A 576,716-nucleotide genomic window follows, 5' to 3' on the forward strand; every position below is an offset into this window, starting at 1 on the left:
GAGATAGATATAGACTTCCATATATCAAAATCATCAGTATCGAAATAAAATTCGATTGAGCCATGTCCGTCCGTCCGTTAACACAATACCTTGAGTAAATTTTGAGGTATCTTGATGAAATTTGGTATGTAGGTTCCTGGGCACTCATCACAGATCGCAATTTAAAATGAACGATATCGGACGTGGTTATCGAAAATTTCGAAAAATCGAAAAAGTGCGATAATTCATTACCAAATACGGATAAAGCGATGAAGCTTGGTAGATGAGTTCAACTTATGACGCAGAATAGAAAACTAGTAAAATTTTGGAAAATGGGCGTGGCACCGCCCACTTTTAAAAGAAGGTAAATTAGAAGTTTTGCAAGCCGTAATTTGGCAGTCGTTGAAGATATCATGATTTGGCAGGAACGTTACTCTCATTACTATATGTATGCTTAATAAAAATTAGCAAAATCGGAGAACGACCACGCCCACTGTTTAAAAAAAATTTGTTTATGAGCTCATGAAGGATTGTTTCTGTAGACCTGCTTTTCATGTATGCATGTTGTGCCGAAGAAAACTTGGGTTCATCTAGGACCAATCTAATGTGAATATCTACGAGCCTTTCCAGAACTTTCAGCATGAAAGAGGTAAGGCAATTATTCTGTAGTCTTTAGCGTGGGGAATATTTTTAATAAGGTGCCACGATTTTACAATTTTTGTTGGAGGGGTAGAGGAGGTCCTAAAAAAATTTTTTTGTATTTGTTGAACAAAAGCGCCGCAGGTGAAAGAAAATGCAAGACAAGACAAGACAAGACAAGACAAGACAAAACAAAACAAAACAAAACAAGACAAGACAGGACAAGACAATACAAGAAAAGAGAAGACAAGAGAAGACAAGACAAGACAATACAAGACAAGACAAGACAAGTCAAGACAAGAGAACTAGGTCCTAAAAAAATCTTTTTGTATTTGTTGAACAAAAGCGCCGCAGGTGAAAGAAAATGCAAGACAAGACAAGACAATACAAGACAAGACAAGACAAAACAAAACAAAACAAGACAAGACAAGACAAGACAGGACAAGACAATACAAGAAAAGAGAAGACAAGAGAAGACAAGACAAGACAAGACAAGTCAAGACAAGAGAACTAGGGAATATAAAGATAGGCTTCATCCACTTATTGCAGATACTTAAACTTTAGTTAGCAGGTATTAGACAGTTATGGTTATAGAAGCAATTTTACTACTCGTCGAATTTGGGCACTTTTCGCTCGGCTTTGATATTAAAAGTTGATTAAAAAGATTTTAATTAATAGGAGCGGACCAGGACATATCCGTCTCTTTTTAAATTTTCGTACTTTGTGCAACAATATCTACATTGGTAACGAAGATACGCGTCATAAATATATTACAAATTTTGTGATGGGTTAAACTTTAAGCAACTTTAAAAATATAAATTGGTTTCGTCGCTAACGAACTTTCCTCAGATCTAAATATAGTAACAAGAACCACAATTCAACAAAATTTAAGTGATAATAACGGCTTCAAGCCCTAACGACGGATCCGCGCACATTTCCAAAATTTGATATTTGCAAAACTTTCAAATTTCCTTCTCCTAAATGTGTGCTGTGCTACGCCCATTTTCCAAAATTTCTATTTCTCGTCACAAAGTTAACTCTTATATTAAATTTCATCACTACAATGGTCTTTGGTAATGATTTGCACGTGTTTGTCAATTTTCGATGTTTTGATATCGATTTTTATTAAACTGAGCATGGGGCCAACAGATTCCGTTTACTTTCACACAGTGAATAACATAATGGTTGGATGTAAAGGAATCGGTATAGATATAGACTTCCATGTATCAAAATTATCGGTATCGAAAACAAAATTTGATTAACCAATGTCCGTACATCCGTTAACATGATAAGATGTTGAATTTTGATGTGTCTACTGATATTGAGACTATAAAAATTTGAAAACATTTTTGAAAATGGGGCACCGCCCACTTGTGATAAAATCTATTTTACAAATATTATAAATCATAAATCAAAAACCGTTAAACCTATCATAACAAAATTGCCTTTACTGTAAGGAATGCATCGAAGAAAAACTAACGAAATCGTTTTAGGACCACGCCCACTTTGATATAAAAGATTTTTAAAGGAGTCATGGAGGAATAAAATAAGCTTTAATGGTAAGGATCGCTTGTTGCATTTTTCAGTTTTCCATTTTTTGAGTGCGCTGGAGCATGTTTGGGCAGGCGTTTTTTAGTTCATACCAGTTTTATCATACGCGCGGTCAAAGAAATTGTTAAAAGCGTCTTTGATGGCTTTATTCGTCTCTAATTTTACGCGATTTTGCTTTTCAACGAACAAACCACAGATATAACAAAACTTGTTACGATTATTACACATTGTATAAAAAGTAAAACAGCGATAGAAGTTTACACGAGTTAAATTTTGTAATTTTAATTTTTTAATTTTCCAAGACTATCCAGCCAGCACTTTTTGAAAATTTTGATCAAAAAAATATTTAAATATCGTACCCCAAGATGATTAAAAACGTTCAAATTAAAAAGCATTTTCTGTTCGAAAATTAATGTATTGTCGGGAGAAAAATGTACCTTAAATATGATTATTCTTGAATAATCATTTTTGATTCCTGTAATAAGTCGCCTGTTATTTATGCTATGCCAAACAAAAGTACAAATATCCTATGATTTATAATTTATATTTAAACACGTTCCAATTCACATGTATAATCATATGTTACTCTATTGCATCCATCGGCGCATGGAGCAACGATACAAGGTGGCAGCATGGGACAACTGATTATAAACTCTTTTTATTCGATTTGACACATCAACTTCCGGCGCAGTACGATTTTGACATTTGTCCATCGAATTTACAAAAACAAAGTAGATGAAATTTTTATTTATGTTTGTAGGTATGTCACCATGCTGCCACCTTGTATAGTTCCGCCATGCATCGGCGTTTCATAGATCAATTGATCAGACAAACAGGTTACGCTCTTCACACAGACATGTTACGCTCTTTGCTTACGAAATGATTTAGTCGTCGCTGAACAAGTGGCTATCGCATATTTGCGCAGCGAATGTTAAAAATATGCATGAATGTACGTATAATTTGTTTGGTTAGCATACAAAATTTTTCGCTTTGCATATTACTTACTTACTTAATTGGCGCTTAACCGGCTAAACGGTTATGGCCGTCCAACAAGGCGCGCCAGTCGCTCCTTCGCTCTGCTTTGCATATTGCGCATAAAAAATATAGAAGTGGTTGTTAGTTGCTGTCTAACAAGTGACAAGCCAACCTAATATAAACGCACCCAAGTCATTTTCTGTCAAAAATGTCTCATGCACATACAACTTATATGAAAGCAACCCAAATTAAATTTGCTGCGTGAAATCCTAATTCGATTTCCAATTTTTGTTCTGCTTGAGATTAAGATTTGAAGTTTGCACACATGCTTTACATTGTCGCAACGCAGGCTTATTTGGGTTAGGGCAAAAAACGCCAGTTGTTTGCGTGCGCTAAAAAAACGCAGTGCGGTTTTATTAGTTTGGTATATGATTGACACGAAAACCAATTGGTTCGCGCGATCAATGCGCTCTCACTTACCTATACACTTGCATTTACAAATCTGCCTACACTTGCTCTATTGTATGCACACAACCGCACTCGTCAACTCCTGTATATCAACTAATTAACCCTACTCTCGTTCATACATCAACTGCCGCTCACTCACACCCACATATACATAGGTCACTACAATTCCTATTTCGAAACGCTTTTTATTCATATTTGATATCATTGTAAAATTGAGCTTTAACTGTTTTAGAGTAATATTTGACTGCTTTTCACAGTCATTTTCTGATCATATTCGTGAACATATTTAAATCGTTTTGGTTGAAATTTTTGAATCATTTTTGAAGGCGATTATGATGCATTTATTTTTCATACATATCTCATTCAAAATAAGACGCTACATAGTAGGGCGGGTCGATTTAACAATCGCTCATTGCTCTGTGAAAATCGTATTCTAGGGATCAAAATAAGAAATTTTGCCGAAGGAACCATACCTCTAAAACGAATTCTGATGTCCCCCCCTGTGGGTCGAACTTTTTGGTAGGGGCAATTTCAATTCTATCTGCTGTTGTGGTGGCTTAAAAAAAAACAACAGAAGCAATTTTACGATCTGTAATTGTGTCACAGTGATACCTTTATTATACTCAGTTGAGCAGAGCTCACAGAGTATATTAACCTTGATTGGATAACGTTTGGTTTTAAAGGTATAAAGGAATCGAGATAGATATAGACTTCCATATATCAAAATCATCAGTATCAAAAAAAAAATCGATTGAGCCATGTCCGTCCGTCCGTCCGTCCGTCTGTCCGTTAACACGATAACTTTAGTAAATTTTGAGTTATCTTGATGAAATTTGATATGTAGGTTCCTGGGCGCTCATCTCAGATCGCTATTTAAAATGAACGATATCGGACAATAACCACGCCCACTTTTTCGATATCGAAAATTTCGAAAAATCGAAAAACTGCGATAATTCATTACCAAATACAGATTAAGCGATGAAACTTGGTAGGTGAGTTGAACTTATGACGCAGAATAGAAAACTAGTAAAATTTTGGCCAATGGGCGTGGCACCGCCCACTTTTAAAAGAAGGTAATTTAGAAGTTTTGCAAGCTGTAATTTCGCAGTCGTTGAAGATATCATGATGAAATTTGGCAGGCGCGTTACTCTTATTACTATATGTCTGCTTAATAAAAATTAGCAAAATCGGAGAACGACCACGCCCACTTTTTAAAAAAAAAATTTTTAAATTCAAATTTTAAAAGAAAAGTTAATATCTTTACAGTATATAAGTAAATTATGTCAACATTCAACTCCAGTAATGATATGTTGCAACAAAATGCAAAAATAAAAAAAAATTTCAAAATGGGCGCGGCTCCGCCCTTTTTCATTTAATTTGTCTAGGATACTTTTAATGCCATAAGTCGAACAAAAATTTACCAATCCTTGTGAAATTTGGTAGAGGCTTAGATTCTAGGCCGATAACTGTTTTCTGTGCAAAAGGGCAAAATCGGTTAAACCTACGCCCAGTTTTTATACACAGTCGACCGTCTGCCCTTCCGCTCGGCCGTTCACACGATAACTTGAGCAAAAATCGATATATCTTTACTAAACTCAGTTCACGTACTTATCTGAACTCACTTTGTATTGGCGTAAAAAATGGCCGAAATCCGACTATGACCACGCCCACTTTTTCGATATCGAAAATTACGAAAAATTAAAGAAATGCCATAATTATATACCAAATACGAAAAAAGGGATGAAACATGGTAATTGTATAGGTCTATTGACGCAAAATATAACTTTAGAAAAAAACTTGGTAAAATGGGTGTGACACCTACCATATTAAGTAGAAGAAAATGAAAAAGTTTTGCAGGGCGAAATCAAAAGCCCTTGGAATCTTGGAAGGAATACTGTTCGTAGTATTACATATATAAATAAATTAGCGGTACCCGACAGATGATGTTCTGGATCACCCTGGTCCACATTTTGGTCGATATCTCGAAAACGCCTTCACATATACAACTAAGGGCCACTCCCTTTTAAAACCCTCATTAATACCTTTAATTTGATACCCATATCGTAACAAACACATTCTAGAGTCACCCCTGGTCCACGTTTATGGCGATATCTCGAAAAGGCGTCCACATATAGAACTAAGGCCCACTTTTTTTTTCAAATACTCATTAATATCTTTCATTTAAAACCCATATCGTACGAAAAAATTCTAGAGTCACCCCTGGTCCACCTTCATGGCGATATCTTGAAAAGGCATCCACCTATAAAACTAAGGCCCACTCCCTTTTAAAATACTCATTAACACCTTTCATTTGATACCTATATCGTACAAACAAATTCTAGAGTCACCCCTGGTCCACCTTTATGGCGATATCTTGAAAAGGCGTCCAGCTATAGAACTAAGGCCCACGCCCTTTTAAAATACTCATTAACACCTTTCATTTGTTACCCATATTGTACAAACAAATTCTAGAATCACCCCTGGTCCACCTTTATGGCGATATCTCGAAAAGGCGTCCACCTATAGAACTAAGGCCCACGCCCTTTTAAAATACTCATTAACACCTTTCATTTGATACCCATATTGTACAAACGCATTCTAGAGTCACCCCTGGTCCACGTTTATGGCGATATCCCGAAAAGGCGTCCACCCATAGAACTATGGGCCACTCCCGTTTAAAACACTTATTAACACCTTTCGTTTGATACCCATATTGTACAAACGCATTCTAGAGTCAAACCTGGTCCACTTTTATAACGATATACCGAAAAGGCCTCCACCTATAGAACTAAGGCCCACTCCCTTTTAAAATACTCATTAACACCTTTCATTTGATACCCATATAATACAAACAAATTCTAGAGTCACCCCTGGTCCACCTTTATGGCGATATCTCGAAAAGGCGTCCACATATAGAACTAAGGCCAACGCCCTCTTAAAATACTCATTAACACCTTTTAATTGATACTCATATCGTACAAACAAATTCTAGAGTCACCCCTGGTCCATCTTTATGGCGATATCTCGAAAAGGCGTCCATCTATAGAACTTAGGCCCACGCCCTTTTAAAATACTCATTAATACCTTTCATTTGATACCCATATCGTACAAAATAAATTCTAGAGTCACCCCTGGTCCACCTTTATGGCGATATCTCGAAAAGGCGTCCACCTATAAAACTTAGGCCCACTCCCTTTTAAAATTATCATTAACACATTTCATTTGACACCATATCGTACAAACAAATTCTAGAGTCAGGCCTGGTCCACCTTTATGGCGATATCCCTAAATGGCGTCCATCTATAGAACTATGGCCCACTTCCTCTTAAAATACTCTTTAATACCTTCCATTTGATACACATGTCATACAAACACATTCCAGGGTTACCCTAGGTACTTTTTACAACATGGTGATTTTCCCTTACTTTGTCTCCACAGCTCACAACTGAGTATGTAATGTTCGGTTACACCCGAACTTAGTCTTCCTTACTTGTTTTTTAAAACTGTTGAATAAAAAACCCACACAACCATGTTTACGACATGCAAATTCATCACAGTGGTGCCTTGGTTTTAAAAGGGGGTTGTAAAAACGCTAATTTCTAATAATTTTTTTTTATTTCTTTTCTATTACTAAGTTAAATTCATTTTTTCATTTACTTATGTTCTGACTAAACAAATGTCTAAAGAGAAAAATAAACTCCAAAAAGAAAAAACATAGGCATTTCAAAGTGGGATTTTTCAAAATTTGCCCCTACGATCCAAAGGGGGGACATCAGAATTCGTTTTAGAGGTATGGTTCCTTCGGCAAAGTTTCTTAGTTTGATCCCTAGAATATGATTTTCACAGAGCAATGGGCGATTTTTTTGCCTCCCCACAAATCGACCCGGCCTACAACATAGTAATCTTATTTCATCAGGGGAAGAAAGCATGCGGAAGTGAGCTATTTGAACCACAGGTAACACGCAAACAAACTTGACAGATATACACCTGCGACTACAACATCCAACAACAGCTATGATCGTCAATATCTTAAAATACGATACGGTACGGGATGCTGAAGACATATCCAGGTACATATGTCAAGAGAGTTTCACTTACCTGGGGTTCAAATAGCTCACAACCTTTGTATTGTCCAACTATTATGTATTTTCTGGGAAGCCGAAGGTGGAGAAATGGTTGGGGAAATCTTCGGTCGAGCAGCATTTGCATTATATTGTCTTGAAGAATATCTTAATAATAAAAATTTTATATACATATGTACATATTTTGACTGAACTTCATGATTGGAAAAATGTGTGTATGTGAAAAAAATAAGATTTTTAATGAAAAGCAAAATTTTAACAAGTATGAAATTAATTATTCAGTCAACAAGTATAGTCAGACAAGATTCATAAAGCTGAATTAAAAATAATTATAAATTGTTGATCAAATATTATTCCAAAAAGTGATTGAAAAACTATATTCAGTTTTTGATCATCAAAGGTAAGCATATTTGATTATTCCTTTTGTTGGCTTTTATGAAATATTAAAATTTAATCATCAAAGGACTTCAAAAATGATTCCAGAAAGTGATCGAAAAATGCTTTTCAGTTTTTGATCATCAAGAGTATTCATATTTGATTATTTATTTTGTACAATTGTATGATAACTCAATATTTAGTCAGAAAGAGTAATTAAATTCAATTTATATGTAGGGAAATTCATCTAAATCATCTAAAAGCTGAGTGGGTAAGTGAAAATATTTTCAATTTATACATCTGATGCACAGCAACTAACAGAGTACAGACCACTAATAGAATTTTTTAAAATTATTTTTCTTGTTTTTTGATAAACCATGACTTTTATTACTCGTTATAAATAGTTCTTTGAGAATGATAGTAAAAAACTATTTTTTTTATGATATTTTACGTAAAAAAGACGTCGAACTGTGAAAAACGGAGAAGAAATGGGTAGCTGAGGATAGGTTGAACTGGCCGGTCCATGAGGACCTCACATAGACTGAATAAGTCCGTAGTGTTACCAGAAGTTTATTTTGACGGCCAAACTGAAAAACCCTATCAAAAACCAGGACCTATGTTATAAAATAACTCGGTCCTCTTGGCAAATACTAGAAGCTTCCTAGGACTTAAGCCACTTATTGCTTCTAGATCTGACAGCTGTATCACTCCTAATAGCTGGAATATTAGCCTGGCAAGCGTAGGGCACGAGCACAGCGCGTGCTCGATCATTTCCTCCACCATCCCGCACTTCTTTCATCTGCTATCACTAACCAAGCCTAATTTAAAGGCAGTGCCCAGTCAGAATACTCGTCATGATTCTACAGTCCCCTCTTTTTAATGATAGAAGCAACTTTGTTTGTCTAAGGTTGTAAGACGTACACATAATCTTCAACACTTTACAGCCCCGCGCTTGACCCACGCTTTTGCTGCTTGGTCGATCATGTGTACCTCTCGCCTTCGCTTAATCTTGCCCAGTCTAATTGGGACGTCTACGGAGCAAGCTTCAAGGGATGCTCCCTTTTTAGCTAGTTCATCCGCTTTTTCATTCCCACCTATTCCCATATGCCCTGGGACCCAATATAGATGTATGCTTCTCCCTGTCCCTATTCTCTCCAGGGACTGCTAACACTCGAACACGCTTTTAGATGCTGTTCTATGCGAGATTATTGCCTTAATTGCTGCTTGACTGTCAATATAAAAGTTAACACGATTGCAGCTTGGGCCATTTTCTTCCAGGATTTCTACTGCTTTGGTTACGGCTACTATTTCCGCTTGGAAAACGCTGCAGTAAAAAGTGATCCACAGTTGAACTGAACAGACGTGTTTTTCGTTGCTCGTTGGACTTGTATTTGTGTTTTTCAACTTAAATTTTTGCACCTGTCGTTTCTATAATGGGAAAGTGCTCTATATGCAGTGATCGGTGCTCACCGGGCGATTTTCTATTTTGTGGTGTTTGTCATTCCAAAATTCATATAAATTGCACAAATTTATCCAAAAGTGCAATTAATTCTATTAATAACAATATTATGTATAAATGTGATAAGTGCGTTGCTATGTTTTCGCGCTCTAAACTACACAAAGCGCTAAGAAGTGTTGGTGCGCTTCAGAGTTTTTTGACTTGCTTATGCCTGGAGAGAGTCATACGGATAAGGTGGACAATGAGAGAAGTGAAATTCATACGCGCTCAAAGACAAAGGTCAGTGTACCTGAAGTAACACAAAAAGCTATAAAACAAGGCGAAACAATGCAAAATAAAGCACAAAACAAATCACATCAGCCAGTGCATAAGGCAGTGAATTCAGGTGACAATGAGAAGCCGTGTTCTTCATCTTTTTTAAATGCGAGTGACAATAACAATAACAGTGAGACAGCACTTCTGACAACAACCATAGCGGATGCTGTAGGTAATGGTGCTGGCTCTCTGTGGAATGTGCTCTCAGATGCCACACCTTGTCTTAGCAATCGTCACAATGACACAAACATTGACTTGCCGCTTGCTGCTGGCACTCGCTCTTTTGCTGCTGCTGCTGCCGCTGTTAACTATCCTATTGCGCCTAACGAGTCTACTGCTGCGCCTACACTACCAAAAAATGCGGGTAAATCTGCAAGGGAGAAGTCACAGCAGTTGTGAGGGGGAGAAATAATAATGCTGAGTTGGATGTTTTTGTCAAATTCAAATGGATTCGCATATCCTCTGTTAAGCCCTCTGTCACGGAAGAGCATATTAGAACATGCTCTTATCGATGCTGATAAGATTGGTTGCTTTAAGTTAGTTAATAGAGATGTCAACAATTTGGTCAGAGTTGCTTTCAAAGTACGAGTGCTATCTAAAGACTACAGTAAGCTCCTTAATAACGATATATTGCCCTCTAATGTGACGGTTAAGCCGTTTCACTTTATAAAAAAAAAAAAAAGAAATCGTGCCGAAGAGGTAGTTTTAGCGGTTCAACGCACCTAAGTATTTATTTTCATACACCCCTATTACGGTATCCGACGAATGCCATCCGCGGGGAATGCGAATCGAATTGAGAAGATCAGGTATTCTCATAACCGATCGGCAATGCAGCTCGCGAATAAAATTTTGTAGATAAAGCAGTTCGGTGACTCCCTGCATTCCGATAACTGCAATAGAAACGCAATAGCCGTCATTTGCTCTAAGTGCCATTCGCTAAAAAAACTGTTGCGGATTGAAAAGAAAAATTTTACATAACGCGCAATAAAGTTAAAATAGAATGGAATTCAATAAAAGGTGGCCATGCGAATAAGCGCAGTTTCGGCGTCGGATTCGTGGTGGGAGAGAGACTTTGTCGCCAAGTGCTGGCGTTCACGCCTGTGGACGAGCGTCTCGCCGCTATTCGAATAAAAGCAACATTTTTTAATATATCATTGATCTGCGCCCATGCGCCGACAGAGGAGAAAGACGATGAGGTGAAAGACACTTTTTATGAACAATTAGAACGCACATACGAGCGCTGCCCCCGTCATGATATAAAAGTCGTGCTTGGCGACTTTAACGCCAGGGTGGGCAAAGAAGGTGTTTTTGGCCCTACAGTCGGAAAGTTCAGCCTACACAATGAAACTTCTCCTAACGGACTGAGGCTGATTGACTTTGCCGGTGCTCGAAACATGGTCATATCAAGCACGAGGTTCATGCATAAAAAGATACATCAAGCTACATGGCTGTCTCCTGATCGAAATACTCGCAATCAGATCGATCACGTTGTGATAGACGGACGGCATGCCTCCAGTGTTTTAGATGTGCGAACGATCCGAGGACCTAACATCGATTCGGACCATTATCTCGTTGCAGCCAAAATACGCACCCGCCTCAACGCGGCTAAAAACAAGGAACAAAAAACACAAGGAAAGCTAGACGTCGAAAAGCTTCAATCACAACAGACTGCCAATGATTTCGCAACTCGACTCTCACACCTGCTCTCTGAGGGCACAACTCATCCTGAAGGAATACAGGAGCAGTGGGAGCATATCTCCAAAGCACTTCATACTGCCGCCGAGGAAAAAGTCGGTTACCGGCGGCCACGAAAAAACAACTGGTATGATGAAGAATGCCGCGTTGCAACCGAAAGAAAAGACGCTGCCTACAGGGCTACGTTAAAAGCGAGCGCGACAAGAGGAGTGTGTGAACGCTATCGTGAGTTGAAAAGGGAAGCGAGACGCCTTTTCAGGAAGAAAAAAGCAGAAGCAGAAAGGCGTGAGTGCGAGGAGCTTGAGCTGCTAGCCACCAGGAATAACGCCCGAAAATTCTACCAAAAAATACGGCGACAGACGGAAGGTTTTAAGACCGGGGCAAACTCCTGTAGGAATGAAAACGGCGACCTTGTAACTGATGTCCAGAGAGTGCTTAGATTATGGAGGGAACACTTCTCTGCTATCCTAAATGGAGGCAGAAATTCACCGCGCAGAGATGAAGAACCCGATCCCGCAATCGATGATGATGGAATATATGTCCCCCCGCCCGATTATGACGAAGTTAGAATAGCAATAACCAGATTGAAAAACAACAAGGCCGTGGGCGCTGATGGATTGCCTGCGGAGCTATTCAAGTTCGGCGGCGAGGAGTTGGTAAGGCGCATTCAGCAGCTTCTTAGCAAAATATGGGCGGACGAAAGCATGCCCGACGGTTGGAATCTAAGTGTTCTTTGCCCAGTCCACAAGAAGGGGGATACTGCAAAATGCACCAACTATCGTGGAATCAGCCTTCTTAATATCGCATATAAGGACCTTTCAAGTGTATTGTGCGAAAGATTGAAGCCCACCGTGAACCGGCTGATTGGACCTTATCAGTGCGGCTTCAGACCTGGTAAATCTACCATCGACCAGATTTTCACAATGCGCCAAATCTTGGAAAAAACCCGTGAAAAGAGAATCGACACACATCACCTCTTCGTCGACTTTAAAGCCGCCTTCGACAGCACGAAAAGGAGCTGCCTATATGCCGCTATGTCTGAATTTGGTTTCCCCGCAAAACGTATACGGCTGTGCAAAATGACGTTGAGCAACACCATCAGCTCAGTCAGAATTGGGAAGGACCTCTCCGAGCCGTTCGAAACTAAACGAGGTTTCAGACAGGGTGACCCCCTATCGTGCGATTTCTTTAATTTGATGCTGGAGAAAATTATACTAGCTGCAGAACTTAACCGCACTGGAACAATATACTATAAAAGCGTGCAATTACTGGCATATGCTGATGACATTGATATCATCGGCCTAAACACCCGTGCTGTTAGTTCTGCTTACTCCAAGTTGGAAAAAGAAGCGGTAAAGATGGGTTTGATGGTGAATGAGGACAAAACGAAGTACCTGCTGTCATCGAGCAAAGAGTCAGCGCATATGCGCCTTGGCAACCACGCTACTGTTGGCAGCCATAATTTCGAAATAATAAAAGACTTCGTTTATTTGGGAACCAGCATCAACACTAGCAACAACATCAGCACTGAAATCCAGCGAAGAATCAATCTTGCCAATAAATGCTACTTTGGACTAGGTAGGCAATTGAAAAGTAAAGTCCTCTCTCGGCGAACGAAAATCATACTCTACAAGTCACTTATCGTGCCCGTCCTGCTATATGGGGCAGAAGCATGGACCATGACAACAGCAGATGAAACGGCTTTGGGAGTGTTCGAGAGAAAAGTTCTTCGAAAGATTTATGGACCTCTACGCGTTGGCGATGGCGAGTACCGAAGAAGATTTAATGATGAGCTGTACGAGCTATACGCAGACATCAACATAGTCCAGCGAATTAAAACGCAGCGGCTGCGCTGGCTAGGCCATGTTATGCGAATGAAAGATGATGCTCCGGCCAAGAAAGTGTTTCTATCGGAACCCGCCTATGGAAGCAGAGGTAGAGGGCGGCCCCCACTCCGTTGGAAGGACCAGGTGGAAAACGATTTAAACTCCCTTGGTGTGACCAATTGGCGCCGGTTGGCGGAGCGAAGGAGCGACTGGCGCGCCTTGTTGGACGGCCATAACCGTTTAGACGGTTAAGCGCCAGTTAAGTAAGTAAGTATTTTTTATATTTTTTTGTAAAATTTATGTAATAGTGATATTTTCAAACAGAAGTCGCACCACAAATCGCGAACAATTTTCTTTAATGGTTGAACGGATGAAGCTCAACGAGGACATCGCCAAAAACATATCCAAGCAGCCGCCAGACGTACTTTCAGTGTTTTGGACATCCCTAGGCACCGACTTAAATGCGTTGGGACCTCCAACAAAGTCCATTGCTGAGTGGAAAAAGTAAGAAAATTTTTTACATATAAAAAATTTTGTTAAAGTCATGTCAATTTCAGGTATGGTCAGATTTCAAATCTTCCATTAAGAAGAAAATGTCCCACAACCCCACCCAAATGATAGCAACAGGTGGTGGACCAAACACCACAATAAATTTGTACTGCCTTGGAAGAGGAAGTTGCGCAGCTGGTATGTTTTGGTGACGCCGTAGCAGGAGTTTCTGGCAGACACTTTGGCACACAACAGAACCTGCCCCGCCATATTGAAAGCGGTGCTAGCGAAACATTCCTAAGTGTCGCGGTGAACAATGCAGAAACTGGCATTGCTGGCAGCGAAGAAAACGGCAACCAAAACACTCCTGCAGCTTCCTCTTCGCAGCCACAGCCACGTTGTTAAAAACGCAAATTGATTTGCAGAAAAAGTTTCACGATAACGTTTCATCCGCAATGAGGTCACAAAAAAGAAAAATGGAAGATTTGACAAAAAGCATCAAAAACATTGAAAAAAGTATAAGCAGCCTGAACAGGAACACTGAACAAATTTGCTCGGTATTAACGGACTTAGTTGCAGAAACTAAAAGGCATAACTTGGCAACTGAAAAGTTATTGTGGGACAAGACTCTAGTAAAGGGGCAACTCTTGCAACTGGAGCTTGAAAGAGTGAATAGTGCGCTACTAAAACCTTCCCTTCCACATCCTAGCATGCATCCACCGCCCCCTTCCCTCCAATCTCCATCCCCACCTCTCTTGCAAAAAAAAAAAATTAAAAAAATGATAAAAAAAAATTTCGTTATAAAGAAAATGAAATGATTTAAATATTAAGTGCAATAAAATTTATACAAAAATAATATTAAAAAAGAAGTATGTATATAGTTATAGAAATGTTTGGCGTGGCCATGAAGGCAGTATTTTTATTTATAATGAAATGAATTTTTTTAATTAATGAAAATAAACAAAAAACGGGCACAATTTATAAAATTTGCATTGCACTATAGTTTAAGTATAGTAAATATTTTACATGGCCATGAAGGCAGTATTTTTATTTATAATAAAATAAAATTGTTTACAAAAAAGCTTGAAGCATTTGATTTCGTAATTCAACTGCTATAATACCTTTCCGGTTGCTCAATTTCTTGAAAATGAGTTTCTCCGTCCTCCTCATTATTTACGTTATCGAGATATTCATCATGGATATTGTAGTGAATGCGTAAATTGTGAAGTGCTGCAGTTACATTGATTATTTGCACAGCCTTTTCAGGAGTGTAGTGAAGTTACCGTGCAGACAGAAGACATCTACACCAGTTCTTCCAAACACCAATAGTTCTCTCTATAATGATTCGCCCAGAACTATGCCATTTGTTGAAGCGGCTTTGAGGAGTATTAGGTGCAGGGTTGCGAAAAGGAGTTATAAGCCAGGGTTCAAGACCGTATCCTGCGTCACCTATGAATTTGATATAAAGTTATCGTTGAACAGTAAATTATTATAAATTTTCTTCTACCTAATAGACGTAGACTTCTATTTCCGCTTTCGTATTGAGCTTGGAAGGATTGTGATATGTCACTGTTAGACCAAACGAATGAGTCGTGTGTTGACCCAGGGTATTTTGCGTTAATGTACCGTATACACTGTTTATAATCGCATATCAGAAAAATTACACACATTGATTAAAAATATTACCATAAATATTTAGCACATTTACAACCAGTACGTTAAGACTATAAAAACCTTTTCGGTTATAAAATAAAGGGGAGTTCGGTCCTGAAGGTTTTGCTATCCTTACGTGCGTACCATCAATGCATATAACAATTCCAGGAATTTTGGATTTATTGAAGAAGTAACTTCGGGATTCCATTTGCTCCTCGTCATTCATTTTCAAATTAATCCACTTTTTCGCACAATTCCCTTTCCATAATTTCAAGAACCTCTGAAAACATCTTCGGCACTGTTGGTTGAGCCATTCCTAGCATGTAGTGTTTACCAACTGCATTCTGATAGCTTCCTTCGGCTAATATTCGCAGACATAACGAAAAGCCTCTGAAAACACCTTCGACACTGTTGGTTGAGCCATTCCTAGCATGTAGTGTTTACCAACTGCATTCTGATAGCTTCCTTCGGCTAATATTCGCAGACATAACGAAAGCTTTTGTTGGCGACTTATTGCTGTGGATTTAATCACGGGAGGAATATTACTGCAAATTATGCTTAAAAGATGTCTATAAGCGTTTTTATTGACTCGAAATTGTTTAACGAACCTTTAAATAAAAGATGTACACTCGCATGTGTATTAAAATTTTCTTAATTTACCCACTTACGCTATGTCTGCTAGCTCGAAAATGTCCGGTGCCCTATCCCTCACAGATCTTCTAACGCATGCGGTGTTGTTTTCTTCTTCATTTGTGTCAAAATAAAAAGCAATTGAATCCATACTTTTTTATTTTATATTTTATATTTTTCACGCACAATTTAATCGCAACAAACAATTTTAATTTATTCAAAGAAATGTCAAACAGCTTTTGACACAATCCGCTAGGTGAGTGGGTAAAGCAGTCGTCCGACGTTTATGAGAATGGCATCAATTTCAAGAAGTGAGGGGAGTGCGAATCGAATGGCATTCGCGTGAGTGGCATTCGTCGAATACCGTAATAGGCATGATAATGTTTCTGACGTGAGAACAAAATCTAGCATGCTTTTTAACATGTGCTCTCATTCTGATTACGATGTTTTCGTTATCGTCGAAACTTGGCTCAAGTCTGATTTTTATGACGGTGAATTTTTTCGATTGCAACCTATACAATGTGTATCGCGAAGCCCGGGACTACTCTAAAACTGGTCTCTCACGTTGTGGTGTTCTGATCGCTGTGCGCCGTCATCTCCGCTCATAGTTAGTGGATTTCATCGACAAGAATCAACTATGTGTCTCTGTTCAGGGCACCTCTAAAATCTTTATCTGCGCATCCTACATTCCTCCTGCAAGTCCGGATCATCTATATAAATCACATGTTGATAACATTATTGGCATAGTACGCAATCATGTTGATGATCACTTCTGTATTTTAGGCGACTTTAATTTGCCTAATATTGTATGGTCATGTGTCAACAATAGTTCAAATCTAATTCCTTCGAATGTTTCCAGTACCTCCGAGGTGTATCTTATTGATAATTTCTTAAATTTCAATCTATCCCAGATAAATAGCCAATCAGTTATCTAGAATGTCAGATCTTGTCTTCGTTAGTGATAATATTAACTGCATGGTGGCTGAATGTCTGGATCCACTATCTAGCCCTAGTGTACACCACATACCGCTTATGCTTGCCATAGAGTTTTACATTTTCGACAGCATCACTGCCGATAATGAGTCTCCTGGTTTTTCTTTTAGACATGGCAATTTTGATCTAATTTTCCAGCGGGTCTCTTCGATTGATTGGGAAGTCTTTTTCTGGGTTATGATCTTTCTGAGAGTTTTAATGTTTTTAAAAATACCGTAAATCGAATCTATGTTAATAATATTCCGCGGAAGAGAAAGAGTTGTTATAAAATTCCATGGTATAATAAGAAACTAAAGCGACTAAAGAATCTGAAGGAAAAAAATGTTAAAAAGTTCAAATCGACCAAATTGTTGGCTCATAAACGTAAATACCTTTTTACTCCAATAATTCAAAGCGCTAGGCAAGATGCTCCACAGGTCTTTTGCTAGCAACTACGAAGCTGACATCAAAGTAAACCCCAAGGCTTTCTGGCACTATGTTAAGGCTAAAAAACTATGCTCGTCTATTCCTTCATCAGTCTTTTACAATAGGAGCGAGATTCTGTACGTTTTGCGGCGGCTAATTTATTCGCATACTTCTTTCCCGCCAATTTCGTGGCACAGTCTGATCTCCCAACGGTTTTCCCCTCATTAGTAGATAATCCTATTGACTTCGGCGCCCTGACTCTGCCGCTAGACGATATTGTTAATGGGATTCAAAATATAAAATTGTCTACCCAGAGAGATATTGACGGCTTATAGTCTTATCTTTTTAAAAACTGTTTGGCTTTGGCCACCCCGCTCCTGCTAATTTTTAACAAATCTCTCGAGTGCGGCGATTTTTTAGTTGCGTGGAAGATGACCGTCATCACCCCTATTTTCAAACACGGTAACAAAAACAATGTTGCTAACTATAGGCCCATTGCCAAGTTGTCTACCATTTCTAAACTCTTTGAGTATATTGTCAAACAGAAAATGTATTTTGCCGTTAGGCGTCTAATCATAGAGACTCAGCACGGTTTTGTGTCTGGCAGATCTACTGTGAGGAATCTGTCGATTTTCTCTGAATATTGCCTATCAGCTTTTAACAGTCGCCTTCAAGTCGATGCAGTATATACTGATTTTTCCAAAGCTTTTGACAAAATCAGCCATTCAATATTTATCTCAAAACCGGCCGGTGTAGGCTTCCGCTCAATTTTGATTTCTTGGCTAAAATCGTATCTTTTCCAGCGGAACTGTGTAGTTGTGATAGAAAATGCGCTTTCGAACTCTTATGTGGCCACCTCAGGTGTACGTCAAGGTAGCATTCTTGGACCATTACTATTTATAATTTTTATAAATGACATTTTGGTCTGTTTTCAACACTTAAACTTTCTGTTATATGCTGATGATTTAAAGGTTTTCTCTACAATTTCAAACTTGTCAGATTCAGATAAGTTACAATCCGACTTCGACAATGTCGCTGCCTGGTGTAACTCAAACAATCTACCACTAAACGTTAGTAAATATTTTCACGTAGAATTTTCGAAATCGCGTTACCCCATATCCACGTCTTATACAATTTGCGGTTCTCGCCTCTCAACTCTTACAGAACTGAAAGATCTTTGGGGTAGTTTTCGACTCTAAATTTTCGTTCTCGATACATTTAAACTATAAAATGCCTATTCTTTTCTTGCTTTTATCCGGCGTTTTGGCTCAAATTTTACGGATCCTTATACTCCTAAAATACTGTTCACCTCACTTGTTCGCTACAAGTTGCAATATGCCTGTTTTATTTGGCGACCCTATCACGAGTGTCATATCTAGAGGCTCGAAAGTGTGCAAAAAATCTTTGTTCGGTTTGCACTGCGTTCTCTGAATTTTTCCGACCCGATCCCTTCCTACGAAGCCAGATGTAAACTCATCAACCTTCGGTCTCTAGAATCTAGAGGAACCTTGCTGTCAATGACTTTTGTTTTCTACATTATCAACGGATCAATCGATGCGCCAGCTCTCCTCGAGGGTATTCGATTTCATGTACCAAACAGACCGCTTAGAAATTGCAACATGTTTTATACGGGGTTTATTCGGACCCTCTATGCTTCTAATACTCCCATTTCTTGAACATTAACAGAATTTAATCTTCGCTCAAATTCTTTAGAAGTCGACTTTTCATTATCTAAACCTATTTTTAAAGCTGTAATTGCTCATGCATAGTTATGTTATATATTATTTTTTTTTTGTATTTTGTATTACATATGTATATCCCTACGTAGTCTGTAAGTATATTTTTGTAGTAGACTATTTTTGTAATTTGCAACCGATCAAATTACTAAATAAATAAATAAATAAATAAATTATCCGGCAGCCTGTAGGGTCTGTTTATTTTCGGATCAGCACAGTATACCGCAGACCCTACTCCTTCCACTAATTTGGAACCATCTGTGTATACATGTATCGCCTCGTCCGCCATTCGAGCAACCTTGCGCCAACCGTCAACCTCTATGGTGGCCGTAAGATCACCCCCGAAGCGCAGATACGGAATCAGGTAATTTGTTCGTCTTGTGGCTGATGACGCTATACTACTATGGCCGCATGGTCGGCGCTCAAGCTGCCCCCAGGCACCGAGCCTGGTTGCAGTTGTTAACGCTATGTTCTTTGCTACCAGGTCTGCAGGTAGAATGGCATACAGCGCAGCTGTCGGGGTTGTTTCAGTCAATAATTGTTCCTCCCAATAGCTAATGTGTTTTGAACAAAGTTCACATCAAGATACTTTATTCGTGAAAATGCAAGACAAAACAACAAGGGAAACGTATTAGCAGGCCGTTATCTTTTTAGGGGTAAATTTATTAGTATTTTTTACATCGTTTAGAAATTTCATAAACATATTTAGTTTCATTTAGTTATTCAAATTAACAATAGTTCATCCAATTTTCAACATCATTTTTATCTTCTGCATAGTTCATATTCACACAGTAAATTTAATTCTATGCTTCCTTTTTTACATATCTTTCAATTATATGATCAATATCAATCTCAATATCGAAATGGGTATTTAAAAGTGCAAGACCAGTGAGTCTGTTCTCGGACATTGTGGACCGTAACCACGTTTTCAATCGGCGAAGTGTCGAAAAAATCCTTTCAGCACAAGCACTGCTAGCTGGAAGCGTGGCCAGGATTTTGATAAGAGCATTTATTGATGGAAACGCATATTCATTGCAATCATTTAAAACTTTTTCAGCTGATAGTGGAATTGATATTTTGTGTTACCAGCGTTCTGACCACACTTCGTACTCTCCATCTAGATTAATTTTATTTCCTCCAATAAGAGATGCGTATGCTTGTCCAAGATCTTGGAGAAGGTCTTTAGACAAATTCTTTTTTTGCAGTGTATTATCTTTGATGATTCGCGATGGGGGTAGCAAATTAAGATTAAAAACTTGCAATGTAACTTCAGATAATCTACCTTGTAAATCAAGAATGATATGATCAAGAAAAGGTATATAAATTGCTGTTCGATAATACTCTTCAGCGTCTGATGAAATGTAATTCGCTCGATGTATTTGCTTTTTAGCAATTCGTGGGAGGACAATATCAAACTTCAACTCATCTGCTAAAGCGTCTATTTTTTTGTAAAGTCCCGAAAAACGACTTCCTGCTTCAAATCTATGGTTTTTTAATGTTCGCAAAGTGTCACTCAGTGCTTCACAAGCTTGATTCAAATCTATTGACGGTGTACATAGGTAGATTTTAGACATTTAGGTGGCCATAATTGAGTTTCTGAAAGTTGCCACAATTACAAAAAAATCACTCCCACAGCTTAAGAATAGAGAGGGGAACAATAATTTTACCCCTTCCCATCCATCGCATACCTGGCGTTAGCTGTCAAGTAATCGGAATTTAGCTATTTCTGAAACGCGTGTTATAGTTTTTTTTTACCCTATGTGAAATCGCATGTTTTAACGTGAATATTTTAAGTTTTAAGACAATTGAATAGATTAGTTGTGATGGATTCTGATATATTAAGTAAATATTAACAGCATTAATGGTGTTTGTGATTTTTAAATGTTATAAATTGATAAAGAACCTATTTTATTTAGGATGTTAAAAAAATTCAATTATGTGTTTAACAGCAGTATAAAAAGGCTTTTTGACCATTATTTGCTTAGTGCAAAGCTAAATTAAACTCCACTATTTCGGCTCAACGTTTCGCTAAGCACCTTAGCTTCTTCAGGAGCGAAACTGAATTTATTTAGTAATTTTTATCACAAAAAAGTAATTTTATCACAACAACAATGTACATGAAAGAAAGTTGTTAAAAGAAATTTCGGTTAGAATTAAGCAAACAGATTGTTTAGTAAAAAACTTACATATATAAATGTATGTATCCCTACGGCCACCGTGGTGTGATGGTAGCGTGCTCCGCCTATCACACCGTATGCCCTGGGTTCGCACCCCGGGAAAAGCAATATCAAAATTTTAGAAATAAGGTTTTTCAATTAGAAGAAAATTTTTCTAAGCGGGGTCGCCCCTCGGCAGTGTTTGGCAAGCGCTCCGGGTGTATTTCTGCCATGAAAAGCTCTCAGTGAAAACTCATCTGCCTTGCAGATGCCGTTCGGAGTCGGCATAAAACATGTAGGTCCCGTCCGGCCAATTTGTAGGGAAAATCAAGAGGAGCACGACGCAAATTGGAAGAGAAGCTCGGCCTTAGATCTGTTCGAAAGTTATGGCGCCTTACATTTATTTTTTTTTTATCCCTAGATTACATTAGGCGTCACAGTTTGCTTAATTTTAGTATAAACTAACTAAGTTGTACATGAAAAATAAAAGTATAAAAATGGTACTAGTAATATGTAGTAAGTATACAGCTTGCCTAAAATTTATAAGACTGATTTACCTTTTCGTCCTATAGTGTCGTAGACTAACGTTCCATGCTATGAACTGTCGAAATACCTTGGCGGCTTTCTGAAGTCCTTGGTATCAGATGATTACAATATCAAAAATGCTTTTGAATTAAAAGAGAGACTAAAAGACATCAAATTGGGAGACGACGACTTACTGGTATCTTTTGATGTTTTTTCGCTCTTCATACCATACCATATACCGACAACGCTAGCTACAAAAATCACCAAAAAGTAGTATAAAATTGAAAAAATATCCGGTATACCTAGACCAAAATTCAAGCAAATATTGGACTTTTGCCTGAAAGTTAACAATTACTTTATGTTCAATGAAAAACTATATTTACAAACGTTTGGTATGCCTATGGGTAATCCCCTCTCCCCTACCGTAGCCGACATAGTCATGGATGACTTACTGAATGAGACTATGTCTGAACTTAAACAAAAATATAACATTAACATACAATTTATAGTCAAATACGTGGATGATATCCTTGCAATAATTAATAGAAACGATTTGAACATTATATTAGACACTTTAATTAATTCCATAGCAAACTAAAATTCACTTCAGAAATAGAGCAGAACGGCAATATTCCCTTTCTAGACATAAGAATCCACAGAATGGGAAAGGAATTAGTATTAGATTGGTATACGAAACCAACATCATCGGGGCGCCTCATAAATTTTCTGTCAGCCCAACCGGCATCCAACTTAATCGAAAAAGTACTATATATTAGCCATAAACAATTTTGGAATGTCAACATAAATAAAATCCGTGAGATCTTAAAAAACAATAATTACACGCATAACCTAATAAAAAATATTATACAGCAGAAGATAGCGCAAATAGAAAACAAAAGTAGCAGATTCTCAACAACAAACACTGCAAGCCAAACGAAGAAGTTCTTCAGTGTGACTTACATACCAAAATTAACAGAGAACTTCGGCTCTGATATACCATACAACAAAAATAACACATGCTTGGCTTATAAGTCAAATCGAACTCTACAAAGTATTTTCACTAAAACAAAAAGCCCTATTCCCCTTTCACAACACAACAATATAGTATACGAAATACCATGTGAAGGAACAGAAAACGAAAAATGTAATAAAATATATATAGGTACAACAAAGCGTACTTTGGGTATTCGACTCAAAGAACATGAGTCGGACACTCTGTTGATCTACGTAAAGTGAGAATATTGGACAAGGAAAGGCGGGAAAAGGTAAGACACAAAACAGAAAGCTTAAGAATTATGCAAAATAGAGAGAGATTTGTTAATATAAAGGAAGACACAGCTGACATCTCCGCCGCATATCTTTTATGTTTATAAAGTTTTTGTTTACATTTTCACATTATTAGATATTCACTGAACACCTCCTTTCATACATACGTACATATGTAAACAAAACATACCAATTATGTTTGATGATCAAAGTCCAGGTTAATGACAAGTGTACTTACTATATATTACTAGTACCATTTTTATACTTTTAATTTTCATATATAACTTAGGTAGTTTATACTAAAATTGTGCAATTTGTGACGCCTAATGTAATCTAGGGATACATACATTTATATATGTAAATTTTTTACTAAACAATCTGTTTGCTTAATTCTAACCGAAATTTCTTTTAATAACTTTCTTTCATGTACATTGTTGTTGTGATAAAATTACTTCTTTGTGCTAAAAATTACTAAATATATTCAGGTTCACTCCTGAAGAAGCTAGGGTGCTTAGCGAAACGTTGAGCCGAAATAGTGGAGTTTAATTTAGCTTTGCACTAAGCAAATAATGGTCAAAAAGCCTATTTATACTGCTGTAAAATTTTTTTTTGATTTTTGGTTTTCAAAACCAGTTTTGTTATGTTTCCAAGTCCATCCAAGTGAAAATTAGTTTTGAACATGGTACTTGGCACAATTAGCTTGCTAACTGCATTAAATTTAGCTGCAGATACTTGCAGATAGGGGGTTAGATAGAGGGTATATGTTGCTGCACCACAAGAAAAATAGCCTCATTTCGCAGGTATTTTTTAGTGTGACACAGTGTAATATGTATTCTAATATAACCGATTAGTTACACAAATTATTATAAATTTTAATAAAACCAATTAAATATTTACCCTAGTTAAATACAGAACTAAATTGTTACATTTCTTGCTGTACAGCAGTAAAAATAGCCCCACTGCGCAGGTATTTTTTAGTATTAAACAGTGTAATATCTATTTTTTTAATATAACCGATTAATTACACAAATTATTATATTATTATTATAGGCAATAAAATATTTTTGGCCGCCTAAAACTTGAAAATCTACCTATGTGCGGTGTTTGCAAAAGTAAGCTTAGTGGTCGTGTAACAGAAGTACATTGCTCAAACAAATCATTAAAATCACGAACTCTGTCTCGCAAATAGATTTCAACATAGAACGGGCCTCAGAACTTGTTGTTGAATCTTGCCAAGTAGAAATTTCTTGAAACGAAGCAACAATTTTTGTGATGTTTTCTTCAAACTGCATTATACCATGTTTTTCAGACCAGCGCGTTTCACATAGTCCACTTAATGATTCCTGCAGATGTTTTTTGAAAATTATGGTACGTTTCGGAGACTGATTTGGATAACTGATAATTTTTTTTTATCAACGCAATACAATCCTTTGTTCGAAGAACTTTCGATTTATTAAGACAATGGTTGAAACACGGACAATGATAAGCATTGGTACATATTTTAATAAGTTCCTGCACAGCTCCCTTAACTTCCGATGTCATTACAGAACATCCATCCGTTCCAATTCCAACGCAATCTTCGAAGGGTAGTCCTAAATTATTAAATCACTATGTGTGCCAAGGCTACACCTGTACATTTTTTTTTCTCCATTTATAACATCTTCTCGGATCGAATCGTACGCATCAAGGAAAGTTACAAAATCTTCTCTTATATTGCCATCATATAAGATTGTGAATAAACTTTATTCAATAAAGTAAGGTTTGATTCAGTATGTTATCAACAGCGCAAATATTTCTGAGCATTGCACAGTGGGCGATTTGGTATCCCTAGCGGTGTTAAACTGATAAGTCAGTTGTTTCTTATCCGATCAAAATAAAACTTGGCAGGATAGAAGTTTTCATAAAAGGAAAGGTGGCTGCCAAAATTGGAATCGGCTTAACCCTCTAGTCACCACGCTCATTTTAACACAGGCGTTATCGTATAAAAATTTTTAATTTGATATCTTTGTCAAAACTTAGGTTATTACTTTTAAGAACTGCGCCGAAAGCGTAGTTTTCGATAGTAAGAAACTTCTTCCTGGGTATTTTTTCATCCAACCGTACTAAGTAAAAATTGCGTTTTGGTACTGAGGTCATTGTGTCTAAAAAATGATAAATTGATGGGTGGTGGGTAGTAGCGGTTCAACTAAGACATTTTGAACACACAATAAAACACGCTTTCACAAAATTTTAAACTTAACTTGAATACGCTTGAATTTTATTAATTTCTAATCAACGAAATACAGGTGTAGGCTATCAATATCATGTTGTTAATACTATTAAATTCAACTGAGTTTTATAAGTAACACATACATAAACAGATCAACCAAACATATTCTACATACAGTACTTACCTAGCTGTAAGCTATAAAGTAAACTTTTAAGTTAATAGAAAAAAATGTTATTATTTACAGCGAAATGAAAAGAACATTCTACAAGGCAAAAAAAAAATCGTAAAGCATTTACTAAAAAATATATTGTGTTTGATAGGGAACAGCTGCCCGCATTTGCTTGGAAGTGGTAATTAACTATCGATTATTAACTAATTGAAGTATGCGTTATCGATTGGAAATGCAAAATTTCTGCATTATTAAACTTGAAAATTGAATAAAACGCCGCTAGTTCATCCATATCGCCCACTGTGCATTGGACTGATTTGCATTAGCATTCTTACTGTTGAGCGCTAATATTATTTGAAAATTAAAGCATGCATACAAAAACTGCATTATGAAAAGTAACGATCAAATATCCATCATTATATTTATACAAATACTGCATATAAATAGTGGGTTTCTGGGACTTCGTGAAAAAAATTTCTTCCGAATAAATTTTGGAAAAAAATCTAGTCTGGGGGGGGGGGGGGGGGAGGCGGCGACCGCTACTGTGTCTGCTGGCTCTTCTAAACCATCTCCCGATGGGAAATGTGTATCGAGAAGCACCTCAAGGGATTCCTCACTATTACGTGACCATTCCCGGTTCTTTATTAGTTCCTGGACTATGTTTCCCCTTGCTAGGATTTTTCTCAACTGTGCTGTTTCACTGGAGCACTCTATGTCCGCACAGAAACTTTCCATGAGGTTCTCTTCGCCCTGGAAATTTCATGGTTGTAGATCCTCAGTAGATCCCTGTACTCGTCCCGACACGCTTCGCTTTCCGCGGTCTTTGCTAGCTTAAACTTTTCTTTTACCTGTCTTCTTAGAAGACTCAGCTCATTGCTCCACCATGGCGGCTTTGCTATTCCTCTGAATCTTCTTAGGGGGCAAGCTTTATTATACGCAATCATAAGCGTCCTTGTTAGGAAATCATTAGACTCATCCAGTTCCTTCACGATGGCAACCTCTTTGTGTTGTCCCAGTTTTGATTCTACCTGTTTCTGTTATTAATTCCAGTTCGTTGACCTAGGGTTTCCAAAGGTTCCTCCCTTCTCTACCTTCTTTAGAAGGATGCTGAAGCTAATATACGCATGGTCGGAGAAGGATGGTCTATCAGGAACCATCCAATCATACCTTGATATATCACGTTCGGAACTCAGTGTAATATCCAAAACATTGCTGGATGTTGGACCAATGTATGTAGGGACATTTCCCCTGTTGGCTATCTGCAAATTGGTTTGCAGGATGTAACAAAATAGAGATTCACCTCTCTCGTTCGTATCTGCTCCTCTGCACGCATTGTGGTGCGCATTTGCATCCGCGCCTATGACCAACCGCCCTTCGTCCTATACTAGCCTCTTGCACTCCATCGGTGAAACCTCCGCATCATGGGCCATGTAGCAGGATGCCAGGATAAATGTCTGCTTATTCCTTTGCTCAACGGCCACCACTACGTCCTTCCGTTTGCGCATAGTAGACGCCAAATCCGCGCGCTAAGTTCAGAAACCTTTCCTCCCGATGAGAGCCACGGCTCCTGGACCAGCGCCACGTCAAACGAACCCTCCTCAAGGGTTAGGAGGAGTTCGCCACTTTACTCTATTGGAGGTTTATCTGTGGGACTCGCAGCATCATTGGGCTGTTTGTCGTCCTCCATCACCTTCATCGTGACGTCGTCGTCCTCCCCTTGCCCTTTAGTTTAGAGTGTTCGAATCCCCTTCAGCCTCTTGTAATTGTTGTGCCGGGTGTTCCTCTGTACGACTCACGGCACCATTTGGAGGATGGTCCTCTTCTAACACCTTCGTGGTGACGTCGGGGACCTCCTCCTGTCTTTTTTCCCTTAAGCTTTTGAGGTCCTTTTCGAATCCGCCCACCTCTAGCGCGTTAGGATTTTTATCCTCGGGACTTCTATTCCTGAGTCGCATGTAAATTTTGCCTGTTCCAAGCGGTGTGTACAATATATCCCCCATCTGCTTGTTTATTTGGAAGATGTAGAACTGACCTTCCTCCGTAGGCCGAGATACAGTAAGTACCTTCCCATCCTGTGTCGGTATGTTCGGATTCTGATTCTGCAGAACTCGCATTGTATCCTCCAACTTCATCACGCATGGTATCCATACCTTAACTTTTGGTACCGTGGAGATTTGCGCTTTATCCACCACCTCAAACCGCGCGTTTATGCCTTGCCTTTGGAGGTTTGGAACCCATTCCTACAGCTACCGCAAGCTCGCGATGTTGTCGAACGCTATCATCTTCACACCATGCGTATATGTCGTCCTTGGCTTGCGACTCATCCTCTTTATCCTCTTTATTATAATTTGGTAATGAGTTGTTCATCTTGGTCGTACGACCACTTGCCCGACAAGGCGGGCTCAGCGGTTCAGTATTATATACGGGAAAAGAACCGTCAGCCAAGGCAGCGGCCCTTTCTGTGATAAGGCCATCAATACTTCCCGAGGTGGCCCGGTATCGGGAAGGCTCCATTCAAATACAGCCGAATTTATCCCCTGGCTGCAAATCGACCAATAGTCGCGGTCCGCATAACACCCTGGATTAGGGATTTGGCAGTTCTTGGTCACCGACATCCCACCGCCCTCCTATGAGGCGAAACGGCGTAGATGCCAGTCCCAAACAGCTCCGCCTATTAGTCGGGCGCCAACTACAAGGTGCCTACCCTATTGAGGGGAAAAATGGGTAAACCTTAGATAAATTTTGGAGAACGTTCCAATATTTTTGTATAGAATATAACCAAATATATATCAGCTTGAAGCTTGAATCCTCTTCTTTCCCAAACCGTAAAGCAAACAAAAATCGTTTACACATGACGACGTTATGATTGTTAGAGTGCGCGCAGTAGCCGAAAAACGATTTTTGGACAAGAACTTCAAAATTTGGGGGTGTTAGACAATTTTGAAACACATTATAATGATGTACTCGCCAAGGCCTACAACGTAAACTAGGTCACTTGTAAAATGCAAAATCACTGTAGCACTGTGTTATATTTCTTTTCCCAAGCGGAATTATAACCAGAAATGGGAAAAAATTCAAATTTTTTAAAATGATGACTAAGAAATTTTCTATAATTCGGGAGCCATTAACCGGATCGTAATAACCCACATATATATAAAATGGTTTTAAAAGGGCCGTAGATGAATATAAAAGCTATACCTTTGCGAAAAAGAGCTTAATATTAATGGTATTTTATTTTCTTAATGGAATTAAAACAAAAAGTTAGAAAATATTAAAATCTTTTACAATGGCGAGTTACTGTCGCTTTTTTTACTAAGCAGTTTTCTATGTTTCGGGCGCCATGACTCGACGAAAAATTAACATATCATAATAAAATTGGGTACACATGTTTTCCCTATAGCAGAAAATATTTTTAGTAAAAATAGACGGGATCGGTTAAAGACCATGCTTACTTTTATATAAAAGGAATTTAAAAGGGTCGTAATTAACAAGAATAATAAGCTATATCTTAGCGAAAAATAGCATTGTATCAATGACATTTCACTTACCAAGTTTTATTGCAAGAGGAAATTGGGAAATTTTTTTTATTAAATGGGCGGTGCCACGTGTTATGTAGAAAAGTAATCTATCTGAAATGAACTGTATAATTGAAGCTCGCGCTGAGTATATAATGTTCGGTTACACCCGAACTTAGACACCTTTACTTTTTTTATTCGATTTGTTTTGTTGATTTTCTGACAAAGTGGATAATTTATCAAACGAATGATGATCGCGCAATGCCGAAACCGGTTTGTTTCCAAACCAAATTTGACAAAGGATGACGGAAAGTCGATGATATACATATGCACATGAATAGCTTTTCTTTTTTAATATCAATTTGAGTAGTAAGATGTCTTTTTTTTTATAAAATTTTTCATCAATTTGATGGGACATTTTGCTTAGAATTTCTTATCAAGAATACTTGATTGAATATTTCTCCAAATATTTACATACATGTACGAATCAGCTCAGTGAATAAGAGTCCTGTCTGGAGTCCGCTGACCTGATAGTTACACAATTTAATTTTGCATTTTTTTTTTACATTTTTCTCAATTTTTTTATTTCCTATAACCAAGGAAAAATATATTCAATTTTTAATGGAATTACTTGTCCAGATTTAGGACAGGTTTTATATTGCGAAGTCTCTTATACCACGTTTTCTTATTTTAATACTATTTTCCTCGTTTTTAGAAACTTTTGGTTGAGTTTGCATAACTCTAATAGTTATACATATGTATACATATTTCAAATACTTTTACCTTTCCTGGGGCTCACAGCTTAATAACACTAGTTTTCCATCAGAAAATAACTTCATATTCCAATGTATCCTCTTATTGACTTTGCTATCAGCGTTATACCTAGGGAAGTTGCCAATAAACGTTTTTTCCGACTAGTTCCAAAATTATTAGTTGTAATCAAAGGAGTTTTCTGCTTAGTTATTGACTTTAACTACCGGGTACAGGCAACCTAACATACAAATAAGAGTTCACATACACACTTTAACATGGGTTCTCACATGTTCCTATACAAAACCCAAGTTTGTCATTTATATACATCCATACATATGTATGTACATATGTATATTTAGAAAAGGTATTTATGCATTGGGCTACAGGTATGTATATGTATACATATAAATATTTACGATATCTTTACATAATACACACATATGTAAGTATGTTTGTGTATGGCGTTGGCAGGATACTCTAGCAAGATTCTGTCCGTAGGTATTCTACGACGCGAGATTGTACGATATGGTCAGCGGCTTGCCTTTTTCGCCATCTTCTTCTTCCTGAGTGATAACTGACAGTCCCATGCTATCTTTGTCGCTCGCCTCCGTTGCGCGTCGCTCGTCTATTAATCATTATACTTTTGACTGTCATTGGAATTGGTGGTGTGGCTTCCTTTCAATTTTATTTTTGTCCGTTGTGATTAAGAACGCGCGCAACTGACCAAATGCCTAAGACACGAAACGAAAAACCATAGAAGCACGCAAACAACCTCAAACTCACATACATAATTACGCGAGTAGACATTTCCATGCATGAAATATGTATGCATGCGTTTGTATGTTTTCATTGCCGAAACACAGAACACGTGCCCATAGAGGTAGAATTGTCAGTTAGCCGTATGGTGGTCAAGTATAAGCACTAATACCATCACATTTCAATATTATATGGCTGGTTGTGAAACGCTAGCGGTGGCGGCAAATTTTTGGCAAATTTCAAATCCTTTCGCCGCTAGAATTAATCTTCGCCGCTCAAAGTCCAGTTCAGCGACATTCGCGTTTATAGTCTCACTCGCGCTCATAGTTGTTGAGCCGCATTTATATTCGCGACAGTTTGTCGCCCTGCTGTTGTTCGATGCTTTACAAACACAGATGAACGGAAACGCAATCACATCCTTTGAGTACTCGAGAAAGGCAACAACGCTTAGGTAAACGTTTGAGGACAACAAATACGGTCAATGTATGTACATAAATTAGTGTGTATTTCGTGCATGATTTGTACCTATTCTAAAACTCGCTATAATGTGAAAATATGTTAAAAATTTTTTTTTAATACATAAATATGAAATCTTATTAATAGCATAAAAAAAAAACAAGATAAATTAAAAATATAATAGTGACTAAAAAGGTTATAACACGAATTAAAACGGGTGAAGAAAATAAATTGTTATCAAGGCAAAACTGAAATTTGTAATTTGTAACTGGATTATTACAAATAAAAAGAAAAATTTATCCTAGCTTATTATGTGGCTTCTGGCTATCGTGTATTAACAGATTTTAGTGAACGAAAAATTATCTGAGAGGACCATACTTAGTGAGAAGTGAATAAAGGCAACCATTTCTGGAGCTGCCACGAAGAAACGGTGAGTTTAAAATGCTTGCGAAAACGTTCAATGGTTCGGTTGATTCATTTTATATTAAGTAATATAAACATATTTGAAAATATCACAAGTATATGTATATTAGAGCGGGGTCAAATTGTATGGATGGATTTTTCCCATCAGGAGTATAGCAAAAACGTAATCTACAGATGATTCTAAGAAAAATTTCTGAAGACATCATAGATCTAAGTCCGATTTCGAGGTCCCCACTTTTGCAAAATAGATATTTTGCATTTGAATGTAGGATTGGGCAAAGATCTTCATAGCTTCTGATAGAATTTTAGGAAAAAACAAAATTATAGGAAAAATATCACTTTAAAGGTATTTTACGTACATTTCAGGATCTATAGTGTTTTTGAATTTTAGTAGAAATATCAGGCTTAAATTATGAGCAATTAGCCTAAAATGAACTTTTAACTACTATATCATCATTTTTAACAAATTTCTTATGGAATTTTTTTTTCTTTACGGCTAAAATAAGTTCAGAACATTTCCAAAAACTTTCGTTCAGACAGTTTTTCTTTTTTCGAATTCGTTTTAGTAGAAAAATTTGTTGCTTATTACTTGAAAATACAGTTTTTTTTTTTGAAATTTTTTTCTACTAAAACGAATTCGAAAACAAAAAAACTGTCTGAATGAAAGTTGTTGGAAAAGTTCTGAACTTATTTCAGCTGTAAAGAAAAAAAAAATTTCCACAAGAAATTTGTTACAAATGATAATATAGTAGTTAAAAGTTCATTTTAGGCTAATTTCTCATAATTTAAGCATGATATCTCAAATAAAATTAAAAAAAAAAACGACATTAATACAGATTCTGAAATGTACGTAAAATACCTTTAAAGTAAGCCCATTATGTTATTTTTCCTATTATTCTATCAGAAGCTATGAAGATTCTTTGGCCAAACCCTACATTCGAATGCAAAATATATATTTTGCAAAAGTGGGACCTCGAAATCGGACTTAGAGCTATGGTGTTTTCAGAAATTTTTCTTAGAATCATCTGTAGATTACGTTTTTGCTATACTCCTGATGGGCAAAAAATTTGACCCGCTCTAAAGTATATACACACCTTTCTCATGCAGCACGTTCTACATGAACGTAAAAAGACCGAAACAACCCCCGGGCCCAGGGTTTCTCAGGGGGCCCGCTATTTAGAGGTACTAAGACATTTTTTTAATTCATATTATATTATTAATACATTTGTATGGGCTGCCAAAGCCCACCACCGATCATAACGAAATTTTCGCATTTTAACAGAAAGTTCACTTGGTCACTACGTACAGCACCCACTGCCTGAATGACCGCAATCTAAGAGGAGATTTATGTATGTATGTATGTTAAAGGCTTTAAAATATATTTATAAAAATATCGGAAAGAGTGACTTGTCTACTAACTGAGTTTTTTTATACCTACTTTTTTATTAACTCTCCCCAATAAATATTGAGACTTGAGTCACATTGGAGCCCAAGTTGAGAACTAGCATCAGAGATTCAAAGTAATTATTAACCGATGCAATTTTTGAATTTCACAATATAAAAAAAAATCTTTTAGTCGACAAAAAAGCTTACATTGAGTTTTTATATCTTCAAGCAAGGAAAATATTTTAGCATTTACAAGACCCCTTACAGTCTTATAGAGTATTTGCATAAATACGGCCCTTGTGAATACTACAATGATTTCTAGGGCGTCCTTGAAAGTACTATACGCGGTGGTTAGCAATGAGGGATGGGAATGGTTTCACTCCTGATAGATAAACCTTAGAAAAAGGTCAATAAAGTACATCGTGAGCCTTAAGGGTTCGTCACATACGATTTTTTATGCAGCATCGTGACCTGACAGATGATTAGATTGCTTCTATTTGCATGGAGAGCGATAAATAGCGCACTACCAGCGACATTTAATATGCAAAATCAGCAAACTTTCAACTTTTTCTGCAAGCATACCAAAAGAAGAAGAATTTCACATTCTGTTTGGTTATACATATATGGTTAAAATGCAAGCACTCATAACCAAACAAAATGTGAAATTCTTCTTCTTTTGATATGCCAGAAAAAGTTGAAAGTTTGCTGATTTTGCATATTAAATGTCGCTGGTTCTGCGCTATTTGTCGCTCTCCATGCAAAAAATTAAGCAAAAAAAATTTTTAGTTTCGTTGTATTTTCCTCTATAAGTTTATTGAAGAAGGTAACAACCTCTTTGAGATATTAAATTATATTTAATATCTATCATGCTTGCATTTAAATATCTACATCTATATATATATGGGTCCTTCTCCACAACATTTACACTCGCTGTCGCAGGTTACATAGAGAAAATTTTATTTCGGTAACTTATAGAATATTAATCGACACGCATTTTTTTTTTACCAAAATTTTTTTTTCGACTGTGCGATCTCTCAAAATTTGTAATTTGTTGCTTTTATACCACAGTAGTCACAACTTTAAGCAAAAAAGTTTGCATTTTTACTCTCCTTTTTATTGGTACTTTTTTTTAATCACAGAAATTTTTTTACAAAAAAAGACTCATTTTCGAGAGAATTATTTTTCCCCCAAATTGGAGTTGTTGATTGGTGGGTTTGAAATTGGTGAAGCTCGCACTTCCTCCTGCGGGTAGAACTCAGTTGCTTGTAAGCTATTGAGTTTGTTTACGCAAGTATTCTATACGCGACATTACGAAAAAGGGGGCCAAAGCAGCAAAAGCAGAAGAGATCCATAGTTTGCCACAAGTGAAGATTTAACTTCAAAACGAAAATTTTTTAGACCATCTTTACTTTTATTTCATATTCAAAACCCATTCCGAGAAAATTGTATTAGCAGTACTAGTATTACATGCATGGTTTCAACAAACGAATTAGAGAAAAACAAGTAAGGAAGGATAAGTTCGGGTGTAACCTAACATTACATACTCAGCTGCCAAATTACAGCTTGCAAAATTTTTAAATTACCTTCTTTTAAAAGTGGGCGGTGCCATGCCCATTGTCCAAAATTTTACAAATTTTCTATTCTGCGTCATTTTGATATATAGAAGTCTATATCTATCTCGATTAATTTATGCTGTTACGGGGTACCGTTATGCGAACAAAATTAATATACTCTGTGAGCTCAGCTCAGCTGAGTATAAATATGTTAGCAAGTATTTTTCTACTATAATGGGACTACTTATAACAGTGCCTCGTGAAATTTTTTATGTGAATGGGCAAGCCGAAATAAATTTCAACTACTTAGTCTGAAGTTATTTTATATTTACACACGCAACATCTTGCGCGATAGGGACGATGTTCGCTTTTGCATCAAAGCTTATAAACACGAGGAATTTCATTATGACGTGGCTTTTATAATAACGCCTTATTTTAGGTGTAATCTTGCTCGAAGCCAGTCTTATCCCTAAAGTAAATAAAAGAAGTAAGGGCGGGACTGCCTTCGGCTATGCCGGAGCTGAGGCAATAATCTTAACCCATTCGTAATATCCGATATAGTGAACAGATATCCTTTAAAAAAAGTTTGTTTTGCCGGGCAGAATATAATAAACTATGGTGTAAAACTAAGCTGTGCAATATCTCAGCCGAATTGGATAACTCTTAGGACTGCACATTGCATTTGAAAATTTTTAAAACTATATGCACGCAGGGTGCAGCAGTTTATACAAAATATTAATTTGTTATCCATTTATGACGTACAATAAACTCAGAGAATAAGTTTATAAAGGTAAAAATCTGTAAAAGTTTATTGGATCTGAGATATCACGAAGTTATCGACTTTCGAGAAACAAGAAAACATCACTTTCATACTATTCAGAAACCTCCAGATTTTTGTATGGAACTGCGAAAGCAATTTTTACCCCACTTGAGACATTCTTTCGCCCCAACTTTTCACCACATAATTTTTTCCAATCAGACAAATAGCTTTAAGATATCCGTGCGCATATGTAGAAAACAGTACATTATTAAGATTTGTATTGTAGTAAGTTGGAACATATCTTACTTCCTACTTACTATTTTGTGCCGGGGTGTGGTGGCAATATTAAAACTTTATAAAACATTTTTTTCAGTTAGAAGAAAGTTTTTGGAAGCGTGGTCGCCCCTCGGCAGTCATTTGACATATACTCCGAGTGGATTTCTGTCATGAAAAGCTTCTCAGTGAAAACTCATTTGCCGTTCGGAGTCAGCATAAAACATGCGTCCGTCCCGAAAATTTGTAGGAAAAATTAAAAAGGAGCACCTCAGTGGGTTAGATGGCTTAAAAAATACTCCCGGCAGGTATGCCCGTCGTAAGAGGCGACAAAAATACCAAATTAATTCAAGGGGTTGTGTAGAAAAACCTTTTCAAGGGGTTGCCAGTGCTGTTTATAGCTTCTCCAACCCGATTATCAACCTCACATACCCGTGGCGAATCCTGTTTCTTTAACAGCTGACGCTCTGGCTACCCCAAGTTCCTCATGGGTCTAGGAGGTAAGAGGGCGGTGTGGCTTAGAAGGTTTCATGTGAAAAATGAAGCTATATAACTTTACTAAATTCGCTATAACTTTGCTATTTCTGACCCGATTTCAAAATGGTTCACATCAATGTGATGTGAAAACAATTGAGCCTTACTGAGTCAACACCAAACTTTGTTTCCTTTTCATGTATTTGCGTAAATCTAGAAAAAGCCCTTTAACGGTGGGTCTGATTGAAAAACATTAAATGGTAGGATGTTAAAGCGAAAGACGATATTTAATGATGTGACAATCGTTTTCGCCGTTCCATATAAAAAAAACTAGAGAAGTTTTGAGGAGTACGAAAATGTAATTTTATTGTTTTTTGAAAATCGATAATTTCGCGTAATCTCACACCAAAACAATTCGACTGATTCTTACCTTCATAATCTTTTTTGTGATTTATTCACGTAATAAATGATTATAAAAATTATTGACGTTTATCTATTATTTAATATAAACCGCATTTTCGATAAATATAAAATGAACAAGTAAGGGTGTCTAAGTTCGGGTGTAACCGAACATTATATACTCAGCGTGAGTTTCAATTGTAAAGTTCCTTTTAGATAAATTACGTTTTTGATCCTACTGAGGCATATTTTAAACACAAAATATTCCCAAAAAAGTAAGGGAGCCTAAGTTCGTATGTAGCTGAAGTAGTATTTATCCTGCTGTTTATTTTACATACGTATTTATACATCTGCATTTTAAGGAAACATACATAAAACTTTGAGCTTTCGAAACACAAAAAACCTGAACAATCTGTTTGAATGATACCCGATTGTTTTTAGACAACAATATAATTTACGTACGTAATCGTTTGGTGAAACTTGAAATTTATAACTGTTTAAATGGTGTGGAAATTTCCAACTGTTTCTCATTTGAACAATCGGTTTGATGGGATATATGCTATATATACGACCGCTATCGAAGGAAAGTGGGATGACTACAAATCCTTTACAATCGCTTTGCTGCCCTCTTTACTGATGCTCACCAAAGGGAACGTGCTTTACGCAAGGTCAAGTTCCGGCGGAGGCCGCAAATTTAGGAGATAACGTGACCTTATAAGACAGCATGACCCCGGCACCACCAAGTAAGGGATATAAAACAATGCATCAGATTGCTTGTGGATGAACACAAGCGGGCCAAATGTGAGGAGCATTTAAAGATTTGTAACTTCTCTGGCGGTTTGGGTAAGCTTTGGGCCACCTTAAAGTCCTTGCCGAATCCGTCTAAACACAATGACAAAATCTTCATCGCCTTTGGCGATAAAGTATTGTCGGATACATTTAACATTGCGCGACCGCTTTTTGACGACAATATCGCTCGTTCCAAAGTAAAGAGATGTAATTCAAAATTTTCATTTTTTAGGGGGGAAAAAAAAGTTTTGTAATTTTAAACAGTTAGATTTTAACTCTAATTAAGATAGCATTTGGAGATTCACGTCAATTTGGAAGGTATGCCAGGAAACAACAATTATTAAACTAACATATTACTAAAAAATGTCTTCATCTTACATTGAAAGAGATGCTGAATTTAAGCTTTACTTTAAAGTCGGCCAAAGTTGCACATTGTGCAATTTGAGTTCGTATTTTCACACCGAAACTAACGATGTGTGATCACGATCGTTTGCTTTCGCTTGTCACTCACTAAAATCTACAGTGAATGCAAAAGGAAAAATCCATGCTACGCATAATAAAAACAATATGCTGCAATGTTAAAGTGACTTTTATTACGTTTTAGTTAGTATTATTAAGTTCCTTTGAAGATACATATTAATATTGACAATTTAAATATTCATTATTAATAATTAATAATAATTAATTAATTATTAATAAGTATTGGCAATTTAATATAAGTATTTATTAATTACTTAGTTTTATTAATTTTCATAATTTTTTTTTTATTGAATAACTTTATGTTTTGAAAATATATATTTCTATCTTTACATTTACTTTGTTTTATAGTTCTTTCTTAATGAAAACTGAATTTTTTAAAGTAAACTTTGCATTGAAGAAACACCGTACCTTCTTTTATAAAAAAGTTTTATCTGACTAGCTCGACCTCCGCGTTCTTAGTTATACGAATATAAGTAAATATAGTCAGGATTATCTTGAAATCAAATAACCAAAGTCCTTTTTAATTTCAAACTTCACAGTCCACATTTTCTTTTAGCACACTGTTTTGAGTTGTCACTCAATTTTTGCACACACTTATGCAATTATTTTAGTGTTTGTGTGGCCGGCTCTGCTTTACTTTTTTCATTCTGAGTTAATTCACTTTACAATAGAAAAATTTTACAGCCCGAAATAGTTTCATACGGAGTAATTTGGAATACTACAGTTTCAATTAAAAAAAATAAATCGATTTTATGAAATGCTGCGTTTTATTGGAGTACACGCTCAAAATTGTTTTTATTGTAAAAATATATAATCTTATTTTTGTAGTATCATATCACAAAGGCATCAATTTAATTATCCGTAGAGGCAGAAAAAACGAGTTTAACCAAAATTAGTATGTACTTTTTTATCAACGGTCTAATTAAAGGCTAAAAGAAACTCTTTTATTAAAGATTTTCATGGTGTTTATTCATAGCATTCAACACTCCCAACTATTTTAGTATTTTTAATACAAATTTAAATATTTGTAATATGGGATTATCAAAGCTTTCATAGAAGGTAGGTATTAATCTTTTTGCAGAAGATCTCTTAAATCTCTTTTCTTGTTTTCACTCAACTGTGGTTTTTGAAAATATGCCGGCTTAAGTTCTATTGCTGTAATAATTTTTCGTTTGTTTCTTACATTCACTTCCTCGTAAGTTTCTTGCTTGTAAGATGTTTTGTAAAAAAATGTGGTGGGGTGCTCTTTAGTCATTTTTAAAACCTTTATTTCATTCAAATTTAAATCTTTTTCATCCATATTGGTATTAAAATTGTATCCCCATTCAGCTTGCAAAGCTTTTAAGTATAGAATAATTCAAATTTTAGCTCGTGTACTTTTAAAGGTGGGTGGGTTTTTTTTGCATTTTTAATTAAAGCTAAATACTAATCAGGGGTATACAGAGGGCCAGAATTTAAGTTCTTTTTTTACCTCTCTTTCAATAATGCTGTGCACGCTATCGGCCTAATTTTGTGTATGACCTCTGATTAAGAACTTATGTGTAATACTATTAATTTTTAAGTTTTGTACAGCAAAGAAATACAAAGAAGCTATAAATTTGTTTTTATTTTGACCGAAACAATTATCCGAGTAAAATACCACATCAATTTGGTCTTCGCTTTGATCAGTTAAATCTTTCAAGTAATTCCATACACATGAGCCTACCTCAACAGCTCTTCGCTTTGCATCTTTTTCTGACCAAAAATAACAATGTACGTTTTCATATGCTGCTTTGGATTCATTTCTTGCTAGTTCTGTCACAGTCAAGTTGTAACAATTTAATTTTGATTTGTAGTGGAATGAAGAAGTTTGTCCTCTCGGACATTGCAATACTGGCTCTAAATCATACACAGCTACTTTAAAGTTATTGTTGACTTTATTACGATCATTTAGCTTTTCATCCCTGCTTAAATCATTTTCCTCTAAATGAGTGTTATATTTTTCCTCTAGCTCGTCATTTAAATCAAGTTTCCTATTATTTCGAGACACGCAAAGGTCACACTGGTCCTTTTTGGTGCGATGAAGATCAATATTGAATTCGGTTTTAAATATATCATAGTATTTTTGATATGATCCAGGATCTTTTAAATTATCGTATTGCTGGCTTCTAAAATCATTACATAGATCTGGTATAGTTTTACACCATCTATGTACTCTTTAGACGAGGAGGCTCTGACGTAATGCGCTTCAATCCGAGGTATTGAATTTATATGCGCTTTTATATCCTCAGTCAGTTGAGGGTTCTTGGAACTGCAACATTTTCCTCTCAAATCTTGTAGATCCAATACGTGCTCCTTCGAATTTGCTTGAACTGTATAAATCATACGTTTTGAGATATCTAAAGTTGTTTAAGGAATGTTTTGCATACTCTTATGTTCTTATTATCTACTAGGAAATAAAATGCTTTATTGTTTTGTCTTGGCTGCTTGGCATTTGAATACTTATATTTTGGGCTAACGTCGATCATGCACGAAAGCAACTATGTCCCTTGCTTCAATAAGTCACCCAAATCCCAAAATTTCGGTACGAACCTATCTTCGATACTAATTTTTTCAGAACATTTAAATCTACATTTTTGAATACATGTTGTTTTAAGGCAACGTGCCGGGACGATTTTTTGAGCTCTGGATTCAAAAGATTTACCTCTGTTACGATAGCTTTTCATTTTATTCTGTTTCCAATTTAAGGGCTGAGATATACGTTTGGTTTTTATATTCAGTTGAGCAGAGCTCACAGAGCATATTAACTTTGATTGGATAACGGTTGGTTGTACAGGTATAAAGGAATCGAGATAAATATAGACTGCCATATATCAAAATCATCAGTATCGAAAAAAAAATTGATTGAGCCATGTCCGTCCGTCCGTCTGTCCGTTAACACGATAACTTGAATAAATTTCGTGGTATCTTGATGACATTTGGTATGTAGATTCCTGGGCACTCATCTGAGCTATTTAAAATGAACCATATCGGACTACAACTACGCTCACTTTTTCGATATCGAAAATTTCGAAACTTGAAAAAGTGCTATAATTCATTACCAAAGACGGATAAAGCGATGAAAATTGGTAGGTGAGTTGAACTTATAACGTAGAATAGAAAATTAGTAAAATTTTGGACAATGGGCGTCGCACCGCCCACTTTTAAAAGAAGGTATTTAAAAGTTTTGCCAGCTGTAATTTGGCAGTAGTTGAAGGTATCATGATGAAATTTGGCAGGAGCGTTACTCCTATTACTATGTATATGCTTAATAAAAATCAGCAAAATCGGAGAACGACCACGCCCACTTTAAAAAAAAATTTTTTTAAGTCAAATTTTAACAAAAAATTTAATATCTTTACAGTACATCAGTAAATTATGTCAACATTCGACTCCAGTAATGATATGGTGCAATAAAATACAAAAAAAAAAAAAACAAAATTTCAAAATGGGCGTGGCGCCGCCCTTTTTCCTTTAATTTGTTAGAATACTTTTATAGCCATAAGTCGAAATAACATTTACCAATCCTTTTGAAATTTGGTAAGGGCATAGCTTCTATGACGATAACGGTTTTCTGTGAACATGGGCGAAATCGGTTTAAGCCACGCCCGGTTTTTATACACAGTCGACAGTCTGTCCTTCCGCTCGACCGCTAACACGATAACTTGAGCAAAAATCGATATATCTTTACTAAACTCAGTTCACGTACTTATCTGAACTCACTTTGTATTGGTTTAAAAAATGGCAGAAATCCGACTATGACCACGCCCACTTTTTCGATATTGAAAGTTACGAAAAATGAAAAAAAATGCCATAATTCTATACCAAAAACGAAAAAAAAGGGATGAAACATAGTAATTGGATTGGTTTATCGACGCAAAATATAACTTTAAAAAAATATTTGCAAAATGGGTGTGACACCTACCATATTAAGCAGAAGAAAATGAAAAAGTTCTGCAGGGCGAAATCAAAAGCCCTTGGAATCTTGGCAGGAATACTACTCGTGGTATTACATATATAAATAAATTAGCGGTACCCGATAGATGATGTTCTGGGCCACCCTTGTCTACATTTTTCCGTCACATATACAAATACCACCATTCCCTTTTAAAATACTCATTAACACCTTTCATTTGATACCCGTATCGTACAAACAAATTCTAGAGTCACCCCTGGTCCACCTATAGAACTACGGTCGACGCCTTTTAAAATATTCCTTAACGCCTTTCGTTTGATACCCATATTGTACAAACGCATAGAGTCGCCCCTGGTCCATCGTTATGGCGATATCTCGAAAAGGCGTCCACCTATATAACTAAGGCCCACTCCCTTTTAAGATACTCATTAACACTTTTCATTTGATACCCGTATCGTACAAACAAATTCTAGAGTCACCCTTGGTCCACCTTTATGGCGATATCTCGAAAAGGCGTCCACCTATAGAACAAAGTCCCACGCCCTTTTAAAATACTCGTTAACACTTTTCATTTGATACCCATATCGTACAAACAAATTCTAGAGTCACGCTTGGTCCACCTTTATGGCGATATCTCGAAAAGGCGTCCACCTATAGAACAAAGGTCCACACCCTTTTTAAAATACTCATTAACACCTTTCATTTGACACCCATATCGTACAAACAAATTCTAGAGTCACCCCTGGTCCACCTTTATGGCGATATCTCGAAAAGGCGTCCACCTATAGAACTAAGCCCACGCCCTTTTAAAATACTCATTAACACCCTTCATTTGATATCCATATCATACAAACAAATTCTAGAGTCAGCCCTGGCCCACCTTTATGGCGATATCTCTAAATGGCGTCCATCCATAGAACTATGGCCTACTTCCTCTTAAAATACTCTTTAATACCTTCCGTTTGATACACATGTCATGCAAACACATTCCAGGGTTACCCTAGGTTCATTTTCCTACATGGTGATTTTCCCTTACTTTGTCTCCATAGCTCTCAGCTGAGTATGTAATGTTCGGTTACACTCGAACTTAGCCCTCCTTACTTGTTTTTTTTTATTTGGAACAAATTACTCTTCATCTGAACTCACTGAAGAAGAAGATTGATAAAGCAGATAGTTATTTCTACGAAACGCGCATTGGAAAGTTGGATCTGCATCGCTGAGATCGGCATCACTTTCATCTGTGTATACAGCAGACCTTTGGAATTTTAAAATTGACCTTTTTTGACGTGTAGGTCGAGTGTTTGAGTTCTTAAAGTACGCTGTTGTGCAATAGAAACAGCATTATGTAAATCGTATAAAAGTACTTACGTTATCATTTGTATAATTAATTTGCTGCGGAGTAATAACGTCAGAAGATGCGGTACTAGATAAAGAAGGGATATTAAAAACTTCTGTGATTTCTTTAGGATCTTCCTCGTTTTCTGATAAGCTACTATCAACCTCATATTGAGGAACCAAGCTTTTAATATGCTGAGCGTCCATTACTTCAACTTCTATATTTTCAGTTATAAAATTATAATAAATAAAATTAATTAATTGAAATAAAGCACCATAATTATTTAAAAATTATGGATTTTTCTGTATTTACCTCTTTCCAATGTAAAACATTCATTAATTCTTGATGTTTGTTAAGTTCTGAGTTTCTTAGTATTTAGCTATGAATGTTGAAAAATTTTGAATTATAATACAAAGTTTACTTTATTATACCATAAATTATCGAAAACTAAAGATTTATTTCGACTTGATTCAATTTACATTAAAAAATCAAAGCATATTCAAAGAGCATAGCCGGAGTAACGCTGCATTCGATCAGTTTACAATTAACAGGTTAGCTGCGAAAATTTATAATACAAAGATGCAAAGGAATCTATTTCCGCCATTTTTGTCTCAATGACTATTACATAAGATTGAATATAATGGCATCTACCAGGTATCAAAATGTATCAGAATATCTAGAAAAATGAAAATTTCGAGTTACATCTGCTTACTTTGGAACGGGCGATATGTAATGAATTCTACGGTTGAAAAACAAACATATATACAGCGCATCCCCAATTACCATCACCGCCAAGGAGTTTGAGGATGCCATCGTTCATGCTACATAATCTAAAGCGGTGGGCCAAGACGGCATAGCCATGCCGATGCTTAAACCCTAGGCAAAGGGGGATTAAATTATCTAGCACATGCTTCAACTTGTCCCTTTCCATTTTTGTCATCACCGAAAAATGGAAAATGGACAAGGTGGTCCCGCTATTAAAGCCTGGGAAACCAGCTAACATACGAGATTCTTATCGTCCGATATCAGTCCTATCGCCAGTAGCCAAGACACTTGAAGCCATTCTGCTTCTCTACTTTAATGCAAATTTGCACGTAGCCAACTATCAGCATGGCTTCCGAAAATTACACAGTACTACAACCGCGCTAAATGCCATTAGTGTAATACTGTTTTCACACAGACGGCTTATTGAATAATAAAGGCAGTTTTCTACATTAAGACGCTTATTGAGCTGAATCTTCCCTACAAAATTCGAATCTATTATTATTTCATTAGTAGCTAATCGAATGCCTAATGAAGTCAAAAGCACAATGCAACTCTGTTGGCAGCTTTCCGCTTACGTTTCCGCTTCTTAGTTTTCAAAGCAAATGTCATTGTATGCATGGCGGAACGATACAAGGTGGCCGCATCGAACAGCTGATTATAACCTTTTTTATTTGATTTGATACATCAACTACCGGCGCAGTACGATTTTGACATTTGTCCATCGAATTTACAAGTACATGGAATTTTTTTCGTTTGTAGGTATGTCACCATGCTCCCACCTTGTATCGTTCCGCCATGATTGTCTGTCTCATCCTTCATACTAATCGAGCAGCTACTTCTGTGTGAAAGCAAAAAATTTACGATTTCATTAGCAGGTGAAATGAGATCATTAAGTTTCTGTGTGAAAACAGTATAAGATCTTTACTTGTACTTTATTGAATAACTTCCTTTGAGTTTTACAGTTTAGCTTATGCTATAATGCAGAGCCGGCCACACATATACTAAAACAATTGCATAAGTGTGTGTAAAAATTGAGTGACAACTCCCCACAGTGTGCTAAAAGAAAATGTGGACTGTGAGGTTTGAAATTAAAAATGACTTTGGTTATTTGATTTCAAGCTAATCCTGACTATATTTACTTATGTATATTCGTATAACTAAGAACGCGTAGGTCGAGCTAGTCAGATAAAACTTTTTTACAAAAGAAGGTATGGTCAATGCAAAATTTACTTAAAAAAATTCACTTTTTCATTAAGAAAGAACTATAAAACAAAGTAGATGTAAAGATAGAAATATATACATATTTTCAAAACATGAAGTTATTCAATAAAAAAAAATGTATGAAAATTAATAAAACTAAGTAGAACGTATAAAAATATATTTATATTAATTAATTTTATTACTAACAATATATATTATTAGTAATTAATATTTAATTTAATATTTAAATTATCAATATTTAAATTATCAATATTAATATGTATGTTCAAAGGAGCTTAATAATACTAATTAAAACGTATTAAAAGTCACTTTAACATTGTAGCATATTGTTTTTATTATGTGCCCAAAAAGTTGCATTCACTGTTGATTTTAGTGAGTGACAAGCGAAAGCAAACGATCGTGATCACACATCGTTAGTGTCGGTGTGAAAATACGAACTCAAATTGCACAATGTGCAACTTTTGGCCGGCTTTGCTATAATGTTTACATATATAAGTCACTAGAGAACATGCATTAATATACAAAATGGCAGCTAACGTATAAGAGTACTTACGGGTTGCAACCTCAATGTATATTCCTACATCTTTCCCCCAAGATATTACGTACAATTCAGTGTTTTATACATATGTATATACATACCTATATAAAATAAAATAAAATTCTTAAATTCGTGTTATCTATTTCTCCTAAGAAGTGATGTCAACTTTAAGAGTAATAATTCATATGTGTAAATTATATATCTTAATATCAAATTTAAACTTTTAGCTTTAATTTCAATTTTTCAATTTATACACACGCATACCTATATAAAATAAAATAAAATTCTTAAATACGTGTTATCTATTTCTCCTAAGAAGTGATGTCAACTTTAAGAGTAATAATTCATATGTGTAAATTATATTCTTAATATCAAATTCAAACTTTTAGCTTTAATTTCAATTTTTCAATTTATACACACGCATCACTGTAGGTTAAAGAAAATGGAATATGAAATATAAATGAATATATTAACGTACAGTAATATTTTTGCTTTATAAAATGTATGAACTTAGTTTAAAATTTAACCAATGGTCGACTTAAACCGTGATCTTGGCCGTGAACGATAAGGAGAACGTTCTGTTGTCGTCTCTTATTAACACGCTTTTATTAGCTTGGCCTGTATCTATGTATCCATGTATGTATGTAACGGAATTTTTGAGCTGAATTTTCACCGGTTTCTAGAAGTCTGATTAATTTGAAGCTTTGCATACGTATCAAGGACCAATGAAAATGCACTAATGTGATGGTGTGGTGACATAAAGTCATCGGCCATAAGGTCAATTGGCCTTATTACCACTTTGAATGGCCATACGTTTGATTTAAACTTTGCACACGTATCAATGCTCGATAACAATGCAATAATGTGATGGTGGGGTGACATAAGGTTAACGGACATAAGGTCAATTGAACTTATGACCACCCCAAATGGCCACAGATTTGAAACCTTACACATAATGCGAAAACGGCATTCCTTTATTAATGATAGAAGTGAATGCATCGCACATCTACGAAAGAGCATACTGGAGCCCTTTTTAACACGCTTTTATTAGCTTGGCCTGTATCTATCTATGTATCTATGTATCCATGTATGTATGTAACGGAATCTAGAGTGGAGCCGAGAGCCCCGAAATCCGTTGCACCTTTTGAAGCATTTTAAGATAGGTAATTTTAGCTAGTGCAGGCCACCAAACCAAGGCACCATAAAGAAGAATCGAGGGCACAATGGCTGTGTAAACCCAGTAGGTCACCTTAGGGGAGAATCCCCAGGAGGTGTCATTTGCCCTCTTGCAGGTGAACAGCTCTGCTGCTGCCTTCTTAGATCGCTCCACTATATGGTCACTCCATAATAGCTTCCTATCCAGAATAACTCCCAAATACTTGACTTGACTACTACTGCTACTACTACTACTTGATTTGATCGCTAAACGCTCAGAACGTACCCCCAATTCTTGGCGGTGTAAGATTAGATACTTTGTACCTCCTCGTGAAGAGGACAAGCTCGGTTTTATCCGGGTTTACTTCCGAACCTGTGGCTGTGGCCCAGTGCGAAATTTTGGATAGTGCCCCTTCCATTAGGTTGCAAAGAGTTTGCGGAAATTTCCCCCGCATGGTGACGCAGATGTCATCTGCATACGCGATCACTTGGTGACCTGCCTCCATGAGGCTTAGTAGTTGGTTCACGGTAACTACCCAAAGTAGCGGAGAGAGAACGCCGCCCGCGGAGTGTCTCTGCCGACCGGTCTGCGGATCACGTAATCTCCTAGCTCAGTTTTAATCTGCCTAGGCGTAAGCGCTCGCTAACGCCCAGATCGGCCAGCGCCGAGGTGATGGCCTCAGGGAGAAAGTTGCTGAAGGCACCCGCTATATCTAGAAATGCCACCAGTGTGTATTCCTTGAGGTCAAGTGACCTTTCGATAACGGATACCAGTGAGTGCAAGGCCGTGTCAGTTGACCTACCCTTAGTATAAGCATGTTGAGCTTGCGAAAGAAGCGATGGCTCAATCCTCCTCCTGATGTAGTCCTCTAGGAGTCTTTCGAGTGTTTTTAGCAGAAAAGAAAATAAGCTTATAGGCCTATAATCATTTGGTTTAGAGTGGGAGGTTTCCCTGCTTTGGGGATAAAGATCACGTTGACTTCTCTCCACGACGCTGGTACGTAATTGAGCATAAGACAGCCTATAAACATCCCTTTTATCCAGGGCCTCATAATTTCGGCAGTATACTGTAGCTGAGCCGGGTAAATTCCATCCGGCCCTGGCGATTTATAGGGCTTGAAGGTCTGTAAAGCCCAATCAATCCTTTTATCATCTGTGATTTCGCTTATTAACTGATCATTAGGTGACCCTCCGCTAACAATATTTGAAGGCAGGCCCGCGCTTGCTGGGAAGTGTGTATCCATAAGCTAGTGTATGGTTTCAGCGCTGGAGTCCGTCCAGTGCCCATCCGGCTTTTGGACGTAATCCTGGTGCAGCTGCAGGCTGTCAGCTGGGTCCGTTGGCGTCACTGGAACCCAGGTTCTAGCCCTTGGTCGTGAGGGGATATCACGCGCCTCCACTACCTTGAGGCGCGCGCCTGGATATACCATCCCTATCAGCGTGACGGCGGCCCCATAGAGGTTTACCGACCTGGCGTCGTCACAGGCAATTAGCTTGACATTTCCCTGGAAATACCCTGCATCGGTGTAAGATGGCGGTGGACCAAGGTTGTCTTTCTTAACCTTAACGGCCACCGTAGCTAGCACGGCCTCGACCCACGTCCACTGTTGTTTCGGTGTCCTACCATCTTCGCTGCTCTCGTCTATAATGCCAATGATCTGCCGACCCTTGGCAATTTCGGCGAAAGACCGTGTCCAGCCTCCCTGCGTCTTGGCCCTTTTCGGTGCCGTGGGGTTGGATTCATCAATGGACCGCTGACGTTCCGAGGTTTCATCACTCTCGACTAAAACTTTTAAAATTGCTTGAACTAAAAAATTAAAAATAAATAATAGTTCAAAAAAATTAAAAAACACGCTTTTATACCTAACCGAACCGATAGAAAATAATTTTCAATTAAAAAGAATTTGATATTGAATTGAATGTTACAATCATCCATTGGCAACTATCTGAGAGATATGGAAAGTAGTCAAATTCACCCCACGCTTTTTAATCTGAATTGAATTATTCTGATAATAACTTTAATTTTATTTTGAGGTGATTAACTATAAATGATTGTTTAACCTTCTACTACTGTTATATAAACTCTTTTTATTTGAAAATTATTTTCTATTTTTTAGTTCGGTTAGCTATAAAAGCGTGTTTTTTTAGTTTTTTTTAACTATTATTTTTATACTCAGCGTGCTTTGCACACAGAGTATATTAACTTTGATTGGATAACGGTTGGTTGTACAGGTATAAAGGAATCGAGATAGATATAGACTTCCATATATCAAAATCATCAGTATCGAAAAAAATTTTATTGAGCCATGTCCGTCCGTCCGTTAGCACGATAACTTGAGTAAATATTGAGATATTTCCACCAAATTTCATTCTATAACATTCCTGCTTTTTCCATCACTGTGAAAATTTGTCTGCAGCTTGTAAAATTTTTATCTGCTGTACGGATAATGTCCAAAGAAGAAGCAAAAGCCGACGTAATGGAAGATAATAACAGAAACGATATAATAGAGAGACATTGCATAGACGAAAAATAGTGTGAGGCAAGCTTCACAAAATTCTAGTAGGTCACATTCACCACTTACCACAGCAGAATTTGTTAAACTACCACTGTCTGTATTTGTTATTTAATAATTATTTGTACACTTTTTATTCAGCTAATGTGTTCAGAATTTTAACTTTTACTCACTAAAACTCCAATCAGTGTATTTCTGTGCTTAAATTATGTTAAAAATTGTGTTAAAGTTTTTGGTGTGGTGAAAGTGACCTAGTAGAATTTTGTTACGCTCCGCTGCTTTCCACCGAAGTTCGCGCATGCAATATCTTTATATTCCAAAATTTTTGCTAATAATCACAACTCAGTCGTCGTTCTGAGAAGACGTGTTTTTTATTCGCGCCTTAATTATGTCTTAATAAATATTAAGTTTGCAATGTTTTTATGCATGGTGCATAATAAACTGTTTGAGATATTGACTCTTATAATGTGAATAGTTCGTTGTGATCACAGTGTGTATAGAAAACAACAAACAATTAGTAATTATATCTATACAGTTGTGCATGATTTGTCTATTTATTTAATTAAATATTACTTGCCGTTCTGGGACGAAAGTGGAACGTGCTCAGGCCAAAGTGCAGTGCTCTAATTGTAATGAGCTTTTCCACCTACATTGTGTTGGTATCCAACAGTCTGACTTATAGCGTTTTATTTTCTGGCTAAAGTGTTACGCTTTTTGTACGCCGCGCAAGGGTTGTTGTTCTATTCTATAAAACAGGCAACACTTTTGCGGGGCATTTCATTCTTTTGTGAAAATTGTTGCCTGCTCGCAACGCAAAAGAGTTACACTTTTACCCTGTATAAAATGGCGGAGTGGCAGTGCAAATCTGTGAAACTCAATTCGCTCTTAAGTTCCACATATACTCTGTTAATATGAGTACCCAGATTTCGCATTCATGAGTTCAAAATTACTTCGTTCTGCGCATCTACGTCACAGCTGACTGTTTGAGCGAATGAAAGAAAGAGAGAAAAAAAAAACTGACGTAAGAATTGCCCATAAAAAAGAGCTGATCTAGTGTTTACATGCGCAATGCGCAATCTTCTTGTGTGATTTGTGATATAAGTGAATATGGTGAGTTGAAATGTTCTTTTTATGCACTATAAATGTTGACAATTTGGGGTAGGAGTAACTCTATTAAGGCTTTACCATTTACTTAGGCAACAATTTAAATCAGAAAAGAAAACGCTATTAGAGTACCTGTTGGGTTCAAATACCTCATTTCAATGCGATGAGTGTAAGGCAGTGCGCCGTTGTTGTCTTCGACCCCCGCTTAAAAATAATACAACAAGTATTGAGCGCCAATGCAACCAAAACATTGACAATCAATCTCTTGCGTTGTTGATCGATGAGCTCGCTGAAGTTAAATCTCTTAATTCTAATATTCTGTGTGTGGTTGATGCTGTGAGAGGAGATAATTAATGCCTTCGCAATAAAGTTGAAACTCTTCAAACGGAAATCATTGAATTGCGCTCTATGCTTGCTGAAAATAAATCGATTGTGTCGCACTTACTATCTGAATTCAGTGAAGTGCATGGTATTTTTAGTGGCCCTTTGGACAAAGAGAAAGAGAGTGGAAAGGAAATAATTGTGTCTGATGGTAATGGCGTACTCAGTGCAGTCAATACTTCTTATTCTGCAGCTGAGTCAGCTTTTGTTCCAACCACAAATATGCCATACGCTTTCGTTTCTGCTTTGTCAACTAGTGTAGTTACTAATGCTTCCTCTTCTTATACCTCTTCTTCTGCTTCTGCTGGACAAATAACAATGCTGCTCCCGCTACTGATACCCCGACTGCGGCGCCAGTGTTTTCAACACATATGAGTGCAACTAATTTAGATGAACCATCTGCAGCTGCTGATAACCAAACTGATTGGAACACTCTGCGTAAAAAAAGAGGTATAATAAAAGCAAAAATAAGTCCTCTGGTTCTAGTACAGCAAATTCTTTCCAAAGCGACTTTAATTCAAATCTGTTGCAAAACTCAGGTAACAATGTTGATTCCAGGGCAAATATAAACGCTAGCCCACCAAAAAATGCAAACGCTCGGAAATTAATTAAACCTTTAGTTATTGGGTCGAGCTCCAGTAATGAGTTACGCGCTGTTGTCAGAAGAAAATGGCTCCATATATCTCCCTTTTCTACTTCAGCAACAGCAGACCAGGTAAAGAAATATATTGCTAGACATACTGGTATGGAAGAAAACTCCATCTTAGCAAGAAAGGTGTGGATCCGAGCTCTTTGAGACACCTTAATTTCAAGTTAGGCGTTAATGCCAAATCATATTCGATGCTGTTGCGGCCTGAAATATGCCTGCAAATATTGTTGTGCGCCCATTTAAATTCAAGCCAAAAAACGACGAAATCCAACCGAAGTCCGACGGCAGTCGGTTGGGTTAGATGGAGGAAATAATCACCTAAGATTATATATGCATAATATGGCTGGTGTTAGAACAAAATCTCAGCTGGTGCGGCTATTTAGCTCCAATGAAAAATATGATGTTTCGTCTTCATTGAGACGTGGCTAAATGAAAACTTTTTCAGCGAGGAATATTTTGATCCTATTTTATACAATGTTTTTCGCAAAGATAGAAATTCAAACCCTACTGGTTGTGCACGAGGAGGTGGAGATCTCATTGCGGTACATTCCAAACATCATGCTTCTGAAATCATACAGGAAAATAAAGTGCGCTACTTGACCAGCTATGTGTATGCATTCGAGGCTCATCAGACCATGTTTTTGTTTGTGGTTCATATATACCGCTCAATAGTAGCCACGACTTATACACTGCACATGTCGATAATATTACGTCACTGGAATTGAACAAAGTTGGTGGTGATCATCTCTGCGTGCTGGGTGATTTTAATCTGGGTAATGTTAAATGGTCACAGACTCTATCAAACTCGGCTTTAATAACATGTGAGGTCATTGGCTCCAGTGAAATATATTTAATAGATAGTTTTTGAAGTATTGATATTAAACAAATTAATCGTTTTTCAAATAGACTAGGCCGTACTTTGGATTTGATATTTTTATCTAATAATCTAAATTTTTCACTTTTTGAATGTATTTCTCCTATTAAAAAATCCGATTTGCATCATGTTCCATTAGTTCTTGATCTGGAATTTTATAAATTTGCCGAAGCTAGTACTACCAGCTCTAATTTTCTTTTAATTTTAAGAGATGCGATTTTTGAATTTCAACAATCTTTTGTTATAAAAAAATTGGGATAATTTGTTTTACAGTCTTGATACCACTAAAAGGATTGAGATATTTAAGTTTACTGTTCTGAAAATTTGTAGAAATGTCATACCCTTGGCTTCCAAAAAGTAATACAAGGTGCCCTGGCATAACAGAGCCTTGATGAAACTCCGGAATTTTAAAAATATATTTTTCCGTAAATTTAAAAGAACTCAAAATCCAACGTTTTTCGACTTGTATAATGAGTATGAGGTTTTTCAATTAGAAGAAAATTTTTCTAAGCGGGGTCGCCCCTCGGCAGTGTTTGGCAAGCGCTCCGGGTGTATTTCTGCCATGAAATGCTCTCAGTGAAAATTCATCTGCCTTGCAGATGCCGTTCGGTGTCGGCATAAAACATGTAGGCCCCGTCCGGCCAATTTGTAGGGAAAATCAAGAGTAGCACGACGCAAATTGGAAGAGAAGCTCGGCCTTAGATCTCTTCGGGGGTTATCGCACCTTACATTTATTTTTTTATTTATAATGAGCATGATAAGAAATTCGCGTGTCTGGATAAATTCATTTGGAACTTTGTCATCTCGAAGAAATAAGTTTCGAAAATTCCGTCCTCTCTTTTTCTTGCTGAAAAAGCTGTCGATACTCCGGAGGATGTTGCAAATCTTTTTGCTGAATACTTTATGAACAATTTCACTTCTGATTCTGGCAATCATGATAATATTACTTTTAATATTCAGGCTTCTATTGACTTCGGTAATGTAGTACTGTCTAAGGAAGATGTTCTTAATGGGCTCATTCGGCTTAAGACGTCGACGAGTACCGATATCGATGGTTTGTCTGCAATTTTGTTAAAACAATGTGATTCCCTAGTCTATCCAATGTTGTTAATTTTTAATAATTCGTTATCTACATGTACTTTTATTGATGCGTGGAAATTAGCGTTCATTACCCCTATTTTCAAGAGCGGCAATAAAAATGATATTACTAATTATAGGCCTATTTAAAAACTTTCCACCATTGCAAGGCTCTATGAATGTATCATCCAAGATAAATTACTTTTCTGTGTTAAGAATTTTGTGTGTCCAGAGCAGCATGGATTTTTTCCAGGACGCTCAACTGTGTCTAATTTGACTATTTTTTCGGATGACTGCCTCGCAGCTTTTCAGGCAGGATATCAGGTTGACACTGTGTATACTGACTTTTCCAAGGCATTCGATCGGGTCTCCCATGTTATTTTGATTAAAAAGTTAGCCTGTTTGGGCTTTCGCTCAGTATTTTTGAGTTGGATTGAATCCTACTTATTTAATCGTTGTTGCATGGTTGTAGTTGATGGTGTTAGGCCTCATCCATTCGTTGCTTCCTCCGGTATTCCACAAGGTAGTATCCTGGGTCCACTGTTTTTTGTCATGTTTATTAAGGATATTCGCTCTTGCTTATCTAAAGTAAGATTCTTGCTGTATGCAGATGACCTTAAGATATACTTGCCTATTCATAGCCTTCATGATGCGGTATTGTTGCAGGAAGCTTTGGATAAACTTAGTAACTGGTGTAATAATAATAGGTTATCACTTAACCTAAAAAAGTGCTTTCATATGACTTTTTCGAAGCGTGTCAACTTGATTGATACCGTGTATCAAATATCAAATCGCCCCTGTTGCGGGTTAGTGAAATTAAGCAGTTGGGAGTAATATTTGACTCGAAGTTTTCGTTTTCAAGTCATATAAATGTGTGCATTGCTAAGTCGTATGCAGTGCCAGCTTTTGTTAGGCGTCATAGCTTGGATTTCAGTGACCCGTATACGCTAAAGCTTTTATATTCCGCGTTTGTGCGATCCAAACTTGAGTACGCTTGTTTCATCTGGTCCCCGTATTATTCCTGCCATGTTGCAAGAATTTAACGAATCCAAAAAGTATTCGTACACTTTTCATTACGCATTCTGCGCTTCTCGGATCATATCCCGACTTATAAAGCTCGTTCCTTATTGATTAACTTAAAATCATTGCAGGACAGGAGGACAATTTTATCGCTGTCGTTCGTTTTCGATTTTTTATGTGGGGTTGATTGCCCTGCAATATTGTATATTTGATCCTGACATCGACCGCAGGGACAATGTTTTAGAACGTCAAGGCCTATCTGTCCGGTCAGGCGATGCAAACCTAGAAATCATCAACAGCTACATCCCTCCTTCCACCTGTTGCCCCAGTGGATACCGCCCTAATATCAGGGCCTTACTCACTGGCAACAATCGCATTATCTTAGGCGATTTCAATGCCCATCATGATCTATGGCATTCGCACTTGCGGGCGGACAGTAGGGGTGAGATGTTGGCGGATCAAATAGAAGAAACGACGTTCTGCACAATAAACGGAGACGCCCCCACACGTATGGTAGGAAGCTGTCACAGCTCGCCAAATATCTCAATCGTGAGCGCAGAACTCGTAAACTGCGTCAACTGGCAGCCGATGGTAACATTGGCTTCCGACCACCTGCCCATACTTATTTCGCGTAACGCCGACTGCATCGTCACTGAAAAACGCACTTTCATAAACTTCAAAAAAGGAAAGTGGGAAGAATATAAATCCTTTACAGACAGCCGCCTAGCTGCCCTCCCTATCCCGACTGATGCCCGCAAAGGGGAGCGTGCCTTCCGTAAAGTCATTAAATCCGCCTTGGCACATTTCATTCCCGCCGGGAGAATTCCCGAAATCCGGCCCCACTTCCCGGCGGAGGCCGAAAACTTAGCGAGAGAACGTGACCTTATAAGACAGCTTGACCCAGGCGACCCCCAAATAAGGGGTATAAACCAACGCATCAGATTGCTTGTAGATGAACACAAGTGGGCGAAATGGGAGGAGCACCTAAGAGGTTGTAACCTCTCTACCGGTGTGGGTAAACTTTGGTCCACCGTAAAGTCCCTATCGAATCCGACTAAACACAATGACAAAGTTTCCATCGCCTTTGGCGACAAAGTGCTGTCGGACGCGAAAAAGTGCGCGAGCGCTTTCTGCCGAAAATATATAATGCATATTAATGTGTGCATTGCTAAGTCGTATGCCATGCTAGCTTTTGTTAGGCGTCTTAGCTTGGATTTCAGTGACCCGTATACGCTAAAGCTTTTATATTCCGCGTTTGTGCGATCTAAACTTGAGTACGCTTGTTTTATTTGGTCTCCGTATTATTCCTGCCATGTTGCAAGAATTGAACGAATCCAAAAAGTATTCGTACACTTTGCATTACGCAGTCGGCGCTTCTCGGATCCTATCCTGACTTATAAAGCTCGTTGCTTATTGATTAACTTAAAATCATTGCAGAACAGGAGGACGATTTTATCGCTGTCGTTCGTTTTCGATTTGTTACGTGGGATTGTTGGTTGCCCTGTGCTCCTGGAGAGGATTTTCATTAATATACCGGCTAGAGCTCTTCGTGCTTCTGAGTTTTTTCATATTGGTGTTCTTAGGGCTCTTTGTGCGCGGAATGCAGAGACGGACTATGACTGGGATTAGGACAAGGACCGGGACTGGGACTGGAAGGAGATTGAGAAAGAGATAGAATGAGACGAATATGGAGATAGATGAAGCGAAAAATAGGGAAGGAGGAGTGAATAAAAGGATTAGGAAAAAGTGAAGGGGGGGGGGGGGGAGGGCAGAGTCAGACGGAAAAAGCTTATTAAAATGTGTGCAGATAGGCCAAATTTAGGGCAGGACAACGTCTGCCGGGTCTTCTATAAGTAAATAAAATGCTCGCACAAAGAAATGACTAGTATTTCAGATTGATATTATTGACTGGTTGACTTAGCACATTTTTTTTGAACAGTTGACGACTTAGCACATTTACACATCATTTCAAACAGTACGTAAAAATTAAAATTAAAATATTTTTTCTTGTGATAGATGTATTTCGAATTCAGTTTTAAAACTGCATTAAAATACAATTTTTCAAAAAAAGTGACTTAGCACAATTTCACATTAAGCTAACGGTACTTAAAAGCAATAATGGCAATCCCCGCTTAATTCATTAAAATTTTCGGTTGATCAAGAATTGCTTGAATATTTTTTCCAGAATTTTGTTTAATTTCAAAACCTTCGAAATGTTAATAGCAACCTTCGATGTCTGACTAGTATGCGTCTTAAAGCTCAAACATTGTTTCTCAACAGTAACTTCTCTTGAGAGCCATAGCATTCTCAAAAAAATGGGTCACTTATTATGGCATATAGCTGTTCTCAGCTTGTTTAGTAGACTCGAATATAAAAGTGCAATACTGAAGTATTTTTAGGAAAAGAAAGTAAAGTATCTATAAATTATTTTTATTTTCATCAGTTTATATTTCGAGGCTTTTTGGGAACCTTCCATGAACCTGAAATGGTACATTAACTTTGGTCCGACTTATGAAAATTGTAAAACTCTAAGGGTCGGTTTCACCAACTCGACTTAACTTAGTTAAGTCATATTTTTTAATTTTTCTGTTTCACCGCCAATGCTTATCTGAGTCACAAATTAGCCTACCTGGCGCTACTTGACCAGCTATGTGTATGCATTCGAGGCTCATCAGACCATGTTTTTGTTTGTGGTTCATATATACCGCTCAATAGTAGCCACGACTTATACACTGCACATGTCGATAATATTACGTCACTGGAATTGAACAAAGTTGGTGGTGATCATCTCTGCGTGCTGGGTGATTTTAATCTGGGTAATGTTAAATGGTCACAGACTCTATCAAACTCGGCTTTAATAACATGTGAGGTCATTGGCTCCAGTGAAATATATTTAATAGATAGTTTTTGAAGTATTGATATTAAACAAATTAATCGTTTTTCAAATAGACTAGGCCGTACTTTGGATTTGATATTTTTATCTAATAATCTAAATTTTTCACTTTTTGAATGTATTTCTCCTATTAAAAAATCCGATTTGCATCATGTTCCATTAGTTCTTGATCTGGAATTTTATAAATTTGCCGAAGCTAGAACTACCAGCTCTAATTTTCTTTTAATTTTAAGAGATGCGATTTTTGAATTTCAACAATCTTTTGTTATAAAAAAATTGGGATAATTTGTTTTACAGTCTTGATACCACTAAAAGGATTGAGATATTTAAGTTTACTGTTCTGAAAATTTGTAGAAATGTCATACCCTTGGCTTCCAAAAAGTAATACAAGGTGCCCTGGCATAACAGAGCCTTGATGAAACTCCGGAATTTTAAAAATATATTTTTCCGTAAATTTAAAAGAACTCAAAATCCAACGTTTTTCGACTTGTATAATGAGTATGAGGTTTTTCAATTAGAAGAAAATTTTTCTAAGCGGGGTCGCCCCTCGGCAGTGTTTGGCAAGCGCTCCGGGTGTATTTCTGCCATGAAAAGCTCTCAGTGAAAATTCATCTGCCTTGCAGATGCCGTTCGGTGTCGGCATAAAACATGTAGGCCCCGTCCGGCCAATTTGTAGGGAAAATCAAGAGTAGCACGACGCAAATTGGAAGAGAAGCTCGGCCTTAGATCTCTTCGGGGGTTATCGCACCTTACATTTATTTTTTTATTTATAATGAACATGATAAGAAATTCGCGTGTCTGGATAAATTCATTTGGAACTTTGTCATCTTGAAGAAATAAGTTTCGAAAATTCCGTCCTCTCTTTTTCTTGCTGAAAAAGCTGTCGATACTCCGGAGGATGTTGCAAATCTTTTTGCTGAATACTTTATGAACAATTTCACTTCTGATTCTGGCAATCATGATAATATTACTTTTAATATTCAGGCTTCTATTGACTTCGGTAATGTAGTACTGTCTAAGGAAGATGTTCTTAATGGGCTCATTCGGCTTAAGACGTCGACGAGTACCGATATCGATGGTTTGTCTGCAATTTTGTTAAAACAATGTGATTCCCTTGTCTATCCAATGTTGTTAATTTTTAATAATTCGTTATCTACATGTACTTTTATTGATGCGTGGAAATTAGCGTTCATTACCCCTATTTTCAAGAGCGGCAATAAAAATGATATTACTAATTATAGGCCTATTTAAAAACTTTCCACCATTGCAAGGCTCTATGAATGTATCATCCAAGATAAATTACTTTTCTGTGTTAAGAATTTTGTGTGTCCAGAGCAGCATGGATTTTTTCCAGGACGCTCAACTGTGTCTAATTTGACTATTTTTTTCGGATGACTGCCTCGCAGCTTTTCAGGCAGGATATCAGGTTGACACTGTGTATACTGACTTTTCCAAGGCATTCGATCGGGTCTCCCATGTTATTTTGATTAAAAAGTTAGCCTGTTTGGGCTTTCGCTCAGTATTTTTGAGTTGGATTGAATCCTACTTATTTAATCGTTGTTGCATGGTTGTAGTTGATGGTGTTAGGCCTCATCCATTCGTTGCTTCCTCCGGTATTCCACAAGGTAGTATCCTGGGTCCACTGTTTTTTTGTCATGTTTATTAAGGATATTCGCTCTTGCTTATCTAAAGTAAGATTCTTGCTGTATGCAGATGACCTTAAGATATACTTGCCTATTCATAGCCTTCATGATGCGGTATTGTTGCAGGAAGCTTTGGATAAACTTAGTAACTGGTGTAATAATAATAGGTTATCACTTAACCTAAAAAAGTGCTTTCATATGACTTTTCGAAGCGTGTCAACTTGATTGATACCGTGTATCAAATATCAAATCGCCCCTGTTGCGGGTTAGTGAAATTAAGCAGTTGGGAGTAATATTTGACTCGAAGTTTTCGTTTTCAAGTCATATAAATGTGTGCATTGCTAAGTCGTATGCAGTGCCAGCTTTTGTTAGGCGTCATAGCTTGGATTTCAGTGACCCGTATACGCTAAAGCTTTTATATTCCGCGTTTGTGCGATCCAAACTTGAGTACGCTTATTTCATCTGGTCTCCGTATTATTCCTGCCATGTTGCAAGAATTTAACGAATCCAAAAAGTATTCGTACACTTTTCATTACGCATTCTGCGCTTCTCGGATCATATCCCGACTTATAAAGCTCGTTCCTTATTGATTAACTTAAAATCATTGCAGGACAGGAGGACAATTTTATCGCTGTCGTTCGTTTTCGATTTTTTACGTGGGGTTGATTGCCCTGTGCTCTTGGAGAAGATTTTCATTAATATAGAAGTAGATTTTGATGTTCTTCGCAGCCAACTTATTGTCAGCGTTTAAATAAGAATTGGCTGAGGCGCGGCGAAATTTACAAAACGGAGATACCTGAATTTAAAACTTTATCGCATAAACTCTCAGTGGACACGTAGGAAAAGATGTCGGCAGTAGTAAGATACGATGAAAAAGATGATTAGTGTGAGGGAGAACAAGTATCACTAATTAACGATTTTTTGGCATGTTTCTTGTTAGCAGAGCCAGTATTAGCAGTAGCGAGAGGGGCTAAAACTGCAGCTGATAATGACATCGAACTAATCGCATTGACACAATTTGCACTATAACAATTATACGTACCAATAGACCAGACGTCGGTAAAATGAAAATGCAGATGTGTTGGTGTTAGCGCGATGTTCGCGCAAGTCATTTGATGCATCGTCTTGCGTGGTCCATTCGCTTCTTAGCAAGCAACAAGAGAAAATCGTTTTTTTTTTTTCAAATTTGCCAATTCTACTCAGTAAAATGATGGTTTATCCCAAGATACTTTTTTGCAGAATATACACCCCTTAATACATATTTTTGTTTACTAAATATGTGCTCCTAATATACATATGGACAACATTCATGAACAATCGATATTACTGCACCAAATGCTCAGCGACTACTAAACTAAAGAGAATAAGAATACAAGTGAATTGAGTGCGAACAATTGTTTAACTATTTGCCCACGTTTGGCTTAGATAGTGCATTGTTTTTGTCAGTAAGTAGAGCGCGCATGGCACAAAGCTCACTATGTCAGTCGATTTTTTAGCAGGTGTTTTTTGTAGTCATCGTACTCAAAGTCGTAAGAATATGAGCATTCTCTTACCTAAGAACAGCAATTTCTTTAATTATAGTAGCGGAATATATTTTTCAGTTTTTCCACACTCAACAGAATGGCTTGTCGACGCTGTTGTTGGTAGCGGAGAAGAGTGGAGGCGAACGTCCGCACTCCTCGACTGCTCCAAAAGTTTTTTCGATTTTACCATATTTTTTTTATGTACCGATTTTGTTTTTTGTTTTTGCGGGGTCTTGAAAGAAATCTATGTTAGGCTGACATTATAGCTTACCAATTGATTTTATTGATTTATTTTTTCAAGCATATATATCTTGAGTTAGACACTATAAATCACGAGGCCCGTCAGGGATGGTTGCATCGGAGAGGTTGTTCTGGGCTTGATCCCAAAACCCGACGTCCACGTAACTTTTATAAATCTTTTGTGGCTCCTTGCTGTTCACGCCCAAGGGCATCATGTAGTCTACGTCTAAGCGCCCCCACTACCTTCCAGCAGCCCCGCTGCTCAGCAAGCCACAACAAGTACCCGCTGCTGCTCGCGCCCCACGGCGCCAATAACTCAAACAGCTGCTACCACTCATAACAACAATCTTCGTTGTAGAGTCGGAAGCAATGCTGAGCAACAGCCCCTGCCCCCGTCTTCTCCCCCCTCATTTCCGGCAGCAATCGTGTAGGTCAAGGAAACAGACCCTTAGTCCCTACCTCCGTTTGCACCGTTTGCCAGCACAGAATATATATGTTTGCGACGTCCGCCCAATGCAGCTCCTGCCTTGGGTGGTGCCACTTCCCTAGATGTTCTGGTCTCCGCGACGGCAACCCCCCGACGGGTTTCATCGCGCCATGTTGCCAGGTCGCAAACCCAAATCATCCGGGTACCCCAATGCTTGCCCAAGGACGCCCAGTCCTAGGGCCACAACAGCAATTGCGTCCTGGCCTTCCCCAACCCAGGCGTAGTCACCCGTCACTTACCCCCAGAGTGGCGACGTCTCCCCTTAGGCACTTCAGAATTCTGCAGTTAAACTGTAATGAACTAACTGGGAAGATTACGGAGATAGTCGATTTCATGAAGCGGCACAACATCCGCATTGCTGCGATTCAAGAGACTAAACTCACAGCAAGATCTGCATTGCAGACCTGCTCTGGGTATAACGTCCACAGGAAAGACCGCGAGAGCGTAAATGGAGGCGGTCTCGCGTTTATCGCACACCACTCTGTGCAATATTGTATATTTGATCCTGACATCGACCGCAGGGACAATGTTTTAGAACGTCAAGGCCTATCTGTCCGGTCAGGCGATGCAAACCTAGAAATCATCAACAGCTACATCCCTCCTTCCACCTGTTGCCCCAGTGGATACCGCCCTAATATCAGGGCCTTACTCACTGGCAACAATCGCATTATCTTAGGCGATTTCAATGCCCATCATGATCTATGGCATTCGCACTTGCGGGCGGACAGTAGGGGTGAGATGTTGGCGGATCAAATAGAAGAAACGACGTTCTGCACAATAAACGGAGACGCCCCCACACGTATGGTAGGAAGCTGTCACAGCTCGCCAAATATCTCAATCGTGAGCGCAGAACTCGTAAACTGCGTCAACTGGCAGCCGATGGTAACATTGGCTTCCGACCACCTGCCCATACTTATTTCGCGTGAGCGTAACGCCGACTGCATCGTCACTGAAAAACGCACTTTCATAAACTTCAAAAAAGGAAAGTGGGAAGAATATAAATCCTTTACAGACAGCCGCCTAGCTGCCCTCCCTATCCCGACTGATGCCCGCAAAGGGAGCGTGCCTTCCGTAAAGTCATTAAATCCGCCTTGGCACATTTCATTCCCGCCGGGAGAATTCCCGAAATCCGGCCCCACTTCCCGGCGGAGGCCGAAAACTTAGCGAGAGAACGTGACCTTATAAGACAGCTTGACCCAGGCGACCCCCAAATAAGGGGTATAAACCAACGCATCAGATTGCTTGTAGATGAACACAAGTGGGCGAAATGGGAGGAGCACCTAAGAGGTTGTAACCTCTCTACCGGTGTGGGTAAACTTTGGTCCACCGTAAAGTCCCTATCGAATCCGACTAAACACAATGACAAAGTTTCCATCGCCTTTGGCGACAAAGTGCTGTCGGACGCGAAAAAAATGCGCGAGCGCTTTCTGCCGAAAATATATAATGCATATTAATGTGTGCATTGCTAAGTCGTATGCCATGCTAGCTTTTGTTAGGCGTCTTAGCTTGGATTTCAGTGACCCGTATACGCTAAAGCTTTTATATTCCGCGTTTGTGCGATCTAAACTTGAGTACGCTTGTTTTATTTGGTCTCCGTATTATTCCTGCTATGTTGCAAGAATTGAACGAATCCAAAAAGTATTCGTACACTTTGCATTACGCAGTCGGCGCTTCTCGGATCCTATCCTGACTTATAAAGCTCGTTGCTTATTGATTAACTTAAAATCATTGCAGAACAGGAGGACGATTTTATCGCTGTCGTTCGTTTTCGATTTGTTACGTGGGATTGTTGGTTGCCCTGTGCTCCTGGAGAGGATTTTCATTAATATACCGGCTAGAGCTCTTCGTGCTTCTGAGTTTTTTCATATTGGTGTTCTTAGGGCTCTTTGTGCGCGGAATGCAGAGACGGACTGGGACTGGGATTAGGACAAGGACCGGGACTGGGACTGGAATAAATTACATACCACCCTCTGAGACAGGCAATAAGGGATGCAGAAGAATGAGAAGGAATTGAGAGAAGGAGAAGGAGATTGAGAAAGAGATAGAATGAGACGAATATGGAGATAGATGAAGCGAAAAATAGGGAAGGAGGAGTGAATAAAAGGATTAGGAAAAAGTGAAGGGGGGAGGGGGAGGGCAGAGTCAGACGGAAAAAGCTTATTAAAATGTGTGCAGATAGGCCAAATTTAGGGCAGGACAACGTCTGCCGGGTCTTCTATAAGTAAATAAAATGCTCGCACAAAGAAATGACTAGTAATTTCAGATTGATATTATTGACTGGTTGACTTAGCACATTTTTTTTGAACAGTTGACGACTTAGCACATTTACACATCATTTCAAACAGTACGTAAAAATTAAAATTAAAATATTTTTTCTTGTGATAGATGTATTTCGAATTCAGTTTCAAACTGCATTAAAATACAATTTTTCAAAAAAAGTGACTTAGCACAATTTCACATTAAGCTAACGGTACTTAAAAGCAATAATGGCAATCCCCGCTTAATTCATTAAAATTTTCGGTTGATCAAGAATTGCTTGAATATTTTTTCCAGAATTTTGTTTAATTTCAAAACCTTCGAAATGTTAATAGCAACCTTCGATGTCTGACTAGTATGCGTCTTAAAGCTCAAACATTGTTTCTCAACAGTAACTTCTCTTGAGAGCCATAGCATTCTCAAAAAAATGGGTCACTTATTATGGCATATAGCTGTTCTCAGCTTGTTTAGTAGACTCGAATATAAAAGTGCAATACTGAAGTATTTTTAGGAAAAGAAAGTAAAGTATCTATAAATTATTTTTATTTTCATCAGTTTATATTTCGAGGCTTTTTGGGAACCTTCCATGAACCTGAAATGGTACATTAACTTTGGTCCGACTTATGAAAATTGTAAAACTCTAAGGGTCGGTTTCACCAACTCGACTTAACTTAGTTAAGTCATATTTTTTAATTTTTCTGTTTCACCGCAAATGCTTATCTGAGTCACAAATTAGCCTACCTGTCAGCTGGCTTATTCTCGACTTTCAACAGTGTAGCTGTAGTAAAAATTTTGTGTCGAATTAAATGGCAGTATTGGTACTTATTTCATTACGCAAATATAGCAACCCCGCTTTTGAGTGAATTCATTGGGTGGCGTGTAATTAAAATGTAGCCAAAAATACTAATATGTATAAAACAGCTGATAGGGGTTTTGTATGTCAAATGGGTTTAGTAGCTAAGTAGATAAAAACGAAAAAAAACTTTGCCTCAAATCTAGGCTAACTTAAGTTGCAACTAAGTTTTAGCCTAAGTCGAGTTGGTGAAATCGGACCTAAGGCTAACGGCAGAGTGCTCGCTATAAGCTATACTACGCGAGAAGCAACTTTTATGTTCATATATTTTACAAGCTTGAAACGTTTCTGTCACTCTGACATCTTTTACAATTTTCCATAAGAAATAATTTTCGTAGCTTTCTACCTTTATATTATAGCAACACTTCTCGCTTCCACTCTATCGTCAGCCTAAAGGAGAAGAGATAGACTCACCAGTAAGTATCCGAAATGATCGGGTGCAGGAGCTGAGTTGATAAATGAGCAAATCCCAGAAAAGTGATGTCAAATAGACAACAATCAAATTGGATTTTAGGATTTGAATTTTTTTCCATTGGCAAGGAATATACTTTCTGAGCTAAAAAAATTGAATTGTATTTAATTAGCGAGACATGCTCATATTGCTTTATACAATTGTTTTTGTAATTGATATTAGAGAAAAGGCTGGGTGGTTAAAGGCATCTGCCTTTACACTAGTATGAATGTTGGAGATTCGAGTTCAATACTCTGTTCCCGAGAAGCTAGCTGATGAAGAAGTGAAATTCAGACACATGTCCTAGTAACCATCGCCGTTTGTAAACTTTGCAATTTTTCTCTAATATCAATAATAAAAAAATTAATTTTAAATACGAACATTGGATTAAACATTATAATTCATTAAAAGCAGTACCACTTTCAAACTATTATTACGCCTAGATTTCAACCGGAATCGATTTGAGCGACCTCCTGCAACAAGTGAACGAATAGACAAATAAATCAGTGCAACACTCAAATTTATTAACGCTTGGGTTTTCTTTAAGGAGCCTGCCTAAAATCAAAATTTTAGAATGAAACGCAAGTGACCCAAAAACATGGGAAATCAATTTAGTTCCATAAAAAGATTGACCCAAGTTTTGTCAGTTAAGAAAATATTGCAAGTAAGAAGCTGAAACGTAAGTGACACAAGTAAAAAACTTTCATTATGTATTCTTATAAATGTTCAGAAAAAAATATTACGGTATAATTCGTCATGGAGTTTATAAAAAACAAGCATCATAAATTAAGCTTTTTTGTCTTTAAATTCATCTCACTCGCTTAAGTATTTAACAAGTAAAGGTGGGTGTAACCGAACATTATATACTCAGCGTGAGCTTCAATTGTACAGATCATTTCAGATAAATCAACGGGGCCCTAGGCAACCATCAATTTGGGGGCCTTTTATCACGTCCCACAGTGGCGCCTCTGCCGTTAAAGCATGGCAAAAATCAAAAAAATTATGAAAGCATTCGCTAAATCTACTACATGTTTCTAATACATAATTTTCCATGGATCAAGAATATACAACTGTTATTTCACAGAAAATTATAGTTTACTAGGTAGAGCCGCTCAAAATTGTCCAATTTTCAACATTGGGAAAAATTTGAAATTTTTCTTCTTTTTGTTGTATTTAAAATGGTTTTGTGAGTAAATAAGGCGGCTGGTTGGCGTTTTCTTGAATAGCAATTAAAGACAATTTAATTTAGGATTGAAACAAAAAAAAAGTGTTTTTTTTTTGCTAAAAGTTGGCGGATATACCTGTTTTTCGAAATACCTATTTTTAGGCCCTTTTTAAAACTTTGATGAAAAAAAAATGTTTAAATATGTGCTCCGTCAAATTAACAGTAGTTATTTGTGAAATATTCAGTTACCTAAATTCATAAACTCTACCTGCGTCCAGCTGCAACTTCACTTTTTACATCAAATAAAGTTAAACAACCTTGGGCATAAATACGAGCCTGAGCAGGTATTTATAATTCAGTACGGCCGTAAGGTCGTTTTTGTTATTGGAACTTGTTAACAACATTCATTTTTTTAGTTACGAAATGTATACCTGAAATTCATTTTAATAATTTGAGTAGGTATATAAAGCTATCCATCATTCAATGCACATTATCATTCGTCTTTAGGAGATTAAGGAACTAAGTATTCTGTTTACTTAAATAAAGTGAATAGTATTTTTAAATATAGCCAATTCTAATATGTATATAGAAAACTCGAAACTATTTGCGGTGTTTAAATCTGCAAAGTCAATACGGGACTTCGTTAATGAGAGAATTAGCGAGTGAAACAAGCATTAAAGAAAAGGAAGGACTGGAAGAAAAAGATGGTTTACAATACATTATGATAGAAATAAAATGGAAGGACATCTATCGTAACAATTCAAAATTTCTAAGTAAGCATGAAAAGTGGCTAGCTGACAAAACTTTTTTGGACGAAGAAACGCCTAGCACGTCAACCAATCCAACTAGATGAAGACCAACAAAACCCATAGAAGAGTGTTCTACCTACACAAGGAAAAGGAAGCTGTCTGATACCACAAAAGCTATGGCCACGACTCATCTTTCAGAAGCACTGGTTATTAAATATTAAATAGACGAAGAAAACGTGAAGTCTCATATAACAGAAGCAATTGCGGTAGCAAGTCCAGTGCGACTGATGAGGATCAAAAACAGCATTCCCACTCTACCAAATGCGCTACCTAGGAAATGCACTCCCGAAGAAGCTTTGGAGCTGTTTATAGATCTCGGTTTAACGAAGAAAAAATATATTATATTGCGTAAGTCGTTATTGCAACGTAATTCTGATATTTTACCTGGATACAAAAAAATTACTCAAGCCAAGAAAGAAGCAGTTCCTCTAAGTCCCAAAATAACCGAAGTATCAGCTGAAATTGAGCTACAAAACCTAATGGATCATACGTCTACATGACTACTTCAAAGTTTTACTGAAGAAAAGTTGAAATCACTGACAAAGGAGCTAGCATTAATAACTAAGTGGGGCTGTGATGGATCATCAGGACAAAACGCATATAAACAAAGAATAAATTTAGACGATGAAACAATTACATATAGTAATATGTTTATGGCTTCTATTGTTCCATTACTACTAAAAGATGAAGCTTCAGAATACTGGAAAAATCCAAGTCCGTCATCAAATATATTGTGCCGCCCGATATTATTTAAATACGAGAAGAAGTCTTCGGAACTCATAAAAGCCACAGTGAGTGGTATAAAAAATCAAATTGCCAAATTAGAACCAACAATAATTGAAATTGAAGAGGGAAATGTCATTACAATAAAACATGATTTTCTTCTAACAATGGTCGATGGAAAAGTTTTGAACTTAATAACAAATACGACATCTATAATGAAATGTCCAATTTGTAAGAAGAGCCAAAAGGACTTTGAAAATCTTGATGATTCAATAACTGACGAACTAAATTATGAGTATGGAATATCTCCTTTGCATGCTAGGTAAGATGTATGTATAAGCTGGCTTATACACTACCACAACAAGGAGAATTTTTCGACGACAATACAACATGTAAGGAGAAACAAAACAGGAGAAAAAATAATACAGGATGCATTCTATAAAGAGATTGGCCTTAGAGTTGACTGTCCAAAGTATGGATACGGAAATAAAAATTATGGTAACTCCTCAAGAAGATTTTTTTAAAACGATGAAGTCTGCTCGCTTAACAGGAGTTGATAGAGATATTGTGAAAAGATTGGGAGTAATTTTAAATATTTTAAACTGTTGCTTTGTTAGATATATGTTCCAGTGGCGATGACTATGTTAAGATAAAATCAGTCTCTCACTTCTTATCACAACAATGAAAAAGAGACTTACTAATCAATTTTGTTACTTTATTGAAAAATAAGATATGTACAAATTAGTTTTTTATTTCAAATAAAAGAAGTAATTAATTTAGTAATTTTTAAATATATACTTTTCGTTATTGCATTTCTCTAAACTTTATCAAATTTATTTTAAAGCTTAGGCTTTCGCCTTCAAACGAGTATTAAATTTTTATAGAAATCAATACGTCTATCGAGTTTGGTACAAATTGGTAAAGCGGTTACTAAGATCAAACTTTATAGCATAAATGGGCAGTGCCACTCCCCTTTTCCAAAATTCGTTGGCTGTTTACTATTTAGCTCAAATAAAATTTCACTGAACCACTTTCAATAATTTTTAGTTATTAATAAAATATATATTTGGCTTGTAAATTAAAAAAAAACATGTAAAATTTTATGATGAATTTTGAAGCAACTTGTTATTGTGGCACCAAAAACGGACATTTGAGTTTTATAAGAGTATTGCCATTTAAAAGAAACAATACGATCTATCGATTTTGGTAGTTATTGATTACCTGACTACTTAGATACAACTTTTTATCATAAGTGGGCAGTGCAACGCTATCTTAACAAAATCATTAGTTTATCGTATTTAATGCTTAAATAGGTCATTGTAAGACAAATCTCATTTTATTTTTTTTTTATTTTTTATTAAAAACATTTTGTTTTTGCATTTTTCTAAATTTTTTTGAAGCACCTTGTATCTGTGACATTCTGAGCTTAAACTTAAAATAATTAAAACTTAAAATAATTAGCTTTCATTTACATTTTAAATTTTTAAAATATCTTCATTGGTTCAAAAGTTATGATTTTTGCAAAGAAAAAACTCAAAAGGCGCCACTATGCGTCCGTTCCCTTCTTTTTTCGATTAAAAAATGCAAACTTATATCTTTCATAAAAATTGTATTATCACAATGTAGTAATATCAATAAAATTACTATCTACATTTTAAACAAGTCGTTTTCTACATTTGTTTTCGGCAAATTCATCAATTATATCATCAAGATCGATTTTGTTCAATAAATCAGAATCAATGCAAAGTATACCTAACATCTCGAGTCGCTCTTGTCGCGTTCTAGCACTTTCAGCAGCTTTAATTCTTTTTAATTGCGAGATGGATCGTTCGGCAGAACAATTTGTGATCATTAATATCAAGAAAATCAGAAGAGCTATTTCTGTGTTAGAAAATACATCGGCTAATTGATCTTCCATTAGAATCTTATACAATGACTATGAGTTTTTTATGCATCAGTGTATCTGGAGTTCACGTAACTTTGGAATTGTTTCATTTCAAGCCAAGAAAGAAGCAGTTCCTCTTAGTCCCAAAATAACCGAAGTATCAGCTGAAATTGAGCTACAAAACCTAATGGATCATACGTCTACACGACTCCTTCAAAGTTTTACTGAAGAAAAGTTGAAATCACTGCCAAAGGAGCTAGCATTAATAACTAAGTGGGGCTGTGATGGATCATCAGGACAAAGCGCATATAAACAAAGAATAAATTTAGACGATGAAACAATTACATATAGTAATATGTTTATGGCTTCTATTGTTTCATTACTACTAAAAGATGAAGCTTCAGAATATCTCCAGAATGAAAACGAACTAAGTTATTTATAGCTTGATGGAGGGCTCCATCACTTAGAGAAAAGTTGATGAGAAATACAAATCTCTCTGAAACTTCCATATACACTTTCGCAAGTCATTTTATTTCCATGTGAAAATTGTCGATGATTTCGAGGAAACTTTTTGTCCTGAAATCATCGCGAGGCGTTTCCGTCATTAGGTTGTTTTTTTCTACGAAGCAATACGCTTCACGATTTCTGTATAACCTACACCAGGTAACAATTGTTTTGTTTTTTCCTCGAAATCATTGAACTTTTCACGGAATGAAACTAAACTCGCTTCTAACGATCCGTACGAAAAAGCACACGGTTGCCAATCTGCTTTTCACTTTACAATGACTTACTCGCTGAACGCATAGCAGTCAAAATAGAGTTCCATAAAATCAACATGAAACCAAATTCGAATTTGTATTTTATTCGCAACACACGTCGCCTCATAACGAGTATCAGTATTTTGTGATTCATCATCAGCAATGATTTCCAGAGCCTCTAATATGATATCAAATGAATCGTAAACTTAACTCGTCGCATTCGAATGTACTTCCCAGACATTTTAGAAGTATTTTTAATTTATCGGGGGCCCCTAAAATTGGAGGTCCCAGGAAACTCCCTATTCTCCGTACTTTTTAATCCGGGCCTGGGCACCGCCCGTTTAAAAGAAAAATGTCTCCCAATTTCCTCTTACAGTAAAACTTGATAAGTGAAATATCATTGATTCAAAACGGTTTTTTGCTAAGTTATAGCTTATTATTCTAGTCTACGACCCTTTTAAACTTGTTTTATATTGTAACGAATTTACTGCAAATCCTCTTATTTGCCATTTTGCTAAGTTCGTATCGATAACCTGTTGAATAAATAACTCCAATATTGAATAATGGAAAAATGTCCTTTATTAAAGTACTTCACAATAACACTTATACTTTGCAACTAGCTGACTTAATAACCAAACTGACTGATAGCTTAAATGAAACTGATTTATTTCCCGACAGATAGCGTGCTTAACTGAAACTGCCCATAGCGCCTCTACCGCTGATGCTTTTATACTCTGTGATTTCCTCGTGGCATCTTATAGGCGCTTCCAGACTTTTACTTAGTTATAAATTTCTCAGCTACAACTACAGATGTATAATTTTTATAGCTTCTCTCATACCCCATGCGCTTGTATGTGTGAGCGACACTTCCACAATCACATTTGCATACCTTTAGGAGCATTTCAGATAAGATATCTGCATGTGCTTGTGCGATGCTCTCAGCTGCGCGTACCTACATATGTGTAGACATAATGATTGATTCGTTTATGTAGATACATAATGATTGATCTATGGATGTGCATGCACGCCGCTGCTTAGCATCGGCTTAGAGATGGCAGCACCCCTTAGTCTTGCTAATATTCGTAACAATATCTAAGTTGCCGTGGTCCTTAACCCATGCCGTCCACTTTTACTAGAAATATTTTCTGCTATAAGGAAAATATGTGTACACAATTTCATTACGATATGTTAATTTTCCTTCGAGTTATGGCTCCCGAAACATAACAAATTGCTTAGTCAAAAAAGGGGCGGTGCCACGCCCATTTTGTTAAATTTGAAGCTTTTCCTATTTAAAGTTATAAATCCACTTAGGAAATGAAATACCATTGATATAAAGCTCTTTTTTGCAAAGATATTACATTTTTTTTACTCGTCCACGACCCTTTTAAAAATCTTTTATATAAAAGTGGGAGTGGTCCTTAACCGATTTCGTTAATTTTTCTTCAAAGCATTCCTTATAGTAAAGGCAACCTCTCTGCCGAATTTTGTTACGATAAGTTTAACGATTTTTGATTTATGATTAATAATATTTGTAAAATTGATCTTATCAGAAGTGGGCGGTGCCACGCCCATTTAAAATTTTTTTTTTTAATTTTTATCAAGAGTCTGAATATCAGTCCACACGTCAAATTTCAACATGCTAGGTGTATTATTTACTAAATAATCAGGTTTTTTGTGTTTTCCAAAACGTTATATATATAAAGTGGCCATGGTTATCATCCGATTTCGCTCATTTTCATTGCCAATCCATTCTGGGTCCAGATAAGCACGTGTACCAAATTTCGTGAAGATACCTCAATATTTACTCAAGTTAACGTGTTAACGGACAGACGGACGGACGGACATGGATCAATCAAATTTTTTTTTTCGATACTGATAATTTTGCCTATATTTATCTCGATTCGACCTGTACAACCAACCGTTATCCAATCAAAGTTAATATATCTGTGCGCAAAGCACGCAGAGTATAAAAATTACAATAGTAAAAGCTTACAAAACTCCATACAACTAGCATACAGAGTCATCTATTGAAGAATTAGAAAATATGTTAATCCAAAGAATTTGTTTTGTGTACCATAAATCAATAAATTATGAAAAAACTATTTTTTTTATTTCTTTTAGTTTATTATTTATTATTTAATTGTTAACTTTGTATTTTATTCTTTACATTTTGAATATTTTGTTATCGAATTAGTTTTTAAAAAATGAAACTTTTGGTGATATCAAAAGGAAAATTTTTGATTAATAAAATTTTAAACATCAAATAAATAAAACAATATTTTTTTTAAAAATAAATATTTTAAATATTTGATTAACCATCAAATATTTTTGAGATCGTGCAACTGAATCAACTTCTGAAGAAATAACTTAATTGGATGCACATATATTGTAGCATTATGCGTCATGCCCACCTATGCAATACATTTGCGGCATTACGCACCATGAACTTCTATGCCAATAGTTTTAGTAATAGCATAATCATATTACAATATTTTGCGACATAAATTACATTGACCTAACACAGCGATTCGCTAACATCAATGGAATGCCGAATATGAAACCTTTGTCAGTTCACACCTAACAAAGTCTGCTAAGTCACACACTCCGGTCAATACACTGCCGATCGTCAATATTAGTTTGTCACCAAAATATTTACATACAACCAATAATGTGAATTAACCAAATATACACATACAAACATTTTACATGAATATCAATCTGCTGACTTTGCATAAAAATCTACATGTATGCATAGTACTAATACAAATCTACATGCATGCATAATAATACAAATCTACATGTATGCATAGTAGTAATACAAATCTACATGTATGCATAGTAAAATACAAATCTACATGTAATGCATAGTAATACAAATGTACATATTTTTAGTTTGTTAGTATTAGGATATTTATGAATATGTAGGTTAAAAAATTAGCTGTAAAAGAGAAAGAATTTCTTTAATAAAATCAATTATTATCAGACTTACAAAGTCAAACATTATTTTCATTTACTTCGAATACATCATGGCGATCCTGCCAGCTTGATCAGGAATTAGCACAACTGCTAAAGATCTAGCTGGTCAGAAGAGCCTGTCGCGTTAATAACTAGGAGCAGGATACGCCACACTTCATGGCGATCCTGCCAGTCCAAATCAAAATTGGCACAACTGCTAAACAAGATCTGACTGCCCAGGAATCCTGACCATTTTAAACAGTTGAAAAGTTTTTGTTAAAAAGGAGATTAAAGGACAATACAACACAAACGGTACTACTATCTGGTACCAGTAAAGATTGGAATTTTAACAAGTGAAGCCTTTTCGTTCGGATTTTTTTTTCGGCAAATCGCAAAGTGAGGAAGAATCACCAAAGGACAAATTAATTACTACCATAAAAAAGATCATACTATGCAGACGGAGGCAAGGATTAGGTAAAGCAATAAAAGCAGAAAATTAAGTATTGATGACCAACTGGCAGCAGGCGAGCGTAAAAGAAGTGGCATACAATTTAGCAGCAAAACGCGACCAGAAGATACCTTTACAATTGGCGGCGTACCGCTTGAGGCAACAATATAAGTATAATATTTAGAAACAAATTGGGCGGCCTTTATGGACGCTAAACTATGAGCAAAAACGAACGTTTTTGATTAGGATTTTTTTTCTATCTCTCTAAGTAGGATTTGTTTTTTTAAATACAGTAGGATGAACAAACTTCTTTTCACAAAAAGTTTGATGTCAGATTTGAACATGACACAAACTAATCCTAAAAATAGGGAAAAAGATTAAAGCCCAATGTGGAGTAAAAAAAAATTTTATAATAACATAAAATTTAATACTTTGAACAAATTTATTTGCAATTTTAAGGAAAATACGAATGTTACAAATATTAATTTTATAAATATTTTTTTTTTAAGAAAACCAAAAAAAAATTTTTTTTTCGAAACGAATTTTATACAATAATCTTTATAATGCCAAATAAATCAGGCAAAAATGGCATAAAAACTAATTTTTAAAATATTGTGTAAATTGAAAAAAAAATTACATTAAAATGCTAAAATTAAACAGATTTTTCCAACAAAATTTTTCTTAAACTTTTATGTCAACTAAATAAGGAAAAATAATAAAAGTAAAATGGAATGCATAGGATAAAGAATAAAATCAAAAATTTTATTAAAAATTAAATTTAGTTCATTTCTCAGAAAGATTATTATAGAAAGTTTTCAGCATGGCTTGGTGGACAAAGATTGCGCAAGGCAGCCGGATACGAACTAGGGAAAGAAATCAAATATGAGCCATCAACTAAGGTAGATACAGAAAATACTCCGAACATTCCAGATGATTTGCGTAGTCGGGCTTATGATCAATGCAATGGCCACAATACTAAGAAAATATATGAAAATCAAATATAGGCAAATGAATAACGTGCAATAGCGCGTCTAAAAATTTTTTTCTCTTCTACCCAAGTTTCCAAACTCAAAGCTGAGGAAGAGCAATAAACAATTCAAGTAAACCTCACATAGTAAACCTAAAAATGTCACAATCGACAGTAAAGGCAGCCCCGCCTAAAGCAAACAGCAAATCAAAAAAAAAAAAAAAAAAAACACATTTTCCATAAATTCATGTGAATTGCTCCGGACAAACATGGTCAGGAAGCAATAGGAAATTCTAGGACAGTGGAAGTAAACAAAACCTAACGAAAAAAAAATACAAATATTTTACAACCAGCCCATAACAACAAGCATGAAGAAAAAGTCACAACGAAAACCTATATATATGTATATATTAAAGCGCTATATAAATTTGCAATAAAAGACTAGTCGAGCTCGTTTTCATCTTAGGATAGAAAAATAATAGCGTAGAAAATTTCAAGCAACCAGATTGTTGAGGAAGTTTTTGACTTAGGACAATATTCGACCAGGCACAAAAGAAATGCCGGCAATCCAGGACTTGAAATTTATAAGGAAAACACCGTTGTCCTGCGTGGCAAATTGGTGAAAATAATTGAATATTTACTGCAGTAGGCGAATTTATAAAATAATAATTGTTACCCAAGTTCTCAAAGATCAAATAATTGCACTAACCAAAGAGGTTGTGCATGTGAAAATCCCGGTATAGAATTAATTCCTCATTCCTCATAAAATTCATGACGATTTTGTCTTGGTGGCCGCCGCAGAAATCGCATGACACATAAGATCAAAGATATTGCTGGAAAATAGGGAAATTAACAAAAATATAAAAAGAACATTAAAGATACGAAAATTTTTTTTTGCACCCACTGTACCTTCCACTCATCCATTAATAGAACTACTATCAATACATAGCTACCCCGCTCTTCCATCAGCAACCCCTCTATTGTCTATACAATTTATTACAGATTTACCTTATTATGAATGAAAAAAGAAAAATGTCAAGTGAAAAAAAAAAAAAATCTTTTTTCCTTGAATAATATGCGGAATTAGTTTAATAAAATAAAATGAATACAATCATTTATTGCCTAGGTCTCATAAGGTTATATTTTTACATATTAGGAAAATACTTTACTTTAACCCCAATAGACTAGAAAATATTAATAGGAAAATATTTTTACTCTAACCCTCGGTAGATAGATAAACAATAAAAATTATTACGGTAACTTATATACATAGAAAAAATTCGATAGGAAAATAGTTTGCATAATTTACTAAATAATGATAGGAACAATAAAGATAAGGAAATAATAGTCCATAAGAATAGGCTTAAACCCACTTAAAACATCTTTTGACATAATCGTAAAATAAGCATTCCAATTTACTCCGTTAGTTAATAAAAATTTCTAAAGACAAGCGGATTTTAAGTGAGTGCATGCATTTAAAATTCGGCTGCAAAATAAATGGAATAAGTAAAATAGATGAAATAAGTAAAATAATTGTCAAATTCAAAAAAAAAAAAACAATTTTTTTATATGTAAAATCGTTAAATTTAAAATTTTGAAAAAAAAAAGATTTGTACAAAACCTTGTAAAAATATATAAAATGTAAAAATAATAAAAGTATCAAGGTCAGCAAATTAGAAACAAACAAAGTACACAAACTCTTTCTTTTTTAATATCAAGTTACAGTAAAATACCAAAATCATTTAAAATGCGAACAAAAAGTTTTATACAATTGTTCACAAAACAATTATATAATACTCTTTTTCTAAGGCGGATGGTGTAGCATTATGCGTCATGCCCACCTATGCAATACATTCGCGGCATTACGCACCATGAACTTCTATGCCAATACATTTTAGTAATAGCATATTCATATTACAATATTATGCGACATATATTACATTGACCTAACACAGCGGTTCGCTAACATCAATGGAATGCCGAATATGAAACCTTTGTCAGTTCACACCTAACAAATTCTGCTAAGTCACATACTCCGGTCAATACACTGCCGATCGTCGATATTAGTTTGTCACTAAATATTTACATACAACCAATAATGTGAATTAACCAAATATTCACATACAAACATTTTACATGAATATCAATCTGCTAACTTTGCATACAAATCTACATGTATGCATAGTACTAATACAAATGTACATGTATGCATAGTAATACAAATTTACATGTATGTATAGTAGTAATACAAATCTAAATGTATGCATAGTAATACAAATCTACATGTATGCATAGTAATACAAATGTGCATATTTATAGTTTGTTAGTTTTAGGATATTTATGAATGTGTAGGTTAAGAAATTAGCTATAAAAGAGAAAGAATTTCTTTAATAAAATCAATTATTATCAGACTTCCAAAGTCAAACATCATTTTCATTTACTTCGAATATTTCAACATATATATTACGTGTGATGGGTCAAGTAAAAACACCGTCATCACAATACATCAGTGCTATGACAAAAACCCTCTCCACTAACAAAGCTCTAACAAACAAATATGTGATTTGTAAATTAATATACTAAAAAATATAATAAAGCAGATTTATATCTACAAGAATTATTCAATGCAAAACTCAATGAATTTAAATTAAACTGCCGCTTAATTTTAATAAAATAGACCAAGAAATTGTGTACCTAAACGAAAATCGTGTTATTAATAACAAAACTAAGAAGCCTAAAGTAATTTTAAAGAACTGCTGACCCATTGACAAAATATTTTCACGTCCTATCTGATATTTAAATCAACATATACTCTTGGCATATGCGAAAATGTTTGAACTAGACTGACGCACATCGTTTGCTGTCGTATATATTAAACTCAAAATTCATTAAGATAATACCGCTAAATCCCCCCTACAATTCATTCATATATCGAAATAGTTTAATATTCAACGAAACATCGTCATTTTGTATACCATTTTTTGGAATCATTCGTAACCTTTAACGTCCTCTTCACTAATTACAAAGCCATTGCATAACAAAACCATTGCAGAACAAAGCCATTGCATAACAAAACCATTGCATAAACAACAACAACGATGTATTTAATGATTATCACGTCAAAAAAAAAACGCAATTGATTCGCTTAAAATCTTTACAATCATCAATCAACTATTTATTAATTTTAATATTTTTTTTAATAAATTTAAATTTACTTAAGTACAATTTTTATTTTAATATTAAATAAACAATTTTGCAACTATAATATAAATTAAAATTTTATAATTTTAAACCTTTTAAATTTTCAAACTTATTTTAAGATTATTTTTATATTTTAACAATTTTATATGAATTATTTAAATTTACTTAATTTTTATTTTTTTATATAAAAATAAATATTTTATTTAAATTGTTAGCTCCCTTTCCAAAAAAATTCTTAAATATTTTCTAATTTTCAAATTTTTCATTTAAATTTGTTTTTATATCGTTCCGTTTCTGCTTTAACCACGTATCTACACTTTTTTGAGAAATTCGTTTTTTGATATGGCAGCAATGAGAAGCTATCACTGAATGTGGCCTGACAATTGCATGTCAAAATAATATAACGATAGTCTTATTTTGTTATTTCCATTTCCTCGTAACTACATTCATAGTGCGTGAGTTAAAAGAAATACCTCGTATCCACACACCTAGTACATTAAACTAAAATTATCAGTTGGTTTGATTAAAAATTAATTTCTTTATAAATAATTGGATAAAAAAAGTGAAACTATAAACAATTTTTTTTTCTTAAAGTGGTGCAGTTCGTGTATTACTGCTGTATATATATGTATGTACATTTTGTCATAATTAGGAGCACCTACATTTTTCTAGCTAAATTTATTTTATTTTAGTAAACGCGTATATTATACATACAGACTAAAAATGTCAAGTAAACAAAATTTCAAAGAAAGTTTAGATCTTTTATTTGTAATGATAGAACAGCCCGTAAGATAAACCATTTAATTAATTAAATTTTGCCATTAGCTATATTTTAAATTCTAATTAGACACAAAACTCGATGGACGGTGAACAAGTATTAATCCTGGATGAAAGCACGGGAGAGTTTAATCTTATTGAAAGTGATAGAATATCTCTAGACCATGCAGGCTTTATTCTAGATGAGAAAACCAGAAGATTTATTGAAAAATAGTGCCACAACGTTTTGGACAGTGAGAAAAATTCCGACCAGGAGTCTATTTGCAATTCTGAACCAATTACAACTACATAGTTTAGCGACTCAACCGATTGCCATTTGCGAAGATGGTAGGTAGATTAAAGTTCAGGTGTTATCACTAGAAAAAATTGGAAGAAAGTGTAAGGAAAACCAGATAAATGGGAGAAAAGCTTATTCAGAAAAGCCAGAGAGAGGTGAGGTAATGGGAAAACAAAAAAGAAAGAAACGTGCTCTTAAACCCGGCTGTAATTCAAAAAAGTGTGAGAGGAGTAAATACTTTAAATGCAAGGCAATATCAGAGGCGAGCAGGAAAGAATTGTTTACTTCATTTTGGAAAAATATGACATGGGGGCAGCGGAAAGTGTTGATTGCCAACCTAGTAGAAGAGCATCTCGTAGTTCGACGTACAACTAAAGCCAGTAGCTCCTCAAGGCGGAATAGGTAAATCAAATATATGTTAAAAATCGGAAATGAAAAGGTACCAGTTTTCAAAATGATGTTCTTAAATACCTTTATCTTAGGAGAATGTACTGTAAGTAAGTGGATTGGGAAATGTAATGATTTCAGCGTGCCCTGTCAAAAAGCAAAACAACCAAAAAATTTATCCGCATCAATCTTAAAAAAGAAAAGCATATGAAAGATTTAATACAAAGCCTTCCCCAAGATGCACTCTCATTATTGTAATCAAAAAACAGACAAACAATATGTCGACCTCACTTACAGCACTTATAAAGAAATTTGTAAAGCTTACGAACAATATATCAAAGATATATCTAAAAAAAATTTCGCCTCTTTATCTAACTCATTACCAATACCAATTAGGAAATATAAAGACCTACAAAGCATGAAAAAGTCAACTCCTCAGGATTATCACAGCTTCTATGATAATTTAAGCTATGTCTATTTACTCATGACAAAGGTAGAAGAAGAAATCAAACTTTTGGTTTTGAAGTACTTATAAATTAAATTAAGTCTCGATTAAGTTATGTTGAACTAATTTGTTTCTGTGTTTAGTGAATAAAACTATATTTTGAAGTAAAATAAATATACTCTTTATTCGCACAAAAATTGTAAACACATATTTTTCTAAGTATGTTGTAACCTCGTATATGCTGTTTGCATGCACCAAGATATGCAGGAAGTAAACTCGTAACTAACAAAATGAGCTTTTAGGAACCACCAAGATAAAGTGGTTAGCTATCAATTGCAATAAAACGAAAACGAAAAAGCATTTAACTAGTTAAATTTATTTTACTGAAGAAAAACAAACATTTTTTTTTAGTTTCTGAAAAATTGTTCTATTGTAGATACGAGGTTAACGCAGAAACGGGACGATATGGTTCTACGTTCACCAATACGAGCTCGTAATTTTACAAATTCGGGAAATCAAAATAACAACTATACATATAACACAATGACTCACAATACAACTCAAAACTCTAACATTAATACAGCACATAACAATATGTCTAATATAACACAAGATATTTCAACACAAGATAACTTAAGAAATTTATAATTTCAAAATGTTTTAGTTACTCTTCAACGAGATACTATGTCTAAAATTTTAGACGTTATTAACCCTCCTCCTCTTTTCAATAAATATGATACAATCAAAAAAATTTTATGTGAAGATTTTCTTTTAGTGAAGAGAAACGATTACAACAATTATTTTCAAAAACTGAACTTGGTGATCGTTCACCATCTAAATTATTCAGATTTATGAAATCACTTATAGGTACTGACTCCATTGTAAGTCAAGAATTACTTTTCAAATTATGGATTCGTACACACAAGAAATACAAATCCATTTAACTTCTAATAACAATCAAAATAAAGATGAAGTAATTATTTTAGCTGACAAACTTTTTGATATAATCAACAAATCTCATTTTCCAAGTCTCCTATAATTTCGAGTATAATTAATAATATTTTAGAACAACGCGTTAAAAATTTAACTGAATTAACTACGACTATTTACATATATGTAATACTCCTATATTGCTAATAGAAAATGCTCGCAATATGTTTTGAATTCGAAATCAAAACAAGGCAGCCTATAAAATGTTTGTGATTGTAGCAGAATAAGTGTGATAAGAAAAAATTTAAATTTAGTAGGTACATTCGGTTATTGAATACAAAAAAAAAACGTTTAAACAGGAATATATCGGCACTCTGATGTTTGGGAATATAGGAAGTATTACATATATGATTATTTATCAAAATTTAAATAAAATTGCTAATGATATTAATCAATTACAAATTCGTTCCAGATCTAATGAAAAAATAGATCTAAATCTCGAAATTTTTCAAGATCCAGAAATTTTTCTAAAAATCGAAATTTTAATTGACAAAATATTTGTTGGTATCACAAAAAATTTAAAAATAACGCTCTTAAATGTATACTCCCATGCAACTTTAATCAAAATCATAATTCAAATTCCGAACGAAATTTAAACTGAAACAATCCATTATGACGGTGACGGATAATGGAACTATTATTAAACCTACTCGTCGCCTATTCATATTTGATAAATTAAATAAACTTAATTTTTTTATCGATACCGGAGAAGTTGAATCAGTTATTCCTTTTTCTAAATTTAAAATTTATAAAAGAAATTCGGATCTTACTTTGACTGCAGCAAACGGTTCTTCAATTGAAACTTTCGGTAAACAACTACTTAAAATTGATTTAGGTTTAAGAAGAGATTTTGAATTTCCATTCATTATTGCGAACATTGATACACCAATTTTAGGAGCTAACTTTTTAGAAAAATTCGGAATTATTGTCAATATTAAAAATAAAGAATTAATGGATTCTACTACAAAAATTAAAGTTGCTGGATTTTCTGATATCTTTAAAATTTAAGAAGCAACTTACTTGCACTGCGGCTACAGCGCCAAGATTGTATGGACTACCCAAGGTCCATAAAGAACAAAATCCACTTAGACCGATTTCATCTTCTGTAGGTGTACCATGCTACAAACTTTCAAAACACATTGGACAGACCTTAAAAACATGATATGTGGTACCCTCAATGTTAAAAATTCCCTCCAACTAAAACACAACCCCCAAGAAGTTAACATAGCGGAAGATGAAATTCTAATATTGTTTGATGTGGTTTCCCTCTTCACAAATATTCCCATACTATTAGCCACTCGAAAAATAATGAGAAAATGGGAAAAACGAAAAGAACACACTTCTTTAACAAATAAACAGTTTCAAACTTGCTTCGAATTCTGCTTGAGGGGCAACAATTATTTCACATACGATAGCAAATTCTACCAACAAGTATACGGAATGCCTATGGAAACCCCCTATCACCTACAGTAGCAGATATAGTGCTGGACAAAATACTTGACGACAGCATCACCGAGCTCATATCCAGGGATATATATATCAAAAACATAAATAAGTATGTAGACGATATATTTGCAATAATTAAAACAAAGGACGTGGAAGAAATTTTAAAAACTTTTAACGCACAATACCCAAAAATCCAATTCACGGTAGAAAAAGAGAAAGAAAATAAATAGACCTTCCTAGATATAGAAATAATAAAATCGGATAAAAAGTTAAAAACGAATTGGTATGCAAAAGCTGTAGCATCGTCGCGAATGATTAACTATCATTCTAATCAACCATGGATACAAAAAAGAAACACGGCAATCAACTTTATAAAGAAAGTACGCGACTTAAATGATCAGGAGTTCATAACTCATAAATAACCGGAAAATTAAAAATATTTTATACAAAAATGCATACCCTAATAAATTAATAGACACATGGCTGGCAACAACAAAAACAATCAGCACTAACAATGTAACCAACAATGCAAATTTGAATAATGAAAAGAATAAGGGAATATATACAGGCGTAATATACATACCAGGACTAACGGACAACAAATCAATGGAAAATTTTATGCGAAACAACAACATAACATTAGCACATAAACCAAACCAAACACTAAATAAAATATTTACACAAACAAGATTAACAAGGAACAACAACACGATGTTGTCTACGAAATAAAATGCAAAGGAAAAGGAAGGAGAAGTGTGCGAAAAAGTTTATATTGGTACAACGAAGAGATCATTGGGCATCCGAATTAGTGAACATAAAGCAGATGCCAAAAATATGAAAACGACTACTGCTATTGCTGAGCACCTAACCAGCAAATGCCGTAAAGCGGACTTCGATAATGTTAAGATTTTGGATTTAGAGAGGAGAGAGAGGACGCGTCTAACACTCGAAGGTTTACGCCAGGGCTGTTCAAAACTGAAATTGCAGCTGTATTAGTGAGAGCGCAATCGTAGCGATGATCGTGCGGTTGAATTAATTTTTCATTTAGTCGCTTACCAGCAAGCAACGAGCTAACAACAAGCATATGTATCGCGCATAATTTTTCATACATATTTTGATACCGATGAGCCGATACCCACCACCGATGTTGCTACGCCAAGTGCCAAGCGACGACTAACTCAATTAACGACGACAGAGCGAATCATATGCGTGTGAATTGAGAGGGCACAATTGTGCTATGAAATGAATAGCCACGGTTTACGCATGCAACAAAAAATAGAGAAGACGGTAAATTTCAAAGAAGACGTAAATAATATAAACGGCGCATACACAACTGTCATCAAATGCAATGGACGCGGCAATGGACGCAGTCGAAAATTTTAATTGTGCTAGTTTATATATGTTGTTGAATGAACGTTTTTTTAATAAATGTTACATGTAAAAAGCAAACATTTTATGTTAAAGGTAAACGTTTTATGTTAAATATTACATCTAAAGACAAAATTGCAGTTCCAATGTTATTGTATTATGTTAAATTTAAGTGAACTGTTGGAAAATATGTTATTGCTTGAAGTTAGTTATTAATAACTTTTTAATGTTTGTTTTTCGTTTTACGTTTTATTACAATAAACCAGACTCCCTGATGAGGATGTTGTAAAACATCGAAACGCGTAGGAGAATAAGAAAAACAAATGTTTTTGTCTTTTTATTTATCGGCCGAAAGGCTCCTTTTGAAAAAATTAAAAAAAAAATCCGGATTTTATTTTTTTGTGTGGTGTTTTTTTGTTTTTTTTGAAAAAGGATGCCCGGTTCGTCATGAAAATGCTATCACAGGAATCCCATACACTTTCACCAAGGAATAGTTTTTAACTGGACTTTTTCGAGTCAAGAAAAAAAAAAACCAATTAAAATGAGTCACTGATTATAACTAATAGTTATACTATAGTTTTGTCACTACCTTTCGATACGATCCTTATTTTCTTACTTTTATGTCAAAAACTAATTCTGAGTAATAGGAAAATAAAAATAATAATTTTATTGTGGATTTTTTAATAACTATAATAATTATACCTGCGTGCTACTTTTTTTTTAAATTTTCTTATAAAACGGTGATTCTGCTGATTCTCGAACAACGTAGTGAGTTATTTCGAGCCTCAAAGGTGTATCGGAAATAATCTGTCTCGTCGACAAGCATCGGTAAAATTCAGGTACGCAACATCTAAGCCCAGAATAATTAGGCAAGGGGTACCACAGGGTGGTGTCCTATCCTCGCTTCTCTTTAACTTCTATATATCGAAGCCCCTGACTGCACGATAATGGCTACAGGTCCTGGGCCACCCATCGGTGAGATAGGTAATAAAATAAACAACTATATCCTCATCTATCCAGTTTTTTTGCTTCGCGAACCCTGACATTTTCACCGACCAAATCATCGGCGAATTTATTTATAACATGGATGCGCCAAATGTTGACTATATTGAGCATTCACGTCGATGGCGTGTGTTTTATTGAAAAGATTCTTTTTGAAAGCTTTTTGTTCTTTCACAGTTGGAAGGACGTTTCTGTCATAGTACTTTGCCAAAACGCGATTGCCATCATTGTCCATGATGCACATTCCTTTGATGACATTCAATGTCGGCTCCTGGACCTCTATGCCAGAAATTGTCCTGCGAAGCCCGTTATACACTTTAGCTCAACTTTTATCTGGACACCTGGTACATGTCAAAATCTTACTTATCCAAATTGAACCATACGATCATACATATCCATATGTATTCTTGATGATGACTTCAGGTTGAAGTCGAAATATCGAACAAATAAATATATTTGGAATACTACTAAAAAAAAAAGAAGTTTTATTCAATAATCTGGCCTAAAGCTCAATCAAAATTATCAAATTATATTAAACAAGGCTATTAAATGTACCAATAAAATGAACCCCGACATAAAACTTGAAGGAACATTGAAGCAATTTTATATTGAAGTTCGAACACAAAATCTTGAAAAAATTTTAGAAATTTTGTTTATCGGCAAAAACTTTAGCTTTTATATCCCACTCAGCATTTAAGTGATTAAATTTTGAGTACTTTTGATCATGATAAAAATATTACCAGGTAAAACCGGTGAGGCAAAAAAAAAAATTTGTTTGATTCTCACTGTTCTCACATTTTTATTTTAATACTCAGTTGAGCAGAGCTCACAGATTATATTAACTTTGATTGGATAACGGTTGGTTGTACAGGTATAAAGGAATCGATATAGATTTAGACCAAAATCATCAGTATCGAAAAAAAATTTGATTGAGCCATGTCCGTCCGTCCGTCCGTCTGTCCGTTAACACGATAACTTGAGTAAATTTTGAGGTATCTTAATGCAATTTGGTATGTAGGTTCCTGGGCACCCATCTCAGATCGCTATTTAAAATGAACGATATTGGACTATAACCACGCCCACTTTTTCGATATAGAAAATTTCGAAAAACCGAAAAAGTGCGATAATTCATTACCAAAGACGGATAAAGCGATGAAACTTGGTAGATGAGTTGAACTTATGACGCAGAATTGAAAATTCATAAAATTTTGGACAATGGGCGTGGCACCGCCCACTTGTAAAAGAAGGTAATTTAAAAGGAGGGTGGAGCCGTGTGTAGAAGTCCACGAAAGTGGGGAAAGCTTCTGACCGCCATCCACCTGGGAATGGCCAGAGCGATTCTTTTGCATGCGGTTCAAGTAGCTCACTACTGCCGGTCGCTTGCGGCCAAGTATCCTCTGGGCGACAACCTGGCTAGGCCACTCTGACATAATCGGTTTAAGGGCTAGCCAGGGGAGATCTCATCGGCAGAGTCTGTACACCCCTAGATGCGGCTGCAAGCGGGCGTCTGTCTTGGAGCAAGCGGCTCGCTATATAAACGTTCAAGTAATATTTTCACCCCCGCTGAGCGGGTTGTGCGCTGGGCTTGGGACCCACCAGGTCATACCATACTCCAATGAAAAGCAGCAAAAATCCTCGGATAAAAAGAACACTCTCCATTGATGACGACCATGGCAAACGTTTGAAGGACAATGAATTGAGGGCATGCACCTGGAACGTCCGCTCTCTGAATGGGATTGGTGCAGATGTACGGCTGGTTGATATCCTCGTCAAAGCAAAATCTGACATCACCGCCATCCAAGAAATGCGCTGGACCAAGCAAGGAAGAAAGAAGATCAAAAATTGTGGCATCTTTTAGAGTGACCATACGAATAAGCGCAGTTTCGGCGTCGGATTCGTGGTGGGAGAGAGACTTTGTCGCCAAGTGCTGGCGTTCACGCCTGTGGCCCCTATCCGAATAAAAGCAAAATTTTTTAATATATCATTCATCTGCGCTCATGCGCCGACAGAGGAGAAAGACGATGAGGTGAAAGACACTTTTTATGAACAATTAGAACGCACAACGAGTGCTGCCCCCGTAATGATATAAAAGTCGTGTTCGTGAAACTTCTGACTGAGGCTGATTGACTTTGCCGGTGCTCGAAACATGGTCATGCGAAGTTCATGCATAAAAAGACACATCAAGCTACATGGCTGTCTCCTGATCGAGATACTCGCAATCAGATCGATCACGTTGTGATAGACGGATGGCATGCCTCCAGTGTTTTAGATGTGCGCACGATCCGAGGACCTAACATCGACTCGGACCATTATCTTTGCAGCCAAATTACGCACCCGCCTCAACGCGGCTAAAACCAAGGAACAAAAAAAAACAAAGAAAGCTAGACGTCGGAAAGCTTCAATCACAACAGACTGGCAATGATTCCGCAACTCAACTCTCACACCTGCTCTCTGAGAGCGCAACTCATCCTGAAGAAATACAGGAACAGTGGGGGCATATATCAAAAGCACTTCGTACTGCCGCCGAGGAAAAAATTGGTTACCGGCGGCAACGAAAAAACAACTGGCACGATGAAGAATGCCGCGTTGCAACCGAAAGAAAAGACGCTGCCTACAGGGCTATGTTAAAAGCGAGCGCGACAAGAGGAGTTTGTGAACGCTATCGTGAGTTGAAAAGGGAAGCGAGACGCCTTTTCAGGAAGAAAAAAGCAGAAGCAGAAAGGCGTGAGTGCGAGGAGCTTTAGCTGCTAGCCACCAAGAATAACGCCCGAAAATTTTACCAAAAAATACGGCGACAGACGGAAGGTTTTAAGACCGGGGCAAACTCCTGTAGAAAAGAAAACGGCGACCTTGTAACTGATGTCCAGAGAGTGCTTAGATTATGGAGGGAATACTTCTCTGCTCTCCTAAATGGAGGCAGCAGTTCACCGCGCAGAGATGAAGAATCCGATCCCGCAATCGATGATGATGGAATATATGTCCCTCCGCCCGATTATGACGAAGTTAGAATAGCAATAACCAGATTGAAAAACAAGCCCGTGGGCGCTGATGGATTGCCTGCGGAGCTATACAAGTACGGCGGCGAGGAGTTGGTAAGGCGCATGCAGCAGCTTCTTAGCAAAATATGGGCGGAAGAGTGCATGCCCGACGGTTGGAATCTAAGTGTTCTTTGCCCAGTCCACAAGAAGGGGGATACTGCAAAATGCACCAACTATCGTGGAATCAGCCTTCTTAATATCGCATATAAGGCCCTTTCAAGTGTATTGTGGGAAAGATTGAAGCCCACCGTGAACCGGCTGATTGGACCTTATCAGTGCGGCTTCAGACCTGGTAAATCTACCATGCACCAGATTTTCACAATGCGCGAAATCTTGGAAAAAAACCGGTGAAAAGGGAATCGACACATATCACCTCTTCGTCGACTTTAAAGCCGCTTTCGACAGCACGAAAAGGAGCAGCCTATATGCCGCTATGTCTGAATTTGGTTTCCCCGCAAAACTTATACGGCTGTGCAAAATGACGTTAAGCAACACCATCAGCTCAGTCAGAATTGGGAAGGACCTCTCCGAGCCGTTCGAAACTAAACGAGGTTTCAGACAGGGTGACCCCCTATCGTGCGATTTCTTTAATTTGATGCTGGAGAAAATTATACTAGCTGCAGAACTTAACCGCACTGGAACAATATACTATAAAAGCGTGCAATTACTGGCATATGCTAATGAAATTGATATCATCGGCCTAAATACCCGCGCTGTTAGTTCTGCTTACTCCAAACTGGAAAAAGAAGCGGTAAAGATGGGTTTGATGGTGAATGAGGATAAAACGAAGTACCTGCTGTCATCGAGCAAAGAGTCAGCGCATACGCGCCTTGGCAACCGCGCTACTGTTGGTAGCCATAATTTCGAAATAGTAAAAGACTTCGTTTATTTGGGAACCAGCATCAACACTAGCAACAACATCAGCACTGAAAGCCAGCGAAGAATCAATCTTGCCAATAAATGCTACTTTGGACTAGGTAGGCAATTGAAAAGTAAAGTCCTCTCTCGGCGAACGAAAATCATACTCTGCAAGTCACTTATCGTACACGTCCTGCTGTATGGGGCAGAAGCATGGGCCATGACAACAGCAGATGAAGCCGCTTTGGGAGTGTTCGAGAGAAAAGTTCTTTGAAAGATTTATGGACCTCTACGCGTTGGCGATGGCGAGTACCGAAGAGGATTTAATGATGAGCTGTACGAGCTATACGCAGACATCAACATATTCCAGCGAATTAAAACGCAGCGGCTGCCCTGGCTAGGCCATGTTATGCGAATGAATGATGATGCTCCGCCCAAGAAAGTGTTTCTATCGGAACCCGCCTATGGAAGCAGAGGTAGAGGGCGGCCCACACTCCGTTGGAAGGACCAGGTGGAAAACGATTTAAACTCCCTTGGTGTGACCAATTGGCGCCGGTTGGCGGAGCGAAGGAGCGACTGGCGGGCCTTGTTGGACGGCCATAACCGTTTAGACGGTTAAGCGCCAATTAAGTAAGTAAGTAAGTAATTTAAAAGTTTTGCCAGCTGTAATTTGGCAGTCGTTGAAGACATCATGACGAAATTTGGTAGGAACGTTACTCCTATTACTATATTTATGCTTAATAAAAATTAGCAAAATCGGAAAACGACCACGCCCTCTTTAAAAAAAAAAATTTTAAGTTAAATTTTAACAAAAAATTTTATATCTTTACAGCATATAAGTAAATTATGTCAACATTCGACTCCAGTAACGATATGGTGCAAAAAAATACATAAATAAAAGAAAATTTCAAAATAGGCGTGGCTCCGCCCTTTTTCATTTAATTTGTCTAGGATACTTTTACTGTTGTAAGTCGACCAAAAATTTTCCCATCCTTGTAATGTTTGGTAGGGGCTTAGATTCTAGGACGATAACTCTTTTCTGTGAAAAAGGGCGAAATCGGTTGAAGCCCCGCTCAGTTTTTATACACAGTCGACCGTCTGTCCTTCCGCGCGGCCGTTAACACGAAATTTTGAGCAAAAATCGATATATCTTTACTAAACTCAGTTCACGTGTTTACCTGAACTCGCTTTATCTTGGTATAAAAAATGGCAGAAATCCGACTATGTCCACGCCCACTTTTTCGATATCGAAAATTACGAAAAATGAAGAAAATGCCATTCTATACCAAATACGAAAAAAGGGATGAAGCATTGTAATTGGATTGGTTTATTAACGCAAAATATAACTTTAGGAGAAAACTTTGTAAAATGGGTGTGACACCTACCATATTAAGTAGAAGAAAATGAAAAAGTTCTGCAGGGCGAAATCAGAAGCCCTTATATGCATATATAAACCTTTATGGCGATATCATGAAAATTCGTCCACCTATAGAACTAAGGCCCACGCCCTTTTAAAATACTCATTAACACCTTTCATTTGATACCCATATCGTACAAACAAATTCTAGAGTCAGCCCTGGTCCACCTTTATGGCGATATCCCTAAATGGCGTCCACCTATAGAACTATGTCCCAATCCCTCTTAAAATACTCTTTAATACTTTCCATTTGACACACATGCTATACAAACACATTCTAGGGTTACCCTAGGTTCATTTTCCTACATCGTGATTTTCCCTTATTTTGTCTCCATAGCTCTCAGCTGAGTATGTAATGTTCGGTGACACCCGAGCTTAGCCTTCCTTACTTGTTTATTATGGTTTTTTTTTCATAACAAAAATCAATAAACAGATAAATACTTTTTTCAAATGTTATTCATTTGAATGTTTTTGTATCAGTGGAGAGATTTTTTGGTGGCAACGTGTCAAAACGGTCATGAGCAATCCCAACTTTTCAGTTCTGCTGCAATTTAGGTAACGTTGTGGAACGGCAACAAGAGAGAAACATTTTGCTGGAACTTCTAGAACTAACGTAGCTTTTTGTGGCTTTTTAATGTCGTCGCTACTGAAAGGCTTACTTTATTCGAAAAGTGAAGAACCCCAGCATGTCGCTCGCACTTGGTGAAAAGATAAAATCAAAGCTGCTGACGAAATATAAAGCAATTAACCGAGCGATTTTGTGTTAGCCGTCGCCAATATAGACTCCCGATCTACACTACTCTCACTGGAGTAAGTGCAGGGCTCTAAAGAGGGAAATGGGGTCCTGACCAAGCAGTTCCTGCTAAATGGTTTCCAAATGGAGCATCTAAGCGAACTGCTAGATGCAGCTCAATGAACCCAGAATTGTACTTTGGGTCTAGCTGGGAAAATAAGTGTCTTTAGTTTCACTGGCAAAAATTCAGCCTCAACGAATCGGTTATTGCGAGGATGTTGTATTATATTTGGCAATTGTTGTGTTGCTACTGTAATGACTCGGTTTTTACAGCCAGCAACACATTTTCCATCCGTAGAGTATTATTGGCAAAAAAAAATTACAATTACCTGCAAATGGTACACAACACTCGAAAGCACCACCACAAATGTAAAAGAAGTTGGGAAGAGGATATGAACATAGCCATAAAACCGATTTGTCAATGATTCAAAACAGTTTTCCAGTTATTTTATATAAACATTTTATTTGGCATTTCAAAAGGAGGCTAAAGTGGTACACTCAGGCATATGTTTGCTTTCTTTTTTATTTTAAACATGTTCACTAAAAGGAATTTCAATTATTGAAATAATAAACACTTCACTTAACAACAATATTAAAGTTTATTGACATAGATGACTCTATTGATTTACACCGTTTTCTCTTATTTACAATTGTCAGGTGTTTACATGCAATATTGCCAGCTCGTTAAAACGATGTTATTCCGAAAAAATTGCACTGCAAAATTTTCCGAAATAGCAAAAGTAATAAGTTGCTATACTGGCTACGTATTGGGCTTGACAGTCTCTGTGAATACGTAGTGACTACGTAAGAGGACAAACACGAATACGTAAGAAGTTATAAAATACGAATTCGGGGTGAATGTGAGTGAATGCGACGAAAACATTTACGGTGACATGCATAAGACAGGCCTTCAAGTGTAACAGCAATAACTTCCATACAAGCTGATGATGTCTCTCAGACGTATGCGGGTGCTGCTGCGAGTGTTGTTAGTAATGCTCAGTCGCAAAATGTTGTCTCATTGCAGAAAAAACACGAAAATGAGGTGAAAAAATGAGGATTATGGAAAAGCGCCTGTTGTTGTTAGTGGTAACAATTCTAATGCTGTATTGGATGTATTTGTACGGTACAAGTGGCTGCATTTGTCATCATTTAAGCCTTCTTTTACCGAAGACAATGTTGTGCAATACATCTCTATGCACGCTATTATTGATGCTTCAAATATACGCTGCACAAAGTTGATAAAAAAAAAGATACAGACTTCAAATCTCTAGTAAGAGTAACATACGCGTATTAGCAACGGATTATAGCAAGGTCTTTAATGCTGCACTATGGCCGACAAACACCACTATTAGGCCTTTCCGTTTCTTTCAGAAGGCGGGCGAAACTCCGTCGGCTTTGTAGATGCGGACGACACTAGGCCTATTAAACAAATGCGTAATATGTGTTCAATTCAAAACCTTAAAGTTTATTACCAAAACATGTCTGGAATGCGGACAAAAGGAAATTCGTTGTATGCTGCTACATCCAGTGCACTGAAATAACTCCCAAATGCAATAACTTCCATGAAATAACTCCCAATGAAATAATTTCCAATAAAAATGAAATTACTCCCAACTTTAATAAATGAAATAACTCCCAAAGAGGGAAATGAAAAAACTCCCAATATTTGCCAGTTATTTCATAATGAAAGCACAAGTCCCAAAAAAAAAAATGAAATAACTCCCAAGTGAAATAAGTCCCAACAAAATGAAATAAATCCCAAATCAAAATTTGAAATGGTATCTTTATACTATATAACCAGTTACAATGAGATTTGAAAAATACAGCAAAATATTATGTACATATGTAAAAGTTACAACTACAGGAAACCTTGAATAGTGTCCTCGAAGTAAACGTAATTTATTTTAAAAAGTCGCATTTTTTTATGAAATTAACATAATTTATTAAAAGAAAAAATTAAAGGAACAAGTCTGCGTAGAAGACCTTTCTGTATAGGCGGCCTTCGGCCGCGCTTATAAAAAATAACCCTGGGCTACGCCATGTCAAGTCCGGGTGTGGTATAACCGTGGCTACCGCCTTCTATCCAGATGGGTGTACTACGCAGAAGGACATCACCGTGGCGGTAGCCACGGTTATACCACACACCCGGACTTGGCATGCTGTAGCCCAGGGTTATTTTTTATAAGCGCGGCCGAGGGCCACTTATGCAGAAAGGTTTTCTACGCAGAATTACTGTGCATCGCGCGATTTTTTATTCCAAATTTTCTATTTTTTTGTAAAATAAATAAATAGAGTTGAATGAAAAAGGTCCATTTTCCTCGTTGGTATTATTTAAAAATTTTTCATTCGTTGGAACAATTTAAAGCATCTGGTACCACCAAGCAAGCAGTGAATTAGATAAAATAGCTGTGTGCTTGTGTTCGCGGAAAGTAAACAAATAAATCATTAAATTTTAAAATAATAAGCAAATTTAAACAAATGAAAATAGTTTATTGTGGTTTTATAAACATTATAAAGTGTACTTATGTATAAAATTCTTGTGAAAGTGTTCGTATGTAGATAAAAAGTGATAGTTATACCATGGTAACTTTAACTACTAATTGTTACTTACTGATTCTCGTTGGGGAACTCCCTGAGAACCTATGTGCAAAATTTCAAAGTTCAAACCCCTTTGGTTTACGAATAAAACAAATTGGTCCCTTAAGGTATAGCCGACCCATAGAAATTCTTAGAAGAACGTCAAAGTTTGATAAAATTGTATTTTTAAGAAAATGAAATAAATCCCAACAAAAATGAAATAACCCCCTATGCCTGAATTACAAACAATGAAGCAAGTCCCAATAAAAATGAAATAACTCCCAATATCAAAAAATTATGAAATAATTCCCAAAGAAATTTTATTGGGGGATTATTTCATTTGGGAGTTATTTCATTATGAAATAATTACCAGCAAATATTATGAAATAAGTCCCAATGAATTGCGAGCTATTTCATAATGAAATAAGTCCCAAAGTGTATGGAAAATATTTGGGAGTTATTTCATTTTTTTGTTGGTAGTTATTGCATTTGGGAATTATTTCACTGCACCGCTACATCCCATTGTGTTTATGACGTCTTTGTGCTAGTTGAGACTTGGCTTAATCATGACTTCTGCAGTGAAAAATTTTTTGATAGAAATCTTTGTACTGTTTTTCGAAGAAACCGAGATGGTGTGTCGTTGAATACTACGCGTGGAGGTGGTGTCTTAATTGCAGTGAAGTCAGATTTACGTGCAATTGAAGTAGCGCTAACAAAAACTGTTCCCTTAATTGAACATCTTTGTGTTTCAATTTCTAGTGAGGATGACCTACTTTTCATCTGGGTGTCTTATATTCCACCTAATAGTACTGAGTGTTAATATTTGATCATGTAGATAATATCCTAAATTTAAATATGCCTAATGTAAATGCCCAATTGTGTTTACTGGGTGATTTTAACTTCAATAGATTAGTGTGGCCTAATCATATAGATGATAATACGCTCATTCCTAGCAATGTAAACAGTGCGAGTGAAATATATTTTATTTATGGTTTATTTAGTGTAAAACTTATGCAAATAAATCATTTCGTGAATGACCTTAATAGAATTTTGGACTTAATATTTATTAGCCCTGATTTAAAATTTAATATACATAAGTCTCTGGATCCCATATCTTCCACTGATAAGCACCATATTCCACTTATTATGGAACTAGAAGTTTACAAATATCCTTGCCATCGCGGAGATACAACTCCTAAATTTAATTATTCGCGTTGTGATTTCATTCTAATTAATAATCTTATCCTATCTGAGGAATGGTTAACCGTATTCGCGGATAGAAGTCTTACTGAATGTTTTGATATATTTACGAGTAAAATTGCTAAAATATCTATCGAAAATATTCCCCGTGCTCCACGAGGTCTTTACAAAATTCCATGGCATAATAGACAATTAAAAAAGCTGAAGAATCTACGTAATAAATTCCACAAGCTTTATAATAATTCTGGTAATTTGCAACATAAAATAATGTATGATAAACATATGGTGCAGTATAACTGTCTAAACAAATTTCTTTATAAAAATTATTTATTTGGTTTTGAAAGTAATATTAAATCCAATCCCAAGGCATTTTGGAGTTTTATTAACTCTAAATGTTCGTCTTCGATTATTCCGGCTTCAGTATCTTACAATGATAAGAAATATTATTTTTGAAAGTGTTTGTTTGTCGAATTTTTTAGATCTAATTTTGTTGATGACGGTATACTGGATGATGGATGATAGTGTTCAGTTTATTCCATCTTCGCTTGACTTTGGTTCTTTAGTGTTAACGGAAGAGGACATCATCGACGCCATACAAAATTTAAAGTGTTCTAAGCAAGTACATTTGCACCAATTATCTGCATTATTTCTCAGGCAATTCATTTCATCTTTGGTGGAACCAATAATATTCCTATTTAATTTGTCCCTCAGATTAGGAAACTTTTTGGATGACTGTAAAGTTACATCGGTAATTCCAGTTTTTAAATCTGGAAATAAAAATGATGCATCAAACTATACACCAACTTCTAAAATAACTAATACTGCCAAATTGTTCGAAAAGATCATTAGCTCAAAGCTATCATTTGCTATCAAACCATACATATCGCTGTCCCAACGTGGTTTTATACCAGGTCGATCTACAATTACTAATCTAGCTGTTTTTTTCCAATTACTGCATCTCAGCGTTTGCAGATAGTCTGCAAGTCGATTGCATCTATACGGATCTATCTGAAGCATTTCATAGAGTATCTCATACCTTACTAATTCACAAACTAAAGTTATTTGGATTTCACTCATCATTTCTAGCCTGGTTGAAATCGTGCCTAACGAACAGAGTTAACTTTGTGGTTGTTGATGGTATAAAATCATTCTCATATAGAGCAACTTCTGGGGTTCTTCAAGGAAGTATTCTTGGTCCTCTATTTTTTGCCATTTTCATCAATGATTGTTCAAAGTGCTTTTCGGAGGGTGAACATCTGCTCTGTGCAGATACTCTGTGCAGATATTCAAAAAGATAAAAACTCTCTCTGATTTTGAAACATTAGAGATTGAAGTAAAAAATTTTCAAGAATGGTGCCTTCATAATAAACTATCCATTAATATTGATAAATGTAGTTCGGTTACCTTCTGTAAAATTAGGTCACCACTTCAGACTTCGTATTCTATTTCTGATACTGTCCTTAGATCCAGTAATAAAATCAAAGACCTTGGTGTTGTATTTGACTCAAATTATAAGGCGTATTCCTCGTTAAGGTTTATTCGGCGCAATAGCTCTGAATTTAAGGATCCATACACTAAAAAATTACTTTATAATACATTTGTAAGATCCAAATTGGAATACGCTTCCATAATCTGGAATCCGTTTTATGAAGTACATACTAATAGAATTGAAGGGGTTCAAAAAAAGTTTTTGAAATTCGCCTTGTCCGGTATTAGGTTTGATTTACCTATTCCATCTTAAGTTTCTCGTTGCAAATTGATTAATTTGCATACTCTTGCCAGTAGAAGACTGATTTCGGGTTTAGTAGTTCTTCATTAAATAGAGCTATAGACTGTCCATATTTATTACAATGCACAAGACTTAATGTTCCAACATGATGTCTGCGTCATAATGATTTATTTGCAGTTGGCCTTTGCAAAACAAAGTATGCTCAGAATGAACCTATTATCAGAATACACTGGATTACAAATTCCAATTTTTTTCTGCACCAGAGACGCCATTATGAAATTCCTATGTAAAATCACCTTCTGATTTCGAAAATCAAGGTTATTTTTAATTATTTGGTAACGTTTTTGAGATATTTACGAATAACGGTTTTTTCCAAAAAAAAAATTGGTCCTACTTAATCTTCTATATCTCAAGAACGAATTGAGCAATTCCAAAACGCTTTGAAGCTTTTAAACGGTAATAAAAATTGTGCATACAACACTTTTTGCTAAACCCTGCAGATTCAAGGACAACGAACTATCATTACGGATATTTTCCATTTTTTTGTAACAATATAAAAAACTTTGTATTTTGCGAGGAAGGATCTCGAAAGCATTGTATATTTTTGCAGATTTGTTTTTTTTTCTCTCCAAGCTCTGTTTTATTACAAAAAAAGTAAGCTTTTATTCAACAAAATCGATGGACTAATACAAAAGTTATAAGAATTCAAGTAAATATATCCATTTAATACTTAAGTACCCTACTGGTACACATGTGTTAATATTCGCTAACAAACTGATATACGAATACTAACATAACAGAGCTCAGAGATAAAACAAAAAAATCTGCAAAAACTAACTAACTGATAATAAAAACTGTTTATACAACACTTTTTGCTAAACCCTGCAGATTCAAGGACAACGAACTATCATTACGGATTTTTTCTATTTCTTTGTAACAATATAAAAAACTTTGTATTTTGCGAGGAAGGATCTCGAAAGCATTGTATTTTTTTGCAGATTTGTTTTTTTTTCTCTCCAAGCTCTGTTTTATTACAAAAAAAGTAAGCTTTCATTCAACAAAATCGATGGACTCCATTTAATACTTAAGTACCCTACTGGTACATATGTGTTAATATACGCTAACAAACTGATCTACGAATACTAACATAACAGAGCTCAGAGATAAAACAAAAAAATCTGCAAAAACTAACTAACTGATATACGAATACTCACACATATGTACCAGTAGGGTACTCAACTATTAAATGGGAATATTTACATGAATGCCTATAACTTTTGTATTAGTCCATCGATTTTGTTGAATGAAAGCTTATTTTTTTTTTTTTTTGCAATGAAACAGAGCTTAGAGATAAAAAAAAACAAATCCAAAAAAATAAAAAGTTTTCGAGATCCTTCTTCGCAAAATGCAAATTTTTTTAGGTAGGTAGGTTGAACTGGCCGGTCCATGAGGACCTCACATAGACTGATTGAGCCCGTAGTGTTACCAGAAGTTTGTTTTAACTACAAACTGAAAAACCCTATCAAAAACCAGGACCTATGTTATAAAATAACTCCGCCCCTTGCTGCTTCTAGATCTGCCAGCTGTATCACTCCTAATAGCTGGAGTCTTAGCCTGGCAAGTGCAGGGCACGAGCACAGAACGTGCTTGATCCTTTCCTCCTCCAACCCGCACTTCCTACATCTGCTATCACTGGCCAAGCCTAATTTAAAGGCATGTGACGCAAGAAGGCAGTGTCCAGTCAGAATACCCGTCATGAGTCTACAGTCCTCTCTTTTTAATGATAGAAGCAACTGTGTTAGTCTAAGGTTGTAAGACCTACATATAATCTTCGACACTTTACAGCCCCGCGCTTGAACCCACGCCTTTCCCGCTTGGTCGATCATGTGCACCTCTCGCCTTCGCTTAATCTCGCCCAATATAATTGGGACATCTACTGCGCAAGCTTCAAGGGATGCGCCCTTTTTAGCTATTTCGTCCGCTTTTTCATTCCCATCTATTCCCATATGCCCTGGGACCCAATATAGATGTATGCTTCTCCCTGTCCCGATTCTCTCCAGAGACTGCTTACACTCTAACACGCATTTAGTGGCTGTGATATGCGAGATTATTGCCTTAATTGCTGCTTGACTGTCAATATAAAAGTTAACACGGTTGCAGCTTAAGCTATTCTCTTCCAGGGTTTCTACTGCGTTGGTGCGGCTAATATTTCCGCTTGGAAAACGCTACAGTAATCCGGCAGCCTGTAGGATCTGCTTATTTCCGGATCAGCGCAGTATACGGCAGACCCTACCCCTTCCACTACTTTGGAACCATCGGTGTACACATGTATAGCCTCGTCCGCCATTTGCGCACCCTTGCCCCAACCGTCCACCTCTATTGTGGCCTTAAGATCTCCCTCGAAGCGCAGATAGGGAATCATGTAGTCTGTTCGTGTTGTGATTGATGACGCTATACTCTTATGGCCATATGGTCGGCGCTCAAGCTTCCCCGAAGCACCGAGCCTGGTTGCGGCCGTTAACGCTTTGTTCTTTGCTACCAGGTCTACAGGTGGGATGTGCAGAATGGCATACAGTACAGCCTTCGGGGTTGTTCTCAGGGCTCCCGTAATGCTAAGCATCGATAGTCTGCATACCCCCTATAATTTTTTCAGGTATGTTGTTTTTTGAGTGGCTTTCCACCAAACAAGAACTCCATAGTATAGAATAGGGCTTACAATCGCTGTAAAAACCCAATGAGAAAGAGAGGGCGATAGGCCCCACTTACACCCCAGCATTCTTTTACATGCATAGAGTGCCGTTGAGGCCTTCTTGACCCTCTCCTCCACGTTGAGCTTCCATGACAGCTTACTCTCTAGGATGATTCCTAGATATTTTGTGCAAGGTTTCTCCTGTAAGGTCACCCCCCCTAACTTAGGCCTGGTCCAATTTGGGACCCTGTACCTCTTTGTAAACAAGACCATATCCGTATTCTCCGCATTGACTTTCAACCCGACATTAGATGCCCAGGTATGAATATCCCGAAGCGCCCGATCCATCAAAGAACTAATCGTTGGAAGGCACTTTCCACTTATGACAATTGCAACGTCATCTGCGTAAGCCGTAAGTTTTATGGGTCCCTCATCGAATTGCCTGAGCAGTTGGTTGATGACCAGCGTCCACAGCAGAGGTGATAGCACCCCCTGCGGCGTGCCCCTGTCCACTGATTTCGTGGCCTCGTACAATCCGCATTGTGACGTAATCTCTCTGCAATTTAACATGCAGCCGATCCATCTGATTAAGGCAGGATGCACTTTGATATAATTAAGACCATCCATAATCGCCCATTTTGCAACATTATTGAAAGCCCCGGCAATGTCCAAGAAGACTCCTAGAGCATACTCCTTATATTCCAGGGATTTCTCTATGCTTATTATCACCCACATTTTTTTTTTTTTTTTTTATATTTTTACAAAAATAATGGAAAAAACCCGTAATGATTGTTCGTTTATCTTTGAATCTACAGGGCCTAGCAAAAAGTGTTGTATATTATAGAAAATTTTATGTCCTTTTAAAAGCTCAAAACCGTTCTAGAATTTCTCAATTCGTTCTTGAGATATATATGATTAAGTGGATACAATTTTTTTTTTTAAACCTTTATTCGTAAATATCTCAAAAACGTTACCATAGAATTAATTGATTTTCGAAATCAGGAGATGATTTTACATAGGAACTTCATAGTGGCGTCTCTGGTGCATTTTGGCTGTAAACCAGTAATATTAGCTGAGTTTAACTTGCTATGTACAGAAATAAATTTAGATATATTTGCTAATCGTAATGAATTCAAACAAATACTATGCTTGTACTCTTCATAAACTTTTTAATTATTAATTCTTAGTCTGTAAAGTTTGTAAACCATTGACTTAAATAAATAAATAATAAATAGATCCCATGGCTATGCAACATCAGTTCCATGGATGGTTAAAGCTAAAAAAAATCGTCCGAACTTGAAAATTTTATTTTCGAGTTTTAAGGAGCTTTCCAATAACCAAGAGCTGAAACCTTGACCGCAACTTCGGGCTTTACAAGGTTGTAATATTAAGGATAAGAGTTTTCCAGATGTGATAGTCACCGATATATTTGAATATACTAAACATTCCATTTAGAATTCTGGAATTCTTGCACATAGTTCAGGTCGCCTTAATAATGCAATAAAAGGAGAAAATAAAAAGAAGATAACAAATTTTTAAATACTTCCTTTATTCATTAATATACCAAAAGAAACGAAAAATGTCTCTCTTCGCTAACTAGGAACACTAATATAAAGGTGGAGTGCAATAAATAAGCTTTCGATATATGTAATATTTACCAAAGTTCGGCAATGTGCGCTCCACTTTTATATTTTTGTTCCTCATACAAGTTTTTACAATGGTTATGCGAAACATGTTTTGTTTCTTTTGGTCCATTTACATAAGGAAAGTATTCAACATTTTTTTTTTTCGTATGAACTCTTCATTGCCGTATATTGAATGTAAAACAAGGAATAGATAATTGATGAGGATATAATAGACCAGGGGGCCTACTCTGTATTGCGATGCGAAAGAAAAAATACGCGAAATCGCAAAATCGGTACTCTGTATCTTGACATTCGCATGTATATTTTGACTTTCGCATTCACATTTTGCCCATTCGCAATTTTTCTCCCTTTTCGCATTGCCGGCACTCTGTAAAGCGAAAGCGAATGTCAAACAGCATTCATTTTCGCATTTTTCTTGCTACAAGTAATAGGCATTCGCATTGTTCAAATATGTAAGTAATAATTGATGATTTTATAAATTGATATCTTTATATTCATTTAAAAATATATAGGACAACTCAAAAAACAAAACAAACACAAAAGCAACAATTTGTAATCCTAGTGGACTTAAAATACATAAATAAATAACAATTAAATCGAAACCACTTTTTTATAAAGCATTTCTATTTGAAATCATGTTATTTTTTATTTGTTCTCTGATACAACTAGCAATATTTCCCATTCTATGATTTTCCACGTTTTCTGTATTTATCACGTTCACTTCTTCCAGTTCAATGTCTGAACTGGGAGGATTTCTTCATTTAGATCAATCCTTTCTTCATTTAAATCGTTCCATAATGCTACAGAATCTTTTTTAATTTGTTCAACAAAAATTAATCGTTTGCCGAAATTGTAATCGCCTTGTTTCTTTTGTTCTCTTTCTTTGAGTTTGGTCAGTGATGCATACTCAAGCAAAAAATTTGCGAAAAATAAAAAAGCGACATTGTTAGCGATGCGATAGCGCTACAGAGTTCCAATTACCTTTCGCATCGCAATTTATTTTCGCATCGCACTGCCTTTCGCATCGCAATACAGAGTAGGCCCCCAGTCTAACAAAAATCATGCGCAGCCTCATTTCGCAAGAAACATATTAAAAACCTCTACACAACGTCCGAAGGCGGGAAAATTTCAATCACTTACCACGCATTTGCAAATGATACCTCCATTAATTTTTTTCTACCAACGTTAAAATCTCTCCATGCCATTATAGGAAATGGCTCACTAAAAAAATCAGATGCCGTAATACTTTCTACAGATAACTGCATGTCAATAGTGAACAAACTAAAGATTAAGTTGAGGCAGGAAGTTAATGGCGTTTCAGCTATACAACTGTCAAATTCAATATCAGTTACAGAATTAGAAGTTTCTATATATTTCCGGCCTGCACTAAAAATTTCAATCAGATAAAGTTAGTCTGCTGATATTATTCCATCAATATGAAGTACATTTTGACTAATTTTAGGTACAACAATTATATCAAAATATTGGATATTTAAAAAATGCCAGTGTACATAATTTAGATTACTAAGTATTTTAACCCAAGGAATATTTTCATTGGAAGTAAGGCAGAAATTTTTTCTGGAAAGCGATAACTTTACAAATGCCGTTGGAGAGCAGAACTCCAGAAACTTTAATAATAACATTGTTAAATAACCAATTTTTCGTACCTGGAATGTCAAATGAAATTTTGAACATTACTTTAAAGAGGAAGGTAAAACTACAGCAGGATGTGAGTTTGTCCTTAGATTATAGGTTTCCGATCTCATACTATGTAGGTATCCACATCTTATGAAACAAATTTTTAAAACTTTAAAATAATAAAGATCTCTTACTGGAAGAATCGCTAGACTTCGAAAAAGCTCTCTTGTGGGATGCAATCGATTAACATTAGATAATTTTCTAATAACACTTTTTTGCAAAACAAGTATAGGTTGAATTTTGCTCAAGGTAGCGCCTCCCCGGCAGCTGATTCCATACATTAATATAGAATTTAATAAAGCATAATAGACCGTTTTAAGAGTAGAGTTAGAACAGCAACTTCTTAGATGATAGGAACAACGTAAAGAAGATTGGAGATATTATTTAAGACGGGATATGTGACAGCCCTAATTCATATTCTGGTCGACAGTTACTCCTACGTATTGGAAGTTCTCAACAGTGTCAATCATGAAACAATTCCTGCTACAAGTAGCAAGCCGATCAAACGTACCCCACAGGAACTTCTCGCACAAGTGCGCGTGAAGTGCAAAGCGTTCACAAATCGCCGAATGAAAAACAAGATTTACATCTGGAGATTTTCTTGCATTCAAACTAAAAAACATAAGCTTGGTTTTATTGCTGACCACGAGCTTGTGTTTAGCAAACAAGGATCTTAAAAGATGTACATCGTGGTTTATGTTGGCTACCACTTCAAAAGTATTCGAGGAGCCATAGGCTATAGCAAGATCATCTGCAAATACAGTGACCTTTCCCAAGAAAGGCATATCTAAAATTGAATTAACATATATTAGAAATAAAATTGGACCAAGCACAGAACCCTGTTGAACGCCAATTTTTATTGGATTTGAATTGCTTAGAACACCGCTGATTCTAACGCGTTGTTTCCTACCAGTGAGATAAGATACAAACCACTTATGTATGAATCCTCGAAACCCGGCATAATATAATTTATTAAGTAGAATGGAATGATCCACTGTGTCAAGTGCTTTGGTGATGCCCACAAATAGACCCGCGCAATTCTTTTTTTTGTGCAATTCCCGATAGATGAAGGAACAGTATTCTAATAAAGCATCCTCGGTTGAGCGGCCAGTTCTAAACCCAAACTGGGCAGGACTAAAAAAAGACTTGCTTTCCAAAAGCAGCAAAAGACGGCTTTTAACAGCCCTCTCAAAAACCTTAGAATAGGAAGTAGAGAAATCGGCCTGTAATTATTTGTGTCTTTCTTATTACCCTTTTTAAACAAAGGAATAATAATTACGCATTTCGAATCTTCGGGAAGGTTCCTGAATAAACGTTAGCATTAAACAAATGTTTCAAAACGTCCAATATATTAAGGACTACATTTTTAAGGAACTTATTAAAAATACCGTCATGACCACAAGAACCGGAGTTGCTTAGGTTTTTTGTTATAATCAGGATCACAGAGCCTGAGAAAGGTTCAAACAAAAAACTATTGCTCGAGCTAATTGTGCCACCACCAGACAAAACGCATTTGCATGAAGAAGCATTAGGTTGCCCAACGGATACGAAGAAATCATTAAAAAACGAGAAACAGCAGAGGGGTTGTCAATAATATTACCGCATTCACTTAAAGAAATATTCCGCTCACCATCTTTACTATTCCTATTTATAATGCTATTAACAACTTCCCTTTCTCTTTTGCAGTTTCCGCAATAATTTAATAAATTATTTTGGAAATAAGTATGGCGTTGCAGTTTTATGTCCTTATTGAATTCCTCAAAAAACTGTTTGTAACGGAAACGAAGCTCTCTATTGTTTGGTTGTTTCCTACATTTAACACCTTGTCTGTTTTTTAGCTTTATTTTATTGATAAGGTCAGAATTTATCCATGGTTTAAGTTTGATTTTAAACTTACGCGGAACGTAGGTGTAACTGGAAAGCTGTATGTAAGCCTGCAGTATGTTTAAAAATAAGGAGTACGCTTTTGAAACATCTGCCTCCAAGTAAACATCAGTCCGATCCTCTTTGCGCAACTTTTCATTAAGTATTGAATAGTTTATTCTCGTAACATTTGATTGTGTTTTGTATTCGTATGCAGAAGATAACCTAGTTGGACACCAGTCATATTATGGTCTGTAATATTAAGATCCAAGTTTAAACCAGTACAGGAATAAAAACTACTGGGTCGACAGAAAACATGATCCAGGCCAGTCGCAGAAGAATTCCTAGTCGATTCATTCAAAAAAGAAGTGAATCCGTGACTAGCCATTAAAGCTAGATAATTTTCAGATGTAAAATTCAATTGCATTAAATCTAGATTTAAATCACCTAATATATTTACATTACTCGTAGTCTCATTATTCAAGAAGTCTGCAAAGTCATCCAGAAAGAGCTGACTAGATTCTGAGTGCAGCCTATAAACACAGATTAAGAATAGAAACTTGTTTCCATTTTTTAGCAAGACTTATAAAACATCTGCAGTCATAAAGATATATCTAAAAATTTCACAATCAAACTTATTGCGCACAAAAACGCCCACACCTCCTGCAGAATACTCATCATTAGAAAACCGTTTCGTGTGAATAAATCCATATTTCCGACACAAATAGGTCATCTGGGTAAACTGGAAATATTTCTAAATTACACAGTAGTGAATCGAAGTTTGACCTTAGACTGAGTATGTTTTGGTGCATTGTATATAGTAAACTTTTCAGGGGAATAAGCTGATTTATACTGTTAAAAGGGCTGTTAATGACACAGTTATAGATGTTGAGATTATTAATTACCATTAATTAATATTTAAGGTTAAAACAAAAACAAATAATAATAATAATACCAAAAAGCGAATCTGGAATCCCAGACAAATCATCAAATGATCGTACAACAATAATATCGTCATTATCAACTTTTTATACTCAGTTGAGCAGAGCTCACAGAGTATATTAACTTTGATTGGATAACGGTTGGTTGTACAGGTATAAAGGAATCGAGATAGATATAGACTTCCATATATCAAAATCACCAGTATCGAAAAAAAATTTGATTGAGCCATGTCTGTCCGTCCGTCTGTCCGTTAACACGATAACTTGAGTAAATATTGAGGTATCCTGATGAAATTGGGCATGTAGGTTCCTGGGCACTCACCTCAGATCGCTATTTAAAATGAACGATATCGGACTGTAACCACGACCACTTTTTCGATATCGAAAATTTCGAAAAACAGAAAAATTGCGATAATTCATTGCCAAAGACGGATAAAGCGTGGCACCGCCCACTTTAAAAAGAAGATAATTTAAAAGTTTTGCAAGCTGTAATTTGGCAGTTGTTGAAGATATCATGATGAAATTTGGCAGGAACGTTACTACTATTACTATATATGTCCTAAATAAAAATTAGCAAAATCGGATGAAGAACACGCCCACTTTTAAAAAAAAATTTTTTTTAAGTCAAATTTTAACAAAAAATTTAATATCTTTACTGTATATAAGTAAATTATGTCAACATTCAACTCCAGTAATGATATGGTGCAACAAAATACAAAAATAAAAGAAAATTTCAAAATGGGCGCGGCTTCGCCTAAACTTATTAAACTTAGTCCACGTACTTATCTGAACTCACTTTATCTTGGTATAAAATATGGCCGAAATCCGACTATAACCACGCCCACTTTTTCGAGATCGAAAATTACGAAAAATTAAAAAAATGCCATAATTTTATACCAAATACGAAAAAAGGGATGAAACATGGTAATTTGATTGGATTATTAACGCAAAATATAACTTTAGAAAAAACTTTGTAAAATTGGTGTGACACCTACCATATTAAGTAGAAGAAAATGAAAAAGTTCTACAGGGCGAAATCAACAGCTCTTGGAATCTTGGCAGGAATACTGTTCGTGGTATTGCATATATAAATAAATTAGCAGTACCCGACAGATGATTTTCTGGACCACCCTGGTCCACATTTCGGTCGATATGGTGAAAACGCCTTCACATATACATCTAAGGGCCATTCGATTTTAAAACCCTCATTAATACCTTTAATTTGATACCCATATCGTACAAACACATTCTAGAGTCACCCCTGGCCCACCTTAATGGCGATATCTCGAAAAGGCGTCCACCTATAGACATAAGGCCCACTCCCTCTGCAAATGCTCAGTAACACCTTTCATTTGATACCCATATCGTACAAACAAATTCTAGAGTCAGCCCTGGTCCACCTTTATGGCGATATCCCTAAATGGCGTCCATCTATAGAACTATGGCCTACTCTCTCTTAAAATACTCTTTAACACCTTCCATTTGATACACATGTCATACAACCACATTCCAGGGTTACCCTAGGTTCATTTTCCTACATGGTGATTTTCCCTTATTTTGTCTCCATAGCTCTCAACTGAGTATGTAATGTTCGGTTACTTGTTTTAACATTAATTTAGGATTTCTAAACCACACAGAAGTATCGCTTCTCTTATTTGACTTTACTAACAGCAGCATACAGAGCTCTATTGTAGTACGTTAAACTGTTATTAACATATGGGGAAATCCGCCAAACTTTGGTTTTTTTGGAGAAAAAAATTTTTTTTTGAAACATGATATCACGCAAATATCTTTTTGTTAGGAACGTTGAGGGGTAAATTGGAGCTATAGTGCATCGCCGTTACTCGTCTTACATAATGCCTGAAAAAGATATAGTCAAAAGATTGAGCAAAATATATATAAATTGAGGTCGCAATGTTAGATATACCTTTATTTCAACACTTCTGTACAGATTATATCGAAAATTTAAAAAAAATATGAAGATATATGCAGCTGTTAGCTATATAACATTTTTTTTTGATACACGATATCGGTAAAAATATTAAACCGAATAACCGCCAAATATTTTTTACTGCAAAGTTTGCAACACATTTATTTTTAAACCTTTCTACCGATTCTTTTGAAACTTTAAAGCATATAGATATGTGAACGAAGTATGTTTAGGTAAAAAAGTTTTAATACCCTAGATCAGGTTTTGGAGATATTGATAAAAATATAAACCCGGAAAACCTTAATTCTTTTTACTTATTTAAACACTTCTTAACCGATTGTGTTGAAACTTTATCAGGATGTACATATCTGTGTGGGGTATATTTAGATAAAATTTTGTTGATACCCGAAACCCGGTTTTAGAGATATCGGCAAAAATATGAAACCGGGTAACCGTCAAATATTTCATACCCGTTTGTTAATTTTTCTCTACACCACAGTAGTATACCAACAATTGGCTCATCTTGGAATATTCACGCAAGGAAAGTTATTGATGTTTGTACATGGGGTAAATATACGGAATTCTCGCCAAAAATTGGCAATCGTCAAAAAGTGTAGAAAAATTATTATTATTTTTTTTTAATTTTTGTACCAAATTTGTGTTTCTTTTCATATAGTTTTAAATAAAACTTGGTTTAAAAAAAATGAAAACATGGTGTGGCAACCGTGGCTAGGCGCGCAAAGGAGATTTAGACACATCTAGCGGAAATTATTTAAGTGGTTAAATAACACGCTACAAAATGGGTTGCGCTTAACAGCGGAGACACGAACCTCAGTGCTACGGTGCTATCAACATCAAATATCTAAGTGGATTGTACATACTAAAACGGCACCATAATTTGCGTGTTTTTTAGTCTTTTTAAACTATATTTATATAATTGGCTCAGAAGTTTTACATTGAATGTCTTTATTACTGAGAATCTACTCCATTATATTTGCACAAATTGTACAAAGTATACTTTTAGACTTTAAAAGAAAATGGTTTTTGTTGGCGCTAATGTTCAGCGCTGAGATCAGATTCATAAATCTTCTTTATTGAATAAATTCTTTCCTATTTATACAAAAGTTCTTAACCTATACATATATACATTCTTACATTAATAATTACATACTAGAGGTGCATGACTCAATAGTAAGGAATGCTTTGTTAGCGAATTATTATATTGACTTACATATTGTCAATATGATTTCTACTTGAGCAATTTGAGTATGACGCATTAATGAATTAGGTGACTTGGTGAACGCGAATGAACATATGATAGTTACCTGGGTCAATGGACGTATTTTTGTAATGTTAAGCGTGTTTGAAGTGAGGTGACTTCCACGCGATACTACACCATCGGCCTTTTAAGTGAGCGTATAAAATTGTATGCTTAATTATAGACGCTCACTCCAATGTCACTGTGATAAGTGTGCCGTGTTGTTTCATTTTTCGTTGAATGACCCAGTCAACTTACTTGGTGTTACCAAATAATTTTTTGCATAGTGGTAACTTGATACTATAAGTTTATATGTTTCCTTTTTTGCTTTTATTCGCTTGCATTTGCTTTACATATTGTGCCCGTTATGCTGTTGTTGCTGTTGTTGTAGCAGTGCTTCGCCCCACCTAACAGACGCGACCGATCACAAACTGTCATCAATATCCTCTAATGGGAGTCCAAGGAAACTTGCTGTTTCAACAGGGGTGGACCATAGGGAAAGGGGTGTTAGAGGCGTTGGTTCCACATTACAATTAAAGAGATGGTTGGTGTCATGTGGGGACACATTACAAGCGGGGCATACATTTTGTATGTCGGGGTTGATTCTGGATAGGTAAGAGTTTAACCTGTTACAGTATCCAGAACGAAGTTGAGCCAGAGTGACACGCGTTTCCCTGGGGAGTATGCGTTCCTCTTCCGCAAGTTTTGGATACTTTACTTTGAGTACTGGGTTCACCGGGCAATTCCCGGCATAAAGGTCCGACGCCTGTTTGTGGAGTTCACCAAGGACCTGCTTGTGTTTTTTCGCTTCATACGGCTGTGTTCTCAGATGCCGTATTTCCTCAAAATGCTTACGGAGATGACTCCTTAAGCCCCTACGCGGTGCTGGCTCGTCAATCAGATGTCTGTTGGGATGCCCAGGTTTCTGGCAATTCTGAGAGCAGTATTTTGGCAGGCCTGTAGCTTCTTCCAGTGGGTAATTTTTAGGCTTGGCGACCATATGGGTGACGCGTAGCACGTAATCGGCTGGCTAATTGCTTTGTATGTAGTCATGGGCGTTTCTTTATCTTTTCCCCAGGTACTGCCAGCAAGGGATTTGAGGATTTTGTTACGGCTCTGAATTCTCGGAACAATTGCGGCTGCGTGCTCACCAAAATGTAGATCCTGATCAAACGTCACACCCAAGATTTTGGGGTGTAGGACAGTCGGTAGCGTAGAGCCATCGACGTGGATGTTCAAAATGGTCGACATTTGGGACGTCCATGTCGCGGAAGATTTAGTCGGTGATAATGCCAGGTTTCGCGAAGCGAAAAATCTGGAGAGATCAGGGAGGTAGCCGTTTATTTTATTGCATAGCTCATCGATCTGTGGGCCTGGGCCTGTGGCCATTACTGTGCAGTCATCGGCGTGGGAAACGATTGTGACTTCTTCCGGTGGTGAAGGTAGCTTAGATATGTAGAAATTAAACAAAAGTGGGGATAGGACACCACCCTGTGGCACCCCTTGTTTAATTCGCCTTGGCTTTGATGTTTCGTTTCTAAATAGCACCGATGCCTGCCGACCACCCAGATAATTTGCGGTCCACCTTTTAAGACATGGGGGAAGGGTAGACCCTTCCAGGTCTTGCAGTAACCAGCCATGGTTGACCGTATAAAAAGCTTTTGATAGGTCTAGCGCTACGAGTACTGTTCTATGGTGGGGGTTTTGATTTAAACCGCAATTTATCTGGGTTATAATGGCATTTAGCGCGGAGGTAGTGCTATGGAGTTTTCTGAAGCCATGCTGATGGGAGGCTAGTTGCAAATTTGCTTGGAAATAAGGCAGCAAAATGGCTTCGAGCGTCTTTGTTACTGGCGATAGGAGAGATATCGGACGATACGACTCTCCTATGTTAGCTGGTTTACCAGGCTTTAGTAGCGGGACCACCTTGGCCATTCTCCATTTCTCGGGTATGACAAAGGTGGAAAGAGACAGGTTGAAGACCTGCGCTAAATATTTGAAACCCTCTTTCCCTAGGCTTTTAAGCATCGGCATGGCTATGCCGTCTGGGCCCACTGCTTTGGATGGTTTAGCGCGACCAATGGCGTCCTCAACCTCTTTAGCGGTGATGGTGATTGGTGACGCGCTGAATTTGTGTTTATGTGCGTGTCTGTTGGCCCTCCGTCTAACTTTGTCGACCGTAGAATGCATTATATATTGTCGGCAGAAAGCGCTCGCGCATTTTTTCGCATCCGACAGCACTTTGTCGCCAAAGGCGATGGAAACTTTGTCTTTGTGCTTAGTCGGATTCGATAGGGACTTTACGGTGGACCAAAGTTGACCCACACCGGTAGAGAGGTTACAACCTCTTAGGTGCTCCTCCCATTTCGCCCGCTTGTGTTCATCCACAAGCAATCTGATGCGTTGGTTTATATCCCTTATTTGGGGGTCGCCTGGATCAAGCTGCCTTATAAGGTCACGTTCTCTCGCTAAGTTTGCGGCCTCCGCCGGGAAGTGGGGCCGGATTTCGGGAATTCTCCCGGCGGGAATGAAACGTGCCGAGGCGGATTCAATGACCTTGCGGAAGGCACGCTCCCCTTGGTGGGCATCAGTCGGGATAGGGAGGGCAGCAGAGAGGTTGTCTGTAAAGGATTTATATTCTTCCCACTTTCCTTTTTTAAAGTTTATGAAAGTGCGTTTTTCGCGTGCGTTTTTCGAATGCCATAGATCATGATGGGCATTGAAGTCGCCTAAAATAATGCGATTGTTTCCAGTGAGTAAGGCTCTGATATTAGGGCGGTACCCACCGGGGCAACAGGTGGCAGGGGGGATGTAGATGTTGATGATTTCTAGGTTTGCATCGCCTGACCGGACAGATAGGCCTTGACGTTCTAAGACGTTGTCCCTGCGGTCGATGCCAGGATCAAATATGTGATATTGCACAGAGTGGTGTATTATAAACGCGAGGCCGCCTCCATTTCCGCTCTCGCGATCTTTTCTGTGGACATTATACCCAGAGCAGGTCTGCAATGCAGATCGTGCTGTGAGTTTAGTCTCTTGAATCGCAGCAATGCGGATGTTGTGCCGCTTCATGAAATTGACTATCCCCGTAATCTTCCCAGTTAGTCCATTACAGTTTAACTGCAGAATTCTGAAGTGCATGAGGGGAGACGTCGCCACTCTGGGGGTAAGTGACGGGTGACTACGCCTGGGTTGAGGAAGGCCAGGACGCAATTTCTGTTGTGGCCCTGGGACTGGGCGTCCTTGGGCAAGCATTGGGGTACCCGGATGATTTGGCCTTGCGACCTGGCAACATGGCGCGATGAAACCCGTCGAGGGGTTGCCGTCGCGGAGACCAGAACATCTAGGAAAGTGGCACCACCCAAGGCAGGAGCTGCATTGGGCGGATGTCGCAAACATATATATTCTGTGCTGGCAAACGGTGCAAACGGAGGTAGGGACTAAGAGCCTGGTTCCCTGACCTACACGATTGCTGCCGGAAAAGAGGGGGGAGAAGACGGGGGCAGGGTCTGTTGCTCAGCATTGCTTCCGACTCTACTACGAAGATTGTAGTTATGATTGGTAGCAGCTTTTGTGTTGTTTTTGAGTTGTTTGCGCCGTAAGGCGCGAGCAGCAAAGGGGACTTCTTGTGGCTTGCTGGCAGCGGGGCTGGGGTAATGGGGGGGTGCTTAGACGTAGACTACGGGGCGCCCTTGGGCGTGAACAGCAAGGAGCCACAAAAGATTTATAAAAGTTACGTGGACGTCGGGTTTTGGGATCAAGCCCAGAACAACCTGTCCGATGCAACCATCCCTTACACGAGACACACTGAACATAGTATGACCGTCCTAAAAAGATTCTTTTCCGGCAGATGCAGCAAAACCATTTCTCAGGACCGGGGTCAGGAGACGGACCCGGATTGGATTCGATACCTTCCCGGAGCAAGAGAATATGGAGCAGTCCTGCTGCAAGGTGCTGCTGGGAGGATGACAATTTGTGGGAGGGACGAAACAAATTAAATGGGGTTACACTGAAATGACAGTCCTTGGTCGGGAAAAATCCCGAGTCGCTCCGGTACATAGAACCGACTGCCTTGGGAAGCGTGCCCGTTATGCTCATTCTCGCTTTTTCATAATAAGCTGATTTTTTCTCTTTTTTTTTGTGTATTTGCTATGATGGGTAATTTATTATTATTTTTTTTTTGTTTTTTTTTTTTTTTTTTTTTTTGCATAACCGACCCTTAAGAGCGTACTAAAAATAGAGTTCTTTAGATACGAGTTTGAACGGGTTTTTGTTGCCTATATTTGAATTTCATATAACTTTTTAGCGTCATAGCTATTGTGACGATCAATAGCACGAATGCGCAAATTGTAACTGCTAACCAAACATCTGGAAAGTTTGGCGAGTTTTTCGTATCTATTTCCGTTGGTGGTTCATATTTAACTATCCTGTTCTCTGTTTCTGAATTTTCCTTTCCTACTTCGTAGCCAGCTATGGCTACCACAATGCCTTGCGCAATATTTGTCCACCAAGCCATGTTCAAAATTTTCTATACTTTTGTGAGAAATGAACTAAATTTAATTTTTAATAAAATTTTTGATTTTATTCTTTATCCTATGTATTCCATTTTACTTGTTTATTTAGTTTACGCTATTATAGTATAAACAAAAATTTTGTTTTTAATGGTAAAATTTGTTTAATTTAAAAATTTTTAGCATTTTTTTTTCAATTTACAAAAATATTTAAAAAATTCATTTTTATGCCATTTTGCTTTTATTATTTCTCCTTGATTTAAAAATCTAAGAAGGATTTTGTTAATTTTATTTTTCCTTATTTAATTAATATTGTAGGAACTGCTGTTTAAAAATTGTTTCTAAAATTTTTGATTTTCTTAAAGAGAATTTTCTAAAGTTAATAGTTTTAACATTTCGAGTTTTCTTAAAATTGAAAAAAAAAATTTTTCAAAGGATTGTTTAAAAATAAATTTCATGTTATTATTATGTTTTTTTTCCTATGCCACATTGGGCTTCAATCTTTTTCCCTATTTTTTGGATTTGTTTGTGTCATGTTAAAATCTAACAACAAACTTTTTGTAAAAAGAAGTTTGCTCATCCTGCCATAAAAAAAAAATTCCTAATGTTGAATTTTAATTTTTAATAAAAAATGTGTCCAAATCATTGTTTTTTTTTTTAATTTTAGTTGAACAAATTACTTTTTAATATTTTAACATTATAAATTTTAAATATTTTCTTAATTTTTAATTAACATTCCTGATTTAAAATAAAAAATTGCCTAAGCAAAAATAAAATTTTTGCTAATGGGGAAGTGTCCCTAAGGCCGCTCAATTTATTCTAAAAATTTATATACTTAACATACGTAAAACTCATTGCCAATCTTGTTGTTAGTCGTACTGCTCATCTGGTCCTGCTGATTTGCTATTGTTGGTCTCCGGCCGTCAGTCAGATGTTATATTTATTCTACCCTTTTTTATGCGTGGTAATTGCGGTTTGCTGATTGCCATGAAGTATGCCCTTTGTTCTAGTATATTGTCTTCTTTTGCCTTTGTTTATTTTAAAATTCAAATAGGTTGCCTTTTTGGTCTTCCATATCGCTCTGGTGTGTTTTCAAAATTGTTTGGTGACTCAAATTTTGTGGCAGGATCTTTGAGATCTTCTTCGATATATTTTGCTTCAGACTGTCAGGATTTATGTTAATGAAAGCCTTTTGGCATTGCTTGATCAGCAATTTTGCCTTAAATGTTGAACTGGCAGGATCTTCTTCCAGCTAATCCTGCTTTACGACAGGTTGCTCTGACCAGCTAGATCTTTAGCAGTTTTGCCAATTTTGGGTTCACACCCCGGGTCAAGCAACATCAAAATTTTAGAAACAAGCTTTTACAATTAGAAGAAAATTTTTCTAAGCGGGGTCGCCCTGGGCAGTGTTTGCGAGTGTATTTATGCCTTGCAGATGCCCTTCGTGGTCGGCATAAAACCAGTAGGTCCCGTCCCGCCAATTTGTAGGAAAAATTAAAAAGGAGCACAACGCAAATTAAAAGAGAAGCTCGGTCTAAAACCTCTTCGGAGGTTATCGTGCCGTACATTTATTATTTTTATTATTTCTCATTTTATTTAGTTCATTTAGTGACTCATTATTACAAGGACTCTTTCCCGATAATTTCTTACAATTTAAGTCCTAAATACATAATCCTTCCAAATACTTTATTCAACTCGTCGCCACGTATGCTTGTCCCTCCTCGAACTCAAAAGTATTTTGATTTCACTTCTACCGGACTGTATGTAATATTTGTTCCAAATATGATCCAAATCGGACCACAAATACGAGTATTTTTAATATCTCGATCCTTGCTGCACTTAGCGGGATTTTTTTTTCATAAAGCGTTTTCTATTTCTGTATGTAATGTGTGTTCCAAATATGCCACCTATCGGGTTTTTTCTTATTATTGCATTGCCATGGGGTTCTGAACTATATTCCAAGTTTCAAGCTTGTAGCTTATCGGGAAGTTATTTAATTTTAATTACAAAGTTCCGGCCGGCCTATCAAGTCAAGCTAATTAAAACCATTTAAAGACAGTTCGCACATCATCAATCTCGTTTGGATAAAACCTTATTTATACGTGCGACATCGATATATGTAACTGTATTTCTTACAACTAGTTTGTTTGGATACCACCTCCATATGGAATCATTATCGGGGGATGGACGGATTTTCAATTTTTATACATATATGGGACAGTACTATAAAGGTTTATTTATTATAATATCCAAAGTTGAGGATAATCTAGCCATATACATATTTCGCTTAGGCCGGTGGACTTTTTCTCAATTTTCGACGTCTTGGACCTTCTTTATACTTTAACTTTCTTTGTAAAACGTGTATATACATATTGCACTCTCTTGACATATACATCTGCAGTATTTCTTTAATCTACCACGAAACCGTTTTCTTTCGATTTTTTTCAACCCTTTCCTACAGATTCTGCTGAATTATCTTACCGTGCATATGCGTTTTGTCTCATCTCAAATTTCAAATGCAATAAAACCGCCTATCAGCAAATTTGATGCGAGTTTTGTAATAAGGGCCGAAGGATAAAAAATGATAATATGTATACTGATAATGTGTAAGCACAAATACATATATAAAGATCTGAGCTTTGCATGCCACAAAATATATCAATAGATACTAGGGTGTTCGTTTATTAGAAAGTTTCCAAATTCGGGACTCGATTTATTGTAGACCTGCCTTCTTGGACCATTTATTAAAAAATTAACAAAAAGAAAGAGAAAATATACAAATACTGGGCGCGATATACCTCCGGCGAGGTTTAGGCCGAGCTCCACATCTAACTTGCGTTGTGCTACTTTTTTATATTTCCTACAAATTGGAAGGAATGTAACTTCATGTTTTATGCCGACTCCGAACGGCATCTGCGATGCAGATGCATTTTCGCTAAGAAGCTTTTTGTGGCAGAAATACACTCAGAATAGTTGCGAAATCACTGCCAATTGGCGATCCTGCTTAGAAAAATGTGTTCTAATAGAAAACGTTTATTGATTTTCCCGGGATTTAAACCTAGGACTTTCGGTGTGGTAGAAGAGCACGATACCATTACACCACAAGGGCTGCCATTAACATAAAGGCTTACTTTAATGTCCTTTGTACCTGTTCAAATTGTGCATCACATTTGTGGGATATATATATGAAATATGTATGTATATGGTATTTAATTATACTAGGCCTGGGCTGAGCGTGGCAATTCTACAGGAAAAGTACAGCACAAAATATCCATAAATAATACCAGAGAGTAAGTTGTCGTGCAAACTCCATGTGGAATAGAGAGCGAATAAAACTTCCGCGGTACTGTATGTATTCAAGATGATGCTGGGATGCACGTAAGGCCTATTATCCACACTCTCTCATTGACAACTGCAAGGCTGCGGATATCCATACACATGTTATACCGATTGTTCCAAATTAACGGGTCGGTTCTGCTGTTTACTGTGCTGATCCATAACATATCCGCGAAGCAAGCAACAGAAATGCTGGAGGAAGCGTGACTACGCTGCGGTGCCGTCAATACATACATTGACTGGCGGCGATCAAGGCACTAATCTCAAACAGTACTCCACCAAGAAGTGTCCTAGAAAAAGAAGCATTGAAGAATCTGATATGATTTCCGTATCCTGATGATAACCCAATATTGATCTTTTATCCATACAAAATATTCGTATGAAATACATTAGCTGTGAATAAACATGACATTTTTAAACAACAAATTTTTGAAACTTATAGGTGGGTTGAGGCGGGGTACCATCTCTGAAAAGACAGATCTTTGCAAACCCAATACTCTACCACTCGGTTGAAGCAAACAATACAATTCTTGGAAAAATTCCCATTGTGTGAAATTTCAAAAGTTTTATCAAGAGTAATGTCAATTTCACACAGAGTCTTAATGAAATAATTAGTCAAGTTTTCTACAATGTGGGCTCAGTCTTCCACACAAAGGACAAATTCTTAATTATCTAATTATTGCTTTACTGAATGCCTAATGGAATGAAAAGTCTAGTTGGTTTTACTTGGTGTTTCTTAATTTATTGTCAATGTAACAAATGACAATCAAAAATAAATTATTATCAATAATTTACGAGAATAAAAAACTACCAGAAAAATTAAATTTTTTTTGCATACTTGGCAGCAAAAGATAATATGACGTTTTTAAAATTGGGCACATATTTGGTAAGGTGCAACTAGTGATAGAACTTTTAGAAAAAAATATCGATACCGGTACTCGTCTCGTATAAAATACTCGGATCAAAGTATGGATGCTCGTACTCATACTCAATAAAAGGTATCGAGTATACTTGATCCAAGTGAGTACTTTGGAATTTTTACCAAAAGTGAAAAAACTTTATTAAAATGAGATAATATGTTTTGAATTTAAAAGAAAACCAGTAAGAAGTTTAAGTTTGGACGAAACCGAACATTAAATACGCGTATAGGCTCTTCGTATATTTTAAGGATACATTTAAAGAGAAACTTCTCGAATATTAAATAATTTAAAAGATTTTTTATCAACTAATCGCGTTTAAAATTTTTTTTACATTTAGAAAAAAGTTTTTCTATACGGAGTCGTCCCTCGGCATAAACCACTGCCGCTCCGAATGTATTTCTTACATGAAAAGTTTGCCAGTGAAAATTCATCTGCCTCTCAGATGCCGTTCCGAATCGTCATAAAATATGTAGCACGAAGCAAATTTTAAGAGAGGCTGGCCCTAAATCTATATGGAGCTAAATCGCGTCAAGTATTTTTTTATGGCGTTAAACGTTTTGTGGAGAGATAACTAAGAACTTGAGAACTTTAAATAAAACGTATGTACTTTGCACTGCCATATCTCTACTGGTTGTTGTTGTTGTAACAGTGCTTCGCCCCATCCAATACGAGCCACCACCCACAATTTGTCATCAGTATCCTCTAATGGGAGCGCAAAGAAACCTGCAGTTTCCACGGGGGTAGACACGTCGCAAGGAGGATATACATTATGTACCTCTTTAATTTGTTGTCTGTTGGGATGCCCAGGTTTCTGTGTATTTAACAGAAGCTTTTTGTTCAGCATTTCATTTCTCTCCTTAATGAGGAGTACTCTCTCCTCACTATGTGGGTGGTGCTCTGGGGACATAAGAAGACAGCCCGTATCGGTTCTGAGAGCGGTGTTTTGACAGGCCTGTATTTTCTTCCAGTGAGTAACCTTTAGCCACGGTTACCATATCGGAGACCCGTAGCATGTAAGTGTCAGGCGAATTGCTTTGCAAGTGGTAATGCGTCTCGTTGTACTTATTCCAATTGCTGCCGGATAGAGATTTGAGGATTTTGTAACTTCCCTGGATTTCAGGGTCAAATTGCGGAAGCATGCTCTCCAAAATATATATCCTGATCGAACTTCACACCCCGTATTTTTGGTACTAGGTAACTTAATGCCATTGACGTGAATGTCCAATATGGTCGAAATTTTTTTTTTTTTTGTGTATATTATAAATAAGGCCGCATATGATTTGGTCGGTGACAATGTCAGGTTTTGCGAGGCGAAAAAGTGGAGAAATCAGGGACATAAACAACTATATTTTGCTACATAGCTCATCGAAGGGTGGGCCGGGACCTGTAGCCATAATCGCGCAGTCATCAGCGTAGGAAACAATGGTAACTCTTTCTGGTGGCGCAGGCAGCTTCGATATGGAAATTAAACAAAAGCGGGTATAGAAAAGCACCCTGTGGTACCCCTTGTTTCTTTCTTCTGGGCTTAGAATCGATGCCTGCCGACTAGACAGGTTGCAAGCTTTGCAGTAACGTGCCGTGGTTGACACTATCAAAAGAAAGTTTATCTCTACTGGTAGTGTTGTTAGGTAACATCCGAGGTCCTCATCCGCTTTTCATTAGATCTATATAATACCCACGACCATATTTCCGGAATATTGTAAAGTTATATCAATGGCTTTTGATTAACGCTTTGCAAAACTTTCAAGTTTTCTTCTGCTTAATGTGGGTGAACCGCCAATCTTACAAAATTGTAATAAATTTATATTGTACATTCCAATTTTTTATCCACTCATGAAGTTTCGCCACTTTATAAGTATTTGTTAAAGCATTGTTTCTTTTAACATTTTTCAAAGTAGGTGTGGTTATAATCTGATTTCGACCATTTCCAGTGCCAATATATTGTCGACGATGCTGTAAAAGCTGCTAACTCCATCCGCCAAAATTTCAGAGTAGAACGAAAAAGCTCTATTGCGCATGACAAGTTAAAATGTATTGAAATTTATCAAGCAGCTTTTCATGATTTTGTTGGAGGTAGTGATTATGAGCAATAAGCATCTACTTTTCTTTACCATTTCTTTTACGACCATAAGCAGAAATCGTCTCCCGTTCCACTACGAAAAAGTCGGTACCACATCGTTGACGATCTCAATTATAATGTCAAAGAATTTGGTAAAGTATCGGGGGAAAGTATCGATACTTTACTCAGTACTTGGAAAAAAGCATCGAGTACGAAATATTCGAGTATTTTTTGGAAAAGTATCGACATTACTCAATCAGTACTCGTATAGTTCTATCACTAAGTGCAACACCTATGAATAGTTGCGCATACATTTATTTTGATTGTCTTTATGGTTAAGGTGGAAACAGCTGCATTCCATTTTAACTATGTTTTTTAAAAAGGGTATCTATTTTTTTGGGCCGCTGAAAGTTGTTCGTTAATGAAGCAAGTGGCCCCGTGTAAAAAAGAAAAAGTAATTAAACTAAACCAATTTGTGACTCCGTTTAATTACGATGTGAAATTGGTATAATATTGTATATGTAGCCAACGGCGCACAGTGTTTTGTGTAGAACAAGCTAGCTGGACAAAATTATTTTATGAGATTTTCCGTTTCATATGCAGTCATTTATTACAACTACGTCATTTTTTTCAGCAATATGTTCTTTTTTTTATTTTTTTCCAAAATTTTACTTCATATGCATACATTTGCTTATTTCATATACAGTAACTCATGTGAATAAGTGACATAGATCCAAAAAAATTTAAAGGCCTAAAGAATATTACTTTATTGTACTTAAATTGAATGGACTAAAAATCTCAATACTCTAAAACATTCTAGAAATTCGGAAAAAAAATTAAAATTTTTTATGAAAATTCGTCGAATTATTCAAACATTTTTAAAATATAATTTAGTTTTTGTTATAGATCGTGTCAAATTTTCTTATGGGAAATTAGTTAAAATAAATTTGCGAAAGCGAAAATTGTAAGAATTGTCCAAAAAGGGGTGTCTACTTATTTATGTGAGTGACTGTACATATGTACATACATATTTTGTATTTATTTGAGTATTTATCCTGGCACTACAATTTTTACAAAATTATTTTATAGTACCACTCAGGAATGTAAATGTAAATTACAATAATAATAATAAGAATGTAAATAATTAAATTAATTATGTGAAAATTACTTATTACAAAAACTTAAAAGTAAAGTATCATACACAGTAGAAAAGACTATAGATTTAAATTAAATAAAACCTGATCCAAGAAAAAGTTATAGGGTAGGTTATCTTTTATAATTATGTTATTATTCGCTATCAACACTTTCATTCGATGAGTCACTTGCGGAATAGTCATGAGCATCAGCAACACTACTGTGAAAACTTGAAACAACTGGGGTATTTACTGACTCCTCTACATTATCGGGGGGATAGTAAATTTAAGACTTCTGAAGTCAGACTTTTAAATTTTTTCGTAGGTATCTCCCTAAAACTGTTAACTAAAGGATCCGATGTTATAAGCAACATATTCATAAGATCTCTAATCGTGGCTTCACGCGACTGCTTTTGTGTGTTATCATCCCTGAATCGTCTCAAATCTTTGTTACGGGCTTCCTGTGCTTCCTCAGAAAGTTGACCAATAGGTAAAATTGCTCATTTTATAATATCAGTACTATGCACTAAGATTTTATGAACTGTAACAGGCATATTAAACCATGGATAGAGATCTATGTATAGTTTTTTAGTCTCGGCCGCAAATTTTTCAAATCTTTGGATATTTATATTGTACCCAGTTGCTTATACGCGAAGGAGAGTGTCGAATCTTTTGATGAGCGTAACATCCAATCCCGTAATCTCAGCACTAGCCTCAGAATTTTCGAAAAACCTACGAGCAGTATTGTCGTCATTGGTATTGCCGAAACCTGGTTTTGGTTTATCTACTATGAATCCAAGTTGTGCAGTATTTATATTACATTCAGGTATTGGCGTAGATGCTACCAAATGGGGTTGTTTTGTGTAGCGTTCCTGTGTGGTTATACCTGCATTAGAATTGCTTTGTATGTACCTGTTTTTATGCCTTGGTGACTGGTGCGGTAGGTTGTGGCCGGTTGAAGTCAGTAATCTTCGCCTTTTTGCTTTTGGTGTGCTCTTGTTGACCTTTCGCGTTTATTTTTGTGCGTTATATGGCTACGTGTTTGTTCCCTGTACCTAGTAATTGGTTTTGCCGTTTGTAGATCAGCTTTAATGGTTCAAATATCTCGTCGGAGCTGGTACGTACATACATCCTATTTTATTTGTAGAGATAACTAAATCTGCAAAAAAATTAAAAATAGATGTGCAAAGAATTCGCAATGGTTTTTTCTTTCGGCTATTAGAGAATACTTGCGACTATAACATATGTAAAATTTAGCGCGGATGTCTGCGAATGTATGTAACTTTTTTGTCCCTAAATTTAAAAATATAGAGAAAAAAAAGCTTTTCTTCTTAATAACGGAATGTTAAATATATTGAAAATACTCTAATTGCGAAAGAATTACTATTAGAAAATTTTACTTACCTTCGAGCTTAGAATCCATCAAAAAAATTATATAAAAGTGCGCACTTAAAATGAATATGAAGCTTAATATTCAACAAGAATTTTGCAAATTAATCAATGCATTTTACGGCCACTCCTACTTTCTTACTTCAATTACTCAATTTATATGAGCAAAAATATAAAAAAAAAGCAAAAATCCCGTTATTTTGTTTGTTTTCTTTCATTTCTTATTACACTTTTCTTGGATTAAGAACTTTATTTTTGTCCAGCTAGCTTGTTCTACACGAAACACTGTGCGGTACCACAAAATCTGTTATCCAACAATATTTTACAGTAGAACGAAAAATTTCAGTTAAAAAAAAAAGTTGAAATTTTAAAGTCTTAAAAATACTTATGACGCTAACAGCTTTTTATAATTTTTTTGCAGTTAGAAGGTTTTATTTTTTAGTAATGTTTAGCGATTGTGGAAATTACACATTCACTTTTCTTTTACAATCATGTGCATAAATCGTTTTTATTCCATCTGTTAGAGTTAGCAGCTTATACCGTACTTTTAAATATTGATGGAAAAGGGAAAATTTTGCGCATGGGTGTTAAAGTGGCCTTATGTTTACAAGCGCTAAAAATTGCGTAAAATAAAACCTGTTAACTCGAACCGAATTATGAAAAACTAGTAACTCCATATAAGGACAGCATTTTTATAGCTGGCCACCTAAAAGAACTTTTCCTAGGATAACTTAAAAGCTACCTTGTTTAATAGAGAGAAAAATATAATTTGTTTTTCAAAAAATTGCATAATATGAAAAATTGTGAATTTAAAGTGGAATTCTCATTTCTTGTAACTTATGAACGGGTAAGGATATTTTAACAATTTTTATTTTAAATAAAATCTACAACAAAATCTTTTTTACATCGATTTAAAAAAAAAACAATCAGACCAATTCTAATATTCTCGCGGAAAAATTCCTCCAATTCTGTTCTCCTAGGGAGAACAATAATTGGGGAACGGGAATTTCGAATTTTCGAAGTCAGTTTCACATTTCTTATTTTGTTTAAAAAATTGAAAAGTTTAATTATTGTTGCAAATTTGTTGGAAATTAAGAAATAAAATATAAACAATGCACAGTATTTATTGCATTTCATGTGGTATTCACTGAAATGAGTAATGAATTGGTGCCACAGCAACATCAACAGCGGAACATAAGAAGAAGACGGCCGCATACACAAACCTGCCGGAGTTGCATGTTTTCAATCAGCAAAGCAAGTTGAGTTGAATTCGTCGTTCGTCATATGCCAAAATCTATTTAAGCCTTATTAAAAAATCCTTGCGCAATTTCTGAATGGCTGCATCAAATATGTATACCAAGAGCTCTACCGTTGCTTATGATATACTTTTCGACTTAAAAAAAAGAATATTGTGGTTGTAGTTGTTGTTGTATTAACAGTGAGAATATTGTGGTAAAATACATACATATTTTAGCACAAATTTGGACAAATAAGTGTTCTTTCTTAAAAGAACCAATTTCCTTTAACTATTTTGATGCATTTCCTTTAATTTAACTAGTGAAAAAACTCCTATGAAATGGCAAAGAAATCTCCCTCTCCCTCACATTCATAATACCTACTTTTCTCCCATAACCGGGTTCCGCTTTTTCGAACATTGTTCAGAATAGGAGGAAACGGAGAAGTGAAAAAACTCACAAGGAATTTTTATTTAGAATACGAGGAATGGGAGAAGGGAAAAAACTCGCACAGAATTTTCGTTTAGAATTGGGCTGAATAGTAACCTCTTATTGAAATAACATATTTTTTAAAATATTTTTGTTTCTTTAGTTATATGCAGAGAAACCACACCCGCACAATGAATGTACAAAATTGTTTTGAAAATTTTTAAAAAATATACCAAAGCGACCAATTATTTTCATTTTCTTATTATTATTATGATTAGTATTATAATTTTTTTAATGCACATATAATACATAGTCTTTACAGCGTCATATTTGATATGTTTATTTAATACTAGTACACATTTTTTACTTATTTATATACTAGCTGACCCCGCAGGCGTTGCCCTGCGTTAAACTATGTCTTTGAAATCAAACTTTCTATAACTTATAGTTTGTTAATCCGTTATTTATTTTTAATAAAAATATTTTATATAAAAACTCATTCACTTTTTTTATTCATTAACTAAATTCTCAGAACAAATAAAAATTTAATATTTAAATTAACAGTGTCGGCAGTCTTTTCAAATTTCATAAAATCTGTGATCATTTGTGGAAATACTTACTGGATGGGTTGCGATTGTGCCGATTTTTATTGTATTTCCCTTTATTGGAGCACTCGGTGATAAACTATATTTTTCGTTTTGTTGTCAGTTGCGAGAATGATGAAATCGGATGGTTTTCCTACACTGGAACATGCGACATACACTTGCCCGTGTGAAAAACATTCAGTTTCCAGGTTCAGGCGACAAACACTGAATGATTGGCCCTTTTGACTTATTTATCGTCATGACAAATGCGAGACGAATCGGAAACTGGATTCGTTTAAACTGAAATGGCATATCGGCTGGGATCATTAGAATTCTCGGAATGAGAACTTCCTCACCTCTGAATTTCCCATTTAATACCCTTGCGTGAAACACATTGCCCATGAGTTTATTGACTGCTAAACGGGTACTGTTGCATAGTTTTGGTTGATTCAAATTGCGAAGCATGACCAGCCTTTACTTGTAAATTGTTCGGTGGCAATCCAGGCACATCCAAATTTAAAAACTCCATTGGGTAGTTTGTTGCTTCGTCTTCATTGGTTACATAATCGATATATTTGAAAGAATGCAGTGAACCAACGAATTCTTCTTGGATTTTGCAATTTAATTGATCCTCCTCCTTCGTTGAGACGAAATTACAAAAGTTTGCTGGAAAGAAAATCAATCAATTTGATGCGTCTACTGGAACACGACCATTGCCGATAGTTAGCAATTGGTCGGAGAACGCTTCTGCAGATGGATGGCTTAGTAATGCAACTCGCATGTTGGTTGTCAGCTGCAGTTTTTTCACGTAAGGCCACAATGGCGAAGATTTGAGGCAAGTATTGATTTCATCGGCAGCGGTCGATCGTGGTATTACCGGTAGTGTTTGTCGGAAATCGCCGGAGAGCAAAATCAATGCACCCCCAAAATGTCTTGCGTCATCACGCAGATCCTTCATGGTGCGATTCAGGGCTTCTAATGCATGTTTATGTGACATGGTGCATTCCTCCCAAATAGTTATTTTGCTCCTTACCAAAACTTTGGCGATTGCTGACTGTTTCACGATGTTACAGGTTGGTTCTGCAACCGCTTGAAGGTTTAATGGCAATTTTAATGCCGAATGAGCGGTTCGGCAACCTTCCAGCAGAGTAGCGGCTATTCCAAAAGAAGTCACTGCTACCGCAATTTCCGATCTTGCACGAACTGTAGCCAAAATAAGGGATATAAGGAATGTCTTGCCAGTGCCACCAGGCGCATCAATGAAATATATGCCATCATAAAATTGCATAAAAGCGAACACAAACTTAAACCTAGCTTTAGACATAAATCATGATACATTTGACAGGAACTGTCACTGCTACAATAATAAACTAGAGATAAAAAAACAAAAATTAGGATATTAGCAACTAAATGAAGATGCAGAAAGCTCACAAAAAATATATAATGACAAATTCAAGAAACCCAAAAATAAACTAAAATGTATATATCTTAACACAAATAGTATCACAGCTAACAAAAATGAAGTTGAAATAATGATCGAGGAAGAAAATCCAGATATTGTACTTTGTGCAGAAATACATACTACGGAGGATGTATATGACTCGGAACTGGAGATTGCTGGGTTCAATCATATTAGATGCGACTCGCATAGTCGTCACACCGGTGGTGTATTAACCTATATTCATAAGAAAATTGATTTCAAAGTTATATTCAATAGGAGCATAGGTAATAATATATGGTGTATTGTGTTTGAAACAATACGATGTATAACTAAGTGGAGGGTTTGTGCGTTATATCACTCACCAAACACCAGTGATGCCGAATTCATAAGACATATTAATGAGATGATGGAAGATTGCTTTTCTGAAAGCGGCAACAATATCGTTATTGGCGACTTTAATATAAATGTCAATACACACACAACATACTCGAGACAGCTAATTAGGACATTCGAATCACTAGCAATGTATCAATTAATTAATTTTAATACAAGAATAACAGAAACAACGCAAACGAGAATAGATCTACTCTTTAGTAACAAAGCTGAAGTTGAAGTATCGAATTTGGATTCGCATAAAATATCGGATCATGAAACTATTTCATTCAAACTACCAATTCAAAAGAAGTACCAAATGAGAATCTTTGAAAACCGCGTGTGTTGGAATAACTATGCAAAAGACCACTTAGTAAATCTCCTTAGAACTTACAACTTAGCTGAACTAAACAACTGCGAAGTGAGCCTAAAGGTCCAAAGAATAAACAACATCCTTAAATTGATTAATAAATGGTACGACCATGAACTAACAGAGTTGAATAAGCTGAAGTATGAACAATTTAAAATAGCAGAGAGAACCAATATTTGGGATAACTATATTACAATAAAACGATATTACAAAAAAGCAGTTAAAATAAAAAAGAAAACATTTATGGAAAACAAAATCTCAAGAAATACTAATAACCAAAAGTTAATGTGGAAATGTCTAAAAGACGCCATAAATTTGAGTAGTGAGGTAGCACAAATTCAAAAAATTTCTATAAATGGTGCTCTTATTGAAGATGACTATGAAATAGCAACTGAATTAAACCGTTACTTTAATGAGAGCATAATCGGAATCAGAGATAGCATTGAAATCTTCGAAGCAGATGGAAATCAAATGGAGATAAGCAGAAGCGTGTTTAAATTGAAGGAAATAGATGTTGAAGAAATTATGAGAGTTACAACGAAATTAAAAAACAAGTACGGAGGAAAAAAATTAGTAACGGAAGGTGTATTAAAAGACAGCATGGAGTATTTAGGATATACCTACACATGTGTAATTAATGAAAGTTTCCAATTTGGTGTATTTCCAGACTGCTGGAAGACCTCAGTAATTGTACCTGTGGAAAAAGTAAAGGGAACAATTAAACCAGAGGAGATACGACCCATAAATACCTTACCTAGCGATGAGAAAATAATAGAAACTGTAGTTAAGAACCAATTGCTGGATTACTTAAATAAAAACGAAATTATTATAAAGGAGCAGTCGGGGTTTAGATCAAAACACTCGTGTGAAACTGCACTTAACCTGGTAATTGCAGAATGGAAAGAAAGTAGAACGAAGAAACAATTTACAATTTCAGTTTTCCTCGACCTAAAAAGAGCTTTCGAAACAGTAGACAGAGATATTCTTATAAGAAAACTGTATAAAATTGGCATAAGAAACATAGCGCTTAACTGGTTCAAAAGTTACCTTAGTGGAAGAAAACAGAAAACTGTAATAAGAAATAAGATTTCCCCCGAAGTGGACATTGAAATAGGATTGCCACAGGGATCGCTGCTTGCAGCAATTCTTTTTATAATTTACATAAATGATATCAAAAACTGTATCAAATACTCAAAAATACAATCGGACCTACAGTCAATATATAAGTGGTTGTGCCAAAATATGCTTAAAATAAACATAGAAAAGACAAAATGGATGATAATGGGGTCTAGAGTGACTCAAGATGATGTATCGCTAAAAATAGCAAATACCCCTATAGAAAGAGTAACCCGAATAAAATACCTGGGAATAATTATAGATGACAAATTAAAATTTGATGAACATCTTAAATACATCGAAGGGAAAATTTCCAAAAAAATAGGGTTCATGTTTCGTTCATGCAGGCATATTAGTATGCAATACAAAATAATGGTCTATAGATCCATTATCGAGCCGCATTTTATTTACTGTCCTACAATCCTATTCGCATTAGCTGATTCGCAAAAATCCAGGCTACAAATTAAACAAAACAAAGTTATGCGTTTCATATTAAGAAAACGGTATGATACCCCAATTAAGGATTTACTAGACAGCTTAAACTGGCTTAGTGTAAAACAGAACATCACTTACTACACATTGAAGTTTATACACAACATAAAGTTGGGAAACTTGCCGAATTACCTAAGTGAACGTGTCAGACTAAACAGAGAGGTCCATAGCTATCAAACAAGACACAATAACAACTTTTACTTGCCGGTAGTGAGATCTGAATTCGATAAAAAAAGTATATACTACGAAGGAATTAGAGAATATAATGATCTGCCAATTGATATTAAAAACTGTAATAATACCAAAAAATTCAGAAAGTTATTATACAGCTACTGTAAAGCGCTACCTGTAAAGTAGTTAAATTTATTTAGTAAATATTTTATAGATTATTATATAGTTGAAGTCAAAGAAATTCAATGAATTGAAACAAATATGTAAACATTAAAAATACTTTGTACCTTATTAAATTATATAGATCTTCAAGATCGTAAATAAATAAATAAATTAAATTAAATTAAATTAAATTTCTATCATCAATGGTCTTCATTACCGTATCGTACACTTCTTTCTGTTGTGGATTCAACACAGGTACATTCGTTATAACCAACTGGCTTAATGCATTTGTGTCGTATTCACGTTCACGATATAATTCTCGTTCGAAAGCATTGTTTATTCCACGATTTGGTGATGACATTCCTAGCCTGACTAATAGTTTGCCGCACATAAGGTAACACATGTCTTCTACCAAAACCAAAGCCTGGTTGTGCATCTCTTCATTCATCTCAATGTTGGGATTCATTGAATGGACGCGAGCACGATGCAAAATGTCTTCTGACATGTCATCCTTGTATTTGTCCCACAATTCACGTGGATTCGATGGAAAACACGTGGAAATAATAATGGCAAACAATGTGCGTAACTTTACTGGAGATGCGGATATAGTTGCTTCGCCGATAGTCGTGTCTCAATGGGCATCGTTTTCAAGCAAATTGATCTCCTGGAATGCAGCACGAAATGCTGGCAATACTATACCATTGACAGTTTGAAGTGATTCAAATGATGTCGGCCCACGAACATTCACCAACAATAGTCGCAAGTAAAAGCATTCATCATTATTCGGATGCACTGTATAAATGCGGCCAAGAGCTTCAGTAAAGCGCACATCCGGATGACCTGGTATTATATTGCCTTGCTTTCTACGTTGAAATTTCTTCGATGAAGAATTCCAAGTGTAATAACGCTGTATAGTAAAGTAGCGTAGGTGCAAAGGGATCACTTTGGAAAATCGAGAAGAAACTGGTCAATGTTGTCGCTGGTGGGTTTTGAATACGTTGTGCGACATTTGCTGCATTAAAATAAACTCTTTGGCCGTTTTCCAGATGCACTGCTAATGTGTAATAGTCGGATAGTTAGATAGGTACTTACGTACCGACCTACTTGATAGCGCGTGATTTCATCATTACGATCTGGACCTTGCAGATCAAAAGCCGCCATATCACTGCCTTTCGTGACATATTTGCAAACGTATTTGATGGACTTAACGGAGTTGCAATACTCGACGTTACAATGTGCTTTGAATGTTTTTGACAGAAGAGGCGAATACGGAACAACCCAAAAGTTGTCTACCATGAAATCATTGCCTTCCACTTTCATTATGATTGTCCTTCCGCCATCACCAGGTGATCTACGCCGATACAGATAATCGTCATTGACAGCGATGATCTCATCGGTCAAATCTCGGGATAACGCTTTGAACAATTTCCGTCGACCATGCACGATGATTGCGGGTTAACGGCACCACACGGCCCATTAATCATGTTTGTTATTACGACATCATATAGGTCCGGATCGGTTACGGGATCAGGAATCTCGGCACATATGATGTCGTCAATTTGGTCAGGTTGCAATTTTTCGACTAGCCAAATGAGAATGTGCGCATGCGGCAAGCCTCTTTTCTGCAATCAATCGAATACATCCAACATCGAATATGCCCAAAGATACGATGCTTAACAATATAGTCCATCAGCGACCGGATTTTTTGCCTGAATACACGTGCGGTGATATCGTGACGATCACTTGATGTTTGACCAGGAAGCAACAGTTGAACAATTTCTGTAAATGAATGTACTCCTCCGTACGTAGGCTGCTTTGGTTTAAGCGTATAAAAAGGAGGCGCTCCGCTTTTATTTTGGCATACATATCGACACTAAATTGCAGAAACAATCGGCGGAATCTCAACAAATAGTTATCGACATTTTGGCGAATCATTAAACGATACGCGTAAAAATTCATTGCGCTAATATTCTTGGTAGTTTCCTCGCCTAAAATAATATCAGTGATATTAGTTTCGGATTGATATTATAATTATTATGATATCGATACTCACCGGTCAATGGACTTATCATCTTGATATTTATATAATATCCATCATCTCCTTGTCAAAATATTAGTGGGTATTGCAATGTACCCTATGAGCGATGTGTTTCGGCTATTCGTTTTAATTGCCCAGAGTCGCGACGTGTCAGCACAATGTCGCGGGACTCCAAATTTTCACCTACTATCAAAATTGCAACCTCATATATTGTTTGAGCGTTGAATTAACATTCATGTGTTCCAGTTGGTCGTTTATCAGCTCTAATCACAACTTTATAGTCATAAGTTGGCATTCGATCCAACGCAGTTTTGAATAGCCGAAGCAATGCATGATGTTCATGAAGTATCTGCTGCAGTTCTCAAAGAATTCCTCTTCTCATTGCAGGATTGATTATTTGACGATGATCAAGTTGATTTTCTACATTGCCCATGAAATATATTTGTAGGAATTTATGTTGTGCATCTTCAAGCGGGAATAATGCCAAAATTCGATGGTGAATTTGGCCTTGGAACTGTGAAGTCGATGAGGAAGTTATAACAAAATATATCCTTTTATTTATTTAATCTACATTTTTGTAATAATATTTTGAATCTTTTATCACCTTGAACGACGGATTGAATCCAGGTTCATCAATAATATTTGCTCCAAATGAAGTCGTTTTAAAGAATCCGTTATATTTCTGAATGTTTGAAAGAAAATGACGTGATTCCAGTGTTTCTTCACGAATCAGGGAATGGAATGGCTCTGGCGGCAAGGGTAATAGTGGTAATTTAACCTTGCATTGACAGCATAACCCAGGTGTTTCTCCAGCGAACTTCAATGCACTGCAATGGCTACACAAAACCTCCATCGGTCCAATTTAAATGGAAAGAAGGAAGCTGTAGTCAATTGTGCAATCGTAATGAAATGCTACTCTATCCAAATCAACACTTGAAGAACTCTTAATCGCTGATTTCGATTTTCACGTTGTTGCGTTGGTTGATATGTTCGACGATTTCTCATTATTAGCTGAGCCGTCTCACTTACCGCCTGTCTTTCTCTTTGCGTTTATGATGCACGATGTTGGGCTATGTTAACACGGCGCTCTTCTCTTGCGATTTGTTGTTCGTTCGTATTCAATTGTTTGACGATATTGCGAAGTCTATTTGCATTGCGGGTTTGACGCGAAAGATTTGATATTCTGACTCGCGGTGTTTTCGATGGCAACTTACCGTTTGAAAATATAATTCCACAACAAAATTAAATGACAGAGTAGAATGAACAGAGAATTTAATTTAATTCGCAGAAAAATTAATTGCACAGTCCGAAATTAACACTTGGAATCACATAAATGAAACATCTGTAACTATTCACAATTTCCACTTCACCAGACTTAACCAAAATTTGTGAAATAACTTTTCAATGGTAATTTTCACAAAAAGTCGTTTGAAATTTCCACAAATAATCGTTTGAAAATAATGTACTCATTAAAATTGAATAACTGTCGAAAGCTGTCATAAGTTGATACAAACACCGCCATCTACTGGCAATACATGAACCAGCATTTAAGTTACAATTCGTTCGCAATGCAATTAATTTTTACAAACTTTTTTCGTGGTAGATTGGCGTTCGCGATGTATTGATAGAGCGAAATTACATTTAATTTCTTTGTAAACTGATACTTTTTGCGAAACACATTTGGTCCATTTAGCGAGAGTACTTATAAATTGAGAATAGATTCGTTGATGGATAACTCGTCACAACGTACCGCACACATAAACGTCATTGATAATCAAGAACGCTTTATACAAAATGTATAAGAAAATAACCATATCGCCCCTATAGAGAGTCAATGTTCGATATTGTATTATAACCCACAGAGCTATTATTGAGCTTTTCTTACAAAAAATATCATAAAAATTCTCACCATACAAAATGTATAGGAAAATAATTTTTTTTTTAGGAATTTTATTGGATATTCTCCTATTCTGGCCAGAGAACAATCTCAATTGGTGTCAATCATCCAAATCGGTGCAGGCGTTCTTGAGTTATAAGCGTTCGTACTAACGTGACTTTATTTTATATATATATAATATTAGTTACTAACACAGCGTAAATTCAAAAAGTGAGACGAAAAATAAAGTAAGACAAAAAGCATAGACATTTTTCATAAGTTCATTAACAAATGATCTGGTGTACAGCTAACTTAAGGCGTTTGTGATATGGTTCTAAATTTACTTTATTAGGCAAAGCGTTGCACAATTGCACAGCTCTAACGAAAAACGTTCTGGATGTCACCGAGTACTTAAAGTGCAGTATAATAAGGTTGCAAGTACGAGTTGACTGCGCAAACGAAAGCTTCGAAAAGAGATATTCTGCGGAACGCAGTAAGGAAGGCTAAGTTCGGATGTAACAGAGCATTACATACTCAGCTGAGAGCTTTGGAGAAAAAATAAGGGACAATCGCCATGTAGGAAAATGAACCTAGGGTGACTCTAGAATGTGTTTGTACGATATGGGTATCAAATGAATGGTGTTAATGAGTATTTTAAAACAGAGTGGGCCTTAGTTGTATAGGTGGACACCTTTTCGAGATATCGCCATAAAGGTGGACCAAGGGTGACTCTAGAATGTGTTTGTACGATATGGGTATCAAATGAAAGGTGGTAATGAATTTTTTAAAAGGTAGTGGGCCTTAGTTCTATAGGTGGGCGCCTTCTGGAGATATCGCATTAAAGGTGGGCCAGTGGTGACTCTAGAATGTGTTTGTACGATATGGTTATCAAATGAAAGCTGTTAATGAGTATTTTAAAAGGGAGTGGGCCTTAGTTGTATAGGTGGACACCTTTTCCAGATATCGCCATAAAGGTGGATCAGGGGTGACTCTAGAATGTGTTTGTACGATATGGGTATCAAATGAAAGGTGGTAATTAGAGTTTTAATTAGTGATTTAATTAGTGGTTTAATTATGGCATTTTCCAATTTTCGATATCGAAAAAGTGGGCGTGGCCATAGTCGGATTTCGCTCATTTTTAATACCAAGATACAGTGAGTTCAGATAAGAACGTAAGCTCAGTTTAGTATAGATATATCGATTTTTGCTCAAGTTATCCTGTTAAGGGCCGAGCGGGAGGACAGACGGCCGACTGTGTATAAAAACTGGGTGTGACTTCAACCGATTTCGCCCATTTTCACAGAAAACAGTTATGGTCATAAAAGCTATGCCTATACCAAATTGGTTTTGTAAATTTTTGTTCGACTTATGGCATTAAAAGTATTCTAGACAAATTAAGTGAACTTACATACCAAACCTCATTAAGATACCTCAAAATTTACTCAAGTTATCGTGTTTAGTGACAGAAGGACATGCCTAGATGAATGTCTTTTTTCGCCCAGATCATTTTGATATATATAAGTCTATATCTATCTCGATTAGTTTATGCCGATACGGGATACAGTTAAGTATGCAAACAAATTTAATATAATCTCTGAGCTCTGCTGAGCTCTGCTGGCCGTGTCACACGGGTATCAAATGCAAGGTATTAAAGAGTATTTCATAAGTGATGAATCGTGCACTGCATAGTGCCCAATTGCGTCTTAGACATGTAGTATAGTTCAATAATGTTGCGCAATCAATGATAAAGTAGTGCACTTTCGCCGGTAAAATAGTATTCATTAGTTACTTCCCGCAATTAATAGACTTTGACGTTTGCTTTTTTCTCATCGACTTCTTCTTCTCGCTCACCAGCAAAAACTGTGATTTTGATTACCGCCCTCCAATACATTATGTAACTTATATATTTTATTAATTAATGAAGTTTTATAGCCACATAAGCCGCTGTTTTGATACGCATAGAAGAAAATTCAACTTTGAAGCCAACCGCATCAGATAAAACTAACTTTTCTAAAGTTATATTTTGCGTCAGAAAAAAACCAATCCAATCACCATTTTCATCCCTGAGTATAAAAATAAAGTTCCTGGGTTAGGTTAGGTTGAACTGAATAAGTCCATAGTGTTACCAGAAGTTTGTTTTAACGACCAAACTGAAAAACCCTATCAAAAACCAGGACCTATGTTATAAAATAACTCCGTCCTCTTGGCAAATACTAGAAGCATCCTAGGATTTAAGCCAATTGCTGCTTCTAGATGTAACAGCTGTATCACTCCTAATAGCTGTAGTCTTAGCCTGGCAAGCGCAGGGCAAGATCAGAGAACGTGCTCGATCGTTTCCTCCTCCAGCCCGCACTTCCTACATCTGCTATGACTGACAAAGCCTTATTTAAAGGCATGTGACGCCAGAGCAGGCATGCTTAACGAACGAAACGATATCATTTCGTTACGATAATCAACGTTAATAAACGAAACGAAGTCATTTCGTTTCGTTTATTAACGTTAAGAACGACAAATTAACGTTAATTTGACGATCTTAACGTTAATAAACGAAACGAAGTGACTTCGTTTCGTTTATTAGCGTTGATTATCGTAACGAAATGATATCGTTTCGTTCGTTAAGCATGCCTGCGCCAGAGGCAGTGTCCAGTCAGAATACCCGTCATGAGTCTACAGTCCTCTCTTTTTAATGATAGAAGCAACTTTCTTGGTCTAAGGTTGAAGGACCTGCACATAATCTTCGACACTTTACAGCCCCGCGCTTGAACCGACGCCTTTCCTGCTTGGTCAATCATGTGCACCTCTCGCCTTCGCTTAATTTCGCCCAGTCTAATTGGGACGTTTACGGAGCAAGCTTCAAGGATGCGCCCTTTTTAGCTAGTTCATCCGCTTTTTCATCCCGATCTATTCCCATATGCCCTGAGACCCAATATAGATGTATGCTTCTCCCTGTCCCGATTCTCTCCAGGGACTGCTTACACTCTAACACGCATTTAGATGCTGTGCTATGCGAGATTATTGCCTCAATTGCTGCTTGACTGTCAATATAAAAGTTAACACGATTTTAGCCTGGGCTATTATCTTCCAGGGTTTCTACTGCTTTGGTTACGGCTACTATTTCCGCTTGGAAAACGCTACAGTAATCCGGCAGCCTGTAGGATATGTTTATTTCCGGATCAGCACAGTATACCACAGACCCTACTCCTTCCACTACTTTGGTACCATCTGTGTACACATTTATCGCCTCGTCCGCCATTTGAGCACCCTTGCGCTAACCGTCCACCTCTATTGTGGTCTTAAGATCGCCCTCGAAGCTCAGATAGGGAATCAGGTACTCCGTTCGTCTTGTGATTGATAACGCTATACTACTGTGGCCATATGGTCGGCGCTCAAGCTGCCCCGAAGCACCGAGCCTGGTTGCGGTCGCTTGAGCACCCTTGCGCTAACCGTCCACCTCTATTGTGGTCTTAAGATCGCCCTCGAAGCTCAGATAGGGAATCAGGTACTCCGTTCGTCTTGTGATTGATAAGGCTATACTACTGTGGCCATATGGTCGGCGCTCAAGCTGCCCCGAAGCACCGAGCCTGGTTGCGGTCGCTAATGCTTTATTCTTTGCTACCAAGTCTACAGGTGGAATGTGCAGAATGGCATACAGTGTAGCCTGCGGGGTTATTTTCAGGGCTCCCGTAATGCTAAGCATTGATAGTCTGTATACCCCCTCTATTTTTTGAGGTAGGTTGCTTTTTGTGTGGCTTTCCACCAAACAAGAACTCCATAGTATAGGATAGGGCTTACAATCGCTGTAAAAACCCAATGAGAAAGAGAGGACGATAAGCCCCACGTACACCCCAGCATTCTTTTACATACATAATGTGCCGTTGAAGTCTTCTTCACCCTCTCCTCCACGTTGAGCTTCCATGACAGCTTACTGTCTAGGATAATTCCTAGATACTTTGTGCAAGGTTTCTCCTGTAGCGTCACCCCTCCTAACTTAGGCCTGATCCAATTTGGGACCTTGTACTTCTTTGTAAACAAGACCATATCCGTCTTATCTGTGTTGACTTTCAACCCGACATTTGAAGCCCAGGTATGAATATCCCGAAGCGCCCGATCCATCGAAGAGGTAATCGTTGGAAGGCACTTTCCACGTATGACAATTGCAACGTCATCCGCGTAAGCCGTAAGTTTGACGGGTCCCTCATCAAATCGCCTGAGCAGTTGGCTGATGACCAGCGTCAACAGCAGAGGTGATAGCACCCCTCCATGCGGTGTTCCCCTGTCCACTGATTTCGTGGCCTCGTACAATCCCCATTGTGATGTAATCTTCCTGCAATTTAACATGAAGCCGATCCATCTGATTAAGGCTGGATGTACTTTAATATACCATCCATAATCGCCCATTTAGAAGCATTTTTGAAAGCCCCGGCAATGTCTAAGAAGACTCCTAGAGCATATTCCTTATATTCCAGGGCTTTCTCTACGCTTATTGCCACCCTATGCAATGCGGTGTCTACCGACTTGCCTTTGGTGTACGCATGTTGTGCTTTTCATCCACGTTGGACTTTATGTACACATCTATCAGCCTCTCAAAGGTTTTGAGCAGAAATGATGTTAAGCTAATGGGTCTATAATATTTTTGATACACGTGACCGATCTTCCCCGCCTTTGATAGGAAAGCTACACGAGCAGTTCTCCAAGAGTGCGGTACATGATTCAGTCTTATACACCCATCGAATATTATTTTAACCCATTCCACGAGCGCTCTACCTGAAACTTGTAGCATGGCCGGGAATATTCCATCTGAGCTCGGCGATTTAAACTCAGAAAACGTCTTCACTGCCCATTCGATCTTGGTATCGGTCAACAAGCCCGGCACTACCCGCTCCGTGATCGAAGTGTGAGTGCTGTCTGCTGGCTCTTCTAAACCATCTCAAGATGGGAAATGTGCATCGAGAAGCACCTCAAGGGATTCCTCACTATTACGTGACCATTCCCAGTTCTCTCTCCTTATTAGTCCCTGGACTATATTTCCCTTTGCTAGGACTTTTCTCAACCGTGCTGTTTCGCTGGAGCACTCTATGTCCGTACAAAAACTTTTCCACGAGATTATATTCGCCCTGGAAAATTCACGCTTGTAGGTCCTCAGTAGATCGCCGTACTCGTCCCGAAACGCTTCGCTTTCTGCGGTCTTTGTGAGCTTAAACATTTCTTTTACCTGTCTTCTTAGAAGACTCAACTCATTGCTCCACCATGGCGGCTTTGCTTTTCCTCTTAATCTTCTTAGAGGGCAAGCTTTGTTATACGCAGTCATGAACGTCCTGGTTAGGAATTTATTAGACTCCTCCAGTTCTTCCACATTGGCATCCTCTTTGAGTTGTCCCAGTTTCGTTTCTACATGTTTCTGGAATTTAGTCCAGTTTGTTGACCTAGGGTTTCTAAAGGTTCTCCCTTCTCTACCCTTTTTAAGGGGATGCTGAATCTGATATACGCATGGTCGGAGAATGATGGTCTATCAAGAACCATCCAATCATACCTTGATATATCACGTTCGGAGCTCAGTGTAATATCCAAAACATTGCTGGATGTTGGACCAATGTACGTAGGGACATTTCCCCTGTTGGCTATCTGCAAATTGGTTTGCAGGATGTAAGAAAATAGAAATTCGCCTCTCTCGTTCGTATCTGCTCCTCCCCACGCATTGTGGTGCGCATTTACATCTGCGCCTATGACACACCTCCCTTGGCGCCCTTCGTCCTGTACTAGCCTCTTGCACTCCATCTTTGGAACCACCGCAGCATGGGCCAGGTAGCAGGATGCGAGGATAAGTGCCTGCTTATTCCTTTGCTCAACGGCCACCACTACGGGGTCCTCTGTAGTGTAATTAGGCAGCATATGTGAATGCAGCTGTTTCCTTACCATAACTACAGCTCGCACCCGTCCTTCTGTTTGCGCATAGTAAACGCCAAATCCGCGCTCGCTAAGTCCAGAAACCTTTCCTCCCGATGAGAGCCACGGCTCCTGGATCAGCGCCATGTCAAACGAACCCTCCTCAAGGGTTAAGAGGAGTTCGCTCGACGCCACTTTACTGTGTTGGAGGTTTATTTGTAGGAATTGCAGCACCATCGGACTGTTTGTCCCCCTCCAGTACCTTCGTCGTGACGTCGTCGTCCTCCCCTTGCCCTTTTGGTTTAGAGTGTTCGAAGCCCTCTTCAGCCTCTTGTAACTGTTGCGCCGGGTGTTCCTATGTGCGACTCACAGCACCATCTGGCTGTTGGTCCTCTTCTAACACATTCGTGGTAACGTCGGCTATCTCCACCTGTCTTTTTTCCCTTAGCCTTTTGAGGTCCTTTTCGACTTCGCCCGCGTGTTAGAATTTTTATCTTCTGGACTTCTTTTCCTGAGTCGCATATACATTTTTCCTTTACCAAAGGACATTTTTCCAAGCTGCGTGTACAATATATCCTCCCCCTGCTTGTTTATTTGGAAGATGTAGAACTAACCTTCCTACGTAGGCCGAGATACAGTAAGTACCTTCCAATCCTAAGTCGTTATGTTCAGATTCTGATTCTGCATAAGTCGCAGTGTATCCTCCGACTTCACCACGCATGATATCCATAACTTAACTTTTGGTACCGTGGGGATTTGCGCTTTATCCACCACCTAAAACCGCGCGTTCGTGCCTTGCATTTGGAGGTTTGGAACCACTTCCTCCAGCCACCGCAAGCTCGCGATGTTGTCGCACGCTATCATCTTCACACCATTATACCATCCCCCCAAATCAAAGTGTGGAAGGCGCTTACTTGGTTGTTCCCGCATCATCTTAAGCATTAAGCTAATAAGCTCCCTTTCTACAGATCTCCACTTCACTAGTCACCTGTCCGAAGGGAATGCTACGATCAACCAGCGCCAAAGTCGGTGACTGCTTTGCCATATCACTCATCTTCTCGGGAAAAGCCGGCGTCTTAGTGTTAACTCCCTTTGGCACCTCCGAGAAAGTCGGAGTCTTAGCTTTAACTCCCTTTAGCAACTCCGAGAATGCCGGAGTCTTAGCGTCATCTCCCTTTGGCTTATCTCCTACTTCCGTAGTTGGAACTACCCTCTCACTCGCAGCTTTCGAGGTAGTTGCTACCTCGCAATCGGGGCCCATCTGTCTTACAGCTTTCTCCTTAGTGCCTCTTGAAAGCAGGCTTGTCATCTTCCGCCGAATGTTGCCTTTTCATTCTGCTATTCGACGCTTCTTTCTCCTCGTACCGGTTGCAGAACCGAGGGTTTCTAGCAGCAAACCTTTTGAACTGCATTCGACCTACTTCTACCGCCTCATGGGCCCATTCCAAGCAATCGATCTCCACTTCTGTTGGATCAACCACTGCTCCCAGGCGTTGGACAATTCTTAGTCCTGCACTGTACTGCGAGAGCTCTTTTACTTCCTCTGCTCCGTACCCTTCTCCACTCTTCTACTCCGTTTTCATTTGTGTGCTTTTCCAACACGGAGTTAATTGAATCAGCACTACTCTCGCTCCCCGAGTCTGACGCATCGCTTAATGCGTATTTGTTGTCCTTGGCTTCAGGCTCAGTCACCCTCTTATCATCCTCCTTATTACAATTTAGTAATAAGTCGTTCATCTTGGTCGTACGACCACCTGCCCGACAAGGCGGGCTCTGCGGTCCAGTATAATATACGGGGAAATAATCGTTAGCCACAGTAGCACCCCCTTACTGTGGTAAGGCCATAAATACTTCCCGAGGTGGCCCGATATCGGGAATGATCCGTTCTAATACAGCCGAATGTATGCCCTGGCTGCAAATCGTTCAATAGGCACGGTCCGCATAAATCCCTGGATTAGGGGGTTGGCGTAGATGCCAGTCCTAAACAGCTCCGCCTCATAGCCGGGCGCTATGGGGATCGGGAAGCCTTCACACCAACGACAAGGTCCTACCCTTGTGAGGGAATAAAGTACTTAAAGTGCAAAAAAATAAGTGAAGTGAATAAGCAGTTCTATATAAAAACGCAATAAGTGTACTCAGATTTTTCCGGGTTTTAATGTTACCATTGTGGAAATATGGAGATTCTAATGTTTGGATATTTAATGTTGGGTTCAAATTGGGATCTATGTACGTAATTAATTTATATTAAATATGTTCCATTTCATGGATATATGTATGTACATGGCCATATCTACCATAAAATATCGTAACGTAGCAGAATAAACAAATTATTCACGCACACATATTTACTAAAATAAAAAGTATTCCATAACTTGAAGCAACATAAACAAATTAGAATAGGGTTATGGGAACTAAGTATCCGGTATAATGGTCATATAATACAGCAAAGTTATCCTAATAATAAATACAGTAGGGTACATTGGGGTTTTTTTTTTTTTTTTTTTTTTTTTTTGTACAAAAATATTCAGGCAAGTAGCAGCTGGGAGCGGTGTGAAGTTAGCCCCCCCAACTAAAAATTTTTAATTTTTTAAAATGCTAATCGTTTGATAGTCGTTTGATAATGATTGATACGCTTCTATTTTCGTTTGATAGTTATTCGTTTGTTAGAAAAAAAAATTTAAATATCTATGTGAAGTTAGCCCCCCCAACTAAAAATGTTTAATTTTTTAAAACGCTAATCGTTTGATAGTCGTTTGATATTGATTGATACACTTCGATATTCGTTTGATAGTTATTCGTTTGTTAGAAAAACGAAATTTTTTAAAATATCTATGTGAAGTTAGTCCCCCCAACTAAACATTTTTAATTTTTTAAAACGCTAATCGTTTGATAGTCGTTTGATAATGATTGATACACTTCGATATTTGTTTGATAGTTATTCGTTTGTTAGAAAAACGAAATTTTTTAAAATATTAATTGTCTGATCTATGCCATAGATTGATAAGGAGTGTGATGACTAGTACCTAGGACCTACCTAATTATTTTCTAGCTTTTCGTATTATTATTACTTCATGTAAGTATTGTTTTCATTAAAACCGTTTAACTTAAAATTTTTTTTTTAATTATTTTATTTTCGTGTTAAAACAATGTGTTACATAGTTTTATTTTCTAAATAATCACAAATATTGATAATTTTACATTTACTTCATTTTTAATTTCGAAACTAGCATAACTGCACTTTCCATTTTATTTGTTGCGTCCCTCCCATAAATTGTTATCCTCGGAGCAATTCCCTGCAGCTGGTTTGCTCCATACCCGTCCCCGAAAAATTTCCAACGCATTTGTGGCTCCCTGCTGTTCACGTCTAACGACGCCCCGTGGCCGACGCAGAAGCGTACCTGTGCAACACTCCAGCAGCAACCCTGATTTGCATACTATATCTACTGCCCGCTGTTGCTGGCGCCGATCGGCGCCTCCTACTCTTACGGCCGCTCCAACCCATCACTACAATCATAGTAGCACAGTCAGGAGGAATGCCGAGCATCAGCCCTGCCCCCATCTTCCCCTATCTTTTCCAGCAAAAATACACAAGCACGTCGTGGACACAATCTCTTAGTACCTGTCCCGTTGTGCACTGTTTGCAACTACAGAATATATACGTTTGCGTCATCCCTCCAGTGCGGTTCCTGCCTTGGGCGGTCTCACTTTCCTAGAAGTTCTGGAGTTGCACACGGTTACAACGTGACAGAAAAGACTTGCTTTCATCACCCACTACTCTGGGCAATATAATCTATTTGACCCTGACATTCGCTACGGTTGTCGCCAAGCTTATCTTTATTGTGGTTGTAGTCTGTAGACGCCGTGTTGAATGTGATCAGCCCTAATAATTCAACTAAATGGTCTACAGTATGTTGATTTTCGTCGGCGCCGACGTGGCTATCAATTGAAGTTAACGGTACAACAATCAATGCAAAAATATAGGTTTAAATTTTAATATATGTATGTAGTTTTGAATTCTACTGCATTATATTGTTGCCACAACGCGTTTATTTTTGGAACCAAAATTCGTTATGAAAAAATACCAAAACTCAGAAAAATATGCATACATGTACCCAACTCGAAAAAATTATAACTTATCAATTGGGGGATTAACTTCACATGAAATTTTAATATTTTTAACACTCTTATTAATTGAACCTGTATGTAAGTTTGTACATATGTAACTCTCCTTATAAAATTCTCGTGGCCCAATTTTCGTTACCATACTCCTCCGAAACAGCTGGACCGATTCTCATGAAATTTTGTATACCTATTGGATATGACAATCGGCTAAAGTCTTTTCTATTATTATTGCCTATGGTGTCGAGACCCATATTAGGGACCCCGGAATTTTTTTATGTAATTGTACAAAATGGATATCAAATAAAGATGCTGATGACATAAAAGTAAACTATTTGGTTTATTTAAAGCCGTTTAACAGATATAATCAAAACTACGGATAAGAGGTACCCTGAAATTAATGTTTATCTTCTTCCTATATATAAAAATGACATAAAATTTGTATGCCCTTCTAACTTAAGAGCCGCAATGAGGGGAGTGTAGCCAGTTGCATTATCACGTATTATCAACCAGAGAATGACATAGACATCGCTTCGAGCTCCTAGGCCTCTAGAGCCTGAAAAATTATCAACTGGGGGCAATTTGACATATGTAGATATTTAATTTTTTTTTTAACAAACGAATAACTATCAAACGCATATAAAAGCGTATCAATCAGTATCAAATGATTAGCGTTTTAAAAAATTAAAAATTTTTAGTTGGGGGGGCTAACTTCACATAGATATTTTACAAAATTTCGTTTTTCTAACAAACGAATAACTATGAAACGAATATCGAAGTGTATCAATCATTATCAAACGATTAGCGTTTTAAAAAATTAAAAAATTTTAGTTGGGGGGGCTAACTTCACATAGGTATTTTAAAAAATTTCGTTTTTCTAACAAACGAATAAATATCAAACGAATATCGAAGTGTATCAATCATTATCAAACGACTATCAAACGATTAGCGTTTTAAAAAATTAAAAATGTTTAGTTGGGGGGGCTAACTTCACATAGATATTTTAAAAAATTTCGTTTTTCTAACAAACGAATAACTATCAAACGAATATCGAAGTGTATCAATCATTATCAAATGACTATCAAACGATTAGCGTTTTAAAAAATTAAGAATTTTTAGTTGTGGGGGGGGGGGCTAACTTCACATAGATATTTTAAAAAATTTCGTTTTTCTAACAAACGAATAACTATCAAACGAATATCGAAGTGTATCAATCATTATAAAACGACTATCAAACGATTAGCGTTTTAAAAAATTAAAAAATTTTAGTTGGGGGGGGGCTAACTTCACATAGATATTTTAAAAAATTTCGTTTTTCTAACAAACGAATAACTATCAAACGAATATCGAAGTGTATCAATCATTATCAAACGACTATCAAACGATTAGCGTTTTAAAAAATTAAAAATTTATAGGGGGGGGGGGCTAACTTCACATAGATATTTTAAAAAATTTCGTTTTTCTAACAAACGAATAACTATCAAACGAATATCGAAGTGTATCAATCATTATCAAACGATTAGCGTTTAAAAAATTAAACATTTTTAGTTGGGGGGGGCTAACTTCACATAGATATAAAATTTTTTTTTTTCTAACAAACGAATAACTATCAAACGAAAATAGAAGCGTATCAATCATTATCAAACGACTATCAACCGATTAGCATTTTAAAAATTTAAAATTTTTAGTTGGGGGGGGCTAACTTCACACCGCTGCAGCGGGGGGCATTTATAGTTTTAAAATGAGAAAAGCCGCTATGATGCCGGTTGCCGTTTTGACCTAAAACCAAAAACATTTTTGGGACTTTTTTTTCGTTTAATATACAATGTGAAATTTTCCGATTCAGTCAAGTTGAATTTTAAATAATAATAAACAAAGTTGAAATAAAGAATATATAATAAAATAAAATAAATTAGCATAAAAGGCAAAATAAAAAATTTAATTTTATATTTTTGGAGCAAATTTATATTTTTTTGTTTAGGATGAACAAATTGGCCATTAATTTTTATATAGAAATTTGGTTAGTTTCAACAAAAAAATTTAATCATTATTTGAGATTTCATATTTTCTTGAAAGCAACTAAAATAAAAAACAAATAACCTGTTAAGTAAAGACCTATGTATTAATGTGTAAGACAAATTTCCCACGAAAAATGGGGTAGTCAAAATTAATTCTATTTAAGTTTTTTTTGTACGCTACAAATTATTTTGGAACAATTTTTTTAGGATTTTAGTACAGGCCACTATTGGTAAGTGGCAACAATGGGAAACCATATTTTATTTTTTCACCATCTGGCGCGTACGCATGTGTATGTAGGTCAAACATTTGAGCAACACGACTACGCAGCTTTCCGAATTTAAAATTGAGCGGGGTTGCATAATAGGTTTGTGTCTTTGAATTTTGGAAAGACGCCCTGAAAATTCGTCGATCCTACAGATAGTGCGCTTTTGTGCACGAAAGTTAAGTTCGATATTTGGAAAATTGCTCGAATTTGCAAAAAAATTTTCTCTTCGTTATGAGTAATATTGGTTAACAAAAATAGGCCTATGCACTGCGGCTGATCCATAGGAATCGATTCATATAAATTTTATATAATTTTACGTATGCTGAGTATGCGAAACAGCCTGGCAATTGATATTATGGAAAATTTGTTAGCGTATTAATATATAGAAAATAATGGTTTGATATTTCGATCGGTTATCAAACACTTAGTGAAAGATTTTTGTCACTAGTAGCGCTAAAAGAATGTATTTAAATGCACCTGTGCCTCTACGAAATTTGACAGGTCTTGCCACTGATACAACCATTACGATGGTCGTCAAGTTAAATGAATTGAAAACTAAGTAAAACAATGAAATTAATCTCCCTATAGGGTACTTGCCACTCACTTAATTCAAGCTTACCTACAGATATTATTGAGAGTTTGTGAAGGAATAACTATATCAATTTGCCAATGTAAGGCAAACGAGAGAGTGGAATCGTGAAGCCTTGCTATAATATAAAGATAGAAAGCTATTAAAATGAAATTGCAAAAGGTGAAATGTTTCAAGCTTGTAAAATATATGAAAATAAAAACAGCCCCTTGCATATCTTATAGCGAGCACTTTGCCGTGCGCCTAAAGGCCCACGGGCCCACGTTTTGGCTTATATCTCGAGACTTTAGTCACCCAGCGGTATGAAAAATACCCTTTAATAAAGCACTCTTCAACAGCTATCATATGTATGTTATCCATCATTATCACTATCACTACATATGTATGTAGTATAAAACAAAGTCGCCTTTTCTGTCCCTATGGCCGTTTTTATGCCTAAACCTTTAAAACTACACAACGGATTTTGATGCGGTTTTTTATTAGATAGAGTGAATGAAGAGGAAGGTTTATATGTATAATAAAATCCATTAAATAGTAGAGAAATACTGTTATTTTTGAAGTTTCTAATGTATTGTGACGAATATTAGTGACACTAAGTGATACTCACATCCCTAGTCTGATGCTAAGTAAATGAAGTCACAACAACAATAAAGCAGACAGTCACTTGTATCTACATAAACGAATCAATCATTATGTCTACACATATGTACGTACATGCAGCGGAGAAGCAACGCACAACCACATGCATATATCTGAGGTACTCCCGAAAGTATGCAATGAGAGAAGCTATAAAATCGTGCATCTGTAGTTACAGCTGAGAAATTTTATAGCTGATGGCCAACTAGTAGATTCTAGAAATGGAAGCGCGTAAAAGATGCGAACGAGGAAATCAGAGAATATAACAGGCAGCAACAATAGAGGCGCGACAATCAGTTTGATTTAAGAAACCACCTGGCGAGCAATAGTAGTGTTATTGTGAAGTACGTTATTGTGAAGTACTTTAATAAAGGCCATTTTGCATTATTGAAAAGTGGAGTTATTTTTTCAACAGTTTAGTGATTCGAACGTTAGTAGAAGATTTGGAAGAAGCGGAATTTCAGTAAATTTGTTACAATTGTTGTCAGAAAAGGAATTGTTGAATAAATTCCGAAGACTTCGAATACAACCTGGACATGGCAAAGTGGAGTGATCTGAAGATCCAGCAGCTGAAGAAGGAGTTGGAGAGCCGTGGATTGAACAAAAGCGGCATTAAAATCGAACTTCAAGCAAGACTACGAAAGGCAATGGAATTAGAGGGAATTAACGTGGAAGAGTATGTCTTTCCTTTTGATGGCAAAAAGACAACAAAAATTGAAGAGAAAAATGAAACATCGCAGACAGTTACGAGCACAGACTTGAACATGATTTTATCTGCAATATCTGCTCAAACATCGACAGTGTTATCTCAACTGGCAGAACAGAAGACATATGTGGAATCCCAGGAGAACCGTATAACATCCAAGTGGAAGAACAGAAGCCATATATGGCATCTCAACTGGAATCGCAGGAGACACGCATAACATCAAAGATTGAAGCACAAGAAACGCGTATTTCAGAAATGTTAACACAGATTACATCAAAGATGGAAACACAACTGAATGAGCAAGAGGCACGGATAACAGTACAACTCGAAGCGCAACAGCTGCGTATATCATCAAAACTCGAAGCGCGTATGGACGAGACAATAACGCAGTTTGAAGAAATAATCGAAGCCGAGGTGGATGCTTTGAGAGGTCGTATACAGGAGTTGCAATTAAATAGCCCAGCTGTTTCAGCAAGCAATACGAAGGTAAAAACTCCATCTTTTGATGGCTCTGTTCCTTTCCTGGTCTTTAAGCTACAGTTTGAGAAGACCGCGGCAGTGAACAACTGGAATGCTGAAGATAAAGTGGCAGCTCTATTCGTAGCATTGAAGGGGCCAGCAGCCGAAATTCTACAGACTATTCCCGAAGGAGAGCGGAACAACTATGAAGCATTGATGGCCGCTGTCGAGAGACGTTACGGAAGCGAACACAGAAAGCAGATATACCAAATTGAGTTGCAAACCGTTACCGAAAAGCAAATGAGGCATTGCAGGAGTTTGCTTTGGATGTTGAAAGATTGGCTCATATTGCAAATGCGGACGCACCCGTGGAATACACTGAAAGGGTAAAGATTTAGAGCTTAATAAACGGCATACGGGACGTCGAAACGAAGCGAGCCACATACGCGAACCCAAAGCAAACATTCGCTGAAACGGTATCCCATGCACTGACTCGGGAAACTGCCTCATTTTTGAGTAAGCCAGCGTACAAAACCCATCGTGTGGAAGTAGAAAAGCCAGATTAGGTGGACACAATTTTGGAAGCACTGAAAAACTCTGGAGTTATGAAATGTTTCAAGTGCGGCAATCCAGGCCACATTGCATGTCATTGCAGCACCGGTCCTAATAGTTCCAACAATCTGGGTGGCCGTAAACGCAGAGCTGACGGAGATGAGCAAATCTCCAAGTCCACTCAATCGTTAAACTAAAGAGAGTCACCGCGAGGGGCGCAGCTGGCTCCCTCAATTGAATGCCCCAGAATCTCTATCTCGCAAATTGGAAGAAGGTCAAGCAATCTTACTGTCGGAGGACATGTGGATGGAAAGGAACGTTTACTGACTGTAGATACGGGTGCATCCCTTTCCATTATTCGATCAGATTTAGTCAACAAGAAGATAAGACCATTGCTTGGAGCAAGATTACGTACAATCACGGGAGAGGACACCCAGGTAATTAGAGAAGTAGCATGTGAAGTAGCAATTGGAACGTCACGGTACTACACAATTTTATATTGGCAGAGATTGTTGATGAAATCATAATTTGAGTGGACTTCTTAATCGACCAAGGCATCAAGATCGATATGCAAAGCAAGACGATGCGACATAAGAACATGGATGTGCCACTTAATTTCGGCTACGAGAGAGGCTACAGCAGTAAACGAGTGCTGGTGGAAGAGAGTCAGCAAATACCACAAAGATCCGAAGCAGTTATCTGGGCAAAGGTTGATGGAGATTGTGGGACAAACAAATTGTGAGTTGTCGAAGCGTGCTCCGCCTACCACACCGTATGCTCTGGGTTCGCACCCCGACCAAAGCAACATAAAAATTTTAGAAATAGGGTTTTTAAATTAGAAGAAGAATTTCCGCGGGGTTGCCCCTCGGCAGTGTTTGGCAAGCGCTCCGGGTGTATTTCTGCCATGAAAAGCTCTCAGTTAAAACTCATCTGCCTTGCAGATGCCGTTCGGAGTTGGCATACAACTTGTAGGTCCCGTCCGGCCAATTTGTAGGGAAAATCAAGAGGAGCACGGCGCAAATTGGAAGAGAAGCTCGGCCTTAGATCTCTTCGGAGGTTATTGCGTCTTACATTTTTTTTATTTTTTACGACAAAACAAGATGGAAGTATTCCGGTAAGAGTGCTCAATGAGTTCAAGCCACCACAAGTAGTTATTAACTGTGAACAGCTCCGAAACACGTTTCATCTAGTAATACTGATCTTTCAAATGACCCATTGCCAATAATTGACGATCCTCTGGACTCGCTATCTGGTACGAAATGGTTTTCCACACTGGACTTGAAAAGTGGCTACTGGCAAGTGGAGATGAAGGAGGAAGACAAAGAGAAAACAGCCTTCAGCGTCGGAGATGGTCTTTTGCAATTTACAGTAATGCCATTTGGACTATGTAATGTACCAGCTATTTTCGAGAGACTCATGGATCAGGTATTGACAAAGGCAGGAATTTTGAATCAGCTGTGTTCCAAGAAATGTGTAAGAAGTTGGGCATTCGAAAAACACGGACAACTGGATTGCATCCTCAGTCCGATGGTATGGTGGAATGTTTCAATAGAATTTTGTAGGAGCATTTAAGGAAAGTAGTTGACAAGCACCATAAGGTGTGGGATACACACGTATCATTATTCTTGATGGCTTACGGATCGGCAGTGCATGAGAAAACGGTCCAAACTCCCGCAAAGGTAATTTTTGGCAATGACCTTCGACTGCCAGCTGATATGAAGTTTGGGATAAATGCCGATGCGGGGAGAAATCCACTGGTGTCTTGGAAGAAGAGATGAGAGAGATACACGATCTTGTAAGGCAACGATCAAAGATTATGAGTGACAAGATGAAAGCCAGATACAATAATGCAATTAATTCGGAAGGTTTTCAGGAAGGAGATTTGGTGCTGTTATCCAACCCACAACGAAAAAAAGGGTTGTCCCCGAAATTACAGTGTAATTGGGAACGCCCATACCAAGTTATGAAACGGATCAACGATGTAGTGTACCAACCATTGGCCAACCACGAACCAAAATGAAAGTGGTTCATTTGGAAAGGCTGGCAGCGTTTAGATCGAGAGATTTGTCTGATCGGGATGATCAGACTTAGGTGGATGGCAGTGTGACGGATATTAGTGACACTAAGTGATACTCACATTCCTAGTCTGATGCTAAGTAAATGAAGTCACAACAACAATAAAGCAGACAGTCACTTGTATCTACATAAACGAATCAATCATTATGTCTACACATATGTACGTACATGCAGCGGAGAAGCAACGCACAACCACATGCATATATCTGAGGTACTCCCGAAAGTATGCAATGAGAGAAGCTATAAAATCGTGCATCTGTAGTTACAGCTGAGAAATTTTATAGCTAATGGCCAACTAATAGATTCTGGAAATGGAAGCGCCTAGAAGATGTGAACGGTGAAATCAGAGAGTATAAAATGCAGCAACAGTAGAGGCGCGACAATCAGTTTGATTTAAGAAGCCACCTGGCGAGCAATAGTAGTGTTATTGTGAAGTACTTTAATAAAGGCCATTTTGCATTATTGAAAACTGGAGTTATTTATTCAACAGTTTAGTGATTCAAACGTTATTAGAAGATTTAGAAGAAGCGGAATTTCAGTAAATTCGTTACAGTATATAAAAGAAAGTGGTTACACTATTTATAACTTAAGAACGGATGAACCGTTTTGGCTGAAAAATGGTGGAGAGGTAGATTAGAACCATGAGGCGGAGATAGGATACTTTTTATCCCGTTCTGGCTAGGGTCTTGACATCAAAACGTAGACCTGGATAATCCTGGGATGTGTTTGTACAATATGGGTATCAAATGGAAGCTGTTTATGAGTACCCATTCAATTACACACTTTGCGACGACTCTGATTATGCATATAACAGTGACTTTGCAAACGCAGTCAGAGAGAGGTTGAAAAACAGTAGTGGCACAAGCAGAAGAGCGGCAAAGCCAAGCAGAAAAATTACCTATAGTAAAACAGCAATAATGCAAAAACAGATCGGAATGCGAGGATAACGGACTACTTTTTATTTTGATTTGCCTATAAAAGACCACTTTTGTTATATACTGAAGTCAGTTGTTAAACGACGTCGTAATTTGTAATTAACAAAAACCCTCTTGGGAAACGTATACTCCAAGTGTTGATTTTTATTACAACACTGGTGTCAGGTGTGGGGTGCATATTAGTGCACCAAATCGAACAGGCTAGCGTTCTAGTCTATAAGCGTACCATACCGTATAAATCTAAGGAGCTGAACCATCTCCAACGTCAAATCCAGAAAGACATACAAGAGCAGTTTGCTGCTTTCTCAGAAGCGATGGATGACCATTTTACCTCATTCTTACAGGTACAGTGTGCTGGTCAGCAACGTGAGATTCAGCAGTTAGGATCGGGGGTAAAATCGCTGTTAGACAGTTTAGAAGAACGGTTCCCATCATTACAATTTTCCATTGACCGCCTGGCTGCTAAATTTGAACTACACATTTATTCACAAACATCGATGACGAATTTTGGTACATCGACAACAAAGGCCTGCCACGTACCAAGCGTCAGTTATGCAGGCCAATCGCAAACTATATCGGCAGTTACCGCAAGTGGAGCGTATCCGAGGGGTCTTATCGCGTCAGCAGCAACACCAGTGACTACGTTTAGTGTTCTAGATTCCAGAATGAATTCCACACAAGTCGCTCATGGCTCTGGCATTGTTAACGAAGAAACACAGCAACAACATCTATTAAGGCAGTCAAACACCACCACTAATGGTGTTCTTCAAAACGTCGCCCACATTTCACGCCGCTCATTTTGTCAATACGACGTAACACCTTATGATGGCACAACATCATGATCTGACTATAAGTGTTTAGTGGAACATACCGCCAACTTCTGTGGGTGGACCACTGCCGAGAAAGTGATAGCGGTGATCGCAAATCTGCGCGGCGAAGCATTGAGCCTTATAGAGGCACTGCCTTTAAACCCACCGCCCTCATCGCCAGCACAGGTGAGTTATCAGGAATTTAAGCGACGCGAAGGAAGGTCTGACCGAATTTGCCACCGCTTTAGAACTTTTGGCCACCGCCGCTTTTCCAAACTCACCTAAATCTTTCGTTACTGAAGCACTTAAAATTCAATTTATCGATTGTCTACGCATCGTGAGCAGCAGAAAAAATCAAACTCGTCGACTGTTTGGAGCGAAAGTGGACGAAATTCAATGCAATCGCTCCAAATGAGGTAATTAATGAAAATCAACAACCATTACTGGAACACAACCGAAAAACATAAGGAGATGGACCACTCACCTCAGATTTAAACATCAGGGTAGTAAACAGAGATGGTCTGCTCATACATGCTGTGGTGAATGGCGTAAGTACGCCTTTTATCGTAGACACTGGCTCAGCCGTGTCCCTTATTCCTTATAACCGTGTGCCGGCAGCAGTTGCGATACAAGCTGGCCACTGCAAACTCCTCGCTGCAGAAAATGGTGAATTCTTTTCAAAAGGAAAGGTCCAACTGGAGTTTAAGTTGGGTCAGTTAGGTTTTCAGCATTTATTTTTGGTGATCGGTGCACATACCCCTGACATATTAGGATTGGACTTTCTGTACCAGCAACGTGCGATAATCAACCTTAGAGATTTTCAACTTGAGCTGGAGAATGGATCAGTTCCACTGGCGGGACCATCATTCCTTCAGGAGGAAAAAGTAATTTTGAAGTTCGCCGTCTGCCTGTCAGCACGATCTGATACATTTCTTATGGTACCAGATAATAGAAATGACGTAATGCAATATGTTCTAATTTCAACTGGAGTCGAAATTAAACTTCCTGAAGGTGTTTTCATGGGAGCCACGTTAGTACATTCAGAGCAGATAGCTTGGCCAGTACGGCTGATTAACACGAACTCGTCCTTGGTGAAGCTACCTGCAGCCACCGTAATAGGAAAAGCAACCGAAGTGGAAGTGATGCCCGCAAACGACGATGGTGCCCAATACGCTCCCATGTGCTCTGAAACCCTTTTCATGGGGATGTGCCAGCCGCCATTCGTGAAGTGTTTCAAAGGTTAGTTTCTGACTTTAGCGATATATTTTGTAATCATTCTAGTGACTTTAGACGCACTCACTTGGTGAAACATGAAATACATACCGCCGATGCCACACCAATACGGCAAGCACCCCGACGAGAGCCCCTATCAAGGCGAGGCATTGTATCGGAATTAGTAGATGGCATGCAAGCGAGAGTCATTATCGAAAAATCATCCAGCCCATGGGCTTGTGAGAATAAAGGATGGCTCATTCAGGTTTTGTGTCAACTATAGACAACTTAAAGATGTCACTCAGAAAGATTCCTACCCATTGCCTCGCATGGATGATATACTGGCGATTTTGAGCGGCTCTCCGTGGTTCTCAACCATGGATCTACAAAGCGGGTACTGGCAGGTGGAAATGCACCCAGATTCTAAATCTAAGACAGCTTTTTCTTGTGGAGCAGAGCTCTGGCAGTTCAACGTCATTCCCTTCGGGCTCTGCAATGCCCGCGCCACTTTCGAGAGATTAATGTATAATGTGTTAGCTGGCCTTCCTTGGACAACAACATTGGTATATTTAGATGATATTATAGGTCACTCACGTTCCTCGGATGGTCATATTGGTGCTCTTAAGGAAGTGTTTATCGGCTTACGGAAAGCTGGGCTGAAACTTAGTCCAACAAAATGTAATTTCTTTAAAGAAAGTGTACACTATTTAGGTCATATAGTTAGCAAAAATGGACTGGAAGCAGAACCGGGTAGGACAAACAAGGTGGTGAATTGGCCTATCCCAGCATCCAAAACGGACGTTATATCGTCCCTGGGCTTATGTTCCTACTACCGGAAGTTCGTAAAGGGATTATCCACTATTAGCCGTCCATTTGCTGAACTCACAGAAATAAGACGACCATTCGCATGGTCTGAAGATGCACTGCATGCCTTCGACGCCTTGAAGCAACACCTCACCTCTGCCCCAATATTAGCATTTCCTGATGAGAATTCTCAATTTATTTTAGATACTGACGCTTCAAACTGCGATATAGGAGCTGTCAGGTACAAAATGGACAGGAAAAGCTAATTGAATATTACAGTCGGAGCTTAGATAAGGCAGAACGCAATTACTGCGCAATTACGCGTAAAGAACTTTATAGCTGTTGTTGTTGCTACCTCTCATTTCAGACACTATTTACTTGGAAGAGAATTCATACTCCGAACGGATCACGCTTCCTTACGCTGGTTGTATAACACCAGAGGGGCAAATAGCTAGCTGGCTCGAGCGATTGCAGGAATACAGTTTCTTTATTCATCACTGATCTGGTAGCAAACACAATAATGCTGAAGCTTTATCGCGAAAGCCCTGCGGCGATTGTCGAAACTGTTCTCGACTTGAACAACGAGATGGTCTTCAGGTTTTGGCTGTAGGTTTAGTGTACGAAAACTTATCTGCCGCCAAAAAGGATAGACGTTTGCAGAAAGTACTTCAGTAAATGCAACAGTGGGTGCTACCTACTAGAGACGAAATCATCTTTGAAGAACCGGAAGTCAAATCTTATTGGGCTATCTTCGATCAACTCAAACTGACTAATGACACTCTTCTTCCGATATGGTTAGAAGGCGGAGAAGAACGTTCTTTGCCCATACTTCCTAAAGACTGCAGAGTTAAGGTATTGATACAACTGCACAACAGTACTACCGGTGGACATTTGGGCATACGGAAGACACTAGAAAAAATAAAACAACGATATTATTGGGTAGGCATGTCAACCGACGTACAGCGACAAGGGGCTGTGTAGCGCAACCCTTCAGGTTGCCAGCGCAATATATAGCTTCTCCAAACCCAATTGTCAACCTCACCTATCCGCGGCGAATCCTGTTTCACTAACAGACGAGGCTCTGGCGACCCCAAGCTCCTCATGGAATTTGGGGGTGGGGAGGGAGGGAATGGCCTGAAGGTTTAATGTGGCCATATAAATCGTTCCCGAGATGTTCGGGCTAGCACCTTAATGGTGCTATGGTACCGGAGCGTACCCGATTTGTATCCGGCAAAGGACCATCACATCGATAACTCTCCCCAAAACCTTCGGGGAGCAACCTTATCGCTACAACAACAACAACAACAACAACAACAACAACAACAACAACAACAACGTACAGCGATGGTGTGCTGAATGTCGTACCTTTAGCGCTCGGAAGGGCCTCGGCCGTCCAACCGTAGGGAAGCTACAACTTAGTTGGAGCTCCATTCGAACGGATCGCCATCGACATTTTTGGGCCGCTGCCCAGGACTGACCGCGGAAATCGTTACGTAGCCGTCGTTATGGAGGATTTCACCAAATGGCCGAATGCCTTGCTCTTCCCGACCAAACTACTGAAGTCGTTGCACACGCACTAGCTAGCGAAGTTTTCGCGCGACATGGGGTCCCACACATCATCCACTCTGACCAAGGTCGCAACTTCGAATCGGAGGTATTTCAGAGCGCTATGGAGTTGCTCGGAGCGGACAAAACTCGCACAACACCATTAAGACTGCAATCCGATGGGATGGTTGAGCGCTTTAATCGAACACTACTAGACTATTTGGCCAAGTTTATAGGCAAGAATCAGCGTAATTGGGATAAGCTCCTACCATTCGCTTTAATGGCTTATGGCTCATCAGAGCACGCCTCCACCAAATCTTCGCAATCACAGTTACTCTTTTTTAAAGGGCTGCGTTTACCGGTGGATCTTATTTACGGAGCCCCTTTGCTTGAACGGCAGGAGCTTCCTGTGTATGTAGAAAACTGAAAACTTTCTTTGCAGGCGCTTCATAGTTTGGCACGGAAGCACCTTAAGATGACAGCTGAAGCAATGAAGCAGCGCTATGATCTTCGTTCAAAGATACGAGAGTTTTAGCCAGGACAACCAGTATGGGTATGTGCTCCAACTAGGGTTAAAGGGCGCTGCCCAAAATTACAAAGCGGTTGGGTCGACCCGCTCTTACTATCAAAAGGGTCCCTGACGTATTGTACCAGGTACGTTTACCTGTACGGAAAACACCTCGAACTCTTCACGTGGATTATTTGGCTGCCTGCACTTGTTCTGACAATTTCAGTCAGGAGGCGCGAAACTAAAACCAGGGGGCAGTGTTGTGATACCACCCCACTACTATCCCCATTCAATTACACACTTTGCAACGGCCCTGATTATACATATAACAGTGACTTTGCACACGCAGTCAGAGAGAGGTTGAAAAACAATAGTGGCGCAAGCAGAACAGCGTCAAAGCCAAGCGGAACAAGTAAAGGTGTCAAGTTCGGGTGTAACCGAATATTATATACTCAGCGTGAGCTTCAATTGTACATTCCATTTCAGATAAATTACTTTTCTACATAACACGTGACACCGCCCGTTAAAAAAAAATGTCTCCCTATTTCCTCTTACAATAAAACTTGATAAGTGAAATATTACTGATACAACACTATTTTTTGCTAAGTTATAGCTTATTATTCTAATCTACGACCCTTATAACATGTTTTATATCTAAGCTGCCGTGGTATTTAACCGAGCCCGTCCATTTTTAATAGAAATATTTTCTGCTATAAGGAAAATATTTTCTTCGAGTTATGGCTCCCGAAGCATAGAAAATTACTTAGTCATAAAAGGGGCGGTGCCACGCCTATTTTTTTTAGTTTGAAGTTTTTCCTATTTGTTGTTATAAATCCACTTGGAAGATGAAATACCATTGATATAAAGCTCTTTTTTGCAAAGATATAGCTTATTTTATTCCTCCACGACCCTTTTAAAAATCTTTTATATAAAAGTGGGCGTGGTCCTTAACCGATTTCGTTAATTTTTCTTCAAAGCATTCCTTATAGTAAAGGCAACCTCTCTGCCGAATTTTGCTACGATAGGTTTAACGATTTTTGATTTATGAATAAAAATATTTGTTAAATTGATTTTATCCCAAGTGGACGGTGCCACGCCCATTTTAAAAAATCTTTTCAAATTTTTATCAAGAGTCTCAATATCAGTCCACATGCCGAATTTCAACATTCTATGTGTATTATTTACTAAATAATCAGGTTTTTTGTGTTTTCCAAAATGTTATATGTATAAAAAGTGTGCGTGGTTATCATCCGATTTCACTCATTTTCAATACCAATCTCTGTGTATTATTTACTAAATAATCAGGTTTTTTGTGTTTTCCAAAATGTTATATGTATAAAAAGTGGGCGTGGTTATCATCCGATTTCACTCATTTTCAATACCAATCTATTCTGGGTGCAGATAAGCTCATGCACCAAATTTGGTGAAGATATCTCAATATTTACTCAAGTTATCGTGTTAACGGATAGACGAATTAAAATTTTTTTGGATACTGATGATTTTGATATATGGAAGTCTATATCTATCTCGATTCCTTTATACTTGTTCAACAAACCGTTATCCAATCAAAGTTAATATACTCTGTGGGCAAAGCACGCTGAGTATAAAAATTACCTATAGTACGACAGCAATAATGCGAAAAACAGATCGGAATGCGAGGATAGCGGACTACTTTTTATTTTGATTTGTCTATAAAAGACCATTTTTGTTATATACTGAAGTCAGTTGTTAAACGACATTGGAATTTGTAATTAATAAAAACCCTCTAGAGAACCGTATACACCAATTGTTGATTTTTATTACAACAGTACTTTGATACGGGGTATTTTTCGTAACCTTGAGTGCCTAGGGTCTCGAGATATAGGCCAAAACGTGGACCCGTGTACCCCTAGAATGTGTTTATAGAATAGTAGCAGACCCGGCAGACGTTGTTATGCCCTAAATTTGATCTATCTGCATACATATTAATAAGCTTTTTCCGTCTAGCTCGACCCTCCCCCTCTTCACTTTTTTTAATCCTTTTATTCACTTCTCCCTCCGTCTTTTTCTATTCATCTATCTCTATCTTCTCACTCTATCTCTTTCTCAGTCTCCTTCCCTCTTTTCTCTTCTCTGAAGTTCTTCTCATTCTTCTTCATCCCTCATTGCCAGTCTAGGGGGTTGTTTGTATTTCGTTCCAGTCCCATTCCGAGTCCAAGTCCCGCTCCGAGTCTTAGCCCCAGTTCTAGTCCTAATCCCAGTCCCAGTCCGTCTCTGTTATACTTCCCGGAAAAAAGGATCGTAAATACTAATATAGGCAAATTTATATACCAAATTTCAGGCAAATCGAATAGGACGTATGTAAATAGGTATGTGGGTATTATTAATTCATGTCTTTATTTCGGCGTCGCATGTATATTTATCAGTTTCGCCAGGCTGATGCGACTAAATCGAATATCACATTGAAAATTACTTTAAAGCTCTCAGCAACACCTTAACATGATACATGACTCTGTACTAAAGCACACATCAACAGCTTCAATTTGATGCCCATAATGTAAAAACACATTGTAATGTTACCCTGATCCACGTTTTGGCCTATATCTCAAGACCCTAGTCACCAATAAGTATAAAAACTACCCTGTACTAAAGCACTCATCAACAGCTTTAATTTGATATCCATAATGTTAAAACACATCCTAATGTTACCCTGATCCACGTCCTGGCCTATATCTCGAGACCTTCGTCACAAATAGGTATGAAAATTACCCTGTACTAAAGCACTCATCAGCAGCTTTCATTTGTTATCCATATTGCATAAATACATTCTAGGGGTACCCGTTTGCGACCGGTATACCTACCATGGGCATATTCTTACCCCTAACCCACAGGGGGAACACTGAATGAATATCGGAGTTTCGAGTTCAATACTCAGCTCCCGAGAAACTGCGTGATGAAGAAGTGAAATTCAGAAACATATCCTAGTAACCATCGCCGTTTGTAAACTTTGCAATTTTTCTCTAATATCAATAACAAAACCATTGTATAACGAAATATGGGCAAGTCTCGCTAATTACATACATACGATAACATTGATATAAAGTAACAGTGGAAGTATTTAAAACAAATACTGTAAAAATCCAAACAAGTGTTACTAAGCTTTTCAAAAGTCCGCCTAAAATATTCCACACAATTAGGATTAAACAACATACAGAGTGTATGCACCTAATAGTGAATAAAAAAGGAATAGCAACAAAAAGGCAATTTTAGAGACCAATTGCAGCGAGCAGCGGGGCATTCATATGGTTGAGTGGTTAAAAGCATCTGCCTTTACACTGATATGAAAGTTGGAGATTCGAGTTCGATACTCAGCTCCCGAGGAGCTAGCTGATGAAGAAGTGAAATTCAGAAACATGTCCTAGTAACCATAGCCGTTTGTAAACTTTGCAATTTTTCTCTAATATCTATATCAAAACCATTGTATAAAGCAATATGAGAAAGTCTCGATAATTACATACATATGATAATATTGATATAAAGTAACAATGGAAGTATTAAAAACAAATAGATACTGTAAAAATTCAAAACAAATGTTACCAATCTTTACAAAAGTGCACCTAAAACATTCCACACAATAAGGATTAAACAACATACAGAGTATATGCAGCTAATAGTGAATAAAAAAGGAATAGCAACAAAAAGGCAATCCTTATAGACCAATTGCAGCGAGCAGCGGGGCATTCAGATGGTTGATTGGTTAAAAGCATCTGCCTTTACACTGATATGAAATTTTTAGATTCGAGTTCGATACTCAGCTCCCGAGAAGCTAGCTGATGAAGAAGTGAAATTCAGAAACATGTCCTAGTGACCATCGCCGTTTGTAAACTTTGCAATTTTTCTCTAATATCAATAACAAACCCATTGTATAAAGCAACATGAGCAAGTCTCGCTAATTACATACATATTATATAATTGGTATAGATAAAAACTCTTTGAAAATAATAAGATTTCGTGTTTGAATATGACTTCTGGTATGCTTAACGTGACCATACGACCCGATTTGGGCGGGACAGTCCCGCTATGAGGCTGTCTGTCCCGCTGTCCACAGAGAGATCTTAAATGTCCCACTTTCGTCAGCAGAATACGCAATAGAGAAAAAATCTACCAGTTTTTCTAGAAATGGTTCATAAAGATAGCCCTGATTATGTTAAGTTTGTATGCATCCTTTCAATCGGCGAGAAGAAAAACACGGGAATAATAAAAAAATTTATTTGCAGTTATTCGTGGTTATAACATTAAAAAACACCGAAACGTATGTGTACTTTTAATATTACTTTGCAAAGTAAGTACCGATTTTGTTGAAGATATGAGCGAGAACCTCATAGAGTTTGAGGATTAAAATAATGTATATATATAATATAAACATTAGGCCGGGTCGATTTGTGGGGAGGCAAAAAAATCGGCTATTGCTCTTTAAAAATCATATTCTAGGGATCAAAATAAGAAACTTTGCCGAAGGAACCATACCTCTAAGACGAATTCTGATGTCCCCCCCTTTGGGTCGTAGGGGCAAATTTTGAAAAATCCCACTTTGAAATGCCAATTTTTTTCTTTTTGGAGTTTATTTTTCTCTTTAGAAATTTATTTAGTCAGAACATATGTAAATGAAAAAATGAATTTAACTTAGTAATAGAAAATAAATTTAAAAAAATTATTAGAAATTAGCGTTTTTACAACCCCCTTTTAAAACCAAGGCACCACTGTGATTAATTTGCATGTCGTAAACATAGTTGTGTGGGTTTTTTATGCAACCGTTTTAAAAAATTAAGGTATAACTGTGACACAATTGCAGATCGTAAAATTGCTTGTGTTGTTTTTTTTAAGCCACCACAAGACACAGCAGGTAGAATTGAAATTGCCCCTACCCAAAAGTTCGACCCACAGGGGGGACATCAGAATTCGTTTTAGAGGTATGGTTCCTTCGGCAAAGTTTCTTATTTTGATCCATAGAATACGATTTTCACAGAGCAATGAGCGATTTTTAAATCGACCCGCCCTAATATATATTGACCTGTTTGAAGAACCCTGTAAATAGAAACATAATTACTGTTTAGCGCACACACATCTATGTATACCTACATGTGTATGCTCTCATTAAAAGAAGTAAACGGTCCAGTGGAATGTGCTGGGCCGTTGTAAATTTAGTTATTCGCCATCAGCCCAACTATAATCGTCGCAAATATAAAAAAGTGATAAATTCAAAATTGTTAAAACAAATAGTTAAATCCGAATAAATAAAGTTTATATTTCTATATATTTGAAATCGAAAGTTATCGCGCTTTTATTTAGTTGTGAAGTGAAGTGATCCTCTCCTTAATCCCTCAGTGCGTCTAGCCGCATTAGTGCAGAATTATACATGGTCCTTTGGTACCATACAGTGAACTAACGACCTAGAAAATAATGAAAACAATAATTAAATATTAATTACATTAAAAACAATACATTAAATCACAAAAAATTGTTGACGCGAAGCGCTAATATACTTACATATATGTGAAAGTGCTGAAAACATAAAAAGACAAACAAAAGTTTTAAAATATAAAAAATACATTATATTAAAAATCATTAGACATAAAATAAAAGTGTAAATTAAGTGCGAAATAGGAAAAAACACATACATAAAAATACATAATGACAAATATACAAGTACAGAAAGAATAAAAGCAACAAAAGGACCAATTCTACTGGAAAAATGAATGAGATGAAGTGAGCAACGCAAACGGTGAAGCTACGGTGGCCAAGTGCTGAGAAAAAAATGGTTAAAAATAAAAAAGAATAAAATCCTTGAAATTATTAAAAAGAAAAATATGAGATATTATATAGGAAAAGTTGTCGAAAAACAGGAAGAAAAACAAAAGTTTAAAAATATATTAAAAAGAAAAAAAAAGAAAAAATTTAAAATATAAAACAAAGAAAGTGGAGCGCTTGGTGTAAAACGAAAAAATATTACCAAACTAGACAAAAAGTTAATAATAAAAGGGTTATCAAAGTGGTTTGAAAGCGCATCCACAAAGTTTTTTATTTATTTTTTTTTAAACCACGAGCAGTAGACCTGCAAAAGTGGTACCCGGCAGCAAAACCGACCCAACAACAACAAAGCCGTACTACCGCCAGCGAAACAGCATCAGCGACACAGGGGGGACATCAGAATTCGTTTTAGAGGTATGGTTCCTTCGGCAAAGTTTCTTATTTTGATCCATAGAATACGATTTTCACAGAGCAATGAGCGATTTTTAAATCGACCCGCCCTAATATATATTGACCTGTTTGAAGAACCCTGTAAATAGAAACATAATTACTGTTTAGCGCACACACATCTATGTATACCTACATGTGTATGCTCTCATTAAAAGAAGTAAACGGTCCAGTGGAATGTGCTGGGCCGTTGTAAATTTAGTTATTCGCCATCAGCCCAACTATAATCGTCGCAAATATAAAAAAGTGATAAATTCAAAATTGTTAAAACAAATAGTTAAATCCGAATAAATAAAGTTTATATTTCTATATATTTGAAATCGAAAGTTATCGCGCTTTTATTTAGTTGTGAAGTGAAGTGATCCTCTCCTTAATCCCTCAGTGCGTCTAGCCGCATTAGTGCAGAATTATACATGGTCCTTTGGTACCATACAGTGAACTAACGACCTAGAAAATAATGAAAACAATAATTAAATATTAATTACATTAAAAACAATACATTAAATCACAAAAAATTGTTGACGCGAAGCGCTAATATACTTACATATATGTGAAAGTGCTGAAAACATAAAAAGACAAACAAAAGTTTTAAAATATAAAAAATACATTATATTAAAAATCATTAGACATAAAATAAAAGTGTAAATTAAGTGCGAAATAGGAAAAAACACATACATAAAAATACATAATGACAAATATACAAGTACAGAAAGAATAAAAGCAACAAAAGGACCAATTCTACTGGAAAAATGAATGAGATGAAGTGAGCAACGCAAACGGTGAAGCTACGGTGGCCAAGTGCTGAGAAAAAAATGGTTAAAAATAAAAAAGAATAAAATCCTTGAAATTATTAAAAAGAAAAATATGAGATATTATATAGGAAAAGTTGTCGAAAAACAGGAAGAAAAACAAAAGTTTAAAAATATATTAAAAAGAAAAAAAAAGAAAAAATTTAAAATATAAAACAAAGAAAGTGGAGCGCTTGGTGTAAAACGAAAAAATATTACCAAACTAGACAAAAAGTTAATAATAAAAGGGTTATCAAAGTGGTTTGAAAGCGCATCCACAAAGTTTTTTATTTATTTTTTTTTAAACCACGAGCAGTAGACCTGCAAAAGTGGTACCCGGCAGCAAAACCGACCCAACAACAACAAAGCCGTACTACCGCCAGCGAAACAGCATCAGCGACACCGAGCGACAACAACAACAACAACAAGCCCGCAACAGAAAAATAAGGTGGTAAAAAAACAAAATATGCCAAAGTAAGTACACCCTGGTCAAAACATATGCATATATAAGTGCAGCGGAATTTCCTTAAATAAAAAATCGCACTCATATACGGTAGATTTGACAGGATCTTGGAAAGAATCCGTACAAACACCGAGGAATAGACCAGCATAGTTTTTTAGCCTTAACATAGTGCCAGAAAGCCTTGGGGTTTATTTTGATGTCTCCTTCGTAGTTGCTAGCAAAAGACCTGTGGGGCATCTTGCCTAGCGCTTTGAATTATTGGAGTAAAAAGGTATTTACGTTTATGAGCCAACAATTTGGTCGATTTGAACTTTTTAACATTTTTTTCCCTCAGATTCTTTAGTCGCTTTAGTTTCTTAGTATACCATGGAATTTTATAACAATTTTTTTTTTTTCCGCGGAATATTATTAACATAGATTCGATTTACGGTATTTTTAAAAACGTTAAAACTCTCAGAAAGGTCATAACCCAGAAAAAGGGCTTCCCAATCAATCGAAGAGACCTCCTGGAAAATTAGATCAAAATTGCCATTTCTAAAAGAAAAACCAGGAGACTCATTATCGGCAGTGATGCTGTCGAAAATGTAAAACTCTATGGCAAGCATAAGCGGTATGTGGTGTATACTAGGGCTAGATAGTGGATCCAGACATTCAGCCACCATGCAGTTAATATTATCACTAACGAAGACAAGATCTAAGATCTAGATAACTGATTGGCTATTTATCTGGGATAGATTGAAATTTAAGAAATTATCAATAAGATACACCTCGGAGGTACTGGAAACATTCGAAGGAATTAGATTTGAACTATTTTTGACACATGACCATACAATATTAGGCAAATTAAAGTCGCCTAAAATACAGAAGTGATCATCAATATGATTGCGTACTATGCCAATAATGTTATCAACATGTGATTTATATAGATGATCCGGACTTGCAGGAGGAATGTAGGATGCGCAGATAAAGATTTTAGAGGTGCCCTGAACAGAGACACATAGTTGATTCTTGTCGCTGAAATCCACTAACGATGAGCGGAGATGACGGCGCACAGCGATCAGAACACCACAACGTGAGAGACCAGTTTTAGAGTAGTCCCGGTCTTTGCGATACACATTGTATGAGTTGCAATCGAAAAAATTCACCGTCATAAAAATCAGACTTGAGCCAAGTTTCGACGATAACGAAAACATCGTAATCAGAATGAGAGCTCATGTTGAAAAGCATGCTAGATTTTGTTCTCACGCCAGAAACATTATGAAAATAAATATTTAGGTGCGTTGAACCGCTAAAACTACCTCTTCGGCACGATTTCTTTTTTTTTTTTGAAAAAAGTGAAACGGCTTAACCGTCACATTAAAGGGCCATAAATCGTTATTAAGGAGCTTACTGTAGTCTTTAGATAGCACTCGTACTTTGAAAGCAACTCTGACCAAATTGTTGACATCGACATCTCTCTTAACAAACTTAAAGCAATCAATCTTATCAGCATCGATAAGAGCATGTTCTAATATCCTCTTCTGTGACAGAGGGCTTAACAGAGGATATGCGAATCCATTTGAATTTGACAAAAACATCCAACTCAGCATTATTATTGCTCCCCCTCACAACTGCATGTGACTTCTCCCTTGCAGATTTACCCGCATTTTTTGGTAGTGTAGGCGCAGCAGTAGACTCGTTAGGCGCAATAGGATAGTTAACAGCGGCAGCAGCAGCAGCAAAAGAGCGAGTGCCAGCAGCAAGCGGTAAGTCAATGTTTGTGTCATTGTGACGATTGCTAAGACAAGCTTTGGCATCTGAGAGCACATTCGACAGAGGGCCAGCACCATTACCTACAGCATCCGCTATGGTTGTTGTCAGAAGTGCTGTCTCACTGTTATTGTTATTGTCACTCGCATTTAAAAAAAATTAAGAACACGGCTTCTGATTGTCACCTGAATTCACTGCCTTATGCACTGGCTGATGTGATTTGCTTTGTGCTTTATTTTGCATTGTTTCGCCTTGTTTTCTAGCTTTTTGTGTTACTTCAGGTACACTGACCTTTGTCTTTGAGCGCGTATGGATTTCACTTCTCTCATTGTCCACCTAATCCATATGACTCTCTCCAGGCATTAGCAAGTCAAAAAACTCTGAAGCGCACCAACACTTTTTAGCGCTTTGTGTAGTTTAGAGCGCGAAAACATAGCAACGCACTTGTCACTTTATACATAATATTGTTATTGTTATTAATAGAATTAATTGACTTTTGGATAAATTTGTGCAATTTATATGAATTTTGGAATGACAAACACCACAAAATAGAAAATCGCCCGGTGAGCACCGATCACTGCATATAGAGCACTTTCCCATTATAGAAACGACAGGTGCAAAAATTGAAGTTGAAAAACACAAATACAAGTCCAACGACAAACACGTCTGTTCACTTCAACTGTGGATCACTTTTTACTGCAGCATTTTCCAAGCGGAAATAGTAGCCGTAACCAAAGCAGTAGAAATCCTGAAAGAAAATGGCCCAAGCTGCAATCGTGTTAACTTTTATATTGACAGTGAAGTAGCAATTAAGCTAATAATCTCGAATAGAACAGCATCTAAAAGCGTGTTCGAGTGTTAGCAGTCCCTGGAGAGAATAGGGACAGGGAGAAGCATACATCTATATTTGGTCCCAGGGCATATGGGAATAGGTGGGAATGAAAAAGCGGATTAACTAGCTAAAAAGGGAGCATCCCTTGAAGTTTGCTCCGTAGACGTCCCAATTAGACTGGGCAAGATTAAGCGAAGGCGAGAGGTGCACATGATCGACCAAGCAGCAAAAGCGTGGGTTCAATCGCGGGGCTGTAAAGTGTTGAAGATTATGTATAGGTCTTACAACCTTAGACAAACAAAGTTGCTTCTATCATTAAAAAGAGGGGACTGTAGAATCATGACGAGTATTCTGACTGGGCACTGCCTTTAAATTAGGCTTGGTCAGTGATAGCAGATGAAAGAAGTGCGGAATGGAGGAGGAAATGGTCGAGCACGCGCTGTGCTCGTGCCCTGCGCTTGTCAGGCTAAGATTCCAGCTATTAGGAGTGATACAGCTGTCAGATCGAGAAGCAATAAGTGGCTTAAGTCCTAGGAAGCTTCTAATATTTGCCAAGAGGACCGAGTTATTTTATAACATAGGTCCTGGTTTTTGATAGGGTTTTTCAGTTTGGTCGTCAAAACAAACTTCTGGTAACACTACGGACTTATTCAGTCTATGTGAAGTCCTCATGGACCGGCCAGTTCAACCTATCCTCAGCTACCCATTTCTTCCCCGTTTTTCACAGTTCGACGTCTATTTTATATAAAATATCATAAAAAAAAATACTTTTTTACTATCATTCTCAAAGAACTATTTATAACGAGTAATAAAAGTCATGATTTATCAAAAAACAAGAAAAATAATTTTAAAAAATTCTATCAGTGGTCTGTACTCTGTTAGTTGCTGTGCATCAGATGTATAAATTGAAAATATTTTCACTTACCCACTCAGCTTTTAGATGATTTAGATGAATTTCCCTACATATAAATTGAATTTGATTACTCTTTCTGACTAAATATTGAGTTATCATACAATTGTACAAAATAAATAATCAAATATGAATACTCTTGATGATCAAAAACTGAAAAGCATTTTTCGATCACTTTCTGGAATAATTTTTGAAGTTCTTTGATGATTGAATTTTAATATTTCATAAAAGCCAACAAAAGGAATAATCAAATATGCTTATCTTTGATGATCAAAAACTGAATATAGTTTTTCAATCACTTTTTGGAATAATATTTGAATCAAATGTGTTTACTTTAGGTGATCAAAAATTTATAATTATTTTTAATTCCGCTTTATGAATCTTTTCTGACAATCTCTGTTAACTGAATAATGAATTTTATACTTGTTAAACTTTTACTTTTCATTGAAGATCTAATTTTTTTTTCACATACACACATTTTTCATTCATGAAGTTCAGAAAAAATATATTAAAATTTTATTCTTATAATGTATACATATACTGCTCCTAACAAAAGATGTCCCCACCATTTCTCCACCATCGGCTTCCCAGAAAATACAAATTATACCATTAGACAATACAAAGGTTGTGAACTATTTGAACCACAGGTAAGTGAAATTTTCTTGACATACATATGTACCTGGATATGGCTTCAGCATCCCGTACCATATCGTATTTTAAGTTGTTGACGATCATAGCTGATGCTGGATGTTGTAGTCTCAGGTGTATATTGGTCTAGATTGTTTGCGAATTACCAATAGCCAACCAATACCAAAATTCAATAGCACACTTCCGCATGCGTTCTTCCCCTGATGAAATAAGATTACTATGTAGTATATTATTTTGTATGAGATATGAAGAATAAATGTATGATAATCGCATTCTTGATACAAAAAGTAGAGGTAGTTCCATTTAGTGTGACGTTAGCCACTTGACTTTTGCGGGGACAATGACAATTTCACCAAAAACAAGCTACCAGATTGAAAGGTGTTACCAATTTGTCTAATTTGATGGATTTTATATTAACGAATACGACTAAATTACTTTCATAGTTATTTTAAATATAAAAGAAAAAAATGAGCCGCATGCGTTGGAAATATTAAAATACGAAATATCAGCCTAGAAAATGGTTTTAATAAGTTTTTCGAGCTCCCGAAAATTGCTTTGGTGGAAGAAACATGGGTCGAAGTATTATTATTATTACTACGTCTGGAAGCACTGCGACCTTTGTGTAGATCTATTGTGGGTAAGAGTATACAAAGCAAGGGAATATAGCCTTCTTAAGTGTCCGTACGTCCGTACTCAGAACATGTTGACAAAACATACACGTTTGACAATTGATTGCCCAAAGGAGGTCCTTATAAACCGACACTGCGATTTCTAAAGAGTTTAGCATACTTAAACGCAATTTTTATGAAATTGAATGGTGATAAATTGGCTATAAACCCACATTTTTTATTTATTGTATAATTCAAGCTAAGCTCTGAGGAGGGAATTGCTAAGCCATTTTTTAGGGAAAACATTGCCCTGTAGCTCTGCAGGTTAGCCACTACTTATGAGAGTTCTTTTGCCCATTGGACCAGGGGCACCGTGGGACAAGCCCCACCTACACATATTCTGTGCCCTTTTAGCATTGAGATGGGTGTGGCTTCCCACAAAAGTAACAAATTAAACACCTACCACTCACTGCAGACTTTGGAGGTAGACTTTTTTTCAACATGCCGTGAGAAATATCCACTGTAGAGGCATGATAATAGGGCCATGCTAGAACAACAGAATTTGTCGTGTATTTTTTTCTGTCTAGGGGTCAAGCTGCCATAAGGATATGAGTCATTAACCAATGTAAGAGTAATTATCCACTATTTTTCAAGAAAATTGCATGTTTTACTGTATTCTTGATCGATATTTATGCACATAAATCGTGCTAAGCATATTATTATTGTCTCAGATGACCATTGCCTTTTCATTCTGAAGGAAATTTCAATGACGGAAAACCACAATTTGGCCTTAAACAGTACGGTATGGCAACGCTTTTAGCAAAACAACAAACATTATGAAACTTCAAAAATCCCCAAATACGTCAAAAAATGTTGAGTGGAACTACCTTTTTTTATATCATGATCGCATTCCAAAAATTATTCAAAAATCTCAACCAAAATGATTGAAATATGTTCACGAATATGATCAGAACAATTAAAGCCCAATTTTACAATGATATCAAATATGAACAAAAAACGTTTCCAAATATGAATCACAAATGATTATTCAAGAATAATCACATTTATGGTACATTTTTCTCCAGACGATACGCTAATTTTCGAAAAGAAAGTGCTTTTAAATTTGAACGTTTTGGATCATCTTGGGGTATGATATTTGAATATTTTTTTATCAAAATTTTCAAAAAATGCTGGCTGGGTCGTTTCCCAAGTCAATAGCTTTAGGGCACTCTAGACCCGCTGCTCAGCAACAATACCTCAGCGTAGAACGAAGCGCTGAGAAAAAACCAGGGCTCCGAATGACTACTCCAACGTCATAACGGAATACTTAACCCTAGATCATATGGAGCCCACAACCCCTCGGGAAATTATATGTGATGGAAAGTATTTCTCGTTTTACTTACCACATCATGCCTTGCTCAAACCCGATAGTAGAACTACTAAAGTCCGAGTTGTTTTCAACGCATCCAAACGATCTCACTCCGGCATCTCCCTCAACGGCGTGCTTCATACAGGTCCCGTTTTACAAAATAATTTAATGGTCGTTATACTCAACTATCGACTCTGCAAATATGTATTTAACGGCGTCATTGTGAAAATGTATCGGCAAATATATGTCCACAAGGAAGATCAAGACTTCCAACGAATACTCTTTCGTCAATCTCCTCAAGGCCAAGTAGAAGATTTTAAATTAAAAACAGTAACCTTCGGTGTTAACTGTGCTCCCTACTTGGCGATTTGCACCCTGCAGCAGCTCGCAGAAGACTGCAAAGCCGAACTCCCCTTGCTACCAACGTTCTCCGGCGAGAGACCTACGTGGATGACATTCTCTCAGGCGGACATAACATACAGTCCACTCGCGAAACCATGACTCAGCTGATCGAAGCACTAAAGTCAGCAGGCTTCCCACTCAAAAAAATGACAGCGAACCACTCAGAAATATTGGAATCAATCCCCGTGTCTGATCTTCTCGATGCTGACTTTCTAAAATTCCACGACTCAAGCTCCACAAAAACTCTTGGAGTATGCTGGAACGCAATCGAAGACTCCTTCTCTTATTCGTACGACCCCATATCAGACGCAAACTCGGCAACCAAGCGCATATTCTCTCGTCCGTCGCGAAACTTTTCGACCCGGCAGGATGGCTATCGCCTATAATGATAGTAGAAAAAACTCTCCTGCAACAGCTCTGGAGGGAAGGAACGGATGGGAATGAGCACGCCAAACCCGGTTCACTTCTCAAATGGAAATCCTTTACAGAAAACCTCTCAGCAATTGGAGATATACAAATTCCACGTTGGGTTCAATTCACACCCAATGTGCCCACTCATATACATGGTTGCTCCGACGCCTCTGAAAAGGCATATTGTGCCTGCGTGTATTTAAGAGTTCAACACAGCGATAACTCTATATCCTCTACTTACTCGTAGCAAAAAGTAAAGTCGCACCCTTACAAAGAGTAAGCCTTCCTCGATTAGAGCTCTGCGAAGCATTACTCCACAGAGAGCAACTTGACTCTGTGGACAGACACCTCCATAGTGCTGGCTTGGCTCGAAAAGCCACCATATACATGGAAAAAATATGTAGCAAACCGCGTATCCCAATGTCAGTAAAGCAACATAGCGACATGTACGCAGTGGCGAAAATCCAGCTGATATGGGCACTCGATGATGTCGACCCCAGGACTTGATTGACTGTTTACTCTGGTGGAACTCCCTTCCTGACTGGCCGAAAGATAGCCATCATAATGAATCACCTCCAGCACAACGACGGATAGAAGCCCTGCACTCATTGAAAAATCATGACTTTCTGGACCGGTTTTCGTCAATCGCTCGAGTAATGAGAGTCCTCGCTTACATTTTCCGATTTGTCTCGAAGTCCAGGAAGCGGCTGATACCCTCCACGATTCATCTCACCCAGGAACAGATTCGTCAGGCAAAGGCGCAGCTCATTGCGAACGCTCAGCAAAACCAGTATAGAGAAGTGATCGCAGATCTTAAAGCTGCAAAGTCTCTGGGAAAAAGATGTTCATTGCTCCCGCTCAACACGGGAGGAAATGGGACTATTACGCGTAAATGGACGCCTCGCCTATGCAGACATGGGTCACAACGAAAAGCACCCTATAATCGTACCCGACAAATCACGGTACTGGACTATTTTTTGGACTTCTTCCATGCGACCCTACTCCATGCCGAAACACAACTAATGATCCGCATGGTTCAATAAGAATATTATATTGCCCGCCTGAAACAAAAGGTGAAAAAATAAAATATTTCAGTGCAAGAAATGCACTATCTATAAGCAGGAAATGAAATCTCAACTGATGGCCGCTCTACCACCAGAGCGCGTAACTTACTCACTGCTCTTTCATACCACTGGAGTAGATTTTGCAGGGCTTTCCTCGTAAAAAAGTCAACTCTCCGACGTGCATCGTACGCCAAAGCATACGTCTGCGTTTTCGTATGCTTTTCCACCTAAGCCACACACTTCGAAGTCTGCTCAGACCTCACCATTGAAGCATTCAAAGAAGCATTCGCCCGTTTTGTTGGCCGTCGAGGCATCCCCTCAAAGATTATGTCCTAATAAGGTTTTTCGACGTTTCTTTCCAGATACAAGGATTATCGGAATTGCCGCCTCTGCTGCCGCTTTCACTCACTTCGATTTGGCCGAGCTTTTCTGGCTATGACTCCAGATGACCGGTATGAATCCGCAAAGGTGCACCGTTACTGCATAAATTGTTTGGCAACCTCACATGTAACGTGTGCCAGTGAATGTTCAATAAGTTGTCGTCGCTGCGGGCTAGCACACCATACTCTGCTTCACAGGCCCCCGCGCTCTATCAAAACGCTCACCAAATCATGACCGCGAAACAAATCGACCTCCGAGGAATCAGAAACGGCAAACTAGCACGGCAAACAGGCTGAAGTCCACTACTATCCTCCAAAGGCGACTTCGCGGCTTATTCAATAACGCAAAGGAAACGCTGGATGAGCTGCAGGACCTCATGTAGATCACCTCGCCCCAGTCTCGCCGGCATGCTGAAGACATCAGCGAGAACCTCATAGAGCTTGAGGATTAAAATAATGTATATATATAATATAAATATTATCTGAAAAGAAAACTTAATTATATTGAAATGAATTAATTTCTAATACCTAAATTATAAATACTTACCTTTTACTTACCTTTAAAATACTTACCTATAGGAAATATTTGGTTAAAACTACTTACCTTTATTCTGTACTCACCCTTTTGGAATACCATGTATATTAGGACGGGTCGATTTGTGGGGAGGCAAAAAAATCGCCATTGCATCATATTCTAGGAATCAAAATATGAAACTTCGCCGAAGGAACCATACCTCTAAAACAAATTCTAATGTCCCCCCCTTTGGGTCGTAGGGGCAAATTTTGAAAAATCCCATTTTGAAATGCGTATGTTTTTTCTTTTTGGAGTTTATTTTTTTCTTTAGAAATTTATTTAGTTAGAACATATGTAAATGAAAAAATGAATTTAACTTAGTAATAGAAAAGAAATTTAAAAAAATTATTAGAAATTAGCGTTTTTACAACCCCCTTTTAAAACCAAGGCATCACTGTGATTAATTTGCATGTCGTAAACATAGTTGTGTGGGTTTTTTATGCAACCGTTTTAAAAAATTAAGGTATCACTGTGACACAATTGCAGATCGTAAAATTGCTTGTGTTGTTTTTTTTAAGCCACCACAGCAGGTAGAATTGAAATTGCCCCTACTCAAAAGTTCGACCCACAGGGGGGACATCAGAATTCGGTTTAGAGGTATGGTTCCTTCGGCAAAGTTTCTTATTTTGATCCCTAGAATACGATTTTCACAGAGCAATGAGCGATTTTTAAATCGACCCGCCCTAATATATATTGACCTGTTTGAAGAACCCTGTAAATAGAAACATAATTACTGTTTAGCGCACACACATCTATGTATACCTACATGTGTATGCTCTCATTAAAAGAAGTAAACGGTCCAGTGGAATGTGCTGGGCCGTTGTAAATTTAGTTATTCGCCATCAGCCCAACTATAATCGTCGCAAATATAAATCTTCTAAATAAACAAAACTGATAAATTCAAAATTGTTAAAAGAAATAGTTAAATGCTAATAAATAAAGTTTATATTTCTATATATTTGAAATCGAAACTTATCGCGCTTTTATTTAGTTGTGAAGTAAAGTGATCCTCCCCTTAATCCCTCAGTGCGTCTAGCCGTATTAGGAATTGAGTTTTTCCATGGAAACTCTCACGTTAGCTGAAAATAGCTTTTCAGGCACTCGACTGATGTCCTGCAAGTGAGTTTCGTAATCCTTTGAAGAAATGATAATGTCATCTATGTAAACATGACATGTTGTACCGATTTCATGTTATTGTTGTTGTTGTTGTAGCAATGCTTCGCCACACCTAATAGCTGCGACCGATCACAAATTGTCATCAATATCCTCTAACGGGAGCCCAAGGAAACTTGCTGTTTCAACAGGGTTGGACCATAATGAAAAGGGTGGTAGAAGCGTTGGTTCCACATTACAATTAAAGATATGGTTGGTGTCATGTGGGGACACATTGCAAGCAGGGCATACATTTTGTATGTCGGGGTTGATTCTGGATATGTAAGAGTTTAACCTGTTACAATATCCAGAACGAAGTTGAGCCAGAGTGACTCGCGTTTCCCTGGGGAGTATGCGTTCCTCTTCCGCAAGTTTTGGATACTGTTCTTTGAGTACTGGATTCACCGGGCAATTCCTGGCATAGAGGTCCGACGCCTGTTCGTGGAGATCACCAAGAACCTGCTTGTGTTTTTTTGCTTCATACGGCTGAGTTCTCAGGTACCGTATTTCCTCAAAGTGCTTACGGAGATTACTCCTTAAGTCCTTGGCGGTGTTGGCTCATCAATCAGATGCCTGTTGGGATGCCCAGTTTTCTCGGTATTCAACAGGAACTGTTTGGTTAGCATCTCATTTCTCTCGCTGATGGGGAGTATTCTCGCCTCATTATGTAGATGGTGTTCTGGGGACATAAGAAGACAGCCCGTGGCGGTTCTGAGAGCAGTATTTTGACAGGCCTGTAGCTTATTCCAGTGGGTAATTTTTGGGATTGGCGGCCATATAGGGGACGCGTAGCATGCAATCGGCTGGCCAATTGCTTTGTATGTGGTAATGAGCGTTTCTTTGTCTTTTCCCCAAGTACTGCCAGCAAAGGATTTTATTACGGCTCTGGATTTTCGGTACAATTGCATCTGCGTGCTCACCAAAATGTAGATCCTGATCAAACATCACACCCAAGAATTTCGGGGTGTGGGACAGTCGGTAGCGTAGTGCCATCGACGTGGATGTTCAAAATAGTCGACATTTGGGACGCCCATGTTGTAAATAAGGTCGCGGAGGATTTGGTCGGTGATAATGCCAGGTTTCGCGAGACGAAAAAACTGGAGAGATCAGGGAGGTAGCCGTTTATTCTGTTAGAAAGCTCATCGATCTTTGGGCCTGGGCCTGTGGCCATTATCGTGCAGTCATCGGCGTAGGAAACGATAGTAACTCCTTCTGGTGGCGAAGGTAGCTTAGATATGTAGAAATTAAACAAAAGTGGGGACAGAACACCACCCTGTGGCACCCCCTGTTTAATTCTCCTTGGTTTTGATGTTTCATTTCTGAATTGCACCGATGCCTGCCGACTACCCAGATAATTTGCGGTCCACCTTTTAAGACAAGGGGAAAGGGTAGACCCTTCCAGGTCTTGCAGTAAGGTGCCATGGTTGACCGTATCAAAAGCTTTTGATAGGTCTAGCGCAACGAGTACTGTTCTATGGTGGGGGTTTTGATTTAAACCGCAATTTATCTGGGTGCTGAGGGCATTTAGCGCGGTGGTGGTGCTATGGAGATTTCTGAAGCCATGCTGATGGCAGGCTAGCTGCAAATTTGCTTTGAAGTAGGGGAGCAAAATGGCTTCAAGCGTCTTGGCTACTGGCGATAGGAGAGATATCGGGCGATATGACTCTCTTATGTTAGCTGGTTTCCCAGGCTTTAGTAGCGGGACCACCTTGGCCATTTTCGACTTTTCGGGTATGACAAAGGTGGAAAGAGACAGGTTGAAAACATATGCTAAATATTTGAAACCCTCTTTCCCTAGGCTTTTAAGCATCGGCATGACTATGCCGTCTAGACCCACTGCTTTGGATGGTATAGCATGACCGATGGCATCCTCAACCTTTTTGGCGGTGATGGTAATTGGTGACGCGCTGAATTTATGTTTATGTGCGTGTCTGTTGGCCCTCCGCCTATCTTTGTCGACCGTAGAATGCATTATATATTGTCGGCAGAAAGCCGCTCCCCTTGGAGGGCATTAGTCGGGATAGGGAGGGCGCTCGCGCATTTTTTCGCATCCGACAGCACTTTATCGCCAAAGGAGATGGAAACTTTGTCATTGTGCCTAGACGGATTCGATAGGGACTTTACGGTGGACCAAAGTTTACCTACACCGGCAGAGAGGTGGCTTAGGTGCTCCTCCTATTTCACCCGCTTGTGTTCATCCACAACCAATCTGATGCGTTGGTTTATATCCCTTATTTGGGGGTCGCCGGGATCGAGCTGTCTTATAAGGTCACGTTCTCTCGCTAAACTTGCAGCCTCCGCCGGGAAGTGGGCCGAATTTCGGGAATTCTACTGGCGGGAATGAAACGAGCCGAGGCGGATTCAATGACCTTGCGGAAAGCACGCTCCCCTTGGATGGCATTAGTCGGGATAGGGAGGGCGCTCGCGCTTTTTTTCGCATCCGACAGCACTTTATCGCCAAAGGCGATGAAAACTTTGTCATTGTGCCTAGACGGATACGATAGGTTCTTTATGGTGGACCAAAGTTTAACTACACCCGCAGAGAGGTTACAACGGCTTAGGTGCTCCTCCCATTTCGCCCGCTTGTGTTCATCCACAAGCAATCTGATGCGTTGGTTTATATCCCTTATTTGGGAGTCGCCGGGATCTTATAAGGTCACGATCTCTCGCTAAACTTGCAGCCTCCGCTGGGAATTGGGGCCGAATTTCGGGAATTCTGCTGGCGGGAATGAAACGAGCCGAGGCGGATTCAATGACCTTGCGGAAAGAACGCTCCCCTTGGCGGGCATCAGTCGGGATAGGGAGGGCAGCAAAGTGGTTGTCTGTAATGGATTTGTATTCGTCCCACTTTCCTTTTTTAAAGTTAATGAAAGTGCGTTTTTCTGTGACTATGAAGTCGGCGGAACGCTCGAGGGAAATAAGTATAGGCAGGTGGTCGGATGCCAATATTACCATCGGCTGCCAGTTGACGCAGTTTACGAGTTCTGCGCTCACGATTGAAATATCCGGCGAACTGTGACAGCTTCCTACCATACGTGTGGGGGCGTCTCCGTTTGTTTTGCAGCACGTCGTTTCTTCTATTTGATTCGCCAACATCTCACCCCTACTGTCCACCCGCAAGTTTGAATGCCATAGATCGTGATGGGCATTGAAATCGCCTAAGATAATGCGATTGTTGCCAGTGAGTAAGGCGCTGATATTAGGGCGGTATCCACTGGGGCAACAGGTGCCAGGAGGAATGTAGATGTTGATGATTCCTTGGTTTGCATCGCCTGACGGGACAGATAAGCCTTGACGTTCTAACGCACTGTCCCTTTGGTCGATTTCGGGATGAAATATATGATATTGCACAGAGTTGTGTATGATAAACGCGGGGCCGCCTCCATTTCCGCTCTCGCGATCTTTTCTGTGGACATTATACCCAGAACAGGTCTGCAATGCAGAGCTTGCTGTGAGTTTAGTCTCTTGAATCGCAGCAATGCGGATGTTGTGCCGCTTCATGAAATCGACTATCTCCATGATCTTCCCAGTTAACCCATTACAGTTTAACTGCAGAATTCTGAAGTCCATAGGGGGAGACGTCGTCACTCTGGGGGTAAGTGACGGGTGACTACGCCTGGGTTGTGGAAGGCCAGGACGCGACTGCTGTTGTGGCCCTGGGACTGGACCTCCTTGGGTAAGCATTGGGGTACCCGGTGCATTTGGGTATGCGGCCTGGCAACATGGCGCAATGAAACCCGCGGGGGTTGCCACCGCGGAGACCAGAACATCTAGGAAAGTGGCACCGTCCTATGCAGAAGCTGCATTGGGCGGATTTCGCAAACATATATATTCTGTGCTGACAGGCGGTGCAAAGGGAGGTAGGGACTAAGAGTCTGTTTCCCTGAACTACACAATTGCTGCCGGAAAATAGGGAGGAGAAGACGGGGCAGGGGCTGATGCTCGGCATTGCTCCCGACTCTACTACGGAGTTTGTAGGTATGAGTGGGAGCAGCCGTGTGATTTGGTGGCGCCGCGGGGCGCGAGCAGCAGCGGGTACTTGTTGTGGTTTGCTGAGCAGCGGGGCTGCTGGAAGGTAGCGGGGGGCGCTAAGGCGCAGACTACTGGACGTCCTAGGGCGTGAACAGCAAGGAGCCACAAAAGATTTATAGAAGTTACGTGGACGTCTGGTTTTGGGATCTAGTCCAGAACAACCTGTACGATGCAACCATCCCTTACACGAGACACACTGACAAGAGTATGACCGTCCTAAAATGATTCTTTTCGGGCAGATGCAGCAAAACCATTGCTCAGGACCGGGGTCAGGAGACGGACCCGGATTGGGTTCGATACCTTCCCGGAGCAAGAGAATATGGAGCAGTCCCGCTGCAAGGAGCTGCTGGGAGGATAACAATTTGTGGGAGGGACGCAACAAATTAAATGGGGTTACACTGAAATGGCAGTCCTTGGTCGGGAAAAATCCCGAGTCGCTCCGGTACATAGATTCGACATATAGATTTTCAACCCAAATGGTAACCTGCAAAATTCGTATTTTCCATTATTTTGGGAAAATGCGGTCTTTTCCCAATCCTTTTCAGCGAGGACGATCTAATGGAACCCAGATTTTAGGTATATCGTTGTAAAAAAAATAATTTCACTAGGTTGGAAAGGATTACTGATGTGTCAGGTATTGGGTATCTATCGCTGGTGATTTTTTCATCGAGTTTTTTTGAACCATGCGCAGCTTTTTCTTGGCTGTATCATCTGCTCCCTTGAACCACCCAAAGTGGACTATTATTTGAAGAGCGTGATGGTCTAATGATGCCATCATGCAAGAGATTGCTTACTTCCTTGTCGACGAATTCGGAGGCTACCATTTGATAAGGGTAAGACTTTGAGAAGAATGGTTCATCATTAGTTGTTATAACAGTAGCCACAATGTTAGTATTGAACGGCAAGGGTTCATTTGGGTCAGAAAAGACAGCGGAATCTTTCGCTTTTAATTGCTTGATATCTCCTTTTTCGATTAAACTGCCAACGTTGGTGCAATAATTATACAATAACTTTTCGGAACCATTTTCATGAAACAAAATTCCCTTTTTAATGTCCAATTTAGCATCGATTTCCCGAAGGAGGTCGCAGCCAATTAAACCGTCAAAGGTATCAAGTTTGGGCAAAATGAAGAAGTCTGAGTTAGTAACTATTAAAAATATTTATGGTACATTTGTTGATTATTTTGTCAGTGCCATGAATGGATCTGACAGAAATGGGGAGGGGATATGTTTAATATAGTGGTGGTATTATTTTCGAAAAAACGTTATTCCAATAAACGAATAAAACTATTCCTTTCAAATAATTCGAATAACATTTATTCGAACTTTTTATTTGTTTATTCGCTTACATTTAGTCCAATTCATTTGCTTATTATTCGAATAGCTCGGACTCAGTATTCGAATAGTTCATGTTTATTTTACGCTCATCGCTTGTACATATGAGCATGCACATGTATGTATACGTACATATAATTATGTGTGTATAGATCATACATCGGCAAATAATGGCACAATTGTGCAGCCTAAATTCACACGTATTCTTATTCTCTTTAGTTTAGTTGTCGCTGATCATTTGGCGCAGTAACATCGATTGTGTTCGTGGCTCGCTATGTTGACGAATGTTATTAGCAAGCAACAAGCAAAGGTCGTTTGTTAATTGTTCAATGCACACAAGTGAAAAATGTTTAATGTTGACCAACCCTTTGGCGCAAATACAATAGGGCGACTCATGTAACCGTATAAATGCCTTATAAAGTGTGTAAACGTATACATTTATCTAGTGCGTAAACGAGCTGTCAAATTTTGTATGAAAAATAATTTACACAATTTGTATAAATTTACGCGCACATTTCATTGTGTAAACGCGGTAAACTCAAAGGAATGCAACCTTGCAGACATTACAGCAGGCATTTTCATCAGAAATCTCCAACATCAGCAAGTAAAGGCGTTTTAGTTTTGATTTTTCACTTAATTTTGGAATTTTTTAATTTGTATAACAATCAAAAAATTTTTGTTTCGCAATAATACAGCTGATAAACAACCAAGTTTATCAAGAGTATTACTAGGTGCGTTCATATAACCGCGTGTGTAAATGGATATAATTTTACACCTTATAAGTTTATATGCTTTCATGAGTCCCCCTAATGTATTTAATTGTATAAACCTTTTTCTTGCCAATGTGCGCATTAAAAATATAATAACAAACGATCTTGTCTTATTGCTTGCTAATAAGCGAATGAATTACGCATACCGATGCATCAAGTGATGTGCGCGATTATCGCGATCTCACTAACATGTCTGCATTTTGATTTTTCCGGTGCCTGGTATAGATGCATATGTGCATATGTTTTTGCTTGTTTGGGGTTGCTTTGTTAATATTCATTTATTTAGTTATATATATTTACGTAACCAAAGTTGTTCTTGAGTCTTAAGCTAGAAATATCGGGGTCAATAACCACTGTACTGCTCATAGAACTTTGTTTATTTGTAAACAAGTGTATAAATGTTTAGAAAATAAATGTACATGTATTATAATAAGATTAATATGGATCCCCACCATTTTGTTTCCCATATATTCTCATATATATTGTAACGATTTTAGTGAAACTCCGCTTATTTTACACCGTCTGCTAATGTTCGTATCGCTAAATTATTGAATAAATAACTCCAATATTCAATAATGCAAACTACTATTTTGAAAATACTTCACATATACTTATACTTCGCGACCAATTGCGTGCTTAAATCAAACTCATTGCTGTTTACTCGGCTTCCGCTCCTTTTATAGTATCTGCTGTCTCGTTCGCATACTTCTAGGCGTTTCTTATTCTAGAATTTACTACTTGTCTACCAGCTATAAACTAATCAGCTATAAACTACAGATGCTCGCATAGCAATATGCGCGTGTATATGTGAGTAATAATGATTGCATACTTTTGTGAGTATTTCAGATATATGCATGTGTTTGTGCATATCAATCCGCTTCTTGTACGTACATATGTGCAGATATAATGATTGAATTGTTTATGTAGATACAAGTGACTACTTAGTATCGTCTTAGAGATGATGGTATGCCCTAGTGTTGCTAATATTCGTCGAAATGCCCTCCACCTTATTTCCGGATCTAAACGCCGCTAGCATTTCCAAATGAACCACCCTTCTATTTCGTGGTTTCCCAATTGTTTGTATGCGGTAGATGAGATCACTGATCTTCTTCACAACTCTGCACGGGCCTTCCCAACTGCACCAAAATTTGGATGGAACACCTTTCCGTCGGTGAGGGTTGTATAGCAGTACCAAATCTCCCTCCAAGAAACCTTCCGAGTTATAGTTCTTGCCGTACCTGTGTTTCATCCTATAGTATGCCTTAGTGTTGCTAATATTCGTCACACTACCCTCCACCTAAGTCTGAACGTCCCGATAAGACAACCCTCTCGATCTAAACGCTGCTAGCCTCTCCAAATGAACCACCCTTCTATTTCGTGGTTTCCAATGGTTTTTATGCGGTAAATGGTATCACTGATCTTCTTCACAACTTTGTACGGGCCTTTCCAACTGCACCAAAATTATGATGGAACACCTTTCCGCCGGTAAGGGCTGTATAGCAGTACGAAATCTCCCTCCCGGAAACCTTCCGAATTATTGTCCTTGTCGTACCTGTGTTTCATCCTAGTACTTATTATCCTGATTTGTTCCCTCACACTCTGTTGTTTGGCCAATGAACTACCTCGTGGAGCTTGCGTTCGACGGATTGGCTTCGCATAATCAGTATCGTTCCCACGTTTCACAGCAGTAGTGCGCTCGGGCTTGAAACTACCCTCGCATTCTTTCTGGGAAATTCTTTCCTTCGTTTTTGTGGGTCTATTTGGTTTTGTCAATGCCAGTGTTTCTGTCGCAAGTACCTTCGGTTTTGATTTGTTTGACCCATTCGTTCCATCAACCTTTCCCGATCTACTTTCCTTGACTTTTATGGTCTATGTCCAATCGCCTCCACCAGCACTCGATTACTGCTGAACCCTCTCTCCAAACTGAAGTTAAGTTGCACATCCTTGTTCTTATAACGCATAACTCTTCTCTGCATATCGATCCTGATGTCATGGTCAACTAAGAAGTCCAGTCCCAATATGACTTCATCAACAATCTCCGCCACAACGAATTTGTGTAGAACCATGACCTTCGCAATTAAGACTTCACAGATCACTTCTCCCCGGACTTGGTTATACTCGCCAGTGACCGTACGCAACCTTGCTTCAGGTAATGGCTCCTGTTGACCAAATCATATCGAATCAAGGAATGAGATGCGCCCGTATCTACAGTCAGTACACTTCTTTACCATCCACATTCCCTCTGACCGTAAGACTGCTTGATTTCCTTCCAATTTGCGACACAGATATCACAGGGCAGTCAATAGCTGGAGCTAGCTCTCGATCTCTACATTTTACTCGCTCTTGCTCATCACCTCCAGCTTTGTTATTAAGACCACCCATGCTGTTGAAACCACTCAAGGATCAAGATCGTAATGACGTGCAATGTGACCGCGCTTCCCGCATTTGGAATATTTGATAACTAACCCTTTCACTCCGCTTTTGCGATCCTTTCAGCGCCCCCAATATTGTGGTCATCCAGTCTGGCCTTTCTACCTCCACACGACGTGCTTTGAACGCTGGCTTACACAAAAGCTGCTGTTTCCTGAATCAGAGCATGGGATACCGTTTCAGCAAATGTCAGCTTTGGGTTTGCGTATGTAGCTCGCTTCGTTTCCACGTCCCGTATGCGATTTATAAAGCTCTGAATTTTTACCCTCTCGGTATATTCCACGGGTGCGCGCGCATTTCCTAGATGGGCCAGCCTTTCGACATCCGACGCAAACTCCTGCAAAGTCTCATTCGCTTTTTGATAGCGTTTTGCAATTACATTTGGTATATCTGCTTTCTGTGTTCACTTTCGTATCGCCTCTCAAGAGCGCTCATCAATGTTTCGTTCTCCCTATGGATCTGAAAGATTTCGGCTGCTGACTCCTTCAATGCTACGAATAGAGCTGCAACTATATCTTCAGCATTCCAGTTATTCACTGCTGCAATCTTCTCAAACAGTAGCTTAAAGACCTGGGAAGGAACAAAACCATCAAACGTTGGGATTCTACCTTCAGAGAAGAAGTTGAAGTGATTAGACGGTTCAGTGGCAACTCCTGAATCCGATCTTTGAAAGCATCCATCTTGGCCTCTATTTTATCTTGTCTTTCACTAAAAACCTTCAGCTGCGATGAGCATTTTGTTTTCTGTGCCTCCAGCTGCGAGGTTATGCGATTCTCTTGTGCTTTCAACTGCTAAGACAACTGAGATGTCATATTTGTCTTCTGTTCTTCCAGTTGGGATGACATATGTCTTTCCTGGGCTTCAATCTTCGATGTTATGCGTATCTCCTGTTCTTTCAGTTGTGTGTCCATCTTGGATGTTGCTGCCGATGTTTGTGCAGATATTGCAGCCAAAATCGTGTTCAAGTCTGTGCTCGTAACTGTCTGCATTGTTTCGTTTTCCTCTTCAATTTTTTTTGTCTCCTCGCCATCAAGATGAAAGACATACTCCTCCACGTTAATTCCCTCTAATCCCATTGCCGAGTTTATTGCCGGTTGTATTCAATTCACGGCTCTCCAACTCCTTCTTCAGTTGCTGGATCTTCAATTCACTCCACTGTGCCATATCCAAGTTGTGTTCGAAGTCTTCGGAATTTATTTAACAATTGCTCTTATGACACCAATTTTAACGAAATTAGTGAAGCTCCGCTTATTTTACACCTTCTACTAAAGTTCATCGCTAAATTGTTGAATAAATAACTCCAATATTCAATAATACAAAATGGTCTTTATTAGACTACTTTGAAAGTACTTCACAATAACATTTATACTTCGCAACCAATAGCGTGCTTAAATCAAACTGATTGCTGTTTACTCAGCTTCCGATCCTTTTATAGTCTCTGCTGTCTCGTTCGCATACTTCTAGGCGTTTCTTCTTCTAGAATTTACTACTTGTTTACCAGCTATAAACTTATCATCTATAAACTATAGATGCACGTTTATAGCTTCTCGCATAGCAATATGCGCGTGTATATGTGAGTAATAATGATTCCATACTTTTGTGAGTATCTCAGATATATGCATGTGTTTGTGCATATCTCTTCGCTTCTTGTATGTACGTTAGTGTGGCCCTTATTTTCCAAAGTGTTCCGATTCTCGATCTCACCCCTAGAAATATGCGAATTGCCTAAAACTAGAATATATAAAGTTTTAGGTCAATCGAAAAGGGTTAGAGGTGGCGCAAAGAGCTTGAAGTCCTGAAAAATTACGAATTGTTAACAAATTATTAAATCATCATCGAACAATGCCAATGCAATACATTCTTCAGACAGGTACCATAGGTGGTTACAAAACTTTTTTATTGCAATGTCAGATCTTTTTTATTAACTTTTCAGTATTTATAAATTTATTTAATAAAAGATAAGTATTGAAGAGGTGCTCTATGAGGATTGGTACAGTTAAACCAAAGCTTATCATCGCATTGTATAATAAACGCGCATATACTTGCTATCGAATTCTCTTCATATTCCGCTAGTTTAAATTGTTCACGAAATATATAGATTTTTAAGTAATAAAATGCCTTAGACCTCCACCGAGTATGTGTGGGCCTTGGTACACGGAACTTTATGACATTGCTCCTAGACATATAGACGTTAATTCCAATAATTCCCATAGTCATCTCTTACTATTTTCTTTTTCAACTCTTCCTTAGAGACATTTAGAATAGTATCTTTGCTATCGCTTAAGTAATTTCAATTCGTTATTTTGTAGCAAATCTCTAAAACTATCTTTGTCGTTGTTTCTCCAATTTTCTTGAAATCGCCGAAATAACTGAACGTCCTTACTACTATTTACTGGAAAATAAATATCAGCAAAACTTCATAAATATGATGACAACAAGGTAGATACATAAGTTTTCGCTCAAGTTTTTTTCTAATAACGTTGCAGCTCCTTTTATAACGCCTGTGTTAACCCATGTCGTATCAAAACAACAGGCCACAATACCATCCTTCATATCCCATTCAAATAACAGTTCATACAACGTATCAGCTATTTCCGAGCCTGTTGCAGCATATAATTTTGGAGCTCCTATTAACTGTTCGCCATTCGTGTAAGTAACAACAACTGGAAGTCGTTCCATCTTTTCACTACATGTTATTTCTGGAAGTGCTTTTCCATCCCAATGCAAAGTGCCGCAATTTATCTACTACTATTCAAAATTTGTCCATTCAAGAGCAGTATAGCTTTAATAAGAAAATGTCAAAGACATTTTTTTAATTTGTTTGCAATTTCAAAATATATATTTTCATTTGAGCGTTTTTTACCCGAATACCACGATTCACTCATAAACACATTTGCACAGACTTAATTTACTTTTCATATTTCTTTGTCGAAACCAGTAAATATTTTTTCCCTGTAACTCTGTTATTGATCTACCGATTTTGAAGATTGTGGCTATTTTAGAAAAGTAAGAAAATACAGATCTTATTACGGTATGGAAAAGCAAGAAATTTTCGTAGGGTTTAGACATATGGAAGCCTGAAAGACGAAATTGTAAAAATTCGTCATTTTTCAGGATATCAAGCCCTTTGCGCCACCTCTAAATCTTTTTGATTGACCTAAAACTTTTTATATATTCGTTTTTGAGCTACTCGCATATTTTTAGGGGTTGAGATCAAGAATCCAAACACTGTTTTCCTCTCCATACAACGAAGGACCACCCTAATGCACATATGTGTAGACATAATAGCCATTATCCGGTGGCAAAATCCTGAGCCAGATAAATAATTTTGCATGTAAATGCAACAACAACGATTTGAGCCAGATAAATCCAGATAGAAGTCTGGTTCAATTTGTGAGCCAGATAATTTGTTAATTACTTCTTTTTAGTTTGGCAACGGTTAGAGATGATAGTATGCCTTAGTGTTGGCAATATTCGCCACAATATATATGTAAGTTTTGTATATGGAAAAATTTGATTTGATATCTTTTGGTTTGTATAAACATCTAATTGGTCACCATTAAAAAATATTTTTAAATGTCATTGTCAAAATTTTTTGCGAAGTCTGATGATTCCAAAGTTATTTAAGATCAATGTTAACTTAGTTGAAAACTTTGGACACAAATTTCCTGAAATAAAGTTTGAAGCAATCCATTTTGGACAAAGACGTTTTGAAATATAACAAAATTCTAGTGGAACTGGTGACTAGTTTCAAAAACGACTGCCTTCTGTTTTTGCCGCTCCTTAAAATTTTGATTGCCCTTGAAAGCGTTTAACGCTCTAATATATATACCCAAAAGTGCATATAAGCATATTCTAGAATATGTACATGTTGTATTCTTGCAGATTCTTTTGAAATCAGATTCATATACAAGTGGGTATCTCTATATATATATCTATGCAAATTCAAGAAACTGCGCAAAGGGCGATATGAAATAGCACTTAAAGTTTTCTATAATTCGATGAAATACATACATTCTTATGTACATATAAACAACGCAATGCAACATATAAAGGATAATGCTGCCTAATATTTACTGTTAACGACATTTCCAAGCGCGGCATTTAAAAAAAGGCAAAGGACATACATATACATAATCGATTAAAAACACCTGAACTAAAAACCGAAGGAAAAGTTTGCCTGAATATGGCTATAATTTTCGGGCCTGCAAAATTTCATTTTTTGACTTTTTTCGACTTTATTTTTAAGGTTTTTTCATGACCTACTAAACATTTTTCATTTGATTGTAAAATCTAATCTACTAAAAAAATTTAGTAGGTCATGAAAAAACCTTAAAAATCAAAGTCGAAAAAATTAAGAAAACAACTAAATTTCGCAGGCTCGAAAATTTTTTTTTGGGTATGCGTAGTGGATTTTTTCCTGAGGCCAAATCCTATCGAAAAATCGATGGCGCGATATCGGTTAACTTTCGTCCATACAAATCGACCCACCCTAATGTATGGTCGAAGGACTGTATTCAGTCAGTAACAGGTAGAATGCACGAGTATACGTATGTACACATAAAAGTATTGCAAAAACCAAAAGATTTAAAAGAAAAGAATTTCACGCATCAAGCAAGAATGGTGAGCTATTCCAAGCATCAAAAAAATGAAATAAAAAATAAACCAAGTACCCACTAATAGTAAAATTATGTGGGATTTTTATTCCATATATCGCTTTGCGCAGTTTCTTGAATTTATGAATCCGATTCCAAAGGAATCTGCAAGAATGCAACATGTAGATATGTTAGGAGCAGCAAAAACAGACAGTAGTTTTTGAAACTAGTCACTAGTTCCACTAGAATTTTGTTACGTTTCTATATCATAAAACGTCTTTGTACAAAATAGATTGCTTCAAATTTCATTCGATGAAATTTTTTTCCAAAGTTTTTAATTAAGTTAACATTGACCTTAATCATCTGTTCCAAATTTTGAATTGAGGTCATAATAGATTACCAAATCCCAATTTGAAGTTATGATGTCCATCTTTCCCAGTGAATCCAAATATATAGCTGTGTTATCTGGAAGTTGAGCAACTACTCCATTGCTTCCTGTTTCACTGCTGGCTGCTTTGACTCCAGTTATTGATGTAATACAAAACAGAGTCATAAGTAGAAGTGCATATATGTTTGCACTTGGTCTGTGCTTTGCCGGTTTACTTGATTTCAATGTACTTAGTGCCTGTGCTGGTGATTAATCCGCTCACTCTTCTCGATTAGTGTCTGGTGATATAACAAGGGGAAATAACTTGTACAATTGTGGTGTTTCGCAGACTCGGCAGCGGAGTGGAGGCACCAGAATTGCGTTTAGGTTAGATTTAAAATGAAAGGAAAAGAAAGGCGAGAGATATTTCTCGTTATAATAATGATTTTATTTGGAGTGAAAATTATAATTAGTACAATAATTTACCTTGTATAAAACTTGTGGCGGGGCTTCTCGGGACGGCTGGTTGTAGTTCGCTCAACGATCGCTGGAAAAGTAGACGGTTGCCTTGTCGAGGACAACCGTTGAACCGCGGAAAAAGTCTCCGGTTTTAAGGGGAAGCTTCCCCACATAGTTGTACCGGCATACATGTATATGTGTACGGACAACATAACCCTATCTATGTACACATATACATGCAGGTGGGCGAACTAGGGGTCGATAAAGTGGTGCTATTAGGGTGGCGCAAATTAAGAAGAATTTAGGCTTCGGGCCTAAACATGCCGGCCCCCTTGCGGTACGCAACAGCCCAGAGTCCGCCCGAGCGTCCCCGACCACGATTTGTCTTAAACCTAGATACTAAAACTAAACGATGCGTGCCGGATGGCGCGACGGCATCCTCCTTGCCTTCGCTGGTATCTGTAGCTAGGACGAGATAAAGGAATGGTAAAGTAAAAGAACGATGAACGCCGGATGGCGCGACGGCATCCTCCTTGCCTTCGCCGGTACCTGTAGCTAGGACGAGATAAAGGAATGGTAAAGTAAAGAACACGCATCATATATTTCTTGCCAGTTACTACAGAAATCCATTTATTGTGTGAAAAGGAAAGATGTTATTCACATATATATAAAGCTTAAAACTACGTAACGTAAAGACGTGTTAGATTGGGTGGGTCCCCGAGAGCACCCATCCAAAGATAGTGCTTTGGGCTAGGAGCGAGCCAAACGACGGCGGTAACGTGCCCGGTGTAATTATTTCCGCGTAAACGTCGCCGCCCAGAACGAGGCGGATTGGTGTTGATGCGTAGAATTGTGGATCTGCCAGACGAATGTGTTCGTAAGGAGCTGCGACGCTGGGGTCGACGCTATAAGTTGGGCTGACGCGCCTAAACTCATGGACGCAGACTGCGTGAGTCGTCACCGTCTTGCTCTGTCCATATTTGCCCCTAAATCTGATAAAACAGCCGGTTTCGCCGGCGGCGTTGGTCGTCGGCAGTGCTAACTCTCGCGCCAGCCTGCGGTCGATTGTTGTGCGGGGGGAACATGCATCAATGAGTGCCCGGATGAGATGTAAACGCCCCCCGGCTTCCACCTTCACAACCGCAGTCGGCGCCAGAGTAGCCATTGGGCGAAGGATTGGGCCGGCTATAGTGCGGGCCGGCATGACTCCGTTCCGGAAGGAACTGTTGTGTGGTAGCTGGCGCGGCCGAGTGGCCAGTCTACCTTCTCGGTTTTCTTCGTGGAGGTGTCGTACAGTGCGTAGCTGGCGCGGCCGAGGGGCCAGTCTACGCTCGCGCTTCTCTCGGTTTATTCGTGGGCGTCGTCTCGTAGGTGGGCGGAGAGGCCGTGATTCCGCTCCACTCTTTTCTCGTCGCTCGTGGGCTAGTAGGGGTCGGAACGGCCGTGGGTCCGATCCCCTACTGTTTGGTTGTGCTATATGGGTGCCTGCTCCACTCCCGGATGGTAACAGTTGCTCGTCGGTAAAGGCCGACTCGGACGCGTGGAGAGACAGCGCCTCATCCATCGTCCCGTCGTCCACCTCTTGCATAGTGGGCATCCGCTCATACCCTTCTTCCTCTTCTTCCATGACCAGCTGGTTCCAGCTCTTCGGTGGCTCTGGCTCGGACGACAAGTCCTCCATCGACAGGTGCAGCGTGGTATGATGGTTGCTACCACATCTTCGGCACCTGCCCTGACTCGTGCAGTCTCGTGCACGATGTACCATTGAAAGGCAATTTTGGCAGTACTTGGCCTTTATAATTTCGCGCAGTCGTTGCAGCGGGGACTTCGCGCGGTATATTGGGCATGACCTGATTGGGTGTTTCGCGTCGCATAAGTGGCACGGCTTTGGATAACGAGCGGCCTGGCGCTCGGTCCTCTTTCGTAGCGAAGCGTAACGAGTCATTCTATTTAGAGAAGATGGAATAAAAAAATAAAGGGAACTTGTTGATTTATTATGACTAGGTTACGCGTTCGGCGGCGAGTAAGCCCCAATTCTATTATCGGCGCTTTTGAAATTTCGCGCGTGAGTAGGGTGAAAACATGTCTAAATGCCTACGAGAATATATTCATCTCGCGTACGTTATGTGCGTTGCTTCTTTCCCCACACGTTATGTGCCTGGGTCATTAGTGCCTTATTCTGTTTAATTTTGTGTCATCCGGTAGCGCTTCAGCTAGTCAGGCATACTAGTGCTGCAGAAAAATTGACATTTAAGTTGCTTGGTACTCACATTTTGGTACCGAACCGGGTAGAGAGTGTATAATGTGGGATCTTGCGAGTCGTTGTTATTTGTGTTGTTGGTGCTGAAAACCAACAACTTTCCTGCCCGCCACAAAAAAAATGTTTGGTCAGCAAAATTTTATGCCATATAAGAAAAAAAATGAAAAATCTTCGTTTTGGACTAGGCGTAAAATTTGTCGAATGAGCCATTCTTTTGTATTGCCCTTCGATTATTTGTTCAGCTTTTCCCAATTACGCTTTTAGTCCTGTTTTATTGATGGTCTTTACTAAAAGGCACGGTTCCAGAAGTGTAGTTGGTTCCGATGCCGATTTGCCAGAAACGGGTTTTTGGGTACCCGTTTGCATCTTTTTACGCATCCCTAATATGACGTACATTTAAAACTCGGCATATATATGTACATTCGTTGGTATAAGTATATGGGCAGTCAGTGCGCGGACTTTACCGCATTGGTAGATTGACCAACCTTTTTGACCCATTTTTCATACCTGCTACTCCTACCACCAAACCCAAAAAATCTAACACCATTTCAATATCTTCGCATTAAAACCAAATATTGTAATAATTTGGTATTGAATTGTCGCGCCCACCCAAAATAACATTAAGGGGTGATGCTGACCAATCCAATCACATTTTGAAACATTTGTAAACAGACTTCAAAGACAAGAAATAAAGTTGCTTATTAAATGAATGTAGTGAATGCGCACGCATATATATTCCTGCTCTATTTTCATCAGTTTGTGTGCACAATTCTGAACGAAAAATAAAGTTTAAAGTAAGAGAACATGTCGGTGGTTTTATGGCAGTATTTTTGGCACATTGGAAATACCTACCACTACCAACCTTTTCATTATTTAGAGTCCGCGTACTGGTATAAGCATACCAACGGCAAAGGCAAAAACGAAACAAAACTCGCGAACATTGATACATACCTATGTACATATATATAACGTAAATTCCACAGAATTGAAGCAAACGGTACATTGCTTCATTCTTTTCATTTTTAACGCTGGTTGGAGTACGATGTTCGGTGGTCATTGTGGACATGGTAAGTGAATTTTAATTGCATTTGATAATTTAATTCATAATTAAATTTACATTATGTTATTTATTTTATTTTTCAGGGGGATATGGGCCCGGGCACCGTGGATTGCACACAGAAAACATCTTCTATCTAAAACACGTTCACGGAAAAACTTGGGTTTCTAGAACGAAATTTGCAGCCGTTTTACAATTAACAAAATCTTTAAAGTTTTAATCGTTAGAAAAGCAAATTAGTGTGAGATTGCCTAGTGTAAAATAACAAATTATTATATATTTCTACTCCTGCCTTCGTTTGGAAATACAGTAGAAAACTTACTTATCCTGTGTCTTGTAACTTGAGTAAGTTAGTAAAATAGTGAAAATCATCCGCCGATGCAACCGACTCTTAAACAACAATTACTTCAAATCAAACAAAATCGAATCGTAGTCCGACCTTGATTATCATCATGCAAGAAGCAGCTATTTATTATTTTTGATTATTTGTATAATTGCAAAATAAAAACGAATGCCATTGGTAGCATATGTCGGCTTCCCCAACCTTGAATATGTACACTTTTTAACGGTAATAGCGATAACGGAGACAACGAAGGGAATTTCCAAAAACAAAGCTTAGATTACATACAACAACAACACAGATAGCAGCAGTGAACAATTTGATTGCTATTCTCGAATGATAAGATAGATGGGAGTGAACTTTCTCTATATAAATGAAGATAGCAACAAGTCAAGTAAATTCGCAAACGTATACTTAGTTTAAGTGATAATAGAAGCAGAATAATCGCTGTTAATGCATGTACCAAGAAGCACATTATAACAAAAATTATTTGGCGGTATTGGTGATAGTAAAATGAGTTACTTTCACGCAGCCGCTTAAGCCAACTTGTATTAATTACAGCTTCACTGCTTGTACTGGTATTCTTATTTATTTAGTGACATCTGTAGAAGAAGAATCCAAATAAGAAAACGTGCTATCCTCAAAACGTTTTCTTAACAATTTATATCTTTCCGAATGTATTGACTTTTTATTCATACTTTTCGCAATAAGAATGGCTGGTGGCGTTGCTTCCATATCACAAGGTGGCTCCGGAAACCGCGTTAATTCAACCTGCGCAGTTTGTTCCACACCTTCATATTTGTGCAATGCAGGAAATGACAGTTTTATGCAAATAATACATTCAGAAGCTTTGATGAAGGGTTTGAATTCTTTACGTTGTGCGGAAAAGTTATTTGATGTTACTTTAATTGTAGAAGGGCGAACGTTCAAGGCACACCGTGTCGTATTGGCTGCCTGTAGTGATTACTTTTGCGCCATGTTCACCGATGCCATGCGTGAAGCTCAACAGTAAGATGTTTTATCCGTATCGACCCGTGTCCAAATGAAACCAGCCATTGATGCTTGTTCACGTTTTCTTGAGTCACAAATCGATTTAGACAATTGTGTTGCCATTGCTGCGCTAGCAGATTTATACTCTTTGGAGCCACTCAAAAGAAAAGCCTATCGTTATATGTGTTCACGACTCGATGAATTTGCACATACTCCCGATCTTCTAAGCCTTACCCTAGATCAATTTGAGCATGTGCTAGAATGTAATTATCCAGTAGATTGTTCAGAACAAAGGGTACTTGAAATTGTTTTGGAATATTGTTTTCAATCGAATTTAAAAGCGGAACAGACTCAACGTCTCTTCAGCCAAGTGCAATTTTATCAAATAAGTGCATGTGCGCTAAATGCCATTAAGTCCAAAATGAATACATTTTGTTGTAGTTACTATCGAGTGTTGACTGATGAATTGTTTAAACAAGAATTGAACAAATTACGTTTGACCGATATGTATGATGAAGATGATACGCCAACAGCCGAGGTGTTAACGAATACACGTGGCATGGAACTGGCTTTAGTGAAAATAGGTGGATTTGAGACAAATGGTTTAACTAATCGTATAAGTTGCTATCTACCATCTAAGGGAAAATGGGAAAGATTGACCGTAATCCCACATATTGAACAATGCAACTATGGTACAGCTGTATTGGGCAATGATTTATATGTGATAGGGGGCTCTTATGATGTATGTCTAAAGGAGTACATACATCCTTTCGGTTTTCGATATTGTCCTGCTAAAAATAAATGGAAAACTATTGCGCCTATTCAAGCAGATCGTTGTCGATTTTCATTGAATGCTATGGGCAATAATTTTTTGTATGCTGTTGGTGGTGTATGTGAACTAAATGAGAATGATGGTGGAGCTGAGCTTTGGGCACATGGTATGGATGTTTCAAATTGTGAACGTTATGATGCTAGCGCCGATCGTTGGGAATATTTGCCTGCTTTGTCGGAAAATCGTAGTCAGCATGCCGGTGTGGTTTTGGGTGATCAATTATATATATCGGGTGGCATTGATCGTCATATTGTACTTGCTTCACTTTGGCGTTTCGACACGAAATCGAGCAAATGGCAAAAACTATGTCCCATGCCAACACCACGCGCAGATCATGTTCTACTTGTTTTCGAGGGTCGTATTTATGCATTTGGCGGCTGGTATGAGGATCCTGTCACAGAAATGCGTGTATTAGCCGATGCGGTGGATGTATACGATGTGACTACAGATCAATGGATAACAGAATCACGCAATCCTTTACCAAAGTATTATACTGGCGTAGCGGGGGTGAAAAGAAAAGTATATTTTATAGGTGGATTGCTGTCTACGGCAACTATAAATCGAGCAACCTCAGCAGTACAATGTTATGATTTGGATACGAAACAGTGGAACTTCAGTTCTGAGTGGGAATATCCTAAGGAAGTTTGGGAAAGCACATGTGCTACTTTCTATGTGCCACGTGAACGCGATAACGTAAAGTACTTTTGGGATGATGCTTGAAGTGCAAGCTAGTAGTGCAGCACTGTTCAGTGTTCAACAGCAATTAAATACGTTTGGTGCATGTACTAATATGAAATCGAATTAAATTTTATTGTTAAAAAATTAGTAACTGTAGCTGCGTAATATGGGCATTATAAATACATACCAGTAAAAATTGTGTAAACGATAAAGTAAATAATTTATAATAAATAATATGAATGATATATGTAATGAAAACATGTATATCACAAGCACCAAAACTACAATCATCTGTGATATTATCACATGATGTGTTTGGAATCATGTGCTGATGTGATATACATGAAACGAGTAGTGAAAGTAGTAAAATTAAAATTTGACCAATAAAATAGACACATCATCCATAAACGAAGCCACCAAAAAACAATCATATACCCCTAACGTCCCCCACATCGACAGGTAATACATTAGCTGGCGGAGCAGCATCACCAGCAGGTGGAGGAAATACATCAACAAACTGGGCGCAGTCGTCATTCAAATCGTCTCGCTGGTAAGCAACGCGCAGTGCGTGTACGCAACGAATAATGTCCAATCAGTGCGCGCTATGATATAATATGCAAGGAGAAAGATGCAGTTATGGTTACGAATGCAGCCATTGACGAAAATGCATTGTAAGCCGCATCGAATGATATCGAAAATTATAGCGTTGGCGCTAATACAAATGTCGACCAGAACGACGGGATACTTTTGATGGCGGGTCAGTGGGTCTAGATGAGATCGAACCACGACTCTACTTAGGTAAGCTTGCCTAGTAATTAATATATGGGTATAATAGTAAATTGCTTCCGCTTTCCTTTAGGTTTTCTCACTTCAGCGACACGTATGGAAACATGGAAAAAGGAGAATATGGCGCATATATTGACGTTGGACTCAGTGCCGCGGCCACAACATAAAGCAAGGGCAAGCTTCCTTACACCCAAATATGTGCACGGTAAGTTGGATGTATACTTCTTTGGCAGTTTGCAAAAATCTTCGCTAATTGGAATTTGGTGACTTAATAACACCCAATGCTCAAGGACTAAAAACCCAAGATTCTCATTTTTTTTGTAAAGAATTTTGCATTATTTTAGATTTCCCTCTATATAGATAGAGTATAGAGCCATCTGCAAAATTTTGCTTAAATTTATTCAACGCTGCATGCGGTTTTATATCCTTATCCCTTGCACTAAAAAATTAATGAGTTATGAAGCTGAAGGCTTAACGTTTTAAGAATATTTGAAAGTTTTGGGAGTTTTCATCGCATTCTTACAAATTCGGGTTGAGTTAATTGAAGTTTGTAACTCTAACTCATTTAATAATGGTAATGTCTGGGGCAGATGGCTTTTCTCGTCTGCGGTAGGCTTTTCTGGTCTCCTCGCTCTGGGTGAGCGAGTGAATTTGGGTTGTAAGATTAAGAATAAAATGGGCTGAGTCCCTTTCGGTTCTATGTGGCGGATATCGGATCTGCGTTAGGTTGTTGGTTGGCCTCGTTTCGGGAAAACGACTGAGTGGGAAGATTTCTGGAAAATGTAAAGACGAGGTTGATTTTTATTGATTTTTTTTTTTTTTTTAAGGAGGTATGTGGAAGCCGGAGGGATTGTTAAGAGGAGCTCGTAGTCCTCTCACAGTCTGTCTCCATGGGAAGAAGGATCAGTTTGACCAAAGGTCGTCTGACTTGACCCTTCTCGGTTATGAGGTCGACTACACGTACTCGGTTATCTTCGCCGGGGTGTACGTTGACGACTCTACCTAACCTCCATTCGTTGGGAGATAAATTGTCCTCTTTGAGGACAGCGAGATCTCCCACTTTTATATTTTGCTTGGGATGCTTCCACTTCACTCGTTTTTGGAGTTCGGATAAATATTCGGTTTTCCATCGCCGGCAGAAGGTTTGATGGAGGGCCTTGAGCTTCTGCCATCTATTTAGCATGGAGGCAGGGCTTTCGTTCGCATCCGGTTCTGGCGGCGCCAGAAGATGGCTGCCGGTGAGGAAATGTCCTGGGGTGAGTGGCTCCAGGTCCGTTGGGTCATTGGACGCCGGGCTGAGAGGCCGTGAATTTAGGCATGCCTCGATCCGGCACAGAAGGGTTTGGAACTCCTCCATGGTATATTTATGGAGAGAAGAGACCTTTTTGAAGTGGCTTTTGAAGCTCTTCACTCCCGCTTCCCACAGGCCGCCCATATGCGGAGCGCCGGCGGGAATAAAATGCCAAGTTAATGCTTGATGGCTATACTTGGAGACTGTTTTGTCTCGGCTTTCTGCCAGGAAGGCTTTGAATTCCGATCGTAGAGATCGGGAAGCTCCGACAAAGTTCGTACCATTGTCGGAGTAGATGTTTTTTGGACATCCTCTTCTCGCGATAAAACGCGAAAAGGCTGCGAGGAAGCATGGGGTGCTCAGGTCACTAGTGGCCTCTAGGTGGATGGCCTTAGTGGAGAAACAAACAAATAGGCATACGTAGCCTTTGGACAGTCGACATCCCCTACCGCGGTAGCTTTTTATGTCGAAAGGCCCCGCGAAATCTACCCCGGTATTGGTGAACGCGCGAGTAAAAGTAGTACGTTCGCAGGGAAGGGTACCCATAAGTTGGGACTGCGCCTGCTTCCTGTGAAGAATGCAGGTTTTGCAGTTGTGGATGATGGCTCTGATCATTGTCTTGACCTTCGGAATCCAATACTGGGTTCGAATAAGGCGGAGCATAAGTTGGTTCTCGCCATGAAGGGAATCATGATGAATCATCATGACTGCAAGGCGAGACAGCTTGCAATTGTAAGGCAAGATGATCGGATGACGCTCGTTGTACGACATGTCTTTTGAGGCTCCTAGACGCCCCCCCGTTCTGATAATATCATCTTTGTCGATGTATGGGTTGAGTGACAGGATTTCACTTTTCCGATCAATAGGTTCCCTATTTTTTAATTGCAAGTATTCTGTACCGTAGGATATTTTCTGACATACTTTTATTAGTGCTTGAGTCGTTGCCTTAATCTCATCGGCTGAGATTGTGCTCGACTCTTCGTGGCATACCGTTTTTGTTTTAGGATGCGTTCTTTTTATAAATCTCCTAACGTAGGATAGGACTCTTAGAGCTCGTGGCAAGTCTGAAAAACGATCGAGTATATCTTCTTGTTCAGCCTGTGTGACGGCATACGACTGTGCTTTCACTTTCTTCTCCTCATATGATGTATGGTAGTCCGTTTCCTGTACTGGCCATTGGATCTTGTCCTCTTGTAACCAAGATGGTCCCTGCCACCACAACGAGTTGTTGACTAATTCACCCGCTGGTAGGCCTCTGCTTCCTAAATCCGCTGGATTTGATTCTGAATCCACATGTAGCCAGTCCTTGCTTCCGACCATGTCGATGATCTTCGTGATGCGGTGTGCGACGAAGGTTGACCAGGAACAAGGCGGTTTCCGTAGCCATGCGAGGACAATGCTGGAATCAGTCCATAGATGCATGGTGATGGGTCCTAATTTGACGCTCCTACAGATTGAGTCAATCATCTCTGCGAGCAATACTGCACCGCAAAGTTCCAGACGTGGGAGGGAGATTGTCTTCACTGGTGCGACTCTGGTTTTTGCCATAAGTAGGTGTGTATAAACATTATTCTCCTTTTTGACGCGCATGTACACGGCTGCTGCATATGCTTTCTCCGACGCGTCACAGAAGCCGTGGATTTCAACCTCGTCTTCTGGTGAGAATTGTACCCAACGTGGTATTCGAATCCTATCTATTTCCGGGTAATCTTGGGTGAAGGTGTTCCACCGCTCCAATGTCGTTGGTGAGACTGGCTCGTCCCACCCTGTGCCTTCTAACCAAATGTTTTGCATAATTATTTTTGCCACTATGACCATTGGGGCAAGCCACCCTAACGGGTCAAAGAGTTTGGCAATAACTGACAGGATCTCTCTTTTTGTTGGCATGTTAGGGTTGTCTAGTGATCCCGCTTTGAAATAAAATAAGTCAGCATGTGCGTTCCACCTTATACCTAATGCTTTCACTGTGCTGGTGTCTTCAAAGGCTAAGAAGTCCTCGCTGAGCAGATCCGATCTCGGGATGTCTTTGAGAACCTCCTCCGAGTTTGATGTCCACTTTCGTAATGGGAACCCTGCCGAATGTAAAACCTGTCGAATTTCGTTTCTTGCCATAATGGTGGAGGTGAGGTTGTGTCCTCCTGCGAGGACGTCATCTACATACATACATTCCCGGAGTATGTTTGATGCTGTGGGATGGGAACTTTGTACATCGTCAGCCAACTGTAACAGCGTCCTTATAGCAAGATAAGGGGCACAATTCACTCCGAAAGTTACCGTTTTTAATTCGTAGAGTCCTATTGGTTCGTTCATGTCTTTTCGAAAAATAATTCGTTGAAATTTGGTATGATTATCGTTCATCCAAATCTGCCTATACATTTTCTCTATATCACTGTTGAAGACGTACCGATAAAGTCTCCAACGAATGATGAGAGTCGGGAGATCTGCTTGGAGTACCGGGCCTGGGAGCAAAACGTCGTTCAGACTTGTTCCATTAGCAGTCGGACTTGAAGCGTTGAAAACGACCCGGACTTTAGTAGTTGTGCTTTCCGCCTTTACCACGGCGTGATGGGGCAGGAAATAATTATCAGGGTCATTTGCTGCGACTGTGCCCTTAATTTTGTGCATATGTCCGAGCGTCTGGTATTCTGAAAGTACCCTTATGTATTCATTCCCTAACTCCGGATTTTTCGTTAACCGCGTTTCATTTCGATAGAATTGCGAGCATGCGCGTTTAAGGGACCCTGCTAATTTTCGTTCTTCCGGGTATTCCTGTCTAAATGGGAGTGAAACGACATATCTTCCATCCTCATTTCTCTTTGTGGTTTCTCTATATAATTTTTCACAATATCTGTCATCGTCGCTAGGGCTTTTAATTTTCGGTACATTTTCCAACTCCCAAAAGGCTTTTAGTTGGTTGTCCAACGCGACCTCGTTGTAAAATGACACGATGCTCTTCGTTGGATTCGGTGTTTCAATACGACCGGTTAGTATCCAACCGAACACTGTCTCTTGGGCCAGAAGTGTATTAAGTACATTCTTTTTTAGACCGCTTAGTATAATTTGGGGATATATATCGCCACCAAGTATGAGGTCTACATCTTCATTGACGTAGAACCTCTTGTCTGCCAAAACTAAGTCTGGGAACGCCTGCATCGTCATTGTTTCGATGTGGCAGGATGGCAGATTCCCAGTTAATTTGGCTAAAATTAGAACAGGAGTAGTCAAGCTAAAGCATGGGTCCACTGGTGAACGTAGCTCGATGGTGGATGCCTCTTTTACTTGAGCAGATACTGCGTTGGTGATGCCTGAAACTTGGGCATGCATTTTCCTTGCCGGCAAATTGATTCTGCGTTTTAGTCTTTCTGTCATGAAAGAGCATTCAGACCCTGAATCAATTAATGCCCGCGCGGAGAAGTCGGTACCATTATGATGAATGTGTACGCGAGCAGTTCCTAATAGCACGCCTGTGCTGGAATTAGCATGACAGGATTTTACATTCTGGTTCGCAGAAGAATTTGGTTGCCCCGATTCCTGTCTCCTTTGTACTTGTGCTGAAGTTGACGGGATATTATCCGCGTCTTTAAATGGATTGCGCCTCGTAGTTTGCTGAACTGTATCCGCATGCAGGAGCGTGTGGTGACGAGAGTGGCATTTGGCGCAGTTGTACGAACTGGTGCACCTCGTCACTGTGTGTCCTGGGGATAAACAGTTCAGGCATCCCCCCATGGATTTGATGAAGTTGATTCTCTCCACTGGGGTCAGATCACAGAATCGGGGACAATTCCGTAACCTGTGTTCAGCTTTGCACATTTTGCAAAAAACCCTGGAAGTTGGTTTTGAGGTAGGTTTTGATACCTTCGTTTGGAAGGCACCAAGTCTTTTTATGGGGGTTTCGGTTGTATGCCGAGTATTTGATGGCTTTTGTCCCTTTTGGGCGTTAGTGCCAGTGAAGCTAGACACTGTTTCCAGTGTCTGAAACCTATTTGATAGAAATTTGTCCATATCTTCCCATTTAGATATGTCCATTTTGTGGTCTATGCTTTGTTCCCATAGAGCCAGTGTACTTTCCGGTAACTTTGTCGAACACAAATATGTTAGTATTGCATCCCAATTGGATGTGTCGATTTTGTGACACTTGAGGGACGATAGACAATTGTTTATATCGCTATGTAATTTCTTTAACGCGCTCCCACACTCACTCTCTACCTTCTTCAAATTAAAAAGAATTTGTAATTGCGTGTTGACTAATATACGCTTGTTTTCATATCTTTCGCAGAGGTTTTTCCAGGCCATATCGAACCCATCATTTGTTAGAGGGCATTTTTTTACAATATCTTTGGCCTCGCCCTGTGTCTTGTTGTTCAGATGGAACAATTTCTCCACCCCCTGTAGGTCGGAATTATTTATGTATATGGCCGTAAACAGGTCACGAAAGGTTGGCCATGATAAATAGTCACCTTTGAAAATCTCCGTGTCGCAAGGAGGGAGGCGGATCTTATGCCCGCGAGGTGCGGCTGGGGGTGCTTGCTCAGAGATAGCGCTGTTTTCTACTTTTTTAAATTTCTCTGCCTCAGCAGATATTGTGGATAAGCATCGCATATATATTGCGTAGGTAGACATATGTTTTTTCCGGATGGCCAACACATCATTTGCGTCGACATCTTCTGATCCCATCAGTGAGTCAAACACAGACTTAACCTTCTTCCATAAGGCACGCAACTCTTCTTGCTGTATCGCAAGAGTGTGCTTATTATGACTTTCCTCTGGAATAAGGCTGTACTGCTGTTCAAACTCTGAGATTAACTCAGCTGATCGGATATAATTTTCCATTTTCTCAACAAATTATCCCTACCAAGCTAAAAACAAATTAATCCTTTTAACAAAAAATGGAGACAATGTTTTAAAAGATCGCTTTTATTTAGTTATTTCAGACTTGGCCGACTCGTCTGATATTTTTTTCTCAAGGGAAGAATAGGCAATGGTGTAACCTACTCGCCAACCGCACGCAAATTATATATATATGTATATATTGATCTGGCTATTAAATTATAAGGGTCAGACTTGGCCGATTCGTCTGGTTTTCCCACGATAAAAGTAAAACAACAATGTGGCTTACTCGCCACCCGCACGTAAATTTATATGTATGTATGTATCGGTGTGTGTATTAATTTATTTGCAGATTATTTTGTGCCGTAAGACAGAGAGCAGGGGGGAGCAACTCCAATGTGTATTGTGCGAAGCAAAGGGGGGCCACCCGCCACTTGAGCGTTCAATTTTATTATAAAAAATACGTGCGCGCGTTGATATAAAAACTCGACGAAAAGTGTAAAAACTCAGTGAAAACTGTTGTAAAAAACTGTGTTGATTGAACTAGTGAAAATTAAAGTGCTTGAAAGGAAAATGAAAATTGCCACTGCCGTATGGTGTTAGATTTTTAATATGAATGTGAGGTTATGTGCACCTCTTCCTTGTGCTGTGTCCGGAGAGCCTTACCGCTGGTGGGGGGACAGACCAGATAGTCACAAGGAATCTTAAACGAAGTTAATGCAACGCGCTTGCACTTATTTTTCTTTTCGGCACTAAAAATTTTTGTTTTTTACACTTTTCGCGGTTAATTAGAAGTCACGTATCGCAGTAAATTGATTTTTTTTTTTTTTACTTTTTATTTTATTGTTTTAACCAAAAAAAAATGTGGCAAGAAATATATAAACTTACGTGGCTGCTGCGTGAAGTAGTGTTTGTTGTTGTGTTGCTGCGGTAAATTGCCTAGATGTGTAATGCCACCAGAAATTAAAAAATACCACCACGATAACTTGCACCAGGAGTGTACCACCAAGCGTGTATATCACCAATAAAAATGTTGAGTGTATCACCACGAAATAAACAATACCACCAAGAGTGTAAGACCGCGACGATATATACTAAATGCTGGTATCACCAAGATATTTGTATGAGAAGTGTTGAGTGTATGTCGACGTTGAAAGTGTCACCAAGATGTGTATCAAAGCGTATCACCAAAAATGTACCCTAAAGGACCGGATTTGTCGCGGTTTTGTGTATCACCAGGATAATTTTTGTTGAAATTTTGCACAATGTGGACTGTATCTTTTATATAGGTGTTGGTTCCTTTTTACGGGGAGAAAGGACCATGTACAATTGTGGTGTTTCGCAGACTCGGCAGCGGAGTGGAGGCACCAGAATTGCGTTTAGGTTAGATTTAAAATGAAAGGAAAAGAAAGGCGAGAGATATTTCTCGTTATAATAATGATTTTATTTGGAGTGAAAATTATAATTAGTACAATAATTTACCTTGTATAAAACTTGTGGCGGGGCTTCTCGGGACGGCTGGTTGTAGTTCGCTCAACGATCGCTGGAAAAGTAGACGGTTGCCTTGTCGAGGACAACCGTTGAACCGCGGAAAAAGTCTCCGGTTTTAAGGGGAAGCTTCCCCACATAGTTGTACCGGCATACATGTATATGTGTACGGACAACATAACCCTATCTATGTACACATATACATGCAGGTGGGCGAACTAGGGGTCGATAAAGTGGTGCTATTAGGGTGGCGCAAATTAAGAAGAATTTAGGCTTCGGGCCTAAACATAACTTCTGAATCGGTCGTTTCAGCGTACTATTCTGAAGCTTCAATGTGGCGACCCGAACTCTACCATCAAGTCCTGGATGGCACTCTATTATTCCTCCAAGGGGCCATTTAGCTCGTTGGGTATTCTCATCCTTCACTATGACTATGTCACCTATTTTGATATCTTCTCCTGGTGTTTTCCACTTATTTCTCTGTTGGAGGGTGTGTAGATATTCATCCTTCCAACGTATCCAAAAATCTCGTTGAATTTTTTGTATCAGCTTCTATTTATTCAAAGATGATATATTGTTGTCATCCTCTGAAGATGGTATCGATACTAATGGTCTCCCGATTAGAAAATGGCCTGGGGTCAAAGCATCTATTCCGTTTTCATCATCAATGGCATATAGTGGGCGTGAGTTTAATGATGCCTCGATCTGTACTAGAACAGTAGACATCTCTTCAAATGTTAGTTTTGTGTCTCCAATTGCTCGTTTCAAATGATATTTCATTCCTTTTACACCAGCCTCCCATATTCCACCAAAATGTGGGCCTGCCGGGGGAATAAGATGCCAAGTAATTTGCTCATTGGCCAAAATTGGTGCAACTTCAGAATTTTGCTTTAATGCTTTTTTGTAAGTTTTGTCGATCCATTTGCTTGCACCCACAAAATTGGTTCCATTGTCGGAATACATGAGAAGAGATTTTCCTCGTCTGCCAAAAAATCTCCTTGGTGCTGCCAAAAATGCTTCTGTTGACAAGTCACTGACTGCTTCCAGATGTATAGCTTTGGTTGAAAGACAGACGAATACTGCGACATATCTTTTAACGATTTTTTTTTCTCGCCCTTTAGAACACCTCATTTGAAAAGGTTCCGCATAGTCTACTCCAGTATATGTAAATGGACTGGATATCGACACTCTGGCTAATGGAAGACAACCCATGAGCTGCGTTGCAGCAGCTTGCTTGAATCGTATGCATTTACAGCAGATACGTATGCAATGTTTCACTGTATTTTTTAATCCGATTATCCAGTATTGTCGCCTGACGATTGCTTCTGTTAACCGATTACCTCCATGTATGGTGGCATAATGAGCATCTTTAACAATTAGTCCCGCCAAGTTTGATTTTGGTATGACTATTGGGTGCTTTTCATTATAAGTTAGCTCTGAATTTGTAAGCCTGCCTCCAACCCGTATAATGCCATTTTTGTCCAAGAAGGGGTTGAGGCTTGCCAATTTTCTTGAACTCTTGACTGCTTTTCCATCAAGAAGTTTACTTAATTCTTCTTTATAAAAGTTCGCTAATGTAGCTGTGTTAAGCTCCTCTGCCGATAAGTGTGAAAATTTGCGCGTTTCTTTCTTTTTACGAAAACGTAAAATGTATGCCACCACTCTTTGTAGTTTTAGCCAACTTGAATATTTGTTTACTAAATCGTGCATAAAAGAATCTTGGTCTTTCGACGTCAATAAAACCGTTACTTTATTACATTCGTTTATCTTGGTGGACTCTTGATCTACTGTTGACGATAGCCACTTGGGTCCGTTCCACCAAATATCCATATTTAATAATTTGGGAGATGGAATACCTCTTGACGCCACATCTGTTGGATTGTCTTTCGTGTTCACGTGTCCCCACGTTATTTGTGGTATAAGTTTTTGAATGTCTTCTACCCGATTTCTAACAAATTTGTCTTTGTTCTTCGGACTTTCAATCCAGCCCAGGGTTATTGTTGAATCACTCCACGCATAAGCTTTGTGATTCCTTGCAATGATCGCACACAACTTACTCATCAATTTTGCTAATAAATGAGCAGCACAGAGTTCCAGTTTGGGAAAAGTTTTCCGATTTTTAATTGGATTAACTTTCGTTTTGGCAGTTACAAGCTTTACGGATTTGCCACCTTTCACGTATACTACTGCAGCGTACGCCTTTTCGGAAGCATCACCGAATCCGTGAATTTCTACATCACATTCCATGCTAGTTTATATCCAGCGTGGAATACGTACTTCTTCCAATATGCCAACAGTGTTAATAAACCGCTTCCATTCGTTTTTTAAATCATCAGAAAGCAGTTCGTCCCATCCAGCCTTTTCAATCCAAAGTTTTTGCATATATAGTTTTGCAACCATAGTGATTGGCGATAGCCAGCCCAACGGATCGAATATTTGGGCGATTTGTGATAAAATACTTCTTTTTGTTATTTTCTTCGGCATTTCCAAATTAATTTTGAACTGGAACTGATCCCAGTATAGCCCAAGTGTTTTCACTGCTTCATTTTCTTTTATTTGAATTATTTCATTTTCTCCCATGGTGGTAATGTTTTTCGTAATATTGTCGAAACTCGATAGCCATTTCCTCAAATGAAATCGAAATAACTGAAGATGCTTGCTGATTTCTTTTTGAATCTAATACATTGATTAACCGAATCTCCACCAGTCATGAGATCATCCATATAAAAATCTTCCTTTATGATTTTTTGAAGCCAGTTGTTGTCACTTGAGCACTTGTTGGCGATTTCAAATAATATGCGCACTGCTAAATATGGCGCTAAAGCGGTACCATATTTCACTGTCGTCAACTCGTATTCATCTATTTTAATTGAAGGATGCTCCCGCCACAAAATTCGATGATACAATTGATCTTTTTCCGAAATTTTAATTTGCCGAAACATTTTTTCAACATCAGCTGTGATTACCACTTTCCATAGCCTCCATTTTAGGATTATATCAATTTTTGTCGTTAATTTATCCTCGCGTATAACAGCCTGGTGTGGCAAATAGTATTTTCCTATTACCTCATCGTTCGCCTTTACCATGTGCCCAAGCTTAATATATTCATGAATGAACTCTTTGTAATCATTGCAAAGCTTTTCACTCTTTTTGAACGTAGCTTCCATGGATAGCAGCCGGGCAACTGCCTGTTTACGAGAGTCACCTAATTCCATGTCGTCTTTAAATGGAATTTTCACAATGAATCGTTCATCTTCATCTTGTTTGGTGGTTTCCTCGAATTTTTTTAAACATATTTCGTCTTCCACTTTACGTTCTTCATCTTGTTCTTCCTCTAGCTCCCAAAATCTTTCAAGGTTGGTTACTGCCGATGTGACTTTGCCTGATTTCTTTTGCTTAATTATTCCAGACAAAGTCCAGCCAAACTTCGTAGCTTCTGCTAGAACTCCATTCTGCTTTTTTATACCTTTTTCTATTATTCTGCCGAATATATCACCACCAATCACCATGTCAATTCTATCAGCTTTGTTAAATTGTGAGTCAGCAAGGGTGTAGTTTTTCCATTTGTTGAAGTCAAGCTTCAATGATTGATCGGGTTGAGCAGTGGTGAGAGTTGGTAGAACTATGGCATCGACAATTTCAGCAAATTGACTGAGGAATCGTGGTTTAATTTCTACTTGAACCTTGCATTTTGATTCACCCACCGCAACATCGCCTAGTCCATGAAGTTTCGTCTTGATTTTTGTTTTTGGAACCGCTAATATCTGTGCGGCTTCTTGTTGTTGTTGTAGCAATGCTCGCCCCACCTAATATCCGCGACCGATCACAAATTGTCATCAATATCCTCTAACGGGAGTCCAAGGAAACTTGCCGTTTCAACAGGGGTGGACCATAAGGAAAGGGCTGTTAGAGGCGTTGGTTCCACATTACAACTGAAGAGATGGTTGGTGTCATGTGGTGACACGTTGCAAGCGGGGCATACATTTTGTATGTCGGGGTTGATTCTGGATAGGTAAGAGTTTAACCTGTTACAGTATCCAGAACGAAGTTGAGCAAGAGTGACACGCGTTTCCCTGGGAAGTATGCGTTCCTCTTCCGCAAGTTTTGGATAATTTTCGTTAAGCACTGGATTCACCGGGCAATTCCCGGCATAAAGGTCCGACGCCTGTTTATGGAGTTCACCAAGGACCTGCTTGTGTTTTTTCACTTCATACGGCTGGGTTCTCAGGTGCCGTATTTCCTCAAAATGCTTACGGAGATGACTCCTTAAGCCCCTAGGCGGTGCTGGTTCATCAATCAGATGTCTGTTGGGATGCCCAGGTTTCTGGGTATTCAACAGGAACTGTTTGGTCAGCATCTCATTTCTCTCCCCGATGGGGAGTATTCTCGCCTCATTATGCAGATGGTGTTCTGGGGACATAAGAAGACAGCCCGTGGCGATTCTGAGAGCAGTATTTTGGCAGGCCTGTAGTTTCTTCCAGTGGGTGATTTTTAGGCTTGGCGACCATATGGGTGACGCGTAGCACGTAATCGGCTGGCTAATTGCTTTGTATGTAGTCATGAGCGTTTTTTATCTTTTCCCCAAGTACTGCCAGCGAGGGATTTGAGGATTTTGTTACGGCTCTGAATACTCGGAACAATTGCGGCTGCGTGCTCACCAAAATTTAGACCCTGATCAAACGTCACACCCAAGATTTTGGGGTGTAGGACAGGCGGTAGCGTAGTGCCATCGACGTGGATGTTCAAAATGGTCGACATTTGGGGCGTCCATGTTGTAAATAAGGTCGCGGAAGATTTAGTCGGTGATAATGCCAGGTTTCGCGAGGCGAAAAAACTGGAGAGATCAGGGAGGTAGCCGTTTATTTTATTGCATAGCGCATCGATCTTTGGGCCTGGGCCTGTGGCCATTATTGTGCAGTCATCGGCGTAGGAAACGATTGTGACTCCTTCCGGTGGTGAAGGTAGCTTAGATATGTGGAAATTAAACAAAAGTGGGGATAGGACACCACCCTGTGGCACCCCTTGTTTAATTCTCCTTGGTTTTGATGCTTCGTTTCTAAATTGCACCGATGCCTGCCGACCACCCGATAATTTGCGGTCCACCTTTTAAGACATGGGGGAAGGGTAGACCCTTCCAGGTCCTGCAGTAACGAGCCATGGTTGACCGTATCGAAAGCTTTTGATAGGTCTAGCGCTACGAGTACTGTTCTATGGTGGGGGTATTGATTTAAACCGCAATTTATCTGGGTGCTAATGGCATTTAGCGCGGTGATAGTGCTATGGAGTTTTCTGAAGCCATGCTGATGAGGGGCTAGCTGCAAATTTGTTTGGAAATAAGGGAGCAAAATGGATTCAAGCGTCTTTGCCACTGGCGATAGGAGAGATATCGGACGATACGACTCACCTATGTTAGCTGGTTTCCCAGGCTTTAGTAGCGGGACCACCTTGGCCATTTTCCATTTCTCAGGTATGACAAAGGTGGAAAGAGACAGATTGAAGACATGCGCCAAATATTTGAAACCCTCTTTCCCTAGGCTTTTAAGCATCGGCATGGCTATGCCGTCTGGGCCCACTGCTTTGGATGGTTTAGCACGACCAATGGCGTCCTCAACATCTTTAGCGGTGATGGTGATTGGTGACTGGTGCGGCTTCTTCTGATATTGATGTTATTTGTGACCCTTGATCAATAAGCGCCCTTAATAACACGTATTCCCCGTCTGCGCATTTTGCTCTCACTTGAGCTGTGGCCAGAATTACTGCTGTTAATCCTGCTTTTGTGGACATGGCTGCTCTTTTATTTGTAACATCGTAATGCAGAAGTTCATGATGACTATGGTTGCATTTTTTGCATTTGGAATTGCTGCTACAAGTTTCTCCCCATTTATGGCTTAGGCATTTGTGGAATATTTTATTATCCTTGACGTATTTATGTCGTTCATCCGTTGATATGCTCTTAAAGCTTCTACAATCGGTTATATTATGGTATGGTAGTTTGCAGTAAGTACACTGTTTCACTGGTTGCCTAGCGTTGGTCGACGTATGATTTGCCTTAAATACTTGCTGTTTTCGGTTTTTGTAACCTTGCTTCTTTTCGGCTACAGCTTTCAATGTTTGGAAGTGTTGATCCAAAAATTCTCTAATATCAGATAACTTCTGTACTTCTCTGGTCTTTTTACCCATTTGCTCATATAATTTGAGTCCATCTTTGTCCAATTTCCGAACTATGACTCGAGCAATAAATGGATCGGCATCTTCAATTTTCATTCCTAATGACGTATTGCGTTAAGGCACTCATTTGTAGTATCGAGTAATTGCCTAACGCTTTCAGCATTCACTGTTTATGGGCGGTTGATCCATTATTCTGTCCCACTGTGTTGTGAACAAAATTCATTTATTGGCATACCTTTGTTTTAGTAAGCTCCACGCTTCTTCATAGTTTTCGGTTTATATTTGTAAATGTTGTATGAACCTTGCTGCTTCGCCATTCAAACAAAGACGAAGGCGTAGCATTTTTTCTGAGCTTGATAATTGCTCATTTTTATGAACCATATCCTGAAAATTTACGATTTCATTAGAAGGTGAAATGAGATCACTAAATTTCTGTGTGAAAACAGTATTAGATCTAATATTTGAAAGCTACAATGTTAACCAAAAGCTGCCGACAGCAGCCAGTTACATCTCGCTTCCAAATCAACCTCGTAGCCCATTGATGCTGGAGCTTGAGTTTTATCAATATTTCGAACTACCAATTTGTGATAATAGAGCTGCCTTTAGCTACTCGCTATGTGATTTTGATGAGCTAAACATTTTTTTTGATTTGAACTGGGACCATTTTTTTGGGAATGCAGATGTAACTGGCAGTGTTGCCATTATGGTGCTTTTGGAGCTAGATCTAGCCCTTTTTTTGTGTTTAGCTCCAAAGATTCCGGTTTAGCCCCTAACTCTTTTCTGGCCCTCTCTAAAATTCTTACCCCTTTTTGGCTCAAAATCTATTTCAGAAATACGTAATGTGAAGCTTGTAATGTGTTTTATGTGTGTAGAAGTTTTATTTTATTTGTTTTGTTATGTATGATGTGGCAACTCGGTACTCAACTGATAACAAACACTTTAATCGATAAAGTGTGTCATGAGGTTGTGTATTTGCTTTCCAGCTTGTGCAACAGCATAGTGTCACCTTCTAAGAGTTTCGACCCTTTAACGTCTAATTATAATAAATTGTTTTTTTCCCGTACCTTATTTTCATAACTTATACCTTTGAAGAATATATGTATACGAATTAAAAAATAAGATAAATAAGAATTCATTGAAAGATACTAGGTAATATATGTCGCGACTTCATAATTAAATTAATAGAGCAATTAAAGCAACGCTTGCCGCAAAATAGATTTTTTTCGGTTGAAAACACATTGAGAATTGTAAAACTTCAAAGGTTTTCATATTTCACAAATGAAAAAAAAACCAACACTGATGATATAACGAGATTACAAATACAGTGGAAAAATATCTATCTTCAAAATTGGAAAAGTGTGACTTCAACATTAAGTTTTTGGTTTGATGTTAAACAGTATAATTCAAAAAGCTTGACGATTTTTTGCTGCCACTAAGTAATGCTGAAGGTGCAAGAACGTTTTCAGACATGAGTTTGATTAAAAGCAAACACAGAAACAAAATGAGTTTAGTTATGTTGAATTCGCTTCTGACAATAAGAGGTGGTCTTAAACGGCTGAATAAATGCTGTCATTACTTTGAAATAAACAACGATCTCTTAAAATTTATGAACACAAAAAATATTTTTGAGTACAGCAAAAATAATAGTTCATCTTCTGAGAACGAAATCATAGATTTTCAAGTCTAAGGGCTCGTGAGCGCTACATATTTTACAGAGCTGAATTTAATAAGCTCAATAAATTTTTGTATCGGCGCACAGTGTTTCGTGTAGAACAAGCTAGCTGGACAAAATTATTTTATGAGATTTTCCGTTTCATATTCAGTCATTTATTACAAGTACGTCATTTTTTTCAGCCATATGTTCTTTTTTTTATTTTTTTTCCAAAATTTTACTTCATATGCATACATTTGCTTATTTCATCTACAGTAACTCATGTGAATAAGTGACATAGATCCAAAAAAATTTAAAGGACTTAAGAATATTACTTTATTGTACTTAAATACTATAAAAAATTCTAAAAATTCGGAAAAAAAATTAAAATTTTTTATGAAAATTCGTCGAATTTTTCAACCATTTTTTAAATATAATTTAGTTTTTGTTATAGATCGTGACACATTTTCTTATGGGAAATTAGTTAAAATATGAAAATTCGTAGAATTTTTCAAACATTTTTTAAATATAATTTAGTTTTTGTTATAGATCGTGACAAATTTTCTTATGGGAAATTAGTTCAAATAAATTTGCGAAAGCGAAAATTGTAAGAATTGTCCAAAAAGGGGTGTCTACTTATTTATGTGAGTAACTGTACATATGTACATACATATTTTGTATTTATCTTGGCACTACAATTTTTACAGAATTATTTTATAGTATCAGTCAGGAATGTAAAAGTGAATTACAATAATAATAATAACAATGTAAATAATTAAATTAATTATGTGAAAATTACTTATTACCAAAATTTAAAAGTAAAGTATCATACAAAGTAGAAAAGACAATAGATTTAAATTAAATAAAACCTGATCCAACAAAAAGTTAAAGGATAGGTTATTTTTATAATTATGTTATTATTCGCTATCATCACTTTCATTCGATGAGTCACTTGTGGAATAGTCATGAGTATCAGCAACACTACTGTGAAAACTTGAAACAACTGGGGTATTTATTGACTCCTCAACATTATCGGGGGACAGTAAATTTAAGACTTCTGAAGTCAGACTTTTAAATTTTTTCTTAGGTATCTCTTAGGGAGGTGTTATAAGCAACATATTCATAAGATCTCTATTCGTGGCTTCACGCGACTGCTTTTGTGTGTTATCGTCCCTGAATCGTGTCAAATCCATGTTACGGGCTTCCTGTGCTTCCTCGGAAAGTTGACCAATAGGTAAAATTGCTGATTTTTTAATATCAGTACTATGCACTAAGATTTTATGAACTGTAACAGGCATATTAAACCATGGATAGAGATCTATGTATAGTTTTTTAGTCTCGACCGCAAATTTTTCAAATCTTTGGATATTTATATTGTACCCAGATGCTAATGCGTGAAGGAGAGTGTCGAGTCTTTTGATGAGCATTACATCAAATCCCGTAATCTCAGCACTAGCCTCGAAAAACCTACAAGCAGTGTTGCCGTCATTGGTATTGCCCAAACCTGGTTTTGGTTTATCTACTATCAATCCAAGTACACTTTTAAATTTATTCTGGATTTCGTTGGACCGTAGCTTTACACTCTCTTTATCTGCCTCATTCCTAAGCTGCCAGTTTTTTACTTCGAGGCGATAACTTATGTGAAGCAAGCATTCAAACATCTTATCCATGCATAGAGAGTAGACAAACCAAAACCAAGATTATCTCGGTTAGGCGTAAAGTACCGTAATTCATTATTCATATCTTTTGGAGTGGCACCACAAATATAACACTTTTGTGTGCAAGAAGTTTCAGTCAAAGCATTGCAAACTTTTCCGTCAATCATTGTTAGAAGCATGTTGTGATTTACGGAAACTTCGTATTCTTCGAGCATGTACTTTATTGGCAACAACGCATTTATCTCCTCTAAAACTTTGTTCGTTTCAAAAACAATAAAACCTTTTGTTTCTTTAGAAAAAGTAAATTTAATTGGACGACAATACATGGTAGAAGAAGGTCGAGGATTCTGCCAAACAATGTTACCTTTTTCATCCTGTAATTGAAGAGGAACGAAAGAAAATATAAACAAGTCATCAGTGTCAGAACTGCATGTAAACTTATTCTTATATGTGCTATGGCCAGAGCTTCCATCGCAACCCCACTTGCTGATTAAAGTATACGTTAAGTTTGTAGGTAATAAACTAACAAAAACTTCTCTATTTGCTAAAACTAAACGCTCAACAGTTTTAACTAATACGGACTGGACTTTAATTTCCGCACGTGTTTCACCCACATTAATTTCATTTGGATAGCATTCTGGCTTAGCTTTTCTTAGACTATAAAATGATGGATAAACCTTATGGCCTGCCTTGATGCTCCACTTCCGAGTCGTTCTGTACTCATGAGTCGTCGACTTGCTATCTACGTAGTATGCTAAAGCTTCTATATTGCTCAAGCACCTTGCATCTGGCTCACATGTCATCTTTTTGCCGGTTATTTGAGTGGTTTCCTGTGATTTTTTTATAATGTTAGCAACATTTCTGTTGCCGGACATACGCGTTGATACTTCTGCCGCATAAAGTAACTCACTAGGACTTCTAGATTGCAAGAGGTCATCTACCCGACGCCGTTTGGTTTTTTCACTGCAGCTAACAAAGTCCCTCTTTCGTCTTCAGGGGCCGGGGTTACCTGAAGAAGTGATTGGTTGGTCTGATGGCAAATTTGAATCCATCGTTATTGTAAATGTGAAGTCTGAACCCGAAAGCCACTCCGAGTTTTTATTCAAAAATCGCTCCTTATGTCTTCCAGAAGTGTTCCACTTTTGATCCAGCGTCGACGAATATGCCGATATTTGTAAGCTTACTCTTTTTACCGAATACTCGGCTGCTTCGCTTAAATCGTACTTAAGTACAACAAAACTCAATAATTCTTTATATCTGGTTTCCTTCGAATGTTGAACCCAAATGTCAAAAAACTCCGTTCTTGGTACGGTTATAACTAAACTGCTTTGTGTTGTTGATTTTCCGACAGGGTGGATAGTTGATTGTTGTGCTGGCATCTTAAGTGTCGTTGATCGTTCTGATTTGTTATCAGTTGTGCAGTATTTATATTACATTCAGGTATTGGCGTAGATGCTACCAAATGGGGTTGTTTTGTGTAGCGTTCCTGTGTGGTTATACCTGCATTAGGATTGCTTTGTATGTACCTGTTTTTATGCCTTGTTGACTGGTACGGTAGGTTGTGGCAGGTTGAAGTCAGTGATCTTCGCCTTTTTGCATTTGGTGTGCTCTTATTGACTTTGCGCGTTTATTTTTGTGTGTTTTATGGCTACGTGTTTGTTCCCTGTACCTGGGAATTGGTTTTGCCGTTTGTAGATCAGCTTTAGAGTTTGAAATATCTCGTCGGAGCTGGTACGTACATACATCCTATTTTATATGTAGAGATAACTAAATCTACCAAAAAAAAAATTAAAAATAGATGTGCAAAGAATTCGCAATGTTTTTTTCCTTCGACTATTAGAGAATACTTGCGACTATAACATATGTAAAATTTAGCCCGGATGTCCGCGGATGTATGTAACTTTTTTGTCCCTAAAGTTAAAAATATAGAGAAAAAATACCTTTTCCTCTTAATAACGGAATGTTAAATATATTGAAAATACTCTAATTGCGAAAGAATTACTATTAAAAAATTTACTTACCTTCGAGCTTAGAATCCATCAAAAAATTTTTATAAAAGTGTTAACTTAAAAGAAGTATGAAGCTTAATATTCAACAAGAAGTTTGCAAATTAATCAATGCATTTTACGGCCACTCCTACCTTCTTACCTCAATTACTCAATATATATGAGCAAAAATATCAAAAAAAAGCAAAAATCCCGTTATATTGTTTGTTTTCTTTCATTTCTCATTACACTTTTCTTGGAATAAGAACTTTGTTTTTGTCCAGCTAGCTTGTTCTACACGAAACACTGTGCGGCGGTACATTCATATTGTGGAAAACAGTATTAAATGTAACCCGAAGTTTTTTGGAGCAACATTAAGTCGGAAAAGAATTGTTCGGATATAGCGACATCGGTTCACCTTAGAGGTGCTTCAGCCAACTCAATATCGGAAGCGGGTCACTTATTCGCTGACTTGTTTTCCTCAAATTTCATTACAGATAATAGTATTGGGGTTTTGTCTGAATATCTGCCAAATGTAGATACTTCCATCAATTTCGGGAAGCTATGCTTGACGGATTTGGACATAGCTAATGGTATTGAACAGCTACACTGAACCAAAAAAGTGCATGTATACTAAGAAAAAGTGCGTAATAATAATAATAATTAGTTACTTTAGCGCACTAAGACTAAGTCTTTTATCACGCAATACAAACACCTTGTCAACCAGCTGAAGCCTTGCAGATCCATTATAAAGGTGGGAAATATGGGAAAGATTGACTTAATCTTTATATATAGGAAGTACAAAGGAAGGGTTAAGGTGCAGCTGGTTTGCAGTAGACCACTAAAGAATCGAACGCAAGTCCTCATTGAGCTTTGCAGATAAGTCCTGTAATATATTAAAGTGGTTTGAGACGTGTAGTTGCACATCATCAGCGTAGGCGTGCAATTGAACATGAGCGCAAGTGTTGAATATGTTGTTAAGAAAAATACTGAAGAGAAGCGGGCCCAGAACAGAGCCCTGAGGTACTCCAGAGCTGGTGTGCCCCACTCTTGAATAACTATTACCGACTTTTACTTTCTGCGCTCTGCCACTTAAATAACTATTAATAAGCATCACGGCACTATCACAGAATCCAAAATATTTTACTAGTTTATCACAAAGAAGACTATGGTTTACAGCGTCAAATGCTTTCGAGAAATCCAAAAGACACAACAATGTCAGTTGACCACGGTCAAATTCCTGGCGAACATCGTCTAGTACCTTAGTGACAGCAGTCGTGCAAGAGTGGCCAGCACGAAAACCGGATTGTAACGGACTTAAAAGATTACATTCCTCCACAAAAACAGTAATTTGTCGAGTCATAAGTAGCTCAAGCACCTTTGACAACCCTGACAGAATGCTTATTGGTCTAAAGTCAGACGGCTCAGAAGCCCGTAGTTTCTTCGCTAATGGGGAGACAATTGGTACTTTCCAGAGGAGTTAGTGAAACAGTGGTTCATCAGATGCGTTATACAACTAAGAACATTAGGTACCATTATTAACTTAATAAATTTCAATGGAATTCCATCGGCCCCGATAGCATTGGATTTAACACTGTAAACACATTTTGCTACTTCCATTTCCCCCACCGAAATAAATTGAAAGTTTGCAATGGGCGAGGAACTGGAGGAAGAGATCACGGGCAAAAGTCGATTAGAAGCAGTTGAACTAGATGCGACAAAAAACTCGTTGAGGAGGTTGGGATCTAGAGTACAGGGAACTTCAGAACAAGGCCTTACGCCCAACCTTTTCAAATTAGACCATAGCTGTTTGGAAGGCAGATCAGTATTAAGCTTACCACAGAAATATTTTTTTTAGCTAGTAGAACAGACGACGAGGCTCCAAACTTTGTATGCAATATTGCGGCATTTTATGGCTACTTTAATTGCACGTGTGAACCACGAACAAGAACGTGGGCAAATAAAATCATTTTAAATAGCCATCTGAGATGAGCGCCCAGGAACCTACATACCAAATTTCATCAAGATACCTCAAAATTTACTCAAGTTATCGTGTTTACAGACGGACGGACGGACACGGCTAAATGAATTTCTTTTTTCACCCAGATCATTTTGATATATAGGAGTCTATATCTATCTCGATTAGTTTATGCCGTTACGGATTACCATTATGCGAACAAAGTGAGCTCTGCTCAGCTCAGTATAATAAAATAGAAGCAGCAGTAACAATGTAAGTAAATGCACGTAAAAATAAGGTATGTAGTGTGTTTAACAGCAAGGGCGTATGCTTAAAATAAAACGAAAAAAGAGCATAAACGAAATATAAAATATTAAATTTTAAGAAGCGCCAACAATACTGAGTAAGTTATCGTTGCTTCCCAGCGGCGAAAGTATGCATTACGTAATCCAATACTTCTCCAACACTTCGAATTCAGTATGCAATACAGAATCAATTACAATCAATATTACTTTTCCATAAGCATAGCCGCTTTGTGGACAGTACTGATTACTTACATCATTACTGGTAATGGAGTAAGTAAACGATATCCGAACAATCTTCGGATGTTTATTACTCTAAGGCATATTTTCTGAAATTGTAATCGGCAATGTAGAGAGGTCACCCACATAATGATACACGATTTCTAAAGGGTAAAGAACCTTGTAATACAGCCACTATACCAATTCGTGTACTTTTAATCGAAGTGGTAAAGTATAGTGAACACATTGCACATTACATTTATGCAATTGTAATCGGTATTGTAGAGAGGTCACCCACATAACGATACACAAATCTGAAGTGGTAAGTGCTCTTGGAACATAATCACTGTACAACTTAGTGTACAATTCAAAGGCAGGGTAACAACAAAGTAAATTATGTATTTTCATTTATACCATTTTGAATGTTTATTTTTATTTAGTTATTTATACAAACTTATGTGAAGTATTTCATCAAAAAGGCTTCAAAAAAACTAAAGTAGCAACTACAATTTCATACTAGATATTATGCATACACATACATATGGGGGCGTCTACAAACCTAACCTACATATACATATATGTACATACTTTTCTTATAATTAATAAAAAACTGAAATATTGTTTGACAAAAAAGAGGTCAAAAGTATAAAAGAACAAACTAAAATACGAAGTCCATATTTTGCACATATTTTTCTTATGAGTATATCTTTGCTAATTTGGTGACTTTTTCCCATCATTCGTTTTTTATTGTCCGTATTCCCAGCACTTCCAATATTTTCCTTATTTTTATTGTTAAATTTTATTATCGTACTTTCGTTTTGCTAAGCGACCCTTTTACGTATTTTGAATGTTTGTCGTATGGTTTGTTTATATAAGCGCTCATTGGTGCCATCAACTTTTAAAGCGTCTATAAATTAAACAAAAAAAAAAATTATAATAAAAAAAACATAGGCATAGGTACATACTGCTGCGTTAACTTGCATAATACATAAATCACAATATTTCAGTAGTTCACAGATACAGTTATGCTTGCTGAAACTCTACAATGCACACACTAAATAAGAAGAAACCTATTATTATAATATGTAAATCTAAGTAATTTAACTGAACAACTTACTTAAATAGTTAAATTTTGTTTTTTATTATTTATTGCCTGAGGTTTTTTGCTTTTAAATTTTTTCAGTACTATTTACAGCGCACATCCTTCACACGAATAATCGACTGACGCGTACCACAAAACGATCTACATGTACAAATATATGTAAAAGTATGAACTTACGCATGTATGTATATATGTATTTTGCACGAATCTTCACGAAGTTTTAAAATCTCTATTACCAAGAATTCAAAGAAATTTCTTCATTACAAGTCAGCATACAATATAAGTTAATGTAATAGATTACTTGAAAAGGTTTCGTAATGCATGATGTGGAAGGTTCGCAGACTCACTTCGCGGCTGGGTTGTTACTTTGACAGGTTCACTGCTTCTCGTGACGCGAACGAAAATTTCTCCTTGCCTTGAGAAAACACTGCTCAATTTATTTGACTTCTTTAATTTAAGAGCAGCTTGCAGAATATTCCTATTGGCAGCGGAGAGGCACTCAAAGATGTTAAAGTTGGTGTCGCTGTCAAAACCAGCAAGTCTTAGAGAAACAGCAGAGTTGTGTGTTTTTCGATACTTAAAAAAGGCAGAGAGTGTGCGAGTACGATAATAAGATGAGAAGAATTTGACTATAACAGCCCTGTTCGAGCGCCCAGCTGAGTGTTTGGTGCGAAAGATATTACGAAGAGGGGGTGGGTTGAACTCGACAGATTTGCACACCTTCTCAAAAATTCCAGGGAGATTTTCTTCGCTTACTAATGGAAGGCCGAATATGACAGCGTCAACGGATTTAGTATTTACTCCTCTCTATAAGCTATGTAAACTTGAAGTTTTTTATATTAACAGTCTGTAAACACCTTGTTTGTTGATTAAATAAATAAATAAATGAATATTAACAAAGCAACCCCAAACAAACAAAAATATATTGTGGCGAATTTTAGCATCACTATTCTGTTAGTAAATAAAGACACAACAACAATAAAGCAAGCTGCCACTCTTGTGTACATGAACAAATCAATCATGATTTACACACATACATACAATGCAACGAAGGGATAGGTACTCACAAAAACATGTAATCATCAGTCGAAGTAGTTACTCACACATACACCCGTATATGGCTATAAGATAAACATAAACTACAAATATACCTGGTAACCAAGCAGGAGATACAAAAGTTCTAGAAGGTGAAGCGTCTAGACCTTAGGAGAAATATGCGAACGAAGCAACGGAGAGTACAAAAGCAGCGCAAGATGAGTAATCAGTAATCAGTTTGATTTAAACACGCTATTAGTTGCGAAGTGAAGTATAATTGTGAAGTATAATTGTACTACTCCCAAAGTAGTCTAATAAACACATTTTGCAATACAGAATATTTGACTTATTTATTCGACAGTTCAGCGATACGAACGTTAGCAGAAGGTTGCATATAAGCGGAATTTTCCAAAATTCGATTCAATATGTGCATGTGCACATGCATGTGCATGTTCATATGTGCAAGCGATGAGTGTAAAATAGTCCGGTACACACTATTCGAATAATAAGGAACAAAATAAATATAATAATATAATATAAGCGAATAAACAAAAAAAGTTTGAATAAATATTATTCGAATAACGAATAGTCCCACCCCTAGTTTAGTACCTTTCCAGTGTGCGTTTTTTACGTAATTTTTTTATGCAACCATGTCCATCAAAATTTCAAATTTTTTTCCTTGCTAGCATATCGTAGCAGGGATTTAACCCTTAAAAAATAAACTTCGTCAGAGATCTCGCCTGGAATAATGGTTTTCGTTTTCCTCGCCATTGTCATATAATTGGGGTTGGTAACAGTAGTAGTCCATATTATGACTTTTTCATACCATATTACCGTCATTCTTCTACTTGAAACATACTCCGGTTCCACATTCTCTCCATGACCACGGCGCATATGTAACTAGGGTTCCCAGACCGAAAATGTCGAAAGGGGGACAGATAATAACAAGTTGGGGGATTTGGGGGTACAAAAGACAGAAAAAAGGGATATCTTTCGGGGGACTAATAAAACTAATTATATTGAACAAAATCATTGATTTTTTCACTCATACAACAAAAACAAAAACAATTCATAAATAAAATTCCATGAGATCAAACAAAGTTACACTCTTTATATATAAATACACATATGTTTATATTCAGCCTTTAATATGGCACAAAAATATGTTCATATCAAAACCCTATTTCAAAAAAAAATGTACATACATTCATTTTGTATATCAGTTCATCCTATTAGTGATGACAAGACATCGTAAAATTCGATTTTTTCATCCGCCCGTAGTATATAAACGTAAGCAAGAAGTGAAAGTTTGCGGGCGAAAATGGGGGACCTACGCTACCTTCCGTAGCAAGGGGGACAAAAAGTCAAAATGGGGGATATCCCCCCAATGGGGGACGTCTGGCAACCCTATGTGTAACCTACAAGAATGTATGGGAGCTTGTTTTGTACGACTTAATCACTTATAGTAAAAACTAAGTGGGTACTTAAAGTTAGTTAAAGCTTTTAGACATAATTTCCTATGGAGTCAAAAAAGCTGAAACTAACTTTAAGTAACTACGAAATTTCGACTCTATCAGTGGTGACCGTCATATGAACTACAAAATTATTATCACAGCTGTTCCCTTATCCAAATTCCCCCAAAGTTGCAATAGACGCACATAATTTGTGAATATTTTCATTAAATGTTATTGTAGGGTAGACAGTAATGCGCTAGCAAAACTAACTGCGGTTATAATTGTGTTGTTCCGAGAATTCGCGTACGTGTCAATTTTCTCTGTAGTAAAATATTTTATTTAAGTGATAATATAATGAAAATACCAAGGTTCGGAAAAACTTGTTTATGCACCTACATTCGCTCTTAGTTTACTCACGAGCGTGAATATTTAAAAATTTATTCCGCATTCACATTCACGAACGGGAATATACATGGACATGTCACCAGTTAAAATAATTACAAAATTTTTATTTCAAAAGCAATGAGCAAAGCAACTTTTCGAACAGCTGACATTCCCTGCAAGAACACTTTCGTCATATTACCAGTATCACAATGAAAGCTTCAAGCGTTTTTTAAGCGTGAATTGCTTGTGTGTGCATGATCATATTTTATCACTTTGAGCATACATTTTCTCCAGCCATTTCGCGATATATGAGTTGTTTAAAATTATTATTTTTTGTTAATCGGGTTGTTTTTTGGTTTGTTGGTTGCTATGCTATGCACGATCCAGTGCATTTTTATACAATTGCATTATTTCGTCACTGCGTTTGCAATTATTCGTGAATTGTCAATCATAATCTAAATCAGGCCATCTGCAACGCGTGTGAAATTCCGCCGATCCGAAACTGCTTAGGAACAGTTAAATCGATCGCAACTTTTTTCGTAAATCAAACAGGGCTGGAAATCTGCTTAAAGAATACCTTCTTGCTTCAAAACCTGATGATAAACAGACCCGACTATTGAAATTCTGTGAAACGCGTTGGTTTGAACACCTGGCATCACTCGGCTTGTTCCATGATTCATGATAATTGCTTGATATTTATCGATTCAGTGCTTGAAGAAATGGATAAGCTTAAAGTCGGATCAGATGATGTACTGTGCCGGACTTTTCCTTTGGCCGGGGTATGCTCAGTCCGTCTAGGATCCCTGTGGAAAGAGGAAATGATCCCTATCGTCTCCTTTTAAAGAGAAAAACCCTTTTTCAATTTCAAACGTTAAAATTTGTTTTATTCAATTTAATTCCTACACTACTCTTAGGGCTAAAGGCCGCGGAGGTGGAAAAACCACCACTTCCTCCTAGTCGGTGGAGTTGGAAAACCCCCACCGAGTATAATCTTAAAGAATACCCTGTTCTTCCTGAAGGCTGCGGAGGTAGAAAACCCACCACAATCCCTCTAACGATGGGGTTGGAAAAAACCCTAAAGTCTCTAAACTAAAAGACTCTTGAGCCGGAAAATCCCAGGAGTCCCATTCACCGCTAAACAAGGCGTTAGCAGGCTACTATACCTAGCTAGATACTACTCAACTTCTTACGAAATTCTTGCCCTTTTATACTAGTTTGCGCGCAGGCAAACCGTTCCTCATTATATCTTACTACATAATTTTCTGACATTTTCTAACAGTATTTGATCTATTTATGTGAATATAATATTTTCTTATATATATATGATAATTTCCCTTTCGGCCTGGAATGCCCCCCTCATATGCAAAACATCTGTTGGCTAGCATTGCATCGATCAGCAGGTATTCATTGGGTGGTTTTTCTGTGCGCCCATTGTCAGCTGTCTACGCACTAACAATCTTCTTCTCCTTTTTGCTTTATGCTATGTTAGCGCGCATCATATTGTTACGAATATTAGCAAAACTAAGGAGTGCTGCCAGCTCTAAGCCGATGCTAAGCAGTGACGTGAATGCACATCAATAATTCAATCATCATTTATCTACATAAACGAAACAATAGGGGGACTCATGATAGCATATAAACTTATAAGGTGTAAAATTATATCCATTTACACACGCGGTTATATGAACGCACCTAGTAATACTCTTGATAAACTTGATAGTTTTTCAGCTGTATTATTTCCAAAAAAATTTTTTTGATTGCTTTACAAATTAAAAAATACCAAGATTAAGTGAAAAATCAAAACTAAAACGTCTTTACTAAGATATTCTTGTAAATTACTTGCTGATGTTGGAGATTTCTGATGAAAATGCCTGCTGTAATGTCTGCAAGGTTGCATTCCTTTGAGTTTATCGCGTTTACACAATGAAATGTGCGCGTAAATTTATACAAATTGTGTAAATGATTTTTCATACAAAATTTGACAGCTCGTGCGTAAACTAGATAAATTTATACGTTTACACACTTTATAAGGCATTTATACGGTTACATGAGTCCCCCTAATAACTGCATCTACATATGTGTACCATGTACGTATACGAGCAGCGGAGAGTCAATGCACTAACACATGCATATATCTGAGATACTCCTATAAGTATGCAATGAGAAAAACTATAAAATTGTGCAATTGTAGTTACAGCTGAGAAGTTTGAGAGCTGCTGGACTAGTAGATTCTGGAGGCGACTAGAAGATGCGAATGTTAAAATCAAACAGTATAAAAGGCGACAGATGTAGAGGCGCTGTAATTCAGTTTGATTTGAGTTGTCAAGCAGTTTCGATTAAGACGATATCTAGCGAGCAATAACAGTATTATTTTGAATAGTAGAGTTTCATTGAGCTATCAATCAGTGTGGTTATTAAGCAAGCTATTCGTTGCACAGTTTGAGTGTTATTGTGAAGTACTTTGATAAAGGCCATTTTCCATTATTCAATATTGGAGTTATTTATTCAACAGCTTAGTGATTCGAACTCAGCAGAAGATTGCAAATAAGGGGAATTGCAAGTAAAATTCGTTACAATATTGTCCATGGGCTAAATGTATTTTGTTAGTGTAACATTTTGTCAGTCGTCTACGCTTAAAAATGTTCTTCTCCTTTTTGCTTTATGTTATGTCCGCGCGCATCATATTGTCCATGGGCTAAATGTATTTTGTTAGTGTAACATTTGGTTCAGTGGGTTGGTGAACTTTTGCTGCATATTGCCTTGCTGTATTTCCATTGTTGTTTTCCTTTCTTTAGAATTCCACCTGGCTATGGGATATCTGTGAAGAAAATGTAATGTCCAACCATATATGTAATACCTCTATATCACTACTACTACTACTACTACTAGTACTATGTAATACTTCTATATCACTACTACTGCAGCCTGTCAAACATTACAGTACAGATATACAACGAGAGAAGGAGACAAAATCTCAAGGCCGTCGTTAAATTTTTGTAAAAAAGGGGCTTAAATATTTCAGCGCATAAAAATAAAGGTCCGTTAGTCGCACCATCTGTGGACGTATGTAATATTTGTATACTGTCAGAGAAAGCTTTAAGGCAAGTTCTCAAGGCATGCCCAATTGGAAAAGCAAAATTATGTTTAATAAATAAAATTTTTCAAAATACAAGTGATGCATTCTCCAATAGTATCATGGACGATCACATAGCCATCGAAAATTTATTTAGCAATGACATCTTTAATAATCACCGGACACAGCTGTGTAAGGAATAAATAAGTTTTTATTTGGATATTCGTTTCTTTTTTGAAACGAAAAAAAGCACGGACGAAAAAGGATATGTTAGAAAAAAATTTACAAAATTAATATTATTTCAACACTAATAGCAGCCAGCCCAGTACTCATATTTTGTTTACTTCATCAAAAATTTACTTCATTAAAAAACTCAAAATAAGTAAAATTTTGAAAACGTTTATATATCGTTTCTAATTCACTTTAAATTATTTTTAAAAATGTTTAAAGAAATGCTTGTATGGGATGTATGTATAAGTATATTTTTATACATGTATATTTGAATTTTTTTATTTCAAAAATATGAATTATTCGCCTTGTTTTTTTTTACTATTTATGTAAATAATGTACTTTGTAATTGCTGCGGCGTCCACCGTGGTGCAAAGCAACATCAAAATTTTAGAAATAAGGTTTTTAAATTAGAAGACAATTTTTCTAAGCGGGCTCGCCCCCGGCAGTGTTTGGCAAGCGCTCCGGGTGTATTTCTTCCATGAAAAGCTCTCAGTGAAAACTCATCTGCCTTGCAGATGTCGTTCGGAGTCGGCATAAAACATGTAGGTCCCGTCCGGCCAATTTGTAGGGAAAATCAAGAGGAGCACGACGTAAATTGGAAGAGAAGCTCGGCCTTAGATCTCTTCAGAGGTTATCGCGCCTTACATTTATTTTTATATTTTTAATTGCTGCAGCCCATGTTTAAATAATAAATACATCAAGCCTTGTATTGTATTTGTTGGCCTTTTCATTGTTTAATCGATTAAACTGAGATTTTATAACAATTAGTATGCAGAAGTTGGGTAAAGGGGATAGTGAACCGTTGCTACCCCTTTAATACTTTTTTACACATGCTACTATAATTCACTAACACTAACAAAGCCCGCGCATGCGCAGAACATATATTTGCACAGTTTCAGCAAATAATGATTGACAGACAATTTGCACATTAGGAAGATAGGAAGGTATTGATATAAAAGTACTATATATATGTGTCCAACCAAAATATTCACCGTATGCGGGCAGCGACAATTATTTAAGTAATTAGATGTCTTCATGAATGTTTGTATGTATATTAGGGTGATTCAAAATGCAATATTTTATGCGTATGAAAATCTGTCCTGGTGATCCTCACCCGATAAGTGCGACCATCTACATTCCGGTGGAACGTCCTCTTTCTCCGCTTCATTCGTACCACCTGTAAGTCTTCCCTGATGTCTATGGTTAGTTCTTCGGGGAGGGGTTCGATCCCGGTTAGGTTAGTCCATGTTTCGGTCGCTTCTGTTGGTGCTTTTTCGAGCCACCTCTCGATTTCGGCGATTATATCTTCGCCTTCGCCTGTGTTGCCGTCGTCGGTGGGCTTAGAGCCGGTGTCGCTTTTTGGTTCCGACATGTCGTCGCTCGCGTTGAGGCTTAGCACGTCGCTTACTTCGGTCGGGGCATGGTCTTCAATGGCCTCGCACCTGTATCGTTTGGCCGTTGGTTTGCCAGTCTCTGCATCGAGGTCGTCGTGGTAGATACGTATCCTTAAACGTATATTCCGGGTGTATTCCATGTACCCACGACCTGGTGTTTCCTCGTCCCCCTGGCGGACCGACATCTCGCCTCTCTGCGGTTCGGGTCCTGGGGGAACCGTTTTTGGTCTCGGTGCTCGGGTCATTGGCCCGTAGGTGCATTCCTCGTCGGAGCCATACGTTGGGCTCTGTATTTAGCTACACAAGTCGATGACTGATTCCACCGACTCGCATTCTGAAACAGTCTCGTACGTCGGGCTAATTATCGAGCCGCCCTCGACGCTCCTGAGATGCCCAAACATTTCCGCTGTCGGTCTCGCTGGCACAGGCATCTTCTTCCTCTTCTGGTGGCACTGGGCCCGTCGTATAATAGCTACTTTCGCTAGCGTAGCCTTCTCCCTCCTCGGTTGGCACTTGGCCCGCCGTATTGTTGTTGTCGCTTTGGCTATCGTAGGCTTCTCCCTCCTCGGTTGGCACTTGGCCCGTCGTATAGGTGTTGTTGTGGTCTAGGTCCCGCAGTATCCTGATACGGGGTGACCCATCTTGGGCACTCTCGGTGGTATAACTTACGTTGTTGGGTTTGTTTTGAAACTGTTTGATGTATTTTGGCGTTGTACTCCCTTTTTATAGGAGTCCTCGCGGATCGTCTAACGGTACTATTCCCGGCAGCGCTCATCACGATTTTCTGTGTCTGGTTTTTGTTGCTGCAGGATATTTGAATCTCTTTATGTGCTTTGGTTTGCGCTGTTTGCTGCTTTGTTAGTGTGGTTCTGCTGATGCTCCATTGGGGTAGTTTCTACCGCTTATGTGTGTCAACGTGTGTATGTTTTGTGGCGCCTGATAATGGTTCGCTGAAGGGGTCTTCCGCCTGATGTTCGGCTCGATGTTTCTTTTCTCTATGGGATAATCTCTCGCGATCTGGGCCTTGTTCTGAAATAAAATGTTATACAAAATTCGGTCATTAGGTTATAGCATTGGCTGGCTATATTGCTGGCGTAATTCATCGCCGTCTGGATCCCGTTATCCAGGATTGGTGCTTGCACTTGTGCTGTGTGCCTCCCACCCCGGTCGCCGTCTGCCATCTGTTGCATATTGCTTATGTCTGCCCGTTCGGTTCTGGAACCATTTGCCCCTGAATTGACGAATACTAGCGAACTTCGGTGAAGCCCCCATTTGGGGCTTGGCGAGACGCCTTCGACTTACCACGCTCACGGGGTGAAGGTGGTTTTCTTTCAGCTGCCGGACTTGCTTCTTCTTCGACTGTCTGATGGTACGCTTTTAGCTCGCTTATATGTGCTGTTCTCCTTTTGCCGTTATGCACTTTGTCTAGATCGACGATCACCTGGGATACGAAGTTCGTTACTCGATGAGGTTCTCTGTATTTGCTGCGAAGTTGTCCACTGCCTTGGACAGCTGATGCTCTTTTACTAATACCAAGTCGCCCACCGCCGGTTGCCACTGCCTCCTACGTAAGTTATAATGCCTTGCCTGCTCCGCTGATTCTTGCTGTTGTTTACGACGTGCCATCTGATACACCTCCTTCATCTTCGCCATCTTTTCACTGAGAGCCACCTTCTCCTCGCCTGTGCCAAATGTTTGCTCATCGTAGAGGGCGTTTGGGATCCTCGGTTCCCTACCCTGTACTACGAATGCTGGACTGTAGCTTGTTGACTCGCATACGCTCGTATTCAGTGCTAGTGTCATCTCTGGCAACAATACATCCCATGTCTTATGCTTCTTCCCAGTGAATTGCGCTATCATCCTCTTGATGTTACTATTCGCTCTCTCCGTCGGGTTCTCTTGCGGCGTGCACGGTGCCGTTAGCTGGTGCTTTGTGCCAGCCTGTTGTAAAAATTGCTTAAAATGCCTGCTCGTGAACTGTGCTCCATTGTCTGTGATTAGGATTTTTGGCGCTCCAAATCGATCCAAAATCCTCTCCCTCATTCCTCTGATCAGATTCTCCGTCGTCGCCTTACGTATTGCTATGATCTCTACCCATTTCGAGAATTTATCCAAGAAAACTAGTGCCATCGTATTTCCATGCTTCGAGCGCGGAAGTTGTCCAAAGAAGTCTGCGCAAACAGTAGCAAAAGGTTCGTGTGAAATCTGCGTGAGCATCTTACCTGCAGCTTGTTGTTGGCTGGGCTTCTAGACTTGGCATGTGTGACATTGTTGTACGTACTTCCGTACGTCTCTAAACATTCCAGGCCAGTAGTACCTCATCATTGCACGCGCGATGGATTTCCGTATACCCATGTGTCCTGCGCTCGGTGAGTCGTGTATTTCGTTGAGCACTCTTCTCCCCTCTGGTGTTGGTATCGAATCCTCGCCATCCATTTGACTCCCTATTCTGCGATACAACCGTCCTTCCCCCATCACGTAATCGGGGAATCTCTCCGGCTCCTTTGCTACTTCGGCCTTCTTCGTAGTTTACCATTTGCATGTAATAGCATCCTCCTGTATGCTTCCCAAAACTTCTTCCAGTGGCTGCCTCGATAGTGCGTCTGAGACCACCTTCATTTTGCCTTTTCTGTATTGTATGTCGAACGAAAAATGCTGTAATTCAAGAGCCCATCTTGCGATCCGGCTCGATGGACTTTCTATCGCGTTGAACCATTTAAACGCCAAGTGATCGGTGATTACCGTAAAATTTTACCCCTCCAAATATGGCCTCATCTTTCTGGTAGCCCAAACGATGGCTAGACACTCCTTCTCCGTTGCCGAGTAGTTTGTTTCGGCCTTATTCAACCGACAGCTCGCGTACGCTATCACTCGTTCCCCGTCGTCCAACCCCTTAGTAAGAACTGCACCAAGGCCGTAATCGCTCGCATCAGTGTGTAACCGGAACCTCTTTGTAAAATCTGGCCATGCCAATGCTGGTGCTTGTATGAGCGCGTTCTTCAACGCTTGGAATGCCATCTGTTGTACCTCGCACCATTTCCACCTCCTTCCTTTCTTCAACATTGATATTAGTATGTGTGCAACCCGTGAAAAGTCGGGTACGAATTTTCGGTACCACGAAATTGCTCCTATGAATCGCCTTAATCGTATGTTCTATGGCGGCATCAGCTCCTTGATGGCGGCGATTTTTTCAGGATCCGTATGGATAACCTCTTCGCTGACCACGTGACCTAGATATTTTAAACTTTTCTTAAAAACTCTCATTTCTCCGGATTGATCTTCAAGTTGGCTCGTCTTAGTCTCTCGAGAACTTCTCTCAGGTGGGTGATATGCTCTTCCAGTGTCGTGCTGGTAATTATTATATCATCTAGGTAGGCAAACGCGTGTGGTCCCAACTCTGGGCTAATGACTCGATCGAGTGCTCTCTGAAATGTGGCTGGGGCAGAGTGCAATCCAAACGGCATCACCTTCCACTGGTACAATCCTCGTCTGGGCACCATAAATGCTGTGAATTGCTTACTACCTTCTTCCATCGGGATTTGCCAATAACCCTTTTTGAGATCCAAGCTGCTTATAAACCGCGCGCTGCGTAATCTATCTAAAATGTGCTGTATTCGGGGTAGTGTGTAAGCGCCGGATACTGAGCGAGCGTGAAGTTGTCGACGGTCGATGCAGAGTCTGCATTTGCCGTTCTTCTTTCGACACAGAACTATCAGCGCGCTGTGTGGGCTACGGGGAGGTTCGATACAGCCTTTCTCTATGAGCTCGTCTATCTCCTTGTTTATTATCTCTTGCATCTTTGGGTTATTTGGAAAATATCGTTGCTTAATCGGCCGATCATCTCGCATTAATATCTTGTGGGTGGCTACGTTCTACAAGCCGGACATCTCTTCAAAAATCTGTAACTCGTGTTTGAGAAAGGTACGCACCGCTTCATCTATTCTGTTCTCCGCTAGTAGGGCTTCTTGCTCACGCCCTTCTATCTCCTTGAAACCTTTGTAATCTTCTTGGTCCACCATCGTCGTACATGTTGCCGCCGGTTGCTTCTGATCATCAACTTGTAATACTTATTTTTCTCCGCCGCATTTCAGCTCAAGCTTAACCATGATATGTGCCAATTACCACGCTGTCGACTAGCCCAGGTAAAACTAATAGCTCATTCGGATGCCTTTGTTATGGTCCACTTGGAAGATTCACCCTTTTGAACGTACTAGTTGGCTAGTGATGGGTGAAAAGGTCAGGATTCACCTCACTCATGTCTGCCTGGGGTGGTTAAAACGATTTTTATTTCTTTTTTCATACTAGTGGCATTGCCAAAAATTCCAATGACATTGACGATTTTCAATATCTCATGGCTCAATTGTGTAGGTGGCTCGTCTCATCAGCTGACTTGGGTTCATTCCTGTCATTGTGCTGGCACAGAGATTGTCAAAGGGAGATGGAAAGCGCAAATGTAACCAACGCATCGACAACTAAATACGGCGTGGTGGTAAATTTTCTTTTAGTTACAAAATTACCCCATCGCATTTAAAAGTACGTCTATTAATAAATCAATCTAACTAGCGCATAATTCTCCCACGACACAGGAGTGGCAAATGGTATGCTTCCTCTACATTCGCCTAACATCAGTACAAAGGTTCTGACAGCCGGATCGCGGCATGTATAACGCTGTAGAGGTGAGCTAACCATAACATTAAACCATTCAATAATGGTTGACACAGTTAGATAACTGCGTTTTTCCATCCCAATAATGGAATGGAAAATTTTCTGCAAAAATGCCACGACGGCGTGGCTGGGGATTCGAAAAATTTACAAGAAAACGAACAGACGGAATTTCTCCAACCAGGCGACTTCGAAAAACTTCTGATAGAATAGTTGACAATTTTTAGCAGAAAAAGTGTAAAGTAGTGCATTTATTGCGAAATATACAGAAAATCTACGATTACCTGTGTTGCAAGAATAATTAAAACTGATGGGAAGAAAAATTGTATATGGTGTTGCGTGTGCGCGGGTAAAATTGATTGTATGCTGGCAGGGCACTTTTGATGAGGAGTCTTGGCCACCAGGCAAAAGAAAAGGAAAATGCTTTGATACTGCGCCATCACTACGACTGACGCGCAAGCAAACAAAGATATCCAATACAGATCCATATAGTGCGTCGTGTCCGGGTTTATTTTTACAAAAATTTCCTTCACTGTGCGGTGCCGTTTTCGTACCATCGCCAACGTCATCGTCGCGTACATCGCCTCATATCGCCTTTTCTTCAATACACTTATTACGAGTGTATCATCTGAACGGAGTGTGTGTGAGATTTTGGTGGCAGGTGTAGCTGGATAACACACATATGTAAATACATACATACTGTTGGAGAAGTGAAACGCAAATAATTAGCTCAGCGGGAAAATAAAGGTCATGTTTTTCATAGCTGAAGAGATAACGTGAGCAAATAAAAGCGGGACTAAATTTCTGCATGAAAAAATAAGAATTAAATGATGTTTTACCGATGCAGTAAAACGGAGTACGAACTGAAATAAAAGATTCATCGAGGAAGAAGTAGAAAAAGTCGAAAAGAAACCCGTGGACGGTATTGCAAGCGCCAACACAGCCATCAACAGCGCAAACACCGAGTACTGCAGCATCAGCAGCGCCAAAACCGCCACCAAACCTCCGCTAATACCGTCAACAGCGCAATAATTCCACGCACCACTACCATCACAACTCACATAAAATCAACATCACCCAAATAACATAGAAAGCGTCACAATATTGGCAACGGTGCTTCCATCGTAACACCGGTCACCAGCAACAGCATTACCGGATCAACCACATCACCAGCCATAACAACCGGATCAGCCGCATCACCAGCCATAACAACCAGTTCAACCACATCACCAGCTATAACAACAAGACCAACCACATAACCAGCCACAACATTACCAGCAACAACAACATCACCAGTAACCACGCCCAGAGGCCCACGGTACGGATTCTTGCCGGCTATGTAAGTACCAGCCACCGGGTGAGTCGCCGCAAAGTAGTTAGTAGCATACATACTAGACATTTGACACAATATATATATATATTTAAATCAAAATAAACCGAAAAAGGAAGGAGTAGACCACTACGATGTATAGATAGGCGTACCTAAGCATTTAAATAAACAATTTTTTTCAACACATAAACCTTTGATAAATAATAACGATGTGTATAAATTTAGATGGAATTAGTTAAAAAAACTTCTAAGTAAAACTTAGAGATTTTCATAAAAGCGGTTAAACTATTTCAAAAGGGGTCGACTTCTTTTTTTCTTCCGAGGATTGTTTTAAGAAAGTTTCGAAGTTTTACGTGGATTTCCAGACACCTTTTTTTGACCGTCGAGTTTTGTTGGATGTTTTGAAGTTTTGTTAGAAGAAAAAAAGAGGGGGGAATCAACGCTCGTTTTGGAATAATTTGATAAGTTAAATTGGCAAAACTGAAAAACCTTGTGACTTTTCCAAGTAAAACTGCGATAGTTCCGTAAACATTTCCGAACAGGAGTTTGATCTTGTTTAAAAAATGGGTTTTGGGAAAATTTCGAGATTTAGTAGATTTGTGAACATTTTAACTTCGAAAATTTTCGAAAATGTTCTTGAAGCTTCACTGTAAAAGATCCGTGCGAATTTTGAAGTACCTCGAGAAGCTAAATTAACAAAACTCAACTAGTTCATGACCTTTCCAAATAAAACTGCGAAACTTTCATAAACATTTTTCTCCAACTTTAGATTTTTTGCTCCTCTTCGATAATGGTTCCGAAATTGTTTTGGAGAGTTTTGAGATTTTAATGAAGAATGTTGAACACTTTTGAGTTTTCGAACGAAAATAAATGAAGGGAGATGATAACTGAAAATAATTGTTAGTAACTTTCAATGCTATTTTCGTGCTCACTGCTGTAGGTAATTCAGCATTCTTTCTTTTTTATCATTAAAGGCTATTGAATTGCATTGACAACAAATGAATTGCTTTTAGCCAGACCCTATCAAGAAACTGGTAAACCAATTATTATACTGAATTAAAATTTATACGAAAATAGTGAATAACCAACAAAAGCTCAAGCTGCAATGCTTTTGATATTGTATGTACATGATTTATTTGTAATACGTATGTAGCGAGCAACCGCTTATGTAAACTAGTAATGACATAATTTGACGCTAACCAATAAATTATGAATACCCTAAAATAAGTCATAAAAAACAAAAACACACGAATCTATTGTTAAACGCTGCCAAAATAAGCTAGTGCTATATAGAATATATTTTAGTATAACGTCTAGAAAGCGTAAAGTAATAGGTTGGAAGATCGAAAGGAAGTATTGAAAATTGTATGGTCAGGTTAGCAAGTTTGACATAGCTGAATAGCAACGAATTCAAGTATGGCATATAAGATATAGACAGTAATTTTGGATTATATATCTTTGTATGTATACATAAATATCCCGATTTGATTAAATTCGTAGTTGTAGAGAAATAACTTTAGGAGTGTGAAAATCTTTTTCACATTCAGTTAATTTGGAAACCCTACTCACTAGGAAGAAAGGAAAAGACATTTTTTTGTTGTACCTAGGGAAAAGGGGGAATTGTGTAGAAGTGGAAGCCATGTTAAACTAAATAAAATTAAATTTAAAATAAGTTACCGTAAAATAAATAAGTCCAACTAATGAACGCAGAAAATCGATAAATACAATAAATGAATAAACTAATTAAGTACAACAACGGAATAAAAGGCGTAGCTACAACAATCACAACGAATACACTATAAAAATATCTTATATTACTATAATATCTCACAAGCCTACAAGTACCCTTAAAACATATTTAACAGAACTAAGTCAAAAATACCGGAAATGGACAAAAGTTATGTCATTTATAAAATCCCATGTAATGGATACCAGAAAGAGCTGTGCAACAAGGTATACGTTGGTACAACCAAATCAAAATTAAAAACGCGATTGGCGCGGCACAAATCAGGCACCAAACAATGCCAAAGTTATTTTACACATAAAACTGCGCTAATGGCTTACTGTGCATCGAGCGGACACTCTCCCAATTTCGCTAAAGCATCCATCTTACAGCAAGAAGCATATTATTCCAAGCGTTTCTCACTTGAAATGTTACACATTATAAACACTCCGCCAAATATACGACTGAACTTCAAGACTGATACGGACAACGTCGCGCATATTTACAGACATTTAATTACCAAAAAAGTAGTAACAAACTCCACGCCTAAGCAAGAGGACGTGTAAATTAATGTATGTCATTCGTTGTTACTGTTTCATCAATATTTTGTTTATATAATGTTATTTGTTTGTATAGATTTTGCAGTTTATATCCCTGAGGACGGTTACCGCGGAGTAACCGAAATATATCGGATTTTTAAAGAAAACTTGCCTCGACCCGGCAAAACGAATAAAAATATATCTTATATTACTTAAACATATTGATACACTTTCGAGATATCGCATAGGAACAGGAAGTATCCGAGGGTGAAACTTTACCTCTTTTCGGAAATTGCTAGTTTGTAAGGTAGGAATTTCAAGGCAACTGAAATCTCTCTTACCCAATTTAGTTTACTCAAGAAATAAGAACATAAAAGAGAAGCCCTCCTAAAATTATAGAAATTTCAAGGAAATAATTTAAATAAACTATTTTTTTTTCATACACTTAATCATGCGCTTAATTATAAGACCCTTAGTCACGCACGCTCCATGAAAACTGGTGCGCTGCATAAGCATATAAGCTGCATTAAGAGACTTGCGAATCCAAAAAAAAGGGGGCATTTATATTTTTTCCAATAAGCAAATTTTATAAATAGTAGAAACTTTGTAGAAGATAATGAGTTCTGAATAAATATTGTAACAATGGGAATGCTGCCATTCTTTTGATTTGGAGGCATAGTTAATGCAGGTAAGGGGCCATCGAGAATTAGGTGCGCCGGTGGCCTTGGTTTTTTAAGGTTGGGAATATGCACATGGCATCACAACAACACCTGCGGCGCCCCCAAATATATTCGGCCTTTTTGTTTGTTTTCCCCCTTTCTAATTTTAAGCTTTTTTTTATGTCTTTGATTTTCAGCCGTAGTAACCGGTCAATTCCGGTTCGATTAGTTTCTGTTTTAATTTTTTCGCGGTAAAAATTTTTTTTACGTTTGGTTTTGTTTTCAATTTTCAATTTGAATGTTTAACGTCTGTCCGTGGCATCCGGTTCAACCGGATGTCGTTTTATTTTGAATGTAAGCGTTTGGAATGAGTTCTGCGCTTTTTGGCCATTTTTTAAGGCATGATAGCAATTTTTCTGATTATGGCGCAGTACAGCAAGGTTGGCAAGAACACCGCCCAGCCGACATGATTAGCCACAGAGCACCACTAGATCATGCCGACTGCCTTCCTTGCTGCTCCATTGTAGATGCGTTACCATAACAGATGGCCGTCAACGGTTTGGTGTCCGAGGCGCTGTCACGCTGGTCGTTCCTGGTCAACTTGTGAAGTTGACCATCCCAACAGTCCGAGGTGTGCAGCCGTAGGAGCAGCCACCTGCGTTCCGGTGGGATGGTTGGATGGATCAAGTTGTCCGGAGTGATCATCGTAGACAGATGCTGAGGGCGCCATAACAGATGGCGCCCAACGTGGCACCTGAGGCGCTGGTCTCGGTGGTCAGTTCGGTTCAACTTGTGAAGTAGACCATCCCATCAGTCCGAGGTGCGCAGCCGTAGGAGCAGCCACCTGCGTTGCGGTGGGATCAGGTTGTCCGGAGTGGTCATCGGGAGCAGTAGCTGAAGGCGCCATGTGACTGCACGTCAAGTCCTCCGGATTTTGCATTTCACCCGATGAAGCAGTGCTGCCCTCACTTGTTTTTTTTGTAGATTTGGGGTTCTAGTTTTCCCGGATGTCGTCCGTTAGTCGGCTTGGTAATATTTATGTCCGCTAATTGGGTTATAATTTTTTTATATATTTCATGAAAATGAATTGGTATATTAATTTCGTCACGAATCCCAAAATTGTAAGTCCTTAAAGGAAAATGGATAGACCCACCATTAAGTATACCGAAATAATCAGGATGAAGGGCTGAGTTGATTTAGGCATGTACGTCTGTCCGCCTGTCTGTTTGTATGCAAACTAGTCCCTCAATTTTTGAAATATCTTGATAAAATTTGTTGAGCGGGTGTATTTGGGTATTCGATTATACATTTGCCGGAACCGGCCGGATCGGACCACTATAGCATATATCCTCCATACAACCGATTTTTCAGAAAAAGGGAATTTTTGTCATATCTCCTTGAATTTATCAGATTGAAGCTTCAAACCTCACCATATACTTTCGTATATCGCACATATTGTTGTGTGAAAAAATTTATGAGATCGGTCGTATATATAGTATATATCCCCTCAACCGATTGTTCAGATAAGGAACTTTTCGTAATTACTGCCTTATTTTAAGAGCTTTAGGCTTCAAATTTCAACAAATGCTTACGTGTATAACATATATTGTTGTCTGAAAAAATCATAAAGATCGGTGGTACACATAGTATATATATGGTGGTATATATAGTATATATATATATTTTCGCAATTTAAGCCCTTTTAGTAATTACTGCCTTATTTTAACAGTTAGAAGCTTCAAATTTCTCCAAATGCTTACGTATATGGCATATATTGTTGTCTGAAAAAATCATACAGATCGGTGGTACATATACATATGTATATATCTTATACAACCGATTGTTCAGGTAAAAAACTATTCTCAATTTCTACCCCATTTTAACAGCTATAAGCTTCAAATTTCACCGATTGCTTACGTATATAGCATATATTGTTGTGTGAAAAAATCATAGAGATCGGTGATACATATATTGTATATCCCATACAACCGATTGTTCAGATAAGAAACTTTGCGCAATATCTGCCCCATTTTAACAGCTAGAAGCTTCAAATTTCACCAAATGCTTACGTATATAGCATATATTTTTGTCTGAAAAAATCATAGAGATCGGTGGTATATATATTATATACCCCATATAAACTCTCATTTTTGCTCCTTTTTTACGGCTAGAAGCTTCAAAATTCATTAAATTTCATCAAATAGTTACGTTTACGTCATATATTGTTGAAATACGTGATTCGTAGTCATGCAGACCACAAAAAACCGGAAAATTTGCATCCTCACACAAAGTACCTACCTATTTTTTATTTTATATTTATCTTAAAAATCGTTTAGGTATGTACATCTGTTCACTATATATTAATTATCTTATACATCCGATTATTTGGAGATTACGAACGGGATAAGATTATTGTTCAGCCCCATTCATGAAATGTATGTCCTTACTTGTTTTCATTTAAATTTGATAAATTTTTTCCCCCTTTTTGTTTTTTTTAGCCGAATTTGTGTTTGTTTAGTATGAATGGTGTGGGTGTGTTATAAGGACCCCAGCTCATCCCAACGTCAGGTGGTAGCCTAGAATACCAGCTGCATTGTGACGGGCTGAGCTGAGATTCAACGCGGCACCTTTTCCTGTTCCACCAGCCTGGGAAGGGGCTTTTGAGACCGCTCCATCCATTGCGGCAGAGGCAGGAGGGGTGTCCAGTTTGAGTGGACGGGAGGCCCCAACATCCCCAGCCAGTCTCAGAGGTGAGCCCCTGGAGATCGCCCTTGTGTTGCGGCTGGGTGTGCTGGGATTAAACTGTGTGTGTCTGGAACCGACCCTAGTGGCCCCAACCAGTCGCAGAGGTGGGTCCGTAAGACCCCCCTCCCCCTCCATCCTTGCACTGCGGTTGGGAGCACTAGGTACAAGTATTGTGAGTGAATTTTTTTTTTTTGCCTATATACCAGGGCCTTCTAATGATGGGATGTCAGCATTCCCATTAATTTCTAAATACAGAACTAGCTTTGCAAACTTATACACGTTTTTTGATATTTCTTACACGTATATTTAATTATATCTCATACACGTATATTTCAATAACCAATTTACTTCCAGCTTTTGAATTTTTTTTTATTCGATACGATTATCGAATTAATATTGATTGTATTCTCTCGAATTTTTTTTCTCGCACATACATTTTTTCTTTTTTCCAAGAAAAAAATCGTCCGTAATATAGGGTGAAAGGGGGGGGGGTTAATTCTGACCTTTTTTTTTACCCCTAACTGCCTTAAGGTTTGCTTTAGACAGAAGTTTTTTTTGACCCTAATACGCAAGGTTAGCAATTTATTCAGTTTTTTTTTTGACTATAATGTCGCATGACCCATCGTTTGGGCGAATGGCCAAGAACACTCCGTTCGGGAGTGGGACAACTTTAGAGGGAACCAACACCGAGGTAGCAATAGGGGGGCTTTTCGAAGGCTAAGCGTCCCCTGGTGATGCACACTAGTAGGTAGTCGAGATGGAGGTCAAGCGGGGACGAATGCAAGCTCGGACCAAAATGACCAGCACGAAAAATTGAATAGACCGGGTCCAGCAATCTTAATGCGCCCTTGATAAACGCGCATAATACCTCGGGGCTAATGACCAATGTGTCGACATATGCACCATTAAATCATGGGAATTTTGGAGGAGATGCAAGCGATAGGGCGCTTACCCCAGGGATCCGTGCCGAAGCTCCTCGTGGGTGGAAGTGTTACATCAACTTTTCCGGACCTCCCAGGAAGAAATGCGGAAAGAGATGGGAACGATCCGAAACAAAATGGATCAGCTCAACGAAGATCTTGAGTCTGCACAACACCAGACCACTTATAACAGAAATGCGAATCAAACAGAACGTAATGCAATCCCGACGAATGTACACCCAACGTTCTTTATTCAAGTTAACCCCGCCTCGAGCAGCATAGTGATAAAACCTTAGGAGTGGAAAATATCGTTCGATGGAAATTGGAGGTGATTAAAATTGAAAGTCATATCTGTCGGTATTAATGGAATGCTTGGTATGAAAACTTTTTTGTTTTCATAATTTTGAATTTTATATAGATATAGAAGATGTAGATAGACTTAAGTTGACAAACAATTTTAACGGCGGCAGATTACTAAACATCTAAAAGGAATAAAAGCCAAACAACTCTGTAGTGAAACTTTAGCTGTTATAATAACCTATGTTTGCACGCAGCTATAGTTCTGAAAAATCCCATTTGTAGGGAAGGTGCTCATATAGCTCATTACCAATCTTCATTATCCTACCATTACTACATCCAGATATATGCAGTATGATAAATTCCATTTATATGGGACGTGCCACGCCACCCCCCCCCCCTTTTATATATCGATATTATTTTTAGCCTATGACCATCCTTGGAAGGTTTCTAGAGTGTTGTGCAAATTTGGTTGTGATCGGTCGATCCGTTTGGGGCGCAACTCGGTCTATACTTACATACATAATTTGAATCTATATATATAAAAATAAGTGCACATTTTTGGTGTTACTTTATAACTTGAGACCGGCTCTACCAAATACAACCAAATTTATACGGTACATTTGGGCTATCAGGTAGATGGTTTCTGTAAAGTTTGATTGAATTTGGTCAGGCGGTTCATGAGATATATCACACCAAGCTACCACTACGTTTCATACCAATAGATGGTGCTTATTTGCATATTTGCGTTATTTCATGAAATGGAATAGGTGGTGCTTATTTCTATTTTGCATTATACAATGGAATTGACGTTTCCATAATTATAATTTGACGTTCGGCATTTCTCAAGTGAAAACCAAACGAAAAAAACAAGTCATTTGTTTTGTTCTGTTTTTTTTTTTCATAAAAACTGTGAAAAGAGTAAATGAACTGGATTTAAGTAAATTCGGTATATGCTGTGCTTCAATTTGGTGAGTAATGTTCCACTAAATTTATTAAGTGTGATTTTTTTGTGTCAAAGAAACAACATTGTAATAAAATTGCGTTGCTTTTCTTCAGAAACAACCATGAATAGAGTTGAAATAATCATGGAAATTGCTGACCTACTGCATTCTGATGAAGACGTCATACATTTCGCATCGGCAAATTCATTTTTGGCTGGGATTTTGGCAACAAGAATTCAAGAGTATCGAGTTTATCACATTTTTTACGACGAAGCGCTGATGCATTATTTCTGTCAATATTTTACATTTCTCGAAATCAAAACCCGACATTCCGCAAATTTCAACTGTTTCTTTTCAAATGGCCGCTTTCTTACTGAAAATTTACAATATCTCTTCATTACACAACTGGCCCAACAAACAACGGTTCGGCGAAACGTGTTCAATCTTCTTTCACGACGAGAAATCACTTATTGGGAAAACGAATATAAAGAATCGTTAACTGTTGCCAATCAACTTGCAAATTTACGACCACCAAATCTGATAGCCATAAGATTTACATATACAATGTTTGTTCGAAATACAGATCAAGTCAATATTAGAAACATTCGCCCACCTGTTTTCGAATCAATATCGCTACAACTATTTGGAAACCTAACTCATGGATCCCTCGAGTTCAACGTTTATATTCATCAGCGTCCCGAAAATTGTTGTTCCTACACACTTACTAACTTTTTTACTCTGATGCCTTAAGAATAAAAAAATTTAAAAAAAAAATTAATGAAATGTATTTATGATGTGTTGTACTGATTCATCTGCAACTGATAGAGTTTTCTTAAACAAGAGTATGAACAATGAACATGGATGCCATTTTGGCAATAGGGATTTTTCAGATACAATGGAAAGAGATACGCCACAACAAAACCTATCTGTCACATCGTACTTTCGGTGTATATTGACATTACGTCTTTTTGTTATGAGAATAAACACGTGTGTTCAATATTTATGTAGTTTTCGATTCATAATTGGGTATTTCTTCATTTTCAATTGAATTCATATCAATATTTATAATACATTGGGAATTCCTAGTATATCGTATCGTTGAACAAAAACAGTAGAAAATTGTGGCAATAATATATCATGTTTTTCTCTTCAAATTTATTTTTTCAACTGTTCTTTCTTCGTTCATTTTACAGAATACATTTAGTGATTTCAAATTTATCTAATCGTGCGCACGTTTTTTATTGTGTTTTTGATAAAATTTCTGGCACGGTTTGTATTTTCGTTTTGTCTTTTGGACATATACGTGTGGGTGTATTTCGACCGCGCATTTTTTGCTTGCACATGTGCTTTTCTTAAATTAACTTTCTTGCGTTGAACATGGAGTTTTAGTGATTTTTTTTTCCTTTCTCTTGAAGAAAATGCCTCGAGCCAGACGTCAAAATATCGGTCGACGTACGCGTAGTGCTAACAGAATGTTACTTCAAAGAGCGCAAAATATTGATGACCTGTCACAACAAAATGAAATACGACGTGAACGATATGCACGAAAAAGATCTGCAGAACCACAGCCGCAAAGAAATCCAGCCCGACCAAGACAAATACGATGTCATATTCTAGAAAATATGTATCGTGCTGCTTTTAATTACGATCCACAAATTGATTACAGTATGCATGGTTATATTGGATTAATGAGTGCGATATGTCCACATTGTGAAGCAGCTAAGTTTCTGGGTGAAACGGCTGGCTTGTGTTGTGCTAATGGCAAAGTGAAAGTGCCGGTATTTGAAACTCCACCTGATCCATTGCACTCATTGATTTTTGGAGGATCACCAATGTCGAAGCATTTTATGAATCATATACAAGAATACAATTCCTCATTTCATATGACTTCTTTTGGGGCTACAAAAATTATAAGAGAAAATTTTATGCCGACATCTAAGGTGATTATTTCATGTGGAATATCTAATTGTTCTGTGGATCTAAGTAACAGTTTCTATGCATACATATTATAGATTCAAGGTCAGATTTATCATCGAGCGGGTGCATTGTTACCATTTCCTGACGCTAACCATCAATTTTTGCAAATATATTTTATCGGAGATGAAAATCGTGAGTTGGATGAACGTTGCACAATTGGCTCACATATAAAACGAGCGATTGTTTGCGATCTCCAAAATTTTTTTCATCAAAACAATGAATTGGTGAAATCGTCCAAAACCGCTCTCGAACGTATGCCATCTGATAATCACAAAATCATAATCAGAGCGGATAAAACGCCTTTTGGTAAGCATGTCAGAAGATTTAATGTACCGACGATTGATGAAGTGCCAATTGTAATTGTTGGCGATAAGTTTCATTCCCGCGATATTGTACTTCATCGTAGAAATGAACAATTACAGCGTGTTTTGGAGCTTCATCGCAGTTACGCCGCATTACAATATCCAATTCTACATTGGAAAGGTGATGATGGTTATCACATGAATATACCATTGATAGATCCAAGAACCGGTAAATAATACACTAATTATATTAATCAGATACTAAATAAAAACTGAAATTTAAAATCGAATGAATGTAAGGTCAAAAAAATGTTTAAATTTTTTTTTTGTAATTTTTCAGTTTTTCGAGATTTTTTCGAATTTTACCCTTTTTTCTCATAAAAAACTTCAATCAATTCTGCAATCATCCCCACTAATCCCGGAGTGGGCCGAGAATTTTTTTTTTATTTAATTGAAAAAAAAACTTTAAATTTTTTTTTGGTATTTTTCCGAAAAGTATATTTAAGAATATATTTAAAAAAAAAAAAGATCCCAAACGGTAAATTTTTGAAAAAGTTGTAGCATTTTGAAAACAAAAACGGTGTTTTTGTTTAAATTCATAACTTCTGAAAAAGGTCTTTCGTAAGCTAGAAAAGTAAGAAAAACTTTCAGCCAATTCTAAAGGGGTCGGGTTCAAAATTAGTCGAAATGGGATGGAATAGCCCATATACATACATGGTTTTTTTAATGCCATTATCGCTGTTTTTTTGCCTGGCAAGTGGCAATACGAAAACAGGATATAACAAAATATATATATACGTATAATTTAAATTGCTTTTACTCAAATAATGACCACGAGTTTTTTTTTTGGGGGGGGGGGGGGAGGTTTGAACAGCTTCAGGCCGATCTTGGCTCTATTCAAAGTTGGTGTTCAGCAAATTTACTTTTTTTTAATTGCACTAAATGCAAGCAAATGACACTTAATCGTGTGAAACCGCTTCTGTCATCTTATATATGCTAAATGACACCCCTTTGGAGCGTATACCTGTTGTATGATTTAGGTGTTCTTTTTGATCCGAAATTAAGTTTTATCTTACATATGTATCTCAACTACTATAAACAAAGCAACTGGTGTACTGGGATTTATAAAACAATGGGCTAGAGAGTTTGATGACCCCTATTTCACCTAAATACTTTATACCTCGTTTGTACGTTCTATTCTCGAGTACTGTTCAAGTGTCTGGTCTCCGACCTATCAAAACCATATAAATCGGATTGAGTCAGTCCAGAAACAGTTTTTAATTTTTGCACTACGAGGTCTGGCCACCGTGGTGTGATGGCAGCATGCTCCGCCTGGCACACCGTATGCCCTGGGTTCACACCCCGGGCAAAGCAACATCAAAATTTTAGAAATAAGGTTTTTCAATTAGAAGAAAATTTTTCTAAGCGGGGTCGCCCCTCGGCAGTGTTTGGCAAGCGCTCCGGGTGTATTTCTGCAATGAAAAGCTCTCAGTGAAAACTCATCTGCTTTGCAGATGCCGTTCGGAGTCGGCGTAAAACATGTAGGTCCCGTCCGGCCAATTTGTAGGGAAAATCAAGGGGAGCACGACGCAAATTGGAAGAGAAGCTCGGCGTTAGATCTCTTCGGAGGTTATCGCGCCTTACATTTATTTTTTTACTACGAGGTCTCAACTGGGATTCAAATCTTCATCTTCCACCGTATAGGAATAGACTTCTTTTAATTAATTTTCCAGATCTTAAAATTCGTCGAATATTACTTGGTGTAATGTTCATTCATAAGCTGATTATCAGTGAGATTGACTCCCCTGATCTTATCAGTCGACTAAATTTTGCTGTTTCTACTAGGACTTCTAGACACTTTATGCCTTTTCATTTACCTTTTTTCGACAAAACTTTGCCAGAAATAATCCTATGCGGATTTGGTGCTCACGATATAATAACCTGTACCACGGTATTAGCTTCGAATATTAATTTGCTGCTATACATACTGCCATACTCTTGTCTTTGGCCTGATATTTTAAAGGAAATAAATAAATAATTAACTATTGACCTCGTTGCATGCATTTCGCGTCTTCCTCCTACTGGGCATCCGGCTCCTTTATGAGCACGTCGCGTCAGCCCCCTTATGGGCACAGAACTTCTTTCTGAGCACCTCGCGTCAGGGATGGGCGTTATCAACAAATTTGAATATTTGAATTGACGAAAAAATAAAAAATTAATTTTTATTCATTATTCAAGAAAACTTGAGTGATGAATAACATGGTATTTTTTATTCAAGCATTTCTTGAATAATGAATAACATTTTCTCGTTATTCAAAATATTCTAATTGATGATAACCGCCCATTCTTATTTTTGCAAATTTTGAATAAAGAGTTGAGTTATTATTCATTATTTACGAAATATGGAATAACAATAAAATTTTAGTTTTTATTCAGTTATTCAAAAATAAAAAAATAAACCATCGCGATGCCCTGAAAGAATACCCATATACGTAACCAGTTCGCGTGTAGTTCTGAAGCTTCTTAGGGTAATATTGAGATGATTTTGGGGAGTATTCGCGAGGTTTTTTGGGGGCCGTTTGGGGGTAATTTTTGGGACACCCTGGGGATCCTCGCGGGGTCATTTGGGGGTAATTTCGTGATCTTTTTGGGGACTCCCTCGGGGTCATTTCGGGATGGTTTTGGGGACTCCCTCGGGGTCCTCCCGGGGTCATTCGTGGGTCTTTCCGGGATCTTTTTGGGGACTCACTCGGAGTTATTTCGGGGTTATTTCGGGATGGTTTTGGGGACTCCCTCGGGGTCCTCCCGGGTTCATTCCGGGATTTTTTTGGGGGCTCCCTCGGGGTCATTTCGGGATCTTTTTGGGGACTCCTTCGCGGTCATTTGGGGGTAATTTCGGGATCTCTTTGGGGACTCCCTCGGTGTCCCCCCGGGGTCATTCGTGTGTTATTCCGGGATCTTTTTGGGGACTCCCTCGGGGTCATTTGGACCCCTGGGACTTAGTTTCAGACGAGCGCCAGCTATTCTCTGGAAAACTTCCTCCAAGTTCTTAAGATGTTCATCAAAGTTCTTGTCCAATATGATGATGGCGTCTAGGTACACCAAGCATGTTTTCCAAAGTAGTCCTCTCAGTACCTGGTCCACGAGTCTCTCAAAAGTAGCTGGTGCATTACAAAGTCCCAAAGGCATCACTGTAAATTGCCAAAGACTATCACCGACTTTGAAGGCTGTTTTCTCTTTATCTTCCTCCTTCACCTCAACTTGCCAGTAGCCGCTTTTCAAGTCCAGTGTGGAAAACCATTTCATACCAGATAGCGAGTCCAGAGTATCGTCAATTCTTTGCAATGGATAGCTATCCTTTTTCGCAACATCGTTCAACTTGCGGTAGTCCACGCAAAGCCTCTTGTACGATTTGACTCACAACTTCCCGCTTCGCCAGTGGAACACTACGAGGAGCTTGGCGTATCGGCCTCGCGTCTCCAGTGTCAATTCGATGTTTCACAACATTGGTGCGGCCTGGTTTGGAACCATCCTGGTCAAATATGTTTGCGTACTTTAGGAGCAGTTGCTTTGCCTTACTCTGATAGGCTTCCTATAGCCCCTCCGTCCATGCTGTGATGTCATTTGAAAGATCAGTATTACTAGATGAAACGTGTTTCTGGAGCTGTTCACAGTTAATAACTACTTCAGCCTCTTGGCATCTTCCCAAAATAAAAAAATCTACGAGCAACGATCAGGTATGCAAATGGGATCACCAGCCTCCCCAGTCATAGGGGATATAGTTTTGGAGAAGTTGTTAACTAAGTTCGAGGAAGAATCAACAACCAAACCACGTCTGTTAACAAAATATGTAGATGACATATTTGCAATCGCTAAAGCAGAGGAGTTAGATAACATGCTTCAATTGCTCAACAAATATTATAAAACAATTCGATTTACTATGGAGATAGAAAATGATAATAGACTTCCTTTCCCCGACACACTTATAATTAGAAATAATAAAAAATTATACATGGATTGGTATAAAAAACCTACGGCGTCCGGAAGACTGATAAATTATCATTCCAAACACCAACGCAGAACTATCTTAAACACTGCGAAGAATTATATAAGCAGAGTTCTGACAATTAGTGACAAGATGTTTCACAATAAGAACATTGGGACAATCAAGAAAACTTTGGAAAATAATGATTTTCCTATGAACTTGATCAACAAGTTAATCCTAAATCATCAATCAACGAGCGCCAAAGAACCGGTGAAAAAGGATAAAGACTCTAAAATATACAAATATATGGATTATATTCCAGGAGTATCGGAAAGGATTAGGAGATCCGATATGTTCGACAAAGAAAAGTATCTGTTGGCGTTCACGTACAATAACATGTTGCAAACCATTTTCAGCAAAACGAAGGACAAAATTCCAAGTCAGGAAAAATCTGATGTTGTTTACAGAATCCCGTGCAATGGTGACGGTAGTATATGTTGGGACAACAAAACTCAAACTCAAGACAAGGATTTTCGCTCATAGGTCCAATATAAAATTAAGGAATAATGCTTCGGACAAGACGGCTTTAACTTTAACGGACTTACGCGTCGATTGAAGAACGTTTTTTACTTCAGACGGATTTAAATTGGTTAGCTGCTTGGTGCAATGTGAACATGCTGCTTAATCTTCACAAATGTAAATTTTTGTGTTTTTCGCGTAGCAGTTTACAACCAGCTTCTTACACAATTCACAACCAAAGCCTTGAAAGTGTTAATGTTTTTGTAGACTTGGAAGTTACAATGAACTGCAAACTTAGCTTCAACACTCATATAGTGTTATTGTCAATAGAGCTAAAGGTGTCTTAGCATTCGTCAAAAGGTGGCCAAAAGAGTTTAGCGACCCCTACGTTACGAAAACCCTCTTCACAACATTAGTTACACCGATATTAGAGTATGGCTCAATAGTCTGGAATCTGCGTTTTCAAGTCCATACTGAGAAAAAAAACAGTTTTTACTATTTGCTTTAAAGAATTTTCAATTGGACCCTTCGTTTAATCTTCCACCATATACTAATCGATTAAAACTTATCAATCTTCCAAATTTTGCTAGTCGTAGAGAAATACTTGGCGTAATATTTATGAAAAAACTTCTGAATGGATCGATTTCAAGCCCCTTTCTTCTGAACGAAGGGAACTCTGGTGTTCCCTGTCGCACTAAGAGACACTGCAAACCTCTTCTTTTAAAACAACGTAGAACAAATTTCGAACTTAACGATCGTTTCCGGTGTTTGTGCCAAGATTATAATTCTCACTCAAACACATTTGAGTTGTCGGACTGTCTTTTTTCTATAAAAAAGACTGTCCTTATCTCTCTTAATCGTTAATGCTGTATATGTTAGGTTCTATATTCTATTAATTTAAGTTTTACCCTCAGTTGATGACATTTCTTCTGTAGCTGAGTAGTTTTAGATATCGACGCTTGACAAGCCACTGCCCATCAATGGCACGGTAAAAAAAAATAATTATTAAATAAAAAAATAATATATTAAAATAAATAAATAATAAAAATAATGAACAGGATTAGCCTTGTTTCAATGGGCCACTTGAGGGCAGTGCGCTGTCACAACGTCCAATTAAAGCACATTCAAGTATATTTGAAAAAATAACTTGTTTTGCTATAAATGCTAGTGATAATATGATCTCTTTTTTGGGAAACATATAATATTATCTTATTCCAAACAAGTCTAAGCAAACCTATATAAAATCACTAGTACTAATTTTAATATAAAAAATATTGGATTAAATTCACCATCGTATCATCTATTGCGAATTCTTCGGAGTTCAAAGTTATTTAGTCCGAACCCTACCAGACGAATAATACCTTTCATTGCAATTAAGGCCACGCGAACATCTGTCTGTATATCCAAAGTTAATCAAAATATCCTCACGCACGCTTGCGTGATGAAAATAAATTATAAATGCTAGCGTCATACTGAGAAGTGGTCTCAATTGCCAAACGCAAGATAACGATTTCCTCACTTGGATTTTTTACTCCTTTTGATTGTGTGGTTCATTTAGAAAAAAATGTGGGATATTTGTTTAACTAATATTTAAAGTTAGTATTAGGTCATAGGGAGATTTGCCGCAAAATTTGTCGCTGCTATTAGTTAAATTAAGACACCATTATGTCTGTAACGTGCATACCGCAAAATGGCATACTTTTCAATTTATTGCGAAAAGTAATGCAAAAAAATCATTTGGAAAACTTGCAAGAAAAAAAATAAATATTCGGCATCACTGCCATAAAAGAAGTCTCTTACAAATCAGTAGGCCAGTAAAACAACAAAAATTGTTAATACATCCCAAACAGGGAGGCGAAAGCAATTGTCAAATGATATGTAATGTTATTTAAATTTTGTTTGTAATTCTTTTACTTTTAATTGTAACTGCGGTTTCTACTATGAGTGAATATTATTGTGAACAAGCTCAAAATTTTCTTAAATCTATTTAATCTTCGTTTAATGAAGCTCGTTTTGGGAAGCGTTCCCGAAATAACGATTTTGCAATATATGATTCCAATATTAGCCATCATCTTGTCGCAAAGAACCTGGGCGAGATAAATAATTTTGCATGTAAATGCAACAAGAATGATTTGAGACAGACAAATCCAGATAGAAGTCTGGTTCAATTTGTGAGCCAGACAATTTGTTAATTTCTTATCTTTAGTTTGGCAACGCTGCCTTTAATAAACCTACTTTTTTTTAATAGATGGCGCTGCTTGGCCTTTAGCCCATTGTTGCCAGAAGGAAAATTTCTTTGGGGCTAGAACCTAGAAAAAAAGGGCTAGAAAGAGCTAAATTCCTTCAAGAAAATCCAAAATCCGTTGTAAAAGGAGCTAAAAGTATATGTATGTATATTTTTCAATGTAAGTTTTCACATTTATTTCAAATCAAACTTAAACAAAGTTATAAAAATGGTACAGTAAACACAAAAAACAAAACAAATTAAGTACAAGAGAGGTACTTAATTGATACTGTTTTTATACTCAGCTGAGCAGAGCTCACAGAGCATAATACGCATAACGGTAATCCGTAACGGCATAAACTAATCGAGATAGATATAGACTTCTATATATCAAAATGATCTGGACGAAAAAAGAAATGTAATTCGCCATGTCCGTCCGCCCGTAAACACGATAACTTCAGTAAATTTTAAGGTATCTTGATAAAATCTGGTATGAAGGTTCCTTGGCACTCGCCTCAGATCACTATTTAAAATGAACGAAATCGGACTATAACCACGCCCACTTTTCGATATAATTAAAATTTCGAAAAACGCAAAAAGTCCGATAATTCATTACCACAGACGGATAAAGCGATGAAATTTGGTAGGTCGGTTGACCTTATGACGTAGAATAGAAAATTAGTAAAATTTTGGACAATGGGCGTGGCACCGCCCACTTTTGAAAGAAGGTAATTTGAAAGTTTGCAAGCTGTAATTTGGCAGTCGTTGAAGATATCATGATGAAATTTGTGTGTGTGAAAATTGTGTGTATGTGTGCTAAATAAAAATTAGCAAAATCGGTTGACAACACGACCACTTAAAAAAAAAATTTTTTTTTAAGTCTAATTATAACAAAAAATTGAATATCTTTACAGTATATAAGTAAATTATGTCAACATTCAATTCCAGTACAACCAAATACAAAAATAAAAGAAAATTTCAGTGGGCGTGGCTCCGTCCTTTTTCATTTAATTTGTCTAGAGTACTTCTAATGCCATACGTCGAACAAAAATTAACCAATCCCTGTGAAATTTGGTAGGAGCATAGATTCTATGACGATAACTGTTTTCTGTGAAAATGGGCGAAATCGGTTTGAAGCCACGCCCAGTTTTTATACACAGTCGACCGTCTGTCCTTCCGCTCGGCCGTTAACACGATAACTTGAGCAAAAATCGATATATCTTTACTAAACTCAGTTCACGTACTTATCTGAACTCACTTTATCTTGGTATTAAAAATGGCCGAAATCCGACTATGACCACGCCCACTTTTTCGATATCGAAAATTACGAAAAATGAAAAAAATGCCATAACTCTATACCAAATATGAAAAAAAGGATGAAAAATTGTAATTGGATTGGTTTATTGACGCAAACTATAACTTTAGAAAAAGCTTTGTAAAATGGGTGTGACACCTTCCATATTAAGTAGAATAAAATGAAAAAGTTCTGCAGGGCGAAATCAAAAGCTCTTGGAATCTTGGCAGGAATACTGCTCCTGGCATTATATATATAAATAAATTAGCGGTACCCGACAGATGATGTTCTGGGTCACCCTGGTCCACATTTTGATCGATATCACGAATACGCTTTCACATATAAACTAAAGGCCACCCCCTTTTAAGACCCTCATTAATACCTTTAATTTGATACCCATATCGTATAAACACGAGTCACCCCTGGTCCACCTTTATGGTGATATCTCAAAAAGGCGTCCACCTATAGAACTAAGGCCCACTCCCATTTAAAGTACTCATTAACACCTTTCGTTTGATACCCATATCGTACAAACATATTCTAGAGTAACCCCTGGTTCACCTTTATGGCGATATCTCGGAAAAGCGTCCTCCTATAGAACTAAGGTCCACTCTCTTTAAAAATACTCATTAACACCTTTCATTTGATTCCCATATCGTACAAACACATTCTAGAGTCACCCCTGGTCCGCCTTTATGGCGATATCTCGAAAAGGCGTCGACCTATAGAACTAAGGCGTGGAGCTATAGAACGAGGTCCACTACCTTTTAAAATACTCACTAACGCCTTTCATTTGATTCCCATATCATACAAGCATATTCTAGAGTCACCCCTGGTCCACCTTTATGGCGATATTCCGAAATGGCGTCCACCTATAGAACTATGGCCCACTTCCTTTTAAAAAACTTTTTAATACCTTCCATTTGATACCCATGTCATACAAACACATTCCAGGGTTACCGTGGGTTCATTTTCCTACGTGGTGATTTTCCCATATTTTGTCTCCAAAGCTCTCAGCTGAGTATGTAATGTTCGGTTACATCCGAACTTAGCCTTCCTTACTTGTTATAGTTCATTTTATATTTACGATTTTTCTTTACCTTTTGTTTTGCCATTTGGCGGTAAGGCATTGTTAAAAAGTAAGCAATATTTTTCACACTGCTACGATGACGGCACGGCTATATGTAGGTTCGTCAAAAATACTACTTGCCCAAAAGTCGGGCGATGAAAATTAATTAAAATTCTTTCCAATTTTTTCCGTCCTACGGGTGTACGAATCACCATTAAAATACACGTGTGCGATATTCATGTTTATGTTGGGACGAGATATATATGACGGGCCTTAGACTTCAAAACCTATGATATCGTCCTCAAAAGATGAGTTATTATTATTGCTACATTTATAAATATTTTTTGTGTTCATTAATTTTAAGAGATCGTTGCTTATTTCAAAGTCATGACAGGGATGATAATAGACACAGTTTATCGATTAAAGTTTTTGTTATCAGTTATTACCGGGTTGCCACATCATACATAACGAGACAAATAAAATAAAACTTCGACACATAAAACACATTACAGTTTATCGATTAAAGTTTTTGTTATCAGTTATTACCGAGTTGCCACATCATACTAAACGAGACAAATAAAATAAAACTTCGGCACACATAAAACACATTACAGATTCACAATACGAGTTGCCCAAATAGATTTGAAGCCAAAAAGGGGCAAATTTTGAAGAGGGACAAAAAAAGAGCTAGGAGCTAAACCGGAATTTTTGGAGCTAAACGCAAAAAAAAAATGCTGGATCTGGCTCCAAAAGCACCAAAATGGCAACACAGCTTTAGCCGTATGTGTTATATAAAATACAACGGCGACATCTGCCTATCACAACTCATATGTACAAAAATATAACGAACTCTGCTTCTCAAGTCTCCCAATGATTCAGAGCATTCCCGTGAGATGGCTATAAATACCTTCTAAAACAGCATTGCCGAAATGACGCATTAATTTGATTCTGCCCTTCATAGCAAAAAGGCAGTAAAGTGAAATCAGAGAAATATGAAGTGCGAGTTTTCCCTTTGTTTTTGCTAAATAAATAATTTTATTTGGCACACAACAAAAATTAATGAATATGACCTATTAAATGACTTAATGGAGAGCCATAATCATGCGATTCCGGTAAATAACTCTTTCTGGAGCTCGAAATTATACGCGAACTGCCTTCGTGTCTTGTAAAGGTTTTGATTATTTTTATTCGTAGAATAGTTTGACTTACACTGCTTTTATGCTTTAAAATAAATCTTGCAGTAAAATTTCATTTTACTGTTATTCTAATGTTAAAATATAACATTTCCATTTATAACCAATTTTCTGAAGAGAAAATCAGTAATATGTACATTTATTATACTGCTTTATTGCGTTGAAAAATTTAAGATATTCGAAATAAATTAAAATTCTTAAATCTTCTTTTATCTTTAAATTTGAATTTTTAACGATTTATTTTTAAGGTAATGAGTAAATTGGTGTCGCAGAAATATTGTTGAAGACATGATCCAATTTTCTGACTAAATCCGCCTCCTCCGTCTGGCAGCACTCAGCTAGTGCGGCCAAGCGTAAGTGCAGCTCAGTCCTCCCGTGATAGAATAAAAACATGTAACTATTTTTTTGAACATTGTGGGAAATTAAGTATTTGCTTAGAAGTCCATATCTCCCTTAAATATCAAGCTATTTTAAAGACGTTTATACTTTTGGATAGTCTAAGGGGCTAACATATTTGATTCCTAGTTTTGGATTAATTAATTAAAATGTAACGCCCCTAAAACATTACATGCTTGTATCATTTCATATAAAATAATTTGTGTCACAACAAACCCACGTAACTTCACATTAGAACACAAAACTTTTTTTTCATACATTTAAATTTGTTGTGCTTTAACAAAAGCATGTAACTTCAGATATTTTTAAAATGACGAAATTTCAGAGCCCATCGCCGATTGGGCAATGAAACTTTTGGTGGAGCTTCTAAGGATATTAGAGAATTGGTGTGTTGTAATTTTTTGACCAAAAGTGTAACATGTGCAACAATAACGGGTATTCTTTAAAGGTTGCTTGTTTTTGTCGTGCACTCTTTTTAAGGTTTTCATACATTTTAAGTTACGTTGTTTTATTTTGGTTTGAGTTTAAGGTACTTGAGATAGAAAAACGGGTTGAAGTCCTTAAAATACCTTTTCCTCGCGATAGTGAAAGTTAACATGGTCCTTCGAGCCTAGAAAATATATTTTACATTTGTCAAACATATAAAAAAGGCAATGAATTAAATTGATAGAAAATTAAATTTGCGCGACAGCGGGCATGCGAAAACAATTCGGCTTATCGGTTGGTGCGTATGGGAGTGCAATTTTAGCTAAACTAACTAGAGTAGCAGTAGTAACAAGAGGAGCACGACGCAAATTGGAAGAGAAGCTCGGCCTTAGATCTCTTCGGAGGTTATCGCGCCTTACATTTATTTTTATTTAACTAGAGTAGCTAAACTAACTAGAGTATGTGCGGTGGTGGTCGGCGAACAAAGCCTGTGCTGCATTTACGACGCACTGGCCGGGTGTGCCGGGAGGCGTGAACTTAACCCGTGCCTCTTCTACTAATTCCCGAACTTTTTCGTCGCGCTGTCGAGTCGACCGGCTTTTGACTGCCAGTTGGCGGTGTTGGGCTGATGCGCGCTGTATTCCCCTGTCCGTGCGGCGCGTATTGGTGGCCTGGCGCCGAGCTCGGTGTACGAGGGTGTGGTGGCCGAGAGAGCACTTCCGGCAGCTGGAGAACGCCCGGAACTACCTTGGCACGTGTCACAGCCCGTATAGGCGGCATTTCCTGTAAAGACAAGAAAAGGAAAATATTCCAATTTATAAGGAATGGGTTAAAAAAATACGTTCGTGAGGGTACCTTATATATCTTTTCAGATTGTTAGAGGGCATGAAAGCAGAGGGTAGCAGAGGTAGGGTCAGCACTGCTAGGCTGGTAGTAGTACGCACAGTTTGGAAATATTTCGGGTTATTATTCCGTTTTGGGTTTTGAGATCAACAACTCGAACTTATCCGATCCAGGGGCAAACGCCATTCGTTCGGGGGTAGTAAATCATCCTTTACCACGACTAAATCTCCAACTTGAATATTGCGTTGAGGGCATCTCCATTTTTACCGCTTGCGCAGCTCCTTGAGTACTCGTTCTTCCATCGTGTGCTGAACTGGTGGCGAAACACTTTCATTTTCTGTCATTTGTTGACTAAGGTTAGATGCTCTGCAGTTAGCTCCGGTAATAATAAGAGTGGCGCTCCACGTAGGAAATGCCGTAGAGTTAGGACTAGGGGATCGATTAGATCTTCAGACATAGGGAGAGCGGACAGGAGTTGAGGACCGCCTCTTTGGTTACTAAGAGGGTAGTGAGGTCTTCGAACAAGAACTTCTGGTTTCCTGCTACTTTCGTAAGATATATCTTGAAACTTTTCACGGCCGCTTCCCATATACTACCCATGTGTGGAGCGTATGGTGGGATGAACTTCCATGAGACTCCGTGAGTTGCATATTTCTCTGCGACATCTGCAGGAATGTGGAATGTGGCGAATTCCCTTGTAATACACGTTGTGTGCCCACGATCGTCTTTGCGTTGTCAGAAAATATCTGATGGGGTAGGGCACGGCGCACAGTGTTCGATCTTCAAGTTTGAGACGACAAAAATTGTGTTTTAATATTCCCTTTTTTTTATACTCAGTTGAGCAGAGCTCACAGAGTATATTAACTTTGATTGGATAACGGTTGGTTGTACAGGTATAAAGGAATCGAGATAGATATAGACTTCCGATATATAAAAATCATCAGTATCGAAAAAAAATTTGATTGGGCCATGTCCGTCCGTCTGTCCGTTAACACGATAACTTGAGTAAATATTGAGGTATCCTGAAGAAATTTGGTATGCAGGTTCCTGGGCACTCACCTCAGATCGCCGTTTAAAACGATCGAAATCGGACTATAACAACGCCCACTTTTTCGATATCGAAAATTTCGAAAAATCGAAAAGGCACGATAATTCATTACCAAAGTCGGATAAAGCGATGAAACTTGGTAGGTGGGTTGAACTTATGACGCAGAATCGAAAATTTAGTAAAAGTTTGGACAATGGGAGTGGCACCGCCCACTTTTAAAAGAAGGTAATTTCAAAGTTTTGCAAGCTGTAATTTGGCAGTCGTTGACGATATTATGATGAAATTTGGCAGAAGCATTACTCCTATTACTATATGTATGCTTAATAAAAATTAGCGCAATCGGATGAAGAACACGCCCACTTTAAAAAAAAAAGCATATAAGTAAATTATGTCAACATTCAACTCCAGTAATGATATGGTGCAACAAAATACAAAAATAAATTTAATTTTCAAAATGGGCGTGGTTCCGCCCTTTTTCATTTAATTTGTCTACAATACTTTTAATGCCATAAGTCAAACAAACATTTACCAATCCTTATGAAATTTGTTAAGGGAAAAGTTTCTATGACTATAACAGTTTTCTCTGAAAATGATCGGTTGAAGCCACGCCCAGTTTTTATACACAGTCGATCGTCTGACCTTCGGCCGTCAACACGATAACTTGAGCAAAAATCGATATATCTTTACTAAACTTAGTTCACGTACTTATTTGAACTCGCTTTATTTTGGTGTTAAAAATGGGCGAAATACGACTATGACCACGCCAACTTTTCGATATCGAAAATTTTGAAAAATGAAAAAAATGTCATAATTCTATACCAAATACGAAAAAAGGGATGAAACATGGTGATTGGATTGGTTTATTGACGCCTTCACATATACAAATAAGGGCCACTCCCTTTAAAAACCTTCATTAATTTGTACCCATATCGTACAAAGACATTATAGGGTCACCCCTGGTCCACCTTTATGGCGATATCTCGAAAAGGCGTCCACCTATAGAACTAAGCCCCACTCCCTTTTAAATTATCATTAACACCTTTCATTTGATACCCATATCATACAAACGCATTCTAGAGTTACCCCTGGTCCACCTTTATGGCGATATCTCGAAAAGGTGTCCACTTATAGAACTAAGGCCCACAGCCTTTTAAAATACTCCTTAATACCTTCCATTTGATATACATATCGTACAAACAAATTGTAGGGTCACCCCTGGTCCACCTTTATGGCGATATTCCGAAATGACGTCCACCTATAGATCTATGGCCCACTCCCTTTTAAAATACTCTTTAATACCTTCCATTTGATACCCATGTCATACAAACACATTCCAGGGTTACCCTAGGTGCATTTTCCTATATGGTGATTTTCCCTTATTTTGTCCCCAAAGCTCTCAGCTGAGTATGTAATGTTCGGTTACACCCGAACTTAGCATTCCTTATTTGTTTTAATCTGGCTACTCCATTACAAAAAAGAATGTCAAGATATATCAGAAAAAGCATATTTGCGACAAGTTTTTTGTTTATACATTTCTAGCGGTATTGCGAATGGGAGGGAAAATAAACAAACAAAAACACACTTACGGCCCGATTCTGAGCGTTACCGGTAAAATAGTACCCAGAACATTATGTAACCGAATATCGTTACCAGTTCTTTTATACGCGATTCTAGCCCAAGTGGTAACGCTTTCATTACCAAAAAACTCACCAGTGTCTGTGGAGAAATTTGAAAGGTAGTTTTCTTCGCTTTCACGGCTGCCACTTTGGTCCATTTGGAACAAAAATAGTCCCATCCAACCCCATTTGGTCCGCTGGTCCTTTTTCTTCAATTTTGGTCCTTTTTAGGCAATAGCCACGATTGGTACTTCTGTTTATTTTTCGCTCAGCTAAAAATTCACAATATTGCCCAAAAATTCGCCACACTTTCGTTAGCCCCCATATAATTTTGAATTTATTTCAATGGAACTCTCACCATAAAAAATTGCTCAGTCAATAAAATGTACCAGAACAATAACATTTCACCTAGGATATAATTTATGCCAGGCATTAAAAAGAAAAGGCAAACACATTGTTGTTAATTGTTGATGAAATAACCGACTAATAAAAAAAAACTCTTGTTTTATAATAATATTAATAACGGCTAGATATTTCGATCGGTTATACAACACTATGTAAAATATATGAAAATAAAAATTGCTTCTCGCCTAAAATAGCTTATAGCGAGCACTCTGCCATGAGCCTAACACTTTCAAAACTTATACAAAGAAATTCTATGCATTACTTCTCGTTTGGCACTTTGATATTTAAATCTTTCTCACCCAGATCAATGAGTTCAAGGAATTTCAGGATTATTGTGGTGTTAAACCACGCAAGCCAATTGAAAACTAAAGTATCTTGGCACAAGAAATATTTTAACTCGAAGACAGAAGGAAGCAAATGCAAAAGAGATTTAATTTCGGAAGAAATGTTTTGTATAAAATTATTCCCGTAGGTGCTAGCAGAACCCCTGAGGCCTGGGATAAAAACTCACACTTACTGAATCTAGGCTCTGATATCAAATTTAAACGTTAAGGGGATAACTAAGCATCTATAAAAATATCACTAACAAAATTACCTAGTTTCATTTATGATTTACTGAGTTTTCCACATACATATTTCGGCAACACCAGAACGAAAATGTTGAACCGTTTCTTACTAAACCTAACTGCACTATACATTTTACTTCATTGCAATCAACAACATAATGCTAGAACCAAGAGCTTTGTGACCAAAACTAGGTTCACAACGTTTGGTTTGTGGAAGACATATACTTATCCTATGTCAAAATATAGTACCATTTTTGGTTGCATGCACATATATTTGTTTGTTCAGCTTGAATTAAAGGAAAGTCTTCACTAAGTTTAGTAAAATTTTATATGGAAACATCCTAGAATTTTGTATTTTATACTAATAAAATAAAACAAAAATTTGGTCGTTTTTCCGATGAATTTTGGTCCCAAATGAAAACATGGTGTAGCAACAGTGTTCGCTTTACCGAAAATGTCTCACTTGTATGTAGATACGAAGTTAACGAATAAACGGGACGGTGTGTATATGCATATTGTGCATGATAAGTTTCTACATAGGTATATTGTAATTTATTCTGTGAAAGTACATAATGTAAACAAATATGTATAGCAAGAGGCAACACTTTTTTACTATTATCTTTACTTATTTGCGCTTACAATTCTTTATTTTTCAGTTTTACCTTGTTCTAAACAACAGCTGTTGTGTGATTATTTCGAAGTAACCACCTACTTTTGTGGGTAAAAAATTATCCGGCTACTTTCGCGGGTAGAATACCAAAAGGGTGTAAAAGTTGCCACACGATTTCGTTACCGTGGTGAAGAATGTTGTTACCGCACTAGAATCGGGGCGTTAGTGCGAACGCAACTAGGGCAATTCTTAGTAGTCCATAACCAGTGTTGCCAGGTTAGCCTTTTCGAGGCTAGATTTAGCCTTTTTTTTTTGCCTTTAGCCTCGAAATTTTGTGTTTAGCTTCGTGACGTTTTTCTAGCCTTTTTTACTCCGAATGTATTTTTAAAAATTTCTAAAATAAAATAATTTCAATAGTTCCTGTGAACACCTAATACCTAATAATATGAGTTCTCTACAAAAGATTAATACTTTTTCTGCTGAAAATTCGTTGAAAATTTCAAAGCCAGATGTATTTTCTTACTTTGAAAAAGGGAAGTATAGTTATTCTTCAAGTCAAATAGCATTAATAGAGCTGCAGTGGCGAAAACTTATAACTATACAATGGAAAAAATGTACACTCCACCATGGAATTTTGGTCGGAAGTCCGAGAACATAAAAATGCATTAAACGAACCTCCTTTTTTAGAACTTGTCGAATTCATATTTAGTTTTTTAGTATTACCACTCAGTAACGCGGAGGTTGAAAGAGTTTTTAGTGGCATGAAAATTCTGAAAACTAAATTAAGGAACAAACTAAGAATTAAAATGCTTAATGCGCTGCTTAATATTAGATGCTCGTTAAAACGCTTATCTAAATGTTGTAATGACTTTGAATTTACCGACGATCCCATATCTATGGTAAATAGCCAAACTTTATACCCAGACTTAAGCTCTTCTGATTCTTCAGACGGGGAATATTTTATATAAATAATTAGTTTGTAATATTTTTTTATGTATATACACATATACAATCATTTAAAGTAATTCCATGTGCTAGTTAAAGAAAATGTCCCTGATATGTTTTGAAACAGGAAGTTATGCTTAAGTTATGTTTATAAGTTTTTATTTACAAATGTGTAAACTAAAATATAAAAAAATTTAATGAATTAACCAAAAAATGTCTGGCCTTTTTTTAGCTTCTTTTTTTCTAAATTTAGCCCTTTCTAACCTTTTTTTTTTTGCCAATCTAGCTTCATTTTTTGCATCACCTGGCAACACTGTCCATAACTATGAAAGTAATAAACATATTTTAAAAAATTGTTCAGTGGAGATAACTTAATATATTCACTGGTCAAACTTTTTATATTTTTGTGTTTTGAGTAAAGGTAACTGTTTACAAATGAAAAACGCAGTGCATGTTTTTGCAAGTGATTCCTAATAAAATTAAATTTTCAGCGGTCCTGATCTTTTGACTCCACCAACATCCACCTCAACAAGCAACATATATATAACGTACATACATTTATTTTTAAAAATAAGAAAGAAAATTCTGCACATACTTCCACTTTTGTGAGAAAATTAAAATTTAATATGAGCGACTCTAAAATATCGCATAAAATTTTGTTTGATATATGGTTATCTAACCTTAAACAAGATAAATGCGAAAAAATATGCAACTTTATAAATATGAATTTTAGTAGCGGATCAACAACAACTATAGATTTTGATAGACTTAAACTTTTTTCCTCCCGTTTATGTCCAAAATTTGAAGGGAAATGGGCAAAAGCGTACAGAGTAAAACCTCGATTCTTGCATGATAATTATAAATGGCTTTCAGTTACCATCGACTTTTCTTCATTTACAAATATTGCTGTGAAGGAAAGCCAGCCCAGAGGTCGACCTGCAATAAGCTTCGATGATTGCAGTCAAAGAAGTAAAGAAAGAAAAGTTAAGAAACTTACAGAAAACATTGACAGAAGTCAATTACTTTTAGCAGATGAAATGCAAATGCGCTCGTCCGGGAAGAGAAGCTCAGCAGGGATAGTAAAAGAGCTTGCTTTCGCATCTCCAGAAAGGGGAAATGGTATTAAAAAGTTAAGAACAGCGAGCAATAAGATTGAGACTCTTTCGCCTGATGAGGCGTTAGCGAGCATTTTGGATTTAGATTTATCCATAAACAAATATCGGTTGCTTAATCAATATACCAAGCATATATGCCCTAATTTATTTCACTAATTTGAGCGTCTTTGGGCTGCAAAACAGTTGTGCTACCCTGAAGACATAACAGTGACGGAATCGTTCGCAGAAATAAATTTACAGTCGTTGATAGATCACACGATAATAAGATTGTGTGCTTCATTAAATGATGTTTTAGAAGCGAACGTAGACTCATGTACTGGCAATGAATTGCAAATTTTATTTAAATGGGGATGCGATGGAGGAAATCAGAGCCTTTATAAGCAAAATTGGTCAGACGAGCGTAATAGTGATGAAAACTTATTTAGCATATCCCTTGTTCCGATTCAAATGTATGTGAATAATTTTAAAGGAGAGAAGTTGATACTGTACCAAAATCCTTCTCCGAACTCATCTCTACATTGTCGTCCTACTAAAATAATGTTTGCTAAGGAAACCACTGACTTAACGGAGGTAAAATATATCAAGGAGCAAATAGCAGAACTTCGCCCAACAAAAGTGAACATGCTGGTTGATGACGTCCAACGCCATAGTATATATGTTCACCCAAAAGTAATTTTATGCATGATTGATGGAAAGGTATGCACAGCCCTTTCCAATTATAATTTGTCCCAAGTATGTTATTTGTGTGGGGCAAAACCAACGGAAATGAACAATACTTCAATTTTATGCAAAAAAAAAAAAACATTGATCCTCCACTTTTAAAATTTGGCTTGTCACCGTTACACTCGTGGATAAGATTTAAAGAATGTTTGTTGCATATACATAGCTTATAGGTTGGAAATTAAATCATGGCAAGTTCGGGGATCAGAAAATAAATGCAAGGTACAGCGGAGAAAAACTATTATTCAGGAGAAATTTAGATCGGAAATGGGGTTATTAGTAGATATGCCAAAGCAATCATGTGGAAATACAAATGACGGCAATACCGCTAGACGTTTTGGAGCTGTTGCAACGATTTCATGTGATACTAGAATGCTTAACGTCGTGATATTCCATTGATGCAGAGGCGTTTGATCTTTATGCGTCTGAAACCTATAAAACTTTATCCATACATAAAGTACTCTGTCATGGCAAGATTGTAATTGATCACTGCATACTTCCTATTGGCCAATTATCTGAAGAAGCCCAAAAATCGAAAAATAAGTACAAACAGGGGCAGCATCTTCCCCACTTCTCACTCCAACGTTTGCTAAATATTCAACAATTGAGAGTCCCCCGCCAATTTCGAGTGATATTTCGCGCCTACAGGCAAAAATGATTCTATGGAAAGAGAGCATCGTGGAACATCTAAAAGAGTCATAGGAGCGGGTTTTGCATAGAATTGGTGAGTTGGTAACGGAGATAGCAAATTTAAAAATCAATTATAGTAAAATGGTGACAAGAGTTGAGTTGGCTTAAAGTGAATGTAGGCAGCTTCGATCAGATGTCCTTTCTTTAAAAAGCCAGCTCAGTGAATGCCAAAATAATGCTGTGCTGTCTGATTTATTGTTAAGTGGGGTTCCCCAAACGCCAAATGAGGATTCGTCTGGAGTATTTCAGAGCATATGTCGCACGGTTCAAATAAGCGCGCCAACAATACGTGCTGTTTTTCGAATTCAAAAGAGCAAAAATGGCAAATCACCCATAATAATAAAGCTCAATTCGCCTACAGAACGCTCTTTGCTTTTAAGAGCAATTGCGAATTTTTGTAAAACAAGCAAAAGGCCAATGACACTCAGTGATATTGGGCATAGTGGAAATGGCAAAATATTTGTCCATGAGTGCCTAACGAAGAACAATCGCGAGATATTACAGTATGCACTGCAACTGAAAAAACAGAAGCGACTCACTGCTGTTTTCTCAATTCGTGGATGTATGTATGTGCGCGCTAGTCAACAAAGCGAAGCGCAGAAAATTAATGACAGAGAAAGCGCTGATAAAATTGCAGCAGTCAGCACATGAAGAAAAGTACTCAACTATAAACATGATTTACTCATTATTTATTTTTTGTTTATTCTCAATTTTTATTACTTCTTTTTTTATAGTATCAATTTCCCTAACTTTATTTACTCTTTATGTTCTCAATATTTCTAATTGATTTCTACAGCTTACTTAAAATCATCCAGCTTGTTTGTTTTGATTATGGATAAATGGCCAATGATTGTGCTGACAGTGGGCATGTAAGGTTCATACTGAGTCAAATTTCAAAAGAACATGCATTTAATTTATCTCACCTAAATACTCGTAGTCTTAAGGTTGAAAAATTGGATTATCTTTCTTATGTATTTGCTGAGCAAAATATTGATTTAATATGCATCATTGAGACTTGGTTTAGATCCAGCGTTGATGATCGGTCATACGCAATTAAAGCTGGAGACATTGGTGCTTTATCGGTAATCGTATCGGTAACCTTATAACAGCTGATTCGAACAACCTTATGAGAATCAATGCAAACGATTATTGGTGCAGCTAAGGTCGTAACCGTATCGTAGCCAACCAATTGGGTTTTAGTTTACCGTCGTAACGATAAACAGCTGATTATGTTAGGGATACGGATACAGCGATACGACATACGGCACCAATGACTCCGGCTTAATGACTATGTATTACTGCGAAATGACAGAAAAGGCAATATTCGTGGTGGTAGAGTTGCAATTTATTGCAGAGAGGTTTTAAAACCAAAGACAGTTTATTGTTCAGATGATGCAAGCGTGGTTGAATATATTTTCATTCAAATAGATGAGTCACGGGCAAACCGCTTCGTGGCGTGTGTTTATACCCCGGGTAGGACTAACAATTTGGCAGATTTATTTAAGAAAATTTCTTAATTTACAGTTAAATACCAACGTGTCATCTGCGGAGATCTTAATGTTGATCTTCTTATTAACGATTCCCGTAGTAGAAGCATTCTTGGTAATTTTCAGGTTTATTTATGTCTTGAACATTGTTAACCAGTTCGCGACACGCTTTGCGCCAAATAGTAAACCTAGCTTGCTAGATCTAATATGCGTTAACAATACTAAGTTTGTAACCATGTTGACCAAATTCCTGTGGAACCCTCCATCCATCTCTGACCAGTAAATGATTTTCCTATCCTATGGTTTAAAATTTATTGCAATAGAGCACGACATAGAATTTACGTACAGAGATTTCAATGGCATAGTGATAGAAGCATTAAATGAAGAGGCTTCTCGTTTGGACTGGAATGGATGCTTTTACTTTTCTCAGTTAGATGAAAAATTTAAATATTTTAATAATCTTGTCCACTAACTTTTCAATAGGTGTGTACCTCATAAAACCATTAGAGTTCGAAGCAGTAAGAAACCATGGTTTACAAGAGAAATTTTAAATCTAATAAAAGACGGGGTAGAGCATACAGGGAATGAAAGATATATCAGAGTAAAAACCACTGCAAAGCTTAACGCCTTTTGCGTAACCGAGCTACCCTGTGTATTCGGAATGCCAAGATAGCATACTTAAACACAAAATTTAATAATAATTTGCCCCCTAAAACGCTTTGGAAAAATCTTCGCTCATTGGGAATATCTAGTAACGATAAAATTCAATGTAATTTTGATCCAAATGAAATGAACCAACAATCTTTGGGCAGTAGCTCTGATGGTTATACTAATGATAGTATCGATAATATGTCTTTCAGTGTAGACAGTAGAACAAATATCAATGGCTTCGATTTCTCAGCGGTTACAGAGGCTGAAGTGTTAAACGCTGTATTTTCTATTAAGTCGAATGCTGTAGGAATCGATGGGATTAACATACGATTTATCAGACTAATCCTTTCTTTTGTTATCTCTCCGCTTACTCACATTTTCAATTTTTCTGTAACTAGCAGTAGTTTTCCTAGTCAATGGAAAATAGCCAATGTTGTCCCGGTCCCCAAAACTAAGTCTTCGAGTTCCTGCAATGAGTTTAGACCGATAAGTCTGTTGCCTTCTTTATCGAAAGTATATGAAAAGTTATTGGCAATGCAAATAACTGATCATTTAACTACGAATAATTTGCTATCGGAGGTCCAGTCGGGTTTCAGAAGATGGCACAGCTTTGCGTCATCTGTGTTAAAGATTCTTGAAGATATACGTCCAGCCTATGACAAGGATGAACTCACTGTGTTAGTACTACTGGATTTCTCCAAAGCTTTTGGTACGGTTGATCTCAAAATACTTCTTTTCAAGCTACAAGCCAGCTATAATGTCAGCCCTTTTGCAATCAAGTTAATGCGAAGTTATCTCTGTGAGCGATTGCAACAGGTTCAATGTGTAGCTAAGCGTGGGGCAGTTGAGGGCGAGCAGTTTAATATGAGTTATAAGGGAGTAATTTGATGCGCTTGTAGGCGTATGAGTCGTGGCACAGTGGATGACGTACCCGACTCACACGTTTGGGGTTGCGTGTTCAAAGCCCACTGCAAGCAAGCATTTTTTTAATTTATTATCTTTTTTATTTTATAACTTACTATTTTAATGGACTGTATGTTATTTTACTTTGTTTATGGTGTATTTAAAATACGGGACGATGCAAAGCATCGGTACACCTTATTTATGATATCTTTATTTTAATGTATTTGTTTGTTATTTTTAAATTTATTTAGAGAGAGGTCACTATGTACCTGTTACACCTTGTATTTATTCATTGGGGGCGAGCACTGGGGGCTCCAAGGTATTGGCTGCGGGATGAGCCACCTTGTTTTGCTTTGAAAAACCCCTTGTATTTATTCATTGGGGGCGAGCACTGGGGGCTCTGAGGTTTCGCTCTAATGAGCCACCTCATCTTCTATTTGAAGAACCCTTAAAAAATGTGATATGGAGGCGAGCACTGGGCTCTGAGGTATTGGCACCCCATCTTCTACTCGAAGAACCTCAATTTTAAATTAAAAACTAAAACTATATCTTTAGAATATTTCACTAACAAGTTGAGAATTACAAGCACACTCAATGGCTAATGAAACAAACGAAAGAAAAAGTCATAGTTTAAGTCGCTTAAACAATGTGATAACCAAGTCTCTAGCCTAAAACCAATCACATCTGGTGTTCCACAGCGTTCGATCCTAGGCCCAATATTGTTTACACTTTTCATCAATGACATAGTTACTTGTTGCCGCAATGCCTCCATACATTTATATGCAGACGATACACAATTATACATGTCTCGACCTATCGGTCTTTCCGAAGACTTATTTGCTAGACTGAATGAAGATTTAACACGTAAAGCAAACTGGGCTAACCTAAATAAACTATCTCTCAATGCAGCTAAATCTAAAGCGATTGCGTTAGCAAATACATCAAATGACGTAAACAACCTTCCTGATATTATTCTCAATGGAGATAAAATAATTTCTCATGATGTGGTAACTAATTTAGGTTATAAAATGAACTCTAAACTGACTTGTGTTGACCATATAAACCTTGCGGTGAGCAAGATATATAATACCTTGCGTAATTTATACAGAACTGCCTATTTGTTACCACGAGACGCTAAGTCAAAGCTCTAATAATACCTCAAGTCTCCTTTGGTGAACTAATATACGGTAACCTGCACTCAATGTCACTCAACAAATTGCAACTGGCCTTTAACAGTGTTGCCCGGTTTGTTTTTTCTAAAAAGAAATTTGATCACATATCTTCGTATGCAATGCAGATTCTCGGATGCGATATTTATAATTTCCTAAAAATGCGAAATCTCTGTTTTTTGCATAAGCTAATACAGTCACAAAAATCGCCGTACTTATTTAAAAAACTAAGTTTCTGCCAATCTACACGAACTTTGAATCTATTAGTCCCGAATTTTAAGTACCCAACGTCATCCAGAATGTTCTTTGTCAGTACAATCCGTCTATGGAACTCACTTCCAAACCCGACTAAAGCTTTAGGAAAGCAGGATGTTTTAAGCAGGCATTATTATCTTTTCTCAACCCTTAAATTACCATTTAATTATATATTTTTATTCTTGTCACAAAAATTTTGAGCTAAGAATGTTTGATTGTTAAATAATAAGTTTATTATCTTTCTAACTCTTGTATTTACATTATACTATATTAGATTATATTATATTACAATTTTTATTGTTGATATTGTAATGCGATCGATGTACTATCTTTATGTCTTACTTGTACAAAAAACTCAAATAAATGAAACTCAAATCAATGAAATGGAACGAAATAAACGCTACAGATTTACTAAAAAGACTTCTAATTTCGTCTGATCCATACATTTCTAACTTAAGGTAATCTCCCAAGACGAAGCATGGAGCCATTACTTCAGATATATTAAAATTGCTTAAAAACCCGTTATTAAATATTGAATTTGATGAGAACTAAACTGCTTCGCAAAATAAAAAACTAATTTCTTAATTTATTTTGGTTTTTCATTGTATGCACCGATCTATATACATTATTGAGGTATGCAAATATTTCCAATGTGTCGTTCCTATGGGAAGTGGGCGTGGCAGTGGGCGGATTTATAAAATTTTTTCCCTGAACCTACTTTTCACCACGAAAATTCATAATTTTATATCCGTTAATTTTCAAGTTATAATTTTTGCCATCCTAATTTCGAATTTCGTACACTGTGCGGCGGCTAGTAAATCGGACAAAGGCTGCGTTGAAGGCGTTCATGGTAAGATCAGAGCACCCTTCTAAATGAATAGCCTTTGTTGAAAAACAAACGAACACACAAATATAAGGTTCCACATACAAAGCTCGGCGAAGGGGGGAAGTTTTTACCAAAAATAGTATAGCAAAGTTGACTCCGGTTGTAAGGAAAGGTAGGGAATAGGTTGACCTCTCGGGTGGCAAAGCTGCGATTATCTCCGTTTTCATCTGCTGTGGATTGTGCATGTTTTGCAGTGGAAACTGAGCTTTTTTACCTTTTTCTTCAAACGTAGAATGTAATACTGTTGCTGTACCATTCGGATCATAAGCTGTTGCTCGGCGTGCAGCAGGTTCCAATGGAGTAAGTCCAACAGGAGAGAACAAAAACAAGAGTTTCCGGGTGCGATAATTGGGTGCCGTTCGTTGAAGCTATATGGGGCATAGGCTAATCTTCCGTAACTCGCATGATTCCTGAGTCATCTAACATTGGGTTTAATGTCAGAAGGGAGTTATTTTTATGTTAGGGTCCTAACGTACGAAGCACCTCTATCGTGTCTCCATAATAAATCCATTGAGTTTGAATGATAATTTTAATTTTGGCATCATTCACTTCGGCGGGGGTGATGTTGACCGTGGCTGGAACTTTTAGTTTCCTTGCTTTTCGGATAAACCGCACCAAGGACTCGAAGCGCTCGAGTAAACGACGAAAACCGGCCGAGTATGTCTCTATTTTCTTCCTGCAGGGTATGGAATACTTCCACATGTCGTTGTTCGGGGGGATTTCGGTGGTGACACATATCCGTTGGCCTGATAAGTTAATTGGGTCCTTCCCACCATAAAGGACATTCAACTAAGTCCTAAGGTGTGCAGCCTCGAGTGCCCAAATTCTCTGGGTTATTGTTGATGGAAACATGTTTCCAGCTAGCGTTATCGACATTTTTAAGGATTTCCGATATCCTGTTGACGTACGTTTTCCAGGTATGTGGCGGTTTTTCTAACAATTCCAGTACGATAGCAGAACGGCACCATATAATGAGTTTGTGTTGGGGTAGATTCAGCTTACTTTGCAGCTATTTCACTTGTTTGGATAGTAAGACTGTTCCACAGAGTTCCAACCGTGGAAGACTCACGGTTTGAAAGGGTGCTTCTTTGCTTTTAGTAGCTAGCAAATAGGCTGAAAAACGATTTTCATGGGTTTGTACCCGTAAATATATACTGGAACAAAATGCTTTTTCTGAAGCATCTGAAAATCCATGCAGCTGGAAGAGTTTGTCGGGGGAATAATGGACCCACCTAGGGATCTTAGTTTCTCTGATGAGAAGTTTGAAGTCTATTTTTGATGAGCCCCGGGCTTGACATATTCGTCTCAATCCATCCTTCCTTCCAGAGCTACTGCAACAACATTTATGCAAGAATCATTATTGGCGGTAGCCATCCTGCGGGTGGCTTGAACTTTTAGTTTCCTTGCTTTTTGGATAAACCGCAACATATAGGCAACGACTCCAAGCGCTCGAGAAAACTACGAAAACCGGCCGAGTATATCTCTATTTTCTCCTGCAGGGTGTGGAGTTCCACCGCATGTCGTTGTTCGGGGGGAGTTGAGTGGTGACACATATCCTTTGGCAACGAAATTGATGGCCTGATAAGCTAATTGGGTCCTTCCCACCATAAAGGGCATCCTACTAAGTCCAAAGGCTTGCAACCTCGAGTGCCCAAATTCGCTGGGTTATTGTTGATGGAAACGTGTCTCCAATTAGCGTTATCAACATTTTTAAGGATTTCCGATGTCCTGTTGGCGACGTACTTTTTCCAGGTATGTGGTGGTTTTTCTAACAATGCCAGTACGAGGGCAGAATCGCACCATAGAATCAGTTTGTGTTGGGGTAGATTCAGCTCGCTTTGCAGATGTTTCACTAGTTTGGATAGTAAGACTGTTCCACAGAGTTCCAACTGTGGAAGACTCACGGTTTGAAGGGGTGCTTCCTTGCTTTTAGCAGCAAGCAAATGGGCTGAAAAACTATTTTCATGGGTTTGTACCCGTAAATATATACAAGCACAAAATGCCTTTTCCGAAGCATCTGAAAATCCATGCAGCTGGGTGAGTTTGTCGGGGGGATAATATACGCACCTAGGGATCTCAATTTCTCTGATGTGAGGTAAAGTTTGGTAAACTGAAGTCTATTTTTGGAGAGCCCCGGGTTTTACGTCTTCGTCTCAATCCGCTCCTTCCTTCCAGAGCTGTTGCAATAACATTTTTGCAAGAATCATTATTGCCGGTAGCCATCCTGCGGGGTCAAAAACTGAATTTCAACGGATTTTGTGGAACTCGAATCGTGGAATTTAAGATAATCGGCATCTAGCAAATCAGGGTCGGGAATGGATTCTAAAATTTCAGGGTGATTTGCAGAAATCTCTGTCAAAGGGAACCCTACCTATTATAAAGCGTCGATAACTTGGTTCATGGAGTTTAAAGTGGACTGTATATTATGACCGCCTGACAAAATATCCTCAACATTCGTTTAATTCAATAAAATGTTTTTAGCGTGCGGATATTCGTCTTGAAAGTCGTCGGCGAGTTGGTGTAGGGTTCGAATCGCCAAATATGGCGCGCAATTTGCACCAAAGGTAACTGTTTTTAGTCGAAAATGTTCTGTCGCCAGAGTTGGGTGTTTGCGAAAAACGATTCGCTGAAAGTCTTTAACTTCTTCATGGATGGGTATTTGGCGATACAAATCGCCGTTAAACACAAACTTATGAAGTCGCCATTTCAGTATAACGAGCATTAAGTATGTAGGTATGTAGTATGGGGCTTGTATGGAGAACGTCGTTCAGCGAGTTGCTAGAATGTGACATCTTCGATGTGTTAAAGACTACTCGCACTTTTGTGTTTTGCTGTCGGGTTTTATGACAGCATGATGTGGTAGATTAAATGATAAATATATACTATCTCTAATTATCTCTTGTTGGGAGGCGGGTTCCATGTGATCCATAGTTAAATACTCATTACGGACTTCAAAATATTTGTATCTTTCGAGGTTTTGCTCGATGCTGATGTACTGTTGTTGTGCTGCCGGTCGTGAATGAGCAATTCCCAGATTTGCAGGAAATTCCGATTTGAATGGTAGTTTGACTCTGTAGCCACCATCTTCTTCGCGAATTTTGGTAGAGTGCTTCACAGTATTCGTCATCTGCAGATCGCTGTTGGGTTTACTGAACTTCTTTCTGTTCCCAAAATTGCCCCAAAAGTGGATTGAGGGGGTTATCGTTGCATTCCAGACACAGGTAATGAACGTTGATACATTTTCAGCTAGTAGGCCGCTTAATATGCAACCGAATACTGTCTTTTGGCCAATTAATTTTCCACTAGCATTATGTAAAGGTCCTACCGTGAGGATTTGCGGGGTGATAGTGCTGCTGATAACACCGGCTTTGGGGCCCACACATTCTAACCTATATATTTGCCCAACTTATTTGAATATTTATGAATCGTTTTCGAATTCATATAAAATGTAATTTTTTTAAACCCTCTAATGTATATATATATATATCTGAAGGAGCATAAGACATGGGATGAGTCGTTGCCAGAGATGACACTAGCACTGAATACGAGCGTATGCGAGTCAACAAGCTACAGTCCAGCATTCGTAGTACAGGATAGGGAACCGAGGATCCCCAATGCCCTCTACGATGAGCAAACATTTGGCACAGGCGAGAAGGAGGTGACTCTCAGTGAAAAGATGGCCAAGATGAAGGAGGTGTATCAGAAGGTACGTCGTAGACAACAGCAAGCATCAGCGGAGCAGGCGAGGCATTATAACTTACGTAGGAGACAGTGGCAACCGGCGGTGGGCGACTTGGTATTAGTAAAAGAGCATCAGCAGTCCAAGCCAGTGGACAACTTCGCAGCAAAGTTAGCACCCATATACAGTGGACCCCATCGTGTAACGAACTTCGTATCCCAGGTGATCATCGAGCTAGACAAGGTGCAAAACGGCAAAAGGAGAACAGCACAAATAACCGAGCAAAAGCGTGCCATTAGGCGACAGTAGAAGAAGAAGCAAGCCCGGAAGCAGAAAGAAGAATACTTTGACTCCATGAGCGTGGTAAGTCGAAGGCGACTCGCCAAGCTCCGAATGGGGGCTTCACCGAAGTTCCCATCGTGGAACAAACGTTGCGGCCGACGACGAGCGCACCAACACAACACAACACACGCCATCATCAGGATCGTGTAGTAGAACCCCGAACCAACATTTCACCGAGAGATCCCCCGAGGAACACGCAGAGCAACTGGCAGTAGTAAGAGCAACGCCACGCGCGCAGCCCAGGTCACGGAGGAAGATCAGACAGATTACAGCACGGTAGCGATACGTGGTTCGCTAGCACTCGTCAATTCAGGTGCAAAAGGTTCCAGAATCGAACGGGCAGACATATGCAACAATCAACAGGTGGTAGACGGCGACCGGAGTGGGTGGTAAACAGCACAAGTGCAAGCCCCAACCCTGGATAACAGGATCCAGACGGCGATGAACTACTCCAACAACATAGCCAGCCAATGCTATAACCTAATGACCGAATTTTGTATAACATTTCATTTCAGACCAAGGCCCAGATCGCGAGAGATTATCCCATAGAGTAAAGAAACATCGAGTCGAACATCAGGCGTACGACCCCTTCAGCGAACAATTATCAGACGCCACAAAACATACACACGTTGACACACATAAGCAGTTGAAATTGGCACACGCTTCCCCAATGGAGTATCAGCAGAACCACCACATAGACACAATTGAAAGAGTTACGTGGGTATATTACCTCAACCGCGAGGAGCTGGTGAAATACGCGGTAGAATTTGAACTGGAGAGAAGTGGAACAGTGGATGAACTACGAAAACGCTTGGCGAGCTTCAATCAAGCGCAAGGTAGCGAGTCAAGCCTCGAGGCTCGTTTCATCGAATTAGAGACCCAGCATCCAAGAACAACAACTCCAAAGCCTGGCGACCAGCTAACGTTACCAGGCAGCAGCGGCGTTTCAGCCGCGAACCAAACGATGGAGCAGAAAAGGAATCCGGTCGATACACCCAGAAACGAGGAGCAGCAGACATACGCGATGTACCAACCAGCATCACATACAAATATAATGGATCGAGTACGTAAGTGGGGTCTTAAATATGACGGCGGTAAGGACGCGCTATCTTTTATTGAACGGGTGGGGGAGCCTTTAAGAAATACTTCCTATGGTTTTTACTAAGTTCTAGGTACTTTGAGCATTTGGATAACGAGATCCGGCGGCGAGTCCAGCGACCAGGTGAAGCCTTTAAAGGCTATGTTCTATCATTACAGGAGCTAATGCGACACGCCGACTACACCGATGACAAAATTTGGATAGAGTATATATAAATTCGCGGCGAGAGTACCAGCTGTACGTAAAAAGAAGCGACTTTAGTAGCCTGGAGGGATTGGTCAGCCTAGTCGAGGTCTATGAAAATATTACGCCAGAGAAGGAAACAATAAAATCAACAGGAAGGCCATTCGTAATTCGAAGACCGGAGGAGAGGTGCCAGTACATGCAAATGGGCGATACAGAGAAGGAATACCCGAGACAGGAGGCCGCAGGAGCACAAGGCAGCGCAACTAGACCACAGCGACGGACCGTACGCCCACGAAGCGCATACAGACGATGCGGGGAGAGCGGACACTTCTCTTATGGGTGTCGCAACGAGCGACGCGTCTTCTCTTGGCAGTGTGGTCGACCAGGCGTGTTGACGCGTGACTGTTGTCGAAGGCAGCCGGAAAATGGCCCGAGATCCCATTGATAGCGAGGGGTGGCGTCTCCAATAACAAATGCACGCGCACAACAAAACCGCTTAGGCAGACCCAAGGGCGAATCTTGGCCGCAATTACACTGGAGGGACAAGAAACGATGGCATCGATCGATACGGGAGCGGCGAGGAGCTTTGTTAACGAAAAGGGAGCCGCGAAATTGGGCACGCGCAAATTCAAAGACGTAGAGACACGAGTGGTGATGGGCGATGGTAGGGCACAGAGGGTAATCCAAGCGGTGGAGGCAGATATACAATTGGGCGAACAAAGGCATGCTATTAGTTTTAACTGGGCTAGTTGACAGCGTGGTGATTGGCACAGACTATCTGGCAAAGGCTAAGTTGGAGCTGAAGTGTGGCGGAGAAAAATTAGTATTACAAGTTGATGATCAGAAGCAGCCGACGGCAACATGTACGACGATGGTAGACCAAGGAAATTACAACGGTGTCAAGGAGATCGAGGAGCGCGAGCAAGAAGTCCCACTTGCGGAGAACGGCATGGATGATGCAGCGAGTGCCTTTCTTAAACACGAGTTACAGATTTTTGAAGAGATATCCGGCTTGTCGAACGTAGCCACCCACAAGATAGTAATGCGAGATGATCGGCCGATAAAGCAACGATATTTTCAAAAGAACCAAAAGATGCAAGAGATAATAAACAAGGAGATAGACGAGCTCATAGAGAAAGGCTGCATCGAGCCATCCCGTAGCCCAGACAGCGCGCCGATAGTTCTGGTTCGAAAGAAGAACGGCAAGTTGAGACTCTGCGTCGACTATCGACAACTCAACGCTCGCTCAGTACCAGACGCTTACCCACTACTCCGAATAAAGCACATTTTAGATAGACTACGCAACGCGCGGTTTATATGCAGCTTGAATCACAAAAAGGGTTATTGGCAAATCCCGATGGAAGAAAGTAGAAAGCAATTAACAGCATTTACGTTGCCCCGACGAGGATTGTACCAGTGGAAGGTGACGCCGTTTGGATTGCACTCTTCCCCGGCCACATTTCAGAGAGCACTCAAGTCATTGGCCCAGAGTTGGAACCACATGCGTTTGCCTACCTAGACGATATAATAATTACTAGCATGACACTGGAAGAACATATCACCCACCTGAGAAGTTTTCGAGAGACTAAGACGAGCCAACTTGAAGATCTATCCGGAGAAATGTGATTTTTTTAAGAAAAGTTTAAAATATCTGGGTCACGTGGTCAGCGAGGAGGGTATCCATACGGACCCTGACAAAATCGCCGCCATCAAGGAGCTGACGCCACAGAACATACGAGAGTTGAGGCGATTCATAGGAGTAGTTTCGGGGTCCCGAAGTTTCTTACCCGACTTTTCACGGGTTGCACACACACTAAAATCAATGTTGAAGAACGGAAGGAAGTGGAAATGGTGCGAGGAACAACAGGTGGCATTCGAAGCGTTGAAGAACGCGCTCATACCAGCACCAGCATTGGCGCGCCCAGATTTTACATAGAGGTTCCGGTTACAGACTGACGCGAGCGATTACGGCCTTGGTGCAGTTCTTACTCAGGGGACGACGAGGAACGAGTGATAGCGTACGCGGGCCGTGGGTTGAATAAGGCCGAAACAAACTATATGGCAACGGAGAAGGAGTGTATAGCCATCGTTTGGGATACCACAAAGATGAGGCCATATTTGGAGGGTTACAATTTTACGGTAATCACCGATCACTTGGTGTTAAAATGGTTGAACGTGATCGAAAGTCCATCGGGCCGGATCGCAAGATGGGCTCTTGAATTACAGCAGTATTCGTTCGACATACAATACAGAAAAGGCAAAATGAATGTGGTCGCAGACGCACTCTCAAAGCAGCAACTGGGTTTTGAGAAGCATACAGGAGGATGCTATTACATGCAAATGGTACACGACGAAGATGGCCGAAGTAACGAAGGAGCCGGAGAAATTCCCCGATTACGTGATGGAGGAAGGACGGCTGTATCGCAGAATAGGGAGTCAAATGGATGGCGAGGATGCGGTACCGTGGAAACTATGCGTACCAAAACTAGGGAGGAGAAGAGTGCTCAACGAAATACACGACTCGCCGAGTGCAGGATACATGGGTATACGGAAATCCATTGCGCGTGCAGTGATGAGGTACTACTGGCCAGGAATGTTTAGGGACGTACGAAAGTACGTGCAACAATGCCACACATGCCAAGTCTAGAAGCCCAGCGAACAACAAGCTGCAGGTAAGATGCTCACGCAGATTTCCGACGAACCTTTTGCTACTGTTTGCGCAGATTTCGTTGGACCACTTCCACGCTCGAAGCATGGAAATACGATGGCACTAGTTTTCGTGGATAAATTCTCGAAATTGGTGGAGATCATAGCAATATGGAAGGCGACGACGGAGAATGTGATCAGAGGAATGAGAGAGAGGATTTTGGCCCGATTTGGCGCGCCAAAAATCCTAATCACAGACAATGGAGCACATTTCACGAGCAGGCATTTTAAGAAATTTTTACAAGAGGCTGGCATAAAGCACTAGCTAACGGCACCGTACACACCGCAAGAGAACCCGACGGAGAGAGCGAATCGTAACATAAAGAGGATGATAGCGCAATTCACTGGGAAGGGCATAAGACGTGGGATGAGTTGTTGCCAGACATGACACTAGCACCGAATACGAGCGTATGCGGGTCAGCAGGCTACAGTCCAGCGTTCTTAGTACAGGGTAGGGAACCGAGGATCCCCAATGCCCTCTACGAAAATTAAATTGAATAAAACAAATTATAACGTTTCAAATTGAAACAGGGTGTTTCTCTTTAAAAGGAGACGATAGGGATAATTTTCTCTTTCCACAGGGATCCTGGACGTACTGAGCATACCCCGGACAAAGGAAAAGTCCGTCACAATATAAAAAGGTTAATATCGATTTGTTCTTTTCAAAATCGTCCTAAGTGTTTCACATCTTATTTAATAATTAATAATTGTAAATTAATTTCAAATCTTCGTGTCTGCGCCTTTCCACTCACCGCGTATAGCTGCGCATAATAATTCGCCGCCGTTGATATATTGATAAAGGCGGCTTAAACATCCTGCCCGCCCTGCAGGGACTGAGGTTTTCCATATATTATTGATGACGATGGTAGTGGTCGTGTTTTCGCAATTCCACTCGCCACGCAAGGCTGGGCATAGACTTAGGCCCGGCTAAATTGTTGCTTGTGCCTCGATCATCTGGGTTAAGTCTGCAGAACAAAATTTTATCTGGCAGTCTTAATGGGAATTCTTCACAGCTTTTCCAGCCATTCTAGATATCTAGTGTATAGATTCTTCTGTGGGAAGAATAAGAAACTGTTCTATGCGCAATGATACAAGCGTTTTTTTTATGAAATTCGCTAGCAAAGTAGACTGATACTACTGCTGTTGGTAGTAGGGTGCCGGCTTGGGCATTATAGGTCTGGAGTTTGGTTGCGCTTATTGTGGTTTGGGCTGAAAATGCAGTAACGAATGAATACGCTTTCGGCAATAGACGTACGTGAAACTACTTTTACATTCATTCTTGGGGTGTGAGGTTCATAAGCAATTTTCGCAACAACTATTTCTTGTCACAAATTCTGTACCGATAAATTTTAAACCTAACGCAAGATTTGACTGCCTGGTATTGATTGCATAATCTAAAGTTCTACCCATTCCAGATATCTGGTGGAGAGACTGTTTTGTACCTAGACCAAGGAGCTTTTGTATACGAGGTGTAGAATTATGCGTTATGCCCACCTATGCAATACATTTGCGGCATTATGCATTATGAACTTCTAAGCCAATGCATTTTTTACGAACCTGTCACACGCAGGCATAGCGCAGTCTTATTACAATATTGTTCTACAAAAATTATATTGACCCGACACTGCGGGAAGTCAAATCAATGGAGGTTAAGAAATTATGTATAAAAGAGAAATAATTTCTTCAATAAAATGAATTATTGCCAGACACTCAATGGTGTTATTTGTTTTCATATCTTTAAATATTACATGGCGATCCTGTCAGTTCAGATCAAATCAGCACAACTGCTAAAAACGATCTGACTGGAAAAGATCCTGCCAGTTCGATCTGCAATAAGCATAAAATTTGCTGACCAAGCAAATATTGCTTAAAAGATTTAGCTGCTCAGAGATCCTGCCCAGGATTTTTTTTCAAAAATTATGAAAATTAGTAATTTTGCCATCCTGGCAAAAGTTGAATTTTAAACGATCCTGAAATAATAAGCAAATACAAAGTGTTTTGCGGGGCAGTGTGGACCCGGGGAAGTCGGGCGTGTGCGTCGCAAAAAAAAAGAAAGCAAAGAAAAGAATTGACAGCGAGTAATGACAAATGTATTCACGTTTTAAACAATATAAATTCTTAACTTTATTTATTATCAACAAAGGAATTACTTCACAAACCAATTCGAAAATTCAATGTTCTTAAAGTTGTTAATTACACATTCGTGCACGGCAAATATTAATAATATGACGACCGCAAATTGTTGGATAAATTACAATTCAAACTAGAAATATTGGTGGCTGATTGCCAGACAATTGCCAAGTGCAAATTCTAATGTTATAATCGCAATTATTAAAAGGAATCACAATCGTAAAGGGCGATTATAGCGTAAATTATATGCACAAACTATGAAAGATACGTAATATAACAACTCACCTGTGAGATAGCTGCTGGCTCGTGGACGTTCCAAAATAGAAGAAGGAGCCAAGACCGCGAACAAGTCCGCGGCACCTGCCGATAGCTAACTTTCGTTGAGTTTTTCCCCTTCAAAGTTAGCTCTCGGCGGGTGTTAGCCGTTACCGGTATTAATAATAAATAACTAATGTGCGTGTTAGGGTGGTACGAAATATTTAGGCTGGTGGCCTAAAAATGCCGGCCCCCTTGCGGCGAGCAACTTGAAACTCGGCTAGTTCGCCAGCAACCTTCCCAAGGCGGGATAAACTAAATAAATTTAAAAAATATGATATGTATGTATAGTTAGATCGTAAATACGATCTCCGGCGGACATCCGTGCTCGCAGTAATGCAGCCTCTCTGAACTGTGGATGAAAAAGAAAAGCGTTAGTATTCAAGTACGTGGGGTTGCTTGGTTTAAAAAGCACCTTGTGGTATAATTAAAGTTTTTTACAGTGGGTGGGCTCCAGACATGACGAGGCCGAAAATTGTGGCTTGGGTGAGGAGCCCGCCGACAGTCGACGTGGGTGTGCCTCCGACCATAATACTGGCGTAGACGTCGGCGCCCAAAGTGAGCAACACTGGCGACGATCGGTAAAATGTCGGATCGGCCAGCTTCATGAACTGGAATGGGGCCGCTACCGAGGGGTCCAGATTTGCCGTGGGGTTTAACCTGGCATAGTTTGCTATTACGGTGGCTTGGGTCGTGATCTTTCCCGCTACCCCATACTTCCCGACAAGAACGACGGTGCGCCGCGAAAGACGTGCGGTATTGTTACGCTCCAGGTGTAGATCCTTGCACAGATTGGCATCGATAATGCTGGTGGGAGCGCAGGCATCTAACAGGGCGCGGACCAGGTGTAAACGACCTCCTGCCTAAATTCGGCTGTCGGCGCGATGGCGATCAATGCTCGAGTTATAGTCGGTGCCGCTAAATTGTCCCGGAGTCTACCACTCCTGAAGCCAGTGGGGGTTTGTTGTTGCCTCACGAGAGCTCGATGGTTGTTGCGCATCTTATTAGGGGCCGCCCTCCCAGTGAACTGTCGTGACGAGCGGGACGGACGCGGTTCCGCGTCGTCACGCTCTTTACCAGTAGGGCGGTGCGATGGGCGGAAAGGACGTGTCTCCGCGCCATCCCCGATTTGTAAGCGCGCGAAAGCGCCGTGCATAGACGAGCGATTCTCGGGTCTCTCGTGACGTAGTGGTGGCCGGAATCGCGGCGTTTCTAAGCTGCCCAATTGGGCTACCTCTGCTGCATTGCCCAGCCTCTCTTCTTCCTCTTCCTCCTCGACTTGCTGGGCCCATGATTTCGCTTGCTCCGTGACGTGGATGGAGAGGACCCCATCCGAGCTCGCATCGTCGTCGTCGTGCTTGCTTTGAGGCGGCGGCGGCTGATCCTCGTCCATATGCAGCGTTGGGTGATGTGGTTCACTGCAACGTTGACATCGGTCTTGGCTGGGGCATATTTCCAGGCGGTGGAACGGGGATAGGCAGTTGCGACAATAGCGGTGAATGAGTACTGCACGTATACGCTCCTCAGTAGACATACCCCGGTAAATTGGGCACAATCGAACTCCGTGCGGTTTGGTGCACAGACGGCAAGCGGTGGTGAACGCATTGGGGCGTGCCTCGGTTTTGGAGCGTTTGAATGCAAATCCAGGCATGTCTGGAAGTGGCAGCGTTTAGTAATATCGCTGCATAGGCTGTTTGGGTGGCTAATTGCCGGAGACCAGGGGTCGATTCTGGCTGACATATTGGTTGGCGTACTTGGGATAAGTGATTCATGTGGAGGGCATAATCTTATTAGGTTATTCTGCCGACAAAATGACGTGTAGTGGTTGAACCCATTGTTAGGTTTAGTAAACTTTGATTGACATACGCCTAAATTATCTTTAGTTTTGAAAATAGTTTCATCAGAATGGAAATTCTGATATTGAAAGCCACTAATAGTAAAATTAAGAATTATTAAATATAGACTTAGGACAAACTATATTTTTTGGTGTTTGACTAAGGCGGGCAATACGCGATAATAGACGGTATATCACGGTAAACCCGTATGTTGTCACGGCTCCTTGTAAGTGCCCTACAAAAATTTGGTCACAAAACTTACCCACGCCCATGCAAATGTGACTATGAATATAACCTATGAATGGCTGTAAAATGACTAGTCACAAGACGTCGTGCAGATAAAATGTGCGATAGATGTAAAGAGGACTTTATTCGCTGTCTGGGAACACTCTTTGTGCTGATTTGGGCCATGTTGTGTGAGAATCACAAATTGTGGTGTGTTTGTTGATTTCAACACAACCCTGGCGGGAATAGCCTACACTATCGAGTGCGGCAATTTGTAGAGCTGTCAGCTGATAACTCTTCCACTCACTGGAATGAGGCAGATGTGCGGTGCTGCCAATTTGGCAGCGTAATGAGACATAATGGTCATGTCATGCATTTATTTAGGAAAGGCTCGCGTCAGAGCTCTGACGCGACATAAATTTTATAGTCTTTACTACAAATTTTAATTTCTCCCTTGTTCGTATTATCTAAAGCATGTATGACACAGTTTGTTCTTGCTTGGATTCCAAGCTAAAAGGACTGAAAACTTTAAACGGACCTTCAATACACAAAAACAATTTCTATCATGAAACGAGACCACTATTGAGTGTGACCTGTTTTTGTTTAGGTTTTACATTTTAATTTTGCACTAGCCTTTTTAAAAATGAAAACAATGCAAATAAAACGCGAAAATTATTTCGGTCTCGAGTGGTTCATCTCCCCCCTTTTTTTTTTACAAGAAAGTTGATTTTGATTGTGGTTTTATGCACCACATTGTCAAAATAAAACAAAATTTCCATTCGTCGAAAAAAAGGTAAAGTTGTTCGGGCACTAACACTCGAGTTTGTTGGATCCCGCGGATCCGACTTGTTATCCCATGGAGTCGCGCGCAATGTGTTTAAGGAGTAAGAAAAGACAAAGGTAAATGTCATCGAGTGGCACCCTTGTTTCGTTCATTCAAAATGTCATTCATTCATGGAAATGAGTATAGAGACATTTTTGAATGAATTTTCATAATGAAGAAAAACTTGTGCATGGTAAGTATACTAGTATCGTTCCATTTTGATACTTTTATAAATTTTCCTAATTTTTTATTCTTTTATTTCATTTCAGGTGATTATTAAATGAGGCGTTTTCTACCGATAGCATGGAGCATTTAGAAATGCACAAGGAATGCACAAAGAATGCATAAATAATTATTCGCGGTGGCCGAGTAAATTCCAGCTAAGTGAACCCAGGGACACTGGTCAAGCTGGTGTTTTTTTTTTTTTTTCTTTTTTTTTATATATATGCGTTCAAGAGGCACAATTGATCTTAGTCTCTACTTAGCCCTGTTGTTCCTTGCTAAACTTCGACCATCCATATCTAACCAAGTTGTTACTCCTGATCCTATTTATATATTGCGTAGGGATGTTAATAATAAAGCGAAGCAAAATACCAATTCACACGCGATTGCTACTAACTTGGTAACCGGAGCCCATTATGATAAAACCAATTGGCCAGAACAGTTTATGCGTATTTACATAGAAGATGCTATTAACGAACGTACGTGGGCTGACAATGATTTATGTATGTCGTTTATAAAAATGTCTGCACGCGGAATCTAAAAAATATGGATATGCTTGCTACTATGTTTCAAACCTCTGTGGAACAGTCTTCCCACTGTCTGGCAGAGATTCATAAAGAATTTTTATTACAACGTGAAGATTGTTTACGCACATTGAGAGTGTTTTTACGTGAATTGGTGCGAGTACTTCGTTATGATATAAATATCGTGAAGTTTTGCCAATCGTTTATGAAGGAACGATGCCAGGCTTCAGCGCTGTAAACAATCTCAGCGGTATTTATCAGCAGCTGAAAGAAGAGGAACTGAATGGGGCCTTGTTGAGCAACACGCTAAAATTCATGAGATCTGGTGAATCGAGGGAGGTACATTACAAGCTAGGCTTGCACTATTTTAATATTAATAAATGGGATGATGCTATACAATCATTCCGCACTGCTATTAAACGGGATGTCAACTGCATGAACTATTGGGAATCATATGCCGAACGTGGTTCTTATAATTCTGCTATACGTGTCTTTCAGAAAATAATAGAGATGAGTGCTGATAACATTTATGCCAAACTACAAATCGCTCCGAATAAATCGACTATTCGGATGCATCCTGAAGCTATATCAGAAATTGATGATTTGTTACTATCTCATCCCGACTATTTACCTGGCTTGAAAGACGCAGCTGAAGCGCACATTGGTTTGGCCAATAATCTAAAGCTGCAACATCTATACGGGCGTTGTAAAGAGCATTTACAATTGGCTATTAATCATTTACAAAGGGCTTTGCTGTCACCAAGCAATCAAAACATGTTTTTGCGTTGGCGCTTAACCGCTAATGTATGTGTACAAGTAGCTCGCATGCCCCGCTCATTGGCATATTTGGAAGTGGCGGGAAGGTTGGCAAGGTTCGTAGAGGAAGCAAGCGTTTTAAAAATAAAAGATCTTTTTACATTGGCAGCCAGATTTTACACATGTGCCATAAAGTTGAAGTCGAATACCTTTATTTGGTACGAGTTTGCTTCATGTTGTTATCATTGTGTCATTTACTTGATGAAGCCTCTAAGAAATTGCATGTGGTAATCAATGCTTGTAAAATGGCAATAAATGAGCAACACGATCGTTGGCAAAACTGGAATCTGCTAGGAGTCATCAATTTGCATAAGCCAATTAATAATTTGGCATTAGCGCAACACTGCTTCATACAAGCTTTAACAATTGACCGCAAATCATACATGGCTTGGACAAATCTAGGTACTCTGTGTTTAAAATTAGTGGAAGTAAAACTGGCAATCAGGCATTTCAGCGTGCGCAACAATCAAATCCTATTTATGGTAATGCGTGGATTGGGCAAGCTATGATAACTGAAGCTATTGGCGAAGAGGAAGAAGCTTTAGATCTCTTTAGACATTGCCAACAATTTGAATATCATCCGGAATCTTCATTAGGCTATGCGCATTGGGTGTGTTCCGTGTTGACAGATGCTGAAAAATGTAAAATACCACATTATCGTCATGCTATTGATGGCATGCATGCGGATGTAGTCGCATTAGATGCAATAAACTGGTATACTGTTAATGAAGAAAGAGATTCAACACATGCAGCTCTCCCCTTTCAAGGTTTCTTAAATATACGACAAAAGCATTATCGCCCCGTGGAGATGGCCTATCTACAAGTAATTGATGCGTTGTCAGCTGGCGAAGAGCGTGATAAGTTGTTAACGAATTTAGGTTATTTGTATTTAAAAATGAAGCTACCAAACGATGCCATTAATGTTTTTAATCGTATAACACACGCGTCAGTAAAAGCAATAATTGATTTGGCTTTAGCCTTTGTATGTGCCGCTCAACATCAAGAATCATATTCGGTGTATAATTCCGTATTAAAAACTTTGACAGATGAAATGATAATAGAGCAGGCATGATATTGGTGGCCATGGCAGCAATGGGGTACGCTTCGCAAGGAGAAGCGGACACAAAGACAATACTGTATCAATGCATTCTTTTGAAGAACTCTCCATAACATTTTCTGCACTTGAGGGACAATGGCTACGAGATGTAATTTAAGACAACATCCAGCTGAGGGAAATCCTGAGGAAGTGAATTACGAGGTGAACGAGCCCTTGTTACAGGTATGCGCGCACTTTGACCAGCTGCATGTAATAGAAGTTACCTTTAAGTTAACAATTCCAACCGTTTCCGTTACAGCGCATCGCTTGATTTCAAGTAACCTTTCAGAAGCAGCGTAATCACCTGTCCTTTCTTAGAATTCTCCGACTTCGATGGCGATTTTTTTGGTCGTTTAATCACCTTTTACTATAACGCCACAAATCAAAGGTTATCTAAAACGGTGTAACAAATTCCACGGATTGTGCGCATTGAATGTTGGCTGTGGAGGCAGTTGATGTGGGTTCAGCCGTATTACTTATCGGAGGTGAAAGTGGTATGTGGATTTTTGTATTTTTTATTTATTTAGATACACTAAACATAGGTAAATATAGCAAAACACAATATAATTACATTAATCAATCAATCCATTGATTATATATATATGTATAGTTTCATTTTTCAAATTCATACTTATTAAATTTATAATCATCAAATAATTTACAACTGGCTGGTGTTCATATTGCACATATGTATATGAAAGATGCATTGCCGATGGACGGTATTGAATACTTATATGCCGTTGATCCATGTGAACCTATTGCCAAGACCATTAGATCTTCGCGAACGTGAAACTCATCGGTATAGCCACGGTTCAGCAGCTTGGTTGATCCCAACTGGCGTGCAGTTTCTTCCGTTCGTTTCAGCAGCACAACCTTCTGTGCGAAATTGCGAAAATGCATGTCCTTTAGCATGCTGGCTCGTTTCTGAGTGTAATCCCATTTTGAAATTACAATCAGGCTACACCTGCACCTATTGTCCGCTGAAATTCCTTGTGTATACCATCCTTTTGCGCTTCCTCTCGCAATTACTCGGGTACGGGTATTGAAAACTGATAAGACGACTTGGGCGTCAATGGTGGATACACTTCAATTTTTAATTTAATAAATTTTACAGTGAGTTAATAAATTTGCCTGGCCTTGAGCTCGAATCGAACCTTGAATCATTTATCAATAGGCCGATAAAAACAAAAACAATTGTTAATAAATTTTCTTCAGATTTTTTTCTGTACGTCGACGAGCTTTTAAAACATTAATCCATTCCTTTGGGGGGGGGCGTTGTAATTATTGATATAACGGTGTTCTGTGGCAGATAATGGATCTGCTGTAGGGTTCTTTTGGCCTCGTTCTAGGTGAACGATAGCGGGGTTAAGCGGTTTGTTGGCCTCGTTCGGGGTGTACGAGAGCTGGGTTAAGCGGGTTGTTGGCCTCGTTCGGGGTGAACGAGAGCTGGGTGAAGCAGGTTGTTATAACGAGTGGCCTCACTGGAGGGTGGTAGTAGGACCAATTTCGTGATTGGTCTGGTGGTTTTTCCCTTGCCGTATCCAGTTCGATGACCCGAACTCGGTTATCGGGGCCATAGTGGAGGTTGGCTATCCGACCTAGTCTCCATTCGTTGGGGGGCAGATTATCCTCCTTAATGACGACTAGGTCCCCTGTTTGAGATTTGATTGTGGATGCTTCCACTTAACGTGCTTCTGCAGTTCAGTGAGATACTCCGTTTTCCACCGTTTGCAGAAGGTTTGATGCAGCGACTTGAGTTTTTCCCATCGATTGACGAGTGATGCGCGATTCTCGCTGACGTCAATCCCGGGTTGCGCTAGTAGGTGGCCCCCGACTAGGAAGTGTCCGGGGGTAAGTGGCTCCAGGTTGGACGGGTCATTTGACGATGGGCTTAGGGGTCGGGAGTTGAGACAGGATTCAATCCTACACAGAAGGGTGCTAAACTCCTCTAGAGTAAATTTATGATCCGATGCGATCTTTTTGAAATGAGTTTTGAAACTCTTGACTCCCGCTTCCCACAGCCCGCCCATATGAGGAGCAGCGGCTGGTATGAAATGCCATGTCAGGGTTCTGTGGGCGTATTTCGAGAGGGTTTGGTCGCGCGCGTCAACGAGGAAAGCCTTGAACTCCGAGCGGAGAGCCCTCGACGCACCGACAAAGTTCGTCCCGTTGTCGAAGTAGAGGTTTTTGGGCATCCTCCTCTGGCGACAAACCGATTAAACGCTGCTAGAAACGCGGCGGTGCTGAGGTCGCTGGTCGCCTCTAAGTGGATCGCCTTGGTCGCAAAGCAGACGAATAGGCAGACGTAACCCTTAGACATGCGGCATCCTCGTCCGCTGTAAGACTTGATGTCAAACGGTCCGGCAAAATCCACCCCGGTGTTGGTAAATGCCCTAGAAAAGGTAGTGCGTTCCGGAGGGAGAATTCCCATGAGTTGCATCGGGGAACGTTTGCGGAATAGCGTAAAGGCCTTGCAGTTGTGGATGATGGATCGGATCATGTTTTTGACCTGAGGTATCCAATACTGCGTGCGTAGGAGCCGCAGCATTAGTTGGTTTCCGCCATGTATGGAAATGGTGTGGACAAACTGGACTAGGAGACGGGTGAGTCGGCAGGCGTAAGGGAGGATTATCGGGTGACGCTCATCGACGGGAACGTCCCTGGATGCGTTGAGACGACCCCCACCTGAAGGACATTATCTTCGTCGATAAAGGGGTCTAGGGAGAGTATCTCGCTTTTGGCCGCGATGGGTTTCCTAGCTGTCAGAGAGCTTATTTCTTCGGCATAGTGGTTTGGTTGGGATATCCTGATGAGGCGGCTAGTCGTAGCCTTGATTTCGTGAGGCGAAATCTGTTGCGACTCTGCTTTAAAAGACGGTTTACTTTTTGGATGGGTTTTATTGGCGAATCTTATAATGTAGGAGATTACCCGCAACGCCCTTGATAGATCGGAGAACCGATCAAGAATATCCTCGCTATTGTTGATGTTTGTTGCTGCATGCACTTGTACTCGTTTTTCTTCGATGTTTGTGTGGTACTCCTGTTCGCCTTGAGATGGCCATTTCGCTTTGCCTTCTTGCAGCCAAGAAGGTCCTTGCCACCACAGAGAGTTGCCGACTAGGTCCGTGGCTGGAAGTCCTCTGCTGGCTAAGTCCGCTGGATTTGATGCGGATTCGACATGATGCCATGCTTTAGTTCCTACCTTTTCCACGATTTTTGTTACCCTGTGAGCTACAAATGTTGACCAGGAACAAGGGCGTTTTCGAATCCATGCTAGGACGATGGTCGAATCTGTCCATAGGTGGATGTTAAATGTGCCTAAGTACAGGTTCTCCATCACAGTTTCCAAAGTCTTAGCCAGCAAGACGGCACCGCATAACTCCAATCTTGGTAGTGAAATTGTTTTTACTGGTGCCACCCTCGTTTTTGCCATGAGTAGACTAACGTAGATCCTATCGTTGATTTTAGCTCGCACGTAAACCGTAGCCGCGTAGGCTTTTTCGGACGCGTCACAGAAGCCGCGAATTTCTATATCGTTGGTTGGAGTGAAGTGCACCCACCGAGGTATACGAATCCGGTTAATGGCGGGGTACTCCTGCATAAAGGTTTGCCACCGATCTAAAGTGATTGAGGATACCGGTTCATCCCAATCCCTCCCCTCCAGCCACATGTTCTAAATTAATATCTTGGCTACGATGATAACTGGGGCAAGCCAGTCTAAAGGGTCGAAGAGTTTTGCGACGGCAGATAGGATCGCTCTCTTTGTTAAGATGTCCTGGTTTTCGATTGGTTTCACTGTGAAATAAAATTAGTCGGAATGCGCGTTCCAACGGATACCTAGGGTTTTTACCATGCTCGCGTCCTCGAACTCCAGAAAGTCTTCCGTAAGCCTGTGAGGTTTGGGTATGCCCTGTAGTATCCTACTGCAATTAGAGGTCCACTTTCGCAGAGGGAAACCTGCTGACTTTAATGCAGCTGTGATTTCATCACGAGCCGCGATTGCTGCCTCGATGCTATGCCCCCCTGCAAGGACGTCATCGACGTACATACTGTTTCGCAAGATGTGCGCTGCGGTTGGCAGAGATGCCTCGACGTCATCTGCAAGTTGATGTAGGGTTCTGACCGCTAGATAGGGGGCACAGTTGACCCCAAAGGTTACCGTGTTGAGCTCAAACACGCTGACAGGGTCCTCTGCTTTGAGTCGAAAAACTATTCTTTGGTATTGGGTTTGATTTTCCTTTACCCAAATTTGCCTGTACATCTTCTCAATGTCGCTGTTGAAGACGTACTTGTAGAATCTCCATCGGAGGAGCAGTATTGTTAAGTCGGATTGAAGTACTGGGCCGTTGTGTAGCACATCGTTCAGGCTTGTGCCATTGGATGTCGGGCACGACGCGTTGAATACGACCCTTACTTTAGTCGTTGTGCTTTCTTCTTTGATCACCGCATGATGCGGTAAGAAATAGAAATCAGTTGATTGTGGTGGTACTACGGTGTGCACCTTAGACATGTGCCCTAACGTGACGTATTCTGCCAGTACCCTATTGTATTCCGTCTGTAGGGCCGGTGTCTTGGCTAGGCGTGTCTCGTTCCGATAGAACTGAGAGCAGACGCTCTTAAGAGATGGGCCCAAACCGAGCGTTTTTGGGAAGTCTTGTTTGAATGGAAGGGCGACGGTATATCTTCCATCTGAATTCCTTTCCGTCGTGTTCTTATATAGTGCCTCGCAATAGGCATTGTCTTCCGTCAGGGCTTTTTTTGTTGGTATGTTTTCAATTTCCCAGAAAGCTGTTAGTTGCTTGTCTAGGCTAATTTCGTTAAAAAAGGATACTCAGGTATTGGTTGGGTGAGGTGCATCTGCACGACCGGTTAAAATCCAACCGAATACGGTTTCTTAGGCGAGAAGCGTATTTAGAACGTTCTTCCGTATACCGTTCAGTATTATCTGGGGATAAATGTCGCCTCCAAGTATGAGGTCGACTGGTTCATTAATGAAGAACCTCTTATCCGCCAGAATCAGATCAGGGAACGCTTGCCGAGTCGTTGCGCTCACTTGGCAAGTCGGAAGGTCCCCTGTTAATTGAGGCAGGACTAGGGCCACTGTATTGATGCTTACTAAGGGGTCTGTAAGCGAACCTAAGTTAATCGAACATGATTCCTTTACCTGTGCAGATGGTGTATTGTTTATTCCTGACACTTGCACATGCAAACGTTTGGACGGAAGGTTTATTCGTATTAACGACGTGACGTTGTTAGTACTATCTTGTCTTTTATCAGACTCCATCCTTGCCCTAGCCTGTTGTGAGGTTGAAGGTGTGTTGTCGGTGGCGTTTTGAGTCCACCGTTGAGGCGTTGTCTTTTGTTGTGCTGTCGGGAGATGGAGCAAGGTGTTGTGCCTTGCGTGTCCACCCGACAGACAATTCAGACAATAACTATTGCTTTTTACAGACTCGATTTTCCCTGATGTAGACAACCTACGGAATTTTTGGCAATTTCGTAATTTGTGCTCCGTACTTACAGGCTGATTTGGGTACGCTGGCTTGGTAAACCCCAAGTTTTGTAGAATTTTCCCTAGAGTTCGAATTTTGACTTTTGGGTGCTTTTGTGGTTTTGTTACCCCTAAGATCAGAAACCGTCTCTAATGTCTGGAAGCGACTGGACAGGAATTTGTCCATATCCTCCCATTTCGGGAAATCTGTTTTTCGTTCTACGGTCTGTTCCCAAAGAGCCAACGTAGATTCAGGGAGTTTTGTGGAGCATAGGTAGGTTATAATTGCATCCCAATTTGTGATGTCAATATTATGACATTGTAGCGCAGAAATGCAATTGTTTATCTCCCGTTGCAATTTTTTGATGGAGGTTCCACACTCCTGTTCGACTGCCGTCAGGTTAAATAAAAGTTTTAAATGTGTGTTGACGAGGATACGTTTCTTTTCGTACGTGTCCCTTAGATTCTTCCAGGCGGTTGTAAACCCCTCCTTTGTTAATGACCGCCTGCCCACTATTTCTTTTGCCTCCCCTTGAGTTTTTGTTTCAGACAATATAATTTCTCAACATCTTTTAGATCGGTATTGAGGATGTAAATGGCCGTGAACATGTCTCTAAAGGCTGGACAGGAAAGGTAGTCGCCTTTAAATACATCGGTGTCACAAGGCGGCAGCCGCATTTTATGTCCACGGTGCGAAGAGTCTTCATCCTTTGCTTCATCTTTTGCCGGCTGTGGAGTGATAGCTTCGACTTCAGCCGCCACAGCAGACATGCATTGCAGGTAGCATGCGAAGCAACTTTTGTTCTTTCTTCTTAGCGAGCTGAGTTCCTCTTTGGACAGCTCAGGATTGCTGAGAATACCTTCATATGTGGATTTGGTCTTCTTCCATAGTGCCCTTAGCTCCTCTTGCAGTAGTGCAAGGGTGTGCTTGTTCCGGGATTCGGTTGGGGCAGAGTTGAAATCTTGTTCAAACTCCACTATGGAATCAGCCAATCTAATATAAGTTTCCATTGATTTTATTAATCTGAATATTTTGTTTCTTTGAAGGTGTCGAGCGTGAAGGCAAAAGACTTAGTGGCGTTGGTGTGTATTCAACCGCAGCAAAAATTATAAGAGTGTTTTGTTTTTTGTACGTAGCCCAGCTATCAATCCTGCTGTGATTGTGCTGTATGAGTAAAACCTTTAAAAATACACGGATTGAAACTCTGATCTGATTGTATGTGTTAACACAGAAAGCAATCTTATGTGAATTTAGTGATAAGAAAAAATTTGAATCAGATGTAAATCTTAACGTGATGTAATGTGTGGCCAGTGATATGAACCACTTATAGAGATCCTCACGAGGATTATGTAAGCCACAGATAGAAATCCTGACGAGGATTTAGTGTGTATACAGTGAGATAGATAGAAATCCTGACGAGGATTTAATTTGTATGTAGTGATATGCAGCACAGATAGAAATCCTGAAAGGTTCTAGTGAGTACAAGGTGATATCAAACACAGATAGAAATCCTGACGAGGATTTAATGTGTCTACAGTGATGTGCAATGCAGAGAAGAGAATCGTCTGCAAATATTTAATGTGTCTTAACAGGTGTGTTGGACACAGATAGAAATATTTTCCAAAAACTTTGGCGTGTTTAAAAAAATTAAAAACGCAGTTGGTAATCCCAATGTGGATATAGTGTGTAAAATTTGCACCACAGATAGAAATCCCAACGAGGATTTAATGTGTATACAAAAGTGTGATGTGAACGTTGATGAGTATTCCCGAGTAGCCAACCAGGGTATCTTTCCCAATATAAATAAGAAATTTATCCAACTTACTGTGGAAAATTACGATTTAAAGTATTTATTAAGAAAAAGTGAGAAAAATACAGCTTTATAATATAACGCGATCAGTATTAATTGTGTGATCAAGCCACTAGCCACCCAACGTAGTGATACTTTTATGGCTTTTGGTATTATTCCAGCTTGCAAACTGATTAATAAAGCGAATTCTGTGATAGATAAGCTAATGCTATCAACCAAGTGAAAATATGGTTTCTGACTAGGAAGTTTTGTCAACGTATGTGACGACGAGGGGTACAACACAGTGCAGTGATGAATGTGAAAAAAAAAAACAAAAAAAATCACTGACTGTCTGCCTTGACCGGTGTCGAGTAACCCTTACCACTGGTAGGGGGAATTACCCGATCGTCAAAAGGCGATTGGTGTGTTTAAAACACGAAATTTAGCAATTTCACTTGCTTTGCCTTTATTATATCTAACACGGAATGCACTTTCCGTGCGTAAAATCACGCAACTAAAAAAAAATGTTTTTGTGCAACCAAGCAACCACGTACGTACCTTAAGTTTTTATTTGATCGATGTGCAGCGATGAATTGATGTGATGGACTGAGTAATGTGATGATGTGATGAAGCTATTGGATTGTATGTGATGTAGATGAGTGGACTGTTTGATGTTGTGCACTGACGTTATGTGATTTCGGTTTGACGATAATATTAATGGACTGTATGAGTGATAATGGACTGTATGATGTGATGCCAATGGATGTGTTTGATGATGTGATGAATCGATGGACTCTATGTGTGTGTGAATGTTGTGGGAGATGACGAGTTGTCGGCTATATTGGTTTGTTTTCTCGCTGGTTTTGATGATTTTAATGTTTAATAATTTAATCCAATGCAAATTTTGTGTAATATTCCTGTGTAATATGTCTCTTGAACTCTGCGGATTTTTCTTGGCGCGTTAGGACCAAATGTTTTGCGGGGCAGTGTGGACCCGGGGAAGTCGGGCGTGTGCGTCGCAAATAAAAAGAAAGCAAGGAAAAGAATTAGCAGCGAGTAATGATTCACGTTATAAACAATATAATTCTTAACTTTATTTATTATCAACAAAGGAATTACTTCACAAACCAATTCGAAAATTCAATATTCTTAAAGTTGTTAATTACACATTCCTGCACGGCAAATTGCTGGATAAATTACAATTCAAACTAGAAATATTGGTGGCTGATTGCCAGACAATTGCCAAGTGCAAATTCTAATGTTATAATCGCAATTATTAAAAGGAATCACAATCGTAAAGTGCGATTATAGCATAAATTATATGCACAAACTACGAAAGATACGTAATATGACAACTCACCTGTGAGATAGCTGCTGGCTCGTGGACGTTCCAAAATAGAAGAAGGAGCCAAGACCGCGAACAAGTCCGCGGCACCTGCCGATAGCTAACTTTCGTTGAGTTTTTCCCCTTCAAAGTTAGCTCTCGGCTGGTGTTAGCCGTTACCGGTATTAATAATAAATAACTAATGTGCGTGTTAGGGTGGTCCGAAATATTTAGGCTGGTGGCCTAAACACAACTGCTATTGCAGCACAAATACAATAGAGTAAAATCAAATACCATAATCGGGGCAATGTTATCAACAAAATGACGAAGGACATTATAAAATAGATATTCATGGAGAAAAAAATACAATACGGCTAATGCATAAATAGAGTGGAATATGTTATCAACAAAATGATGAAGGACATTACAAAATAGATATTCATGGAGAAAGAACAATACGGCTAATAGAGTGGAATAGTATCCCAGACCGACAGAAAAACAGAATTGGTAGCAAGATGATCAAAAATTGTTTAGAATAATATAAGTATAAAGTTTAGAACAAATTCGGCGGCCTTTACGGACGCTAAGCCATTAGCAAAAACGAAAGTTCTTGCTTAGGATTTTTTTTTTTAAATATGGTAACATGAAATTTTTTTTCCAAAGGTTTGATGTCAGCCTTGAAAATGGTACAAACTAAACACAAAAATAGAGAAAAATTGAAGCCCAATGTGGCGTAGAGAAAAAAAATAACAATAGCATAAAATTTAATTTTAAACAATACTTTGTAAAGTAAATTCAAAAAAAAAAAAATTTTATTTCAATTTTAAGAAAACTAGAAATGTCAAAATATTAAATTTCTTTAAGGAAAAATTTTAAATGTCTAAATCAGAAATGAAAAATTCTACAGTAAAAAAAATTTACAGTTTTAGAAATAAATTGTTAAAATATCTATTAATTAAATAAAGTAAATTTATTAAAAATTAATGAAGGTCTAAAATAAAATGGAATAAAATTTTTTTTAAATAAATACCCCCCTGAAGATGCTAACAAAGAGAACTGGTCGGAATATACAATTAAGTAAAATGGAATGTTTGAATAAAGACTAAAATTAAAGCTTAAACTAGCAAATTTTTTTCCCCTCCAAGTAATCAGCAATAAAATGCTTATTTTCCCTTGAATTTCCTCTCTCAATTGAAATGTCTTGGTGGACAAAAATAGCCCAAGGCATTTGAAAGCCATAGCTGGCTACAAAGTAGGTAAAGGAAACTCTGAAACATCAGAGAATAGAATTGTAAAATATGAGCCACCAGCTGAACCAGAACCAAAAGCTGCTCCAAACATTCCAGATGTTTGGCTAGCAGTTTTAATCTGCGTAATCATACTATTGACCATTGCAATAGTTACGATACTTAAAAAATATACGAAAATCAAGTATATGCAATTGAAAAACGTGCAACAGCGCATCTAAAATAGTTTTTTCTCTCCTTCTCAAACATCTAAATTCTTTTTACCCAAAACTGAGGAAGAGCAATAGACAATTAAAAATGGACCTTCAAATAATAACCCCTAAAATGTCGCAATCAACAGTAAAGGCAGCCCTGCCTAAATCGAACAGCAAATCAAAAAATTTGCATAAATTCCTTTGAATGCTCCTGACAAAGATGGTCATGAGCAAGAGGAAATTCTAGGACAGTGGTAGTAAGCAAAACCTAATACAAAAATTGTACAACCAGCCAACAAAAAAAAAATTAAGAAAAAGTCACGAAGAGAACATATAAAAATATATGTGAAGCGCTATATATGTAAATCTGCAACAAAAGACTAGTCGCGCTCATTTTCGTCTTAGGATAGAAAAATGGTAGCGTAGAAAAATTTTTAAGCAACCAGATTGTTGAGAAAGTTATTGACTTAGGACAATATTCGACCAGGCATACAAGAAATGCCGGCAATCCAGGACTTGAAATTTATAAGGAGGAACACAGTTGTCCTGAGGGACAAATTGGTGAAAAATAAAATATATACTGCAGTAGGCGAATTTATAAAATAAAATTGGTACCCACATTCTCTAATATCAAGTAATTGCAGCAATCCAAAACGATGTGCATGTGACAATCCTGGAAAAATTAAAATTCTTCATAAAAGTAATGACGATTCTGTCTTGGTGGCCGCCGCAGAAATCGCATGACAAACAAGATCAAAGAAATTGCTGGAAAATATAAAAATATCGAAAATATGAAAAGAACATTTAAAGATACGAAACATTTTTGCATCCACTGTACCTTTCGTCTACCCATTAGCTGATCTACTAATATTATAAATTACCTTGCTCTTCTACCAACTACAGTTACCAAATTTTCCGAATAATTAGCTATACATTTTTTTATTGGTCTTAATTTTAATATGACCCAAATGAAATACAATAGCAATGAAAATCTTTGTTTAATAGAAACGGAAAAAAATCTAATTATGATAAAATAGCTACAGTAAGGAAATAAGATATGAGACTTAGTGTTAGTTAGAGAAGAAGCAGTTCATAAATTTACATAATAGAAAAATATTTTTATTTCAAACTCCCATTAGAGTACAAAATAGTAATAGGAAAATATCAATACAAAAAAAATCTGCTATTAACTCACACAATTTAACAAAAAACAGTTTCAACAACAGCATTCCAATTTACTCGTCATTAAAAAGTAAACAAAAAAATACATAAATATAACGGTTACTTAATAATAATTTGTAAAAACATGCCGATTTTTAAGTGAGTCGACGCTCTTAAAGACCGGCTCTTAAATTCTGATGTGTAAAAACAAATGCAAATAAGAACTTATACAAATCATAAAAATAAAGTACACAAAAATTCAAACAAAGAGTCTTATACAATTGTCCACAATTATATAAGCCTCTTTTTCTAAGGCGGGTGGTGTAGCATTATGCGTTATGCCCACCTATGCAATACATTTGCGGCATTATGCATTATGAACTTCTATTCCAATGTTTTTTTTTATGAACCTGTCACACGCAGGCATAGCGCAGTCATATTACAATATTGTTCTACATAAATTATATTGACCCGACATAGCGGGAAGTCACATCAATGGAATTCCGAATACGAAACCCATGTCATTTCACACCTTCATAGTTGTGCTCAACTAGTCACGCCGGTCAATGCACGTGCCGATCGGAAGGCGAGTTGACAGAGTTAGTTTGTCAATGTGAATCACCAAAATATCACACACAACATTTTTTACATAAATAGATCTGCTGACTTTGCATACCATTATTACAAATGTACATATTTTTAGTTTGTTAGTGTTAGAATAATTATGTATGTGTAGGTTAAGAAATTATGTATAAAAGAGAAAGAATTTCTTCAATAAAATGAATTATTGCTAGACACTCAATGGTGTTATTTGTTTTCATATTTTCAAATATTACAGAGGTGATACCAAAGTTTTTTGTGAACCAAGGTCTATTAGGGAACGAATGAAATTCGCCAGCAAAGTATACTGATACTACTGCTGCTGGTAGTAGGGTGGTTCTTTGATTGCTCGAAAAGAGGGCAGACACCGGGTTTTTGTCCTGAGACTGTTGGGAGGATGTGGCTCTTGCGGCGGCTTTCGATGTCAAGGGCCTCTGGGAGATTGGGCTGGACAAGGCTTGACTGCGTGGTATTGATTGCATAACCTACACGAAGTCATTTTTTTGGAAGTTCGTTTGATATGCATGCGTTCTGTTACTATTATATTAGGTCGAGCTTTGATTCGCCGTTCGTGGTTCGAAAATTGGGGTTTCGCCTTGCATTATCTGTAAGTACCCAATCTTTCTACTACCTCATATCTGCTTGCTATCTTCATATCTTCCCAAAGTGGGAGTTCTTTCCGGAAGCTGAGGGATTGTTCCCATACTAAAAGGATTTCACTTGGCAGATTCGGTGATTGAGGGGTCATCGGTGCATTCCGTGACACGAGTGCTGAAGGTTGATACCTTTTCAGTAATGTTCCACTCACATTATGTAGAAGCCCATCGGTGAGGATTTACGGGGCGATATCGCTGCCGATTGATTACCATATCGATTTTCCGTTCGGTATCGAATATTGTGCATCGGCTAACGGCAAGTCGGACAGTTCTTGGAGATCAATCTTTGAAACCCTGACTGTGGGCAAAAACTTAGTTAGCTTCGGCAAAATTATTGCTTGTACGTCTATCATTTGGGTTAAGTCTGCCGAACAGAATGTTATCCTGCAGACTTTATTGACATAGTTCGCAACAGCTTCACCCATTCCAGATATCTGGTGGAGAAACTGTTTTGTGCCTAGACCAAGGAGCTTTTGTATACGCGGTGATACAAAAGTCTTTTGTGAACCATGGTCTATTAGGGCACGAATTTTATGAAATTCGATAGCAAAGTGTACTGATACTACTGCTGTTGGTAGTAGGGTGGTTCTTTGATTACTCGAAAAGAGGGTAGAAACCGGGTTTTTGTCCTGAAACTGTTGGAAGGATGTGGCTCTTGCGGAGGGTTTCAATGTCGAGGGTCACTCGCCGTCCGTTCTCTTAGGGGTGCCGGCTTGGGCACTTAGAGCTCTGGGGTTTGGTTGTGATTGTTGGGGATTGGGCTGCAAATGCAGTAACGAATGTTGACCATTTTTACAATAGACGTACGAGAAGCTACTTCTACATTAATTTTTGGAGTGTGAGGTTGATAAACAGTTTTCGCAGTAACTATTTTCTCTCACAACTTTGATTCGGTCTGGTACCGATAAATTTCTAAACCTAACGCAAGATTTGACTGCGTGGTATTTATTGCACAATCTACACGAGGCCGTTTTATTGAACTCAGTATGATATGCGTGGCTTCTATTATTATTAGATTAGTTCGAGTTTTGATTCACCGTTCATGGTGTAAAACTCTAAAATTTGGGTTTCCCTTTGCCTGGTCTATAGGTAGTTAATCTTTCAATTTAATTTAATGCACATATAAGACATACTACTACCTCATCCCAAAGTGGGAGTTCTTTTGGGGTGCTGAGGGATTGTTCAGATAATGAAAGTTGCCAATTTCGATGAACACAGGTAAACGAGTATGGGGTCCCAGCCCGTTCTCGGGATCCCTTGGGTATTAAGTGTTGACATGCAATTATTTATTGTTGTCTGCATATTTTGGATTTGTTCTCCGTTTTCCGCGAATATTGTGGGCAGATTGAACAGCGTCTTCAACGAGTATCCTTTTGTTTTCGTACCTAGATCTGAGCATTTCCCAGTCAAGTTCGAAATTATCATTGCTCAGGGGGTATTGTTTGACAATAAGACTTGCTTGCCCTTTCGTTACAGGCGTAGGTGGTATAATTTCTGGGCGGGTGATAATTTAGAGTGGTTTTTATAGACTGCCATGAAAATATCTCTAAAGGATGGCCAGTCTCCGTATCCACCATGAAATACTTCGGTATGGCATTGTGGTACTTTCAAATAAAAACCATTGTCTTCTATAATTTCAGTTTTGTATGTTTGATAGGTTTCCTTGCTTTAACAGAATTTTTGCTCAACTGAGCTGCTAACATCTGTTTAATTATCCGAGAAGCTGACCGCTTTATGAGATCCTAGCACTTTTGCCCATATTTTATCTAATTCTTTCCATTTACCCGATTTCCCCATCAACCTCAGCATCAACAACATCAATATCAGCAACCTCAATACCAACAACTTCAACTTCAGTATCAGAAATATCAACGTCCACATCTTCAGTACTGGAATACACCAAACATCCATGCATTACAGTGATCCACCGCCAAGGCCATTACAACCAAAACCACCCACACCTATGGACGTGGATCAATCTATGCGAACAGGAAACATCAATTACATGAACAGGCCAGGATACAGCAACGTAGCGCCGTAGCGACCACCCTCGGCGCATACAGGACAATTCAATAGAAATGCTGCTCCTAAACTTCAAGGATAGTACATATAGAACCATCTCCTGACGCCACCGTAGCGAAATACAACAATGCAAAGCAAGTACATACGGAAACGGAACTGATGAACTAAACGCAGAAGAAACACAATCCTGGGAAGACTACTATCAGGATTATTTGCGGTACGCACATGACAACGAAAAAGAAGGCGTAGAGTTTTGCGACGTTCATTTTTTAGACAATGGAGAGGCGTTGAAATTCCCTATAGAAACTGGCTGCAACAAAAACTACATACAGCCTTCATTAGCGAAAAAACCCTTACCAAACGAAAATATTTTTTACGCGAACTCCGTCGGAGGTAAAGTAAGAGAATCGCATCATATATTTTTAAATATTATCGGTTTAAACGAGAAACGCCTAAAGTTTTTCATTTTGCCTTGATTAGTGTCATTCCACCAGCATCATTTGGAATGACAGCCTCAAACAGTTAAAAGCGGTAATTAATACCTCTAGGGATTACATGATTATAAAATATGGTAAAAAAATTAAAATTAAGCAACTGCTATCAAGATCGGTAAATAATTTGGAAATAAAAATAGAGCACCTAACAGAGGAACAAAGGGAAAGGCTTCATAATTTCTGTAACCAGCACTCAAAACTTTTCGCAGAACCCGATGAAAAACTGACATATACGACTGTAGTGGAGGCGGAAATTAGGACGACGACCGACAACCCTGTATACTCGCGATGTTACCCATACCCAATGTCCCTAAATCAGAGGTCGAAAGACAAATTGATAAACTCCTGGCAGACGGTATCATAAGGCCATCACGATCACCCTATAATTCAACTGTTTGGATAGTGAATAAAAAACCAGATTCCCTGGGCAAAAATCAATACAGACTAGTGATAGATTATCGAAAGTTCCTCTAAACAATTCAGATATAGAAAAGACTGCTTTCTCCATAAATAAGGGGAAATACGAGTTCACCAGGCTCCCATAGGGCTTAAAGAACGCCCCTTCAATTTTTCAAAGAACGCTGGACGACATTTTACGAAACTACATAGGAATTGCTGCTACGTTTACATAGACGATATTATAATATTAAGCAAAACTGATGCAGATCACGCAGACCACATAAAAAATATTTTCGGCACACTCGAGGATGCGAACATGAAAGTGCAACTGGATAAGTGTAAATTCCTTCAAAAAGAAGTCGAATCTCTAGGATTCATTGTAATGCCGGAAGGAATCAGAACAAATCCTTCAAAAATTTAGCCTATTCAAAATTTCGCAGTTCCGCGGAAACTCAAAGAGCTCAGAACCTTTTTAGGTCTGTCGGGTTATTACCGCCGCTCCGTTAGGGATTATACCAACCTGGGTAAACTCTTGAAAGCCCTTTTAAGAGGGGAGAAGGGAAGCGTGTCCAAAAATCAATCGGCAAAAAAACTGATTACCCTTGATGGGGACGCAATGGCAGCGTTTACACAAGTTAAAAATGTTGTTATCTCAGGAAAAGTAATGCTGACCTATCCCAACTTAAACACAGACTTCGAGCTGACAACTGATGCCTCTAATTACGCAAGAGGCGCAGTCCTGTCACAAGAAGATAGACCCATTACATTAATATCCAGGATCCTTTTAAAAACAGAAGAAAATTACGCAGCCAACGAGAAGGAAATGCTTGCTATCATATGGGCATTGTAATCTCTGCGTAACTATCTTTACGGTTCGGCAAAAGTCAAAATTTTCACAGACCACCAACCCTTAATTTATACTCTAAGTAACAAAAAGAACAAAAATAAAATGAAACACTGGAAAGCTATACTTGAGGAATACAATTACGAATTAAATTACAAACCTTGCAAAATGAACGTAGTTGCGGACGGACTATCTAGACCACCGCAGCAAGAACAGATAAATTCCTTAACAGCAACCCGATATAACGACGAGAGCTCGGTTCAAACGTTGATAACCATACAGACGCACCCATCAATATATATTGGGAAGAATCCAAACCGTTAACCAAACCCACTACAGGGTGCGCTACACACGAAATTTTGTAGAGGACATCCTTACCGAATCCGAACAGGAAATGAAAATAAAGCTGAACTTTTGGAGAAATGCCATTTTCCCCAGATGAACGCGAAAATAAAAAAAAATTGCAAAATTGCCTTGAAAATAAGTACGAGCGACACCCAGTAAACCCCATTCTAAAAGCCACTCCAATCCCCAATTATCCAGGACATATTGTTCACGTAGACCTGTATTATACCAGCAATAAAATAGTGTTAATAGCAATAGACAAATTTTCGAAATACGCCCAAGCAAAGATTACAAAGTCCAGATTATCCGAAGATATAAAAACCATTTAAAAGATTTGTTAGAAATATAACCTTCATGCTACATATTCGAATCGGAATAGAGATATTCAGAACCCCACCATATAAAAGCACAGTGAATGGACAGATAGAGCAATTTCACTCCACCTTGTCGGAATTATAGAGATGTCCCAAAGCAGAAAATGATCACTCCGCGATCTCCTTGATAGACCCCTATACAAATACAATTTTTCAATTCATCCCACTACTAAACGAAAGCCTATAGAATTATTTTTTGGACGGACAGTTGGACCGTACCCAATCGACCAGGACAAAGACGAAAACAGACAAAACTTGAAAATTAAACAAGAAAAGGATTTAGAGGTCCACAATAAGAAAAGAACAGATTTAATTACAGTGCTAATGACGTGATTTATGTAAAATTAAACAAACGAATAGGAAATAAATTGTCACCCTGTTACAGAAATGAAATAGTACTTGAGGACAAAGGAAATACAGTTACAACTCAGTCAGGAAAGTCAGTGCATAAAAGCCAAAAAAAAGTAAACAAATTTTTCAAAAAAACAAAGAAACAAAAAAGCAAGAAAGAGGGAGAAGGAAATTTGTTTCTCTTCTAAAAATTAATCAATTAAACGAATGAAAATATGTTTAACCTCTACACTAATTCTATGGATCACCTCTTAAAATGGTGCGTCTCTACTATTCATCGCAACTGATTCAGCTATATGTTATACATTATGGCCACCAGAGGTTTGTGTCTCCGATTTTAGGTGCACCCTGTTATGTAGCTAGTTATTTAACCACTGCCGTTAGATGGGTCTCCTAAGGATTATCTTAGCGAGGATACGCGTTTTTTTTACGCGCAAACGTAAACGTATACGCTTGTAAAAAAAACACGGATAATAATAATAATAATGATTAATATTTAATATACAGAAATTTAAGTTGAATAAAATTAATCTCCTTAAATTTAATTCAAATCGAGCCATAGGCGTACGATTTAGTCTAGCAATAATTTAAGTCAAGTCGATCAATATGCCATAGGCGTACGATTTTAAATATAAGCAATAATTGAGTGTTCATGGTCATTAAAGAAAAAACCCATTTTTCAGTCTCCTTGCCTGCATGGCACATGCGGATATCCAAATCCACGATTATTCATCATACCACTTAAAAACCACAGATAACGGCATCTCAAAAATCAAAGATGGTACCCTCAACTTCATCCATATTATTAACACCAAAACTTACAGAAACCTTTTGGAAAATGAACCGGCTACCATAGGAAAAAATTTACCACCATCGAATCCTTTACATCCTTCCATGCAGCACGAGGCCCAACAAGTTATTGAGATGTTTGAACTCATTGAACCCATCCGAAGATCCCTAGATTTTCTCGGTACCGCTTGGAAATACATAGCGGGAAGCTCCGACCATGATGACCTCAATATTATAAACTCTAACTTGAGAAAACTGATCGTAAATAATACTAAACAAATTATTATAAATAATGTATTGAAGCAACAAGTAAATAAAATCACAGAAATTACTAACAGTTTGTTGAATGCTGTAAAAAAGAAACATTATAACAAATGAGGTAGCAGTAAGCTTCCAAAATAAGCTAAGATTAATCAAAGAAGAAATTGTAAATATTAAGTACGCCATACAATGGGCAAAATTGGAATTGTAAGTCCAATGTTATTAAATAAATTGGAAATTGGTTTAGCTATAGGAGAAATGAATAAAGAATATATGCCATTTGATACTGCCGAAGAGGCATTAGAACTAGCTGAAGTAAGTGTACTCAGAAATATTTCGTTAATTTTATACATCGCTAAAATACTTTTAACCATTATGGATATATATGAAATTTTAATAATAAAAGCTGTTATAAGAAATAACGTTATAATTGATCTAAAATATAATAATGTTTTAAAAAATAAAGACCGTATATTCGGCATAACAAATAATTGTAGAAAATATAAGATAATAATCATCTGTAAACAAAATGAATTAAAACATTTAAGCAATGGTTTTTGTATACCTAAGTTGATAAAAAGCCTCAATTATTCTTGTCACTTCATCAACTGCCACCACATCCCAAAGGACGAGCTTGTTGCGCCCAGAATGCTTTTCCTGTACAACTACAAAGGCAAATTACCACAAAAACAACGACGTGAGATGCATGAATGGGACCTACATTATAAATTTAAAAAATGAGACCATTGTGGTCAATGGAAGAGCATATAAGAATTTCGAAGCATCCTCTTTAAGGATAATGCCAGCAACACGGTCATCAGCCGTAAAAAAATATTTTTTATAAAGGACCGTATTTTAAAATGCACTATGCACTTTCAAATAAAAAAAACCGAACGAGTTTCTGTTTAATTTTGAAATAGTAAATTATTATTCTTTCGGAATATTCCGAATATTCTCGAAGAAGCTCAATCTAAGCGAGAGCTTTCGCTTACCCGACCACTGCAGTGTTTTTCAGGCTGAACTTATAGCTATCTGGGAAGCAGCCCTCTATCTTGCTAACCTGCAGGTGGCCCATTCTATTTCAATTTTATCTGATAGCCAAGCTGCCATAAAATCCATGCAATGCAATAACACCTCGTCACTAGTGGCATTGAAGTGCAGAGAAACCCTCAACAAACTAGCTGAAAATTGCCAAGCATAATATGGGTTCCTGGCCACTGTGACATCTCAGGAAACTGCGCCGTGGATGAGCTAGCTAGGGAAGGCACCAACCTGCAAACAATAACCTCCGCTGGTTGGGCCAGCTCTCCTCTAAACACTTGCAAACACTGCCTACGATCTCTTTTCACGGATCAAGCAAACGCCAGATGGGCCCAGGAACCTACATGTAGTATATCCAAGCAAACCTGGCCTAAGCTGGATGAAAAGAGGTCGCAATCGATGATATTGTTAAACCATATCTCTATAAGCCCACTAGGGGCCTTCTCACAGGTCACTGTCTCATGGGCACTCACGGTGCCTATATGGGCCTATAGACAAATGACTTCTGCCGCAGCTGTAGGGACGAGGAGGAGATAGAAAGCGTAGAGCACTATCTGTGCCACGGTCCCGCACTGTCAAAAGTCAGGTACCGATGCCTCCACAGACACTCCTTTGGGTGCCTTGCGGAGCTTGCATCTACAAACACAAACGACATCTTGCGTTTCATCAGGCAAACGCGCTGGTTTAGCCTCACTGGGGTCTAAACTTTCTTCTTCTTCGAAAGTAGGAAAACAGGAAATAGGGGTCCCGCGTGGTAGCACAATGGGCCACAACGGCCTACGTGAGTCTCTGCTCGAACAGTGGAGGCAGCCACTTTAACCTAACCTAACCTATTCTTTTACTTCACAATTATCTATATAAATATAAATCAAATTCTGTGTGTATGTTCGCTATAGAAACGTATTTCCCACACTTCAATCATCACCAAATTTTGGTTATAGGTTCCTTCCATCAACGGGAAGGTTTTAGGCTAAAAATAATTTCGATATATAAAAGGGGCGTGGCACCTCCCATACAAATGAAATCTTTGGCACTTCATAACTTTGAAGGTATACATGCCAGAACATTGAAATTCAATAAGGAGTTATATGAGGTCAATCCCCAACACCACCAAGAAAATGTGGACTTAGGAAAAAGGGGGCGTGGCACCTCCCATACAAATGGGATATATCACATTGCATATCTCTGGATGTAGTAATGGTAGGATAATGAAAATTGGTAAGGAGCTATATGACGTTAAGTGGTAACACCTCCAGTAAAATGTGGAATGGAGAGAAAAGGGGCGTGGCACCTTCCCTACAAATGGGATTTTTCAGAACTATCCCTGCCGTGCAAACTTAAGTTATTTTAACACCTAAAGTTTGACTGCATTGTTGAGTTTGGCTGTTATGCCTTTTGGACGTTTAGTAATCTGCCGCCGTTAAAAAAATTTGTTAGCTTCAGTCTATCTACATCTTCTATAAAAATCAAATTTTTTGTGTGTGTTCCCTATGAAAACGTGTTTCCCATACTTCAATCATCAGCAAATTTTGGCTGTATGTTCCTTCGATCAAGACGAAAGTGTTTCATATTTCATATTTCAGAATTAAGAATTTTAAATTTAAATGTTTTTTTTATTTATTTTGCAAATAATTGTTTATGTTATTAATAAAAACAGATCTCCCTGAAGAAGGTACAAAATGTACCGAAACGCGTAGGAGGATAAAGGAAAACTTAGTTTTTCGCTTAAAAACCACCGCCCAAATAGCTCTTATATAAAATAACCCAAACATAATAAACATTGGCTCATCAAACAACTGAATAAGAAATATAATATATCGGTGAGCAAAAACCAGGAAAAACCTTCAATAACATAAAACAAAACAACATGAAGCACTTTTTCAAACACATTAGATACAAATATGATCACGATACCTGCTACATCAACTTTGACAACAATAGCAAAAAGCTAGCCAAACAACAACATTCAACTTGACATAACACGAAAACAGTTACAGAAAATAGAAATAGAGTTTTTGAGAAAAATATTAAATTTAGAACTAAAAGAAAGAAATATTCAAATCAAACTCATAAAAAAAGACTTGACACATATTAAAATGACACTCAAAAACAAACTGGAAGAAAATGACCATCGGGAAATTTTCAGTAATCAAAATATTTATTACAATAACACATTGTCTGCTACAGAAATTAATCTAAATGAAAAACTTAAGACACAAATTAACAAGAATATAGAGAAATACGAGAGTGAACAAAGATTCGATGATAAACAAGACCAACATCGATATACCCCAAGAGTGTCGTTGGGTATTATCGATGGGGAAAAAATTCGCAGTATCGGTAACAAGGAAAACGTTCTCACCAATACACTTAATCGCTGACTTGGAACAGAACATTCAGACAATAGACGACAATATTGAACATTCAAATATTAACACACAAAACAATAAAGTACGGGATAACATAATATACACAGGAATTACATACATACCAGGCTTAACGGACAACAAAAGTTTGAGAAATATCATAAACAACAACAACGTAAGATTTGCGCACAGACCACACTGCACTCTAAATAAAATTTTTACACGAACAAAAGACACAATCGAAAAGGAGCAACAACATAATGTGATATACGAAATCAAATGCAAGGGGAAAGCTGGCGAAGACTGCAACAAAATTTATATAGGGACAACAAAAAGATCATTAGGAATACGAATAAGCGAACACAAAGCAGACGCAAGAAACAAGAAGACCTCTACGGCACTTTCACAACACCTATCAATACACAATCACTCAGCTGATTTTTCGAATGCGCGTATATTGGACATAGAAAGAGGAACAAAAACAAGGCTATCACTAGAGGGCTTGCGAATACAACAAAGAATAAAATACTGTGTAAACTTCAAAGAAGACTAAGACAATATCAACTGTGCTTACTTCACAGCAATCAAAAAGCACACAGTTTGATGAGATGCGCAACGAAAAGGATGCAGCGCGAATATATGTATATAGTTTTGAAAAAAAAAATTTTTTATTTAATTGAATGTAATGTAAGTGAAATCCTCAATGTTGTGTAAAATGTTTATTTTGCAAATAATTTTTTTATGTTATTAATAAAAACAGATCTCCCTGAGGAAGGTACAAAATGTACCGAAACGCGTAGGAGGATAAAGGAAAACTTAGTTTTTCGCCAAATAGCTCTTATAAAAAATAGCGCAAACATAATAAACATTGGCCCATCAAACAACTGAATTAAATGTTTTTGTTTTTTGGCTATGCGAACGAACTATCTTAGCTCCCAAAAATGATCATGTTAACAAAATCAATGATCGCATTCAAAACCAGTTTCCTGGTGAAGTGACGAAATATAATTTGATGGACACAGTTACAGATGAAGATAAAATTGTGAATTATCCAATTGAATTTCTAGAACCAAAAGGAATGCCTGTGCATATATCAACTTTAAAAATTGGCTCACCAGTCATGCTTCTTCGAAATTTAAACCCACCAAAATTGTGCAATGGAACCAGACTTTGCGTTTAGAAATGAATGCCGAATGTAATCGAAGCAACTATCATCTGCATTAAAAGCAAAGGTGAAGATGTGCTCACACCACGGATCCAAATGATTCCTACAGATTTGCCATTCAATTTTAAGCACTTACAGTTTCCTGTACGCCTTGCTTTTGCAATTACAATCAACAAAGCACAAGGGTAATCGCTTACTGTTGCAGGCTTAATTTAGAGAACCTGTGCTTTTCTCATGGCCAGCAATATGTTGCTTGCTCTAGAGTTGGAACACCAAAAAATGTGTTTATCTTTGCATCGACCGAATAAACCAAAACTATTGTGTAACCACATGCATTACAATAAGATACAAGAATAAAATGTTTTAGCAGAAAATTTCACCACGGATTTAGTCCGAAAATTGGATTATGTCTTCAACACCCTTATTTAAAATATATAAAAATGAAGTTATAGCTTATTTTTGTTGAATATTTGAATGCAAAACTATCTTTCCAAGCAAAACACTTTAAAATTTCTGGCACTGCAATCTTTTGATGACCCAATGAACTCAAAAGAAAAATTTCGGTTCCGTATTGGTAGAGCGACGAAATATGCATCGAGAGCAATACTTAAATCCCCACCAGATATGCGTGCACCTATTTTCAGGTACATAACAGTTAAACGTGTTATCGCATAAACGTTGCTTCACAATAAGTTTTTTTTTTTTCACTGTTTAGTTTTTATTTTCCCTACTATAATTATTTGTCAACCTTTATTTTTTACATTGCTTGATAACTATTATGATCAATAACTTTTATTTTCGTTGGCGGAAAAGGAGGAAAAAACCTATCCTCTACTATGGAGTCCTTGGTGAACAGCCACACAAAAAAGAACCTACCTCAAAAAATTACAGGCGGTATGCGGGCTTTTAATGGCCGAAACTCAGTGCCTTGGTGCAGCTTGAGAATAGACCATACGGCCATAGTAGTAAACTGTCATCAATTACAAGACTAAAATACTACCTGGTTTGATTACAGGCACGCTAGAGGTGGATGGTTGGCGCAAGGGTGCCCAAATGACGAACGAGGCGATACACGTGTACACCGATGCTTCCAAATTAAAGTAGTAACCACAACAAAAGCAGTAAAAACACTGGAAGAAAATAACTTAAACTACAGGCGCGTCAACTTTTATATTGACAGTCAAGCAGCAATTCACAATATAAATAACCTCGCATAGCCCAGCATCTAAAAGTGTGTTAAAGTGTAAGTAATCCCTGGAAAGAATCGGGACAGGGAGAAGCATATATGCAAATTGGGTCCTATGGGAATATATAGATGTGGAAATCCGGATGAACTAGCAAACAAGGGCGCATCCCTCGTCGTGTACTCCGTAGACCTTCCCATTACATCAGGGGAGATTAAGAGAAGGCGAGAGTTGCACATGACCGACCAAGGGGGAAAAACGTGGTCTGGCCCCAAGCGCGGAGCTGCAAAGTATCGAAAATCATGTGTCGATATTACAACCTTATACTAACAAAGTTACTCCTGTCATTAAAAAGCAAAGAATGCAAACTCAAGTCGGGTATTCTAACTCGACACTGCCTTCTGTTGTCACATGCCTTTAAATTAGGCTTGGCCAGTGATAGCAGATGAAGGAAGTGCGGTAGGAAACAATCTAGCACGTTTTGTGTTCGCGCCCTTCACTTGCCTAGCTGAGACTCCAGCTATTAGGAGCTATGAAGCTGTCAGATTTAGAAGCAGCAAATGGCATAGGACCCAGAAAGCTTCTAGTATTTGCCAAGAGGACGATGTTATTTTATAATATAGGTCCTGGTACAGTTTGGTCATTAAAAAAACTTCTGGCAACAATACGGACTAATTCATTCTATAAGAGGTTCCCGCGGACCAGCCAGTTCAACCTAACCGTATCCAGTTAGAAAAATGTTTTACTAAGCGGGGTCGCCCCTCATCATTGATTTGGGAGCCACTTCGAGTGTATTTCTGTCATGAAAAGCTTCTCAGTGAAAACTCACCTGCCCTGCCGTTCGGAGTCGAAATACAACGGCATATGATTTTAAAATTGTTCGAGTATAAATTCGTAATTTCGGGTATGCGGGAAAAACATGTCAAACTTGTTTTACTGAAGGAGCAGATGTTATAAAGAAGCCTTCTTTAAAAGTATTTTAACAGATGAATCAGTCTGTATATTGAAATTAAACTGATAAGTATAGTAAAGTATAATAAAGTCAGCTTTATTGCTATAACTGAATGCCGATTAAAATATGCGTAATTTTAATTTTTTTTACTCTAATCGCAATTTCGGGAACGCAAACTCTAACTTTATTTAAAATATAGAATTTTTTCCGCAGTTTCCGTAAATTTATACACACTGCGATCATTCCGATTGAATCAAAATGCATTTCGAATATTAGTTGCAAGCAGACCTGTTAAATAATGATTACTAATGGTAATGATTAGCCGTTCCATTGATTATTTTCTTTAAACGCCCTTGACTATTTTTGATTATTTTTCCGCTTTGTTGAAAGAAAAGTTCTTGTTTGTTTCATGCACGGAATAATTTCTATATACATGTACATTTTAGGATGCAATATTAAATCGTAACCGCTTATCGAGGCAAATATACACGTGCAACATATAGGGCGAATGGTATATGAGCGTTGATCTAAGCATATTCTCCGGTAAGTATATATACATGTGCATTATTACACTCATTATTTGTACTATAATAAATCTCTAGAAAATCGTGTCTGTACATCCAAGATTTCTAAAAAAAAATGAGTGTACTTGACGTTTGGAATGTCGTAGAATCCATCGGCACCACTTTTTTCTGTTTGTCTGTTTATCGGTTTGTCTGTTTGTCTGTATGATATCGATAATCTCGGAAACTAACTAACGGATTTTTATGAGACTTTCACAGATGGATAGCCTGTAATCCAGAAGGAAATCTAGAACTTATTTCATTAAAATCGCGTGAGAAACAAAAAAGATATAGTTGTTTAAGCTATAATTAAGCTACTTTTAAGAATTTTTTTTTTGAAAAACGAAGGAAAATGCACTTAGTTTCCAAACAAATATCAAATAATGCCTTTGCAAAGTTTTTTTTCAATTTCAGATAAATTAAAAATCAAATTCATGAATAGATACAGTGGCGTACCAAAAAAAATTATTTCACGCTGCCATATTACGATAATCGGTTAAAATGAGGTTACCTAAAACCTCTAAATATGCGTACAATATGGGCATCAAACAATAGAGGAAGGTCACAGGTTTCATTTGAATTTTGTGATATTTCGATAAATTAGTCGATAACTGAGTTATCGGTCAAAATGTATTTGCTCCAAAATCTATAAATTTACCTACAATATGAAATACTTTTAGCTAAGATTTTAAACCTTTTTGTCGCGCGAATCGGAAGCACCGCACGAAAGAGAAATTCGTCTTAGTTTGCAGGATACTCTGATCATTTAGACAACAGGTTCAGAACTTCGAGACAGAACATGGTGCTATCGGTCAGTGCTGAGTCGTGACATACACCGAGAGCACCATGTTCTGTCTCGAAGTTCTGAACCTGTTGTCAAATGATCAGCGTATCCGCTCCGCAAACTTAAGGTCACAGGAAACAAGTGACCAAAGGGACAATAGGCAGATGGCTGAACGTGAAAGTCACGCGCTGTCTCGCGAATTAGAAACCCCCCCTGAGAGAAAAATTCCTTTAAGTACGCAGCAAGTTAGGACAAATTTAAATCGCTTCTTTGAAAATGAGGAAGAACAACTTATACGACTCAGCAATGACCGAGAGCGCCACATATTGTCTCGAGGTTCTGAACCTGTTGTCGAAAGAGAATGCCGTTTAAATGATCAACGCATCCGCTCAGCAAACTTAAGGTTACAGGAAACAAGTGACCAAAGGGCCAATAGGCAGATGGCTGATCGTGAAAGTCACGCCCTATCTCGCGAATTAGAAACCTCCCCTGAGAGAGAAATTCGTTTAAGTACGCAGCAAGTTGGGAAAAATTTAAATCGCTTCTTTGAAATGAAGAAGAACAACATATACGACTCAGCAATGACCGAGAACGCCACATATTGTCTCGAGGTTCTGAACCTGAAAGGGAGTACCGGTTAAATGAGCAGCGCATCCGCTCAGCATGTCCAAGGTTATGCCAAACAAGTAATGAAAGGGTCGATATATTGAACGCCGATTGTGAGCATAGGACGTCCAAAACGTTTTCGCATCGTGAGGAAGGTTTGATAAATGATCGACATCGCCATAACATTACTAGAATGCTGGAAAGTAGCAACCAACAACGCAGCAGTATAGTTTTGACTGCAGAAAATTACGAACGCCTACGTGAAGATCAAGAAACATACAGAGCCAACGAGAGGGAAAGAATACGCGGAATGCGGCAGTTGGAGCCAGAGGAAAATCGCCAAGTTCGCCAGCATGTTGACCGCGTGCGACATACACTAAATAGGGAACAAAATGACTCTGAAGAGCTTCCACCAAATATTGATGTAGGTAACGGCTTACTCTCCTGAATTACTAAGACAAAAAGTGCTTTTGCATATAACCCTTTAGTAGATTATGCTTAATACTCATTAATTGGCGAAATGAATTTGAAATGCGGATTTTGTGAAGCCCTTAAATTCCAAAAAGGAAAGGTTGGAAAGTCAGTTACGAAATTTTCCTAAATCCGCCTGAAGTTTTGAAAGCTCTGCTCAACGGTGATCACTCGCAGTCAAAGCACTTTTTAGAAAACATTCGTGCGTATAACAGTGCAATTCAAATGACATCTTTTGGAGCAAAACAAGTGACGGAAGGACCTTTTATGCCTACCTTCAAAGTCCAAGGGCAGGTTTATCACCTTATTGGTTCATTGTTACCCGAGAATGAGCCAAAGTTCATGCAAATATATTTCGTAGCGAATTATGAAGATCAGGCGGCTATTAGAAACGAAAACTTTCTACAACTTAATCGTAGTCTGATATCTATTCTGCAAAATATGCTACATGATGTAAATCCATACGTTCGCGATTTTAAAAATGCCCTTGATTTCGTTCCCGAAGAGCAAAATAATAATTATGAATTTGTAATATGTGCTGATAAAAGGCCCGCAACAGAACATCCAAGAAGGTACAATCCTCCTACTACAAATGAAGTTGCAGTTGTTTTAGTTGAACAAGAGTGTGAAAGGCGCGATATTGCTTTGCGCACTTATGACGATCGTCTTCATCGTATATACGAGACACATCGATCATACGATGCGTTTCAATACCCATTAATTTTTTGTCACGGGGAAGATGGATATAACTTTGAATTACATCAAATTATCCCTACTACTAGATTGCCAAACCCACATAAAAAGTTGTAGTCACAACAATTTTACGCATACATGCTACAGATAAGAGCAAACAGTTTTGTATACTTGCAAAGATTTCGTGGACTATTTAATCAGTTTATCGTCGATATGTATGCTAAAATTGAAACCGAGCGTTTGGTTTACATACGGACTAATCAAAGATGGTTGCGTGCTGAGGAGTATGTGCACTTACGTGATGCTATGCAACAAGATGGAAAATTTGGGCAGATTAGTAATACTTCCGTCCAGTTTTACGGGAGGTCCACGATACATGCACGAACGTACACAGGATGCTTTTCGCTACGTTAGAAAATATGGAAAGCCTGATCTCTTTATAACGATGACAACAAATCCGAAGTGGGCTGAAATTACACAGCAACTTTTGCCTGGTCAAAATGCATACGATCGAAACGACATAATAGCTAGAGTGTTCCACTTAAAATTTAAAGCTCTAATACGCCTAATTACAAATGAGAATCTGTTTGGGTCTGCTTTGTGCTTTATGTACAGCGTTGAGTGGCAAAAAACGAGGTCTACCACATGCACATGTACTTCTCTGGTCGGAAGACAAAATACGCCCTAACGATATTGATAATGTGATAAGTGCCGAATTTCCAGACAGCAACACAGATGGCACACTATTTGACATAGTAAGAACACACATGGTCCATGGTCCTTGCGGGATATTAAATAGCAAATCTCCATGCATGCAGGACGGCCGATGCTCGAAAGATTATCCACGGGCACTTATAGATTACTTTAAGATTACGTATTGAAAATATAATTTTGGACAATAGATGGGTCGTACCATATTCACCTGTACTCTCCAAAACGTTTCAGGCCCACATCAACGTGGAAGTGTGCAGTAGTGTATCATCCATTAAATATATATGCAAGTATATAAATAAGGGCAGTGAACAGGCAACGTTTGCGTTAAGCAATGAGAATGACGAAATAACTAGATTTCAATCAGGGCGTTATATAAGCTCTTCAGAGGTCGTTTGGAGAATATTAAGCTTTCCCATTCATGAGCGATATCCCCCTGTAGTGCATTTGGAGGTTCATTTAGGAGGGCAAAGGATATACTGCAATTGCGAAAACGTAACAGATCGAGTAGAAAGCCCGAGGCAAACCACTTTACTGGCATACTTTCGGCTTTGCGAAAGAGACAGGTTTGCGAGGACGTTAATGTATGAGGAGGTTCCCTCTTATTACACGTATGATAAGCAAAGAGCTGTTTTTAACCGCAGGAAACGGGGCAGATCTGTAGATGGGGAGCCCGGCATTTTTAAGGAACATGTCATTGGACGTGTATATATGGTTCATCAGAACAATGCCGAGTGTTTTCCTTGCGGTTGTTGTTGCATACAGTACGAGGACCTACTTCCTTTTCGGACCTTCGTACTTTTTTGGGAATTGAATATCCCACTTTCCGCCATGCTTGCCGAGAACGCCACTTGCTTGACGATGACAAGCATTGGGATGATGCTATATCCGAAGCAAGCATTAGTGACAGTCCAAGCCGGTTGCGACATTTGTTTTGCGTTTTAGTGGTATTTTGTTCTCTATCGAATCCTATGGCTCTCTGGGTAAAACACAAGGATAAGCTGTCAGAAGACTATCTCAGAAGCATGCGACGCCATATTGAAGGGGAAATTAACAACGTAATGCGGGACAGAGCTGTTAATTAATGCTTAATCGAACTTCAGAATACAGTTTTGTCAATGGGGGGAACTTACTATCCCAATACGGCTTACCCGAACCATCTATAGACGGTGAACGCGTGAACTGGGAATACGCAAGCGAAATTTCGTATAATCCTACAGAACTTGCGGACACTCTACGTAATGGCATTCAACGTTTAACGGATGAGCAAAGAGGAGTATTCGAACGCGTTTGTTATAGTGCCGATAATGAAGTAGGTGAGATTTTGTTTCTAGATGCCCCTGGTGGGACAGGAAAAACTTTCCTTAATAAAATTGTTTTGGCAAAGGTGCGAGCTCAAGGCAAAATTACTCTGGCAGTGGCTTCATCTGGTATAGCTGCAACTTTATTACCTGGTGGTAAAACTGCCCATTCCATGTTCAAAATCCGCTTACACTTTGATATCAAAGAATATCCAATGTGCAACATAGCAAGAAATTGCGAAAAAGCCAGCGTTATTCGTGACTGTGTGTTGGTAATATGGGATGAATGCACCATGGCGAACCGGACAGCCGTAGAAGCTGTGGACAGAACGCTGAGGGATATACGCCAAAATGACCAAGTTATGGGTGGTGTTACTTTTCTCTTTTGTGGAGATTTTCGGCAGATACTACCGGCCATGCCACGTGGTACAAGAGCAGATGAAATACGAGCGTCTTTGAAGAGCTCATGTTTATGGTGTAACATTAAAAGAATTCATTTAACAGAAAATATGCGCGCTCGAATCGGAGGCAACATAAATGCGCAGTACTTCTCCGAAATATTGCTAAAAATTGGAAAAAGTACATAACCCGAAGAAGAGGGCAAAATTACACTGCTCGATAATTTGTGCCGTACCGTACATTCTTTGCAAGAACTAATTTCTACTATTTATAATGATCTAGGAGTATGTCATGATAACTTTTGGCTTTGCGAGAGGGCTATCTTGACGCCACGAAATGACCAGGTTTTGAAAATCAATTCGTATATACTCAACGATATTTAGGGAGAGGAGGTCGAATACTTTTCAATCAACAGAGTTTTGGAGCAAGATGACTCAACAAATTTCCCCGTGGAGTTTTAAATAGCCTTAGTGCACCTGATACTAGGTACAAACACACACCAAATTATCAATTTATACTATTTGGGCAATTTATTACGCAATTTGTCATATAATAAATTGTAATAATAAATTTCCAATTTAAAAAAAATTGCGTAATAAATTGTTTCAAACTGCAAATGCAACATTGTAAAGTGTGTTTATTGAGTATATTTAGACGTCAGTTACTCATGGCTTAACTGTGTGGTTGGCTCATCTCATCAGCTGATTTTATGTCTTTCATTTCACTGGAGTAGGGATTGTCAAAAGAAGATGGCAAACTCAAAATGAAACCAAAACATTCAACACATTTTCTTACAACACACAAACATTTCAAAGTTTTATGTTTTCATTCCATTTCATTCGCCTAATAATGTGCGTGTTCATTTTGACAGTCTGAACAAAGGTATGTTCTTGCTGTAGAGATGAGCCAACCAGCTATCAAATTACTATTGTGTAAGCTAAATCGAGTTGTATGAACAGCACTCAATTCAAATCGAAATTTCCTCAATTTATTTTTCTGTTTGAACATAGTATAACACTTCCACATCAAACGCTGTTTATAAGGAAGCATTATAAAACAATTCTTTTTTTTAAATAAGCATTAAAAATGTTAAACTTTGTATCACAACTTAACTCTCCACACATACACAAAATTCACACTGAAGAGCTTGGAATAATTTTGTTTTATGTGTGCTAAGTATGTAAGCATTCACTTTTATAACAATCATAATGCTATATATGTCTATGTATGCGCATAAGTTATTCTATAACAGTTTTATATAATTCGCCTTAATGTATGCAACAATTAAAAATTAGAAAGTCGTAAAAAGATATCAAAATGAATTCTTTTAAAATTATTCACTCAACAAAAAATTATTATTTTTTCCAACCTAATTTGTAAAAACTAACAATTTTAAAAATGTGTATGTAGTTTTTTTTGTCAAACTCAACGATTTTGCAAGCGAAATAAACATGTATGTACCCATATATAAAAAAACTTTCTTTTATTCTCTGGTATATCAACAGGATCTGTAAATATTTTCTGTTTTATATTTTGAATGTGTATGTATATCCATATATGTATGTAAGTTACGGCTTAAAACTTTTAACCGATTGAAGCAATATTTACTGATTTTATAGCATGCTTTAGCGCTAGGCTTAGACAAAAGAACTGAAAATAAGATATGGTAATAGCAATATGGGGAAGAGTGAAGAAAATACCGAAAAGAGGTTGAGCACGAGATAAGAAGAATGGGATCGCCAGAAAAAGGCACAGAGTAAAGTAAGTGGGATGGACCAAGCAATAAAAGGGGAGGAGGGATAATGTGGGAAAATAAATATTGTTTTATATAAACGGAGCCTGCACATGGTTTCGTGATTTAGGTTAGCAGAAATGTTTTAAAAGTTGTTAAGTTTAATACCCAAGATATCGATATTTAAAAAAAAATAAGGGCCACTTTAATATAAATACGCATCCCGAACAACGTCGGGTACCCTGCTAGTAAGGAAATAAAAGAAGTTTTAATCTAATGTACATGGACATATGTTAATAAATTTATCTGGGATATAACAACCTTTGTTTAGACAAGTAATCATGATGATGAGTGTCAACTTCAAGGATCGCTCCAGTTGGAAGTGAAGCTATCAACCATCAACATTAGTATTACTCATACATATTGTTTGCGCATTAGGCATATGACTTAAACATTTTTTGGGGAAAAAATATATATACATGGCATCATGCAATGAGTTTTGATTAATAAAGACGGGTTATGACAATAATTTACCTTATTTTTCTAAAAAAGTCCCGCAGGGAGTACATTGAATGTTTTGCATGTATGGACATATGAGCTTGAATATATATAAGTGCTTGACCAGAACAAAAAGTTGTAATTAAAATCCGCCAATATTTTTCAATCTTCATAAAGTTTAATTATTCATATTCCAATAAATTTTCATATATTCAATTAAAATTATATTATTTTCAATTAAAATTATATTACTATTATAATACTTTCAGCTGGCATTATGCTACTTGTAACGTCATCTTAAAATCATTTATAGTATTTCATCGGAAAAGCTACAATTTAAACGGGATCCACAGTAGCAACCACTTTCATCGTTTTTCGCATTTATAAGCAATTACATATATGTAGAAATCAATTTATAAAATAAATAAAAAGTATTAACAGAGATTTAAATGGTAGGTGTGTCTTATATCTGCGCGAAGTAGAGTCGAATCAATAACATCGCGCTTTTTATTTTGTTTAGAAAATGTATTTTAAAAAGAGTGATAACAATGTAAAGAAAAACGCCAAAAATTGGAAAAAAATTTGATTACATTTGAAAAAAGCAAAACGAAGCGGCGCCAAATACCAAATATTGAAAAAAGTTTGTGTGAGCTATGTAAGATTCCCAAAGAGAGATATAATGCTTTGGCCAACACCGAAAAATCTTCTAAAAATAGATTTAAAACAATTTCAAAAGAATTAATCGATTTGTGGAACAAACTCAATTTTTCGGCAATGGCAAAATCTTCGGTGGAACGAAAAACTGTGAAGCTTCTTGGGCAGTACCGCAAGTTTTTGAAGTATCCGAATTGTAGAAATATTTTGACGGAGTTTGGCTAAGGGTTTGACATTACAAACGAGAAGGGTGAGTGGCTAAGCAAGGAAGACAAAGATTTATACCAAATACAAAAAGGGTCTAATGGAGAAGCAGGATGCACTAAAAATAAAAAACTAGAGTACATCCCTCTAAAAATTAAGCGGGTGCAGAAACAGCAACCTAGTGATGATGAGTGTTCAGTAGGTAGATCAGAATCAGTGATTTCGACAAATACTGAATACCAAGAGGCTAGCGAGTGTGACTACTATGATCAGCCTGAAAAAATATCAAAAAAAATCATCAACAACTGCAGGCGTTGTTTTAGTGACAAAAGCCAACGTAAGTACAAGAAAACCAACAAAAATTTGCAAAGAACTGGCAGAATCGGGAGTTGAAATACCTAGACCTTCGCAATTTGGAATTTACAAAGCTTTCATAAGATCAGCAGAGGTACTAGATAATACTTTCAAGAAAGAATTAAAAAAAGAATAATGGTGTCTCCATTTCGATGGTAAAAAGTTTGGAAAAAAAGGAAGTTGAGGTCATAGTTCCTAAAAATTAAAACAGAGAAGTAAAGTTGGCTGTTCTAGAGCTTGAAAACGGAAAATCATCGACTAAATATAATGGAATTAAAGATACTTTACATAAATATGACTTATTTAAATCGATAAAAATGATAGTTTTTGATACTACAAACGTTAACATCGGAATACGAAATGGCGTTGTTAGTCTATTTCAAACTTATTTCAACAGTATTTCCTTACCTCAGCAATAGATTGGCTGTCAGCACCATGTTCTTGATCTTATTTTAAGACATGCAATGGATGAATTATTAAATGGCAAAACATCATCTCCAAATATTACGTATGATTTGTTTTCGAATCTAATAGCTGACTACGACTATCTGAAAAACATCTTTAAACAAAATAATAAGCGGTTACAGGTAGAGAATATTAAATGGCGTGACGATATGCAATATTTGTTTGAGCTGGGAAAAGCCTTCAGGTACTACGAGAAAAACAATGAGTTTCCTTATATACAATTCAAACCCTTGCCACCATTAAGTAACGCTCGATGGAATTCGAGGGCAATACTTGCCATTTTATCCTTTATTCTCATGCCGAATTTGAAGGATCTATTACTTCCAGTTTGCAGATTTATATGCGGTACATGGTACGATGTTTGGTTCTCTGACCACCGATTTCATGAAGATGATTTTGCATTATTGGAACAATCGCTCGTTAAGTATAAAAAAGCACACACAAGTTTTCTAAAACACTGGGTGAAAGAGGAATCCGTCATTATTAACCAACAGCGTAGTAATATCTGCGCGGAGCGAGCGATAAAGGTAGTTGGGGATATAGTTTATGTGTACAAAACGCCTCGTAATTTAAATTAAAAGTTTATTTCTTTAAATTCACATTATTTTAAACAATTTGCTTACACAGGGCACACAGTAATGTTTTAAGGTTAATTAAATATTTGAATAAATGATGAAAAATTAAGTGAAACGTAAAGTATCATTTCTCAGTGTACAAATGCCGTTCCCTGCGTAAGGTTTTTGCAATAAATATTTGAAAGAACATTATTTTTGTTGTTTTTTCACCATTTCTCATCCTCTAGTAATAGGTATTTTTTATTTAAAAAAAGTCATATCCCTATTGGGCATATTGTTTTGTCATAAAACAATACGCACTCCCCAGGCATTCATCGGAAACACTTATAGACCCGATAATTTGTAGGTGGGTATTTACATACATATGTACCCGTATGCCTAGATAAAAGCTCACGATATACTGGTACAACCTCTCATGTACTTTTGTGTACAAAACAATCAAAATAGTGGATTTATTAATTTTGTATACAAAACAAAATTGGCTTGACTTAAGGATGAACCAGAGAGGATCGTTATTATTTTATATAATAATGAGTGTAGCAAATTATGAACGTGCATATACTTACCGAAGAATATGTTTAGATCAACGCTCATATACCATTCCCCTTTATGTTGCATGTATTTATGTATTTGCCTCGATAAGCGGTTATGATTTAATATTGCATCCTAAAATGTACTTGTATGTAGAAATTATTCCGTGCATGCAGTAAACGAGAATTTTTCTTTCAACAGAGCAGAAAAAAAATTAAAAAAAAAAAAAAAAATAAAATAATCAAAAGTAATCAAAAACGCCTTTTTGATTACTTTTGATTATTTTTGATTTTTTTGATATTTTTCAATAATCGGAAAAAATCATGACTTTTTTTATTTTTTTTTCTAATGGTAATCAATTAGTAATTGCTTTTTACGGAAAACAATTGAAATAATCATTGGCCATTAAAATAGGCATCTAATTAATTGATTATTAATGCTAATTCAAATTTAACAGGTCTGGTTGCAAGTTTCCCGAAATAATTTTTTACATTACTTTTCGCGGGTAATTTTTTCATTTTTAACTAAATTTTCCACCTCGATGATTTTGTGTGTTTTACAAAATATTTTAACAATAATTTTCAACATTAACCCTAAAAAAAGAAATGATTGTAGCTACTTAATTTCGCTTTGCTTTGTTTTTTCTAAATATCATCAAACCTTATTTATTTTTTAGGCCTTTACATTTTTTTGTAAAAATCCGTTATTCAGAGGGAAAATTAAATATGTTCATGTTTCATGTTCGGCATATATGTATGATTGAATGTAGGCACATATGTATGGATGTACATTACAGTGGTCTTAAAAATTTGATTTCAGCAAAAAGATTGTACCGCCCCCTCAGATTATTCCTTTGCATGTAAGTAATCAATATCGCAACTCTTAGGCAGATTAACCAGCTTAAGGGGTGGCACATTGCTATTGAAAATTTCGAAACCCTTTTTTTTAATTTTCGAAAATAATGCCCGACAAAATCTTATAAAAAGTTCTAAGTATACTGTTTTACTTATAGTATTGTTACGAATATTAGCAACACTAAGGGGTACTGTCATCTCTAAGCCGATGCTAAGCAGTAACGTGTATTCACATCAATAATTCAATCGTTATGTCTACACATATGTACGTACACGCAGCGGAGAAGCAACGCACAAACACACGCGCATGAGCTGTGAGAGAAGCTATAAAAATTGTGCATCTGTAGTTATAGCTGAGAAACTTATAGCAGATAACCAACTAGTAGATTCCAGAACAGAACCGCCTAGAAATGTCAACGAGGAAACCAAACACTATAAAAAGCAGCAACAGTAGAGGCGCGAAAATCACATGGATTTCAGACGCTATCTAGCGAGCAATAGCACTATTTTTTTGAAATCATTGGTTGTGAAGTATCAGTGTTATTGTGACGTACTTTAATAAAGGCCATTTTGCATTATTAAATATTGGAGTGATTTATTCAACAGTTTAGCGATAAGAACGTTAGTAGAAAATTGCGAATAAGAGGATTTGCAGTAAATTGGTGTCAGAAGAGGAATTGTTGAATAAATTCCGAAGATTTTGAATACAGCTTGGACATGGCAAAGTTTAGTTAATTGAAGATCCAGCAACCGAAGAAGGAGGTGGAGAGCCGTGGATTGAATACAAGCGGCATTAAACTCGAACTTCAGGCACGACTTCGAGAGGCAATGGAAGCAGAAGGAATTAACGTGGAAGAGTATGTCTTTCCTCTTGATGGCGAGGAGACAACAAAAATTTAAGAGAAAAATTAAGCATCGCAGACAGTTACGAGCACAGACTTGAACATGATATTGGCTGCAATACCTGCACAAACATCGACAGTAACATCAATGTCGTCGGAAATGTCCTCTCAACTGGAAGAATAGAAGACATATTTGGCATCTCAACTGGAATCGCAGGAGACACGCATAACATCAAAGATTGAATCACATGAAACGCGTATTTCAGAAATGTCGACACAGATAACAACCAAGATGGAAACACAGTTAGAAGAACAGAAGACATATATGACTGAGCAGTTGAAAGCACAAGAAACTCGCATATCCTCGCAGCTGGAGGCACAGGAAGCAAGGGTATCATCAAATTTTGCATCGCAGGATGCAAAAATCGCACTATTTCAGGCAGAAGTCGATGATTTAAAAGGTCGTATGGAGCAATTACAACTAAATCGGCCGGCTGTTTCAGCAAGCAATCCAAAGGTAAAGACACCGTCCTCTGATGGTTCTGTTCCTTTTCAGGTCTTTAAGCTACAGTTTGAGAAGACCGCAGCAGTGTACAACTGGAATGCTGAAGATAAAGTTGCTGCACTGTTCATGGCATTGAAAGGGCCTACAGCTGAGATTTTACAAACCATTCCAGAGGGCGAACGGAACTGTTATGAAGCATTGATGGGCGCTCTAGAGAGACATTACGGAACTGAGCATAGGAGACAGGTATACCAAATGGAATTACTGAACCGCTTCCAGAAGCCTGGTGAAACATTGCAAGAGTTTGCGTCGGATGTTGAAAGGCTGGCACATTTAGCGAATGCGGACGCACCCGTGGAATACTCTAAAAGGGTAAAGGTTCAGAGCTTTATAAATGGCATACGGGACGTCGAAACAAAGCGAGCTACATACGCAAACCCAAAGCCAACATTCACAGAAACGGCTTCACAAGCTCTGATTCAGGAAACAGCGTCGCTGCTGTGTAAGCCAGTTTTCAAAGCACGTCGTGTGGAAGTTGAAAGAGTTGGTAGACGCAATATTGGAGGCCCTGAAAGGATCGCGACAGCGGAGTGAGAGAGTTATCAAATGCTTCAAATGCGGGAAGCCCGGTCACATTGCACGTCATTGCGATCTTGATCCTAATGGTTGCAACAGCATGAGTGGTTTTAATAACAAAGCTGGAGGGGATGAGCAAGAGCGAGTAAGATGTAGAGTTCGAGAACTATCTCTAGCTATTGAATGTCCTGTGATATCTGTGTCGCAAATTGGAAGGAAATCAAGCAGTCTTACCGTCAGAGGGAATATCGATGGCAAGGAGCGTGTACTGACTGTAGATACGGGCGCATCTCATTCCTTGATTCGATCTGATTTGGTCAACAGGAGAGTAAAGCCATTACCTGGAGCAAGGTTGCGTACGGTCACTGGCGAGTATAACCAAGTCCAGGAAGAAGTGGTATGTGAAGTCTTAATTGGGAATGTCACGGTGCTACACAAACTGGTTGTGGCGGAGATCGTTGATGAAGTCATATTGGGAGTGGACTTCTTAGTTGACCATGATATCAGGATCGATATGCCGAGAAAGATTATGCGATATGAGAACCAGGATGTGCCACTTAACTTCAGTTTGGAAGAAGGGTTCAGCAGTAATCGAGTGCTGATGAAAGAGGTTCGACAAAAACCACAAAAGTCAAAGGCAGCAGATCGGACAAGGGTTGATGGAACGAATGGGCAAAACAAATCAAAACCAAAGGTACCTGCGAGAAAAGCACTGGCATTGACAAAAACAGATGGACGCACAAAAATGATGGAATGAATTTTCCAGAAAGAATGCAAGGGTGGTTTCAAGCCAGCGCGTACTAATGCTGTGAAACATCAAGACGATACTGATGATTTAAGTCAATCCGTCAAGATCAAGCTCTGCGAAGTTCTTCACTGGCAAAAGAACAGAGTATGAGGGAACGGCCCAGGGTAATGAGTAGTAAGATGAAACACCGGCATGACAAGAACTTTAGTTCCGAAGGTTTCTTGGAGGGAGATTGGGTACTGCTATACAACCCTCACCGGCGGAAAGGTGTTCCATCCAAATATCGGTGCAGTTGGAAAGCCCGTACAGAGTTTTCAAGAGGATCAGTGATGTCATATACCGCATACAAACAATTGGGAAACCACGAAATAGAAGGGTGGTTCATTTGGAGAGGCTAGCAGCGGTTAGATCGAGAGATTTGTCTGATCGGGACGATCGGACTTAGGTGGAGGTCAGTGTTACGAATATTAGCAACACTAAGGGGTACTGTCATCTCTAAGCCGATGTTAAGCAGTGATGTGTATTCACATCAATAATTCAATCATTATGTCTACACATATTTACGTATACGCAGCGGAGAAGCAGCGCACAAACACACGCGCATGAGCTGTGAGAGAAGCTATAAAAAATTTCCATCTGTAGTTATAGCTGAGAAACTTATAGCAGATAACCAACTAGTAGATTCTAGAACAGAACCAAACACTATAAAAGGCAGCAGAAGTTGAGGCGCGACAATCACTTGGATTTAAGACGCTATTTAGCGAACAATAGTAGTATTTTTTTGAAAATCAGTTTTATTTAAGCGAGCTATTGGTTGTGAAGTATCAGTGTTATTGTGACGTACTTTAATAAAGGCCATTTTGCATTATTAAATATTGGAGTTATTTATTCATAAGAGGATTTGCAGTAAATTCGTTACAGTATATTTATAAGAAGGAAATGAAAACTGAAGCAGTCAAGCATTTTCCAATGTTTCAGAGCCAATTGACGTATCAAGTCACATATTTCTCCCAAATTGGTTAAGGACCACGCCCATTTTATAAACATTTTTTTAAAGAGCAACTTACTTTCAAAATACCATTATAACAAAAAATTTAAGAAACTTAATGATTTGAAATTTATGTTTCACCCCACCTTTTACGAAAATTTATTATTCTGTGTTTCGATAGCCATTACTGGAAGAAGAATTGAAATATTGTAAAGAAAGTACGCATTGTTATTTTTTATAAGTACGAATATTTCTAGTAAAATTGACCAAAATTATTTAATTTTATTTAACCATCATTTACACCAGTTAAATTCTTAACGACATGAATTCCTATTTAAATCCAGACTCATTATGTCACTTGCACTCAAGCTATTTTTTAAATTAGAAAAAAATTTAAATGGTATCATAATCCTCGTTAAGCGTTGCTGAAAAAGGCAATAAAGCCCATTTCGCGCGTAACTATTTCCAACAACATCTTTATATTTATTGGCTAAATAAAAAACCATTTATTATTTATTATAACAATTGACTTTAGACCAGTGGTCATTAAAATTAAAGCTATGGCTGTGTTAGTAAGACTAAAATCATCGTAGTGATAGTGGTTTAGTTGTTGATAAAAAAACAATGAGGTAGGGCGTTGCGTTTAACGAAATCTTATGCATTATGAGTAGATTGCACGTATTTTTATGGAGAACGGCAGATCAAGCGACACTGGCGCATCTGACATGAAAAAGTAGCAAAGTTCCAACTTTTATTACAAGCAAAGCATAAGAAGAAGAATTCGATAGAAATAAACTTCAATTGATAAGTCTGGCGTGCCTTTATATTTCCAAACGCACCATCTTGCGTGATGTGGCGATTTTACTGACATGCAAAAGATTGCGTTGAGCACATCTATATGAAGAATTTGATTGTGGCTCGGCCATGAAGCTCGAATTGACGCAAAACGGGCCATGGAGTGATTTAAAGTTTATTATTTCAATAAATGAAAGAAATGAGTATGGAAATAACGAAGGAGTTTTATAGATGTTTTGAGATTCATTTAATTGTTATAAATACGCTTGAGGAGAGAAATAGTATATTAACAACTTTTTATAAGGTTTTGCCGGGCATGACTCGAACATTACAAAAAACCCGACTCTGAGCATTTTCAATGGCAATGTGCCACGCCTTAGCCTGAAATTATCTGCCCAAGACTTTGGAAATTAATTACCTATATCCCATACATTACCTATATACCATACAAAGGAATAATTTGAGGGGCGGTACAGCGCTTTTATAAACTTTTATTTTTTTCATACAAAATATGTCCAGTCTAATGTACATATGTCGATATGTATGAGTAAAATAGCGGACACGTGTGAAGGTAAGATTGTTTAAGGTCTTTACTTGTATACATATGTATATATAAATTGAATAAATGGAAGCTTTTTTAGCACCCATACAAATTTCAACAAACAAGAAATATATTAATATTGTAACGAATTTAGTGAAATTCTGCTTATTCCAAATCTTCTGCTGACGTTCGAATCGCTAAACTGTTGAATAAATAGCTCCAATATTCAATAATGCAAAAATGGTTTTTATTAGACTACTTTGAAAGTACTTCACAATAACACTTAACTTCACAACCAATAGCGTGCTTAAATCAAACTGACTACCGACATTATCAGCTTGTGCTACTTTTATACTCTCTGCCTCAAATGTCTAGACATTTCTTCTTCTAGAATTTTCTACTTGGTTGCCAGCCATATGCGTGTGTATTTGTAGTTTATAGCCTTTCACATAGCCATATGGGCGTGTATATGTGAGTACTATTTCGGCGGATGACTACATCTGTGTGTGAGTTATCTCTTCATTGCCTTGTGTGTATGTGGTTAAATGATGATTAATGTGTTTACGTAACTTGCTTTAATGTTTCAGTTGTTGTGAATTTACTTAGTAACAGCTTAGAGATGGTAATATTCGTCACACTGCCCTCCACCTAAGTCTGATTGTCCTGATCAGACAAATTTTCCGGTCTACACGCTGCCAGCTTTTACAAATGAACCACTTTCATTTTGTTTCGTGGTTTTCCAATAGTTTGTATGCGGTAAACTACATCGTTGATTATTTTTATAACTTTGTATGGACCTTCCCAATTACACTGCAATTTCGGTGACAAACCTTTTTTTCATTGTGGGTTGTACAGCAGCACCAAATCTCCTTCCCGAAAACCTTCGAATTAATTGCTTTATCATATCTGGCTTTCATCTTGTCACACATAATCTTTGTTCGTTTTCTTACAAGATCATGTATTTCCCTCATCTCTTCCTCCAAGACACCAGTGAATTTCTTGGCATTTCTCTCCGCATCGGCATTTGTCCCAAACTCCACATCAGCTGGCAGTAGAAGGTCATAGCCAAAAATTACTTTTGCGGGAGTTTGGCCCGTTGTATCATGCTCTGCCGATCAGTAAGCCATCAAGAATAATGGTATGCGTGTATCCCACTCTTTGTGGAACTTGTTCACTACTTTCTTTAAGTGCTCCTCCAATGTTCTATTGAATCATTCCACCATACCATCGGACTGAGGATGCAAAGCAGTTGTCCGTATTTTTCGAATGTCCAATGTTTTACACATTTCTTGGAACACAGCTGATTCAAAATTCCTGCCTTGGTCAGAATGTAACTCCATTGGTACAACATACCTTGCAGCCTAATTGTTTGTAAACACTTTTTCTACTGCTTCCGCTTCTTGATTTGGGATTGGGTATACCCCTGGCCACTTGCTGAAATAATCCATAGTACGTATTTGTTTCCGCATTTGCTAGTAGGGAATGAACCTGCGGCATCCATAGCAATCCTTTCAAATGGCGCACCTTGCTTCATCTGGCCATGACGTCGGGTTTTGGGCCCTTTCGCTCTGCTTCAAACCTCGCAATTCGCAATCCACTAAGTGACCGACTGACGGCAACAAACCCAATAGAATCTCTGCTTAATCTTCTAGAGCGTCTTCGTGATTCCCAGATGACCTCCACTTGGACCATTATGTAGCTCGTCGAGAACGCCAGGAATCCTTTTCCTGGGAACAACTATCAGGTTCCTCTTACATTGACCATCCTCACTCTCCCATACTCGATGCATGCAACCGGATTTCGACTCTAAACTGTTCCACTGTTCCTAATATGACTTCGCAATGGAACTCTCTGCTGACATCTCCTCTCTATTTGGTCTTTCGTTTCATTCGAGCCCTTGAATAACATGTGACAGATCTGTATCTTCTACCTGACACTTCCTTAGTTGTTCCTTGTCCCATTCATCCGTACATGTTATGGTCATTTGCCGGACATCTATAATGTCTGTTTTACCCTCGGCCTTCGAACAGTGCATGCATTCCAAACTACATGGTCTTCGTGACATTGCATCAGCATTTCCATGGGTACTACCTTTTCGATGCTCAATGGAAAAGTCATAGCTTTGCAGTCGCTCGATCCACCGTGCCAATTGTCCTTCTGGATTACGGAACTGGAAGAACCACTTTAACGCTGCGTGATCTGTCCTGACGCGGAATCGCTGCCCGTAGAGGTACTTGTGAAAATGTTTAATGCACTCTACAAATGCCAACAGCTCTCTCCTTCTAACGCAATAGTTCCTCTCTGGTTTTTCAATTGATCGGCTGTAATAGCCAACTACCTTCTCCTGTTCATCGACCAGTTGTGATAAAACGCCTCCTATAGCATATCCGCTCGCATCTGTATCTAGAATAAACGTTGCTCCTGGAATCGGATATGCCAACATTGGGGCAGTGCACAACGGCTCTTTAGATGTTTGGAAATACACTTCTTGTTGGTTCTTCCATTCAAAAGCTTCATTTTTTCTTGTAAACTCGTGGAGGCTATGTGCTACGCTGGTAAAGTTTGGTACAAACAGGCGGTATTATGTGCAAAGCCCAAGGAAACTTCTTAATTAATGCAAGTTCTGTGGTCTTGGCCAATCCTTTACAGCTTTTATATTTTCATTCCCAGTACAGATGCTCTGTCGTTACCTTGTGACCCAAATAATTTACTTTCTTTTTAAACAGCGAACACTATTTGGGACTTAGTTTCAGACCAGCACCAGCTATTCTCTCGAAAACTTCCTCCAAATTCTTAAGATGTTCATTAAATTCTTTCCCAATACGATGATGTCGTCCAGTTACACCAAGCATGCTTTCCAATGTAGTCCTTTCAGTACCTGGTCCATGAGTCTCTCAAAAGTAGCTGGTGTATTACAAAGCCCAACTGGCATCACTGTAAATTGCCAAAGACCATCACCGACCCAGAAGGCTGTTTTCTCTTTGTCTTCCTCCTTCACCTCCACTTGCCGGTAACCGCTTTTGAAGTCCAATGTGGAAAACCATTTCGTACCAGATAGCGAGTCCGGAGTATCGTCAATTCTTGGCAATGGGAAGCTATCCTTTTTCGCAACATCGTTCAACTTGCGGTAGTCCACGGAAAACCTCATGTTTCCTTCTTCTACACAAGTACCACCGATGAGCTCCATGGACTAGCTGATTGTTCGATGACACCGATGTCGCTCATTTCTTGTACGATTTGACTTACAACTTCCCGCTTCGCCAGTTGAACACTACGAGGAGCTTGGCGGATCGGCCTCGCATCTCCAGTGTCAATCTGATGTTTCACAACGTTGGTGCGGCCTGGTTTGGAGCCATCTTGGTCAAATATATTCGCGTACTTTAGGAGCAGTTGTTTTGCCTTACTCTGATAGGCTTCCTCTAGCCCCTGCGTCCATGCCGTGATGTCATTGGAAAGATCAGTATTACTAGATGAAACGTGTTTCTGGAGCTGTTCACAGTTAATAACTACTTCAGCCTCTTGGTGTCTTCCCAAAATAGCGCCTTTGGTGAGTTTGAGTGGTGACTTGAGCTCATTGAGCACTCTTACCATAGTAGGGTTTTCCTACAAGTATGTTCAGTGCTGATTTGTTTGCTGCTCCGACAACACACAATGGGTTTGTCCCACATTCTCCAGCAACCTTTGCTCAGATGACTGCTTTGGATTTTGGTGGTATTTGCTGACTCTCTTCCACCAGCACTCGTTTACTGCTGTAGCCTCTCTCGTAGCCGAAATTAAGTGGCACATCCATGTTCTTATATTGCATCGTCTTGCTTTGCATATCGATCTTGATGCCTTGGAAGATTAAGAAGTCCACTCCAATTATGATTTCATCAACAATCTCTGCCACTATAAAATTGTGCAGTACCGTGACGTTCCCAGTTGCTACTTCACATGATACTTCTCCAATTACCTGTACGTAATCTTGCTCCAAGCAATGGTCTTATCTCCTTTTTGACTAAATCTGATCGAATGATGGAATGGGATGCACCCGTATCTACAGTCAGTAAACGTTCCTTTCCATCCACAAGTCCTCCGGCAGTAAGATTGCTTGACCTTCTTCCAATTTGCGAGATAGAGATTATGGGGAATTCAATTGAGAGAGCCAACTGTCGCTTCTTGTGGCTGAGTCTCTTTAGTTTAGCGATTGAGTGGACTTGGAGATTTGCTCATCTTCGTCAGCTCTGCGTTTACGGCCACCCAAATTGTTGGAACTATTAGGACCGGTACTGCAATGACGTGCAATGTGGCCTGGGTTTCCGCACTTGAAACATTTCATAACTTCAGAGTTTTTCTGTTGAGATCCCTTCAGTGCTTCCAAGATTGTGTCCACCCAATCTGGCCCTTCTAATACCACACGATGGGCTTTGTACGCTGGCTTACTCAAAAATGAAGCAGTTTCCTGAATCGTGCATGGGATACCGTTTCAGCGAATGTTTGCTCTGAATCTTTACGCTTTCAGTGTGTTCCACGGATGCGTCCGCATTTGCGAGATGAGCCAATCTTTCAACATCCGAAGCAAACTCCTGCAATGTCAAATTTGCTTTTTGGTAACGGTTTTGCAACTCAAATTGGTATATCTGTTTTCTGTGTTCGCTTCCGTAACGTCTCTCGACAGCGGCCATCAATGCTTCATAGTTGTTCCGCTCTCCTTCGGGAATAGTCTGTAGAATTTCGGCTGTTGGCCCCTTCAATGCTACGAATAGAGCTGCCACTTTATCTTCAGCATTACAGTTGTTCACTGCCGCGGTCTTCTCAAACTGTGTAATTAAATGGGTACTCATTGACAGCTTCCATTTGATTCCCATATTGCCACTATAAAATTGTTGTACTACCGTGACGTTCCCAATTGTGCCTTCACATTCTACTTCTCCTAGAACCGTGGTGTCTTCTCGAGCGGCTGTACGCGATCTTACTCCATACAATGGTCTTATCTTCTTGTTGACTAAATCCGCTCGAATGATGGAATTAGATGCACCCGTATCTACAGTCAGTAAACGTTCCTTTCCATCCATATATCCTCCGACAGTAAGATTATTTGACCTTCTTCCAAATTGCGAGATAGAGATTATGGGGCATTCAATTGAGGGAGCCAGCTGTCGCCTCTTGCGGCTGACTCGCCTTAGTTTAACGATTGAGTGGACTGGGAGATTTGCTCATCTCCTTCAGCTCTGCGTTTACGGCCACCCACATTGTTGGAACTATTGGGACCGGTGTGCAATGTGACCTGGGTTGCCACACGTGAAACATTGAAACATTTCATAACTCCAGCATTTTTCTGTTGTAATCCCTTCAGTGCTTCCAAAATTGTGTCTACTCAATCTGGCCTTTCCATTTCCACACGATTAGCTTTGTATGCTGGTGTATTCAATAGTGAGGTAGTTTCCTAATGGATGTGATACAGTTTCAGCGAATGTTGACTTTGGGTTTGCGTATGTGGCTCGTTGCGTTTCGACGTCCCGTATGCCATTTATAAAGCTCTGAATTTTTACCCTTTCGGTGTATTCCACGGGTGCGTCGGCATTCGCCAAATGTCCAAGCCTTTCGACATCTAACGCAAACTCCTGCAAAGTCTCATTAGCTTTTTGGTAGCGGTTTTGCAAGTCTATTTGGTAAATCTGCCTCCTGTGTTCGCTTCCGTATCGCCTCTCTAGAGCACATATGAAAGTTACGTAGTTGTTCGGCTCTCGCTCGCGAATCGTCTGTAGGATTGCAGCAGCAGATCCTTTCAATGCCACGAATAGTGCAACAACTCTATCTTCAGCATTCCAGTTGTTCACTGTTGCGGTCTTATCAAACTGGAGCTTAAATACCTGGAAAGGAACAGAGCCGTAACAAGATGGAGTTTTTATCTTCGTATTGCTTGTATTGAAACAACTGGGCAATTTAGTTGCAGCACCTGTATACGACCTTTTAAAGCTTCTACCTCGGCCTCGATTTTTTCCTGTCGGCCACTGAACCCTCCATGAAACTGAGTTAGTTTCTCTTCCATGCGCGCTTCCAGCTTAGATTATATACGGACTTCCTGCTCTTCAAGTTGTGTAGAGATCTGAGATGATATCTGCGCTGAAATTTGTGCCGACATTTCGGATATACGTGCCTCCTGTGATTCCAGTTCGGATGCCATATTTGTCTTCTTTGATTCCAGTTACGATGACATGTTGGTGGATATTTGTGATGACATTTCGGACATTTTTACCGATATTGCAGCCAATATCATGTTCAGGTCTGTGTTCGCCATTGTCTGTGGTGTTTCATTTTTCTCCTCCAGTTTTGTTGTCTCATCGCCATCAAGATGAAAGACATACTCTTCCACGTTAATTCCTTCTGATTCCATTGCCTCTCGTAGTCTTGCCCGAAGTTCCAGTTTATTGCCGGTTGTATTCATTCCACGGCTCTCCAACTCCTTCTTCAGTTGCTGGATCTTCAATTCACTCCACTTTGCAATGTCCTTGTTGTACTCTGCAACTCTGGAATTTATTCAACAATTCCTCTTCTGACACAATTGTAACCAATTTAGTAAAATTCCGCGTATTCTAAATTTTCTGATAACGTTCGAATCACTAAACTGTTCAATAAATAACTCCAATATTCAATAATGCAAAAATGGTCTTTATTAAACTACTTTGAAAGTACTTCACAATAACACTTAATTGGTTATTTATGCACTTCTGCTAACGTTAGAATCACTAAACTGTTGAATAAATCGCTCCAATATTCAGTATTACAAACTGTCTTTCTTATATTACTTTGGGAGTAGTACTTTACAATTATACTTCACAACCAATAGCGTGTTTAAATCAAAACAGATTAATGCTTGCTCAGCTTGCGCTGCTTTTATACTCTCTGTTGCTCCGTTCGCATATTTCTCCAAAGGCCTAGACGTTTCACCTTCTAAAACTTTTGTATCTCCCGCATGCTGATGACTACATGAGTGTGTGTGAGATGAGATATCCCTTCGTCGCCTTCTACATAAGAGTGGCTGCTTTATTGTTGTTGTGCATTTATTTAGTAGCAGCTTAGTGATGCTAATATTCATCACAATATGTTTGCTATTGAAAATTTGAAGTCTAAGTATGCGCTGAATGAGCCAATCACACGCGCTCTAATTCTTATCAGTTCAGTTAATCATACCCAGAACTGGGTAAATTCAATTCAATTACATTACCGATTACATTCCTCAGTAATTGGAAAAAGTAATCAATTATTTTCCTCCACAGCAAAGGAATTCAAAAGTAATTTCGTTATTTGAGGTTTTTTTTGTAATTGAAAAAAAAAATAATAATAATAATTTGCGCAACTGTAATCTTTGCCCAGTACTTTCTAAAGGAATGGGAAAAGTAATCGAAATTTCTTTCAATTACATTACAAGGAATGGAAAAGTACTTTCGAATTTCCCATTCCATTACTCAAAGGAATTGCGAAAGTAATTGAAAAACTACAAGTTAGTCTATGTATAAGAACTTAATCCGGTGGGTGAGTTTTCGGGTCACACTTTTCATTATTTCATCAGATTTTTTCTTGTGAGTGGTAACTGAAGGAATTTTGAAACACAAATGAATAACAAATAATTATCCTCCTAAAGTTCCAAGCTAAGTAAGGGTATCTCCTTTCGTTCTTCCGCTATCAAAGAGTGCTGGCTATAGGAAAGCAGCATACCTTTTAATTTTCTTTGATACATTCCGCTGGCATAACGTAAACACCATTAATGTTCCGAAAAACTTTTTCTCGTATTCTCGTAAAGGAAAATGTCCTTTGGTACAAGCAAAATTTACATGCTAGTCAGGAAAAGAAGTCCCGGGGATAAAAATCCTAACACGCTAGAAGTAGGCGAAGTCGAAAAGGACCTAAAAAGCCTTTGAGAAAGAAGACAGGTGGATGTAGCCGACGTCACCACGAAAGCTAGAAGAGGACCAACAGTCAAATGGTGCTGCGAGTCGCACAGAGGTACACCCAGCACAAGAGTTACGAAAGGCTGAACGGGGCCTCGAATACTCTAAACCAAAAGGGCAAGGAGAGGAAGACGAAGTCACGACGACGGTGATGGAGGGGAAAACAGCCCAATGGTGCTGCAAGTCCTACATATAAACCTCCAACACAGTAAAGTGAGTCGAGCGAACTCCACATAATCCTTGAGGAGGGTTCGTTTGACGTGGCGCTGATCCAGGAGCCGTGGCTCTCATCGGGAGGAAAAGTTTTTGGACTTAGCGCGCGTGGATTTGGCGTTTACTACGCGCAAACGGAAGGACGGGTGCGAGCTATAGTAATGGTAAGGAAACAGCTGCATTCATATATGCTGCCTAATTACACTACGAGGACCTCGTAGTGGTAGCCGTTGAGCAAAAAAATAAGCAGGCATTTATCCTGGCATCCTGCAACATGGCCCATGCTGCGGAGGTTCCACCGATGAAGTGCAAGAGGCTTGCAGAGGACGAAGGGCGCAAAGGGCGGTTGGTCATAGGCGTGGATGCAAATGTGCACCACAAGTCGTGGGGGGAGCACATACGAACGAGTGAGGAGAATCTCTATTTTGTTACATCCTGCAAACCAATTTGCAGATAGCCAACAGGGAAAATATCCCTACATACATTGATCCAAAATCTAGCAATGTTCTGGATATTACATTGAGCTCCGAACGTGATATATCAAGGTATGATTGGATGGTTCTTGATAGATCATCCTTCTCCAACCATGCGTATATCAGTTTCAGCGTCCCCCTAAAGAGGGTAGAGAAGGGAGGGAACTTTAGAAACCCCAACTCAACGAACTGGCCTAAATTTAAGAAATAGGTAGAAAACAAACTGGGGCAACTGGGGCAACCCAAAGAAGTTGCCAATGTGTAGGAACTGGAGGATTCTAATGAATTCCTAACAAGGACGCTTATGACTACGTATAACAAAGCTTGGCTTCTAAGAAGATTCAGAGGAAAAGCAAAGCCGCAATGGTGGAGCAATGAGCTGAGTCTTCTAAGAAGACAGGTAAAAGAAATGTTTAAGCTAGCAAAGACCGCGGAAAGCGAACCGTGTCGGGACGAGTACAGGGATCTACTGGGGATCTACAAGCGTGGAATTTCCAGGGCGAAGAGAATCTCATGGAAAAGTTTCTGTACCGACATAGAGTGCTCCAGCGAAACAGCACGATTGAAAAAAGTCCTAGCAAGGGGAAACATAGTCCAGGAACTAATAAAGAAAGAGAACAGGGAATGGTCACGTAATAGTGAGGAATACCTTGAGGTGCTTCTCGATACACATTTCCCATCGGGTGATGTTTTAGAAGGACCAGCAGACAGCTCTCACACTTCGATAACGATAGAAGCAGAAAGTGGCTTAGGTCCTAGGAAGCTTCTAGTATTTGTCAAGAGGACGGAGGTTTTTTATAACATAGGTCCTAGTTTTCGATAGGGTTTCTCAGTTTGGTCATTAAAACAAACTTGTGGTAACACTACGGACACATTCAGTCTATGTGAGGTCATGGACCGGCCAGTTCAACCTAACCCATTAGGTTAGCGAGACAACTTTACTCATATTAGGAATCTCATCTTGAATATTATGCGACTGGTAAATTAACACAAACGCGGAATTGGGAAGAGCATCTAAATAACTGCAACCTCTCTTTGTTGTCGATAAGCCGTGGTAAAATGTCAAATCCTTGTCTAACCCGAAAAAACGCAAAATGATAATATATCGATCGCCTTCGGTGATAAAACTCTGCGGACACGAAGACATGCGCGAGCGGTTTTTGTCGGCAATTTGTAATGTGTCCTTGAGTATACAAGGCCCCATGAAGTGCAACCAGACGGGAACATAAACACAAACACGACGTGTGACCCATTACCATCACCCCACAGAGGTTGAAGAAACTATGAAAAAAGCCAAACCTTCTAAATCATTAGGTCCAGATGTAGCATAGCTACTAGTAGCATGGCTACTCCGCCAATGCTAAAACATCTTGGCGCTGATGGAGTAAGCTACCTGACGCACGTTTTCAAGCCTGGGTAACCAGATAAGGAAGGTGAGTCATAACGACAGGTATCATTCCATTCCATCAATCTTCACCTAGCCACTCATCAGCATGATCTCCGCAAAATGCATAGCACTACCAGCGCTGTCAAAAGCTATTGAAAGCTTCCCCTTTGTATAAAAAGATAGACTGCAATTTATCTGAACCTAGCCGACCAAATCCACGGCCACTCTGTTTTGCGACGTGGAATATTGAACGTTCACGTCGACGGTGTTGGGCTAACGATTATCAGTCATCCAAAGATCTTAGGGTAACATTCGGTCGCACTCTCACCTTCAAGGCGTATACCATCTCAATTTTATCTAAAGTATAAAGCCGCAACAAAATTCTCAAGTCGCTTGCCAGTAGCACTTGGGGAAAAGATGAACAAACGTTGCTAGCCACGTAAAAGGCAATTGGCCGCCCGCTCAACAGTTAGTCTAAACTATGGTGATAAAATCTTACCATATATGGCAAGGAGAAGTTAATTGCCAGTCATAGAAGGCAGTGCTTGTGTTTTGCAAAAATTTCCTTATGGTCCAAGGAGTTACTATGGCCTCATAAAATCACCGCTTGAATCGCAAAAATATTTTTTAAACTAAGAATTTTTCAATTACTTTTGCAATTCCTTTGGGGAATGGGAAGTTATTAATTACTTTTGGCATTCCTTGTAATGCAATTTTAAAATTTTTAATTCCATTTGCAATTCTTTTCGAAAGTACTGGGGCAGAAATTACATTTGAGCCATATATATAATACTCCTATATGCTACAAAACGCTAGGTACATTCCCAAACATCAGAGTGCCGATATATTGCTGATTGAACGTTTTTGTTTTTGTATTCAATAATCGAATGTACCTAAATTTTATTTTTTCTTGTCACACTTATGCTGCTATAATCACAAACATTTTATAGGCTGTCTTGTTTTGATTTCGAATTTAATACACATTGCGAGCATTTTCTATTAGCAATATAGGAGTATTACATATATGATTTGAGCAGTTTTTTTTTTCAACTATAAACAAAAAAATTATTTGTACTCGAGCCTCAAAAAAAAAACGAAATTACTTTTGGTATTTTGTTTTTTGAGGAATTGAAATGTAATTAGTTCCTTTGCCGTGCGGGAAACGAATAAATTACTTTCCTCAAGTACATGTAATGCGGAATCGTCAGTAATTGAATACCTAAAGTGATCATTACTACCCAGCTCTGATCCAACTCCCTGTATTGATTTTTCTTTGTCTCGGCATTGCTTTAAAAATATGTTATATTGTGCTTTAAGATTAGTTGTATTAGAATGTAATCTAGTCTGTGGGGCTTTGTAAATCATAGGCTAAAAAAATAAAGAATAATATATATTGGAACGAAAGACAGAACGAAAATCCACACTGTTGATGGCGCAAAGCCGAAACCGGTTTGCGTATAAACAAAATTGGACAAAGAATGACGGAAAATCGTTCCAAAATACAAGAATATAATGTGTTCCAATAGCTTTAAAAACATAAAGGATGTAATTTAAGGCACTAAAATGAAAATAATGTGTTTCCGCTTTGCCAGCAAAAGCTATTTCAATTATTCGAAATTCCTCAGCTTACAATTTACTTTTTATAATTTGAAAAAAAAAAATTATATTTTTAGGACGTTCCAATGAGCCATCCAGCCGTGTATCACGATCAAATCTCATTGGCAGCAGTAAACTAACATAACATAATATTGTCTGTTATTTTCAAACCCTTTTTCCCGAATCACTCCATACAAAAAAAAACCGAATATTACATACCCAGCTGTACACTTGAAATGCTGTTGTTGTTTGTTTTGTGTGCTTAATAGTGTTGCAAGGTTGCGCAATAATACATATATATATATATATATATATATGTTTCTATTCTGAATTAATTTTCTTTCGAGTTATGGCTCCCGAAACATAGAGAATTGCTTAGTCATAAAAGGGGCGGTGAAGTTTTCCTATCTATTGTTATAAATCCACTTAGGAAATAAAATACCATTGATATAAAGCTCTTTTTTGCAAAGATATAGCTTATTTTTTTCGTCCACGATCCTTTTAAAAATCTTTTATGTAAAAGTGGGCTTGGTCCTTAACCGATTTCGTTAATTTTTCTTCAAAGCATTCCTTATAGTTATTTCGTTGTAGTTCTATAAAATAGAACAAAAACCACAACAATACCAGTTTCTTTGAAACCGCCTTACCAACAAGCATAACTTTAACACATAATTACATAAAAAGTATATAGTGTCGATGGTTGAAGTGTTACAAATGCATTCAGCCACGTCATGACTTAGTTGTTGTCACGTTGTTTAAAATGTTTCCCAAATTATTAAATAAATTATAAAATTTAGAATTGCTTCAAATAAATGTTTTCATACATTTAAAAAAGCAATACGGACAGTTCCCACTTAACTCATACAAATAGACAACATTGGTTAATTCATTGTAGTTCTATCAAATAGAACAAAAACAGCAACAATACCAGTTTCTTTGAAACCGCCTTACCAACAAGCATAAATTTAACACATAATTACATACGAATTATGTAGTGCATTTAAAAAAGCAATGCCGCAATCCCCGCTTAACTCATAAAAATAGAAAACATTAGTTAATTCGTTGCAGTTCTATAAAATAGAACAAAAACAACAAAATACCAGTTTCTTTGAAACCGCCTTACCAACAAGCATAACTTTAACACATAATTACATACGAAGTATATAGTGTGTAAAAGAATAAAATATGCAAAGAAGGCAATTGGGAAAAACTTTACAACAACTAAGGCATGACGTGGCTGAATGCGTTTGTAACAATTCAACCATCGTGGGAGTGCGGGTTCAAATCCCACTAACGGGAGAAAAGGCTTTGAAGAGATTTCCAAGGTATAATCGAAACAGCTGTCGCCTTGTCCGTTCTGATGTCACGTTGTTTAAAATTTTTTCCAAATTATTAAATAAATTACATTTTTTTTTTCGATACTGATGATTTTGATATATGGAAGTATATATCTATTTCGATTCCTTTATACCTGTACAACCAAACGTTATCCAATAAAAGTTATAATATATTTATTTTGACAAAACACAAGGTTTCTCTTTTCCTCCTACGCGTTTCGATGAAATTTTTTCATCTTCATCAGGGAGACTGTATATTTATCATAAAATATGACATAAAACAAAACAAACATTAACACATTAGTTAGAATTACACAATTCACATCACTCTGTTGTTAACATAATACTTATATTCAATTTATAAAATTGAAACTTTCAACATCTAACAAATAAATAAACAAAACTTTACATTTAATTTACTGCCTCCATTCTTTTTCCTGCTTCGTCCATTGGCTGATAATGCCGTGATATAAGCGCAGTTTATATTGTTGACGTCTTCTTTGAAATTCATTGCAGTATTGATTTTTTGTTGTATTCGTAGAGCTTTCAGCGTAATTCGTGTTCGTTCTTTCCCCTCAACGACTAATATTTTCGCATTTTCGAAGTCCGCTGTGTGTCCTTTGTTGGTCAAATGTTCGCATAGTGCTGTTGTTGTTTTTCTATTTTTGGCGTCTAGTCTATGCTCGTTTATTCGTACACTTAGCGATCGCTTCGTCGTTCCAATGTATATTTGATTGCAAGTTCCTCCTGCGCTCCCATTACATTTTTTTTTCGTATACCACATTATGTTGTTGTTCTTTGTCGATTTTGTCTTTTGGTTGTGTTCAAAGTTCGATTTGGTTTATGCGCAAATTTTATATGTCCGTTAATCCTGGTAAGTAATTGACGCCTGCGTATATTTGCTTTTCTTTTACATTATTTTGTTCAGTGATGCTTTGCGTGCAGTTGGTTTGACTAATTGTTGTTATCCATGCGTCTATTAATGTATTAGGGTAGCCATTCTTATATAAAATATTTTGTTTTTTTTAAATTTTTGGTAATGAACTCCTGTTCACTTAAATTGTAGATTTTCTTTATAAAGCTTATGGCCGTGTTCTTTTTTTTGCATCCATCGGTGATTTGAATGGTAGTTTATTATTCTAGATGATGATACGGCTTTAGCATACCAATTAGTTTTTAGGGTTTGGTCCGATTTTATAACTTCGATATCTAGGAAGGGCAACTTGTTGTTTTTTTTTTCTCTACTGTAAATTTTATTTTGGTACGTTGGTTATTTAGTGTCTGAAGTATTTCTTCCACGTTTTTAGTTTTAATTATAGCGAATATATCATCTACACATTTGTTTATGTGTTTGATACATATGTCCTTTAATTTAAGCTCAGCAATGCTGTCGTCAATTATTTTGTCTAAGACTATATCAGCTACAGTGGGCGATAGAGGATTCCCCATAGGCATGCAGAATTCGAGACAGGCTTGAAATTGTTTCTTCGATAATGTTGTGTGCATTTCTAGGTTACCCCACTGTTTCATGATCGTATTTATCGCTAGATGAATTGGTATATTAGTAAAGAGGGATACCACGTCGAAAGATACTGGGATTTCATGTTGTTGTTGTTGTTGTTGTAGCGATTAGTTACTCCCCGAAGGCTTTGGGGAGTGTTATCGATGTGATGGTCCTTTGTCGGATACAGATCCGATACGCTCCGGTAACACAGCACCATTAAGGTGCTGGCCCGACCATCTCGGGAACGATTTATATGGCCACATTAAACCTTCAGGCCATCCCTCCCTCCCCACCCCCAAGTTCCATGAGGAGCTTGGGGTCGCCAGAGCCTCGTCTGTTAGTGAAACGGGATTCGCCGCTCGAAGGTGAGGTTGACAATTGGGTTGGAGAAGCTATATATTGCGCTACACAACACCTTGAATCCCCCTAGGATTTCATCTTCGGCAATTGTGATATCATTTAAGTTGCGCTTCAGTTAAAATTAGTTTTCGATATTGGGACTATCCGAGATAATATGTTTCAGTGTTTTCCCTATGTATTTTGATAATTTGAAACATGGCACACTTACTGATGATTATATAGGTCTAAGTGGGATGTTATCTTTTTATACAAAGTTATGGGGCATGGGCGTGTTATCATCCGATTTCGCTCATTTTCAATACCAATCTATTCTGCGTCCAGATAATCTCGTGTACCAAATTTGGTGAGGATATCTCCATATTTACTCAAGTGTTAACGGACACACGGGCGGATGGGCGGACGGACGAACATGGCTCAATAAAATTTTTTTTTCGATACTGATGATTTTGATATAAGGAGGTCTATATGTATATCGATTCCTTTATACCTGTAAAACCAACCCTTATCCAATCAAAGTTATAATACACTGTGTACAAGTACAGCTGGGTATAAAAATTCGAACTAAGAATAGGTAAGTATTATTGTTCAATAAAAATATGATCCTTGATCTACAAAGCTGGTTCCGAATCAGCTTATGTATTTCCCATGTCCCCACCGCTTCGCTTAAATTAGTTATTTGGGCATAGCCAGTGGCTCCGTGTTCAACTTGAGTAGAAAGCAAGCGTCCATCTCCATGTACTCCGTGGCCCTATAAGATGTAGGCGCCACATTTTCATAATGTTAATTTTCCTCCCATGACCCCTGACCTGTAGAGGCATGCATTTCTGAGTAAACTACAGTTATTTATTGTTTTCATAAACAGTTTTGACAGCTGTTTGTCTAAATAATAGCAGTGCTGGAAAGTTCCGGTGGAATATCAGTTTAGGTACCTAACATTTGAACTCGCACCCAGCTTAATAACAATCGTCCCAAGGCTGAAACCAAAAATGTTGCTTCGTCAGAAGCTTTGTGCAAAATCATATCAAAAGTTTTAATTATCTATCATGATCTAAAATTAATATAATATATTTATAATTGTTTTTGTTTTATCGGCCTATTGATAAAGTATTCAAGGTTCGAAACGAGCTCAAGGCCAGAATAATAATTTTTTGTAATGATTATTGTTTTTTTAATTTTTCTATAATTGAAAATTTTTATTTTGTTTTTGGAATAGTAAGTAGACATTTTTTCAGACAACCTGCCATAGCTGCGCAGATAGATCCATTTCGAAGGGTGTTAAGCCTTCATCATCAGTACGCTTTAGGCACGCTGCGCTAACCATTTAGCTATACATCGGTGGTATCTGAATATTCCCTATTGCCAAAATGGCAACCATGTTCATTGTTCATACTCTTGTGTAAGAAAATTCGATCAGATTCAGATAAATCACTCCCTTTTAAAACACTTATTAACACCTTTCGTTTGATACCCATATTGTACAAACGCATTCTAGAGTCAAACCTGGTCCATCTTTATGGCGATATCTCGAAAAGGCGTCCACCTATAGAACTAAGGCCCACTCCCTCTTAAATACTCATTAACTCCTTTCGTTTGATACCCATATCGCACAAGCAAATTCTAGAGTCACCCCTGCTCCACCTTTATGGCGATATCTCGAACTAAGGCCGACGCCCTTTTAAAATACTCATTAACACCTTTCATTTGATACCCATATCGTACAAACAAATTCTAGAGTCACCCCTGGTCCACCTTTATGGCGATATCTCGAAAAGACGTCCACCTATAGAACTAAGCCCACGCCCTTTTAAAGTACTCATTATCACCTTTCATTTGATACCCATATCGTACAAACAAATTCTAGAGTTAGCCCTGGCCCACATTTATGGCGATATCCCTAATTGGCGTCCACCCATAGAACTATGGCCTACTCCCGACTCCCGTTACCCTAGGTTCATTTTCCTACATGGTGTTTTCCTTTATTTTGTCTCCATAGTTCTCAGTTGAGTATGTAATGTTCGGTCACACCCGAACTTAGCCTTCCTTACTTTTTTTTATTTAACTTTGTGTTTAAGTTACTTTGAACTTTGTAATTTTAATATGTTTTATCAGTATTTTAATTTTCAATATTGATTTATTAATTTCCAAATATTTTCAATTATTATTAAACTTTATTCATTAAAATATAATATTTTCTTTTAAATAATTTTTATGTGGATATTAATATTAATAATAAACAAGTAAGGGAGTCTATGGGCGAGTGAAACCGAACATTACATACCCAGCTGTATACTTCAAATGCTGTTGTTGTTGGTTTTGTGTGCTTAATAGTGTTACAAGGCGCTACCAATTGGCGCTTAATTTCGAATAGAATAGAGGATACCTTCACAAAAAATAATATAAAATTATAAAAAAATTATTTAACGGCAATGAAGGCAGAGTTTACTAAAAAAATTTAAAATGAAAAAAAAATTGTTTTTGTTTTTATCGGCCTATTGATAAATCATTCAGATGGCGCAACACTGAATAAATATAGTTGGTAAAAAGGAATAGAAGTAGCAAATTTGCCAGTCAAACAAACCACCGCTGTATAGCTAAATGGTTAGCGCAGCATGCCTAAAGCGTACTGATGATAAAGGTTTAGCACCCTTCGAAATGGATCTATCTGCGCAGCTATGGCAGGTTGTCTGAAAAATTTTCTACTTACTATTCCAAAAACAAAATACAATTTTTCAAATTTAGAAAAATTAAAGAATTACAATAATTATCATTAGAAAAAAATTATTGTTCTGGCCTTGAGCTCATTTCAAACCTTGAATTTAAAAGTAACATTTTTACCAAAAAATGCGTGCGTGTAGTTGTTCGCAACTGTGCGCGCAAATTGCTTTAGAGTGACGGATGTTGCGACACATACGCGCATACATAGCATTCGCTGCGTTATTTAACTTCGGGCGAAGGTTTATAGGCATGTATGGATGTACAGATGTATGTATTTTCATATCATATCAGCTTGCCATATGTATGTACATACATATTTATGCAACATAAATTGTTAAGAATGCATACATCTCTTGAAAAATACTATTTCGTTAAAAATATAGAACATATCCTTAAAATTCTTAAACAAAAGTTTTATTTTTTGGTATTTTTGCATGTATCACTATCACTACATAATATAAAACAAAGTCGCTTTTTCTGTCTCTATGTCTCTTTGAATACTTAAACCTTGAAAACTACGCAACGGATTTTGATGCGCTTTTTTTTTAATAGATAGAGTGATTGAAGATTGTAGATTGTATAATAACATCCATCAAATAGTGGAGAAATAATGTTATTTTTGAAGTTTCTAATATGATGTATATGTTAGTGTGTTATTTACACTATTTATAACTCAAGAACGGATGAATAGATTTAGCTGAAAATTGGTGGAGGGGTATCTTAGAACCAGGAGACAGACATAGGATACTTTTTATCCCGTTCTGGATAGGGTCTTGAGATCAAAACGTGGACGTGGGTAATCCTGGGATATGTTTATACAATATGGGTATCAAATGGAACTGTTTATAAGTACTTTGATACGGGGTATTTTTCGTACGCGTGGGTGACTAGGATCTCGAGATATAGGCGAACACGTGGACACGGGTACCCCTAGAATGTGTTTATAGAATATGGATAACAAATGAAAGCTGTTGATGAGTGTTTTAGTACAGGGTAGTTTTCATAACTATTGGTGACTAGGGTCTCGAGATTGAGGCGAAAACGTGGACCCGGGTACCCCTAGAAGTTTTACACAATAAGGATAACAAATGAAAGCTGTTGATGAGTGCTTTAGTACAGGGTAATTTTCATACCTATTTGTGACTAGGGTCTCGAGATATAGGCCAAAACGTGGATCAGGGTAACACTAGGATGTGTTTTTACATTATGGGTATCAAATTGAAGCTGCTGATGTGTGCTTTAGTACAGAGTAATTTATACCGCTGGGTGACTAGGATCTCGAGATATAGGCCAAAACGTGGATCCGGATACCCCTAGAATGTGTGTGTAGTATGGATATAAAATGAAAGCTGTTGCTGAGAACTTTAAAGCAATTTTCATTGTGATATTCGATTTAGTCAACCTGGCAAAACTGACAAATATGCATGCGAAGCCGAAATAAAGACATGAATTAATAATACCCACATACCTATTTGCATACGTCCTATTCGATTTGCCTGAAATTTGGTATATAAATTTGCCTATATTAGTATTTACGATCCTTTTTTCCGGGAAGTAGACCAGAGACGGGCTGGGAATGGGATTAGGACTAGGACTGGGACTGAGATTTGGAGTTGGACTGGGACTCGGAATGTGACTGGAACAAAATACATACCACCCTATGGGACTGGCAATAAGGGATGAAGAAGAATTGGTAAAACTTGAGAGAAGAGAAAAGAGGAATGAGACGGAGACTGAGAAATAGATAGAGTGAGACGAAGATAAAGATAGATGAAGCGAAAAAGACGGAAGGAGTGAATAAAAGGATTAAGAAAAAGTGAAGAGGGGGGAGGGCAGAGTTAGACGGAAAAAGCTTATTAAAATGTATGCAGATAGACCAAATTTAGGTCAGAATAACGTCTGACGGGTCTGCTAGTTTATTTATAACAATTAATGGAAAATTACCCGAAAATGTTTAGCATTTCCAGATTTTATGCTCATTTTAGATAAAATACTTCTTATACTGAACAAAAAATAAATAAATTTGATCCAAAATTATAACATTACATTTCTTACATTGTCTTTTATTCTAATTTATTTTATTTCTTATTTTATTATATATTCTTTTATTTCAACTCAGTTTATTATTATCTATATGCAACTTAAGTGAATCGGAAAATTTCACGTTGTATAGTAAATGAAAAAAATCGTCCTAAAAATGTTTTTGGTTTTAGGTCAAACGGCAATCGGCATCATCGCGGTTTTTTCCCATTTCAAAGCTATATATAATATATTAATACGCTAACAAAATTTCCATAATATCAATTGCCAGGCTGTTTCGCATACTTAGCATGCGTAAAATCATATAAAAGTTATATTAATCCGTTCGTATGGATCAGCCGCAGTGCATAGGCCTATTTTTGTTACTATCCATTTATATAAAAGCTTAAATAGAATTAATTTTTGGCCGGCCCATTTTTTGTGGCAAATTTCAGTTACACTTAAATACATAGGTCTTTATTTAACAGATTCTTTGTTTTTATACTCAGCTGAGCAGAGCTCATAGAGTATATTAACTTTGTTCACATAACGGTAATCCGTAACGGCATAAACTAATCGAGATAGATATAGACTTCTATATATCAAAATGATCTGGGCGAAAAAAGAAATTCATTTAGCCATGTCCGTCCGTCCGTCCGTCCGTAAACACGATAACTTGAGTAAATTTTGAGATATATTGATGAAATTTGGTATGTGGCTTCCATGGGCGCTCATCTCAGATCGCTATTTAAAATGAACGAAATCGGACTACAAACACGCCCACTTTTTCGATATCGAAAATTTCGAAAAACTGAAAAAGTGCGATAATTCATTACCAAAGATGGTTAAAGCGATGAAACTTTTAAAGTCGGTTGAACTTATGACGCAAAATAGAGAATTAGTAAAATTTTGGACAATGGGCGTGGCACCGCCCACTTTTAAAAGAAGGTAATTTAAAAGTTTTGCAAGCTGTAGTTTGGCAGTCGTTGATAATATCATGATGAAATTTGGCAGGCACGTTACCGCTATTACTATATGTATGTTAAATAAAAATTAGCAAAATCGGATAACGAACACGCCCACTTTTAAAAACAATTTTTTTTTAAGTCAAATTTTAACAAAAAATTTAATACCTTTACAGTATATAAGTAAATTATGTCAACATTCAACTCCAGTAATGATATGGTGCAACAAAATACAAAAACAAAAGAAAATTTCATAATGGGCGTGGCTCCGCCCTTTTTCATTTAATTCGTCTAGAATACTTTTAATGCCATAAGTCGAACAAAAATTTACCAATCCTTGCAAAATTTGGTAGGTGCATAGATTCTATGACGATAACTGTTTTCTGTCAAAATGGGCAAAATCGGTTGAAGCAGCGCCAAGTTTTTATGCACAGTCGACCGTCTGTCCTTCCGCGCTGCCGTTAACAAGATAACTTGAGCAAAATTCGATATATCTTTACTAAGCTTAGTTCACTTACTTATCTGAATGCACTTTATCTTGGTATAAAAAATCGCCGCAATCCGACTATGACCACACCCACTTTTTCTATATCGAAAATTACGAAAAATGAAAAAATGCCATAATTCCAAACCAAATACGAAAAAAGGGATGAAACATGGTAATTGGACCTACCATATTAATTAGAAGAAAATGAAAAAGTTCTGCAGGGCGAAATCAAAAGCCCTTGGAATCTTGGCAGGAATAATTTTCGTGATATTACATATATGTATAAATAAATTAACGGTACCCGACAGATGATGTTCTGGGTCACCCTTTTGGTCGATATCTCGAAAACGCCTTCACATATACAACTAAGGGCCACTCCCTTTTAAAACCCCCATTAATTTCTTTAATTTGATATCCATATCGTACAAGCACATTCTAGAGTCACCCCTGGTCCACCTTTATGGCGATATCCCGAAATGGCGTCCACCTATAGATCTATGGCCCACTCCCTTTTAAAATACTCTTTAATACCTTCCTTTTGAAACCGATGTCATACAAACACATTCCAGCTCTCATCTGTGTATGTAATGTTCGGTTACACCCGAACTTAGCCTTCCTCCAATTATTTTAATTGCTTTCAAAAAAAACATTAAATCACAAATAATGAGTTAACTTTTGTTGAAACTAACTAAATTTATTTCTAACAATTATTGGCAAATTTGCCCAAAAATGTTTTTGCATTTGCAGATTTAATCCTCATTTTAGATAAAACACGTCTTACACTGAACAAACAAATAAATAAATTTGCTCCAAATATATAACATAAAATTTTTTATATTATCTTTGGCTAAAGGAGCGTGGCAACACCGGCACACTGGCAGCTGCAACCCTGCCGCCCACTTAACACACCACACACTACCACTAACACGTTCACACACATAAATTGTCACACCACACCTATACATTCATATATGAACATTTTTCACAATTTGTAAAATTTCGAAAGCTACGGTCGATTCGCGCCATCGCAGCTAAACAAATTCAAATAAACAATTTTGTACACCTTTATTAAAGTTGAAAATCCCTTCTTCTTTTTATTTATTTTCGCCAAGATTGTTCGAGGTGAGTGCAGTGGAGTGAACAGTGAGAAAAAGGCTAAAAGTTATCTATGGTTCATCAAGCCGTAAAGAAAGGCACCTATGGACAGTGAGAACAAAAATAAAAAACAAGATTTATCAAAAAGAGACAATACAGTCCACACAAAAAAATAAATAACAAAAATATTATACAAAAGCCCAAGTGCAAAATAGTTACAAGTGCACTAACAAAAACAAAAAAAAATACATAAAATACATACATTGAAAATAAAAAATTAATAAATCAAAAGACCGTGCGCGGTGCAAAATAATTACAAAAATAAAATATACGTGCAAAATCACATAAAATAAGACAAAAAAGAACGGGCGCGAAAAACTCAAAAACATATAAAACATATATATATACATACATACAGTGAAACTGGATACACATTAGGGCGAAAAAAACAAAAAAAAAAATTGTATTAAAAATCCGCAAAACACAATATTAAACGTTTAAAAAATTAAATTGAGGGGTAAATATAATTCCGGGCGTGTATTTATAACACAAGAAAAAAAATTAAAAAAAAAAAATTACACTATAACTTACTTAAAAAACTAATACCAACAACACATGTACTCTAACCCCTAATATATTGCGGTAAGTTGTATCCAAACAGTTATAGAATTGCCTTAGTGGAAAAAATAAAAGAAAAAAGAAAAATTCTCAAAACGAAATAATATACACTAGAGGCTAATACTTTTTTTCTTGTGCTAGCACAATAGCAAATCTAAAAGACCGCTATAATTGCAAGTATATACTTGCCAATATTGTCCCGCAATACCCCTTCGCTTTTCAAAAAAAGAGCTCGAAGCAGGATTGCTTAACAAAAAAAAATATATATATACTTATATATAAGTATAAAAAATTAATTGCGGCAAAAAGTAGGATTTGCATTATATTATATATATATATATATATCACATATTTCGATATTACATATACAAATATAAATTTATCGTCCCGTTGTTTGCACCCAAAAAGAACATAATATACATATTTTGATCAACCTTATATCTAAACATACGGTAAAATAAACTATTGAGCCCATATACAAATCATACAAATATAGATCCATAATAAGGACAAAACACCAAAAAAAAAACCCATCAACTGCTTATTTTTCTTGTTGCTAAGCGCAACTTAATCTTCATAAAACAAAAACAAATTAACATTCAAATTTTCACTTGCAAATTTATCCCGCAATACCCCCTCTGCTTGCGTCTCTTAACATATCCATAAGTCAAACAAAGGCAGGATTGTGTAAACTAAATAAGCATTAGGCACAAGAAAAAGGAAAAATAATAATCATTTCCAACGCACTTTACCTACTTATTACTTACATACATATATATTACAAAGCATATTCAGGGCAAGATTTGTACAAACAAATAAACGTTTGGTCAGCGACAAAGCTGCAATATAAAAAACCCAAATCACCAGTTCCTTGCCTTTAAAGGAAAGAAAAACAAAACAAAATTATTATTTATCTATTGTTCTAGGCATACAAACAAACAAACACACTAACTTGTGTATCCACCCCCGCAATAGCTTAATAGACAAACATACATATATATATATAAGTAAAGTAATAACCGGTCTTACTTGAAGCGCAACCCAACAAACTTTTTTAGCATAAAAGCATTAAGTTGATAAAACATAAACAAAAATCTGTTTGATTGCATATTTAGTAAGCTAGTTAATTACTTAAATTAATACCGCGTTAGAAACCACACTCGCGAGCAAAATAAAAGCATTATATACATATATATATATATACCTATATAAATTTATTGACAACAAAAAAAGAGGAAACCTATTAATACATCTTTAAATTTATTTCGACAATAAATGTTAACTGACCCTAAAACGCCTCTTTTAATTCCACCAAAAATGGGTGATGAAGAAAAACCCCAAGTTACCCTGCAGACGCTACACGCGCAAAACAGGGTTCAAAAGCCAAACAAGCCAAAGACTTTTCAGCTGCAAAGTTCATTGCAGAAAGTGACAAGTGTCATAAAATACTACACTAGATGCTCCTCATTACTTATAGAAGAAAACACGGAATCGGTTCTCGAGGTAAAATAAAAATCCCTTGAAAGATTTTGGACACGACTCCAATCTGCGTATGACGCAATTATCGAAATCGACGATTCAGATTTACCTGACAATTTTAAAGACTCGGCGTATTCAAAGTATGAAAACTGCTTAGACCGATACGAAGAAACAAAGGCTATGATCTCCGATCAACTTAAACTTCTAAAGCCTGTTACTGCACGTACTCCACCTCAACGGGCAGAGCTGCCCCAAACACAAATTAACGAAGCAAGTTCAGGCATATATCTTAAAGTGCCAGCATGTGATACAGAAGTATTTCATGGGGGTTATGAACAATGGCCGTCCTTCCGGGACATGTTTACAGCCGTATATATAAACCACCCAAAGTTATCACAAGCCCAAAAATACTATCATTTAAGAAATAAAACAAAAGGTAAAGCAGCGGCTATAGTAAAACAGTTCGCACTTAATGACGACAATTTCAATCTAGCCTGGGAAGCGTTAAAGAGTAGATATGAAAATGAACGAGTGTTGGTTGATAAACAAATAACCACATTAATGAACTTGGCAAAAAATCAAAAAGAAACAAGTAAGGAATTTCTTAAACTACAAGCAACAGTTACAAACTGTTTATCGGTTCTAGCAACCCAAAATATTCTCACTGAAAACTGGGGCCCTATTCTGGTAAATATTTGTGCTGCCACACTACCAGAAAAATCATTAATTTTATGCGAGCAATCTCTCTCCTCCCGAAAAAAATGTCCAACGTGGCAACAAATGAAAGATTTCCTCACCACCCAGTTCGAAATCGCAGAACGGGTAATAAAGCAACAAAGCCGAAAAATATGCAACAAATGCAAACCAAAAGCTTTTTTAAACCCCAAGCCAATAATTATAATTCAAACAATAGAAACCAGTCGTTCACTTCAGAACAACGAAGATATGCGTCATGCGAACTGTGCAATGGAGGTCATGTAATAAGATCTTGCGATAAATTTAAAAACTTGTCAGTAAATGATAGAAATAATCTGGTTAGAACCAAAAAACTCTGTACGAACTGCGTATCTAGTACTACAGAATTGTCCGAGCAAATACAGCTGTTCACATTGCCAAAGGAGACATAATTCGTTGCTCCATAATAACAATTATAATAATAACCAAAATAGCTTTAACGCTAAAAGAACCACAGGACTAGCTGCAACTGCTACGTCTGAAAATCCCGAAACGGGAAATCCCGATAATGAAAGCAAAACCTTATTACCCACAGCAATTGTTTCTATAGAACACCGAGGAGAATTGTTTGAATTAAGAACCCTTATAGATCAAGGATCACAGCGATCCTTCATAACCTCTAAGGTTCAAAGCAGGTTGAATCTGCCAACCAGACAAGCCAATTTCGAAATTTCAGATATGGGCGGAATAGTACAAAACTCAACTAAAGTCTGCCTCATTACCCTGGTTTCTCACAACGCCGATCAAAGAATAAAAGCACACGCTATAGTTCTACCACGACTTACAAATATGCTTCCAAGCTATAACATCAGCATTGGCAAAAGTTTTCGCATCTAAAACTCGCCGACCCTAAATGCCAAATAATACCAGAAGGTGCTGAGAAAATTTCCAACACCTTTTTGGTCCAAAATACCATTTTCGGATGGATTTTAAGCGGCCAAGTCAAAGAGAAAATCTTCACATTCACAACGCAAGTGGAAGATATTTCGAACGACGATCTTTACTCACAATTGAAAAAATTTTGGGAAATGGAAGAACTCCCTCCCATACCCGTTACTACACCTGAAGATAAGTATTGTGAAGCTTTCTATGAATCCACAACTACAAGATCAGGTAAGGGTAGGTACGTCGTACGACTACCATTTAAACACCAATATCCAGATACACTCGCCTTGGGTCAATCACGAACCTCAGCACTTCAGCAATTTCTAAGTATGGAAAGAAACTTACTGCAGAAAGGTGATCTAAAAACCTCATATGATAACGTCCTTGAGAAATACCTACAATTAGATCATATGGAAGCAGTAAATTCCTATGAAAAAATTGCAAATGGTAAATATCAATAATTTTATCTCCCACACCATGCAGTTATTAAACCTGAAAAACTTACAACAAAAGTAAGAGTGGTATTTAATGCATCTAAAAGAACGAACTCAGGCAATTCGCTAAATGATGTTCTATATACGGGACCAACATTACAACCCGACTTAATGCTACTGATTTTACAGTAGCGTACGTATAAATACGTTTTCAATGGTGATGTCGAAAAAATGTACAGACAAATCCTTGTACATACAGACGACCAAGATTACCAACGTATAATATTTCGTAATTCACCTAGTAGTCCGATACGAGACTACAAACTGAAAACGGTGACATTTGGCGTGAAATGCGCCCCCTTTTTAGCCATTCGAACATTGCATGAACTAGCAAAAGATACCAAAGCGTAACTACCTCTAGCCGCCCCGGTGCTTAGCTCTCAAACCTATGTAGACGACATCCTGTCTGGAAGCCATAGCCTTCCCCTAGCATGCGAATCACTGCATCAAGTCATCAAAGCTCTTGATTCAGCAGGATTCCCGTTAAAAAAGATAACTGCAAACCATCCAGAAATATAGGCAAATATAAATAAAGAGCATCTATTAGATACAAACCCTAGGCATACAGTGGAATGCGATATCAGATAAATTCTCATACACGCTTGAGTCAAGATCTGCAATATCAGCAAAAACGAAAAGACAAATTCTGTCATCTGTGGCAAAACTTTTCGACCCCGCAGGATGGCTTGCGCCAATTATGATACAAGCGAAAATCCTTATACAAGAATTATGGCTATATGGAACAGATTGGGATGAAGTAGTCAAACCACTTCGGTTAATAAAATGGTCCCAATTTGCAAATAACTTGCATACTATATCCGAGATACAAATACCTCGGTGGGTGAACTTCTCACCCGATCATCATGTGGGAGCTCCACGGCTTCTGCGATGCTTCGGAAAAAGCATACTGCGCAGCAATTTACACACGAACGCAACACAGATACAGAACTACAAGCCATTTATTAGTTGCAAAAGGCAAGGTCGCACTCCTTAAAACCGTAAGCCTTCCACGGCTTGAGCTATGCGGAGTACTTCTGCTCGCCAAACTAGCCCCAACCGTAAAAAGCAGCTGAAAGCTAAGCAATCGAAAATTATATCTGTGGTCTGATTCAAAAATTGTCTTAGCTTGGTTAGAAAAACCACCGCATACCTGGAAGACATACGTGTCAAACCACACAGCTCAAATTCTTGACCTAGTTGGGCCAGCAACTTGGCGACATGTAGTCAGTGATGATAACACTGCGGATCTTGGCACAAGAGGCTGCAAACCACTGCACCTAAAAACCACAACACTTTGGTGGAATGGCCCTCATTGGCTAATAGAATCACTAGAATCATGGCCAAAGTCACCTGCACGTAATATCATAGCCCCGTAAAGTCGAAGAATCGAAGGCTTCCATGCGACTCTGGAAGAAAACGACATCTTTGAGCGATTTTCGTCGTTCCCCCGAGCGTTAAGGGTAATAGCGTATATGTTTCAATTTACAAATCGCTTAAAGAATAAAGTAAGAGGAATCCCAAATACCTCAAGTTATGCTCTAACGTATCAAGATGTGCAGCGGGCAAAAATATTCTTAATCGAATTCACACAAAATCGATATTACAACAGTGAAAAGGCATTGTTGATGGCATCAAAGCCGATTGACAAAAAGAGCCCACTGATAGATCTTACCCCCTTTTTAGACTCGAAGGGTCTGCTTCGGGCCAATCGTAGACTAGCAAACTCCAATATGAGCTACAATGAACGGCATCCTATATTAATTCCGGAAAAATCCGCATTTGCCACACTTTTTATTAATTACCTGCACATATTAATGTTACACGCCGAACCTCGGCTAATGCAACAAATGATCCGACAGAAATTTTATATACCCCGACTAAAGCCGTTAATAAAAAGGTGCATTTTCATGTGTAAAGTATGCACATTGCATAAACAGAAAATGCGCACGCAGATCATGGCAGCTTTACCACCTGAGCGCTGCAATTTCACTCTGCCTTTCACTATCACGGGTGTTGATTTTGCCGGACCTTTCCAGCTAAAGGCCTCGATGCTAAGGTCTTCTACCATAACGAAGGGTTACGTGGCCGTCTTTGTATGTTTTACGACAAAAGCGGTGCACTCAGAGTTATGTTCTGATCTTACCACTTCAGCTTTTCTCGCGGCATTTACACGCTTTGTCGGACGGCGAGGATTTCCCTCAAAAATCATGAGCGACAATGGAAAAACCTTTATCGGTGCAAAAAGAGCCACCGAAAAGGAGTTCATCCAATTCGCTAAGCAAGTCTCGCCGAAAATCATTAAAAAGTACGCACCCCCCCCCCCCCCCCCCCCCCCCCCCCCCAGTGCATGGGTGGACTATGGGAATCAGCAGTAAAAAGCTTTAAATTACATTTTAAGAAAACAGATGGCAATAATAAATTTACATTTGAAGAGTTTACGACTCTTTTAATACGAGTGGAAGCCGTTCTAAATTTCCGGCCACTCTCAGCGCTCTCGCAAGACCCCTCCGATTTTACAGCCCTTACTCCTGGCCATTTTCTAAGAGGAGCTCCACTTCTGTTTATCCCTGACGCAAATGTTGACTCACTATCCCTCATAAATCGACGGGAACGAATTAAAATTATCCATCACGAATTCAGTCGCCGATGGAAGGAGGAATATCTAAAAGACCTCCTTAAACGATATCGATGGAAAAATACACAAGAAGCCCGAAAAATTGGAGAATGCGTCCTAATTCATGACGAATGTCTCCCTCCAACTGAATGGCGGCTAGGTCGCATTGAAAAAGTACATTATGGCTCCGACGGTCACATCCGAGTAGTTGACCTGCGTACGCAAAACGGTACGCTCACTCGATCGCTCGTAAAGCTTTGCTTTTTACCTATCGACCCTTATACCGATAATATAGGTCACACAAATATCTAATAGCATAAAACTAAACCAAACCTAAACAAATTAACCGATCTAAACGAATATGCTTTAAAAACCAATCGAAAAAACCGCTCAAATGATAAATAAAATATTTTTATTTATATATTTACACATGTCTATAAAGCTGCTTGTATCAAGCACTCAATATGACCTTATGAGACACTAAAGTCCACTCTTTCTCCATACAGAGTATCATGGACATGGAACTGGATGAAGCCGCCCCAAAACCAACCATCTGCTCAGCGCTTACTGTACCCGAGCACGCGCAACCCCGACAGCAGCGCCGCGCACCACTGCATCCCGAGCAACGGGTCCACCGGACCAAAGTCCTCGTTCTGCATCGCAGAGGCCTAACATAGCGGCCACTCCGCAACCGCACAAAGGGATCCGGTAGTGGCACATGGCTTGCGCTGCCCACTCTGCCGCCGCCCACATGCGCTATGCCTATGCGCAATATTTCGTGGCATGCAACCGCTTCAACGGCAGCAGGTGGCACAAGCGCACGGCCATTGCCTAAATTGCTTGGCATTGTGGCATGCAACGACGGAGTGTACCTCCACCACATTATGCCAATTGTGTGACAGGCCACACAATATCCTGCTCCACCGAACATCAAGGCGCAGCGTCCCCGTCGCGCCATCACCACGCAACAACGTGCGTCAACGGTCACGCGCTCATCATCATCCACAAGCACCACGTCCCTATTGGCAGCAGAACGAGCATCCAAGGCAGTGGACCCATCCAGGGGGACAACTATAGCCCTCAAGTGGCATCACATCGTCGACCATCAACCACGCAGCGCAGCCGTCGCCGATCAGGGCTAAGTAACGTCGTGGCAACCCTGCAGCAGCTACAACGATTGCTAAGCTGATCACTCGCCTAGGGGGGCCGGGATGGCTAAACGAGCGTGGCAACACCAGCACACTAGCAGGTGCAACCCTGCCGCCCACATAACATACTACACACTAACACTAACACGTTCACACACATAAATTGTCACACCACACCCAGGCCCGTAGCCAGACCTAACCAACTGTACGGGCAGACACTATCGAAGGACGGGCAGGATTAAAAGTTTGCAAAAAAAAATAATTAAATGAATAATTGGTTAAAATTATTTGTGTAATAAATTTTTTTATAATAAATTATTTTATTATATAATTAAATAGTTATAAATAAAGTAAATAAGAAAATTCAATTTCCAATTAATGCTTAAAAGAAACATACAAAAACTATTGTTAAGAATAGATACTTAGTACAAAGGGAGTTTACGATTTTTGTTATTATTAAATTTTCGGAGAATCATATCGATATTAATTGCACGTATGCGATGTGTTTCAAAAGCTAAGTAGACGAGATCAGCCATGTGGGCATGGGTCATGGACAGGCGTTGCGGCCTATTAATTGCGGTCAATGCCGAAAACGTTGATTCGCAAGTTGCTGTACTACACTCAAATGTCTCAACAACTGCCATCAGCTCAAACGTATCACTGAAAGCTTCACGAAATCTGAAAAGTACCTCCAATTTTGTTCCATCGTCAGCCTGTTCCTTTCGATTCTTGAAAAAGTTTTTCACGACTGTCAATTCTTCTTCACTGGGAACTTTCAAACCTGTAAACATGTAAATTTATAAGTGCTAGTAAAATGGAAGGGACAAATTTTGTGTTGATGGTAAATGTTTCGAATTACCTAGTTCTCTAAAGCTATTCAAATCATCCGTTTTGAATTCATTAATGTTGGAAATCGCAGTAACTAGCTCTTGATTCTCTGAGAAGCGTCGCTTGATTTCGTTTACTATAAGATCAAGGCATTCATTTTAAATTCCTTTCAGCTTCTTATTTGACTCTTGTAGGTGCCCATCAGTTGCGGGATTCGCAGAGTATGAAGGTAATCTGGTCCCAGTTATGTAGCTTGGATGCTCAGTTGTTTTAATTTTTCGTTTGGAAATTGTTTCGCTCATGGGTTCAGTCATGGGTATGAGCTTATACGCATCTTCAAAAATTAATTCAAATTCCTTCCGGCTTGATCTCATAACTTGAAGTTGTTGAAGAACTGACTCTATGACATCTAGTCCGTCTTTCAAGCTCGCTGTTCGTGACTGCATTGCAACGTCCGCTGGATGTAAAATCCCCAGAAACTTTTTAGCAAAAATTAAACAAAATCGAAATTCTTCCGTTTTTATGACTGTTTTGATTCCAATACTTTTTGCTCTATCTTCTCCATTGAACAATTTAGACTGGGTAACTACTTCATCAAGCACTCGATTTATTTCAGGGTAATTAGATGACACAACCTGTGTAATCGCAAAGTGACCGGACCATCGTTGCGGTAGCAATCGCACTATGGTTTTTCCTTCATATAAAGAAGAAATTTTGGGTGGTGAAAAATTCATGTAACATAACACAAATATCGAAAAAGTTCCTCAGTGAATCATTGTCAGGCACCGCTTTTACAACAACGAGATGGAGACGATGGTTGAAGCAGTGTATGTAAGGAATGTTACGATTTAGGTGTTGTTCCAGGAGACCAGAAACACCTCCTCTTTTACCACTCATCACATTAGCTCCATCATAGCATTGGCTCAAAAGACACGACAAATCAATACTATTCTAACGCAGTGTTTCAATTGTTTTTTCGGTAAACGTTTCAGTGTCCAATCCTTTAGTTGTAATAATATCGAGTAATGATTCTCGAGGTTTTCCTTCCTTCACGTATCTGAGAGCGATAGCTATATTCTCTCGGTTGTTTTTGTCTTTGGTTCCGTCTACCATTAGCGTAAACCATGGAACATCAGCATTTTTCACATCAGAAACTACTGATTCTCTAACTGATTTAGCCATGATTTCAATTACTTCATTTTGTATTTCTGGAGATGTGTATTTAGCAGTTTTGGGAATAGTTTCATTGCATTTAGCTAAAAAACTATCCTTTTTTAACGTGAATTCGAAAAGTTGTATGAATAAACCACGTTCAACTTATTCATCAACGTCATAAGATCCGCGAAAGGGAAGTTCATTGGTCGCCAAGAATTGAACGACTTCAATAATAGATTTTATGTAATATCTATGTTTACCAAGTGTTTCGTCATTGACAAAAGTTGAAATTTCTGTGTTTTTATTTTGTCGATTCTTTTTTTCCTCCCACAAAATCATAGCTTCAACATGCGATCCTGTCCTTTCATGTCGTGGAAAACCTCTTTTAGCATCTTTCGCATTTTTCCAGTTTCTAAAGCCACTCAAAGTAAATGCCACATCTTTCAAATCTGATGGTTTAAACTGCATACATGCATAACAAAAAGCAGCGTCTTTTGTCATCGTGGAACCATGATGATAGAAAAGAACGGTTATTACTTTTAGGGTACTGCGTCAAAACTATTTGCTTGATAGGTTCTCCCTTTTTAGGTAAATCTTTTATCTCATTTATTGACATTGTTAATATTGATTGAGATTCAGATTGCGAGTTAGCCTGAGCATCTATAGTATTTTTGGATGAAGAGGTAGAAGGCACGTCGGACGGGACGTTTTCCGCCGAAATAATTCCTTATGTCCATAATAGCTGAAAAAGATAATTGTTTCAAAAATCCCAACAGAAAATCGAAATGATACTTACGTTCACTTTCTGATTTGAAAATGTTAATGAAAAATGTACTGTAGAAAAAAGTAGCTTAGATATTTCAACCAACTTCAGCCAATGCCAACTAAGTTTAATATAGAAACAGTTTTTCAATAGTGAGTTTCAAGATATTTAACACACTTGACTTCAGAAAAATTTCAAATTCAATAGAACTCTAGTTGGACCAAAACAAACAAGTGTTACATTTTCACAAAAGTTAAGAGTTTTGCTTTTTATACTCAGTTGAGCAGAGCTCACAGAGTATATTAAGTTTGATTGGATAACGGTTGGTTGTACATATATAAAGGAATCGAGATAGATATAGACTTCCATATATCAAAATAATCAGGATCGAAAAAAATGTGATTGAGCCATGTCCGTCCGTCCGTCCGTCCGTCCGTCCGTTAACACGATAACTTGAGTAAATTTTGAGGTATCTTGATGAAATTTGGTATGTGGGTTCCTGAGCACTCATCTCAGATCGCTATTTAAAATGAACGATATCGGACTATAACCACGCCCACTTTTTCGATATCGAAAATTTCGAAAAACCGAAAAATTGCGATAATTCATTACAAAAGAGAGATAAAGCGACGAAACTTGGTAGATGAAAATTAGTAAAATTTTGGATAATGGGCGTGGCACCGCCCACTTTTAAAAGAAGGTAATTTAAAACTTTTGCACGCTGTAATTTGGCAGTCGTTGAATATATCATGATGAAATTTGGCAGGAACGTTACTCCTATTACTATATGTACGCTTAATAAAAATGAGCAAAATCGGAGAAGGACCATGCCCACTTTTAAAAAAAAAAAAATTTAAGAAAAATTTTAACAAAAAATTTAATATCTTTACAGTATATAAGTAAATTATGTCAACATTCAACTCCAGTAATGATATAGTGTAACAAAATACAAAAATAAAAGAAAATTTCAAAATGGGCGTGGCTCCGCCCTTTTTCATTTAATTTGTCTAGGATACTTTTAACGCCATAAGTCGAACAAAAATTAACCAATCTTTTTGAAATTTGGTAGGGGCATAGATTTTATGACGTTAACTCTTTTCTCTAAAAATGGGCAAAATCGGTTGATGCCACGCCCAGTTTTTATACACAGTCGTCCGTCTGTCCTTCCGCATGGCCGTTAACACGATAACTTGAGCAAAAATCGACATATCTTTAATGAACTTAGTTCACGTGCTTACTTGAACTCACTTTATCTTGGTATGAAAAATGAACGAAATCCGACTATGACCACGCCCACTTTTTCGATATCGAAAATTACGAAAAATGAAAAAAATGCCATAATTCTATACCAAATACGAAAAAAGGGATGAAACATGGTAAGGTAATTGGATTGCTTTATTGAAGCGAAATATAACTTTAGAAAAAACTTTATAAAATGGTTGTGACACCTACCATATTAAGTAGAAGAAAATGAAAAAGTTCTGCAGGGCGAAATAAAAAACCCGTACAATCTTGGCAGGTATTACATATATAAATAAATTAGCGGAATCCAACAGATGATGTTCTGGGTCACCCTGGTCCACATTTTGGTCGATATCTGGAAAACGCCTTCACATATACAAATACCACCACTTTCTTTTAAAACTCTCATTAGTACGTTTAATTTGATACCCATATCGTACAAACTCATTCTAGAGTCACCCCTGGTCCACCTTTATAGCGATATCTCGAAAAGCCGTCCACCTATAGAACTGAGGCCCACTCCCTTTTAAAATTCTTATTAACTCCTTTCGTTTGATACCCATATTGCACAAACGAATTCTAGAGTCACCCCTGGCCCACCTTTATGGCAATATCTCGAAACGGCGTCCACCTATGGAACTAAGGATTACTCCCTTTTAAAATACTTATTAACACCTTTCTTTTGATACCCATATTGTACAAACAAATTCTAGAGTCACCCCTGGTGCACCTTTATGGCGATATTTCGAAAATGCGACCACCTATACAACAACCACCACTCCCTTTTAAAACCCTCATTAATACCTTTAATTTGATACCCATATCGTACAAACATATTCTAGAGTCACCCTGGTCCACCTTTATGGCGATATTTCGAAACGGCGTCCACCTATAGAACTAAGGCCTACTCCCTTTTAAAATACTCATTAACACCTTTCATTTGATACCCATATCGTACAAACATATTCTAAAGTCACCCCTGGCCCACCTTTATGGCGATATCTCGAAAAGGCGAACACTATAGAACGAAGGCCCACTCCATTTTAAAAATACTCATTAACACCTTTCATTTGATACCCATATCCTACTAACAAAGTCTAGAGTCACCCCTGGTCCACCTTTATTGCGATACCTCGAAAAGGCGTCCACCTATAGAACTAAAGCCCACTCCCTTTTAAAATACTTATTAACACTTTTCGTTTGATGCCCATATTGTACAAACAAATTCTAGGGTCACCCCTGGTCCACCTTTATGGCGATATCTCCAAACAGCGTCCACCTATGGAACTAAGGATTATTCCCTTTTAAAATACTCATTAGCACCTTTTTTTTGATACCCAAATCGTACAAACTCATTCTAGAGTCACCCCTGGTCCACCTTTATGGCGATATCTCGAAAAGGCGACCACCTATACAACAACCACCACTCCCTTTTAAAACCCTCATTAATACCTTTAATTTGATACCCATATCGTACAAAAACATTCTAGAGTCACCCCTGGTCCACCTTTATGGCGATATTTCGAAACGGCGTCCACCTATAGAACTAAGGCCCACTCCCTTTTAAAATACTTATTAACAATTTTCGTTTGATGCCCATATTGTACAAACAAATTCTAGGGTCACCCCTGGTCCACCTTTATGGCGATATCTCCAAACAGCGTCCACCTATGGAACTAAGGATTATTCCCTTTTAAAATACTCATTAGCACCTTTTATTTGATACCCATATCGTACAAACGCATTCTAGAGTCACCCCTGGTCCACCTTTGTGACGATATCTCGAAAAGGCGACCACCTATACAACAACCACCACTCCCTTTTAAAACCCTCATTAATGCCTTTAATTTGATACCCATATCGTACAAAAACATTCTAGAGTCACCCCTGGTCCACCTTTATGGCGATATTTCGAAACGGCGTCCACCTATAGAACTAAGGCCCACTCCCTTTTAAAATACTTATTAAAACCTTTCGTTTGATGCCCATATTGTACAAACAAATTCTAGGGTCACCCCTGGTCCACCTTTATGGCGATATCTCCAAACGCCGTCCACCTATGGAACTAAGGATTATTCCCTTTTAAAATACTCATTAGCACCTTTTATTTGATACCCATATCGTACAAACGCATTCTAGAGTCACCCCTGGTCCACCTTTATGGCGATATCTCGAAAAGGCGACCACCTATACAACAACCACCACTCCCTTTTAAAACCCTCATTAATACCTTTAATTTGATACCCATATCGTACAAAAACATTCTAGAGTCACCCCTGGTCCACCTTTATGGCGATATTTCGAAACGGCGTCCACCTATGGAACTAAGGATTACTCCCTTTTAAAATACTCATTAAAACCTTTAATTTTATACCCTGATCCACCTTTATGGCTATATCCCTAAATGGCGTCCACCTATAAAACTATGGCCCACTCCCTCATAAAATACTCTTTAATGCCTTTCATTTGATATACATGTCATACAAACACATTCCAGGGTTTCCCTCGGTTCATTTTCCTACATGGTTATTTTCCCTTATGTTGTCACCATAGCTCTCAACTGAGTATGTAATGTTCGGTTACACCCGAACTTAACCTTCCTTACTTGTTTTAAATAGTAGCGACGAAGTTTGCACGATGTACTGTCTTATGTTGAAACAAAAAAGATAAAATAAAATACCATGAATTTTACCTGCTATTTTTTACTCACTTACCAAAAGATGGATATCTTTTTTGTGTTAATCTAATCTAAGCCAGTTTCAAGTCAGGCCAACGTTATCACGATTGCGTTTAACTGGCACTAGATAGTTACTTCCTGTGTTGAATTTCCTAAATAGTGTCTTGAAATATTTGACCAAAGTAGGATGTTCTTCGCAAATACCGGGCAGGTTTTTGCGTGGCAAGGCTTAACTTAAGTAAACTGGTGTGAATCTAGACAAAACTTTTACTGACAAAATTGCTACAGTAGATACCGCGTTGGTTCTCTCTATAATAATTACTATAACTCTCATGAGATGTCCGTCAGTTTAGAACTACCACTTTTAAAAATCAAATTTCGATTCCACGGTAAAAAACGGAAATTAAATCTATAAATCTTATAAAATAAAGTCGCTAAATGCCATGTATGACGTAACTTCACACAGAATGCTCCGATTTTAAAACGGTTTTGTTGCATTTGAAAGCTTACCTACGTGAGATGGCACAGTTAATATAATTTGAAGGTATATATTATAGGGGCGTGGCGAATTGCCAAAATGTAGTAAAAAATCATAAAATTTTTGTTTACACAGCTATAACTCATAAACGGATGGATGAATTTAAAAAATTCTACTTTTCAGTAAAACTTTGAAATATTTACCTTCGATCTGCATCAAAAAAAATACTTGATTCCTTTCTTATATCAGCCAAATTGTTTAAACAAAAGTAAAATTTGTATCAAAAAATGCGTATGCGTGTTTGTTTGCTGTGAACTGTCCGCGCTAATTGCTTTTGAGTGAGGCTTGATGCGACACATACATACGTACCTATATAGCATTCGCTGCGTTATTTAACTTCGGGCGTAGGTTTATAGGTATGTATTGATGTACATCACTACATAGTATAAAACAAAGTCGCTTTTTCTGTCCCTATGTCCCTTTGAATGCTTAAACCTTTAAAAAAACGCAACGAATTTTTTAATAGATAAAGAGTGATTGAAGAGGAAGTAACGGATGAACATATTTGACTGAAAATTGGTGGAGGGGTAGCTTAGAACCAAGATAGGCTAATTTTATCCCGTTCTGGATAGGGTCTTGAGATCAAAACGTGGATCTGGGTAATCCTGGGATATGTTTGTACAATATGGGTATCCAATGTAAGCTGTTTATGAGTACTTTGATACGGGGTATTTTTCGTACCCGCGTGTAACTATGGTCTCGAGATATAAGCGAAAACGTGGACGCGGGTACCCCTAGAATGTGTTTATAGAATATGGATAACGAATGAAAGCTGTTGATGAGTGGTTTAGTACAGGGTAGTTTTCATATCTATTTGTGAAGGGTCTCGAGATATAGGCCAAAACGTGCATCAGGGTAACACTAGTATGTGTTTTTACATTATGGGTATCAAATTGAAGCTGTTGATGAGTGCTTTAGTACAGAGTAATTTGTATACCGCTGGGTCACTAGGGTCTCAAGATATGGACAAAATCTTGACCCGCATACCTCTAGAATGTGTGTGTAATATCAAATGAAAGTTGTTGCCGAGAGCTTTAAAGTAATTTTCATTGTGATATTCGATTTAGTTGCATTAACCTGGCAAAATTGATAAACGTGCATGCGAAGCCGAAATAAAGACATGAATTAATAATACCCACATAACTATTTCCATACGTCCTATTCGATTTGCCTGGTAATAAGGGATGAAGAAGAATGGGAAAAACTTTAGAGAAGAGAAAAGACGGAAGGAGACTGAGAAAGAGATAGAGTGAGACGAAAATAGAGATAGATGAAGCGAAATGACGGAGGGAGGAGTGAATAAAAGGATTAAGAAAAAGTGATGAGGGGAGGGGGGTGGGCAGAGTTAGACGGAAAAAGTTTATTAAAATGTATGGAGATAGACCAAATTTAGGGCAGAACAACGTCTGACGGGTCTGCTAGTAGCTATATATATTTGATTTTGATTTTTAAAAGTGGTATTGCTTGTACTTACTCTCTGTATGGGCTTTGTACGGGCAAGGCCCGTCCACGCCCGTACGTAGCTACGGGCCTGACCACACCTATACATTCATATATGAACATTTTTCACAATTTGTAAAATTTCGAACGCTACGGTCGATTCGCGCCATCGCAGCTAAACAAATTCAAATAATATATAATTTTGTACACCTTTATTAAAGTTTAAGATCCCTTCTTTTTATTTATTTTCGCCAAGATTGTTCGAGGTGAGTGCAGTGGAGCGAACAGTGAGAAAAAAGGGCTAAAAGTTATCTAGTCTTTTATGCTAATTTATTTTATTTTATTATATATTCTTTTATTTTTAAATAGAAACTTGACTGAATCGGAAAATTTCACATTGTATATTAAACGAAAAAATGTCCCAAAAATGTTTTTGGTTTTTGGTCAAATCGGCAACCGGTATCATAGCGGCTTTTTTCCATTTCAAAACTACGAGTATAAATGCTTAGCTGCCACTTGCCTAAATATTTTTGTGCCAAAAAAACAAAACGCAATGTACCCTACTATATTTATTATTAGGCTCACTTTTTTGGATTATATTCCCATTATATCGTATGCTTAGATCTCATAACCCTAATTTGTTTATGTGGCTGAAAGTTATGAAATTAATTACATTTTAGTAAATAAGTTTTCGTTGTTTTTTTGCTTTGTTATATCTTGGTATTATATCGTTCACAGACGATAGTTTATGGTAGATATTTCTATATATATATGGAGAGTTTACAAATTTAATATAAATTAATTACGTACATAGATCTCAACAGGAATTCCAACATAAAATATCCGAACATTACAATCTTCATATTTCCACAATGATAACATTAAAACCCGGATAAAGTCTAAGTGCTCTTATTGCGTTTTTATATGGAACTGTTTATTCACTTCACTTAATGTTTTTTCATTTTAAGTACTTTATCGTTTTTTCTTCCGTTGAAATTTTTTTAGTAAATTCTTCCTTCTTTCCCTTTCCGTAAATTTTTATATGTTGATTTTATTTCTTATGAAGGTATCCTCAATTCTTTTCGAAATTTTCGTTTTGTGTCACACTTACATATTACATATGTATTTATATAAAATTAAACTCGGTAAAGCGCCAATTGCATACCTAACGGGTGGTGTGAAATAGGCTAAATTCCTTTAGCACATTGCTTTTATTTTAACCAAAAGTTCGTGTTGTTTGAATTACGACACTGTTCAAGGAAATTCGTGATATATGTATGTATATGTAGTTTATATGGGCGATATAGGCCTACTGGGGAACCGAGCACCCAAAGCTAACTTTGGTAGCGCGCCAACGGCGTACCCGCGTGGTGTGGAAAAAGCACATTTCAAATCAATTTCAAATCATTTAACCATAATCCAATGTCAATTTCATTTCATTTTATATATGTTTTATGTTTTTGTTTAAGGAGCTCCATACCAAAACGTTATAACTGCATTTGAAAACTTTGTAGAAAATTTAAGAAAATGCAATTAAAAAGTGTGACGTCTTAGATCAAATTAAAAATTTTAATGAGAACTTTAAGTAAGTTAGAGCAGTTTGCTATATTTCTACTCAGTGCTCAAATATTAACGCATTATCGCACTACCCCCAACACTGGATGCATAGACTGAGTTCAAAAAAAAAAAAAAGTTGGTCGAATTTCGACCACAGGCGATACTAGTATTTATTATTAGGCTCACTTTTTTAAATTATATGCCCATTATATCGGATGCTTAGATCCCATAACCCTAATTTGGTTATGTCGCTTAAAGTTATGAAATAAGTTTTATATTAGTAAATATGTTTGCGTGGATAATTTTTTATTTTGCTTTGTTATATATTGGTATTATATCGTTCACAGACGATATTTTATGGTAGATATGGTTATATATATTCATGAAATGGAGAGTTTACAAATTTAATAAAAGTTAATATCGTACTTAGATCTCAACTGGAATCCCAACATAAAATATCCGAACATTAGAATCTTCATACTTCCACAATAATTACATAAAAACCCGAAAAAAGTCAAAGTGCATTTATTGCGTGTTTATTCACTTCACTTAATGTTTTTTCACTTTAAGTACTTAATTTTTTTTTTCCGCTTAAATTTTTTTTAGTAAACTCGGTCTTCTTTCCCTTTACATAATTTTTTATATTTTTATTTTATTTTTTATGAAGGTATCCTCAATTCTTTTCGAAATTTTCGTATAAAAATGCAATCAAAAAGTATAACGTCTCAGATCAACTTCAAAATTTTAATGAGAACTTTACTAGTACTTTTAACACTGCGAACTGAATGCAGATAATGACATAAAAGTGCATAACAATAACGTAATCCAAAATAGTGGATATATTTATTGAGGATATAACAAAATTCGTTAGACTTAGGATGAAAACATAGAGGGTGGTTGCTGAATGAAAGCTTTCGGACGCCAACCTATGAATCGAACATATTTTTACATATTGTCTGGGCAATTAGACAAATCGCCGTTTTCGATCCCACATTATTTTATATAATGAGTGTAGCAAAATATGCACAATGTATATACTTACCTGAGAATTTGTTTAAATCAACGCTCATATACTATTGACCCTTGTTTCAAGTATATATACGCTTAGATAAGCGCTTACGATTTACTATTGCATCCTAAAATGTACTTGTTTGTAGAAGTTATCGCGTACATGCAACAAACGAGAATTTTTCTTTCAACAAAGCGGAAAAAAATCAAAAAAAAAAAAAATCAAAAATAATCAAAAATTATCGAAAAAATAATCGGAAAAATCATGATTTTTTTCTAATAATAATCAATTAGTAATTTCTTTTTTAGGAAAACAATGGAAATAATCATTGGCCATTAAATTAGGCATCTAATTAATTGATTACTAATGCTAATTCAAATTTAGCAGGTCTGCTTGCAACTTTATACTTGCATTAGTTTAAACATACGTAAAAGCTGATGTTTGAAATTCTACACATACACCCTTACGAATCATTTGCACTTGAAAAATTTCATAGCAGTAAGATATTAACCCATTTTCTCTCGATACTAGATTCCGTGAAGAAAATCGCATGACATTTTGTGTGGTTGCTATTATAGGACTACTGAACGCTATTACAAGTTTTCAGGCCGATAGGTCTCCTGGATGCGACAGGAGAGACTGTTGCGAAAACGCAACGTTGGGAGAAACGCTGTAAAACGTGATGCACATAAATAAACAAATAAATTCCGAAGTCTAGTCAATAATGATTTTGAAAATGTTTTTAGTTGAAGTAGTTTATTTTTTAAAGTTAAAAATATTTATATTTTGTAATAATTAACTTTATTATAATTAACATAGCTCTTTCTTACTGTCCAATTTTGTATGATATTCATCACAACATTTTGGGTGTGATCTCAAATTGCATTTTTTATATTCATAAACAGTTTGCGAATGGCACATGGAACATCTTTTACGTTTGTTGCCTGAAGGTTTCCATACTACATAATCACGGACGTTAGTTCGCGGAAGATGAAGTGGTCTCTCTGCTTCTTCAATGTCCGATGGATCACTACTTTCTCGATAAGCTTCTTCTTCGCAATATAAAAGCAGAGATAATGCTATTTCCGTTTTTAAAGCAATTTGAGACATAGGACGAGTTCCTTCCGATTTACTAACCATGCATTAAGAGTTGTACTGTTCACTGAATTGGTCCATAGGGCCACCGCCATTTTTTTTTCCACGAATGCCAACACGGTAGTTAGCTACTGCATTATCATGGAGATGTACTCCTCCCATATGTTGATTATAGTCATTATATGTCCATGTTTTTTAACAGTAACATTTTTTTCTCAGTTTTAGACCAACGGTGTGATTCTGTTACAGGATCAACAGTTCTGAAGTTAGAGATTACTGTTACTTCAGCATTATCTTGCCATCAAGCTACAAAATTTTGTTATTTATTTCGGAACAGTAGTCAAATTCATGTTTCTTGAGGTTTCTGCCAGTTTTGGGCATTTTTTCAGCACCTCTAAGGCGATTTGCTCTGACAGTTCCAGTCGCTCTAAAACGTTTTTAGTTCAATAAACCAAACAACTAATATGAAGAAAAGAAATTATCAAAACAAATAGCATGATGATCTGGATTTGTAACATTTTCCAGCAATGATAGCACAACAGATGCTCCTAAACCTACTTTCTTGTCATATGGCACCATTCGAAATTAAATTCAATACGTTTGGTTTTCTTCCATTTGGGTGCACCGATTCCTTTTTTCACTGCCGATACATCCGCGCTTGTTCAATTTTATCGTCCGATAAATTGCGTGCATTTACTTTGAAAAATTAATTATTTGTGCGATGGACTGAAAAATTGATTAACTGAGTGCAAAACAGGCGCCCTTTATGGGATAAGCACATAAAAGCATGAATGCAAGCGTACTTTTGCGAAAAAGTAAAATGTAAGAAAAAAAGCTGCCGGCCGATAATCGGTGGCAATTTTAACACCAGCCCGGCCGATTTCAACAGCTGATTGCAATTTTTTCGGTTTATCGGTGGCTGTGTAAGCGTAACCTTAGTTCTACAATGTTCCAAATTCGCTGATAACGTTGTTGTATTTTCTGTGTGCATAATATTTGTGAATTTTGATTATTATTTAGTTATTGCTTATTCTCATCTTTCTCGCGTTATTTATATACGCGCGTGTGTTATGTCATTGTGATTGTTTCTAGGTACGTGTGTGTATATAGATTTTGATTGGCTCGGGCTTAAGTAGTTTTTGTTGTTGTCTGGCGATAGTTGCATAGTGATGATGCGAATCTTGGTAACATTTGCCACAGTATGATGGATAACACGAATAAAGCAGAAGTGGATATGAAAAACGAAAAATTAGAGAGAAGCGAAAGTTAGAAGAAGCACAAAATATCCAAAATAATCTAAGCTCGGTCGATTTGTCATCACCACTAGTTCGGAGGCTATAACTTTGCAAAAAAAGAAGGCTGAAAGTCAAGATACATCTTCAAGTAGATTGATTCACAAATCTTTTTCACCGAAGATCAGGTTGGTTTTCCTTTCCTTTGACTTATAACTGCTAAAAATAGCCAAAAATCCGGGAGTGGTACCCAGAGACGTGTTTCGGCTCCAGGATCTCGATTCCGAAGTCGGAAACCCGATATGCCTGATAGTTCTCGAGTACAAGTTTTCATGTGGTTGTTGTATACACTAAAAAAATTGTGGGTAAAAGTGTTATGCGGAGAGGTGTTCGACGTAGAAACACTATGAATCTGGCCCCTGTTTTGGATGAACCTGGAGTCATTTTTCGTTTTTTTGCGAATATCTCGAAAAGTTTCGGGTTTTCGACTTCGGATTCGAGACCCTGGAACCAAAACATGTCTCAGGGTGTCACTCCCGAGCGATTTTTTAAGCAGTTGTAAGCTAAAGGAAACAAATACCGTGAAGCTCATGTAGCAGTGAATTGTAATTCTTTCATAACCGGATCAGATACTTCATGCAATACAAATGACCAATCGCAATGATAAATATGAAAATTCCACATCTTTAATGGTTGGAACCCAGGAAACATCAGCAGACAGTAGAATTGAGAAACAAAAAGAACTGCCACCCATTTTACTACCATTGAAATATGACAAAGATATTTATGATAACAACAATTTATTAGATAAAGAGATTATTGCAGCTATATCATTAGCTGGTTCATGTCAACCTAACTAGTTTGACATGCCCGACAAAGAATTTCCAAAATCTAGTGATAATCGCCTATTTATCTCCTCATTTTATTATATGAACAATGAAAAGCCTTTTATGAACAATGACCGAAGTAAATGGTTATCATATTCTGTGACAAAAAATACGGTTACTGCTTCTTTTTGTTGGCTATTTGGAGATGAATGTACCGATGTACCGATGAATGGCCGATTTCAACAGCTGATTGCAATTTTTTCGGTTTATCGGTGGCTGTGTAAGCGTACCCTTAGTTCTACAATGTTCCAAATTCGCTGATAACGTTGTTGTATTTTCTGTGTGCATAATATTTGTGAATTTTGATTATTATTTAGTTATTGCTTATTCTCATCTTTCTCGCGTTATTTATATACGCGCGTGTGTTATGTCATTGTGATTGTTTCTAGGTACGTGTGTGTATATAGATTTTTATTGGCTCGGGCTTAAGTAGTTTTGGTTGTTGTCTGGCGATAGTTGCATAGTGATGATGCGAATCTTGGTAACATTTGCAACAGTATGATGGATAACACGAATAAAGCAGAAGTGGATATGAAAAACGAAAAATTAGAGAGAAGCGAAAGTTAGAAGAAGCACAAAATATCCAAAATAATCTAAGCTCGGTCGATTTGTCATCACCACTAGTTCGGAGGCTATAACTTTGCAAAAAAAGAAGGCTGAAAGTAAAGATACATCTTCAAGTAGATTGATTCACAAATCTTTTTCACCGAAGGTCAGGTTGGTTTTCCTTTCCTTTGACTTACAACTGCTAAAAATAGCCAAAAATCCGGGAGTGGTACCCAGAGACGTGTTTCGGCTCCAGGATCTCGATTCCGAAGTCGGAAACCCGATATGCCTGATAGTACTCGAGTGCAAGTTTTCATGTGGTTGTTGTATACACTAAAAAAATTGTGGGTAAAAGTGTTATGCGGAGAGGTGTTCGACGTAGAAACACTATGAATCTGGCCCCTGTTTTGGATGAACCTGGAGTCATTTTTCGTTTTTTTGCGAATATCTCGAAAGGTTTCAGGTTTTCGACTTCGGATTCGAGACCCTGGAACCAAAACATGTCTCAGGGTATCACTCCCGAGCGATTTTTTAAGCAGTTGTAAGCTAAAGGAAACAAATACCGTGAAGCTCATGTAGCAGTGAATTGTAATCCTTTCATAACAGGATCAGATACTTCATGCAATACGAATGACCAATCGCAATGATAAATATGAAAATTCCACATCTTTAATTGTTGGAACCCAGGAAACATCAGCAGACAGTAAAATTGAGAAACAAAAAGAACTGCCACCCATTTTACTACCATTGAAATATGACAAAGGTATTTATGATAACAACAATTTATTAGATAAAGAGATTATTGCAGCTCTATCATTAGCTGGTTCATGTCAACCTGACTAGTTTGACATGCCCGACAAAGAATTTCCAAAATCTAGTGATAATCGCCTATTTATCTCCTCATTTTATTATATGAACAATGAAAAGCCTTTTATGAACAATGACCGAAGTAAATGGTTATCATATTCTGTGACAAAAAATACGGTTACTGCTTCTTTTTGTTGGCTATTTGGAGATGAATGTACTAAACGCACTGTATGGTGCACTGGATCCACAGATTGGAAACATTTGTCAACATCTGCCATAGCGCACGGTCAAAGCAAATCACATCTTTTGAGCGCAATACCTGCTTCGTATTTTCGTAAAAGGTTAGATATTCGGCACGAACTTTATAAACAAATCATCGAAGAAGCAAAAAAATGGCGCACGGTTCTTAACATTTTTCTGGATACTGTCAGAACCTTATCTGATTTAGGAGTCGCCTTACGAAGTCACAGAGAAAACTTATTGGAAGATAAGAATCCTGGCATTTATCTAAGTTTTATTCTAGCAAGCATATATTCAATGTTCCAAGCGCGTAAAATATTTCAGTAAAACGACTATTTTTGAATTGCTTAAGATATTAGCTACAGAAACCTGTCAAGCAATCGTCAACGAATGTAAAAGTGCGAAATTTTTTGCATTAATATCAGACTCAACAACAGATGTCGCTCACCTAGATCAAATGGCTATTTTGGTAAGATATGTTGTGATTAACAAAGATATTTCAAACTCTCCTAAAGTTGTAATCAAAGAGAGTTTACTGCGCTTTGTCCGATTGAAAAAAGGAGATGCAACGTCCATTTGCAATGAAAACACAGCAATCTTGTTTGAACAATTTAATTTTGGAAAAAAATATCTTTGTGGTCAAAGCTATGACGGTGCCCCTGTCATGTATGGGGGTAGCGAAGGTATTCAAGTGAAATTAAAATACTTTTTTCGACGACGGCAATGGATCATTTCTACCGTATATTCACTTTCTCAGTCATCAAATGAACTTGGTTTTGATTCATGCAGCAGAAAAAAAAATGCAAGTTCCTCAATCAAAGTTTTTTTCGCCACAATTGAAAGGATTTTTGTATAATTCGCTCACTCACATCGACGGTGGGAAGAAATTTTGAAAGAGAAAGCGAAAGTTCTTCACGAACCTCTAACGATTTTGGCATCAAGCTTCTAAAAGAATTGAAGAAAGAATATTTGGTTTAACTAATAAATCTGAAGAGGACGCATCATATGATCGAATTGGTGAGGAATTTGTCATTGGTGAAATAATACTACACGTTAAAGGATTGAGTAGAACACGTTGGTCATCTCGAATTAAAGCTGTGGAAGCGATAATACAAAATTTTGAATGTATCGTTAACTGCCTGGGGAATGAAATTTCAAGAGTCGGAGCATCTGGGGAAGATATCATCAAAGCTCAATCGATGAACTGGATTTTTACTAAACTTGTTGTGGGGAATTCAGTTCTTAGCGCAATCAATTCTGTCCAAATTCGATTACAAAAAAAGGAACTCGACTTAATTAAGGCAAGGTGCACACGAGGCTACGCGTCATAACGCGTACAAGCTATTTCATATAGCTACAATTCCTCTACGCTTCAATATCTGCATACGTAGCTACTTCCAAGCGTCGCTACAAAAAAAAAATATTTCTAAAAAAATTAAACAATTTAATTTATGGTGTATAATTGCCATTATACAAAAGTTGATTGTGTGTGACATTAAAAAGGAAAGTTTTCACCACCGCGCATAAGTAAAAAAAGAAATGTCACAAGTTTGCAAACGAGAAATTGTAAACAAACATCTTCTTGCTCTTTTTAGGCGTATTTACGCCTAGCGACCAACATTGCTGTACGCTTAGCTACATGAAAGTTTCATGCTTTGTCGCTTTCATGCAGCTGACGCCTTGTACGCAGCTTTCCATTCAAGTACATTTGTTTGACATCAAAGCGTACAGATGTCATCTGCAACGTCTAATATGCGTCTAGGACGCGTAGCCTCGTGTGCACCTTGCCTAAGGCGCAGCGATGCATGGCAGCGGTCATAAAAAATTGAGAGATCTGAGAGATGAACGAACGTATGAAAATTTCGTGCTGACAGCGAGGCACAAATGGCTAGAAGTGGGCTAGGAAAATGCTCATTTTCCCATTGTCAGAAAACATAAAGGCAAGAAAATGTTCGGTGAGAAGACTGCCGATTCAGCATTAGAATCTCATGCAAGTGAAGTGAGCGGAAGGATTCAAAGAAATAAACCTCGTTTTCGGGTTTTTAATGCCTGGAAATTTCAAAAATCTTCATCAGGATGACTTGAAAAGCTGTGTTATTACTTTATCAAAAATGTACTCAGACTTTTTCACTTCTGATTTGAAAAATGAGCTTTGTCGGTTTTACTGACATGTATTTTACAGAAAATCGGGATTTTACTGACGACAGGCCATTACAGTATTTGGAGTTTGTAGTTGCAAATAATATGATGGACAGTTTTCCTGAATGCTGCAGTTTATTTCGACTGTTCTTAACTTTTCCTATCGGTTCAGCTAGAACCGAACGAGTCATGAGTTCGTTGAAAATTGTTAAAAAATATTTACAATTGAATTATTTGCTGAACGTAAAGCTAGGCGTGTATTCAAAGTGACATAATTCAATGTTTACCATTCTATTAATATTAATTATCTGGGAAGCCTAATAAATTGAACTCATACAAATTATGATTGTTTATGTTTGTATCTATGATTAAAATTACTTTTGATTACTACAGTAAATTTTTTTCACTACGAAAGAGGGTCCGCTAGATACCATGCCGACCGACCCTTTTTCCTTAAAACCGCCACTGGACATTATGTGCCAGACCTTTCAGTATATACCTTTTTGAGTCCACTGAAAGCTTTCGTGGTATATCCCTAACCTAGCATAATCATCATCTGTAATCATCGTTCGTGAAGTCATCTGTATCGATGAATGACTTCCGTATAAGTTTTCAATATTTTTAGTCTCACCGTAAGAAATCGATATGCATTTTTGCCAGTAATTGTTGGAGGAAATTGAAGCGGTATTTAACGATTTTTATCATATATATTTTCAGGGTTGGTTTAACTACTGTATCTTTTCCTTTACAAACCCTGCAAGTTGAAGATAATTGGAAACTACGACAGTTGTACAGTAGCCGCTGTGATATATCTTTCTTTGTCTGCCATAACCGCACTTGCAACGGGAACAGTTTGGTTTCCATAAAAATATCAACGAGCAAACGATAGTGGTCGACAAGAACGCTTATTTAATATTTGCGCACTCAGACGCGACAAGCTGAATTTCTCACCTTCTATCATCCTTTTGTATTCCACAGACGACAAATGGAGTCAAAAGCGCAAGTATTGTTCACAGATAGGAGTGAGCCCTGGAATTTTATAGGCTTGCATAAATTTCCATTTCGTATCATTGGCAAACCAATTTTGTTTAAATTTTTCCCAAATTATTAAATAAATTATAAAATTTAAAATTGCTTCAAATAAATGTTTTCATACATTTAAAGCAATACAGGCAATCCCCGATAAACTTATACAAATAGACAAAATTGGTTAATTCGATGTAGTTCTATAAATAGAACAAAAACAGCAAAAATACCAAGTTTCTTTGAAAACCGCCTTACCACCAAGCATAACTTTAACATAAAATTACATACGAAGTATGCAGTGTGTAAAAGATTAAATATGCAGAGAAGGCAATTGGGAAGAACTTTACAACAATTAAGGCATGACGTGGCTGACTGCGTTTGTAACATTTTCAACTATCGTAGGAGTGCGGGTTCAAATTCCACTCCCAGGAGAAAAGGCTTTAAACAGATTTACAAGATATAATCGAAAGAGCTGTCGCCTTGTCCGTCCTGATGTCACGTTGTATAAATTTTTCCCAAATTACTAAATAAATTTTGAAGCTATTTTTAACACGCTTTTATTAGCTTGGCCTGTATGTACCGTAATCTTTCAGCTTAATTTTCAAAGGTTTCTAGAAGTCTGATTAATTTGAAACTTTGCATACGTATCAAGGACCGATGACAATGCATTAATGTGGTGGTGTGGTGACATAAGGTCAACGGGCATAAGGTCAGTTGGCCTTATTATTACTTTGAATGGCCATACATTTGATTGAAACTTTGCACACGTGTCAAGGCTCGATGACAATGCATTGTGATGGTGCGGTGACATAAGGTCAATTGACCTTATTACACCTTTGAATGGCCATAAGTTTGATTGAAACTTTGCACACGTATCAAGGCTCGATGACAATGCATTAGTGTGATGGTGTGGTGACATAAGGTCAACAGCCAATTGGCGTTATTACCACTTTGAATGACCATAAGTTTGATTGAAACTTTGCACACGTATCAAGGCTCGATGACAATGCATTAATGTGATGGTGCGGTGACATAAGGTCAATTGGCCTTATTACACCTTTGAATGGCCATAAGTTTGATTGAAACTTTGCACACGTATCAAGGCTCGATGACAATGCATTAATGTGATGGTGCGGTGACATAAGGTCAATTGGCCTTATTACCACTTTGAATGGCCACAGGTTTGATTGAAACTTTGCACACGTATCAAGGCTCGATGACAATGCATTAATGTGATGGTCTGGTGACATAAGGTCAACGGCCGTAAGGTCAATTGGCGCTATTACCACTCTGAATGGCCATAAGTTTGATTGAAACTTTACACACGTATCAAGGCTCGATGACAATGCATTAATGTTATGGTGCGTTGACATAAGGTCAACGGCCATAAGGTCAATTGGCCTCATTACCACTTTGAATGTCCATAAGTTTGATTGAAACTTTGCACATGTATCAAGGCTCGATGACAATACATAAACGTGATGGTGTGGTGACATAAGGTCAACGGCCATAAGGTCAATTGGCCTTATTACCACCTTGAATGGCCATAAGTTTGATTGAAACTTTGCACACGTATCAAGGCTCGATGACAATGATGTGACATAAGTTTAACGGACATAAGGTCAATTGAACTTATCACCACCCCAAATGGCCACAGATTTGAAACCTAGCACATAATGCGAAAACGCATTCCTTTATTAATGATACAAGTGGATGCATGGCACATCTACGAAAGAGCATACTGGAGCCCTTTTTAACAAGCTTTTATTAGCTTGGCCTGTATCTACCTATGTATCTATGTATCCATGTATGTATGTAACGGAATGTGGAGTGGAGCCGAGAGCCCCAGTAATGTAGAGCTCCTAACTCCGTTGCACCTTTTGAAGCATTTTAAGATAGGTACTTTTAGCTAGTGCAGGCCACCAGACCAAGGTACCATAAAGACGAATCGGGCGCACAATGGCTGTGTAAATCCAGTAGGTCACCTTAGGGGAGAATCCCCAGGAGGTGCCAATGGCCCTCTTGCAGGTGAACAGCTCTTCTGCTGCCTTCTTGGATCGCTCCACTATATGGTCACTTCATAATAGCTTCCTATCCAGAATGACTCCCAAATACTTGACTTGATCGCTAAAGGCTAAGAATGTACCCCCAATTCTTGGCGGTGTAAGATTTGGAACTTTGTAACTCCTCGTGAAGAGGACAAGCTCGGTTTTATCCGGGTTGACTTCCAAACCTTTGGCGGGTTGTACTCTTGGAGCAGCTCCAGTATGTCAGCTGGGTCCGTTGGCGTCACTGGAACGCAGGCTCTAGCCCTTGGTCGTGAGGGGATATCACGCGCCTCCACTACCTTGAGGCGCGCGCCCGGATATACCACCCCTATCAGCGTGATGGTGGCCCTATAGAGGTTTACCGACCTGGCGTCGTCACAGGCAATTAGCTTGACATTGCCCTGGAACCACCCTGCAACGGTGTAAGATGGCGGTGGACCAGGGTTGTCTTTCTTAACTTTAACGGCCACGGTAGCGAGCGCGGCCTCGATCCACTTCCACTGTTGTTTCGGGATCCTGCCGTCTTCGCTGCTATCGTCTATAATGCCAATGATGTGCTGACCCTTGGCAATTTCGGCGAAAGACCGCGTCCAGCCTCCCTACGTCTTGACCCTTTTCGGTGCCGTGGGGTTGGTTTCATCCATGGACCGCTGGCGTTTCGAGGTTTCATCACTCTCGACTAAAACTTCTAAAATTGTTTGAACTAAAAAATTAAAAATAAATAATAGTTTAAAAAAACTAAAAAACAAGCTTTTATAGCTAACCGAACTAAAAAATAGAAAATAATTTTCAATTAAAAAGAGATTATATAACAGTAGTAGAAGGTCAAACAATAATTTATAGTTAATCACCTCAAAATAAAATTATAATAAAACTTAAGTTATTAACAGAATAATTTAATTCACAGTAAAGAGCGTGGGGTGCTTGATATTGAATGTTACAATCATTCTATTCGCAACTATCTGAGAGGAAAGATATGAAATGTAGTCAAATGCACCCCGCGCTTTTTAATCTGAATTAAATTATTCTGTTAATAACTTAAATTTTATTATAATTTTATTTTGAGGTGATTAACTATAAATGATTGTTTGACCTTCCACTACTGTTATATAAACTCTTTTTAATTGAAAATATTTCCTATTTTTTAGTTCGGTTAGCTATAAAAGCGTGTTTTTTAGTTTTTTTAAACTATTATTTATTTATGTCATAAAAATTGGGGCATTTTTCGAAGTATGACAAGATAATTTTTTTTTTTGTAACTTGTTTTGCGTGTTTTTTATAACTCCAAGGATTTGCAAGCTGTTATTCTTTCGGAGTTGAACATTATCTGTTGGCATGGCGGAAAGGTCCTCTATTATTGAGTGCTGAACCGTTGGCTCCAAACTTTTCAGAATATGGTGCAGTCTGCAGTTTTTTTGCATCTACTTTTCCGCCCCATGTCCGTCCGTCCGTAAACACAATAACTTGAGTAAATTTTGAGGTATCTTGATGAAATTTGGTATGTGGGTTTCTGGACGCTCATCTCGGATGAAAATGAACGAAATCGGACTACAAACACGCCCACTTTTTCGATATCGAAAATTACGAAAAACCGAAAAAGTGCGATAATTCATTACCAAAGATGGCTAAAGCGATAAAACTTGGAAGGTGGGTTGACCTTATGACAGAAAATAGAGAATCAGTATAATTTTGGACAATGAGCGTGGCACCGCCCACTTTTAAAAGAAGGTAATTTAAAAGTTTTGCAAGCTGTAGTTTGGCAGTCGTTGAGGATATCATGATGAAATTTGGCACGCACGTTACTCCTATTACTATATGAGTGCTAAACAAAATCGGATGACGAACACGCCCACCTTTGAAAACAATTTTTTTAAGTCAAATTTTAACAAAAAATTTAATATCTTTACAGTATATAAGTAAATTATGTCAACATTCAACTCAAGTAATGACATGGTGCAACAAAATACATAAACAAAAGAAAATTTCAAAATGGGCGTGGCTCCGCCCTTTTTCATTTAATTCGTCTAGAATACTTTTAATGCCATAAGTCGAACACAAATTTACAATCCTTGTGAAATTTGGTAGGGGCATAGATTCTACGACGATAACTGTTTTCTGTGAAAATCGGCAAAATCGGTTGAAGCCGCGCGCCCAGTTGTTATGCACGATCGACCGTCTGTCCTTCCGCTTGGCCGTTAACACGATAACTTGAGCAAAAATCGATATATCTTTACTAAGCTTAGTTCACTTACTTATCTGAACGCACTTTATCTTGGTATAAAAAATGGCCGCAATCCACGCCCACTTTTTCGATATCGAAAATTACGAAAAATGAAAAAATGCTATAATTCTATACCAAATACGAAAAAAGGGATGAGACATGGTAATTGGATTTACCATATTAAGTAGAAGAAAATGAAAAAGTTCTGCAGGGCGAAATCAAAAGCCCTTGGAATCTTGGCAGGAATTCTGTTCGTGGTATTACATATATAAATAAATTAACGGTACCCACAGATGATGCTCTGGGTCACCCTTTTGGTCGATATCTCGAAAACGCCTTCACATATACAACTAACACCTTTATTTGATACCCATATCGTACAACACACATTCTAGAGTCACCCCTGGTCCACCTTTATGGCGATATTCCGTAATGGCTTCCACCTGTAGAACTATGGTCCACTACCTTTTAAAATACTCTTTAATACCCTCCATGTGAAACCCACGTCATACAAACACATTCCACCTCTCATCTGAGTATGTATTGTTCGTTTACACCCGAATTTAGCCTTCCTTACTTGTTTTTTTTTATGTTAGGCTGAGCTCATTAGAAAAAGTTGTCATGCCTGACATTACTTTAATTTTTAGTTGGTTGGGTTCGTTGTACCCATTGTATCTGTAACAATCCATTAAAAATCCTAACTCGATTTAAGATAAAGGTGATATTTAGACTAACTAATAGAAATCTGTCGCAGATTCCTTAATATTGTTTATTGTCTCTCCTTTTTCGATTCTTGACTGTTTCATTTCCTTTTCTTGCATAATCAATGTTTCGCTCACATACGATTTCAATGAATCGTTATGGTCATCATCATTTTTACTATAAGCCTTCGCTTAGAAGAAGTTTGCCCTCAATATATTTAATGTGTATCAGTATGCACTTACATATCTATAAGCTTAAACCAATGTTCTGATTGTTCCCTATTTTTTATCAAGGAAAATTCTGATTCTACAGCTGCAGATGTTTTCATAATTTTTGACTGTTTGAACCGTGAGAGTCTAACAGCAGTCCATAAAGGTACGTAAGAGTAGAGAACTCTAAGTTTTCTAGGCAGCTCTAAATTATAGTATGCACTACTTGCTCCAGTGGTACACTTTTTAGCGATGTTTTCACCCTCGGTAAATAACACTGGTTTACAGCCAAAAGGCACCAGAGACGCCATTATGAAATTCCTATGTAAACTCACCCACTGATTCCGAAAATCAAGGTTAGAACGAATTGAGCAATTCCAAAACAGGTTGAAGCTGTGCATACAACACTTTTTGTTAGGCCCTGCAGATCCAAAGATAACAAAGAATAATTGCGGATTTTTTAAATTCTTTTTGTAAAAATATAAAACAATGTACTTTGCGAGGAAGGATCTCGAAAATTTTTATTTTTTTGCAGATTTTTTCTCTCTCTAAGCTCTGCTTATTACAAAACAAAACAAAACTTTCATTCAACAAAATCGATGAACTAATACAAAAGTTATAAGCATTGAAATAAATATATCCATATAGTAAAACTTAAGTACCCTACAAATAATAGCATATGTACATATGATTCTGTCTTAACTCTATGATCTTATTTTATAATTGAAAAAGTTATGTGTCTTGTTTTGAAGCTTATTTAGATTTGGATCGGTTTCTCTTATGAGAAACCAACAGTAGTCACCCATCATAGCGACATCCCAGAATCCTTGATACCGACTTTCAATCATTTTCATTTGCTGGTAAAACCTTCCGCCATGCTCGTCACTTTCGGCGCCAATATTTTGCGGGAAAATATTTAGTGTAGAAAATGAATTTTTAGAGACATATTTACTCCTGAAAGAAAATAAAAAATTATATTAGATAAATACATAAGTGACACATTAGTATATAATTTTCTTAGGCTGGATTTCAGAACAAATTTTTTGTTTAAATTTTTCTCGTTCTTGTTTGTTCGGTACAGGACGATGAATTAAGATTTAGGGCAATATATTCTCATGTAAATTTAAAAATTTTCATACAAATTTTTTGTTTATCGGGCAGATAGGTTTTAAAGTTAACTGAGAAAACGTTCTTAAATATGTTTTTTTATTTACCCATTTCAGAATAGTTTTTGATTAAGTCGTTCACTAGGACTTTTTAGTTTGCCTAAAAAAGAAGTAACGACAAAAGAATCCTAAGCTGCTGCCTCCACTGGTGACAATAGTTCTTTGAAATGGTTATTGGTCATCATTTTCCTTATTTGCGGTCCCACAAAAATCCCTTCCTTTATTTTTGCGTCTGAAATCTCTGGGAAGATTGTCTTCAAATGATGAAAATCTTCGCCATCTTTGTCCAAAGTTTTGACAATTCCAAATTCCTTATCCAATCTTTGAGTTGTGCTTGTGACAAAGAGTTTCTTTCGTTTTCCGTTTGAAATCCGGTGCAACATGGTGCCGCGTAATCAGATTCTGCTGTTGACAATGAAACTGGAGCCGAAACTAAAGTTAAATTCTGGCAATGTAGCTTCCGTTGAATTTAGTTCTGCTAAAGACATTTTAGATACGCTCGCATAGGTTACTTTTCTTGACTTTCCAACACCAAGTACTTTTGTAGTACAAATATAGCAGTCCGTTGAATGGCAAGTTGGTTCCCTCCACTTCATTGGTGTAATAAATTTCATATGTCGCCTAAATAGATAGTTTCAGAAATTAGTCAGCTATGCATAAAAAGGGAGCAAATTCCTAATTTTTACAACGCACCTTTTTGTTCCGGTTTCCGAAAAAACAATTCGACTCGATATGTGGTGCACACAGTATTCGGTGTCCATGGTTTTTCATTGTTTTAGGTTCAATTCCAAAATACTTATAGAATTTGACACACGTCGCATCCTTTTAACGATGAATTAACCGCAGATGAAACAGAACATATCTGGATCATTTGTACACTCAAACTCTCTTGCCCTTTTATTCATATTATATTTTTAAGTAAATGACGGATTATAAACCGCAATTATAAACTGAAGAGTATTCGGCGAGCCTTGCAGATATTATGAAGGAACAAGGCGCATGTACTATTATTTATACTTAGATCAAGTAAAAATTCAAGCTTGGGTATTAAATGGATATATTTACTTGAATGCTTATAACTTTTGTATTAGTCCATCGATTTTGTTGAATGAAAGCTTATTGTTTTGTAATAAAACAGAGCTTAGAGAGAAAAAAAAATCTGCAAAAAAATAAAAAGTATTCGAGACCCTTCCTCGCAAAGGACATTTTTTTATAGTTTTACAAAAAGAAATTGAAAAAATCCGTAATGATTGTTCGTTATCTTTGAATCTGCAGGGCCTGGCAAAAAGTGTTGTATTCACAGTTTATAGCAAATTTTACTACCTTTTAAAAGCTTGACCGTTTTAGAATTGCTCAATTAATTTTTGAGATATATATGATTAAGTGGACCCTATTTTTTTTTTTTTTTTTTTGTTTTTGAAAAAACGGTAATTCGTAAATATCTCAAAAACGTTACCATATAATTAAAAATAACCTTGGTTTTCGGAATCAGGGGTTATTTTGCATAGGAATTTCATAATGGGGTAAAAAAATTGGAATTTGTGATCCAGTGTAATTGACGTGCCCGTCTTTACCACTTTGACTTACATTTTGTTGTCATAGTGTAGAAAGATTCAAAAAACATCCATATACAGTCATAACCCGCCCCTTCAATTAGAAGAAACTTGCACTCAATATATTTAATGTGTTTCAGTATACTCTTATCTATAAGCTTAAACCAATGTTCTGGTTGTTCCCTGTTTTTTATCAAGGAAAATTCTGATTCTACAGTTGCAGATGTTGCAAGCATAACAGAATCCCATAAAGGTGCGTAAGAATAGAGAACTCTAGGTTTTCTAGCCAGCTCTAAATTATAGTATGCACTACTTGCTCCAGTGGTACACTTTTTAGCGATGTTTTCACCCTCGCTAAATAACTGACGTGTCCATCTTTACCACTTTGGCTTACATTTTGTTGTCATAGTGTCGAAAGATTCAAAAAACATTCCATCTGCTTGGGTTTCATCATATGAAATTCCTTTAATTAACGATTTCACATTGTAGAAATATTTCTGAGACTCCGCAGGAGGGTCAGTTTTATTATGAAAATGCGCAGGACTTAAAGCAATCACGATGATTGAAACAAACAACTTTTGAAGTTCCATTACATCCGTCATTTGGTAAGCCTGTGCAATAGCTCTCAAATAAAAATCTTTGACAGTATCTGCCTTCGACCGAAGACAGTCCCACTTAGCAATCATATTTATAAAGTGACTAACATCAAGGCGTATGTATGAATTGGGAAAATCCCTTTCTACATCGGATATACAGGTGTCGAAATAGCGATTCATGTAGTCTTGAAGGCCGGCACATTTGCGTAAGACCTTGCAGCAGCAAGCAGCAAAGCTCTTCCAAAATCTGTGACAATCATTCTTGAAAGAGATGCGCCGTTTCGCAAAGTCTCGTCAAAGGTGAGACCATCTGATACACTGGAAAACTGTCTTCTCGTCAGCGCAAAGAATCTGATATAAAAACGAAGGCGGTGAAAGGTGGCCATCCATGTAGGTAACCTTGCCAAGTCCAGTAGCAGCAATGATAACTCTTGCTGATTTATCTTGCTTGTATACTTTTTGATGAAGGCTAAATTGTTCTTCCGAAAAATATATGCGGTAGAAGGGATCAGCTCCAAGGTTTCTAATAACATTTTCTATTCTTAAGTGCTTAGCTAAGAGTAAATTACTGATTGCTTGTGTGTACAACAACTGGATTTGTTTATCCCCTTCTTCCTGTTTCGCTTTGGGCAAAACGTCGAAATTATACATAGTGGTATCGGATCTCTGGACTTCATTATACCTCGCGCTTCTTCGTTTCGCCATGTGCTTGCGTGTTTCCTGCCATTTACTATTTCTAGCTATTTTGTTGCTCAAGGCACCTTTTAATGGCCGATTTTTACATGACGAGCATCTGAGCGGTAATTCTTCAACGTGTAATTGAAGAGAATATTTTTTTTATTTCGGGATTATCTAGCAACCGCCCTTTTAGCCCAGCGCCACATTCTTAACACTTGGCTACGAATTTAGGGTAATACCTACCCCGACCTCCATGATTTACCCTACCGTGTTTGAAAATAAAACAACACGTGCACTTTTTTGTTCCCATAATTCTGCTGCTAAAATATCGGTCCAAGAATTATTGAATGTTATATGTGGGGCTAAGATACTTGGCTTGGATATCACACGAGATTCCAGGCTCTGGATCAGGGACTGTTATCAGTCTTAGACCGGCCATAGTGACGAACTGTCACGCGTGATTAGTTATCACGTCCTGCCCCTGCCCCTGCCCCGGTGCCCCTGCTTCTACTGATAATGACAGATCTAGTGAAGAAAACTCGATAAAACCCGCACCCCGAGTCATTTTGCCGAGCAAAGAGGTGGGAGGACTCTATTTAGTGTCAAGATCAGTAAAAAACGGTAACGAACTGGATTGTTAGGGCTTTTGATTTTGACTTTGATTTTGGATTTGATTACTTTGGGCTGGTAGGTGCAGTATTCTACTACCTTAGTAGGTCGGGGTGAAACCCGATCGAAATGGCTGGTAGGCAAATGCTGCACCAGCTCACGTCGCGTTAAAACTGTGGGGGGCCTCAAGGTATGTTCCGGCTCCGTCGCCCTTAAGTTGGTTGTGTAGGTGCGGTTGAATATTTTCCCGCTTTGCGTCTGGTCTGGCTCTGAACGAATTACCCATAACGTAATGCGTCAACCCTCGCGTGGCCTCCCTACTTAGCACAGATAATCACGAGACCGTTAAAGGGCGATTATATAATCGGCTCCGGATAGCGGCGGAATAGGGTGCGGAAGAAGAGTGCATTTGATGGAAATCCACCATATCAATGTTCAGAAGTCTTAGGCGGTTTTCGCAAATTTGGTGCTCTGCCTTGAAAAAGGATATAGTCCTTATCCAGGAGCCGTGGCTGAGTAGTAACTGCAGAAAGATTTCTGGATTAAGGACTGGAAAATTCAACACCTTGGTTCATGGGTAGGCAGGTAGGCCCAGATCCTGTGTGCTTGTTAAGAAAGAGATTAAAGCTTTTATTTTCTCTAATTTCAGCAATGCTGACGTAACCACGGTCTGCCTCGAGCGAGGCAGTAATGAAATGTGGGTGGTCTCAGCGTACGTGCCCCATGGGGACGTAGCGGGACAACCACCTGCGATACTGTGCGAAATCACCACCGAAACAAGGCGGAGAGATATCAGCGTGATCATCGGTGTCCATGCAAATGCCCATCATAGCATCTGCGGAAGCTCGGATACCAACTCTAGAGGTGAGTCTTCATTTACTTTTATTGTAGATGAGAGACTTTGTATATGTAATAGGGGGAATGACCCGACTTTTATTACTACGGTAAGGGAGGAGGTCCTGAACATCACCCTGGTTAGTAGAGAACTGGAAGATCGGATATCTGGCCGGAGGGCTCTCAGCTAGCACTCCTTCTCTGATACCTGATATATTCATTTCTCGGTGAACGAAGAACGTCCCGGTAAAATATCTTTTAGGAACCTTGAAAGTACTAACTGAGACTTGTATTGTAGGAAGCTGGGATAGCTGTTGCCTGCGGCGCCTACCGTTAGTTCGGACCTGCCCGAACTGAGATAGACGTTCTGGTGGAAAACTTCACCTTGGGGATTGGTCGATGAGTAGCGAGGAGTCCCTAAATCTTTCACTGGACAATTATTTTCCCGATGTCCCAGTTGCGCAGGGATCTTCGCCTGCATGCCCGGCGGTCGTTGGCCATGCAGAAATGCCTGCCATTTCACTACGCGAAAGTCATATAACCTGGACTAGTTCGTTCAAGCCCTATAAGTCTCCGGGCCATCATTTCAACGCAACTTCAAGTCTTTAGGGTTTTCCTGCCGCTGGTTGGCCATCATCTAAACTAACTGCCTCAGGCTTAACTATATCTCGAAGTCTTGGCAGACGGTTAGGGTTATCTTCATCCCGAAGGCCGGCAGAAGCTCTCATGCATCACCTAAGAATTTTAGGCCAATCAGTGTCTCGTCGTATCTTCTTAAGACGTTGGAGCGGTTGATTGGCCTGTACCTACGGGAAAGGACTCCTCGGGGGTTACTCACACTGCAAGGACAGATCGACGGAAACGGCTCTCCATTCGATTGTAAAGCAAATAGAGGATTCCCTAGAACGCAAATAGTTTGCTCTGGATGCCTTTCTAGACATCGAGGGGTCTTTTAACAATGTCTACCAGGGGCAATCTAAAGAGCTCTGGTGGGTTTAGGAGCCGAAGCGGCTCTGGTTGAATTTATTAGCAATTTATTAGGCCATCAATGGCCGTCGGGCGGTTGCCTATGCAGATGACCTCGCTATCCTAATCAGAGGCAAAGTTCTGAGCACCCTGTGCGATGTTCTGCAGGGCTACCTGGAGACTGTGGCTAGGTGGGCTGAATCATGTGGATTGGCGGTCAACCAGGGAAAAGCGGAATTGGTTCTTTTTACAATGAGATATAAGATGCCCGATTTCAGAACTCCCTCGATTGGAGGGGTACCGTTGGTTCTTTCTGATAGGGTTAAATATTTGGGGATTGCTTTGGAAAAGGAACTGTCCTGGAGACCCAATGTCGAGGATAGGGCCACGAAGGCCGCGGTTGTCGTGTACTGCTGCTGGGCGGCTATCGGAAAGAGATGGGGACCTTCGCCAGGAATAGTACACTGGCTTTATGAGATGGTGGTCAAACCGATTCTGCTCTTTGGGTTGGTGGTCTGGTGGAAAGCACTGGATACGGCGAGCACCTCCAAAATGTTACTTTCAGTGCAACGGACGGTGCTGATCGGTATCAGTGGCGCTCTCAGAACAACACCTACCTTGGCACTGAACGTCATGCGGAACATATATCCAGTAAGTATTGCGGGAAAGGCGGCCGCGGCCCGGTCGTTAGTCAGGCTCCGTGATATGGGCTATGTACTTTCTGACTTCGGACACTCTAGCCTTCTTACCAGTTTCGACTTTATCCCGGACAGGACGGACTATTGTATGCCGATAACTGCTCCCTATACAACCTTCATCCCAGTCATTCCAACGAGAGAGGAGTGGGGAAGAGGAATTATCTGGGGCATGGGACCGGCTAACTTGTTCACGAAGTTGAACGGAAAGGTTGGCGGGGGGTTTTTTGTCTAGAGCTAAATGTAAGCGGCAAGTTTAAGTTGGCTGATCACTGCAGTGTATTCCAAGCGGAAGTTGCTGCGATTAAGGATGCGTTAGATGAAATGCTATCCAGTGCTACTACGGCTATCAAGGCCTTGAGCTCAACTACATTGCGATCGAGGGTGGTCTGGGAGTGCCTGACCTCGCTTGCGATTGCATCGAATTATTATACAATTAAGATTATCTGGGTCCCGGGCCATAGTGATATCCCGGGTAACTCTCAAACGGATCTCTTAGCCCGCATCGGTACAACTGAACCGGATGAAGATGGCTGTAGGGATTTCGGGATTCCGCTGGCCACCTGTGGATTGCACAACGTCTTGCAGGATAGCAAGATTTTTCTGGCCGAAAGTGGATGGCAGGAGGTCTGCTGAAATAATTGGGTTCTCTAAGGCTCACCTATCAATGGTCATTTGGGTTCTGACAGGGCACAGTCCCATGGGTATCCATGCGGAACGTCTCAATATATTGGAAACTCCATCCTACTGCAGCTGTATGGAGGATGATGAGGTGAAATCACCAAATCACTTTATGCTTGATTGCCCAGGACTAGGCGAAAGTATTTCGGCCGCAACTCACTTGGATCTCCAGAGGATTTATCCAAAGTTGACATCGATACCATTCGGAGCTTTATCGTTGCTACCCAACGATTCTCTAAGTAGCTATATCTACTTTACCGTTATTTAATTGCACGTGGTATCGCAACGGACCTTCATGTTGTCCAAGTGAGCTCCCCTTATTAGGGCAGTTACCACCTAACCTAACCTATATGTTTCTTAATTACTGGCTGTTTTTTTTTTTTAAATCTGGTTTTATTGTGACTCAATATTCTTTGGATATAAATAATTTAAACTTTTGTGTAACATCTTCATCATCCCTCTTCGAAATTTCAAAAGTTGTATCTCCGCTTTCTTTTACATATTTTTCGTGTTCATCGCCACATACAGGTAAACTGAACCCCTAAAACTATCTCACAAATCTCCTAGTTTTGAAGCGATTTTTGTATATACATATGTGTGTAAATGTGCTTTGCTGACATTTTTGAACCTCGGTGAGTCATCTCCATCTCGATCGGAAAGGTTTAAAGTTACTCAATATTATAATGTCGTGCAATGCCGCCAAATCGTACATTATGCTACTGTGCACTAAACTTGGATTATTTGAATGGTAATGTAATAATATATTCCGATATTTTGGTCAAAATTATTTCTTTAGCTGGTGTCTATATTTTGCGTGGCTTTCATAGTTTGAAACCTGAAAACGGGTAGAATTTTAATATAATGTACAGTGATTAACATAGCATATATGTATATAGAAGTTATTTCATAGCTCGGTCTCCCTCGAATGCGGATATATGTATATGAATTCAAAAACTTTTGAAAAGCTACTTAGAACGGCAATTTTTTTTTTTTCAATTTTGAAATTTATGTTTGTTTGTTTAATGGTGAGTTCAATTTGTACTTATTATTAAGAATTCATGAGCTTAACACCGGCTTATAATAATTGAATATTCAATTATTATGTTTTTCTAAGAGGAACTGAAAAGAAAGAAAGAAACATTTACTCGCACATTGCGATGGTACGATTTCGAAAACCGCCAACGTAATCATCATCAGGAAGTTTCGTAATGTTATCAAAGGTTTCACCGAGATCCCAACCGCGAATCACACGGTGAAACTGCAGTTGCCTTAACCACCTACTAGGATATCCTTCTGGTATGGAAACTTCATAAAAACAAATCTACACAACACACAAATTAATAGAGCCAGAGTGTCTCAATTGCGTTGTTAGTGTAGAAATGAGAAAAACTGAAATAAGCATGCAAACAAATACCAGTAGGATAGCCTAGTGGTTAGGGCAACTGCGGTTTCACCATGTGATTCGCGATTCGAATCTCAGTGAAAACTTTGATAACATTATGAAATTGCCTGATGATGATTACGTTGGCGGTTTTCGAAATGGTACCATCGCAATATGCCAGTAAAGGTTCCTTTATTTCTTTTCACTTTCTCTTAGAGAAACATAATAGTTGAATATCAATTATTATAAGCCGGTGTTAAGCTCATGAATTCTTAATGACTTTGAAATTTTTTTTGTTAAATTCGAATTTTGGAAAAAAGTGAATTTTTGGCGTAAATATGCAAAACTTTTTTCTCCTTTTAAGGAACTCCATTCTTTTTAAAAGCTACTCAGAAGACCATTGATTTTATTTTGAAATTTTTTATAAAAATTCGACTTTTGGAAAAATGTGAATATTGGGCGTAAATTTGCAGAATTTTTTTTGTCCTTGGTAGAAACTCCAGAACTTTTCAAAATTTACTCAGAGCTCCAGTTTTTTTTTTTTTTTTTGATTTTTAAATTTTTTACTTTTGTAAGAATGGTAATATTGGGCCTCATTTTGCGGAACTTTTTGCTCCTTTTCAGGACCTCCAGAACTTTTTAAAAGCTACTGAGAACACCATTTTTTTTTAATTTTTTATTTTTTATATTAACAAATACACAGCAGTACAAAAAGCAAAATCGAAAAATACGAGAAATCTGACGTAATATACAAAATTAAATGTAATGGCGACTGGTCCCACTTATGCAACAAAGTAAAACTAAAGACAAGGATTCCCGCTAAGAAATCGAACATCAACAAGTAAGGAAGGCTAAGTTCGGGTGTAACAGAACATTACATACTCAGCTGAGAGCTGGAATGTGTTTGTATGACATGGGTTTCAAATGGAAGGTATTAAAGAGTATTTTTAAAGGGAGTGGGCCATAGTTCTATAGGTGGACGCCATTTCAGGATATCGCCATAAAGGTGGACCAAGGGTGACTCTAGAATGTGTGTTGTACGATATGGGTATCAAATGAAATGTGCTAATGATTATTTTAAAAGGGAGTGGGCCTTAGTTCTATAGGTGGACGCCTTTTCCAGATATCGCCATAAAGGTAGACCAGGGGTGACTCTAGAATGCGTTTGTACGATATGTATGTCAAATTAAAGATATTAATGGGGGTTTTAGAAGAGAGTGGCCCTTAGTTGTATATGTTTTCGAGATATCGACCAAAAGGGTGACCCAGAACATCATCTGTCGGGTACCGTTAATTTATTTATATATGTAATACCACGAACAGTATTCCTGGCAAGATTCCAAGGGCTTTTGATTTCGCCCTGCAGAACTTTTTCATTTTGTTCTACTTAATATGGTAGGTCCAATTACCATGTTTCATCCCTTTTTTCGTATTTGGTATAGAATTAGAGCATTTTTTCATTTTTCGTAATTTTCGATATCGAAAAAGTGGGCGTGGTCATAGTCGGATTGCGGCCATTTTTTATACCAAGATAAAGTGCGTTCAGATAAGTAAGTGAACTAACCTTAGTAAAGATATATCGATTTTTGCTCAAGTTATCGTGTTAACGGCCGAGCGGAAGGACAGACGGTCGAATGTGCATAAAACCTGGGCGCGGCTTCAACCGATTTTGCCCATTTTCAGAGAGAACAGTTATCGTCATAGAATCTATGGCCCTACCAAATTTCACAAGTATTGGTAAATTTTTATTCGACTTATGGCATTAAAAGTATTCTAGACGAATTAAATGAAAAAGGGCGGAGCCACGCCCATTTTGAAATGTTCTTTTGTTTTTGTATTTTGTTGCACCATATCATTACTGGAGTTGAATGTTGACATAATTTATCTATATACTATAAAAATATTAAATTAAAAGTTAAAATTTTACTTTAAAAAAAATTGTTATTAAAAGTGGGCGTGTTCGTCATCCGATTTTGCTAATTTTTGTTTAACACACATATAGTAATAGGAGTAACGTGCGTGCCAAATTTCATCAACGACTGCCAAACTACAGCTTGCAAAACTTTTAAATTACTCTCTTTTAAAAGTGGGCGGTGCCACGCCCATTGTCCAAAATTATACTAATTCTCTATTTTGCGTCATAAGGTCAACCCATGTTCCAAGTTTCATCGCTTTAGCCATCTTTGGTAATGAATTATCGAACTTTTTCGGTTCTTCGAAAAAGTGGGTGTGTTTGTAGTCCGATTTCGTTCATTTTAAATAGCGATCTGAGATGAGCGCCCAGAAACCCACATAGCAAATTTCATCAAGATATCTCAAAATTTACTCAAGTTATCGTGTTTACGGACAGACGGACGGACGGACGGACATGGCTAAATGAATTTTTTTTTCGCCCAGATCATTTTGATATATAGAAGTCTATATCTAACTCGATTAGTTTATGCCGTTACGGATTATCGTTATGCGAACAGAGTTAATATACTCTGTGAGCTCTGCTCAACTGAGTATAAAAATAGCGGCCACTCTAATGACAACAGAACGACTTTATCTCAAGATTGCAAGACCACGGAACACTCTCTGGACTTAGAGAATGTTACAATATTGCAAGAAGAAAAAAAATATTCCAAACGGTACACTCTCGAAACATACGCATGAATTTTAAGAGCGACACCGACTACATCGCTAACGCATACAGGCATTTGGTAATGAAGGGAAGCTAGCAACAATAATGCTGAGGGTGTCCAATAAGTTAATATATATGTTTTTGTTAGCAGATATTTTGTTTATTAATACTGTTTATTATTTGTGTACATCTATGTTTTCTGTTTATATTATTCTCTGTTATTTACTGAAATTTTAAATTAGTCGACAAGGTGCATTTACAAGTGTAAGTATTAAATTATGTTTGTGCATTTATGGTTTTTATAAAAAAATTTATTTTTACAGCCCTGAAGATGATTTCTAATTTAAATCGAAATATCTACAAAATCAATAAATACAACATATGTAATTATAATTCATTGCATTTTTATTATTCATATACATATCTGTATGGCTTAGAGCTCGAAAATTCTTTTTTAATATAGCTTTTGAAAGGCCGAAAATAAAAACAACAACAATTTTTATTTTTTTTTTTTAATTTTATTCTTTTGGAAAAATGTGAATATTGGGCGTTATTTTGCAGAACTTTGTTTCTCCTTTTTAGAAACCCCAGAACTTTTTAAAAGCTACTCAGAACAGTTTTTTATTTGTCGATTTTCGACATTTTGTATGCGTGAAGTTGGCATACACAAAATTTAAAACATTTTTTTCTATCTAAAAAACCAGAACATTTTTCTCCTTTTCAGGAACTCCAGAACTATTTGAAAGTAGGTTTAAAGAATAGTTTTTGTTTTTTTTATTTTGCAAGATTGTGTATGCCAACTTCACAGTAATGTAGGCGTCGCCAAGCGCTTTCTTCAAAATAGTCAAATACGTTTTTTAAGTGTACCTTACGAAGTTGATCACATAAAATTTAAGCAGTATAGCCTTATAAATGATGGAAATATCGACATAGTAAGATATTGAATTATCACAGAACTATATTCCATTTTGAAATAATAATGGTACTAATGTCGCATGTTTGTAATAAGTGCGAAGTTGCAAAATTGCCACTAGGTTAAATGAATGCCTATGGGAGACCAAGATGGCAAAACTGTTAAAAATCAGCTGTTCCATTTGTTTATTGTTATTTGTAAAAAGTAAACATTTAAAAATGCCGAGATAAGCGAAAAACAAAGACTGCTTAATTTATCACAAGTAGCAGTGTTAAATGATTTGATGATTGTAGAATTTTTTTATGAGGACGAAGGTAATAACTTAAATTGCATTTTACTTCATATGAGTAAAGTTTTATATATTTTTGTAGAAGAGAAAGGAAGAAAAGAAGATAAAATATTGGAGAAACATTTGATTTTTTGTGCCCTAGGTGAAGAATGCAGATACAGTGTGCCGCTTATTCAAAATAGCGTTCCAAAATTTAAGAAGTTTGTAAAAGAAGTATTATGTGAGCATGATGAGAGTAGATTCAAGAAGATTACACGCGTAAGCTGGAAAACCTTCGAAGTTGTTTTCAATTTAATAAGGGATGATGAGGTCTTCAACCAATCACGTTCTTGTAAACAGTTCCCTCTAGAAACACAATTAGGAATCGTATTATATCGCTTAGGCTCTGGCGGTGAAGGTGCTACTTTATACAAGATTGCCGGTTTGTATGAGGTTAGTGATGGTGGTATCATAAAGTCAATTTCCGAAATTGTTTTGCCAATTGATTTTTAACCGTTCAATTTATCTTAGATTATGAGCCAGATAATTTTCAAAGCGCTATTAAAGCATAAAGATCGCTATCTGTTTTGGCCAATGTCGATAACCGTAAAAAGCTCGTATCAGAGACCTGGCGAAGCACTGCTACAACAACAACAACCTGGCATAAACTACCGAATTGCGTCGATGGTACAGAGATTTCATTGTCAAAAAACCGTCGCAAGGCCCAGAAGCTTACTTTTCACGCAAGCATCACTACTCTGTTAAAGTTCAAACCGTTTTTTTTAGTCACCCTGGCCCACCCTAATGGCGATATCTCGAAAAGGCGTCCACCTATAGACCTAATGCCCACTCCCTCTTAAAATGCTCAGCAACACCTTTCGTTTGATACCCATATCGTACAAACATTCTAGAGTCACCCCTGGCCCACCCTAATGGCGATATCTCGAAAAGGCGCCCACCTATAGACCTAATGCCCACTCCCTCTTAAAATGCTCAGTAACACTTTTCGTTTGATACCCATATCGTACTAACACATTCTAGTCACCCCTGGTCCACCTTTATGGCGATATCTCGAAACGGCGTCCACCTATGGAACTAAGGATCACTACCTTTGAAAATACTCATTAACACCTTTCATTTGACACCCATATCGTACAAACACATTCTAGAGTCACCCCTGGCCCACCTTAATGGCGATATCTCGAAAAGGCGTCCACCTATAGACCTAATGCCCACTCCCTCTTAAAACGCTCAGTAACACCTTTCGTTTGATACCCATATCGTACAAACATTCTAGAGTCACCCCTGGCCCACCCTAATGGCGATATCTCGAAAAGGCGTCCACCTATAGACCTAATGCCCACTCCCTCTTAAAATGCTCAGTAACACCTTTCGTTTGATACCCATATCGTACAAACAAATTCTAGAGTAAGCCCTGGTCCACCTTTATGGCGATATCCCTAAATGGCGTCCATCCATAGAACTATGGCCCACTCCCTCATAAAATACTCTTTAATACCTTCCATTTGATAAACATGTCATACAACCACATTCCAGGGTTACCCTAGGTTCATTTTCCTACATGGTGATTTTCCTTATTTTGTCTCTATAGCTCTCAACTGAGTATGTAATGTTTGGTTACACCCGAACTTAGCCTTCCTTACTTGTTTTTATTAGTTTTTATTTTTTTTTAAGATTTTAATTAACGCAAGGATATATTGTACTCTTAGTGTGAAAGGCTCCAAATTAATAAAATATACATACATATACATTTTTAAAGTATACAATAAAATAAATAATTAAGCACTTTTAAAAGTGAAATACCAATAAATTATTTTCAAATCCATACATACATATGTACACATACTTAAAATTTTTATCTTCTTTGTTGATGGCTTTATTGGCAAACAAGATAAATTGTTCTTTAAAATTTTCAAAGTTAAAGCCTTCCCTATTTGGGCGCAAAAATATTTTGTACAAGGAGAACGTTCTTTCTACTTCAATACTGGTGGTTGGGACGTACTTGAAGCAAGACAATTCGTGGGGGTCATAACTACTTTCGTTACATCTGTCACTTGAGTCCATTTGGTCACTTTAACTTAGCACACCGGATATTATCTTAAGTTCCTGGAACCCAGTATTTTTTTGCAGAACGGTGTTCAATTTCTCCCTTATCTTTTCACCACGTTCACCTTGCACCCCTTCAATAGTTGTAACAGCAGCCTCCACAATATGCAATTGTTCAGCGAACGATTTTTTCCCTTCCAATTTAATTATAATATCTGGTAAGAAGCTGTAGTTTGAATTAGAATAGGCTAAATGTGCTTCAATAGAATTTGAAGCCATTGCCTTTTTTCCTTCAATATAGAAGAAGCGTCGCCATAATTTAGATCTTTAAGAAAGGTTTGAAACTCTTTAAAATTTTCTCAATAATATTTTGCTGCCTCTAACCAGGTTCCCCATCTTATTAATATTGGCTGTGGCGGAAGAGCGATATTGGGAAACATGTTTTTAAATGCTTCAATTCGCAAAGCAGATTTTAAAAATATTTTCCTTCAATTAGATATTAAGTGGGGTGGGAGGGACGAAACAAATTAGATGGGGTCACACTGAAATGACAGTCCTTGGTCGGGAAAAATCCCGAGTCGCTCCGGTACATAGAACCGACTGCCTTGGGAAGTGTTCTAACATCTTCGGCCACTCGATGCATTGCATGTGCCAAACAAGTAACGTGCAGTAATTTTGGATAAAATGCCTTCGGCGCTTTTGCTGACTTTACCATATATGGAGCTGCCTCAGTGACATATAAAAGAATATTCGACTTTTCGAAGTCAGGGCCCAATAATTCCATGGAATCATCAAATGCTCTTGCAATTGTGGAGTGATTTGTGCGTTCTACACAAACGACGTTTAATAAAAAAAAATTTGGAGCTCACATCTTTGTCTGGATGTAATATTCCCACTAAAATGTTTGCAACGAAACGGCTTTTTATGTCAGTCGTTTCATCAATTGATACCCACAAAAGGTGGTTCTTCAATTGCCCTTTGATTTCTTCAATGTGCGATAAATAGATATCATGGACATAGTTTTTTCTCAAACTTGACTCAGAAGGAATGGATTCCGTGGTGTATTTTTTGAAAAACTTGATTAAATGCTGGTTTGTTAACTTCCATAATGGGATATCAGCTGCAATAAATGACTCGCAAAGCTCCATGTAAAACTTGTTCTTATTGCCCACGTAATTTTTAAGCAGGCATTGAGAAGTTTTTTTCATCTTGCCTTCTAGAAAGATCTACGTGCTTTTGGCTCCGCAAGTGCTGATCAACTTGAAACTTTTTTGCACAGTTAACTCTTTTATTGCAAATTTTGCAAAATAAAATTCCTCCATCGGTTTCGAATATATCTTTACATTCGTTCACATATTTTGAAGGAGTTCCAGCCAAAGTAGTTTTAGTTTTTTGTGCAAAAAGAAGATAAATAAGAAAACGAATCGCAGAACATAAAATATTTATATCAGTAACACTGGCCGTGAGCAACGTTTAAACTCAAATATAAAAGTATATATATACATACATATGTACAAATCGTACAGGTGTACGCAGAATCATATAGTTCGCTCTCATTCTCGCTACCCTTATTGTAATAAACACAGACTGTAGTATAGACTAACTATATACACATACGCATTGGAAAATGCATTATTAGTCTAAAACATATGTTCGATAATATTAGAGTAGCGCACGAAAATAAAACACGACCGATTAGTTCAATTCATTTAATGGAAGTAAGAGCAATATTAAAAAATAGAATGCACAAAGGTATTACATGTTAATATGCATACATATTTACGTATGTGTATGTATAGTGAGAGTAGTTAATTATTGCAGTTGGGATGTTAGGTGACAATAAAGAAATAGTAGTAAGTCCTACAAACTCCGCCTCATCCCGATTGCAATTTTTTTCGATTTTTTGTATATATGTATACGTAAGTTTTCTTTTTATACTCAGTTGAGCAGAGCTCACAGAGTATATTAAGTTTGATTGGATAACGGTTGGTTGTACATATATAAAGGAATCGAGATAGATATAGACTTCCATATATCAAAATAATCAGGATCGAAAAAAAATTTGATTGAGCCATGTCCGTCCGTTAACACGATAACTTGAGTAAATTTTGAGGTATCTTGATAAAATTTGGTATGTAGGTTTCTGAGCACTCATCTCAGATCACTATTTAAAATGAACGATATCGGACTATAACCACGCCCACTTTTTCGATATCGAAAATTTCGAAAAACCGAAAAAGTGCGATAATTCATTACAAAAGACCGATAAAACGACGAAACTTGGTAGATGAGTTGAACTTATGACGCAAAATAGAAAATTAGTAAAATTTTGGACAATGGGCATGGCACCGCCCACTTTTAAAAGAAGGTAATTTAAAACTTTTGCAAGCTGTAATTTGGCAGTCGTTGAAGATATCATGATGAAATTTGGCAGGAACGTTACTCTTATTACTATATGTACGCTTAATAAAAATTAGCAAAATCGGAGAAGGACCACGCCCACTTTTAAAAAAAAATTTTTTTAAAAGTAAAATTTTAACAAAAAATTTAATATCTTTACAGTATATAAGTAAATTATGTCAAGATTCAACTCCAGTAATGATATGGTGCAACAAAATACAAAAATAAAAGAAAATTTAAAAATGGGCGTGGCTCCGCCCTTTTTCATTTAATTTGTCTAGAATACTTTTAACGCCATAAGTCGAACAAAAATTAACCAATCCTTTTGAAATTTGGTAGGGGCATAGATTTTATGGCGCTAACTGTTTTCTGTGAAAATGGGCGAAATCGGTTGATGCCACGCCCAGTTTTTATACACAGTCGTCCGTCTGTCCTTCCGCATGGCCGTTAACACGATAACTTGAGCAAAAATCGATATATCTTTACTAAACTCAGTTCACGTACTTATCTGAACTCATTTTATCTTGGTATGAAAAATGAACGAAATCCGACTATGACCACGCCCACTTTTTCCATATCGAAAATTACGAAAAATGAAAAAAATGCCATAATTCTATACCAAATACGAAAAAAGGGATGAAATATGGTAAGGTAATTGGACTGTTTTATTGACGCGAAATATAACTTTAGAAAAAACTTTATAAAACGGTTGTGACACCTACCATATTAAGTAGAAGAAAATTAAAAAGTGCAGGGCGAAATAAAAAACCCTTAAAATCTTGGCAGGTATTACATATATAAATAAATTAGCGGTATCCAACAGATGATGTCCTGGGTCACCCTGGTCCACATTTTGGTCGATATCTGGAAAACGCCTTCACATATACAACTACCACCACTCCCTTTTAAAACTCTCATTAATACCTTTAATTTGATACCCATATCGTACAAACTCATTCTAGAGTCACCCCTGGTCCACCTTTATGGCGATATTTCGAAAAGGCGAACACCTATAGGACGAAGGCCCACCCCCTTTTAAAAATACTCATTAACACCTTTCATTTGATACCCATATCGTACAAACAAAGTCTAGAGTCACCCCTGGTCCAGAAAGGCCCGCTCCCTCTTAAAATACTCATTAACTCCTTCCGTTTGATACCCATATTGCACAAACGAATTCTAGGGTCACCCCTGGTCCACCTTTATGGTGATATCTCGAAACGGCGTCCACCTATGGAACTAAGGATTACTCCCTTTTAAAATACTCATTAACACCTTTCATTTGATACCCATATCGTACAAACGCATTCTAGAGTCACACCTGGTCCATCTTTATGGCGATATCTCGAAAAGGCGTCCACCTATAGAACTAAGGCCCACTCCCTCTTAAATACTCATTAACTCCTTTCGTTTGATACCCATATTGCACAAACGAATTCTAGAGTCACCCCTGGTCCACCTTTATGGCGATATCTCGAAAAGGGGTCCACCTATAGAACTAAGCCCCACGCCCTTTTAAAATAATCATTAATACCTTTCATTTGATACCCATATCATACAAACAAATTCTAAAGTCACCCCCGGTCCACCTTTATGGCGATATCTCGAAAAGGCGAACACCTATAAAACGAAGGCCCACTCCCTTTTAAAAATACTCATCAACACCTTTCATTTGATACCCATATCGTACAAACAAAGTCTAGAGTCACCCCTGGTCCACCTTTATTGCGATACCTCGAAAATGCGTCCACCTATAGAACTAAGGCCCACTTCCTCTTAAAATACTCATTAACTCCTTTCGTTTGATACCCATATTGCACAAACGAATTCTAGAGTGACCCCTGGCCCACCTTTATGGCGATATCTCGAAACGGCGTCCACCTATAGAACTAAGGCCCACTCCCTTTTAAAATACTCATTAACACCTTTCGTTTGATGCCCATATTGTGCAAACAAATTCTAGTGTCACCCCTGGTCCACCTTTATGGCGATATCTCGAAACGGCGTCCACCTATGGAACTAAGGATTACTCCCTTTTAAAATGCTCATTAACACCTTTCATTTGATACCCATATCGTACAAACGCATTCTAGAATCAACCCTGATCCACCTTTATGGCTATATCCCTAAATGGCGTCCACCTATAGAACTATGGCCCACTCCCTCATAAAATACTCTTTAATGCCTTTCATTTGATACACATGTCATACAAACACATTCGAGGGTTTCCCTCGGTTCATTTTCCTACATGGTTATTTTCCCTTATGTTGTCACCATAGCTCTCAACTGAGTATGTAATGTTCGGTTACACCCGAACTTAACCTTCCTTACTTGTTCATTATTAATTTCATTACGTTTTACATTTTTTATAAAAAATCAATATAACAAGACATTAAATAATAAATTCATGTTTTTTCAAACTTATTTAAAAGACAACGTTAAAATTTCGCAACAATTTTCATGTTTACTTGAGACTAATGATTTGGTAAAAATATCGGCTGCATTCTCTGAAGATTGTACATAATCTATATCGATGTCACCTGTTGGATTGCGAACCGCAAACTGTGCACCTTGGTTGTCACATTTGGTAGTAGTCGGAGTTTTTATAAGCATGGTAAAACCCAATTCTTTCAATAAATTACGATGGAATGCAACTTCTTTCGTCCCTTGGCACATATCTACGTACTCCGCCTCCATCGTGCTTAAAGAAACCATATGCTGTTTTTTTGGCTTCCCATGCAATTAAACCTCAACTAAAGAACAACGCATAAACGCTCATTGACTTACGATCAGTCTGGTCTGAACCCCAGTCGGAATCTGCGAAGCAAACTAAATTTTTATTATTTGGCAAATACATCAACATACCCTTAGGCTTAGTTTTAAGGTATCGTAGTATCCGCTTCGCTGCGACAAAATGCTGCTGATGTGGATGACTGTGCTATTGTGACAGTTTGGACACCGCATACGCTATATCTGGCCGGGATGTGATGGCCAGATATGTTAGACCTCCTGGTAGTGACTGGTATTCTTTCACGTTGAAACCACTGCAGCCCTTTTGTGCAAATTTTTCCAGCATGGTACCTTGCGCGTATGGCGTGGAAACACCTTTACAATTTTGCATATTCCACCTTTCCAGGCATTCAATGGTATATTTTTCCTGATGAATAGTGATCGCCCCCCATTCACCTTCTCGTTCGATCTGCATGCCAAGGTAATAGCTAATTGGTCCACGGTCTTTGACTTCAATTTTAGCGCTCAATAATTTCATTCATTGCAATTTTCGATGTACACGCCAAAATTATATCGTCAACGTAGATAACAGTTATATTCAACTCGTTTTCGTTTCGATTGATATACACACAATTGTCAGACTTGCACCGCCGAAATCCCAACTCATTTAAAATAAAATCTAATTTGTTGTTCCAATCTCGGCTTGCTTGCTTTAACCCATAAATTGATTTTTTTAACTTGCATACCTTATGCGGGTAATATTTGTCGATAAACATTTCAGGCTGTCGCATATAAATTTCTTCTTCTAATTCGCCATTTAGATATGCTGATACGATATCGATGTGATTTACAAATAACTTGTATTGGACAGAAAGTGCGAGCACCAAGCGAATTGTCGATAGTCTTGCGGCAGGTGCGTAAGTTTCGTTGAAATCTTCTCCATAAATCTGCGAGCAACCTTGTGCTACTAAGCGAACTTTAAATTTCTCAACCGTATTTTGTTGAAAAAACCCACCTCGAACCGATGACATTTTTGTCTTTTGGGTAATCTACTAACTCCCACGTATCATTTTTCACCAACGATTGATACTCCGCCTGCATAGCTGCTTTCCACTGCTCGCCGTTTGCCGAATTTAACGCACTTGTCACGGAAACTGGGTTGGCAACCACTGAGTTTACACTCTCAGTCTCTTCCATCACGTATTTTTTTCGCGGTCGTCCAACACTACCACTTCTAACTATTCTCGGCCTTCCTCGTTTGCGTTTCGCTACGACAACGTATTCACCTTCTTCATAACTACTTTCGCTCGAATCAGTTTCATTTTTATCAGGTGGTAAAGCTTCATCTTAATGTGGCCCTTTCTCTGCTTTTTTTCTGGTTCTTTTTCTTCTTCTTGTTCTGCTTTTTCTTCTTCTTTTGTGATTCGACTTTGATTAGATTTTATACCCTCTTCACAATCAATAAAATTATAAAGATCAGCGTCTTGCAATTCATTGTTTTCATATCCAAATGTATTTTCAAAAAATATTACATCGCGCGCAATCGTAATTGATCGGTTTGATCGATATAAAATATTACATCGCGCTCAATCGTAATTGATCGGTTTGATCGATTATACAACCTATAACCTTTAGTCAAATCCGCATATCCAACAAACGTCAACTTCGTACCTTTTGGTTGAAACTTTGACTTATTCGACCTATTACACAATGCTACCGCTTCGCAACCAAAAACCTTTAAATGCGATACCGACGGCTTTTTGCCGGTCCAACGTTCGTATGGCGTTATACCTTTTATTAATTTTGTAGGACACCGATTTCTTATATAGGTGGCAGTATTTAAAGCTTCTGACCACAGGCTTTGAGGAAGTTTCGAAGTCTCCAACATACATCGCGACATTTCGACGAGCGTTCGATTAGCTCGTTCAGCAACCCCATTTTGCTGCGGGGTATAACTAACCGTGGTTTGATGGCGTATACCGTGTTGCTTAAATAAACTCTCAAATTTTGTATTCACATATTCGCGACCATTGTCTGTACGCACACATTTCAATTTACGCCCGGTCTGTTTCTCTGCTTCAACCATAAAGTCTTTAAACGCCACGAATGCATCGGATTTTTGGCGTAAAAATTTCGTAACAACGAATCTCGAGTAATCGTCTATGAAAGTCATAAAATACCGCGAACCACCTTGGGATGCCGTTCTCATCGGCCCACAAATATCTGTGTGCACTAGCTCAAGCACATCACTCGTATAAATATTTGAAAATTTTTTAAAAGGTTTCTTAGTAATTTTGCATACCGCACAAGTTGAACAATCAAAATTTTTAGGCATATTAACGTTCAGTCCGTACACAATATTCTCTTTCGATAAATCACAAATATCTTTTATATTTAAATGTCCAAATCTTTTGTGCCAAATGTCAATATTATTATTTTTGTTTTCATTTACCGCCGCATTCACGCACTCAACCTCACCAAAGTTAGCATAGAAAATATCAATCTCTGCCTTTGCTGTAAAATTGTTTGTTTGTTTTTTGACTTCACTTCAGACAGCCTTTTATTAAACTGTACACAGTAACCATGCTCAAGTATTTTGCTTACCGACAGGAAATTTCCATGTAAGTTTGGAACATAAAGCACATCAGTGAATGTTATACTTCGCATTCTTTTTTTAATGTTAACACTACCTATGCCCTTAGCGACAACAAAATCACCTGATGCAGGTGTAACCGTTTGTTCGCACTCTTCTATTTTTGAGAAAAATTTTAAATCATTACACATATGGGAGGAAGCGCCGCTATCCAATACCCACATATTGCTATCTCGCAACTTTACATGTGAGCTCATACTCATTACCGCTTCTTTCTTTGTCGCTTTGCATTGTGACTTTATATGCCCCCTTTTACCACAAGAGTAGCATTTAACTGTACTCCAGTCACGCGATTTTACTTTCGGCTGCTCAGTTATTTTACTGGAATTGCGCTGTGCCACTCTTTCTTTCCCACCTTTTCTCCACCTGCTGGAATTCGCCGAAAATACACTCTCATTGTTACCGCCAAATTTTTCATTTCTCCGCCTTTCCTCTTCCAAAACTTTGACCTTCAATTGTTCGAATGTTGGCAAACTGTCTCTGCTTTCAATTGCAACAACAAAACTATCCATTTCGTCTGGTAGGCTGCACAGCAACAAAACACACAGCAAATCTTCCGGCACCTCAACGCCAATCGATGTGAGTTTGTCCAAAATAGTACTAAATTCGTTCATTTGCATGGCCATTTTTTCACCTGCATCAAATCTGAACCGTACCAACTTTTTAAATAAGTTAACTTTTCGCGCTGGACCATCAGCGCTATATACACTGTTTAGCACCGTCCAAGCTTCTTTCGCAGTTTTGCAATGCTTTATGTGAATCAATTCTGACGTCTTCACACAAAGAGTTATATATGCCAGTGCCTTTTTATCTGTCGATTCCCACTTTGCTTTTCCGTCAGCATCGTCATCAGCTGGACACTTTGTTTCCACGACTTCCCAATACTCCAACGTGATGAACAGGCTCTTCATATGGATGGCCCACGTGCTGTAATTTTCGGCACTGAGTTTTTCAATATGTGCCAGCGAACTCATAATTCACACTAAATAATTTAATAAATTCAATACCGGCCGACCAACGACAATTACCAAAAAAATGCTTTTTATTATTTTTTAATTTTAATACAAAAATGGGTCTGGGCCCATAACCATTTATTAGAGTAGGGCACGAAAATAAAACACGACCGATTAGTTCAATTCATTTAATGGAAGTAAGAGCAATATTAAAAAATAGAATGCACAAAGGTATTACATGTTAATATGCATACATATTTACGTATGTGTATGTATAGTGAGAGTAGTTAATTATTGCAGTTGGGATGTTAGGTGACAATAAAGAAATAGTAGTAAGTCCTACAGATAAGGTTGCCAACTAATCTTGCAATGTATTTAACTGAAATTCACCAAATACTAAAAAATATGCGGCAAAATATACCTTTATGAAAAAATTGCAAATATATGCATTAAATAAAAAATATGAAAAAAATATGCACTAACAAATCAATGCCATTTTTAGACTTATTTCTTGATTCGAAAAATCGTATATTCTTTAAGTTCCTGTGACTTACCAAAAAAAATATGCAACTGCATAGAAATCCTGGCCTATTCGTTACAATACATTTTTTCATAAGACAGTTATTGCAAAAAAAAAAAACGGATGATGATGACCCCACGTACAAATAGGCTGACGAATAGACCGATGAATGGATGGGCAATGCTAACATAAACTTTTTTTCGGTTAGGAATACCGATTTTTCTGATTGACTTAAGTAGGATATAAAACAATTCGCTAAGCGCTACTACTAACGTTTTTACAATTTTTTGTTATTTCAACTAACCTTGATACAAGTATCACCAACGGTAATATTTTTTATTATTATTATTATTATTTTTTAATATTAACAGTTTCGCTGAAGTTTCACCTGACTGGTGTCCCGTACAAACCTATGCTTTTTTGCGATTTTTCACACACATATTCCAATATTTCAAGAGCAGATTTCTATTTTTATTAAGATATGTACCACACAATACAATGTTAATGCACTAAATTCTTTGTCTGAAAATGTTATATTTTTTCATAAGTAAAGGTCTAAAAATGAAAAAAATGTGTTCGATTTATCCTGCACCAACCGTGGAATGCTAGAGTAGCATTCTTTTTGTGAAGACTGTGCGGAACTTTATCACCTTCGCTGGGTGGTTTTAAGCTGCCTCCGTTTAAGATGACGTTAACGACTTCCCTCTAGAATCTAAGCTCTCTCTGAACATTGGTTATCAGGTCGCCCTTTTCGTTCTGACAGAAATTTGATCCCGGCTTGAAACCTTCCGTCTTTCGCCGAATGGATATTTTAAGTTTTAAACTTTGGGCTCGATATGAAAACATTTCGGGAAGCAGCAGAGGCGATCGTCCTAATTAACATCTGAAATTATTTGTAAATGTATTTTTATGAGCAATTTATGCACCTTTTTTCATCGCCAAATACATGGGAAAAAGCGGTAGATAATATAGATCTCGAATTTGTATTTATCATTTTTATTTAGAAAATGGGCACGGTAATCAGTATTTTGAAAAGGAACGATGGTTATATATAAAATCACAACATTTTCAATTGTGTTTGAAGTCGATGCAAAGATTTTCAATAGATTCCAGCGGCCTTAGTAGGCGTTGCCACGCGCTTTGTTCAAGATAAATGAATCCAGTTTTAGCGTTGTGGCTTTATAAATGACGGAATTATCCCATTAAGTGTTGAATTATCACAGAATTATATTTCATTTAAAAAAAATTGTTTTTTACAATTATATAAATACACAGTCTGGCAACCGTGGCACTCATATACAAAAAGACGGTTGACATTGTACCTCATGGTATTCTTTACTTTTGTACATACATACTTTTCAATGTCTTGCAACAAAGTGAATATATTGAACATTACATTTTTGAACTGAAAACGGTCGGTTTTATCTTTTCTTTGTGGCTTTCATTTTTTTGATTTTTAATAACCTGGGGGTCAATTCTGTAACTGTGAAAAACTGAAAAATGTACACTCATTGAAAACTCATTTGCACACACAATTTACACTTTAAATTTTCATGCGATTCTGTAAATTATTGTGTACATTGTTTTGCTGAATGAGCGCTGAATGTAAAAGCCTTATGTCAGTGAGAAATTATTCATCAAACGCCATGAAAACAAAAATGTCATTCTACAACAGTGCGTATGAGTTTTAAATGTCACAATAGTGTACACTGGCTGCCAAGAAAACTCACGAAGTTTTTATCAGTGAATTTTTTGTTCACAGTTTTGCTTTACAGAATCAGAATTTCAAAGTTTACACAATTTCTTGTGTACACTTTAAAACTCACAGTTAGCGAATATGGCCCCTGGGTCAACCAGCCAACATTTTTGCTGGCGAGACCCGGCAATTTTCACTAACTGAAGAAAGGGCGACAATAATAAACAAGTAAGGAAGGAAAATATTAAAGATTATTTTAAAAGGGAGTGCGCCATAGTTCTATAGGTGGACGCAATTCCAGGACATCGCCAAAAAGGTGGATCAGGGGTGACTCTAAAATTTGCTTGTACGATATGGGTAGCAAATGAAAGGTGTTAATGAGTATTTAACACGTAGTGGGCCTCAGTTCTATAGGTGGACGCCTTTTCGAGATATCGCAGTAAGGGTGGACCAGGGGTGACTCTAGAATGTGTTTGTACGATATGGGTATCAAATTAAAGGCATTAATGAGGGGTTTAAAAGGGAGCAGTCCTTAGTTTTATATGTGAAGATATGTGAGATATTGACCAAAATGTGGACCAGGGTGATCCAGAACATCTTCTGTCGCGTACCGCTCATTTATTTATATATGCCACGAACAGTATTCTTGCCAAGATTCCAAGGGCTTTTGATTTCGCCCTGCAGAACTTTTTCATTTTCTTCTACTTAATATGGTAGGTGTCACACTCATTTTACAAAGTTTTTTCTAAAGTTATATTTTGCGTCAATAAACCAAACCAATTACCATGTTTGATCTCTTTTTTCATATTTGGTACAGAATTATGGCATTTTTTCATTTTTCGTAATTTTCGATATCGGAAAAGTGGGCGTAGCTTCAGCCAGATTTTATACCAAGATAAAGTGGGTTCAGATAAGTACGTGAACTAAGCTTAGTTAAGATATATCGATTTGTGCTCAAGTTATCGTGTTAACGGCCGAGCGGAAGGACAGACGGTCGCCTGTGTATAAAAACTGGGCGTGGCTTCAACATATTTAGCCCATTTTCACAGAAAACAGTTATCGTCATAGAGTCTATGCACCTACCAAATTTCACAAGGATTGGTAAATTTTTGTTCGACTTATGCCCTTAAAAGTATTCTGGACGAAATAAATGAAAAAGGGCGGAGCCACGCCCATTTTGAAATTTTCTTTTATTTTTGTATTTTTTTGCACCATATCATTACTGGAGTTGAATGTTGCATAATTTACTTATATACTGTAAAGATTTTACATTTTTTGTTAAAATTTGACTTAAAACAAAATTTTTTTTTTTAAGTGCGCATGTTCGTCATCCGATTTTGCTAATTTTTATTTAGCACACATATAGTAATAGGAGTAACGCGCCTGCTAAATTTCATCATGATATCTTCAACGACTGCGAAATTACAGCTTGCAAAACTTTTAAATTACCTTCTTTTAAAAGTGGGCGGTGCCACGCCCATTGTCCAAAAATTTACTAATTTTCTATTTTGCGTCATAAGGTCAAAGCGCTTACCAAGTTTAATCGCTTTATCCGTCGTTGGTAATGAATTGTCGCACTTTTCGAAATTTTCGATATCGAAAAGTGGGCGTGGTTGTAGTGCGATTTCGTCCATTTTAAGAAGCGATCTGAGATGAGCGCCCAGGAACTTACATACCAAATTTCATCAAGATACCTAAAAATTTACTGAAGTTATCGTGTTTACGGACGGACGGACGGACATGGCTAAATGAATTTCTCTTTTCACCCAGATCATTTTGATATATAGAAGTCTATATCTATCTCGATTAGTTTATGCCGTTACGGATTACCGTTATGCGAACAAAGTTAATATACTCTGTGAGCTCTGCTCAGCTGAGTATAAAAAAGTTTTTATTGATTCGTGTAATGGATGAAATAAATAGACTAACTGTTTCGAATGAATTTAACAAGCTGACCAAAGAAAATTTTTATTCATTTTGACAACATTATAATATTTTAGACAAAAACCATAAGATCATTTTCATTATTATAAAACAAGTAATTTTTCAGTAAGTATACAAAAATAACTGCAACACTCCCTCTTAATGAAAACGTACATAAATTTAAGCCATTCCTAATTTTCCACAATGTTTCTGATGAATAATTTTTCCCAATGACTTTGTGAAAATATCAGCAGTATTTTCGTGTGAAGGAATATATTTTAAATCCATTATTCCACTCTGAAATACATTTCTAACATGATGAACCTTAATGTCGATATGTTTACTGCGTGAAAGATATATAGGATTTCGTACAAGTTGCTGCGCGCCAATATTATCACCATACAAAATCGTTTCTTCCTTCGCAAAATTATCAAAACCAAGTTGAAAAAGAAGATTTCGTAAGTAAATAATCTCCTTCGCTGCTGAAGAAATATCCATATATTCAGATTCTGTGCTGCTCAGTGCCACTGTTTGTAGCTTTTTCGATTCAAAATCTATTGCACTATTTGCCAATATAAAAACAAATCCTGTATATGATTTTCTCTCGATGGAATTTCCTGCCCAATCAGCATGAGCGTAACCATGAAGAGGTTTTTCTGTACTTTTATAGAGAAGTTTCAAATCAATTGTATCACTTATGTACCTTAAAACATGCTTTGCTGCTATCAAGTGTTCCATATGAGGATTCGCATTGAACTGAGCCAATTTACTCATCGAATGTAAGATGTCCGGTCGAGTACATAAACCAATATACATAAGTGATCGTACTAATGACTGATACTGTACAACATCCACCTTTTTGCAGTTCATACATTCACTAGTACATTTTCTTAGAACTTCTCCTGGATCCAATGGTGTTGACACTTTTCTACAATTTATCATATTGTATTCTTCTAACAATTCAATAATAAGCTTCTTTTGATTTATAGTTATAGGACCGGTTGGTAATTTTCTTTCAATTTCCATCCCCAGGAAATAACCTACGGGCCCTTTGTCAACAGTTTCAATTTGTCCACTTATTTCCTCCTTAATATCTTTCAAAGTTTCCTCGTTTGAAGATAAAATGAGTATATCATCAACGTAAACTATTAAAATAACCTTTTCTTCTTCTGTGTGCCTTGTTTACGCACATGGATCAACTTTATTACGAGAGAAATTCATTTTCTTCAGAATTTCGTCTAGCTTCTCATTCCATTTTCTTCCCGATTGCTTTAACCCATACAATGCTTTCTTTAATTTGCAAACCTTATCCGGAAATTTTTGATCTACAAATTCTTCTGGCTGTTCCATATACATATCTGTATCAATATATCGATTGAGATAAGCAGCTGTAACATCAAGTTGGTGTAAATGAAGCCTATATTCTGCAGCTAAAGCTAAAACCAACCGTACAGTTGAGTATCGAGTGACAGGGGAAAAAGTTTCAGAATAATTAACACCATACTTCTGACTACATCCTTTCGCTACCAACCTGGATTTGTACTTCTCAATATTACCATACTGATCTCGTTTTATTTTGAACACCCATATTTTTGATGATTTGAGCATCTTTTGGTCTATCTACCAAAACCCACGTTTCTTTTGACATTAGTGAATCACACTCACATTTCATTGATTTTAACCATTGATCATTATCATCTCGTGACATTACTTCTTTTACTGTTTCTGGATTGTCATTACATTTTAAATTGCTACTCAAATAATTTTCTCTGTGTAGTTTGAACAAGTTATCGTAACTCTCAATTGGTGAGTAATCCACGACATTCTCCAGAAATTTTACATCTCGACTCTTATGCAGTTTTCTTGTCTTTAAATCAACTAATATATACGCTTTGGACTCTATACTATATCCTGTCAGTACACATTCTGTTCCCTTTGATTCAAATTTTGATTTACCAGGCCTTTTATTTAAAACAATTGCTTTACATCCAAAAATTCTTAAACGACTTACTGAAGTTTTGATGCCAGACCAAATCTCAACGGGGGTTTTATTATCTATTGATGTTGTCATACCCAGATTTCTTATATATACAGCAGTTCCGACTGCTTCCCCCCAAAATGACTCATGTAATCCCGAACCAATCAGCATGCAACGCGCCATTTCTGTCATGGTTCTATTTGCCCTCTCGGCTACACCATTTTTTTGTGGTGTATACTCCACTGAAAATTGCCTTTTAATGCCTAAATTGTCTAAATTCGTGTAAAATTTCTTACTTAGATATTCCTTTGCGTTATCACTACGCAATAGCTTAAGTTTCTTTCCTGTTTGCCTTTCCTCCATTGCAATGAAGCTACAAAATAAATTATAAATTTCACCCTTATTCTTGAAGAAATAAACAAACATCATTCTTGAGTAGTCGTCAATAAATAATGCAAAATATATAGCACCACCACACGATTTAATAGGCGTCGGCCCACATATATCAGTATGAACGATTTCAAGAAGTTCCTTTGCTCCATAGCTTGTCTTCTTGGGAAATGGTTCTACATGCATTTTTCTTTATAGCAAGTCTCACATATTATCTTGTTCTCATTATTTCGTATATTTATACCTCGCACTGTATAATTTTTGGACATCTCTGATAAGCTCCTTTCATTTAAATGGCCAAAACGCTTGTGCCATAATAACATATCATCATTCGATGAATAACTACATCTTTCAATCTCAGCCTCTTCATTTAAATTGCTACTACATACATATAACTGGCCATGCTTTTTTCCTCGCAAAGCCACTCTTTCATCGTTTCTTAAAATAACCTCGTCCAGGTGAAAAAACGCCGATAACTTCTTTTCCACCATCTTGGTTATCGAAATGAAATTGAAAGTTGATTGAGGCAATACAATACCTCTTCAAGTAAAACTTCATCGCCCAATGAAGTCTTCAGCAAAACTTCTCCAATACCCTTAGAGTAAACAGCAAACTCCCCAGCCAATTAAATTTTTTCTTCATGCGACTTGATTGAAGAAAACATTCTCTTTTCGCAGCACAAATGGCTCGTCGAACCACTATAGAAAATCCACATATTACGTTGTAAACCTCCAGTCTTCATACCATTCAACATTGCTTTCGATCGATGCGTATCTTGTTTATAATAGGTATTAAACTTACTACAATCATTGCTTCGGAAACTTTTCTTTCGAAATTCTTTCGCAAAATGACCAGCTTCACCGCACTTTAAGCATTTCATTTTCTACTTATTACCTTTCAAAATTTTTTTATCACACGCCTTCATCATAAAAACCCCTTCTCTCTCTTGATTAACCATGTGATCCCTTCGTCTTTCAAAATCTTCTAACAATTTGATCTTGAGCGCTTCTAGTGCAGGCAAAGTATTGCGTGACTCAATTGCAACCACAAAGTTCTCAAATTCGTCACTCAGGCTATTTAGTAACATAATTACCAGAAGAGATTCAGGAATATCTATTTCAACATCGACTAATTTTTCAACGATTTCAGAGAAATTCCGAAGATGATCGACCATCACCATTTTTTCAGACATTTTAACAGATAACAACTTACGAAAAAGCAGCACTTTCCTTGCAGGACCTTGCGGACAATATTTTTTATTTAAAATGATCCACGCCTCCCTTGATGTCTTGCAACTTTTTAGCAATCCTAATTGTGATCGTTTAATGCTTTCTGGTCTTTGTGGATGAAATAAATAGACTGACTGTTTCGAATGAATTTAACAAGCTGACTAAAGAAAAGTTTTATTCATTTTGACAACATTATAATCGTTTAGACAAAAACCATAAGATCATTTTCATTATTATAAAACAAGTCATTTTTCAGTAAGTATACAAAAATAACTTCAACGATTCGGTATATTAACAAACCTTTTTGCTCTCCTCACTATCACCCTTCTTTCTATAAGCATTTTTGTTTATATTTTTCGTTAGCGTTCAATGTTGGCATTGGTGGAACTGGAGGTCAGGAATTTCGGTGGAATGGCCTCAATGAGCATACTAGGTTGTTGGTGACTCAGCTGTATATTGCTGTGGTGGCATCCAATTAGATACACCAGTCGCATTATTTATATGGCCAACATGTTGGTGACTCAGCTGTTTTTTGCTGTGGTGGCGTCGAGTAAGATGCACCAGTCGCACGATGTATGTGATCCATATATTGGTGACTCAGCTGAATGTTGCTGTGGTGGCGTCGAATTAGATACACCAGTCGCATTATTTATGTGACCAACATGTTGGTGGCTCAGCTGTATGGTGCTGCGGTGGTGTCGAATTAGATACACCAGTCGTACGCTTTATGTGATCAACATGTTGGTGACTCAGCTGTATGTTGCTGTGGTGGCTTCGAATTAGATACGCCAGCCGCACGATTAATGTGATCAACATGTTGGTGACTCAACTCTATGTTGATGTGGTGGCGTCCAAATAGATATACCAGTCGGATGATTTATGTGGCCAACATGTCGGCGACTCAGCTGTATGTTGCTGTGGTGGCGTCAAATTAGATGCACCAGTCGCATGATTTATGCGATCACCATGTTGGTGACTCAGCTGTATGTTGCTGTGGTGGCGTCGAATTAGATACACCACTCGCATAATTTATATGATCGCCATGTTGGTGATTCAGCTGTCTGTTGCTGTGGTGGCGTCAAATTAGATACACCACTCGCATGATTTTTATGGTCACCATGTTGTTGACTCAGCTGTATATTGCTGTGGTGGTGTCAAATTAGATATAACACTCGCATGAATATGGTCACCATGTTGGTGACTCAGCAGGATGTTGCTGTGGTGGCGTCGAATTAGATACACTACTCGCACGATTTGTATGAGCACCATATTGATTGCTCAGGTATATGGTTCTCTGGTGACGTTGAATGAGATACACCATTCTCAGGTTATATGATGACCTTTCTGGTGCTCCCTTACGGGGTATGGTAGCGTGATATAGGGTACGCCGCACACGTTTTCGAAAGTGTGATGGCACGCATGGGGATACGGCCGTGGAGTTCAGCTACTTACCCTTCCCGTATGAAATCGACGAAATATTTTCGGATATCTGGGTCACATACCGGTCCCTAACCACGAGCACACCATCGTCATATTGGAATGATTTGCCCGTGACTGTTTTTTTGTGGTCACAAAGCGGGCATTGATTGGAAGAATGCTTGTCAGACATATCACATACTGGCTCCTGCCGAACAGCTCCCCCCCCTCTCGCCAGTATCAGTGGGGCCTCCCGGGTCCGCAATGAAACAGTAGCCATCAAGATTGTGAACATGTACTGTTTTCGGGGCAATGAGGACCCGGGGGTTGTCGGGCGCGGTGCACGAAAATAAAAAGAAAAATAAAGAGAATTAGTATCTAATAGATCACAACAATTTATTCACTGTAAGAAATATTATGAAATTAGGAAAGAAATGGTTGGTGTAGAATTACCTGTGGGCTAGTTGTTGGCGCCCGAACGTTTCTCCAAAAAGTGAAACAGTTTAAAATTAAAGAAGCCCGCACCACCTGCCGATAGCTAACTTTCGTCGAGTTTTTCCCCTTTAAAGTTAGCGCTCGGCAGAAGAGGGCCGTTACCGGTAAACAATAATATAATTAAAAATCTGCGTTAGGGTGGTCGTGAATATTTAGGCTGGTCGCCTAAACATGCCAGCCCCCTTGCGGCAAGCAACTCGAAACAAAAACAATGAGTACGCCAGCAACCGTCCCAAGGCGTGATAAATTAAATAAATTAAAATTATAATACGATCTCTTGTGAACATCCCGGTTTCCACTAATGCAACCTCTCTGGACGGAGCTGTGAATAAAAAAAGAAAGGTTAGTGTACATGTACGTGGGGTTGCTTGGTTCTAATGCACCTTGTTAATTAGATGTAGATTTTTGATAGGGATAACATTTAAGCATGAAATATAGCTAGATGTAGTTGTCAGAGCGATGCCAGAATTTTATTGATGGAACGCTGCTGAAAAGACCAGTCCAAAGACTGTCGGCTGCAGGAGAAGCCCATTGACAGTTGCCTGAGTTGTGCCACTGACCATAATGTTGGCGTAGCCGTTGGCACCGAGGGTCAGTAGGACCGGCGCGGGTTGATAAAACGTCGGGTCGGTGAGTTTCATGAATCGGAACGGTGCGGCGATCGAGGAATCAATCGTCTCGGTTGGGTTCAGGCGCGCATTTCGTGCTACCGCGGTAGCCTGGGTCGTGATTCTGTCCGTAACTCCGTACTTCCCGCGCAACACCAAAGTACATTTGGTGTGTCTTGCCGTGTTGAGTCGTTCGAGTATGAGGTCATGGGACAAATGCGCGTCAATCACGGAAGTCGGAGCGCAGGGATCAAGCAGTGCGCGCACCAAGTGAAGGCGACCCCTGCCTCCATTCGTACGATCGCTGTAGGAGCGATAGCTATGAAGGATAGGGTGATCGTCACCCACGTATTAAGGGTTTCCCGCAATCGTCCTGTTCTGAAGCCGGTAGAGATCGCCTGACGTGGAACTATAGTGATGGTGGTACCTTCTTTACGTGGCGGATACGGGGTCGCTCTGTCAGTGGAGCGTCGGGTCGAGCGAAACGGACGCGGCTCCGCGCCGCCCCGGCGCCTACTGGCGATGGGAGGAAAGGACGTGTCTCCGCGGTATCCCCGTGTTCCTTTTGTACCTGGTCCGGGATTGCGTTCCGCTTCTCATGTTGAAGCAGTGATCGGAAGGGTCGTGCTTCTCCGCTGGTCGTTGGAGCGATGGTTAAGGCTGCTGTATTTCTAGCGAACTCATCCATTTCCTTTTCTTCATCTGCTACCTGTTGGGCCCATGATCGTGTGTCTTCGGTGATGTGTATGGAGAGCACCTCGTCGGCGCTCGCTTCATCGTCGCGCTCTTCGCATTGTATAGTCCGTGGCCGCGCTTGCTACTCTTCCATATGCACCGAAGTATGATATGGTTCCTGGCAGCGGCGACAACGGTCGCTGCTTGGACATATTTCCAATCGATGGAAGGGCGAGTGACAGTTAGGGCAATGGCGATGTATTAGAACGGTCCGGAGGCGTTCTTCTGCCGACATTCCCCTGTAGATCGGGCATAATCGTATGCAGTGATTTTTCTTGCATAAGCGGCAGGAGACAGTGAATTTATCTACGCGTTGTTCTGTTTTGTTACGTTTAACCGAGAAACCCGTCATTCTGGAACGGGTATTTGTTATTTATTTGTCTTTTGTTGGCGTTCTTAATTGTTGTTGTTGGGTGGCGTATGGACGGAGACTAGGGTCTCGATTCTGGCTGACATATTGGTTGGCGTACTCGGGATAAAGGGTTCATGTGGGGATCATATTCTGTTATGCGGCAGAGGTGATTATCTGTGCGGAGTGGTTGAAATCACTATTATATTTTATAAAAACTTGTGTTTAGATAGTGCGCCTAACTGTATACTTTATTTTGATAAATATTTTCAACAGAATGAAATTTTCGATGTTGAAAACAATGAAAATTATGAAAATAAAGATTTATGTGTGTAAAGAAGAGGCAAAGGGAAAAATGGCTAAACTGATTTTAGCACCCATCATTCCATGTAGATGGTGTTTTGGTATTTTACTTTACTTTGGTCGATGTCGCTGAGATGGTGCTACATGATTTGTGGTGCGTTTTTGTTTTACCACAAGTGGTTCAGACCTTGGCTGCAATGGTATAACTGCTGCAGTTGCATTTCCACCATTCAACATGATTAGCGATGTAATTGCCGATGATGTTAGATTCGTGAAATTAAGTCTTTTAAATCGCGACCAAATACATGCCTGATGGAGATACGTTATGCGTGACATGTAGTGCGTGTAGCGCGTGTAGTTGCGCATGAGGCCTAATGTCCGTTTTGCAATGCTTGAATGCTTGACTGTCAGAAGTGAAGTGTAGAATTTTGACATATTCTACGCTTTTTCACTTCCTGAATGGCAAAAAGATCATTAATGTAAAAGCACGCGGTGGTGAGTATCTAATATGCTCGTAGATTTTATCATTCTGATTAATTAATTTTTCCTTCCCTTTTTTTTCAGGCATATCTTATGGTGCCTTTTGTGGAAACATTAAATATACGGAAATATGGGTTTCGACTCAAGGAGTCTGATAATGGCAACATTCTAACCATACATTAAATGTACGGAAATATGGATTTCAACTTGTAAGGTTTCGACTTCAAATTTTCGGCATTTTGCTGAAACTTATAATTACTAGAAATTAGGAAACTTCTTTGTCGCTGGACCAAAACATATCCATAGTTATTGAATTCACTACAAGCACATCAGAATACAACTCAATGCGTAGTGTTAAGACTAAATACACAGAGGGAAAGGAAATATCGGCCGCAGCAAGCTTATTGATACCTAATGCTGATATGAGAATTAATCATTTAATAGTTGATGGAAATTTTCCACTTGCATGTGCCCTGCCAACAGATGACCACAGTGACTTTCACTCACTTGTGCCTTCGTGCGTCGAATCAATAGAACGTAGTGATGAAGGTGACGTCGATGAGGTCTGTGTATATCCGGCATGATTAAGAAAGATTACGTGGATAAGGAAGATTTGATTTTACGCAAATGGCTGCGTAAACGTCGAGGCTGGGGGGCTGAAGATTATTCGCAAACAACCAATGTATATGAGCTGGTTGGATATAGCGTAGTCGGTCAACACTGGGGCGACGTCATTGTTTTTCGTATTGACAAATTCATGATATGAAGGGAATGCTAAATGCATGACATTTCCACTTTGAGTTGTACATTTGCTATTTATAGTGAAGGCAGTGTGCCAATATTTGTATACATTACTTACTTACTTACTTACTTACTTAATTGGCGCTTAACCGTCTAAACGGTTATGGCCGTCCAACAAGGCGCGCCAGTCGCTCCTTCGCTCCGCCAACCGGCGCCAATTGGTCACACCAAGGGAGTTTAAATCGTTTTCCACCTGGTCCTTCCAACGGAGTGGGGGCCGCCCTCTACCTCTGCTTCCATAGGCGGGTTCCGATAGAAACACTTTCTTGGCCGGAGCATCATCTTTCATTCGCATAACATGGCCTAGCCAGCGCAGCCGCTGCGTTTTAATTCGCTGGACTATGTTGATGTCTGCGTATAGCTCGTACAGCTCATCATTAAATCTTCTTCGGTACTCGCCATCGCCAACGCGTAGAGGTCCATAAATCTTTCGAAGAACTTTTCTCTCGAACACTCCCAAAGCCGCTTCATCTGCTGTTGTCATGGTCCATGCTTCTGCCCCATATAGCAGGACGGGTACGATAAGTGACTTGTAGAGTATGATTTTCGTTCGCCGAGAGAGGACTTTACTTTTCAATTGCCTACCTAGTCCAAAGTAGCATTTATTGGCAAGATTGATTCTTCGCTGGATTTCAGTGCTGATGTTGTTGCTAATGTTGATGCTGGTTCCCAAATAAACGAAGTCTTTTACTATTTCGAAATTATGGCTGCCAACAGTAGCGTGGTTGCCAAGGCGCATATGCGCTGACTCTTTGCTCGATGACAGCAGGTACTTCGTTTTGTCCTCATTCACCATCAAACCCATCTTTACCGCTTCTTTTTCCAGCTTGGAGTAAGCAGAACTAACAGCGCGGGTGTTTAGGCCGATGATATCAATGTCATCAGCATATGCCAGTAATTGCACGCTTTTATAGTATATTGTTCCAGTGCGGTTAAGTTCTGCAGCTAGTATAATTTTCTCCAGCATCAAATTAAAGAAATTGCACGATAGGGGGTCACCCTGTCTGAAACCTCGTTTAGTTTCGAACGGCTCGGAGAGGTCCTTCCCAATTCTGACTGAGCTGATGGTGTTGCTCAACGTCATTTTGCACAGCCGTATAAGTTTTGCGGGGAAACCAAATTCAGACATAGCGGCATATAGGCAGCTCCTTTTCGTGCTGTCGAAGGCGGCTTTAAAGTCGACGAAGAGGTGGTGTGTGTCGATTCTCTTTTCACGGGTTTTTTCCAAGATTTGGCGCATTGTGAAAATCTGGTCGATGGTAGATTTACCAGGTCTGAAGCCGCACTGATAAGGTCCAATCAGCCGGTTCACGGTGGGCTTCAATCTTTCGCACAATACACTTGAAAGGACCTTATATGCGATATTAAGAAGGCTGATTCCACGATAGTTAGTGCATTTTGCAGTATCCCCCTTCTTGTGGACTGGGCAAAGAACACTTAGATTCCAACCGTCGGGCATGCTTTCGTCCGCCCATATTTTGCTAAGAAGCTGCTGCATGCGCCTTACCAACTCCTCGCCGCCGAACTTGAATAGCTCCGCAGGAAATCCATCAGCGCCCACGGCCTTGTTGTTTTTCAATCTGGTTATTGCTATTCTAACTTCGTCATAATCGGGCGGGGGGACATATATTCCATCATCATCGATTGCGGGATCGGGTTCTTCATCTCTGCGCGGTGAATTGCTGCCTCCATTTAGGAGAGCAGAGAAGTGTTCCCTCTATAATCTAAGCACTCTCTGGACATCAGTTACAAGGTCGCCGTTTTCATTCCTACAGGAGTTTGCCCCGGTCTTAAAACCTTCCGTCTGTCGCCGTATTTTTTGGTAGAATTTTCGGGCGTTATTCCTGGTGGCTAGCAGCTCAAGCTCCTCGCACTCACGCCTTTCTGCTTCTGCTTTTTTCTTCCTGCAAAGGCGTCTCGCTTCCCTTTTCAACTCACGATAGCGTTCACACACTCCTCTTGTCGCGCTCGCTTTTAACGTAGCCCTGTAGGCAGCGTCTTTTCTTTCGGTTGCAACACGACATTCTTCATCATACCAGTTGTTTTTTCGTGGCCGCCGGTAACCAATTTTTCCTCGGCGGCAGTATGAAGTGCTTTGGAGATATGCTCCCACTGCTCCTGTATTCCTTCAGGATGAGTTGTGCCCTCAGAGAGCAGGTGTGAGAGTCGAGTTGCGAAATCATTGGCAGTCTGTTGTGATTGAAGCTTTTCGACGTCTAGCTTTCCTTGTGTTTTTTGTTCCTTGTTTTTAGCCGCGTTGAGGCGGGTGCGTATTTTGGCAGCAACGAGATAATGGTCCGAATCGATGTTAGGTCCTCGGATCGTTCGCACATCTAAAACACTGGAGGCATGCCGTCCGTCTATCACAACGTGATCGATCTGATTGCGAGTATTTCGGTCAGGAGACAGCCATGTAGCTTGATGTATCTTTTTATGCATGAACCTCGTGCTTGATATGACCATGTTTCGAGCACCGGCAAAGTCAATCAGCCTCAGTCCGTTAGGAGAAGTTTCATTGTGTAGGCTGAACTTTCCGACTGTAGGGCCAAAAACACCTTCTTTGCCCACCCTGGCGTTAAAGTCGCCAAGCACGACTTTTATATCATGACGGGGGCAGCGCTCGTATGTGCGTTCTAATTGTTCATAAAAAGTGTCTTTCACCTCATCGTCTTTCTCCTCTGTCGGCGCATGGGCGCAGATGAATGATATATTAAAAAATTTTGCTTTTATTCGAATAGCGGCGAGACGCTCGTCCACAGGCGTGAACGCCAGCACTTGGCGACAAAGTCTCTCTCCCACCACGAATCCGACGCCGAAACTGCGCTTATTCGCATGGCCACTCCAATATATGTCACAATTTTTGATCTTCTTTCTTCCTTGCTTCGTCCAACGCATTTCTTGGATGGCGGTGATGTCAGATTTTGCTTTGACGAGGACATCAACCAGCCGGGCATCTGCACCAATCCCATTCAGGGAGCGGACGTTCCAGGTGCATGCCCTCAATTCATTGTCCTTCAAACGTTTGCCATGGTCGTCATCAATAGAGAGTGTATTTATCCGAGGCTTGTTGTTATATTTCATTGGAGTATGGTTTTACGTGGCGGGTCCCAAGCCCAGCGCACAACCCGCTCAGCGGGGGTGAAAATATTACTTGGCACGTTTATATAGCGAGCCGCTTGCTCCAAGACAGACGCCCGCTTGCAGCCGCACCTAGAGGTGTACAGACGCTGCCGATGAAATCTCCCCCGGCTAGCCCTTAAACCGATTATGTCAGAGTGGCCTAGCCAGGTTGTCGCCTTCTCACATTAGCTCACCGCTAAACGGGTGTTTAGCGGCTACCCAGAGGATACTTGGCCGCAAGCGACCGGCAGTAGTGAGCTGCTTGAACCGCATGCAAAAGAATCGCTCTGGCCATTCCCAGGTGAATGGCGGTCAGAAGCTTTCCCCACTTTCGTGGACTTCTACACACGGCCCCACCCGTATGTATTTTGTGCCTTTTTTCTTTATTGGCACTGTATTTGCTAGAAGCTGCGAGTCGCAAAGTGAAGGTAATATCTTCTAGCGCTCAGGAAGTCACGGTTCACACACAAGGGGGTCATATTGCTGAATGTTTATGCGGTTCCCATTCCTTTATTGTTGGTGAACAAAAGGAAACTGGTACGTTGCCGGCAGCCAGCGCTAGCCTGAACATAAATTTATTTTGCCCAACGAAGCGTAAACTCTCATCGCTAGACAAATTGTTGTGAAAGTCTGCTAGTAGATTTTTAGGCATCTCCCGATTATTTAGGCAAGCTACCTTCGAATCTAATAGAATAGAATATACGTATTTGTTAAGTCTTTCACATAACTTGTTCTATCTGACGTAGTACCACAATCGGCTTATAGGAGTATAACAAGTGCCGGGCTGATTTTGCGTGACAATTCTTCGTTAAATAATACCCAATTTGGTTGGGTTTACCGGGTAATGGAAGATCATTCCAGTTCAGATCGGTGGCCGATGCTTCTGAAAGAAGGTTTCTAACACCAATCAGAAGGTATTTTTATAGTGGCAATATAATCGATAAGCATATCGCTACCCTTAAATTATTCCACCAGGGTGCAATGCACGGTATTTCATACGGTGTTACGTTTATGCTCCCGGAGCTGTTTTGGGGTAGCCGAAGAATATAAAATGAGGAGGAAACCTGCCAGCGAAGCATTCAGCCAAAATGTACGCTTCTCAATGGCCAGCGTTAAATGCCTATTACATCTTATTGGCTTCCAGCGTGCAGCGCGAAAGTAGTTATCCTTTGCATTGCATACCGTCACGCGCACTTCGTTCATAACTGGCCAAAATGTTTGAAAATGTTGTTATTGACACAAAAGCGTTTTATCGATTGTTCTGCTTTGTATGTACGCCGAAACATGCCAGGAAGAGACTTGGCTTATCAGACTGCCTTTAAGGCTTTTAATTGTGAGGACCAAATATAATCCATTAATTTGGCCCACACAAAACTACCACCCCATAACACAGGAGCAGTACTACAGACAACACGAGACACAAACAAGTCTCTGAAACATGATAAAAACACGATTAGCAACATTGCCAACACAACATGGGACACAAACAAGTGTCAGAAACATCACTAGCGCAACAAGTTGCCGCAACACGCCACAGCAACACCGTAACCATGGCAACGCAACGAACTATGCTAGCAACATCAAGAGCATTGGCTATAAAAAGGGCAACACGAGAAGACAGCAGTCAGTCAGCACGCGGTTGTGGTTGCGACCGGAGCTACTTTTGGAGCGCTCTGGAAGGCATATCGGTTTTGACCATTGCAAGCCAGTGCGTTTCATAGGAGAAAGTCGTGGACTGAAGATTGTGGGTAAGCAGGTTTTGACCGCTCTACAACGCTTTAGATCACGCTTGCTCCCTCGTAAGCGAACGCCCTCCACAGCATCGTGATCCCGCGCTCAGCCAAACGTCGTCCGCGGCAGAAGTACGTCGGCAACCGCAGTAGGAGTGAGTCGAGGTGAAACGCAACAACGTGACTGTACCGAGGCTAACGGATCTCACCTAACGGGGCGCAAAGTTGCGACTGTCACCTGAGCAGCATTTGAAGGGCATCTGGAAGGCGTATCGGTTTTGACCATCGCAAGACAGTTCCCGTCATAGGAGAGAGCCGTGGGTTGAGGATTGTGGGCAAGCTGGGTTTGACCGCTCTACAACGCCTTAAACTACGCTCGCTCCCCGCTAAGCGAAGGCCCACAACGTCACGAGCCCGCGCGCCATCGCCATAAGCCTCGACGGCAGAGTCACGCATACACACGACGCCAGCAGAGTTACGCATACACACGACGTTGGCCACAGCAGAGTCACGCTTACATACGACGTTGGCCGCAGCAGAGCTACGCAAATACACGACGTTGGCCACAGCAGTCACGCTTACATACGACGTTGGCCGCAGCAGAGCGGCAAATATACGACGTTGGCCACAGCAGAGTCACGCATACACACGACGTTGGCAGCAGAGCCACCCATAAATACGACGCTGGCAGAGCCACGAATATGCCCGACGTTGGCAGCAGCAGAACTACGCGCACATACGACGTTGGCCGCGGCAGAGATACGCAGGCATACGACGCTGACCGCAGCAGGCTTAGCACTGCCACTAACCATAATAGGAACACGCCGCCGCAATGCGTCACCGAGACACATTCACACGTACCTAGACGGCGAACAGTACGGCGCCCTAACAGAACGTTCCTAACGGGACACGAGGAACCGCTAGCCCATCACGAATTATAAAGCAAGCAATGAAATTAAGTGAATTATAGATACACATTTTATACATTTTATATTATAGTTTAGGGAATTTACCAATAAAGTGAATTTATATGAACACGATTTGAAGGCGCCCCGAAATACAAATTCATTGTAAACGAACCTTGGACACGGCGAGTATACCCCAGCAGTTACTGAAGAAGCACCGGGGCAAGGAAAAGCTTCGTTACAATTGGCGCCCGAGCAGGGACCCTGCAAATCGTACAACGTCAGAAGGAACATTCCTGACTAGAAACCTAACAGAAAAATAGCCGACCAGATTGACACCACGTGGATAGACAATATTTCAAAGGAGCAGCTGATATCCATTACACAGGAGCTGGGCATTGAGCAGACAGACATCACCCGAGAAATCAGAAAGCGCATAGCAGCCATGGCTTCAAAAGCAAATGTTGACTCGGAAATACACACAAAATGTTTATCCTTAGAAGCCGCGTATAGGAAGGAAAATACAGCAAACACGAGTGAGGAAAATGAGTCTAAGACACCGATCCCGCCGAACGGAGGCGGAGCCATGAATATCGCCGATAGACCAGCTGAGCACAACCAGTTTGCGTTCCCTCCCAGGAACACAGTACCCCCACAACAGTGCACATCATCCGGAGTAGCGGTACCACCCAACGGTGCATCTCAGGCACCGACCGTTATATTGGCACCCATCATCGACCAGGTAAAAAAGTGGTCAGTGAAATATGAAGGTGGACGGGACCCTCTAGCTTTCGTCGAACGGCTGGAAGAACTAGCCGATGTCTATACGCTAAACGTAGACTTGCTCCCAAAAACGATGCCCGAATTGGTAGGTGGCACCGCTCTTCAATGGTACCGCAACAACAACGTACACTGGAGCAACTAGACGACCTTCAAGCGCGACTTTTTAAGCTTCTTTCTACCAGCCAGATACTTCGAGCGTCTCGAGGACGAAATACGGCAACGAAGGCAGCACGCCCGCGAAAGATATAAAGATTATGTCCTAGGGATACAATGCTTGATGAGACACGCCGGATACAGCAACGAGCAACGCCTGGAAAGAATTTTCCGCAATAGCCACCCCCATTATTTACTCTACATTCGCCGAAGAGATTTCAACACCCTAGGAGAACTCATCTCTCTCGCCGAGGAATATGAAGGTATCCACGAAGGTTACCGACGGACATCAGATGGATCACGTCGCGAAATAGCGAGACACGTCGTTGGTGACAAAACTACAGCTTCATCACCGCAGAACGATCATCCCACCAGCAGCCACCGAGGGTACAGCGCCACTCACCACCAGAAACTCGGGTTTTCGATCCGAGCAGGGTATGTAGAAGGTGTGGCCAAGAAGGACACTATGCAAGGAGATGTCGTAACCCGCGGAAAATTTTTTGTTGGGAGTGCGGTCGAAACGATATACGCACGATTGAATGCTGCCGTCGACGTCAGGGAAACGACGGAGGGCTTCACCAAGGACAAGGCGCGGTGAGCCCACTGAACCCAGCGCCGAATCAGCGGTAGTCATGTACCAGGAACACGGTCGCCTATATGCCCCAGCTCAGATTGGAGCAGTATCGTCGGAGGCAGTTATCGATACAGGGGCCTCAAGGAGCTTCGTTTCAGCCACCCTCGCGAATCACGTGGTGAGTTCTGGAAGCGGAGAGAGGGTAAGAGCGGCCATCGAAATAACAATGGCCAACGGAGTCAGCACTACGATTTTCGATGCCGTAAGGACAGAGGCACGCCTCGGAGATTCGTCGTTGCACACAGTCCTACATGTGATGCCCGGGGCAATCGACGACATTATACTTGGCCTAGATACGTTGGGGAGCCTAGGAGCAGCCATATCATGTGGAGGAGGACACCTCGGGCTAACGAGACCCCTTGCTCAGCACACACCGCCTCCTGGAGCCACGGCGGAGACCATTCAGAGTATAACACCACCGAGTGCGAGGAACGGCAAGTACGACGTCAGGAACGGAATTAACGGCGACACACCCAGCAATGAACATAATAGTATAGAAGGCGAGGCGGATCGCATACGAGAATTTCTGGCAGTAGAACTCAAAAAGTTCGAGGCCATGAGCGGAGTGACGACGGTAGCCGAACACAAGATCATCCTGACTGACGACCGTCCCATCAAGCAACGGTATTGCTCGCGCAATCCAGCGATGCAGAGCATAATTAACAACGAGATCGACGAGCTCCTCGCGAAGGGATGCATCGAGCCATCCTGCAGGCCACATAGCGCCCCGATCGTGTTAGCTAAGAAAAAGAACGGTAAGTGGAGGCTTTGCGTGGACTACCGGCAGCTCAATGCCAAGTCAGTTCCCGACGCATGCCCGCTGCCAAGGATACAGCACATCTTGGACAAACTACGACAAGCGAAATATATAAGTAGCCTCGACCTGAAAAACGGCTACTGGCAAATACCTCTGGAATCAAACAGTCGCCCCTACACGGCTTTCACGGTACCCGGACGCGGCCTGTTCCAGTGGCGTGTCATGCCCTTTGGTTTTCACTCGGCACCCGCAACGTTCCAGAGGGCGCTCGACCAGGTCATTGGGCCAGAAATGGAGCCCCATGCTTTTGCGTACCTGGATGATATTATCGTCATAGGCACAACTTTAGAGGAACACATCCGAAATTTAAGAGAGGTGATGTTACGACTACAGCGCGCCTACCTCAGGATCAATCCAGAGAAGTGTGATTTCTTTAGGAAAGAACTCAAGTACCTGGGTGGTCAGCGATAAAGGGATCCACACGGACCCAGAAAAGGTTGCCGCTATTCAGGAACTGAAGCCACCGGCCAGCGCGAAAGAAGTACGCCAATACCTAGGAATAGCCTCGTGGTACCGCCGTTTCGTGCCCGATTTCGCCACTATAAGCCAGCCGCTCACCGCCCTGTTAAGGAAAGGCAAGCATTGGAGATGGGGAACCGAGCAGCAAGAAGCCTTCGACATCATCAAACGGAAACTCACTGAAGCACCCATACTTGCATGCCCGGATTTCACGAAAACGTTCACCCTGCAGACGGACGCGAGTAACTACGGCCTGGGGGCAGTGCTGACACAGGAGTTAGAAGAGGGCGAGCGAGTGATCGCTTACGCCAGCCGGAAGCTCAACCAGGCAGAGGCCAACTATTCACCCACCGAAAAGGAGTGTCTGGTCATCGTTTGGGGAATCGTAAGATGAGGCCATACTTGGAAGGCTACAAATTTAAAGTAATAATCGACCACATGTCACTAAGGTGGCTAAATTCCATTGAGAGCCCTTCTGGCCGCATAGCGCGATGGGCCTTAGAACTACAGCAGCACACCTTCGACATTGAGTATCGTAAGGGAAAGCTCAACCTGGTGGCGGACGCTCTATCTCGACAGCCGCTGGAAACATTACGATTTACCACGACGACGGCACAAGCGGGTCAGCGAGGTACGCACCAACCCGGAGAAATACGCCGACTATATGATACAGGATGGACACTTATACCGCCATATTCCCTGCCGGTCACACGACGAAGAGGCGGTACCATGGAAATTGTGTGTGCCCACACCACTCAGAGAGCGAGTGTTACATGACATACCAAGCGCGGGACACATGGGTATCCGCCGGACAGTAGCACGAGTCGCCAACCGATATTATTGGCCCGGTATGTTCAGCGACATCAGCCGGTATGTACGTCAATGCGAATCCTGCCAGAAATACAAGGAAACACAACAAAAACCAGCCGGAAAGATGCTCTCACAGGTAGCCCAGGAACCATTTGCCACGGTCTGCGTCGATTTCGTTGCACCCCTACCACGGTCTACACACGGAAACACCATGTTACTGGTATTTTTCGACCGATTCAGCAAGTGGGTGGAATTGATCCCCATGAGGCGTGCTACCGCAGACGGCCTTCGCCGAGCTTTCAGGGAACGGATACTCGCAAGGTTTGGCGTCCCCAAAGTACTCATATCTGACAACGGCGCACAGTTCTGTAGCACGCTCTGGCAGCGCTACCTTAAGGAAGTTGGCGTACGACAACAATACACCGCACCCTATACTCCCCAAGAAAACCCAACAGAACGAGCAAACAGGACCATCAAAGGGATCATACGCAGCTCACCAACTCAAAACATAAGCGATGGGACGACCTCCTCCCGGAAATTGGGCTAGCGATAAATAGTAGTGTCAACGCTTCTACAGGCTACAGCCCAACTTTCCTCGTGCAAGGACGAGAGCCACGACTGCCAGGAGCCCTATTCGATGAAGTCAACGTTGGGACGGGTGCAGCTCTCGCTACGGCCGAGGAGAAGTCCAACAGAATGCAGGAGGCCTTCAGAATAGTGAGGCAGAATATGGAGCGGGCAGCAGTAGATCAAGCACGTCATTACAACCTACGGCGGAGAAAATGGACCCCCGTAGTCGGCGGGTTGGTCCTTGCCAAGGAGCACCACTTGTCAAAGGCTGCGGAGGGATTTGCAGCGAAATTGGCATCCAAGTATGATGGCCCTTACCAAATCCTGGGGTATGTCTCCCCAGTAATTGTCAAACTAAGGAAAATCGATAGCGGGAAGGAGAAGACGGCAAGCATTGCCGAACTAAAGGCATACCATTCATCGGAGACCGGAGAGACCACGAAACCAGGAAATAATTAACACAATCGAAATTAAAGTAAATTCAGGGGAAAACAAACATATATTAATTAATGTCAAAGATGGGAGGATAAGCAAGCACCGGTCATTCTATCGCAAACCACCGAGGTGACAACACGTTCTTTTGCTACGAATTTCTTGACAATCCAACAATCTACAATGGAGGGTTATAACGCCAAATTATCCAACAGCGCCAAGCGGATGCGCCAGCGCTACGAGGAGGAGGAAGCAAAACGCCCTAGGGTCGTGCTGCTGGAAGGAGCTACTGGCGCCGACGTCAGCAACGCGCGTGGACCTACACACGCAAAATCGTACGCTGACGTCGCACGCAACATCACACCACTGAAGACTACGGACGGCGACGTCAACAACATGCGTGCAACTACTCGCGCAAATACGTACGTTGACGTCGCACGCACCATTACACCACCAAATGCTGCGAACACCGACGCCAACGGCACGCGTACTACGGAACAAGACCGAGCAGCGATCGCTGCCTACGCCAGCGTCGCCGGTATGCAGGCACACGCAGACGCCCCGAACGCCACCGCCGACGATATGCGCCCCGCAGCACGCGCAACCGCTCAGGACGCCGACAGTGATCCCAAGGCAGCCGTATACACCGTTCGTATAGCTGCGGCAAACGCAGCCACCATCGTAGCGAACGCCCGACGCGCTTCCGTCTCGTACGCGCAGACAGCACGCATAGTCACGGCGAACACAGCTATCGCCGGATCCATAGCCAGACGCGCAATTGCTTCGTTTGCGAACGCCACACTCGCAGCAGTACGGGAGGTTGCCTCGGTCGAGGCCGACATGCCAACAACCGGACCACCGACAACAACCAACATCCTGGGAAGGGTACGGGTAGACCAGGCCGCCACAATTGGCAAGGGCAATGCCAACCGGCCACATAGCCCAATAAAACAGGCCGAGCTATCATCGGACGATGAGCAATTAGCGCAGGAGAAGGAAGTGCCGGAGATAAGTTTCCCACCGGGACCACGAGGTATCGCACTCTACGCGACCGATCTCCGTTCCCTCGAGGGAAGCCGCTGGCTCAACAACACGGTCATCGACGCGTGGGCGAAGGAACTGGAGATCATGTACGGGCAACAGGGTACAACATTAAGCTCATTCGTAATTTGGCAACTCACCCAGAAGGATAACGAGGATGAAAACCATCGGCGCATACACCGATGGCTGAGGAATACGGACCTGTTTGGTAAGCGCATCATGCTGGCACCCCACAATGTATCGAACCATTGGTACTTACTGGCGCTAGCGAATCGGGAAATGACCCACCACGTGGCTGATATGGAGTGCTGGCAAGAGCGCTACATATGGATAGCCGATTTCAGGGTCAGGGGCAAGGTCACATACGCGACTGAGGCGTGGCTGAAGTTCCTGCGGTGGGAGTACCAGCAGAGATACGGGAGTTCGGACTTCATGGCCCAGGAGTTACAGTTAGCCGTGCCGCAGCAGAGCAATGACAACGACTGTGGCATATACGTGCTGCAAAGCATCGACAGAGTCCTACGCTATACAGGACGGCGAAAAGGGGGACCTGGGCTCATACAGCAGCCGTTTACGGAGGAGATGCCAGCCCGGAAACGCGCAGAAATCTTAGCCACGATCCGCTGCAGTCATGCACCGAACAGAAAATGACCACATACCACCACCACCGTCGACCAGCCATATCCTGTAGCACAAACACACGCCAAAACCATAAACCAAACACATAATCCATTAATTTGGCCCACACAAAACCACCACCCCATAACACAGGAGCAGACTACAGACAACACGAGACACAAACAAGTCTCTGAAACATCATAAAAACACGATTAGCAACATTGCCAACACAACACGGGACACAAACAAGTGTCAGAAACATCACTAGCGCAACAAGTTGCCGCAACACGCCACAGCAACACCGTAACCATGGCAACGCAACGAAATATGCTAGCAACATCAAGAGCATTGGCTATAAAAAGGGCAACACGAGAAGACAGCCGTCAGTCAGCACGCGGTTGTGGTTGCGACCGGAGCTACTATTGGAGCGCTCTGGAAGGCATATCGGTTTTGACCATTGCAAGCCAGTGCGTTTCATAGGAGAAAGTCGTGGACTGAAGATTGTGGGTAAGCAGGTTTTGACCGCTCTACAACGCTTTAGGTCACGCTTGCTCCCTCGCAACCGAACGCCCTCCACAGCATCGTTATCCCGCGCTCAGCCAAACGTCGTCCGCGGCAGAAGTACGTCGGCAACCGCAGTAGGAGTGAGACGAGGTGAAACGCAACAACGTGACTGTACCGAGGCTAACGGATCTCACCTAACGGGGCGCAAAGTTGCGACTGTCACCTGAGCAGCAATTGAAGGGCATCTGAAAGGCGTAATGGTTTTGACCATCGCAAGACAGTTCCCGTCATAGGAGAGAGCCGTGGGTTGAGGATTGTGGGCAAGCTGGTTTTGACCGCTCTACAACGCCTTAAACTACGCTTGCTCCCCGCTAAGCGAAGGCCCACAACGTCACGAGCCCGCGCGCCATCGCCATAAGCCTCGGCGGCAGAGTCACGCATACACACGACGCCAGCAGATTTACGCATACACACGACGTTGGCCACAGCAGTCACGCTTACATACGACGTTCGCCGCAGCAGAGCTACGCAAATACACGACGTTGGCCACAGGAGAGTCACGCTTACATACGACGTTGGCCGCAGCAGTGCTACGCAAATATACGACGTTGGCCACAGCAGAGTCACGCATACGCACGACGTTGGCAGCAGAGCCACCCATAAATACGACACTGACAGAGCTACGAATACGCACGACGTTGGCAGCAGCAGAACTACGCGCACATACGACGTTGGCCGCGGCAGAGATACGCAGGCATACGACGCTGGCCGCAGCAGGCTTAGCACTGCCACTAACCATAATAGGAACACGCCGGCGCAAGGCGTCACCGAGACACATTCACACATACCTAGACGGCGACCAGTACGGCGCCATAACAGAACGCTCCTAACGGGACACGAGGGACCGCTAGCCCATCACGAATTATAAAGCAAGCAATGAAATTAAGTGAATTATAGATACACATTTTATACATTTTATATTATAGTTTAGGGAATTTACCAATAAAGTGAATTTATATGAAAACGATTTGCAAGGCGCCCCGAAATACAAATTCATTGTAAACGAACCTTGGACACGGCGAGTATACCCCAGCAGTTACTGAAGAAGCACCGGGGCAAGGAAAAGCTTCGTTACATAATTTTTCCAAATATTGAACCGAATAAGGTGGACCTGCACAATTTAGTCGTTGCGAAGTGTGCACTGGTTTTACTAAATAAGCTTTAAATGCAATATTTAAATTTTCTAAGCAAATATTTTTTCACATATGAACAGGTGATCCATACTAATAGCGTTTTCTTTTCTGAAATAAATTGTTGCCTAAGTAAATGGTAAAGCCTTAATAGAGTTACTCCTACCCCAGAAAATTGTCAACATTTATAGTGCTGTATTCAGAACATTTCAACTCACCATATTCACTCATATCACAAATCACACAAGAAGATTGCGCATTGCGCATGTAAACATTAGATCAGCTCATTTTTATGGGCAATTCTTACGTCATTTTCCTTTAAATAAAAAAAAAAAAATTTCCTTTAGCTCTTGTTTTTTCTCTCTTTCTTTCATTCGCTCAAACAGTCAACTGTGACGCAGATGCGCAGCAATTTTGAACTCATGAATGCGCAATCTGGGTACTCATATTAACAGAGTATATGTGGAACTTAAGAGCCAATTGAGAGTTTTACAGAGTTGCACTGCCACACCGCCATTTTATACAGGGTAAAAGTGTAACGCTTTTGCGTTGCGAGCAGCCAACAATTTTCACAAAAGAACGAAATACCCCGTAAAGGCGTTGCCTGTTTTTTAGAATAGAACAACAACCCTTGCGCGGCGTACAAAAAGCGTAACACTTTAGCCAGAAAAGGAAACGCTATAAGTAAGCTAAGCGTACCCTTACATATTGAATCGTGCAATTCTTTTCCCAATACTATTTTCTTCGATTTCAGGGTGAATTGGTTTTCGCACTGGCAATTCCTTTGGGAATAATTTATTATTTTTCTTTTTTTTTCTGCCGGGGCGCGTGCTTTGATTGAGCACGCGGATCTATAGGAAGAAGAGTCAATGGAATCGCGGGTTTGTGCTATTCATGCCCTTCTATATATACATATGATATATATGTATGTACGTGTATGTAACCGAGTGGTTATAGGCGCCTGGACTGACTGTTTGAAGGTATTTTGTACCGATCCAGCACGTTTGGACAACGATGACCTGTTGTATTGGTGAACATATCACATTAAGGCCGCCAACGCTTGTAAAGGCAAGATATGGGAACACGTCGGGCCATACGGAATTAACATGACAATTCCCATCACGAATGTATGGTGTATGCGTGCGCTGGCCTCAGTTACCTAGGCCCTGTGCTCAAGCGGTGGCAGGGGCCTATAACATGTCCGCGTCCAGATCTCGCATTGGACAAAAGATAATAGCGCACGGACATAAGATGGAGTTGGTCGATATCTATCGCTTTTCCAACCTACCATAGGAACTACAGCAACTGTGAAAAAAAGGTACATTCACAGATGTCACCAGTTATTTGGTAATAAATTTAGCATCCCCTAGCGATTTGAATACTCGTTTTGATATTAAGTGACATCAACAGTGTATCCATTTGATGCGTGTACGTTAGTGTAAACCTGACTGCTAGATGCGAATTACGGATTTTGATTTTTTCAGTTTTTTTTCGGGGTGTAATTGTATTCGGCGGCCGCCGTGGTGTAATGGTAGCGTGCTCCGCCTACCACACCGTATGCCCTGTGTTCAAACCCCGGGCAAAGCAACATCAAAATTTTAGAAGTAAGGTTTTTAATTAGAAGAAAATTTTTCTAAGCAGGGTCGCTTCTCGGCAATGTTTGGCAAGCGCTCCGAGTGTATTTCTGTCATGAAAAGCTTTCAGTGAAAACTCATCTGCCTTGCAGATGCCGTTCGGAGTCGGCATAAAACATGTAGGTCCTTTCCGGCCAATTTGTAGGAAAATCAAGAGGAGCACGACGTAAATTGGAAGAGAAGATCGGCTTTAGAACTCTTCGGAGGTTATCGCGCCTAACATTTATTTATTTATTTAATTATATTCGGTGGCAGATAGTGGATCTGCTTTAGGATTCTGTTAGCCTCGTTCCTTTGGCCGAGTGCGTTTATGTTCTGTGGCAGATAGTAGATCTGCGGTAGGGTTCTGTTGGCCTCATTCGGGGTGAAGGGGCGCCGCGTTATCGGTTTGTTGGCCTCGTTCGGGTGAATGAGAGCGGGGTTAAGTGGTTTGCTGGCCTCGTTCGGGGTGAACGAGAGCTGGGTTCTCCCTTTCCCTCGACAGTTTCCCGGTAGGTACTCCTTCCATCTCCGTCAGCCAACAGTGCGAGGTTTAGAGAATAGTGTAGATTCCCGTGGTGAGCCCGAGGATTCCTTTGTGGCACACCATGCTTAGGGAGGTGGGAATCCTCAAGGGAAGCCTCAAATGGCGAATACTTGTGAAGTTAGTTTAGATTGCTAGGTGTCCGATCACGTGACGAGTCCGAGGATTCCGAAGTTGGCACTGAGTGCCGGGGGTGGTTTTGAATCCTCAGTGGTAACCTCGCACGTGGTGTCAGGACTTTTATGTAGTTGAAATTTGATTTAAAAAATTTGTTTGGAATAGGTACGCTCACGTGGCGAGCCCGCGGATTGCGGTGTGGCACACAGTGCTTATGGAGGTTTTAGGATCCTCAGTGGAAGCCTCCCACGTGCAGTCGGAATTTTTGGTTATTCCTAGGCTGCGCTCTTAGGGTGACGAGATGTGTTGGTGGGAGTCCCTGGATGGAAGTCTGAGAGAGGGGGTTGGTATAACGGTTGGGAGTTATGAGTCTCCATCACCCTCACTGGAGGGTGGTAGTAGGACCAATTTCGCGATTGGTCTGGTGGTTTGTCCCATTACCGTATCCAGTTCGACGACTCGAGCTCGGTTATCGGGGCCATAGTGAAGGTTGGCTATCCGACCTAGTCTCCATTCGTTGGGGCAGATTATCCTCCTTAATAACGACTAGGTCCCCCTGTTTGAGGTTTGATTGTGAATGCTTCCACTTAACGCACTTCTGTAATTCGGTCAGATACTCAGTTTTCCACTGTTTGCAGAAGGTTTGATGCAGCACCTTAAGTTTCCCCCATCGATTGACGAGTGAAGCGCGATTCTCGCTGACGACAATCTCGGGTGGCGCTAGTAGGTGAACCCCGACTAGGAAGTGTCCGGGGGTAAGTGGCCCCAAGTTGGACGGGTCATTCGAACATGGGCTCAGGGGTCGGGAGTTGAGGCAGCATTCCACCCTACACAGGAGGGTACTAAACTCTTCAAGGGTGAATTTATGATCCGAAGCGATCTTTTTGAAATGAGTTTTGAAACTCTTGACACCCGCCTCCCACAGCCCGCCCATGGGAGGAGCTGCTGCTGGTATGAAATGCTATGTCAGGGTTTGGTGGGCATACTTGGAGAGGGTTTGGTTGCGCGCGTATGCGAGGAACGCTTTAAACTCGGAGCGGAAATTTCTGGACGCTCCGACAAAGTTCGTTCCGTTGTCGGAATAGAGGTTTTTCGGGCATCCTCGTCTGGCGACAAACCGACTGAACGCTGCTAGAAACGCGGCGGTGCTGAGGTCGCTAGTCGCTTCTAAGTGGATCGCCTCAGTCGCAAAGCAGACGAATAGGCAGACGTAACCCTTGGACATGTGGCATCTTCGTTTGCTGTAAGACTTGATGTCAAACGGTCCGGCAAAATCCACCCCGGTAAATGCCCGAGAAAAGGTAGTGCGTTCCGCAGGGAGAATTCCCATGAGTTTTGTCGTGGAACGTTTGCGGAATAGCGTACAGGCCTTGCAGTTGTGAATGATGGATCGGCTCATGTTTTTGACCCGAGGTATCCAATACTGCGTGCGTAGGACCGCAGCATTAGTTGGTTTCCGCCATGTATGGAAATGGTGTGGAGAAACTGGACTAGGAGACGGGTTAGCCTGCAGGCGTAAGGGAGGCTTATCGGGTAACGCTCGTCGACGGGAACGTCCCTGGATGCGTTGAGACGACCCCCCACCCGAAGGACATTATTTTCGTCAATAAAGGGGTCTAGAGAGAGGATCTCGTTTTTGGTCGCGATGGGTTTCCTAGTTCTCAGAGAGTTCATTTCCTCGGCATAGTGGTTTGTTTGTGATATCCTTATGAGACGGCCAGTGGTAGCTTTGATTTCGTCGGGCGAAACCTGATGGGACTCTGCTTTAAAGGACGCTTTAGTTTTTGGATGAGTTCGATTCGAGAATCTTATAATGTAGGAGATTACCCGCAACGCCCTTGATAGATCGGAAAACCGATGTTTGTTGCTGCATGCACTTGTACTCGTTTTTCTTCAATGTTTGTGTGGTACTCCTGTTCGCCTTGAGATGGCCATTTCGCTTTGCCTTCTTGCAGCCAAGAAGGTCCCCATTGTCGACTAGGTCCGTGGCTGGAAGTCCTCTGCTGGCTAAGTCTGCTGGATTTAATGCGGACTCGACGTGATGCCAAGATTTAGTTCCTCCCTTCTCCACGATTTTTGTCACCCTATGAGCTACAAATGTTGATCAGGAACAAAGGGGTTTTCGAATCCATGCTAGGACTATGGTCGAGTTGACCACAAAGGTTACCGTGTTGAGTTCGTAAATACTAATAGGGTCACCTGCTTTGAGACAAAAAACTATTCTTTGGTATTGGGTTTGGGTTTCTTTTATCCAGATATGCCTGTACATCTTCTCAATGTCGCTGTTGAAGACGTACTTGTGGAATCTCCATCGGAGGAGTAGTATTGTTAAGTCGGCATGAAGTACTGGGCCGTTGTGTAGAACATCGTTCAGGCTCGTGCCATTGGATGTCGGGCACGACGCTTTGAACACGACCCTCAGTTTAGTCGTTGTGCTTTCCTCTTTGATAACCGCATGTTGCGGTAAAAAGTAGCAATCAGTTGTTAGGGGGTGGGGGGGGGGACTACGGTGTGCACCTTGGACATGTGCCCCAATGTACCGTATTCTGTCAGTACCCTGTTGTATTCCGTATGCAGGGCCGGTGTCTTGGCTAGAACTGAGAGCAGACGCTCTTAAGAGATGGGCCCAAACAGAGGGTTTTTGGGAAGTCTTGTTTGAAGGGAAGGGCGACGGTGTACCCCCATCAGAGTTCCTTTCCGTTGTGGTTTTATATAGTGCCTCGCAATAGGCATTATCTTCGGTCAGGGCCTTTCTAATACGTATATTTTCTATTTCCCAGAAAGCGGTTAGTTGCTTGTCTAAGCTTATTTAATTGAAAAAGGATACCCGTGTATTGGTTAGGTGAGGTGCTTCTGCACGACCGGTTAAAATCCAACCGAAGACGGTTTCTTAGACGAGAAGCGTATTTAGAACGTTCCTCCGTATACCGTTTAGTATTATCTGGGGATAAATGTCGCCTCCAAGTATGAGGTCGACTGGTTCATTAATGAAGAACCTCTTATCCACCAGAATCAGATCAGCAAACACTTGCCAAGTCGTTGCGCTAACTTGGAAAGTCGGAAGGCCCCTGTTAATTGAGGCAGGACTAGGACCACTGTAACGATGGTTACTAAGGGGTGCGTAAGCGGACCTAAGTTAATCGAACACGATCCTTTTACCTGTGCGGATAGCGTATTGTTTATTCTCGACACTTGCAAATGTAAACGTTTGGATGGCAGGTTTATTCTCTTCTTGAGTCTTTCTGTTATGAAGGAGCACTCGGACCCAGAGTCAATCAGCGCTCTGGCGGAAAATTTCACTCGTTTTAGTGTATATTAACCCGTGCTGTTCCTAATAACACCCCTTTAGTTGTGTTAGCATGACACGAAGTGACGTTGTTATTATTATCTTGCCTTTTTTCAGACTCCATCCTTGCCCTAGCCTGCTGTGAGGTTGAATGTGTGTTGTCGGTGGCGTTTTGAGTCCACCTTTGAGGAGTTGTCTTTGGTTGTTCTGGCGGAAGATGGAGCAAGGTGTTGTGCCTTGCGTGGCACGTGCTGCAATTGAATGGGCTAGTGCAGCGTGTCACTGTGTGACAACCCGACAGACAAGACAATAACTATTGCTTTATACAAACTCTATTTTCCCTGACGTAGACAACCTACGGAATTTTTGGAAATTTCGTAATTTGTGCTCCGTACTGTTGCACATCTTACATGCCAGTTTTGGTACGCTGGCTTGGTATACCCCTAGTTTTGTCGAACTTTCCCTTGAATTTGAATTTTGATTTCTGGGCGTTTTAATGGGTTTGCTACACCTGAGATCAGAAACCGTCTCTAATGTTTGGAAGCGATTGGACAGGAATTTGTCCATATCCTCCCATTTCGGTATGTCAGTTTTTCTTTCCACGGTCTGTTCCCAAAGAGCCAAGGTAGATTCGGGGAGTTTTGTTGAACACAGGTAGGTTATAATTGCGTCCCAATTTGTTATGTCAATCTTATGACATTGCAGCACAGATATGCAATTGTTGATTTCGCGTTACAATTTTTTGATTGAGGTTCCACACTCCGGTTCGACTGCCGTCAAATTGAATAAAAGTTAAGTTGGGTTTTGACTAGGATACGTTTATTTTCGTACCTGTCGCTTAAATTTTTCCAGGCGGTTGCAAACCCCTCGTTTGTTAACGAGCACCTGCCCACTATTTCTTTTGCCTCCCCTTGAGTTTTTGTTTCAGACAATATAATTTCTCAACATCTTTTAGATCGGTATTGAGGATGTAAATGGCCGTGAACATGTCTCTAAAGGCTGGCCAGGAAAGGTGATCGCCTTTAAAGACATCGGTGTCACAAGGCGGCAGCCGCATTTTATTTTCTCGGCGCGAAGAGTCTTCATCTTTCGCTTCATCCTTTGCCGGCTGTGGGGTGATAGTTTCGACCTCCGCAGCCACATCAGACATGCATTGTAGGTAGCATGCGAAAGAAATTTTATTCTTTCTTCTTAGCGAGCTGAGTTCCTCTTTAGACAGCTCAAGATTGCTGAGAAGACTTTCATATGTAGACTTAGTCTTCCTCCATAGTGCCCTTAGCTCCTCTTGCAGTAGTGCAAGGGTGTGCTTGTTCCGGGATTCGGCCGGGGTGGAGTTGAAGTCTTGTTCAAACTCGACTATGGAATCAGCCAATCTGAGTCTCCATTGATTTTATTAATTTGAATATCTTGTTTCTTTAAAGGTGTCGAGCTTGGGGGTAAACGACTTAGTGGCGTTGGTGTATATGCAACCGCAGCAAAAACTATAAGTGTTTTTTTTTTTTTTTAGTAGTACAGCTATCAATCCTGCTGGGTTTGAATTGTGTCTAAGTAGAATCTTTAAAACCACACGGATTGAAATTCTGATCTAATTGAATGTGTTAACACAGATAGAAATCCGTATGTGAATTTAGTGCGATAAGCAAAAATTTGAATCAGATGTAAATCTTGACGTGAATGTAATATGTAGCCAGTGATATGAAACATTTATAGAGATCCTCACGAAGATTTAATTAGGTAAACCACAGATAGAAATCCTGACGAGAATTTAATGTGTATACTGTGATATAGAAATAAACACAGATAGAAATACTGATGAGGATTTAGTGTGTATAAGGTGATATAAAATACAGATTGAAATCCTGAGCAGGATTTATTATGTGTGTAGTGATATGCAGCACAGATAGAAATCCTGAAGAGGATCTAGTGTGTACAAGGGGATATTAAACACAGATAGAAATCCTGACGAGGATTTAATGTGTGTAATGCAGAGAAGGGAAACCGTCTGCAAATATTTAATGTGTCTAAAAGGTGTGTTGGACACAGATAGAAATATTTTCTGAAAACTTAGCGTGTCTAAAAAAGACTTTAAAAACGCAGATGCAATCCCGATGTGAATATAATGTGTCAACCTCGAGATTTGAAACACAAATAGAAATCCTAACGCGGATTTAATGTGTATACAAAAACAATGTGAAGTGAGCGCTATCCCAGAGTAGCCAACCAGGGTATCTTTCCCAATATAAGAAAATAAATTTGTTTATCCAACTTAATGTGGAAAATTACAATTTTAATTATTTATTATAAAAACGCTGAAAAAATACAGGGCATATAATATAAAGCGATCAGTATAAATTGTGTTTGTGAGCAATTGTGATAAGCCACTAGCCACCCAACGCAGTGCTAATTTTTCGGCTTTTTGGTATTATTTCAGTTCGCAACTGATTAACAAAGTGTGTTCCGTGATGGATATACTAAGGCTATCAACCAAATGAAAATCTGGTTCCTGTTGCAAGGTTTTTGTCAACGTATGTGACAGTGCAGTGTGTGAAAAAAACTATAAAAAAATTCACTGACTGTCTGCCTTGAGCTGTGTCGGGTAACTCTTACCACTGGTGGGGGGAATTACCCGATAGTAAACACGAAAATTATTTTCACTTACTTTGCCTTTGTTGTATCTATCGCGGAGTGCCCTTTTTACGTAAAACACGTAAATTAAAAAAAAAAAAACAAGTAAGAACGGGACTGTCTTCGGCTGTGCCGATGACTTCATACCTTTCATGAATGGGGCTGAACAACAATCTTATCCCGTTCGTAATATCCGAATAATCGGATGTATAAGATAAGAAATATATAGTGAACAGATCTACATACCTAAACGATTTTTAAGATAAATATAAAATAAAAAAACAGGTAGGTACTTTGTGTGAGGATGCAAAGTTTCAGGTTTTTTGTGGTCTGCGTGTAAAAACTATGACTACGAATCACGTATTTCAACAATATATGACGTAAACGTAACTATTTGATGAATTTTGAAGCTTCTAGCTGTAAAAAAGGGGCTAAAATTACATTTTATATGGGGTATATAATATATATAACACCGACCTCTATGATTTTTTCAGACAACAATATATGCTATATACGTAAGCATTTGGTGAAATTTGAAGCTTCTAGCTGTTCAAATGGGGCAGAAATTGCGCAAAGTTTCTTATCTGAAAAATCGGTTGTATGAGATATATACTATATATACCACCGATCTCAATGATTTTTTCAGACAACAATATATGCTATACACGTAAACATTTGGTGAAAGTTGAAGCTTCTAGCTGTTAAAATGGGGAACAAATTGCACACAGTTTCTTATCTGAACAATCGGTTGTATGAGATATACACTATATATACCACCGGTCTCTATGATTTTTTCAAACAACAATATATGCTATACACGTAAGCATTTGGTGAAATTTGAACATATCTAAACGATTTTTAAGATAAATATAAAATAAAAGATAAATATAAAATAAAAAATAGGTAGGTACCTACTTTGTGTGAGGATGTAAAGCTTCACGTTTTTTGTGGTCTGCATGTAAAAACTATGACTACGAATCACGTACTTGAAAAATGTATGACGTAAACGTAACCATTTGATGAAATTTGATGAATTTTGAAGCTTCTAGCCGTAAAAAAGGGGCAAAAAGGACAGTTTATATGAAGTATGTAATATATATACCACCGATCTCTATGATTTTTTCAGACAACAATATATGCTATATACGTAAGCATTTGGTGAAATTTGAAGCTTTCAGCTGTTATATATATTAGGCAGGGTCGATTTGTGGGGAGGCAAAAAAATCGCCCATTGCTCTGTGAAAATCATATTTTAGGGATCAAAATAAGAAACTTTGCCGAAGGAACCATACCTCTAAAACGAATTCTGATGTCCCCCCCTTTGGGTCGTAGGGGCAAATTTTGAAAAATCCCACTTTGAAATGCCTATGTTTTTTTCATTTTGGAGTTTACTTTTCTCTTTAGAAATTTGTTTAGTCAGAACATATGTAAATGAAAAAATGAATTCAACTTAGTAATAGAAAATAAATTCAAAAAAAAAATATTAGAAATTAGCGTTTTTACAACCCCCTTTTAAAACCAAGGCATCACTGAGATCCATTTGCATGTCGTAAACATAGTTGTGTGGGTTTTTTATTCAACCGTTTTAAAAAATTAAGGTATCACTGTGACACAATTGCAGATCGTAAAATTGCTTGTGTTGTTTTTTTTAAGCCACCACAGACACAGCAGGTAGAATTGAAATTGCCCCTACCCAAAAGTTCGACCCAAGATAGGATTTTCATAGAAAAATGAGCGATTTTTAAATCGACCCGCCCTAATATATATACTATATATATCACCATATATATACTATATATACCACCGATCTTTATGATTTTTTCAGACAACAATATGTGCTATATGCGTAAGCATTCGTTGAATTTTGAAGCCTCTAGCTCTTAAAATAGGGCAGTAATTACCAAAAGTTTCTTATCTGAACAATCCGTTGTGGGGGATATATACTATATATACGACCGATCTCATCATTTTTTTCAGGCAACAATATGTGCAATATACGAAATTATATGGTGAAATTTGAAGCTTAAATCTGTCAAATTGAGTAAGATATGACAAAGATCCTCTTTTTCTGAAAAATCGGTTGTATGGAGGATATATGCTATAGTGGTCCGATCCGGCCGGTTCCGACAAATGTCTAATCGGGCACCCAAATACACTCGCTCACCAAATTTTATCAAGATATCTCAAAAATTGAGGGACTAGTTTGCATACAAACAAACAGACGGACATGGCTAAATCAACTCAGCTCTTCATCCTGATTATTTCGGTATACTTAATGGTGGGTCTATCTATTTTCCTTTAAGGACTTACAATTTTGGGTTTCGTGAGGAAATTAATATACCATTTCATTTTAATGAAAGGTATAAAAATAGGTAGGTACTTTGTGTGAGGATGCAAAGCTTCACGTTTTTGTGGTTTGCATGTAAAAACTATGACTGCGAATCACGTATTTCAAAAATATATGACATAAACGTAACTATTTGATGAAATTTGATGAACTTTGAAGCTTCTAGCCGTAAAAAAGGGGCAAAAATGTTTATATAGGGTATATAATATATATACCACCGATCGCTATGATTTTTTCAGAAAACAATATATGCTATATACGTAAGCATTTGGTGAAACTTGAAGCTTCTAGCTGTTAAAATGGGGCAGAAATTGCGCAAAGTTTCTTATCTGAACAAGCGGTTGTATGAGATATATACTATGTATACCACCGATCTCAATGATTTTTTCAGACATCAATATATGCTATTACACGTAAGCATTTGGTGAAATTTGAAGCTTCTAGCTGTTAAAATGGGGCTGAAAGTGCAAAAAAAAAATATATATACTATATATATATACTATATATACCATCATATATATATTATATATATCACCGATCTCTATGATTTTTTACACAACAATATATACTATATACGTAAGCAATCGGTGAAATTTTAAGCTTATAAGTGTTAAAATGGGGTAGAATTTGCGAAAAGTTTCTTATCTGAAAAATCGGTTGTATGAGATATATACTATATATACAACCGATCTCTATAATTTTTCAGACAACAATATATGCTATATACGTAAGCATTCGGTGAAATTTGAAGCTTCTAGCTGTGAATGGGGGCGATCTTTATGATTTTTTCAGACAACAATATATGCTATATGCGTTATCATTCGTTGAAATTTGAAGCCTCTAGCTCTTAAAATAGGGCAGTAATTACGAAAAGTTTCTTATCTGAACAATCGGTTGTGGGGGATATATATTATATATACGACCGATCTCATCAATTTTTTCAGGCAACAATATGTGCAATATACGAAATTATATGGTGAAGTTTGAAGCTTCAATCTGTTAAATTGAGTAAGATATAACAAAAATCCTCTTTTTCTGAAAAATCGGTTGTATGGAGGATATATGCTATAGTGGTCCGATCCGGCCGGTTCCAACAAATGTCTACTCGGACACCCAAATACACCCGCTCACCAAATTTTATCAAGATATCTCAAAAATTTAGGGACTAGTTTGCATACAAACAGACAGACGGACAGACGGATATGGCTAAATCAACTCAGCTCTTCATCCTGATTATTTAGGTATACTTAATGGTGGGTCTATCTATTTTCCTTTACGGACTTACAATTTTGGGTTTCGTGGCGAAATTAATATACCATTTCATTTTCATGAAAGGTATAAAAATATGTGCAGTACCAAGCAACCACCTTGTGGTTTAAGTTGATCGATGAGCAGCGATGTGTTGATGTGATGGACTGTATGCTAGTAGTGGACTGTATGACGTTCTGATAATGTGTTTTCGATGTGATGCGAATGGACTGTGTTTGATGATGTGATTTCGATGTGATGCTAAATGGACTGTATGCGTGATAATGGATTGTATGTAATGGCAATATTGTGATGATGTGATAAATGCACTGTATTTGTGTGTTGCTGATTATAGTGAACTGTATGTGATATGACGATGACTCGCTGCTCTGCTCGTTCGTTTTGTTGCTTCTCACTTTGTTCACTCCTGGCGGATTTTAATTTGTCTGTGAAGATGATACCTTTTGTAAATAATATCTAAGCTCTCAGGTTTCGGAATTTAGGTTTCCTCGGCGTGTAAGGACCAAATGTTTGCGAGGCAATGAGGACCCGGGGGTTGTCGGGCGCGGTGCACGCAAATAAAAAGAAAAATAAAGAGAATTGTTAACTAATAGATCACAACAATTTATTCACTGTAACATGCAGAACAACTAATCGCTATATTTAATAAAAGGGATTAATTATTTCAAGTAAAAATGTTTCAATATAATTCAAAATTATTAATTTCACGTTTTAAGAAATATAATGAAATTAGGAAAGAAATGGTTGGTGTAGAATTGCCTGTGGGCTGGTTGTTGGCGCTCGAACGTTTCTCCAAAAAGTGAAAAAGTTTAAAATGAAAGAAGCCCGCACCACCTGTCGATAGCTAACTTTCGTCGAGTTTTTCCCCTTTGAAGTTAGCGCTCGGCAGAGGAGGGGCGTTACCGGTAAACAATAATATTATTAAAAATCTGCGTTAGGGTGGTCGTGAATATTTAGGCTGGTGGTCTAAACATGTACCATGGAACTAAACAACGATTTTCTGCAGTAATGGTCGTAGCCAACTCAAATCATAATCGTCCCTTGAAATTATACAAAATGGGTGTCCTGGCGGTCGCAATTCTCGAGCAAGATTTTGGAAACTGAACTGCCTCCAGGGACAAAAATCGATCTGCTACAATCTGCTCTAGAATGCGAGGCTCGCAAATGTGCGGGTGAGGCCGAGCACCGTGATATGCACAACTTGGAGAGAATATGGATAAAGTTGGGGGAAACATATGAGAATCCATATCAAACGTGACTGCACACGTAAACCAGATCATCGACATGCCTACTATGGGGTTTGGGCAAGTGGATAAGTTACGCTCAATTATCGATACGGTGGAGCAAAGCATTAACATCTCTAAACCGATTTAATTGCAACACGGACTCTTGCGGGCCATTTCTCGCCGTATATATACTACGTAAGCTCCATAAATCGACAGGGGCTGCCTGGGAAATGGACAGGAAACCAACGACCCCCGGCGCTAACAGAGTTACTGACATTTTTAGAAAGGGGCATTTTTGCTATGCGCAACTTAAAAGCGAATACTCCCAATACCAGGGGATTCGGAAAATCGAAGGTCGAATGACTGCAGAGGTAAAAGACAAATGATTGATATAGATGAGCAAACTGCCAAGCGATCCAAGCTTACCAACGAGTCGATAGGTAGACGTCAAGAAGCAAACCCGTTGTCAGAAAGCAAGGGTGGGGATCTCTGTTCGAACTGCAAGGCTAGCCATCGCGCTTGGAACTGCGAAAAATTTGGTAGTATGGAGTATAATGACCGCCTGAAAAGGGTAGAGGAGCTCAGCATTTGTAAATCCTGTCTGTCGGCTCAACATTCAACGCAGAGCGGCACGTAGAAGGGTTGCAAGGCCTGTGATTATGCAAGCATGAACTGCCCAAGTCCGGTGATGCAGGTCAATTATAGAAATCGAACCTCGGGTCATAATTCCAGCAAGAGGCGTATACATCAACGAACACGCGGTTCTCCATGCTGTCACACTGCGATATCGGGAATTGAGCAGCCAACTGATATTGAGACAGGCCCATCCGGAGAAGGATTGCCGGTCATTGGAATGGCCTTATGCCGCCTACGACAGGACAACGGAACATTCGCATCTTGTGTGATAGTGGATCACAAGTGAATCTCATTATGCAGGACAAGTGAATATCATTGTACAGAGGTGGAATCTTAATCGGAAGCCATGCAAGATTTCGGTGGGGGAAATAGGAGATACAACGCCGATACGATCATACGGGTTTATCGGCTGTCTTCTGTGCCCTAGGGTCAATTTAGAAGCCGCTGAGATGGTACGATTTATAATTGTCAAAAGAATATCCGTTAGAAACCCACAAACAGCGTTCAGGTGCCACCTCAATAATCAATTAAATCAGGCAGAGCTAGCGGGTCCTACCTTCAATGAGCCCGGTCATATTGAAGGCTTCATCCGTGTCTCAACCTGGGCTTCACTGCTACGTGACGAAACAGTACGCTCGGGGTCACGCGATGATCATTTCATAGCGCAAGACTCCATGTGACTGACTCCGAAAATGTGTTAGATAAGCAGATGGAACAATTTTGGTCAGTCGATGATAATCATGGTTGCGCGCCACCGTCGTTGGAGGAACAACGCGCAAAAGATATTTTTACGTCAACCACTCAAGGGATGAATAGGGACGTTACATCCTAATGATACCATTAAAGCAAGATGCAAGGAAGTTAGAATATTCTAGGCAAGCAGCCTTCAATAGATTTGTTGGTTTGGAGAATAGATTCAAAAAGGGTCATAGCATGGCAGCCGCATACAAGGAATTTATGCTGGACTATATTAATGAGGGACACATGGTGCCAGCCCCACCCGGTCCGGGAGATCCAAACCAGTCATATTATATACCGTACCACATAATATCTAAAAAGAAATTTCGAATCGTCTTTGATGCTTCTTGCAGAACGTCATCAGGAGTATCCTTCAACGACCAGCAGTTGCCGGGCGGTAAGCTTCAGGCAGATTTGTACGAATCCCTATTGTTGTTTCGGACGTGCCGTTTTGCATTAACGGCTGATATCATCAAGATGTTCCGACAGGTAAAAAATCACAGGGAGCATTGGATCTTCCAGTGGATCTTCCTCCGCCCCGACATGGACAAGCCAATTGGCAAATACTTCATCACTCGGGAAATCTGGGGTTTGAAATCATCGGGATTTAATGCCATCAGAGGACTACAATAATGCACCATCGACGAAGCTGAAAAATTTCCCATAGCTTCAGCAACCACATTACGAAACTTCTATTTACACGATTTCCTCGGAGGTGCAGAGTCTATCGAAGGGCTGCGAACCCTGCATGAACAGATTACAGGTATGCTAAAAGAAGGTGGATTTCAGCTTGCCAAATGGGCAACGCACAACGTCGAGTTTGCTGAAACTTTTGCTGGAAAAAGGAAACGCGTAATCGAACTTCAGGTCAACTCAGGAGTGTTGGGCATGACGGACTATCTATATATAAGGGTGCACGAATATCTTGCTGATAGCGCCAAATTACTCACCAGGCGTCAAATTATTAGCAATGTCGCTCAGATATATGACTCCACCACACTGTATGCACTTGTTATCGTGACTGGCAAAATTATCATACAGGAAATTTGGAAGTTGCTTTTGGGTTGGGACGACGAGGTGCCAGACACTATCTTGGAGTTGTGGTAAAGCTTTCAAAAGAGCGTTATCGGGTTAGCTGACATCCCAGTTCCTAGATGGACAGCATTCTCTAAGACAGTAACGGTGCAGCTCCACATATTTTCGGACGCGACCTAGCTAGCATATGGAGCTTGTGTTTACATCCGCTCAATACATATAGATGGAAAGGTAATGGTGCATCTGATCACGTCAGACGATCAAACCATTTGTAGCACATCGGATGGTCTCCGTGGCGGCACGTGCCTGGGGGTCAAAATTCTGCTGACCTCCTATCGAGAGGTTGTGCTGCCTCCCAACTGAAAGATTCGACATAATGGTGGCTCCAAGGGGAGCCGGATATATGGCCAATCCATACCAATAGCCGTCTCTACACACACGACTCCAAAGCGGACGAGGCTGAGTACAAGGTAAATCCTCGCAGTGCCCTTACCAACGCAAATTCTATATCTCAGCAGAAAGACTCTGAAACGACCAACCCCTGGTCCAATAATGCTCCACATTGAATAAACTTCTCCATGCAACAGCTTTTGTAACTCGTTTCATCAAAGCTGCCGGAAACAAGAACAGCAAAACTTCCAATCATCCAGCAGACTTCAAGGAAGTAGCTCCTGTCTGTTCCTCGGAGCGTGATCTGGCTATAAAGCACTGGCCATGGCAGTCACAGATTAAGTTCTTTTCGGCGGAGTGGAAGGCCCTGCAAGGAGAAAGAGCAATTCCTGCGAGCTTAAAAATGCTGCAGTTCTGTCCATTTCTGGATCAAGCAGGCGTAATACGAGTGGGAGGACGAGTGGATAAATTAAATCTCATTCACGCAGCATCACCTCTCGCCAAACTCATCATGGCCGATGCTCATAATCATGCTATGTATTGTGGAAGTTTTGGATTCCAAATGTCTGTGAAAGAGCTAATCAGAAGGAAGGATAAAGGAAGGATATGGCACAAAAATTGATGGGTCCATTACCAATCGCCGGGGCTGAGCTAACATTTCCTACGACAGGCCGCCACATGGCCAAACAAGCATCCGGCGACTATCAAATGTTGGGTAGTAGTCTTCGTCTGTATGACCACCAGACTGGGTCGTTTTAATAACCGATATCGCGCAATCGATTTTTCGATAGGATTTGGGCTCAGGAAAAAAAGTTCTACTACGCATACCCAAAGAAATAATTTTCGAGCTTGCGAAATTTCATCGGTATTTTTAATTTTTTATGAATTTTTTTTCATTTTCAAGGCTCCAAATCATTTTTTATGTATCTTTTCGTGTCAATTGGCAAATACAAAATTGGTAAATGTAGGTTTTCGAAAAAAATTTCTTTTATGGAAATTAGAAGAATTTTGGTCGAAAAATCGACTTTTCTTCGCAGGGTCGAAAACATTTTTTTTGGGTATGCGTAGTGCAACTTTTTTTTCCTGAGCCCAAATCCTATTGAAAAATCGATGGCGCGATATCGGTTAACTTTCGTCCATACAAATTTCCACAACCCAATGACCACACGGACCGTACATTTGGATCTTACGTATGGCCTCTCCGTTGAGGCATTTCTCGAGGTGTTTCCTAGATTTGTCAGCCGACGTGGTCACTGTACTAGGCTCCACAGCGATAATGGTACAAATTTTGTATGCACAAACAAAGAGTGGGTCAGGAATGGAAAGATCAAATGCCACTGGCGGAACTGGCCAACCTAGGAACCGGTTGACTTACATAAGTTGGATATCAAAAAAAATCGCTAGTCACTACCACCGATAAATTCGATAGTGGCTACCAAGAAAATCAGATATTTTTCCGTAAATTTCCGACAGCCCTTGGTCGTGAAAATTCCCGAGTCGCTCCGGTACATGGAACCGGCTGCATTGGAAAGCGATGCTCGCAAAAATTTTCGAATTCAAAATCAAAAAATATCAGGCTAGAGAATTTTCAGTACTTTTGCCAAATGTTTTCTCAAGGGAGTTTTGGTTAACTGCGTCCTGTATATTTACCCGTTGTAATCACTTAGCGTAATTGCGATTTTTAGAAAGGGAAATAATTTTTTAATTTAATGCAATCATTAAAATCAACACAAATACGCTACGAAAATGTACAGAAGGAGTATTTATAAATGTATCTGACAAAAAAACGGCGACTACATGGTGAAAACATCGATTTATTTGCCGGAGTATCGAGTGACGGCTCTTAACAAATAAAAACTCTTTGATTGTAGCAGCATAAACGTGACAAAAAAAATTAAAACTTAGGTACATTCGATTGTTGCAAATCCAAAACATTTAAACAGAATTATATCGGCACTCTGATGTTTGTGAGTGTTCTCAGCCTATAGTTAAGAAGTTGCAATAACTTATTTCACCATTCCAACCCGACGTTTCGCTCGTCTCCCTAGCTTTTTCAACGGTGATCTGTGCATTTTAATAACAAAAGCAATAACATTAATATAAAAACAATACATAAATATAAAAAACAGAAAAGCATAAGTGCATAACATTTAGATCACAGTATTACATAAAAACAAATATCACAAAACAAGAGGCAAAAACGCCTTGAATAATTTTATCTTATAACACGATTTATATAGAAACACTCACATTTCCCTAAAAACTGCCAAACGGGATGATCATACTCAGGAAAGTAATATGAGGAACAATTGCACTCACCACAAGACTCTTCTTTGTCTCAGTAGGTACACAAAACGAAGACCCTATAAGACATCGTAGAGTGTAGAAGATTTTTTCTACAATTTCATTGATATAGGATAACCTAGAGTTGATGACGAGACCCAAATTTCTTTTTCTATCAACTAACTGGAGCTTTGAAGAATCAATATAAATGTGTGGGATATCGAAAAGCTTGATCTTATCCTAACTAATTGGAGAAACATAGGGTTTTCATGGTTTATATGCAGCAAGTTTGCTGTTGGTCACTGAAAAAAATTAGCGTATGTTTTCGTTGAGCCCAAGAGCAACATCTTGTACTATGCCAATAGGATTGGATATCTCAGTTGTACGCCATCTGCGTAGGGTTCAATCGAACGTGAGAGGAAGTGGTGAATATTTCATTTAATACTGAAGAGAAGAGAATCTACCACAGCTCCCTGTGGCACTCAAGACCTAGTGTATTCTTCTTCCGAAAATATGTTACCGGCTTAAATTTTTGAAATCTGTCACATACATATCTTTTTATTAAAAAGCCTTTTTTAATGGCTTTTTTTTTTTTGATTATTTTAGGTTTTTTTTTGTTGAGCGCGAAATGATTTGCGACAAACAAAATGTATCATTTCCTTTATTGCGATATATATTATGCGAAAAGTTTTGCACTGAAGAACTATATTTACTAAAAATGGGTTAATTTTTTTATCCAATTCGGCCAAACTGTGCATTCAGGAAAACAGTTGGTGCCTAGATAAGCGTATACGATTTTCTATTGCATCCTCAAATTTTCATGTATGTGGAAATTATCCCGTGCATACAACAAACGATAGTGTTTCTTTAAACAAAGCTGAAAAATAATATAACATAATCAGAAAAAAATAAAAATGAAAATAAAAAATAATCGAAAGTAATCAAAAAAGCCTTTTTTGTTTATTATTTTTGATTGTTTTCAATAATCGTAAAAATCATGATTTATTTTTGATTATTTTTTAGTCGATTGGAAAGTAATCAATTAAAAAATAATAATGGCAAGTAATTATTAAATGGCTTTCGAAGAAAATAATCAATTAATAGGGTAACCATTACCACTATTAATGAATTCAATTTTCAGAGCAGAGCCCCTTTGCACCCAACTGCTAATTGAACAACATTTGTTAACTGGTCTCAAGCTCAAGAAAATTATAAAGACCATTGTTTTCTATTTTATTTTGATTTACAAAATACCAGGAAAATATTGCTATATTTTCGGCTAACTATATTCTTTTTTTTTTTCATTTCAGGAATCAAGCTGTTCGACAAAGGTTTCAAGTTGGATATATCCAGCTTTTCCCAAATGAATATTCGTATGAGCACGAAGGGGAAGCGTCCGTTACGGAGCTTGACCCCGGGTGATAAAATCCATGCTATTCAGCGAATACATGACGGAGAATCAAAAGCTTCTGTAGCAAGGGATATTGGAGTTCCAGAATCCACTTTGCGTGGTTGGTGCAAAAATGAGGATAAGTTACGCTTTATGTCACGTCAAACTGAGAAAATGGCAGGCGATTCATTAGGAGATAAGCTAGGATCATCAACCATCATGATGGGAGGTCCTCCCGAAAAGCGTCAAAAGGTCGATAACGTTTCTATTCCATTCAATTATTCTAATAAAAGTAAATATGAAGAAATGGTATACAAACAATGTCAAAGAGATAATCTCGCCTATAATTCAAACAAAGGTATACCTGAACTTGGTTTTAATGGGTTGTCATCGGATTACGTACCTTATGGCGGACCTGTGAAAAACGAGATATTTGCTGGAAATATATCGTACGAAGCCGATCAAACAGGTGTCACTATAAGCCCACTCACAAACTTAACGCACCTAACTGGATTATCTGGCCTGACCCAATCTCCTCTAGGAATTAGTTTTAATGAACTATCTTCAAACTTAAATTTACTGGCACAAATTAATCCTGGACTAGCAGCAATGTCTGGGCTGAATGGATTGGGAGCAACAGTGAGTACTTTACGCAGTGTAAAAACAAAAAGTCAACCACTTTCAAATAGTCCACGCATTGATGGTGGTGATGGACAGCATGGGTTATCTGTTAAAAATTGGGCGAAACAAAAACCCGCCTCACTGGCGTTACCTGGGCTGAACCTTTGCCAAACCGAAGATAACAGTAAAAATAAAATTAAATGTCCAAGTCCATCACTTGGAAAAAGCACATCGCCTTTACAAATACCACCTGACGATTCTTTATTATATTGGTTGAAATCTCAACAAACAATATTGGGTCTGAGCAATGTCTATCCGCCAGCTACATCAATAAGGCCATCTAGCCCTCTGATGCCTTCAACTCCAAAACGTATGGACACACTTCGTATAAATTCGACTTTGAATGTTTGTACCCCACGGACTTCGTCTACACCCACTTTTGGATTCGACGATAAGAACACTGCATGGTTATATTGGTGCAAGGCACTCGGTGTTAGCCTGAACTCGCTTGTACCAGCAGCAGCAGCTGTGCTGCAAAGTTCGCCAATGCAGGTACAGCAACCATCGACCCCTAACGGAGCCACCACGGTCAATATCGAAGCTTCTATATCTACGTCGGATATATCTGCCCAAAAATCACACATGGAAAACATATTGTTCACTCAGCTTACAAAAAATATTGAATGCTCGTCGACAGACAATTCATTCGTTACTAGCAATAATCATTGCAAAGCATCGGATGGTGTGCATTCTTTGAACAGACCAGAAGATCTTTCCGCCAAAAAGTTGAAATCTGTTTCAGAACTACCATCGGCTGCTTCCCCACCACCAAATCGGAGTATGCCACCTAGTCCAGATACAGATATAAAGTTTGTACCGATGTCTTCACACAGTCCGAGGGAACTTTTTATGACAAGCACCTCCAACTCACCTACACATGGAGAGGCGATGGCTAGCACCGTAAACAGTATGGTGGGTTGCAAAAACGTGCTGGATAACTTACTATACAAAATAATTAGCAGCCCTTCTGCTGGTCCACTTAACCAGACGGCTAGTTCGATAAATTTTGAAGGCACAGACGAACATGAATTTTCCGGCGAGTCTAATGCCAGTTACACCAGCGACAGTCATCATAAGAGCTGCAATGAAAGTGAAAGGGACAAACGAGGTAACAAAATGAGTGAAGAAAATTTTAAATTAGCAGAACAAAATACAGATGAAAGAGACTCTCAAGCTATAAAATGTGGTGAGAAGTTTCTTAAATGGTTGGAGAACTGTCGCAACCCGCGTATTACTGCAACACACCTAATGCAGCTGAGATTCCTTTTATCTTCTTTAAGACCTAATACTAGTTCTAAAGATAAATGCTGTACTGAAAATGGAAGTGCCGAAGGCTGTACGGAACATCTCTTAGATTTAGAAGACAACAATCATTCAAATAAAGCTCGTCGCCGGAAATAGGAGCAACCCAAATTGGCAGCAGAGTAGTCTTAAAACATCATTCCACAAAAGAACCGTATAGACCTATCGTAATCTAAAACTCGTAAATTAAAAAAGTTTTGGCAACGAAGACATGTCTCAGACATGATGTTTATAAAGTCGCATCTGAGGTCATAAATTCGTACATAAATATTTCCGAAGACCGGTTAAAAGGGTTGTACCTGAAACATTTTTTTTTGATAGAAGAGTTATAAATTTAATTTCATTCCCTTTAACAATTCGTAAAGCGCTTAACTATACTATAGCGGACATATAAATCCTTTGCGAATTGTGAAAAGGAAATGAGTTAAGCTAATATATTTCCTGAAAAAAAACATTGTTTTTCGAGTTGCAACCGTTTGAACCGATTCCGCTGAGATACTGCTTTTTTAATAGAAGATCTGAAATCGCTCCTTGTAAACACAGCTTCTAAGTTACGTACTTTGTATTAGAATAGGCCGATATGGACTTAAATAATTCGAGATAGTAGAAACTATAGTGAAATTTCGTTTAAAATTTCGGAAAATCATTTGGGGCATTCATGACACCTCATTATCAACTTACAGCATACAATATATTAATCTTCAATGTATTTGGTTTTTGTAAACATTGTAAAAACTATAACCACATAATTACGAAGTGAATCCGAAAGCCGAGCACAAAAGCCGATTTCTTAGCAGCTACTTAGAATAAATAATTTGTACGTCAATTTTAAAATTACTCTTACTTTGTATGTATGTACTTGCAAATAAATTGTGTAAATATGACAAATGAAAAAATAATTATCTTATAATAAAGAGTTAAATTAAGATGGCCAATTGAAGCAATTATATGCTAAGCTTGTTTTTTTAATCTTTGTCCTTTTCTGCATTTCGGTGCAGTATGCTTTGAATATAAAAAGTGCTTACGGGCGTTTTTACCTACTTAATTGGCACTTAGCCGTTTAAAACATTTTGTTTTCATTGGAGTGAGGTTTTACTTGGCGGGTGCAAAGCTCAGCACACAACTCGCTCTGCGGGGATGAGAGAATTACTATAAATGTATGTATAGCAAGCCGCTTGGCCCAAGACAAACTGCCGCTTACAGCCCCAACTTATGGTGACCAAACGTTATCAATGGAACCGATTATGTCGGAGTGGCCTAGTCATTAGCCACATACGCTCACCAATAAACGGTTGTGGGGTTAAACAACCACAAATTTCCTTGGGTTCCCGTTAGGGGATATTGATGACAATTTGAGAATGAATGCACCTACTGGATGGAAAGAAGCCCTGCTACAACTACAACAACTAGACGGTTGTGGCTACCAATAGAATACTTGGCCGCAAGCGATCGGAAATAGTGAGCTGTTTCAACCGCATGTAAAATGATGTATATTGGAACGATTTTCCGTCATCCCTTGTCAAATTTGGTTTTGAGACAAACCGGTTTCGGCGTTGTGCCATCATCAGTGTCGATTTTCGTTCTCTCGAGACAAGGGATGACGGAAAATCGTTCCAATATACATCATTTATCCACCCTGTCGGAAAATCAACCAAACAAGAAAAGCATGTAAAATAATCGCTCTGCCATCCCCTCGTGAAAGGCGGTCTAAAACTAATACACTTAATATGAATGAAGCCGTCGTTCATCGATATCACTATATACCGCACTCTATTACATCTATCGAATTAGCGTAAGTCTACCACACCGAAGGCCCTGGGTTCAAGTGCCGAAAAAAGCAACGCAATTTGCTTTAGAACAAGTTTTTCTTAACGGGGACGTCCCACGGCGGTGGTTTGCAAACACTCTGTATTTATTCCATGCAGAGCTTCTCAGTGAAAGTTTATCTTCCTTGTAGAAGCCGTTCGGAGCTGGCATAAAACATGTGAGTAGCACAACTAGGATGACACAAATTAGAACAGGAGCTCGGCCTATTAAGTATATAGTAAAGATCAAAGAAAAAGCAAAATTCTTCTAGATTGCGTTTTGAGCTTCTCGAAGTGCTAATTATTTTTGTTTCTTTATAAGAAACGAGCAACTTCTATAAAAAAGTGAAGTTTTAAGTTTATTTGAACTAAACAGGAAACCCCTCGCTAGGGTAGACATAGGATATACTCAGATGTATTTCAACGAAGCTTTTCTGAAACCGGGAAGTAAGGGACGCTGCTGTGGCGGACGGTTCTTACCACATATTTAATACTGGACTGCTGAGCTCGCCTTGTCGGACAGGTGAGAGGGGGAGGACGGAGTCGGAAGCTAAGGAAGACAAAAACGCACTAAGCGATGCACCGAAATCAGGAAGCGAGTGGACAATCACCGAGCTCTGTGTTGGAAAAGCAAACAAATTCATACGGAGAAGTAGAGTGGAGCAGGGTACAACGCAGAGAGAGTAAGAGAGCTGTGTCGCAGTACTAAGAATTGTCAAACATTTGGGAGCAGTGGTTGTTTAGGCGCGAAGCTTAAATTCTTATTAACTCGCGCCACCCTAATATTACTACGTTATCGGCCACTAGTCCGCCCAAATGCATGTTTATGTGTACATATATAGGGTTATGTTGTCCGTACACATATACATACATGCCGGTGCAACTGTGTGGGGAAGCTTCCCCTTAAAACCGGAGACTTTTCCCGAGGTTCAACGGTTGTCCTCGACTAGGCAACCGTCTACTTTTCCAGCGATCGTTGATCGAACTAAAGCCATAGCGTACCGAGAGGTCCCGCCACATTATTTTCATACGAAGGTAAATTAGTTGTTTTAATTATATTTCACACTTAAATAAAAGCCATATTATAACGAGAAATATATCGCTTCTTTGTGCCTCTTTTCTTTACACATTGTCCAAAACGCAATTGTGGTGCCTCCTTTCCTTTGCATAGCTTGCGACACATCACAATTATTCATGGTCCTTTCTCCCCGACAAAGGAACCAACGTGGATAAAAAAAAATAAAGTCCATATCACTCATCAATTTATTGATGTCAAGAAGCAATACATTCTCTACTTAAATACGAATATATTGGTGGTATTTTGCATCTCTTTTGGTGATATTTTGCATCTTTTTGTGATAAGCGTAATCCACACTACTCACATACACTTTCTTGGTAATACGAGCAATTTTCATGCATATCATCCTTCATGCACTCTTGGTGGTATTCTTAATTTTTTTGGTGATACACAACACTTTCTTGGTGATGCCAGCAGTTTATATACACATCTGGGCGATTACAACAAACCACCTGCAACACAAATCACTGGAAACTCCAAACAAGTGCTACGTAAGTTATACATATATTTCTTGCCACTTTTTTTGTTTTTTTTTGGTTATTTTGTGTGGTTAATTTATTAAAAAAACAAAGTGCCGCGAGTGTTTCGAACCCCTTTATAGCGAAAAGTGAAAATTATCTGTGCGATCAAGTGCCTCAGCTTTTTTTTGCAATAGCCCCTCTTTCGCGTGTGTCTATCCGTATTATCCTACGACCACAGCAAGTTGATCAGGACACAGCTCGAAGCAAGAGCAACATAACCCCACTTTTTTGTGTTTAAAGCACCAAATAGTTTCTTTGAAATCGTGATACATTGGTTGTGCACGAATTTAGAAAAAACATATCCACTAGGTAGGTAGGTTGAACTGGCCGGTCCATGAGTACCTCACATAGACTGATTGAGTCCGTAGTGTTACCAGAAATTTGTTTTAACGACCAAACTGAAAAACCCTATTAAAAACCAGGACCTATGTTATAAAATAACTCCGTCCTCTTGGCAAATACTAGAAGCTTCCTAGGACTTAAGGCACTTGCTGCTTCTAGATCTGACAGCTGTATCACTCCTAATAGCTGCAGTCTTAGCCTGACAAGTGCAGGGCACGAGCACAGAACGTGCTCGATCGTTTCCTCCTCCAACCCGCACTACCTACATCTGCTATCACTGGCCAAGCCTAGTTTAAAGGCATGTGACGCCAGAAGGCAGTGTCCAGTCAGAATACCCGTCATGAGTCTACAATCCTCTCTTTTTAATGATAGGAGCAACTGTGTTAGTCTAAGGTTGTAAGACCTACACATAATATTCGACACTTTGATTGATGACGCTATACTACTATGGCCATATGGTCGGCGCTCAAGCTGCCCCGAAGCACCGAGCCTGGTTGCGGTCGTTAACGCTTTGTTCTTTGCTACCAGGTCTACAGGTGGGATGTGCAAAATGGCATACAGTGCAGCCGTCGGGGTTGTTTTCAGGGCTCCCGTAATGCTAAGCATCGATAGTCTGCATACCCCCTCTAATTTTTTAAGGTATGTTGTTTTTTGTGTGGCTTTCCACCAAACAAGAACTCCATAGTATAGAATAGGGCTTACAGTCGCTGTAAAAACCCAATGAGAAAGAGAGGGCGATAGGCCCCACGTACACCCCAGCATTCTTTTACATGCGTAGAGTGCCGTTGAGGCCTTCTTGACCCTCTCCTCCACGTTGAGTTTCCATGACAGCTTACTGTCTAGGATGATTCCTAAATATTTTGTGCAAGGTTTCTCCTGTAAGGTCACCCCTCCTAACTTAGGCCTGGTCCAATTTGGGACCTTGTACCTCTTTGTAAACAAGACCATATCCGTCTTCTCCGCATTGACTTTCAACCCGACATTAGATGCCCAGGTACGAATATCGCGAAGCGCCCGATCCTTCAAAGAACTAATCGTTGGAAGGCACTTTCCACTTATGACAATTGCAACGTCATGTGCGTAAGCCGTAAGTTTACGGGTCCCTCATCGAATTGCCTGAGCAGTTGGTTGATGACCAGCGTCCACAGCAGAGGTGATAGCACCCCTCCCTGCGGCGTGCCCCTGTCCACTGATTTCGTGGCCTCGTACAATCCCCATTGTGATGTAATCTTTCTGCAATTTAACATGCAGCCGATCTATCTGATTAAGGCAGGATGTACTTTAATGTAATTAAGACCATCCATAATCGCCCATTTTGCAACATTATTGAAAGCCCCGGCAATGTCCAAGAAGACTCCTAGAGCATACTCCTTATATTCCAGGGATTTCTCTATGCTTATTACCACCCTATGCAATGCGGTGTCTACCGACTTGCTTTTGGTGTACGCATGCTGTGTTGTGGAGAGCAGCTTTTAATCCACGTTGGACTTTATGTACACATCTATCAGCCTCTCAAAGGTTTTGAGCAGAAATGATGTTAAGCTAATGGGTCTATAGTCTTTGGAATACATGTGACCGATCTTCCCCGCCTTTGGTAGAAAAGCTACACGAGTAGTTCTCCAAGAGTGCGGTACATGATTCAGTCGTATGCACACATCGAATATTATTTTAAGCCATTCCACGACCACCCTACTTGAGACTTGTAGCATGGCCGGGAATATACCATCTGGGCCCGGCGATTTAAACTTAGAAAACGTCTTCACTGCCCACTCGATCTTGGTATCGGTCACCAAGCCCGGCACTACTAGCTCCATGATCGGAGTGTGAGTGATGTCTGCTGGCTCCTCTAAACCGTCTCCCGATGGGAAATGTGTATCGAGAAGCACCTCAAGGGATTCCTCACTATTACGTGACCATTCCCCGTTCTCTTTCTTTATTAGTCCATGGACTATGTTTTCCTTTGCTAGGACTTTTTTCAACCGTGCTGTTTCGCTGGAGCACTCTATGTCCGTACAGAAACTTTTCCATGAGTTTCTCTTCGCCCTGGTAATTTCACGCTTGTAGATCCTCAGTAGATCCCTGTACTCGTCCCGACACGCTTCGCTTTCCGCGGTCTTTGCGAACTTAAACATTTCTTTAACCTGTCTTCTTAGAAGACTCAGCTCATTGCTCCACCATGATGGCTTTGCTTTTCCTCTGAATCTTCTTAGAGGGCAAGCTTTGTTATACGCAGTCATAAGCGTCCTTGTTAGGAATTCATACGACTCCTCCAGTTCCTCTACATTAGTAACCTCTTTGGGTTGTCCCAGTTTTGTTTCTACATGTTTCCGGAATTAAGTCCAGTTCGTTGACCTAGGGTTTCTAAAGGTTCCTCCCTTCTCTACCCTCTTTAGGGGGATGTTGAAGCTGATATAGGCATGGTCGGAGAAGGATGGTCTATCAAGAACCATCCAATCATACCTTTATATATCACGCTCGGAGCTCAATGTAATATCCAGAACATTGCTGGATGTTGGACCAATGTATGTAGGGACATTTCCCCTGTTGGCTATCTGCAAATTGGTTTGCAGGATGTAACAAATCAGAGATTCGCCTCTCTCGTTCGTATCTGCTCTTCCCCACGCATTGTGGTGCGCAGTTGCATCTGCGCCTATGACCAACCGCCCTTTGCGCCCTTCCTCCTGTACTAGCCTTTTGCACTCCATCGGTGGGACCTCCGCAGCATGGGCCATGTAGCAGGACGCCAGGATAAATGCCTGCTTATTCTTTTGCTCAACGGCCACCGCTACGAGATCCTCAGTGGTGTAATTAGGCAGCATATATGAATTCAGCTGTTTCCTTACCATTACTACAGCTCGCACCCGTCCTTCCGTTTGCGCGTAGTAAACGCCAAACCCGCGCGCGCTAAGTCCAGAAACCTTTCCTCCCGATGAGAGTCACTGCTCCTGGATCAGCGCCACGTCAAACGAACCCTCCTCAAGGGTTAGGAGGAGTTCGCTCTACGCCACTTTACTGTGTTGGAGGTTTATCTGTAGGACTCGCAGAACCATTGGGCTGTTTGTCCCCCTCCAGCACCTTCGTCGTCCTCCCCTTGCCCTTTTGGTTTAGAGTATTCGAGACCCCCTTCAGCCTCTCGTGACTGTTGTGCAGGGTGTTCCTCTGTGCGAGTCCAGCACCATTTAGCGATTGGTCCTCTTCTAGCATGTTCGTGGTGACGTCGGGGACCTCCACCTGTGTTTTTTCCCTTAGGCTTTTGAGGTCCTTTTCGACTTCGCCCACCTCTAGCGTGTTAGGGTTTTTATCCTCGGGACTTCTTTTCTTGAGTCGCATGTAAATTTTGCCAGTGCCAAAGGACATTTTACCAAGCTGCGTGTACAAAATATCCTCCGCCTGCTTGTTTATTTGGAAGATGTAGAACTGACCATCCTCAGTAGGCCGAGATACAGTAAGTACCTGCCAATCCTGTGTCGGTATGTTCGGATTCTGATTCTGCAGAAGTCGCAGTGTATCCTCCGACTTCATCACGCATGGTATCCATACCTTAACTTTTGGTACCGTGGGGATTTGCGCTTTATCCACCACCTCAAACCGCGCGTTCGTGCCTTGCCTTTGGAGGTTTGGAACCACTTCCTCCAGCCACTGCAAGCTCGCGATGTTGTCGCACGCTATCATCTTCACACCGTTATACCATCCCCCTGAATCAAAGGTTGGAAGGGGCTTACTTGGTTGTTCCCGCATCATCTTAAGCATTAAGCTAATAAGCTCCCTTTCCACAGATCTCCACCTTTCAGTAGTCATTTGTCCGAAAGGACTACTACGATCAACCAGCGCCACAGTCAGTGACTGCTTTGCCACATCACTCATCTTCTCGGGAAAAGCAGGAGTCTTAGTGTTATCTCCCTTTGGCACCTCCGAGAAAGCCGGAGTCTTAGCGTTAACTCCCTTTAGCGCCTCCGAGAAAGCAGGAGTCTTAGCGTTATCTCCCTTTGGCTTATCTCCTACTTCCTCAATTGGAACTTCCCTCTGACTCGCAGCTTTCGAGGTAGTTGCTACCTCGCTATTGGAGCCCATCTGTCTTACAGCTTTTGGCCTACTTGTCTTGTCTATGCGACTGCCCTGCCTCGCGGCTCTAGGACTGGGTCCTTTCTGCCTCTTGAAAGCAGGCTTGTCGCCTTCCGCCGAACGTTGCCTCTTCATTCTGCCATTCGACGCTTCTTCCTCCTCGTACCGGTTTCAGAACCGAGGGTTTCTCGCAGCAAACCTTTTGAACTGCCTTCGACCTACTTCTACCGCTTCATGGGCCCATTCCAAGCGCTCGATCTCCACTTCTGTTGGGTCGACCACTGCTCCCAAGCGTTGAACAATTCTTAGTGCTGCACGGTACTGCGAGAGAGCTCTTTTACTTCCTCTGCTCCGTACCCTTCTCCACTCTTCTACTCCGTTTTCATTTGTGTGCTTCTCCAACATGGAGTTCATTGAATCAGCACTACTCTCTTTCCCCGAGTCCGCCGCATCGCTTAATTCGTATTTGTCGTCCTTGGATTGCGACTCAGTCCTCCTCTTTACATCGTCCTTATTACAGTCAGTTAATGAGTCGTTCATCTTGGTCGTACGACCACCTGACCGACAAGGCGGGCTCAGCGGTCCAGTATTATATACGGGGAAAGAACCGTCCGCCACAGCAGCGCCCCTTGCTGTGGTAAGGCCATTAATACTTCCCGAGGTGGCCCGGTATCGGGAAGGCTCCGTTCGAATACAGCCGAATTTATCCCCTGGCTGCAAATCGTCCAATAGGCACGGTCCGCATAACACCCTGGATTAGGGGGTTGGCAGTTCTTGGTCACCGACATCCCGCCGCCCTCGTATGAGGCGAAACGGCGTAGATGTCAGTCCTAACCAGCTCCGCATCATAGTCGGGCGCTATGGAGTTCGGCTAAGCCCTCACACCAACGACAAGGTGCCTACCCTAGTGAGGGAACATATCCACTAACGTCCACAATAATTTAGTTTCGCACTACACAGCACTGGTCATTTTAACCACAACCCTTTATAAATAAATTGCCACAGATAACAATATATGCATATATAATTTACATGCGGGTGGCGAATAGGTCACATTAAGACACACTGTTGGTTTGTTCTCCTTTCTAAAAAAAATTAAGTCTGACCTAAATAAATAAAAAACGCTAATAGAAACCCTGTTGCTTTTTTTTTCGTCGCTGCTGTGAAAAAGGTCTACAAAAAAATATTGAAATTCAGTAGAGTTGCATTAATTCTAATCGGCAATTACCGCATTAATAAACGCAAATAGAACCATGGATACATACATCCGATTAGCAGAGTTGTTGGCAGAGTTTAAAAATGAATACAGCCTTATTTCCGAGGAAGAACATAACAGACACACCCTTGCGATACAGCAAAAGGAGTTGAGATCCTTATCGAAGAAGGTAAAGTCTGGTTTCGTCTCACTAATGGGATCGGAAGAGGTGTCAGGACATGACGTTCTGGTAATCAGAAAAGGGCACAAGGTATGCTACACGGTCTAGGTGCGGTGCTTATCCGCTATTTCGGCTGAGGCAGTGGAAAATCGCGTCGCATCTGAGCAAGTACCTCTAAAACATAATATACGTATTCCACCTTGCGATACTGAAGTATTCAAAGGCGACTACTTATCATGGCCAACCTTTCGTGAGATGTTCACAGCCATCTATATTCGAAACAGTCGCCTCAGCCCAGTGGAGAAACTATTCCATTTAAATCAAAAAACCCAGGGCGAGGCAAAGGATATACTTATAAAGTGCCCCCTTACAAACGAAGGTTTCGAAACGGCATGGAAGAACTTATGTGAGCGATACGAAAATATACGTATCTTAGTGAACCCACAATTACAGATATTATTTAATCTAAAGAAGGTAGAGAATGAATGTTGTAGCTCTATTAAAAAAATTACAGCGGGAACTTAATAATTACCTTTCGGCTCTCAAGAGTCATAAAATTGATATTTCGAATTAGGACGCAATCGTGACCTACCTATGCTCGACAAAATTACCTGAAAGTACATTGGCTCTATGGGAACAAAGCATAGACCACAAAATGGACATATCTAAGCGGGAAGATATGGACAAGTTCTTATCCAATCGTTTTTAGACACTAGAAAACGTGTCTTGATTCACTGGCAATAACGCCCAGAAGGGACAAAGGCCACCAAATACTCGGCATATAACGGAAACCCCCACAAAAAGACTTGGTGCCTTCCAGATGAAGGTATCTAAGCCTAAATCAAAGGTTTTTTTTTGTAAAATGTGCAAATCACCTGAACACAGATTACGGAATTGTCCCCGATTCTGTGATTTGACCCCAGTGGGGAGAAACAAATTCATCAAATCCACGGGCGGAGGCCTGAACTGTTTATCCCCAGAACACACTGTGACGAGATGCACCAGTTCCTACCACTGCGCCAAATGCCAGGGCGAGGCAAAGGATATAGTTAAAAAGTGCCCCCTTACAAACGAAGGTTTCGAAACGGCTTGGAAGAACTTATGTGAGCGATACGAAAATATACGTATCTTAGTGAACCCACAATTACAGATATTATTTAATCTAAAGAAGGTAGAGAATGAATGTTGTAGCTCTATTAAAAGATTACAGCGGGAACTTAATAATTACCTTTCGGCTCTCAAGAGTCATAAAAATGATATTTCGAATTAGGACGCAATCGTGACCTATCTATGCTCGACAAAATTACCTGAAAGTACATTGGCTCTATGGGAACAAAGCATAGACCACAAAATGGACATATCTAAGCGGGAAGATATGGAAAAGTTCTTATCCAATCGTTTTTAGACACTAGAAAACGTGTCTGGATTCACTGGCAATAACGCCCAGAAGGGACAAAGGCCACCAAATACTCGTCATATAACGGAAACCCCCACAAAAAGACTTGGTGCCTTCCAGATGAAGGTATCTAAGCCTAAATCAAAGGTTTTTTGTAAAATGTGCAAATCACACATTCAGATTACGGAATTGTCCCCGATTCTGTGATTTGACCCCAGTGGAGAGAAACAAATGCATCAAATCCATGGGCGGAGGCCTGAACTGTTTATCCCCAGAACACACTGTGACGAGATGCACCAGTTCCTACCACTGCGCCAAATGCCAATCTCGTCACCACACGCTCCTGCATGCGGAGACATTTCAGCAAACTGCGGTGCGCATACCATTTAAAGACGCGGATAATATCCCAACAATTTCGGCCCAGTCGCGAAAAAGACAGGAATCGGGGCAACCAAACTCTTCCGCGAACCAGAATGTAAAATCCCGTCATGCTAATTCCAGCACAGGTGTGCTATTAGGAACTGATCGCGTATACATTCACTATAATGGTACCGACATCTCTGCATTAATTGATTCAGGGTCTGAGTGTTCCTTCCCTGAAAGATTAAAGTGCAGAATCAATTTAAAAATGCATGCCAATTTTCAGGCATCACCAATCCAGTATCTGCGCAATTTAAAGAGGCATCAAACATCGAACTACGTTCACCAGTGGATCCATACTTCAGCTTGACTACTCCGGTCCTTAGTTTAGCCAAACTCACTGGGAATCTGCCATCCTGCCATATCAACAACATGACTATGCAGGCATTCGCAGACTTGGTTTTGCAAGACAAGAGGTTCTACGTCAACGAAGATGTAGACCTCATATTTGGTGGAGACATATATCCCCAAATTATACAGAACGGTCTGAAAAGAATGTACTTAATACACTTTTGGCCAGAGAGACAGTGTTCGGTTGGATATTAACCGGTCGAATGGAAGCACCGAGTCCAACGAAGAGCATCGTGTCATTCTACAACAAGGTTGCGGTGGACAACCAACTAAAACTATTCTGGGAGTTAGAAATTTGCCAGAAAGCAAAAGCATTAATGCAGGTGACGCATATTGCGAAAAACTTTACAAAGAAACAGCAAAAATAAATGAAGATGGGAGGTACATAGTATCTCTCCCATTCAAGCAAGGGTACTCAGAAGAATCAAATTTAGCAGGATCCCTAAGGCGCGCGCATGCTCGCAATATTTTCGAAACGAGTTTCGGTTAATAAAAAATCCGGATTTAGGGAAAGAATATATGAGGGTACTCTCGGAATATGAAACGCTCGGTCGCATGCATAAAATCTGCAGTATAGTCGCGGCAGATGACTTACTTACTTACCTAATTGGCGCTTAACCGTCTAAACGGTTATGACCGTCCAACAAGGCGCGCCAGTCGCTCCTTCGCTCCGCCGACCGGCGCTAATTGGTCACACCAAGGAAGTTTAAATCGTTTTCCACCTGGTCCTTCCAACGGAGTGGGGCCGCCCTCTGCCTCTGCTTCCATAGGCGGGTTCCGATAGAAACACTTTCTTGGCCAGAGCATCATCTTTCATTCGCATAACATGGCCTAGCCAGCGCAACCGCTGCGTTTTAATTCGCTGGACTATGTTGATGTCTGCATATAGCTCGTACAGCTCATCATTAAACCTTCTTCGGTACTCGCCATCGCCAACGCATAGAGGTCCATAAATCTTTCGAAGAACTTTTCTCTCGAACACTCCCAAAGCCGCTTCATCTGCTGTTGTCATGGTCCATGCTTCTGCCCCATATAGCAGGACGGGTACGATAAGTGACTTGTAGAGTATGATTTTCGTTCGCCGAGAGAGGACTTTACTTTTCAATTGCCTACCTAGTCCAAAGTAGCATTTATTGGCAAGATTGATTCTTCGCTGGATTTCAGTGCTGATGTTGTTGCTAGTGTTGATGCTGGTTCCCAAATAAACGAAGTCTTTTACTATTTCGAAATTATGGCTGCCAACAGTGGCGTGGTTGCCAAGGCGCATATGCGCTGACTCTTTGCTGGATGACAGCAGGTACTTCGTTTTGTCCTCATTCACCACCAAACCCATCTTTACCGCTTCTTTTTCCAGTTTTGAGTAAGCAGAACTAACAGCGCGGGTGTTTATGCGGCAGATGAGACGAATAATTATTTTCTGCCACACCACGCGCCGTTGTCAAAGCAGAAAATATAACGACAAAAGTCCGAGTCATCTTTATTGCCTTAAGCCGACGGCAGATCTCCCGATTCTTATGCTACGTTGGATACTCTATCGATATGTCTTCAACAGTGACATAGAAAAAATGTATAAGCAAATTTGGATGGACGCCAACCATACCAAATTTCAGAGGATTGTTTTCAGAAAAGACATCAATGAACCAATAGGCCTCTACGAATTAAAGACGGCAACGCTCGGAGTTAACTGCGCTCCATACCTTGCCATCAGAACGCCTCTACAGCTGGCTGACGACGATCAAAATTCCCAACCAACAGCATCTAGTATCCTGCGAGAATTCATGTACGTAGATGACGTTAAAAGACATTTTCCTAAGACTAAGTAACGCCAAAATTCAGGAAGGGGTTGTTAATGGTCCCGACATACGGAAACTAATGAGTCGTCAAGATTTTGACCAAATTCTGACAGACAGAGAATTAAATGCATGGCTCGCATTGAAAGCAGTCATTAAAGAACTTTTGAGTAAAGAACGCAAAGACAACTACAGGGAATCTGTTGCAAACATGTTGGCAGCTTTCGATGAAATTGGGGTTAATATGTCTACAAAATTCATATCTTGCATCAGCATCTTGATCAACTCGCTCAACAGTTGCCAACTGAATCTGATGAGCAAGGCGAACGTTATCACAACTGCGCTTCCATTTGAAATAAGATAACTAAATTTTTCTAATATCTTTGTCAGAGTGCACAATTTAAACATGTTAACGATTGAAAACTATTTTTGTTTCTTTTTCAATGTTTCTTCAAAACCAACACTGAAAATATTGATACATAAGAAATGAGAAATAAATTAATATTTAGCTGGAAAACGCAAGTTTTGTATTATGATTATTTTCTTTTCAAATGAAATTTATTGAAGAAACTGAGAAGCATAATATAGATTAAACAGAAAGAAAAACAAGTAAGGACGGGACTGTCTTCGGCTGTGCCGAAGACTTCATACCTTTCATGAATGGGGCTGAACAATAATCTTATCCCGTTCCTAATCTCCAAATAATAGGGTGTATAAGATAAGAAATATATAGTTAACAGATGTGCATACCTAAACGATTTTTAAGATAAATATAAAATAAAAAATAGGTAGGTACCAGAGCTGTTGAAGAATGAAATCATTTGCCTTTTGAAATTAGAGCTTTTCTACAATCAGTATTTCACAATTTTTTCTTCATACGAGAATTATGCTTTAAATTTTTTAATTCTGCAATCATGCTGATAAATAAGGATTTCATTCAGTACCGCATGCAATTGAAAAGAATGCTAAATCAAACTGCAGAATTAAATATACTGAAATCAATGAGTTCACTCAGGTGATTTCACATTTTTGGTGTGTGAAGTCATGCATTCAGTACCAATCACTTGCTACAAAAATGCTCAAATACTCCCGAAAATAGTACGAAAAAATTTAAGTTTCTTTTTATGAAAGTTGAAATTTAAAAATGTATTAAAAAAATGTTTATGACATTCTTCAGGATAAGAATAGTTGATACAACTTGCTCAATAGCGTTAAACATGACAATTTGAAAAAGCGCAGTGTAAAAAAAAAAATATATATATATTTTCGGCAGGTTGAACATTCTTGTCTTTCACACTAACTTCTTTTTGCCAATAAACAATGGAACAAAATATCTGAAAGGAGGAAAATGTTAATTCTCAATTTGATTATCTGTCTTTTACAACATTTGAGAAAAAACTTGTTCAGAAAGTTAACTCAAACATTAATTTGCAGCTTGTTTTTTGTTTAAGAAACATTAGAGACGTCAACAGCAATAGCAGAATACGAGAAAATCACATTTGCGGTAGAATGCTAAAATACCTCCAAGACTGTTGGTAGAGGTGTCAAAATTTGAAATCGAATTTTTTTTACTTATTTGCAAAAAAAATATTCTTGCATTTTTTAAGATTCTTTTGTACGCGCCAGGGACCCAACCAGTTATGAATTTTATAATAAAATACAAAAAAAGCTTTTTTTATTATAAATATGTTTGTTACAAATTTACAGGATACCCCTGACTTTTATTTTTTAGTCAGATAAAGTCAGTTAAAACACTACAAATATTTTAAAGCTCTATAAACAAAATTTGTATCATCATTATTTATTATATTGCCCACGATATCCAGAATAGAAATACATATATAGTTTGTATAAAGTAAAAACTTACCCAATCTAATAGCACTTAAATTATTAATGGAATAGAACCCCACACGCAAATTTTTATACTCAGCTGAGCAGAGCTCACAGAGTATATTAACTTTGTTCGCATAACGGTAATCCGTAACGGCATAAACTAATCGAGATAGATATAGACTTCTATATATCAAAATGATCTGGGCGAAAAAAGAAATTCATTTAGCCATGGCCGTCCGTCTGTCCGTCCGTCCGTCCGTCCATAAACACGATAACTTGAGTAAATTTTGAGGTATCTTGATGAAATTTGGTATGTAGGTTCTTGGGCGCTCATCTCAGATGGCTATTTAAAATGAACGAAATAGGACTACAAACACGCCCACTTTTTCGATATCGAAAATTTCGAAAAACGGAAAAAGTGCGATAATTCATTACCAAAGACAGATAAAGCGATGAAACTTGGTAGGTTCGTTAACCCTATGACGCAAAATAGAAAATTCGTAAAATTTTAGACAATGGGCGTGGCACCGCCCACTTTTAAAAGAAGGTAATTTAAAAGTTTTGCAAGCTGTAATTTGGCAGTCGTTGAAGATATCGTGATGAAATTTGGCAGGAATGTTACTCCTATTACTATATATGTGCTAAATAAAAACTAGCAAAATCGATTCACGAGCACGCCCACTTAAAAAAAAATTTTTTAAAGTTATATTTTAACAAAAAAATTTATATCTTTACAGTATATAAGTAAATTATGTCAACATTCAACTCCAGTGGCTCCGCCCTTTTTCATTTAAATCGTCTAGAATACTTCTAATGCCATAAGTCGAACAAAAATTTACCAATCCTCGTGAAATTTGGTAGGGGCATAGACTCTATGACGATAGCTGCTTTCTGTGAAAATGGGCGAACTCGGTTGAAACCACGCCCAGTTTTTATACACGGTCCACCGTCTGTCCTTCCGCTCGGGCGTTAACACGATTACTTGAGCAAAAAACCATATATCTTAACTAAACTTAGTTCATGTACTTATCTGAAGTCACTTTATCTTGGTATAAAATATGGCCGAAATTCGACTATGACACGCCTACTTTTCCGATATCGAAAATTACGAAAAATGAAAAAAATGTTATAATTCTATACCAAATATGAAAAAGAGATGAAACATGGTAATTGGATTGGTTTATTGACGCAAAATATAACTTTAGAAAAACCTTTGTAAAATGGGTGTGACACCTACCATATTAAGTAGAAGAAAATGAAAAAGGTCTGCAGGGCGAAATCAAAAACCCTTGGAATCTTGGCAGGAATACTGTTCATGGTATTACATATATAAATAAATTAGCGGTACCCGACAGATGACGTTCTGGGTCACCCTGGTCCACATTTTGGTCTATATCTCGAAACGCTTTCGCATATTCAACTAAGGGCCACTCCCTTTTAAAACCCTTATTAATACCTTTAATTTGATACCCATATCGTACAAACACATTCTAGAGTCACCCCTGGTCCACCCTTATGGCAATATCTCGAAAAGGCGTCCACCTATAGAACTAAGGATCACTCCTTATTAAAATACCCATTGCCACCTTTCATTTGATACCCATATCGTACAAACACATTCTAGACTCACCCCTGGTCCACCTTTGTGGCGATATCTCGAAAAGGCGTCCACCTATAGAACTAAGGATCAATCCCTATTAAAATACCCATTACCACCTTTCATTTGTTACCCACATCGTGCAAACACATTCTAGAGTCACCCCTGGTCCACCTTTGTGGCGGTATCTCGAAAAGGCGTCCACCTATAGAACTAAAGATCACTCCCTATTAAAATACCCATTACCACCTTTCATTTGATACCCATATCGTACAACACACATTCTAGAGTCACCCCTGGTCCACCTTTATGGCGATATCCCGAAATCGCGTCCATCTATAGAACTATGGCCCACTCCCATTTAAAATACTCTTTAATACCTTCCATTTGAAACCCATGCCAATCAAACACATTCCAGGGTTACCCTAGATTCATTTTGCCAAATGGTAATTTTCCCTTTTTTTGTCTCCAAAGCTCTCAGCTGAGTATGTAATATCCAGTTACACCCGAACTTAGCCTTCCTTACTTGTTATGTATATGTATATTTATATCTCTGAAGGCAATGATGCTAGGGTAATAATACCTGGCAGTTAGCGGAAAAAAATTACTAATATAACATTTTAGAAAACAGGCGGGACTGGGAAAGGCGATATGGCACTTCCCCTAAAGTATGTATTTCCATTTCGCTTAACTCCTGGACTGCTAAATCCACATTACTGAAACTTCGAAAAGCTGCTAATCTTGTTATTGCTGAAGTGGTAACTAAATCCACCTGAATTGTTTACATCCGTAACCAGTGAAGCGACATCACTGGAATTTAAGCAGTTGCTTTTGTTGCTAATATTTCACTTTTAGGAAAAGTGGGAAACCTTGCAAATGAAAATGTGTACCCACAGAACTCTATCATAGTGTCTTGAATGTATATATAAATACGCGCACTGTTGTGCGAACACTTTCGAGAGAAAAGACAGTTTGTGAAAAAATCCATCTAAAACGACTTACTCAACTAATATAGAATTTGAAAAAGATTGCTTCAATAAAATTAACTGATTGAAATGAATTTTAAAGGTACTTTCTATTTGGAACAAAGCTTCAATACAACATCAAAATTATTATTTCATTATTGCTTTATTGGAAGGCTTTTAGATACAAAAATATAGTCGGTTTTCTTGGAGTTTCGGATTTCATAGTTAATGTTACAACATTTTCCTTTAAAAATTCATTATATAATTAATGAAGTTCATAAAAGCACCAAGAAAATGCAAATTATTATTTCTGCAAAGTTTGCGGCACAAGATAATAGGCTTTTTAAAAAATGTTAACTTATTTGGTTGGGTGAAATATTTTTGAAAATTTTAGTATGCATTTTATTATGATTATATTCGAAGTGCTTTCTCTTTTAACTATTTTTTGTTAAAAACATTATATTTAAAAAGTTATATTGTGGTTCCATTAAGCTTCTGTGTAAAATTGGTGTTACTGTGATTTTAGGTGTATTTGAAAACTAAATAACGTAGGAGATTTGAGAATAAAGTTAGCTCTCAAATGAATTCTAAATTAACATTGATAAAAATGCTTATTGGGTTGTCAAATAATTAAAATTTTTTGTATTTAATTTTTTGTTTTGTTTTTGACAGTAAAAAAACATGACCGTTCTCCTGCTATAACTTACCTACTTACTTACTTAATTGGCGCTTAACCGTCTAAACGGTTATGGCCGTCCAACAAGGCGCGCCAGTCGCTCCTTCGCTCCGCCAACCGGCGCCAATTGGTCACACCAAGGGAGTTTAAATCGTTTTCCACCTGGTCCTTCCAACGGAGTGGGGGCCGCCCTATACCTCTGCTTCCATAGGCGGGTTCCGATAGAAACACTTTCTTGGCCAGAGCATCATCTTTCATTCGCATAACATGGCCTAGCCAGCGCAGCCGCTGTGTTTTAATTCGCTGGACTATGTTGATGTCTGCGTATAGCTCGTACAGCTCATCATTAAACCTTCTTCGGTACTCGCCATCGCCAACGCGTAGAGGTCCATAAATCTTTCGAAGAACTTTTCTCTCGAACACTCCCAAAGCCGCTTCATCTGCTGTTGTCATGGTCCATGCTTCTGCCCCATATAGCAGGACGGGTACGATAAGTGACTTGTAGAGTATTATTTTCGTTCGCCGAGAGAGGACTTTACTTTTCAATTGCCTACCTAGTCCAAAGTAGCATTTATTGGCAAGATTGATTCTTCGCTGGATTTCAGTGCTGATTTTGTTGCTAGTGTTGATGCTGGTTCCCAAATAAACGAAGTCTTTTACTATTTCGAAATTATGCCTGCCAACAGTAGCGTGGTTGCCAAGGCGCATATGCGCTGACTATTTGCTCGATGACAGCAGGTACTTCGTTTTGTCCTCATTCACCATCAAACCCATCTTTACCGCTTCTTTTTCCAGCTTGGAGTAAGCAGAACTAACAGCGCGGGTGTTTAAGCCGATGATATCAATGTCATCAGCATATGCCAGTAATTGCACGCTTTTATAGTATATTGTTCCAGTGCGGTTAAGTTCTGCAGCTAGTATAATTTTCTCCAGCATCAAATTAAAGAAATCGCACGATAGGGGGTCACCCTGTCTGAAACCTCGTTTAGTTTCGAACGGCTCGGAGAGGTCCTTCCCAATTCTGACTGAGCTGATGGTGTTGCTCAACGTCATTTTGCACAGCCGTATAAGTTTTGCGGGGAAACCAAATTCAGACATAGCGGCATATAGGCAGCTCCTTTTCGTGCTGTCGAAGGCGGCTTTAAAGTCGACGAAGAGGTGATGTGTGTCGATTCTCTTTTCACGGGTTTTTTCCAAGATTTGGCGCATTGTGAAAATCTGGTCGATGGTAGATTTACCAGGTCTGAAGCCGCACTGATAAGGTCCAATCAGCCGGTTCACGGTGGGCTTCAATCTTTCGCACAATACACTTGAAAGGACCTTATATGCGATATTAATAAGGCTGATTCCACGATAGTTGGTGCATTTTGCAGTATCCCCCTTCTTGTGGACTGGGCAAAGAACACTTAGATTCCAACCGTCGGGCATGCTTTCGTCCGCCCATATTTTGCTAAGAAGCTGCTGCATGCGCCTTACCAACTCCTCGCCGCCGAACTTGAATAGCTCCGCAGGCAATCCATCAGCGCCCACGGCCTTATTGTTTTTCAATCTGGTTATTGCTATTCTAACTTCGTCATAATCGGGCGGGGGGACATATATTCCATCATCATCGATTGCGGGATCGGGTTCTTCATCTCTGCGCGGTGAATTGCTGCCTCCATTTAGGAGAGCAGAGAAGTGTTCCCTCCATAATCTAAGCACTCTCTGGACATCTCCTGCTATAACAGTGTAGCAAATTCGACAAATATGAAAAATTAAAAAACAGCTTGTAGTAGATCAAAATGGTGGAAGGTGGAATTTTGTAACTTGTAACTATCGATAGTATTGACGGTTTATTTTTTGTTTTGAAACTATCGGAGAACATAGATTAATCAAAACTACCAAAAAATGTCCCTTCCTCCAAGTCTCAAAAAGTGCACCGCAAATTATCTGGTAGGTAAGTATCGGTGCAATTCAGGAACGCAACATCTAAACCAAGAAGAATTAAACAACAAACTTCTACATATAGAAGCTCCTTTCGCCACCAGAAGGAGTTACCATTGATTCACGATAATGGCTACAGATCTCGGTCCAACCATCGATGAGCTATGTAATAAAATAAACAACTACCTCCCTGATCTCTCCAGTTTTTTCGCCTCGCGAAACCTGAAATTGTCACGGACCAAATCATCGGTGACCTTATTTACAACATGGACACGGCAAACGTCGACCGTATTGGACATCCACGCAGATGGCGTCACGCTACCGATAATCTTACACCCGAAAATACTGAGTGTGATGTTCGATCAAGATCGCGAAAATGCATCCGCAATTGTACATTAATTCAGAGCCGTAATAAAGTCCTCAAATCTCTTGCCGGCAGCACTTGGGGTAGGAATAAAGAGACGCTCATTACCACTTACAAAGCAGTTGACCGGCCGCTTGCATGCTACATCTCCCCGATACGGTCGCCAAGCGTAAAGGATACTCTGTTGAAGAACCTACAGGCCTGTCAAAACACTGTTTTCAGAATCGTTGTTAGGGAGAGAAACGAAATGCTGAATAAACAGTGTCTGCTAAATACCAGAAACCTGGGCAACCCAACAGACAACAGATTAAAGAGGCCCCGCCTTCCAGGGGTTTAAGAAATCATCTCCGCAAATTTTATGAGGAAATACGGCACCTGAGAACTCACACGCATGTAGGAGAAAAACATAAACAGGTCGTCAGAGATAACTACAAAAAGTCGTCGGACCTCTATGCCAGACATTTCCCGGCCAACCCCTTTCTTAAAGATAAATATCCTGAAGTCGCAGAAGAGACAAACAATCTCGTTAGGGAGACGCGCACCACTCTAGCTCAACTTCGATCTGGATACTGTAACAGGATAAACTCTTACCTATTCAGTATCAACCGCGACATACAAAATGTATGTCCTGCCTGCAACATGACACCAACCATCTCTTTAATTGCAATGTGGAACCAACGCCTCTAACACCCCTTTCACTATATCCATCCCTGTTGAAACTGAGGGTTTCCTAGGACTCGCGTTAAAGGATATTGATAACAATTTTTGAGTGGTCGCACCTGTTGGATGGGGCGAAGCACTGCTGCAACAACATCGATCGTTAGTATCACAAATTCATGCCAGCGGCAATTTTTACACATGATATATGTTAACACGAACAAAAATAAATACGAATTTCTTAATAATTAATAATGAATGCCGGTTAGCTAAAGTGGTCCCTTGAGTAGCTTATTATAAAATTTACAACAGTAATAAAATGTATTGGAGGACGAAAATAGAAGAATTTCGCCTGACGTTGTTAATCGGTCACTCCAATAAAAATTTTTTGTCAGTTATAAATTAAACTAAAATTTTCGCTTTCCCTTCGATTCATTCAATGTAGCACACTCCAAAACTTTCACTTTATGTATCGTATCACCCCGAATTTGTTTAGACTTTGTTCTATAATGAAACACTGTGCATTGCTTCTTGACGTCTACCGCTTCGAATCTTTAAATGCTTTTTTCTACACCTTCACTGCAAGAACACCATTGAAATGCATTTTATAAAATATTTATTAAAATACAAAATGTCAAAAAATTTAGTCAGAGTCACCGTAGTTATTGAATACGGAATTTTGGACCTTATGACTAAATATTATTTTGTTGTAGATAATATTATAGTCCAATTTAGTTTTTTGAATACTTTGATTTACTTTGATTACTGATTTCTTCCAATCCGAATTAAAGCATATTTTTTGGGTTTAATTCATTTGAAGCAAAATCCACCGAATAAAATTTTTTAGAATCAAACATAATGTTTTAAATGAAATATGGCAGTCCCGTTACTTATAATTATTTTGACAACTTCAAACCGATCACAGGTATGTTGACCATCAAGAGTATGAAAGTATCAACCCTGAAAACGAAAATTTCAATGGAAGTGAATGAAAAAGTGATTGCAGTCAACAAATTTTGCAATCACTCGTGAGTGGGAGTGCTCTAGATGCACTCACAATCAAGCTGAATGCTTTTTTTCTAGTCATGCAATCACTAATGGAATTTTTGAATGGAAAACATGAAATCGCATTCACTTGGCTTATATATTTGAATTCAACCAATCATATTTGTAAAATGAATCAGTCTTGATTTATAACTGTATTGATTGTATCATTTTACAGCTCTGGGTGATACTTTGTGTGAGAATGCAAAGCTTCACGTTTTTTGTGGTCTGCATGTAAAAACTATGACTACGAATCACGTATTTCAAAAATATATGACGTAAACGTAACTATTTGATGAAATTTGATGAATTTTGAAGCTTCTAGCCGTAAAAAAGGGGAAAAAATGAGAGTTTATATGGGGTATATAATATATATACCACCGATCTCTATGATTTTTTCAGACAACAATATATGCTATGTACGTAAGCATTTGGTGAAATTTGAAGCTTCTAGCTGTTAAAATGGATCAGAAATTGCGCAAAGTTTCTTATCTGAACAATCGGTTGTATGAGATATATACTATGAATACCACCGATCTCAATGATTTTTTTAGACATCAATATATGCTATACACGTAAACATTTGGTGAAATTTGAAGCTTCTAGCTGTTAAAATGGAAAGAAAATATATATATACTATATACACCATCATATATATATTTTATATATCGCCGATCTCTATGATTTTTTACACAACAATATATTCTATATACGTAAGCAATCGGTGAAATTTTAAGCTTATAGCTGTTAAAATGGGGTAGAAATTGCGAAGTTTCTTATCTGAACAATCGGTTGTATAAGATATATACTCTATATACAACCGATCTCTATGATTTTTTAAGACAACAATATATGCTATATACGTAAGCATTCCGTTAAATTTGAAGCTTATAGCTGTTAAAATGGGGATGAAATTGCGAAAATATATATATATGCTATATATACCAACATATATATACTATATATACCACCGATCTTTATGATTTTTTTAGACAAAAAAAGCCTGTAGCTCTTAAAATAGGGCAGTAATTACGAAAAGTTTCTTATCTGAACAATCGGTTGTGGGGGATATATACTATATATACGGCCGATCTCATACATTTTTTCAGACAACAATATGTGCAATATACGAAAGTATATGGTGAAGTTTGAAGCTTCAATCTGTTAATATGAGGAAGATATGACAAAACTCCTCTTTTCTGAAAAATCGGTTGTATGAAGGATATATGCTATAGTGGCCCGATCCGGCCGGTTCCGACAAATGTCTAATTGGACACACAAATACACCCGCTCAAGATATCTCAAATATTGAGGGACTAGTTTGCATACAAACAGACAGACGGACAGGCGGACAGACGGACATGGCTAAATCAACTCAGCTCTTCATCCTGATTATTTCGGTATACTTAATGGTGAGTCTTTCTATTTTCCTTAAGACTTATAATTTTGGGTTTCGTGACGAAATTAATATACCATTTCATTTTCATGAAAGTTATAAAGGCTTAGTTTAGTAAATCATTTTATCTTTTCTCATAAATAGCTAATCAGGCATGTTTTTTTCTTTGCAATATAATTATAAAGGACCTAAAAAGCTTTAAGTTAAAGCAGTAACATTTAAATTTTATAAATTAATAAAATGTTATATTATATCAATATGAAGACCGTCAAGTACATGAGAACTCGTCTAGAGTCATTGTATAACTATATTAAACAAGACAACTGAAACTATTGTTTATTTTAGTGTTCTAAGCGCATGAATATTAAATAAATAAAAATTATTAAAAAAAACTTAGTTTAGTGGAAAATATGTTCAAAAAGCTGAAAAAAACTTCCAACATTTTGCTTCATAAGGACTACAAAAGTTGTCTTAATCAATTTTATTAAAAATAAAAAGAAAGACTGCAAAATTTAACTATACGTGATGATGAATTGTTAGTGTCGTTTGATGTTGTCTCGTTATTCACTAATATACCAACAAATATGGCCTCCAAAATAATAATGCAAAAATGGGATGAAATAAAGGAAAATACGAATATACCTAAGAGCAAGTTTCACAAAACTTTAGAGTTCTGCTTAAAAGACAACAATTACTTCGTGCAAAACAACAACATATATACACAAACATATGGAATGCGTATGGGCAACCCCTCTCCCCAACCATTGCCGATATAATAACGGATGAGGCGCTTTCACACACTTTTATTGAATTACAAAAACAACACAACATACAAATAAAGATCCTAGTCAAATATGTAGATGATATTTTCGCCATCATCCCAAGAAAAGACAAAAATACAATATTAGATGTTTTAAATAAATACCATAATCCACTAAAGTTTACGATTGAAAAAGAAAACAACAACATCCCCTTTCTAGACACACGTATACACAGGCTCAATAATAAACTAATATTGGATTGGTATTCGAAACCAACCTCTTCTGGGCGCCTCATAAACTTTATATCTTCACAGCCTTTCAAATAAGAAATAAATACGGCGAAGAAATTTATAGACAAAATATTATCTATCAGCCATCAAAGTTTTCATGACGCAAATATTAGGAAAATTAAATTGACGCTTAAAAAGAATAATTATCCGGACCATATCATAACAAATTTAATAAATCAGAAACAAATGGAAATAGAAAATATAACCCAAAAAACACAGTCTTCAGATACAAATAACCAGACAAAGCGATATTTCAGTGTTACTTACATTCCTAGGCTCACAGAAAATTTCACACATGACTTGACAAAAACATCAAACACAAACACTACACTATCATACAGGTCAAACTGCACTTTGGCAACGTGCTTTACAAAAACAAAAACACCCATAGATCTCCAACAACGTAGCAATGTAGTTTACGAAATTCAATGTAAAGGGAATGAAGAAGATAGCTGCAGTAAGGTCTACATTGGGACCACAAAGCGGGCGCTCGGCACGCGGGTAGCTGAGCACGAATCCGATATACGTAAACAAAAACAAAGCACAGCTTTGGCACATCATGCAATAGAAAATAAACACACAGCTGATTTTGAAAACATAAAAATAATAGACACCGAAAGGAGAGAAAAAGCGCGTTACACCTTAGAAAGCCTAAGAATTTTGCAAAAAAGAGAAAACACAGATAATATATAATTATGTTTGTAATTTAGTTTTTAGTATGACAAGTTTACCGCATGTAGGTGGTATCGATTTTTCCACTCTATTAACTTTCTACAATTTTTTAATTTTCAAATGTTTTTAAATGTTTAAATGTTTTAGTGAAGATTGTGTTTTTCGTTAATTTCCATTTTTGTAAGTAAGAAAATACTTTTTGTGCAAACAATATTTATTTGCAATATTTTAAATTTTAATTCTATATGTATCTGATTGTGTTTTTTGTTGTTTTTTGCTCTATTAAATAAATACAGTGTCGCGCTCCTGAAGATGCCAAGGAAAATTGGCGAAACGTCGAGCTGAAAGCTGGAATAATCATTGTTTTATTTGCACCCAACACAATAGATCTGCGTAGGTTAAAATATACATAAATATTATCCAAACAGATCGGAAGAAAATTATAAAAATTTCAATTGTTGCACAGTCTCTAGCAATAACTTGGTTTTAGCAGATTGAAAAAATATCAATTAATCGACGAGTTATAGCCAAAAAACCATACAACAATATGCTGATAATCGGCATTTGACTGCAAAGTTCGAAGGTCGATTAAAAAAAAATCGAACTAACATAAACAAACGCTGCGAAAGTGGCCTTCTAATTTAGCCTCTATTTTCACCCCTCAATCTCAGAATCGACATAACTTTTGCTAACCTGAATTTGTTCCACAGTGTTATCTTAAATTTTAAGTTTTTAATTTCAACAGTCTGTTCATTATTTCTGTAAAGTTTTGAAAAATTATTACACACCAGCTGCAATACAGTTAATAGTATATGTTGCAGATGTATCTATGTAAGTCGATGATATCTCGTTCATGTGGACAAACAAAGTAAATAATGTAAGTTTATACAAAATTTTCTCAAACAAACATTAAGCAAATTGTGTGAAAATAAGCATGAAGTAATCGAAACGCCTCGTTTAGCGATAAATCCACACTTTATTGTTCTCACATTCGTGGAAAAACGACTAAAGAGTTGTTAATTTTTTGAGCAATTGCAGTGCGAGAAATGCTCATATGGAAACCATCTAAAGAAAGTATTACATCACATGACAGTGTTGACTGCACTCACTTTGAAGTTGAATTGCTTCGAAGGATATCAGCTCCTAATGGCGTGACTATAATGAAACATATAATATGTTAACCACTACTTCAGATGATAGGTCAATCCGCTTTTTTAAAAGGGAAGTTAAAGAGGACAACGAGTGGAACGATTTTAACTTCATGTCGTGTAACACGTGCGTTTGAAGCAAAAATAATACTAGCTATCATCCGGTGGCAAAACCTGAGCCAGATAAATAATTTTGCATGTAAATGCAAAAACAACGTTTTGAGTCAGATAAATTCAGATAGAAGTCTGGTTCAATTTGTGAGCCAGATAATTTGTTAATTACTTCTTTTTAGGTTGGCAACGCGGTGTTTAATATACCTACTTTTTCAAAAATAGATGTCGCTGCTTAGCGTTTCGCCGTATGAGTTAAATGAAAAACAGCGGCGACATGTGCCTATCACATTTTACGTGTGCGAAAATTTCACGACATCTGCTTCTCAAGTCTCTCAATGATCCAGAGCATTCCCGTGAGAATTGAGCGTGAGCCGGAGCTGTAAAACTCACTGAAAGACGGCAACTATGTACAAACACATGCCAAATTGGCAATTTATAGCATTTGGGCGATTTATTACGCAATTTGTCATATAATAAATTGTAATAATAAATTGCCAATTTAAAAAAAATGCCATAATAAATTGTTTCAAACTGCAAATGCAACCTTGTAAAGTGTGTTTATTGAGTAGATGTAAACGTAAGTTACGCATGGCTCAACTATATGGTTGGTTCATCTCATTGTCAAAAGAAGATGGCAAACTCAAAATGAAACCAAAACATTGAACAAATTTTGTTACAAAACTTCAAAATTCAGCGCGTCCCCAATTACCATCACCGCCAAAGAGGTTGAGGATGCCACCGGTCATGCTAAACAATCTAAAGCAGTGGGCCCAGACGGCATAGCCACGCCGATGCTTAAAAGCCTAGGAAAAGAGGGTTTCAAATATTTAGCGCATGTGTTCAACCTGTCCCTTTCCACCTTTGTCATTCCCGAAAAATGGAAAATGGCCAAGGGGTCCCGATACTAAAGCCTGGGAAACCAGCTAACATAGGACATTCATATAGCCCGATATCTCTCCTATCGCCAGTAGCCATGACACTTGAAGCCATTTTGCTGCCCTATTTCAAAGCAAATTTGCCAGCAGCCTGTCATCAGCATGGCTTTAGAAACCTTCACCGCGCTAAATGTCATTAGCACCCAGATAAATGCAGTTTAAATCAAAACGCCCACCAGAGAAAAGTACTCGTTGCGCTAGACCTATCAAAAGCTTTTGATACTGTCAACCATGGCACGCTACTGCAAGACTTGGAAGGGTTTCCCCTTCCCCCAAGTCTTAAAAAATGAACCGCAAATTATCTGGGTGAAAAAGGGGTGCCAAAAGGTGGTGTCCTATACCCACTTCTGTTTAACTTCTACATATCAAGGCTACCTTCGCCACCAGAAGGAGCTACTATCGTTTCTTACGCCGATGAATTGCCACAGGCCCAGAACCCCTGATCGATGAGCTTTGCAACAAAATAAACGGCTACCTCCCTGATCTCTCCAGTTTCCTCACCTCGCGAAACTGACATTATCACCGACTAAATCATCGGCGACCTTATTTACAACATGGACATCCCAAATGTCAACCATTTTGAATATCCACGTCAATGTCACTACGCTACCGACTATCTTACACCGCAAAATCTTGAGTGTGACGTTTGATCAGGACCTATATTTTGGTGAGTATGCAGCCGCACAACCCTCTCATTATGATCCACCCCTGTTGAAACAGCAAGTTTTCTTGGACCCCCGTTAGAGGATATTGATGACAATTTGTGATCGGTCGCACCTATTGGATATGGCGAAGCACTGCTACAACAACAACAACAGCATAAATATCGTCAGCACCACGCCTTATCACGGCCATCTACACACTGAGCCAAACCTCCACGCACCATTGTGTCGACAATATTCTTACCGGTTTCTGCATCTTTGCCAAGTCAAACAAAATCATACTCACGAGTCGAATTGGCAGGCTTCTCTAAGAAAAATTAAATTTCCTCATCAAACAATTTAAGCCAACATATCAAAAAAAAGTCCGTTGCAAATCGATTTATACATTCACATTTTTTTTCTATCAGAAACATGCGACCTGGCGTTTGCGGATTGCATACTGCAGACCTTGTAGGCCAAACATAGATACGCCCTGATCGCATCGCCACAAAAAAATATTATCAGAAACAAATCGCAAACACGAAATTAAAGTTTGACACAGTTCGTAACAAGCCTTTGCTGGCTTAGTAATTGTACCATCGCCAATATTTTGCGTTCGAGTACACGGCATTCGTCATTACAATCCAAAGTTTTATTTGTCTTATTTATTTGTCGGGAGCAAGTGTTACGCTTAATTCCATACATCTTCCACATTTCGGCCACTGAAGAAGCTAATTTGGCAGTAGCAACGGGACTAAATTCACGTCCCAAATCGTGGCAAGCACGCATCTGTTTACGATTTCCACATTCACATTGAACCTCAACCATTTCTTTGCACTGTGTATCCGGACAATCGCCATCATGACATGGCGCCATACACTTGTGTCCGCAAGTAGCACGTGATTTAGTGCAACTTTGCTTGCATATCTCACCAGCTGTCTGGCAAACGCCTTCATGAAATGTCTTTATACATCCATGATATCCGCACAACAACGCCTTACCACATGCCAAACCACAACTGAAACTCTCCTGCGAGCAGGGAATTGTCTTAGGCTGTTCATGTTGACCAAAACACCATTTGGTATTGAACATCTGGACAGTTAGCTGCTGAATGGCAATTGTGCTGAGGGGGATGTTGACAAGTATGATAACGCGAGCAAGAACGCTTGCAAGCCGTCCACTTGGTGCCACAAGGTATTGGCGGATAGATGACGCCACATGCACAATATAACTCATCGAATGAAGAAGACAGCTATACCGGACAATTTTATATATTGGCGTTTTCTATGCACGTGAGCATCATCTCACCAGTCGCCTAATTTGGGGTATCGTGAGAAATGAAAGTTTTGAATCACATCGTTAACAATAAAACGTTCGATTACACTAGAACTAAGGCACCCTTACTCGATTTATTCAATTATGTTTTCAGTACTTAACTCACCAAATTACTCACCTGTCCCACGCGTACTACCTATGTGAAAGAGAGTATACGCACACCACCTTTGAAGCCCGTCATATCGGTCTTATGCAGCTGATCCTCCATATAGATCACTGTTGTAACTTTAGGACGCTTATCCAATAACTGTTTAAATTTGGGCAGCAACTCATGTGATGTTATATGAATGAGTTTTGACAACATAGTTGAACATTTTTTATTGTTATTGTAATAGTTCACGTTCACCGAAAACAAAGTTAATGAGTGGTAGGTGGTGGATTTTAAGCTAAATTTGAGGTGATCATATTATATGAAGTATTATATGTTATAATGTAATCACAGGATATTGATTTACCGATTTGTTTATTAATATTGGTCAAAATGTGCATTGAGCCGTATGTCTTCATAAAATTCATATTCCAAAAACGAAATACAATTTATCTGCGCAGCTATGGCAGGTTGTCTGAAAATTTTTCTACTTACTATTCCAAAAACATACACAATTTTTCAATTATAGAAAAATTAAAAAAAAAACAATAATTATTATTAATAAAAAAAATTGTGGGTTTGAAAAGAGGATTCACTTGGTAATAAATAATATTTATATATATAGCTTTTTGTCAGGTATCAGCGAAACTGAACTCACAACAGTAATTACTTCACATGAGCTGCTGCCCAAATTTAAACAGTTATTGGATAAGCGTCCTAAAGTTACAAACGTGATTTTTATGGAGGATCAGCTGCATAAGACCGATATGACGGGCTTCAAAGGTGGTGGCGTATACTCTCTTTCACACAGGTAGTACGCGTGGGACAAGAGAGTAATTTGGTGAGTTAAGTACTGAAAACATAAATGAGTAAATTGAGTAAGGTGCTTTAGTTCGAGTGTAATCGAACGTTTTATTGTTAACGATGTGATTCAAAACCTTCATTTCTCACGATACCCCAAATTAGGCGACTGGTGAGATGATGCTCACGTGCATAGAAAATGCCAATCTATAAAATTGTCCGGTATAGCTGTCTTCTTCATTTGATGAGTTATATTGTGCATGAGGCGCTGAAGTTATCTATCTGCCAGTACCTTGTGGCACCAATCGGCCGGCTTGCAAGCGTTCTGGTCAACATCCACCATGATGTTCAATACCAAATGGTGTTTTGGTCAACATGAACAGCGTAAGAAAATGCCCTGCTCGCAGGAGAGTTTCCGTTGTGGTTTGGCATGTGGTGGCGTTGTTGAGTGGATGGCATGGATGTATAAAGACATGTCATGAAGTATTTTGCCAGACAGCTGGTGAGATATGCAAGCAAAGTTGCACTAAATCACGTGCTACTTGCGGGAACAAGTGTATGGCACCATGTCATGATGGCAATTGTCCGGATACACAGTGCAAAGAAATGGTTGAGGTTCAATGTGAATGTGGAAATCGTAAACAGATGCGTGCTTGTCACGATTTGGCACGTGAATTTAGTCCCGTTGCTACTGCCCAATTAGCTTCTTCAGTGGCCGAAATGCAACGTGGAAACTGTATGGAATTAAGCGTAACACTTGATCCCGATAAATAAATAAGACAAATAAAACTTTGTATTGCAATGACGAATGCCGTGTACTCGAACGCAAAATATTGGCGATGGTACAATTATTAAGCCAGCAAAGGCTTGTTACGAACTGTGTCAAGTTTTAGTTCCGTGTTTGCAATTTGTTTCTGATATTTTTCTTGTGGCGATGCGATCAGGGCGTCTCCAAGGTCTGCAGTACGCAATCCGCAAACACCAGGTTGCATGTTTCTGATAGGAGAAATATGTGAACGTATAAATCGATTTGCAATAGATTTTTTTTTTTTTTTGATATGTTAGCTTAAATTGTTTAATGAGGATTTTTTTTTTCTTAGAGAAGCCTGCCAATTCGACTCGTGAGTATGATTTTGTTTGACTTGGCAAAGATGAAGAAACCGGTAAGAATATTTTCGACACAATGGTGCGTGGGGGTTTGATTCAGTGTGTAGATGGCCGTGATGAAGTGTGGTGCTGACAAAGTTTATGCTGTTGTTGTTGTTGTTGTAGCAGTGCTTCGCCATATCCAATAGGTGCGACCGATCAAAAATTGTCATCAATATCCTCTAACGGGGGTCCAAGGAAACTTGCTGTTTCAACAGGGGTGGATCATAATGAGAGGGGTGTGCGGCTGCATGCTCACCAAAATGTAGGTCCTGATCAAACCTAAGAAATGTTGCGATTCCGATTAAAAAAGTACAATATATTTTACTTAGGAAAAATTACATCATTTTGTATGTGAGTGTAGTGCTGGATTTTTTAATTTTGTTTAGAAACCAATTGGTATTTTTTATTACAGCTTTTCCAATAATGCATTACTGACCGTGTAACACACGCCACACACTTCACTTTTGAAGCGCAAGCATCACAGCAACCCATTTAATCATATGTTTTTTTTTACATTTTTGTTCGGCTTTGTTAAGTGATTGTGCAAAATTTGAGTTTGAGTTGCGAAAAATAAAAATGTGTGAAAAACGGCAAACATTGTTTGCATATGGCTTTAAGAAACAAAAAAATGAGAATTTTAGTGTTGAAACTGTAACTATAGAAGAACAAGCAAGTTGTAGCAATTCAATTGTGGTGGATGAAACTAAAACAGAAGTTCATATATAAAGTTTTAATAAGTGGGATGTTAGTAGTACAGATACTGGTGTCGTTTTGGGAAAGCAAGTTGAAGACGATAAGAAGTTCCAACGCTTAACAAATCCTTGGACTCCAGATGAATCCTTCAATTTTGTTAGAGATAGCAAAAGAAATCTTAAGTTTCAACTTCATTGGTTGAAAAGGTGCGAATGAACGTTAGGGTGTCAAGTTGATTTTATTTTGTACTTTTGTACAGAACCTGAAAAAAAAGATTAGCTTGTAATAACGGGCGTCCTAATGGACAATCAAATTAGTCATTATTTAAAAAAGAATCTTATCACACAGGTATGAATGGCTTGTGTACACCCAAGCTAAAGGACAAGGGCCTCTTTGTAAATATTGCGCACTTTTTTCTTACGAGAGCACGGGCAAACGCGCACACCAAAAATTGTGATCGCTTGTATGTGAACCGTTTACTAAATGGAAGAAAGCAATTAAAGCTTTTGAGAAGCATTCAAAATGCCAATACCATTTGACTAGTGTCATCTTTGCAGATAATTTTATGAAAACGGTGAAAATGTTTTTCCTGATATTAAAAAGCAGTTGGATTCATCTCGCATCCAACAAATAAAGGAAAATAGAGAAAAGCTTATTCCTATAATAGAAGTTATAAAGCTTTGTGCTCGACAAGAATTAGCATTACGCGGAACACGCAATTATGGAGATCTTAGTAGCGAGACTAATCATAATGATGGTAACTTCCGCGCCGTCCTTCGCATGCGTATGAAATGTGGGGATGAAAACGCTAAACGCCATTTTGATGTTTGCTCTAAAAATGCAACGTATATAAGTCCAAATATAAAAAATGAGCTAATCGAAACTTGCGGCGAAATCATTCAGAGAAATATTGTGGAAAGAGTAAACAGCGCAAGATGCTTTTCGATATTGGTGGACGAAACATCAGATATTTCGCCAACTGAGCAAATGTCAATGAGTGTGCGTTATGTCGACAGCGGCCAAGAGTTCTTTTTTGTTCGTGAAGATTTTTTGAAATTTGTTCCATTAAAATGTACAACAGGAAGTCAAATTGCAAAAATAATTCTCAAAACTTTGCATGAGTTAGGATTAGAAATAAGTTCAATAATTGGCCAAGGATATGATGGTGCCGCTGCAATGAAAGGTAGTTTTAATGGCGTTCAAGCAATAATTCGGCAAAAATATCCAGCAGCTTTATATATCCACTGTTGTTCCCATTCGTTAAAATTAACACTTTTGCATACATGAATATTCGTCACTGCGTGGGAGTAGTTAAAGCTTTAGGGGTGTCGGCATGGCTATGCCGTCTGGGCCCACTGCTTTAGATGGTTTAGCATGACCAATGGCATCCTCAACCTCTTTGGTGGTGATGGTAATTGGGGACGCGCTGAATTTATGTTTACGTGCGCGTCTGTTGGCCCTACATCTAACTATGTCAACCGTAGAATTCATGAGATATTGTCGACAAAAAGCGCTCGCGCATTTTTTCGCATCCGAAAGCACTTTATCGCCAAAGGCGATGGAAATTTTGTCATTGTGCTCAGACGAATTCGATAGAGACTTTACGGGGGACCAAACGCTTACCCACACCGGCAGAGAGGTTACAACTACTTAGATGCTCCTCCCATTTCGCCCGCTTGTCTTCAGCCAAAAGCAATCTGATGCGTTGGTTTATATCCCTTATTTAAGGGACTCCGGCATCGAGCTGTCTTATAAGGTCACGTTCTATTGCTAAATTTGCGGCCTCTGCCGGAAAATGAGGCCGAATTTCGGGAATTCTTCCGGCGGGAATAAAGCGAGCCGAGTCGAATTCAATGACTTTGCGGAAAGTCCGCTGCCCTTGGCAAGCATCAGTCAGGGAGGGCAGCAAAGCGGTTGTCTGTAAAGTCGGCGGTACGCTCGAGCGTAAGTATAGGCAGGTGGTGGGATGTTAATATTGCCATCGGCTGCCAGTTGACGCAGTTTAAGAGTCCTTCGCTCACAATTGATATATCCGGCGAACTGTGACAGCTTCCTACCATACGTGTGGGGGCGTCTCCGTTTGTTTTGTAGCACCTCGTTTCTTCTATTCGCCCCGCCAATATCTCACCCATACTGTCTGCCTGCAAGTTTGGATGCATTAGATCGTGATGGGCATTGAAATCGCCTAAGATAAGGCGATTATTGCCAGTGAGTAAGGGGCTGATATTAGGGCGGTATCCACTGTGGCATCAGGTGGCAGGAGGGATGTAGATGTTGATGATTTCTAGGTTTGCATCGCCTGACCGGACAGATAAGCTTTGACGTTCTAAGACACTGTCCCTACGGCCGCTGTTGGGATCAAATAAATGATATTGCACAGAGTGGTGTATGATAAACGCGAGGCCACCTCCATTTCCGCATACCCGAACTTTTCTGTGGACATTATACCCAGAAAAAGTCTGCAGCGCAGATCTTGCTGTGAGTTTAGTCTCTTGAATCGCACCAATGCGGATGCTGTGCCGCGTCATGAAATCGACTATCTCCGTGATCTTCGCAGTTAATCCATTACAGTTCAACTGCAGAATTCTAAAGTGCAACGGGGGAGACGTCGTCACTCTGGGAGTAAGTGACGGGTGACTACGGATGGATTGTGAAAGGCTAGGACGCAACTGCTGTTGTGGCTGTTTGTGACGGACGTCCTTGGGTAAGCATTGGAGTACCCGGTGTGTTTGGGTTTGCGGCCTGGCAACATGGCGCTTTAAAACCCGTCAGGGGGTTGCTGTCGCGGAGACCAGAGCATCTAGGAAAGCGGCGCCGTAGAAGGCAGGAGCTGTGTTGGGCGGATGTCACAAACATATATATTCTGTGCTGTCAAACGGTGCAAAAGGAGGTAGGGACTAAGAGTCTATTTCCCTGACCTACACGATTGCTGCCGAAAAAGGGAGGGGAAGAATACGGGGGCAGGGGCTGATACTCGGCATTGCTCCCGACTCTACTACGGAGGTTGTAGGTATGAGTGGGAGCGGGCCGTATGAGTTGGTGGTGCCGTGGGGCGCGGGCAGCAGTGGGCACTTTTTGTGAGCAGTGGGGCTGCTGTAAGGTAGTGGGGGCGCTAAGGCGTAGGCTACGGGACGCCCTTGGGCGTGAACAGCAAGTAGCCACAAAAGTATTATAAAAGTTACGTGGACGTCGGGTTTTGGGATCTAGCCCAGAACAACCTGTCCGATGCAACCATCCCTTGCACGAGAAACACTGACAAGAGTATGGCTGTCCTAAAAAGATTCTTTTCCGGCAGACACAGCAAAACCATTTCTCAGGATCTGGGTTAGGAGACGGACCCGGATTGGATTCGATATATTCCCGGAGCAAGAGAATATGGAGCAGTTCCGTTGCAAGGGGCTGCTGGGAGAATGACAATTTGTGGGAGGGACGCAACAAATTAAATGGGGTTACACTGAAATGACAGTCCTTGGTCATGAAAAATCCCGAGTCGCTCCGGTATATAGAAACGACTGCCTTGGGAAGCGGAGCGACAAGTTCGAGATCTCCTTCGCAGGTGGACTTGAAACAAAATGAGGGTTATGTTGACCTAAGGGAGTGCCAAGACTTCTGTTGTTCTCTGGTATTTGCCTCATAAATCTTTTAGTTGGAGTACCTATTTTGGTATTAATTTTGTAAGGCTTTCAGATAGGCGTTATGTAGTTTACTTTCTATGACATATTTCGTAATTTTTTACATAGTGTGCACATGTGTATTATATAAAGCAGAGCTGTACAACAAAGGTATTTTATACCTCTCTGTGATGTACAATATTTTAACTTATGCCAGCAAATTGCCAGTGGAACCGACTGTATACAGTGTGTATATGTTCGAATCATATCTCCAAAATGTAAGCGCTTTTTTGAATACTAAATCTGCATGTGCCTCCGTCAGGCATGCAAAGGAATCCTCTCCTACAGTGATGACCAAGGGATGACCACCTACAAAGGCAAAGAATGTAAGCCAATTATATAATATAGGCGTATGTACAAGGGACTCTAGGGTTCTTCAATAGAACAATTTTTGTTAACACGACTGTACACACAATCGATAATAAAACAAAACTGATCGCTCACCAAAATCTATTATATTATGTTCAAACGAAAAATAAATTGAGGCAATTTCGATTTAAATAGAACAATAGTAATTTGATAGCTGTTTGGCTCATGTCTACAGCAACAACGTACCTTTGTTCAGACTGTCAAAATGTGCGTGTTGGTATTAGGTCAATGGAATGGAATGAAAAGATAAAGCTTTGAAATTTTTGTGTCTTGTAACAAAATTCGTTCAATGTTTTGGTTTCATTTTGATTTTGCCATCTTCTTTTGACAATCCCTACTCCAGTGAAATGAAAAAAAAAAAGAAAATCAGCTGATGAGATGAGCCAACCATATAGTTGAGCCATACGTAACTGACGTTTAAATCTACTCAATAAACACATTTTACAAGGTTGCATTTGCAGTTTGACACAATTTATTACGGAATTTCTTTTAAATTGGCAATTTATTATTACAATTTATTATACGACAAATTGCGTAATAAATTGCTAATTTGGTGTGTGTTTGTACATATGTAGTATTACTTTTGCTTCAAACACACGTGGTACACGACTTGAAGTTAAAATAGTTCCAGTCGTTTTCCTCTTCCCTTTCAAAAAGCATATTGACCTATCATCTGAAGTAGTGGCTAACATATTAAACTTGTCATTATAGTCACGCAATTAGGAGCTGATATCCTTCGTAGCAATTCAACTTCAAAGGGTGAAAATAGAGGCTATATTAGAAGGCCTGTTTCGCAGCGTTTGTTTATGTTAGTTCGAATTTTTTTTAATCGACCTTCGAACTTTGCAGTCAAATGCCGGTTTTCAGCATATTGTTGTATGGTTTTTGGCTATAACTCGTCGATTAATTGACATTTTTTCAATGTGGTAAAGCCAAGTTATTGCTAAGGCAATTAAAATTTTTAATAAAACTGATTTAGAAAATTTTTGTAGTGCTTCTGAAGCAAAGTGTTGGAAGTTTTTTTTTCATGCTTTTTAACATATTTTCCACAAAACTAATTTTTTTCTTTCTGTATGATCTATATTATGCTTCTCAGTTTGAGCAGCAGCTCATGTGAAGTAATTACTGTTGTGACTTCAGTTTCGCTAATACCTGAGAAAAAACGATGTATGTAAAATATTATTCATTACCATGTGAATCCTCTTTTAAAACTCACAATGCGCTACTCCATCATTACCTAATGTGGCGTACAGTTACCGCAATCAAACATTCGGCGCGCGTCTCAGCAAATAGGACAATATTTTCACGTGTATCGTGACCACAACCACGCAAACCACGGCCAAATGAAGCAGCTATGCGATCAGAATCATTGAATTTCTTCCATTTGTATTTGCCCTTATTGTATATCCTGAATATACGTCCAGTCGGCTGCATTTCATCTTATTCGCTGAGTATTGGACGTGTGCCCTAACAACGTTTATATGAATCAGTTTTGGCAACATAGTTGAACATTTTTTATTGTTATTGTAATAGCTCACGTTAGCAGAAAACAAAATTAAAGAGTGGTAGCTGGTAGATTTGAGGTGCTGAAACCGTTTTAAGTTAAATTTGAGGTGATCGTATTATATGAAGTATTATACTTTATAATGTAATCACAGGATACTGATTTACCGATTTGTTCATTAATATTGGTCAAAATGTGCATTGAGCCGTATGTCTTCATAAAATTCATATTCCAAAAACCGAAATACAATTTATCTGCACACCTATGGCAGGTTGTCTGAAAATTTGTCTACTTACTATTTCAAAAAGAAATACAATTTTTCAATTATAGAAAAATTAAAAAAAAAACAATAATTATTGTTAATAAAAAAAATGTTTGTTCTGGTCATGAGCTCGAATCGAACCTTGAATCATTTATCGATAGGCCGATAAAACAAAAACAATTGCTAATAAACCAAGAGCACTTGGGAATGTCAAACAAAGTAATTGACAATAAACAAATCCAGCATTATCAATGATTTGCAACAGATGGTGCAACGCTGATTAAATATAGTTGGTAAAGAGGAATAGAAGTAGCAATTTATCAGTCAAACAAACCACCGCTGTATAGCTAAATGGTTAGCGCAGCGTGCCTAAAGCATACTGATTATGAAGGCTTAGCACCCTTCGAAATGGATCTATCTGCGCAGCTATGGCAGGTTGTCTGAAAATGTTTCTACTTTGATACTATTCCAAAAACAAATGCAATTTTTCAATTATAGAAAAATTAAAAAAACAATAATTATTAATATTTTTGTGTTATGATAGGCTTTTCTTGACCATAAGTTGCTTTTAGTGCAAGTAAAACTCCACCGTGGTGTGATGGTACCGTGCTCCGCCTACCACGCCTTATGCCCTGGGTTTACACCCCGGTCAAAGCAACATCAAAATTTTAGAAATAAGGTTTTTCAATTAGAAGAAAATTATCCTAAGTTTTTGGCAAGCGCTCCGGGTGTATTTCTGCCATGAAAAGCTCTCAGTGAAAACTCATCTGCCTTGCAGATGCCGTTCGGAGTCGGCATAAAACATGTAGGTCCCGTCCGGCCGATTTGTAGGGAAAATCAATAGGAGCACGACGCAAATTGGAAGAGAAGCTCGGCCTTAGATCTCTTCGGAGGTTATCGCGCCTTACATTTATTTTTTATTTTATTTAAAATTCCACTATTACATCCCAACGTTTCGCTAAACACCTTGCCTTCCTCAGGGCCGAAACTGCATTTATTTAAATATTTTTTTCAATTTACCAACGTAATTTGACATGAAATTATAAAAATAGTTGTTTAAAATTTCAACAATGTGCAAAAATTAAAACCAAACAAAAAACAATAAACGAAAATGGACTTACATACATATACATATATGTTAAATTTTCTATTATAAAAACATATCGCTAATACCATCTATATGTGGTACAATTGTCAGACTAAACTACAGAATTTAAAGGCATAACAAATAAGCCGGGGAAATGCAATCCGTGTCTTCTTTTATGTTTACTGTTTTGTTGCTTTTCTCCATTATTCGTAAGCTCTCTATAGTGTATCTGATTTTGGTTCGTTTCTCTTTGTCTAATATTTTGACATTTTTCATATCAGCTGAGTGACCGCTTGATGTGGTGTGTTGCGATAGCGCTGTGTTGATTTTCTTTTTCCTTATGTCTGCTTCATGCTCATTTAGGCGGACTCCTAGACTTCGCTTAGTCGTGCCTATGTATATTTTATCGCAGCTTTCGTTTTCTTTACCTTTGCATGGTATTTCATAGACAATATTATTTTGTTGTGAATTTTTGAGAGGGGTTTTAGTTTTTGTGAAGATATTAGATAATGTATTATTCGATGTGTATGCTAAACATATGTTATTGTTGTTATACGTAATGTGTTTGTAGAAGTATTCGGTTAATCTAGGTATGTACTTAACACTGTAATACTGTTTGGATTGATCAGTTGTGGTTCTTGTTGTATTTGTATTGATATTATTTTCAACATTTGACATTTTCTCTCGAATAAGGCTGTCTATAAGTGTTTTTGGAAAGTTATTGATTGTAAGAATTTGTTTAATTTTTCTTATGTTTGCTTCCCGGAAGTTTTGATGGCTAATAGTTAAGACTTTGTTGATAAGATTTTTTGCGGTATTTATTTTGTATTTGAAGGGTTGGGCTGATAAGAAGTTTATCAGGCGGCCAGAAGAGGTAGGTTTTGTGTGCCAATCTAATGTCAGAATGTTATTATATCTATGAACCCGTGTATCTAAAAAGGGTATGCTAAAATTCGTTTCGGTTTCAAGAGTGAACTTAAATTTATTGTGGTACTTATTTAGTGCATCCAGGATAGTACCCACATCATCTCTTTTCACTATCGCGAAGATATCGTCTACATATTTAACCAATAATTTTATGCCGATGTTGTGTAGTGTTTTTAGTTTAGATATGGAGTCGCTGAGTAAGTCGTCCATGACTATATCTGCGATGGTTGGTGACAGAGGGTTGCCCATGGGCATCCCAAATGTTTGGGCATACAGTTTTGTTATCTTTAAGACAGAATTCTAGTATTTGTTGGAAATTTCCCTTTTGTATGTTTGTTGTTTTTTCTATTTCTCCCCACTTTTTAAAATTATTTTTGTAGCAAGAATAGTTGGGATGTTCGTAAATAGTGACACTACATCAAAGCAAACTAATATGTTTTCGTTATTGACCTTTATGACATTCAGCCGTTCTTTAAACTCAAAGGAATTTTTAATGTTGTGCTCATTAGATACTACATTTTATATATATTTCCTACATACCTAGACATGTTGTAGCATGGAGCTTTAATTTATGATAGAATTGGACACGACGTTTGTGTATTTTAGGAAGCCCATAAATTTTTGGGGTAATTGCAGTGGAACATGCTAATATTTGTTTTTCTTTTAAATTGATTTCTTAGTTTTTGTGAAGCTCTTCTACTATTTTGTTATTCTTTTTTGTAGCTCATTCGTGGGGTCACTCCTCATCGTTTTATACGTATTTTTGTCGTCTAGTATTGTGTTCATCTTTGTCATGTAATCATCTTTATATAGTGCCACTGTTTTATTGCCTTTGTCTGCGTCGGTTATCACGATATTGGGGATGAATTTTTCTTTTTCATTGTGTCGTGAATTTTGTTTAAACTGCAATACCCTATTACTTAATTTGTTACGGGCAACATCTTTAGCTTTGTCGTCTTTTATATTTTGTATTACCTGTTCCATTTCGGCTATGATATTTATCGGTGTGAAGTTTGTTTATGTAGTAGGTATTGAGAATTTCCTACCTAGGGAAAGTAGCCATATAACTTCGTCCGGAAATTCAATGTTGGTTTTGTTTACAAAAAAGTCGTTGTTTATGTGGATACCCATAGCGCATATTTGTTGGTATTTTAGTCTATTTCATTTCGATTTGTGTGTTTCTTCTCTTTCTTTTGTTATTCTTTGGCTTAAGAAGTTTTGTTATACTCAGTTGAGCAGAGCTCACAGAGTATATTAAGTTTGATTGGATAACGGTTGGTTGTACATAGATAAAGGAATCGAGATAGATATAGACTTCCATATATCAAAATAATCAGGATCGAAAAAAAATTTGATTGAGCCATGTCCGTCCGTCCGTCCGTCCGTCCGTTAACACGATAACTTGAGTAAATTTTGAGGTATCTTGATGAAATTTGGTATGTGGGTTCCTGAGCACTCATCTCAGATCCCTATTTAAAATTAACGATATCGGACTATAACCACGCCCACTTTTTCGATATCGAAAATTTCGAAAAACCGAAAAATTGCGATAATTCATTACAAAAGAGAGATAAAGCGACGAAACTTGGTAGATGAGTTGAACTTATGACGCAGAATAGAAAATTAGTAAAATGTGGCACCGCCCACTTTTAAAAGAAGGTAATTTAAAATTTTTGCAAGCTGTAATTTGGCAGTCGTTGAATATATCATGATGAACTTTGGCAGGAACGTTACTCCTATTACTATATGTACGCTTAATAAAAATTAGCAAAATCGGAGAAGGACTACGCCCACTTTTAAAAAAAAAGTTTTTAAAGTAAAATTTTAACATAAAATTTAATATCTTTACAGTATATAAGTAAATTATGTCAACATTCAACTTCAGTAATGATATAGTGTAACAAAATACAAAAATAAAAGAAAATTTCAAAATGGGCGTGGCTCCGCCCTTTTTCATTTAATTTGTCTAGGATACTTTTAACGCCATAAGTCGAACAAAAATTAACCAATCCTTTTGAAATTTGGTAGTGGCATAGATTTTATGACGCTAACTCTTTTCTGTAAAAATGGGCAAAATCGGTTGATGCCACGCCCAGTTTTTATACACAGTCGTCCGTCTGTCCTTCCGCATGGCCCTTAACACGACAACTTGAGCAAAAATCGACTTATCTTTAATGAACTTAGTTCACGTGCTTACTTGAACTCACTTTATCTTGGTATGAAAAATGAACGAAATCCGACTATGACCACGCCCACTTTTTCGATATCGAAAATTACGAAAAATGAAAAAAATGCCATAATTCTATACCAAATACGAAAAAAGGGATGAAACATGGTAAGGTAATTGGATTGTTTTATTGAAGCGAAATATAACTTTAGAAAAAACTTTATAAAATGGTTGTGACACCTACCATATTAAGTAGAAGAAAATGAAAAAGTTCTGCAGGGCGAAATAAAAAACCCTTAAAATCTTGGCAGGTATTGCATATATAAATAAATTAGCGGAATCCAACGGATGATGTTCTGGGTCACCCTGGTCCACATTTTGGTTGATATCTGGAAAACGCCTTCACATATACAAATACCACCACTTTCTTTTAAAACTCTCATTAATACGTTTAATTTGATACCCATATCGTACAGAGAGTCACCCCTGGTCCACCTTTATAGCGATATCTCGAAAAGCCGTCCACCTATAGAACTGAGGCCCACTCCCTTTTAAAATTCTTATTAACTCCTTTCGTTTGATACCCATATTGCACAAACGAATTCTAGAGTCACCCCTGGCCCACCTTTATGGCAATATCTCGAAACGGCGTCCACCTATGGAACAAAGGATTACTCCCTTTTAAAATACTTATTAACACCTTTCTTTTGATACCCATATTGTACAAACAAATTCTAGAGTCACCCCTGGTCCACCTTTATGGCGATATTTCGAAAATGCGACCACCTATACAACAACCACCACTCCCTTTTAAACCCTCATTAATACCTTTAATTTGATACCCATATCGTACAAACACATTCTAGAGTCACCCCTGGTCCACCTTTATGGCGATGTTTCGAAACGGCGTCCACCTATAGAACTAAGGCCCACTCCCTTTTAAAATACTCATTAACACCTTTCATTTGATACCCATATCGTACAAACATATTCTAAAGTCACCCCTGGTCCACCTTTATGGCGATATCTCGAAAAGGCGAACACCTATAGAACGAAGGCCCACTCCCTTTTAAAAATACTCATTAACACCTTTCATTTGATACCCATATCGTACTAACAAAGTCTAGAGTCACCCCTGGTCCACCTTTATTGCGATACCTCGAAAAGCCGTCCACCTAAAGAACTAAAGCCCACTCCCTTTTAAAATACTTATTAACACTTTTCGTTTGATGCCCATATTGTACAAACAAATTCTAGGGTCACCCCTGGTCCACCTTTATGGCGATATCTCCAAACAGCGTCCACCTATGGAACTAAGGATTATTACCTTTTAAAATACTCTTTAGCACCTTTTATTTGATACCCATATCGTACAAACGCATTCTAGAGTCACCCCTGGTCCACCTTTATGGCGATATCTCGAAAAGGCGACCACCTATACAACAACCACCACTCCCTTTTAAAACCCTCATTAATACCTTTAATTTGATACCCATATCGTACAAAAACATTCTAGAGTCACCCCTGGTCCACCTTTATGGCGATATTTCGAAACGGCGTCCACCTATAGAACTAAGGCCCACTCCCTTTTAAAATACTCATTAACACCATTCGTTTGATGCCCATATTGTACAAACAAATTCTAGGGTCACCCCTGTTCCACCTTTGTGGCGATATCTGGAAACGGCGTCCACCTATGGAACTAAGGATTACTCCCTTTTAAAATACTCATTAAAACCTTTAATTTTATACCCTGATCCACCTTTATGGCTATATCCCTAAATGGCGTCCACCTATAAAACTATGGCCCACTCCCTCATAAAATACTGTTTAATGCCTTTAATTTGATATACATGTCATACAAACACATTCCAGGGTTTCCCTCGGTTCATTTTCCTACATGGTTATTTTCCCTTATGTTGTCACCATAGCTCTCAACTGAGTATGTAATGTTCGGTTACACCCGAACTTAACCTTCCTTACTTGTTTTTCGATAAAACTGGAAAAATCTGTATTATTTAATTGTCGTTTTAACCCATTTTCCGCATGGTGTATGTTGTTGTTGGAAATTTTTATGTCTATATTTGTTTGTGTAATTTCGATGTTCAATACTTTGTTAAGAAACAGTTTTTTGGTTTTTTCTAGTTGCTTTTTTACTTGGTTGGACGTGGTGTTGATTGTGATACTTTTTATAGACATAAAAATTTCCAACAACAACATACACCATGCGGAAAATAGGTTAAAACGACAATTAAATAATACAGATTTTTCCAATTTTATCGAAAAACAAAACTTCTTAAGCCATATAATAACAAAAGAAAGAGAAGAAACATACAAATCAAAATTAAATAGACTAAAATACCAACAAATACGCGCTATTGGTATCCACATAAACAACGACTTTTTTGTAAACAAAACCAACATTGAATTTCCGGACGAAGTTAGATGGCTACTTTCCCTAGGTAGGAAATTCTCAATACCTACTACAAAAACAATCTTCACACCGATAAATATCATAGCCGAAATGTAACAGGTAATACAAAATGTAAAAGACGACAAAGCTAAGGATGTTGCCCGTAACAAATTAAGTAATAGGGTATTGCAGTTTAAACGAAATGCCCGACACAATGAAAAAGTCATCCTTCATGCCTTTAATAAAGCAAAAACCTTTTTAAATCAACAAAAAATATCGTGATAACCGACGCAGACAAAGGCAATAAAACAGTGGCACTATATAAAGATGATTGCATGACAAAGATGGAAACAATACTAGACGACAAAAGTACGTATAAAACGATGAGGAGTGACCCCACGAATGAGCTACAAAAAAGAATAACAAAATAGTAGAAAAGCTTCACAAATACAAAGAAATCAATTTAAAAGAAAAACAAATATTAGCATGTTCCACTGCAATTACCCCAAGAATTTATGGGCTTCCTAAAATACACAAACGTCGTGTCCAATTCTATCATCAATTAAAGCTCCATGCTACAACATGTCTAGGTATGTAGGAAATATATATAAAAATGTAGTATCTAATGAGCACAACATTAAAAATTCCTTTGAGTTTAAAGAACGACTGAATGTCATAAAGGTCAATAACGAAAACATATTAGTTTGCTTTGATGTAGTATCACTATTTACGAACATCCCAACTATTCTTGCTACAAAAATAATTTTAAAAAGTGGGGAGAAATAGAAAAACAACAAACATACAAAAGGGAAATTTCCAACAAATACTAGAATTCTGTCTTATTATAAATGAGCTAAAAAAACAAAAAAAATAACAAAATAGTAGAAGAGCTTCGCAAAAACAAAGAAATCAATTCAAAAGAAAAACAAATATTAGCATGTTCCACTGCAATTGCCCCAAGAATTTATGGGCTTCTTAAATACACAAACGTGATATTCCACTTCGCCCAATTGTATCATCAATTAACGCTCCATGCTACGACATGTCTAGGTATGTAGGAAATATACTTAAAAATTTTGTATCTAATGAGCACAGCATTAAAAATTCCTTCGAGTTTAAAGAACGGCTGAATGTCATAAAGGTCAATGACGAAGACATATTAGTTTTCTTTGATGTAGTATCATTATTTACGAACTTTCCAACGATTCTTGCTACAAAAATAATTTAAAAAAAGTGGGGGGAAATAGAAAAAACAACAAACATACAAAAGAGAAATTTCCAACAAATGCTAGAATACTCTCTTAAAGAAAACAACTATTTCGTTTGGGGTGAAAAGCTGTATGCCCAAACATTTGGGATGCCCATGGGCAACCCTCTGTCACCAACCATCGCAGATATCGTGATGGACAACTTACTCAACGACTCCATATCTATACTAAAAACACTACACAACATCGAGATAAAATTATTGGTTAAATATGTAGACGATATCTTCGCGATAGTGAAAAGAGATGATGTGGATACTATCCTAGATACACCACATAAGTGCCACAATAAATTAAAGTTCACTCTTGAAACCGAAACGAATTTTAGCATACCCTCCTTAGATACACGGGTTCATAGATATAATAACATTCTGACATCAGATTGGCACACAAAACCTACCTCGTCTGGCCGCCTGATAAACGTCTTATCAGCCCAACCCTTCAAATACAAAATAAATACCGCAAAAAATCTTATCAACCAAGTCTTAACTATTAGCCATAAAAACTTCTGGGAAGCAAACATAAGAAAAAGTAAACAAATTCTTACAATCAATAACTTTCCAAAAACACTTATAGACAGACTTATTCGAGAGAAAATGTCGAATGTTGAAAATAATATCAATACAAATACAACAAGAACCACAACTGATCAAGCCAAACAGTATTACAGTGTTAAGTACATACCTAGATTAACCGAATACTTCTACAAACATATTACGTCTAACAACAATAACATATGTTTAGCATACACATCGAATAATACATTATCTAGTATCTTCACAAAAACCAAAACCCCTCTCAAAACTTCACAACAAAATAACATTGTCTATGAAATACCATGCAAAGGTAAAGAAAACGAAAGCTGCGATAAAATAAACATAGGCACGACTAAGCGAAGTCTTGGAGTCCGCCTAAATGAGCATGAAGCAGACATAAGGAAAAAGAAAATCAACACAGCGCTATCGCAACACACCACATCAAGCGGTCACTCAGCTGATATGAAAAATGTCAAAATATTAGACAAAGAGAAACGAACAAAAATCAGATACACTATAGAGAGCTTACGAATAATAGAGAAAAGGAACAAAACAGTAAACATAAAAGAAGACACGGATTGCATTTCCGCGGCTTATTTGTTATGCGTTTAAATTCTGTAGTTTTGTTTGACAATTGTACCACATATAGATGGTATTAGCGATATGTTTTTATAATAGAAAATTTAGCATATATGTATATGTATTTAAGTCCATTTTCGTTTATTGTTTTTTGCTTGGTTTTAATTTTTGGACATTGTTGAAATTTTAAACAACTATTTTTATAATTTCATGCCAAATTACGCTGGCAAATTGAAAAAATATTTAAATAAATGCAGTTTCGCCCCTGAGGAAGCCAAGGTGCTTAGCGAAACGTTGGGACGTAATAGTGGAGTTTTACTTGCACTAAAAGCAACATTATAGTCAAGAAAAGCCTATCATAACACAAAAGTATTTACAATAATTTATTGACCGGCTACAACTAATATTAAAAATAATTAAAATTAGAAAACAAAATTATTGTTCTGGCCTTGAGCTCGAATCAAACTTTGAATGATTTATTAATAGGCCGCAAAAACAAAAACAAATGAATTTTAACTTTATGTGGCGGATACTAAATTAAATGTTTAATTTACGATAGCATTAAATACAAAATTTTGTTTGATTTATAAAAACCAGCACATCTCCGAATCCAATGCTGATATGTAGTCGTATGAGGATTGCCAGGCTGAGTGCAACATATTGAGGTATCTTGACAAGGCGGATCAAGATGCGCTTGTCAATTATACAAAATTTTTCACATTATAATTGAGAAAATCTTTACTAGTGGACAGAACTGCATGAAAAGCGACAAAGTGTGGAAATAGTTGATATGTACTAAGAGATATAAAAATAATACACAGCATAAATATGTGTATAATGTTAAGAAAAATTTAATTCGTTAACTGAATATTATAAAACATCATCGAGTGAAGAGTTTGATAAAAAAAAAAAATTGCATGCAGGTCGCCTGCAGCGGTCTTACCCATAACCTGTGCTGTATGCCAAATACCGACAAAGCTCTATTGTTCCGCATATAAGCTGGTCAATTATTGCGGAGCCGATCACCAAAAGAAGCACAAAACCGAATGTCACCCATTTCGTATTGCCAATGATTTCGTATTGCCAAAGTAACGAACCAATACTTGCAGGCTACGCGCAGCATTAAGGCTGGAAGTGTGATTTTTGCTGAGATGCCAACTATTGTTGGTCCATAATTTTATTTGACAGGGCGTGAGGAACAGGTGGCAGTTATGTAATGTGTGGGTTGCTTCGACGGAACGATAAATCCCTCAATTAATCTGAAAAATATAAAGAAATAATAAGAGGTTAACAATATGTTTTAAGATAATATAATATGAAAATTTCGAAATACTTACACTGAGCCAAAAAGTGCATTGTAAAAACAAGAACGTGGCATATTAATTCAATAACTTTCAACTTAGGGGAAAAATAATACTGAAATACATTAATTTAACAATCTTCAACTTTGATTTGATTGTATTTATTAATTATTTCGAAAATAATATTGAAATAACTTTATTTAATGTTGGACCATATTATTTTAAGAATTTTTTTGATATTGATTCTAACGCTAAGTTGAAACATTTTTAAATCTATATTGCACAACATTAAATCAATGCGGAAACAACATTAATCAATGATGTTAAAATTGCAACGCATTGAATCAATAAGAAAAGTTTTAAAATCAATACGGCAACATTTTAAATCAATCAGCTGATTCGTTCTTTGTTGAAAATTATCACACGTGCTTTTAAAAATGTTTATTAAATTTAATTTAAAAGACGGTGTTTTATCCACCGGAAATGGTGAAATTGTAACAATAATGCAAGATCAAGGTGCAAATTTTGAAGACTCTGCACTAGAAAATGTGAATTTCAGTGAAAGTAACCAAAATACTGTGTCCATCGATGAAGCCAATGACGAAGAAGATAGAAAAAAGGTGGTCGAATGGCTGAAGGATCATGCATTATCAAAAGTTTTGGTGTACCTTCAAAGCAAGTTTGTCTATTATTATTAATATTAAAAAATTCTAATTTTAAATATGTATATATATATATATATATATATATACATATATATATATATGTAAGTGTAGATGCGCAGGTAACTTTTGAAAGCCTTCAGTATTTAGACAAGGATGACATAAAGGAGGTTATTCCATCGATTGGCCTCCGGGAAAAGTTTCGCAGGAAGCTCATTGCATGGAGTCAGAAAGAGGTAAGTAGTGCTTTGCAGCCTAGCTCAAGCATTTTGAAATCATTTTTTCTTTGAAATAATTTTTAGTTTGGTATTGATTACGAAGAAGATTCTTTAAGGTCGGACAGCGCCATCCCCTCTTCTAGATGTATCCAGTGTCCATTGCTGTCTTAATAAAGTAATTATATCGCAACTTTTTGATAAAAATTCTAATTTTTTTTCTACTATATTTAGGACTTATCAAGTCTCTTGGACGAAACTGCTAAGGGAAGAGCCCTACTAGAAGTCTACGCCACTAAGCAGTGCTTTAAAAACTCAAACCGTGACGAACTCATCAACATAATTGTTGAGCATATAATTTTCCAAAACTTCCACTTGAGGCCTAACGATTTCGCTGCCGTGGTCTCGGAGATTTGTGCACTATTCCCAAAGAAAAGGTTCGCTCAGGTAAGATATATATACACTGCTGTTCGTATTTTAATTGCAATCAAGCAGGACATTTTGTAAAAAAAAAAAAACACCTCTCACGGGTTTTTGAGACCATTTGGGCAATTTTTTTTCAACTTCTGTTTTTTCTCTTTACTTCTTTTTTGGAATTTTTTCTTCAAATCCTCATTTATTTCCCTGCATTTTGTTAGTAGGTACATATGCCATAAATTTATTTTTATTTAGGATCATATAAAATATTTTCTACTATATTTTGACATTATTTTCAAAAAAACCATAAATCTGAATGACAGAAAACTTTAACGGTATACATTTAAATGAGATTAGCGGGAAATCATATGAAGATTAAAAACCATATCCAAAAAACAAGTTGATGAGACCTTTTCAATATCAAACTGACCGAAAAAGACAAGAAATTTAAGAAAATGTGAATCAGAATTGAATTTGAACACGATAGCTATTATCGTTCATATTTTCTGCCAGGAATATTACTTTATACCACGCGATGGAAAGAAAAACCCTTCTGGCAAGCTTTACATAAAATATGTAAATAGCAGAGCAAAGAAGAAAAAAATTGATGGTCAATCTTCAATTCGCCCAGAACCAGCTACTGTCGCGGAAATTTCAGAAGAAAGTTTTGAAATAGATTATTCAGTTGCTTCAGCCCTTAAAGTATCATTATGCCGAGATACCTCAAATTGGAGTGAAGTAATCGAAAAATTGCAAAAAACATTCGGAATGCGGCAGAAGGAACTGAAGACGCTAAGCAAAATTGAATTCTTAAAGGCTTGGCCAATATATAGTGACGCAATATGCCCAGACTTGGTAAGTTAATCATATTTTGAAAAAAAAAAAAATAAATAAATAAAATAAATGAGCATAATGAAATCTCACTTCATATTAGATAAAGCCAAATAAAGAACACATGTTGTATTCGAAATGGGAGACTTTTAAGGAGGAAATTATAAAGTTTTACGAGACAGAATTACGCAACGACTACTGCAAGGAGCTTTTACAGATGGCTAAGGCAACAGAAAACATAGGTAATGTATATGGGGTATATGGGGTATTTTGAACCCGACCCCTTTAGAATTGGCTGAAAGTCTTTCTTCTTTTTCTAGCTTACGAAAGACGTTTTTGAGAAGTTTTTCAAATTTTTTCATCCAACTCAAAAAAAGTTATGAATTTTTAAAAAACACCGCTTTTGTTTTCAAAATGCTATAACTTTTTCAAAAATTGACCGTTTGGGATCTTTTTTTTAAATTTGTTTTTAAATGTACTTTTCGGAAAAAATTAAAAAAAATTTTAAAGTTTTTTTTTGGAATTTTTCAGTTTTTCGAGATTTTTCGAATTTCGCCCTTTTTTTCTCATAAAAGACTTCAATTAATTCTGCAATCATCCCCAATAATCCCGGAGTGGGCCGAGAATTTTTTTTTTTATTTAATTGAAAAAAAAAACTTTAAAATTTTTTTGTATTCTTTCCGAAAAGTACATTTAAAAACATATTTAAAAAAAAAATGATCCCAAACGGTCAATTTTTGAAAAAGTTATAGCATTTTGAAAAAAACACCGTTTTCCAAATCAAAATAAGTTTTAAATATTTTGAAAAAAACACCGTTTTGCTATCTCTTTCAAAAATTTACCGTTGGGGATCAGTTTTTTTTTTAAATATATTTTTAAATGTACTTTTCGGAAAAAAAAATTTTTTAAGTTTTTTTTTTTTCAATTAAATTAAAAAAAAAATTCTCGGCCCACTTCGGGATTAGTGGGGATGATTGCAGAATTGACTGAGGTTTTTTATGAGAAAAAAAAGGGCGAAATTCGAAAAATCTCCAAAAACTGAAAAATTACAAAAAAAAAAACTTTAAAATTTTTTTTAATTTTTTCCGAAAAGTACACATAAAAACAAATTTTTTAGAAAAAAAGATCCCAAACGGTAAATTTTTGAAAAAGTTATAGCATTTTGAAAACAAAAACGGTGTTTTTTTAAAAATTCATAACTTTTTTTGAGTTGGATGAAAAAATTTGAAAAACTTCTGAAAAACGTCTTTCGTAAGCTAGAAAAAGAAGAAAAGCTTTCAGCCACTTCTAAAGGGGTCGGGTTCAAAATTGGTCGAAATGGGATGGAATACCCCATATACATTACCTATGTTTTCTGTTGCCTTAGCCATCTGTAAAAGCTCCTTGCAGTAGTCGTTGCGTAATTCTGTCTCGTAAAACATACTGTGTCGAAATGTACTAGTTCTTATAACTGTAGTATATGCCATTCTCGACACAACACGCTCCTACATATACAAAAAATTCAGCAAAAAGCAGCAGTTCATACAAGTAAGGAGGATGATACCCCTTCAACATCGCGACAAGCACGAGAGAGGCAAAATTCAAAGTCCAATGACAAGCAAACCTCCAATGTGCAATCTTGCCATGCGCATAATACCGCTGGTGTACTGTTAGGCACCGCTCGTGTCAACATACATTATAACAATACCAATTTTTCAGTCAGAGCCCTAATTTATTCTGGTTCTGAATGTTCATTTATTACCGAACGTCTCAAACGTCGAATTAATCTGCCATCCAAGAAAATTCGCGCTCAAGTTTCCGGTATAACTAACTCATTCTCTGCACAGGTCAAAGAGTCTTGTTCAATAGAGTTGCGGTCACTAACTGACCCATTATTTTCTTTGACCACAAAAGTTCTTGTCCTGCCAAAGCTTACAGGGGATCTTCCAACATGCCAGATCAGTGCGATGACCAGACAATCATTCCCTGAGCTCGAGTTGGCCGATAAAAAATTCTTTGTCAACGAACCAGTGGATCTAGTTCTTGGAGGGGACATTTACCCTCAAATCATCTTGAACGGATTGCAGAAGAATGTACTTGGTACGCTCTTAGCACAAGAAACTGTTTTCGGCTGGATACTTACAGGCCGTACAGATGTTCAAGAGCAACCAAAAGAAATCGTCTCCTATTACAGTGACGTATAATTGGATAAGCAATTATCCGCCTTTTGGGAACTCGAAGAAATCCCTAAAAACAAACGCGTTAATGCGGACGAACAATACTGCGAGGAATTATACAGAAGTACCTCCACTAGGGATAATACCGGGAAATACACAGTCTCATTACCTTTTAAACGAGAATTTCCTTCCAATATAGGTATCCCTGGGGCCTTCTCTTAAAAGAGCATGCTCTCAGTTCTTCCGGAACGAGACACTCCTCGCGAAAAATCCTACTTTACAAACGGAGTACAATCGAGTTGTGACCGAATACGAGGAATTAGGACATATGTCAAGGATGAACAGCTGTGTTCCACCAGACTCCTCTTACCATTATTTTCTGCCTCATCACGCCGTCATCAAGGAAGAAAGTACCTCCACGAAAGTTTGCGTTGTTTTCAACGCATCTAGTCCGACCGCAAACGGAGTAAGTCTGAACGACGTTTTGTATACAGGTCCTACGCTACAAGCTGACCTAACTATTCCTATACTTCGCTGGAGACTTTACAAATATGTCTTCAACAGCGATATCGAGAAAATGTACCGACAAATTATGGTACAACCTAACCAAACCAAATACCAGCGCATAGTATTCCGTACTAGCTCTGAAAGCCCTATCAGCCTTTACGAACTGAAGGCTGTGACATTCGGGGTTAACTGTGCTCCTTATCTAGCAATAAGGACACTTTTACAATTGGCAAAGGACGTCGAAGACACCTTTCCAATTGCATCCACAATACTAAGAGAATACATGTATGTGGATGATATTCTCTGCGCACTGTATCCAATCAGCAATTACTGCCAGAGATCAAATATCTCAAGCATTGCAATCAGCCGGCTTTCCACTAAGAAAATGGACAGCCAATTCCGACCAAATACTAAAGGATATCCCTAAACATCATCTCCTTAACAAAGATTTCCTAGAATTCGAAGACGCTAGTTCAGTGAAGGCACTAGGAATCAGGTGGAATGCACATAAGGATAAATTTTACTTCATCGCAAAGCCCATGGAAAATTATGAGATTTTGACCAAAACAACGATTTTATCAGCAATTGCAAAACTTTTCGACCCGTTAGGATGGCTTGCTCCAATAGTCATCATAGCCAAAATCATTATGCAAAACATTTGGCTTGAAGGCACAAAGTGGGATGAAGAAGTATCACCAACTACTACCGAACGTTGCACATTTTTTATGGAAAATTATCCCGAAATTGATAACATTCGGATACCGCGCTGGAAACAATTTTCTGCAACCAACAATGTGGAAATACACGGTTTCTGCGACGCATCGGAGAAAGCGTATGCTGCGGCAATATACCTCCGCGTCGAATCAAACGACCAAGTTCAAATCAATTTGCTATTGGCAAAAACTAAAGTAGCTCCTGTAAAAACTATCTCCCTTCCCCGATTGGAATTATGTGTAGCAGTGATACTCGCCGAAATGATGGAAACATTAGCAGCAAATCTCAATTTAGGGAACCCAAAAACCTATTTATGGACCGATTCCACGATTGTACTGGCTTGGATACGAAAGCCCCCTTGTTCGTGGTCAACTTTCGTAGCACACCGTATCACGAAAATCGTCGAAAAGGTCGGAAAGGATAACTGGCGTCATGAGGACTCCCAGCACATGAACTGGTCAACAATTCCTTGTGGTGGTAGGGACCTTCTTGGTTACAAGAAGACATCTCAAAATGGCCTATACAAGATATAACTTACAACACAACCATCGAGGAGAAACGAGTGCAAGCACATGCAGTACCGACCAAAATGGATTTTGATATTCTGGATAGATTTTCGAACCTACCCAGAGCATTAAGGGTGATATGTTATGTCTTGAGATTTCTCGAAAGAACTCATCCAAAGACAAAAGATTATTTTAAAAAAACGTCGTATCTGGTTTCCTCAGATGAAATCGAAATCGCTACGCAACGCTTAGTTAAGATGTCGCAACAACAGTTTTATCCCATAGAATACAAAAATCTGAATTCAGGCAAGCTAGTAGATTGTAAAAGCGAAGAGCTTCCTCTTGACCCTTTCTTAGACAAGTATGGCATTATAAGGACTGGTGGTCGCATTCGCGCAGCTCTAGACCTACCATACAATGAACGCCATCCAATAATCCTACCTTACACATGCAAATTTTCTCGTCTTTTAGTTCAGTTTATCCATGAAATCTCTTTACATGGAGAAAATCAACGAATGTTTAGGCTTATTAGGACCCAATACTGGATTCCTAGGGTTAAAAATATGACAAAATCCATCATTCACAATTGTAAGGTCTACACAATCTCTAAAAAACGTGTACAAACCCAACTTATGGGTAACCTTCCCAAGGAACGTACCACATTTTCCCGGCCATTTACTAATTCAGGGGTAGATTTTGCAGGACCATTCGACATAAAAAGTTACAGAGGTAGAGGGTGTCGAATTTCGAAAGGTTATGTCTGTCTGTTTGTCTGCTTTACTACGAAAGCCATACATTTGGAAGCCACAACCGACCTTAGCACCCAATCCTTTCTCGCGGCATTTACCAGATTTATCGCCAGGCGAGGATGTCCGAAAAATATCTATTCCGACAATGGGACTAACTTTGTCGGAGCCTCGCGATCACTTAGATCTGAGTTTAGGGCATTTATAGCTGATTCGCGTGAAAACGCATTGTCTAAATATGCTCATCAACTTCTGCAATGGCATTTCATCCCCACTGCCTCTCCTCATATGGGAGGTCTGTGGGAAGCAGGAGTAAAAAGTTTCAAAAGCCACTTTCGAAAAGTGGCAAGTAGGGATAAATGTACCTTTGAGGAATTCACAACCCTACTTTGTCGAATAGAGGCTTGCCTCAACTCGCGACCATTAAGTACAGCGTCGAACGAATCCACCGACTTAGAACCCTTAACCACTGGTCATTTCCTGGTAGGCGGGCATCTTCTCGCTCCTCCAGAAATAGATTCCAATGAGAATCCTGCCTCCATAGTCAATAGGTGGCATAAATTAAAAGCTTTGCATCAAACCTTTTGCAAAAGATGGAAAAGAGAATATCTCTTAGAAATGCAAAAGCGGGTAAAATGGAAACACCCGAAAGCAAACATCAAAATAGGGGATTTCGTCGTCGTGAAAGACGACAATGTAGCTCCGAACGAGTGGAGACTTGGAAGAGTGGTCAAGCTCCACCCGGGACCAGACGACCTTGTACGAGTTGTCGACATCACGACTGAAAAAGGTCAAATTACACGGCCATTGGCCAAACTGGTTCTACTTCCACGAGCCAATGAAACAACTGGAGAGGTATCCACCGATGACCAATCTACAAACAGTTTACCACATTTACGTCCATAAGCTGCAGGAAAATAAATTCAATTCGCCATTTTTATTTCAAAAATCTACCATCTTTATTTCCTTCATCAAAATGTACCTAAATAAAAAAAGGGTTTAATGTTTCAATTAGAAGGTACAACTACAACAACTTGACAAAATTTCACGTCAATTTGGTGTAATTGGACAACTACAATACATAAGCATTTTTTTCTAATTAAATTCCATTATTTTTCATTAAAAACCAAATTCGCAAGTATGTACAAACCTCACATGCAATAGGGTATAAACCCACCACTCGTTCAGAGTATTAATAATGCGTAGCATTGAAATTGCAAACAAATTTACATATTTATTTTAAACCGGAATCGAAATTAATTGCTGTTTCTTATTTCTCATAGTACCTTACAACATTTTTTTTTAGGGTATTGTGAGACATAGCAAATGAACCAAAAACAATACAAATAACGTGCTTATTTTTCACGCAAAATAACACAATTGTGCACAAAGCATTTAATTCCGGATTTCCTAATCCATTAAAATATCAAAACCTGATGGACGCACTCCATTAATTAGTCCTTAAGGTTTTTTCTTCCCTACTCTTTGTTGTTGCTGCCTGTGCAGCAACCGGTAATACTGCAACATAAATCCCTTCTTGGGTGTTAATTGCCGCATAGTGTATATACATACATATGTACACACAGGGACATCATTAAATTGGCATAATCTGAAAAGAAAAGTAAATACAAGTTAGTCAAATCATACAATTAATAAATTACAAAATTCCTCTATGTTTACTTACCGGCATGTTTACTATGTAATTACATTTCGCTTTTGTTATTTACATGACATTTCATCTACGCGGTATGGTATTGCCATAGCGAAATTTTTTTTTTTTTTTTTACAACAATATGGGTGTTTTAGTGGAACATGATCCGTTCCAATTTTTTTCACTGTTTGTAATTACTGATTTCACGAATACTTTATTGAAAAATATTGCTAAATAAGTACGAATTGCAAGAAAATTGTTCAAAACTCGAAAGGTTTGAGTTTTTTCGCAACAAACATTTTTTCAACTACCATATTTTTACCGAAATCCACAAATCTAGTTGGAAAATGCGAAACTTTCTTGGGTGGCAGGACACTTTGTGACAAATTAAATCACAAAAATAAAAACCAAATTATAAATTTTCGATCAGATTCGAATATACAAATTTTTATTATTGTATTCAGTAGAAATTATGAATTAATCACTCGCAAGTGTAATTTATTCATTTTCTATGTATTCAATGCAGAAACACGAAATTTAATACAAAGAAGAGATATGATGTACTCAGGGAGCATTTAGAAAGTGATCAATAACCCATTGATAAACAGTTGTGCGCTCACGCGGTCATTCTTGCATCACTGCCCGAACTTTGGACAACCCATAAGCAGGTCCTTGCACATGGTCAATCTGCTATAAGCGCCTGTCAGAGGGTCAATACGAATATAAAAAATTTCATACATATGCCATTCACCGTTCGCCACCCAACCAAAATTAATTTTTTTTCAAATAAAACCAATAATTAAAATTCAAATATAATATTACCAAATAAATCCACTCTGGCACGGAGACACGTCCTCTTCGTCTGGATATAACATTTAACCTCATAAAGTTAAAATCTGGAACGGAGACTTGGCCTCTTTGTTCAGATGGAAAATTAATTGTCACATAATATAACAAAATAAATCAAATCTTGCACGGAGACACGTCCTCTTCGTCTGGATATAACATTTAACCTCATAAAGTTAAAATCTGGAACAGAGACTTGGCCTCTTTGTCCAGATGGAAAATTAATTTACATTCGTCGAAATCTGGAACGGAGACGTCCAGACTACGAAAAATCTCGGAACACAAAAGAGATAAATACAGTCCAAATATGTATACTGTATAATGTGCGTTGAATTATAACCCGTTCTTGTTTTCAGCTTTAATATGTTGCTTCTTTTTCCTACAGCGGCTACTATATGCAAACAAGTCCGGACGTGATCAGCCAACAAATTTTCATTCAATAATACAAACATATTGTATCTAGTTTTAAGTAATACGTGCGCGTGACCGCTTCAGCATGACTTTCCTTCATTTAAAGATGTTGCTTAAAGCAAGGGGGCCGGCATGTTTAGGTCAGGGCCTAAATATTTTTATACTGCAAACACGGCCACTCCATTACATAATTTATTTAGTGCAAATGCATTCATACATACTTTCATGTACTGCACACCCACATTCATGTATGTTCACATATATGCAACACTAACACGGGTAACTGAGTTTTCCATCGGATAACAAATATCCATTGGAAAATCCCCGCACGATCTCCGGTTCGACAACACGGAGATCACTTTCCATTTTTCTGTTCAATTTCAACCACGAAGGAAGATGGTTAACTGCTGCTGTCACGCCACATACCAACTTAACAAATAATAAATCAATTATTATACCATACTAATATTGAAATTATTTGTGTTTTTCCTTTTCTTCCAATTACATATATTGGACCTCCGCGCACCGAGCGTTCTGCGAGGCCAACACAGACATCTTAAAATGCTTAAAGCTCTCAATTTGTACGAGGATCCAAAATCAACAGTTATAAAAACATCAATTGTCCAAACCACTGCTCATGGTAATCCCGTTTTAGCATCCACTTCTTCTGATATCTATGTTATGCCCTTATAATTTAAAGCAATTTTTTAAATACCAAATCTTTTACATTATACTTTGGAAAATACAAAACGGTATTCTCAAGAACACTTTTTGCAAAATTTCGCCAGCGGTAAAATATTTAAGGCAATTAATGCCCGATTTGGTTCAGCTTTGATAATTCCCTATATTTTATATTTTGATGATTTTCAAATCAACAATGCTCTCGGTATGCACACTTTCTCAATTTGTGGGTGGTACTTTAGTTTCCCTACTATGCCGCAATATTTGCTGCTGCTTGAATTCATTTTTCATGGGGCATTCATATCAAGCAGTGATTTAAAAGTTTGTGGATATGAAAAATCATTTCATAATCTCGTAGAAAACATAAAGGTTCTTGAAGAAGGTGTAGATTTTACTCTCAACAATGAGCAGCATAAAGTACACTTTATCCTCGGTTTAGTAGTAGGAGACAGTTTAGCTGTCAATGCTGCGTTTGGCTATGTCCAGTCTTTTAATTCAAAACGATATTGCCACGTTTGCAAACGAACGAAGAACAAAGTTTAAAACTAAAAAAATTTTCTTTGAAATATAATCTAAGGGAACATGCACACGAAGCGTATCTTCATAGACGCGTATTAGGCACAGTATAAGAAATTTTGAGGCGTAGAGAAATCGTAGCTAAATGCCATATTTTGTACGCGTCTACGAAGCTACGCCTCGTGCGTATCTTGTATAAGTTCAACTTTTTACGATATCCAACATTTTTTATTAATAATGATAAATAAAATAATAAAAAAAAAGTGTAACTTAAATGGTTTTATTGAAAACAATACTTACATTAAGTAATAATAATACTAAAAGCTATAAAAGAATTAGGTAGGTCGTAGGTACTAGTCATCACACTCCTCATCAATCTAGGGCGTTGATCAGACAATTAAATAAAATGAGCCAAATGGACCACAGATACGAGTATTTTTAATATCTCGATCCTTGCCGCACCTAGCGGGTTTTTTTTCTCTTTCTTTCATGTATGTATGTAATATATGAGCCGTTTATTTTGAAAGTGGCATAAGTCATTTCATGTCGTTTAGGTTCAGTGATAATTTGTTGGTATCTCTCCTCGCCTCCAGTTTGTTAGAGTCCAATATCCAAAAGATGCAATTCTTATTATTATTTTATAATTGTAGAACCATCTAAATGACTTATGCCACTTTCAAAATAAACGGCTCATATGTTCCAAATATGAGCCTAATCGGAGCACAAATACGATTTTTTTAATATCTCGATATCTGCGCCACCTAGCGTCGATTTTTAAATTTGCCGCTTTCTATTCATGTATGTATTATGTGTTCCAAATATGAGCCAAATCAGACCAAAAATACGATTTTTTTGAAATATTTCGATCCATGCGCCACCTATCGGAGTTTTTTTTCCTATTATTGCATTGTCATCGGGTTCTGAACTATTTTCCAAGTTTGACGCTTGTAGCTTATCGGGAAGTAGTCGAAAAACTTAAAGGCTCAGTTTTCTGCAGCACTCGTGTCTGTAGCTAGTTAAAACGGGTGATACAAACTAAACAAAAATAGGGAACTAAAGACCCATGCACATAATGTGCGTTGGAGGAGGGCATGCACATAACGTCCGCAAGATATGACTATTTTCCTAGGCAGCTACAGATGTTTTCCCCCCTACCCACGCGCTAAATTTCACAAATCCCGGTAATAAAATTTGGACTTACTCGCCACCGAACGCGTGACATAGTCATGATAAATCAACCTTCCTTTTATTTTTTTCCACATTCTCTGAATAGAATGGCTCGTTACGCTTCGCTACGCAAGAGGACCGGGCGCCAGGCCGCTCGTTACCCGAAGCCGTGCCATCTATGCAACGCGCAACATCCGATCAGGTCGTGTCCTATATATCGCGCTAAATCCCTGCTGCAATGACTGCGCGAAATTATCAAAGTTAACTTCTGTCAAAATTGTCTTTCGACAGTGCCAGAGAGACTGCACGAGTGAGGGCAGGTGCCGAAGATGTGGTAGCAACCATCATACCACACTGCACCTTTCGATGGAAAACCAATCAATGGATCCAGAGCTGGAACCAGCTGGTCATGGAAGAGGAAGAAGAAGGGTATCAATGGATGTCCATGACGCAATATGGCGCCTCTGCCCGAAAAGCCTGGCAAAAATCAAAAATTTCATGAAAGCGTTCGATTAATCTAATACATATATTTAATAGAGAATTTTCCAGGGATTACGAATATCTAACTATTATTAAACAGAAGATGATATTTTAGGAGGTAGAGCCGCTCAAAATTGATTAATTTTTAACACTTAGAAGAATTTGTGGTTTTTGTTCTTTTTTGTTGTAACAAAGAAGACAAAGACTTGAAAGAAAAAATTGGGTTCCTACACATTCCAATACAAAGAAAATGGCAAGTAGTCCGTCGTTCTACTTCAAGGTTTATAAGTAAGCATGAAAGCTGGCTAGCTGGTAAAAGTTTTTTGGACGAAGAAATGCCTAGCATATCAACCAATCCAACTAGAGGAAGACCAACAAAACCCATAGAAGAATGTTCGACCTACACAAGGAAAAGGAAGCTGTTAGATTATACTAGAACTATCGCCACGACTCATCTTTCAGCAGCATTGGCTATTAAATATAAAAAGAACGAAGAAAACAGCAAGCCTCATATCATAGGAGCAGTTGATTTAGCAAGTCCAGTGCGACTGAGAGGGATCAATAACAGCATTCCCACACCCCCAAATGCGATACCTAGGAGATACACTCCTGAAGAGTCTTTGGCGCTGTTTACAGATCTCGGGTTGTCGAATGATAAATAAAATATATTGCGTGAGTCATTATTGCAACATAATGCCGAACTTTTCCCTGGATACAAACAAATCACTCAAGCCAAGAAAGAAGCAGTTCCTGCAAGAGCCAAAATAACCGAAGTATCAGCTGAAGTTGAGCTCCAAAACTTAATGGATCATACTTCTATGCGACTCTTGAAAAGTTTTTCTGAAGAAAGTTGAAATCACTGCCAAAAAGCCTAACATTGATAAATAAATGGGACTGTGATGGATTATCAGGGCAAAGCGCGTATAAACAAAGAATAAAAGTAGTCGTGGAACAATTACAGATGGTAATATGTTTATGGCTTCTATTGTTCCCCTCCGTTTAAAAGATGAAGCTTCAGAATATTGGAAAAATCCACGGCCGCCATCGGTTAAATTGTGCCGGCCGATATTATTTAAATAAATATAAATAAATTACAAGAGGTATAGAAGTACTAGTGCTTGCAAAATCTCACGAGTTAGACAAAACGAAGCCCATCTCTTCTGATCCAGTCATATCATCCATGAGGCATGTAAGATCAGAAATGGTTTCCTCGTTAGATATATTTTCAAGTGCCGAAGACTACGTTAAGATTAAATAAATGATCCACCTTTTTCTATCACAGCAAACAAATTATTTAGGACCTAATTTTGTTATTTTATTGAAAAAAAAAAAAAAATTATGAAATCAATAAATTCAAGTTTACTATTTATTATAAATAATAGAGTTATTTCATTTAGCAATTATAATCATATTTTAAAGCTTAGGCTTTGGCTATCAGAAGAGTAATAACTTTTTACAGAAATCAACAAAATTGGTAAAGCGGTTATCTATATATTAATACGCTAACAAAATTTCCATACAATCAATTGGCAGGCTGTTTCGCATAGTTAGCGTACGTAAAATCATATAAAAGTTATATCAGTCGATTCGTATGGATCAGCCGCAGTGCATAGGCCTATTTTTGTTAACATATATTACTCTATTTGTTTATAATTAATAGAAAAAGTTTTTCTTTAAATTCGAAAATCTGTGCAAATATCGAAATTGCCATCTGTAGGACCCATTATGTTCACAAACCCCGCTGAATTCGAAACTCCAAAAGCTGCATTGTCGCGTTTCTCAAATGTTTCATCTACATATGTACATATTCGTACGCGCAAAACGGTGAGAAAACTCCTGCCTCACTCATTTTCAGTTCAAATAAAATATTGTTTCTCATTGTTGCCACTTACCTATATTAGTCTGTACCAAAATCCCTAAAAAATTGTTCTAAAATAATTTTTAGTGCACAAAAAAACTTTAAAGAGAAGTAATAACTTACCCGTCCTATTCTTTTGGACAAATTTTACTTACACGTAAATGCATAGGTCTTTATTTAACAGATTCGTTGTTTTTTATTTTAGTTGCTTTCAATAAAACATGAGATCACAAATAATTAGTCAACTTTTGTTCAAACTCACTAAATTTATTGATTTATAACAATTAGTTGCAAATTTGACCCAAAATGTTTTTTGCATTTCCAGATTTTATGCTCATTTTAGATATAGCACGTCTTGTACAAAAGATAAATAAATATGCTACAAAGATATACCATTAAAATTTGTATATTGTCTTTTATGCTAATTTATTTTGATATTTCTTATTTTATTTTATTATATTATCTTATATTTCAACTTAATTTATTATTATTTAAATGCAACTTCATTGCATCGGAAATTTCCACGTTGTATATTAAACGAAAAAAACGACCAAAAAACGTTTTCGATTTAGGTCGAAATATTGCATAGGCAGTATATTACCCACTATATTTATTAATAGGCTAACTTTGTTGGATTATATGCCCATTAATCGGATGCTTATATCCCATAACCCTAATTTGTTTATGTCGCTAAAGTTATGAAATCTATTTTATTTTAGTAAATATGTTTGCGTGACTAATTTCAATGTTTTTGTTTGTTTTCCTTTTCTTTCTAATTTATTCTGCTTTGTTATATCTTAGTATTATATCGTTCACAGACGATATTTTATGGTAGATGTGGTCATATATATTCATGAAATGGAGTGTTTTCAAATTTAATACAAATTAATTACGTACATAGATCTCAATGGGAATCCCAGCATTAAATATCTAAATATTAGAGTCCTCACATTTCCACAATGATAATCTGGTAACCTTGCCGTTCGCGGACGTGTTTTTGATCGCTCTTCGAATTGTTATTCTTTTTACTTTGTAAACAAGTTCTATCTTTTATAAATATTTATTAATATAATAGAAAACAGTTTATAAGTTTAATTTCGTATTAAATCTTTACACAGTGCAATATACATAGTGGCTTTTTGTGCAATTTAAACATTCAGTCTGTGTGTTCATATATCATAGATTTTCACAAAAATTTGTGATAACTGCATACCTTTTTGTTGGTAGCTGCTATTAGCAAGTCATTGTGTGCCCTTTTTGCTTTCTAGCTATACGCTGTCTTGCGATTTGCATCCAGTGCTCCAAAATAACTCTTGCCCATAATTTTTGAACAGCTCAATTTATCCTATACTTATAGTTTCTTTTGCCTATTTTTCTTTTGGGTTCGTTTAACTTTGCAATTATGTTGGATTGCTGTGTCAAGAAGTGCACCAATCAAAAGAAAATTTCCCGTGGCGATACTTATGTTTGTTGTTGGCTCTGTGATAATATGGCTCATGTTATCTGTGCCGGTTTCTCTCACATAGGTGGTCGGGTGGTTGACCTAATATCCAGCAAAATTGGACTGAACTGGACATGTCATGATTGTCGTTCCGTAAAAAATGACATGCGAGCTTTTATGAGGCAAACTCAGAAAGAGTTCAACAACATTTTTATTGGGTTTCGTGACCTTAACGAAAGATTCAAAACGATGGAGGCTCACTTTAAAAAATTGAAAGTGATATCTGAATCCCCAAAACGTAAGAAATGTATGCCCAACAATGACTCCAACTTGTCTTCGAGTCAGGGGCAAAGCTGTCCTCCTACGAATGTCCCTTCAACCGCGTTGACTGATACGAACAGGCTTACCAAAGACGTTATGAATAATGCAGCTCAGGAATCTCCACAAGAATCTCCACAAGGTTGTGTCGAGACTTCCAGTGAGACGATCTCTGGAAAATTAAACGATGCACGAACTAATAGTAGTACCTTTGCGGCTGTTTGTTCTACGTCACCAATGTTGATTTCGCTGGACTCCCCAATTCATCCTAAACCTCCACCGGTATCTTTAGCTCCAACAATAACAGTTACCGATACTGTGGTTGTTGCTAGCGATACAAGTGTACCTGAAAAAAATAGTACGGGTTCGATAACCAACCCTAGGTTAAGCAATGAGTTTTCTGTCAACTGTTCTATAACGGCCGCACCTTCCCAGCTCTCTGGTGCGCTATCCGCTACTCCTTTGCAGGTGACTGCCGTGCCACCTAGTAGGGCTGTATTTGTGTCCCGATTACACGCCTCGCTTACCGAAAATGGCATTGCTCATTACGTTTGCTCTAAACTTGGTGTTGCACCCACTAGTAACATTAATGTGTATAAATTTAAATTTAAATATGAGAGAGACATCTCTTCATTTAAAATATTCCTTTCAGATGAATATTTCGATAAGGTACTTGATTCCTCTTTTTGGCCTAAGCATACTGTGGTTCACTTGTTCACGAGAAAGGCGAGGGCCGAACCTGTTTTATTACAGCCAAAAAACGGTATGACGAACACAGTAATAACAACACAAAGGTAATTGCTGATCTGTCCCGTACCTTCTCATTAATTACCAAAATGTTCGTGTTTTACGATCAAAACTTCTTCCATTCTTCCTTAATTCTTTCAACTTTTCTGCACAAGTTGTAGCTTTTACGGAGACCTGGCTAAAGCCTGATAATTACAATTCTGAGGTTTTTTCTAATAAATATACTGTTTATCGGCGTGATCGCATCTCTAGAGCGGGAGGTGTCCTTATTGCTGTTGAATCTAACCTATCATCTGAGTTGATTTCGCTGGACAATATCTCTCATATCGAATTCATAGCAGTTAGGTTTTCATTCGGTAGCTATAGCGTAATTGTTTGCTGTTCGTATATACCACCTCGTTCGGATATGGATGTTTATGCTAGTCATAGCTCGGCCATCTGCGATTTGCATTCGCAGTTGGGAGATAACGATCGACTTGTTGTTGTTGGTGACTTTAACTTACCAACAGTTAGTTGGGTCAATATAAGTGATTCAAACTTTTTAACTCCCACTGCTCAACATGAGTTTCTCAATTGCTTGTTAGACTCATCTCTTTTACATATTAACAATGTTCCAAATAGTGGAAATAAAATGCTGGATTTAGTATTTGCGGATGGCTCGATGGGTACTGCCCTTACGCAAATACCACCTTTATCCCTTCCAGAAGACCCTCTTCACCCTACGCTAGAGATATCACTTGATATCAGCCTACCTCGTAGGATTCAAGTACAGTCTCGTCCCCGATCTAGATGCTTCTACAAAGCGAATTTCATTATGCTCAATGATCTGTTGGCTTCACATGATTGGTCGGATCTCTATGCTTGCACTGATGTCGATTCGGCTATCTCTATATTTTACAGTACGCTTCATGGCTTCTTTGATACCTGCATTCCTACTCGCTATACCCTATGTTCGAATAAGCCCCCTTGGTTTTCAAGGAAACTTATCAGACTTAATAAAATTAAATCTAGGCTTTATAAGAGATTCAAGAAATCTGGAGCATCTGCAGACCTCTCTAAATATCTAATAGCTCGTTCTAAATTTCACCGTCTTAACCAGCTTTGTTATAAAAATTACTTGAGTTGTTGTAAAGTCCAATTTTTTAGAAATCCAAAAAAGTTTTACAGTTTCTTAAATTCAAAGCGGAAAACTTCTGGGTATCCTTCCTCATTAACCTTTGGAGGTAAAAGAGCTTGCACTGATGACGACGTTGCTGAACTATTTTCTGAGTTCTTTAAGTCAACGTACTCATCCAGTGGTTTTCATTCCGGTCAATATCCCCATCGCTTAGATAGCTCGAATTACATTAGGAATCCTGGTATTGATGGTAATATTGTTCTTCAGAGTCTTCAAATTTTGAAGCCCACCTTTTCTCCGGGACCGGACGGTGTTCCTAGTGGCGTGCTTAGGTAATGCGCCGAAAACATGTATGAGCCTATTTTAAAATTATTTGAGCTATCTCTGGGATCTGCGTCATTCCCGGCACTTTGGACACAGTCTTTTATTATACCCCTGCATAAAAAAGGTAGTAGGTCAAAAGTTGAAAACTACAGGAGTATTGCTAAACTTTCAGTCATTCCTAAAGTCTTTGAACAGATTGTTACCAGTCAACTCCAATATCAGTGTTCTAGTCTTTTATCTCCATGCCAACACGGTTTTATTCGTCAAAGGTCAACCACTACAAATTTGCCTGTATTCACCTCTATAGTTATGGAAGGATTTTTAGCGAACAAGCAAACGGATGTCATCTACACGGACTTCAGCAAAGCATTTGATACCGCCAACCATGAGTTGCTTATTCATAAGCTTGATTTACTGGGCTCTCCGTTTCACCTATTAATGTGGCTGAAAAGCTATCTTTCTAACCGGACCCAAAAAGTCCGGTTCAAGTGCAATCTGTCGGAATCGTTCGGAGTTTCCTCCGGCGTACCCCAGGGAAGTCATCTAGGCCCTTTGATCTTTGCCCATTTCATTAATGATTTGCCACAGACAATATTATATTCCCATTCTATAATGTATGCGGATGATGTAAAACTTTGCTACACTTACTGTCCTACCGATTTTAGTTCCTTGGATCTTCTTCAGGCCGACTTGGACTCGTACCAATGTTGGTGCACAACAAATTTAATAGCTTTAAATTGCTCTAAATGTAAGCATATGACATTTCACCGAGTGAAGCCAGCATTGAAATCTTATGTAATAGATGGTACGCCTTTGGAGCGTATATCTATTGCAAATGATCTAGGTGTCCTTTTTGATCCGAAATTGAATTTTAACATGCATATTTCATCTATAGCCAACAAAGCGTTGGGTTTACTTGGATTTGTTAAAAGATGGGCTAAAGAGTTCGATGATCCGTACCTCACTAAGGTTCTTTACACATCGCATAGCATATAAAGCGTTTTGAGTCAGTTCAAAAGCAATTTGTGATATTTGCATTGCGCGGCCTTAATTGGGACTCAAGTTTCCACCTTCCTCCATACAGAAGTAGACTTCTTCTTATTAACTTACCCACTCTGGAAAATCGGAGAATATTACTGGGGGTATTGTTCATCCATAAGCTCATTATTGGTGAAATTGATTCTGCGGACCTCCTCAGCCGCTTGTTTTTTGCGGTTCCCCCTAGAGTATCCAGACACTACGTTCCTTTCTATTTACCCTTTTGTCGACGAAACTTTGCTAAAAATAATCCTCTTCTTATCTGGTGCGCGCACTACAATAACTTGTGTAGCTGCATCAGTCTTGAATGTACTTTTGCCACTATACGTAATGCAATACTTGCCTATCTAATTTAAGAGATACATGAAAATTTAATTTACCGGCATTTTATTCCTTCCATAAAAAACAAGAACTATCTCGCTTAAGGATGGAGGAACATTTATCAACATGTATCATTAAGAAGGAACAAGACAGTACTGGGTTGATTGGAATCTGGTGCATTCCAACAACGTAAAAAACATGCTTTTTCATGAGTCACTGACCGGAATCGTATGCATTCCGGCAGTAAAATCTTATGGGTCAGGCATCGAGCCGGTGCATTCCAACAACACAGGTCATGTTACTTTGTTATGCCTTGTGATGGCGTATCCTCATTACACTACTCTTAGCACTGCCGGATTCCCATGACATGCTGATTGGAATCTTGTTGCATTCCAACAGGGAGATTGGAATCCACTGCATTCCGAAATCATGCTGAGCGGAATCTGATGCATTCCGCCAGTATAAGATTTCGGCATAAGATCTTATTTCTGCACATATTTCTTATTATTATTATATTCTGAAATTAAATAGTAATGTTCCTTAATATTTCTTTGTTTGTAATATAACATTGTTGAAATCTGGATATATCTTAAATTTTATCTTTTGAGTTGTATATTTATATATCTTTTATATTATGCAGTCGACCATAGTTTGTCGTCGACTTTAAATAATAAATAAATAAGTAAATAAAATAACATTAAAACCAGGAAAAAAGCACTTAGACTTATTGCGTTTTTAAATGGAACTGTTTATTCACTTCACTTAATTTTTTCACACTTTAAGTACTTTATTTTTTTTTCTTTCATTTAAATATTTTTAGTAAACTCTGCCTTCTTTCTCATTACATAATTTTTTTATATTTTTATTTTTTATGAACGTATCCTCTATCTATTCGAAATTTTCGTTTTATGTCACACTTATGTACATATTACATATGTATTTATACAAAATTAAACTCGGTAAAGCGCCAATTGCATACCTAACGGTATATTCCTTTAGCACATTTCTTCGGAACCGAGCACACAAAACTAACTTCGGTAGCGTCCCAACGGGGACCTCCCGGGTGGTGTGGAAAAAGCTATTTTTCAATTAAATTTCAAGTAATTTCACCATAATTCTATGTCAATTTCATTTGATTTTACATATTTTTATATTTTTCTTCAAGGAGCTGCATACCAAAACGTTATAATTACATTTGAAAATTTTGTAGAGAATTTAAGAAACAAACAAGTAAGGAAGGTTAAGTTCGGGTGTAACCGAACATTACATACTCAGTGGAGAGCTATGGTGACAACATAAGGGAAAATAACCATGTAGGAAAAAGAATCGAGGGAAACCCTGGAATGTGTTTGTATGACATGTATATCGAATGAAAGGCATTAAAGAGTATTTTATGAGGGAGTGGGCCATAGTTTTATAGGTGGACGCCATTTAGGCATATAGCCATAAAGGTGGATCAGGGTATAAAATTAAAGGTTTTAATGAGTATTTTAAAAGGGAGTAATCCTTAGTTCCATAGGTGGACGCCGTTTCCAGATATCGCCACAAAGGTGGAACAGGGGTGACCCTAGAATTTGTTTGTACAATATGGGCATCAAACGAATGGTGTTAATGAGTATTTTAAAAGGGAGTGGGCCTTAGTTCTATAGGTGGACGCCGATTCGAAATATCGCCATAAAGGTGGACCAGGGGTGACTCTAGAATGTTTTTGTACGATATGGGTATCAAATTAAAGGTATTAATGAGGGTTTTAAAAGGGAGTGGTGGTTGTTGTATAGGTGGTCGCCTTTTCGAGATATCGCCATAAAGGTGGACCAGGGGTGACTCTAGAATGCGTTTGTACGATATGGGTATCAAATAAAAGGTGCTAATGAGTATTTTAAAAGGGAATAATCCTTAGTTCCATAGGTGGACGCTGTTTGGAGATATCGCCATAAAGGTGGACCAGGGGTGACCCTAGAATTTGTTTGTACAATATGGACATCAAACGAAAAGTGTTAATAAGTATTTTAAAAGGGAATGGGCCTTAGTTCTATAGGTGGACGCCGTTTCGAAATATCGCCATAAAGGTGGACCAGGGGTGACTCTAGAATGTTTTTGTACGATATGGGTATCAAATTAAAGGTATTAATGAGGGTTTTAAAAGGGAGTGGTGGTTGTTGTATAGGTGGTCGCCTTTTCGAGATATCGCCATAAAGGTGGACCAGGGGTGACTCTAGAATGCGTTTGTACGATATGGGTATCAAATAAAAGGTGCTAATGAGTATTTTAAAAGGGAATAATCCTTAGTTCCATAGGTGGACGCTGTTTGGAGATATCGCCATAAAGGTGGACCAGGGGTGACCCTAGAATTTGTTTGTACAATATGGACATCAAACGAAAAGTGTTAATAAGTATTTTAAAAGGGAATGGGCCTTAGTTCTATAGGTGGACGCCGTTTCGAAATATCGCCATAAAGGTGGACCAGGGGTGACTCTAGAATGTTTTTGTACGATATGGGTATCAAATTAAAGGTATTAATGAGGGTTTTAAAAGGGAGTGGTGGTTGTTGTATAGGTGGTCGCCTTTTCAAGATATCGCCATAAAGGTGGACCAGGGGTGACTCTAGAATGCGTTTGTACGATATGGGTATCAAATAAAAGGTGCTAATGAGTATTTTAAAAGGGAATAATCCTTAGTTCCATAGGTGGACGCTGTTTGGAGATATCGCCATAAAGGTGGACCAGGGGTGACCCTAGAATTTGTTTGTACAATATGGGCATCAAACGAAAAGTGTTAATAAGTATTTTAAAAGGGAGTGGGCTTTAGTTCTATAGGTGGACGCTTTTTCGAGGTATCGCAATAAAGGTGGACCAGGGGTGACTCTAGACTTTGTTAGTACGATATGGGTATCAAATGAAAGGCGTTAATGAGTATTTTTAAAAGGAAGTGGGCCTTCGTTCTATAGGTGTTCGCCTTTTCGAGATATCGCCATAAAGGTGGACCAGGGGTGACTTTTGAATATGTTTGTACGATATGGGTATCAAATGAAAGGTGTTAATGAGTATTTTAAAAGGGAGTGGGCCTTAGTTCTATAGGTGGACGCCGTTTCGAAATATCGCCATAAAGGTGGACCAGGGGTGACTCTAGAATGTGTTTGTACGATATGGGTATCAAATTAAAGGTATTAATGAGGGTTTTAAAAGGGAGTGGTGGTTGTTGTATAGGTGGTCGCATTTTCGAAATATCGCCATAAAGGTGGACCAGGGGTGACTCTAGAATTTGTTTGTACAATATGGGTATCAAAAGAAAGGTGTTATTAAGTATTTTAAAAGGGAGTAATCCTTAGTTCCATAGGTGGACGCCGTTTCGAGATATTGCCATAAAGGTGGGCCAGGGGTGACTCTAGAATTCGTTTGTGCAATATGGGTATCAAACGAAAGGAGTTAATAAGAATTTTAAAAGGGAGTGGGCCTCAGTTCTATAGGTGGACGGCTTTTCGAGATATCGCTATAAAGGTGGACCAGGGGTGACTCTAGAATGAGTTTGTACGATATAGGCATCAAATTAAACGTATTAATGAGAGTTTTAAAAGAAAGTGGTGGTATTTGTATATGTGAAGGCGTTTTCCAGATATCGACCAAAATGTGGACCAGGGTGACCCAGAACATCATCTGTTGGATTCCGCTAATTTATTTATATATGTAATACCTGCCAAGATTTTAAGGGTTTTTTATTTCACCCTGCAGAACTTTTTCATTTTCTTCTACTTAATATGGTAGGTGTCACAACCATTTTATAAAGTTTTTTCTAAAGTTATATTTCGCTTCAATAAAACAATCAAATTACCTTACCATGTTTCATCCCTTTTTTCGTATTTGGTATAGAATTATGGCATTTTTTTCATTTATCGTAATTTTCGATATCGAAAAAGTGGGCGTGGTCATAGTCGGATTTCGTTCATTTTTCATACCAAGATAAAGTGAGTTCAAGTAAGCACGTGAACTAAGTTCATTAAAGATATGTCGATTTTTGCTCAAGTTATCGTGTTAAGGGCCATGCGGAAGGACAGACGGACGACTGTGTATAAAAACTGGGCGTGGCATCAACCGATTTTGCCCATTTTTACAGAAAAGAGTTAGCGTCATAAAATCTATGCCCTACCAAATTTCAAAAGGATTGGTTAATTTTTGTTCGACTTATGGCGTTAAAAGTATCCTAGACAAATTAAATGAAAAAGGGCGGAGCCACGCCCATTTTGAAATTTTCTTTTATTTTTGTATTTTGTTACACTATATCATTACTGGAGTTGAATGTTGACATAATTTACTTATATACTGTAAAGATATTAAATTTTTTGTTAAAATTTTACTTTAAAAAAAAAAAATTTTTTTAAAGTGGGCGTGGTCCTTCTCCGATTTTGCTAATTTTTATTAAGCGTACATATAGTAATAGGAGTAACGTACCTGCCAAATTTCATCATGATATATTCGACTGCCAAATTACAGCTTGCAAAAGTTTTAAATTACCTTCTTTTAAAAGTGGGCGGTGCCACGCCCATTGTCCAAAATTTTACTAATTTTCTATTCTGCGTCATAAGTTCAACTTATCTACCAAGTTTCGTCGCTTTATCTCTCTTTTGTAATGAATTATCGCAATTTTTCGGTTTTTCGAAATTTTCGATATCGAAAAAGTGGGCGTGGTTATAGTCCGATATCGTTCATTTTAAATAGCGATCTGAGATGAGTGCTCAGGAACCCACATACCAAATTTCATCAAGATACCTCAAAATTTACTCAAGTTATCGTGTTAACGGACGGACGGACGGACATGGCTCAATCAAATTTTTTTTCGATCCTGATTATTTTGATATATGGAAGTCTATATCTATCTCGATTCCTTTATATATGTACAACCAACCGTTATCCAATCAAACTTAATATACTCTGTGAGCTCTGCTCAACTGAGTATAATTACAACGTCTTAATGAAAAATTTAAGTAAGTTAGACCAGTTTGCTATATTTCCACTCACTGCTTAACTATTAACGCACTATCGCACTACCCCCAACACTGGATGCATACACTGAGTCGAAAAAAATACAAGTTGGTCGAATTTCGACCATAGGCGATACTAGTTAAGATAAAACTGTTTGTCATAAATAAGCAGTGCTCAAAAATTTATTGGTTCTTCATCTTTGGCTCAAATACAATAATATTGAACAAATTTTATTAATTTTTCTTTGTTAAATATTAATAAAATATTTGGTTTTTGAATTTTTCGAAAATATGTAAGTAAATTTATACAATGAATTTTCAAGCAATGTTTATATACTTATCCCCTAGCGTACATATTTCACTTTTATAAGAGTATAACATCTTAAATGAAGTAATGCGTCCATCAAGTTTGGTGGAGATTGATAACCTTGCTGTTAAGACAAAACTTTTAATCATAAGTGGGGAGAGCCACACTCCTTCATACAAATCACAAGTTTATTTGATTTCATGTTCAAATACATCCTCATAAAAAAATTTCAAAGTTTGTCCTTCAGTTTTTAAAAAAATTTTTTTTTTTTTGTATTTTTCTACAACTTTGACGAATTATTGTGAAGCTACTCTGGCACCCTGCATTTGAAATTGTCCAAAGTTTAGATAATTAGCTGTCGGGTGCAGTATAAATCTTTAAAATATCTTCATTAGTTCAAAAGTTATGATTTTTCCAAAGAAAAAACTCAAAAGGCGCCATAGTGCGACACAGCAGGCGGACGACGGGACGATGGATGAGGGCTTGTCTCTCTAAGCGTTTGATTCGGCCTTTCCAGACGACCAGTCAATGCCATGCGGGAGTGGAGCGAGCTCCCATACAGTCCGATCAAAAACTAGGGGATAGGACCCACGGCCGTTCCGACCCCTACTAGCACATGACAGATGAAAAGAAAGTGGAGCGCCCACCTACGCAACGACTAACGCGAACACACCGAGAGAAGCGCGAGCGTAGACTGACCCCTCGGCCGCACCAGCTACGCGCTATACTCTATACGCTATAACTCTCACGAATAAAACCGAGACGGTAGACTGCCACTCGGCCGCGCCAGCTACCTCAACGCAGTTCCTTCAGGAACAGGATCAATCCGGCCCACTCTACAGCCAGCCCAACCCTTCGGCCAATGATTGCTCTGGCGCCCACTGTGGTCGTGAAGGTGGAAGCTGTGGGCGTTTGCACCTATTTCGTGCACCCATAGATGCATGTTCCCCCGTACAATAATCGACCGCAGGCTGGCGCGAGAGCTAGCACTGCTGACGACCCACGCCGCCGGCGAAACCGGCTGTTTTATTAGATTCCGGTGTAAGCATGGACAGACGAAGACCGTGACAACTCACGCAGTCTGCGTCCATGGTTTTAGGCGCGTCAGTCCAACGTATAACGTCGACCCCAGCGTCGCGGCTCCTTGGGAGCATATTCGTCTGGCGGATCCCCAATTCCATGTCTCAACACCCATCTGCCTCTTTCTTGGCGCGACGTTTCCGCCGAAATTATAACGCCGGGCACGTTACCACCATCCCTTTGTCCGCTGCTTGCCCAAAGCACTATCTTCGGATGGGTGATTTCGGGGACCCATCCGATCTAATATAACCATATGTACATGTAAATAGTTTTTTTTTCTCTCGCAATGAATGGGGTTTTTAACTAACTGGCAAGAAATATGTTATGCGTGTTCTTTTACTTTAGTATTTATTTATCTCGACGGCTAAGGCAAGGAGGATGCCGTCGTGCAATCCGGCACGCACCGCTTAGTTTTAGAATCTAGTCTTAACACAAATTCTGGTCGGGGACGCTCGGGCGGAGTTTGAGCTGTTGCGTATCGCAAGGGACCGGCATGTTTAGGCCCGAAGCCTAAATTCTTATTAACTCGCGCCACCCTAATATCACTACGTTATCAACCACTAGTCCGCCCACATGCATGTATATATGTACATATGTAGGGTTACGTTGTCCGTACACATATACATACATGCCGGTGCAACTGTGTGGGGAAGCTTCCCCTTAAAACCGGAGACTTTCCCCGCGGTTCAACGGTTGTCCTCGATTAGACAACCGTCTACAGAATGGAGAGCGAGCGCTTGGAATGAGCCCGTCAGTCGGTGGAAGTAGGTCGAAGGCAGTTCAAGAGATTTTCGGCGAGAAACCGTGCAACAGGTTCGAGGAGGAAGAAGCGTCGAACGGAAGAATGAAGAGGCAACGTTCGGCGGAAGACGACAAGCCTGCTTTCAAAAGGCAGAAAGGACCCAGTCCCAGCGCCGTTAGTCAGGGCAGCGCATACTACGGCAGACAAGTGCATCTAAAGCTGTAGGACATATGGGCTCCAATATCAACATAGCAATTACATCGAAAGCAACAAGATGCAAGTCAGAAAGAGGACGTTAAAACTGGCGATGTGCCAACCACGGAGGGAGATATCGCTTGGCTTTCTCGGAGGTGCCAAGGGAAGAAAGTGCTGAGTCTCCGGCTTGTCGGAGGTTCCAGAGTGAGGTAACAGTAGGAGTACTGGTTGATTGTAGCAATCCTTTCGGTCAGACATTTACTGAAAAGTGGAGGGGAGCTTATTAAATTAATGCTCAAGATGATACGGCACGAGCCAAATAAGCCCCTTCCAACATTTAGTTTTTGGGGTGGTACAATTGTGTGAAGATGAAATCGTGCGACAATATCACCAGCTTGCGGCTTGAGGTGCCTTAGGGCATATGTTACCGTCCCCAATAACTAGCTTTACCTGGATGACGGGGCCGGTACATATGGCTATTGCTAGTGCCACCACTGCTACTATACTGACATGCTGGTCCCTCCGCTGCCACGACGACCGTTAGCCGTTCGCTACCTTGTCGCCGTCCAGCTGCCGTGCTGATCATTCGGCTGCTACCATACAGCGGTGCAGCCGCTGTGCTTACCTTTCCTCTGCTACGACGACCGTTTCTCGTCTCGCTCCCTCCTCCCCACCATCTTGGCATTGAAAGATTCTGTCCACCTAAAACCTCCAGCTGTGTGTGTGTGTGTTCGTAAAACAGAAATACTGTGTTTTTATTCAGTAGGGGTTTGTGGGACCCTTACCTGACGCTGCACTGACTGAGCCCTACCTCAGCCTTCGACAAAACCCAGGGAAAGGCTCCAGCTGTTCTTTTGCATGCAACTCAAACCGCTATATACTGCCGGTCGCTTGCGGCCAAATATGTCTTGTAATCTTTCCTCTTTCCTTTTTTAAGTTGATGAAAGTGCGTTTTTTCAATAGTGATGAATTCGACAGATCGGTCCAGCGAAAGGAGTATGGGTAGGTGTTAACAAGTCGTACGCTCACGATGAAAATGTCTGCCGAACTATGACAGCTTCCTTCCTCGCGAAGGAGAGACATCTTGCCGCGATGCGAGGGCTTAGTCGCTGACCACGGGACTATGCCACCCAGTAGGATGTAGCTTCATATGGATCTCCATGACTGCGGTGGCCTAGTCCTAGGGTTAGTGATGACCAAGATTTTCCCCTACCAATCCAGGGTGTTATGCGGCACCGTGCCCATTGGGTGGTTTGCAGCCGGGAGGTTAATCTGGCCTCTCTGACACCGGGCCGCCTTAGAGAGAAAAATGGTCTTACCGCGGTAAGGGGTTCTGCCGCGGCGGACGATACTTTTCCCTCTTTCAATAAGTTGACCCTAAGCTGGCCTCGTCTAGCAAGGGGTCGTACGAACAAGATGAATAAAAAACAAGGCAAAAAGGAAACTTCGTCCTCCTCCACAGAGAGAAGGACAACACCAATGGTATCCATACGCCCTAGTGAACTAAGGAGGGCTACCAAAGCTAAAGGGAAGAGCGACTTTGTGGCGGTCAGCACTAGTATGGCGGCGAAGGTAGTTGCGCTGGCAACGGCGAACACTCACGCGCCTGCTGATGTTGGGCGCCCGTCTGACGCCGGTACGGCGACTGTTCTCCCCACGGCTGTGCCAGGGGTCCCATGATCTGGTCACACTGAGCCAAAGGAGAAAGGAGCCATAAAGAAGACACCAGCCGGGGGTACGGCCGCAAGGGCAACTACGGGTCGGACCCCTTCTCAAGAAGAGTCCCACAAGGGATCGTTCCACAGGAACAAGAGAAGGGCTGCAAAAGTCCTGTCAAGGTATGAGGACGTTCCGCTGGCAACGCTGTCAGAGAACGCCAGGAATTCGGTGGAAAGGGCGCGAGCTCTACTCCCGAATTTTCGGGGGTCTCTGCCAATAAATGTAGAAAGCGCAACCCCATACAAGCGTCAAAGGTCCGATGAGGATATTAAACCACCGCCGAAAAGGCACCAAAGTCACCCCGCGGTAGCCAAACCCAGATTTGCCGAGGTAGCCAAGGGCCGGATCCATATAGGAATCCTGGACCGAGGGAATGACCGTGGTGCAATCCCTAAAGCCCAGTGGCCGTACGTCCGGAATGAAATCGGTAACGCCGTTCTCGACATGCTGGTGGAGTCTCCGGGTAGTCCGCCGCGAGGTTCTAATGCAGGATGGTACCAGAGCCAAATCAAGGTACTCGCTTTCGAGGACGCAAGGTCTTTTGCGCTGTACAAGGCAGCAGCAGCAAAGCAGGGACAAGTCTAACCCGGGCGATTATTGAGGTCGTCGACTGGAAGGACATTCCGGGTCGGCCAAGGACCAGGGCATGGGTTCCAGCAGTTCCAGCAGAACCTGAGAGAATTCTCAGGATGCTGCAACTGATGAACCCGGCTCTCCCAACGCAGGACTGGAGTGTCATCCAAGTCGAGGAAGCTCTCGAGCCCCTTAGATGGAGCAAAGGAAGTGTTTTACGGCCTCGGCGAGGTCGTAATTCACGTATACCGTGGGGAAGCGCAGCGCGCATCACTTTCGAGTGCCTCTTTGGACACGGACATTGTGGCACCCGAAGTGGAAGCGGAAATCTCCGACGCCGAAAGCCTGGTTTCCGCCACATCAAATTGCGCAGGTGTTCTGGGCAATTTGTCGATGGAGGATGCTCTGCTAGATAGCGACGGAGAGGATCCCAATATCACGGTGATGGAGGCAGGGGAGTCTGAGCAAGCTCATGCTGAGGTTGCTCCAGATAAACCTGCACAAAAGTAAGAGAGCCTCAACTGCTCTCATCAGTCGCCTTTCTAAAGGCGACATCGAAGTGGTCCTTATCCAAGAACCCTGGGTGAACAACTCAAGGATTTGCGGATTGGGGGCCATTGGGCTTAAGCTCATCCGAGCTGCAGATGAAGGTAAAGTTAGAACCTGCATTTTAGTAAAATCCGAGCTAAATATCTTTCTCTTACCTAATTATAGCAATGGTGACGTTACAGCGGCCAGCTTGGCAAGCGGAGGCGGACGCTAGCCTCCGCTTACATGCCGTACGACGCAGAGGCACCTCCTCCGCAAAAGACGGTAAAGGATCTGGTGGCCTATTCAAGCAAAGGCCATCTGCTAATTGGGACAGACGCAAACGCCCACCACGTGCAGTGCGGTAGTTCCGACATAAACACTCGTGGTGAGTCACTTTTTGAGTACTTTTTAACAACTAACCTTCCTTGTAGTTTGGAATGTAGGTAATGAACCCACTTTTATTACTAAAAACCGTAAGGAGGTTATTGACCTCACTATTTGTAGCGAAAGCGTTTTTGGGTAAGTTAAAAATGGGGTGTTTTTGAGGAACATTCCTTTTCAGACCACTGGTATATTGAAGTAATGTTAGAGTTCTTCGTCGATCAGCCCATAGCGAGACGTAACCCACGTATGGGCCCAAATGTAGGCAACGAAATTGTTTTGTTGTTTTGCGGTGTCATACGTATGCACCTAAATGATATAGATTGGCCAGAACACACACCGAAAGAACGGATGCACCTAAGCGTAGGCAACGAAATTCTTTTGCTGTATATATGTGTGTCGGTGTGTATATACTTAATCAACTTGTGGATTAATATACACATAAAAACCTACCATCTGCAAAAGCAAAATCGATTCATTATTAGAAGAGATCTTCACAACAAATATGTACAAGGAAATTACCGGTAACATTATTACAGGTTACAGTGACCTTGTTAGCAAACCCCGAGACAAGTTTAATATATAACAGTTCAAAATAAGTAAAATTGATATCAGACCAGATTCTTATCAGATACACAACTGATAGGTAACAGATTTAGAAGATTCTTATCAGATACACAGCTGATAGAAAACAGATTTTTTCGATCGGTCGTTTAAAATCATGTCAAGTAATCATATGAATGTATTAGCAAATCTTGCTAAGACTATGAAAGTATTAAGACAAACTAAAAAGAAAATTTTGATAGTTTTGAAAATTTACAGCCGCCGATTGAACTGATTTATTATCTGAAGTCGCCAATACATTACAATTATGAGCAGAAAAAAAAAATACAACGCAATAATATGTGATCAATTATGTTTAAAACTTTTATTTAATAAAAATAAATTATATAAAATATAAATTTTTTTATCATTTTTTTTTATTAAATGTATTGCAGTAAAGTACTACTATACGATTTCGAAATGACATAAGCATAAGTATCACTATGATTTTCTCGTACAATTCGCTTATCATCCATATTGCTTAGAGCTACTTTATAAATATTTTGCGTAAGTGTTGATAATTTCGTAGGCTTCCTCATCCAAACGCTCTAGGTGTGAGCAGTTGCAAGTGTCTGGACCATCTGTGCTATTAGAATTCGACTAAACACAGTTTTCATAGTGTTCACCGAAATGATTTTTTATTTTAATTAATTTATCTCTATACTCAATTTTTGAATGAATTTCGAAAAGTCTTTTCCTCTTCTCTTCAGGTAAAATATGTTTAAATTGTTTCAGAAAATTAAATATGTCTACTGCTGCTGACGACGACGACGACGATGACATGTTTGTGATTCCTGAACCTTCATATGCAATGTTTGATAATAACGATCAACATGAATTATTGTTGGATTTATATCGTACGAAGTGTGCTCATATAATGCTTCTCGTTTATGTAATATCTCCGTATTGTCTTCCGGAAATTCATAGCAATAGATATTTAAAGTACGCTGTATATAATTGCTGTAATAAAAGCATTTAATTCGTATTTCACAATTATCGTAAACTAAATTGAAATGTCTATAAAAAACCTCTGGGCTTTCAAGAATGCCTCCTATTCTCTTTTCGCTTTCAACTAGTAATTCTTTAAAATTGTCAATAGACCCTATAATGGTGTATTCACTTTTTTCACACCATTTGACTCACTCCTTTGATCGCGGATAGTTGGTCTAAAAGATCCCCCAGGGATCTGCGTTGTTGTTGTTGTTGCTGTTTTTTTAATAATGATGAGTTGAGCTCAGGAAAACTCTGATCTAACAATTGAATTGTTACATTTATTTTTAAACGTAATGAAGTGTTTGGAATATTATATTCAAAACCAGTCTGTTTACTATTTTAAAAATTTCTAAAGCTGTTTATATTTTGTTCTTGATTCATAAATTGATTATAGGGATAACTTGTTCCATAACTTAAGTGAAACAGGCAAATAAGTAAAATTTTTATTAAATTAGCTAATTTCATATCGGTTTTAATTTTTATATTTATCTATACCTGTGTGAGTCACATTATACAATGATCATATTATATGTTTGTCTATAGTTTTTCACATCAATTATTTCTATATGTGGTCTTTTAAATGAAGTACTCTGGGCCAGAATCTTTTCAATATCACCATTACTAAGAATTCGTTCAGTTTCACTTTCACGATATTCAAAGCATTTGATGCTCAAAATTTTTTCCACGTATCTACTGTCATAAGTACAACGAATTGGTAGACCAAATTATCATATTCCAATTTAAAATGTCAATAAAATGATTCCTCCATTATCAGATTCCTTTTCAATGAGCTCTGTACGAAATGCCACTATAGCTTCATCTATAGTAAAAGTTCTCATAGGCTCCCATTCCGTTGAAAAATCATCTTTAGACCATGGTGCGATTGTTGTGGATGGTGAAAATAATGGTATCGTTGACAACACTGCAATTTCTTCTTCGTCTTTAGTTAAAAGAGGCTCACTTTGTTTTAGTAATAATAAATATTGTTTGATAAAATATCATTAATATTCGGTAATGTTAAATTAAATTGAATACTTTTCGAGTTTTGGTTTATCGCAAGCGAATTACTATCTAGGTTTTCCCAAAATGGTGCTCCGTAAGTAGTTTTGAAAACAAATAATAATAATAATAATGAAATATAAAATTTTAAATTCATTGTGATATATCCCTTTGTTTACATCAATTTAAAATGAGGTTAATATTAGAAAACAATGTATTTATATACTTACTTTTCTTCTTCTTCTTATTCTCACCCTTTTAAAATAAAAACACTTAAGTTAAGATTTCTAATTCTATTTTATTTCATTATAAATTTAAATTACTACCCGATATGTATTTGAATAAAATATATGCTGATTTTAAAGCACAACGAATTTGTTGTTGGTCGATTTTCACATTACAATCAGTATGAAAATGATATTGACAACGCACAACATCTGGGTGTAAACTATATAATCTAGAGAGATTCATTCCATCACATCCTGTACTCTCCTCTTCAATGTTAAACATCGGCTTTTGGAGGAACTCTGCTATCCATACATTTTTTTTGTCGCCCCTTAATGTATTTATATATTTACTTTTCTTCTTCTTATTCTTCTTCTTCTAATTCTCACCCTTTTAAAATAAAAACACTAAAGTTAAAATTTCTAATTCTATTTTATTTCATTATAAATTAAAACTACTACCCGATATGTATTTGAACAAAATATATGCTGATTTTAAAGCACAACGAATTTGTCGTTGGCTGCTTTTCACATTACAATCAGTATGAAAATGATATTGACAACGCACAACATTTGGGTGTAAACTATATAGTCTAGAGAGATTCATTCCATCATATCCTGTACTCTCCTCTTCAATGTTAAAGACCGGCTTTTGGAGGAACTTTGCTATCCATACACTTTTTTGTCGTCCCTTAACATAAAGTTTTATGTTCTTTAATGTTGACATCAAATAGTTTTTTACAGATTTAAAACTATCACTTCCATAGGACCATAATAAGTTATGGTGGTGTAACATTAACCAATTAGCTTGTCGTTGATTTTCCTTACTCAAATCCGAAAATTCAAATGGAGCTTTTATGTGGAAACAATGGAATTCTTCATTGTTGAGGACCACATCTACTTTACAATAAATCCATTATCGTATGCTTTAAAGCCTTGAACATCTACTGTCGCAAACGTTATGAAAATTAGTAAAGAAATATCTTTGTAATGATAGGCTTTTTATACGTTAAGTACAGACAGGTGAAGCATATTTGGGTATAAAATAGAATTTTTATATTTCGCTCACACTTTTATACTTTAGAAATATGGACCCTTTAAAAATTTATTTCTTGCGTATACAATTCATGACATTTTGATCTAAAAATATACATTGAGTCAAAGTAAAATTTCTTTTCGAATAAACATCTTTTAAAATCATTTGCAGAAAGTTGTTTAACACCCTTAATTTTTTATCTCTTTTTCTTCTTGATCCATGTGAATAGAATACATTTTTGCTCTCAAACCAATGAATTTCTTCATTATTAGTACAAGATTGGGAAAATACTAGTATTGGGGGAAGAGGTAGGAAAAAATTAGGTGCTAGTGTCTTAATAGCAAAACCAAATTTCCATAGTCTAAGCAAATTTTCTTATAATTTAATAGCGATTCAATTGAAACAAATGTCAACTCTGTGAGACAAGTAGCCCTTATCTAAATGTATTTATATGGATGGGTGTGCCTGTGTCGGTATGTATTTGCGGTTTGTTGATATATATATATATAATTTATATGCTGTCATGTTTACGGCAAAGCTCTGCTAAAGGTAAAAAGCTCTGAGCTTTTTCTTATACACCACTAAGCTTTTTCTTATGCGCCACCTAGCGGTAAGATCAGCCAGAACACAAACTGGAAGATCGGGTGCGACACCTAGCAGTGAGATCAGCCAGAGGTGAGATCAGCCAGAACACAAACCGGAAGAACGGATGCAACACCTAGTATATATGTGTGTGTGTATGTATATACTTTTCCTTGCACCATTTGTGTATATATATAGATATATATATATATATTTTTTCAATGTTGAAGAGTTAAGGTTTCTTATCAGCATGTTTTGATTTTTTCTCTTGTACAAACATTTCCCAAGCGTAGGTATTAATTCCATTATTTTTCACAAATCTCTTATCATCTAAAAACTTAACGTTACTTTATTTATTTCTTGTGTATACAATTCATGACATTTTGATCTAAAAATATACATTGAGTCAAAGTACAATTTCTTTTCGAATAAACATCTTTTAAAATCATTTGCAGAAAGTTTGAGAGTAACTCATTGTTTAACACCCTTACTTTTTAATATCTTTTTCTTCTTGATCGATGTGAATAGAATACATTTTTGCTCTCAAACCAATAAATTCCTTCATTATTAGTACAAAATTGGGAAAACCAAATTTCCATAGTCTAAGCAAATTTTCTAATAATTTAATAGCGATTCAATTGAAACAAGCGTCAACTCTGTGAGACAAGTAGCCCTAATCAAAATGTATGTATATGGATGGGTATGTCTGTGTCGGTTTGTATTTTGTGGTTTGTTGATATATATATATATATATATATATATATATATATATATATATATATATATATATATATATATAATTTATATGCTGTCATGTGTACGGCAAAGCTCTGCTAAAGGTAAAAAGATCTAAGCTTTTTTTATACACTACTAAGCTTTTTCTTATGCGCCACCTAGCGGAAGTTAGCCAGAACACAAACCGGAAGAACGGATTCGACACCTAGCGGTGAGATCAGCCAGATGTGAGATCAGCCAGAACACAAACCGTAAGAACGGTTGCGACACCTAGCATATATATGTGTGTGTATATACTTTTCCTTGCACCATTTGGGCTAGAATCGGTATTTACATACTACTTACATGATCAATTAAGAAGGAAAGGCGTGGGTGCAAGCGCATGGCTGTAAAGTGTCGAATATTATGTGCATGTCTTACAACCTCAGACTAACAAAGTTGCTTCTATCATTAAAAAGAGAGGACTGTAGACTCATGACGGGTATTCTGCCTGGATACTGCCTTCTGGCGTCATATGCCTTTAAATTAGGCTTGTTCAGTGATAGCAGATGTAGGAAGTGCGGGCTGGAGGAGGAAACGATCGAGCACGTTCTGTGCTCTTGCCCTGCGCTTGCCAGGCTAAGACTCCAGCTATTAGGAGTAATACAGCTGTCAGATCTAGAAGCAAGCAGCAAGTGGCATAAATCTTAGGAAGCTTCTAGTATTTGCCAAGAGGACGGAGTTATTTTATAACATAGGGCGTGGCTTTTGATAAGGTTTTTCAGTTTGGTCGTTAAAACAAACTTCTGGTAACACTACGGACTTATGTAGTATATGTGGAGTCCTCATAGACCGGCCAGTTCAACCTAACCTAATGAAAAGTTGCTTCAAGAGGATTGGACTGATATTTACTTGGAAGCAGACGTTTCAAAAGCATACTCGTTATTTTTAAAGATACTGCAGACATGCATACAGCTTTCCAGTTACACATACCTTCCGCGTAAATTTAAAATCAAACTTAAACCATGGATAAGTTCTGACCTTATCAATAAAATAAAGCTAAACAGACTAGGTGTTAAATGTAGGAAGCATCCAACCAATAGCGAGTTTTGTTCCCTTACAAAAAGTTCTGTAAGCAAGTAAATAGGGACATAAAACTGCAACGCGATTTTTATTTCCAAAATAAGTTATTAAATTGTCGCGGAGACTTCAAAAGAGAATGGGAAGTTTTTAATAGCATTATAAATAGGAATAGTAAAGATGGTGAGCGGAATATTTCTTTAAGTGAATGCGGTAATGTTATTGACAACCCCTCTGCTGTTTCTCGTATTTTTAACGATTTCTTCGTATCCGTTGGCCAATCCAATGCTTCTTCATGCGAATGCGTCTTGTCCGGTGGCGGCACAATTAGCTCGAGAAATAGTTTTTTGTTTTGAAACTTTCTCAGGCTCTGAGATACTGAGTATAATAAAAAGACTAAGCAATTTCGGTTCTTGTGGTTACGATCGTATTTCTAATAAGTTCCTTAAAAATGTTGTCCTTAATCTGTTGGACGTTTTGAAGAATCTATTTAATGCTAGCGTTTATTCAGAAACCTTCCACGAAGATTTGAAACGCGCCATTATTATTCCTTTGTTTGAAAAGGGTAATAAGAAACACAAAATAACTACAGACCGATTTCTCTACTTCCTTCTAATTCTAAGGTTTTTGAGAGGTCTGTTAAAAGCCGTCTTTTGCTATTTTTGGAAAGCAAGTCCTTTTTTAGTCCTGCCCAGTTTGGGTTTAGAACTGGCCGCTCAACCGAGGATGCTTTATTAGAATACTGTTCCTTCATCTATCGGGAATTGGAAAAAAAAGAATTGTGCGAGTCTATTTGTAGATATCACCAAAGCATTTGACACAGTGGATCATTCCATTCTACTTAATAAATTATATTATGCCGCGATTCAAGGATTCATACATGAGTGGTTTGTATCTTATTTTACCGGTAGAAAACAAAACGTTGGAATCAGCGGTGTTCTAAGCAATTCGAATCCAATAAATATTGGCGTTCCACAGGGTTCTCTTCTGGGTCCAATTTTATTTCCAATATATATATTAATTCAATTTTCGATATTCCTTTCGTGGGAAAGGTCACTGCATTTGCAGATGATCTTGCTATAGCCTATGGCTCGTCGAATACTTTGGGTCTGGTAGCCAACATAAACCACGATGTACATCTTTTAAGATCCTTGTTTGTTAACCACAAGCTCGTGTTCAGAAATAAAACCAAGCTTATGTCTTTAGTTTGAATGCAAAAAATCTTCAGATGTAAATATTATTTTTCATTCCGCGATTTGTGAACGCTTTGCACTTGTGCAAGAAGTTTCTGCCCGGTACGTTTGAAAGGTTTGCTACTTGTAGCAGCAATTGTTTCATGATTGACACTGTTGAGAACTTCCAATACCTAGGAGTAACTCTCGACCAGAATATGAATTGGGGCTGTCATATATCCCGTCTTAAATAATATCTCCAATCTTCTTTACGCTGTTTTTATCATCTAAGAAGTTGCTGTTCTAACTTTACTCTTAAAACGGTCTATTATGCTTTACTTAATTCTAAATTAATGTATGGAATCAGCTGCTGGGGAGGCGCTATCCTGAGCAAAATCCAACCTATACTTGTTTTGCAAAAAAGTGTTATTAAAAAATTATCTAATGTTAATCGATTGCATCCCACAAGAGAGCTTTTTAGAAGTCTAGCGATTCTTCCAGTAAGAGATCTTTATTACTTTAAAGTTTTAAAAATTTGTTTCATAAGGTGTGGATACCTACATAGTATGAGATCGGAAACCTATAATCTAAGGACAAACTCACATCCTGCTGTAGTTGTACCTTCCTTGCGAACCACAAACTCTAGCAAGTTTTATACGATAGTATCTAGAAAACTTTTTAATGCACTACCTGCCAAAATTCGTGCCTTACGAAATTTACAACAATTCATGAAAAACCTGAAGTCCTTTTTTTTGGGCCTTTCGCATAACGAAATCGAAGTTTTGCTGTGGACCAATTCATAAACAGTTTTTAATTAACTATTTTTGTCTTATATTCATTGCTTTCCTTTTTATTAACTTTATTTAATGCGTCAGTTACATAAATAGATTTATTTATACCTATTTTCAATACATAATTAATTTTTAGCTTCAATATTTAACAGTCCACCCCATTGTATATTCAATAAAAATTACATTACAACATATAAAATGTCTTACCTTTTCTATATCTAGATGTACATATCTATAAGTTGTAAGATTGTATGTTTAAGCTTTGTGTTGCTTAGTTTGTAATATTGCAAAACTTGTACATAAATAGATATAAGTAAAATGCTCAATAAAAATGAATGAATGAATGGATGAATGAATTTGGCACAAAGCGTTTATATCAGATCTACTTTGAGTATCCCTTTAAAAAAAATATTTCTGCCTTACTTCCAATACAAAAATTCCTTGGGTATTCTAAATTATGTGCACTGACATTTTTTAAATATCCAATATTTTGATATAATCATGTACCTAAAATTACTCAAAATGTACTTCATATTGATGGTATAATATCAATAGACAAACTTTTTCTGATTGAACTAATTAGTGCAGGCCGGAAATATAAGTAAACTTTTAATGCCCTAACTGATATTGAATATGACAGGTGTATAGCAGAAACGCAATTAACTTCCATACACAACAAGGCATTTTTTAAGGATTTTTCACTAGGTGGCCAAAAGAAAAATATCTCCTCCTTTCGTAAAGATGGTGGTTTGTCATTTTATAATCATATCACTTAATAGACGAATTGTCATTTTTATTATACCACATCCAAGGTATTGTGGCAGATACCTACCAAAATAAGTATTTTGTATGGAAAACTTTGAACTCCAAAATATTTTAATATAAATATGTGTATAAGACTGAAAAATTCACCTATATGTTATGAAATGTATTTCAAATTTGTTTAACGTGCAATGTGAATTTAAGCCCTTTTTTGTTATTGTTATATTAATTTATTAATTACATTGTTTGTGTATCAATAAATAAGAAAACATAAATTTGGTCCTTTTTTTTTGAGTTTTGGTCCATATTTGGTCCAAAAAAAAAACATGCTGTGGCAACCGTGGTTGTGACTCACTCATACCAAAACATTTGCAATAAAACAAGTAATCCCAGGAATAGTTATTCTTCATATCCAACTTATTATATACTTGCCCAAAAATTTTTTATTATATGCTGACAAAAATCCTCGAGCACGTGCAGAATTTGTAGAATCTATATATGTCACGGAAGTCGTGAGTACCTATATTCTTTTCCATATAAATATATATATACATATTTGATAAACTCTCATTCATTCGTTGATAAATTTCTTCGATTAGCACCAAAAAACTTCATTAGAATTAGCAAGTTATATATTTTTTGACATTTTGGGGAAATCATGTATATTCAGGAAATTTCTGACATTATTTCAGTTAGGTGTTGTTCACGCATTTTCGAAATTTAGTTGTGGCAAGATTATGATTACTACGTGGCCACGGCGGACTACTACGTGGCCATTTGGCCACGTTCGTATTACTTAAAAAATGCCCTGATACACAAAGATAGAAATATGCCGTATCGCAGTGTGGGGCGTGCCCAAGAAGACACGTTGCACAGTAGTCTTCGAATTCCTTAAACTCATCAATTTGTTTTGGGCTGTGTGAGAAAAATTTAAATATCGACATCCCAAACGAAAAGTAACACTTTCAAAATTTTTACATAAGACTTCTTTTTAAGGGTCACTTTTTGTTTCGTATGTCGATTTCATCCTGATGGGAACGAGACATTAACAAAAATGGAAGAGAAGAACGAGAGTCCAATTCCAGTCGCAAACGGGGAGACTAATGCGATATTGGGTTTGTTGTCAGATATATCGACAAAAAAGGAAACACAGAAAACACGTATGTCAGAAATGTTATCACAAATATCCACAATTAAAACATCTCAACTGGAATCGAAGGAAACACGTATAACATCTCAACTGAGTGAACAACATCTCAACTGGAAGAACAGAAGGCACATATGGCATTCAACTGTAATCACAGGAGACATATATCTCAGATATGTCGTCAAAAATAACATCTAAAATTTAAGCAAAAAAGGTACGTATATCCGAAATGTCGGCACAAATTTCAGCACAGGTATCATCGGAGGTATCTGCATAACTGGAAGCGCGTATAGATGAGTACCTAATTTGGGAAGGGTTCAGTGGTCGACAAGCTAAAATGGAGGCTGAGATTCATGCTTTGAAATATCGATTCCAGGAGTTACAATTGAACCGTCCAATCACTTCAACTTTGAAGGTAAAATCCCCAACGTTTGATGGCTCTGTTCCTTTCCAGGTATTTATTTTCCAATTTGAAAAGACGTCAGCAGCAAACAACTGGAATTCTTAAGATTAAGTTGCTGTATTGTTCGTGGCGTTAAAAGGTCCTGCTGCTGAAATATTACGGACCATACCAAAGAGAGAACGAAACAATTACAAAGAATTGATAGCCGCAGTGGAAAAACGTTACGGAAGCGAGCATAGGAAACAGATATACCAAATGGAGTTACTGAACCGCTTCCAGAGTGCTGGTGAAACATTGCAAGAGTTCGCGGCGGACATTGAAAAACTGGCTCACCTTGCAAATGCGGACGCACCTGTGGAACATACTGAGAGAGTTAAAATTCAAACTTTCACAAATGGAATTCGAGATGTGGAAACGAAGCGAGCGCAATACGCAAACCTAAAACCTTCATTTGCAGAAACGATATCACATGCACTAATACATCGCTTCTGTGTAAGCCAGCTCAAAGCACGCCGTGTGGAAGTAGAAAGGCCAGACTGGGTGGACACAATATTGGAGGCACTTAAAGGATCCCAAAAACGGAGTGACAGAGTAACCAAATACTTCAAATGCGGGAAGCCAGGTCACAATGCACGTCATTGCGAAAATCGAGCAGTCCTGCCGTAGGCGGATGTGTGGATGGCAAGGAGCGTTTACTGAATGTAGATACGGGCGCATCTCATTCCTTAATCCGATCTGATTTGATCAACAGGAGAGTAAAGCTGTTACCTGGATAAATATTTCGTACTGTCACTGCTGAATACAACCAAGTGTAGGGTTCTTAAATTATATGGACTCAATTATTATACTAATTTGAGCAGAGCTCACAGAGTATATTAACTTTGATTGGATAACGGTTGGTTGTACAGGTATAAAGGAATCGAGATAGATATAGACTTCCATATATCAAAATCATCAGTATCGAACAAAAATTTGATTGAGCCATGACCGTCCGTCCGTCTGTCCGTCTGTCCGTTAACACGATAACTTGAGTAAATTTTGAGGTATCCTGATAAAATTTGGTATTTAGATTCCTGGGCATTCGTCTCAGATCGCTATTTAAAATGAACGATATCGGACTAAGTATAACCACGCTCAATTTTTCGATACCGAAAATTTCGAAAAACCGAAAAAGTGCGATAATTCATTACCAAAGATGGATAAAGAGATGAAATTTGGTGGGTGAGTTGAACTTATGACGCAGAATAGAAAATTAGTAAAATGGGCGTGGCACCGCTCACTTTTAAAAGAAGGTAATTTAAAAGTTTTGCAAACTGTAATTTGGCAGACGATGAAGATATCATGATGAAATTTGGCAGGAACGTTACTCCTATTACTATATGTACGCTTAATAAAAATCAGCAAAATCGGAGAACGACCACGCCCACTTTAAAAACAAATTTTTTTTTAAAGTCAAATTTTAACAAAAAATTTAATATCTTGACAGTATAAAAGTAAATTATGTCAACATTCGACTACAGTAATGATATGGTGGAATAAAATACAAAAATTAAAGAAAATTTCAAAATGGGCGTGGCTCCGCCCTTTTTCATTTAATTTGTCTAGGATACTTTTAATGCCATAACAAAAACAAAAAAAAATTTACCAATCCTTGTGAAATTTGGTAGGGGCATAGATTCTAGGAGGGTAACTGTTTTCTGTGAAAACGGGCGAAATCGGTTGAAGCCACGCCCATTTTTTATACACAGTCGGCCGTCTGTCCTTCCGCTCGGCCGTTAACACGATAACTTGACCAAAAATCGATATATCTTTACTAAACTCAGTTCACGTACTTATCTCAACTCACTTTGTTTTGGTGTAAAAAAATGGCCGAAATCCCACTATGATCACGCCCACTTTTTCGATATCGAAAATTACGAAAAATGAAAAAATGCCATAATTCTATACGAAATACGAAAAAAGGGATGAAACATGGTAATTGGATTGGTTTATTGACGCAAAATATAACTTTAAATAAAAACTTTGCAAAATGGGTGTGACACCTACCATATTAAGTAGAAGAAAATGAAAAAGTTCTGCAGGGCAAAATCAAAAGCTCTTCGAATCTTGGCAGGAATACTGATCGTGGTTTTACATAGATATTTAAATTAGCGGCACCCGACAGATGATGTTCTGGGTCACCCTGGTGCACATTTTGGTCAATATCTCGAAAACTTCTTCACATATACAACTTCCACCACTCCCTTTTAAAATACTCATTAATACCTTTCTTTTGATACCCATATCGTACAAACAAATTCTAAAGTCGCCCGTGGTCCACCTTTATGTTGATATCTCGAAAAGGCGTCCACCTCTAGAACTAGGGCCCACGCCCTTTTAAAATACTCATTAACACCTTTCATTTGATACCCATATCTTACAAACAAATTCTAGAGTCACCCCTGGTCCACCTTTATGGCGATATCTCGAAAAGGCGTCCACCTATAGAACTAACGCCCACGCCCTTTTAAAATACTCATTAACACCTTTCATTTGATACCCATATCTTACAAACAAATTCTAGAGTCACCCCTGGTCCACCTTTATGGCGATATCTCGAAAAAAGGCCCACGCCCTTTTAAAATACTCATTAACACCTTTCATTTGATACCCATATCGTACAAACAAATTTTAAAGTCGCCCGTGGTCCACCTTTATGGTGATATCTCGAAAAGGCGTCCACCTCTAGAACTAAGGCCCACGCCCTTTTAAAATACTCATTAACACCTTTCATTTGATACCCATATCTTACAAAAAAATTCTAGAGTCACCCCTGGTCCACCTTTATGGCGATATCTCGAAAAGGCGTCCACCTATAGAACTAAGGCCCACGCCCTTTTAAAATACTCATTAATACCTTTCATTTGATACCCATATCTTACAAACAAATTCTAGAGTCACCCCTGGTCCACCTTTATGGCGATATCTCAAAAAGGCGTCCACCTATAGAACTAGGGCCCACTCCCTTTTAAAATGCTTATTAACACCTTTCATTTGATACCCATATCTTACAAACAAATTCTAAAGTCACCCCTGGTCCACCTTTATGGTGATATCTCAAAAAGGCGTCCACCTCTAGAACTAAGGCCGACACACTTTTAAAATACTCATTAACACCTTTCATTTGATACCCATATCGTACAAACAAATTCTAGGGTCAGCCCTGGTTCACCTTTATGGCGATATCTCAAAAAAACGTCCAACTAGACGTATAGAACTAGGGCCCACTCCCTTTTAAAATACTTATTAACACTTTTCATTTGATACCCATATAGTACAAACAAATTCTAGAGTCACCCCTGGTCCACCTTTATGGCGATATCTCGAAAAAAGGCCCACGCCCTTTTAAAATGCTCATTAACACCTTTCATTTGATACCCATATCGTACAAACAAATTCTAAAGTCGCCCGTGGTCCACCTTTATGGTGATATCTCGAAAAGGCGTCCACCTCTAGAACTAAGGCCCACGCCCTTTTAAAATACTCATTACCACCTTTCGTTTGATACCCATATCTTACAAACAAATTCTAGAGTCACCCCTGGTCCACCTTTATGGCGATATCTCGAAAAGGCGTCCACCTATAGAACTAAGGCCCACGCCCTTTTAAAATACTCATTACCACCTTTCGTTTGATACCCATATTGTACAAACTCATTCTAGAGTCACCCCTGGTCCACCTTTATGGCGATATCTCGAAACGGCGTCTACCTATAGAACTAAGGCCCACTCCATTTTAAAATACTTATTAACACTTTTCATTTGATACCCATATCGTACAAACAAATTCTAGAGCCATTCCTGGTCCACCTTTATGGCGATATCTCGAATTAAGGCCCACGCCCTTTTAAAATACTCATTGACACCTTTCATTTGATACCCATATCGTAAAAACAAATTCTAGAGTCGCCCCTGGTCCACCTTAATGGCGATATCTCGAAAAGGCGTCGACATATAGAACTAAGGCCCACTCCGTTTTAAAATACTCATTAACACCTTTCATTTGATACCCATATCGTACAAACAAATTCCAGAGTCACCCCTGGTCCACCTTTATGGCGATATCTCGAAAAGGGTCCACCTATAGAACTAAGGCCCACTCCCTTTTAAAATACTCATTAACACTTTTCATTTGATACCCATAACGTACAAACAAATTCTAGAGTCACCCCTGGTCCACCTTTATGGCGCTATCTCGAAAAGGCGTCCACATATAGAACTAAGGCCCACTCCGTTTTAAAATACTCATTAACACCTTTCATTTGATACCCATATCGTACAAACAAATTCCAGAGTCACCCCTGGTCCACCTTTATGGCGATATCTCGAAAAGGGTCCACCTATAGAACTAAGGCCCACTCCCTTTTAAAATACTCATTAACACTTTTCATTTGACACCCATAACGTACAAACAAATTCTAGAGTCACCCCTGGTCCACCTTTATGGCGATATCTCAAAAAAGCGTCCACCTATAGAACTAAGGCCCACGCCCTTTTTAAATACTCATTAACATCTTTCATTTGATACCCATATGGCACAAGCAAATTCTAGAGTCATCCCTGCTCCACCTTTATGGCGATATCTCGAACTAAGGCCGACGCCCTTTTAAAATACTCATTAACACCTTTCATTTGATACACATATCGTACAAACATTTTCTAGAGTCTCCCCTGGTCCACCTTTATGGAGATATCTCGAAAAGGCGTCCACCTATAGAACTAAGGCCCACGCCCTTTTAAAATACTCATTACCACCTTTCGTTTGATACCCATATTGTACAAACTCATTCTAGAGTCACCCCTGGTCCACCTTTATGGCGATATCTCGAAACGGCGTCTACCTATAGAACTAAGGCCCACTCCATTTTAAAATACTTATTAACACTTTTCATTTGATACCCATATCGTACAAACAAATTCTAGAGCCATTCCTGGTCCACCTTTATGGCGATATCTCGAATTAAGGCCCACGCCCTTTTAAAATACTCATTGACACCTTTCATTTGATACCCATATCGTAAAAACAAATTCTAGAGTCGCCCCTGGTCCACCTTAATGGCGATATCTCGAAAAGGCGTCGACATATAGAACTAAGGCCCACTCCGTTTTAAAATACTCATTAACACCTTTCATTTGATACCCATATCGTACAAACAAATTCCAGAGTCACCCCTGGTCCACCTTTATGGCGATATCTCGAAAAGGGTCCACCTATAGAACTAAGGCCCACTCCATTTTAAAATACTTATTAACACTTTTCATTTGATACCCATATCGCACAAACAAATTCTAGAGCCATTCCTGGTCCACCTTTATGGCGATATCTCGAATTAAGGCCCACGCCCTTTTAAAATACTCATTGACACTTTTCATTTGATACCCATATCGTACAAACAAATTCCAGAGTCACCCGTGGTCCACCTTTATGGCGATATCTCGAAAAGGGTCCACCTATAGAACTAAGGCCCACTCCCTTTTAAAATACTCATTAACACTTTTCATTTGATACCCATAACGTACAAACAAATTCTAGAGTCACCCCTGGTCCACCTTTATGGCGCTATCTCGAAAAGGCGTCCACATATAGAACTAAGGCCCACTCCGTTTTAAAATACTCATTAACACCTTTCATTTGATACCCATATCGTACAAACAAATTCCAGAGTCACCCCTGGTCCACCTTTATGGCGATATCTCGAAAAGGGTCCACCTATAGAACTAAGGCCCACTCCCTTTTAAAATACTCATTAACACTTTTCATTTGACACCCATAACGTACAAACAAATTCTAGAGTCACCCCTGGTCCACCTTTATGGCGATATCTCAAAAAAGCGTCCACCTATAGAACTAAGGCCCACGCCCTTTTTAAATACTCATTAACATCTTTCATTTGATACCCATATGGCACAAGCAAATTCTAGAGTCATCCCTGCTCCACCTTTATGGCGATATCTCGAACTAAGGCCGACGCCCTTTTAAAATACTCATTAACACCTTTCATTTGATACACATATCGTACAAACATTTTCTAGAGTCTCCCCTGGTCCACCTTTATGGAGATATCTCGAAAAGGCATCCTCATATAGAACTAAGGCCCACTCCGTTTTAAAATACTCATTAACACCTTTCATTTGATACCCATATCGTACAAACAAATTATAAAGTCGCCCCTGGTCCACCTTTATGGTGATATCTCGAAAAGGCGTCTACCTCTAGAAATAAGGCCGACTCCCTTTTAAAATACTCATTAACACCTTTCATTTGATACCCATATCGTACGAACAAATTCTAGAGTCACCCCTGGTCCACCTTTATGGCGATATCTCGAAAAGGCGTCCACCTATAGAACTAGGCCCACTCCCTTTTAAAATACTTATTAACACTTTTCATTTGATACCCATATCCTAAAACCAAATTCTAGAGTCACCCCTGGTCCACCTTTATGGCGATATCTCGAAATAAGGCCCACGCCCTTTTAAAATACTCACTAACACCTTTCATTTGATACCCATATCGTACACACAAATTCTAAAGTCGCCCCTGTTCCACCTTTATGGTGATATCTCCAAAAGGCGTCCACCTCTAGAACTAAGGCCCACGCCCTTTTAAAATACTCATTAACACCTTTCATTTGATACCCATATCTTACAAACAAATTCTAGAGTCACCCCTGGTCCACCTTTATGGCGATATCTCAAAAAAACGTCCACTTATAGAACTAGGGTCCACTCCCGTTTAAAATACTTATTAACACTTTTCATTTGATACCCATATAGTACAGACAAATTCTAGAGTCACCCCTGGTCCACCTTTATGGCGATATCTCAAAAAAACGTCCACTTATAGAACTAGGGTCCACTCCCGTTTAAAATACTTATTAACACTTTTCATTTGATACCCATATCTTACAAACAAATTCTAGAGTCACCCCTGGTCCACCTTTATGGCGATATCTCAAAAAGGCGCCCACCTATAGGACTAGGGCCCACTCCCTTTTAAAATACTTATTAACACTTTTCATTTGATACCCATATCGTACAAACAAATTCTAGAGTCAGCCCTGGTTCACCTTTATGGCGATATCTCAAAAAACGTCCACTTATAGAACTAGGGTCCACTCCCGTTTAAAATACTTATTAACACTTTTCATTTGATACCCATATAGTACAAACAAATTCTAGAGTCACCCCTGGTCCACCTTTATGGCGATATCTCGAAAAAAGGCCCACGCCCTTTTAAAATGCTCATTAACACCTTTCATTTGATACCCATATCGTACAAACAAATTCTAAAGTCGCCCGTGGTCCACCTTTATGGTGATATCTCGAAAAGGCGTCCACCTCTAGAACTAAGGCCCACGCCCTTTTAAAATACTCATTAACACCTTTCATTTGATACCCATATCTTACAAACAAATTCTAGAGTCACCCCTGGTCCACCTTTATGGCGATATCTCGAAAAGGCGTCCACCTATAGAACTAAGGCCCACGCCCTTTTAAAATACCCATTAATACCTTTCATTTGATACCCATATCTTACAAACAAATTCTAGAGTCACCCCTGGTCCACCTTTATGGCATTATCTCAAAAAGGCGTCCACCTATAGAACTAGGGCCCACTCCCTTTTAAAATACTTATTAACACTTTTCATTTGATACCCATATCGTACAAACAAATTCTAGAGTCACCCCTGGTCCACCTTTATGGCGATATATCGAAAAAAGGCCCACGCCCTTTTAAAATACTCATTAACACCTTTCATTTGATACCCATATCTTACAAACAAATTCTAAAATCACCCCTGGTCCACCTTTATGGTGATATCTCAAAAAGGCGTCCGCCTCTAGAACTAAGGCCGACGCCCTTTTAAAATACTTATTAACACCTTTCATTTGATACCCATATCGTACAAACAAATTCTAGAGTCACGGTGGTCCACCTTTATGGTGATATCTCGAAAAGGCGTCCACCTATAGAACTAAGGCCCACTTCCTTTTAAAATACTCATTACCACCTTTCGTTTGATACCCATATTGTACAAACTCATTCTAGAGTCACCCCTGGTCCACCTTTATGGCGATATCTCGAAACGGCGTCCACCTATAGAACTAAGGCCCACCCCATTTTAAAATTCTTATTAACACTTTTCATTTGATACCCATATCGTAAAAACAAATTCTAGAGCCACCCCTGGTCCACCTTTATGGCGATATATCGAAATAAGGCCCACGCCCTTTTAAAATACTCACTAACACCTTTCATTTGATACCCATATCGTACAAACAAATTCTAGAGTCGCCCCTGTTCCACCTTAATGGCGATATCTCTAAAAGGCGTCCACATATAGAACTAAGGCCCACTCCGTTTTAAAATACTCATTAACACCTTTCATTTGATAACCATATCGTACAAACAAATTCTAGAGTCACCCCTGGTCCACCTTTATGGCCATATCTCGAACTAAGGCCCACGACCTTTTAAAATACCCATTAACACCTTTCATTTGATACCCATATCTTACAAACAAATTCTAGAGTCACCCCTGGTCCACCTTTATGGCGATATCTCGAAAAGGCGTCCATCTATAGAACTAAGGCCCACGCCCTTTTACAATACTCATTAACACCTTTCATTTGATACCCATATCTTACAAACAAATTCTAGAGTCACCCCTGGTCCACCTTTATGGCGATATCTCGAAAAGGCGTCCATCTATAGAACTAAGGCCCACGCCCTTTTAAAATACTCATTAATACCTTTCATTTGATACCCATATCTTACAAACAAATACTAGAGTCACCCCTGGTCCACCTTTATGGCGATATCTCAAAAAGGCGTCCACCTATAGAACTAGGGCCCACTCCCTTTTAAAATACTTATTAACACTTTTCATTTGATACCCATATCGTACAAACAAATTCTAGAGGCACCCCTGGTGCACATTTATGGCGATATATCGAAAAAAGGCCCACGCCCTTTTAAAATACTCATTAACACCTTTCATTTGATACCCATATCTTACAAACAAATTCTAAAGTCACCCCTGGTCCACCTTTATGGTGATATCTCAAAAAGGCGTCCACCTCTAGAACTAAGGCCGACGCCCTTTTAAAATACTCATTAACACCTTTCATTTGATACCCATATCTTACAAACAAATTCTAGAGTCACCCCTGGTCCACCTTTATGCCGATATCTCGAAAAGGCGTCCATCTATAGAACTAAGGCCCACGCTCTTTTAAAATACTCATTAACACCTTTCATTTGATACCCATATCGTACAAACAAATTCTAGAGTCACGGTGGTCCACCTTTATGGCGATATCTCGAAAAGGCGACCACCTATAGAACTAAGGCCCACTTCTTTTTAAAATACTCATTACCACCTTCCGTTTGATACCCATATTGTACAAACTGATTCTAGAGTCACCCCTGGTCCACCTTTATGGCGATATCTCGAAACGGCGTCCACCTATAGAACAAAGGCCCACTCCATTTTAAAATACTTATTAACACTTTTCATTTGATACCCATAACGTACAAACAAATTCTAGAGTCATCCCTGCTCCACCTTTATGGCGATATCTCGAACTAAGGCCGACGCCCTTTTAAAATACTCATTAACACCTTTCATTTGATACAACATATCGTACAAACATTTTCTAGAGTCGCCCCTGGTCCACCTTAATGGCGATATCTCGAAAAGGCGTCCACCTATAGAACTAAGGCCCAATCCGTTTTAAAATACTCATTAACACCTTTCATTTGATACCCATATCGTACAAACAAATTCCAGAGTCACCCCTGGTCCACCTTTATGGCGATATCTCGAAAAGGGTCCACCTATAGAACTAAGGCCCACTCCCTTTTAAAATACTCATTAACACTTTTCATTTGATACCCATAACGTACAAACAAATTCTAGAGTCACCCCTGGTCCACCTTTATGGCGATATCTCGAAAAGGCGTCCACCTATAGAACTAAGGAACACGCCCTTTTTAAATACTAATTAACACCTTTCATTTGATACACATATCGTACAAACATTTTCTAGAGTCTCCCCTGGTCCACCTTTATGGCGATATCTCGAAAAGGCGTCCACATATAGAACTAAGGCCCACTCCGTTTTAAAATACTCATTAACACTTTTCATTTGATACCCATATCGTAAAACCAAATTCTAGAGTCACCCCTGGTCCACCTTTATGGCGATATCTCGAAATAAGGCCCACGCCCTTTTAAAATACTCATTAACACCTTTCATTTGATACCCATATCGTACACACAAATTCTAAAGTCCAACAAAGTCTAACAAACCAATTATAAAGTCGCCCCTGGTCCACCTTTATGGTTATATTTCGAAAAGGCGTCTTACCTCTAGAACTAAGGCCGACTCCCTTTTAAAATACTCATTAACACCTTTCATTTGATACCCATATCGTACGAACAAATTCTAGAGTCACCCCTGGTCCACCTTTATGGCGATATCTCGAAAAGGCGTCCACCTATAGAACTAGGCCCACTCCCTTTTAAAATACTTATTAACACTTTTCATTTGATACCCATATCGTAAAACCAAATTCTAGAGTCACCCCTGGTCCACCTTTATGGCGATATCTCGAAATAAGGCCCACGCCCTTTTAGAATACTCATTAACACCTTTCATTTGATACCCATATCGCACACACAAATTCTAAAGTCGCCCCTGTTCCACCTTTATGGTGATATCTCGAAAAGGCGTCCACCTCTAGAACTAAGGCCCACGCCCTTTTAAAATACTCATTAACACCTTTCATTTGATACCCATATCTTACAAACAAATTCTAGAGTCGGCCCTGGTCCACCTTTATAGCGATATCTCGAAAAGGCGTCCACATATAGAACTAAGGCCTACTCCCTTTTAAAATACTCATTAACACTTTTCATTTGATACCCATATCGTACAAACAAATTCTAGAGTCACCCCTGGTCCACCTTTATGGCGATATCTCGAAAAGGCGTCCACCTATAGAACTAGGCCCACTCCCTTTTAAAATACTTATTAACACTTTTCATTTGATACCCATATCGTAAAACCAAATTCTAGAGTCACCCCTGGTCCACCTTTATGGCGATATCTCGAAATAAGGCCCACGCCCTTTTAAAATACTCATTAACACCTTTCATTTGATACCCATATCGTACACACAAATTCTAAAGTCGCCCCTGTTCCACCTTTATGGTGATATCTCGAAAAGGCGTCCACCTCTAGAACTAAGGCCCACGCCCTTTTAAAATACTCATTAACACCTTTCATTTGATACCCATATCTTACAAACAAATTCTAGAGTCACCCCTGGTCCACCTTTATGGCGATATCTCAAAAAGGCGTCCACCTATAGGACTAGGGCCCACTCCCTTTTAAAATACTTATTAACACTTTTCATTTGATACCCATATCGTACAAACAAATTCTAGAGTCAGCCCTGGTCCACCTTTATGGCGATATCTCGAAGTAAGGCCCACGCCCTTTTAAAATACTCATTAACACCTTTCACTTGATACCAATATCGTACAAACAAATTCTAGAGTCGGCCCTGGTCCACCTTTATGGCGATATCTCGAAAAGGCGTCCACATATAGAACTAAGGCCCACGCCCTTTTAAAATACCCATTAACAAATTTCATTTGATACCCATATCGTACAAACAAATTCCAGAGTAACCCCTGGTCCACCTTTATGGCGATATCTCGAAAAGGGTCTACCTATAGAACTAAAGCCCACTCCCTTTTAAAATACTCATTAACGCTTTTCATTTGATACCCATATCGTACAAACAAATTCTAGAGTCACCCCTGATCCACCTTTATGGCGATATCTCGAAAAGGTGTCCACCTATAGAGCTAAGGCGCACGCCCTTATTAAATACTCATTAACATCTTTCATTTGATACCCATATCGCACAAGCAAATTCTAGAGTCATCCCTGCTCCACCTTTATGGCGATATCTCGAAAAGGCGTCCACATATAGAACTAAGGCCCACTCCGTTTTAAAATACTCATTAACACCTTTCATTTGATACCCATATCGTACAAACAAATTCTAAAGTCGCCCCTGGTCCACCTTTATGGTGATATCTCGAAAACGCGTCTGCCTCTAGAACTAAGGCCCATTCCGTTTTAAAATAATCATTAACACCTTTCATTTGATACCCATATCTTACAAACAAAATCTAGAGTCACCCCTGGTCCACCTTTATGCCGATATCTCGAAAAGGCGTCCACCTATAGAACTAGGGCCCACTCCCTTTTAAAATACTTATTAACACTTTTCATTTGATACCCATATCGTACAAAAAAATTCTAGAGTCACCCCTAGTCCACCTTTATGGCGATATCTCGAACTAAGGCCCACGCACTTTTAAAATACTCATTAACACCTTTCATTTGACACCCATATCGTACAAACAAATTCTAGAGTCGCCCCTGGTCCACCTTTATGGCGATATCTCGAAAAGGCGTCCACATATAGAACTAAGGCCCATTCCGTTTTAAAATACTCATTAACACTTTTCATTTGATACCCATATCGTACAAACAAATTCTAGAGTCACCCCTGGTCCACCTTTATAGCGATATCTCGAAAAGGCGTCCACCTATAGAACTAAGGCCCACTTCCTTTTAAAATACTCATTAACGCTTTTCATTTGATACCCATATCGTACAAGCAAATTCTAGAGTCACCCCGGGTCCACCTTTATGGCGATATCTCGAAAAGGCGTCCACCTATAGAACTAAGACCCACGCCCTTTTTAAATACTCATTAACATCTTTCATTTGATACCCATATCGCACAAGCAAATTCTAGAGTCACCCCTGCTCCACCTTTATGGCGATATCTCGAAAAGGCGTCCACCTATAGAACTAAGGCGCACGCCCTTTTTAAATACTCATTAACATCTTTCATTTGATACCCATATCGCACAAGCAAATTCTAGAGTCATCCCTGCTCCACCTTTATGGCGATATCTCGAAAAGGCGTCCACATATAGAACTAAGGCCCACTCCGTTTTAAAATACTCATTAGCACCTTTCATTTGATACCCATATCATACAAACAAATTCTAGAGTCTCCCCCGGCCCACCTTTATGGCGATATCACGAAAAGGCGACCACCTATAGAGCTAAGGCCTACTCCCTTTTAAAATACTCATTAACACTTTTCATTTGATACCCATATCGTACAAACAAATTATAGAGTCACCCCTGGTCCACCTTTATGGCGATATCTCGAAAAGGCGTCCACCTATAGAACTAAGGCCCACGCCCTTTTAAAATACTCATTAACATCTTTCATTTGATACCCATATCGTACAAGCAAATTCTAGAGTCACCCCTGCTCCACCTTTATGGCGATATCTCGAAAAGGCGTCCACCTATAGAACTAAGCCCACGCCCTTTTAAAATACTCATTATCACCTTTCATTTGATACCCATATCGTACAAACAAATTCTAGAGTTAGCCCTGGCCCACATTTATGGCGATATCCCTAATTGGCGTCCACCCATAGAACTATGGCCTACTCCCGACTCCCGTTACCCTAGGTTCATTTTCCTACATGGTGATTTTCCTTTATTTTGTCTCCATAGTTCTCAGTTGAGTATGTAATGTTCGGTCACACCCGAACTTAGCCTTCCTTACTTTTTTTTATTTAACTTTGTGTTTAAGTTACTTTGAACTTTGTAATTTTAATATGTTTTATCAGTATTTTAATTTTCAATATTGATTTATTAATTTCCAAATATTTTCAATTATTATTAAACTTTATTCATTAAAATATAATATTTTCTTTTAAATAATTTTTATGTGGATATTAATATTAATAATAAACAAGTAAGGGAGTCTATGGGCGATTGAAACCGAACATTACATACCCAGCTGTATAATTCAAATGCTGTTGTTGTTGGTTTTGTGTGGTTAATAGTGTTACAAGGCGCTTGCAATTGGCGCTTAATTTCGAATAGAATAGAGGATACCTTCACAAAAAATAATATAAAATTATAAAAAAATTATTTAACGGCAATGAAGGCAGTTTACTAAAAAAATTTAAAATGAAAAAAAAATTGTTTTTGTTTTTATCGGCCTATTGATAAATCATTCAGATGGCGCAACACTGAATAAATATAGCTGGTAAAAAGGAATAGAAGTAGCAAATTTGCCAGTCAAACAAACCACCGCTGTATAGCTAAATGGTTAGCGCAGCATGCCTAAAGCGTACTGATGATGAAGGCTTAGCACCCTTCGAAATGGATCTATCTGCGCAGCTATGGCAGGTTGTCTGAAAAATTTTCTACTTACTATTCCAAAAACAAAATACAATTTTTCAAATTTAGAAAAATTAAAGAATAACAATAATTATCATTAGAAAAAAATTATTGTTCTGGCCTTGAGCTCGATTCGAACCTTGAATGATTTATCAATAGGCCGATAAAAACAAAAACAATTGTTAATAAACCATGAGCACTTGGGAATGTCAAACAAAGTAATTGACAATAAACAAAAATCCAGCATTATCAGTGATTTGCACCAGATGGTGCAACACTGAAAAATATAGTTGGTAAAAAGGAATAGAAGTAGCAAATTTGCCAGTCAAACAAACCACCGCTGTATAGCTAAATGGTTAGCGCAGCATGCCTAAAGCGTACTGATGATGAAGGCTTAGCACCCTTCGAAATGGATCTATCTGCGCAGCTATGGCAGGTTGTCTGAAAAATTTTCTACTTACTGTTCCAAAAACAAAATACAATTTTTCAAATTTAGAAAAATTAAAAAATAACAATAATTATCATTAGAAAAAAATTATTGTTCTGGCCTTGAGCTCGATTCGAAACTTGAATGAAAGAAAAAATAATTAAATGAAGTGAATAAACAATATAAAAACGCAATAAGTGCACTTAGATTTTTTTCCGGGTTTCAATGTTATCATTGTAGAAATATGAAGATTTTTCTGTTCGGATATTTAATGTTGGTATTCCCACTGGGGTCTCTATGTACGTAATTAATTTATATTAAATTTGTAAACACTTAATTTCATGAATATATATGACCATATCTGCCATAAAATATCGTCTGTGAACGATATAATACTAAGATATAACAAAACGGAATAAATTAGAAAGAAAAGGAAAACAAACAAAAACATTGATATTATTCACGCAAACATATTTACTAAAATAAAATTAATTTCATAACTTTAAGCGACATAAACAAATTAGAGTTATGGGATCTAAGCATCATATAATCCAGCAAAGTTAAACTAATAATAAATACTAGTATCGCCTGTGGCCGAAATTCTACCAACTTGTATTATTTTCAACTCAGTCTATGCATCCAGTGTTGGAAATATAGCAAACTGGTCTAACTTACTTAAATTTTTTCATTAAAATTTTGAATTTGATCTAAGGCGTTGTACTTTTTGATTGTATTTTCTTAAATTATCTACAAACTTTTCAAATGTAATTATAATGTTTTGGTATGGAGCTCCTTAAACAAGAATATAAAAAATATGTAAAATCGAATGAAATTGACATGGAATTATGGTGAAATTACTTAAAATTTAATTGAGAAATTGCTTTTTCCACACCACACGGAAGTTCCCCGTTGGCGCGCTACCGAAGTTAGTTATGGGTACTCGGTTCTCCAGTAGGTCTATATCACCCATATACATATATCGCCCATTTACTTCAATAGTGTCATAATTCAAAAAACATGAACTTTTAGTTAAAAACGAAGAAATTTTCTAAAGGAATTTAGCCTATTTCACGCTACCCGTTAGATATGCAATTGACGCTTTACCGAGTTTAATTTTGTATAAATACATATGTAATATGTAAGTCTGACACAAAACGAAAATTTCGAATAGAACATAATAAATAGAAATAAAAATATTAAAAAATTATGTAATGAGAAAGAAGTAGAGTTTACTAAAAAAAATTTAAATGAAAGAAAAAAGTACTTAAAGTGCGAAAAAATTAAGCGAAGTGAATAAACAGTTCCATATAAAAACGCAATAAGTGCACTTAGACCTTTTTCCGGGTTTTAATGTTATGATTGTGGAAATATGAAGATTCTAATGTTCGGATATTTAATGTTGGGATTCCCATTGAGATCTATGTACGTAATTAATTTGTATTAAATTTGTAAACACTCCATTTCATGAATATATATGACCATATCTACCATAAAATATCGTCTGTGAACGATATAATACTAAGATATAACGAAGCAGAATAATTAGAAAGAAAAGAAAAAGAAACAAAAACATTGATATTATTCACGCAAACATATTTACTAAAATAACATTAAATTCATAACTTTATGCGACATAAACAAATTAGAGTTATGGGATCTAAGCATCCGGTTAATGGGCATATAATCCAGCAAGGTTGGCCTAATAATAAATATAGTAGGTAATAAAGACCTATGATAGCGGCCGTATTGCCGGTTGCCTATATCGAGCATATCAGAAACAAATATACAAATTAGCTTTGTTTACAAATCGCTTAGTTGAGATTTTCAATTGTTCATTTAACTTAAGCTGTTATGCCGCTATTTTTCATCCAGCTTATTTTTTTCAAATAGGTCATTTTTCCAAAACAAAATATACTACAGAGTTAGACAGCCTTAAAAATCAGAATTTAGCGTATATTACTAGAATTTACAAAAACTTTTTCTATTAATAATAAACAAATAGAGTAATATTTGTTAACAAAAATAGGCCTATGGACTGCGACTGATCCATACGAATCGATTCATATAACTTTTATATGATTTTACGTATGCTAACTATGCGAAATAGCCTGTCAATTGATTGTATGGAAATTTTGTTAGCGTATTAATATACATATAGATAGCAGAGTAATATACGGCCTATGCAATATTTCGACCTAAAATCGAAAACGATTTTGGGTTGTTTATTTCGTTTAATCCACAACGTGAAATTTTCCGATGATATCAAGTTGCATTTAAATAATAATAAACTAAGTTGAAATAAAAGATAATATAATCAAATAAAATAAGAAATATCAAAATAAATTAGCATAAAAGACAATATACAAATTTTAATGTAATATCTTTCTAGCAAATTTATTTAATTTTTGTGCTATATCTAAAGGAGCATAAAATCTGGAAATGTAAAAAACATTTTAGGTCAAATTTGCAATTAATTGTTATAAATAAATAAATTTAGTAAGTTTGAACAAAAGTTCACTAATTATTTGTGATTTCATGTTTTTTTGAAAGCACCTAAAATAAAAAACAAAGAATATTGTAACGAATTTACTTGCAAATCCTCTTATTTGCCCTTCTGCTAAGTTCGAATCACTAAACTGTTGAATAAATAACTCCAATATTGAATAATGGAAAAATGGCCTTTATTAAAGTACTTCACAATAACACGTATACTTTGCAACGAATAGCTTGCTTAATAACCAAACTTATAGCTTAAATGAAACTGACTTTCAAAATAATACTGCTATTGCCGCTAGATATCGTCTTAATCGAAACTGCTTGACAACTCAAATCAAACTGAATTCCAGCGCCTCTACATCTGCGGCCTTTTATACTCTCTGGTTTCCTCGTTCGCATCTTCTAGAATCTACTAGCATTGTCCATGAGCTCTCAAACTTTTCAGCTGTAACTAAAATTGCACAATTTTATACATCTTTTATACGCTTCCAGAATCTACTAGTCCAGTAGCTCTCAAACTTCTCAGCTGTAACTACAATTGCACAATTTTATAGTTTTTCTCATTGCATACTTATAGGAGTATCTCAGATATATGCATGTGTTAGTGCATTGATTCTCTGCTGCTCGTATACGTACATGGTACATATATGTAGAAGTAGTTATTGTTTCGTTTATGTAGATACATAATGATTGAATTATTGATGTGCATTCACGTCACTGCTTAGCATCGGCTTAGAGACGGCAGCACTCCTTAGTTTTGCTAATATTCGTAACAATATGTTAAATAAAGACCTATGCATTTACGTGTAAGTAAAATTTGTCTAAAAAAAATAGGCCGGTTAAGTTATTGCTTCTCTTTAAAGTTTTTTGTGCGCAAACAATTATTTTGGAACAAATTTTTTAGGATTTTGGTACAGACGAGTATAGGTAAGTGGCAACAATGGGGAAACAATATTTTATTCGAACTGAAAATGAGTGAGGGAGTGGGGCCACGTGTACAGTTTCAACTTTTTTGAAGTTTTTCAGTCAAAAATTTTACATTTTCGAATTAATGTAATGGGCATATTATAATCGAACAAAATTAACCTAATAATAAATATAGTAGAGTAAGATGCGGCTTATGCAATATTTCGACCTAAAATCGGAAACGTTTTTGGGGCGTTTTTTCGTTTAATATACAACGATACAATAATAATAAACTAAGTTGAAATAAAAGATAATATAATAAAATAAAATAAGAAATATCAAAAAAAATTAGCATAAAAGATAATATACAAATTTTTATGTAATATCTTTGTAGCAAATTTATTTATTTTTTGTTCAGTATAAGACGTGCTATATCTAAAATGAGCATAAAATCTGGAAATGCAAAAAACATTTTGGGTCAAATTTGCAATTAATGGTTATAAATAAATAAATTTAGTGAGTTTGAACAAAAGTTGACTCATTATTTGTGATTTCATGTTTTTTTGAAAGCAACTTGTTGAAAAGCAACATTGAGTTCAATTCACATATTCAAGCAATTCTTTTTCACACAATCATGCACAGATGCAACCATGGGTTTGAATATTCCTTTTATATATGTATTTTTCTTTTTTCACTTGAATTCACTTCAGTTTTAACCATCAACTAAGACGCATCAATAAATGTACACGAAAAACTATGTCGTAGTTTCTTTATTTATTCGGAAATAAAGGCAAGTAAAAATACAACTTTCAACAAGTTATGGGCCCAGGTGCAAATTCCTGGAGTCAAGTGTAAAAGTTTTTAATTTATTTAAAAAGTGTTAATAATGAGTGCACTGTATAATATCGACAAATTGTGTGAGACGAACTACGACTCATGGAACATACAAGTAAAGAGTGCGCTGGTCCACCAAGGATTATGGGCAATCACGTGATCTGACACGCTCTGAGGGGGCGGAAAATGAAAAAATGGTTGTTGCGTGGACAGAAAAAGATGAAAAAGCTACAGTGGCACTCATGTTGAGCATCACGGCGATGCAAATTGCGCATGCTAAAATTGTAAAACGGCAAATGAAGCGTGGGAGGTGCTGCGTGAAATTCATAGACCAAAGGGGCCAGTGCGCAAAGTGACATTATTTAAACGTATTCTTGGAATGCGTATCAACGATGGCGAGTGCGTTCAACAATATGTATGCAAATGTACTGCATTGGCTGAAAAGCTGGAAGAAATCGGGGTAAGTCTCCAAAAAGAATTCTTCGTGATCATGCTACTCGCAAGCTTGCCAAAATCATATGAAAATTTAGTTGTCGCATTGGAGTCTCGTGATGAGCCTCTCAAGCTAAGTGCCATAAAAATAAAGCTTATAGAAGAAGGTGAGCGACGTAAATCATATAATACAGAAAATTCCGAAAATTGTGTACAAGCATTCATGATGCAAGAAAATTCTGGAAAAAAAGTACAACGCATATTCAAAATCAAATGACGCCGTAGAGAATAACGGCAACAACAACAGCAATGGCAATAACAAGGGAAACAACAGAAACCTAAGAAATAATTTCAATTGCTACAGTTGTGGCAAAACTGGACATTTCGCAGCTCAGTGCAAGCAGAGACAACGGGAACAATGTGGAAAGAGTGACAAAAATAGCAACGGGTTATTTGCATTAGTCAACAACAAATTATTACATATAGGCGCTTGGTGCGTCGACAGCGGCGCTTCTTCGCATTTTTGCTGCAATTGAAACATGTTTGACGAGTTCGAAGAACATGAAGAAACGATCATGTTAGCTGACGATAATAATTTGTTAGCGACAGGCAAAGGAGTCGTGCATTTGAAAACGAAACACTTCGATGTCACATTGGTGGATGTTTTATATGTACCTGCTTTGCAGTGTAATTGTATGTCAGTTGGGAAGGCCGTTAACAGAGGTTATATAGTAAAATTTAACAACAATACAGCAGACATAGTCAACGAGCACGCAGGAACAATATTACGTGAAAACAAGATAAGGAATCTCTTTTTATTTGAAATAACTACAAACAAACTATTTTTACAAGAAAGTCCGTTGATTAGGGGATGAAATGGCATGAACGCTTTGGCCATTTAAATTTTCCAAGCATGCGCGAGTTGATCAGTAACGAAATGGTGAATGGATTGAAAGTCAACATACCGGCTACTATTGATTGTACAATTTGTATGATAGGCAAATGTAACCAGCGTGCGTATACAAGTGCAGAAAGTCGTGCTAGTGAAATATTGGGGTTGGTACATACCGACGTTTGAGGTGCAGTCAACGTTGCATCGGTTGGGGGCGCAAAATATTTCCTCACGTTCATTGAAGACAAGACGCGTTATGTTTTTGTTTATTTCCTACGACATAAACATGAAGTATTGGAAAAATTTAAAGAATTTAAGAAAATGGCAGAGCGTCAGACAGGCAAACAGCTAAAAGCTTGAGAAGCGATAACGGCAGAGAATTTGTAAATAAAGCATTTGACCAATACTTGAAGGACAATAGAATTGTAAGACAATTATCAGACAACTATCAAATATCATTGTAAGTAGAGATGTATACTTTGTAGAATCGACATCAGCTAAGCGAAAAGAGGAAAAACTAAATGCTAAGGAAAGTGTTGAGTTGCCAGTTAAAATAGGTTTAACTATTGAAAATGAAGAAGAGGAAATAAATAACAATTTAGATGAGATATCTGAAAATTAAGAGCCATTACAAAGTAACGAAGGTACATTGCGTAATAGTGAAGATGAGTTTGAATCGGCTGAAGATGAGCAATCAGAAGAAAGTGCACCAAAGAGAGGTCCAGGTAGACCGCTGATAGTTCATAGTGGTAGGCCAGGTAGACCTGTGAAACAGTATAACTATTTGCATTTATTGAGTGGTAACGATGTGCATATACCTGTGTCAGTAAAGCAAGCACTTTCGGGTGAATATGCAGATGAATTGCATAAGGCTATGCAAAGTGAATATAAATCTCTTTTGAAAAATTAAACATGGCAACTTGTTGAACTACCTGAGACACAAAAAATTGTACCTTGTAAATGGGTTTTACTCTTAAAAAGGATAAGGATGGCTATATTGAAAGATTCAAGGCTAGATTAGTAGCAAAAGGTTGTTCACAAGTATATGGTGTGAACTATAGCGAAACGTTTTCACCCGTAGTAAGATATAGCACTATAAGAATGCTATTTGCACTAGCGGCAGAGCATGGATTGTATCTTCATCATATGGATGTATCCAACGCGTATTTGAATAGTGATCTGGATGATGACATATATATGAGTCAACCAGAGATGTTTATAGATACAAATTTTCCTAATCATTGTTTGAAGCTTAAGAAAGCCTTGTATGGACTAAGGCAGTCAGGAAGACAATGGAATTTGAAATGTGATAAAATTTTGAAAAAAATTGGTTTCAGTTCGTGCAAATGCGAGTCGTGTGTATATATAAATCACAACAAAGGGCAAATAAATATAATCGCAATATACGTTGATGATTTTTTAATAGCTAGTTCTGATTATAAGCAATTAAATGATATTAAAGCTAAAATTTCATCGGAAACAGATGTAGTCGACGAAGGGCAAGTACAACATTTTTTGAGCATAGAAGTAAGCCGCGAAGGCGAAACAGGTTCAGTGTTTTTAAGTCAGAAAGCACATTTAAGACAATTGTTGAACGAATTTGGCATGAATGAATGTCGACCAATTGCTACACCTTTAGATGTAGGGCATCAAGTTATTTGTAGCATTGCAGAATGCAAGAAAGTCGATCAAGTGAAGTATCAGTCACTGATAGGATCTTTGATGTACATAGCTGTGTGCACACGTCCTGATATTTTGCATTTTGTAAGCAAGTTAGCGCAGAGAAACAAGAGCAGCAGCTAAGCGCATACTACGATATTTAAACGCAATACAAAATAAGACGATCTCATATCATCGAACAGGTAAAGAGTTGGAATGCTTCGTTGATATTGGGATGGCGATAGTAGCGATTGTAAATCATACACAGGCTACGCATTTATTCTTGCTGGTGGTGTATTTTCGTACGAGTCAAAAAAGCAAACAACAATATCACTTAGTAGCACCGATGCCGAATATATCGCACTCACATCGGCAGTTAAAGAAGCAGTATATTTAAGACAACTTTTAGGAGAAATGAAAATTAAATATCCTAAGGCGATCATCATAAATGGAGACAACTTAAGCGCAATGAGTTTAGTAAAAACTCCGGTACATCATTCGCGCACAAAACACATCGACATTAGACATCATTGCATCAGAGAAGTTTATCGTGATGACGTAATTGAATTAAAGTATTGCAGTAGCAGCAACATGATAGCGGATATACTAACAAAGAATTTAGCTAAGCCAAGTCACAAAAACTAACTTTTATGTTAGGCTTAAAATAATTTTTAAATATTTTATTGCCTGAATATATTCATTGAGGGGGCGTGTTGAAAAGCAACATTGAGTTCAATTCACATATTCAAGCAATTCTTTTTCGCACAATCATGCACAGATGCAACCATGGATTTGGATAGTCCTTGTATATATGTATTTTTCTTTTTTCACTTGAATTCACTTCAGTTTTAACCATCAACTAAGACGTATCAATAAATGTGCACGAAAAACTAAGTCGAAGTTTCTTTATTTATTCGGAAATAAAGGCAAGTAAAAATACAACTTTCAACACAACTAAAATAAAAAACAAAGAATCTGTTAAATAAAGAACTGTGCATTTACGTGTAAGTAAAGATTTCCCAAAAAAATGGACGGATTAAGTTATTACTTCTCTTTAAACTTTTTTTGTGCGCTAAAAATTATTTTAGAACATTTTTGTAAGTATTTTGGTATAGACCAATATAGATAAGTGGCAACAATGGGGAACAATATTTTATTTGAACTGAAAATGAGTGAGGCAGTAGTTCTCTCACCGTTTGGCGCGTACGAATATGTACATATATAGATGAAATGTTTGAGCAACGCGACAATGCAACTTTTGGAATTTCGAATTCAATCAGTTTGAGATTTATTCTTTGATTTTTTTATATCATTCTATCACGTTTCTCTTGCAAGTACTCATTACCAAAGATCACTATCCAGTGATCTTGGCTGAGTGGTTGAGGGTGGCTACTGTGAGCGTGGCATGGAAACATGTACGTATGTACGTATTTTTTCAGCATTTTCAGCAAAACCCCTCCACTGCACGGCGCCGTTGGAGAACGTGAGATTGGTGAGTGTAATATTTTTCTAAAGATTATATATGTATGTACATAAATTGGCAAAGATTCCTGATCTTGCAAAATAGAGTAAGAATTTGCAAAGTAAAGAAAGAACAATACTTTGTGACGAATATATGTATATACATACATGAATTTATTTATGCTAACTTACATCTTTACTTTTATACATTTTTTTTTTATATATGGTTTTTTTTTATCTTTATTTCATATCTTCTATATTTATAAAAAGAATTGTACATTTTGATTGTCACTCCATAACTCGAGAACGGATAGAAAGATTGCAATGAAATTTTTAGGAAAGATACAGGAAGGAGAGATGATGGTTAGTTGATTTTGAAATCGGAAACTGTGAGGCTAGGGTCTCGAGATATAGCCCAAAACGTGGACCCGGGTGCCCCTAGAATGTTTTTATACAATATGGATATCAAATGAAAGCTGTTGATGAGTGCTATAGTACAGGATAATTTTCATACAACTGGGGGGCTAGGTTTTCGAGATATAGTGCAAAACGTGGACCCGGATACACCTTTTTTTTTTTTTTTTTGCGGGGAGGCTGAAAAATGCCTAATGCACCATAATTGCTGCCGTCGCAGCAACCGTGTGTCCGTAGACTAAAAAAAAGCCCCGTTCTGGAACCGTCGCCCACCCCGGCACCACTTTCGCATTACTTCAGGGTGGCGTTCCATATTTCTCATTTTTTAAGAGCCTACTGTTATCCCTGCGTCCAGGTTCCCGCTATTTGTTCTGAGTTTCCATTTAATCGCCACTGCTTCGCATGCGCATTTCTCTGCGCTGCCTCTCAGCATCCATCAGGCGTGTCATTACTATAAATGCCATTTTGCTCACTGCAGTCCAGCACTCTTGCCTATTGCGCATATGTGATACTAAATTTCTCGTGGTAGGTTCCTCCCCAAAGACTCCATGCAAGGTGAGTCTTTCTTCGTGGAAACGGGGGCAGTGGAACATGACGTGTTCTGCGTTTTTGTAACTCCGTGGTACACATTGGGCAATGAGGATCTTCCTCTATCCTACGCTTCCATAAATACTCTTTAAAACCGCCATGTCCACTCATTATCTGCGTGAGATGGTAGTTCAGTTCGCCGTGCTTTCGCGCATTCCATTAAGCTACGTTCCAAACTAGGGTGCAAGTCCACGCCCTTTACTCGAGCCCTCCCACCGTTCTTGCCACTTAGCTATTGTTTGTGTCCTTGCTCTTTTCTTGTCTTCTTCAGATGGTCGCTCGATGTTAGTGTTATACAGATCGGCCATTTCGCTTGCCAGTAAGTCCACTGGGATTTTCCGGGTTAGAACCAGGATCGCGTCGTCGGACACCGTCCGATAAGCACTTGCTATTCTTAAAGAAGCAAGTCGGTACGCTGCTAATATATATTTTTGATGGGTCTGTTTAGATCCATACCACACTGGTGCTGCGTATAGTATTATTGAGCTGGTTACTCTGGACAATAGCTGACGTGTAGCTTCGCTCGGACCACCCGGATACACCTAGAATGTGTTTTTATATTATGGGTATCAAATTGAAGCTGTTGATGTGTGCTATAATACAGAGTAAGTTTTACACCGCTGAGTGACTAGGGTCTCGAGATATAGGCCAAAACATGGACCCGGATACCCCTAGAATGTGTGTGTATTGTGGATATCAAATTAAAGCTATTGCTGAGAGCTCTAAAATTCATTGTGATATTCGATTTAGTCGCATCAACCTCGCAAAACTTATAAATATGCATGCGAAGCCGAAATAAAGACAAGAATTAATAATACCCACATACCTATTTACATACGTCCTATTCGATTTGCCTGAAATTTCGTATATAAATTTGCCTATATTCGTATTTACGATGCTTTTTTCCGGCAAGTATACCGAAGACGGACTGGGACTGGGAAAGGGACTAGGACTGGGACTGGGACTGAGACTGAGACTCGTAATAGGACTGGAACAAAATACATACTGCCCTCTGGGACTGGCATTAAGAGATAAAGAAGAAGGAGAAAAACTTGAGAAGAGAAAAGAGAGAAGAAGACTGAGAAAGAGATAGAATGAGACAAAGTGGAGATGAAGCGAAAAAGACGGCGGGAGGAGTGAATAAAAAGATTAGGAAAAAGTGTAGAGGGGTAGGCCAGAGTTAGACGGAAAAAGCTTATTAAAATGTATGCAGATAGGCCAAATTTAGTGCAGAACAACGTCTGCCAGGTCTGCTAGTATATATATATATATATATATATAATTGATTTTGTATTTAATTTTGCGTTTGCGGTAGGTCAGGGATTAGCGTTTTTTTTTTGCCCTTTTATTGGATTGTACTACCTTAAAGAGATTTGTGTGAATTCGGTATTTTTTGATTTTAGGATAGGTGTCAATAGGACATTAGGGTGGCTGGAAAAAAACAGAATTTCGTTATCCATCACGCAAGTAGTGCTTAGGAAATATAAATTACCTTGTATAAGGGAAATGGACTGAAGAAGAGCGGGACAGACCAATGTCACGCTTGGGGGCACTGCAATGTAAATAGAAGTCAGCAAAGCACCCGCGGTGCAGTGAACGTTGCACTGCAGAGGGAGGGTAGACTACACCTGACAGGACAGACCTACACCTTTTTCTGCCCCTTCATTCTTTCTCCCCTCTAACTACGCCCCTCACGACTATTTATATCTTTTTCAGCATTTTCTTTCTTTTCACTACATATGCAGGTATGAACCCTTTCTATTCATGTGGCTGCGGGTGAGGCCGTTGGTGCAATACCCCGCCCAATCTGACGAGCTAGCCTGGGATGCAAGCATACCTGCTTGCCGCTGCTCCTCACCACCCCAAACAGTCAGCCACGTAACACCCTGTAGTCTTTGGGATATACGTAACCGATCTTCCACGCCTTTGGAAGGAAGGCACGCGAGCAGTTCTCCAAGAGTGCGGGATATGATTCAGCCCTATGCAACCATCGGGTATTATTTTAAGCCATTCCACGACCGCTCTACTTGAAAGTTGTAGCATTACCGGGGACATACCATCTGGGGCAGGCGAATTAAACTTAGGGAAAGCCCATTCGATTTTGGTGTCGGTCACCAAGCCCGGCACTACCCGCTCCGTGATCGAAGTGTGAGTGCTGTCTGCTGGCTTTTCTGAGTCACCTCCCTATGGGAAATGTGTGTCGAAAATCACCTCAAAGGACTCCTCACTATTACGTAACCATTCCTCGTTCTCTTTCTTTATCAGTCCCTGGACTACGTTTCCCCTTTGCTAGGACTTTTCGACTGTGCTATTTCGCTGGAGATCTCTATGTCCGCACAGAAATGAGATTCTCTTCGCCCTGGAAATTTCATGGTTGTAGATCCTCAATAGATCGCTGTATAAGTCCCGACACGCTTCGCTTTCCACTGTGTTCGCTAGATTAAACATTACCTGTCTTCTTAGAAGACTCAGCTCATTGCTTCACGGTGGGGTCTTTGCTTTCCTCTGAATCTTCATAGAGGGCAGGTTCTGCAATCTCCTCCTCCCCACGCATTATGGTGAGTAGTTGCATTCGAATGATCAACCGCTCTTTGCGCCCTTTGTCCTGTACTAGCCTCTTGCATTCCATTGGTGGAGCCTCCGCAGTATGGGCCACTCAGCAGGATGCTGGGATGCTTATTCTTCTGCTCAACGGACCGCTGCGAAGTGCTCAGTAAAGTAATTAGGCAGCATATATGAATGCAGATGTTTTCTTACCATGACTGCAGCTCGCAGCCTTCCTTCCGTTTGCGCGTAGTAAACGCCAAATACACGCCAGAAAAGGCAAAAAAAAATGTTTTTCGTGTTTATCGCGCCTTTATTTATAAAGATATAACAATGTAATGTACATCAAAAAAACTTAGAGCTAATACTTATAACATATTTATGTTTAATCATCAAAATTTTACTTATTGCTAATAGTTGATTCACTTGCATGTTATTTGTGAATCAACGAAATATTGTTTTTTGCTAATTCCCTAATTCTAGTTATTGCATAAAAGTGTCGTTGCACTTACATATTTCACTGCAAGTTAATTATCACATTTGGTGTAAAATAAATTGCTGCAAAGGCACATATTTTGTTAGGTATTGGGTTACGCTGGCCAGTGTACCTCAATTCTAGTGTCTTTTGGTGTGGAATGACCGAGTGACGTAACTCGCGTGCAGAGTCCAGATACCTTTCCTCCCGATGAGAACCACGGCTCCTGGATTAGCGCCACTTCAAACGCACCTTCCTCAAGGCTCAGGAGGTGCTCGACGCCACTATACTGTGTTGGAGGTTTATCTGTAAGACTCTCAACACCATTGGGCTGTTTGTCCCCTCCAGCACCTTCTCCCTGACGTCTTCGTCCTCCTCTTGCCCTTTTGATTTAAAAGACTTTCGAGGCCATCTTCATACTCTCTCACTTCTTGCAAATTACGATTATTATCCTCGGGACCATTTGGCTGTTGGGCCTCTTCTAGTACCGTGGTGACGACCGCGTCCTCCACCCATCCCCTTTCTCTAAGGCTTTTGAGGTCCTTTTCGACTTCGCCTACTTCTAGCATGTTAGGATTGTTATCCTCGGGACTTCTTTTCTGAGTCGCATATAAATTTTGTCAGTACCCCAGGACAGTTTGCCAAGCTGCGTGTACAATATATCCTCCGCCTGCTTGTTTATTTGGACGATGTAGAGATGTAGATATATTCGGATTCTGATTCTACAGAAGTCGCAGCGTATCCTCATCACGCATGGTATCCATACTTTAACATTTGATCCCGTTGGGATTAGCGCTTTATCCACCAACTTAAACCGCGCGTTCGTGCCTTGCCTTTGGGGGTTTGGAACAACTTTCTACAGCCACCGCAAACTCGCGATGTCGTCGTACGCTAAAATTGTCATACCATTAAACCGTCTTCTCGGGAACAGCCAGAGTCTTAGTGTTATCTCCTTTTACCGCCTCCAAAAAAGCCGGATTCTTAGCGTTATCTCCATTTAGTACCTTCGAGAAAGCACGCTATCATTTTCACACCATTATACCACGCCCCCCCCCCCCCCCCCCCCCCCCTCCTCCGAATCAAAGGATGGAAGGGGCTTATTTGGTTGTTCCCGAATAATCTTGAGCATTAAGCTAATATGATCTCTTTCTACAGACCTCCACATTTCAGTAGTCAGCTGTCCGAAAGGGTTGCTATGATCAACCAGCGCCACAGTCAATGACTCTTTTGCCAGATCACTTATGTCCTCAGGAACAGCCTGAGTCTTTATGTTATCTCCGTTTGGCACCTCCGAGAGAGCCGGAGTCTAAGCGTTACTTCTATCGTTGGCACTTCGCCACTTTTCACGTCCTCCCTCTGACTTGCAGCTTTCGAGGTAATTGCTACCTCGCTTTTGGGACTCATCTGTCATACAGCTTTAAGCCTACTTGTCTTGTCTATGCCGATGTCTTGCATGGTGGCCCTGGGAATGGGTCCTTTCTGTCTCTCTAAAGCTGGCGTTTTGCCTTCCGCCGAACGTTGCCCCTTCATTCTGCAAATCGACGCTTCGTCCTCCTCGTACCGATTGCAGTACCGAGGATTTCTCACAGAAAACCTCTTGAACTGCCTTCGGCCTAATTCTTCCGCCTCATGAGGCCATTCTAAACGCAAGATCTCCACTTCTGTTGGGTCGACCACTGCTCCCAAACGTTGGACAATACTTAGTGCTGCACGGTACTGCGACAGAGATCGCTTACTTCCTCTGTCCTGTACTTTGGGTATGGCGTCGATTTATTTCGCCGCTGCTGTTTTTCGCGTTTGGATTACTTGGTCGGGCCTCCTTGGAGTCCGATGTCGCGGTGCCACCAGTTGTCTCGTTCGTTTCGACGTTTATTTGCCTTCGCCGCTCTTCCTTCATGCTGTAACAGCGGCCGGAAAATGCGCATCCCATGATTGACCGGTGACGGTCTTGTCTCCGTTTTACCTCTTTCTTCCTCCGGCTTTGCTCTCTCCTCCTCTATTTCTTCCTCCTCAGCAGGTCGATGAGCCCCGGATTTAGCTTAGGTGAGAAATGCGTGTTAAAAATCCCGACCTACAAACAGAATACAATAGAGTTCTATCTGAATATGAAACCTTTGGGCATTTGAAACAGGTCAGTAATATCCCGCCAGACTCAAATGACTGTTACTTCCTACCTCACCATGCTGTTATAAAGGAGGCAAGTACAACGACAAAAGTCAGAGTCGTGTTTAACGCATCATGTCCTACCACAAACGGAAAAAGTTTAAATCATGTCACGTTGGACGCGGGAAATGATACTTGGCAGGCTGAGTTGAATGCCTTTTACACACACGCTCCATAGTGCAGGCACGATCGGCGGTTGCGAGCCTGTAACGACAGCGCGTCTTCATACTGGCTTGAATGAGAGGCAGCGTGCACATGTGTCTATGTGTTTATGTGTTTTGTGTCCAGGTACGTGCCGTAGCCGCCATGTTGCCACTAAACTAATGACATCACGTATTGACGACATTGCACCTATAGTGAACACAATGATGCAGCGGAAATAAGACATTCACTTGGCATCATGTTGTGGTAATAAATAAAATATCACCATGTTGTTGTATGTGGATGTGTATTTGCGCAAGGCTAAGAACGTGTGAATGTATCAGTGTGAGCGGTCAAGGCACGAACCAAATGTATCTGTGTAGGTGTTCTTTTTGTGGAGCGGTAAACGTGTGAATATATGAGTGCATGATTGCGTAGATGGAAAATACGGGAAAGCCGAAAAGAAAGTTTGGCATATAATGGTAACAATTTTCTGGGTAACATTCCTTACCACGGCGGTGGTTATAAGAAGGGGAAACATGAGCCAACGGGCCAAAGTCTTGTTTCAACAGTGCCCAGTGTAAGTCAAATGCAAGTGCTAAAGTAAAGTGAAGTGAAGTTCGCGATTTTAACAGCGAGCAAAAAAAGTTCCAAAGTCTAGTGAAGTGCGCGGATTTAAATTCGATCAAAAAGAAAAAGGTCCTTGTTTTGTTTTTTGCTGTGCGTGCCGCAAGTTTACGCGCGAACTCTCACCATTGTCAAGCGACGACCACGAAAACAGGAAACCTGCCCGGAAAATCAAGAGTCGAGGACATCTTGCCCACGCAAAGATCCACTGGGCATGGTCCTTGACTACATACCGCCCGGCAACAACTACCACGCACTACACTAAATTTTTAATTTGGTGGCGCACACTACAACAACAGCCACTACAACATTTTTTATTGGCAACGGCCGCAACAACCACAACAGCATATCTTTTTTTTTTTTTTTTGATTGGCGATATACCGTCCGACAATCCCCACACCATCTTTCTTATATTCGCGAAACACCGCCCAACAGCAACTACATTATATTGGCGCCATACCGCTCGGCGACAACAACACCAGCCACCACCTGTATACATTTTTATCTCGGCGACATACCGCCCAACAAAAACCACTTCATGTTTCGTTATATTGGAGACGTACCATCCAACAACACGTATATGCATCTTAAATAACCATAAGCACTACACTATAATTTTGTTCGCCGGCGCTCACCACAACAACAACAACAACAGAACCATCTACAAGAACTTGGTAACTTTGCGTATGAAACTTTTACCAGCGGCGTCGAGCCGCAACAACAACAGCCACTACACCCCATACAACGAACAAAAAAAAATACAAGCAGAGTTTGGCAAGGTGGAAAACAGGAGCAACTACACTAAAGGAAGATACCAGCAATGACCACAACACATTTGGCAACAGATGTTGGGCCGGCGCATTTAATCCTGGTAACCTAAACAGCAGCAAAGGACTGGCGGAGGGAGGAGCTGTTCCGGAATAATATTTGGTCATATTATTATTTTTGTGTATATTTATATATTATTATATTTTGTTAATTTTTAGTTAAATACTATCATAAAGGGCATAATCTTCGTAGGAAATGGGCAAAAGGGTAATTTCGTTACCGGGGCAAAGCATTTCGTTGTTAGAAGATATATAGTTTATATAGTTTAATTTCATATTTCAGGAGTTAATGGTGGCACTCCTGCCTCCATCCTCTTTCTTTTTGTTCTACATTTTCTTTTTTTTCATATTTTTTCGGTTTAACATTCCATTATTTTATCTTTTGATATCTTTACCTTCTACCGTTTACACATCTCCATTTTCGCACATGTTTTCTGCTACCTATGGTAGCACCAACTAAAAATTTTCGCATTTTCAATTCTTGCTTTTTTTTCATTTTTTTTATGATTATTTGGGAAATCCATTCCAATATACCTTTTTATTAGCTTCACACCCCGAGATTGAATATGATAGGGCGCCCTAAGCACTAAAGACATTTTTTTCGGTAGAATACACTTAATTTTTTTCATATATAACCTTTGCGTTCGATCATCACGCTGTTAAAATTTGTACTATCAAAACACTCAATAACCAAGCCTGCAAGCGAGCTGAGTGAGGATATATATGTATAAGAGCGCTGTATAAATAGAGTCGTACAAGTATATACAGTTGTACTTTTAGGTTTCCACCACTGTATTATGTATGCACATGTGTGAATGAGTTGTGTCAATACAAGACAACTTGAATTTAGTGTTACAACAAAATTCGAACTCATTGTCATGCGCAACCATTTCCATTCGCTTAGTTTTACTCGTGTTTGTACTGTCTTATAAAAACTCGTGTGCCAACTCGTTTACCACGTGTACACTAGTACTTTTTGTTTAGCCTGTTTGTTTTCTCAAGTATAAATTGTTAAGCCCGTATAGAAATGGTAAGTTAAATTTATGTTACCAAATATAGCCAATTTTCTCAACCAGTGTGATTTCTTACCAAACGGTTATATTTCGATGAAATATCTTATAGATTGAAATGGAAATCAATAACCAATTCGATCGCAATATACTTAAGCAAAAGATTTTGAGTGGTTGCTATAAAGTAAGTGACAAAAGAGGGCGAAGCAAGGTATAAGGCGGAAATAAAAAACATTTGGACTGATGACTACTATCACACTTCATTTGCTTGCTGAACGATGCACTACGTAAGAGATGAAGGGTAAACCTTGCACATGTAATTATTATTTTTTTTTTTCTAAATACAATATTATAGTTGAAAGTTACTCAGAAGAGACTGTAAGAAATATAATTTCCAGATGTGAACACAAGAAATAAAATAATATAAAATAAGCGAATTGATTTTGAACTGAACGAGCGTGTCATTGTTGTTACAGACAGGGAACTAAATATGTTAGGAGCGTTTCGACAAAATAATCACATAAATTGTTTCAACCATTTGTTGCACAATACTATTGCGAAATCATTTAATGAGCAGCCGCAAGTATCAGAAATATGTAGTAAATGCACAAGACTAGTGAAATGTTTCAAAAAAGTGGTTGTAATTCTATCCGGAATAACTCTTTGAAGAGCTTCTCTACCACACCCTGGAACACAATTTATTATTTATTGGATTCAGTAGCAAAAAACTGGATTGAAATTACCAATATTTTGACAGAGAAAAATAAGATTCATTTAATTAGTAATATAAATTTGAGTATTGCGAATGAACTAGCAAACAAACTTAAAATTTTCACAGAAACTTCAGAAAAGTTGGAAGGGTCGCCTTATGTAACAATTCATTTGATTACAGTTGACCTTTTGCATTTGAAAAATGCATGTTCACAGAATGAGAGGGATTTGGAAATAATTAAAGGTTTTAAGGCAGAACTGCTCATTAAATTAGAAATGGTGGTGAAAAATAATTTATCAATATTCCACAAAATTGCCTTATTCCTTTATCCACCAGACAATAAGCTCATACAATTTTCAGTAAATGAAAAAGAATTAATTAAAAATGAAATAAAAAATTGATGGAAATGCACATAAATAATAGTGAAAATCAAAACGATTCTTTAAACCCATCGTGCATATCTCGCGAAACCGAACTCCTACAAGCTTTCCTTCAAGCTCCACACATAATGACGCAGCCTGAAGCCAATATATTGAAAGAACTCCAACAATACGAAAATACTAACGTGTCATATTACGATGGTTTCAACGTTTTGCAGTGGTTGGATGAGCACAAGGCCCAATTCCCACTTATATTTAAAGTAAGTTGTCAGGTACTGGCTACTCCTGCAAGTAGCGCACCGACATTCTCTTGAGCTAAAAATTTACTTTCGGAAAAAAAGAGTGTTATGGGCTCCAGACCAACTCATTTTAACAAGATAATGTTTATTCACTCCAGTCTTATTAACATTCGGTCAGATTAAGATACGTGTTTGGTTTTTACTTTTATATATGAAGTTATTGTTTATATGTACATATGTATTTTGTTTGCACTAAGCCCTTAAATGCTTTCATTTACTGAAAATTGTATGAGCTTATTGTCTGGTGGATAAAGGAATAAGGCAATTTTGTGGAATATTGATAAATTATTTTTCACCACCTTTAATTTTTTCCAAATATCTCTCATTCTGTAAATATGCATTTTTCAAATGCAAAAGGTCAACTGTAATCAAATGAATTGTTACATAAGGCGACCCTTCCAACTTTTCTAAAGTTTCTGTGAAAATTTTAAGTATGTTTGCTAGTTCATTCACAATACTCAAATTTATATTACTAATTAAATGAATCTTATTTTTTTCTGTCAAAATATTGGTAATTTCAACCCAGTTTTTTGCTACTGAAACCAGTAAATAATAAATTGTGTTCCAGGGTGTGGGAGAGAAGCTCTTCAAAGAGTTATTCCGGATAGAATTACAACCACTTTTTTGAAACATTTCACTAGTCTTGTGCATTTACTACATATTTCTGATACTTGCGGCTGCTCATTAAATGATTTCTGAATAGTATTGTGCAACAAATGGTTGAAACAATTTATGTGATTATTTTGTCGAAACGCTCCTAACATATTTGGTCCCCTGTCTGTAACAACAATGTCACGCTCGTTCAGTTCGAAATCAAAAATATTCAGCAATTCGCTTATTTTATTTCTTGTGTTCACATCTGGAAATTATAATTCTTACATTCTCTTCTGAGTAACTTTCTTTTGGAACATTGTATTTAGAAAAAAAAAATACTTACATGTGCAAGGTTTACCCTTCGTATCTTACGTAGTGCATCGTTCAGCAAACAAATGAAGTGTGATAAGAATGTAAAAAGAATGCAGTCACTACTGTAAAGCCTTTCTGCCTACATTCAAATTAGGATTTTAAAATATTTTGCTACAACTGTTCAGTTGTATACAACTCTTTTCACTGCAATACTCGTGTAGAGGTTGTATACAACTGATGTACAGTTCGAATACATTGTCTGAAACACACCCGCATCTCAGGCAAATGCTACACTGCACGAACGTTATTCCATTCGGTGTGAGTTCGTACATGATAGCACTCAAAGGAAATCGACAACTTGTACTTCACTACAAGAAAAATATATAGTACACTCATAAGTGCGTTTGAATCCATTCATGCAGCGCTCCAATATGTATGCATTTATGAGTTTTTTTTTTTTCAGCAAATTCAGCACATCCACTCAACTACACCGGCGCCGTTGGAGTAAGAGTATTTGGGTGAGTGAAATTTGAGCACAATATTTTTGCCAATACACATATTTGAATGTATGTACATATATTACCATATAATGCCTGATCTTCTTGAGAAAATAGAAGAAGGAATCCTAAACATAAGGAATATATGTACATACATAGGTTCAAACATACACACATTTTGTTTATAACATGCCAAACTGGTTTTTGCTTTACTTTGATGACCTACTTTTGCTTTGTACAAAATTGTTTTTATATTTACTTGAGCGGTTGTGGTAGGTCACGGATTAGGGTTTTAAAATTTTTGGCTTACTATTTTTTTGCACTTATCTTGAATTTCATATCTTTAATATTGGTAGGATAAGACATTAGGGTAGGCCGTAAATTGAAAAAAAAATTGTAGTGAATTGATTATTCTGTTATATTTTTTTTTGGAAACATTTATTATTATTTTTGCTAAGTTTGTTTTTGCGAATAATAATAATTTTTAGTTTACGTTCCTCTTTTTGAGTTTGTTATAATAAATGAATAATGTATGGATGAAAATTTTAGATCTTTTCATAATGCAGGGCTAAAGTTTTAGGTTTGGTGTTGGTGCTGCGCTTGCGCGTGGCAAGGTAAGGTTAAAGTGAGTGTTTAGGGAAAATGACTGAGTGACAGGGGACAGACTAGTGTCAGGTTTGGGGGCACTGTAAGTAGATAGGAGTCAGCACAGTGCCCACGGTGCGGTGCAAGTTGCACTGCAGAGGGAGGGTAGACTACACTTGACAGGACAGGTCTTCATCTTTTTCCCGCTCTTAACTTTGCCCTCATGTATGTTTCCATCTTTTTCAGCCTCCTTTTCTTTTACAACACATGCACATTTTTTCATGTGGCTGTGGGTGAGGACGGTGGTGAAATGCCCCGCCCAAGACGACGAGCTTGCCTGGACCCGCAAGCATACCTGCTTGCCGCCGCTCCTCACCACCCAAACAGTCAGCCACGTAACAATGGCGCCCAACGTTAATAGCCCGGTAAACTTTTTAGTTTTTTTGTCTTTCCATTTAGTTAATTTTTTCAGTTTTTTATCTACATTAATCCGCTTTAATTCGTTTTAGTTTCCAACATTTTCTTTCAGTTCTTAGTTTTGGTATTCTCAACGTTAATAGCCCGATCACCTTTTCATTTCATTCAGTTAGTTAATTATTTCGTATTTTAAATTCTAAATTACCATTTTTCCTTTGATTACTAAATTCCCATTTGTTACTTTTAAATTTCTTAATCCGTTGCTTTACTTTCCTTCCTTAGTTTTTTTTATTAGATCCTTCTTATCCTTACGATCCCAATCCCTATTTCCTTCTTCCGACTTAGTACAGGGACAGTCATGATGGCAACGCGGACTGGGCTCCCCTGGTCGACATGTGTCATCATGACAAAGGTATAGGGAGTAGCCGAGTGGGCATGACAGGGTTCCTTCTTCTAGTTTCCACAACTGGCTACCTTACCGGGAGTCCAAAACTGCCGGTAAATGAGGTTTGCAGTCGTCGCCACGACAGTTAGGAGAGGAGGTGTGGCATCCACACTTAGGGACTAGCTCTTGAGCGTGATGTGCCACACTTCCACGCACAGCACGAAAACGGACTAGACAGTATATAGATACGGACGAACGCACTGCCTTCACCGAACCTTCGCCAAAGCAGCACCACACACACCAAGATAAATATTATTTTAGTTATAAGTATTTTTTTATTTACTATATTTTAAATTTTTGTGTGATATACACCCGCACATTTACTTTTTGTTTTGGTCTCGAATAACACTTTTTTTTATACTCCTACACACACATAATTCCTGAATTTTCACACTCATACACATATATGAACAAGTATATTATTGCAATTATTTTGATACACATGGATCTATCGTTTTATTGAATTTTCATGTAATATTCAAGATTTAATTGATTTTTCTATTTGGTTTTGGAAATATGTTTAACAATTATTTTCTGCTTTTGGTAAGATATATACCGCACGGTATAATTTGAATTGATCGTGGATTGAATATATTTACTATTTGTTTCATCAACATTTATATTTCACATTTTTATTTTCGTGGTGTTTGGGTTTTACCTTGGTCGAGTTTTTTTCAATTAGGTTGTTGAACGAAAAATCACAGGTTTCAGTAATTGATACGGGTGGGCACATTAGGGTGGACCGTACCAAATAGCTGGCGCACCAATGAGCCAACGGTCAGTCATAGTACCGGGCGAGATGCCAGCGGTCCTCCCTGGTGGAAGAAGCTTGACCTTGAAAAGTGGCACATCAAAATTCGATGGGAGCAGTAAGGGTATAAGCGTCGAAAGCTTCATCTTCCGGGTGGAGAGGATGCCTCAGCGCCCACCCCAACACCAATCCCAATCCTTACCCGAACACCAAACCACAGCCAGTCCCAATAATGTTCGTGCTTCTGTTAGTCCTGCGTCTAAGTCGACTGTGAATTCCTTTTGTGCTTCTCCCTTCCACTTGATGTTGTGTTTTTCGTGCGGTATGCTGGTGGATCACTTTGTGAAAAACCCGGCAGAAGCAAAAAGCCGAATAATTGTACGTCCTCGTTTCACAATATTGTCTGTTTTGCTTGTGGTAGTGATTCGTCCTTTTGTGTATTTAAGACTAAGCAGGGAAACCCGGGACTGGCGGAGTTAACCGGGGACACCAGCCAGAAGACAGGCAACCCGGCAGCACAACTGTAAAGATTTCGGGTAGGGAAGTGGGAGATAGAAGAGTTGAAAAGGTAGAGGGCAAGTTGAAAAAGCGCGAGGTAAAAAGCTTACACCAGAGAAAGGTTGAGTAGGAAGAAGCTAGAAGAAGGATTTTTTGTGAAACAATACATAGTAATAGGAAGAAAAGAAATTTCAAGAAGATAGAGAAAATGAGGGAAAAGAGAAAATATTTCAAAAGGTTGAAGAATAATATAGTTTCAACAATTGTTACAGTGAAAGGAAATAATAGGTTTTTCGCCAAAACAAAGATAGGAGGTTATGAGGTCCTGGCTCTCTTGGACTCAGGGGCGAGTGCCAGCTGCTTAGGAAAAGGCTCAGCGTCACTTCTATGCGATAAGGAGACCCTAATTGTGCCAATCAGGGGCCAGAATATCCGGACCGCGAACGGGGAGGACACTGCCGTGGTAGGGGTAATAAAGTTACCAGTTGTGTGGAATTACACCTCCAGGGAATTAGAGTTTTCGATTGCACCCGGTCTACAACAGGAGGTATATCTGGGGGAGGACTTTTGGAAGGCGTTCGGTATGAGCGTTGTGAGTAAGGGTGTGAGTGGTAGTGTGAATGGTGCCAGTGTGGCGGAGCTCGTGCCCGCCGAGGGTAACTTGTCTTTCGACGCTGTGCAGCACCTTTTAACGCCGGAGAAAAATGATAGGTTGGAGCGTGTAAAAGCCCAATTCCCGTCCTTCGTGGTATTAGGATTAGGCCAAACAGATAAGGAGGAACACGTCATCGAGGTGGTTCACGAGAATCTGCCAGTAGAGTAGCGCCATTACCCGATTTCACCAGCTATTCAAAAACTTATTTATGCAGAGTTGGATCGTATGATAAGCTTGGGAGTGATCGAGGAGTCCAACAGCAGCTGGAATTCGCCGGTATCACTGGTAATAAAAGGGACGAAAAACCGCCTGTGCCTGGACGCTCGAAAAGTCAACGAACGAACAATTAAGGATGCCTACCCCTTACTCCAGATCGATGGAATCCTCAGCCGGCTACAAACTACACGATATATTTCCGCAATCGACTTGAAACTCGCTTTCTGGCAGATTCCTCTGGAGAAGAAGTCAAGAGAAAAGACTGCTTTTACTGTCCCTGGCCGACCCCTATACCAATTCACTGTCATGCCTTTCGGGTTGTGCAATGCAGCACAACGTATATGTCGTCTTATGGAAAAGGTCATTCCGCCCGCTTTACGTGAGTGTGTTATTGTGTATCTTGATGATTTATTAGTGTGTATCGAAGATTTCTCGTCTCATATGTGTTTGTTGGAAAAGGTCGTTCGGTGTCTTCGCGAGGCTAAGTTAACGATTAATGTCGAAAAAAGCAAGTTTTGTTTCAAAGAAGTTCGATATCTAGGGTATGTAGTCGGGGATGGTTGCATTAGAACAGACGCCAATAAAGTAATAGCTGTGAGGGACTTTCCAGTTCCGAAAACCCCGAAGCAACTACGACGGTTTCTGGGTATGTCGGGCTGGTACCGACGTTTCATACACGACTATGTGACAACTGCAGCTCCGCTGCACGACTGCCTCAAACTGGACCAAATTACGAAAATTATCATGACGGACGAAGCTTTGAAATCTTTTGACATTTTGAAGAAAAGTTTGATTAAGGCACCAGTGCTTACACACCCTGATTTTAACCGAACATTTTTTTATTCAACGTGATGCATCAACTAACGGAGTGGGAGGAGTTTTGTTCCAACTAGACGATGACTAGAACGAAAGACCGATTGCCGTTTCGGCAAAACTAAATAAAGCACAAAAAAACTACAGAATAACAGAACTAGAATGATAT

General features: G+C 38.5%; 3 protein-coding genes across 5 annotated transcripts; all 3 read left to right on the forward strand.

Moving 5' to 3' along the window:
• Positions 1-30,405: 30,405 nt before the first annotated feature.
• dan (protein distal antenna) lies at positions 30,406-448,981 on the forward strand. Of its 3 annotated transcripts, none has more exons than XM_067765907.1 (3): positions 30,406-31,505; positions 305,853-305,949; positions 446,087-448,981. In XM_067765907.1, exons 2-3 carry the CDS (start codon positions 305,922-305,924, stop codon positions 448,246-448,248), a joined length of 2,190 nt encoding a protein of 729 aa, XP_067622008.1. In that variant the 5' UTR covers positions 30,406-31,505; positions 305,853-305,921; the 3' UTR covers positions 448,249-448,981. The 3 variants fall into 3 exon arrangements, with proteins under 3 accessions (XP_067622008.1, XP_067622014.1, XP_067622025.1); XM_067765913.1 differs by having other exon boundaries at positions 30,406-31,102; XM_067765924.1 differs by lacking the exons at positions 30,406-31,505; positions 305,853-305,949 and adding an exon at positions 306,432-306,537.
• On the forward strand, positions 190,728-193,238 carry LOC137240018 (kelch-like protein 26). The gene is made up of 2 exons (XM_067765893.1): positions 190,728-193,042; positions 193,104-193,238. Exon 1 carries the CDS (start codon positions 190,787-190,789, stop codon positions 192,284-192,286), a length of 1,500 nt encoding a protein of 499 aa, XP_067621994.1. The 5' UTR covers positions 190,728-190,786; the 3' UTR covers positions 192,287-193,042; positions 193,104-193,238.
• On the forward strand, positions 278,665-280,434 carry LOC137238864 (tetratricopeptide repeat protein 37-like). Its single transcript, XM_067763893.1, is given in 4 exon segments — positions 278,665-279,460; positions 279,463-279,699; positions 279,702-280,310; positions 280,313-280,434. Coding segments are annotated over 4 exon segments (1,764 nt in total).
• Positions 448,982-576,716: the final 127,735 nt, after the last annotated feature.

Source organism: Eurosta solidaginis, chromosome 1, assembly GCF_040869045.1.
Source record: "Eurosta solidaginis isolate ZX-2024a chromosome 1, ASM4086904v1, whole genome shotgun sequence".
In the NCBI taxonomy this organism is placed as follows: domain Eukaryota; kingdom Metazoa; phylum Arthropoda; class Insecta; order Diptera; family Tephritidae; genus Eurosta; species Eurosta solidaginis.

Excerpts from the sequence above, each read along its gene's own strand:
- LOC137240018 (XM_067765893.1), top strand. The coding sequence starts at position 190,787 with ATGAAACCAGCCATTGATGCTTGTTCACGTTTTCTTGAGTCACAAATC.
- dan (XM_067765907.1), top strand. The coding sequence starts at position 305,922 with ATGAGCGTTGATCTAAGCATATTCTCCG. Across the intron at positions 305,950-446,086 it reads TGATCTAAGCATATTCTCCG|GAATCAAGCTGTTCGACAAA; the intron begins GTAAGTATATAT and ends TTTTCATTTCAG.